The sequence below is a fragment of the Taudactylus pleione genome, unplaced genomic scaffold (assembly GCF_031769625.1).
Source record: "Taudactylus pleione unplaced genomic scaffold, aTauple2 ptg000333l, whole genome shotgun sequence".
In the NCBI taxonomy this organism is placed as follows: Eukaryota; Metazoa; Chordata; class Amphibia; order Anura; family Myobatrachidae; genus Taudactylus; species Taudactylus pleione.
The window spans coordinates 7938983-8392677 of record NW_028284734.1 but is presented as its reverse complement, the minus strand read 5'-3'; the positions used below and the strand labels follow the sequence as shown (position 1 = coordinate 8392677).

General features: G+C 44.9%; 4 protein-coding genes, 1 non-coding gene and 1 pseudogene across 6 annotated transcripts; 4 read left to right on the top strand and 2 right to left on the bottom strand.

The window, feature by feature from the left end:
* Window positions 1-38279: 38279 nt before the first annotated feature.
* LOC148509026 (uncharacterized) lies at window positions 38280-38892 on the bottom strand (annotated as a pseudogene).
* Window positions 38893-80931: 42039 nt separating this feature from the next.
* On the top strand, window positions 80932-122583 carry LOC148509025 (baculoviral IAP repeat-containing protein 1-like). Its single transcript, XM_088443699.1, has 10 exons — window positions 80932-81493; window positions 83476-83575; window positions 84847-84928; window positions 85908-85956; window positions 106700-108847; window positions 109551-109721; window positions 111271-111432; window positions 112974-113060; window positions 115181-115345; window positions 121842-122583. The coding sequence occupies exons 1-10, from the start codon at window positions 80932-80934 to the stop codon at window positions 122201-122203; spliced, it is 3888 nt and encodes a 1295-aa protein (XP_088299825.1). The 3' UTR covers window positions 122204-122583.
* Window positions 122584-136878: 14295 nt separating this feature from the next.
* On the bottom strand, window positions 136879-155889 carry SMN1 (survival of motor neuron 1, telomeric). The gene is made up of 9 exons (XM_088443769.1): window positions 155697-155889; window positions 151148-151219; window positions 148982-149107; window positions 148356-148556; window positions 145577-145732; window positions 143595-143666; window positions 141896-142006; window positions 140601-140681; window positions 136879-137687 (listed from the first exon to the last, which is right to left on the bottom strand). The coding sequence occupies exons 1-8, from the start codon at window positions 155760-155762 to the stop codon at window positions 140625-140627; spliced, it is 861 nt and encodes a 286-aa protein (XP_088299895.1). The 5' UTR covers window positions 155763-155889; the 3' UTR covers window positions 136879-137687; window positions 140601-140624.
* Window positions 155890-158330: 2441 nt separating this feature from the next.
* BDP1 (BDP1 general transcription factor IIIB subunit) lies at window positions 158331-343043 on the top strand. 2 transcript variants are annotated; one of them, XM_088443766.1, is made up of 46 exons: window positions 158331-158701; window positions 163114-163696; window positions 186214-186323; window positions 188358-188423; window positions 192703-192837; window positions 200714-200844; window positions 206101-206195; window positions 207316-207370; window positions 212033-212173; window positions 215963-216229; window positions 233143-233409; window positions 243627-243827; window positions 244963-245131; window positions 245628-245766; window positions 246030-246103; window positions 246204-246345; window positions 246510-246583; window positions 250229-250460; window positions 252689-252861; window positions 278736-278871; window positions 279625-279695; window positions 280783-281014; window positions 281195-281358; window positions 281528-282302; window positions 298684-298808; window positions 303834-304026; window positions 304439-304614; window positions 305358-305526; window positions 306748-306866; window positions 314382-314535; window positions 314664-314767; window positions 315240-315396; window positions 316910-317097; window positions 317484-317832; window positions 318106-318189; window positions 321470-321503; window positions 322418-322492; window positions 326041-326212; window positions 326380-326542; window positions 327713-327770; window positions 328195-328369; window positions 330497-330659; window positions 330766-330796; window positions 331171-331420; window positions 338447-338705; window positions 339102-343043. In XM_088443766.1, the coding sequence occupies exons 1-46, from the start codon at window positions 158490-158492 to the stop codon at window positions 339219-339221; spliced, it is 7962 nt and encodes a 2653-aa protein (XP_088299892.1). In that variant the 5' UTR covers window positions 158331-158489; the 3' UTR covers window positions 339222-343043. The 2 variants fall into 2 exon arrangements, with proteins under 2 accessions (XP_088299892.1, XP_088299893.1); XM_088443767.1 differs by lacking the exon at window positions 233143-233409.
* LOC148509023 (U6 spliceosomal RNA) lies at window positions 335605-335712 on the top strand. The gene has a single exon (XR_015869522.1). It is a non-coding gene; the product is annotated as a U6 spliceosomal RNA (small nuclear RNA).
* Window positions 343044-388020: 44977 nt separating the features above from the next.
* MCCC2 (methylcrotonyl-CoA carboxylase subunit 2) lies at window positions 388021-452593 on the top strand. Its single transcript, XM_088443765.1, has 17 exons — window positions 388021-388266; window positions 389954-390020; window positions 392542-392626; window positions 395528-395629; window positions 396344-396471; window positions 398495-398607; window positions 400477-400590; window positions 413242-413306; window positions 417701-417800; window positions 418723-418818; window positions 422981-423053; window positions 425855-425931; window positions 432486-432552; window positions 440982-441138; window positions 443512-443626; window positions 445605-445690; window positions 452370-452593. Exons 1-17 carry the CDS (start codon window positions 388135-388137, stop codon window positions 452485-452487), a joined length of 1695 nt encoding a protein of 564 aa, XP_088299891.1. The 5' UTR covers window positions 388021-388134; the 3' UTR covers window positions 452488-452593.
* Window positions 452594-453695: the final 1102 nt, after the last annotated feature.

Below are 453695 nucleotides of genomic sequence, written 5' to 3'. Positions count from 1 at the left end.
TCATGCCTGGGCAGAAGACCAAACATTCCACCTCTTTGGTCTGGCAATATTTCTATCCAAATCCAGACAACAACTGTCTTGCCATATGTACCATATGTAAAGGTGAAATAAGTAGGGGTAGGGACGTTAACCACCTAGGAACATCCTCCCTTATACGGCACGTGCAGCGCGTTCATAAAAGTTACTGTCAAGTTCAGAGACTTTGGCTAAGACCGTAAGCAGTCCAGGGACACCTAAATCCCGTTGTCCTGTTGTATCCAAGCGCCTGCAAACCACACCGTCAACTCCCTCCTCGTCAATTTCCTCCTTAGTCAGGATCGGAAGTTGTCCTGCAGGCCATGTCACTGGCATGACTGACTCTCCTATCCGGGATTCCTCCGGAGGATCCTGCATTGCTACGCCTCCTGCTGCCGCTGCTGCTGTTGCTGCTGCTGGGAGTCGTTCATCATCCCAGAGAGGAAGTAGGAACACCACTACTTTTACTAAACAATTGACCCTCCAACAGTCCTTAGCGAGGAGGATGAAGTACGACAGCAGTCATCCTGAAGCAAAACGTATAACTGAGGCCTTGACTGCTATGTTGGTGTTACACGTGCATCCGGTATCCACCATTAGTGCAGTGGGATTTAGACAATTGATGGAGGTAGTGTGTCCCCGGTTCCAAATCCCGTCTAGATTCCACTTCACTAGGCAGGCGATACCGAGACTGTACAGAAACGTCAGAAAAAGTGTCCTCAGTGTCCTGAAAAATGTCGTTGTACCCAATGTCCACTTAACCACGGACATGTGGACAAGTGGAACAGGGCAGACTAAGGACTATATGACTGTGACAGCCCACTGGGTAGATGTATCACCTTTACGCAGCAACAGCAGCAGCGTCACCAGTAGCAGCATCTCAGAAACGCCAGCTTGTTCCAAGGCAGGCTACGCTGTGTATCACCGGTTTCAGTAAGAGGCACAAAGCCGACAACTGAGGGAAATCATCGCCCAGTGGCTTACCCCACTTAGACTCTCCTGGGGATTTGTGATATCTGACAATGCCACCAATATTGTGCGGGCATTACATCTGGGCAAATTCCAGCATGTCCCATGTTTTGCTAACACGATAAACTTGGTGGTGCAGAATTTTCTGAAAAGCGACAGGGGCGTGCAGGAGACGCTTTGGGTGGCGCGAAAAATTTCTGGCCACTTTCGCCATTCAACAACTGCGTGCTGAAGACTGGAGCACCAGCAAACACTCTTGAACCTGCCCCGCCATCACCTGAAGCAAGAGGTTGTGACGCGGTGGAACTCAACCCTCTATATGCTTCAGAGGATGGAGGAGCAGCAAAAGGCCATACAAGCCTATACATCCACCTATGACATAGGTAAAGGAGGGGGTATGCACCTGACTCAAGCGCAGTGGAGAATGATTTCCGTGTTGTGCAAAGTTCTCCAGCCCTTCGAACTTGCCACACGTGAAGTCAGTTCAGACACTGCCAGCTTGAGTCAGGTCATTCCCCTCATCAGGCTTTTGCAGAAGCAGCTGGAGAAAGTGAAGGAGGAGCTAAGATGGAGCGATTCCGCTCGGCATGTGGGACTTGTGGATGAAGCCCTTCATTCGCTTTGCCAGGATTCCAAGGTGGTCAATCTGTTGAAATCAGACCACTACATTTTGGCCACCGTGCTCGATCCTAGGTTTAAAGCCTATGTGGTGTCTCTCTTTCCGGCCGACACAAGCCTGCAGAGGTGCAAAGACCTGCTGGTGAACACACTGTCAGCTGAAGCGGAACGTGACACGTCAACAGCTCCTTCTTCATTTTCTCCCGCAACTGGGGCTTGACCTGACTCAAGCTGGCAGTGTCTGAGCTGACTTCACGTGTGGCAAGTTCGAAGGGCTGGAGAACCTTGCACAACACAGAAATCATTCTCCACTGTACTTGAGTCAGGTGCATTCCCCCTCCTTTGCCTATGTCATGGGTGGATGTATAGGCTTGAATGGCCTTTTGCTACTCCTCCATCCTCTGAAGCATATAGAGGGTTGAGTTCCACCGTGTCACAACCTCTTGCTTCAGGTGATGGCGGGGCAGGTTCAAGAGTGTTTGCTGGTGCTCCAGTCTTCAGCACGCAGTCGCTGAATGGCAAAAGTGGCCAGAAATTTTTCAGGCCACCCAAAGCGTCTCCTGCACGCCCCTGTCGCTTTTCAGAAAATTCTGCACCTCCAAATTTATTGTGTGTGCAAAACATGGGACGTGCTGGAATTTGCCCAGATGTAATGCCCGCACAATATTGGTGGCATTGTCAGATATCACAAATCCCCAGGAGAGTCTAAGTGGGGTAAGCCACTGGGCAATGATTTCCCTCAGTTTCTCTAAGAGGTTGTCGGAGGTGTGCCTCTTACTGAAACCGGTGATACACAGCGTAGCCTGCCTTGGAACGAGCTGTCGTTTCTGAGATGCTGCTACTGGTGACGCTGCTGTTGTTGCTGCATAAGGTGATACAGCTACCCAGTGGGCTGTCACAGTCATATAGTCCTTAGTCTGCCCTGTTCCACTTGTCCACATGTCCTTGGTTAAGTGGACATTGGGTACAACGGCATTTTTCAGGACACTGAGGACACTTTTTCTGACGTTTCTGTACAGTCTCGGTATCGCCTGCCTAGTGAAGTGGAATCTAGACGGGATTTGGAACCGGGAACACACTACCTCCATCAATTGTCTAAATCCGACTGCACTAATGGCGGATACCGGGTGCACATCTAACACCAACATAGCAGTCAAGGCCTCAGTTATAGGTTTTGCTTCAGGATGACTGCTATCGTACTTCATCCTCCTCGCTAAGGACTGTTGGAGGGTCAATTGTTTAGTAAAAGTAGTGGTGTTCCTACTTCCTCTCTGGGAACGACTCCCAGCAGCGGCAGCAGTAGGTGTAGCAATGCAGGATCCTCCGGAGGAATCCCGGATAGGAGTCAGTCATGCCAGTGACATGGCCTGCAGGACTACTTCCGATCCTGACTAAGGAGGAAATTGACGAGGAGGGAGTTGACGGTGTGGTTTGCAGGCGCTTGGATACAACAGGACAAAGGAATTTAGGTGTCCCTGAACTGCTTACGGTCTTAGCCAAAGTTTGTGAACTTGACAGTAACGTTTTATGAATGTGCTGCAGGTGACGTATAAGGGAGGATGTTCCTAGGTGGTTAACGTCCCTACCCCTACTTATTTCACCTTTACATATGGTAAATATGGTAAGACAGTTGTTGTCCAGATTTGGATAGAAATATTGCCAGAATTAAATTAAACAAGTATGTGCAAAGTGTCAGATGTCCTCAAAACTATAGAATACAATAATAATGTACTCCACATAAATAATGTGGTACAATATAGTGAATCTGCTATAATAAGTCTATCCAAACAATCACTTATGAAATGTGCTCATAAAAAATAAAAGTGGATATAAATAAAAAATAATTCTAAATCAAACAGTGATATCTTGTGGTGGAAAAGTATATCTTCACATATGTGTATTGCTGAAGAAAAAATTTATAAACTATTAAACTTACTTGAAAATGTTTATACGTCCTATAAAATAGTATGGTAAATACAATACACAATCTGGTTTGGTTACAAAATTGGGTATTATTTAAATATTAATAATTATTGATCCTCAAAAGTGGAAAAAATTACCATTCTTAAAGTACTGTATGTCGCAAAATATCTACTCTATTTTTTATTAAAGAAAGCAATTAAGATTTAAAGCCAGATTTAAAACATGAAGGCTCACTGTTTTTAAGGTGAAGATCCAGAGACTCTCAATCTGGAGTAGTCTCTTAGATCTATCTCCTCCCCTGATGGACCAGGGGACACGATCTATCATACGATAGCGTAAAGTGGCCATGGTATGTTTGGCCTCCACAAAGTGGCAGGCCACTGCCTGTTCACTGTTTCCTTATAGAAGAGCTGCTCTAATGGCTGCCCTGTGTTGGGCCATCCTCTCCTTAAATTGTCTCTGTCTTGCCCATGTAACTCAAGCCACATGGGCAAGACAGGAGATGCACTAGAAATTTTGAAGTGCATGTTAGGGAATGCTTAATAGAGAAAGATTTCCCAGTATATGGGTGAGAAAATGTATCTCCAGGGATGAGGAAACTACAAGTGACGCAACCCAAGCATTTGTGACACCCAGATTTCCTGGAAAGAAAGTTGTGTTTGGAAGAACTCATGTCCGAGATGTCAGTAAAAGCTAACAAATCTTTTCAATTTGGGCCTCTTGTATAACTAGGTAACAGTTTGCTATTTTTTAACAACTTCAATTGTGGATCTTAAGACACCAAGGGCCACAGTTGCTTAGCTTGTTTTGTGATCTCTTGACTTTTGTGGTTGTAACGGTTTACCCACGGTAGACAATCATCCTTGGCCTTATTTTTATTCCTATCTAGTAGGAGGGCTGATCTATCCATCTGAGATACCCTTCTTTTATCAGTTTCAACTATCTTATTTGGGTATCATCTCTCTACAAATTTCTTAGCCATGTCGTTCAATTGTATCTCCTTTTCCTTTGATCATTATTAATCCGACAAACTTTAACAAACTGGGAAAAAGGTAAACTGGAAACAGTTGAGCTTGGATGGAAACTCTCACATTTTAATAGCGTGTTTCAGTCAGTTACTTTAGAGAACAATTTCGTTTTAATAGTATTAGCCAGAATACTCAAATTAACATCCAGAAAATTGATGTTATCCCGAGTGGATGTCAAAGTGAGTTTAGACTAGACTAGAAGAGTGACTAGAAGAGTGATTATGTTTCTCAATAATTTCCACAAGTGCATTACTCGGACCAGTCCAAAAAAGCAGAAGGTCATCTATGTATCGCCAATATTTAAAAATATATTGACTGACCTCAATGCAGCTAAAAAACAGCTCCTTCTCAACCTGGTACATGAATGCATTTGCATATACAGGGGCTGCACAAGAGCCCATAGCACAACCGGCTATTTGTATAAAAAACTGGCCATTATATACAAAATAGTTGTGAGTGAGCGTAAATTCTACTAGAGAAAAAAAAAATCTATCGCTTGGCCTTTATACAATATGTTATCCACAATTAAAGATTTAACCGCCCTTAGGCCGGCATGATGTGGGATACAGGTGTATAAGCTCACCACATCAATGCTGGCCAAGGTAAGATCATCTGGTACATTATTGAGTTCTGCCAAATCACGTAACAAAGATGAAGTATCTTTTAGATGGGTAAAGGTACCCATAATGCATGGTTGTAGATATTCATCTATGTAGATAGCCAATGGCTCACATAGAGAGCCCCTGGCAAAGATGATGGGTCTGCCAGGGGGTCTCTGTGTGTCCTTGTGAACCTTCGGAATGATATAGAACAACGGGGCCTTGGGATATTGGACCTGCAGAGCTTTTTGTGTCTCAACCGTGATTATACCCTGGGAGACTGCTGTTGAAAGTTTGACAATAACTTCATTTTGGAACTTTAGCGTTGGATTTTGTTCAAGCAATGCATACGTCTCTGCATCCGCCAAGAGCCTGGAACATTCATCCTTGTAGGTGTCAACATCCAATACCATAATGCCTCCACCCTTGTCCGCTCCTCTAATTACTATATCACGTCGTTCTCTAAGTGCAGATTGATCCTTGCGAGACATGTTTCTATATACGGGAGTCTGGGTATTTTGAGGAGCTTGTTCCAACATACGCAAAAAAAATTTGATTGAGGCATTGGATGACTGTGGATCAAAAGTAGAGCTTCCTTTGTAGCTTATAGCTGTCGATCTTCCAAAGAATAAGGTTGTGTTTATTAGTTGGCACAAAACTCAACCCTTTATTTAACACATGAGTTTCTTAGATAAATTCTGCGACCCCTCGGTGGTTTGCTTCCTCCTCTGCCTCTCTGATTGGCCACCACGTCTTGTGGGTTTATTCTTAACCCCGCCCGTGTGTTGCGGGCGTCTACCTCTAAAGGGACAGTTTGACTTGTAGAGACATTCATTTGTGGGCTTTCAGTATCACTGGCCGAAGTACTCGTATAGTCCAATTGCCTGGGACCAGTGTACTGTCCCTGTCCTCGTCTCTGTCTTGTCAGGCATCTTTTTTGCCACAAATGCGTCTAAGGGTCATATTCAATTTGATGGCGAAAATTCAGAGGTTGGACTTTTCGCCATCATCGCAGGTTTTTCAGGGATAAAGTATCGGGCGAGTGCTTGCTTTATCCCCGTATTCAATTAGGATCCGGCGGAAACGGGACCTGGCAGAAAGGTAGGTATCGAAAAATCCAGAGAATTTTCGGGAAATGTTCCCACCTAAAGATGTCCAGACATGGGGGATAACTATGGGTACCCCCGTCTTGCCTGCTGAAGGTAGTCGGGGTTTTTAAATAGTCGCGGCAGGTGCATAAATGTGCCTGTGAAGAATAGCACTTTTGTAAAAAAAAACTACTTCCATCAAATTTGGGGTACATAAAAACGGGTGCAAGCATATTTTTAAGTCCCTAAAGTGAATTTTGAAAATTCTTCAAAAATGCACCTGCCGCTACTACCTGCATTCTTGAAAACACCTGCCGCATACATGGGGGCCCCCCCTGAATTAATTTTGCTAGTTTAAAACTTTGTTCCCCTATTTTTTTTTCACCCCCAAAATTAAAATACATTTTTTTGGGTGTCCTGAGGATTTTACATTTCTTTTACACAGATTACATTTAGGGGACTTTAAAAACGCTGCAGGTTTTTTTTTTATTATTCTGCACGCCTAAACCCCAATTCTGCATGTTTTTTTGCCATGTATTACATGGCGAAAACTTATTCCCGTTTTTTAACAAAGACTTTTCGCACTGGCGAAAAGTCTTTGAATTGAATACGGGGATAATTTAAACAGGCAAAAATTACATCATCCCGTTTTCGCCTAAAAAGGCCCTAAGTCGCAATGTGATGCAGCTATGAAGCACCAGCAGACTGTGCTGATTAATTTGATATGTGACTCTTGTATATCTGTGTGCACTTGAGTCTGTATATGAAGCACAATGGAACATTGAATGAAAAAAGCTGCGACCGCTACATTATAGCACTTCGTTCGTATACAGATTTAGAGGTACAGATATACAGAAGTGTTGCATATCAAATAAATCAGCACAGTCTGTTGGTGCGCAAGCTCCTTTAAACAGCATTTTGTTGGACTGACACGCCTGCTTTCGCAACACCACTCCCCCCCTTTACAAACACCTTTCCCTGTTACCACCCACAAACCGCACTGAGCAACAATCGCCCGGCAGCGAGCGATCGCTCCTTAGCGACCGGGTCTGAATCAGGTCCTTAGTTTCACACAGATATACAAGTGTCACATATCAAATGAATCAGCATAGTCTGTTGGTGCGCACGCATTTTTGGCAAAAAGATGCCCGGTGGTAGCAGAGTCTCATAGGACCTGGTGCACCAAGAGGGGCTTTTTTAGCGCGACTGTAGCAAAGATGTGTAAAGACACATCTATAGTTTTATTAGTTTTAGTGTTTGTTGGGATAATATTTTCCCAGCAGGGAACCTTTACCTCATTGCTTAGAGGCAAACTGTAAAAAAAGGTTTTGGGGCCTTCCAAAAACAACATTTTCTTAATATGCCACTCAAAAAAAATGTTTAGATACCTCTGTTGTAAGTAGATAGATAGATAGATAGATAGATAGATAGATAGATAGATAGATAGATAGATAGATAGATAGATAATTAGATAGACAGACAGACAAATAGATGATGAACATATAAATAAAAACATTTCAATGGTAAAATGCGTGCAATTTGAATTATATCACTTCAGTAGGATGATCATGTGACAGGCTTAGATCCATAACTTATATTGTGATGTCAGCCTCCTTTGTTGAGTCACTGCTTGCTAGGCTGGTCATGTGACAGGGTTACATCATAAACAGCCAATGTGATGTCAGATTTGGTATAAATGTCACTGCTTTCGAAAAAGCAGTCAGTTGGGGGGGGGAGGAGGGAGGGAAGAGCGAGGATGGGTGGGAGGAGGGAGGGATGATGGGTGGGTGGAAGGGTGTGGGGGTGGGAGGGATTTAGGGAGGGAGGAGGGAGGTTGAGGGTTAGGGAGTGGGGATAGGAGAGGGATTTAAAGAGGGAGGGATGAGGGAGGGTGGGGGTTAGGGTGTGGGGATGTGAAGGATGAGGGAGGGAGGAAGGGGGTTAGGGTGTGGGGATGAGAGGGATTTAGGGAGGGTGGGGGTTTGGGAGTGGATGTGGGTGGGATTTTGGGAGGGAGGAGGGATTTAGGGAGGGTGGGAAAAAGGGAGAGGGAGTTGGAGGTTTGGGAGTGGGGATGGGAGGAATGGTGGGGGTTAGGGAGTGGGGGTGGGAAGGATGTGGGTTTGGGAGTGGATGTGTGTGGGAATTTGGGAGGAAGGAGGGAGAGGGATGGTGGGGGTTTGGGAGTGGGGGTGAGAGGGAGGAGTTAGGGTAGGGGTTAGGGAGTGAGACAGACAGACAAATAGATGATGAACATATAAATAAAAGCATTTCAATGGTAAAATGCATGCAATTTGATTTATATCATTTCAATAGAATGATCATGTGACAGGCTTAGATCCATAACTGCCATTGTGATGTCAGCCTCCTTTGTTGAGTCAATGCTTGCTAGGCTGGTCATGTGACAGGGTTACATCATAAACAGCCAATGTGATGTCAGATTTGGTATAAATGTCAATGCTTTGGAAAAAGCAGTCAGTTGGGGGGGGAGGATGGGAGGGAGGAAGGGAGAGGGAGGATGGGGGTTAGGGAGTGGGGGTGTGAGGGATTTAGGGAGGAGGGAGGGTGGGGGTTAGGGAGTGGGGGTGGGAGGGATAAAGGAGGGAAGGTGGGAGTGTGGGAGGAATTTAGAGAGGGTGGCAGTTTGGGAGTGGAGGTGGGTGGGAGTTTGGGAGGGAGGAGGGATTTAGGGAGGGAGGAAGGGAGAGGGTGGGTGGGGGTTTGGGAGTGGAGGGTGGGAGGGAGGAGGTAGGGTAGGGAATGGGGGTGGAAGGGAGGCAGGAGGGAGGGTGGGGGTTAGGGAGTGGGTGTGGGGAGGATTTTGGAAGGGAGGGTGTGGATTTGGGAGGTTGTGGATTTAGGAGTGGAGGTTGTTGGGATTGAGAGAGGGTCGGGTTAGGGAGTGGGGTGGTAGGGATTTAGGGTGGGAGGATGGGAGGAAGGAGGGTGGGGATTAGGGAGCTAAGGTGGGAGGGATTTAGGGAGGGAGTATTGGAGGGAGGGAGGGAATGTGGAAATAGAGTGGGGCAGATGGTGGAAGGGAAAGTGGGTGGGAGGTAGGGAATGTGGCAGGTAGGGTGAGAGTGAGGGAAGAGGGAGGATGGGTGGGAAGAGGGTGAGATGGAGGATGGGGATTAAGGGGTGGGATGACAGATGGTGGAAGGGAGTTAGGGATGTAGGGAGTGAATGTGAAAGGTAGGGAGTGTGGGATAGAGGGTGTGAGGGATTTAGGGAGGGGACGATGGGGGCGATACTGGGCAGATAGGAGTGTGGGTGGAAGGGATAGAGGGAGGGTGAGAGGTAGCATAGGAGCTTGGGTGGGTAGGATGGTGGGAGGGATTTAGGGAGTGTGGTAGCAGGGAGAAAGGGCAGGAAGGAAGGGTTTTTTTTGGGGGGGGTTTAGGGATGGAGGGAGGAAGTATAGAAAAGAGTGGGCAGGAGGGATTTAGGGATGGAGTGTGGGATGGAGAATGGATGGATGATCCCAGAAAGAAAACACTAATAATGAACTGGATGACAAAGTTAAAACACATTAACTGTGATAAAAATATCATAGTAACATTAGTTGCTAGAAAGCAGTCAGTGACCAGCTGCATCTTCTGCTTTGACATCTTACAGTGTAAGCTTAGGTTAACTTAAATGTTATATGAAAATAATATCGAATGGGTAGATATAGATACTGTAGAACATGGACCACACTACAGCCTCCTGCTAAAATCCGGCCTACTACCTGAATTCAGCAGCTTTATCTTGAGGCTGCTTGATCCTTGATGAGTGGTGTATGGGAACTGCAGTGGGTGAGGTTCCAGCGACATCACTTTGAGAGCGATGGCAGAGCGAATGCACGCCGGTCTAAAAACGCCCCCTTTTCCCTCGCAGCACACGTCATCTCCAGGATGTGTATGTAATATCAGTAACATCAAGAGCCATCGGAGCTGCTCTTAGCCCTTGAGGTAGACCCTCACCTGCCGCAAGCACTGCGTTCACTGCAGGCTGAAATACAACTAGGTGACATGTACAATGACGCCTCCATGCTAATTATGCATGCCCATGAAATGCCGCTAGAATACACAGGCACATCTGCTTTCACACATCCACACCCCCTTTTCATAGACCTTCCCGACACCACCACTCAAAGTAGAGCTCAGTCTGTGTACTTCGAGCGCCCGATTCCCGATCGCTAAGACTGGCTTGCACACGTGCACTGCGGCTTAAACGCATGCGCAGAAAGCAAAAATTGCCCAGCTACGAGCAAACGCAGCGTTGCGTCCGGGTCTGAATCGGGTGCTGTATTTTTTGTTTTTCAGTTAACTGTGATCTACAGTACTGTATGAACTAACTGCACATCACACACATCATGAATGAGGTCCAAGTTATAACTCCACTGTTCGCATTATTGATTCCTTTTAGTCGCTATTTAGCGCTGCAAGTCGCTTAAGAAAGAATTGCTTTCCAGTCCAATCGTGTGGTTCCAAAACACAAAAAGTTATTTATGTATAAAGGTGTAACACGATGTAGGATTTAACAATTAGAGTGAAAAGCAATAATAAAGTACAAGCCGATACATACGCATGCGCACTGGTCCCAGTTAGAGATGAGCGGTTTGGATTCTGTGGAATCCGAACTGCTCCGAACATAGGGGATCCGAGTCCACCCGAACCCTTTTCGGGTGTTCCCCGCCTGACCCGGATCCCCGCAGAACAGCGGCCTCCTGATGTCGGATTCTCGCGAGGGCTCCTCTAGTGTAGGGAAGACCGCTGTGATAGCAGTCTGCCCTACACAGAAACAAACACACAGCTGTCAGCGGCAGCTGTGTTTGTAATAGCAGCCAATGAGAGTCAGACAGACTCTCATTGGCTGCTGCACGGAGGGAGCCGGTTGGAGCTCACTCATGAGCTCCATCTTCCGGCTCCCTCCGCGCGTAATAGAGCAGAGCAGAGCAGACGGCGGCAGGAGTGGGGATTCCGGTAAGCTGGTTTTTTTTATTTGTGTTTGTAAGGGGGCGCTACTGTGGGCATACTAATGGGGGCACTGCTACTGGTGGGCATACTACTACTGGGGGCCTGCTAATGGGGGCACTACTACTGGTGGCCTGCTGATGGGGGCACTACTACTGGGGGCCAGCTACTGGGGACACTGCTAATGGGGGGCATACTACAACTGGGGGCCTGCTAATGGGGGCACTACTACTGGGGGGCATACTACTACTGGGGGCCTGCTACTTGGGGCATACTACTGGGGGCCTGCTAATGGGGGCACTACTACTGGGGGCCTGCTAATGGGGGCACTACTACTGGGAGACATACTAGTATTGGGGCACTGCTACTGGGGGCATGCTAATGGGGCCACTACTACTGGGGGCCTGCTAATGAGGGCACTGCTACTGGGTGGTATACTACTACTGGGGGCACTGCAAAGGGGGCCCTACTACTAAGGGGACTGCATAGGGGGCACCACTACTGGGGGCATTGTGTAAGAGACACCACTGCTGGGGGCATTGTATAAGTGGCACTACTACTGTGGGCATTGTATAAGGGGCATTACTACTGTGGGCTTTGTGTATAAGGGTCACTACTGTGGGCATTGTGTAAAAGGGTCACTACTGTGGGCATTGTGCAAAAGGGTCACTACTGTGGGCATTGTGTAAAAGGGGTACTACTGTGTGTCGTAACATAAATAAGAGACACTACTTTATGGCGTAATGTGAATCAGGGACACTATGGCCCTCATTCAGACCCACTCGCAAGCGGGCGCACGTACGTTAGGCGTACGTACAAAATTATTTAAATTCAATGGCTCGCTCGTATTTTCGTTCGCATCTAAAATTCCTCCCTAAACTCAGACGACCCCTCCTCTAACTAACGAGTGTGCGAAATAGCGAGCGTACATCCCCGAAATGGCTTGAAGGGAACGCACGCACAAGTATAAACCGGAAGTGGCCTTGTCAGATGTCGATTACCTGCTCCTTTATTCTGCCTACCTCCATCAATCGTATCATGCCAATCAATGTATCAATTAGCTTAATTGTTTGTTTTTTTTCAACACAATGCAAGAAACTTTACTCTTGTCCGTGTTTGTGTTTACCCGCAGAATACGTACGGATGGAACATTCGCTTTTATTGTTCCAAAAACATGTGAACCACAATTAAACAATTGTTCTATTGCTGTGGATCCCCGCATATTTCCCGGGGTTCATTTCTTTATTTAAATTTGCTTACGTATGTCACTGCATCAAGCCTATCATAACTCTCCAGAGATTTCTAGCCCTGTTGAACACATGACTCATACACTAACCAATAAAATTGCTCCTGTTAATTTCCAAAATACATTAGCCAATCAGAAATTTTTTGCACACTTTATCAAAAATGATTTGTATGAAAAACACCATTGCCATCATGAGAGCCTCCGCATTCACCAGGCGCGAGCTGCTGGTGCTTACGGAGGTGATGGATCGCCGTATCACCAGCCAGCCTCCACCCATCACCAACCGGCAGAAGCGCTCCGCGTATGCGGAGGCACGGTCCCGCCTGCGGTCCTTCGGTTCACGCCGCAACATCGGGCAGCTGGAGCGCAGGTGGTCAGCCCTGCAACGGCGAACGCCCCGCTTGCTGGCATGCTTTCGCATGCAGATACAGGAAAGTAAGTGTTATGTATTGTGGTTTTCATGTTTGTGTTTGTGGGGCAAACTGCGTGTGCATGTTTTCCTGTCTGTCCTATTTATTATTTGTCCTCATATCTGCGTGTGCATATTTTCCTGTCTGTCCTATTTATTATTTGTCCTCATATCTGCGTGTGCATGTTTTCCTGTCTGTCCAATTTATTATTTGTCCTCATATCTGCGCGTGCATGTTTTCCCTCTATTTCTGTTTTTTTCATTCTACTCCTATTTGCATGTTTTTTGTTGGTGGGTTTTTTTTTTTTTTTGGGCCCCGGATTTGGCCAGAAACTAACCTCAATTTGTTTGACATATTTTAGGTGGACAGCCAAGACTACGCCGTCACCGTCCGGCCAGACGGCGTTCCCGCCCACTATCCCCAACCCCCAGCCAACACTCCACCCCAAATATTTCCCCTATACCCCACTCCTCCCCAGCCTTCCAAGACCCTCTCCCGGAACAGTCGGGCCTCCTTCCCCTCCGTCCCACTTCCCCCTCTCCTCCACCCACCCCTCTTCCAATTACCCCCTCCCCGGAGTCCATCATTACCCCTCCCCGTTCTTTGGGGAATGAAGGCTCCTCCGAGGAAGAACATGGAGGGACTTCCGGAGCTCCCGTTTTGGCTCCCGGTATGTTTTTCTTTCTCATTTTTTTTTAACAAACTGTTTGTATGTAATCATGTGTCGTGCCTTTATTCGTGCTTTTTTGGTTTACTTTTGGTGATTTAGCAGTTTGCCTTTACCTCTTCCTGCTGATTTCAACATACACATATCACACCTGTGGGAATTTGTACATAGGCCTTGTATTTTTGGCAGCACCCCCTTTTTGTTTTGGTTTCTTTTTTTTAGGTTTAGGAGTGATTTCGTTGTGTTTTTGTTTTTTTAATGTGGATTCCCTATTGTTTTATTAATCCACACACTTTTCGCACCCACAGAGGAACAGAGGCGTCGGCAAGAGGTGGACGAATGTGTTGCCCAGATGCGCCAACATGTCATTGGCGTTCTTGTGGTCCTTGACCGGCTGTCTGGCATCCTTCGCCAGTAGTTTTTTTTGTTTATTTTCGTTTTCTAAATAAATTTTTTAGTTCTAATATACGTTCTGGCTCATTCTTTTTTTCCAAAACAAAAATAGTTTTCCCTTACATAAGTAGACTGTTCCTGCAAGGATTTCCCTTTTTTAAAAGTAAGATTGTGTTTTGTATTTGTATGTTAAACAGCCACAAGAAACACATAACAGTAACAATGTCATTTCCCTTTTTGGGTGTAGTGTCAATTAGATATTTCTACATTTTACAGGTTCCTAGTTGGTGTGCAAGCTGCTTAGGCCAATCTTCCAAATCCAAAGGTTTGGACAGGCTTCCTTTTGGTGTGGGTTGGGAACCTGAAAACATATTTCAGTTTACATCAACTGGTGTCAGTACTGGATTACCCCTTAGTCAAATGTAAGGTGTGTTAACCTGGTTACACTTGCTGTTAACGTCCAAAAAAAGGAAGACCATTTCACTCTCCAAACATTTATTCACAACATAAATCAAAGTGGTCACTCCCAAAAAAAAAAAAAGTGATAATCTCAAATACAACACATACAAATAAAATATTTAAATAAAAAAAACAATCAAGAACTGGTTGACGAAGGACCATGCCAACATGATTCCACAAACATGGCGTTGCGATATGGGTTCCAGAATATATGCCCAAAATCACCAGATCCAGGTTTGGTAAGGGTAGCAGGAAGTAGTGAGCGTTGGAGTGCCAAAGATTATGTGAACAAACAGAAGATGGTGAAAAAAAATAAAAAAATTAGATGTTCGCAAACAAACACAAACACATTAGGTATAAACACTGTTGTTTTGGTAAAACTTACCTAAAAAATCTGGCCACCACATCATCGCGTTTGGCCCCCCCACATACTGACCTCCGACCAACCTCGGGGGGGCCATCCTCAGGTAAGGCATCCTCTGGCTGCATTGGGACACCACTCCTTATGGCAATGTAGTGAAATATCCCACACAGGACCACAAGTTTCGACACCATATCCGGCAAATACATGAGCTCGCCACCAGAGCGGTGGAGGCATTTGAATCGGCCTTTTAAAAGGCCGATACAGCGCTCCACCACTTGCCTGGTGGCTGTAAGTGCGGAATTATACTCACTTTGTGGGCCTGGTGTGGGAGCCAAATAAGGAGTGAGCAGCCAGGACATGCAAGGGTATCCACTGTCTCCTGTGAAAAATAAGAGACAACATCAGGAACACTGTGTATCAAGCTTAACATTGTTATGTACTAAAGGTCTCCACTTACCCAGAAGCCACGCATCACCAGCTTGTAGGTTGGTTAATTTCTGCCATATCCCTGATTGCCGGATGACGAAGGAGTCATGTGCACTTCCTGGTAATTTAGCATTCAGGGACAGGATCTGGAGGGAGGCATCACATACCACCATTACATTCAGGGAGTGATAGTGTTTCCTGTTTCTAAATATTGCCTCCAGCCGTGCTGGAGGCTGAAGTGGTATGTGAGTACCATCCACAACCCCTATGATGTGTGGGAAGCCAGCTATTTGGTAAAAATTGGCCTTGGCCACACTAAGGGCACCCATATCCAAAGGCATTTTAATAAAATGATGGAGGTACTTGAAAAGTGCCTCCATCACTGCCCTCAGGATCCGGGAAAAGGAGGATTGGGAGATGCCCGCCACTATTCCCACCGTTGTTTGAAACGATCCTGAGGCACAGAAATGTAACACCGCCATAAATTGTGTCAGTGGTGGTATTGCTGTTGGACTGTCAATTTGCCGCTCAAGATCACTTTCTATTAATGAGAGAGTGTCTATGATGATTTTGGGAGGTAGACGGTAGCGTCTTAAAACCTCATCATTGGGCATTCCAAAAAGGGTGACACGTGTTCGAAATATCTGGGGCCTTGCATGCCTACGATGCCTATGCCTGGGACGAGATTGAGGTTGGTCGGCTTCCGGGAGCAGGGCCAGAACAATTCGACCCAGATCTACCTGAAATTCAAAGTTTACAATGTAAGGCTTTTGAGCCACCCCAAAAGTAACATAAAACAACTTAGCTTTATGATACCATCCATAGCTGCTTACATGCCGAGGTATTGTCATGATACGTCAAAACTGTAAACAAGCCAAAAATTATACATCAAAAATTTACAGGGTGAATTTATGTTTGTCAAATTGGTGCAAGCCAAAACATAAAATAGGCGAAACACACATTTGGGCATCGATCAAAACTACATTGCACACCGTACGTCAAATAGGGGTCAAATGTAAGGCAAAAATGGAAAAGGGAAAACAAAAACTGGTTTACATGATGAATAAGCATCCCAAAATGCGCAAATTAGTTCGCAAATGCAAGTCACTAGACCAACAGTGAAAAATGCGCTAATTAGTTCGCAAATGCAAGACACTAGACCAACAGTGAAAAATGCGCTAATTAGTTCGCAAATGCAAGTCACTAGACCAACAGTGAAAAATGTGCTAATTAGTTCGCAAATGCAAGAAAAATAATGGACTTACCAAGAGCTAATATAAAAGATTTCCCTCAAAAAGGTCTTTGGGTCCGCAAGCCAAAAAAATCTAAAAGAGATGAAATTAGTGTTAAGCTGAAAATATTAAATTAAAAACAAGAAGTAGACACCAATTGGCCACAAGTTAGACTTCACCAAACTTACCAAATCAGGAAACGAGGCCCAAAAAAAACAACAAAAATGCGAACGGATAAAAAAATAAACTGTAGCAAACCCAAAAAATGCCAAAATCCGCCAAATCCTCCAACCGTAAACCACAAACTCCAACCAACTTAACCGCCAATAATCCAACAACGCAACCTCGAATCCACACACACCAAGCCATAAATAGTGTTTATTTTCCCGCACAAATTAAGGATGAATCATAGGGACGCACAATCAATGATGCGGCCGCAAACTAAGGACGCATGTATAAATACGTCACGAAATCACATAGAATTTCTGGATGATTTCATGCTGGAAGCAGAGACATGGCTTCAAACCAGGGAAACAATGGGCAAAATTCCGGCGGTAAGGCCTTCATGCATTTTGTCTCAATGATTATTTTCAAACATAATATTGTGCAAGTTGTGAAGTGGCTAAATCAGCATATTTACCCAAATAGGTGAGGACGATGACATGGAAGAGACTGCTGGCCCCAGTCAACCCGCCAAAGCTGCCAAAAAAAAAAGGCAGCCACAATTCACAAGAAATGAGATGGAGGTTTTGATCCAGAAGTGTGTGGACATCCTGCCCCAGGCAGACAGGAATATGAGCCAAAGCCAGAAGTGGAGAATGTGGGAGGAGGTCGCCGTTGCTGTCAATAGGGTGGGTGATTATGTCCGTCTAGCCCGGGATGTAAACAGGCGGTAAGTAAACACTTTCCCACCCTATAAACAAGCCCCATTTTAAACAAAAGGATAATGGTTCCAATTTCATTCCACAGATGGGGCGACTTCAAATATCGTCTCAAGCAAAAACTTGCCGACAGGGCTAGGCATGCAAGGGGGACAGGTGGGGGTCCCACCCCTGTGTCATTGGAGTTGACAGACTTAGAAGAGCTGGCACAGGGGTGTGTGCAGCCTGTGGAGGTGTTTGGCGTGTCCAACATGGATACGGACATGCCAGACTTTGCGGCTCCTCATGTTGGCCCAGGTAAGTCTTGTGATGTCACCAACTCTGAAATGCTATTGTGCCAATATGTAGATTCTAATGTGACTCTTTTCTCATTTTTCCAACAGAGACACAGGCGGATGAGTCTGCTCCAGAGGGGAGCCTTGGCCGCAGAATTTCTGCTGGCTCTGCAGGGGAGGAACCAGTACATCCGGCTGAGGACCCTGCAGAAGCCAGTCCAGGGCGTGCCCCCTCGCAGGCAGTGGGCCTCCTCACAGAACTCAATTTAAAATCGGATTTCCATACAGAGATTCTGCAGAGGATGGACGCCAGTCTGATACGGGTGGCTGAGGCCCTGGAGCAAAATGCTGCGGCCAACGTGACCATTGGTCAGGCCCTGGCGGAAAATACCAGGGCCAACATCCGCATCGCCGATGCCCTGGAGCAGCTCGTTCGCCAGCACATGGTGGAGCCGACCTCCCTTCCTGCCGGAACATCAGGATCCTCCACCTCTGGCACAACATCAGCCAATCCTCCAAATGTGCCTAGCCCTGTGCCTAGTCCAGAGGCCACAACATCTGCCTCTGGACAGGCCAGCCCGATGGCATCCCGGACCCGGTCTGGCGCCCACCCTCCCCCATCCAAACGGCCGAAAAAACGGTGACAGCAATGGCGACTTTTCCCACACTCCTTCTGTGCTTGGCTCATATTCCTTTCTGGTCAAAACTTCCCTCTCCTTTCTTGTGAAATGTTTTTAATTTATTTTTGTACGTTTATGTTAGCAGTTATTGATTATTTATTTTTGTGAAAAAGTATCTTTGCCAGAAAAAAAGGCAACAAAATATTATGCCAATTGGTTTGTGTTTAAACAATAAATTTATGATAAAAATCTGACATTGTATTGTGACATTATTGTACAAATGGGTTACATTTAATCCTGGCCCTAAAGGCAAAAACTGACCAAAAAAACAATTTCATTTATTTTAAAAAAAGGCCTCTTGAAGGAACGTTTAAAAATTCACCTAACGATGCAAATTCCACAGTAAAAAAAAAAAGGGGAGCTAATTAAAACATGATGACATTATTGTCACAATAGGCCATAAACAACAAATTGAGGCCAAAATAAAACCCAAAAAATGTACGCAAATTGATTGTGTAATCCTGACATTAGCAGGTATGATTTCCACCTGCGTACGCTTTTGTGCTATCCCAATAAACTGCTTTCCAAACACATACCAAGCCGGTTTTCAATACAACACTAATTGCTTTTGTGACCACCCGCGATTAATCGCTGCAACATCGTGGAGTCCCGGGACGGAGGTGAAGGCCATCGCCAATGTGGTCGAGTAATCCAGACCCTAAGCTGTGCGAGCATTTTGAAGGGAAAGAGGATGTTCCAGTGACGTATGAGACGGTCCGAACACATTTGACGTTCGCATCTGCTAATGTATGTACGCCCCAAAAAACGCCTCGCCACGCCTGCGTTTTTCCATCTCCACCCCCGTGAACACCCAAAAATGCCCTGTTCTGTCAATCACATTTGACATGTCACTTCCTGTACGCTATTTTAGGAACAAGAGAAAAAAAGCTTGCAATCTGCCGTACGCACATGCGCAGTGTTACACCGACGCATGCGTGGTTAGTCAACATCGGAACGCAACGAGCGTACTGCTGTTAACGAGCGGCTCTGAATGAGGGCCTATGTGCGGTGTAATGTGAATAAGATTGTGCACTGTGACTCCTAGGGCTGTAGCCCACTTAGTAAACAAGTACTGTGATTCTGCTGGCCGTACCCCACTGGGTGGGTGCACTACTTTTTATTTCTGCCACTGCTGTGTGGCAATGTGTCATAGATGTGCTTTATACTGGGATGTCTGTGCCACTGCTTTGTCCCTTGGTAACCAGTCAGCTCACTGTAACCTTTGGCCAATAATGGTGAAAACTATCATTTAAACTGTGAGGTGGTCTAAATTGACTGTAAATGACTGGAAATTAAGGTTATTGAGGTTAATAATACACTAGGGAGAAAAAAAATCCCAATTTATGTGATTTTAGCTTTTTTTTGTCAATTTTTGTAAAACAATCCAAAGCCAAAGACAGTCACCGCAGTTTGGCAAATCCAAATCCAAAGCCGGACGACGAATTAGAACCAAATCCAAATCCGGCAAAAATGGTCCGGCGCACATCCCTAGTCCCAGTATACAGTCATCAATCCAGACGTCTGTGGTCGCAAGAAGATACGGGACACAGCTTATATATCTTACTGAGTTCAGAGTTAACAAAGGGACTAGTTGACAAGTTTCCATTGGTTCTTGCTTCTGGATAATCTGGTCATTGGTTAGTTCATACGGTGTTATCAGGGGCATGGCTCAGTCCTCCAACGGTCTCTTTGTGTAGTTTTCCGCTGAACAACTGGTTAATACTGGCTACACCACTACATGCATGTTATAACATTTCTATCCAATAACTCCCTATCATCCATAACTAGCGGACGCATGATGCGACTTCTTTGCCAACAGATACGGATGTCTGCAATTAAACAGGGATTTAGTATGAATCCAAACATGACATGTCCACTATATTCTAAACCTTAGATCTCGTTTAAGTACATACAGTATTACATCATAATTATTAGCTAAAAATACCTTTAATAACACTGGTTATTAACTATAATGTGTGGGAACCATCTTGCACATATGCGTCCGCACATGTGCGTCTGTGTGTTGAAATAGCAAATATGTGTCAGTATGTATGTGACTATATACAGATGAGCGTCCATGTGTAAGTATGTGCATACGCATATGAGCGTCCGTATATACATTTATATGTGTGTGCATTTTGTGCATCAGTGTATGTGTGTTGTGAATACGCAGTTAGCGCTTCGGGTTGCACCGACGCAAAGTAGCATCCTAGCAATACATCATCAGACCATAGATGACTATATCGTCAGATAATAATTGTACAACGATCATAACCAATTATTTGACTTTGACAGCATGAAGACAGCATCTCATCATAGTGTGTAAACTTAGTAAAAATGTTTATTTCAAGATACATATAAGTCCTCCTACATCTAGCCTCAGAACGCCACACAGTGCGACTTGCCTGGCGTTAGTAAGGCGCCAAGTCCTATGCTACTCTGATAGCGTCAGGTATCTTTTTTGCCACAAATGCATCTAAGTCGCAATGCGATGTGACTATGAAGCACCAGCAGACTGTGCTGATTAATTTGATATGCGACTCTTGTATATCTGTGTGCACCTGAGTCTGTATATGAAGCACAATGGAACATTGAATGAAAAAAGCTGCGACCGTCATTCGGTCTCTGCCGTTTGGTCTCTCAACAGCTCTTCGGTTGTTTACCAAAGTTATGGCTGTCATGGCATCCCATTTATGGCATCAGGGAGTTCGACTGTTGCCTTACCTGGATGACCTCTTATTGTTGGCAGGGTCTCCAGAAGTACTTCACCACCATCTACAGCCAGGGGCGGATCTAGACTTTTGTATTAGGGGGGGCGAGTTAATGATCAATTCCGCACGCCCCCGTGACCCCCCCGTGACCTCCCCTTCGCGGCAACCCCCCTCCCCCCTGCGACCTCCCCCTCGCGGCAACCCCCCTCACGGCAACCCCTCCCTCTATTCTCACTTACCTCCGCTGTTCTCCCTCCGTGCTTCGGACAGCTGCTCTCCCATCCTGCACGTGACCTGGTCAGCTGTTTAATGCAGCAGCTGACCAGGGTCACAGTGCAGGAGCCGGGAGACCAGCTGACTGGAGGGAGGACATCACCGGAGCACGATCTTCAGTCCCTGGACAGAGGTAAGTTGTTGTTTTGTTTTGTTTTTAGCAGTGATCAGCATGTGGTCTATTTAGACCACACAGCTGATCATTGGGTGTGAGGAGCCGGCTGTGATCGCTTCCTCCCCGGCTCCCGGGTCAGGTGACAGCCTGTCACTGACACATCCCCCTAACTAGGAGATGCCGGGAGCTCCGATCACAGCACAGACTTTATCATCTCTCTCCTCTGAATGATGCAGAGGAGAGAGATGATAAAGGTCGGACAAACTGTGCTAGGGGGGGGGGGATCGCTCCAATCCCCCCCCCTGGATCTGCCACTGTCTACAGCTAACAATTTCTGTGCTTCAGACTCACGGGTGGTTGATCAATTGGACAAAGTCCTCCTTGACTCCATCCCAGAAGATGCTCCATTTGGGAGATCTGTTGGATTCCCAACAGCAGAGAATCTTTCTGACCACAGGAAAGATCTCCACTTTGCAGGTGCGAGTACGCAGATGCCTCCACAGTCGCCGAGTGTCAATCTACTCCACAATGCAGGTACTGGGTTCCTTGGTATCGACGTTTGACATGGTGGAATATGCCCAGTTTCATTCCAGACCCTTGCAGAAATTTATCCTCTCCAAGTGGAATGGGTTACCCCATCGGATTAAAGCACAAACGATGGTGCTTTCTCCGGAGGTGTGTCTGTCTCTTGCCTGGTGGCTGCAGATGTGTCACCTCACCAAGGGGCACCCCTTTGGATTCCAGAATGGGTCCTCCTGATGACAGACGCCAGTCTCCGGTGTTGGGGCGCAGTGAAAGGTTTACACTCATTTCAGGGGCGGTGGACAGCAGAGGAGTCGGCTCTACCAGTCAACATATTGGAGCTTTGGCCGGTCTTCAGGGCCCTATAGCAAGCCAAACTCATACTTCACGGAAAGCCCATACAAGTTCAGTCAGACAACGCCACGACTGTGGCTTACATCAATCATCAAGGAGGAACTCGAAGTCAGTCGGCTACGATAGAGGTGTCACGCATTCTGACATGGGTGGAAGGTCATCTCCCAGCCATATTGGCAGTGTTCATTCCAGGAGTTCTCAATTGGGAAGCGGACTTCCTCAGCCATCACGATGTGCATCCAGGGGAATGGTCTCTTCACCAAGAGGTGTTTCAGCTCCTAGTGGGGCCTTCCAGATGTGGACCTCATGGCCTCCTGACACAATCACAAACTGCCAGTGTACAGGTCAAGAACAAGAGATACAGAGGCGATCCTAGTGGACACTCTGTCGGTACAGTGGACCTTCCAGTTTGCGTGCCTGTTCCCTCCAGTCTCCCTGCTTCCTCATGTAATTCGGAAGTTCAAACAAGAAGGAGGAACAGTTCTTCTGGTGGCTCCAGCATGGCCCAGATGTCACTGGTACTCAGATCTGCGTAGTCTCTCCATCGACACCATTGCCGTTGCCTCAACGTCTGGACTTTTTGTCTCAAGGTCCTTGCATTTACCTGGACCTGGGTTGTTTGGCTTTGACGGCGTGGCTCTTGAGACATCCCTCCTAAGGTCAAGGAGTTTTCCTAGATCTGTTGTAGAGACTATAACCAGAGCGTGGAAACCAGCCTCTGCCAGGGTTTACCACAGGGTGTGGCATACCTACCTCCAAGGGTGTCATCCCAGAGGTTATGATCCCCGGACAATTCGGATTTCTAGAGTGCTGTCCTTCCTTCAAGCGGGTTTGGATCTTGGTCTCCGTTTAGCCTCGCTGAAGGTGCATGTCTCGGCTCTGTCCATATGGTTCCAATGGAGGATTGCTCCTCTGCATGATATCCGCACCTTCCTCCAGGGTGTACTCCAGATTCAGCCTCCCTTTGTCCCTCCTGTGGCTCCTTGGGATTTGGCTGCTGTACTTGAACCCTTGGCTTCAGTGGATCTCAAATGGCTTATAGCAAAGACTGTTTTTCTTCTGGCCATAGCTTCCGCCAGAAGAGTGTCAGACTTGGGGACACTCTCCTGTCGCTCCCCATTTCTGATATTTCACCAGGACAGGGCGGTGCTTCGGATTCACCCTGGGTTCCTTCCTAAGGTGGTTTCCAGTTTCCACATTAATTGTTGTGCCAGCCTTTCAGTCTCCAGACCTCTAGGAGGGTGAGGCCTCTTTGGATGTGGTGTGTGCTCCTTGTTTGTCCTCAACGGATTTCACAACAAGGGATGGCCAGACAATAAGCAGACATTGCCTAGAAGGCTGCGTATGACAATCTCTGAGGCTTACACTCAGGAGGGCCGTCCTGTTCCACCCTCTGTTACCGCTCATTCTACTCGGTCTGTGGGTCTCTCGTGGCCAGCTTGCCATGGTGCCTCGGCTGTTCAGCTTTGTAAGGCTGCCATGTGGTCTTCTGTCCAGATCTTTTTAAGGTTCTTTGCATTTGATACCTTTGCCTCTCAGGATTCTTTCTTTGGGTGGCAGATTCTACTCTCAGCGCATTAGTGTCCCCACCCTTAAAAGGACTTCCCCAAGGTCTCCCTGTGGAGCCTATGGACCCTGAAGAAGAAAATGAGAGATATGGTAAGAACTTACCTTTGTCATCTCTCTTTCTTCGAAGTCCATAGGGTCCACAGGGAACCCACCCTGACGCACCTGACTTCAGATGGGCTTCGCTCTGGTCACCGATTTTTCTGTCTCCTTTTATGTGAGAATGTAATTCTTGAGTGTTCCAGACTTTCTTTTCTCTCTTTTATCCTCCTCCGGCCTTTGGCTTGTTATGAACTAAGGTGCCTCTGGCCCGGGGTGGGGTATAGGAAGAGGCCCTGGGAGTGAAAAATGAACTGTGTGGTGCCCGGATGTCCTTGCCATCACCTAAACCCCAAGGTCTCCCTGTGGAACCTATGGACTTCGAGTAAAGAGAGATAACAATGGTACTGTAAGTTCTTACCATATCTCTCATTTTATTATACCCACAGTACCAAGTCGAGGATGAAGGCCCACCGAGTGTCAAGCTGAGGATCAGGAAGTAGCATCGCTGACCCCTGTGGGGAAGGGTCAGCACTGAGTTCTCCTCTGTGCCAACTGAGGTCGGCCAGATAGGTAAGGAATTTATGTCTGATTTATTATAACCACAGGAGCCAGTCGAGGTCAGCCAGACTGATGGGAGAGACACCTGGATAAATGGCCCGCCGAGTGTCAAGCTGAGGATCATGAAGGAGCGCCGCTGACACCTATGGGTAAGGGTCAGCACAGAGTACCCCTCTGTGCCCACCAAAGTCGGCCAGACTGGTAAGGAATTTATGTATGATTTATTATACCCACAGGATAAATTCGAGGTCAGCCAGACTGGTGGGAGAGACACCTGTATGAAGGCCCACTGAGTGTCAAGCTGAGAGTCAGGAAGGAACATCGCTGACCCCTATGGGGAAGGGTCAGCACAGGGTACCCCTCTGTGCCCACCGAGGTCGGCCAGACAGGTAAGGCCTTTATGTCTGATTATTATACCCACAGTGCCCAATGAGATCGGCCAACCTGATGGGAGAGACACCTGGATGAAGTCCCACCGATTGTCAAGCTAAAGATCAGGCAAGAGCATCACTGAATCCTACCCACAGTACCCAGTCGAGGTCAGCCACAATGGTGGGATAGATACCTAGACGAAGGCCCACCAAGTGTCAAGCTGAGGATCAGGCAGGAGCATGGCAGACCTCTATGGATAAGGGTCAGCACAGGGTTCTCCTCTGTGCCCAACAAGGTCAGTCAAACAGGTAAGGCATTTATGCCTGATTTATTATACCCACAGTATCCAGTCGAGGTCAGCCAGACTGGTGGGAGAAACACCTGGATGAAGTCCCACCAATTGTCAAGCTGAGTATCAGGAAGGAGTGTTGCTGACCCCTACGTGGGAAGGGTCAGCACAGGGTTCTCCTCTGTGCCCACAAAGGTCGGCCAGACAGGTAAGGTATTTATGTCTGATTTATTATACCCACAGGATCCAGTCGAGGTCAGCCAAACTTATGGGAGAGACATCTGGATGAAGGCCCACCGAGTGTCAAGCTGAGGATCAGGAAGGAGCATCGCTGACCCCTATGGGGAAGGGTCGGTACAGGGTACTCCTCTGTTCCAATCCATATAGAGAGAAAGTAAAATTCAAAGGGTGCTGAAATAGCGAAGCACCCAAAAAATTGACTGTATTTGTACACGTCCCTTTAAGGCAAAGTTCTTTATATATGCTCCCTGTATTTCAGGTGGCCGCTGTATGTTTCTCCTCATTGTAATGTCCTTGAGGAATTTGAAGCTAAAAAGAGAATGAGGTTTCCCCCCTATTGCCACTTCATACATCTCCACACTTCCTGTATGCGTTCTACCGCAGGGCGCCATGCATTCCAGGCGCCATTAAATTTAAATAATAGGAGTATCAGAAGACACTTCTTGTATGGGTTCCACCGCGAAGCATTCTGCTTTCCAGGAGCCATTTAATTATAATTAACAGGAGTATCTAGAGGCACGACCTGTATGTGCTCCATTGAAATACAACATGTGTTCCAGGCACCATGTTTTTCTAATAAACAGGACTGTAATAGCCATACCTGCCGACTTCTGCGTTTCCCTTCCTGGGTAGAAGAAGCAGGTAGGCGGTGTTGGGGGCGGGTCCGGCACATTGTGTCATTAAGCCCCGTCCCTTGTGGGAATTCGCAACAAACGCCACTATTTAATTAGGGGCAGGGCTAAACTATGCAATTCTCATAGAATCGCATCATTAGTCCCTGCCCACGGACCCGCCGATCCCCTGGAATATTCTCCCCATTCTACCCACTTCACTAGGAAGTGCACAGAATGTAGGAGAAGTGCCTACACTTCCGGGGTGCGGGCGGTTACCCGAAAAAATTGTGAACCTCCCGCAGGTCCCGGGAGGGTAGTCAAATATGGTAATGGTTCTATTATAATGTTGAGATTATGTGGTACACTGTAAGGTGTCCTGCGCATTCACGAGGGGCGGAACCAAAAATGCCACTTGAGAATCACGTCATTACGCCGTGAGGGGGTGAGGCTCTGATTGTGTTCAGTCAGATGGATTTCTAGGTACTCAGACTCCCCCGCTGCGTGCGCCACTGGTAAACACACTAATGTCCAGACATGAATTGTCAAAATCTCTTACCTAAATTATCTGCTAAGCAGAAATTCCTACAAAATATGTTAACAAATATTATTACACACATGCAATCAGTAAAGTTTTCTACACTAGGAGGGGTATTCAATATAGGAGCGAAAAGTCCATGCTGGACTTTTCGCTCCACATCGGAGCTTTTCCTGGGATAAAGTATCTGGAGCGCGCTCGCTTTATCCCCTTATTCAATTAAAAAGCTACGAAAACAGGAGCCGGCGAAATAGGATCGGCGAAAAAAAACGGGATTTACCTGGAATAAATTGTAGGACCCCCCTAAAGCTGTCAAAACATGGGGGATCACTATGGGTACCCCCGTTTTAGCCTGCAAATGAAAGTCGGGGTTTTAAATAGCCACAGCAGGTGTTTTTTTCCCGACATTGAAGAAGTGATGCAGAAGAGCACTTAGGTTATTTTTTTCATTTTTTTAAGTGGTCCCATCAAATTTGGGGTACATGAAAATGGGTATTAGCATATTTTTAAGTCCCTAAAGTGGTTTTTTTTTTTTTTATTCTGCAAAAATGCACCTGTCGCTAATAATCTATTCTAGAAAACACCTGCCACATACTTGCAGAATAGCCCTGAACCTATTTCCCAATTTTTAAACACTTTTTTTCCTTTTTTTTTTTCACCCCAAATTTTTAAATTAATTTTTTGGGGTGTCCCTATTTTTTTTTTAAACTTTTTTTGACAGTTATTTTTTAAATGTCATTCCAAGGGGTGCAGGCAATTATTTAAAGCCTGCACCCCTAAACCCCAATTCTGCACTTTTTTTTGCCACCTATTCAGTGGTGAAAAGTTATCCCCGTTTTTTTTCAAAGACTTTTCGAACCTGCGAAAAGTCTTTGAAATTGAATATGGGGATAATTGAAATCAGTGAAAATGACATCATTGGCGATAATTTAAATTTCGCACCAAATTGAATACCCCTATAGGTAGATAACTAAAGTATGATGTGAAAATATGCTTGTCCAGGAAACACTATATACCAGTACCATAGACAAAACACACATTAAATTGCCTGCCAATTTCATCCATCAAAACAAATGAGGAAATTAATAAAACACAATTAATAATTTAAATATAAAACATTATATTGTCCCAGTATGACAATTAAGCTATTAGCCCCAGCTGTATCTTTATGAAGTGGTGCAAGGCTAACTTAATTTCCAAAGTTGAGGAGCTGACTGTTTATGGTGGAAAAGCTGCACCATGCACGGCAGATAACTGTTGTGGCAAAGCAAATCACTATGGGAGGAGATCGAGGAACGGGTCAACATGGCGGTGACCATATGCTACAGTGTCACTGAGATCAAGCAGTGGTATGTTCACACATATTATGTTGTACAGTACATGTCTCATACTAAAAAAAGTACACACACTAAATGATATATTTCCTTATTACACATTCACACAAACTCATACTCATACTAATTACTTACCTTCTCCCTGGAGGAGGTCGGTCCCCTTCTCCAGGTAGAATCCAAGGTCTCGCTATACTGTAATATAGGGATGGTGATGGTGTGGGGCAGCACGGATAGTGTAATGGTTACCTCACAACATTGAGGCTGTGGGTTCGTTCCCATCATTGCTCTAACTGTGTGGAGTTTGTATATTCTCCCTGTGCTTGCGTGAGTTTCCTCCAGGTACTCCGGTTTCTTCCCACACTCCAAAAAATATTGCTGAAAAAAAATATCCCTAGTGTGTATGCATGTGGTAGGGAATATAGGGCCTGATTCATATTTTGGAAAAGAGTAGCATAGAGCAAGTTAATGTTACAATGCAAGGGGTGTAAATACATAAATTTTTTGCATGTAGGATAAATACTGGCTGCTTTTGCATGTAGCCCACAAATGCTGGACTGCTTTATTTTTATACTGCAATGTAAATTTCAGTTTGGACACACGCCTCCAAAATCTAACTCTCTCTGCACATGTTACATCTGCCCCACCTGCAGTGCAGCATGGTTTTGAATGACCGAGATGCAGTTACTTGCTCTTTCTTACTCCCAACTCTGAATTAGGTCCATATTGTAAGCTCCACTGGGACAGAGACTTATGTGATGGCCAAATATTCTCTGTAAAGCGCTGCAGAATATGTGTGCACTGTATTAATAACTGGTAATCTTATATATAAAATTCATTGGTCTGTTTGTTTGACTGTCTGGTTATGCATCAGATACCCCTGCACCGGTTGGGATAAAACCAACACAAGGTGGTCCAGTTGGATCTGAGCCAGGTTTTAGGGGGTCAGGGTCCAGGTCAGACTTACCGTTGGTGTACGCTAGGCAGAATGACCCGGGGAACCTGTTCTAAGCCTTCCACTGAATGGACTTGGATGAAAACTTCAGAGTGGTAACATTGGATCCCAGAAGACATACTAGGGGATGAGGCCCAGAAGACATATTAGGGGCATGAGGTCCTGGTTGGACCTCCCGTTGGTGTATGCTGGGCAGAACTTTGACCCGGGGATGCTGGGCAGAACTTTTTCCCCGGGGAGCCTATTCTGGGCCTTCCACTTGATGGATTTGGATGAAAACTTCACAGAGGCAATTGGACTGGGATGCCTAATGGAGTGGTTGGGGTCCCGGTCAGACCTCACGGCAAAGTGCACCGGGAAGAACCTTGATGTAGGGAGCCTGTTCTAAGCTTTACACTGGATGGATTTGGATGAAAACTTCACAGAGTGGTAACATTAGTTCCCAGAAGACATACTAGGGGGATGAGGCCCAGGAGACATACTAGGGGGATGAGGTCCCGATCAGACCTCCTGTTGGTGTGCACTAGGCAGAACTTTGACCTGGGGATGCTGGACAGATTTTTGACCCAAGGAGCCTGTTCTGGGCCTTGCACTGGATGGATTTGGATGAAAACTTCACAGAGGCAATTTGTCTGGGATGCCTAATGGAGTGGTTGGGGTCCCGGTCAGAACTCATGGCGGAGTGTGGCGGGCAGAACTTTGACCCAGGGAGCCTGTTCAGACCCAAGGATCCTGTTCTGAGCTTTTCCAAGGATGGATTTAGATGAAAACTTCACAGAGTGGTAGCATTAGATCCCAGACAACATACTAGGGGGTTGGGGACCCGGTCTGACCTCCCATTGGTGTACGCTGGGCAAAACTTTGACCGGGGAGCCTGTTCTTTGCCTTCCACTAGATGCATTTGGATGAAAACTTCATAGAGGTGACATTTGGTCTGGGATGCCTAAAGGAGTGGTTGGGGTTCCAGTCGGACGTCACGGTGGAGTGCGTCGAGCAGAAGTTTGACCCAGGGAGCCTGCTCTGGGCCTTCCACTGGATGGATTTGGATGACATCACATGATAAAACTTAATAATTTGAAGATTGAAACTCAGGCAATACCGGGTACTTCAGCTAGCACTAAATAACAATGAATATAAGAGCTGGAAACAGTAATTGTGATTAAAAAATGGCAAAATGTATTTACCAAAATATTAAATGAAAAAAGGAGGAGGGAAGGGAAGTATGGTAGCAATGAAGGACTGCTAAAAACCCAGGCAATATATAAACAAACCAACATATTCGCTGGTGAAGCACCCTCCCTCAGTGCCACTTATGGTGGACCCACAAGGATGAGTGGTGCAGCCGAACCCAAGGGAGTCATCAGCAACCACCAAACTAAGGAAAGGTGCACCCACCTAAAACATAGTAAAACAACCACTTTACAATACAGCTGTTTGTACTGCCTCATCTATAACTCAGCAAGGAAAACGAATGAAGTAATAAAGTGATGGCAAGAGAGATGTATTCTTCAGAACAAAAGAGGCTTCCCAGGACGTTAGTGTTACAAACACACATATAACTGCCAAGAAAGCACACACACCCCTTCCAGCAACAACCAATCCCTAAAACTCTAACAAACACACCAAACAAAACTATCTATTCATCAATCGAAATGTAACCCCAAGTTAAACACCCCATCTGTAAAGTGAAAACATGCCCATGTCCCTCGATGAGCCAATTACCTCGGGGTTTAACAACCCTCAGGTTTATTTATAAAAAAAAATCAGTTGCCCTTTTTACTGCGTAGTAGGATCCAGTATAGAGGGTAACAGCCACGTTGAGTCTGACTCAGAATCAGCCCCAGAGATCGGATATTTTTAATCTCTTTAGTCTGCAATCCCAAAATTGTTTTTCAACAAGAGCAGAGATGGAGATTTCAATAACCAAACTAGAAACCTAAATGTGTATGTTTTCTAGTCATAATCCCAACCATCAGGCTTGTGATAGTGGTGTAATAAATAGACGTCTTCTAGTAGTATTGCATGAGATATGTTCAGATTATGATGAGTAATATACATCCAGATCATGCCCACCACACTTTTTTTTAAAAGATAGGCATCACTGAAATATACTTGAAAGTAACCTTCTACAACTTGTGCCTGGTAACAAGAGCTTGCAGGTGTGATACCCAGTACCAATATATTGGTTAGTGGTCCTACTATTTACTTACCATAATCTTCAGTGGTGTCATGTACAGATATTCACTATATGGCAGAGCAGCTCTGACTGCTGTAATAGTATGGGAGATCTCATTGCTGGGATATAGTAGTATTGGCTCTCAGAAAATGCTTTTGTTCAGAAATGAGGAGCTGAAGGTCATTCAGTGGCCACAAGATGGCGGAATGATATATGAGGGCCACATTCTAGTATGGGAATTTATTGGGGCTGGCTGGTGTCATCTGCTATAGAAGGGTCACAGGCTGGTATAATATTCTGTCTTTAAGCAGCATAATATCTTATGGGAGGTAGGTAATTCATAGACAGAATGTTAACAGTCAGAATATTGATAAAGAAAAGCAGACCAGAGAATTCCAACACAGTAGTAATGTTACTTAAAGCATTTAACTATGTTACCAACAACAGAATATATCTTGGATCATATGTGGAATTCCTCTTGGTGGTGATAGAGCTAATTTTAATGTTTAATTATTTCAAATTTGAGAATGCTTATTATATTCAACATTCAGGGACTGCAATGGGGTTGAATATAGTCATATCAATTGCAAATATGTAGATTCTGCTCTCATAATTCTATAGAAGGATATAGTGGGTCTGTCTGTGGCTTGCTATCATCATTCTACACACATATATTTGTTTTGGCCTTGGCTTGCACTAATTATTCTGCAGACAGATGCATTAGCTAGGACCTTGGGTTACTCTCAACAATCTACACATGGATATACTAACTGTGACCACAGCTTGCTCTCATCAATTTACAAATGGATATGCTGGTTATGACCCTGGCTTTCTCTCATCATGCTATGTACATATGTACTGGTTCTGACCCTGGCTTGCTCTCATCATTCTATGGATGGATATACTGGCTCTGACCACAGCTTGCTCTCATCAATTTACAAATGGATATACTGGTTCTAAATTTGGCTTGCTCTCATCATTCTATGGATGGATATACTGGCTCTGACACTGGCTTGCTCTCATCATTCTAATGAACGATATTCTGGCATTGACATTGGCTTGCTCTCATCATTCTATGAACAGATATGCTGGCTCTGACCCCAGGGCCTGACTCCTAGATTTACGCTAATGCAATCGCAACTGCAATCTCTCACAGATCGCAGTTGTTAAAATATGCTAATGCCTTCCAAAGCATAGCCGAGCACAGGGACGCCCACTGCTGCCTTCTCATATCTGTCCGATGACATACAACAGCATAAGCATCGGTAACATTGATGCACATCAGTCACACAGCATGTAAGTCAAGTCTGACCATCCACAAGCACTGCAGCTCTCCTGACATACAGAGAGCTCTCATGCTGTGAAGGAGATCACAATGGCTAATTTATGCATGCCCATGAAAAGTGTTTAAACGGTCAGACATGCCTACGTTTTTTTAACCACCCCACGTTACCTACACCAAACACTGACTACCTGTTACTCACTTTGTGAGTGGTTCCACTGTATGAGTGTAATTGCATGTGCAATGGTAAACAATCACTCTATCTGCATAAATATCAGCTTTGCAAAAATCTCTGAATCAGGCCCCCAGTCCACTATCCTCACTCTAAGGACTGATATTCTGATATGTTTGCAAACAAAAACTAATTTACAGCTTGTCATGCCAATAGAATGTTGAAGTATTGTAGAAATATAGACAACGTATTCCTCATTTGGAGAGGTGACATGGACTCAGTTGGGTAATTTAATAGATTCCTTAATAACCAGGACAACGCCATAAGCTAACTATGGCAGCCAGTAGAACCTCTATAAATGACCTGGATGTCACAGTCATCAGAGTTGGCAATGAACTATCTACAACTCAATACACAAAGCCAGAAATACACTCTTATACTTCTCTAGTTACCATCCCCCTGAATCTATAAGGGGATTACTTTTGTCCCAATTAATATAGGTTGTCAGTGATCCTAAGGAATAAACATGCAGATAGTGACAATGGGTCAACACTTTTACAATGTGGATATTCCCCCAAGGTAATTAAAAGATGCATTGATAAAGTCTGTACTATGGATAGGAAACAACTTTTATTGCCTAAGGAAAAAAGGTCCTGCAGAAAATAACAATTGTGGTAGCTGCATACAGGTGTGTCCTCATACACTGGTCATCTATATGCCATATGGCACGAGACACCCAAAGAGACTGAGACTATCTAAGACAAGTAATGTATCGCATTTTTATTTAAATCTTGTTGAAAAACCTTGGTTGCTCACATAGGAGCCCCTTTTATACAGATCTGGACTCACAAACAGATGTAGAAATGTTGTTGAAAAACTGTATGTGTGTACTATTGGTGACGGTAATGGCTGAGTAATAGTGTACACCAGCAGATCCCTCAAAGTCACCAAACATCCCAGTATTAACCAGTAGGGTGGTTTATTTAGTAGTAATATGGATGTACTCACATTTATGCACATAACAGACTCTCACCATGGAGTGGAGATTGAGGGGAGCATACAGACCACTAGGCAGTGACTGTATATAGGTAGCAGTGCTGGATGCAAGCTGTAATGATGCTGCAGAATATAGTATATTGCAGGGTGTCACTGAGCTAAGTGTTACACATACGTGTCCCACTGTGGTGCTCCTACACAGTGACAAGATGGCACCATGCATGTACAGAAGACCAAATGGCGGCCATCTTGGTAAGGTATTTGATGCTAAAGGAGCATCATGTAGACTGCGAAGTAGCGCTCTCCAACTTTCAACAAATGTCGCACACCCCAGTCATCTGTGTATACTAGCAATGCAGTTTTTTTGTTGCATCTAGTTGTATTTGTGCGAATAAGATGCACATTGAGCAAAAAAGATGCTCAACGCTGCTGAGTCATCTGAGACCTGGTGCACCAAAAGGGGCTATTTGACACGACTGAAGCCACAGTATAAAAGGACACTTCTGCATAATATAAATCACGATATATACAGAGAACAATTGGGGTTACTGTCTATTGATGCAGATTTGCACTTTATTTTACAAAAACCCATGTCTTTTTCAGAAAAGGGACGGAAACCAGAAGGATATCTTAAAGTGCGATGACCCATTTGATAAATACAGGACAGTTAGATCTTTCCCTCCACCTTTTAAACCGAGGGGGAGGGGTAATTAGAATCTGGACATGTTACGTGTAATGGACTGATGCTCTGCCTCCCCTGACCACATGTCCCTGGGGTATGCACCACTTACCTGCTGAGTAGTACAGTCCTGAGTGGAGTGATAGAGCACAGAAGAACCTGAAAGTTTGCCTGCTGTGGATGGAGAACCGGACTCCCTGCTCTCATTTGTTATTCTCTGTTAAATTACATAACAGCAAACAGCAGAAGCAGGGAAGTCCCTTAGCATTGGTTACTCATTTTCACTTCTCCTATTGCCTCCTTGCTTATTATAATAAATGCATTTATAGGATCCAGGGCCAGATTAACAATGGGGCGGGTGGAGCTGCAGATCCAGGCCCCCCATTAAAATAGGGCCACACAATCTGCAGGGCTGATGGAGACAGGAAAAATATATTTTCCTGTTACAGTCTGCCACTCAAGACCTGCCCACTGAAACTGCAACCCCCTGCCTGCCAGCCCACCTGCGGCTAACACCGTTATTACATATTACTGGTGACTCAGTGGGAGGCTTCGTAAGCCCTCCCTGTGATGAACGCAGTTGCCCGACGCCTCCTCCACGTCATGTGATTTCATGCAGTGCGACGTCAGACAAGTGCCTCCGGCTGCACCATTATGCCCAACAGATGCTGCTAAACTACTAAGTTCAGCTCCGTGAAGGTGGCCTAAGTGACTGAGCTGATCGGGGATGGGCTGCTGCTAATAACTGAGGAAGTGTCAGTGCAGTGCCAACTGAATAAAGAATGATATTTCTGTAAGTGCACTTCCACTGACAAAAGTGTTTTCTTTCTGGGATCATCCATACATTCTCCATCCCACACTCCATCCCTAAATCCCTCTTGCCCACTCTTTTCTATACTTCCTCCCTCCATCCCTAAATCCCCAAAACCACCCCCTTCCTTCCTGCCCTTTCCCCACCCTCCCACACCTCTTAAATCCCTCCCACCATCCTACCCACCCATGCTCCTATGCTATCTCTCAAACCCCTAGCCTCCCTCTCCCTTCCGCCCTCCCTCCATAAATCCCTCCCCAAATCCCACCCACATCCACTCCCAAACCCCCACCCCCCACCCTAACCCCCATCCTCCCTCTTCATCCCTCCCACCCCCACTCCCTAACCCCCACCCTCTCTCCTCCCTCCCTAAATCCCTCCCACCCCCACTCCTTAACCCCCACCCTCCCTCTCCCTTCCTCCCTCCCTTCTCCCTCCCATCCTCCCTCTTCCCTCCCTCCCCCCAACTGACTGCTTTTTTGAAAGCAGTGACATTTAAACCAAATATGACATCACATTGGCTGTTTATGATGTAACCCTGTCACATGACCAGCCTAGCAAGCAGTAACTCAACAAAGGAGGCTGACATCACAATGGCAATTATGGATCTAAGCCTGTCACATGATCATCCTACTGAAGTGATATAATTCAAATTGCATCCATTTTATCATTGAAATGCTTTTATTTATATGTTCATCATCTATTTGTCTATCTATCTATCTATCTATCTCATATCTATCTATCTATCTATATACGTATCTATATATATATATATATATCTATACGTATTACTAACCCCTGTGTGCACCTGCGACAATTGTAAACACAAATAGAACAGTAATCAACTGTGTGAGATTAGACTGCTGCATGTTATTTTTAAATGATGTAATAAAAACCATTGTTTCCTATAAACCCTTAGGTTCCATTTACATTTGTGCACTTTTCAACTGGATGTCATGCATTTCTAACTGTGTGAACAACACAAGAAAGCTCTTCCATCTGACGGTATATGTATATGTATATGTATATTGCAAATATACAATACTGTGTCTTTCTATTGCAGTATACTGGATTTTTGTTTGGTAAATGCATATTTTTAATTTAATGCAATCGAACGTAGCACTGATCAATGTGTAAGACCACATAAAGTTCTTGTGTCTTTTGTGTTTAATGGTTTTGTATAGTAACATACTGTAGATAAGGACTATCACATAAGGACCTATTCAGTTACATAGGCCCTGATTCAGTAAGGATCGCAAAAGTGATTACGCTCACAGTCTCACTGCAAAGTTTGATAATGATTGCAATCGCAATGCCGACGCAGCCTAACATAAGGACACCCCCTTTACTATACTCACATCGCAATACTTAGCAAGACTGTGAAACCATCAGTAACATCGAGTACATTTGGAGCCTCACACACACTTGCACAAGCTCTGACCATACTCAGGAATTGCTAATCTCATCGCACGCAGTGAAAGCCCAAGCTGCGTATGGCATCGCAGTGCCTAATTTATGCACACCCCTGTACTGGCGTTCCAACACACTGCCACGCCTGCGTTTCGCAGACTACCCCCCCTGTCATCACCCCCAAACAGTACTGTGGGTCTGTGTAGTCACTGCAATTGCTGTCCCGCAGTGGGGTGTTCACGCATACGCATGCACAGAATGCACCAATCAGCCAATTGTGTGCGTAATCGCAGTTGCGTTCCTTACTGAATCGGGCACATAGTCACTTGCAAGTGTGTACATGCGGAAACACAACCGTATGTTTGGTTTCATGTTATTCAGCTACTCAACTTTTCACAAGCAGAGCACTATTGGTGGACATGATTGGTTATTGCCCTTGTCTTTTATATTTTTCAGATTTTGTGTGATTTAGAGTGAATTCTGGTGACAAGTTTTGTTATCGTTTACAAGTGGATTGTCCTATGCACTTTAACGAGATTATTTTTTTAGATTTCCTGGATATTGGAATTATAGCACCTGTATTAATTATAGTTGTTGTCTGATATGTGTGAGTGTCAGTATGTGTGTGTGTGTCAGTATGTGTGTGTGTGTGTCAGTATGTGTGTGTGTGTTTATGTAAAAAAAAAAATACTTAGAACTCACCTAAAACTGTAATGAGATCAGCATTTTCCCATTTACATTCCCTTTAAAACATAACAGAAGAGGAAGTTGAATACAATACAAACTTACTGTTTAACAAACACTGGCAACAAACCGGAAGGTCGTGTAACCTAAAGAAGAGAAGTGAGAATTAGAAATGCACTTGGCCTTATCTTTCCTTTTTCCCTATGTCTGTATGCCGCTGGCTCTGTACAAATGTATATAATATAAAATTTAGCAGTCAGCATTTTGCGCTTGTAGATAGAAAGGCCCCACACAGAACATCTCAGGGACTAATTACTGTAAAGAATATGGGAGAACATATGATTCACTATAAATTTAAAGGAAGGAGGAACCTTGTTAAACAGTAAGAAGTTACCTCTATATGAAATTATGTAAATAATACTAGAACCAGCTACAAACAGGTCCAGGGGTAAAATGACATTAAATCAGTATATTAACTTAGTTTTAGTAATACTGTTAGTTTAACTTAAAATGGCAGATTAGTTCAACTGAAAACATGTTAGTAAAACTTTCCCAACTGTAAAACTTTCCAACTCCCAATTAACTGTTTACTCACATACAAGACCATTAATCAGAAAACACGTCGGCCTGCTTTTACTTCAGCAAAACGGTTCACAATCTCGTCAAGGTTTAGTTTTCTAGCTCTTTCATGTTCAGTGCTTAGTACCGCAAGACCAGAAAGTCTCTCTTCTGACATGGGACTCCGCAAATAATTCTTAATGAATTTTAGCTTTGAAAATGATCTTTCTGCACTTGCTACTGTCACAGGAAGGGTTAGGACACGCTACACACACTTCTGGCAGTGTCAAAGAAAAAGCACTGCTTTCAACGAGATGCAGTCAGGATACCGGTGAGCGCTATCACGCACGCCCGTCGATATCCCGACACTTACATCCCGACATGGGACTAAAAATAAGCGTCGAAATCTCGACACCTATCATTAGCCCCACTATGGAATCCTGACACCAGGCATACCAAACAAAGGAATGCCAGGTGTCTTACCATCTAGCCGCGCGGGGGGGGTTAGGTCTAGGGACCCCCGGGGGGGATTTAGGGTTAGGCCCCCCCCGGAAGGGTTATGGTAGGTGAAGGGGGGGTTAGGGTTAGGCACCACTAGGGGGGGTTAGGTTTAGGGTGCGGGGAGGGGGGGTTAGGTTTAGGCACTAACGGGGGAAGGTTACGGTTAGGCACTAGGGGGGAGGTTAGGGTTAGGCACCCCTAAGAGAGGGTTGGGGGGGAGAGGGGAGGGTTAGGGTACTTACCTACAGCTGTTGGGATTTCGACCGGCCGGGCTACCGCTGTCGGTATTTGATCTGCCGGTATTACATATCGATTCCGTTTTCAACCAACAGTAGATGTGCAAAGTCTTTCACAGAGGAACATATATAAATGTCCTCCTGAAGTGCAGATCTGAAACTTAGGAGCTGCCCAGGAAAGTCAAGAGACAGATCGCTGATAATTCTCCTGAAGAGCTGATGCAGCATTGAATAAGTCAGTAGCTGATGCCAATGCTAGCGTTGCAGGCTGGATTATTTCAAAATTTTGGAGAACCTGGTTTAGACCACTAAATCGGTTTGACAGCTGTTGTGTTATTATATCTAAACAACAATTAAAAACTGTGACTTTATAGTGTTGCTCGGGATCTGATAATCTCTCACCCCCACACAGCTCATCAAAATGACGCTTAACACTGTGAATTCTTTTGATTAGAAAGTGTGTTGGAATCCTCCACTTTTCGGCAAGAGAAGCTGAGGTTTGCTTGGCACTGTCAAAATTGTTTCGATAAGTGGAAAGTGTCTCAGCAGCGTTCTTTATTAGCTGTGCTGCTTTGGACAAATCCATGTCTTTTGCCTGAATCATTTTTGATACAGAGTTCACGTTGTTCAAAATTCTTATTTGCAGAACAATGACAAATACAAACTGGAATGACTTCAATATTTTGAATATTCATGGCCTCATCTCTTTCCTTTGTTTTTTTTGGATAATAGAATAATTTTGGACAATGCCTGCATAATGTCTACAAACCAGAAATGTAAAGCAAGCAGAGAGTTGTAACGTGATGACCAGCGTGTAGGACATATTTTTTTCAATGTGAGGGAGGATTCGCTAGTAAATGAGGACAGAATTTCCCATCCCTGTGTGCTGTCACCAAAAAAAGGTATATACATTCTGTACAACTTCAAAAATACTTAATACTTTTTTGATTACAGCAACAGAATGTTGCAATACCAAATTGAGGTTATGTGATGCACAATGAACATAGAGGGCATTTTGTTCTTTCTTTAAAATTCGTGCCTGAACTCCAGAATAGATGCCACTCATTGTAGCTGCCCATCATGCCCTTGTCCACGACATCTATCCAATGCTAGGATTTTGTTTTCTATACAAGCAATTATTTCCTTTTCTAGACCTGCAGCACTCAGCATGGAAACCTAGAAATACTTCATTGATGTTTACAGAGGTTGCTCTCAGGCTTACATCTCTGTCAATGGAAACATATTGGACTATCTGGCTCAACTGGTCAACTTTAGCTATGTCCTGAGTAGTATCCATGATTATCGTATAAAACTGGGCCTGTTTCTTTTCTGTTACAATTTCATTCTGCACTTGTTTTGACAGAATGTCTATAATTTAATTTTACATTTTTGGGCTCAGGTATATGACAGACCCTTGGGGTAACTGTATTTGTTCCTCTAGAATAGGATCATAATCCGCAAGTAATTCTATAATGTGTTGATTTTAAAATGAACCTCTATATACCCCTGCCTGTACCTTCTAAAATCCTTCCTATAAACCTCTAAGGATGACGCTAATTTGCGTAAGCAGTCATACAATAAATAGAGACTCCAGACTCAGAACATGTGGTTCCGAAGCACAAAGTATTATTCAAGTAAAAGTACAGTCAGTTACACGCTATGATCTGTGTACAATAAGCGCAAATAAATACAATGAGAGAGACATAGAGAGAGACAGAGAGACAGAGAGAGAGACAGAGAGACACACAGAGAGAGAGAGACAAAGAGAGAGACAGAGAGACAGAGAGAGAGACACACAGAGAGAGAGAGAGACAAAGAGAGAGAGAGACACACTTTAGGCGCAAAAGGAAATATTACAGACCCAAGTACAGTATACATACGCTGCGCCTCCGGACCCAGAGATAGACCTCAGACTAGAGACCCTCAGTACAGCATTCAGCATGGACTAAAAAACCAGTATCCGGGCACACATATTTATCCCCCTCAGACTAAAGCAGGACAATGGGGAAGTTTCTTGCTGATGTCATTGGTTTCCAGAGGAGCAGCATATGTTACAGCACATTTAACAGGCTGGTTCAAATAGACTCTCCCTGCCTCTAACAGCAGGGGAATCTTTCTAGTAATGCCTTCTGTACATTCCAACAGTTTAAACATTTTGGTGCTTGTAGGTTCTGTGATCCATAACTTGAGTTTGCATGATGCGATCTCTCCACCGATAATACCGGAATGCTGTAAAAAGCGTACGTATCAGAACAAGACCAAACACAACTTGCTTATCATGTATAATACCTTAGTTATCAAAAACCTTTATTTCTCAGCATTTAAACTACCTAAACCAACTTAAATCATACATTTTGATGCTTATTGAACCTTATGAGTGAATATGAAATGTGTGGGTATTCAGGGTTTGATATAAAGACATATTTAATGTGTGTTTGAAGATGAGTGCATTTGTCTCTAACATTTTAGCATGCTGGGCCAGATAGTTCTACATGTCCTGTCAACAGGCCCTTCCACCTTTCCTGTGTAGAAAGGAAAGATACCTCTGTCAGTCTCTTGTGTGAAAATGCAAAATATCCCAACTACAAGAGACAGACCCAAGGTGACACTCCAGCCCCCGAAATCATGTCATTGCAGGAAGCCTGCTTATTTATTCTAGCCAGACCACCCGTTGTGAGCAAACACTATGCAGGAAGCTTATCTACACAAGCCAGTTGTCACCTGGCCACTTGCTTACTGCAATACTGTAACGCCATTTCTGGAATATATCCCTTATAATACGTAAAGTAATGAAATAGGCTTTTAGTGAATCGCCGCAACCTATGATAATGGTCACAGATGCATTCGCATGATGCTAATGGTATTATCGCCACATGTACTAAAATGTGAGTTTATCTAAAATGGCGCTTAGGCGGCCATTTCGCAAAATGGCGTCTTGCGGCCAGTCACAAGATGGTATCGCTGCGATTCAATTTTAAACTGATCTTGTCTCAGCCAATAATTCAGCTTCGACAAATGGAAAGAAAATTCCCATTTTTAATAGAGCCTAATCTCTCTCTGTGACCTCTAAAAGCTAAATTAGCCATTGACATAATTAGTGTCACTTTAATAATTCTTTTAATAACCTTACGCCAAAAGTTCTGTTCTTGTCTAATTTGATTTTTAGTTTGTTCAGTAAGTGTTCCCTTCTTTCTCCATTGGTCGTAGAACACGCAGGCATCAATACGATGCCTCAAGTGCCTGTATTTTTGCTGTTAGGCTGCGCCATTCACGAATACCTCTGGCCCATGTAGGTTCAAAACCTTGCTTTTTACGGCCCCCAAACAACCAGCATGGTTCACAGTAAACAGCATTTAATTTCGGGGAGTAGCACAGCCAGGTAACTGGAAGCTTAAGTCCAGTTTTAGTTATTCTTTTATAAAAGTGTGCTGAAAAGAAATTTCTGTTTTTGCTACCTCTTGGAAATGGTCCAGAGGGTCTACAAGGACCATGAGCGATTATGAAACGTTTCACATTTGGGTCGGTGATTGGGTGATTAGCTCTATCAGTTATATAAGGCTCAACAACAGTCTCACAATCTATAATATCAGGGGTTGATTTGCTAGCTGGCTCCCCAGTGAACATTAATTCAGATAGTCCTGATGTAGTGGTTGTGGCTTCTCTTTCTGACAGATTTGCAACACTACTACATCCACTGACTCATTCGTCTGATATGTCCTGAATATGCAGAGGGGACTGGCTGGAGTGAGTGTACTCATGTTCTTTTCCACTGACACTGGGACTAACATTTTAAAAAAGGTGATGCACCATCTCTCAGGAATAGAGACTTTCCCTGCGAGTACTGTTCTAATAATCCTTAGAGTAAAACCCTGGGGGTTGCAATTTTATTCACTCACCATACTCCCATCACAAATGTCATCTGTTTACCATTGATTGCTGGGAGGGCCGGCGCTACCATTAGGCAAGTTTAGGCAGTTGCCTAGAGCGCCAGCCACCAGGGGGCGCTGTATAGTCCCCTCAGCAAAGAAATGTTGTTGTTTTTTTACATTACATTGACAGCGGCCGCGGGTCTTATCAGTTGCCCACAGCCGCCGCTACTATGCCGGACTCCACTGTGAGCCATACTGATCTGTACTCGCGCCTGGGCTGTCACAGTGCTGATTTCATCCACATCCACTATGAAATCAGCCTAGGAGCCCTTCCCCGGGTTTTCCCCAGCTGCCGCCATCCTCTCAGCTGCCGCTATAGCCCACAACCCCACTGTGAAACATCAGCCGGCCGACCCTGACTTTTCCAGGTTAGTCTTTGTCAGACGGGCAGTCACAGCACTGACGTCCGCTGTGATACATATCAGGACATGCGCCTGTATCCAGCCCCTCCCGTTCTCTGTCCTCCTCCCCTCTTCCTTTGGGGGAACATGACAGATGAAGAGCCAGCTGTCAGGCCTGGGGTTAGAGTTAAAAGTTTGCATTGTGCAACCGTGGTATGTACTTATGTATATGTGCATCTTGTGTTTGTATATGTGTATGTTATGTATGTACCTATGTATATTTGCATCTGGTATATGTATGTATGTATGTACAGTATGTATGTACAGTATGTATGTATGTGTGCATCTTTTATCTGTATATGTGTGTGTATGCATGTGTATACCTATGTATATGTGCATCTAGTATCTGTATATGAGTGTGTGTGTATGTATGTACTTTAGTATCTAGTATTTGTATGTGTGTATGTATCGTGTATGTACATATGTAAATGTGTATCTGGTATCTGTATATGGGTGCGTATATATGTACTTATCATACTTACCTACTTTTATTGTCTGCTCCCCAGGAGATGCCCAGAGAGCAGGCACAGTCTAAAAAGGACTCCCTTCTCCTCCTGCCGTGTTTCCGTCTCGGCCGCCCTTGCTCTTCATCTCCGCGGCTCGGTCGATCTCTCTCGCCCGAGCAGACACAGGTGGGCGCTTCAGGGGGCTGGGCCGGATTACTACATCATTAGGCCCTGTCCCCATCACGGCAAACTGCAAGAGCGTAAGCTGGGGACTGGGCTAAATGAATCGAAAACGCATCATTTAGCCCCGGCCCCTCCATACGGAGCCGTTATTCCCGGCATTTATCTCCCCATCCTGCCCATTACAAGTTACAAGTATCTGGTATGTGCATGTGCGCATGTATAAAAATAAAAAATGTGTATGTGTATTTGTGTATGTATGTAGTTATAAATATATGTGTATATTTGATAAATAAAAAAATTTTAAAAAAAGTTTTATATTTGGGGGGCGGGGTGCGCGAATACAACACATACACTGGGGAAAGCAGGGGCGGCTGAGTGAAGCTTTGCCAAGGGTGCCTAGAAACCTAGCACCGACCCTGATTGCAGGCCGGGTTTTATTGATAAAATGCAGAGTTGCATCAGGCCTTTACTTTTGTTAATGTGTATGCACCAAACAAGGCACAACCGGGCTTCTTTGAAAAGGCTTTGAATCTTGTCCAGGCACATGTTGAGGGTGTGTTGATTTTTTGGGTCGACTTAAATTGGTCTTTAGACCCCCATCTTGACTCTTCTAAGCAGTCACCCAGGTATTCTGAGCGCTACATCGTGGGTTAAAATAATTTTTCATTCACATCAGTTAGTAGATACAGTATGTGACGTGTTCAACACTCCAATACACAAGACTATTCTTTCTTCTCTCATCCCCATAAAGTATACACCAGACTAGGTTATCTCTTCATCTCACATAGATTTTTGCAATTGAAGACACAAATGTAGGTCATATTTCCTGGTCTGAACATGCTTCCAGACTTAAGTTACCGTCTTGTAACCAAACACTTTTTTCTTGGCATTTGAACGATATGCTGCACCAAGATTCCTAATGTAAACAACAATTTCGGTTGGCATTGGAGAAGCATATTGGCACTAATGACCTCCCTAACACATTCAAGGTTACAGTTTGCGAAGCAAACAAATGTGTTATACGGGGGAAGCTTATTCAGCTAGGGACATATTTAAAAAAACATTGTTTAGCGGTAAGAAATGCCCTGTTGCAGAAGACTCAGGCCCCAGAACTTTTGCACAAATCCTCCCTTTCCGCGGAGATTTTCCAATCCCTCTCGAATGCTCGCCATGAACATATGCTTATATCAGATAAAATTAAATCAGATGCCTGTAAAAGCCGTAGTCAATACTTTTTATTGGGGAATAAACCGGTTAGGCTGCTAGCTAAGGTGCTACACGCCCAATATGTGGCCACATTCATTGCCAGTATAAAGTCACCCTCCGGCGCTTTCTGCAACTACACAAAAAATATTGCTGCAGCATTTCAGTCTTACTATTCTCAACTGTACAATTTGAAAAATTCAAGGGTGGGGCAGATATGTTATCACGAAAGGCTTCCATTAAGGCCTGCCTGGAAGAGATTGGTTTTCCCACCCTTTCGGATATAGAGATAGGGGACCTTATTCAGAGGCGGCCGTACGGTCTACGACCGCACGGCCGCCTCGATGTTTTGCCAGTGCGCATGCGCACGAGGGAGCCGGCTCCCTCGTGCGCATGCGTGAGACCCGCTACGACTGACAGCGCTGGTCATAGCGGGTCTCTTTCCAAAGGGGGCGAGCTGTCGATGTTGATTTACAGCTCGCCCCATTTGGAAGGCGGGCCGGGGGGGTGGCAGCCCAAATGGAGGCGTTCCAATGGGAACGCCTACTGTTTGGGGGAGGCCCCACTGACATCACTAGTGATGTCAGTGGAGAGCTTCCGGCTCTGACAGAGCCAGAAGCTCTCCAGGGCTTACGACAAGTGAGACCCTACCCTAGGGTCTCATCGTAAGCCCCGATGGTCGCGACGGTCTCTGACCATCTCGACCATCACCCGAGCGGTCGTTAGAGCTGTGGGTGTTAACCCACAGCCTAATGACCGCAACAGAGGCGGGCGGTCAGGATGCAAGTGGTCGCCCAGTTTCTGAGCGACCGCTTGCATCCTCCGACCGCCTCTGAATGAGGGCCAGAGTCCTTTGAGGAACCATTTACTTTAGTGGTACTAGTAGGAGCCATTAAATCCACTCCAAATGGTAAAAACTCAGGCCCAGATTGCTTTTCCATTGCCTATTATCTTCACTTGTATTTGTCTTAAGCATGGAGGCCCTGGCAAGGGCCATTCAACAAACATTAATGTAACTGGGTTGATCGTTGGAGAATGGGAATACAAACTAGCTCTTTTTGCTGATGACCTTTTGCCTGTAATTACTAACCTGCTGACTTCAAACCCCAACCTCCTGATTGAGTTTAAGCATTTTAGAGCTCTTTCCAATTTTAAGCTGAATTTGTCCAAATCAGTGGCACTTAACCTTACAGTAGATCGGACACACCTAAGTGGCATACAATCTATCTCCCACTTCTCCTGGCACCCAACACAGATTAAATATCTAGGATTAGTGTTACACAAGGATCTCTCTCAAGTATTCTCTTCTAATTTCCTCCCTCTGCTTGCTAAGTTTCGAGCAGAACTCCTTATCTGGCCCTCTAAGAAGATCTCGTGGACAGGAAGGATAGGAGTTATTAAAGTGAATGTGCTGCCTTGCATCCTTTATCATCTGCAAAAACTCTCCCCATAGTGATACCTCATTCCTGGTTTACTGCGCATCATCGTATCGTCTAGTACTTTGTTTGGGCAGGCCATAAACCTCGTTTTAAGCATGAGGTACTTTATAGGAGAAAGCATTGAAGGGGCCTACAACTGCCGCATTTCCCCTCTTATTACCATGCGGTCTTACTTACAAGGGTCATGGAATGGAGTAGACTACCTGATAGGAAGCAATGGGTTGACATCGAAGCAGCGTCTCTCCCTTCAGTTAACCCAGGACTTCCCTGGCCTTCGGTTCTCCCCCACATATCATATAATTTATTAGGTTCTACTGTTTTCTGTTGGAAGCGTTTCCATAGCCAACCACTCCTTTCCCCCATCCCCTCTCCTTTAACCCCACTATTTGGTAATCCATAATTTCCTCCAGGGATCCCAAATAACTAATTTTGATTGTGGCGCTCACAAGGGATTCTTAGTGTTAGCCAATTGTTTGATAGGTCTGGAGTTATAAGTTTTCCCTCTATTCAAGCAAAGTGGGATTTGCCTAATTGTGAGATATGGAAACACTACCAAATAAAGCACTTCCTCTTGAGTTTTTATGTCCTACTAAAGCATATAGTTGTGTGACTACTCTATTTGAGAACATGTGTATATCTCGAGTTCCCATCGCACCCTCTGTCCTCTATTTATACAATGTTGATTGATCGCCTCTTTTCTGTTAGGCCCAAATTTACATGTGAATGAGAAGCAGCTTTACAGGGGCTAATAGGAGAAAATGACTGGCTAGAAATCTTCAAAAATACTTTCTCCACCTCATCGAACATGTAAGTAATGGAAACACACTATAAAGTACTTTCTCATTGGTATTGCTGTCCCAGTTTGCTACCTAAATGTATCCAGGAGCCCCTAACACTTGCTGGAGAAGTAGGGCTGTGGTGGGAACCCCACTGCATATTTGGTGGGAGTGCTCTCTCCTCTGACCATTTTGGGATAAGGTAATTGAGACGTCTAGTTGAGACTTCAGGAAGACTTGCCTTCATGCCCTAGTTTCTGGCTATTGAATCCACGTACGGAAACCTCAGGCGCATTTTAAAGAGACTTTTATATGACATATACTTAGTGCCTCCAAGGCAGTCATTCCTGTCCAATGGAGATCTACCTCTACCCCCTCCATGACTGAATGGTGTGCACGTCTTTATCATTATATGTCTATGGATGATCTAATATTACCTCATTCAGATGATGGCCAGAATTTTACAGTGGTCTGGTACCCATGGTTACTTTACAAAGATTCGGACCATTATAAGGCTCTCTATCGTGGTTAGGCATAGAAATAGCAGAACTTGGTGGATATCCCACTGATTTCACGAGATGATTGGTCTGATGCGTAGCTTTCGTCTCTGGTAGCGTGGCTCCTTTTTCCCTTTTCCTTATCTTCCTTTAATCCTTCTCCCTATTCTTCTCTTCTTCCCTCTACCTATTGTACTTCTTTTGCTACTTACACTACTTCCACTGTTATATTTTGACTTTTTATAAATTGTGACTGATTTTATATTACTGTTACATAATGTTATATTACATAATGTTATGTCAGCTGTCCCATATTTTATTGGACAGTATTCTATTTGTGACGAATTGGACATTTGTATTATGTACTGGTCATCAATAAACATATATTGCATAAAAAAAAGAATTTTCAAGAGCTCTGACAACTATCTTCTGTTTTTAGCTACACTGAACAGCCTGCAAACTGATATTAAGGAACATGTAGCCTCAAGAAGCCATGAAGTGTAATATGCCTGTCATGAATGAGCCGCCGGGTCCCTTGTATCTCTGCTAGCTTCTGCTTTGACTGATTCATTTGATATGTGACACTTATAGCTATGTGTGACTGAGACTGTAAACAGAAGTTGGCGTGGAAAAAAGCTGTGGTTGCTACATCGTAGCACTTTGCATGCTGATTGGGAGACACAGTTGCACAGAGATATACAAGTGTCACTTGTAAAATTAATCAGCGGTCGCCTGGCGCGTCCGAATCAGAGCACATTACGACTTACACATCTTTTCTGCAAAAGAAAATGCAAAAAGACGCCCAGCACTAACAGGGTCTAATGGGACCAGGCACCCATAGAGCAGCTGATTGGCATGACTGCAGCAAAGATGAGGACACATCTGTAAAACCAACACTGACTGTCTATCTATCTATCTATCTATCTATCTATCTATCTATCTATCTATCTATCTATCTATCTATCGGTCTGTCTGTCTGTCTGTCAATGTATGCTGCTGCATCATTCCCTATTACAGTTTCGGTTTTTATGGAGAATGAGGCAACCACATATACCGCAATCGTCCCTTCTGGGCGGAATGGTGAAACACACAGCCGCACACTGCAATCTTTACAAAGTAATTGGCTGACTACATTTGGTGCTGCTTATCCCAGAGGTAGAGAGTCAAATGGTGTGAAACAGGGTAAAGGTCAAGGCAGGCAGCTGACAAAGAAGGTAAAAAGTTCAGTACAAGTTTGAGGCAAGCAGCAAAATAAGGCTGCAGTTTGCTGTAGGTTCTGGACAGGCAGCAGGCAGAAGGAAAATCAGAGGACAACATAGGAGAAGTTAGAGAATCATTCACAAAAATCCTTGTCATAAATAGAGATCAGTCAAAACAACGCTGGTGCAGCTTCCAGTAGACAGAGGCTAAAAATAAAACTGGAAATTCAGATTTTTAACTAATCAGTCACTAATGGTTGAACAGAGATGATGACTAGCCCCCTTACCTACAGCTGAGAAGAATGGACACACAGAAGCTTTCCAGTTGCATGGAAATGGGTCTGGACTCTGGACACAGCCTTCATGTCGCAGACCAGGAAGATGGCATCCATTGCAAGTCATAACATAGGGAAGAGAAAGAACCTCACCCCACCTGTAAAGCATTGCATTTGTAGTATCATGGTTTGTTTCTGATTTGCATGTACAAGACACAGAGGCCCTGATTCAGAGCCGGTCGCTCTGACAGAGTGCTCGCTCTGAATCAGGGCCGGTCTTTTTTTTTTTTAAGAGCGGCCTCCTGGCCGCTCGCATAGCTGTGGGTGACCACCCACAGCTATAGCAAGCGGCCATGATGATGGTCGCTATGGTCAAGACCATCGTGACCATCGGGCTTGCGACGAGACCCTTGTGGTAGGGTCTCGTGGCCGCAAGCCCCAGAGAGCTTTCGGCTCTAACAGAGCCGAAAGCTTTCCCACTGACATCACTTGTGATGTCAGTGGGGCCGCCCCCAGATGGTAGGCGTTCTCATGGTAACACCTCCGTCTGGGCAGCCACCCCCCCTGCCCGCCCACCAAAGGGGGCGTGCTGTCACTCAACATCGACAGCACGCCCCCTTTGGTGAGAGACCCGGAGCGACGGATTGCCCGTCGCTATCCGGGTCTCGCTCTGGGCCACCATCGACCCAGTTGCGAGCGCTCAGCGCTCGCGACTGGGTCTGAATCAGGCCCAGAATACACTAAATCATTGTAGGAATAATTAATTCTAGCTTGCACTAGAAATTTTTACTGGAGTATCAGGGTTAATTACAAATCGGCGGCCCAGCACAAGAGGCCGTCAAGTCAAACATGTCTGGGCCAACTGATACAAAAATGGGGTCATTTATTGCTTAGAAAACAAAATGATGAGCTTTCTTTATCTAGCAAAGGCAGTGAAAAGCACAAAGTATACATGTTGAAAAATTACATTTACAATATGTCTGAAATATATTGACATTATTTAATACTAGGGTTATATAACTAAGAGTTAAGAACACGTCAGCTTTTAGCTACAATTACAAACAAAGCAGATAATTATAAATGGTTCACAAATGGTTTCTTATCTGTATGACGAAACAATACAGTATGTCTGGAAATGTATTACAGTATCTCAGGGCTCCAATTTGAACCCTCCCAAAATTCCCCAGCTCAAACAATAGAAGCAAATGAATAATGTATCTGATAATTGTAGGTTAGTGCGGCTGCACTACACATTTACACACACATCGCCGCCAGACAGCCTCTCATTGGCTGCTGCTGCGCCCACTGCAAGAGTCGGGCTGGAGCTCACTCATGAGCTCCACCTTCCGGCTCCTGCAGTGGGTGATGGGAGAGATGTCATGACATCTCTCCCATAATGCAGAGCACGCCAGCCTGGGAGGACTGAGGTGCGGATGGCAGTGGGAGCAGAAGCCAGAGCCGGATCGTGGATTCAGGTGTTTTGTTTTTTTTCTTCGTTTTTTTTTACTTGTGTGTCTTTGCCTGCACTACATTGGGGGGGCTCTACTGGGGACTACTACCAGGGGAAGGACTGCTACTGGGGGCACTGCATTGGGGGGGTGACCTCTACTGGGGGGGACTACTACTAGGAGCACTGCATCGGGGGAACCGCTACTGGGGGGGACCTCTACTGGGGGCACTACTTGGGGGACTACTACTGTAGCACTGCATCGGGGGACCACTACTGGGGGCACTGCATAGGGGAGGCTACTACTGGGGGCACTATATAAAGATATAAAGGGCACTTCATAGGGGGGACCACTACTGGGGCAGGAATGGGGGGGACTACTACTGGCAGCACTATATAAGGGGCACTGCATAGGGGGGGCCACTACTGGGGCACTGCATAGGGGGGACTACTACTGAGAGCACTATATAAGGGGCTTACTACTGGGGGCACAAGGACCACTACACGAGGCACTGTATAAGGGGCCTGCATAAGGCGGACCACTACTGGGGGCACTGTATAAGGGGCATTACTGGGGGCCTGCATAAGGGGGATTACTACTGGGGCACTGTATAAGGGGAACTAATGGGGCGCTGCATAAGGGGTACCACTACTGGGGGTACTGTATAAGTGGCGCTACTGGGGGACTGCATAAGGGGGACCACTACTGGGAGCAATGCATAGGGGGACTGTATAAGGTTCACCGCGTTAAGGTGCATATGGAATGGAAAGGAATGTTCAGAGTGACGAGAAAGGGGTGTGTGTCATGTAGACACGCCCCATTTTTAAGTGGCTATGCCCCTTTTGAACATGCCTATTTTTTGCCACACGTACACATAGGGGGAGAGGGCTCCATTTTTCAATTTGCCCTGGGCTCCACATACCCTAGTTACGTCACTGCATACAATTTATCCTGCACAGTATGGGGCTGATTCTGAGTATCAGCAAAGTAGGGAGATTTATAATGTGCAGAGAGATTTCAATCTGAGAGGGGCGTGTCCAAACTCAAATCTAAATTGCAATGTAAAAATAAAGCTGTCCGGAAATTTTAGGCTACAAGTAAAAACAGCCAGTATTTATCCTGCATGCAAAAACAATGTATTAATTTTGAACCCCTTGAATTGTTGCATGGTTTGTCCAGATTGTAATGTTACTTATTTTTGTGTTTTGTTCCCAATTCAGAAGCAGCCCCAATAACAACAGCAAACTTCAAACACTATCACCAATCTTCAAATGTAACTTCTGTAATGCATACTCTGTAATTGTAACAAACTCAACTCCATTCATAACCTCTTTCTCTCTAACAAACTCAACCTTCTGGCAGTAACAAAAACATGGCTCACAGAATCAGACTGCAGCCCTTTCTCACAGCCTTTCCTCACACTTCTCCATCTAAAATCAGAGAAAAAGAACCCTTCCTTCTTCCCTACAGTGGTGTAACTATGGTATTTGGAACCCAGGGCCAGATGAAAAATGGAGACCCCCCCTATGTGCGTGTGCTGAATACGTGGGCGTCTGTCTGTGTGTTCGGGCTAATATCGAGAATCAACCTAACTGATTTTGATGCAGTTTTCACTATTCTAATGTAAAGAGCATTTGTCAAGGAGGGATTAGGTGTATGAAACATTAATGTATGACAAAAGGGAGCCGAGCAGTGACGATTTTAGTGAAGCAAGTCAATGAAAAAACGGATGTCCGAGTACTTTTTTGGCTTACGCTGCCTAAACCATTAAAGATATATCAAAAAGATGGGCTTTATACCATACCATGTAGAGATTGATAGGTATTATCCGGTTTCTCCAGAAAAATTGATGTAAGCCCTGTTTACTGATACAAACTTTCAGCTTTTTTCCTTTATTACCGTTCCTATTTAATTTCTGTGAAAAATGATTCTTTAAATTGTAAAGAGTTCAATTCCCTGTAAGAGGCTGCTTTTGTACGACACTAAAATAAAAAGCACAGGGACAGACACTTAACGTGGTTGGAGTTGGCCTAAGAGGAGTTTTTCTCATGAACAACTGTAAGTGGCCCTTTTGCATGTCACATCAAAACAAATTTTTCATGTTGACGTCAGGAGGAAAAACGACTTATGTCATCAGCAAGGCAATCTTATAAGACCTTGGTTTAATAAGACTATCACCGTAAATTCAAAATTGCTCCCGTGTGAAGCTGGGACAGTAAAAAGAGAAAACAATGCAGGTGTGAAAAATTACAATTTCCATTAGTTGTTTGTTTAATCAGATGCTCTCTTTGAATATTATTTCTGAAATATATTGACATTATTTAATACTAGGAATTAGGAATATGTTAGTTTTTTAGATACAATTACTACAAACAAGTAATACAAGCAGAGCAGATAATTATAAAGGGTTCACAAATACTTTCATCTGAAACAATATCAATACAGTATATTAGGAAATCAATTACAGTTTCTCAGTGCTCCAATCTGAACCCTCCTAGAATTCCCCAGCTCAAACAATAGATGCAATGAATAACTTAGCAGGTAATTATAGGTTAGTGTTTTCATCTATAATGATATATTATTTAAACATATGAGATTATATAATTATCATTGTATTCAATATTGAGATCACACCCTGGAAAACTTAATATACAGTATAAGAATAACTTTTGATAGCCCCATACTGTGCACTGAGAGATTTCAATTTTAGAGGGGCGTGTCCAAAATCAGATCTATATTGCAATGTAAAAATAAAGCTATCCCAAAATTTTAGGCTACATGTGAAAACAGCCAGTAATTATCCTGCTTGCAAAAACAATGTATGAATTTGTTCCCCTTGAATTGTTGCATGGTTGGACCTCTCCAGATGCAATTTTCCTTGCTTATTTTGCTTGCTCCCAACTCAGAATCAGCCCCTATAATAACAACAAACTTCAAACATACCACCTATCCCTTTTATGATTCTTCAAATGTGCTCTCTGGATTGCCCGATCTGTCATTTAACAAACTAACCTCCATTCAAAACCTCTTTCTCTCTAACAACCTCAACCTTCTGGCAATAACAAAAACATGGCTCACAAAATCAGACTGCAGCCCTTTCTCACAGTGGTCTTCACTTCCCCATCTGCAGGTCTGAAAGCAGACAAGAAGAATTCCCCCATTTTCCCTACATTGCACATTGAAACTTCCTTCACATGCATTCCCATCTTTTAAAGTACATTCTTACTGTATTTTCAACTTCTCCCTGATTATAGCTGTGATTTATTCTCACATTCTGCCTCCTAGCAAAACAGCAATGCTAGAGCGAGTTTAATTGCATAAGGCGTGTTTGCTTTTAGACATTGTGTCAGGTTTCGGCATAAGATCGGCCGTTACTCGTCACAGCGCCGACTTAACCCTGACTTCTCGTGTGGTCAAACGTCAGGTGCGGCGGCGAGTGACGCGCTGAGGATTATGCCTTAGGTGCATTTGGACATCCATGTGCTGCTCCGTGACTTGGTTACCGAGGTTGCCGTCATGGGCACAGCCATGACAGTCTTCATCACCTGACTGACCCTTTGTCCATTGGTAGCATGGTTTTTGTCAGTTGACGTTGTCCTCTAATGGACTGCTACTTTGGGGTATATTACTGAGCTCTGGACAACAGGAAGTTGCCTGTACAACGTCATTTCTACTAGTGTTTGCTTGCCGTCACTTCATTCCAGGTTCCCTTGATATTCTGCTCTCCAGTCATTTCTAGTTACTCTCCTGTGCCAGCGGTGTGTCTCGATACCTTGCCCGCGTACTCTGTACATCCTCTGAGTACAACTACAGTGTCACTCTCCTGTGCTAGTGGTGCATCTGATACCTTTCCCGAGTACTCAGTACAACATCCGAGTACAACTACAGTGGAACTCTCCTGTGCCAGCGGTGTGTCTGATACCTTGCCCACACACTCAGTACAATATCCAAGTACAGAATCCTCGCTAGTGCTTCTTTCAGAAGTACACTCTCCTGGGCCTCATCGGTGTTATCTCCCTCCATTTCCAACCTGTATCGGATGCCTGACCAAAGGGCTGCCACCTGCTTGCTGGGTGCAGCTTATACCCATATCCCGCTTGGAGGGGTCACTGGTGAACAGCAATGCTGAATAGCCCCAGCAGGGAGCTCCCAGAGCTATTCAGTTCAGCGCGATGTTAGGTCCGACTAAAGGATTGAGGGTGCGATGAGAAATCCAACTAAAGTGTCGGCCACGTGACTGTTTGCCGGCTTAGCGCAGCGCTAACAGCCGGCACTTTATTCAGAGTATGACGATGACGGTTCTCATCACTTCCCTTCAGTTCCGGGTATCTCCCTCCTGGGACTATTCAGCATCGCTTTGAATTGAATCACGGTCATAGTTTTCTAGCGTGCGCCGGATATTGCAAGCCCTGAGACTCCCACTTTCAATGCTCAAGGAAGGTTTAACACCACTGATGGCTGTGAACTTTCCACCATCTGCGCACCATTGTGAGCACCATTGACACTTGCACCAGCAGTGTGCCCTACTGAAATTGGTCTACATGACTTCTGTGGCTCCGGTCCTGCATTTGGGAACACAGCCACATTCTTCGACACGCCAGTGACACTCCTATAAGTTATAGGAGTGTCACAGGCGTGTCGAAGCTATAACACACATGAGACAGTCTTTTTTTTGTTCTCTTCAGGCCACTTCTCAATCACCACCCAGTAACACCCATGGTCTTGTGCCAACAGATCTAATGCCAGACACTCAGTAGAACACATGCGCCCTTGGCGATTTAGGACATTTTGTGCACAGACAGTGACAAATATCTGCTCAACTCCGCAAACATGGGTGTAAGTGATGCGTGATAGCGTTGTTAGTTTGTTTGTTTGTTATGTTATTTATTTTATTTGCGGTTTGTTATTTGTGTGTTGGAAGATGGCATCTGCAAGGAGGAGTGAGGGACAGTTTAACAGTGACGAGGATGTAAGAGTACCCTCTGAGTTAGATGGGAGGCTGGAAGCAAAGGAAGATACAGGGAAGACCAAAACTGGACCTTGGCAAAAATAGGCATGTCCTCGTGGCAGTCCAATGAAGAGATGCCGTGCTCAGGGCTGCCATCAGAAATTGTGAAGCCCGGGACTGTCAAAAGGCCCCGTCCGCTCCCCCGCCACCACCATCCGGCTACCTTATTCCTACACAAAAAGATTTTAGTAATATATTTTGGCCAAATGCTTACCTTATTCTTTGGCAGGTCTTTCTGTACTCTCCTCTGTAATGTCATGTTTGCTCACTTGGAGCTCTAGGGTGCGGTATTCTGCCGCACAGTGGTGCTCATCCCCTGTGTGATGTCACACCTAGTGATATCACATGTAGGTGGAGCGCTGTGGACATACAGGAATGATTCACAGGGGACCGATGCACAGGGGAAGGCTTGTTTTTAAGAACTCCTCCTTGCTCATCGGCCTGTTGTTGTTGTGCAGCCTGGTGCAGTTCTCCAGGCAGGGGCGGATTGGGATGGACAACTAGCCTGGGAAATTTATGGAAATAACCCTAATGATGGTGGCGTCTGTTGAGGGGGTGGGTTCTGTTAAGGGGGACGGGATACAGTTGTGGCCCTCTTTGCATCTTTTGCTGCAGCTGCGTCTGCAACTCTATGCTAATGCCACTACAATGCCCTTCCCTTGTGTACATCCATGCATCTGAAAATGCAAGGACTGAGACACTCACTTTCAGCGTCTACAGAAGCCGTAATCATGCTCCCCCCCAGGAGTGCAATGTGTATTCGGCTGTTTAGCTCCTGCCACAAGAGCTATCGGGCATTGTCTTTTATTGTGATCACTGCGGTGCCCGGGCTGCCAACAGTACCCACACAGGTGCTGCATATTGAATCGAGCTGGACCAAATTGCTTTGCGGGCCGCATCTGGCTGCCAGCGGGCCACTGTCATAGATGTAACTGCAGGGCTCCGGGTTAGTCCATCTCCCAGCCTGAGGCATAGCAAGGAGCTGCAGTGCCCTGAGCAAACACATGCTATGACGCCCCATCCTTCAGTACAGAAACGTGTCTGGGCACTGGGCGTAGCCAGTATGTGGCACTGAAATGCCAGTACAGGAAGGGTAGCTACTATGTGTTTAGTGTATGTCCTGGAGGCCATGGAGGGGTACTGCAAGTCTCGGGGGCTGGGGGGCAGGGCAGGTGATTTATGTCCCTTGGGCTGGGGGTGCTGGTAGTGTTTGTCCCATGGGCTAGGATGGGGGTTGGGTAGTAGGGTGTGTAGAGTATGTGCAGAGGCAGGGGGTAGGGTGGTTAGTGTATATCCCCGGGCCAGGGGGGTGTACTGTATGTCTCGGGGGCCAAGGGGTAGGGTGTGGTCTTTGTCACTGGGGCTGAGGGGTAGTTTCGGTGTATGAGACAGCGATTAGGTGGGTAGTGTATGTCCCAGAGACAATGGGATGGGAGGGTAGGGCGGGTAGGATATGTCCCTGGGCTGGGGGGCTCTGTATGTCTTTGGGGCCAGGGGTAGGGTGGGATGCGTATGTCTCTGGGACCTGGGTGGCAGGTTAGGGATTGTACGTCGTTAGGGCTGGGGGTAGGGTGGGGAGTGTGAGCAGGAGACAGTGCTGAGATAGGGTGACAACTGGGGAGGGATCAATGCTAAGATAGGTTAACAGCTGGGGAGCGGACAGTGCTCATATGGGGTGACAGCTGGGGAGGGGACAGTGCTCATATGGGGTGACAGCTGGGGAGGGGACAGTGCTCATATGGGGTGACATCTGGGGAGGGGACAGTACTGTAAGGGGGTGAGAGCTGGAGCAGGTAGTGCTGAGACGGCGTATAAGCTGGGGAAGGGACAGTGCTGAGATGGGTTGAGAGTTGAGGAAGAGACATTACTGCGATAGGATGACAATAGTGCTGAGATGAGGTGAGAGCTGGGGAAGGGATATTGCTGACATGAGGTGAGAGCTGGTGAGTGGATAATGCTGACATGAGGTGAGAGCTGGGGAAGGGATATTGCTGACATGAGGTGAGAGCTGGTGAGTGGATAATGCTGACATGAGGTGAGAGCTGGGTAGGAGACAGTGCTGAGATGGGATGAAACAGTGCTGGCTATGCTGCTGCTCCGAACTATAGGCACCGGGAAGTGTGTAGTCTGGAAGGCGGAGCTTCCTGTATGATTGACCGTTTAGAAGGGAAGGTGGTGGGCACCTCACTGTCTGCTGCACCAGGCATAAATGAATGATGACAGTGGCGTGACAGCCAGTCAGACAGACCAGGTGAAAGGAAGGAATGCAGGAACAGCAGCCGCAGTTTATAAGATCCTCGGCCCCCACAAGCAGTAACTATGTAGAATCTCCGGACTTGGCTAATCTGCTGGCTAAAGGCACCCGGAAGTGCTCTCAAGCTGGAGCAGATGACAGCTTCCAGTTTGCATTCCACAGTGGAACGCAAAATATATGCCTTTTAATAAGGCTCTGTGATCTAAAAAAGTTTTAAATAACATTAAATATTTAAACAGGGGTATGACAGATGCAATGTTTCCCAACTTTTCCATTTGTCTTCATAAATATTTTATAATGTAACATTATTAAAAATTATACATACTCTCATTTCCTTCTATCATTTTTCAAACAGCCCAGAAGTCAATGTTCAGGGCCCAGGTTATTACATAATACATAGTGCATAGTTAATGATTATCTTCCGTTTCAGGAATAACAGCTTGCAACTGTATAATTATTAACAAGTGGTATTTTTAGCTCCCACAAACTGAACTGTGTCATCATTACACTAACCATCACCATAGCACGCAGATGAGTGTTTCCTCTTCACTCTAAACACATGACTAAAAGGAATAGCCTAGGTCCAAGACAGTTATATATGATCTCTGTTCGCATGTGGTGTGCTGATGGTAGCTGACTATTTGGTTATTTGGCCTTTTCACAAGGACATTATTAATTATCTTTTGGTAAGTACATATATGAATGTTCTCTTCCAAGATAACAGAGAGTATTTACTATTATAGCTTTGGAGACTGTGGGCCTGATTCAGCAAGGATTGCAATTGCAAAGATGCACGCAGGCTATAGATACAGTATATGATATATGCACGCAGGCAGCTTTGTAAGTGCGATCCTTGCAGTAATGCAAATGCAGCAGGAGATGTATGACACCCCCTGCTGCATTTGTGATCAAAGCACTGCGACGAAATCGCATGCTGGGATCACCATTGTTACTATCAGTGGTCGATGGTCGCGATGGTGGATCCCGCCGGGGGCTGGCCAACTTGCGAGCCTAGTAGACTGCGTACATCCACGCAGTCCCTAGGCTGGCCCCTCCCGGAAAACGGGGCACTGCTGAATCAGACCCTGTGACCTCTGGGCCTGATTCAGAGCCGCTCGTAAGCGGCTGCTCGTTCGCTCTGAGCGATGTTCGCACAGCTGCGCATGCGTATGGGTCGTAATGCGCATGCACAAACCAGTCATTGCGGTCGGAAATTGTGCGCTCGCAAAACAGCGAGGGCCTGCTAATTTGATTGACAGAATGTACCATTTGTGGGTGGTAACAGGGGAAGGTGCTTGAAAACGGGGGAGTGGAGATCCGAACGCAGACGTGCCCAACGGTCAAAAGGGCGTTTAATGGGAGTGCATACTTAGTAAAGGAGCGTCATCGACCACGTCACTTGGTTGTCTTTTAGCCTGAACTGCTCGCAGTGATAGCGGTAAGAAAAACATACCACAAGCACTGCGAGCAGTTCAGATGCCTTTCGATGTACCCGATTAATCTAATAAATACCGGAGATGACGTGTGAGCGAACAGCAAAGGGGCGTCTTTACAAAATAGCGAGCGCATTTTTCGTTCACTCTCTCAGACATAGAGGCGTCAACAAACCGCAAAGAGTGAGCGCTCAATTTAAATAGCCGGCCCCTTTTTTGGACCGACCGTCCGCAAATAGTGTCCGGCTCTGAATCAGGCCCTCTGTCTGTTCTTTCCAGCATAACACATTCTGATTCATGTGCAGATAAGTGACTATTGAATGATTATTAATTAGTGTTATAAAGTGAAAAAAATACACCTTTATCAAATGAATTCATTTAAAGCGCTGAGTACAGATGTGTCCACATACTTCTAGCCTCCTTGCATGTTAAACAGACTTGCTAGTTGCGCCATTCATTGGCGTGACTCGGTAGTGATGTGAGTATTTTCGTGTGACTTTTTCCCTTATGCAGATTAAAATGATATGCAGCATGCCTATATACTGTGTGCTGCTGCTTCTGTATCTGCATCCAAAACACTACCTTACAGTGCCACAGCAACTGACATTGTAATGTAGCATTTCGCAAGCAGATATAACCGCAGTCGCACACAGAATATACTGTAGGTATGCCGCATATCATTTTAATAACTATAAGGTGCTTGTGCATCCTATTCGCTTTGTGAATAAGACACACTGTAAGGGAAACAGTTGCACAAAAAGAAACTCATCGCTACTGAGACACACAGCACTCACACGTTATGTGTAACGCTACTTGTACCGCAAGGAGGATAGATGTATGTAGAGTGTAGACACATCTGTAGGTGGGGTGTCAGTAGAGGAAGTCAGGGCTTCTATAAATAATGTACAGTATCTGGCTACCGTATGTAGGAGACTTGTTTTATGTTAGTATAGCTTCTTAATACAAACTATACTCAGATATAACCCTTTTAAAAATCAAACCAAAGTATCCCTGTACTGTTTATGAACATACCTTTTGAATATGTTCATAAATATAAAATATGATCATTTATTTTTTGTGGTCTGCAGTAAAATAATCAAAGGGAACACTTCTGTCATTTCATGTATGATAAACGAAATGACTGTATAGGAGTGGAGAGGGTTAAACTTCCTAGGCTGGGGGCAGACCAGTGTGAGGAATCATGTGATAATTAGGGCCAATGGGTTTTTAGGGTTGTAGGTTATAGCAGGGATATTAGAGATTGTTGGAGGCGGAGTCAGCCTCTTTTGTTCCTGTCTTGGGAATGGGTAAGTGCTCTTACCTGAGCTCTGTTATATTTTCTTCATAGCCATCCTTCTGTTTTTCTTTCCTCTTCTTATCTTTGTTCTTCACCTTCTTCATCTATCCCTCTCTCTCTCTGCCCTCCCCCACCTTTACGCTCTGCATTTTCTAACAATCCTCCTAACCCTTATAAGGACTGTGACCCCCCCCAAATTGGTAGCATGCCCCGCCCGCACCGCTCATCGCGGATCCCCGCCCGTTGCCGGGCACAGGAAGAAGGCCCAGGGAGTTCTGGGGAGGCTCCTGCCTCTCAAGAGGGAGCTGAAGGGGCTAGCGTGAGTCGCGCGGCCCCGCGGCGTCATGGGCGGCCAGGCGCGGCCGCGCTTACCCGCGGCCGTCAAGCAGGTGCTGTCAGGGCGGCTGGACACAGCCGCCGGCGGGGGGAAGGCGCGGCTGCTCTGAGCAGCCGCGAGAGGCAGTTAGTGAGCCCGCGGGAGGGCAGAGCTGCCGCGATTAGGGCGGTGAGCGCTCGCCCCCCGCGGGTTCAAAGGTCACAGGCGCACACGCGCACCGCAAGGAGGGCTGCTAATAGCCCTGTTAGTGCCCGGAGGGGCAGGGGGGACTCCCCCACAGTTAATGAAGTGGGGAATGTCGAGGTGGGGGAGATGGACAGCCCTGGCAGCACATTAGGGGCTTTGTCAGTCAGGGAGGCAGGCAGCCATTTTAGGACAGGGAGAGCTGATGAAAGGGGGGCGGGGCTTGCACTTAATATGGAGCATGATTGGCAGGCTAGTCAGCAATCAGCAGACAGGGCAATGTCTGGGGCAGCAGCTTCTGGCTATGTGGATACTCAGGTCCCTAGTGGGGGTGCAAGTCAGTCCTTTGACCCTGCAGCTTTTGCGGCCATGATGTCATCAATGACATCTGCTTTTGCTCCCATGGTTGCGGCATTGGCTCCTAGCCAAGCAGATAGTGAAAGGGTGGATCAGAGGCAGCGTTCAATTTCTGCTACTCTAGGGCCAGCGGTAGATCAGTTCATGCAGGCTTGCAGGGCTATGGGCTCCGCTGCGGCTCAGTTGGCAAGACCAGAGGCGTCTGGGGCTGGTGCGGCTGTGTCTTCTCCTGCTGTGTCGACCGTGCCCAGGGTTTCGGCCCAGGGGGCGGCTTCATCGTCTGTTTCAGATACTGCTGAGGGCGAAGCTATGGAACAGGATTTCAGCGTCGAGGAGGCTTCATCATCGGTCGTGTCCGGGAGGGAGCAGTCCGGATCGTCAGGTGAGATCTCAGAAGATGATGATGTTGCTGACTCTGCCTCCTCTTCTTCCTCTGTCTCTGACTTGTCGTCGACCTCTTCTTCTCTGGCTTCTTCTGTCAGCAGCGCGAAAAAGGCGCGGAAGAGGGCTGCTAAATATGCGCGCAAGGAGGCGGATAGGCGGGATAAGCGGGCTAAGCGGCAGTGTCAGAGTAGTAGCGCGCGGAAGTCCAAGAAGCGTCAGCATCAACCAGGTGTGGTGCATTGCGACTATACAGCAGTATTGCGGGGTCTGCGCGATTGTTGCAAGAAAAAAATCAGGAAGGGCGATTATGTGGACATGTTCATTTTAACTGAGCAAGCCAAAAAAGATTTCAAGGCAGCTAAGCTTAAAGGCGGGGTGGGGTTGGAAGCTTTTCGTTCCTATGATAACTGGCTTGCTGGGTTTTGCGTATTCGCAGCATGCTACTTGAAAGATCGCCCAGGGGAGCACCTGAACGTAATAAGGTATATCCACCTGATTCATGGGATGCAGCGTAAATCCAGGGGCAGCGCCTGGAGAACATATGATGAGGAATTTAGGCGCAAGCAGGACGGATCCAAGCGCTTAGATTTTGGGTGCAAGGACGTGGAAGTGTGGCTTGACGTCACGCAACCACCAAAAGGTGGAGTGGAGGATTCTCGGGTAGGTGGGGATACTCATAAGGGGGGGTCTGGGGCGTGGCGCCCGAGTTCTGATCCCTCCCCGGGGCGTCGACAGACGGGCCCCGGTCGGCTTTCTGCGCAGACACCTTTTAAAGGTAAATGTTTTGCCTTTAATAATGCCTCCTGTTCCCAGGGCCAACGGTGTCGTTTTCGACACCTTTGCTTGCGTTGCAACGGATCGCACCCCGCCTCTAATTGTTTCAGGTTGTCAGCCCAACAGGGATCCAAGTCGGGAGGAGGAGCTATTCCCAAAGCGGGAGGTAGCGCAGGCGCTAAATAGGGCACCAACCCCTATCCGTTTGGATGCTATGTCCAGGTGGCTAGGGTGGTACCCTAATAGGCAGGACGCTAAGTTTTTGTTTTTCGGGTTCAAGTTGGGTTTTCGTTTACCAGTTATAGGGGAAGTTCGAGTCGGTTCCCCGAGAAATTTACAACCAGCTCGACTTTTTCCTGACGTTCTTCAGTTAAAAGTCGAGAAAGAGGTTCAGTTAGGACGTATGGTGGGTCCATTTGCGCATCCTCCAATGGGGAATCTGATTCTTTCCCCAGTGCCTAAGAAAACTCCAGGAAAATTTCGGCTGATCCAGCATCTGTCTTATCCATTGGGGTCCTCCGTTAATGACGCTATACCTCCTGAATTCTGTTCAGTGAGGTATCAGTCTTTTGATGATGCTCTCAGTATCGTTAGGGCATATGGACGCGGGGCCCTCATGGCTAAGATGGATGTGGAGTCAGCTTTTCGTTTGCTTCCTTTGCACCCCGAATCGTTTAGGTTCATGGGTTTTCGCATTGGGGGGGAATACTTCATAGACAAGTGCTTGCCTATGGGGTGTTCGATTTCCTGCGCATACTTTGAAAAATTTAGCACTTTCCTTCATTGGTGCGTAGAGTTTTCTTGTGGGGGTCATGGGATAGCGCACTATCTCGATGACTTCCTCTGCGTGGGGCCCGCTGGGTCAGAGCGTTGTAACGAGTTACTTGGTTCCATGAGAGCGCTGTTTTTTCATTTTGGAGTACCTGTGGCAGACGAAAAGACAGAGGGACCCCTCTCGTGTTTGTCATTTTTAGGTATCGAGATTGATACCTTGGCTGGATCCTGTCGGCTGCCGCGCGATAAAATTGACAAATTGCGAGATTCCATTTCAGAGTGTTTGGTTGCGCGCAAAATTTCGCTCAGGCAGGCCCAATCACTGTTGGGTTGTATGAACTTTGCCTGTAGAGTTATACCGATGGGGAGGGTATTTTGCAGAAAGCTAGAGAGGGCCACAGCGGGGGTTTCCAAACCTCACCATTTGATCCGTTTATCGTCAGAAATAAAGAGAGACCTGGAAGTTTGGGTTTCCTTTTTGGCAGATTTTAATGGGATCAGGATATGGTTATCCCCTCTGGTGGGCAATGTCGATTTGCAGCTTTTCACCGATGCAGCAGGATCTTCGGGGTTCGGTTGCTACCTGAGGGGATCCTGGTGCGTCGCAACTTGGCCGGAGGAGTGGATTCGTGCAGGTTTGACAAGAGATATGCTGCTCTTAGAACTGTTCCCAATAATGGTCGCCTTGGAGGTCTGGGGCGAGCGCATCTGCAATCGCAGCATTCTGTTCAGATGTGACAATCTGGGCATGGTGCATGCGATAAACGGGCAGCAAGCAAAGTCGTTGCTGGTTTTGCGTGTGCTAGCGCAGCTGGTGCTTGCCTGTTTGCGCCATAATGTGCTGTTTCGAGCTCAACACGTACCCGGAGTTGACAACGGGATTGCCGATGCGCTGTCCAGATGTCAATGGGGTCGGTTCCGTACATTGGCTCCTGATGCAGAGACTGATGGTGTGCTGTGCCCCTCTTATGTTTGGCAGGTTATCAAGCCGGACTGGAGGGGTTAGCGGAGCTGTCCATTGCACCAAGTACCCTCAAGGCTTACCGTCGATCTTGGGAAGAATGGGAAGTTTTTTCCCGTAGCCAAGGCCTTGGAGGTAAGGGTCAGCATCAATTGATGCTTGCTTTTATTTGGCAGCTGTATGTATCTGGCAAATCGAGAGCGGTAGTTTCACGGTACCTGGCAGGTATTTCGTTTTTCTCCAAATTGAAGGGAATCCCTGACCTTACAAGGAGTTTTGTCATCACAAAGGCCTTGAAAGGTTGGGCGCGCGCTGAGCCGGTTAACCCCGATAAAAGACGGCCTATAGACATTTATCTGTTACCGTCCATTCTAGGAGCGGTTGCGGACGTGGCGGCCTCCGGTTTCGAAACGCTTTTGTTTAAGTTAGCTTTTTCCATGGCTTTTCATGGTGCTTTCCGGGTGTCGGAATTGGTTGCTCCCTCCAAGTGGAGGGATTCAACTATGCTGCGTTCGGATGTGAAGGTGGGTGAGAGGTCCTTGCTGTGTAGATTGCGTCGTTCTAAGACCGATCAGTTAGGCAGGGGTCGCTGGATAACATTGGTCCCCTCGGCGGATTGTCGAATTTGTCCGGTCGGCTTGGCCACTCGTTATGCATCTGTCAGACCCTCAGCGGAGGGCTCATGGCTGATGCATGGCGATGAGCTTCCGCTGACAAAATTTCAGTTTAGTTGGATGCTGCGGCGATGTCTTTGCAGCGTGGGCCTCTCACCAGGGGAGTTCGGCACGCATTCGTTTCGAATTGGTGCTGCCACTTCCGCCGCTGCTGCGGGATTTCCAGAGTCACAGATTCAAGCTCTGGGCCGATGGAAATCAGCCAGTTATAAGCGTTACATTCGACCGAATCATTGAGGTTAATGTTGTGCATGCACGTTACATATGGTTTGTTATGTTTTACGAAATGTCATTGGTCCTGGTCTTGTTTGTTTTCCCCTGTCTTTCCTACTCGGGGACTAGCTACTCGCCATTGATTTCAGTGGGAGTCTGGAGAGTTTTGACGATTTTTTTTACCTGATCTGACGGATTTAATTCGGCTATTTGGTTTATAATTACAATTATATGTCCCTCAGCAGGTTTTACGTTTTCTCTCTGGTCGAGTTCACTTGTGTTATCCGATATCTCTCCCAAACCCCCCCCCCCTTCTTTTTTATTTTAACTTATCCTCTTGTGTCTTCATGTTGCTTCAAATTGGCACAGAAGCTTGTTGATCTTTAAAGATTCAAATCAAAATTTTTTCTTTTTGGCAGATCCTCAGTAATATGTTCCCCGTTAGATATACATGACTAAATATGCTAAAATTTTACAATAACTTTAATGTTTTCTTTGTTTTTCCCTCATTATAGGAATGGCTTTTGATGATTGTACTGTATGGATAATTGGCCATTCATTTGTTTTTTGGGCGGCTAGGTTCATGCAGGCGCAGGACGCGCCGTTGTTTCCGGGGGCTAGTGGAGTTAGATGGATAGGGGTCAGAGGTATGTTGTGGGAGAGCCTTAAGCCTAAACTCTTGCAGCAGGTTCAGCGGTATGGCTTACCGAGAGTCGTGGTTATTCATCTAGGCGGGAATGATTTGGGCAAGAGGACATCTCTGGATTTAAGGCATGCGGTGGTGGAGGATTTGGGTCAGATTATAATGGCATGGCCAGCTTGCACAATAGTTTGGTCTTTCATGGTCCCTAGATTGTGTTGGCGTGGTGTGGTTGACGGCAGAGCCATTGATGAAGCCCGGAAGAAAGTGAACTTTACGGTTTCAAAATTTGTGTTGGAAAATGGTGGGGCAGTGGTCAGACATCCTAGGATAAAATTTCGGTATACTTACCTTTTTCGGTCTGACGGGGTTCATTTAGCGGAGGAAGGTATGTTTATTTTTCTTGAGGATCTGTTTGAGGTTGTGGTTTCTGTGCGTTAGTTCTATGGTGGCGGTGCAAGGTTTCTTTTGGCAGAACCTTGCTTTTGGCGGGAAAGAACGGCAGGTTACCTATTAGCACTGTGAATATTTGTTTACTCATTGTTTTGCTCACCTTCGTTGACTCATAAAGTCTGCTGGACCACCCTGCCGGGGGCAGCATCATCACCTTACCGGGTGGGTAGTCAAGATAGAAGGCTTGAGCGTATTGTGTTGTGGTTGGAGTGTTTATAGTGTTAGGCTTGGGCTGTTGTTAGCCGTTCTTTCTTTGCCACCATATTTAAATTAATTTAATTAATATAGTAACTAATTCATTATATGTTTTTAAATAAATAGCTAACAAATTCTGCCAAATACAAGTCTCCGTGTCTTTATTTCAATTAAGTATGTTATTGTCACTGATTCACACGCAGGTCAATCCTCAGACGATGGGAAGTTTAGTATATTATGATGCAGTTACATCATTGAACCAAGAGAGCCAATCTACATGTTTCTATATTATGTATATACAGTATGTATGTATATTATGTATGTAAGTCAGTAGGAGTAACAGTAGAAGTTAGAGTTCAGTTGAAGTAGGTGCTGGAGAGAGAAGGACAAGCTAAGCCAGAGGAACATGCAGAAGAGGATCTCTGAACTCAAGGAAGGTTGATATGAATAATCCCTCATGTTACATGGGAACATAGCATTTGTCGGCAGATAAGAACCACTTGTCCCATCTAGTCTGTCCCTAACCAATAACTATTGTACATTTATTCTTGCAAGTTTATGTGTAGTCATTGTTTAAGTCTGTAGAATATCTGTTTGTGTTATGTAATTAGACGAGAAAGCATATATAGAAGTAGAATATTTATCATTACTGTGCATCAGTGTTGGACTGAGGCTTGAAGGGCCCACCAAGGAAATGCAATGGCAGGGGCTGACAGGGGCATGACCAGCCCTTAGGTAGATGTAATAATCAACTAGAGTGGCATGGCCAATAAGTGGGCATTCATGACATCACTAAGAGACCCACATGCTCTTTAGTAGGGAGGTTTCAAATGCATGTGATCTCTAAGTAGCATTTTTATTTTTTTGTCACGTCAACAAGGGGTATCTCCTTTTCAGTGGTGGAACTAACGGCGGTTCAACCGCTGCATTGCCCTGGGGCCCACTGTGGTGCAGGGGCATAGCCGCCTGCTCCAACAGCGCCGCTGCATTCGCCGCCAGTGTCCCTCGGGCCCCACAGTATTTAAGTGTAGTGCTGAAAGGAGTGAGAGCGGTACGCACTACACAGTAACAAACACACCGCTGCCAGCAGGGGTGATGTGTTTGTTATAGCAGCCAATGAGAGTCAGACAGACTCTCATTGGTTGCTGCGTTCACGGAGGGAGCCGGGCTGAAGCTCACTCATGAGCTCCGCCTTCTGGCTCCCAGCAGTAGGTGATGGGAGAGTTGGCATGACGTCTCTCCCATCGTGTAAAGCGGGAGGACAGAGGAGCTGACAGCGGCAGGTGCAGGAGCGGGGATTTAGGTAAGTGTGTTTTTTTTGTGTGTGTGTGTGTGTTTGTCTTATATATGTAGGGGGGGCACTACTGGGACCACTGCATATGGGGCACTGCTGGGGGCACTGTATAAGGGGCACTACTGGGAGCACTGCATAGGGGGACCACTACTGGGGGCACTGCATAGGGGGACTACTACTGGGGGCACTGCATAGGGAGACCACTTCTGGAGGCACTGTATATACTGGGAGCACTGCATAGGGGACCAATACTGAGGGCACTGTATATGAGGCACTGTATAAGGGGCACTACTGAGGGCACTGTATAAGGGGCACTACAGGAGTCACTGCATAGGGGGACCACTACTGGAGGCCCAAATGATATTGTTGCACCTGGTCCACCACTCTCTAGTTCCGCCACTGCTTTTTTTGTTTGTAGACTTTAACATTACACTTGATATAAGCGAAGAGGTGAGGCGCTAAGCACGGCCCATGATGCAGACAACACCCCCACAGCACTAGTCATGCCTCACCACATCACTAGTCACACCCCCATTCGGCAGCACACAATAGGCCCTTTGTAAATTTCAGCTCCAGGCCCATGTGGACCTTAATTTGGCACTAACTCTGAGAGATAAAGAACCCATTTTATCGTGTTGCCTCAGGGTGGCTGTGTATATAAATGTTTTTGGAGCATTAATGACCAACTGATTTCATGTTCCCTCATGCCCCAGGTTAGCTGTCCTTGTTGGAATATATAACACCTACATACAAAAGAATATCAAATATATGGTACGCAGGTATGCCAGAGATGTCATCAAGGTATAAAATGGGGTATTGTAGTCATTAGGTCATAAACTTCAGTGTGCAGGCTCCTGACTGTGATTCCTTCTCTCTCATACACGATGCTGCACAAGATGGCGGAGGGGCGTGTCCAGGCTCCTGTCAGTCAAATTCTGCGATGTGCGATGAATCGTACGATTCGTCGTTAGTAAAAAAAACCTCATGATCGGCTGCCATCGTGTTCCAGGTTGGCTAATCTGCCCTAAAGCATGGCAGATCAGGGGATGCGAGGTACGACGAGTGGGGACGCGCATCGTGATCGTGAGTATAAACTCACGATTTGGACTTATTTTAACTGATTCGTCATTGCGATTCGTTGAAATTGGCCTAATTGGATGAAAAATAGTATCAGGTTGCCTATATCTGTTCTAGAGCAAACATTTACAGACAATAAGAATATTTTATAACACATAGCAAAAATTTAGGGATTTAAAACATGTGATGAAAAACTGCAGCTCACATACTTCAAGATCTTATTGGGAGTTGTAGTTCATCAACCAGCTAAATAGTCACAGAAGCATATTTAGTCATTAATCTGCACATTTGTACACAACTATAGATATGTGCAAATGGAGATAACTGGTGAAAGTGGAGAGCCCTAATGCGCACACTCCGTTTTCTTTCTCCAAGGAGGTTTAATTCCCTGTTCCAAGACGACAGCCACACTTAGCTACTGTGCATGTGCTGCGCCATCTTGATACACCGGCTAGTGAGTTGCATATCACCCTGAAGCTCCATCAAACAAATGTACAGTATAACAGTGAGTACAGATGTATCTCTTATAACACTAAATAAAACCACTCCACTGGTTAAGCAACTGGGCTGTTTATTGTCTCAGAGTATCCGCTGGTGTGTACTGGAAGTCTGCTACACCTGCAAACCTGTACACACATATTTCCAACAATAAAATTATATACAGTAGTTATTGGAAGCTACTGCAAAAGATACAACATGTAACTAGTAACAACAGGGTCACATATCAAGTAACTTTTTGTTAATACTGTATGAAAAAAATTTGATCTGCTCTTCTTCAGTGTCAACCTGACCCATTTTATCAGGCAGTCGAACTGTGGTAGGAAAGCTACAGTGATAATGACGCTAGCTCTAGCATAAAATGTAATGAAACAAGAGATTATGAAGACTAATTACGAAAGTACAAAATGTACACATTCTGCAGTGCTCATAGCATATATTTGTTGAGTTTGCCTATTTTTGCAGAGAAACTCATACATTTGCAGGTCTCTATGGCTTAAAAATTTAGCATCACCTGACCATAAGAGCATAGTACCGAGCAGGAGGATGGAGGAGAGGACAGTGGTGGGCGCAGGAGCGGGGATTCAGGTAAGTATTGTGTTTTGTTATGTGTGTGTTTTTGTGTTTTATGTAAGGGGCACTGTATAAGGGGCACTGCATAGAGGGGACCACTACTGGGGGCACTGTGTAAGGAGCACTACTGGGGGCACTGCATAGGGTAGACCACTACTGGGGGCACTGTTTAAGGAGCACTATTGGGGGCACTGCATAGGAGGACCACTACCACTACTAGGGAGGGGGCACTGCGAAGGGGGGGACCACAACTGGGGGCACTGTATAAGGAACACTACTGGGAGCACTGTATAAGGGGCACTACATAGAGGAGACCACTACTGGGGGCACTGTATAAAGGGGGACCACTACTGGGGACACTGCATAAATGGCACTATTGGGGCACTGCATAGGGGAACCACTACTGGGGGCACTGCATAGGGGAGACCACTACTGGGGCACTGAATAAGGGGCACTACTGGGGGCACTGTATAAGGGGCACTACTGGGGGCACTGCATAGAGGAGACCACTACTGGGGGCACTGTATAGAGGGCACTGCATAGGGGGGACCACTGCTGGGTGCACTGCATAAAGGCACTACTGGGGGCACTGCATAGGGAGACCACTACTGGGGGCACTGCATAGGGGACACTGTATAAGGGGCAGTACTGGAGGCACTGTAGAAGGGAACAACCACTGGGGGCACTGCATAGGGGAGACCACTACTGGGGGCACTGTATAATGGGCACTACTGGGGGCACTGCATACGGGGGACCACTACAGGGGGAACTGTATATGGGGCACTGCATAAAGGGCCAGTGGCGTAACTATAGATTTTGCTCCCCCCCTGCCAAAAAGGTTTCAGGTGCCCCTTCCCCCCCTGCCCGAAAAACAAACACACCAAAAGATGATGCTTAAGGTGTGTGGTTTCATGATACAGTAATGTCCCTTACACATTATGTCACACCGTAATGCCCCTTACATCACATTATGCCAAACAGTAATGCCCCTTACACATTATGCCACACAATAATGCCACATATAACAAATAATGACACACAGTAATGCCCTTATAACAAATTATGCAATGCCATAATGCCCCTAACACATTATGCCACACAGTAATGCCTCTTACAATACATTGTACCATACAGTAATGCCTCTTACACATTATGCCCCTTATAACACATAATGCCACACAGTAATGCCCTTTATAGCACTTTGTACCACACTAAGTAATGCCCCTAATAGCACATTGTTCCACACAGTATTGCCCCTTACACATTATGCCACACAGTAATGCCCATTACTTCCCACCCTGAAAGTTCTACTTCACCAACCCTCCTCTCCTCTCCTGCCAGTCTGTCACCTAAGCTCAAGACAGGTTGCACAATTTCTATGTCCGTGTAGAACCAGATTAATGGGAACATAGCTTATAACCTGTATCAAGTTAGTAGCCCTTATACAGTGCCCTCTGTAGTAGTTCCCTTGTAGTTGTGCCGCCTATGCAGTGCCCCCTGTACTAGTGTCCATTATGCAATGCCCCCTCTAGTAGTGCCCCTTATGCATTGCCCCCTGTAGCAGTAGCCATTATGTTGGGCCCCCTGTAGCAGTGCCCCTTATGCAATACCCCCTGTAATATTGCTCATTATGCAGGGCCCCCTGTAGTAGTGCCCCCTATGCAATGCTCCCTGTAGCAGTGCCCCTTATGCAATGCCCCCTGTAGCAGTGCCCCTTATGCAATACCCCCTTGTAGTAGTGCCCCTTATACAAGGCCCCCTGTAGCAGTGGCCCTTATGCAAGGCCACTGTTGCAGTGCCCCTTATGCAATGCCCCCTGTAGTAGTGCCCCTTATGCAATGCTTCCTGTAGCAGTGCCCCTTATGCAATGCCCCCTGTAGCAGTGCCCCTTATGCAATACCCCCTTGTAGTAGTGCCCCTTATGCAAGGCCCCCTGTAGCAGTGGCCCTTATGCAAGACCACTGTTGTAGTGACCCTTATGCAATGCCCCCCGTTAGTAGTGCCCCTTATGCAATGTCCCCTGTAGTTGTACCCCTTATGCAGTGCCCCTGTCATTGTGCCCATATGCAGTGCCTCCTGTAGTTGAGCCCATATGCAGTGCCCCCTGTAGTTGAGGCCATACGCAGTGCCCCCTGTATTTGAGCCGATATGCAGTGCCCCCTGTAGTTGAGGTCATATGCAGTGCCCCCTGTAGTTGTGCCCATATGCAGTGCCCCATGTAGTTGCGGCCATATGCAGTGCCGCTTGTAGTTGAGGCCATATGCAGTGCTCCCTGTAGTTGTGCCCATGTGCAGTGCCCCCTGTAGTTGAGCTTCTATGCAGTGCCCCCTGTAGTTGTGCCCATTATGCAGTGCCCCCATAGTTGTGCCCATATGCTGTGCCCCCTGTAGTTGTGCCCCTTAAAGTAGTGCCCCTGTAGTTGTACTCCTTAAAGTAGTGCCACGCCCACTTTTTGGCACACTCGCCTTCACCACGTGAACATAGGGGAGAGAGGCTCTATTTTTCATTTTGTCCTGGGCTCTAAATACCTTAGTGACGCCACTGGCTATAATACATTTACCCTTAAATTCCACAAGCAATACAGAAAAACATTTGTGGAACAATATGAAAATAATTGACATTAGAAGCTGTTTTTATAAGCACATTTTAACGGATGTAATACAATATTTTAAACACACTAAAGAGATATATAATAATTTAATTAAGACTAAACCAATCAGAATTTAGGAGAAAAAATGTAAAAGTTTAAATGAAAGAAGAGGCTCATCCCAAAGTTGTAGTACTGTAGACAGGACTTTGATGAGACATTTAGGCAGTGTAAAGCTCAGCATGCCCATCTGCAGTAACTGTCCCTAATACTGAGTTTGGTTTATACAAGAAATTAAACATTACTCTGCATACAGCTATGTATAATAAATATACCTATGAATAATACAATTTTAATTATAGTATCCCCCATAACACCCCAACATTGGTACAGTGTAAAACAACTAAGTATGTGTGTTTTGCGGGGTCACACTGAAAAAGTGTTCATAACTACGGTACATGGTGCTTGGTGGTGTTACAGTTGATCCATCAAGCATAAAACCAGGAAGAACGCTTTCCGAAACTCCAACTTTGGGAACAAAAAAGATTGCAGAAAAATGGGGATCTGGCTAACCTGCTACAAAATAAGGTTTAAAAAATTGTACCAAATGCATCAATACCAAAGAACACTAAAAACTAAAACAAATACTTATATGATCTTGAAACATACATACATACATACATACATACATAGTTACATACATTCATACATAGACATACATACATACATACATTACATACAAGTATTCAAGCCTACAAATTTGTCAGTATTACAAATGACACTTACAGAACAGATTGTTCCGGACAGTATATTTATTACGAATCAGTAGGCTCATAAAGTACATTTTAAATTTTATAGGGCCTGTTTCACTATGGAATGGGGGGTCTGGCAAAAATGGCGAGCTACAGGCTGTTCGCTATTACCATTCAGTATAGCCACTCTTATAGCTGACCTATGGACTGCCATATGCTCTTTGAACATACGTTACGTTTTGCCAATGTATGACAGTCCACAAGGGCAGAGCAACTGATAGACCACAGACCTAGACTTTTCAACATCCCCAGACAGGACGTACCATGTACATACAACACATCTGCCCTTGTGGACTGTCATACATTGGCAAAACGGAACCCCCCATTCCATTGCCTCTTTAAAATATTGAATGATAGACCAAGTACCTGTACTGGTTAGAGGAGGCAATAGATCAGTGAAACTGCTACAACTGGAGACCCGCTGGATATTTCAGCTGGGAACCCTTGCTCCCAAGGGGCTCAATGAACACTTGGGTCTCAATAGTTACTTATAGATTTAGATCTATCCTCAATTAGCATTTGTTGTTAGTTTGCAATATTGCATTATTATGTGTATAGTTCCTATAGAAATTAGATGTATCTACCATATTATATGTCTTTTTGATATTATGCATATTCTATATTGGAGTTTGTCAGCTGTGTCTATTCTTGTAAATCAAAAAAATACTGTCTTTTGTCTATGTACTATTAGTAGTCTCATTTTTTGAGATTTATTTAATATTTGATATTTTGATATCTAGATATGTATAATCTATTTGGTATATTTATTGTTATTTCACTTTGGTATATTTTATCTGTGCCTGCATTAATCTGTATACACTATGCTGTTTTTTTTCCTTTTCTTTTCCGTATAGTTTATCTTGTTACTATGGTGATAGGGAGCACCGATTGATGATCATAACTCATCGATTGATGATCTCATCAATTATTGGCGGGCCGGACAGACACTCTGTTCTGTTTCCGGCTCCAGGTGTCACTCGTGGTGATTGATATGGTACTTGGTAAGATGATTTTCACTTTTTCTCCGAGCCTGACGAAAGTGCCGCAATAAAGGGCACTGAAACTTTGCCATACTACATGCCACCCTAAGTGTTTATTTCACAAAGCCGCAAGGAGTGCTGCACCACCGCTGTTTTTTATTGGAAATTTCCTTCTGTGCGGGCACCCGGTGCCGTTGATCTAAACATGGAGAGCTGGACACGCTGGTCTATATATATATATATATATTAGGGGTGAGCGGGTTCGGATTTCTGAAATCCGAACCCCCCCGAGCCCCCCCGATCCGAGTCCGATCCGAATCAGGCTCGACTTTTCCCGCCTGACTCGGATCTGAAATCGAGGCAAAACGTCATCATCCCGCCTTCCGAGTCTCGCGGGTTTTGGATCCTATATAAGGTACCCACGCCATTTTCTCACTCGGCTGTGGACAGTGAAGAGGGAGGGTGGGAGTTAGGGCTGTGTAGTGTAGTGTAGTGTAGTGCTGCTGTTGTCCACTACTTCAAAGTCCATAGGGGCTGGCTGTGTTGTGCTGTGCTGCTGTTGTTAATAGGGGCTGTGTCCACTACTTCAAAGTCCATAGGGGCTGGCTGGACTGTGTTGTGCAGTCAGTTCTCCATAGGGGCTGTGTCCACTCCAAAGTCCTGTGCAGTGTCCCAGTCCTAAAGAGGTGCTGTAGTGTTGTCCAGGGGGTGCTCTGTCCATCAGGGGTGCTCCCCCCAAGTGCTAAAAAAATAATATATTTTCTGTGTTTGTGAATTGTGTGCGCAGTAGCCGCACGTGCATCAACAAAGTAGTGCCAAGCGTGCGCCTGTGTCATAAGTAAAGGGCCGGCTGGCTTGACCGTTAAGGGTGCTGTAACCCCCGAAAGTACACTCCAGTCCAAACCAAAAAAAAAATTATTTTCTGTGTTTGTGAATTGTGTGCGCAGTAGCCGCACGTGCATCAACAAAGTAGTGCCAAGCGTGCGCCTGTGTCATAAGTAAAGGGCCGGCTGGCTTGACCGTTAAGGGTGCTGTAACCCCCGAAAGTACACTCCAGTCCAAACCAAAAAAAAAATTATTTTCTGTGTTTGTGAATTGTGTGCGCAGTAGCCGCACGTGCATCAACAAAGTAGTGCCAAGCGTGCGCCTGTGTCATAAGTAAAGGGCCGGCTGGCTTGACCGTTAAGGGTGCTGTAACCCCCCGAAAGTACACTCCAGTCCAAACCAAAAAAAAAATTATTTTCTGTGTTTGTGAATTGTGTGCGCAGTAGCCGCACGTGCATCAACAAAGTAGTGCCAAGCGTGCGCCTGTGTCATAAGTAAAGGGCCGGCTGGCTTGACCGTTAAGGGTGCTGCAACCCCCGAAAGTACACTCCAGTCCAAACCAAAAAAAAAATTATTTTCTGTGTTTGTGAATTGTGTGCACAGTAGCCGCACGTGCATCAACAAAGTAGTGCCAAGCGTGCGCCTGTGTCATAAGTAAAGGGCCGGCTGGCTTGACCGTTAAGGGTGCTGTAACCCCCGAAAGTACACTCCAGTCCAAACCAAAAAAAAAATTATTTTCTGTGTTTGTGAATTGTGTGCGCAGTAGCCGCACGTGCATCAACAAAGTAGTGCCAAGCGTGCGCCTGTGTCATAAGTAAAGGGCCAGCTGGCTTGACCGTTAAGGGTGCTGTAACCCCCGAAAGTACACTCCAGTCCAAACCCAAAAAAAAATTATTTTCTGTGTTTGTGAATTGTGTGCGCAGTAGCCGCACGTGCATCAACAAAGTAGTGCCAAGCGTGCGCCTGTGTCATAAGTAAAGGGCCGGCTGGCTTGACCGTTAAGGGTGCTGTAACCCCCGAAAGTACACTCCAGTCCAAACCAAAAAAAAAATTATTTTCTGTGTTTGTGAATTGTGTGCGCAGTAGCCGCACGTGCATCAACAAAGTAGTGCCAAGCGTGCGCCTGTGTCATAAGTAAAGGGCCGGCTGGCTTGACCGTTAAGGGTGCTGTAACCCCCGAAAGTACACTCCAGTCCAAACCAAAAAAAAAATTATTTTCTGTGTTTGTGAATTGTGTGCGCAGTAGCCGCACGTGCATCAACAAAGTAGTGCCAAGCGTGCGCCTGTGTCATAAGTAAAGGGCCAGCTGGCTTGACCGTTAAGGGTGCTGTAACCCCCGAAAGTACACTCCAGTCCAAACCAAAAAAAAAATTATTTTCTGTGTTTGTGAATTGTGTGCGCAGTAGCCGCACGTGCATCAACAAAGTAGTGCCAAGCGTGCGCCTGTGTCATAAGTAAAGGGCCGGCTGGCTTGACCGTTAAGGGTGCTGTAACCCCCGAAAGTACACTCCAGTCCAAACCAAAAAAAAAATTATTTTCTGTGTTTGTGAATTGTGTGCACTGTGGCTGCACGTGCATCAACAAAGGAGCAGCGCCAAGCGTGCGCCTGTGTCCCATAAGTAAAGAGCCGGCTGGCTCATTTCTTAAAGGGTGGTGTAACCCACAAAGTGCACTACTCTCCAGCAAAAATAAAATAATATTTTCTGTGTTTGTGTGCGCTTTAGCCGCACGTATATATATCAATATAACATAAATGGAGGACCAAACTTTCTCCGATAAAAATAAAATAGGGAAAGATCAAGAACCACTTCCTCCTAGTGCTGTTGCTGCTGCTGGGAGTTGTTCATCATCCCAGAGAGGAAGTAGGAACATCACTACTTTTACTAAACAATTGACCCTCCAACAGTCCCTAGCGATGAGGATGAAGTACGACAGCAGTCATCCTGAAGCAAAACGTATAACTGAGGCCTTGACTGCTATGTTGGTGTTAGACGTGCGTCCGGTATCCGACATTAGTGCAGTGGGATTTAGACAATTGATGGAGGTAGTGTGTCCTCGGTTCCAAATCCCGTCTAGATTCCACCTGCATCCTCAAAGCAGCAGCGACAAGCGTGCGTCTGTCTGTTAAAGGGTGGTGACACCCTCAAAGTGTGCTACACAAACAATTAAAATATTGTTCTTTTTTTTTCTGTCTTTGTGAATTGTGTGGGCTGTAGCCGCACCTGCATCCTTAAAGCAGCAGCGACAAGCGTGCGTCTGTCTGTTAAAGGGTGGTGACACCCTCAAAGTGTGCTACACAAACAATTAAAATATTGTTCTTTTTTTTTCTGTCTTTGTGAATTGTGTGGGCTGTAGCCGCACCTGCATCCTTAAAGCAGCAGCGACAAGCGTGCGTCTGTCTGTTAAAGGGTGGTGACACCCTCAAAGTGTGCTACACAAACAATTAAAATATTGTTCTTTTTTTTTTGGTCTTTGTGAAATGTGTGGGCTGTAGCCGCACCTGCATCCTTAAAGCAGCAGCGACAAGCGTGCGTCTGTCTGTTAAAGGGTGGTGACACCCTCAAAGTGTGCTACACAAACAATTAAAATATTGTTCTTTTTTTTTCTGTCTTTGTGAATTGTGTGGGCTGTAGCTGCACCTGCATCCTTAAAGCAGCAGCGACAAGCGTGCATCTGTCTGTTAAAGGGTGGTGACACCCTCAAAGTGTGCTACACAAACAATTAAAATATTGTTCTTTTTTTTTTGGTCTTTGTGAAATGTGTGGGCTGTAGCCGCACCTGCATCCTTAAAGCAGCAGCGACAAGCGTGCGTCTGTCTGTTAAAGGGTGGTGTAACTCTCAAAGTGCTCCAAAAAATAAAAAACTATTTTTTTAATGTGTTTGTGACTTGTGTGCGATGTAGCCGCACCTGCATCCTTAAAGCAGCAGCGACAAGCGTGCGTCTGTCTGTTAAAGGGTGGTGACACCCTCAAAGTGTGCTACACAAACAATAAAAATATTCTTCTTTTTTCTGTCTATGTGAATTGTGTGGGCTGTAGCCGCACCTGCATCCTTAAAGCAGCAGCGACAAGCGTGCGTCTGTCTGTTAAAGGGTGGTGACACCCTCAAAGTGTTCTACACAAACAATTAAAATATTGTTCTTTTTTTTTCGGTCTTTGTGAAATGTGTGGGCTGTAGCCGCACCTGCATCCTTAAAGCAGCAGCGACAAGCGTGCGTCTGTCTGTTAAAGGGTGGTGTAACTCTCAAAATGTTCCAAAAAATAAAAAACTATTTTTTAATGTGTTTGTGACTTGTGTGCGATGTAGCCACACTTGCATCCTCAAAGCAGCAGCGACAAGCGTGCGTCTGTCTGTTAAAGGGTGGTGACACCCTCAAAGTGTGCTACACAAACAATTAAAATATTGTTCTTTTTTTTTCTGTCTATGTGAATTGTGTGGGCTGTAGCCGCACCTGCATCCTTAAAGCAGCAGCGACAAGCGTGCATCTGTCTGTTAAAGGGTGGTGACACCTCAAAGTGTTCTACACAAACAATTAAAATATTGTTCTTTTTTTTTTGGTCTTTGTGAAATGTGTGGGCTGTAGCCGCACCTGCATCCTTAAAGCAGCAGCGACAAGCGTGCGTCTGTCTGTTAAAGGGTGGTGACACCTCAAAGTGTTCTACACAAACAATTAAAATATTCTTCTTCTTTTTTCTGTCTTTGTGAATTGTGTGGGCTGTAGCCGCACTTGCATCCTCAAAGCAGCAGCGACAAGCGTGCGTCTGTCTGTTAAAGGGTGGTGTAACCCTCAAAGTGTGCTCCACAAACAATAAAAATATTCTTTTTTTTTTCTGTCTTTGTGAATTGTGTGGGCTGTAGCCGCACTTGAATCCTCAAAGCAGCAGCGACAAGCGTGCATCTGTCTGTTAAAGGATTACATCGGTGACAGCATCCAAGTAGGCATGTCAGACAGTCCGTACCTGTACTGGCAGGAAAAAGAAGCAATTTGGAGGTCCCTGTACAAACTGGCTCTATTTTACCTGAGTTGCCCCCCCTCCAGTGTGTACTCCGAAAGAGTGTTTAGTGCAGCCGGGAACCTTGTCAGCGAAAGGCGTAGGAGGTTGCTTCCACAAAATGTGGAGAAGATGATGTTCATAAAATGAATTATCAACTCTTCCAGGGAGACCAGCCTCCAGAACGTACAGAGGGACCTGTGGTTCCAGCAGGGACGAATTAATACTCTGTGAGGATGAGGATGTACACACTGAAGAGGGTGAGGAATCGGTGGATGAGGAGGATGAGGATGACATCTTGCCTCCGTAGAGCCAGTTTGTGCAGGGACAGATAAATTGCCAGCTTGTTTTGTGGGGGCCCAAACGAACCAATCATTTCAGCCACAGTTGTGTGGCAGACCCTGGCGCTGAAATGATTGGTTTGTTAAAGTGTGCATGTCCTGTTTATACAACATAAGGGTGGGTGGGAGGGCCCAAGGACAATTCCATCTTCCTGGAAACAGGAAATCTATGAAATCATGCCAAACGTTAATAAAGTAAGGACCTGAGGACTTGTATAAACTTGAAATGTTAAGTGAGCACTGGCATCTTGTTTCATAGACCAAAACCCCACTGACGAATTGCGTTTTAATCTAAGGGTCTCATTCAGACCTGCTCGCGAGCGCAGGACGCTCGCAAGCGGGTCGATGGTACCCAATTGCGCATGCGCACGACGGAGGCTGCTCCGTCGTGCGCATGCGCGAGACCCGGCGAGCGACGGGGTAGCTGTCGCTCGGGGTCTCGCACCAAAGGGGGCGTGCTGTCGATGGTGAGTGACAGCACGCCCCCTTTGGTGGGCGTGCCGGGGGCGTGGCTGCCAGACGGAGGCGTTCCCATGGGAACGCCTACCGTCTGGGTCCGGCCCCACTGACATCACTAGTGATGTCAGTGGGAGTGATTTTGGCTCTGATAGAGCCAAAATCACTCCAGGGCTTGCGGCAGCGAGACCCTACCACAAGGGTCTCGTCGCAAGCCCGATGGTCGCGATGGTCAAGACCATCGCGACCATCATCATGGACGCTCGCATAAGCTGTGGGTGGAAACCCACAGCTATGCGAGCGTCCAAGAGGCCGCTCCAAGTTTAGGTAGGAGGGCCCTGATTCAGAGCGAGCGCTCTGGTCAGAGCGTCCGGCTCTGAATCAGGCCCTAAGATTACATAAGTTTTTATTTAAGTGTTTGTTTTGTATTTGAACCATTGTAGTCCAGTGTTTCTTTGTTTTTTTTTAGTTTATTGACAGTTAGGTATGCTCAGCTGTCTCGGCAACATTTTAATTATAAATAGTCATTGAAGATATTCTATTGCTGCAATATGCGGCGATGCAAAATGTCTTCTGTTGTTGTTTTTTCTTAAATAGAGCCCTAATACACCTAATATAGCAATAAATCATAGTCTAGAACGAATACACTTATTTAAGATAGAAATGAGGCACTAATGAGCAGTACTTTAGGAGAGAATTAAAGAGTTACAATTCATGAAGGCATACTTGGCTACTCTCCCACCATCTCCAGGAGACTTTTGAATTTCGGGGAGTTTTCCTGGACTCCCGAAAGAGCAGCGCTCTTCATACACTTCTGGATCCTACCCACTTCCCAAATGAAATGTTCAAGATAGGAGCTTTACCAACTTGTGGTATGGTACAGCGGAGGCAGGACCACCATGATGTCAGTCTCGTCACCACACCCCCTCAACTACAACTACCACTTGGATCTCCCCTCCAAGCAAATATGCATTATCGGTTGTTGTCCAAACCACAGTCTAATAAATTCTGACTCAAATCACCTGCAGGAATGCATTTATTTTCCTGGTTTGTATATAATTTGGACATGATATCGTTAAGAGGTCGCTTTAAAAATGACATTGTAAATGATGGCATGAAAAGGTAAGATGAGCATATCTATACAGATGACTAATGGTTAAAATGCTAAGTACATTAAAGGACAGCCTTTCTGTGAGTTGACCAAATGTTCATGAAAATGCAGGCTACCAATTCACTGTGGACCAGCACCCCACAAATATTTGCTATGAAATGCACCCAGTGATGTCCAGGGTTCCCAATGAATGTATAGGTTGAATGATCGTCCCCTAGAATTCTTACCACCACCATATGTAGAGGAAGGGTACGTTTTAATATTTGACTGTAAACCTACAAAAATTACTTTGAACATATCATTCTAGTAGAAAAAAAAGAATAGTAAAACTCAGCCCTTTGTTCTTTTAATTGTTACAGGTTCGTTTGGAAGTTCTGTTGACATTTGGAAGTGTTAGAATTCATACTTTTGTCCTCTTCATGCACTAAAAGGCCCAGCAATGTCGGAAACAATGGATCTAATAAATATATCGGAGTTTGATACATCTCGTAGCGTTTGTTTACCAACATATTTGATGCATTTTGATTTAGACAAAACTGTTCATAGACTTGAACAAGAACACATAAAAATACGCGAGCAGCTGCCTAGAGGACCGAACTACTCAATGAGAAGTGAGCTAAAGAGGTTAAAGAGTCACTGGTCTGGAGATCAATTTTCAGGATGGTCCCCTAAAGAGCTGGCGTCTGCTGGTTTCTTCCGTACTGGTGTGGAGAACAGCTGCCAGTGCTTCTGCTGTGGGCTGGTACTGTGCAAGCAATCTTTAAGCACTACCCCAATGGATAAGCATAGACAATTTAACCCTAACTGTGCCTTTATTCAGGGCAATGATGTTGGAAATATATCAAAGTATGATGTTCAGGTGAAGTCTGTGGAGGTTAGTCTGACAAAACTCAAGGAACCTGTGGAAAATGAAGAGATCAGACTACAATCTTTCACCCACTGGCCTGTGTATGCTTTAGTAAAGCCCAGCTCCCTTGCACAGGCTGGATTTTATTTCACAGGTAATATGACAATAGACCAAGTGGGCAATTCAGTTATCTGCAAGATTGCGTAGTAGCCTTGCGCATAATACTTATGCTCAAATTACAGTAATTAATAGTAATGGTAAAATTCCAAATGTTTGCTTGCTGTGCTAGGAAACATAACATACAAGCTGCTAGGAAACATAAACCTGGGGCTAATTTCAAGTGTTCACAAAATGTAAATTTAGTCCTAATCCAGTTTAGTGTTTGAAGCATTGGCAATAATTGACAATTAATAATAAATAAATAAGTTGTATATTTTAACCATAAGTCAATCAAATAATGGATTGGATTCATTAGGACCACATTTCCATTACATAAGCTGTTGATCAATTATTTTAGAATCAAACTACATCTCAAGATAAGTTTTTATCAGATTCTCTTGTAGCTATTATCGTCTAGAATGTGCTAGATAAATGATAAATCATTGGTTGCTACAGGCAGCATCTCCACATCTAAAATCCTGCACTTTAGTAAATAAACCCCTGAGTCTCTTAAAGCACTCTACTAAATCCTTTTTTCTTCAGAAATTAAACATTTTATCATATCCAAGGAAAGATGCCTGTCCTCATAGCCAGCTCTTATTCTGTCCTGCAGGATTTCTCTCATGTAGCACTCACTCAGGATCTCTTGTTTATGCTTTATCAGACTCTCCCAAGCTTCCTCAGTACTTGTCTACATATTACAGGCAGCACTACCACAGAGTTTCTGCCATCTAATGATGATATGTTCATGAGCTATAAACCCTAGTGGCACCTCAGAGAGCAGCTCTTCCATCCTTTTGTGCCATCAGCCTCTCTGGTGACCTGCCTCATCCAATGCTGCTCTTATTACCCTGGCAGTGAGGCTCTGGGCTGAGACACAATAGCTCATACCTCCAAATTGTCCACAGGACAGTGAAGATTTGAGGGGTTTGTTGGGAAGCTCTAGGACAGCTGGAAGGCATTCCCAACCAATGAGTGCACAATCAATGCCACACTTATTGGTGGCAGGTGCATGCAACATTGAAGGAGTTTTAAGGAAGGGGCTGAGGGTGTCCCAATGTATTAGAAGCACAGAACTTGCCCCCAGGGCACTCTAGCATTCCTTAATATGATAAGACACCCTGTACAAAAAGTGAATGTACCTCCTTTACACTCTACCAATTACAAGAATTAAAAGGTTGGTTAATATGTCATAAGTCATAGCCCAGTGCTATACTACCAGTATCAACATCATGTCTCTTATTCAGGGGCAGATGTACTAAGCCTTGGAGAGAGATAAAGTGGATGGAGATAAAGTACCAACCAATCAGCTCCTGTCACTTACAAGCTGTGGGGTCTATATACTTAGCCTTGGAGATAGATAAAGTGGATGGAGATAAATGTCATTTTTCAAACACAGCCTGTAAAGTGACAGTTAGGAGCTGATTGGTTGGTACTTTATCTCCATCCACTCTATCTCTCTCCAAGGCTTAGTACATAGACCTTATGTCTGAAAAATGACAGTTAGGAACTGATTTGTTGGTACTTTATCTCTCTCCAGGGCTTAGTACATCTACCCCTTAGTGTTTTAAAAGAGTGATATGCCCTTTTGCCAGTGAAAATGGGGATATAAGGCAAAGCCCTATATAATATAATTGTCTTTACCTCCAGCCAGGGCTGTTACCAGGAGTGTGCAACTGGTGCTGGGTGGCTAGAACGTAAGATTCGATCGGAGCTCTGCACCCTGGTCATGATGGCAGGCCCTCACATTACTCACTGCTGCAGCATTGCCACCAGCAATAACCCTGTGTATGCCAGTAACAACCCTGTGATCACTGGTTATCACTGTCCTGATAGAGCTCTGAATCACTGGGCAGTGATTTATAGCTAAGATTTAAAAAAATTTAAAAAATTATATATATATATATACAATAATGTGCATGTAATAACAAATATAATTAGATAATTTACCATACTCTTTTGCTATAATTAACCCAGGGACAACAGACACTGTCCAATGCTTCTCCTGTGCTGGGTGTTTAGGAAACTGGGAAGAAGATGACGACCCCTGGAAAGAACATGCAAAGTGGTTTCCTGAGTGAGTAAATCAATCACTCCTGTGTTATACACGTTCTGCCAGCATCAGGGCAATCGCTGACAGTTACACAATACATAGGGGTATATTTACTAAGGTACGGGTTTTTAGAAGTGGTTTTGTTGCCCATAGCAACCAATCAGATTCTAGCTATTACCTTCTAGAAGGTGCTAGATAAATGTTAAGTAGAACCTGATTGGTTACTATGGGCAACAAAACCACTTCTAAAAACCCACACCTTAGTAAATATACCCCATAGAGCCTGAGTCAGAGGTGGACACTGCTGCATCACCTCTTGCGTCTGTTGCCGGAGTCACAACTGCAGTAATATGCAAATGCTAGTCTCAGCCTTCCCCTTGTGTAGTAGCCTGCGTGTGAATGAGCAAGCACTGCGATGCCCCCTCTCAGCCTCTCTGCACACTGTAACGCTGCCGGTGATTCATCACATGCCACTATCACGCACACCACAAACACTTGCACCAGCCCTATGGCAGATGAAGTTTCTCCCTCTGAACATGGCCTCTGCCGCTGTGCGCCTGAGCACTCAGCCGCTGTCACTGACACGCCCGCGACACTACCATAACACGCCCATGAGACGCCCTTTTGTTGCGCTCACTTCAGGCCACCTCCCAGACATCACGCTGGAACGTCCATCACTTTCCCGCCCCATATCTGATACCGTCTGTTCTGATCGCAACATCACCTGTGTAATGCAGGCGGCGTAGGGGTTTTCAGGTATTTTTGCATATGTACAGTAGCAAATAATCACTAGGAGAGCATCAGCATTGCATTTAAATTACGTGCATCTCTGAATTAGGCCCATAGGCTTTACTGTTCTTCCTACAAAGAGCATAATATTAAATATCACGTTTATATACAGTATGTTGTAGCCTAATGAGATTTATTTTATGAAATGTCTAATTCTAGCATGAGGCAACGGCATTACTATGTCATTTTGTCTTTATTTTTTTAAGTTTCTAGGAATCACTATTTAGTTACATAGTTGCATATTAAGAGATTTGGTTGTCAGCCAAGTGCTTTCCATGGACAGCAATTTCAACAGTGACACCTAGAGATTAAAGAACGGTACTGCATTCTAGAAACATTCTTACAGAATGAAAAGAAAACAAATTAGATAATGACATATTTATATTTTACTATATATCATTTCACACAACATATTTAAAATCATTAGTAGGCTCCTTTATGTTACTAATAAGTTGCAAAAGTAATTTGATACATATTTGTTTTTTTGTTTTTTTTATTATTTGAAGGTGCAAATTTCTCCAAAGCAAAAAAACTAGAGATGAAATTGAGCAAAACATTTCAAGTTACTGTGGATTCGGGGGAATGTTGGTAAATATCAAATGGCTTTGGTAACCTGAGAATATGGGGTAAATTTACTTAGAATGATGTCTGATCGAGTTTTTTCTTTTAAATTCGATTTGCATCGCCGAAACTCGGGTGATTTGAGGCTTCTGAAACTCTCAAATTTACTAAGAAGTGTGTCTAGCTGAGATCGAGTTGGCCGATGGTGAAGCAGATCGTGATTTCTCACTCGAGTAGCAAGTTTATAATGAGATTTCTCACCCGAGTTGCAAGTGTCTTCTCTCTGCCTAACTCTCCCGAACAAGCAGCCTACACATATCAGTGAGATATGTGAGGCTGCTTGTGTGTTCTACCCGTTTAAAAAGGGTTAAAATTTTTAAAAAAGCATAACCAGCCCGGACTACTCAGCCAGTTCTGGTTCCTAGAAATACAGCGAAAAAAACGTGTAGGGTTCCCCCTATTTTAGGAACCAGCACCTGGCTGCTGACCAGTCCTGGTTTTTAAAAATAGGGGGGGGGGAATTGTGTAGGGGTCCCCCTATTTTTAAAACCAGCACCGTACTCAAATCCGGCAGGGTGTAATGCCACAGCCAGGGGACCATATCACCGGGTCTCCCCGGCCAAAGCATTATCACCCCAAGCCAGTCAGTCCAAGCCAGGGATCTCAGGGGAGGGTTTCTCACTCTCCCGAGCACCCCAGGCCTAGTCTGAAGTCCTAGTGTTGGGCATGAGGGTAATAGTGTTGAAAAAAGTGATAAACTATTGTTTTTTACAGTGGAACTACAGGTCCCAGCATGCCTATCCTTTGGCACAGCAGGCGGCAAAAACGGAAAAACAAAACAAAAAAACCCCAATAATAATACATCTGCAGATATATCTGTAAGCTGTGTACCCAGCTTTAGGCAGAGAGCATGTGGAAAAAAGTTTGTAATGAGTTAATAAAGCAGAATAATGTTTGTGTAATCAATTCTGGATGACATTTATAATGTAAATGCAATTTGTTTTAGGGTTCATCCTTCACAGTTATTTTGGACAAACAATCACCATCAAGAATAGGTAAGAATATAACGTTACATAATTAGGTACAAATGGACTAGAAAATTTGGAGAGGTAGGGTTGCAAAATCTGAATCTGAGATTATTTGGAAAAAAATAACTTTCTCACATTTATGGGGAGATATATCATGCCTTGGAGAGAGAGATAAAGTACCAACCACTAAGCTTCTAACTGTCATGTTACAGGCCGTTTTTAAAAAAATGACAATTAGGAGCTGATTGGTTGGTACTTTATCTCTGTCTACTTTGTCTCCATAGCTTAGTACATCTACCCCATAGTAACAAAAAAAAAAGACAATGGGCCATATTCAATTAGGTTGCGAAAAGTCGGAATCGGCGATAAGTTATTACGTCATTCGGCGATAAATTACGTCATTTTCGCATGTTTCAATTATCCCCGTATTCAATTTCAAAGACTTTTCGCCGGTGCGAAAAGTCTTTGAAAAAAAAATGGGGATAAGTTTTCAATATGTTTTACATGGCGAAAAAAAGTGCAGAATTGGGGTTTAGGGGTGCAGGCTTTAAAAAAAATAGCCTGCACCCCTGGGATTAGCTCCAAAAACAAACTGTGTCAAAAAAAGTTGAAAAAAAAATAGGGACACCCCAAAAAAATTAGTTCAATTTTGGGGTTAAAAAAAAAATTATGGGGAACACATTTTAAACTAATGAAATAAATTCAGGGGGGGCTCCCAAGTATGCGGCAGGTGTTTTAAAGAATGCAGGTGGTAGCGGCAGGTGCATTTTGAAGAATTTTCAAAATGCACCTTGGGGACTTAAAAATAGGCTTGCACCCATTTTCATGTACTCCACATAGTAAAAAAAAAAAAAAAAACCTAAGTGCTCTTCTTCACCCCTTCCTCCTTGTTGGAAAAAACACCTGCCGCGGCTATTTAAAAAAATACTTACCTTCTACAAGCCAAAATGGGGGTACCCATAATGATCCCCCATGTCAGGACATCATTAGGGGGGTCCCTCCAGAGCCGGATTCAGACCTCATGGGGCCCTAGTCAAGATACTGGTTTGGGGCTTCCTTGAAACAATCCTGTGCATATATTATAGTAGGTGTCGCTGGAGAAAGATACTCACATCATATTGTATACACGCATCATTCTACATATATGTATATGTGTGTATTTTGCTCTAGTGACACCTACTGTAATATATGCAGTTACTAGATGCACAGTGTTACTAGATCACTATATATAAATATATATATATATATATACTGTATATATGTATTTGTATATCATCCTGTACAAAAAAAAAATATATATATATATACTGTATATAGCTAGCCAACTGTGTATACACACATATATGTATGAAAGGAGTGTGTATTTGTATATATTTACATATACATACTAGGGGTGTGCACCGGCCACTTTTCGTGTTTTGTGTTTTGGTTTTGGATCTGGATCTTTCTTCGTGTTTTGGATCTGGATTGGTTTTGCCAAAACCACCCTTCGGTGTTTTGGGTTCTGGGTTTTGTGTTTTGGATCTGTATTTTTTTTTAAAAAAGCATAAAAACAGCTAAAATCACAGAATGTGTTGATTTTTCTGCTCCTATGCTATTATTAACCTCAAAAACCTTAATTTCCACTCATTTCCAGTCTATTCTGAACACCTCACACCTCATAATAGTGTTTTTATGTCCAAAAGGTTGCACCAAGGTAGATGGATGACTATGCTAAGAACACGAGTGGGCGGCACAAACACGTGGCCCATCTAGGAGTGACACTGCAGTGGCAGACAGGATGGCAGTTTGAAAAACTAGGCCCCAAACAGTACATAATTCAAAAAAAAAAGAGGTGCAAGATGGAATTGTCCTTGGGCTCTCCCACCCACCCTTATGTTGTATAAACAGGACATGCACACTTTAACAAACCAATCATTTCAGCGCCAGGGTCTGCCACACGACTGTGGCTGAAATGATTGGTTCGTTTGGGCCCCCACAAAACAAGCTGGCAATTAATCTGTCCCTGCACAAACTGGCTCTACGGAGGCAAGATGTCGTCCTCATCCACCGATTCCTCACCCTCTTCAGTGTTGTGTACATCCTCATCCTCACAGAGTATTAACTCGTCCCCGCTGGAATCCACCCCCACAGGTCCCTCTGTACTTTCTGGAGGCTGGTCTCCCTGGAAGAGTTGATAATTCAATTTTATGAACATCATCTTCTCCACATTTTGTGGAAGCAACCTCCTATGCCTTTCGCTGACAAGGTTCCCGGCTGCACTAAACACTCTTTCGGAGTACACACTGGAGGGGGGGCAAAATAGAGCCAGTTTGTACAGGGGCCTCCAAATTGCCTCTTTTTCCTGCCAGTACAGGTACAGACTGTCTGACATGCCTACTTGGATGCTGTCACCGATGTAATCCTCCACCATTCTGTCAATGGTGACAGTATCATATGCAGTGACAGTAGACATGTCAGAAATTGTTGCCAGGTCCTTCAGTCCGGACCAGATGTCCAAACTTGGTCCTGCCTGCCCTGCATCACCGCCAGCGGGTTGCTTAGGATACCTAAGTTTTTCCTGGCAGCCCCAGTTGCAGGAGAAAATGAAGAAGGAGCTGTTGACGTGTCACGTTCCGCTTCAGCTGACAGTGTTTTCACCAGCAGGTCTTTGCACCTCTGCAGGCTTGTGTCGGCCGGAAAGAGGGACACCACATAGGCTTTAAACCTAGGATCGAGCACGGTGGCCAAAATGTAGTGGTCTGATTTCAACAGATTGACCACCCTGGAATCCTGGCAAAGCGAAAGAAGGGCTTCATCCACAAGTCCCACATGCCGAGCGGAATCGCTCTGTCTTAGCTCCTCCTTCACTTTCTCCAGCTGCTTCTGCAAAAGCCTGATGAGGGGAATGACCTGACTCAAGCTGGCAGTGTCTGAACTGACTTCACGTGTGGCAAGTTCGAAGGGCTGGAGAACCTTGCACAATACGGAAATCATTCTCCACTGTGCTTGAGTCAGGTGCATACCCCCTCCTTTGCCTATGTCATAGGTGGATGTATAGGCTTGAATGGCCTTTTGCTGCTCCTCCATCCTCTGAAGCATATAGAGGGTTGAGTTCCACCGCGTCACAACCTCTTGCTTCAGATGATGGCAGGGCAGGTTCAAGAGTGTTTGCTGGCGCTCCAGTCTTCGGCACGCAGTCGCTGAATGGCGAAAGTGGCCAGAAATTTTTCGGGCCACCCAAAGCGTCTCCTGCACGTCCCTTTCACCACCAGGTTTATTGTGTGAGCAAAACATGGGACGTGCTGGAATTTGCCCAGATGTAATGCCCGCACAATATTGGGGGCGTTGTCAGATATCACAAATCCCCAGGAGAGTCTAAGTGGGGTAAGCCACTGGGCGATGATTTCCCTCAGTTTCTCTAAGAGGTTGTCGGCGGTGTGCCTCTTACTGAAACCAGTGATACACAGCGTAGCCTGCCTTGGAACGAGCTGGCGTTTCTGAGATGCTGCTACTGGTGACGCTGCTGCTGTTGCTGCGTAAGGTGATACATCTACCCAGTGGGCTGTCACAGTCATATAGTCCTTAGTCTGCCCTGTTCCACTTGTCCACATGTCCGTGGTTAAGTGGACATTGGGTACAATGGCATTTTTCAGGACACTGAGGACACTTTTCTTGACGTTTCTGTACAGTCTCGGTATCGCCTGCCTAGTGAAGTGGAATCTAGACAGGATTTGGAACCGGGGACACACTACCTCCATCAATTGTCTAAATCCCACTGCACTAATGGCGGATACCGGATGCACGTCTAACACCAACATAGCAGTCAAGGCCTCAGTTATACGTTTTGCTTCAGGATGACTGCTGTCGTACTTAAAGGACTGTTGGAGGGTCAATTGTTTAGTAAAAGTAGTGGTGTTCCTACTTCCTCTCTGGGATGATGAATGACTCCCAGCAGCAGCACCAGCAGCAGCGGCAGCAGGAGGCGTAGCAATGCAGGATCCTCCGGAGGAATCCCGGATAGGAGAGTCAGTCATGCCAGTGACATGGCCTGCAGGACTACTTCCGATCCTGACTAAGGAGGAAATTGACGAGGAGGGAGTTGACGGTGTGGTTTGCAGGCGCTTGGATACAACAGGACAACGGGATTTAGGTGTCCCTGGACTGCTTACGGTCTTAGCCAAAGTTTCTGAACTTGACAGTAACTTATTATGAACGCGCTGCAGGTGCCGTATAAGGGAGGATGTTCCTAGGTGGTTAACGTTCCTACCCCTACTTATTCCACGTTTACATATGGTACATATGGCAAGACAGTTGTTGTCCGGATTTGGATAGAAATATTGCAAGACCAAAGAGGTGGAATGTTTGGTCTTCTGCCCAGGCATGACCGTGATGGGCTTTTTCATCCCACGGACAACAACTGTCTCCCCCGGAGCCTGATTTAAACACACCACATCACCATCAGAATCCTCCTCGCCAACTTCCTCCTCAGCGCCAGCTACACCAGTATCCTCATCCTGTTGTACTTCAACAGTGACATCTTCAATTTGCATATCAGCAAGTGGACTGTGGGTGCTCCTTTCAGCACTTGCAGGGGGCGTGCAAATGGTGGAAAGAGCCACCTCTTCCCGTCCAGTGCTGGGAAGGTCAGGCATCGCAACCACCACCACACTTGGACTCTCCTTGGGGATTTGTGATATCTTCTTAGAAAGCACAGTTCTTCGCTGTGCTTTTGCCAGCTTAACTCTTTTGATTTTTTTAGTGGGAGGAGGGCTTCCATCGTCATGTGAAGCTGAACCACTAGTCATGAACATACTAGGGATCGAACTTAGCCGTTCCTTGCCACTCCGTGTCGTAAATGGCATATTGGCAAGTTTACGTTTCTCTTCAGATGATTTAAATGTTTTTTTCAAGGTAATTTTCCTGAACTTTGTCAGTTGGGATTGTATGTGCCCTCTACTATGACATTGGGCATCGGCCTTGGCAGACAACGTTGATGGCATGTTATCGTCTATGTCATGACTAGTGGCAGCAGCTTCAGCACTAGGAGGAAGTGGTTCTTGATCTTTCTCTATTTTATTTTTATCGGAGAAAGTTTGGTCCTCCATTTATGTTATATCGATTTGATATAAACGTGCGGCTAAACACAGAAAATATTTTTTTATTTTTGCTGGAGAGTAGTGCACTTTGTGGGTTACACCACCCTTTAAGAAATGAGTCAGCCGGCTCTTTACTTATGGGACACAGGCGCACGCTTGGCGCTGCTCCTTTGTTGATGCACGTGCGGCTACTGCGCACACAATTCACAAACACAGAAAAAATATTTTGTTATTTGGTTTGGAGTGTACTTTGGGGGTTACAGCACCCTTTAACGGTCAAGCCAGCCGGCCCTTTACTTATGACACAGGCGCACGCTTGGCACTACTTTGTTGATGCACGTGCGGCTACTGCGCACACAATTCACAAACACAGAAAAAATATTTTGTTATTTGGTTTGGAGTGTACTTTGGAGGTTACAGCACCCTTTAATGGTCAAGCCAGCCGGCCCTTTACTTATGACACAGGCGCACGCTTGGCACTACTTTGTTGATGCACGTGCGGCTACTGCGCACACAATTCACAAACACAGAAAAAATATTTTTTTATTTGGACTGGAGTGTACTTTGGGGGTTACAGCACCCTTTAACGGTCAAGCCAGCCGGCCCTTTACTTATGACACAGGCGCACGCTTGGCACTACTTTGTTGATGCACGTGCGGCTACTGCGCACACAATTCACAAACACAGAAAATATTTTTTTTTTGGTTTGGACTGGAGTGTACTTTGGGGGTTACAGCACCCTTTAACGGTCAAGCCAGCCGGCCCTTTACTTATGACACAGGGGCACGCTTGGCACTACTTTGTTGATGCACGTGCGGCTACTGCGCACACAATTCACAAACACAGAAAATATTTTTTTATTTGGTTTGGAGTGTACTTTGGGGGTTACAGCACCCTTTAACGGTCAAGCCAGCCGGCCCTTTACTTATGACACAGGCGCACGCTTGGCACTACTTTGTTGATGCACGTGCGGCTACTGCGCAAACAATTCACAAACACAGAAAATAATTTTTTTTTTGGTTTGAACTGGAGTGTACTTTGGGGGTTACAGCACCCTTTAACGGTCAAGCCAGCCGGCCCTTTAATTATGACACAGGCGCACGCTTGGCACTACTTTGTTGATGCACGTGCGGCTACTGCGCACACAATTCACAAACACAGAAAAAATATTTTGTTATTTGGTTTGGAGTGTACTTTGGGGGTTACAGCACCCTTTAACGGTCAAGCCAGCCAGCCCTTTACTTATGACACAGGCGCATGCTTGGCACTACTTTGTTGATGCACGTGCGGCTACTGCGCACACAATTCACAAACACAGAAAATAATTTTTTTTTTGGTTTGGACTGGAGTGTACTTTGGGGGTTACAACACCCTTTAACGGTCAAGCCAGCCGGCCCTTTACTTATGACACAGGCGCACGCTTGGCACTACTTTGTTGATGCACGTGCGGCTACTGCGCACACAATTCACAAACACAGAAAATATATATGTTTTTGGATTGGAGTGTACTTTGGGGGTTACAGCACCCTTTAATGGTCAAGCCAGCTGGCCCTTTACTTATGACACAGGCGCACGCTTGGCACTACTTTGTTGATGCACGTGCGGCTACTGCGCACACAATTCACAAACACAGAAAAAATATTTTGTTATTTGGTTTGGAGTGTACTTTGGGGGTTACAGCACCCTTTAACGGTCAAGCCAGCCGGCCCTTTACTTATGACACAGGCGCACGCTTGGCACTACTTTCTTGATGCACGTGCGGCTACTGCGCACACAATTCACAAACACAGAAAATATATATTTTTTTTTGGTTTGGAGTGTACTTTGGGGGTTACAGCACCCTTTAACGGTCAAGCCAGCCGGCCCTTTACTTATGACACAGGCGCACGCTTGGCACTACTTTGTTGATGCACGTGCGGCTACTTGGGGGGAGCACCCCTGATGGACAGAGCACCCCCTGGACAACACTACAGCACCCCTTTAGGACTGGGACACTGCACAGGACTTTGGAGTGGACACAGCCCCTATGGAGAACTGACTGCACAACACAGTCCAGCCAGCCCCTATGGACTTTGAAGTAGTGGACACAGCCCCTATTAACAACAGCAGCACAGCACAACACAACACAGCCAGCCCCTATGGACTTTGAAGTAGTGGACAACAGCAGCACAGCGCAGCACAGCACAGCACAACACTACTCTGCACTACACTACACTACACAGCCCAGCCAGCCCTAACTCCCACCCTCTCTCTTCACTGTCCACAGCCGAGTGAGAAAATGGCGCCGACGCGGGTACCTTAGATAGGATCCAAAACCCGCGAGACTCGGAAGGCGGGATGATGACGTTTTGCCTCGATTTCAGATCCGAGTCAGGCGGGAAAAGCCGAGCCTGACTCGGATCTGCCTCGGATCGGGGGGGCTCGGGGGGGTTCGGATTTCAGAAATCCGAACCCGCTCACCCCTAATACATACACACACACACGGTGATAGACGTTACGGAAGGAAAGGGGGACGAACAGGGCGAGATGGGAGGAAAAGGGGAAGAACATGGTGAGACAGAAGAAAAGGGGGAAGAACAGAGAGAGATGGGAGAAGGTGGGGGAACAGTGAATAAAAAAACACCTACACAATAGGTGGTGGCTCAGCAATTATATATATATATATATATATATATATATATATACTCACACACACAGGTAGGAGAGCAGTGTTATTTAAGAGTATATGAAACATTTTTAAGTTAAACTTACTCACTGGGGAGTGGAAGTCTCCTGTGGTTCCATCAGCACAGGGGAGGTAGCGTTGTCCCAGGGGTGCCACAGTGCCACACTGCAGAGGTGGAGGGGAGGCTGTCTACACTGAGGGGGGGGGGCCTGGCAGCACTCACACTGACTGCGGAGTGGGGGTTGGGTACAGCAGCGCAGTCTGCAGGGGTGGGGGGTTAGTTTGAGTAGGCTGCCGCTAACTAGTTAAGCACATGCTGCGGGGGGTGGGGCGAGGGGCGCTTGGGCTGACTACAATGGAGGAGGCCGGTAACTTGTACTATGACTGCAGGGGATGGCTAGCACAGCAGCGGAGGCTGCGGGGGAAAGGGGGTTTGACTGGGCTGACAGCAAGCTGTGGAAAGAAGCGCTTTATATGGGCGGAGGGGGGTCAGCAGAGGAGAATGGCTGAACTCACAGTATCCCCGGGCTGGCAGCTGTAGGACTGTAACTTCGACCTCCTCCCCCTGCATAGCAGAGGCAGAGACCTCAAGTGCTGCTGCTGCTGCTGACTGTGTAAGTTCTCTCCCCGGCCGGTGCCAGGCTTCAAACACAGAGCAGTAGGCTATTCCCCAGGGTTGGATTTCGGAGGGGGGCGGCCACGGGCCCCTTAGGACCCGACGGGCCATAGGCAGATGCCTAGGTTGCCCTATGGTATATCCAGCCCTTGGTCCCTCGATGCTTTCCCGAAAACTCCCAAATTTTTTCCTATACTCACCTTTCGGCCGGGTCCCGTTTTCGCAGCTTTCAAATTGAATACGAGAATAAAGTGGCCGCGCGCCAGATACTTTATCCCCATAAAATCTCCAGTGTGGAGCGAAAAGTCCAGCATGGACTTTTCGCTCCCTAATTGAATACGGGCCAATGTGTGAAATAATCTAGTTTGATTTAATGCACCTTTAATAAGAAAATAAATGCATTTATCATAGTTTGATCCCGATGAATTGGGAACCCTATTACTAATGCCACCAGCACTTACAAAAGATCACCCTATATTCACAGGAGGATGTAGTTATGTGACCGGCGGCCTCACAATACCGACTGCTGAATGCCGGCAAAGCATTCATAATAGGCGTCGAAATACCGACACCTATCATAATCCCGATGCCGGAATCCAGGAGGATGCGTGCCCGAACAAGGTAAGTACGGGCCCGCCCGTCCTCTTAGACACGGGGGGAAGTTTGGTTTAGGGCAGTTAGCGGGGTTAGTGTTAGGTTTTGGGGGGTGAGGTTAGTATTAGGTACCCCTAGGAGGAACGGTTAGGGTTAGGCACCCACAGGGTGAGATTAGGGTTAGGCACCCCCACCCGGGAGGGTTAGGTTTAGGGAGCAGTAAGAGGGGGTTAGGGTTAGGCACCCCCGGGGGGGGTTAGGATTAGGCACTAGGGGGGAGGTTAGGGTTAGGCACCACTAAGGGAGGGTTAGGGGGGGTGCATGGGAGGATGGGTACTCACCTGCCTTTGTCAGGATTTCCATCCTGTCGGGCAACCGCCGGCATTTCATTCACAGGTCCTCCTTACATCATTTTGTGACTAAAACAGCTCTTTTCTTTTTCTTTTTTTTGGTAATTAATTTAATAATTTTTGAAAGAACCAATTACAAGAAAAGGAAAGCCCATTGTACACTCCCTATAGTTGGGATGAATAAAATAAACGTAATGCTGCATAAGTAATAAAAAACTCAAAGTCTTGCCTATTATCACTTGATTTAAATGTTGAAATTCAATGTTGATATTAATTGCAACTTTTAAGCTGCATACACACACAACTATTTTGTTACCAACGATTTTATGAACGATTTTCTGTCAGATTATCTGTCAGATTATCTGTCAGATTTTTTAAAGTGTATTGAACGATTTTTTTGAACTACAAACGATTTTTGCATATTCCCTTACTGAAAATCGTTGAGTTGACAAGTCTGACTGAACTACAAACTACAAACGTGAACGCGCATGAACGATTATCGTTCATCATTTGACTCAGAAAGTGAACGATTTTTTCAAATGATTATCGTTAAACGATATCGTTTAACGATAATCGATCAAAAAATCGTTGTGTGTATGCATGCAGCTTTTTACTGTTTTTATCTCATGTGTCACAGTTCTACATGTAAATGTTTTTATTATACAGCTGTTTGCTTATAGTAATAGATATCAGATTAAAGCTTTTTGCTCCACATTAACTACCTCCATGTAGGCAGTGGTACTCAAGTTCCCCCAATGTGACCTGTTGTGGGAACTTGAGGGTTGAGGTTGAGAACCACTGATGTTAGGAACTTTTCTGCATCTAGTCTGCTTCAAGGAAGGAACGCCTCGATCTAACTAGTTTACTTTACCCATATAACTGAGAGCCTGATTCAGCAAGGAACGCACAGATGCAGATGCACGCAATCGGCCGCTGCGAGAATATACTAATGAATTCATATGCACGGCAATCGCAGTACAAAGATGCATACGCCCAGCACTACATAATGCCGCTCCCTTTACCCTCTGCTAACGTCCGTACTGATGCGCAAGGCTGAGAGAACATCGTGAACATCGAGCAACATCGGAGCCGCATGCAGACTAAAGGTAGACCTGACCCTGTCGCAGGAGTTGAGAGACTTCCTACACACAGAGGGACTCCAGACTGCATCTGGCATCTCAGTGGTTAATTTATGCACGCCTCTGTTACGGGGTGTGAACGCTCTGGCACGCATGCGTTCAGACGACCACTCCCTTTATCCACCCACAAATGGTACTTCCTGTCAATCACTTTTCCCTGGGTCTGCATATTCCGCTTTTGCGGACGCAGTGAGCGGTTCGCTCACGAGCACTGAGACCCAGACTCATGTGCAGACCGCGAACATCACCCGATTGCGTGCATCTGCATCCATGCGTTCCTTGCTGAATCAGCCCTGAGTCAATCGCATAAAAATCAGGGTTATGACAAAACAGCAATTGCAGTTTCAAAAACGATGGCAAGGGTCAACCTGCAGAACTCCTTCCACAATCACTAAACACCAGCATCACTCAAAAAGATGTCTTTGTTTTTGTGGCAAGTCATGACAACATACACATTATTAAATGACAATAACACACAGAGGGCCTAACTCAGACCCGCTCGCGAGCGCTGAGCGCTCGCAAGCGAGTCAATGTTAGCCCAGTGCGCATGCGCACGACGGAGTGGGCTTCGTCGTGCACATGCGCGAGACCCGAATAGCGACGGCCAAGCCGTCGCTATGGGTCTCGCACCAAAGGAGGCGTGCTGTCGATGGTGAGTGACAGCACGCCTCCTTTGGTGGGCGTGCCGGGGCATTGCTGCCCAGACGGAGGCGTTCCCATGGCAATGCCTACCGTCTAGGGCCGGCCCCACTGACATCACAAGTGATGTCAGTGGGAGTGCTTTTGGCTCTGATAGAGTCAAAAGCACTCCAGGGCTTGCGGCCACGAGACCCTACCGCAAGGGTCTCGTCGCAAGCCTGATGGTCGCGATGGTCTTGACCATCGCGACCATCTTTTTGGCCGCTCACATAAGCTGCGGGTGGTCACCCACAGCTATGCGAGCTGCCAGGAGGCCGCTCCAATATTAGGAAGGAAGGCCCTGATTCAGAGCCGGACACTCTTTCAGAGCACTCGCTCTGAATCAGGGTGGTTTTTTTTTTGTTTCGGTCTCCTGGCCGCTCGCATAGCTGTGGGTGACCACCCACAGCTTATGCGAGCGGCCAGGTGATGGTCGCGATGGTCGCGACCATCGCAACCATCGGGGCTTGCGTCGAGACCCTTGCGGTAGGGTCTCGTTCCCGCAAGCCCCAGTGAGCTTCCGGCTCTAAATAGAGCTGGAAGCTCACCACTGACATCACCGGAGGCGGCGCATGTGCAGGGGGAAAACATCGACCTGCTTGCAAGCGCATAGCGCTCGCGAGCGGGTCTGAATCAGCCCCAGAATCCATTGGCAATTGCATAATGGCATAATGCCAGTAAAAAAAAAAATAGGTCTTTTTAATCTTTTCCTTTTTTTTTTCTTTGGATGGTTAACACTAATGATGTCTACAAACTACAGTGTATGTGGACAGAAAAAATGGCACTGTCATAATGCTGACATGGGGCCTGATTCAGAGCCGTTCGCTATTTGTGGTCGTTCGTTCAAAAACAAGGGGTGGCTATTCAAATGATCCGTTCGCAAATTGCAGTCTGTTCCCACCTCTAAGTCTGAACGAGCGAGCAAAACATACGCTCGTTTATTTGATAAAAACGCCCCCTGGCCGCACGCACCATACGTCATGTCCGCTATTTATTAGATTAATCGAGTACATCGTACAGCGTATGAACTGCTCGCTATTCTTGTGGTTGGTGTTTTCAACCGCTATTTTGCGAGCAGTTCTGAGTTAAAAAAAACCAAGTGACGTGGTCAATGACGCTGCTGTATTAATTATGCACTCCCTTAAAACGCCTGTTTTGACCTTTAAGCACGCCTGCGTTCGGATCTCCACTCCCCGTTTTCAAGCACCTTCCCCTGTTACCACCCACATACGCCTCATTCTGTCACTCAAAATAGCAGGCCCTCGCTATATTGCGTACCAACGATTTTCGGCCGCACTGACTGGTTCGCGCATGCGTACTAAAAACCGTACGCATGCGCAGATGTGCGAACATCGCTCGGAACGAGCGTACTGCCGCTAGCGAGTGGCTCTGAATGAGGGCCATGGTTCTAAGGTTACTTAAAGCATGTTAACTGTGTCGACAGTATAACTTTAAACATAATGCTTTACGATCATGATAAAAGTTATACTGCTAACTCAGTTAGAATTAGGGATGTGCCCCGGACCATTTTTGCTGGATTTAGATTTGGATTTTAGTTCTGCTTCGTCGTCCGGCATTGGATTTGGATTTGCCAAACCTGCCGTGACTGTTTTTTTTCATTTGGATTTGGATTTTTTTACAAAAATTTACAAAAAAAAATAAAATCACATAATTTGGGCTTTTTTTTGTTCCTATAGTATTATTAACCCCAATAACATTAATTTCCAGTAATTTACAGTCAATTTAGGCCAGCTCAAAATATTGTTTTCACCATTATTGGCCAAAAGCTGCAGTGAGCTTGCTGGTTACTAAGCGACAGACACTGCAGTTTAAAGCACATCTATGAAACATTGCAACTCACTACTGAGCAGGGCTGGACTGGCCATCGGGCACTTCTGGCAAATGCCAGAAGGGCCGATGGCCAAAAGGGACGGTTTGGCTGAGCGCAGGCTTACCCAGCAGTACAACCTCCCAGGCGGCGCCATGCTCAGCCGTACTTCCGGGTTATAGTGCCGTTAACGAAATGGTAGAGCTTATTAAACCCGGGCATCAGCGACAGAAGTGCAGCAGGACGCAGCTTCACAGAGGAATGCATATGGGCACTGTTTAAAACCTTCTCTGCACACTCCAAAACTACATGAGGTATATCTCTCTGGTTCTGCCATCTCCCCCATTAGTTTCCTTCTGTCTCTCATCTTACCTTATTCCCCCTCCTCCTCTTACTCTTTCTTCCCTCTCCCCTGATTTCTTCTCTCTCTCTTTTGTTTCCCCTATTCTTCTCTCATATCCCCCTATACCTAAACTCTGCCATCTGCCCTTATTCATCCTGTATTCCCCTATTCCTACCCTTTATCTCCCATCTCCCCCAATTCCTCCTCTCTCTAGCAGGTCCCCCTCTTTCTCCTATTTCTCTCACGGCTTCCCCTATTCCTCCTCTCTGTCTCCCAGCTTCCTCTATTACTCCTCTTTCTCTCCCAGCTTCCCCTATTCCTTCTCTCTCAGCTTCCCCTCTTTCTCCTATGTCTCTACCGGCTTCCCCTATTCCTTCTCTCTCTCTCTCTCTCTCTCTCCCAGCTTCCCCTCTTTCTCCTATATCTCTCCCAGCTTCCCCTCTTTATCCTATATCTCTCCTGGCTTCCCCTATTCCTTCTCTCTCTCTCTCTCTCTCTCTCTCTCTCTCTCTCTCTCTCTCTCTCTCTCTCCAGCTTCCCCTCTTTCTACTATGTCTCTCCTGGCTTCTCCTATTTCTTCTTTCTCTCTCCCAGCTTCCCCTCTTTCTCCTATGTCTCTCCCAGCTACCCCTATTCATTCTCTCTCTCCCAGCTTGCCCTCTTTCTACTATGTCTCTCCCATCTCCCCCTATTCCTTCTCTCGCTCTGCCAGCTTGCCCTCTTTCTACTGTGTCGATCCCAACTTCACTTTTTTCTTCTCTCTCTCCCAGCTTCCCCTATTCCTCCTCTCTCTCTCCCAGCTTCCTCTATTCCTCCTCTCTCTCTCCCAGCTTCCCCTATTCCTTCTCTCAGCTTCCGCTCTTTCTCCTATGTCTCTACCGGCTTCCCCTATCCCTTCTCTCTCTCCCAGCTTCCCCTCTTTCTCCTATATCTCTCCCGGCTTCCCCTATTACTTATCTCTCTCCCAGCTTCACCTCTCTCCTATATCTCTCCTGGCTTCCCCTATTCCTTCTCTCTCTCTCCCAGCTTCCCCTCTTTCTCCTATATCTCTCCTGGCTTCCACTATTCCTTCTCTTTCTCTCACAGCTTCCCCTCTTTCTCCTATGTCTCTACCTTCTCCCCCTATTCCTTCTCTCTCTCTCCCAGCTTGCCCTCTTTCTACTATGTCTCTCCTGGCTTCTCCTATTTCTTCTCTCTCTCTCCCAGCTTCCCCTCTTTCTCCTATCTCTCCCAGCTTCCCCTATTCCTTCTCTCTCTCCCTCTCTCTCTCCCGGCTTCCCCTCTTTCTCCTATGTCTCTACTGTCTCCCCCTATTCTTCCTCTCTCTTCCAGCTATCCCTCTTTCTCCTATGTCTCTCCTGGCTTCTCCTATTTCTTCTCTCTCTCTCTCTCTCTCTCTCTCTCTCTCTCTCTCTCTCTCTCCCAGCTTCCCCTCTTTCTCCTATGTCTCTCCAAGTTTCCCCTATTCCTTCTCTCTCTCTCCCAGCTTGCCCTCTTTCTACTATGTCTCTCCCGTCTCCCCCTATTCCTCCTTTCTCCCAGCTTCCCCTCTTTGATAGCACCTGTGAGCTGCCTGCAGAACTGCCCGGCAGCACCGTGCTGAGGACAGGGTGGAGTCACTGGAGTGTCACATGCGGCTGGGGTGAAGTCATGATGCGGCCAGCCCAGGGATGAATAGCGCGGCAGGGGTGGGCGGGAAGCTGACTGGACTCCATTTTCAGACACCTCATGATCTGCTGACAGACACCATCTGCAGATGCCAAGGTATTACTGTGTGTGGCATAATGTGTTATAAGGGGCATTATTGTGTGTGTCTTAATGTATAAGGGGCATTACTGTGCAGCATAATGCATAAGGGACACTACTACTGAGTGGCATAACGTGAAAGGGCTCTGTGTGGTGTAATGTGAATAAAGGACACTACTGTGTGACGTATTGTGAAAAAGGGACACTGATGTAACGTGAAAAAAGGGCACTACTGTGCAGTGCAGTGTAGTGTGATGAAGGGACACTACCGTATGGTGTAATGTGACTATGGGGCACTACTGTGTGATGTAATTTGAAAAAGGGACACTACTGTGTGACGTAATGTGAAAAAGGGGCACTACTGTGTGATGTAATGTGAATAAGGGACACTACTGTGCAGTGTAATGTGATGAAGGGGCAATACTGTGAGGTGTAATTTCTTTAGATTGTAAGGTCTCACGAGCTGGGCCCTCTTTCCTCATGTGCTTCTCCTAATATTTTCTACCACTCCTTACTCCTCATAAGGGCATCTAACACTTGATTGCCGACTTCCTTCTGCTTATTTTGAGCGTTATAATTGCTAATGCAGCATATTCTTGTCCTGTATTGTATTGTACTGTACTGTAAGTAACTGGTTTCTTGTTCACTTATTTGTTTATGTACTTTGCAAGGTGCTGCGGAACACTAGTGGCGCCATATAAAGATAGGATAATAATGTCACTAAGAGGCACTAATGTGTGACAAAATTTGAATTGGGGGTACTATTATGTGGTTACGCCCCTTCCCAGCGAGACCACATTTGGAGTATTTTGTTCATGCCTGTGGCACGCGCTCTTCCTGCTTCACCTGTGGATGATGGCACAAACGCTCTTTTGTGAAAATGTGTAGTTACGGCTCTGCTTTGGTGTACACAAATCTGTCTTCTGCGTTCAGCACCCCTGCCCTAAAAAATTCCTACAGTGAAAACTATATAATCTTCTACAACTGCTAAATTAGGGCTTGGTCAATTGGGAAAATGCCTTCCCTTTTCTTTGGGTATGACCTACACCAGTGAAGTGCCAGCTTTACCTAAGGCTGTGTACACACCTATAGATATCTGTCTAATCTGTCTGGTGGGAAGGAAAATCTGGTCCATTTTCCAGCATCTGGGAGCAAATTTCTGTTATTTGCTCCCATACATTCCCAGATTTTCCTTCCCACCTCATGGATTGGACAGATATATCTATAGGTGTGAACACAGCTTAACAGAACCAACACAATACCAAATGTTTCACTATGGCACATGTTTGAATCCCCTGCATGATGTGCTCTGTTGTATGTGTACTTGTATGTTGTTCTAATACTAATTATATTTGTAGGAGCATAGACTAAGAAATGGGAGGGGTAAGGAATAGTAAGGGGAGGGGTCTATGCCAGGAGCATGATGTTGACGCGAGGGGGGCCTGCGTGCTCTTAAAATGCCAGGGCCTATTTTTAGTCCCAGTCCGGCCCTACTACTGAGTCACTTGTGTGTTATGGAAAAGGCCCAAGGAGTCACGGTGCTTGTATAGAGAGGGCTATAGCCCAAGGAGTCACGGTGCTTGTATACGCAGAGGGCTTACCGCCCAAGGAGTCACGGTGCTTATACACACAGATGGCTATTGTCCAAGGAGTCACTGTGCTTATACACACAGAGGGCTATTGCCCAAGGAGTCACGGTGCTTATACACACAGAGGACTATTGCCCAAGGAGTCACGGTGCTTATACACACAGATGGCTATTGTCCAAGGAGTCACTGTGCTTATACACACAGAGGGCTATTGCCCAAGGAGTCACGGTGCTTATACACACAGAGGGCTATTGCCCAAAGAGTCACTGTGCTTATACACACAGAGGGCTATTGCCCAAGGAGTCACGGTGCTTATACACACAGAGGGCTATTGCCCAAGGAGTCACGGTGCTTATACACACAGAGGGCTATTGCCCAAGGAGTCACGGTGCTTATACACACAGAGGGCTATTGCTCATTTGAGTCACGGTGCTTGTGTACACAGTGGGGTATAGCACCAAAAAAGTTTTTTTTTTCTTTCTTTTTAAACTTTTACCTTTCTTGAAAGTTTTTTTTACTTTTTTAAACTTTTTTTTGTACACACAGCCACTTGTGAGTCTCAACACTTTAATCAGCAGAGAATAGCGCAGCATACACCAGTGTGCAGTGTTCCCCCTATACACAGTCACTTTGCCAGCACAGCCACTTTTTGAAGGTGCCTACTCACTAGGCGATGTGCTCACGATGCGATATCGTTAGCAATTTCCCTTGAACTCTCCTCGGCAGCTCCCCGGAACTCCAGGACATGATGTGCAGCAAAGCTGCATGATATATCACAAGATCTATCGTGCACGATCTAAAGATTTGTCGATCTTTAGATCGTGCAGGATAGTAGACAAATGCTTGCACGGATCAGGGATATCCGTGATGCATGTATCTGTCTGTAAAAAAATAAACAGTTGCATGGATGGGATCAGTGAGACTTGTTTGTGCTGCTGTGTTTAAAAGATGAAAACCTGTGTAAAAAAACCCCAAAAAAATGCGTGACCCCTCCCCCAAAAAGAGCAACCAGCCCCAGGCCTTAGTGACCCAGTGCTGATTGTGCAAAATATGGGGGACAAACGACGTAGGGGTCCCCTGTATTCTGCGCAACCAGCACTGGGCTGGGAAAGCCCTTTCACCAGGACCCCCAGCCGAAGCATTAACCCTGACCACTAGTCAGCTCAGGCCGGGGATCCCTGGGATACTGGGGACCCCCCAATAAAGGGGTCCCCCTTTCCAGAGCATCCCTGGCCTAGGCTGATAGCCCGGGGCTATCACTGCCACCCCTGGGCGGTGGGTGGCGGGTTGATAGTGTAAGTGTAGTGTAAAAAAAGAAGAGTATAAACATTGTCTTTACAGTAGAACTGCAGAATCACAAGTACCAGCATGTGGGGCATTTCTTTACATTTCACCTGTAAATAAATGTTTAAATAAACACAATACACACACCTAGCGGTGTTTAGATTCCCCATTTCTTCGTCGCCGCCTGTGCTCTGGTGTGTAGCACCTCGGCGTCCTTATGCTGCACTCTCTGTGCCTGGTGTCTCCGCACTCTCCCGACTGCTTAGATGCCCGTGGAACAAATAGAGGCAGTGGCAAACGCGGGATTTCTAGAGGGGGGTTTCCAAATGTCTGATTTTAGAGTAAGTGTGGCCAGTCCATTAAGAGGGTAGAATTAGCACTTAACCAGCTTTTATATGCATCATACAAAGTGTATTGTGTCATAATTCCAGCATATAGAGGACCAGCAATCACTGTAACCTATTAAATGCGGCAGTAGGGCCATCCTGCCTGAGCTGAAAGGTTTTATTTTAGATGTGGGCACCATTCCAGAGTATTAGAGCAAGTCCAGGAGTCTGGGGGAGCAGCAGAGGAACCTAGCACTACCCTGGCCATATATGTACATATTGGGCTCTATAGCAGCATATCCTTAACAGTGAATATTTTCCAGATCTCCTAGTTGGTGCACAGGTTATTTATTACTGGCTGATACATGTTAAAAGATCCATAGGTGGAACTAATTATTTCATTTGTGATACTGAGAAGAACATACAGCACTAGTAAAATTCTATTATATTACTATTTCTATTGTGGTCATGGTGTGGGCTGGGGAGGGGGTTTCCAGGCAGATGGAAACCCCCCCTGCATTTGCCTATGAGAGGCAGCTTCCGGTCTGGCTTGTGCAGCCAATTTAAATGCAGGGGTTCTCTGCTATCGCCTTAATGAGCACACAGTATCACAGCTCCCAGTTTCAGCTTCACTCCTGCTTCAGCTAGACCCAAGGGTGCCGATATGACAGGTTGTGATTTGTTTTATGTATCTGAATGGAAATAATATTTAAGTGGGCTGGGAAATCCACAATAGTGTAAACGCCCTCTATCAACTTAAATGAATCCATTGTGGCTATGGATAGGTAGAGATCACTGTAATAGGATAGTTTTCTGGACTACTAATGAAGGCTGACCCACATAATTGTAAGAGATCTCAGTTGCAGATTTAGGGGACAGGCCACCCATAGACACAAAATTATTGCCTACGCAATGCTATTTTCACTATTAGATTAAAATCCTGTGAGTTCTGTATAAATAATTATTACACAATACTTACCTGTAAACTAGATCTCCGCCTGTGAAATATGTTCAGTTGAATAGTTTTGTGTGCATGTTTAGCAGCAGTAACAGGTAACAACAGCAGGCTGCCTGGCACATACACCTCACTGCCTGCTCTGCCCCCTTTATTTTGGGACAGGTTCTGATACCTCTGGCCAGCCAACGCAGCCCAACCTAACCCCACACCTCTCTCACAACAATTCTCCACCTGCAACCCCTCTTTTTTACTAGTTAAAATGTTGCTCACTGCTGACTGCAGAGATTTTGCCAAGCACATTGGGCTGGCGAGCCAATCACCTTGTACAAGTTAAACATGTTTCAAACAGGCTTTATTTGTAGCAGGGTGGACAACAATAATCAGTTTCTAAAGATTGTGTTGACTTTGGTAGTTTTTCTGTAGGCTGAATTAAATATTAATATTAACATATAACACTTTATTTCCTGAGATTAACATTCTAGGAAATCAGGCATCCCATAGAGGTTTCCAATGGGGACAAAGGAATTATCTTGCAAAAATTGTGTGACTTTGGCACCAACACTTACCTCTTGTCTAGAACATAAAAACGTGCCTATGCCCAAACAGTTTATTCACTCAGAATCATGTAATAGCTTTGGCAGGAAATCCTACAATAATTCCTTTTGATTAACATTGCCTTAGATCTGTTTAATCGGATATTTTAGTCTTTAAATCACTAGTAAATCACTAGTATGCATCAGCAAATTCTATAGTAGAACTATATATATATATATATATATATATATATATATATATATATATAAATAGTGTACTAGCTGAAGTTTAAATGTTCAAGTTTTTAAGAACAGGCTCCCCGGATCAAAGTTCTGCCCAGCATACATCGACAGGAGGTCTGACTCAATCCCCTTTGTTTATTTATTAATTTTTTACCAATTTTAACATCTTGCTATTTACCAATTTTAGTATAATCTTTACACAATTCCACACCAGCGCTCATATACCCGTATCAACCCCCTAGTATGTCTTCTGGCATCCAATGTTAGCACTCTGTTAAGTGTCCAAATCCATCCAGTGGAAGGCTCCAAACAGGCTCCCCAGCTCAAAATTCAGCCCAGCATACACCAATGGGACCCTAATTCCCCTAAAATCTGGCCTGGATCCAACTGGACCACCTCGCATTGGTTTCATCCCAATCGGTGCAGGGGTGTCCGAATGCATAACTGGACAGACAAACAATCAAAACTCAAACAGACCAATGAATTTTATATATAAGATTTGTCGCTATGTGATCTAATAGCTTACTTTTTTATACTAAATTCACCAACATACATATTCCTGACGACGGGACTTGTTAGCCCAGAAACATTGATTAAATCTACACTCTGATTGGAAGTCCTGCAGTGCCGTGTTGTGTTTTGCCTAAGCGGCATTTCAGTGACTTTGTATACAATTACTTGACAAGGGCACGCAGGCGGTTGCATTTGTTTAGTGGGAGTGCCAGACCTATTGCATTTATTTTATATATGTGTGTGTGTGTGTATAAAATTGCTTGTTTTATATTAACATGTTTTTACAGGAGCAACAAATGAACCAACTGAGTTTATTGAAATATTGGAGAAGTTGAACAAGCAGCTCATTGAAAGGTATCAGGACCCCACCTTTCATAATGTGACCCCTACTGGAGGTTTAGTTTCCATAGATCTCACCTTACTCTTTGCAGACATCTCTGTTGCATTGAAGGACACCAGAAATCATATAATGCGGCAGCTCACATTACCGGATATCCTGTCAGAGCTGAGGGACATCACTATGATAGAAGGAGAAGCCGGCAGTGGGAAAACAGCTCTGCTCAGGAAGATTGCCATTCTCTGGGCCTCCGGGAGGTGTCCTGTCCTCAGCAGGTTCAGCCTTGTGTTTTATATCTCTCTATCCTCCACTGATAGCCAACATTCTCTGAGTGACATCATCTGCCAACAACTGAGGGGAACCACAATATCTCTTACTGAAGAGACTCTGGGGGACATCATACAGAAATTGAAAGAGAGGGTCCTGTTTCTCCTGGATGACTATGGTGTGAGGGACTCAGTACCAGAAGCAATAGAAGACCTTTTAAAGAAAAACCCCTGGAACAGAGTGAGTATTGCAGTCACAGTGAGCACTGACAAAGGGTGGAAGCTGCGTCAAAGTGCGAGAACCATACTGAGCATCGAAAAATTTCCTTTATATAGTACAATTTACTTAGTCAAGAACTTGTGTTCACATGACAGTGAGCGGATTGATGCATTTATTTTGGAATTGCAAACATCCAAAAATTTGCCAGATATTTTGCAATCACCTCTGGCCGTTGTTGCTCACTGTTCTTACTGGATTCAATACCCCAGTGACAATACAGTTGGTGACATACAAGCTCTGAAAGCATACTTGAAATATAGCACAGTAAAATTCCCTGATGAGACTCAAACAGTGGATTCTCTGGTGTCATCATGTGGAGAACTTGCACTCAAGGGGCTTTTTCAGCACCAGTTTCGCTTCACAGAGCATGACCTAAGAGCAGCTGGTGTGGAATGTGATAAAGCCCTCAAATATGGACTTTTGAGCAAATTCACAGCCCAACGGCTCCAGCCGATGTACAGTTTTTTTAACACTTCATTCCAAGAGTTTCTTGCTGGAAGGAGGCTGAGCGAACTATTAGAGTCTGAAAAACAAGAGGACTTAGACAAAGGTTTTCACTACCTTCATCAGCTAAATACCTTCCTCAAAATCATCGGACCTTACAGATATTTCCTCATGTATGCCAGCAGGATTTCCACAAAGGCAACTACAAAGATCCTGACCTATTTATTCACGTTGTATGACAGGCCTGAGGCACTGGACTGTGATCTAGACAGTGGAGATCATGTACAGCAGCACCCAGAACTTCAACTGGATGAAGACCGTTTTATTTTGATATTACGTAAACACATCCCCATAGACATTGATTATATCCTTATGCACCTATTGCTGACATTTGCTGTTGAAGTAGCAACTGAGAGCCAATGTCTACCTGAGTGTGCACCTATAATCATGCAATTTCTTGCTGGGAAAACACTTGGGTTCTTTGCAAGTATGATCAACAATAATTCTGCTGAAGCTATCCTCAGTTTCATAGAAAAGTACCCAGAGAGTATAAGCTTATTGAGTAGGATGACATTTAACATTGATGCAACGAAACTGCTACCACCAGACTATTCAAATCTAGAAAGAGGTATTAAGTTCTATAGCACGCCTACAGTGGAAAATGAATACGCCTCTGGCTTTCTCTCTCTGAATAAAATTAAGCAAGACAACGAGAAGAGAAAAAATGATTGTGATCAATTCTATTCAAATTTCCCTGACAAAATTGTAATCAGGGACTCCATCATCCACCCATTTATGTCACTTGGAGGAAATAAAGTGCCAGTTTTCAAAATAGAATTGAATGGAATTGACAGTGACAACTTCTCTCAAGTTGACTGGGAAAAGTTCAAAATTCTATTTTCAATATCTGATCGAATTGAGCTCCTCATGACTGACTGCAGAGATTTCGTCAGGCATATCAGACCGGCAATTGAACAGTTCTCAAGTTCTTTCAAAACTATAAGTATTTGTGATTCATATCTGACAACGGAGGAACAAGATTTGATTCTTCAGATGTTTTCTTTGGAATGCCTGGGCATTGGATGCAATGAAGCGGCAAACTATCCAGGTACCTTTTAAAAGACTGCTTTGCTTATTTATACACATGTAGACTTTCTTTATACTAATTTCACTATCTATTGTGGCAAGTTTCACACTTGTTATGAGCTATCAGGATTAGATCGAGAAGGATGAAAAACCTGCGGCCAAAAATAACTCTTAAAAAAATATATACTGATAACAAAAAAAAACTAGGACACATGCGGCACTTGAAGATTCACTTGGCCTTAAAATCCACCCCATGTTAGGACCCAAATAAGATACAACAGTTTGGTGCATTTAGAAGAATTATGGAAAATAATTATTGTGAGTTAAACATTTTTAAATGACAAAAAAATAGATGAAAACTGGGACACATGACACTCCAATGCGATGCATGTATGCGGCTACCTTTCCCCTGAAATCTGGTTTACAGCGGTGGGATGCTCAACCAATCATATTTATGTAATTTGGATTTCCATGTGCACCTTTAAATTCCTGACTGAACTGAGCCTAATAATCAGTTTGTAACAAGTGATAAGTTTTTCAATTTATGTTCGAAATATACTTTAAATCATACTTTCCTACTTTCCTGAAGAGCCAGTCACACTTTCCTCTGCATGGTATTGGTACCCTGTATTCTGTCTGTAGGATACATAAATAGATATAACCCATTTTAAGATTACGCAATTTGTGATTTATATTCATTATAATGGATTTCTCTTCATTTTTAGAACATCTGATTCGTGGCATACACAAATTTCCTTGCTTAAGTGAAGTGACTATCTATTTACTACAAAATCCTGAGGTGGTAGACCATATGCCAGATGAATTTGGAGGACTTGGCAGAATTAAAAAAATTGCTTTTGGTTGCACGGGTTTTAACATTGGATCAATAAAATTTGGTAAGAGAGTCATAAGGAAAGCATCCATTATCACTTCCTTGCACAGAACAATCTTTTTTCAAAAAAATGTTTTGTGTTAAAAAACATGACATAAAAAAATGGTACATTTTCACAGTAGAGATTGACTATGGTCTGAAAAGATAAATTAAAACTAGTAATGGGTGTAAACTTATGTGAAATTGGTGTGGCATGGGCAGGCCTGTGCATGCTCAGGGGTGTTCCCTTAATTGACTCAATTTGTTTATCTGGGTGGCGGAAGGTATTATTATTATTATTATTATTATTATTATTATTATTATTATTATTATTTATGGGCACTAAAAGGGGTCAGCAGTGTCATACAAAGTGCATATTAAAATGTACAGTACAAACATAACAGGACAAAAATAATACAGTATATCCATGACAGTCAATAAGTTTGCAAATTTACAGGGACATGCATCAAATCTTCTGGACAAGTATAGACGTTGCCCATTGTAACCAATCAGCTTCTAGCTAGCAATTATCAAGTACATTCTATATAATGATATACAGACATAATGATAGGCAGAAGCTGATTGGTTGCTACGGGTAATGTCTCCACTTGTCCACTCTATAGAATGTTTGATACATCTCCCCCATAATCCCTATAACTATAAAACCAGTTATTCCATATTAGCAGTCATTTGGGCCTGATTTCCTGGGTTTTTCATATATTTTAATACTGTGTTTGGTTGCTAGAAAATTTATTAAAATGTTGGCAACTATGGCTAATAAACAATTGCGGGTCTTTCATTTTTTAGCTTGCACAGTTTTACTCATTATGATGAATGCAGGCAAGCAGCATAGACACGACTACTATTGTACCAGTATGAAAATTTACATTTCAACTATAGCATGGTATAAACCCCAGGGATTTGAGATTGAGCCTTTAGGGGACTTTCTGGTTTAGCAGATAATAAAACTGCCCCCGTACCCCCTTGCCACCACTTCCCAAGCATCTGCATTTATATTCTATAGTTACATAGGCATATGCCTTCTTAGTGTATTGTAGCCAAATATTTGAAAAATGTGATACAGATAATCAGCCTAAGCACTGAACAATCAGTCTTCCCCTTGATGCATATCTTTAGTGGACAGTTTCTATGTCAACAGTGAATATGCCAACGTAGTGACTGTCAAGAGTATGACTACTTCCCTTCACCCCAATGCAGCCAGTAGAAGATGATCTCTCCCTTGGGAAATGCTCCATTACCTGAAACGAGGAACTGCCAGGAACTAATCTCCCCATCGGTTCACAGCACAGGGAAGAAGATGGTTTTGATCCATACTAATATACCCAGCACATAGTTAATAACAAGCCACACTCTATAAGCAAAGGGAAATATGCATTGAGCTCAAAATGCTAAAAAGTTACAAGCACCAGATCTGGTCAAACACAGTTGAGATCTCAGAAAGCTGAATGGAAAAGATTTGGCCTTCGACAGTGAAAGGTTATTATAGTAGTGTATTGGGAGATAAAAAATAAATTAATATTAACTATCTTGTGTCTACAATTCTTGTTTTACAGTCCGATTCATCCAAAACTTTACAGATTTGGAATTTCTGCACTTATCTTTTAAATATTATCCAGATTTCAATGGTTTGATGGACTCACTTACAACTTGTAAGAAGCTGAAAGAATTGAGTTTCTTTGGATCAATTCTAATGGATAATGATATCGCTCTACTGGGTAATGTATACTGAATAAAACACAAATTACTTATGGTATAATTACTGTAACACATCAGATATCAGTGTGACCATATGTAAAGAAATACAATAAGCTTTTTATTCATCTACACAACATAGTGAAGACCAACAGTAAATGTTTTATTTGCTGAAGAACAAGTAATAGATGGTACTAATTCTAAATACATTAGAATCACTAAATCAGTGACAGCTGTAGGAACCGATTATGCTTTGTAAGCCTATGTTAAAGCTTCCTCACTCAGAACTGGAATAAGACTTTGGAGGACCAGGGAACTTAAGAAAGGGAACATTTTACTGCAGAGCTCTATGGGATGTGAGAGAAAATGTGCGCTATTAGTGGCTGTGATGTGCCAGCACTCCAACTGTTTCTGCGGCTGTTCATAAAAATCTCCTCTAATTGAATAACCCCCTTTTCAAAACAAGGGTGATTAAGAACATTTTTAATAACGTAAACTGGAACCATGAAAAACTGATCCTGCTGTATATAATCCATTTCCAATTCCGCCACAGTTCAAGACCTTTGTTGCTCAAGTCGATCAACTGGGTCACATAGGCCTTATTAGTGCTGGCAACAGATGAATGTACGTTTTGTAGGGAAAATCCAAGCAATGTCTAGTGGCTTCTTGGGCATCTTGTTTATTCAGGATCATATATGCGTCAATAATGGACCAGCAGTGCACATTTAAACTGTTCTGGGAGAAAAGCAGCTTGAATAATACAAGTAATAGCTGGAAATATGCAGTTTTACTCATTAGGCATACTGTAGGTCTTAAGATGTGTAAGATCAAAACTAGGGAGACCAATCCCGGGTCGTTTTTTTCAATCCCGCGATCCGAGACTGAAAAAAATTAAATCCCAGGATTCCTGGGATACCCGGGATTGGCCTGATTTAAAAAAAAATGTCCCCCGCCCAGCCCCCACAGTGACTTAACGGGTGGCGGGCAGGGAAACTACAGCATGGCCATGTAGAGGGGTGGGTGAGAGGGCTGCTCCAGCTGGCACAGGGCTGTGCAGCTTTATCTCTGTTCTCATGTCAAGCTGCGCAGTGCGCACAGCCGTGGGAAGGGGGAGCCGGGCAGCAACTGAGCATTCTGCTGGAGGTGCTCAGTGCTGCCCACCATTTTAAAAAAAACATTTATGGCCAATGCCAGGATCGGGATTGGTGGCTTCCAATCCCGGGATTCAATCCAGGCCATTTTTAGCCTAAACCCCCGGATCCTGATCCCGGGATTGGCCTCTCTAATTAAAACCAAACAGAAATAGAACTTGGAGACAGTTAGTAATAAACAAGTAAAATGAGCCACCTGTAGTTGAATTGCTGATCATTACATTTTTAGATTATGAGGCAATGACTTTCTATAGACACAGAACCATTATTTCAGTTCATAGTGGTGAACAGAGTATTCAAAATATACAGATATGTCTATAAACATATGACGCTAATAATAAAAAAATATTATATTGGAAACTATATTTTGTAAAAATGGAATAAACCAATTCATCTTCTCATTTCCTTGACAGCTACATCCATGAAAAATTTTACATCTTTGAAATTTCTCAACTTGGACAGACACAGTATATTTGGAACTGACATTTCAGAGTGTTTTGGTACAGTACACTTAGCCATCTTATAAGTTGTTCTATTGTATTTAATGAACCTGTGATATAGACTCACAATGGGCTCTATTTACTACAATCCGCATTTGTAATGCAGATTGTACTGTGATATTAATGACTGAATTCGCATTGCGAATTCAGGCAATATCACAGGGATTTACTACCAATGCGATAAAGCTCTGTCCCTACGAATCCCCTTCGGAGCCTTATCACGGTATTTTCGCAAAAAATACCGTGACAAGTGCCCCGCGCATGCGCCGACCGGTCGCCGCTGCTACCCCTCCTCCGGCGCTAAGCCCCACCCCCCAGCACTAAGCCCAGCCCCCCACGATTGTGGACCCCCCGCAACCCCCCCTCCCCTCCCCGCGACCCCCCTCTCCCTTACTTACACTTACCTGCATGCTCCAGGCATCCGGTGATGTTCTCCATTCCTCCGGTCAGGTGATCTCCCATACTGCACTGAGACCCGATCACCTGATGACCGGGCAGCAGTGCACTATGGTAGATCAGCTGACTGGAGGGGAGTCATCACCGGAGGCCCGATCACTGGTCCCTGGAGTCAGGTAATTTTTTTTTTACAATTTTTTTTTTCTTTTTTTTTACAGTAATCAGCTTGCAGTCTGTTTAGACCACACAGCTGATTACAGGGACCGACTCCCGGCTCTGCTCTCCCCGTTAGAGCAGGCCAGGAGTCCGGTAACCGGGGGAGACCCTGGATAACACCACCTCCAGGTGGCGTTATTATCACAGGGTTTTCCACGATATTTTTTTCACATTTATTTTTAGTAACTATGGTCGGATCACATTTCCCATTACAGTTATGGGAAATGCGATCTGCTTTACTAAAAATAAGTGATACTTAGGGGTTGGAGTAGAATTTTACTAATTCTACTCCAATTGCCCTGTAATAACTATAGATACTAAAATAATGTGAAAAGGGTGTGAAAACACCCTTTTTCACATTATTTTAGTCAAAATAATGTTAATAAATAGAGCCAAATAAGAGAGCCATGTCAATATTTTAATTTACTGAAATAGTAAATCTTCCCAATATAAATTAAGAAGCATGCATTGAAGAGGACGGATCATTAGGAAATGCAGTGTGCAAAAGTTTAATGTCACATCAAAGTTCCATCTCTTACCCCTTTATGTTTCAGTTTTTGCCCTAAAATAATGCATGGGCTTTCCTTAATTAAATAAGCATTGGGAAATTGAAGGGGTTATTGAAGCTGCCTTTATTACATGACTCACTGTAGTACATACTTGTCAACTCTCCCTGATTGTCAGAGAGACTACGGGAAATTGTAGCAACCTCCCTGACTCCATGAAGAGTCCAGAAATACCCCCATTATGTAGCTGTTATACACTTGGGGAAAAAAATGGGATCATCAGTGCCATTTCCCTGCATTGGTTATAAGGCACAATGATCCCTATGGCTACATGTATTTTCATATAAGGTTTCTTGTGGTCGCTTATATGGAACCACTTATAAAACACAATACATGAGGAAGCCCTTAAAAGTATCAGTGTGTTTTCAGCAACATGTAGATCTTACTAACTGCTTTGGGGCTCATTTACATTTGGATGTAAGTCAGTATTATGACACGCCACTCACATGTAGCAGTATAGTCCACTTTACCAACGCGCTCATAGGTGTTTCTTTCACAATCTTGCTGAAATGCTTTTTCAAAAGTAGGCAAGTATGGTTTAGTACAGTATATTAATTTTTTTCAATACATTTGCTTGGAGTGCACTTAGAATTGTACTTCTCCGCTGAAGTATTGTCCAATACCATAAATAAAAAACAACGAGAACAGCAAAAAGCACCATGTCCCCCTCTCAAAGCTAAAGCACTGCCAGTGCTTGAGAGCATGAACTAGGCTCCTCTATAACTGGGCGACCACATCCTATGTTAACACTGGCCCCTGGCTACTCCCCTAACTGGCCAATAACATACATCCAGCTTGTACTTTATTACTTATCTTGTTTTCCTTATTTCTTAAAAAAACAAATAATAATAATAATACATAAAAACTATGGTGCATCAATATTGCAATAAGACTGACAGACCTGAAAATTATATTTTGAATAAAAATATTTTTTCCCCACAGCTACTGCTTTGGGCTCTCTCATTCACTTGGAGAAGTTGTGGCTGCCCGTAGGAGAAGGAATGGCTGGTGCAGCTAAACTGATTATTGAACAGTTTCAGCATCTTCCTAATCTCCAGTTCCTCAAAATGACAACGATATTAGATGATGAGAGCATTGCATTATTAGGTGAGTCATGGGTTTCTCGGAATCGGTATGAAATACCGCCGGTTCGATTCCCGGAAGCGCCTGGCCGACAAAAGCAGAGTTCCCGGCAGTGAAAGCCCGACAGCACTGGAAATCCCGATCGTCGCTAAGGTAAGTATAAACTAACCTAACCTAACCCCCTAACCCTCCTTAGGGGTGCCTAACCCTAACCTCCCCCCCAAGTGCCTAACCCTAACCCCCCTTCCCCGCTGCCTAAACCTAAGTCCCCCGGGGGGTGCCTAACCCTAACCCTCCCTCCCCCTAGCCTAACCCTAACCCTCCCGGGGGGGTGGCTACCCCTAAGTCCCCCTCGGGTGCCCTAAACCTAACCCTCCCCCCCCTGCGGCTGTACGCTTGCGGCGCACGGCATCCCTTCGATCTGGATGCCGGGCGCCTGTCTCCCAGCGTCGGGAAAATGTCAGACGTTTACTTCTAGACGCCCGGCATTTCACCCTCGCCGGGATATGACAGTCGGGAAGCCGGCTGTCGGTATTAAGGCAGTCGGTTTCCCGATTGTATACCGGTTTCTCTTATTTAATCACGTACACAAACAGCATGCATGCTCAGCCTCTTTCTAAACTGTCTGGTCCAGGTGTTATATCATTGGCAAGAAACCTAAGCATACCCAGTACTGAAGTATGGAAAAACCACATAACGATTAGTGATTGTAGCTTTTTGGGTGACAAAACAGCAACAATATTATAATTTTACTTTTTTTTTTTTTTTACCTGTACTGCTTTCCATACCTACCGTGTTTCTCCGATAATAAGAACTACCCCAAAAATAAGCCCTACCCTTACTTTTGGAAAACGGTCCAAAATAAGCCCTACCCCGAAAATAAGCCCTAACTAATTCCCCATTTTGTCCGGTCCCTGCCTGCGCTACACTAAAATGCCGCAGCTCCACCCCCCGCATGAAATGGATGCCGCTTAACAGTGGTATCCAATCACAGCTGCAGCGTCTCACTCTCTCACAGTGAGCGCGCGGCAGCTGGCGTGCGTGGTAGCGTCATTTACAGCAGCGCTGTGGAGGAGAGAGAAAAAGAGGAAAAAAAATAAAGGTAAGTAAAGAATTGTATTGAATTATTGAAATTGCTGTCAATGTTATTTAAAATAAGCCCTATCCCGAAAATAAGCCCTATGGAGTTTATTGGATCAAAAAAAAAATTAAGACAGTGTCTTATCATCGGGGAAACACGATATGTCAGTCTGCAAAAGGATAAATCATTTCCTGAGCTACTTATTCTGTTCATTCACGATAACCAAAGAAAGTAACACAGGGCTGATTCAGTGGTGCATGCAGTACCGATGTTTGCACAGTTGAGTGATTATTTGCTACTGTGCATGCCCGAAAAGTCCTGAAAATCCTTATTTACAGTGCACATGTGAAACGATGTGTGCGATGGCGTGCGCATTTGCGTACGATATCGCTATGACTTCAGATGGCATCCGAGATCCATGGGCGTTTCAGTTTGGAAACTGGGAGGTAACCTTAATTGATCGCAAAAAGAGGAGGTGGCATGGGCATGTTATGGGAGTTTTATGGGCGTGTTTCAGCATACGGCTGAGTTCTCTTTTGCAGCACCGCAGGCACAGTGGTAATACGTTGAGAAAGTTGCAAGAGAAGGCTGTGCGCCAGGCAGGGGCTGCTGGGGGGGTTGATGTTGTGACCGATGGTGCGTCAGTGTTGGAGTCATTGGATGCACCAACACAGTTGAGCACTGTTCACATATGCAAAGTGGGTGTCGCAGGGTTAGCTCCGTCCATCGCATGAAACTACACAAGAGGAATGCCCAAGATGACATTTGTGTATCATGGCACTTGTGAATCTGTAAGAAATCGCAGCGCGTATGAACTGCGTGCACCTCTCAGGCTCACAGTGCAGTGCAGTATAGCGTCCTATACAACATGTGACAATATGCCTTAGGTTTAAAAGTTGACAGACTCCCAAAGCAGTGGCCACTAATAGGTAATCCTTCTTTCACAACCTTTTCCTGTCTTCACATGGAATAGGAATATTATTATTGTCTCTAAGCGGGATCAGCCATCCTCTCTCTTAGCAATGCCCAAGCAAGTGCTAATTGGAAGTGTGTACAAAGAAATAAAAATATGCGCTAGCAAAATAATGCCACTATGAGCAGAGTCTGCTGCTCACCAAAAATAGCATCTGCATCTGTTCAAAATAATACACAAGAGAAAGAGCTGTGAAGCAGCTCTATACTCACTAGATTAAGGGCTTCATTTACTAACGAGTTTTATCACCAAAACAAGTGATAAATATCGCTGTGTATGATAAATGGTGCTCCATCACATTAAATCTATCTATCCATCCATCCATCCATCCATCCATCCATCCATCCAGATGTACTGACTGACTGACTCATCAATACCCAGCCCAAACCCCTGGACCTAAGAACATGATATAAGGGCCAGTGTCGGACTGGAGCATGAAGGGCCCACCGGGGGAATGCAGTGATGGGAAGCCCATACTTGCTTAAATACTGCTACTGCATGATAACTTACCAGATTAATAACAGCAATGCATTGTGGAAAATACACCATAGTCTTGTGCAGTGTAATGTACTGTAACATATATCCAATGTATAATTCAAGCGAACAGTCTGAAACCTGATCTCTAGAGGAGGTGGTGGGCCCTCAGGCAGTGGGGCCCACCGGGGGTTTACCCTGTACCCCTGTGGGCCAGTCCAAGCCTGATAAAGGTGTATATTCCTTCCATGACATAGATGCGGGGCCCAGGACTGACAAAACAGGCAGGGCACCCCTCCCCTGGTGTTTCTGCAACTCCAGCCCCGAAGCGTCTCTCCAGTACCAGCCAGTTTCCCTTCTGTCTCTGTCAGCCTGCCCACCCCTTGTGTCTCTGCCAGCCAGCCCTCCCATTGTCTCTGCCAGGCAACCCCCTTCTGTCTCTGCCAGCCAGCCCTCTCTTATGTCTCTGCCAGCCAGCCCCCCCCTTATGTCTCTGCCAGCCAGCCCCCCTTTACGTCTCTGCCATCCAGCCCCCTTAATGTCTCTGCCAGCCAGCTCTCCCTTATGTCTCTGCCAGCCAGCCCTTCCTTATGTCTCTGCCAGCCAGCCCTTCCTTATGTCTCTGCCAGCCAGCCCTCTCATGTCTCTGCCAGCCAGCCCTTCCTTATGTCTCTGCCAGCCAGCCCTTCCTTATGTCTCTGCCAGCCAGCCCTCTCATGTCTCTGCCAGCCAGCCCTTCCTTATGTCTCTGCCAGCCAGCCCCCCCTTATGTCTCTGCCAACCAGCCCTTCCTTATGTCTCTGCCAGTCAACCCCCCTTATGTCTCTGCCAGCCAGTGTGCCAGCCAGCCCCCCCTAATGTCTCTGCCAGAAATTTATGAGAGTGTCGTCTTGCTTAAGATACGTCTGTCACCTGTGTGGGGTATATTTACTAAAGTGAGAGTTTTTAGAAGTGAAGATTTTGCCTATAGTAACCAATCAGATTCTATTTAACATTTAACTAGCACCTTCTAGAAGATAATAGCTAGAATCTGATTGGATCAAGGGTGAGAGGGAATCGCCACAAGTTCCATTTTTTCAGGTCACATGAGGATCTTTAAAATGTGATAGCTGTGAAGAGGTGAGAGAAGGAATCGCCACAAGCTCCATTTCCACATATATTATGGAAACTGCATATAAGATTTATTATTGGTGGTATTAGACACCGGACAGACTTTCCCAAATGTTCCCTACTTTTTTTCATAGTTGCTGGCAGAACTGTGGCCAAAGAGGCACTCATTTTATATCTGGTGGACTTGTCCTTATATTGCCCCATTCTGGACTAGGCTTCTTTCTATTCTTAACTCCCTATCTGATCACCAATTAACCTTGGAGCGTAGATTACCCTTGTATTTTAATTCTGCAGTTATCAGAGTGTTACCTAAGCCTAATCGTGACCCGGGAGACCCTGAGTCACATCGTCCAATATCACTGTTAGGAGTTTGATTACAAAATATTAAGCAAAATCTTATCTGACCATTTAAAGTATTTATTACCCACTATTATTTTCAATGACCGAACTGGGTTCATCATAGGTAGGCATTCGGTGGTTAACATCGCAAAGTGTTGGCTGCTGTGCAGGCTCTTGGTCTGCCGGGTGGTTCTCAGACTCTTGCTATAATTTTGATGGATGCCGAGAAGGCTTTTGACTTGGTCATTTGGGACCATTTATTTGAAACGTTAAAGAGATTTGGATTACCTGGGGATTTTGTGTCTGTACTTCAAGCTTTATATTGCAACCCACTCACTCAGGTTTCCACTAATGGTTATTTATCTACCCCTTTTGCAATTCAGAAAGGCACAAGACAGGGGTGACCTCTTTTGCCATTATTATTTGCTCTGGCCCTGGAGCCTCTTGCGATAGCTCTTCACCAACATGAGGGAAAAGGTATATCTATTGGTAGAGTTAGTGTTAAAATTGTGTTTATTCGCAGATGACATGCTTTTGTTTGTGTCGGACCTCCCAAACTACTGTTATTTTGGCACTGCAGGCACTGGAGGTGTTGCTATGGGCAACATCTCCACTTCTAAAAACTCTCACTTTAGTAAATATACCCCTAAGAGTCTCTGGGTAGAGGGATAGGTGAGAAATTGCTCTCCACAAACAGGATGTAGTTAAATGACCGGCGGCCGCGATGCTGCCGGTCAAAATCCCGATGGCTAATGCCCGACGGGGGATTTAAGATAGGTGTCGAAATACTGATGCCTATCTTAATCCCGACGCCGGAACACAGAAGGATGCCCGACCGAATGAGGTAAGTCCGGGGCGCCCTTAGTGTTAACCGCGGAGGGGGAGGGTTCGCTTTAGGCACCCCTGGGGGGACTTAGGGTTAGACACCCCCTGGGGAGGGTTAGGGTAGGGGAAGGAGGGGTTAGGGTTAGGCACCACTGGGGGGAGGTTAGGGTTAGGCACCCCCCCAGGAGGGTTAGGTTTAGGGTGCAGGAAGGGGGGTTAGGATTAGGCACCCTCGGGGGGATTTAGGGTTAGGCACCACCCTGGGAGTTTTAGGGTTAGGCACCACCAAGGGAGGGTTAGGGGGGAGAGGGGATGGTAATAGTACTTACAGTACTTGCACCAGTCGGGATCTTCATCCTGTCGGGCAACCGCAGTCGGTATTTCAATACCATTCCCCACAAACGTCCCCATACTGTGAGGACTACACATTCTTTCGTTATCTTGGGAGGGGAAAAGCCAGCCAGCTATCCCTTATCTTACAGTTCACATACAATTTCCTGGCTTGCTAATTGCAGTTTTTTTTTTTTTTTTTTTTTTTTATTCTTTATTTAAAGCACTCCTAAAAAATAAACAGACTGAGCATATAAACAGGTATGAGTGCAAATAGCCTCAACAATGAGGCACATTTTCAAATATATAAAGAAAATACAATATAGATCTATATGTGTAAACAAAATTAATAGAAAATAGGGTATGGGTGGGGGGAAGACAGGGGGGTGGAAATGTAAGGGAGGGAAACAGGACTATTATAGAAATTAAAACATCTGAAAGATATTTAAATAATATTGAAACAAAAACAAGGAGGAGTACCTATCCAAGGTGATAAGGCAAATAAACAAACATGAAAGGGTGGGGTGGAGAGTAAGGCCCTCCCACCGCACATGGGTTCAGTGGAGGAAATACAAGGATCAAGAGTGGTGGGTGCCCTCACAGGAGAGCCAAGGAGCCCACACTTGGGAAAATAGATGGCCCCTATCATGGAGATAGTAAGTAATATTCTCCATTGTCGCAATATGCCAAATTTGTGATTTCAAAGCAGAAAGGATTGCAGTTTTTTCTGACATGCACAGAATAGCAATTGACAAACAGTTTGAAAATACCATGTTTTCATACAGAATACAAATTGATAGAACATACAATTTGAAAGTACCATATTTGAGGAGGTCATAACGAGAGTAGTCCTGACAGTCATCCAACAAGAAAATAAATTGTGCTTAAAATAAGGAAAAATTGCTCTTAAATTTGGCAAACGCAGTAACCACACAAAGGAGGGCACATGGCACGCATCAGGACTATTGGGCTCACAAAAATCAAGTGGGTACAAGATTTAATATCAAAAGGCTACCACCTAGAAAGAATTGCTCACATTTTACAGACCACAGAGCAACATGCTAGAATCCCATGACAAGCGACAGATTAATCCATTAGTGCCTACTGCCGTGCTCCTGTCCAGCAAAAAGAAAAAAAAGAGTAAAGCTGAATGTCCTATTTTTAAATTTGAATGCTGCAGGCATCTAATACATAAAGACATAGTAAATCAGGTTTAAATTGGCTCATAAATGTTTTTTATTATCTTATGGTGAATGCTTGCAAACAACCTTTAAGATTATGTTGATAATTTACTAAATTAATTTACTTGTACAAATAAAAACTGATTATGCATGTCTGATTTTTTACAGCATTTTGTAAAAATATAATTAAATATTTAACCTTCATAGGAGAAGTGACAAGAGAAGGGTGCCTGAAAAGAATTCGCCATCTCGAACTGCACTCAAATGACAATGTCTCTGAATCTGGATGGACAACTTTTTTCCAAACAGCTGGAAACATGCCGGAGTTAAACCTGCTGAATGTAAACAGAATAGAAACTTATTTTATAAAATCTCATGCTACCACGGTCACTGCCTTTGTCCGGTTTGTGTCCAGACTGCCCAGTCTGAGGACCATATGGTTGCTGGGATGGCTGCTGGATAAAGATGACCTGAATGTCTTCAACTCTATGAAAGAAAATCATCCCCAGTCCAAGAGTTTAGAAATTATTTGGCAGGTGCCGCTGCCATTTGAAGTAAATATTGAATAATAAAAGTATATTTTGTTAACTCCAGCCCTATACTAAGTGCAAAAGATGCATCAGAAAACAGGCGTATTTACACATTCATGTCAATTTGCATAAGCCCGCAAAGCCACCAAAATACCAGAATCTTACCTACCTGCCCTATTATGATCCAGTTATGCCACTTCAGTCACAAATGGAGATGCGACTGGTTTATGTACAACTCTGCATTGCCCATATTTGCGTACTCTTGGTTTAGGCGCAGTGCAAAAAAATGCAAGAGGCTCCGCAAATAGACTTACAGAGCTCTACATTTTGTACAAATTCACATACAGTATCTATTCTCTTGGAACACACATCAATGCACATTTGCATTCCAATTTTGGGAGTTTCAGTCAAAAAATCAATCTGCACCTATTTTTGTAGGATTGAGGGAGGAGTGAAACATCACTTTACACTTCTAATGTACCTCCTATCACTTTAAGAACCGTCCCTTCGTTGTTGTCTTTCTAAGTCATGGTTGTGTCCTTCTAAAATAAAGTTTTAAAAAGAACCATCCCCTCATTAATGTCAACTTTCTGTTCTTCTAAAATACTTTATGGTTTACACTAATTTTTGCCTTTAATAAATCAATTTTTTGGGAAGTCCACCCTCCCGTATCCCCTCCACTACCCTAATGTATTATAATGCAATTCACAGTGGAACACATCATGATAGAACCCATCCCACTGTGCACTTCTGCAAATTGTGGTATTGTTCAGCGCTGGATGGGGCCATGATGCCATAAATTGTGTCACCCTCTCCTCCCATAAACTCGGATCTTCTCTCTGTGATCTCACATTATCCAATATGCATGTGTAAAATTCAAGTACATTTGCAGAAAGGAAAGTGAACCAGTGGTTCTCAAACTCAGTCCACAGGATCCAAAACAGTTCTTGCTTTTCAGGTCATCTGAGGATCATTAAAATGTGATAGCTGGGAAGAGGTGAGAGAAGGAATCGCCACAAGCTCCATTTCCACGCATATTAAGGAAACTGCATATAAGATTTATTATCGGTGGTATTATACACCAGACAGACTTTCTAAAATGTTCCCTATTTCTACTCATAGTTGCTGGCGGAACTGTGGCCAAAGAGGCACTCATTTTATATCTGGTGGACTTGTCCTTATATTGCCTCATTCTGGACTAGGCTTCTTTCTATTCTTAACTCCCTATCTGATCACCAATTAACCTTGGAGCATACTGTAGATTAACCTTGTATTTTAATTCTGCAGTTATTAGAGAGTTGGCACAAAAACAGAAAAATCTCAGGTGCACAACTCCAAATTTTTAATAATATTTAAATGCAATAAAATTTCGCAATCAATAGAGGTTTTTAGCATAATCTTGGCCAAGGTTATGGGCCTACTCACCATATCCAGGTAACCTCTGTAGGGTAGGTCTCTAACATACTACAATTCAAATCCAGAGCGCAGGACACCCCCAAACTAGTCCAGCTAAGCCGCCCCAGGGAACTGCCATAGTAAGAAAAGTGCAGTGTGAAAGAGATAGGAGCAGCTACTGCTGCATATAAAGAATGAAAATAAAAATTGAGGTACATATATAATAAACAAACAGTGAAGGGTTAAAATGTGTTAAAAAAGAAAAATGTGTTATAATGCGGTGCCCTGAAACAGATCAACAAAGGGAATCCAGGGGGACCCACGCCCCAAAAATGAACCAAAGTTGCACTACAGTATATAAAACTTGTAGGACTTACCTAGAATTGTGCCTAATACTAGTGTGCATATTCATTACAAGAATCCATGCTTTTAAACCAATAAGGTAGGGGTGCTAATCCAGACTGAGGGTGTCTCCTTTCCCTCAGGTGTGCAATAAAGCACATTAAATGGAGTATATGGGAAAGATTTCTGGACTGCACACCCTGAATATATATATATATAATGGGAGGTGCTACCTGATGAGACTAATTGCAGGCACAAAAACAGACAGATCTCAGATGCACAACTCCAAATTTTTAATAATATATAAATGCAATAACATTTTACAATCAATAGAGGTTTTTAGCATAATCTTGGCCAAGGTTATGGGCCTACCCACCATATCCAGGTAACCTCTGTAGGGTAGGTCCCTAACATACTACAATTCAAATCCAGAGCGCAGGACACCCCCAAACTAGCCCAGCTAAGCCGCCCCAGGGAACTGCCATAGTAATAAAAGTGCAGTGTGAAAGAGATAGTTAGGAGCAGCTACTGCTGCATATAAAGAATGAAAATAAAAAGTGAGGTACACATATAATAAACAAACAGTGAAGGGTTAAAATGTGTTAAAAAAGAAAAATGTGTTATAATGCGGTGCACTGAAACAGATCAACAAAGGGAATCCAGGGGGACCCACGCCCCAAAAATGAACCAAAGTTGCACTACAGTATATAAAACTTGTAGGACTTACCTAGAATTGTGCCTAATACTAGTGTGCATATTCATTACAAGACTCCATGCTTTTAAACCAATAAGGTAGGGGTGCTAATCCAGACTGAGGGTGTCTCCTTTCCCTCAGGTGTGCAATAAAGCACATTAAATGGAGTATATGGGAAAGATTTCTGGACTGCACACCCTGAATATATATATATAATGGGAGGTGCTACCTGATGAGACTAATTGCAGGCACAAAAAACAGACAAATCTCAGGTGCACAACTCCAAATTTTTAATAATATATAAATGCAATAAAATTTCGCAATCAATAGATGTTTTTAGCATAATCTTGGCCAAGGTTATGGGCCTACCCACCATATTTTAAATTTTATTGCATTTATATATTATTAAAAATTTGGAGTTGTGCACCTGAGATTTGTCTGTTTTTGTGCTTGCAATTAGTCTCATCAGGTAGCACCTCCCATTATATATATATATTCAGGGTGTGCAGTCCAGAAATCTTTCCCAGTTATTAGAGAGTTACCTAAGCCTAATTGTGACCCGGAAGACCCTGGGTCATATTATCCAATATCACTGTTGTACTTTGATTACAAAATATTGACCAAACTGTTATCTGACCATTTAAAGTATATATTTCTCACTATTATTTCCAATGATTGAACTGGGTTCATCATTGGTAGGCATTCGGTGGTTAACATTCGCAAAGCATTGGCTGCTGTGAAGGCTCTTGGTCTCCCGGGTGGTTCTCAGTCTCATGCTATAATTTTGATGGATGCCGAGAAGGCTTTGGACTTGGTCACTTGGGACCATTTATTTGAAACGTTAAAGAGATTTGGATTACCCAGGGATTTTGTGTCTGTACTTCAAGCTTTATATTGCAACCCACTCACTCAGGGGTCCACTAATGGTTACTTATCTACCCCTTTTGCAATTCAGAAAGGCACAAGACAGGGGTGTCCTCTTTCGCTATTATTATTTGCACTGACCCTAGAGCCTCTTGCGATAGCTCTTTACCAACATGAGGGATTTAGAGGTATATCTATTGGGAGAGTTAATGTTAAAACTGTGTTTATTCGCAGATGACATGCTTTTGTATAGGCACCGCTCACGGGGTACCTCTGTGCGCACAGGGTACCCCTGCACCTACAGACCGACACAACACTGGGAATAACTTCTGAACAGGTATCTTCAGAGCCGGCCCTAGCCAATTTGGTGCCCTAGGCAAAATTTTGACTGGTGCCCCCTAGCATATAATTCCACCACCAAACATATTATTTATACGTGGACGCCAAAAATAACATATTGGTTTATAACTTTTTATTTCTTTTAAGTCGTCGAGAGTGCCGCCTTCATCGATGTACATATGCCCTCACTTGCTTAGGAGAGGTAACACGGAGGGAACCGGACGCAAGTTAATATGGAGCAGGTTGGGAGTGCCGGCTATCTGCATATTATATATATATATATATACACTGTTATATATATATATATATACACTGTTATATATATATTTATATACACTGTTATATATATACACATACATGTGTACACGCATATATATGTCCATACACATATATACACACACACACACATATATATATATGAGTATATATATATATATATGAGTATATATATATGAGTATATATATATATACATATACTCATATATATATATTTATATATATACAAATACTCATATATATATGTATATATACTCATATATATACATATACTCATATATATATATATATATGAGTGACCATCATATATATATATAGCTGACAGCTGTGCTTCAAATTATTTGTCCCACCCTGAGTCAGACTCAGTCTTCTTACCTGCGCAGCGAGCGTTACAGTGGCTGGGCCAAGATGGAGGCGGAGCCGTGAGTTGTTGCTCAGGGCTCTGCTCCGCAAAGGCCCATGGGTGGTGTGGCTGCGGCTGGGTATGCGCAGCATGCCCTCCCGTGGCCATCTTAGCTCCTCCGACCTGTACTGTCAGAATGAGCTTCTATGCAGAAGCTCATTCTGACTAAGGGGCCAGGCGGATGCGGATGACGGTCACATGACCGGCCGCCGCCTGGCCATCCGCTGCGCTGCCCGATCGGAGAGCTCTGATTGCGGCAGCGCGCTGGAGGGTTAGATGTGCCGGCGGGGCGGGCTCTCCCAGCTCTAGGTAGGTGCCAGTGGAACTGGGAGGGAGCAGCGGCTAGTGGCAGTTGCCGGCGGCGGGGGGCAGAGCTCAGAATCATTTTGTCTGGCCCACAGAGCTTTTTTCTGCTAGCCTCATCTGGCTAGCAGGGTGCCTAGAACGGCACCCTGCAGCCAGAATCCATGCAGCAGTGCCGCCTGGAGCACCCTTAGGACCCTTGTGATGGTCACACCGCTGTCCTTACAGCTCCCCGGGGCTGTAATCACCAGCAATTGTGGCCTAGCCCCCGTGTGACTTTACACAGAGGGGGTGTGGCCTCCACCAGGCCCATGAATAATGTTATATGTATCAAAATGGCCCTCGGCAGAAAAAAGGTTTCCCACCCCTGCTGTAAAAGATAAACTAAAAATCCCATGCCTTTCCTCCTCCTCTGGCCGGCCGGGTGCCTAAGGCTGAGAGCTGACTGAGTTGAAACCTGCCTGTATGTGGCTGTGCGGCCAGGTCCCGTCTGGCGACCGCAGCTCATCCTGTGCCCAGCCTCTACTCTGCCCACCCTGCTACAGCTCCTTCCGACTCCCTGCAGGTTCAGTAGGTGGGCGGAGCTGGGGCTGTGTGTTACGGGGGGCGATCGCCCTGATCGCCCCCCCCGGATCCGCCACTGGGTATTACTGACTGGATATATTACACCATGTTATACCTGTAAGTTACTAATCCTGACTTGTGCTTGTTTATGCATGTTTTCATGCACAGTATGATGCCTTGTATATGTACTTTATTTTTTGTCTGAATAAAGATTGTTTTGGAACAAAAAAACCTTGGACCCCTGCTCTTTCCTTCTCTCTCGTCCCTTCCCAGATGTGAGCTCACAACAAATTGTTTTCCCATATTCTTGCAGCGGCAAAATTCCTGATAGTTTGAAATTGGAAACCCCTGCACCCCCTGCGATTTCGGCCCTCAAAAACTATGTCTGGTACATCACAAGCATGGAAAGTATTACCCACTCTTTACTTCACACATCTCACAAGTTTGATCTCATTTGGGCTCCCTGGTTTCACAGAGAGGGCAAACCTCATCCTCGCCCCTCTGGGTGAGTTCTCACCATTTTACTACAGTGACCTTGTTCTGGTCCTCTACTTACCCATCTCTGGGTCCTCCGCGATGGATTTAACTACGCCTGCTTTTGTAAGCATTGCCCAGCTTCCCTTGTTTCTTTAGCTTTTGGTTTCTTTCCTATTTTTGCCTTTTGCTCTCTCTTAAATACTACTCTAGGGGTTAAATTTAATAAGATTTGATTTGGTATTCGATTTTATGAATCTATAAAATCGAATTTAAATTGAACTGCAAAATCCCTTAACGAATCCCTAATTTACTAATATTCGATTTTGCATTCGATTTTCAAATCAAACCCGATTTGGTTAGATTTTGAACAGTGATTTGATGTGCGATTTTGCATGTGCAAATCGAAAACCAAATCCCACTCAAAATTGAACCTCAAATCCCCAAATGAATATACCTGCTTCATGCTTTCGTTTTCAGCATGAGCAGATCTAATTGACACAGATGCATGCACAGATCACTGAGATTTGTGCTTGTACAGTATCTATGTTTAACTAACCTGGAAAGAGGCGGAGACTCACCTCTCTTAGAAATGCCGGGGCTGAGCGTTCATTGGCTAAGGGACATGCCGCAGCTGCCCTGTCATTCGGGAAGTAGAGGACGGTACAGTTTGTGGTTCGTGCTCCTCATATTTTTGTTTTCAGAAGACCATGGATGCCTACTTGGAGAAGAGGACTGGTCCAGGTATTGTAGGTAAGTATGTGTGAGTTTGCAATAAACTTATACTGTCATGGTGTGTGTGGCTTGTGTTTATTTTAACATTTCTTTACAGGTGAACTAGAGGTACCAGTGGGCCCTTAATGCTCCGCATGCTGGTACTTGTGGTTCTCCAAATAACAGCATTCGGGGGAGGTTTGCTGAGACCTGTAGTTCTACTGTTAAAGATAATGTCTTTACATCTAATTTTACACACACACTTTACACTATCAACCCGGCACCCACCTCCAAGGGGTGCTGGGGATAGCCCCGGGCTATAAGCCCAGGCCTGGTGTGCCCTGGAGAGGGGGACCCCTTTATTGGGGGGTCCCCACCTGCCAAGGGATCCCCAGCCTGGGCTGACTAGCGGTCAGGGGTAATGCTTTGTCCGGAGGATGCGGTGACATTACCCCCCCCAAGAAAGAGTCCGGTGCTAGTTATGGCAAATACAGGGGACCCCCTAATCATTTTGTCCCCTGTATTTCCAAAACCAGGACCAGCTCGATTAGTCCAGTGCTGGTTGTGCTAAATACAGGGGACCCCTACGTCTTTTGTCCCTTGAATTTACACAACCAGGACTGGCTCTGAAAAGACCGGGGCTAGTTGTGCTTTTAGTGGAGGACCTCACAACAATTTTTTTTTTATTTTAACACTTTTAAAGCTTTTTACAAACAAATGCATGCACGAATCTCACTGATCTGTGCACGCATTTGTGTCAATCAGACCTGCTCATGAGCATCCAAAGCATGAGGCAGTTCTATTCATTTGGGGAATTCAAGTTCCATTTTGTTTGATTTCAAACCGAATATTAGTAAATAAGGGATTTGTGTGTTGGTCTATGAAAAAGTACTGATGTTTTTCTGATGTTTGATTTTGAGTGGAATATGGTTTTATGTTCAATTTGACATTTGATTTTGCCTTTAGTAATTCTCCAAATGCAAAATCGAATGTCAAATTACACTAAAATCAAAATCGAACATTAGTAAATATACCCCTTTCCCTTTGCCTACCCTATTGCCTTGAAATGTATAAAAATACAAAGAAAACGATTATTTGTTTATTGGATGCTGAAGTCAATTAACTGTAGTGCACCTGATTTCAGTTGAAGAATAAGTTAATTTCAAAACAAGAGTATTTGTGGTGCTTTCTGTTAAATCTGATTACATTCATTCATCTGGGTGTCACTGGTAGACAATGGGGGGAGGGTAGAGAAGGCACCATTCATTGAGCAGGAGTGTCTTCAAACTTAAACTTGTTTGAGAGCTGCATCCATGGTATGCAGTCGGGATGCCGACTGTCTAAATGCCGACCACCGGCATCCCGACTGTCTAATCCCGGGCAAGGGTCTAATGACAGGCGTTGATACCCCGACGCCTGTCATTTTACCTACGCCAAGAGCCCGACGCCCGGCATCCCGATCGAAGGTAAGCCGGGCACGGACAGCTGTGGGGGGGGGGAGGGTTAGGTTAAGGGCTCCAGGGGGAGGACTTAGGGTTAGGCAACCCCCCAGGAGGGTGTCTAGGGGAAGGGGGGGTTAGGCACCCCCCCGGGAGACTAAGGTTTAGGCTGCGGGGAAGGGGGGGGTTAGGCACACCTAAGGGAGGATTAGGGTTGGGGGGGGGTTAGGTTAGTGAATAGGAAAATACTTACCTGTCGGGATTAGAACCGCTGGTCTTCCAGCTTCGGGAGTAGAACCATGTCCGGCAGTATTTCATACCGATCCCGCATCCATTCCCCTTGACATCCTATAATGTTGTCTGCTTTGGGTTAAACACAAGGAGTGCTCATTGATCTGGTAGAAGGTGATCAGGAATCGGGGTCTCTTCCAAAGCATATGCTTGCCATATGATCACTTTAATCCATCTGGCCCAACTGTTTGCTTATTGGCCAATCTTGCTTGTGTGCATCAAAGTCAGTCTGATTGAAATTAGCAGATCTGTCCAAATAGATCCACAGAGCTTAAGAAAACTCATGGAGACCAAGAGAATCACCACTACCTGAGGCAATTTCACAGGCTTCAGAATATCTTGGTTGAGATGAAAGCTGGAAACATCATTTGGTTAGAATGAAGATCTGGTATGCAGGACCACTCTATACTGATGAAAAAACTGAAACAGGGACCTAGAAAATAGTGCCGCTAACTCAGAGAATAGCCGAACAGCCAAGATCTTTTCCAGCAGAAACACCTTGTGACATCTGGCGTCAGAGGAGACTAAGGTAAACCATGCACTGTGAAGAGACAAGGGCAGATTTTGGAAAGTTGATCATACAACCATGCTATTCCAAATTTTAACAGTTGCAGATGAATCTAGAGAAGTGTTCAACCTTGCTTTGATAAGTTATCGCTCGGTATGGAAGGCCCCTCCCTAATGGAACTCATTCTGCTCCATGGAATTGATGGCACTACGAAGTGAATTCATCTTGACCTTGGTTACCTGCAGGCAAAAATTTAGACTATTGAGGTGAAATGACAAGTCTCGTTTGGGGACCAAGAGCAGCTGAGAGTACAACCCCAAAACTTTCTGCTCTGAAGGTACCAGAATAATCACTCACGACTTCAGTAGGGAAAAGTCTGGTCTCATCCCTTGGAGGAGTTGTTGAGAAAAAAAAAAAAAGAGGTCTAGGATAAAACCTTTTTGTATGAGATCTACACAACCACAGGATCCATAGAAGTAGCCCACTAGTTAAGAAACCACAGTAGATAGGCTCCCATAACAGACCGGTCCAGGGGGAGAGGTGTCCCATTATGGTTTCTGTTTTCTGTGAAGAGTTGGGGGTTGGGATACCTTCGCAATCTAAGAGAACAGACCCGGCAAAGGGTAAAGCATCTAAAGCAGAGGTAGCCAACCCTGGTCCTCGAGAGCTACCAACAGTGCATGTTTTCCAGGTATGCTCACAGAATCACAAGTGAAATAATTAGCTCCACCTCTGGATCTTTTCGAATGTGTTAGTGAATAATGAATACACCTGTGCACCAGTTAGGTGGTCTGGAAAACGTGAACTGTTAGTAGCTCTTGAGGACAGAGGTTGGCTACCCCTGCTCTAAAGTCCATTTAGATTGTGTCCACCTCACATAATCTGTGCTAGTGTGTGCATCAGGCTGTGCCCATCAAGGCAGATGATTGCAGCTAGCCCAGTCTCAGCTGCAGTGAGAGGGACTGGTGGTAGTCACACTACCCAAAACCAGCACAAGGTGCCTTTATGTCCCCAATCATTAAACAGGTCAAGTGTCTGGATAACTTCTTTATGTGAGGTGAAGTGGATAGGGTGCAGATATGCTCTCCAAACCTGCCGACACCTCCCCCCCCTTTCCAGCATCCAATACAGTACGGTGGTGCTCACCCAATGTACACAAAAAAATAAAACTGCATAAAGTGCAGACTGCTTAATGGGTAAAAGTTTAAGTTTGAATATGTGCCTGCTCCAGGATCAACATCCTCTACATCTCCAAGGTTGCTGGAGAAAAATACATTTTCCAGTGAGAGTATATTTCCAAACAAGAGATTTTTCATGACAATCAAGACTCTTAATATTCCCTAAAGCAGACCTGGCCAACCTGTAGCCCTCCCAGCATATCCTCCCACCAATTAGCTGGGAAAGCATGCAGGGAGAGCCACAGGTTGCCAGGGCCTGACCTAAAGCATTGCCATGCATGCAATAAAGAGAGACAATCTGGCACAATTCCTAATACCTATAGATCAGGCTGTCCTCCACAGCAGAGTATCCAATTGAGAAGACCCCTAATGAACGAGAAGAGCAAGAGGAAAAATTACTGATTAAAGCCAAATGAAAAGTGTGTGTGTGTGTGTGTGTGTGGCGGGGGGGTGTAGAGCCCGTGCTATGGTTATCCCATATCTGTGTGGAAGACTACAACTCCAATGAATTTACTGAAGGCCTCTTGGGAAAAGAGGGGGGGAGGGGGGGCTGTAGATTTATTAAAACATCCAAAAAGGGGGGCGTGGCTTGGAGAGGCATGTAGTAGGGAGCAAACCTGCGTGCTCTCCCTGAAATATCCTGCCTACATCCTGCAGGAGCGGTGCCCCAGGCTTTATACTCACCTACATCGTGGGTGAGTGTGTGCTGCTGCCCCTGGGTTGGTGTTGGGCCGCCTATCCTCTCCCTCCGGCACCCACGAGTGGCTGGAAGCGGACGCTGTTATCCGGCTGTGGTCTCCTCTCCTATGCTGGTCAGGTGGACGGCTCCCGCTGACACTGCCCGGCGGATGCTGACTGCAGGTCTCCTCTCCCTCCTGGCTCTGGTGATCCTCTGGGGGCAAGATACTCTTCTCTGTTGGGTGGACTGCTGGCGGGATCAGATCTGCCTCAGGCTGTGGTGCTGGCTCCGGGTGTTGCACACTGACGGCGGCCATCTTGGATTTGGTCACACACAGTGATCCTGCTGCTGCAAGTTTAGAGTAAAGTTCAGTAATTCTCTAAAACGACTAAGTGGTGTAAAAATTTCTCACCCCTTCTGCCTGATCTCCCTGCAGTGGTGCCTGTTTTATATCCATATTATTGCTCACCTGCTGATTCCTGTGATTGCCCCACCGAGGACATTTATTGCCCGCATGCTTCATTACAAAGACCGTGACGCAGTCTTGCAGCTGGTCCGTCTCCATGGTCCTCTCAAGTTGGATAATCACTCTATTTCAGTGTTTCCTGATTTTGCTGTTAAGGTGCATAAAAGCAGTTTATGCCTGTTAAACGCAAGCTACGGGAGCACCAACTTCATTACTCCATGCTTTTTCCATCCCGTCTTCGTGTGGTGGCTGATGGCATCACTCATTTTTTCAAAAAACCTGCAGATGCTGAGGCCTGGCTGGCTGGACGTCCACGGCCTCCACGATGACTTTTTTTTTTGCCTTGGACTCCTTGCTGTTACCTGATGCTGATCTGGGGGTTTCGAGAGTCGATTACTGGTTTCCCCTGTTTTAAGTGCTCCCCCTATTTTGTTTGATCATTTAATGTATTTTATTGTATATTGTGCCCATCTGCTGTTTTGTCGTGATTTTTTTTCATTTATTCTCTGGTAATGGGGAGAGCTGGGACAGTTAAGTGGACTTGTTTGTTTTGAGGGGCTACCGCTCCTCTATAACTATTTGCAGGGCCTTGCTAGCAATAGCTTTGTCTACCAGCCCTAGATAAGTGGTATGGGGGGGGGGGGGGGGGAGGGTTGGTATTTAGATAGATTAATTAGTTAGTAGTGGGGTAGGGGATCCAGGTATGCCTAGATTGGGGTAAGGTTATACAGGGTGGGGTTATGAGGGTTGTTTTGGGATTTTCTGGGGGGATCCTATGTATTTTAATTTTGTTTCAATTTATATATTGGCAGATATGGAAGTGTTCTTTATTTTCATTTATTTTACTCTATCCTGCTATGTGCAATTTCTTAGGACTATATACTGCCTAGAAAAAAAAATAAAAAAAAAATTATATATATATATATATTAGTTCTAGTTTACGTGGGCCCAGATGGCACCTATGGGTCGACGTTGCATTATCCGCATGGTTTGTGATAGCGGTGGTCTATACATTTTTGTTATTTATATAACTTTTATACTCTATATATACACTATTTGAGGTGATTACTATTACCGTATGTGTTTTATTGTGAATTACGATATATTATATATCTGCTGTTATTATCATTATATTGTCATTTGTTTTTTTTCTTTTTGGAAAATAAAAAAAAAAACATCCAAAAAGGACAAGTCAAGGTGGTTAAACTATACGGCGGCAGAGTAGCAATTTTGCCAGGATGGGTGGGAATAGTACATATGTGTCCAGCTACAAAACGTGTGCCATGCGAATACCTGCAGCAGCATACACTACGGTACGCTATGGCGTGCACCATGCAATCCTACGGAGCAACGGTTGCGAACGCAGTGTGCGTATCCGCTCGTGGGCGCACGCCGTGATTTGCTGCGTAGGCAGCAACGATGTAGCTGGACATTTCTGTACATAGAAATGAAGGGGCTGATTCAGCATTGAATGCAGATTTCCGATTACCCAGAATCTGAACATACACAGGACCAGCTCTACAAATGTGCAGAATAGGTCCTGCGTGATCGCACGCAGCCCCTGCCTGATTGACACGCTATGCCCCGTGCCTTATTAAGGAATTTAAGGGGCGGTGCAGGGACGGCCGGCGTTCCTGGAAACGGAGCGCGTCAGCCCAGTTTTCCAGGAGTGGCAAGGCCAGGGGCTGCGTCCACGGACGCAGTTTCCTGGCCTCGCAAACCGGCCAGCCTGCCGGCAGCCTGGTACCATCCTCCATCGCGACTGACGAAGGACACGACTGATGGCCTGAGACCTCAGTCACAGTGCTCGGATCACAAATGCAACAAGGGGTGTTATACACCTCTTGCTGTATTTGCATATTAGCATATTAGCCATTCTGTCCTAAGCTGAATCACCCCCTAAGACAATAGAATGCCTTTATATGTGGCAAGAACCCTGCTTTCCATCTCCAATTGCTTTGCCCCAGTTGAAGCTAGTGCTGCCACAATTAAAAGGTGGGGTTGGTGTTAGCTAGATAGTGTGCAGTATTTGTGCCAAACAGACTTCTTCAAAATCAATCTAAAAAGTTGCAGACCAGACTTTTTTGCCACATTTTTGCAGTATTTCACAAACTATTTGCAGGCAAATATTCGGGTCGGAATTTTCCTTGCATCCCTCCATAAAAGGCCCGTATGTGGAATGACTTGGAGATTGCTAAACTCATATGCATTATACCTGCCATCACGGTCATCTGCAGCTTGGTCGTTATCACAATTAGTTTTGCAGTAATTTCACAGATAAGTGCTTTTATTGTCCAGCAACAAGGTTTAGGGATGGCAGACAGACCTTGGCAAGCACTCTGAGGGTGTGCAATGACTCTACAATAGTCTTAAAAACAACCATTCGTTGTGTGACTGACAGTGGAAAAGTATGTGACATTCACTGCTCTCAGAATTTGAAGTGGTAATAGGAATATTTAAAATGGTGTGAATTAAAAAAAACACAATTGCATTATGGAGTGCCTCCTTTATTTCTTCATTAATGAATAACTATCAGTTGCACAAAATAGACTGACAAGTTCACCAGCAACGTGACAGGAGTGGAGTCAACAGAAATGTGCATAATGTAGAATACTAAACCAAATTCTTCAGAGATGGTTTTGTAACCTTTTCCAGCCTGATGATCATCAACAACTCTTCTTCTGAGGTCCTCAGAAAACTCCTTTGTTCGTGGCATGATACACTTACACAAACATGTGTTGTGAACATCAGACTTTGATAGATCCCTGTCCTTTTTAAAAAAAAAAAAAAACCACAGGTCCACTCGCACCTGATTGTCATCCCATAGGTTGAAAATACCTCACTAATTTCACCTTCAAAATATCTGTCTAAAATGTTCACATACTTTTGCCACTCACAGATATGCGATATTGGAACATTTTCCTCCAAAAAAAAAATATATAGGAGTCCTACTTGTATGAATATATGAGGAAGTTTTAGGCCAAATTTCAACAGAAATATAAATTCTGAAGGGTTCACAAACTTTCAATCACCACTCTACATTTCAGTTCTAAAAGGTGCGTACACACTGGGCGATAAAGTGGACGACTGAACGATAACGATATCGTTCAGTCGTCCACTTTATCGTCCATTTTTAAGACCAAAAAGATGAACGATACCGACGACGCGTGTTCCCGTGGGTCGTTCGTCATCATCGTTCATCGGGCTGACATGCAGGCCAACCTGACGATGTCGTCAGGTTGCTGCATGTCAGGGAATGGGGGAGAGAGCCCGGCGCTAAACGATATCATTAATATCGTTCAGCGGCTGTGCTCAATGTCATGAACGACATTGAGCACACCCTGCCGGGGACACACTACACGATATCGCTCAGGGAGCATATCGTCTAGTGTGTATGCACCTTAAAGCTGCATACACACACAACGATTTTGTTACCTACGATTATCTGTCAGATTTTTTAAAGTGTAATGAACGATTTTTATGAACTACAAACGATTTTTGCATATTCCCTTAATGAAAATCGTTCAGTTGACAAGTCTGACTGAACTACAAACGTGAACGCGCATGAACGATAATCGTTCGTTTCACTCAGAAAGTGAACGTTTTTTTCAAACGATTATCGTGTGTATGCAGCTTAAGAGATAGGAAAGACTTTAGCAGAATACGGATCTCTCTCTCTCGACAACACAATAGACCTGCAAAGCGTTAATAAGAAAGATTACAGAAAACAAACTGAAAATGGATCAAAGTTGTAGTTTTATTTCTTACAAAATGATTCTTGGTAATCTAGAAATCACAAAAACACTTAAAAAAAACCAAACAAATTAGACCTTTATATGAAATTAACCAAAAATATGGTCACAAACAGATTATGAAACTAAAAAGTAAACATAATAAAGGCATTTTTATATATTCTGATTAACTCCTTAATAGGAGGGATTATCACATAAATATGACAAATTTAAAGAGGTTTCCCACTATTGGACACCACTCCCAGCTCGACTTCCTCATCATGTTCTGCCATCTTGAACAGTCAGGAACAGGTGGAGCTCTCTAGCTCGGTAAAGTTCAGAAGTTGGCTTAGTATAAACTGCAAGGTCCTGCTTCAGGCAATGGGGAGACCCCCACCTGAATGTTACACAAAGGGGGCTGGGTCAGGGCAGATCAAGAAACAATCCCTGTAAGAAATACATTTCTGTATAGGATGAACGCCTGGGCAAGCAATATTACTACAGTTTGATTAACCAGTATTGAACAGAGAGGGAGGGGAGACCAAATCTTCTGAGAACAGTGATCGATAAACTGTACTATAATTCAGCTGTGGAAACAGAAGATGCAACTATACCGCTAGTGGCCGTGCAGCATCGTAATTACTAACTGCACCAGAGTAAGTTTTATTTGCAGCATATCAAAATAAGTGTACAGAATTATTGTATAGTAAACTGTATTCTATTTCATTATACAGGCTGCCTAAATAATAAAACAAACACTGAGATACGGTAACAATTATATCAAATGGCCGCAATAATTCAAACGTATTCCTCATGTCCCCATTGCTCCGGAGCACATGTCCTCTCCCTAGGAGAGATGTCAGCTGTGATGACAAAAAGAAATGAAATTAAACACTCAATTGAATAAAAAATATCTGACCATGTACAATGCTGGTGTTACGTACTCAATTAACTGTTACCTATAATTAATATAATGAAAGAATGCAAGAAATGAAGCAAGCTTTATTAATAATCTAGGGCAGATACACAAGGGTGCATGTTTTTAGTGCATGTTAAACAGTAAACTTCCCAAATGCTTAATGAACAGTGAATGCAACAAGCTGCGATCATAGAGTTCAGGGATTTGTGAGTGTGTGGATGAATGAATGAATACATGTTCTGTAGAAGCCTAACAGTAAAGCAGGGTACACAATAGGACGACGGATAGGCCCCGCTGTCCTATCTAAGGATTGGTAAGTGCATACACACAATCGTCGGCCCAATGTCGTGACTGACGTCACAACTGAGCGGGCATTTACATTGGCGGCCTCTGAAGCAAGTGTACAAGCGGTCGGCTGACTGCCCGTACACACAGCACGTGCAGATCTATTGGCCATCGGCTGTGGGAATCGGTATGACATACCGCCGGACCTAAGCCCGGCGGATGAAATACCGACGTCAGAAGTCCGGCAGATGAAGATCCCGACTGTGCCTTGTAAGTATCCTAACCCCCAACCCTTACCAACATTCGGTAGGCTGGGCATCAGGGTTTCGGCGTGGGGCTGATTTTAGGCGTCGGTATTTAGATGCCTATCATTATTCCGGGATTTCACAGTCGGGAAGGCGGTGGTTGGCATTTCAACCGCCGGCTTCCTGATTTCACACCTTGGCTGTGCTGCACAGCAGACATGATATGTTTGTGAATGTCGTCGTTCACAGACATAATGTCTGTACAAACTGTCCAATGCACACACGATATATCGGATGTTCAATTGTACGACCAATATGTCGGCCAGTGTGTACCCAGCATAAGTTATCTGAAGGTGAACAACATATAGCCAACACATAATTCTCCACCAGGCTGGCAGTCTTCATATATAAATTATGTTAATTGTTAAATTGATACAATGATGTCAAGTGCATGACTTTAAAAACAAAGTGTATAATGTTGCCATATCATTACAGCATATTTAACAGGGGCCACTTAAAAGCAGCCCCTCACAAAACGGTGCCCACTCCTGCCGGCACCAAACTTAAACTGGCTAGCCGGTGGCTGGGTAAAGTGAAGAGGGAGTTTGGGGCCGCTGGGAAAAATAAGTAACTAAATGATGCCCAGACTCTCCTTTCCAGGCTATACCCAGAGTGATCCCTGTGCCCCTTAGTGGTGGAAGAAGAAATAAATTTTGAAACCTCTTACAACAGGTTACACTTATAAGGCACACTACACCAGACATTTCATTTTGACATTACATCACAAGGGGTCGTAGCGTTAAGTTAAACATCTCACAGTATGAGTGTAAGGTGGAGGGGGAAGGAGCTATTTCTCTATGATTTAGTTCCACAATCTCTTGAACTACAGGGAGGATGATGTGAAGTTGTTAGGCACCTCTAGGCGCTAAGAATAAACAATGATGGAATAATGAAGAGAATGATACTATACTTGTTAAGTAGATAAACCTTTTTTTGAAGTCCATGGTACATATGTAATAAAAGATAGAAAAGAAGGGGCACAATAGTGCAATAAAACTTAGGTAATTTATTCAATTAGCTTAGAAGCCATAAAAATATTTATAATAGGCTCTAATCATGAGCACAGCATCAAAAAAACAAACATAAAAACAAGAAAGAAATATATAGCAAGTCTTTATAAATAAGTCCTTAAGGATGGGCCCATACTAAATAGAAAATGTAAAACAGCGTTGTATTGCAAACATGAGATTTCCCCTGTGTGACTCACTGTTCAGATGTTTCCAGGTAGTGTCCTCCAACAGCATGCAGCAGTCTGAAGCGTTTTCAGCACTGGGGCTCTATCAACTTTGATAAAAGAGTCACAGTGCTCGAAACGTGTCAGCCGCTGGATGTTGATGGAGGACCCTACCTGGAAACATCTGAACAGTGAGTAACACAGGGGAAATCCCATGTTTGCACTAAAACGCTGCTTTACATTTTCTATTTAGTACGGGCCCATCCATAAGGACTTATTACTTATAAAGACTTGCTATATATTTCTTTATTGTTTTTAGGTTTGTTTTTTTGATGCTGTGCTCATGATTAGAGCCTATTATAAACATTTTTTATGGCTTCTAAGCTAATTGAATAAATTATCCAAGTTTTATTGCACTATTGTGCCCCTTTTTTTCTATCTTTTATTACATATGTACCATGGACCATGGCGCCCCTACGATCAGGATGCCGGGCGCCTGTAAAATGACAGGGGGTCTAGATTTAGATGCCTGTCATTTTACCATCGCCGGGATTAAGCAGTCGGGAAGCCGGCGGTCGGCATTGTGTCCGCTGGCTTCCCAAACGTATACACCCAGAACTAGGGAGCAGTGAAAAAAAATCGTACTGTAGGAGTTCCTTGCTGATGAATATATGATGGGGAAGTCAGTGCTAATTAAGGAAAAGTCTCTCTGTAAGATCAGTACAAGGAAAATTAGAATCAAAAATTAGTGCAGTACTTTTAAAAGATAAATTTTTTCATGAGTTCTGATTACATAAAATATTTCAGAATTTGTAGTAAATGTGTTTGATTACTTGCATCCAAAGAGTTTTTAAATAAATGTATATTAATACGCACAAAGATTACGTTTCTGGTAACATTTCATGACACTAATTTTACGCACTTTCCAGAAATGGGACAAGTGTATTATGTTGTCTCTTACCACTGAAAAACACACACCTGAATGTCACTTGTGCATTCTCAGTCTCCCAGGCCTTGGTCAGTAGAACAAAGTACAAAACAGTAAAATACAAAACAGTTCGGAAAATAGTATTTTAAATACCAGGATACTCACATGGGATATGGTTACAATAGCTAATTACTTGGGATGTGGATACTTTCCAAACGAAGCTTCAAGCCGACTCTGCTTCAAACCCTAAAAGAATAGGTGAGTTCATAAGGCAAGAGATTTGTATGTACAGTATACAGAGTATATGCATTTAGGATGAAAGAAATGTAAAATAACAAAGGTAACACATAAATACAGGTGATTCACATGGATTAATATGCTCACACAAGAAACCCATATATGTAGGCGCAGTGCTCGAAGTGTGCCGATATACAACGGTATGGTATACCAGCACTTCCAGGACTGAGCCACCCACCGCCGAGAGGCATATGGAGAAGGCAACGACGCCACTTTCTCCATATGCCAGGAACCCGCTGAGATTGTGTTCCCAGTGGGCGCGCGGCTCCATTCCCTGCAGCCGAAGCTCACTCCAGAGCTCAGCCGGCTCCCACAGATGTCATGATATCTCTCCCTCTCCCACAGTGCAGAGCGAGGAGCTGTCAGACGGTGGCAGGCACAGGGCTTCAGGTAAGTATTTTTGTGTGTGTTTGTCTTTATGTCTCTATCTGTATGTAAGGTGTACTACTACTACTGTGGGCACTACTACTACTGTGGGCACTACTACTGCTACTAGGGGCACTACTACTGTGTCCAATGTATTGGGGGCACAATTACTCTTGTGGGCAATTAATAGGGGACACTACTACAAGGGGCACTACTATTGTGGGCAATGTATGGGGGCACCACTACAAAGGGCACTACTACTATTGTAGGCAATGTATAGGGGGGGCACTACTACAGTGGGCAATGTATAGGGGGCACTACTACGGGCAATGTATAAAGGGCACTACTACTGTGGACAATGTATAGTGGGCACTACCATGGGCATTGCATAGGGGCACTACTACTGTGTACATTGTATAAGGGGCACTACTACTGTGTACATTGTATAAGGGGCACTACTACTGTGTACATTGCATAAGGAGCACTATTACTGTGGGCATTGCATAGGGGGCACTATTATTGTGAATCCAAGATTGCACAAAAGTGCAACCTTGGATTTTCCATACCCCCACATTGACCAATATGTAGGCATGCATGCAAACACAGATGTAAACTCCAAAATGCTCTAAACAAGTCTTTAAGAAAAGATATTAATATGTTCATGCATTAAGATCAATAGCAGTCAAGCCAATTTTAAAGAGACGGAAATCTGAAAAACATACAATGGAAAAAAACTGACCTAACTGCCAGGACCTGAGGAGCAGCTGTAGGTGATTTGGGAATACAATGCTACTTACCAGATAGTAGCCAGTGTGATAGCCGCTCATGTACCAAGCAATCAACATGCTTCCCAAAGCTTCATCATCTTCAATGGTATCAGGGCCCATGGGTGGAGGAGGGGGAATCAGCTAAACATACACACAAAACACAGATTAAATAATCAACAGATTACATTTCCAGATCCACTTGTCACCTTAACCTAGTGGTTCCCAAACTTTTTCTGAATCACAGCGCCCTAAAGCATCAACTTTTTTTTTTTTTTTCATGGCACCCCTTGGCCAAAAGTTTCTTAAGCATTTACTTAATTTAAGAAATTTAAGTTTTATCCATCACTCTTAGGTTCAGTCGCGTGGTAGTGGACAAAGTTGCACTTCTGTTTGCCTACATATTTTATGATTGGCAGCTGCCAGCACTGGTTTTGCCTATCACATTGACCATCCAATAGTTTGACTTGATTTGGTGCTGGACCTACAACCTGTGGCACCCTGCAAGCGCCCTGCGGCACCTAGTATGGGAACCACTGCCATAACCCATTACAAGAAGGATAACACACTTTATACCAAAAGGCATATATAATACAGTGGATGGTATCTAAATAGCAAGTAAGATTTTGTTTTTCACGATAAGTGTTCAGAGCAACCTTTTTAAGATTTGTATGACGTTCTTTAAAAGGAGAAGTCCATCAGAGATATATTGTCAAGGCACCTTTGCCTTATTAATAGAATTGCATCTAAAGCAGCGGTTCTCAGCTCCAGTCCTCAAGTAGCACCAACAGGTCATGTTTTGTGGATTATTTTGCACCGGTGAGCTGGGCTATTTTGCTGGGTCAGTAATTATCCCTCCTGCTTCCACAAACAGAAATTCTCAAAACATGACCTGCTGGGGAAACATGAGGATGCAAAGAGATTATATCTAATTTAAGTCACAAAACCACATTTATAAAAGACAATTGTGGCTTCTGTTATATTAGATAACCGTACTTTCTACATAAACAAGGCTAGAAAAGGGGACTTGATATTTACAAAATCTTTTTTTTACCTTTTAATTCCAAATTTAGGTACATGAATTCTACTTATAAAGAAAGAGCACAGCAAACAGTATGTATCATGTTTTTTTAATATGTAAAACAAACAAATCTGAATTCACTTTGTACTTTATTTACCTGGAACATACATTGCGGCTCTATTTCCGATGTTTTATTGAATCCATTTATGGGCAGGCAGGTTTTCTTCAGCTTGGCTAGTGAATGCTAGTAAATGACTCAGATTACAAGCCTCTGATTTAAGCACCTTTCCTATTTCACTACTTCAGCAGTTTGATGACAGTATGGTGTGGAAGGATCATTTGCTAAAGCTATGAAACACTTGCTCAGCCATAGCAATGAATGAGACCAAAATGCGGCTGGTACAGGAAATGGGAAGCCATCAGCCAACATAGAGGACACAATTGGCCAATCACCACGTTACATGAACTACAGGACTCTACAGCACAGCTATTTGTAGGAGATAACGTGAAAGGATGAGGAATGGCAGATGTCTAGTTTCTCCTAAGTGTAAATGTAAATGTACGAGAAATGGTTACATCTTCTGTAGGACAAGAGGGCAGGATGGAATACAAATAATAGAAGTCTGAAAGCTCCAGCACAAGATGTAAAATATATATGTATTTACACCACATTATACATGTACCCGATAATGTGACGAGAATATGACTTACAGGTGGACCTGGAGCAAATGATGGAGGCCAGCCAGGATGGAAGGGATGAGCTGGACTAGGTTTCTCCCCATGCTGTAAATACATAAATGGTCATTTCTACTGCAGGAGATTTGTCCCTACAAGTCAGGAACACAAATCCCACAACTGTTCACGGTTGTACATTATATCAAACATCTTGACACACACACACATACACACACTGTGGGATACAACTAATGGTTACTGAAAACATGGACATGGTAGAGGAAAAAAAAAAAGAATGAATTTATTTTTTTTGAATCCCAAGATACAGTCAGGTGCATAACTATTGGGACATTGACAGAATTTTTATATTTTGGCCTCTATTCACCACCACAATGGCTTTGAAATGAAACAAACAAGATGTGCTTTAACTGCAGACTTTCAGATTTAATTTGAGGGTAATTTCATCCAAATCAGGTTAACAGTGTAGGAATTACAACGGTTTCTATATGTGCCTCCCACTTTTTAAGAGGCCAAAAGTAATGGGACAAACTAAACAATCCTAAATCTAACTTTCACTTTTTAATACTTTGTTGCAAATCCTTTGCAGGCAATTACAGCCTGAAGTCTGGAACGCATAGACATCACCAGACGCTGGGTTTCATCCCTGGTGATGCTCTGCCAGGCCTCTACTGCAAATGTCTTCAGTTCCTGCTTGTTCTTGGGGCATTTTCCCTTCAGTTTTGTCTTCATCAAGTGAAATGCATGCTCAATCGGATTCAGGTCAGGGGATTGACTTGGCCATTGCATAACATTCCACTTTTTAGCCTTAAAAAACTCTTTGGTTGCTTTTGCAGTATGCTTCGGGTCATTGTCCATCTGCACTGTGAAGCGCCGTCCAATGAGTTCTGAAGCATTTGACTGAATATGAGCATATAATATTGCCCGAAACACTTCAGAATACATTCTGCTGCTTTTGTCAACAGTCACATCATCAATAAATACAAGGGAACCAGTTCCATTGGCAGCCATACATGCCCACGCCATGACACTACCACCACCACCATGCTTCACTGATGAGGTGGTATGTTTTGGATCATGAGCAGTTCCTTTCCTTCTCTTCCCATCACTCTGGTACAAGTTGATCTTTGTCTCATCTGTCCATAGGATGTTGTTCCAGAACTGTAATGGCTTTTTTTTAGATGTTTGGCAACTCTAATCTGGTCTTCCTGTTTTTGAGGCTCACCAATAGTTTACATCTTGTGGTGAACCCTCTATATTCACTCTTGTGAAGTCTTCTCTTGATTGTTGACTTTGACACATATACATCTACCTCCTGGAGAGTGTTCTTGATTTGGCCAACTGTTGTGAAGGGGTTTTTCTTCACCAGGGAAATAATTCTTCTGTCATCCACCACAGTTGTTTTCCGTGGTCTACCGGGTCTTTTGGTGTTGCTGAGCTCTCCGGTGCATTCTTTCTTTTTAAGAATGTTCCAAACAGTTGATTTGGCCACACCTAATGTTTTTGCTATCTCTCTGATGGGTTGGTTTTGATTTTTCAGCCTAATGATGGCTTGCTTCACTGATAGTGACAGCTCTTTGGATCTCATATTGAGAGTCGACAGCAACTGATTCCAAATGCAAATGTCACACCTAGAATCAACTCCAGACCTTTTACCTGCTTAATTGATAATGAAATAACGAGGGAATAGCCCACACCTGTCCATGAAATAGCTTTTGAGTTGATAGTCCCATTCCTTTTGGCCCCTTAAAAAGTGGGAGGCACATATAAAAACCGTTGTAATTCCTACACCGTTCACCTGATTTGGATGTAATTACCCTCAAATTAAATCTGAAAGTCTGCAGTTAAAGCACATCTTGTGGTGGGGAATAGAGGCCAAAATATGAAAATTCTGTCAATGTCCCAATATTGATGCACCTGACTGTATATTTGTGTAATCCAACTCTATAAATACTGCTATGGAATATCCCTTAGCAACCCACAGACATTTTATTTCTTACCTGTCCGAAGCCTGGCATAAATGGAGGTGGAGCTGGAGGGAAGGGAGTTTTCCAGTGAGAAGACTTTGGTGTGGCAGCACTATGCGGATCTCTATTTACCGAGGCACGTGATGATCTGTCACTTTCATCTGTTGAAGGCTCATTCCCATTCATATCCTGAAAAAAAAATATATTTTTTATGAAGTGTGAGATCAGCAGCTAATGTAAAGAAAAATAAACAAGTCATCAACAGTTATACGGAATACAATATTAAAAAGTATAGAACAGTGGTTCCCAAACTTGGCCCACAAGGCACCCTAACAGTCCAGGTTTCAGGATATCCATACTTAAGCACAGATTACTTCATAGTACCTTAGTCAGTTTGATTACCTGGGCTGTTAGGGTGTCTTGAGGACAGTGTTTGGGAACCCCTGGTACAGACTGATCTCCTGTTTCAAAGGCAGTTTGTCCTCAGAGAAATTGGCTTGGTCGGACAGCCAAGTAATTTTTCCATCCCTGTTGCACCCGTTTCCTATGGCCCCTCTCCTCTGCTAGACCTGGAATGCAGGTCCTTCCTGCAGATGTAATCGGCCTCCACATTGTAGACATCAGGAACGAATACTGCATGCGATGGGCAGAATGTTTCGCTCGTCTTACGAATTTAACACTCCTGATGTCCCCCTAGCGGCTCAGAAATGCCATGGCTGTGGCATTGTTGATCAGTTCTTTACAGGACGCACCTTGAGCTGGGACGGAGCCTCAGTTAGGGCATTGAAAACTACACTGAGATCGCAGATATTTAGTGGTAGCAAGAACTCCTCCATTGACCAAAGTCACTGAAACCCAGACTGGAGGGTAACCGCCCCTCAACCCCCTGATGACTGATGTTCATGATCATCACAGCCCAATCCCCAGTAGTGAATGGTCGACCTGTGTTCAGGTCGTTGCCACGCAACCATAAAGAGTGAATGGGAAGCCCCTGTGGAAAGTCTGATACACACGGTTGGTAACTGCTAATTAGATTTGTTTCACTTCCTGGGAGGGGCATTGGGATTTTGGCGTGGGGCTGATGATAGGCGTCGGTATTTAGACGCCTATCATCATTAGTCCCATGCCGGGATTTCACAATCGGGAAGCTGACCGCCGGCTTCCTGACTACATACCATTGTGGATACTACTGTGTGGCATAATATGAATTGGGGGCATTATTATTATTCACCACCACTGCGCTGTATAAATTCTGTGTTTTTTATACTGGGCTGGCTACCCATTTACAGCTGCTTCTAGTGGTGATCACAGAGATCCCTCCCTCCTAGCACCTAGTTATATCTTGTGTTATAGCATTATATATAATGTAACATTGATTATATTACTGTATTATGATATCATAGTAACATGTCCCTTCCAAACTTTTGCCCTTTAAAATTAAAATGTGCCCTCCTCATTGATCAACACTCTGCCTAAAGAGAAATCCTAGGGGTTTTAAATCGATTTTGATTCACGTTGTGTTTCTGGGGCTAAATCGCACATTTAATAATACTTAAAAAATCTAATCAAAAATGATTTGTTTATAAATGTGGGATTTAGCCCCAGAAACACAACGTATATGTTGATCGATTTTCTTACTTTTTTTTTCTCTTTATTTTAAATCGATTAAAATAGGCCTTTAGTAAATATGCCCCCTAAAGTGAACTCACTTAGCGATGTGTACTCAGTCAACGTCTCATGCGGTAAGTCCCGGCATCGGCAACCGCCAGCAGCGACAGCGGGAGCTAAGCAGCATTCAGCAGCATGGCCCCCGCTGACGATAATGCCTGTCAGACTTGCATGAGGGAGCACACTTAGTCAGCGACCATGCGGGTATGCACTGCCTAATGTGGAGGAAAATAGAGGGAAGAGAAGAAGGTAAGGAAAATGTCAAAACTTAAATGAAGAGAAGAACCGCTAACAGGCAAGACTAATGGTCAAGGAGTACTGCAGTGTTGATTCTAATTGCGGTCTAAAGTTGCCTATATGCGCCTGTTTGGAGAGAGTGGACTTATGGGTACTCAAACCCCGTTGCAAGTTCCGTGCCAAGGATGATGATGGCCGCACGCTGTGTCCGATAGGTGTGACTTAGACACATTTGATCAATTAACACAAATGAAGAAAAATAAAAATGTTTACTGCTCTGTTTGGGTAGATAAATACTTTATGTTTATTAGTATTCATATAGAAGAAAAAAAAATAAACAATTTATATTTCGTCTTGTTAGATTAGCAGCTTATATCCTCCAACCGAATTGAGTACTTATCAGTGCTCTCAAAATGTACTGTAACGTGTAAGTTATTGCGATTTTTGTACTCACAGTCAAGCCACCCCTCCGATCCTATTCCTGGCGCATCAGCTCCTGTTACCGACATTGGGCAGGAGGCACCTTTGCTACCTATGCAGTGCCTGAGCCAGATTCAGAATAGGGAACAAAATGCAGCTTTTTTTCAGTTGCGATTATGTTTCTGTAAAGTCCAATAAGACTGGCATGTAATTTGCATGTAAAGCTGTCCCATTAACAGGTTTGATGAGAACCTTCTGCCTGGGGATCACAGCTTTGAGCAATGATATTAAAGTCAGACTGGCCCTGAGAAAATAGGTCAAGCTGAAGAGGTTGGCATTAAGGCCAATCCAACAGTGCACCTGGACCTTATGGGTTTGCCTCCTGGAGGGAAAACCGGGTTACCTTACTGCAAATTGAAAAATGCAAGACTTACAGAACATTGAAACTGACGCCACAAAGAGAAACACACATTAGGGAGATTCTTACCTGTGCCTCATCCCTGGAGTCACTCTCAACTTCTGAAGTCTCTGGGAAACGCAAGTCAGACAAACTCTGTTCCTCACTGTTCCCATAGCTGGTATAAATAACTATGCAAGTCCCCCGTTTTGCATCAATTGAAGAGATGGTGGCTGGATAAAGGTTGCCATCCTCTGACCAAACTGCATTACACGATTCACCAACTCTCCACTAGAATGTAGATTATATAGAAATTGCAACCATAAAAATCATCTTGGTACAGAGGATCCCAAACTTGGTCACCTAAGTCTAGGTCTTAAGGATAACCATGCTTGGGTACAGGTGACTTAAATAGTGCCTCAGTCTTTTGATTTAACCATCTGTGCTCAACCATAAATATCCTTAAAACCTGGACTGTTAGGGTGCCTTGAGGACAAGGTTTGGGAACGTCTGTCTTAGTAACAAGTTAAAAAAAAAAAAAAAACACAACAAAAATATAAAAAGGGCAATATCTCTTACTGCACTTCTCAAGGTGAAATCTAAAATAATCATTTTTACTCCAGACCTGTGTCACTGCAGGAGGACACAATCTGAGAAGTTGTTTTACCTTTATGAATTCCGTTAAAAAAAATTAAACATAATACACATTACTGTACCTTTTTCAAGGGAGCGGCATTGCTTTTCTTTCGGCTTTTATTCTTCTTGTTGTTTTTCCTCTTTGCTTTGGTGTTCTTCTCCGGCGATGGAGGCTCCATAGTATAATCTCCATTCTTCAGAGCTTTCTGAAAGTATCATCGTTTTTTATTTGTAAGGTAACAAATTCCACCGTGCTGGTTAGAATGCAAAGTCATACAAAATACAAATCACGCATAAAAGAGAACAAGCGAACATGAAGTTGGCGAAGAAGGAGTTTTAGTTAAGGGCAAGCATTTAAATAAAATGTGACCTGTACTCACTTGTGTAGGTTCATGGCAGACCACTATTCAATATACAGGCATAGTGCACATTGAATGAACAAATGGAATTGGATTGCAGAACCTGGGGACAGGCAGCTTTAGTAGACATGGGGCAATGGTTACTTGTCAGCACAGAGGATTGGACAAGCCACAGCACATTTATAATGGAAGTTCTAATGCAGGTCTCTTCACACACTTGTTGTACCCAATTAATGTAATATATTGGGCGTTTTACGTGCTATCAGATTACTGTCCCACATACTGAAGAAAGAAGCACTGCATTGTATAGAATGTTGTCTTTTTTTAATTGTACATTTTAATAACATGAAAACTAAATAAAGTGAAAGATAGGTATAATATGCGAGTCAGCAACACATAACAAGTATCAAAATCTAAAAAGACAATGTTTATTTTTAAATGCTGAGTCACATAAATGTAACAAATAAGAATTTCATACAAAGAAACTAATCATAAGAAAATGTGAAACCTATTCCAAGACTAGTGAAGAAATCTCAAATCACGAGGTGGGGCCATACTATTATGGTGAATATTAATCTCTCGGTAATCTGCAAGTGAGCAATATTTGTTAAGTCTTGGTTTTATTTATAAACATTTAGCCCCATATTCATTTACACAGTAACGTGTGTTAATGCGGGTCAAAAGCCAGCGGCCACAAACTTTTTCCTAGTCAATTAGAAATCAATGTTAATATGGGTCTCAATGGGAGTTCACAGATATTTTAGTTTTCAGCCCATGAGCAGGTGAAAAGTTTGGAAAAAAATATTTATTTAAAGCTAAAGATGTCAGGACTCTGGGCGCAAACCCAATGGTCTGCATACATCTCAGATTGTTGGGGGTCTGGGCATGCACAGCACCCGTCCTGTGCATGTGTCCCCCTTTAGCCTCAGCACAAATGACATACTGCAGAGCAGGGGCGAACACAAGGCCGGTCTCCAGAACAGGGGAGTGTTGCCCGTTTTGGTGGTGTGCCGAGGCCAGCGCCTGGTCATCAGACACAGACTTCCTGGACCCAGACTTCCAGTTTTGACGACTAGGCTGAGTAAGTTTCAGCTTACACAGCCTGGCCAAAGCAGCAACCATCGCAACCGTTTTTCGCGATTGGTGACCTGAGGCAGTGTCTACGAACGCTGCACTCAGATCACAGATGCATGCAGGTGTCTATTTCCTACAGACACCTTCTGCAGCATTTGCATTTTAGTTCTACGGTGTTACACATACCGTCCATCTCTGAATCAGGGCCTCAGGGCAGAACCTCAAGTATACCCCACCCAATGAATTATTATGCACTTGGAGGAATTCAAAAAGCACACTTTTGTCAATAATAAAATGCTTAAAAACTATTTATAAAAAAAAAAAAAAAAAATTACAGACATTTTTCTGTACCCCAACATAATCTAGAGGCTTTAATTTGGTGAAAAACACTTGCTTACTATAATTTATCCACTATTAATAAAAAAAATTAAAAGGAGGTACAAATCTGCTTATTGACACCTTTTAAGAACATAAACTATCTTGCTTATGGCCACGAATAACCTTCTATACAGTCATCCATTTTTCAGGCACTTCCACCTGTAGAATTGGTGCAATAAGCATTTTGTAATTTAATAGTGAGTGTCAAGGAAGAGCGCATGCTGAAAATAGAACGTAAAGTGTGCGCTAAATTTATCCGTGGTCAAAGCCCCGCTTAATGCGCCAAACTGAATCAACACCTTAGGGGTTACTACAGAGATTTTATTGGTGATCAAGAAAGCTGTTGGCCATGGACATATACAACTAGCTAGGAACAGTTATATGCTTAACAAAGATACTTTAGAGAAGGTCTCAGTTTTAGAACACTAAACAAACCTTAAATGATGTCACTGCTTTATCATAGGCTTTGATCAATGCTGTATCATCCCAGATATCAGAATCGTCACTCTGAAGAGAAAAATACATTTAAATGTACACAGCTGAAAATGTGTATATGCAATTATTCAGGTAGTACGTTTAATCTATTTCCCATTTTAACGAGAAGAAGTATGAAAAAAATAAATACAATTAAAAAGTAAAATGTTTGACAGCTGATACTCCCAGAAATACGGTGTTATTAGGAAAAAGAAAGTCTATATGAATCAAAGTGGCTGTATACCAGCAGCATTGTATATATGATGGGCATAGCAAAGGGTAAAAGTTGCCATATTACTTGCTCTCAGAACTCAAAAGACCAAGAGACCCCTCCCAGCTTAAAGTTACTAAACCCATTTTGATGCTGCATCAATGGAGGATTTATTAAACAGGGCGACGTGTAGCAAAAGAGCCTCATTTGTGGCCTCATAACTCCCAGCAGCTGGGACTAAAGTAGTCACTACTGTATTAGGATGGCGGGACAGTCCCATAGTAGCTGCATTTTTAGCAGGATGTATTTAGATGCTAAAATGGAAAACACAAAAATTAGAGCGCTACAGCTTTATTTTGTACATCTCTCAAGTAAATAACACAAACAAAATCTATTTTCTGTCATAGAGATAGATGAAGGACTTAATTTTGACATAACATCAGGTCATCTTAAACACACATTCCGCAGCACATATCCTAACCCACTGCTCCATGCTCCTTCCTCATCACTATCTACCCCATCTGTGTCACCGCTGTCTGTCTGCCTGCCTCTCCCCTTTAGAATGTAAGCGCTCACAAGCAGGGCTCTCATTCTTCACGTGCTTCTCCTCCCCCTACTTATAGTATCTGTTACTCCTAACTCCCCAATTGGCACCTAACATTTGGTTGCTGAGGCCCTGCTGCTTGTTTTATGCAGCTATGTGTATAAACCATGTCCTTGTCCTGTATTGTATTATACTACTATTAACGGTTTCTCTTGTGTACTCATTTATGTACTGTGTAAGGCGCTGGGGAACCTTTGTGGCTATTCAAGGATAATAATAATAATTTGTGGAGTCTAAAGTACTTAGGCCCGTATTCAATTAGGGACCGAAAACTCCGTGCTGGACTTCTCGCTCCACATCGGAGCTTTTCTGGGGATAAAGTATCGGGCGCGCGCCCGCTTTATCCGCATATTCAATTTGGAGCCGGCGAAAACAGGAGCATGCGGAAAGGTAAGTATCGGGAAAAAGAGGGGAATTTATCCTGGGACTCCCCTAATGATGTCCAGACATGGGGGATCACTGCGGGCACTGCCATTTAGCCCTGCAGAATGTGTTCTGCATTTTAAAATAGCTGCGGCAGGTGTTTTTTTCCCGACATTAAAGAAGTGATGCAGAAGAGCACTTAGGGTTTTTTTCGTTTTAAAAAATGGTCCCATCAAATTTGGGGTACATGAAAATGGGTACTAGCATATTTTTAAGTCCCTAAACTTATTTTTAAAAAATTCTGCAAACATGCACCTGCCGCTAATATCTTATTCTAGAAAACACCTGCCGCATACTTACAGAATACCCCTGAACCTATTGCGCTATTTTTAAACACTGTTCCCCATTTATTTATTTTTTTGGGGGTGTCCCTATTTTTTTTAAAAACTTTTTTTGACAGCTCTTTTAGGGGCTATTCCCAGGGGTGCAGGCTATTTTTTTTTTTAAGCCTGCACCCCTAAACCCCAATTCTGCAATTTTTTTTGCCATGTAAAACATGGTGAAAACTTATCCCTGGTTTTTTAACAAAGACTTTTGGAACCTGCAAAGTCTTTGAAATGAACACGAGATAATTGAAATAGGCGAAAAGGACGTCATCGGCGATAAATTATCGCTGATTACGACTTTTTGCAGCTTAATTGAATACTCCCCTTAGTTGCAATGTCTGGAGTCTCAAACAAATTGTAATTTATACTAGGGGAGAAATTTACTAAGATGAGAGTTTATAGAAATGGAGATGTTGTCCATAGCAACCAATCAGATTCTACTTAACATTTAATTAGCACCTTCTAGAAGATAATAGCTAGAATCTGATTGGTAGCTATGGCAACATCTCCATTTCTAAAAACTCAACTTAGTAAATGTACCCCTTGGTATCACTCGGCACATTTCAGGTTAACCTTGGCTGAAATGTAAATACTAAAGGTGCATACACACGTAACTTATATTACTATATTACAACCTTCTGACCACATACTTATTCCATTATACACCTAGACACAACAGGAGCAAGGATATCACTAAAGGTGCGTACACACTGGGCGATTAAAGTGGACAACTGAACGATAATGTTATCGTTCAGTCATCCACTTCATCGTTTTGGTGTTAAAAATGGACGATAAACGATAACGACGGGCCGTTCGTCATTATCATTCATCGAGTAAACATGCAGGCCAACCTGACGATGTTGTCAAGTTGCTGCATGTTGTGGAATGGGGGAGAGAGCCCGGCGCTGAACGATATCGTTAATGATATCGTTCAGCGGGTGTGCTCAATGTCATGAACGACATTGAGCACACCCTGCCGGGGACACACTAAACGATATCGCTCAGGGAGCATATCGTCTAGTGTGTACGCTCCTTAAAGGTGTAAACACACACAACGACTTTGTTACCAACGATTTTCTGTCAGATATTTTAAAGTGTAATGCACGATTTTTTTGAACTGCAAACGATTTTTGCATATTCCCTTAATGAAAATCGTTCAGTTGGTCAGTCTGACTGAACTACGAACGTGAACGCACTTGAACGATAATCGTTCATTTTAACTCAGAAAGTGAACGATATCGTTATCGATAATCTTTAAAAAAATCGTTGTGTGTGTGCACCTTAAGAACTCATACAGGAGACTGTACATAAAAGAAGCTCCTGCTAATAAAATGCACAGAGCCAACAATGACCAATTTGGCGCCCTGTGAAATATTTTACCCATTAAATTACATAGGGGCTGGCCACTGTTCCCGAGACAAAAGTGCCCTAGACATTCGCCGATATGATCTATGCCCAGGGCTGACTCTGAAATGCATGCCAAATGTTGTAATCTAACTAATTCATATAGATTGCTAGTGGTCACCATATGCATCTGAACAGTGCCGTAACTTGGGTGGTGCGACCTGTGCCATAGCACAGGGCACCGCAGGGGGCGCTGTTCGGGCCTGTCAATTTTCCTGTTAATTATCATTCTCACTTGTAGCTTCTTCTTTTATCCCCAACATCTCCTGGCCTCCCCTATCTCTTCCCCTTGAGGTCATGGCACTTTTTCAGGTGCACTATCTTATGTCCCTATTTAAAATATGTGGGGGGGGGGGGGCGCCAATGTTCTCTCTGGCACAGGGCACCAAAAAATCTAGTTACGGCTCTGCATCTGAGTATCTGTTGCTGTTGTAGCAACTCTCGTTCGGAGCTCAATATAACTCAGAAAAGCAGATTGCGGCACTCTAAAGGAGCCTATCCACTAGGCGACCTGAAAGACTGAACGTCTAGCGTTCAGACTTTCAGGTCCCGAGGTGCAGTGCCCGCACTGAACGGCGTTCACTGAACGTCATTCAGTGCAGGAGCCTGACCTCCTATCTGAGAACATGCCGAACCTGACGAGAGTTGACGGGCATGTTCAGTAGATAGTCGGGGGTCGGCAAGGACCCAGTGTGCACGCGCATCGCTGGTCCTAGCCGGCTATCCATTACTCAACTTTGTGAACAATGCGACCAAAACCTCCTCGTTTTTTTTAGTATACTTACCTACTCCAGTCGGGATCTCCTTGTGTCGGGCATCCACTGCCGGGATTTGAACCGACGGCTAAACGGCATATCAATCCCATTCCGTCTGAAAGGTATGAATCAGTGATGGGTAACGGGTGGCCCTTTGAGCCCTCACTTGTATCCCACAGCACCTTCCTGCTTGTCGTACTTCATTGTTATAGCTTGTAATGCTTATTTAAAAGGCCTACTGATATATTATAGATAGGTGCATCTTTCATTTATCAAATGTATTAAATTACTATTGAAATTAAGAGTAATACATAGCCCTTTTGAAGGTTACTGGGCCATCCAAAAGGGCCCCAAAGTGAATCAGGTTGCCATTCACGTAAGGCAAACTCAGTCCTCAAGGCACCCTAACAGTCCAGGTTTTAAGGATATCCATGCTTGACCACAGTCAATATGATTTAACCCTGTGCTCAACCATGGATATCTCTAAGACCTGAAATGTTGGGGAGCTTTGAGAAGCGCGTTTGGGAACCTCCGACTTAATGAACAGCAGCTGCTGCTGCCGCCTGTATTTAGACCTATCATTGATGAACTGTCTAGAGCAGCCCAATGACTCGCCAGCTTGTGTGGAACTACAAAAACAAGCATGTCCTTACAACCTTTGCTTGGTCCAGTTGCATAAGGGGCCCATGTAGCCCCAGAACAGTCACATGCTGCCTACCATTACCTATTCCAGGCAACTCTATAATGACCCCGGCTACCGGACCAGCTAGGGGGGTTCTCAGTATACCTGGCCGGCTCCTCGTCTATACACCTCCCCGGCTTCCTCCAAGCCTGCCATGGGCGCCCTCCGCATGTAACCCTGCAGCCAGCAGCAGCCTGAGCCTGGATCCGTCCTACGTCATCACCGCACAGACAGCTCCGGATGTTAGCGCTGCTGGGGAGACTAATACACAGCGCCCTCTAGGGGACGTGTCCCGCGCGTCATGCAGTCAGTCAGCTGCTCCCAGTGCCCGATGCTATAAGCACTGTACCCACTTTATTCATTAACAAGTGTTTTTATTTCACTAGCAAAGGCCGAAACAGAATTATCTATGGTATACTGTATCTCTCTAACCATTTGTTTGACAGCTTTTTTCTTTATCTTCATGACTTCCTAACAGTTTTATTTTTCTATAGAAATTAAAAAACAAGTAATGTTTCATGCTTATAACTAAGTAGTGTGGCTTCAGCTGCGCAATTTACCTTCATGCTTGATATACTGTAGTATTAATATGATGTTATTAGGAACAAGCAGTGTTCTGTCACTTTGTGGGTGAATTCTCTTAAGCTGCGTACACGCTAGACGATATTTTGCACGATTCGTCCGATTTCAACACATCGTAACAAATCGTGTAATATATGTGCAAATCGTGATTGTCCACTCACGATAATGATGGCGATGCGCGTACCCATGGGGCGCCCGTCGTATCTTCAGATCTTGCCTACAGCAGGAAAGATTTGCCAATCTCGTACACGACACACTGGAAATTGTTAAGGACGCCGAATAGATCGTTGGTCAGATTGGACACTTTTAAGCACCATATTGTGTCCTGGAGTGCCAGGGAGAGTTCAAGGGAAATTGTTCACGATATCACATTGTGAGCAATGAGCACATTGTCTAGTGTGTACCCACCTTTAGTCCTCCAGTGCTCTCTACTTCATATATAGATACACTTCCCTGAATGCTGCTTTGGATTGTAATAGCATACTGGTGCTGGCATGAAACAGGGAAAACATTGTTTCTAGGTGTGATTTTCCCAGAACCATTTTCCCACAATGTGTATGTAATCACTAACCCGCACTTATTTATATACATATAATTATGCCATGATGGAATGCTGAACGGGCAATGAAAAAAATTGGAGTGTTTGAGCAGACATGAGTGTAATATAATATTCTAGAAGACTGGCAAGACCCTCTGGCTATAGGGATATTTGCCTTCTGTGGGGTCCAGCACTGTCCCATGTGTGTCAAGACTCCAACAAATTATTTTTAATAAACAAACATCTCACGGATGTGAACTTCAAATACAAGAATTCTGCACCCTACAGAATCCTGTTTATACGTTGTTCAATTACATACATATATGTTCCTTATTTTTGGCAAATGTTCTGTTCCTTCTGTTTTTTTATGTGTTTTAGGCTGATGAGCAACAAAACTTCAGAGAAGTATGCCATTTACAGAACAGTACTATTTTACAATGTTGTAAGACTATGGGGCCCATTTATCATTGATCGCTTTTGCAATGCGATCAGGGCATGCCAGTAACGCCCCTGATCGCATTGCAAAAAGCGATCTCTTTGGCCAGATGTGTCATCCGGGACATGCAGGGACACAAGCTCTGAAAGGAGCCCGTCTCTGCTATGTCTCCGGAGAGCGGCCGGCCACTGCAGGGGGTGGTGCGCATGCACAGGCCGTGGACTGCACATGCACATAGCCGGGGAAGGTTCCAGCGGATCCCTTTGCCGGCTAATAATGAGCAGTGTAGCCCATCAGATGGTGTTAGCTGCAGGGGCCAATATCTGGAATGCATCGTATTCCAGTATTGGTACATTTGGCAGCATCGCTTCCCCCATAGAAACCTATGGGGAGGCGGCTGCCAGCGGCAATGGAGGGATCATAGCAGATATCGGAGATACCTTCTGCGGTCCCTCCTTAGTATATCCAGGGGATACTTAGTATTTGAGGTAAGGATTTTACCTCATATACATTTTGATAAATGGCCCACTATTACTTTAAATGCCAAGTTAGAAATGTTTACATTTAGTGAGCAAGGTTTGGCTATAACTGCACTTACAATTGAAAAATGGCAGTGTTCCCCTATTCACGTTACAGTAGGGGTCCGAAACGTAACTCAACGTATGTGCAGGGCCCTCCTGTAAAATTACTTTAATGCACAGCATTAACATATGGAAGAGTGAAAAGAAAGTGTCTTCCCTTGGGGAATGAGACAAGCTACTCTACTGCTCTCCTGACTGGAATGAGTCAGGTTGATATCCATGAGATAGGTTAAAATAACTTAAATATATGTTTTCTTTTCCATTTAAAGGCCACATATTGATCATAACAATAATAATTGAATATTATTTTAAAATGTGAGTAATCAATGGCAACATTATATAAATCGTAAAAAAGATTTAGCTTTTCTTTGATCCGTGGTCCTAACTTTAATTTTTGGTTAAGAATAATAAATAAAAAAAATCACAAATATACAAAAAGCACACTAAGTGATAGTAACAAACATCTACTGAGACACTTGGAGGATCCCTCCTGGGACTGTGGCCATAGACAGTGAAGAATAAGATGAAAGCTGCTGCTGCTGCTGAGTAACTGACTGTCACTGTACTCCCTGAACCTTCACATGACGTCTCGTAAGGTCGCCTGCATATGATGTAATACTGAAACCCTTCTACTCCTCGGCCGGTACATCCCCCCTGGCCTCACGTGACAGGCAGCGGCGTGCTGTTCGCTGGGCCCGGGTGTGTTCTTCTGCCACTGCTGCCGGGATGAGGAAGGGGAGAGGCGGGGACCCGGTTGCATCATGTTCCGCAGAGCGAGACTCAGCTTCAAGCCGAATGTAAAGCCAGGAGGACGCGCCCCAGGGCTCGGTGCTACCGGCGGTGGAGATGGAGGGGGTGCCCCCCAGCCAGAGCCCGTACATGTTACAGGGGAGGATAACGTAAGAGGAGGCCTAGAGGAAAGCGCCACCCAGGGGAGCACAGAGGCACAGCCCCGGGAGAGTGGGGCAGAGCGGTGAGTGTCACACACAGTGTGGCTGGCATGGAGACCACAACACACTCTCTGATAGGGGGGACCTGTCACCTCCTGCACCTCCCCAGGTGATCTGGAGCTGCCAGTCCCAGGTTATGCTGGTACGTGTAGTTCATTTCCCTCTGGTATATACTGAAGTGATGAGCCTGAGTGCTTTTATTAAGGTTACATGATGAGACATCCTGTCCTAGCTGAGAATGAAATGGTTACTAGCAGCACTGGTGGTAATGGGATGTGTGTCACAGTGGTGAAGTCTGTGGGTGACCTGGGGGTTCAGTATATGTCTCCTGGCACCATAGTCTCCCCTTCATATGTGTCCTTGTTATTCACTGTTAAACTAGGTACACACCTGAAAGATAAAAGGAGCGATCCACAATTTTTTTCTGACAGCTGTAATGATACAGAGAATATCCGATTTCCAATATATACACTACACAATTATCGTTCCCACCTGAATCATAACTCTCCCTAAAGAGCGTTGAGGTGATGTTTTTACACGCAGCTTGTCACGCGATGTCTGTACACATTACCTTTGCTACATGACATCGGGTCGTTGGGACAGATGAATGTCATGAAGCACTTCTGATGTTGGGAGTTAGTATTTTGGGTTTTTGAATGACTGTCAGCTGCGGGTGCTGGGTACACTGTGCAATAATCGGACTAGTCAGCCGAGGATTGAGCAATCGGCCCAGTTATTGCTCATTGTGTATCTAGTATTTGTGTCCTCATACACTTATCTTTTTTATCCTTTTTTTGCGCTATATGGTGCGACTTAGAAACTCTGCCACGGTAGTGATTCCTGGACTTTCGTGCTGTCTTCCTGTATTTAGCATTGTAGCTGCATACAAAGTTTGCTTCCAGTGATTTAGGATTAGTATTTTTTTTTCGCAGATTAAGCACAATGATGCATGGCGTGGCTCACTCATGACAGATGTCTTTTGCCTTTTTACCGAGCTTAGTGTCTGCGTTGTACACAGCAGCTGCATGCAATGTGAGCACCAGTAACCTGTGTACCTCTGCATAATACATTTGTGGCTAAAGTGATGCGAATTAGATGCATATTTAGTGAAAATAGTGTGGTGAGGTGCATGGCATAGCCTAAGGAGCCTATCCATTAGGCGACCTGAAAAACTGAACGACTAGCGTTCAGTCCTTCAGGTCGCTAAGGTGCGGTGCCCGCACTAAATGGCGTTCACTGGATGTCATTCAGTGCAGGAGACCGACCTCCTATCTGCGAACATTTGGAACTTGACGATCGTCGTCAGGTTGATGAGCATGTTCTACAGATAGTCGGGGTCGGCAAGGACCCAGCGTGCACGCGCATCGCTGGTCCTTGCCAGCTATCCATTACACGGCTTTCTGAACGTCCCGACCAAATCCTCCTGGTTTTGGTCGGATCGTTCAAAAAGTCGTCTAATGGATAGGGCCCCTTTAGTCCCATATCTAGTGATTCTTTCTGATAAGGGACACAAACAGGCTGTTTGGACTCTCGTCACCTGCAGTACCAGCTTGGTAATATCTATTCTCTATTCAGGCCTCCAGTGTATGGATATAGGGCTGATTTGCTAGAGAGCGACTAGTTCCGGGCAGTGTGTGTGGTGTGGAAGCTGAGAACATGTGGCTCAAGAATTTTGAGGCAGTCTGGGCTCTGACTGCCTGTTGTGTTCCTGAGTGCTTGGGGTGGGATTCAGCAGGCCAGCTCTGATTGCCTGGCAGGCTGCATTTTGCTCACCCCTGTCCTAACTCCTCAACGACATGACTGCTGCTACTTGAAAGACACTTGAGTAACTGGGGGAGAAAAAAAACAAGGATAGCTGGAGCAAGTCGTAGAGGGGAGCTTAGTGATGGGTGCCAGGGAGCGATTGGTACAGAAACTAAGCAAACAGCAGGTTATGGTGCATTAGTGGTGGCAGTTCTTTGAGACAGGAGAAAAGGATGAAGTATGTGAGTTGAGCTTAACTAAATAGTACAGACGTTGCTAATAAGGAGAGAATGGTTATTTCTAAAGCTGCATACACACACACAACGATTTTTTGACCGATAATCGTTACACGATATCGTTTAACGTTAATCGTTTCAAAAAATTGTTCACTTTCTGAGTCAAATGATGAACGATTATCGTTCATGCGCGTTCACGTTTGTAGTTCAGTCAGACTTGTCAACTGAACGATTTTCATTAAGGGAATATGCAAAAAACGTTTGTAGTTCATAAAAATCGTTCATTACACTTTAAAAAATCTGAAAGATAATCATCTGACAGATAATCTGACATAAAATCGTTGGTAACAAAATCGTTGTGTGTGTGTATGCACCATAAGACTTAGGGGTATTTTTACTGAAGTGCAGGTTTTTAAAAGTGGAGTTGTTACCCATAGCAACCAATCAGATTCTAGCTATTATTTTCTAGAAGGTGCTAAATAAATGTTAAGTAGAATCTGATTGGTTGCTATGGGCAACATCTCCACTTCTAAAAACCTGCACTTTAGTAAATATACCCCCTACTGTAGAGCTGTAAAGTGCAATATAACATTATGACAGAATAAACTGCTTGATTACCCCCAAATATTAAGGTTATGAGCTACGTTACTGTTGGCAATGAAACTTTTCGTGAACAAGATAAGAGCTTTTCTTTCATGTGATTACATCACTCTGACATACTTGATGTAATCAAATGCTGAAGCTTATTACGTGTTTTATGTTCTTTTAACTTTGACAACGTTAATGAACAATGTGTCACTTTTGAATATACGTGAAAGCAGTAGATCTTTTACATAGTTGCCTCTTGGAGTGCTACTTCTAATTGGTCTCTGATGGGTACCAAATTACTGTACTGTTCATATTACTGGCATAACGGTATTCCTGTAGTCATTTCCGGACATTAAGGGTTCTAAACATATATCACTAATGTCCTTGCTGAATAAGAGCTAGGATCGGACCTGGACCTTCCTGCCCCCTGACAATGTGTATATAATTGTACACTTTTGGAGATCGTGTTTTCCATTGTCTATTTGTACACCATAATAAGTCATTACTTGTAAACTCATTGCATAATGCATTTGCTCCAAATGATGATGTCAGTCACCGACGAGTTTTAATAGGTGGTTCTTTCGTTTGAATACTTTGGTATCAAAGTTTTTACACCCAAACAAATTTTGTTTTGAATTCTTATATCCAATTTTCATCCTATCAATTCAAGTGCTGATGACCACTGAGACAAGAGATAGTGATGATACTAATTCCTAATGTATTAAAAAGCTGCATTATCATAAATAGCCCACAGAATAGCTCTATGTAGGTGTCAGGGACGCAGTCACTTTTTTTCTTTTTAAAGAAAATTTTTATTGAAACACCATGATAAGTCGTACAAGATGTCTTTGCACTTATAGTAACATATTGCAAAAATAAACCAAAAAACAGATCCATCCAGTTCCAGTAGTACAAACTCACAATGCAGCTGTAAATAATTATACACTCTCTATATGGCGTGTAGGTTAGTACTACAGTTTTGGTACCATTCATTGATTTTCCTAAAGAGACAGACACTTTTAAAAAAAAAATTATAATGCCCCAATTCATACTGCACCATGTATACATTCTATGGAAACAGGTACATTCTTGACGATGTGTTCCTTTCCAGAGAATTACGGTAAATAAACATTGGAGATTTTTCTGCACATGCCTCTATAGCAGGGATGGGGAACCTCAGGCCCGGGGGCCGTATAAGGCCCCCGGAATCATTTAGTCTGGCCCTCAGAGCTTGTTTTCTGCTAGCCTCGTTTGGCTAGCAGGGTGTCTAGAGTAGCACCCTGCAGCCAAAATCTATGCAGCAGTGCTGCCAGGAGCATCCTTAGGACGCTTCAGACGGTCACAAAGCTGCCCTTACAGCTCCTGGAGCATCCTCAGGATGCTCCAGGCATTGCTGTAATCACCGGCGATTGTGGCCCCGCCCCTGTAACATCACATGGAGGGGGCGTGGCCTGCACCAGGCCCACAAATAATGTTATATATATCAAAATGGCCCTTGGCAGAAAAAAAGATCCCCACCCCTGATCTATAGGCTGCAAAGGAAAACTTGTGATCTGTGATGCTTGTGGCCGTGAGCTGATGGGGAAACAGTCCAAGTGCTGGCAACTTATGGTCATCACAAATAAATTAATTGCCACCTAGGTGTGACAAAAAAGTAGCCTGGGTAGTCTTACTTGTTAGCCTGCACACATTGTATAGTGTGTGAGAGAGTTACATGGGAATGTATGAGAACCTTCATAAAACTGGTTCTTGTTTTAAACTCAGGTTAAATCGGAGAAAGAAGGTATAATTGCCAGGACGTCGTAGCCCTTGTATAAGTCAATAATGTCTTTAATGTACTTATTCTGCCTTTTTCTTATGATTGCCAGGCATGAGAAGACGACCACTGTCAGCAATGAAAGTCAGCCGATTCTGGTAACTTCTACACCTCTCCAGAGGAGGAAAAGGATTTCCACGTTACCTAACCTGGCCAAACCAAGGGTTTCTAATAGTAAGCCTGTTGTTGCTCCTTCACAAAAGCCTTCACAAGTGGAAATTTGTCCCACATTACCAGTCAGCAATGTTCCAGTTCAGACCGAAGTGTCTCCACCTGAGAAGGCCAAGTTACCGAGCCCTCCAAAGTCACAAGCTCCTCTTGCTGCAACTCAAGCACAGCATGTGGCCTTACCTGAAAAGAGAACGCCAGTGCCTCAGGTCCCACAATTTTCTCCCTATAAGAAATCTGTCCTTAAACATCCTGATGTCAGTCCTGTGAAACCTGTGGAGTGCACGCAAAGGGAAGAGCTGAGTCCACTTAAAGAGATACCATCCCAGAAATCTATCAATGAAGACATTGTGACAAATAAACTAATTACTTCTAAAAAGACGATTGTTGGTAACCTGGAAAAGGAGAGACTTAGAAGATCACAAAAGTTACGAGAATTGCTTAGGGATGAATTGCGGAAAGAACGGGTAGGAATTACGAAGTTTTAATTATATATGGAATTAAAGGCTGCACATTAATGGAAGCATTTGTTTAGGCTTTATGCTTTTGAAGTATAGTATGTCCTGTACATTGACTCAGGGGTTTATGTATCAAGCAGTAAAAAGAGTGGACCAGTGGAGAAGTTGCCCATAGCAACCAATCGGCTTTGAAGTAGCATTTATCAAGTACAGCCTATTAAACAATAGGTAGGAGCTAATTGGTTGCTATGGGCAACTTCTCTCTTCCTCTTCTCCACACTTTTCACTGCTGGAAACATAAACCCCTCAGAATTGCTTGAATATATCTCTTGTTCCATTCAGAGCCTGGCCAAAGGTGCATTGGCTGTGGGCAATGAGAGTACATACCAACATTTATATAGTGTTCATTCTAGCCCCCTGCACCTGTCACAACTTCTGCAGTTCCTATTTCCTGCCTGGGGTGTCACTCTCTAGCACACTCTGGTCTGTATCTCAGAAGTTTGTTGCATCAACTGAGTGTGCTAGAAGCACCAGAGCAGAGAGTGACACCCCAGGCAGGAAAGAGGAACTGCATGGGTTGTGACAGGTGCAGGGTGCTAGAATGAACATTATTTTTTATTTTTCCTCTTAAGCATGTCTGAAGCACTTTGACATTTCAGATCTGCTCCTGAAATGTATCTACATTTTAAATGGAATTCTAGTTAATTAACTTTTTTTTTATTACCTATAGCAGGGGTAGCCAACCAGTCAGAGGCAAAGAGCCAAAAAATATCTGTGGTCAAGTTGAAGAGCCGATCGCATGCGCGTGCTGAAGGCCACGCCCCATTTTTGTGCGCACGCCTTTGGCATGACATTCGCATACACCATTTACATAAACTTCCCAATATATTTTTTCACTCTTGAAGTGAAAAAAAAAAGCCAGAGCAATATAGAAAACATTGAAAAAGCCACGTTCACATAAAATACACAGAAACAAGCCAGATCCACATAAAATACATATTAAAATCCAGAACCACACAAAATACATTGAGAAAGCCAGTACCCATTGTGCTGTCCTGTAGTTGTGTCTATTATGCAATGCCCACAGTAGTTGTGGCCCTGATGCAATGCCCCCTATAGCTGTGCCCATTATGCAATGCCCTCAGTAGTTGTGCCCTTCTACAATTCCCCTGTAGTTGTGCCAATTATGCAATGCCCTCTGTATTTGTGCTCCTTATGCAGTGCCCCCTGTATTTGTGCCCCTTATGCAGTGCCACCTGTAGACGCCTTTATGCAGTGCCCCCTATATTTGTGCCGCCTAAAGTAGTGCCCCTTAAGCAGTGCCTCCTGCATTTGTGCCCCTTAACCAGTGCCCCCTGTATTTGTGCCCCTTAAGCAGTGACCCCTGTCTTTGTGTCCCCAAAAGTAGTGCCCCCTAAATTAGTGCCCCCAGCTCAGTACTTACCTGACAACCATGGCTCTGACTCCCACTGCATCTAATTAGTTACAGCAGGCGCGCAGGGCAGGCTGGGAACGCTGGCATCTGAAGCAATTGGAGGCTTCTTTAGTCTCTGATCGCTTCAGAGACCAGCGCTCCCAGTTCCAGTGGGGGGAACCGTATTTTAGAAACAAAGGAGCTGCATGCGGCTCGAGAGCCACGGGATGGCCACCCCTGACCTACAGTATAGACTAATAATAATACATTATTAATCCAAAAGAGAAGGGAATTGGGTGCACAACTTCTGCTTTAAAAGTTTCTACTCCTAAATAATCGTTTAGCAAACTCCAATATTTAACTTCTCCTTAGCGCTAAAGATGAATGGAAAAAAAAAAACAGTATCAGAATACTAAAAAAATCAACAGTTAACATGTAAAGTATTTAAAAAAAAAAAAATATATATATATACCCAGGGCCGCCATCAGGGGGGGACTGCCGGGCCTCCAGTCCCGGGCCCGGAGAGAGAGGGGGCCCGAGTGGCATCGGCGAGAAATGCACGGGCGGCAGGAAGAAAAAGGCTGAACATCAGCGCAGCACGGCAGAGACATTTCAAATATGGAGCCGACCGCAAGCTAAACACAGCTCGCGGAACGGCAGCCAATCAGGAGCGGCCGCTCCTGATTGGCTGCCGTTCCGCGAGCTGTGATTGGCTCACGGCCGGCTACATATTTCAAATGCCTCTGCCGTGCTGATGCGCTTTCTACCTGCCAGTGCCTGCAGCCCATGCTGCATTGGTGGTGGGCACCGGCCGCCCCAGAGACACCGCTGGGGTCAGTCTCCCTCAAAGAGAACTCGGGTGCTCCAAAGTCTCCGTTCACTGCTGGCAGACTGAGCTACGTAAAGGTGAGGTGGGACTCCCTGCTCCTGAATACAATATACTACTGACCTGACTGTATGATGGTCCTGGTGCTAAAGGACCCTCATATGAAGGCCCTAGCTTTCCCACTTTGATATTCAGGTTTCCACTTATTACCACCAGCTGGTTACTGGGAGCACACAGGAAAGTTCGTTTTTTCTTTCTCTCCTAAGCAGAATATGTTAATTAAAATGCAAATACAGTTACAATAGGTATATTAGAATAGGAATGTGTATTTCATACATTGTATTAGATTTTCTATGCACATTTATGTGGATATTGTTGCATTGCATAAGAATCACCTATGCAGCTGTGATGTCGAATCACATGTTATATGGGTCTAATTTATAAATAAAAATATGGCTTTTCTCCAGCATTTTAGCTGGAGAAAGCCATACTTTTTATTTCTCTGTATTTAGTTACATTAAAAGTGTGACAAAATCACTGATTTCTCCACCTTTTAAGTTCTCCTTACCCATCCTTGCAGCCCCCAAGGGCTTTGCTGGAATGATATTTATATAGAAGAGAGAAGCATTTTGTGTCCTACCTGCAGAAACTGATAAAAGCAGGAAAAAAGGCGTTACCTTCCTGCTTTTTGTCCGCAGCCCTAGCTGACTCTGCTTCCCTGCCCTTTGCTCCCCCTAGTCCAACCACCCTTCCCTAACAAGTGCCCCCACATGTCAAACTTTGATCATTTTTAAACTGGTTTGCACACCAATTGATGCCCCACCCCAAAGTAGCACCACCCACGTAATCCACGGCACATTATCTGCAGCATACCTCCGAGGGGGGGGCCCTACCTATTTTATCAGTACCGGGCCCCACAATTTCTGATGGCAGCCCTGTATATACCTATGTTTTAAAACAAAATACATAAAGGAAAAACAATGATTTATAACTTTCTAATTACTTGGGGGGGTAATTCAAAGCGCGATGTGAATAGCACCGCGAGGTGGTACCCGGAGCTATTCCATTGACTGCGTTATTAGCCCGACTAAAGGATTTCTGCTGGCACCCTACAGTGTTACCTTATTATAACCACAATCGTAAAATTTAATGGGAGGTAATTAATTATTCTGGAACTTAATTAGTCCCTTGTTCATACAGGTTTTATCTATATATGGGGTACTTAGTCACTCTTATGTAATTGGTGAACAGAGTTGTTTCTTCTTCTTTTGGCAGAGTACGTCCCCCAAATTGGTGATCCAAAGCCGAATTTATACAAGTTGGTTTATGTGTTGGGATTGTATCAAATAATTGTCCTAAATCTAAAAAAAACGGGGCGGAACTGCTTTCCATCAGTTCTATTAGGAGAAGAAATCAGTTCCGCCTCCTCAGGCCCACCTTACCTGGCCGGTTAGTCCGGCGCCGCAGGGAGATTCCCGGGCTCCCGCTGAGATTTTGTTACCAGCGGGCGCACAGCTCCTTCACCACAGCGGCAGCCGGAGGCTGGAGTTCACTCCTGAGCTCTGGCTTCCGGCTCCTCCCGTGGGCACTATGGGAGAGACGTCGTGACGTCTCTCCCATAGTTAAGAGGAGCTGCCAGTCAGACGGTAGTGGACACAGGAGCAAGGCTTAAGGTAAGTATTGTGGGAGTTTTTTTGTGTGTAAGGGGCACTACTATTGGAGGTACCACTCCTGGGGGCACTACTACTGGGGGCACTACTATTGGGGGCAATACCACTACAGTGGGCACTGCATAATGGGCACTACCACTACAGTGGGCACTGCATACTGGGCACTACCACTACAGTGGGCACTGCATACTGGGCACTACCACTACAGTGGGCACTGCATACTGGGCACTACCACTACAGTGGGCATTGCATACTGGGCACTACCACTACAGTGGGCATTGTGTAAAAGGTTCACTAATGTGGGCATTGTGTAAAAACATGAATAAGGGACACTACTATGTGATGTAATGTGAATCGGGGGGCACTGTGCGGTTAATGTGAATAATATTGTGCTACTGTGTGGTGTAATTTGAATTGGGGATACTATTGTGTAACCACTTCCCTTTTTGAGATCACGCACTCTTGTGACCACACCTCTTTTTTGCAGCACGTGTCTAAGGCGCGCACAGTCCCTTTATTAAGTAGGTGGGGGGATGGTGAGTTCCACCACTTCTCTAGGACCACTTTAAGCACTGGACCGAACAATATATCGTACACCGGATCGTGTAATGTGTACCCAGCATTAATCTTCAAAGCCCCTGTTATTCATTTGTTAGCAGGGACCCACTACTTAGAGACAATGTATAACAATCGCAAACTTTTCAGAAATCCTCCAAAGGTACCTGTTTCTTCAGTGGAAGTGAATGGGAGGAATCCTTGAATCCATTTAAATGTTATTCATCTACCAGTTAAATTTAATAAATTACATTTTAATTCTGTCTGTATAATTGAAAATCTATGATGAAGCATATTGTTTTCCATATAACTTGCATGGCATCTAATTATTAAAAATTCCAGTCATGTTTAAAATCTAAACAATATTAAACATAAAATCTGCAAAACAAGCAGTCATCCTTCTAGTAACAGAGCTCAAATTAACTTAATTTTGTTTAATAAAAATAAGACATAACTTAAGGTCAACCCATAAACCACTTGTCTTAAGCTTTGTACACACTGGAGCGACGGTCATTGGTTCCGACAACGGAGCGAATACCCGTCAACAGTGATTGTGCGTCCACACTGGAAGACTTTAATAAACGCCGTAACGATCACTGTTACGTCATTCATTAACGGTGCACTGGCCGTACGCAAATTCGCTAGGTTTGATGTGCAGCACATCAAACCTAGCGACAGTCTCAGCGACCGCAGGAGCGCACACTGAGCAGCGATGTAGGCGATATATCGTTGTCGTCCTGACATCGCTCCAGTGTGTATCTAGCTTTACTTTGGCTCAACAGATTAAGCATCCACTATCTCAACCTCAGCAAACACCACAGTCTTTTAGTTTGAGTACCTTAACCATCCTCAAACACATTACTGTCCTAGAATTAGCAACTAATAGAAACATTGTGAAGCTTTGGAGATGTTGGAGGAACGTTTAATAGGAAATGGAAATCCAGCTCACCGTCCCGTTGACAGTTTAACTGATGTCTTGCTGGTGATTGTAACCTGCTCCGGTTTCTGTTAGGGGGCGATTCAATAGTTTTTTTGGGCGTGATAATTAATGAGCGCCCAGATTGCTATTCAATAGTTCTGGGCGCTCATTAATTATTGCCCTCTTCGCCGCCTAAAAGACGAGGTTTAGCCGTCTAAAACGGCTAAACCCGTCTTAATTCCTGGTTAGGGCATGCTATCTGCGGTTAGCGCGCCCTAATCAGGGTGTTTTAGACACATTTCTGCTTGCACACTCCTGAGTGCGTGCAGAAATGCCGGCGGCTATCGCACCCCGACAGAGCAACAATTGAATTGCTCTGTTGGGTGTCTTTAAAAACAAGCCGCCGGCTAAACATTTGAATTCCCCCTTTAATGTGATGTCTCGCTGAGGATGCTATGTACCCCACATATACCTAAAGACTTGGTATAAAAAATGAACTAGTTTAAGTAATTTGATAAGTAAATCGGGAATTTATCGATTTGTATTTATAACAGTGTTCACTCTTGATGCAGGGTGCTGATAAGCTGCTGTAGGAATACATCGCATCTAAAGTTTTGTCCTTCAGAATTTAAATCTGCTCTCTTCACTGATCAGCGCCCTGCACCTAGAGTGAACACTATATAATATGGTAATACCATACTTGCCTACTTTTGAAGAAGCATTTCAGGGAGATTGTGAAAGCAGCACCTATGAGCGCGTGTTACAGTGGGCGTGTACTGATAGATCTGAGAGGCGTGTCCTAAACCTGACTTACATCCAAATGTAACCAGCCCAAAAGCAGTTAGTAAGATCTGTTTGTTGATGAAAACACACTAATACTTTGCAGAAATTCATAGGGATCATTGTGCCTTATAATAACCAATGCAAGGAAATGACACTAATGATCCCATTTGAATGTATTTATCTCTGTTTTTTAATATAACAGCTTCACAATGGGGGTAAGGATGAAATGAGGGAGATTGCTAGACTCTTCAGGGAGACAGGGAGATTGCTACTATTTCAGGGAGTCTCCCTGACAATGAGGGAGAGTTGGCAAGTATGGGTAATACACAGCAAGTTTACACGAAAGTGACTGATTTCACCACTTGGTTAGAAAGTGATAGCTAATGGTTCTTCATTTCTCTGTTTTTAACATGTCTGTTATCAAGAGCAAATGCTAAACTTTGTTAATTTTTTTTTATCTGTATTTTTTTTTACCTATTCTTAGCTCTTCTTACTGTACATTGCTTTATAACAGTAATAATGGTGTGTGTGTGTGTACGTTTTAAACGAATAAAGGCCCGTCTGTATATTTCTTTAAACATGTAAGTAGAAGTAGTGTAGCTCTCCGTAGAGCACTATAATGGCTTATATTTTGGTGCTGGGCCTGAAATGCACTTGGTTTATAAAAGGAAAGAGAGAGATCACTTAAAATCAGTACTTTCATTCCAGAATGATTAACATTAAATCCCATTTTATAGTTTAGCTTAACTACTGTGAATCTGTAAAATTATTTTATTAAGGTTTGAATAGTAGTTTAGGTCATGAGATAGTAGAAGAATTCATGTAAACTATGACAGCTGGGTGGGTTAATTATATCGCTCTTAAGGATCCATTTAGACCCACTTGCTAGATGCCTTCGCACGCACCCAGCGTATGCAAAGATAGGCGATCGCACGGCAAGGCATTAGTACACCCACTATGTCTTGGCGTGCGATCGCGGTGTGTATGCAGATGCCCACAAGCATGTCTTAAGACGCCCACTAATGCACTTCATCTCCAGGTAGTGTATGCAGCCTTCGGATGCGATTGCAGCGCTTGTGGTTGACCATACCCTTCCGCAAGCACTGCGAATGCTTCAGTGTGAAATACAACCAAGTGACGTGTACTATGACGCTCTGTGATAATTATGCAGACCTCTGAAACGGCGTTAAGACGATCAAACGCCTACGTTCGCATCACCACTTCCCCGTTTCCATCGACCAACCCCTGTTACCACCCACAAACTGCTTGTCCTGTCACTCAGTCTAGCGAGCCGTCTATGCGTAGCAAGTGTACGTTTCCCGATCGCCTGGACTAGTTCGCGCACGCGTACTACGATGCATGCACATTGCCAACCATCGGCAGCTACGAGCGAACGCAGTCTAGCGAGCGGGTCTGAATCAGGCAGATGACAGACACGGGGGGCAGCCACACTATCTAGCCACCTGGCAAATGATGGGCCATTTGCCAACTCCAGCTTTAAAATAAAAATGTAGAATATTAAATTATTTAATTTTAAGTATTTTGATGCTGGAGTCGGTACATCTCTGACTCCACAGTCCTGATAGCATCCATGGATGGAGGCTCTAATATTTTCTTCTGTGTAAGGAAATCGTGTAAGACCTGGTACATTTCGCCTTCAGCTGTATGTGGGACAAAGACTGGAGGTTGTTTGTATTTGTAGGAGACAGGCCACTAGAAACATTTCCTTCCTATGAATCTTTCAGTTCTCTCGCTCAAGTTTTGGTTCCCACAATACTTCCAAACAATCCCATTATTTGCCTACTTCAGGGAATGTCCTCTGGGCCAGGACTGATGGAAATAAGGATAGTCTGATTTCTCCCACAAAACAGTCATAGGAGCATGAGGCGCCAGAATATAACTCTTCGGGAGCAATACACCCTCGAGAAGCCATTCTAGACTTCGAAGGTTGGTGACAGAAGTAAGACTTACTAACTTCTAGATGGGCACAGCTGCATTTAAGTAGTTGGGGCTTGTCTTATGCAAGTTGTAATCTGTATCTGATCCCTGAGTGCTTACCATTATCAGTGTGGGATATCTGATATACTTTGCAGTAGTTTCCTCTAAACTTTTTTTTTTTATTCTAAAAAAAACTCCATAGTGTAGAACTGCCTTTCACTTGACAGCAGTGCTTAAATGGTTATATTCAAATCCCGCTTGATGATATGCGGCCAAGGTTTTTTCATTCCAATATTGTGTTTCTACCTGTTTTTTTGTAAATCCTTTTTGAATCAGAAGGAATTTAGTGGAGTTGCGTTGACTAGTCATTCAGAATATGAGGAAAGGGAAATTTGTGGCATTTCTGGATAATAAAGAGAAGATTACAGAAGGTTAGTAAATATTTGCAGGAGTTGTTCAGAGCCCTCAATTGGCCTATGCAGTCTTGGCACACAGATCTTGAGGATCGGTCAACTCAGGCACTTTTTTCTTTAGGCAAACTTAGGGCACCTTTTTTCATCAGCGCTTTACTGAGCTGGCTTTGGTGACATGGCTTCTAAACTAAGATTATTAAAAGTAAATGAATTGCGAGCCCTATACACGTGTCCTCATACATCTAGCCTCAATACACCACTCAGCATGACTGCTGAGAAGGGGGATGTTTAGACTGGGACTGGGTTGACAGGTCTTGTTAAGAGGAAAGCTCTCCAACAGTTTTGGGGTTAATGACTTGATTTTGGCCATCGGCCAGACTTTACAGATAGCAGAGGCTGAGGTCCCTGCATCTGTGGCTCCTTTAGCAGGTTTATTACTTTTTCTAGTGCAGAAACTGGATAGGTCTTTTCAACCCATTCTAAACCTAAAGTGGCTGAACCCTCACCTACAGTTGGAGAGGTTCAAGATGGAATCCCTGCGCTCCATCATTGCTTGCATAGAAGGTTGGGAAGTCCCGTTCACATATCTGAATGGGACCACAAGCTGCTTCGGTTTGCCATTGGGTCCCCCCACTTCCACTTTCAGGATTTCCACCACACCTAGGGTCTTCATCAAGATCATGGCCTCCATGATTGCCCTGTTGTGAACAAAGGGGATAATGGTCAACACTTACCTGGATAACTTGTGAAAGCGTCTGCCGGGGCCCTGCTCAGTTTTCTGCAGGTGATGGTGTTAATCTTGGCAGAACATGGTTGGATTCCCAACCTCCCCAAATCCGGCCTGGTTCCATATCAGACTATGGTTTTACTTGGGATATTTGACACCTTGTTGGCATGTCTTGCCATTTCTTGTGTGGTCCCTTTTTCAGATCCAGAGTTTCTGGTCCAAGAGGAGGCCGTCCTTTTCATCAACGTACTGGGACTGTAGGCACCCTGTGATGTCCTGACTCTTGGCTCAGCTAATTCTGTGGCGTAATCCTCTGCGCATTGTCTGACTATTCCACAACTGTGACACATATCAACTGATAGGGCGGGTCCAAGAATTACCAAGCCATGGCATAGACTTGGCTACCATGATGGTATTCGCTAACCAAGTTGGCACATGAAGCTGATTAAAGTTGTTGGATCACTTTTGGACAACCCCTTGCATAGTGTCCCCTTCCTTGCCCCCTATTTTCCTGCAATAGTGATTTGTTGGCAGAGCTTTCTCTTGAATACCTACCTTTACCTGGTGATATAGCTGCCTATACCTGTGATGCCCTGCTAGTAGTAGCCTCTGGGCCATAGGCAGTGGCGTAACTATAAATTTTGCTCCCCCTGCCAAAAAAGTTTCAGGCGCCCCCCCGCCCAAAAAACATACACACCCAAAGACGACTATTAAGGTGTGTGGTTTCATGACGCTAAGTAATGCCCCTGTAATACATTATGCCACACCGTAATGACCCTTACAACACATTATGCCATTTTGGGGGGATATGAGAGTGCATTGGTATCACTGTTTAATTATTTCAGTGGGAATTTATAATAGTCTCTACTGCAGTGGCTATGTGTCAATACAAATCTGTTACCAAAGATTTTCACCCCGGACCATTGAATTTATTATATGTTAATAAGTATCACATGACAAGTGAGACTTTTTATGTGTTTAGCACAATTATGTGATGGGAGGATTCCTAAAACTACACTGTATTTTAAGAGATTACTAATACAATGTATATTTTAATATTTACTAGGGGTGAGCGGGTTCGGATTTCTGAAATCCGAACCCCCCCGAGCCCCCCCGATCCGAGTCCGATCCGAGTCAGGCTCGACTTTTCCCGCCTGACTCGGATCTGAAATCGAGGCAAAACGTCATCTTCCCGCCTTCCGAGTCTCGCGGGTTTTGGATCCTATATAAGGTACACACGTCGGCGCCATTTTCTCACTCGGCTGTGGACAGTGAAGAGGGAGGGTGGGAGTTAGGGCTGTGTAGTGTAGTGTAGTGTAGTGCTGCTGTTGTCCACTACTTCAAAGTCCATAGGGGCTGGCTGTGTTGTGCTGTGCTGCTGTTGTTAATAGGGGCTGTGTCCACTACTTCAAAGTCCATAGGGGCTGGCTGGACTGTGTTGTGCAGTCAGTTCTCCATAGGGGCTGTGTCCACTCCAAAGTCCTGTGCAGTGTCCCAGTCCTAAAGGAGTGCTGTAGTGTTGTCCAGGGGGTGCTCTGTCCATCAGGGGTGCTCCCCCCAAGTGCTAAAAAAATAATATATTTTCTGTGTTTGTGAATTGTGTGCGCAGTAGCCGCACGTGCATCAACAAAGTAGTGCCAAGCGTGCGCCTGTGTCATAAGTAAAGGGCCGGCTGGCTTGACCGTTAAGGGTGCTGTAACCCCCGAAAGTACACTCCAGTCCAAACCAAAAAAAAAATTATTTTCTGTGTTTGTGAATTGTGTGCGCAGTAGCCGCACGTGCATCAACAAAGTAGTGCCAAGAGTGCGCCTGTGTCATAAGTAAAGGGCCGGCTGGCTTGACCGTTAAGGGTGCTGTAACCCCCGAAAGTACACTCCAGTCCAAACCAAAAAAAAAATTATTTTCTGTGTTTGTGAATTGTGTGCGCAGTAGCCGCACGTGCATCAACAAAGTAGTGCCAAGCGTGCGCCTGTGTCATAAGTAAAGGGCCGGCTGGCTTGACCGTTAAGGGTGCTGTAACCCCCGAAAGTACACTCCAGTCCAAACCAAAAAAAAATTATTTTCTGTGTTTGTGAATTGTGTGCGCAGTAGCCGCACGTGCATCAACAAAGTAGTGCCAAGCGTGCGCCTGTGTCATAAGTAAAGGGCCGGCTGGCTTGACCGTTAAGGGTGCTGTAACCCCCGAAAGTACACTCCAGTCCAAACCAAAAAAAAATTATTTTCTGTGTTTGTGAATTGTGTGCGCAGTAGCCGCACGTGCATCAACAAAGTAGTGCCAAGCGTGCGCCTGTGTCATAAGTAAAGGGCCGGCTGGCTTGACCGTTAAGGGTGCTGTAACCCCCGAAAGTACACTCCAGTCCAAACCAAAAAAAAAATTATTTTCTGTGTTTGTGAATTGTGTGCGCAGTAGCCACACGTGCATCAACAAAGTAGTGCCAAGCGTGCGCCTGTGTCATAAGTAAAGGGCCGGCTGGCTTGACCGTTAAGGGTGCTGTAACCCCCGAAAGTACACTCCAGTCCAAACCAAAAAAAAAATTATTTTCTGTGTTTGTGAATTGTGTGCGCAGTAGCCGCACGTGCATCAACAAAGTAGTGCCAAGCGTGCGCCTGTGTCATAAGTAAAGGGCCGGCTGGCTTGACCGTTAAGGGTGCTGTAACCCCCGAAAGTACACTCCAGTCCAAACCAAAAAAAAAATTATTTTCTGTGTTTGTGAATTGTGTGCGCAGTAGCCACACGTGCATCAACAAAGTAGTGCCAAGCGTGCGCCTGTGTCATAAGTAAAGGGCCGGCTGGCTTGACCGTTAAAGGGTGCTGTAACCCCCGAAAGTACACTCCAGTCCAAACCAAAAAAAAATTATTTTCTGTGTTTGTGAATTGTGTGCGCAGTAGCCGCACGTGCATCAACAAAGTAGTGCCAAGAGTGCGCCTGTGTCATAAGTAAAGGGCCGGCTGGCTTGACCGTTAAAGGGTGCTGTAACCCCCGAAAGTACACTCCAGGCCAAACCAAAAAAAAATTATTTTCTGTGTTTGTGAATTGTGTGCGCAGTAGCCGCACGTGCATCAACAAAGTAGTGCCAAGAGTGCGCCTGTGTCATAAGTAAAGGGCCGGCTGGCTTGACCGTTAAAGGGTGCTGTAACCCACAAAGTACACTCCAGTCCAAACCAAAAAAAAAATTATTTTCTGTGTTTAGCCGCACGTATATATCAAATCGATATAACATAAATGGAGGACCAAACTTTCTCCGATAAAAATAAAATAGAGAAAGATCAAGAACCACTTCCTCCTAGTGCTGAAGCTGCTGCCACTAGTCATGACATAGACGATAACATGCCATCAACGTCGTCTGCCAAGGCCGATGCCCAATGTCATAGTAGAGGGCACATACAATCCCAAATGGCAAAGTTCAGGAAAATGACCTTGAAAAAGACATTTAAATCAGCTGAAGAGAAACGTAAACTTGCCAATATGCCATTTACGACACGGAGTGGCAAGGAACGGCTAAGGTCGATCCCTAGTATGTTCATGACTAGTGGTTCAGCTTCACATGACGATGGAAGCACTCCTCCCACTAAAAAAATCAAAAGAGTTAAGCTGGCAAAAGCACAGCGAAGAACTGTGCTTTCTAAGAAGATATCACAAATCCCCAAAGAGAGTCCAAGTGTGGTGGTGGTTGCGATGCCTGACCTTCCCAGCACTGGACGGGAAGAGGTGGCTCTTTCCACCATTTGCACGCCCCCTGCAAGTGCTGAAAGGAGCACCCACAGTCCACTTGCTGATATGCAAATTGAAGATGTCACTGTTGAAGTACAACAGGATGAGGATACTGGTGTAGCTGGCGCTGAGGAGGAAGTTGGCGAGGAGGATTCTGATGGTGATGTGGTTTGTTTAAATCAGGCTCCGGGGGAGACAGTTGTTGTCCGTGGGATGAAAAAGCCCATCACGGTCATGCCTGGGCAGAAGACCAAACATTCCACCTCTTTGGTCTGGCAATATTTCTATCCAAATCCGGACAACAACTGTCTTGCCATATGTACCATATGTAAAGGTGAAATAAGTAGGGGTAGGGACGTCAACCACCTAGGAACATCCTCCCTTATACGGCACCTGCAGCGCGTTCATAAAAAGTTACTGTCAAGTTCAGAAACTTTGGCTCAGACCGTAAGCAGTCCAGGGACACCTAAATCCCGTTGTCCTGTTGTATCCAAGCGCCTGCAAACCACACCGTCAACTCCCTCCTCGTCAATTTCCTCCTTAGTCAGGATCGGAAGTAGTCCTGCAGGCCATATCACTGGCATGACTGACTCTCCTATCCGGGATTCCTCCGGAGGATCCTGCATTGCTACACCTACTGCTGCCGCTGCTGCTGTTGCTGCTGCTGCTGGGAGTCGTTCATCATCCCAGAGAGGAAGTAGGAACACCACTACTTTTACTAAACAATTGACCCTCCAACAGTCCTTAGCGAGGAGGATGAAGTACGACAGCAGTCATCCTGAAGCAAAACGTATAACTGAGGCCTTGACTGCTATGTTGGTGTTAGACGTGCGTCCGGTATCCGCCATTAGTGCAGTGGGATTTAGACAATTGATGGAGGTAGTGTGTCCCCGGTTCCAAATCCCGTCTAGATTCCACTTCACTAGGCAGGCGATACCGAGACTGTACAGAAACGTCAGAAAAAGTGTCCTCAGTGTCCTGAAAAATGCCGTTGTACACAATGTCCACTTAACCACGGACATGTGGACAAGTGGAACAGGGCAGACTAAGGACTATATGACTGTGACAGCCCACTGGGTAGATGTATCACCTTACGCAGCAACAGCAGCAGCGTCACCAGTAGCAGCATCTCAGAAACGCCAGCTCGTTACAAGGCAGGCTACGCTGTGTATCACCGGTTTCAGTAAGAGGCACACCGCCGACAACCTCTTAGAGAAACTGAGGGAAATCATCGCCCAGTGGCTTACCCCACTTAGACTCTCCTGGGGATTTGTGATATCTGACAACGCCACCAATATTGTGCGGGCATTACATCTGGGCAAATTCCAGCACGTCCCATGTTTTGCTCACACAATAAACTTGGTGGTGCAGAATTTTCTGAAAAGCGACAGGGGCGTGCAGGAGACGCTTTGGGTGGCCCGAAAAATTTCTGGCCACTTTCGCCATTCAGCGACTGCGTGCCGAAGACTGGAGCGCCAGCAAACACTCTTGAACCTGCCCCGCCATCACCTGAAGCAAGAGGTTGTGACGCGGTGGAACTCAACCCTCTATATGCTTCAGAGGATGGAGGAGCAGCAAAAGGCCATACAAGCCTATACATCCACCTATGACATAGGCAAAGGAGGGGGTATGCACCTGACTCAAGCGCAGTGGAGAATGATTTCCGTGTTGTGCAAGGTTCTTCAGCCCTTCGAACTTGCCACACGTGAAGTCAGTTCAGACACTGCCAGCTTGAGTCAGGTCATTCCCCTCATCAGGCTTTTGCAGAAGCAGCTGGAGAAAGTGAAGGAGGAGCTAAGACGGAGCGATTCCGCTCGGCATGTGGGACTTGTGGATGAAGCCCTTCATTCGCTTTGCCAGGATTCCAGGGTGGTCAATCTGTTGAAATCAGACCACTACATTTTGGCCACCGTGCTCGATCCTAGGTTTAAAGCCTATGTGGTGTCTCTCTTTCCGGCCGACACAAGCCTGCAGAGGTGCAAAGACCTGCTGGTGAACACACTGTCAGCTGAAGCGGAACGTGACACGTCAACGGCTCCTTCTTCATTTTCTCCCGCAACTGGGGCTGCCAGGAAAAAACTTAGGTATCCTAAGCAACCCGCTGGCGGTGATGCAGGGCAGGCAGGACCAAGTTTGGACATCTGGTCCGGACTGAAGGACCTGGCAACAATTTCTGACATGTCTACTGTCACTGCATATGATACTGTCACCATTGACAGAATGGTGGAGGATTACATCGGTGACAGCATCCAAGTAGGCATGTCAGACAGTCCATACCTGTACTGGCAGGAAAAAGAGGCAATTTGGAGGCCCCTGTACAAACTGGCTCTATTTTACCTGAGTTGCCCCCCCTCCAGTGTGTACTCCGAAAGAGTGTTTAGTGCAGCCGGGAACCTTGTCAGCGAAAGGCGTAGGAGGTTGCTTCCACAGAATGTGGAGAAGATGATGTTCATCAAAATGAATTATCAGCTCTTCCAGGGAGACCAGCCTCCAGAAGGTACAGAGGGACCTGTGGTGGTGGATTCAAGTGGGGACGAGTTAATACTTTGTGAGGATGAGGATGTACACACTGAAGAGGGTGAGGAATCGGTGGATGAGGAGGATGAGGATGACATCTTGCCTCCGTAGAGCCAGTTTGTGCAGGGACACATTAATTGCCAGCTTGTTTTGTGGGGGCCCAAACGAACCAATCATTTCAGCCACAGTTGTGTGGCAGACCCTGGCGCTGAAATGATTGATTTGTTAAAGTGTGCATGTCCTGTTTATACAACATAAGGGTGGGTGGGAGGGCCCAAGGACAATTCCATCTTGCACCTCTTTTTTTCTTTGCATTATGTACAGTTTGGGGCCTAGTTTTTCTAACTGCCATCCTGCCTGCCACTGCAGTGTCACTCCTAGATGGGTCACGTGTTTGTGCCGCCCACTCGTGTCGCTTAGCATAGTCATCCAGCTACCTCGGTGCAACCTTTTGGACATAAAAACACTATTGTGAGGTGTGAGGTGTTCAGAATAGACTGGAAATGAGTGGAAATTAAGGTTATTGAGGTTAATAATAGCATAGGAGCAGAAAAACCTACAAATTCTGTGATTTTAGCTGTTTTTATGCTTTTTTTCAAAAAAATACAGATCCAAAACACAAAACCCAGAACCCAAAACACGGAAGGGTGGTTTTGGCAAAACCAATCCAGATCCAAAACACGAAGAAAGATCCAGATCCAAAACCAAAACACAAAACACGAAAAGTGGCCGGTGCACACCCCTAATATTTACCATATATAATTTTTATTTCTGTTATTATTGGGAGCCTCACCAACCTTTTATACGAGATTGAGACCTCCATTTTCTGTACTGATTAGTTTGTATAAGACATACTGTATATATGATTTATAATATCCGGTGTGAAACCAATCTATATCTTTTTCAACACATTATGCCACACAGTAATGCCCCTTAACACATAATGACACAGTAACGCCCTTATAACAAATTGCCATGCCCGTAATTCCTCTATAACACATTATGCCACACCGTAATGCCCTTTATAACACATTATACCACACTAAGTAATACCCCTAATAGCATATTGTGCCACACAGTAATGCCCCTTACACATTATGCCATGCAGTAATGCCCATTACATCCCATCCTTACAGATCTACTTCACCAACCCTCCTCTCCGCTCCTGCCAGTCTTTCACTTCAGCTCAAGACAGGTTGCACAGTTTCTATGTTCGTGTAGAACCAAGTTATTGGGAACATAGCTTACAACCTGTAAACTGCTTGTATCAAGTTAATGCCCCCTGTCGCAATGCCCCAAATGCAGTGCCGCCTGTAGTTGTGCACCCATATGCAGTGCCCCTTAAAGTAGTGCCTCCCCAGTACTTACCTGACCCCAGTACTTATCTGAATCCACGCAGCCGTCATCCGGGCTGTTGCTCCCGCTGCCGTGCTGACTGGATCTAACTTGATCCAGCAGACGCGGGCGTGCAGGCTCCTCACGTCGCAGGTGATGTCATGACATCATCCGCGCACTGCATCACTGGGAACGCTGGGCTCTGAAGCAATCAGAGGCTTCCTTAGCCTCTGATCACTTCATAGGCCAGCGTTCACAGTTGCAGTGGCAAAGTACCGGACCCCGGATCCCCCATGCCACCGAGGGGGCCATAGTTACGCCACTGGCCATAGGGAGAGAATGGCTCCCTGCGGCTAGTGATGCTACTACTGTGCTGCTCGGAACGTCCTTTGGATGCTCCAGGCATGCACCCTGAAGTGTGTAGAGCCACCCGTGGTGTCCGGGCAACTCTACACACTCTCCTGCTAGCAGCCTTACCCCGTCTTGTGAATTCACGGGTTTGGGGACAAGCCCCGCTCCAGCTGAGTGTTCTTAAACCTCGAACTGACTGCCGGTAATGGGGTGTGGTGAAGGCAGCGAGAAGATGTTATCCATAATTGGAAATCTTTTTTTGGCCTTTTATACTCAGCAATACAGTGACCTTGAATGCATTTTGGTACACTGAAAAGGCAGTAATACTGTCTATTGATGGTTCTATATGTAACAATTATATATGAAAACCTGCAACTTCATTACTGTTTCCCTCATTATTTTAGAAGAGTACAGTCCAAGAACTATTGCTCCAAGGCAGTGTCTATCTGCAGCCAGTGGGACCGTGCTGTATACCTTTCTCCTCTGGGAGCATGAATATGGGTGGGCCCCAACGCAATTCTCCCACAGACTCCATGCTCCCTAGGTTATGCATTAGAGTGAAGGAGGAGGGAGTGAGCTAAAGATATTAAAAAAGAATTACTGTATCCCCCTTTCCGCCATAGAACTCCTTAATGTGGGAGAAAAGTACATTGGAGCATCGTCCTTTGTTTTTATGAGCTTATACATATCCTTACAGCCTACAGTGCAGGGCTATGGTGGCACAATCTGCATTCTGAGTGTAAATGTTTTAGTAAAAGGTATAGGATTGCTCTGGAAGTTTTGGGAGGGTTGGGGGGAAGGGGTTCTTGCTGTTCCTGCTATTTCACTCATTGTTTAGTGAAAATGTCAGTTCTTCAACCAGGTTCCTCAATGCTGCATGGTCTCAACATCATTTTTGGTATATTCAGTGTTTATTAACATTCACAAAAACAACCAAATAATTATATAGACAATAATAGAAAATCAATCACATTGTGAATACATTTTTTGAAAATAATAAAGAATAAAATAAAAAATAGAGAGGTGGAAAGGGAAATAGAGGATGTAGGAAAACACATCAAGGTAAAGAGGTCAGATTTTATAGTCTATTTATATAAAGTGTTAGCCACAAAATATAGTACCCAAATAGGAGAAAAAAGTAGTATACCCTTATCTGCCTGGTCTACCTGGACAAATGGTCCCAATATTCAGTAGATTCTTTATATTTCAGCCAGGCAAACCACGTGGTGGTAAACTCCTGATGTCTATCCAGGCTGGAAAGAGAGAGATCTTCCATATCCCTGTACATATCTATTCTATGAAACCGAGCAGATATCAGAGGGGGGGGCGAGGGGCCCTCCAATAAACCGGGGTGATCACTTTTGCTGCATTGACAAAATGTTTAAAACAGAGACTTCTTACAGTGCATCCGGAAAGTATTCACGCTGCTTCACTTCTTCCACATTTTGTTATGAAGCTCAAAATTGAGCTCAGATGCATCCTGTTTCCACTGATCATCCTTGAGATGTTCCTACAGCTTTATTGGAGTCCACCTGTGGTAAATTCAGTTGTTTGGACATGATTTTGAAAGGCATACACCTGTCTATATAAGGTCCCACACTTGACAGTGCATGTCAGAGCACAAACCAAGCATGAAGTCCAAGGAATTGTCTGTAGACCTCTGAGACGGGGTTGTCTCGAGGCACAAATCCGGAGAAGGGTACAGAAAAATATCTGCTGCTTTGAAGGTCCCAATGAGCACAGTGGCCTCCATCATCCGTAAATGGAAGAAGTTCGGAACGACCAGGACTCTTCCTAGAGTTGGTCGGCCATCTAAACTGAGCGTTCATGGGAGAAGGGCCCTAGTCAGGGAGGTGACCAAGAACCCGATGGTCACTCTGTTAGAGCAACAGCATTCCTCTGTGGAGAGAGGAGAACCTTCCAGATGGACAACCATCTCTGCTGCAATATACCGATCAGGCCACTCCTTAGTAAAAAGCACATGGCAGCCTGCCTGGAGTTTGCCAAAATGCACCTCAAGGACTCTCAGACCATGAGAGACAAAGATTGAGCTCTTTGGCGTGAATGCCAGGCATTATGTTTGGAGGAAACCAGGCACCACTCATCACCGGGCCAATACCATCCCTAAAATGAAGCATGGTGGTGGCAGTATCATGCTGTGGGGATGTTTTTCAGTGGCAGGAACTGAGAGACTAGTCAGGATATAGAGGGAAAGATGAATGCAGCAATTTACAGAGACATCCTGGATTAAAACTTGCTCCAGAGCACTCTTGACCTCAGACTGGGGCGACTGTTCATCTTTCAGTAGAACAGCGACCCTAAGCACACAGCCAAGATATCAAAGGAGTGGCTTCAGGACAACTCTGTGAATGTCCTTGACTTGCCCAGCCAAGAGCCCAGACTTGAATCCAATTGAACATCTCTGGAGAGATCTGAAAATGGCTGTGCACTGACGCTTCCCATCCAACCTGATGGAGCTTGAGAGGTGCTGCAAAGAGGAATGGACGAAACTGCCCAAAGATAGGTTTGCCAAGCTTGTTGCATCATATTCCAAAAGACTTGAGGCTGTAATTGCTGCCAAAGGAACATCAACAAAGTATTGAGCAAAGGTTATGAATACTTGTATACATGTGATTTGTTAGTATTTTTTTTTTTTTTAATCAAATAGCAAAGAAACTTTTTACACGTTGTCATTATGGGGTATTGTGTGTAGAATTTTGAGGTCAAAAATGTATTTATTCCATTTTGGAATAAGGTTGAAACATAACAAAATGTGGAAAAAGTGAGTGTTGTGAATACTTTCCGGATGCACAGTATATCTAGAGATAGGTAAGTCTATTAAGTTAAGCAACCAGGTACCAGGGTCAGCCAGTGCCCAGTCTCCCAACAACCACCTTAGTGATCTGACTAATCGTATTCCAGAACTTCCAGAGCTTAGGACAAGTCCACCAAATTTGAAAGGGGGACCCTGTTGTATCTCCACAGTGTAAATAGGAGTTAGGAAGACCAGGAAACATTTTACACAAAACTCTTGGACACCTATACTATTTGGTGAGAAATTTTAAAATGCATCTCAATTACTGATATACTTTGAGAAGATACTTGAGTATAAAGAAAAATTTTTCCCACTGCCTATCAGAAATAGTGAGACCTGTTTCCCTCTGCCTAACTGTGGTAAAATTGGGAAGAGAACTATAATGAATTTCAGCTAGCAATTTATATACGCCAGAAAGAATGTGACGAGGTGCTACAGAATGTCACAAGCGTGGAATTTAGGAGCTGTGTTCCCGGACTGGGCCTTGGATCTGTATTGCTTGGCGCAGACGCTCGCTGGAGGAGACTTGGCTTAATGAAGTTTCTCCGCATGAGAGGGTGCAGCGAACTGACAGGAGTTTGAGGAATGCGGCAGTAACGTGGTAGCTAGGAAGCTATGTGGAGCGGCTGGATAGCCGTGGGTAGACGTTGGTACCTGAGTGGCTACGTGGAGCAGCTGGATAGCCGTGGGTAGACGTTGGTAGCTGAGTTGCTACGTGGAGCGGCTGGATAGCCGAGGGTAGACGTTGGTAGCTGAGTGGCTACGTGGAGCGGCTGGATAGCCGTGGGTAGACGTTGGTAGCTGAGTGGCTACGTGGAGCGGCTGGAGCGCAGTGGGAAGGCTTGCTTAGTTAAACTAAGAAACTAGTTGCACTGGCAACTTGTGTGAGCATTGGGGATCCTTTTGTAGTGGACACTGGGAGCTGACAGGCTGAGAGAGAAGGAGAAGGCTCCTCATTGGTGGTAGTGGGGTCACATGGGCAATCCAAGATGGCCGCGCCCATGGACCGGAGGACAGCGCTTCCTGGAGGTAGTCAGCGGGGACCAGCGGTCAGCAGGAGCCGGCATGGGAGCAGCACAGCAGCGGGACCCTCCAGAGGAAAACAGCGGAGACTGCCTTGAGAGATGAGGAAGGAGCGTACAGCGCGGGAGCCGGAAGACAGCGCGGGTCAGCGCCCGCACAGGTAAGCGACGGGGACTGATTCTGGGGTCTCCAGGCCGGCGTGTGACACAGAAGAGGTGCATAAAGCCTCAAAGGGAGAGCCCTAGAGAGTGAGAACTTCCTCAGATATGTTTGTATAAAATGTTTCACTTGCAAGTATCGCCATTCACCAGAGTCCATCTTTCCTGAAGGGTGGGGAAAGGGACAACAGCGTCATTCTTCGCCAGTTGACCAAGGCGAAGCTGGTGAGATGAACGCCAATGTGGGAATGAGTGTGGATGGAGACCTGGTGTAAAGTCAGAATTGTAGAAGAGAGAAGCGAGAGGTGCAGGTGAAGAGGAAATGTGTAGGAGAAATCGTCAGATGTGTCAGGGATGGGGGGGGAGTTTGTATCCAAGGAGCTATATTAATAGGGGTAGATAAGAAACCATTTTCAATACAGATCCATTATTTAAAATCTGTACCTGTTGTCCATTCAAGTATACGACAGAGAAGAACAGCATGATAATAATGTTAAAAATTAGGGTGTTGCAAACCACATTGGTGTTTACGGCTGAAGAGGGCACTGTGTTTAATCTAGGGCACTGTGTTTAATCTTGTTACACCATATAAAATCATGAACTACTTTATGGAGATCTTTAAAAAAAGAAATGAGAATGTGTATGGGTAGGGTTTGTAAAAGATAGAGGATCCTGGGTAGGATATTAATCTTAATGATATTAATGCGCCCTAACCAGGAGACTCTGAGAGGAAGCCAACATTGATGGTCCTTCGAATCGGGGCAACATTTAATTTAATTAAGTCTGAATTATCTCATGTGAGAAGTACACCCAGATATTTAATATGGGAGGGGTGCCATACAAAAGGAAATGCTTGCTGTAGTTCTATGACTGTGGAGTGAGGGGTGTTTACATCTAATGCAATTGATTTGTCATAATTTATTTTAAAATTGGTTAACAAAGAAAATCTCTGAAATTCAGCATAAAGACTAGGGAGAGGCACAGAAGGGTTAGTAACAAAAGCCAGAAGGTCGTCTGCATAGAGTGCCAGTTTATGGACATGGGAACCTACCTGTACACCTCCAATGTCTGGGTTCAGCCGAATCACGATTGCTAAAGCCTCCATACATAAAACGAACACCAGAGGAGAGAACGGACAGCCTTGCTTGGTGCCATTTAGAAATATCAAAAGAGGATGAGAGTATCCCGTTCATCCTGACTCTGGCATTTGGATGATGGTACTGGGACAGAATTTTAGTGAGACAGTTAGGACCTAGAACCATTCGGATCATCATTTTGTTTTTTGAATGATTAAACAATGAACATTGCTAATATCTCACTACAGTCCTCCTACACCGTTTTGATTGTAACAGTGTTTTGTGCTGTGTAGAAAATCTGGAGGGAGAAGCATCCCATAACACCCATCACAATGGAGCCAGAAAGATCCAAGATGGTTATGAGAGATTTCATCCACTTCATTCCAGAAAATAACCCCATGACGTAAGTCTGTTACTGCCTGTTAATGGCTGCCGTTCTGTTTGGTGTTTAGATGTCTTTGCATAGATACACAATCGTTATAGAACCTGATGCTACAGGCATGGGGTTCGCTGCTGCTGTGTGATATTGTAATACACACATACAAGGGCAGATGTACTAAGATCTGGAAAGTGATAAACTACCAACCAATCTGCTCCTAACTCATTTTTCAAACACAGCCTGTAACATGGCAGTTAGGAGCTGAGTGGCTGGTAGTTTATCACTCTCCAATTTATCACTTTCCAGAGCTTAGTACATCTCCTCCACAGAGTGGTGCCCCACGTTACAGAAGAAACCATTATCTCGAAAGTCTCTGCCATTCTTGATAATGGATGTATTTCTATAAGTAGGAATGGAGTACTATTCGTGTCACTTCAACCTCACGCCAGTGTGTGTGTGTAATATTTCTGCTGCGTGCTTGCAGTGTTGCATACTTGTTCTCTGAAGTTTAATTCATGACTGCTGGTAACAAAGGGGTGTTAATTACCTGGCTTAGTTCTTCATGATGACCAAACCAGGATAAAGTTATTGCGGAAACCGATTTCTTTTAAATGTATGCAAGTATAGTAGTGTTCCCGCTAGGCTGGTTTAGCGGGGCTAAATCAGCCTACCCTGAACCTTCCCCAACCGTGGGTGGGAAAAGTTGCAGTTGACAATCACCGCTGGCTGAATAGACGCCGTGAGGGCAGAGCTCTGGGGAAGCCCAACACCTATATAAGTGCTGGACACGCCCCCAAGTGTGACAAATTTGAGGCGTCCTACAAGTACATGCCCTCCCTGGGCGACCATTCCTCCTTTTCTGGAACGCGCACGTAGAGGCTCCCTGCCGGAGTCCCCAGCACCCTAGGGATGGACATCGGAAGGCCAGCATCGAATGGTTGCTGGGCTTACAACATTAAATCATTCAATGCGATTGCAACTAGCCTTCACATGACAACAATTTGATAGTCTAACCATCGCAATGGCTATACATTTGTGCAAAAATCGGCACGGAGCCTGTGTAAAAGCTCATCGCTCTCCCATCCACATCAATCTGGGGGTCTGCCAGCACTCGCAGAGATGCTGGGCTACCCCCTGGCTCCCTCTACATTTTGACTAGATTTTATGCTCATGCGAATGGCATCTATTCTCCCTCTGCTCTGCAGTACAGAGCAGTGGTGTATGCTCCCCCTCCTACAACCAGCCATCAGATTGACATTGGCTGGCAACCATCAAATTCCCGGTATTCGATGTAAAAAGCATTTCTAGCAAATTTGAAGCATCCATGGTTGCTAACCATTGGCTTCCGATGTCCATTCCTATAGCGCCCTGCCCTGCCTGCAGTCTAGTGGGAACGCTATATAAGGCATATTAACATTTTGCAGGTAAACTCATAAGAAAACCATACTATACTGTCCCTGATTCAGAGCCGGACGCTCTGAAAGAGCGCTCGCTCTGAATCAGGGCGTCTTTTTTTTATGGAGCGGCCTCCACAGCCAAGATGATGGTCGTGATGGTGAAGACCATCGGGCTTGCGACGAGACCCTTGTGGTAGGGTCTCGTGGCCGCAAGCCCCAGAGAGCTTTCGGCTCAAACAGAGCCGAAAGCTCTCCCACTGACATCACTAGTGATGTCAGTGGGGCCGCTCCCCAAACGGTAGGCGTTCTCATGGGAACGCCTCCGTCTGGGCTGCCACCCCCCCCGGCCCGCCCACCAAAGGGGGCGTGCTGTCACTCAACATCGACAGCACGCCCCCTTTGGTGCGAGACCCGGATCGACGGATTGCCCGTCGCTATCCGGGTCTCGCCTATGCGCGCAACTGAGCCTGCTCCGTCGTGCGCATGCGCTCTGGGCCACCATCGACCTGGTTACGACCGCTCAGCGCTTGCGACCGGGTCTGAATCGGGCCCACTGTATGTATGTATGTATGTATATGTGTGATTGTATGAAATGTATAATGCCCTATATATCTCTTTTCTTACTTTAAGGGCCAACCTTTTTCCCTTTGTTTCCATACAGCTCTTCTCTTGAAGAAACAAAAACTAGTGAAAAGTCTCCTTCTGCAGAATCTCCAGTTACTCCCGGGTGAGTTCTCAGCCCTTCTGGTTTGTATATGTGACCACTGTTTTGTATCACAAGAGGGGTTGTCTTTTAACAAAACTAGTGTCTGTTACACACTGCGTCTGATTCTGAGTCAGACTCAGAGGCGTCTGCATCCAGCTCTATGCAAATACCGCTACAAGCACTTCCCTGGTGTACAAGTGTGCTTCGAAATTGTGAGTGAGCCCACTTCCCTTGGCTGAGAAGCAACTCCACACATGAATGGTCTCAGGATGCTTTACTGTTGGCATGACTCAGGACGAAGACTTTTGGAGGATGGCCTGGTGTCAAGAAGGGAAGCAAAGAAGCCACTTCTCTCCAGGAAAAACATCAGGGATAGACTGATATTCTGCAAAAAGGTACAGGGATTGGACTGCTGAGGACTGGTGTAAAGTTTATTTTCTCTGATAAATCCCCTTTCAGATTGTTTGGGGCATCTGGAAAAATGCTTGTCTGGAGAAGGAAAGGTGAGCGCTACCTTCAGTCCTGTGTCATGCCAACAGTAAAGCATCCTGAGACCATTCATGTGTGGGGTTGCTTCTCAGCCAAGGGAGTGGGCTCACTCACAATTTTGCCTAAGAACACAGCCATGAATATAGAATGGTACCAAACATCCTCCAAGAGCAACTTCTCCCAACTATCCGAGAACAGTTTGGTGACGAACAATGCCTTTTCCAGCATGATGGTTATCACTTTTTCCTTATGGCAAGGTGCGCCAAGTGGTTCAGGGAACAAAACATTGAAATTTTGAGTCCATGGCCAGGAAACTCCCCAGACCTTAATCCCACTGAGAACTTGTAGTCAATCCTCAAGGGGCGGGTGGACAAACATAAAAACCCACAAATTCTGACAAACTCCAAGCATTGATTGAATGGGCGGCCATCAGTCAGTATGTAGCCCAGAAGTTGATTGACTGCATGCCAGGGCGAATTGCAGAGGTCTTGAAAAAGAAGGGTCAACACTGCAAATATTGACTCTTTGCATAAACTTAATGTAATTGTCAATAAAATCCTTTGACACTTATGAAATGTTTGTAATTTTACTTCAGTATACAATAGTAATATCTGACAAAAAGGTCTAAAAACACAAAAGCAGCAAACTTTGTGAAAACCATTACTTGTGTCATTCTAAAAACTTTTGCCTCTGACTGTAGGTTACCTGATTATGGTTACTTTCTGTATTTCAAATAGGGGACAAAGAGGGTGGGTTACAGCCCACATCCTTACAAGCAAGGTAGTATTTATTTATTTATTAACAGTTTCTTATATAGCGCAGCATATTCCGTTGCGCTTTACAATTGGAGACATTTACAGAACAAAACAGGGTAATAACAGACAGACATAGAGGTCAGAGGGCCCTGCTTGCAAGCTTACAATCTATAGGGAAATAGGCATTGATACACAAAGGATAGGTGCTATATATTGCAATTTGGTCCAGCCAGATTGCAGAGTTAGTAGAATAAATACTGTCTCCTCTGCTACCATATAAACCTCCTGCTGTCATGCCCCCACTCAGATTTCCAATTGTCCAGGAGGGAGACCACAACAATAGGAAAAGATAAAATATTGCAAAGTAACACATAGCTCTGACAGAAAGACAAGTTCTTTTGCAGCTAAAGGAGAAGGGAGTTAAAACTCCTATTATCTTTGGCAACTCAAAAATGTGCAGGAGAAATATCCAAGAAGAAAGGAGATGCAGTATCTCAGAACTTGGGTTTATGTTTTTTAAGCATTATGATATTAAAGCTTGTTTCCTATCCTCTTGTACAGATGCAATACATCTATCCTCCCTGCACTACAAGTCACGCTACACATAACGCGGGAGCTCTGTGCGACTCAGTAGTGCTGACCGTCTTTTCATGCGACTTTTTACCTTCAAATGCACAGCGATGTGAATATTTAGCACAAGCCGCTTCTGCTGATGAAAATGATATGCAGCATGCCTGTGTTCTGTGTCTGACTGCGGGTGTATCTGCATGCAAAACGCTACGTTACAGTGTTACAGCCGCCGACACCCCTTTTAATCAGCAGAAGCTGCTTTTGCTAAATTTTCACATCGCTGTGCGAATAAGACACATTTGAAGGTAAAAAGTTGCACGAAAAGATGCTCTGCGACTAGAAGGGTTGTTTAGCACGCCAGGAGGCTAGATGTATGAGGACACATCTGTATCTGATGACAAAAAGCATTTATACAACTAACTGGATGGATAAATACTGGCTGCTTTTGCATGTAGCCAACAAATGCTAAACAGCTTTATTTTTACACTGCAATTTAGATTTCTGTTTGGACACACCCCTCCCAAATCTAACTCTCTCTGCACGTTTTATATCTGTCCCCCCTGCTGTGCAGCATGGTTTTACCAAGATACACAGTTACTGGCTCTTTCTTACTCTGTTCTGTGGTTACCAAACTAGGTGCCGTGGGGCACTTGCAGTGGTGCCATGGGTTGGTAGTCTAGGATCAAATCAAATTATTTATGGTCAATGTGATATGCAAAACCAGTGCTTGTGGCTGCCAATCATAAAATATGTGGGCAAACAAAAGTGCAACCTTATCTGCCACATAACTGGACCTTGGGATGAAAGATTAGCACAATTTAATTTAATAATTTTGATTGAATTTCTCAATAAGAAGCTTTTGTCCTAGGGGTGCCGTGAATAAAATGCTGATCCTCGGGGGCGCTGTGATTCATGAAACTTTGGGAACCACTGGTCTATTTCCAAATCTGAATCTGGCCCATAGTCTGAACACTTGTCAGTATAATGTTATTTTCTTTGCAAGTCTTTCCACAGCACACCGGTCCAGAATATTTCAAACATGCTGCATCTTTATTGGGCACTAAGGGTAGCTCTGTCAGTATTTTACTGGGTAACCTAAATGCTCCTACTACTTTTTTTTTCAATGCAATACTGATTTTTGAGACTAGGGGCTGTATTCAATTGCCGGCGAAAAGTTCTCGCCGGTGACGTAATTTCGCCAGGCGAGGACTTTTCCCCGTATTCAAATGCAAAGACTTTCTGCTGGTGCGAACAGCCTGCACCTTGTAACAAGTGGAAAAGATAGCCTATGAAAGTGCAGAATTGGGGGTTTGGGTGCAAAGTTGCGGCAACACCCCAGTCCCCCCAAAGGTGAACTACGTCAAAAAAAGTAAAAAAAATTACTTTAGATCACCCCAAAAAAGTACTTTTGTTTTGGGGGCGAAAAAAACAAAGTTGAGGGACAAACTTAAAAATTAGCGAAATAGACTGAAGGGGGTCCCCTAAGTATGCCCCAGGTGTTTTTTGGATTGCAGGTGCATGCAGAAGGTGCATTTTTTAAAGTTTTTTTAAAAACTCACTTTAGCGATTTTTAACCATGTTTGCACCCATTTTCATGTACCCCAAATTTGCTAGGACTAGTTATTTTTGCCCCCAAAGAACAGCTAAAAGCTATTCTTCACCACTTGTGCAAAGACGCTGAATAGCACCAACTGAGAGCATTTAACCACCCCAAATACCTCCAGCAGGGCTATTCGGGGGTATCCATAGTGATCCCCCATGTCAGTGCATCTTTTGGGAGGTGTCAGGCTGATTTCCCCATATCTGACAGGACTTTTCGCCTATTTGAGTTTTCCCGGGACGCGTTTTTGCGTCCTTTGCAATGGAATAGGGCGAAACGTGGTGACGAGCGCGACAGCGATGACTGCGAAAACTCCGGCATTAAAAAAGTCCGGGACTTTTCACCGGCAATTGAATACGGCCCTAGGAATGTATATTCCACATATTTGATTCTGACTGACTGATCTCTGTGCACTGACACAACTAGCGAGTTTATGTATGCGTAGATGCAAAATTACGCATTTTTGCATATGTCCGTCCTATTTGTAGTTGGACAGAACTTGGCTAGATCTGTCTTTCCATGTAATCGGGTGTTTTGAGGTAGGAGCTGTGCAGGAACAATGCGATCGCACAGCACCCCCCGTGACTTGTGGGAGTGTCGTCAGCGAGTAGTTAAACTCCATGTGATTCTGAGTGTGGTGTTCAGGGACGTGAAGGCTGTTTCTGATGGATATCTTGCATTTAGCATGGGGCTGGTGCAAGTAGTTTCCATTTGCAGACACACGGCCCCTTACATTTTACTCGTAGCTGAATGGAAATTCGCATCAGAATAAGGTAGTAAGTCTGGATTCCGTGGCCTCCTGCATTTACAGCCACTGTGCGTGTGAATCACCCCCATTGTCCAGCATTAGCTATCCTCTGATGTATCTCTCTTGCTACCATTTCAGGCCAGTGGGAAAAACAAATAATGTGGATGAAGATGATCCTGATGAAGAAGATGGCGGTGATGACGACGACAGCCAGCTACTGGCTCCTCGTGTGAAAGTGGCAGAGGATGGCTCCATTATTCTTGATGAGGAGAGGTCAGACTTTGTGAAATAAATAGGAAAGTGAGCTGTACATGCTGTAAATCTCATTAGACTGAGAAATGACTCTTTATATATAACCGTGAGCCAGTGATTGTTTTATTGCTTATCCACAATTCTTTACTAAATTGAGTTGCACATACACCTGTCCTCTAATCTCCTTTTGGAGCACCACAGATTTTTCTACTTAGCCGCCCCAAGCGTTCCGCCAGTGACTTTTTTTTTTTTCACAAAATATGTATCTTATGCGCATCACTAACTCAACAAAATCACAATGCACGGGTACTCCGTATACTGGCACTGGCATTTCATGTAGCTTCTTATATGCCACTCAATTGCTAATCTGGATAAAGAGGGAAAAGACAGAGGTCAATGCAAGTGTGCTGCGCCATTATTGTTATGCTGAATCTGTGACTTTATACCAGTTCATTTGCAGCAATGATACTAATCCTACATACATAAGCAAATGTGTATTCAGCTACAATGTGTATAAGACTCAATGTTTAGGAAAGTACAAAATTATGGGAATCTGTACCCGTGATGGTGCGCCTAAGTCGCACCAAGGGCCAAATGTAATAGGGTGAGAGTTTGGAAAATGTGAGTGTTTCTACTTCAGGGTCCATAGGGGGTCCACAGGGTTGACCTTGGGGTATAGCTGGATCTGGATCCACGGGCACCACGCAGTTAAAGCTTTGCTGCTCCCAGGATGCACTTGGGTCCATCCTCCTCTATACCCCGCCCCCAGGCACCTCAGTTTTAGTTGGTGCCCGGCCGGAGTCAGGTCACCCTGGGCAGTGGGGCTGCATAAGCTTTATTTTTATTTTTAAAGAAGATTTTATTCATTTATTTTTACTATCTTCAGAGCGGCAGCATCAGACTGACCATCTGGACGTCCACGCTGCCGCTCCAACAGCCCCGCTGGCGCTGCGACGCCAGTACTGATCTGGGGATCGCAACGGGACCCCGGAGTCAGTACTAGAGTGGCTCCGGGACCTCCCACTGACTGCTGCCGGACGCACGGGGCCAGGTAAGCCGCGTGCAGTGCTTTGCGCTGCGCGCGGGGAGATACAAATGCAGTCTTCAGCCGCCGGTCTCTGGGGACAGACAGGCGGCGCTAGTAGCGGCGGCGGGCTCCCCCTTCACAGGCATACCCCGCGTGACCGCTGGACCACCAGGGAGTAATCGCTGGAAGGGAACCAGCGTCCCTGGGGTTAATTGCTAGCCAGGGGAGTCAGCCTTCCCTGGTTTAGCGGCTCCTCCCCTCAGCCCAGCGCGCCTTCTCTCATACGTGCTGGCGTCGCTGGGCTGTTCCTCTTGCGGCCACTCCTCCTCAGAGCTCTCCGGCAGCCATCTTCTCAGTGGCAACGCAGATCTCCCAGGCGGTGCATGGACCGGTCCCCCCTGCGTACCTCTCCCTTGCAAAGGACAGTGTTCGCAGCGCTATAGCCCTCCCAGACACTGAATCTGGGAGGTTGATTGTAGTGAAAGGTGCAGTGAGCATAACTTCCTGCATGGTATGTGACTTTTGCTAGTGCTGCTGTCTGTGCTAATTTTCTGCTGACTGTCATCTTATTCCTATCCCTTTCTACGGTCCGCAGGTGCATGGGGGAGGGGTGTTTTTTTCTCTGTGTACCTCACTTATATAGATCTACGTATTTGTGAGGTCCGTCACATACAGTGGTGTGCTACACAGTACCATATTGTGGGCTGTTTGTGTTGCATACTTGGGAGTGCGCAAGTGTTATACGCCTCACCTCTTTTTTGATACACTTTTATTGCAAAGTTATTGTGTCATGTCTGATGAGGAGAATGAGTGCTCCGTGGCTCCTGTGTTGTTTTCCTGCCGGCGCTGTTCGGCAGGGGTTGATGGGGTGGATTTGTCTCAGGACGGTCTGTGCGGGCGGTGCCAGCTGGTACCTGGTCCCTCTAAACCCCCGGTGGCGCAGGATCCTCCTTGGGCGATGTTTACACAAGTGCTGGCATCGATCGCGGACCGGCTTGCTGTCCCGACTGCGGTCCCTTCTAGGGTGTTGCCCCAGCCTACCATCCCCCGTTCTCCGAGTGTTACGCATTTGGTGCAGTCTCCTCCCGGGTCTCAGACTGTGGGTCCTTATGCGGGATTGCCTGTGTATGTGCAGTCTCCCACGGTGATGCAGCAGTCAATGGTACCCTTTCAGGGGTATCCTCAGGCGGTACCCCCTCCCTGGGTGGATGTCCTCTCCAGCTCTGTTCAGAGCCTGGCGGCCTCGTCATCGGCTTTTCAGTCAATGTTACACAGTGATTTGCCCCCAAAGGCGTCCAAGCGACTCGTTCCGGCTTCACTGGCGGCGCAGTTCACGGACACGGACGTGTCTTCGGATGACGGAGAGGTCCATGAGGACTCTGACTCGGATGCCGGGGCCCAGGAGGTGTAGACTAAGTCCTCCATTAATGTGCCGGCATTGGTTAGGGCGGTGCGGGCCATCCTTCATATAGAGGAGGATGCGCCGGCTCCAGGTCGAAGTATCCTAATTTTAAAAAGGCCAAAGTAGCTTCGACTGTTTTCCGCTGTCCGACCAGTTGACGGATCATATGGCGGGGGCCTGGCAGTTGCCCAGCAAGAGATTCCAACCGCAGATACGGTTGGCATCTAACTATCCTTTTCCTGAGGCTCATTGTAGGAAATGGGAAACTCCGCCTGTGGTGGATTCCCATGTCACCCATCTACGTTGCCTTTATCGTCTATCTCCTCCCTGAAGGATCCCACGGACAGGAAAATAGAGACTTGTTTAAAGTCTATCTACTCTCTCTCTGGGGCAGTAGCCCGTCCGTCCATGGCCATCTCTTGGGTGGCTAAGGCCATCAAGAGCTGGGCCAACACTTTGGAGGATACCTTTCCGGATGATGCTCCGGATATCCAGAGAGCATTGATAGGACAAATGAGAGATGCGGCTTCCTACATTGAGGAAGCATCGTTGGATGCAAGCCTGCTGACCTCTAGGGTGTCGGCTGCAGCTGTGTCGGCGCGTCGGTCCTTGTGGCTGCGGTCCTGGAGAGCTGACGCAGACTCCAAAAAGGGCCTGGAGGCTTTACCTTTTAATGTAGAGTTGCTTTTTGGTCCAGACTTGGACAAAATAGTGGATACTCTGGCTAAGTCTAAATCAGCCTTCCTCCCTTCGGCTTCAGCACCTGCCAAGGTACGGAGCGCCGCCTTTCGGTCCTTTTGGGTTCAGGGCAAGGCCAAAGGTCAGTCCTTCCCGAGGCAGTCGGCGACCAAGACCGCCTCTAAGCCCAAGAAGCAGGCCTGGAGTGCCAGGCGCCCTTCTTCCAAGGAGGAGGATAAACCTTCTGCCTGATGGGACGGGCCTCCCTCTGGGGGACCCCAGAGTGGGAGGCCAACTTCTTCAATTTGCCCAGTGCTGGCACAATACCACCACAGATGCCTGGGTTCGAGAAGTGGTCTCCCAGGGGGTCCTGTCTTTTCGGCACAGACCGCCCCACCACTTTTTCTGCACGAGTCCTTCTCAAGACAAAGCCAAGGCTTTACAGATTCAGGAGGCTATAGAGTCCTTGCTGAATCACAACGTCCCGTTCCTCAATCACAACGAGGGACGGGGTACTACTCTACTTTGTTTCTGGTGCAGAAACCCAATGGTTCTCATCACCCTATCCTCAATTTGAAGTCTCTGAACAAATTCCTCAGAGTTCCCAAATTCAGGATGGAAACGTTACGTTCCATCATTCTGGCGATGGAACCTGGGGATTACATGGTGTCCCTGGATATCCAGGACGCCTACCTCCATGTTCCGGTAGCACCTTCGCACCAGCGGTATCTGAGGTTCGCAATCCTTCAGCATCATTATCAGTTCCGGGCGCTACCCTTTGGCCTCTCCACGGCTCCGAGGGTATTCACAAAAGTTATGGCAGTCATGGCCGCACATCTTCGGAACCAGAATGTTCGGCTGCTGCCGTATCTGGACGACCTCCTTTTGCTGGCGAGCTCCCCGGAGGTACTGCTTCAACATCTCCACCTGACGATCGCTTGCCTGCAAGCGCACGGGTGGTTCATAAATTGGAGAAAGTCCTCCCTGATTCCATCACAACGGATGGTTCATTTGGGAGCCCTACTGGATTCTCGTCAGCAAAGGATCTTCCTGACTCCGGAGAAGGTCTCCTCCCTACATCTGCGGATACACAGTTGCCTGAGCAGTTGCCGCCTGTCGGTCCATTCGGCTATGAGAGTTCTGGGGTCCATGGTGTCGACATTCGACATGGTGGAATTTGCCCAGTTCCATTCACGGCCCTTGCAGGGGCTGATTCTATCGGAATGGAACGGGTTACCTCACCGGATCCGCTCTCAGATGCTGGTGTTGTCCCCGGAGGTTCGGCAGTCTTTGGCTTGGTGGCTTCAGACAGCTCATCTGGTCGAGGGGCGCCCCTTTTGGATCCCGGAAAGGGTCCTGATCACGACGGATGCCAGTCTCCGGGGTTGGGGGGCAGTGACCAGCTCGTTGTCACTTCAGGGTCGTTGATCTGCGGAAGAAGCACTTCTCCCCATCAACATCCCGGAACTGCGGGCGGTATACAGGGCCCTGCAGTCGTCCGGCCCCGCTCTTCACGGAAGGGCGGTTCAGGTGCAGTCCAACAACGCCACCACGGTGGCGTATATCAACCACCAGGGAGGAACTCTCAGTCGGGCTGCGATGTCGGAGGTGTCTCACATCCTTGCTTGGGGAAAGTGCCACATTCCAGTGATCTCAGCGGTCTTCATCCCCGGTGTCCTCAATTGGGAGGCGGACTTCCTCAGCCGTCACGACGTGCATCCCGAGGAATGTTCGCTTCACCCAGAGGTGTTTCAGCTACTCGTGGACAGATGGGGGCTGCCGGAGCTGGACTTGATGGCCTCCCGTCACAATCACAAGTTGCCAGTTTACGGGTCAAGGACAAGAGACGTAGTCGCATGTCTTGTGGATGCGCTGTCTGTGAAATGGATGTTTCATCTGGCGTATCTGTTTCCGATATCCCTGCTACCTCGGGTCCTGCGGAAATTCAAGTAGGACGGCGGCACGCTCGTGCTGGTGGCTCCGGCGTGGCCCAGACGTTATTGGTACTCCGATCTGAGGAGCCTCTCCATCGATGCTCCGTACCTTCTTCCTCAGCGTCACAACCTATTGTCTCAAGGGCCCTGCCTTTACCCAGATCTGGGTCGGCTGTCTTTGACGGCGTGGCTCTTGAGACAGCCGTTTTACGGTCTCGGGGCTTCTCGGGTTCGGTTATCAGTACCATGCTTAGGGCACGCAAGCCTGCTTCCGCACGGATTTACCACAGGGTGTGGCGCGCTTACTTTCAGTGGTGTGAGTCCAGAAACTATGATCCTCAGGTGTTCCGAGTTTCTAGGATCTTGGAATTTCTTCAATCAGGTTTGGACCTCGGCTTATGCCTTGCCTCTCTGAAGGTTCATGTGTCCGCTTTGTCCGTGTGGTTCCAACGACGGATTGCTACACTGCCGGATGTTTACACCTTTTTCCAAGGTGTTCTCCGAATCCAGCCTCCTGTGGCTCTTTGGGACTTGGCGGTGGTTCTACGGGTCCTGCAGGGTCCGCCTTTTGAGCCTCTTGAGTCGGTGGAGCTCAAGTGGTTGACGTTTAAGACCGTTTTTCTCCTGGCAATTGCTTCTGCCAGGAGGGTGTCAGAGTTGGGGGCGCTTTCCTGTCGCCCCCCTTTTCTGATTTTTCACCAGGACAGAGCGGTGCTCCGCAGTCGTCCTGAGTTTTTACCTAAAGTGGTTTCGAAGTTCCACATTAATCAGGAACTTGTTGTGCCAGCTTTTCAGTCTCCTGATCTTTCCGCTGGTGAGGCTTCCTTATATGTAGTCTGTGCTCTCAGAATTTATGTGGACCGGACTGCTTCTGTTTGGAAGTCTGATTCATTGTTTGTCCTCTTTGGTATTCACAGGAGGGGTTGGCCTGCCAACAAACAAACGTTAGCCCGTTGGCTTTGTTCCATTATTTGTGAGGCTTATGCACAAGATGGTTTACCTGTGCCAACCTCGGTTAAGGCTCATTCCACTCGTTCTGTGGATCCCTCTTGGGCTGCTAGACGTGGTGCCTCTGCTGTTCAGCTGTGTAAGGCGGCCACCTGGTCTTCCATTCAAACGTTTTTGAGGTTCTAGGCCTTTGACACCTTCGCCTCTCAGGATGCATCCTTTGGGCGCTGGGTTCTACTTTCTGCACAGGAGCGTCCCCGCCCTTAGTTGAACTGCTTTGGGACATCCCCAAGGTCAACCCTGTGGACCCCCTATGGACCTTGAAGTAGAAAACAAGAGATATGGTAAGAACTTACCTTTGTTATCTCTGTTTCTACGAAGTCCATAGGGTCCACAGGGCGCCCGTCCTAACCCACCTGGCTTCAAATGGGCTGTGTGGCTGGTCACCGGTTTTTCCGTCTCCCATTTCTGTGAGTATGGTTTCTTGTGTGTTCCAGTCTTCCTTCTCTCTGTTTAGTCTCCTCCTCCGGCCTTGGCTGCTTACCAACTGAGTTGCCTGTAGCTCGGGGGCGGGGTATAGAGGAGGATGGACCCAAGTGCATCCTGGGAGCAGCAAAGCTTTAACTGCGTGGTGCCCGTGGATCCAGATCCAGCTGTACCCCATGGTCAACCCTATGGACTTCGTAGAAACCAAGATATCAAAGGTAAGTTCTTACCATATCTCTTGTTTTAGCAGTAAACTCTCACATTGGTCGGGTATTATCTTCAAAATGGGAAAATATCTGGATGAGAGTTTAATCTGCGAGAGTTTCTTGGAGTATAAAACCATGTGAGTTTGCATGTTTTCGGACTCTATTACATTGGCCGAGTTTAAAAAGTGTGAGAGTATACTGCTAAACTTACAAGTTTTCTAAACTCTCACCCTATTACATTTGGCCTCAAACGTCTATTGCCGTATGGCACAAACACTAGGTGAATGAGGGCACACCTGTATTTCATGATTCAGGGCTAGATATTTGTTTGTACATAGATGCTCAGGTTAAGTTTTTTTGCAATAAATAACAAAGGTACAAGCAGTATACAGACGTGTCCTCCTACACCTAGCCTCAATACGCCATGCAGAGCGAGGTGCCTGGCGCAAATGAGCCGGTGGGTCCCATGTGACTCTGCTTACTCCAATGTCTTTTTAGCCCAAAAATGTGTCTTGGTCACAAATGGATGCGACAAACCGCTCCCCGAGACTACACTGATTAATTTGATATGCGACACTTGTATATCTGTGTGCGACTGAATCTGTGTACATAGCACAACGGAACTTGACGTGAAAAAAAAAAGCCGTGGCCGCTGCATCGTAGCACTTTGTATGTTCAGACTCAGTCGCACACAGATATAGAAGTGTCGCATATCAAATGAATCCGTACAGTCTTGTGTAGAGATGAATGGGTTCAGATTTCCACGCCGAGTTCGGATTTTTCCCGGCAAAAATCGGGACTCAGAGGCAAAACGTAATTTTTAATGGACAAACATCATCATTCTTGGACTTTTGTGAATGATGATGTTTGTCCATGAAAGATGATATTTTGCCTCTTTCTGAGTCCCATTTTTTGCTGGGAAAAATCCGAACTCGGGGTGGAAATCCGAACTAATCCGAACCTGCTCATATCTAGTCTTGTGTAGTGTTTTGTCACATCCATCTGCGACAAAGTCTCGAAGAAGAAGCTCGGCACAAGCAGAGTTGCACAGACCTGGCACAAGAAGGGCTGTTTGGCGCAACTGCAGCAATAGTGTAAAAGGACACATCTGTATATATTTTGGATACATGTATTGTGTGATAATGAAAAGGGGGAAGTTCTTTTTTTTTTACTTCGTCAATGTTAATGGTCCTATGTTTTTTTTTTTTTTTTTCAGTTTAACAGTGGAAGTAATCCGAAATAAAGCTCCAATAGTTGAAGGGAATGATCCAATATTTGAGCGAGGCTCCACAACAACGTACTCTAGTTTTCGAAAGAGCAATTACTCAAAGCCTTGGTCTAATCAAGGTCAGTAGATTTCCATATATTGTACTGCAGAGTGTAATTGGGTTATATTAGATGGTAAGTATGATCCATCCCCTGGACAGATCGGCAGCAGGGTATTTCCGGTAACGGGAACCGAAAAGGGTTGGGACCAGTGCGGTGGTTCATATAGCTCCCTCGTTTCTCATTGGCTGCCTTAACTGACAATTCTTTGTCTGGCCCCCTGGAGGTGGAGTTATCCAGGTTTGCAATTCTTTCCCCTCCTCAACTTGCACACTGCTGCACGTGGACAGACTGCCAGAAGTTTGCGCCAGCGACAGCTTGCAGAGATGTAGAGGCAACGGACCAGGGGTGAAAGGACTGTAGCTAAGCTCTGCCTCAGCGGGATCCGGCAGCACACCGCACTGTCACTCAGCAGACCGCAGCTATAGCCAGAAAGCCAGCAGCGGAGCATTGGAACAGGCTTGTTATCCCACCCCTCTCCTACCGTTCTTATATCTTGTTGCAGAGGGTCTGCTTGTATTTTTTGTGTGCTCGGGTTTGTTACTTCTGCTGTGCAAATTTAGTCCAAATGCCAGTCCAAACACTATTGTAGATAGGCTCTTGACTTTTATTTAACACTCTGCTACTGCAATTGTTTGGAACCAGGCTGCTGTAGATAGTGGAACGAATTCAATTCAATGCGAAGATGAATTGCCGTGGGAGGCAGCTCCCGCAGCTATTCAATACAACACGCTGTGTGCCTTGTTGGGAATTGGTTAAGTGAGAGAATGCCGGTTCTCGTGACTTAACCTGGGCGTTTAGACACGAGAACCGGCATTCTCTGACTAAAGTGCCGGGCGCACGGCTGCTAGCTCCGCGCTAAGCCGGAAAACAGCTGCGCGCCGGGCACTTTTGTGGGATCTCTCCTCGCATCCCCAGGGGGGTGCGAGAAGAAATCCTTTAGCCTCCCAAGCAGCGCGGTGTATTCAATAGCTGCGGGAGCTCCCTCCCACGGCTATTCATCTTCGCATTGAATTTAATTTGGCCCAGTGTTAATTTTCCACCTATCTCCGATAGTATTGTAGGATCCATAATTCCTGCAGTTTAGTCAGACTCTTGGTTTGATTTTGTTTAACATTCTGCATTACTGTTCTTGGATTCTGGTCAGCAAACCTCATAGAATCCCCTCCCCCCAAAAAATTAAAGAAATAAAATTGTAGTAATTTGCTGCACTGTAAATCAACTAGTTGATTGGTTGGAATGAAAATCTGGTAAGGTATGAAAGCAAATGACAATCGGCAATTTGCTCCCAAATGCCAGAAAATTGACAAAAACTGTTTGTTAAATGTTTGATCTAAACAATTTGTTCAAACTTGTCTGACAACCATTTTCACCTGTTTTCTGGCATTTAGGAGCAAATTGCTGATCATCAGTTGTTCCCATACCTTGCCAGGTTTTCATTCCAACCAATCAACTAGTTGGATGGTTGGACAAAAAATGTTTACGTGTGTACGCAGCCTTAATCTCTGTGCTGATATCATTGAAAACTGTTTTTTATTTATTTTTTTACTTTGTTTGTGCTCCCTTACCGTTTCATCACTATCTGGGAAGGGCAGTGCTGCAGGATCATTCCCAGAGAAGAGGGGATTGGTTAAAAAATTGTTTTGCATGTGCCAAATGCAAATCCAAGCTCTCTCATGCACAGTCTGACAGGGGGGCAGTTTGCAAGGTAGAGGCCCAGGGCGCTGTGGCGATCCAGAGTACATCCTATCCAGTGGATACGCCGGCCTGGGTGGTGACACCGGCTGGTGCTATGGCTGAATTATAAATTGGCAGCCACATGGGCTGCACCCTCCTCGCTCCCTCGGTTTGGGTCCCCAGGAACCCCTTGTCATCAGGAGCCTTCTGAGGGACCTACTACTGTGGTTGCCCCTCTGGGTCAATCTGGTGTTCAGCTGTCTATGTCGATCGATCTAGCTTGGGCTCCAGGGTTGGCTTGTTCAGTACAAGGTTTGGTACAGGTCTCTTCTTCACTCGAAACTACTTGACTCTTCTTCCAGAGGATTGGGTGAACCGTCCAGATGCAGTGGTCCTCAAAAATGGAGACTTTCAACTGATGTCATCTTCTGAGGGTTCTTCTCAGGTTGAGGCGGACCATCTAGAAGTCTCTTTTGTCAGTACTAGAAGATAAAGCCCCAGATGTACAAGGGTGGATGATTTAATTAAATCTGTTTGCCAGGAGTTGAACATATCTGACGCGGACTCTCTAGTGTCTCAGGAAAGGTTCCCTTTTCAAGATAATGCGTAAGTAGCCGGTTACATTTTTTCATTTTTGGACATGTTATGGGTGCATCTGGAGTGCAAGTTCCAGATATCAAAATGCTTAATTTCTCTTTACGCACTGCCTTCTGCGATTAGATGCAAGTGGGAACCTCACCCGTGGCGGATCATTCGGGCTCATGGTTATCCATAAGCACTACCATACCCATATCCCCATATCAGGCTCTCCTTCTCTCAAAGAAAAACTTTTGATCGTAAACTGGAGTCTACTCTGAAATCAATCTGTGACTGCAAGGGTGGAACTTAGGGCTATTCTTGTATCGGCTTTGGTGAATAAATGGAATGACCTTCTTGCTGATGGCCTTCACTTGGTTACTTCTCAGGTTGATCTTATTCCTCTTGTCGTGCACATAAAGCAATCTGTGGATTACTTGGGAGTGGCACTATTGACGCAGGCCATGTCAGTTTCAGATTCGGCTATTGCAGTTTGTAGACCCCCCTGGTTAAGAGCATGGCGCGCTGACGCTGAATCCAAGTGGTCCTTAGAGGCTTTTCCCTTTTCTGAGAGGTGTTGTCTGGGCCCGAGCTAGATAAAATCATTGCTCTTACTACCGGGAAGAAAAGTTCCTCTTCTTCCTCGATACCCGTAAGCATTGAATCGGGTATGCTGAGGGACAAACATCCTCTGCCAGGGTTCAATAGGTGAAGGGATGACAGTACTGACCTTCCATCCTCTGAATGCAAAACCCTCAGGAAAACCCGTCGCATGACGGGTTACCCACCCACATAGGGGATACTATGTTGTGGAGGGGGGGGGGGCATCTGCTTCATTTTCAAACAAGGTGGTTTCGATGCCTGGATCAGGAATACCCTCTTGTTCGAAAACTAAATATAAATTTTGGACGGCCCCTTCGGGGTTCTTTTCCACGTGTCTCCCGGGCTCTCGCCAGATGTTTGGCCTTAAAAGAGGCAGTGAACATTCTCATATTATTGTGAGCCATTGTCCTAGTTCCAGTGAGACACAGATCCAAGCTGTTTTACCCCAACCTGTTTGTAGTACCAAAACCAGATGGCTTGGTGCAACCCATACTGAACCTCAAGTCCCTAAACGTCCACTTGTGTTTTTAAAGATTCAAAGTGGTCAGTAATCACCAGCATGGAGATAGGAGAATTTCTGGTATTTTCGGGATACCTACGTACACATTCCCATATGGGACCTGTATGAATCCTATCTTTGGTTTGTGATCCGGGATGCCCACTTCCAATTCAGGCCCCTTTCCTTCAGCCTCTCCTCCTCTGCACCATGCGTCTTTACCAAGGTAATGGCAGTCATGGTAGCCTAGCTTCAGTCTTTGGGAGTGACTAATAGTCCCTTACCTTGATGATCTCAAAGGTCTCCCTCCTCGCAGACTTATCTCTCATGTACAGCTAACCAATCAGGCGCTCATCTCCCACAGCTAGATTGTAAATTTCAAAAAGTCCAACCTGATTCTGTTACTGAGACTGCTGTTCCTCTGAATGTTTTTCGACATGGCCTTACAGAGGATCTTTCTTCTACAGAAAAAAATCTTGGTTCTCCAATCGTTGTTTCGACTTTTTCAAAACAGATGGGTGATCTCAATACACCTCTGCATGCATCTCCTGGGGAAACATGCCTCCTCCTTCTAGGCAGTTCCATTTGGCAAGTTTCACTCCCGGGTTCTACAACTGGACTTGCTCTCCAAATGGACGGATCCCATCTTCACCTGTCTTGAGTCTTGTACGCCTATATCTCATTTGGTGGTTGGATTCCAAACATCAAGGTGTTGGTCGCCCATTCACCATATGGAATTTGGATGTTAGTCACCAGAGACGCCCGAGGCTGGGGGGCAGGGGTTTTCTGGTATCAGTTCCAGGGTCTCTGGTCTTGACCGGAGGCGATGCTACCCATAGTTGTTCTGGAACTCAGAGCATTGCTCCAAGCATTATTAGCAGTTTCCAGTCATATCAGCAGTGTTCTTTCCCGAGGTTGAAAATTGGGAGGCTGACTACCTCAGCCGTCAGGATCTTTACCCTGATCAGTGGTCACTTCACCCGGAAGCTTTCTGGTCTCTGGTTGCGAGATGGGGACTTCTGGACTTCTTGTCTCAACCACATGGTCCCTCTATTGTTCCAGAGCAAGGGACTCAGTAGCTCTGTCTGTGCTCCAGATTGGCCTAGGTGTGGTACTCCTCCAATGTTTTCTCAAAGACACCCTATGGCTTTTCCCACCTTGTCCATGTTTGCTCCAACAACATGACAGCACTTAAACATATGTGGAGTCTACCCCACCAGAGTATGCAGCATATTTTTATTTGTGTAATACAAATGTTCAGTCTTTGTATTTTCATCAATTGGCGTGCTTGTGTTCTCATCAATTGGCGTTCTTGTATATTCATCAATTGGCGTGCTTGTATATTCATCAATTGGCGTGCTTGTATATTCATCAATTGGCGTGCTTGTATTTTCATCAATTGGCGTGCTTGTATTTTCATCAATTGGCGTGCTTGTATTTTCATCAGTTGGCGTGCTTGTATTTTCATCAGTTGGCGTGCTTGTATTTTCATCAGTTGGCGTGCTTGTATTTTCATAAATTGGCGTGCTTGAGAATCCAAGCACAGTCCAATCAGACGATGGCTGTGTCTGTTGTTCTAATTCGTTTTTATGTTATCACGGATTTAGCACGCACAAGTTGCCCCCCCCTCCCCAGACAATTACAGTAACTTCTGTCCAGCGTGCACACACCCTGCCTGCATCTCCATGCCCTGCTTGGCCCCCTAGTCGTACAGAGTTGCAAGCCAGGTTTGCGGCTGAAAAATTACAGGCCGTACTGAATAACTGGCAACTTGTGTTTATGTCCAACTATGAATAAGTCCTATAATAGTTAACAAGCTTGCATATCTTTTTATAATTTTTTATTTCCTGTATGTACTGTACATCTCGATAACTATTACGTTTCTGCTAACCTGTTTTATAAGGAGGTGTTTTCTTGTCTTTCAGAAACAGATATGTTCTTTTTGGCTATCAGCATGGTGGGAACAGACTTCTCAATGATCGGTCAGCTTTTCCCTCATAGGGAGAGGACCGAGATCAAGGTAAATTTTACATATTTTTAGTTTGTTAAAGTAACTCTGAGGGTAAATGCTGAATTGTTTTGTATTAATTGCTTTGCTGTAGGCTATGATGCTGACTAGTTCTACTTATTACTTTAAAGCTCTGGCCATCTTTTAGAAATGGAATCTTTCCTTTTCTATGTCCCCGTCCCCATGCTTAGGAGCACAGTCAGGATTACAAATGGAGGTTTTAAATTACTGTTAAGTACTAAAGTATCTCTACAGCATTTAGCTATAGATGGCTTAGCCACCTAATTTCTGATGGGCTTCAGTCCCTTCATGACCAGTAAAATTTATACATTTGTTACATTTCTGAGATTCTCTGAGGAAAATAATTTTTTTAAATTTTACTTTGAACAACTAAATTTGTTTGTTTGCAACTGAGGCTTTTTGCACCCCTGTGCTGAGCTTAACACCAATCTGAGGGCCTGATTCAGTAGCGATTTTTTGCCATCGTGTATGCGTATAAGCCGCCCTTCGCATGCGCAACGATTGCATTGCAATTATGGACGCACAGAGGAATTCATCATCTGTCAGGGTTTTGGGGGGGGGGGGGGGTTGTCTGGGGGTGGTCGGGAGAACACAGACGTGCCTATCCATTTGAACACCATTTCATGGGCGTGCATAAATTATCCACTGCAATTGCATACGCGGCATTAGAGCTACCTGCCTGCGAGGATACTTGCAGTGTTTGGAACTGGTCAGACTTGTAAATGCGAGAGGGGCCAATGTGCGTCGATGGTACCGATGTTTATGCAGAAGAGCAACATTGGATGGAAATGAGCCCGCAGCAATGGGCGTCTTTATGCCGGCTGAGCTTTGGCAGGCATTAGCATATATTTGCAGCTACGATTGTGTTAGCGTCTGCTGCTGAATGAGGCCCTTAGTTTGTATGCTATAATACCTGCGTTTTAACTTGGAAATGATCACAGTCACTATAGTTCAGATAACCATGTTTACTAGTTTAGTCATAGCTGTTTTCTTTTGGGGAAATTAAATATTCCTTACAGTGTGTTTTTATTATACTACACTGGCTATTTGTTTTATTTTGTGGCTTTACCATCTGGATCTCAGTGGCTTTACTGTTTTTTGTTTTGTTTAGAACAAGTTTAAGCGGGAAGAACGAGCAAATGGTTGGAGGATAGACAAGGCTTTTAGTAAGTGTTTTTATCATTTATTTACGTAACCTATTTTATTAGTGTTTTTTAAGTGGTTTATTTAGAAATGTAATAATGGGACAACTGTTTTTGACAAACCATTTTAGCTGAGGTTTAGCTCATTATACCGACCTCGGGGAATCCGAAGCTCAGAATGCCGGCCGCTGGAATCACGACACCTGCCAGAATCCCGGCGCCGGCATCCCGACAGCCGGCATCTCAAAGGTAGCTGGGATAAGGGGAAGGTTAGGCACTAGGGGGAGGGTTAGGGTTAGACACTTAGGGGGGGAGGGTTAGGTTTAGGGTGTGGGGAGGTTAGGTTTAGGCACTAGGGGGGAGGTTAAGGGTAGGGAGAAGGGGAGGGTTAGGAATACCGATAGGTGTCTGTATCCTTACCCTGTCTGGATGCTGCCATTAGGATTCTGATCTCTGGGATCCCAAGCGCCAGCATCCCATACCCAACCCCTTTATAAATGGTAGAATATTTCCATGGGTGCTACTGCTTTTCAGTAACTGGTCCATTAAATGTTCAGTTTTCCGATTAAAAAAAAACTCCATTCCTTTTTGGCTGGTCCCATCCTAAGCAAAAGAGACTTGTGTTGAATTAAATGTGTAAGAAATGTTATTTGCCTTGATTAATGCGACGGGTGCGTTCACTCTGTTCATAACATTGTAGTAAGGAAAGACCTAGGGCTCTATTTACTACAATCCGCATATTGAATGCGGATTGTAGTGTGATATTACCGAGTGAATTTGCATTGCGAATTCAGGCAATATCACAGGGATTTGCTATAAATCCCTTGCAGAGACAGAGCTTGCGATAAAGCTCTGTCCCTGCGGATCCCATCCGCACTGTAGTCGCGGTATTTTCGGACAAAATACCGCGACTAAGAGCCCGCGCATGCGCCGACCCACCGCCGCTACTACCCCCCCACTGACGCTAAGCCCCGCCCCCCGGTGCTAAGCCCCGCCCCCCGCGATCGCGGACCCCCGCGACCCCCCCTCCCTTCATTACACTTACCTGCATCCTCCTGGCCTCCGGTGGTCTTCTCCGGGCTTCCCGATCAGGTGATCTCCCATACTGCACTGGGGCCCAATCACCTGATGACTGGGCCCCAGTGCACTGTGGGAGACCAGCTGACCGGAGAGGAGCCATCACCGGAGGCCCGATCACCGGTCCCTGGATTCAGGTAAGTAAAAAAAAAAATATTAAATTTTTTTTTTCTTTTTATTACAGCAATCTGCTTGCGGTCTGATTAGACCACATAGCTGATTACTGGTACCGGCTCCCGCCTCTGCTCTCCCCGTTAGAGCAGAGTGGGAGCCCGGTAACCGGGGGAGACCCTGGATAACGCCACCTCCAGGTGGCGTTATTATCACAGGGCTTCCCCCGGTATTTTTTTACAATTTATTTTTAGTAACTTGCACACAGATCACATTTCCCATTACAATTATGGGAAATGCGATCTGCTTTACTAAATATAAGTGATACTGGGGGTTGGAGTAGAATTTTACTAATTCTACTCCAATTGCCCTGTAATAACTACAGGTGAAACTAAAATAATGTGAAAAGGGTGTGAAAACACCCTTTTTCACTTTATTTTAGTAAAAATAATGTTAATAAATAGAGCCCCTAATGAGTAAAGTGACCAAAGTGGTATTAAAACTCCTGCAACACTTTCAGAGCAACAGAAAGTAATAAACTAATTATTCTCATGTGCTACATTAGAGAATGCAAGATTTGTTGGTATGTATATCTCTCTTGCGGCCTCCAGCAGTTAAATAAGTTAGTAAGAAGATGATGATACAGTCTAAAGAATATGGGAGGCCGAGCTAGCAAGGGTGGAGTTAGGTGGGATACTGATAAACTGGTGCGATTTTAAGGCGCATTTGAAACTTTGCAGCCTGCTGGCGAGTCTGACTGGGGAACTATAGGTGAGGAGCGGCAAGGGAGATGTTTTTGAGATGAGATGCTATCATTGGAGAGTTGAATTGCTGATTTGTGGCATGGTGGATGGGAGAGAGATGATGAGGTCAGATATTGGGGGTGGGGTGTGAAGTAGCTGAGGGGTTTGTAACAGAGGGTAAGGCATTTTAAATTGGATTGGGCAGTAAATGGGCAGCTAGTGTAGAGGCCGGCAAAGTTGGGAGGCAGTAGCAGCCGTAGTGTTGAGAATTGATTCAAGTAGGTGAGAAGTACAACAGACATGATGAGGTTGCAATAGTCAAAATGGGAGTTAATGAGAGAATTTACAGTTTTCGCAACATCCCAGTTGATGAGGGGTCTAATCCCAGCAATATCTTCAAGGAGGTAGTAGCTGGCTTGGGATAAGGTTTGGTGTCCAGACAGTGGACATGAGGAACAGGGAAGGGTGTAGTGTTGTAAATGGAGAGATATGAGGAAGTTTGGAGCATTTAGGTGACAGAAAGGTGGTGAGGTCAGTTTTAGAAATGCTGAGTTTTTCATTAATGTTGGGACATCCTTAAGGACATAACTGAAAGGAGAGGGGTCAGAGATGGAGAGATTTGAGTGTCATCGGCTAACCATTTTAATCTGCTTGTCCTTAGATGTTACCATACACCTGCGCATAAGGTCACATCCTATGATCAATTTTATTTTTACTTAAGGTGCCCTTCTTTATTGTGCTCCTCTTTTGTACCCCACCTTGAACAGGAAGAGGCCAAGGGTAGTAGTATCTTTCCTCTCCATTTCCTGGTTCCTGTTGCAACACGTAGAACCACAAATTGGCACTTATAAATGTATTATTTCTCCCTCCTCACTCGCTCATCACGATGCTATCGCTGCAGAGTCTTAGCATCCTCTTCCCCGATCTTCCTGATTGGCAAAAATTCCAACTCTAAACCTCCTGTTAGCTTCTCTAGGGCTCTGGAATTAAACTGTGGTGGTCATGTGTTGCCCAGTGTTTTCACTTGCGGCTATCTTTAAATTGATTCCCGGAAGACAAACCTATTCTTCCTGGACTTCTGTGCCACATAACTAGTTCAGCTGATGCTATCCATGGAGCTGGGAGAAATACTTCCCTCAATATGAAGAATGTTTATTTTGTTAGTCTTACACGGCCCAGTTTGTCACTAGTTCCTTCAGTTTTTAAGTCCTGGATCCGAACATTTTTTGGCCCTTGATGGATGTGAAAATGCTGCCATGACTGTCTGATTACCAAGATCAGTAATTTCCTACACTGGGCTAATTGTTTATCAAGGCTCCAGTAAGGAAGAAGTAATGCTGACAGCTTACACCTAGCCTTAGCGTTTCAGCTGCTAGATGTCTTGTCTGATTCTTGAACAAAGCATGGGTCTGGTACAGCACAGGCCTGATGAGTCCTATTTTTTAAGGAAAGATCTGTTATGTAAAGGGTCAAGTGCCATCCTGCCGTGGTTAGTGCCTTGTGCTGTTACAGGAGTACATTCAGGGCCTGGGACTCAAGGTGATGATCATATATGCGATAGCACTGCCCATTTTATTACAAGGTAGAATACAGATTGGTGGGCACTTGCCTGGCATATAAACTGCTGCCACCACACACTTGATTAGCCTCCTGATGGATGTCAGGACAGAATATTTCACTGGGGGGCTCTGGTTCCCCTGTGGCATCTGCTGTCTACAGACACAAGTCTTGTCCAATGTTCTAAAGCCCATTCCTGTTTAAGGAATATATACGTTCTTGGACAATAGTCAGAACTGAGAGAGGGAATCAATTTTTCATCGGACTGCGAAGCTGGAGGGCCATTAGTACATTGCCATCACCATGATAGCTTACATCTATAGCCAGGGAGTTCGCGAAGAGAAGCAAATGAATGGGCAACGTTACATGTCTACTTGAACAGCCAGTCTCTTCAGGGGAAGTAGAGAATTGTCTGGCCAACTACTCAGCTGGGATCAGGCGTTTCCTTGCAATTGGGCAATTTATCTGGAAGTGTTTCACTAGCTCATGTACAGACAAAGAACATCTGAGCTAGGCTTCATTGTCTCTTGTTGCACCTTTTTGGATTTACATTGTAACTTTGTGGCTTGTTACAAAAGTCTTCCATCTATATAATGATATTGCCCTTTATTCCCTCTTCCTCACTCCATTGTACCCACAGGGTATGGCATGGATTTAAGACTGTAGCTTAGATACCCGTCTCTGCCAATTCTGTGAGCACATTCCTGGAATAGCTGAGCAAGATGACAATGCTGTCTTCTATAAACACTTCACCAAGTTGTACCCACAAAATGACTGCTTTCTATTCATTTAGGAGTAAGGCGTAAATCCAACTAGACAGTTTTTCCCATATGCAAAGTTTCACAAACATTTGCAGATTTAGATGTGGTGGGGGGTCCACATCATAGCCCCACTCTAATTCGCACTGTTATAATAAAGCTGCTCAGTATTTGTGTACCAATTGCAAAAGTAAGTCGTTATTTTTCCTGTATACAATATAAATAATGGTCCTTGTGAGTAAGCAATGTGGTCCAGGAGGAAATTTGCACCCTTTTCTCAGAATGTTTCAGAACGGTGTTTATGGGCAACCTCTCTGGTTGCTAGTGTGAAATAGTTCCTCAAATGTACAACTTTTTTAGACTTTGTATTATATTGTTTTATTGACTCCAATAGAGGCCTGAGCAGAAAGTAACAATTTGTACATTTTGCTGTTTAACAGGAGAGAAGCAATCCTTTGACTTTGAATTTTTTGCCCAGCTGCTTGAAAAAGCCCTTGAAGCAGGAAAGAAAAAGCCCAGGACCCCAAGACTTAAACAACCACGTGAGAAAAAGGCTAAGAAGTCACACAGGAAACAAAAAGGTAAGGGCTTTGTCATTTTTTTAAATAGAAATTTTTAGCCAATTATTTATCTGAGTTTTTATAGCATGACACTGTATAGTGACTTGTGGTCAGCCTGTTTCATCCATGTTAGGACTCCTTAGTGTTTCTGATTAACACTTCTGAATTCTTGGCTGTTCCCATCTGAACCCTTTGGTGCAGACACCCAAATTTTAAGGACTTTTGTACAGACAAGCCAGAACCTAATGGCCACACAGAAGAACTAATGTATTGGTTTGCAGTAAAACAAATGGCACTCATTTATTAGAATGCTTTCTGTAATGATCAATAATCGATTGACTGATGGACATCATCAGGGCTCAACAAATCTCGGGGGCTATTTCGTCATCATGGCTACCAGATTTTGCTACCTGGTGACGAGATAATCCAGGATGGGAAGAAGCAGATCCTCGTCAGCCCTAGCGGAGAATATATATTTCTTTACTATATATTGCCGCTGCCGGCTGTCAGTCTATGCGGCTATGATTGATTAGCCCAGCTCCGCCTACAGCAGGTGATCTTTGATTGGCTCTCTGCACGCACATGACATTGTGCAGTGTAGAGGAGCCCAGCAGCAGCAACTGGCTTGCAGCCACCGGGACAGAGAGGAGGGAGGCTGGTAGGTAGACGCGGTCACCATGAGGAGCATCGCGGTCCGGACGCCCAACCATGCAGCCCCCACGGGCAAAGACGCCCAGAAAGCCACATCACCAGGAGGACACCACGCCTGACAGGCCTGAGAGAAATAGGTGCCATCACCTGACCGGAGACCAGATTGAGGTGAGGAGCCAAGCAAGGAGTGTGGGGAGAGAAGCCAGCAGAGGGAGGAGAGGACTTGGAGACCGGAGTCTGGGAAGAGGAGCCTGGCTGCTGTGGGGAGTATGTAAGGTGGCAAAGGCTGCCATGACCCGGGGAGTGGGTGAGTAGGCTGACTGGCAGATTAGGGGAGAGCTGCTGGAACAGGGGAGTGAATGAGTATGCTGAGACTGGCATATGGGGAGGGTTAATGCGTGAGGAGGGTGACATGAGGGGTGTGGAGGATGCTGCAGGAATAAGGGAAGTGGTGAGGAGGCTGAGACTGGAATAGGGGAGTGGGTGTGGAGGCTGGCATAAGGGCAGAAGAGGCTGTAGGAATGAGGAGACTGAGGCATGCATAGGGGAGTGGGTGTGGAGGCTCGCACGAAGGGAGAGGAGGAGGCTGCATATTGCTGAAATAGGGAAGTGGGTGATGAGGCTGATGCTGGCATAAGGGGAGTGGATGTGGAGCCTGGTATCGGGAGAGGAGGAGGCTGCAGGAATGAGGACTGGGTGATGAGGCTGGTGTAGGGGAGAGGAGGCTGCATACTGCTGGAATATAGAAGTGGGTGAGGAGGCTGAGGCTGGCATAAGGGGAGAGGGTGAGGAGGTTGGCATTAGGGGAAAGGAGGAGGCTGCAGGAATGATCACTGGGTGATGAGGCTGAGGCTGGTATAGGGGAGAGGAGGCTGCATACTGCTGGAGTATAGAAGTGGGTGAGGAGGCTGAGGCTGGCATAAGGGGAGAGGGTGAGGAGGTTGGAATTAGGGGAAAGGAGGAGGCTGCTGGAATAGGAGAGGAGGCTGACATAAATAAGGGGAGTGGGTGAGGTGGCTGGCATGGGGGGAGAGGAGGAGACTGCATATTGCTGGAATAGGGCAGTGGGTGAGAAGGCTAACACTGGCATCCTTATATTTTAATAGATAAACGTGAATATTAATACATTCACATATACTAATACCAATCAGGGAAAATCCTTATTTTGAGTTAAAAATGTCAGGACTTGATTCAGAATCTTTTGGACACTCCCCTAATGAATAATTAGGCTAATTGGAAGTTTCAAATTAGCTTAATTAGTCCAATAATTTCATGTCTTTATTGGCTGGGGGAAAATATATTATAAAAATATATTTTTAATATTATATTGGGACGGTGGTCTGGCGCCTACACTTTCATTCTGGCTCCTAGATTTTAGAACAATTTGTCAAGCCCTGGACATTATATGAAAAGTACCAGCCATTGTAGGAAAAAAGCTACGACATGCTGGGGCACTCAGGTGGCACAAGCTTTATTCTTAAGATTAAGGCTACGTTCACATGATCGTTACATCTCTCCTCTATTATTTTGACTGCTAATTGGAGAGAGAGTTAAGCTGGGTACACACTAGGTCGACTGGGCAGCCGATTCAGGTAAGTATACACACTTACCGATCGGCTGCCTGTACACACAGCCAGACGCGCCGATATATCAGTCATCAGTTGGGCTGCGCAGAACGACATCTTTCACAGACATATTGGGGGTACACACACGACAACGCACTCTCTATATATCGCTCGTTTGATTGAACGGTTGATATATCGCCCAGGATGTACCAGTTTAAGGGCTAAGGCCCTCATTCAGAGCCGTACGCTCTGAGCAGAGCGCACGCTCTGAATGAGGGCCGCCCTCCATGAAAATGGAGCGTCCTCCTGGACGCTCGTATAGCTGTGGGTCACCACCCACAGCCTATACGAGCGTGCATTTTGATGGCCGCGATGGTCGTGACCATCGCGACCATCGAAACTGCGAGCCGGAGCCTGCGGTTGAGGTTTTCAACCGCAAGCTCCGGAGTGATTTTGGCTCTATCAGAGCCAAAATCACTCCCACTGACATCACTAGTGATGTCAGTGGGCCGGCTTCTGACGGGAGGCGTTACCGTGGGAACGCCCCCTTCAGGGAGGCACGCCCACCAAAGGGGGCGTGCTGTCAATCAACATCGACAGCACGCCCCCTTTGATCAGACACAACGAGCGAAGGACTTTCCTTCGCTCGTCGCGTCTGGCGCATGCGCACGACGGAGCTCCCTCCGTCGTGCGCATGCTCAGTGCATAACATCGATCCACTTGCGAGCGGACAGCCGCTCGCGAGTGGGTCTGAATCAGGCCCTAAGTTTTCTAAGTGGCGGGTTTGCCATTGTTTTAATACTGATGGGCATCACAAGCAGTTTGGGGAGTCAAATTACAGTAATTACTAAGGCATAGATGCCAGATTTTAAAACCAGATGCTATCTGTTTGTAAACTCCAATCCTGCTGGTAATCTGCCGTAAATCCATTGTGGCTTACTAGGTTCTGTACAGGTTTCTGTATTAAAGAATGCAAAAATAGGTAGACTTGGAAAAAAAATATAAACCTTGTGCCGTCCCCACCTAAAATTGATAACCAGTTCTAGGCAATGAAGCCCGGGCTGGTAGTGGGACAACCAGCTCTGTGCTTATACCACGTGTAATTCACTTCACCGGTGGGTGTGCGGTTAGTAATTGGTTGCTCGCATAATACAGAACCCTGCAAGGCCTATTGTGCCCAATTTTAATGGTGTCAGCATCTCCTGGTATGCAGGGTCTGCATTGCACCTGTAAAGGAAATCTTAAAATAAGGGCATGATACACATTGAATGACTTAATACTTCCCCACACCCCTCGTTCACCTATTTATTACTTACAAGGTTCTCTTCTGTCCATGTAGGTATTCCAGGGTGCCTGTGTACACCGTCCCTTATTCTTTGTATTTTACAAATATTTTTTTAAAGTTTTTTTTCAAAAATTGGCATAATGAGAAAATACTTCTTATACATGTCATGAATTATAGATTTTATATACTGTATGTATTCAATCTCCTATTTAAGGGAAACATTGCGTTGGGTAGTCATATTGTGTAAGCATCTATACAACATGAATGTGGATAAGGGGAAATTATTAATATAATTCTTGGTGTTCATAGATAAATCTGCAGCAGAACAAAATCTGAGTGATGGGGAATCTGGCAATCTGTCAGACAGGGAGAGAGCTGATGCCAGGTCAGCAGAGAAGGAGAACGAGGAGTCCTGCTGTGTTAAAGAGTGCTCGTCTGCATCTGGCCCTGTTCCTGGCAAAAAGAAGAGGGCTAGAAAGAAAAAAGATGACATTAATGAGCCAGCAGAAGAAAATCCAGCGTCCCAGGGTGGTGATTTGCCCCAAATGCCAAAGAAGAAGGAATCCAAAAAGAAATGTAAGATCTATTGTGTAATATGTACATACTGTGCAGCACACGTGGAGGCAAGTCTAAACTGTAGTATCCATAAACAGACAAATTCTCACTTGTTTATATGGAGAACACGACAATAAGCAGGCCTCTCATTTGTCACAGGCATAACCTTAGTATGACTCTAGCTAACACTGCTTTTTCAGAAGAGCCTATATTGTGGCCTAGGACTAATTCTGCCAGTAATTCCTTCCCACCTGTTTGACAGCCTTGGGTTTCAGAGGAGAGGTCAGGAATTGTTTGTTTCCTTGCCATCTGATCACTGTACACCTGACTTGGAAAATGTATCTCACTATGGATACCGGGGCTTCCGTTGGGTTCATCAATATCATATCAATGTAGGAAAGTCCAGGCTGCTGAAAGAAATGGTTATCCCGTGCCTCTCAGCCCTGATATATACAATGTAACCTGACAGTAACCGTAAGTGACACATCAGCTGCTGTTAGAGCCATGTTACACTGAATCTATCCATGCTAACAATAGTGAGACCTGTGGCCTGGTTTTAAAGTTTCAAAACAAATCAAATTAAATCTACCTTTATGGTTAGACCTTATAACTTTGTCATATCCTACATAACCTGTACATATATAGTATACAAGACTACTAATTTTTCGCCAATGTTTTAGGATCACACTAATTTGATAAGGTTGTTTTTGGTCAAAGTGCGCAACTTACGAATTTATTTGGGGGTCATTTATCATTAGGGAGGGTGTCCAAAGGGTTCTGAAAGAAATCCCCACATTTTTAGCCAAAAAAGGGATTTTGCATTTTTTTTTTTTTCATCTTGTCTGGAATGGAAAAAACTTTTCTCCAGTTGTTTTTCGCCAATTGCGTTTTCGCCTGTTTTTTGGCGAAAAACGTCCGTTTCCGCCCATGGCGAAAAAAAATGTCAGTTTTCATCGCTAATTGAATACGACCCTAAGTCTCTGTAGTTGACTTAAGGAAGTGCCATTAATTGCAGGTATTATTGTTTTCAGCATTTGTCTGCGACTGTATGCTAGCACTGTCTGTCAGTCAAGTGGAATTTCCAGTTTGTGTACCTGTTTTCTCCAATCTCCCTCCTTCCTCGAGTAATTCGGAAGTTCAAGAAAGAGGGAGTCATGGTCCTGCTGGTGGCTCCAGCGTGGCCCCGACGTCCATGGTACTCAGATCTTCGGAGTCTCTCCAGCGACACTCCGTGGCTGTTGCCTCAACGTCCGGACTTGTTGTCTCAGAGTCCTTGCCTCTACCCAGATCTGGGTCGTCTGTCTTTGACGGCTTGGCTCTTGAGACATCCCTCTTAAGGTCCACGGGTTTCTCCTTCATCCACTAGGGGACATTGGAGTTCAAAACAGTGGGGTATAGACGGTGGTAGAGCAGAGCCTGGCACTTTAAATAATTTAGAAGTGACTGGCTCCTCCCCCTCTATGCCCCATCAGCCCCAGTTTTTAGAATGTGCCCGAGAGAGCCGGTAGCACGTCAGGCTGTCTCCAGCCTTTTCAAATATTTTTAAATCATAATGAGGACAGGCAGACTGTTTTCTTTGACAGTCTGCCTTCTACTTGGGAGCCGCCACGGCTACTGCAGCCTGTGTCCGGCGTCCCTGAAGGAGGGCTATAAATCATTGAGTCATCGGACTCAATGGGGCCCGCCACAGGTGAAACTGGCTTGTGTTCGGGTCCCCAGCTCGGGGCGAGCGGGGGACCCGAACACAAGCCAGTTTCACCCTGCCCAGCTTCCCGGCCGCAGAAGTGGTGTATGAGCACCACCCCTGACTAGCAAGGGAGTGTGGTGGAAGAAACCGCTGGGTAGTGTGAGTTTTTCACATACAGGAAAGTGATAACAGTGCCATGCTCTCCCTCCTCCTTTGTCACAGGAGGAGACGCTGCACCCCGCTGATCACAAGGTCAGTGCAGTGCTGACAGGCCTGCTGCAGCTGCACTGAGGTGTAGCGCCGGGTTAGGCGCGCTAAACGTCCTCGATTAGCAGGAGCTGTAGGAGAGACCCACCACTGCTAACAGGGTCAGTGTCCGGGTCTCTGGTTAGGGGAGTGGCGCGATGGCAGCGGGAGAGTCTCCGTTGCACCGCACACCCTCCCGCCCTGTACTCCACCAGTACAGCCTATGTGGCTCAGGCAGCTAGTGCATCACTAGAATCCTCTTAGATGCACTCCCTGCGCGGACGCCCGCCATTCCTCCATGACAGGAGGTAAGCCGCTACAGAGCTGCACCTGCCTTTTCAGAAGGCGCGCTAGGTTATATGCAGCTGAGGCACAGTCAGAGCTACAGCAGACCGGCTGGACATAGAGCAGAGCGGTTCTGCTATCGTAGCGCTATCACACAGACGGTGTAATGGTTAGCATAACTGCCTTTCAGCACTGACGTCGTGGGCTCGGATCCCACCACGGCCCTTACTGTGTGGAGTTTGTATATTTTCCCTGTGCGTGCAGCACTGCCTTAGCTATTAGCAGCTCCCCTCATCTAAATCTCAGGAGGAGACGCCGCATCCCGCAGCTCCTGGCTGGGCTGAGCAGGCTTCCCTGTTAGCTAGTCTATAGCATAGGGCTAATAGCCTTAACGTCATACCAGCACAATGTGGCTCCACAAAGCAGCACTGTATGACTGTCACGCTCCTGTCACGCTTCTGTCACAGCAGCACAACATCAGTGCTCCCGTGAGTTAGCCCCTCTCCGGTCTAGCAGGAGAGATGTTCGGTTAATGCAGAGTTTTGTGTCAGGAGCCTTGAACGGTCCCCCGTGTTTCCGGACCTTCAACTACTCCGCTTTATGCGGTTCTATTAAGGGGACTAGCAGCACTGTGCTGACTGGAGTGTGACAGTTCGCATACACAGCGACTACAACAGCGCCCCCTGCTTCCCTTTTAAGGACAGCAGTTACTACCTGCACACAAGCTGTATAGCTCAGTGCACTACCTGCAGCAGGGAGTGCTTTAGCGTGGGTCTCCTACGTCCTCCTCCCACGCTGGGAGTGCTTCAGGGGATGTCTGTCACTGTATGATAGGAGTATAGTGCTAGCTACAGCGGATAGCTGGTTGCTAGCAGAATGGGAACTAGCCCAATCCCCTCTTTGCACTATAACACCGCATTATGCGGTTCTGAGAGGGGCCAGTTATTCAGCCGGTGCACATTCCCGGCTAGAAGCTCTGTGCTGACAGAGACAAAGTCCCGCCAATTGCAGCGCCGGGTATTACACCCTGTCAGGCTTCCCCTTGGTTCTATATCAAAGGGAGCCTAGCTTAATATAATGGCCTGATATCATAGCCTGTGAAGGCTACCTCATGGTGTACTAGATACCCTGCCTAAATGTATAGTATGTGGTGCTGCTGCCAGAACTTATGGTTATAGCATACCCTTTACCCAAGGTTTGCACATTTTTGCGAACCATCCCCAGGCTTATGCCTCACATTGGCTCGCCTTAAAGAGGGGCAGTACTCTTCCCATGCATATATGTGGCAGCACATATACTAAATTATAGGCTGGTCTTAAAACCTTTCTCACAAACTTTCTCTGCTTACCTTAGAAGGTATGTATATGTGCATCTATATAAAATTATATCTTAGGTGTTCCCTTCGGCAGCACATACAGGAAGAAGTCAGTGACGCACGGTCAGTGTAGTGGTTGGCATTACTGCCTCACAGCACTGAGGTCGCCTTTTTGATTCCCACTTCGAAAAATGGGTTCATCTGGAGCTCAAATGGCACACCTGATAATGCGAGTACACCAGCATCAGAAGGGTCCCAGGATTGAAACCAGTCTGGGACAGCACGCTGCTAAAATAAATATCCTGCCCCTACGCAGTAGCAGAATAACGGCAACACACGGCACATGAGCAGTCTCCCTGCGTGGAGGTGAGCTGTGTGTGTGTGTGTGTGTGTGTGTGTGTGTGTGTGTGTGTGTATATATATATTTCTACTTCAGGGTCCATAGGGTATCCACAGGATACCTTGGGGTATAGGTGATGATGTCAGGCATCGGGCACCATAGAGTTAAGTTTTCAGTCCTCCCAGGATGCACTAGGGTCCCCCTCCTATACCCCGCCCCCGAGCCAAGGCATCTCAGTTTAGTTTGGTGCCCGGCCGGAGTCGGATGCACCTGTCGGAGTGGGGGCTAAAGAAGAGCCCTTGAAGTTTTCTTCAAGCAGCTGTGGCTGCACATCTGGAAGTACAGCATGGACAGTCAGTATTGACGTCCATGCCGTCTTCCCTCCACCCCCGCCGTTACCAGAACGCCGGTACCGATCCGGGGATGCTGGTGAGCATCTGGGGTCACAGCTAGCGGTGACCCGAGATGTTCGGGACCATGGCCGGAATCAAGGGGGACAGCAAGGTAAGCAGCGGGGTCCCGCGGTGGGTCCCCGCTGTTACATGGTCCAGAGTCCCCAGGCAGGGGGCTCCCTGGGGACTGGCTGCAGCGTGGAGCCAGGTTCTAACCTGCGCTTCCACTACCCCCTTGGGACAGCAGGACCGCTGCAGCGCGGTAGCGCTGCGGCGTCCCAGGGGTTAAATGCAGGCCAGGGGAGCGCGCGCCTTCCCTGTCTCACAGCCGGCGCCTCCCCCCGCTGCACACAGCCCTCTCTGCACACGCTGACTGGTCCCCCAGGCCAGCCTCCTCTCTGCTCCTCGGTGGCCATCTTTGGAAAGCATGGTGAGCGCTGTTGGAAACTGAAGAGCTGTGGCATCGTGGTCTGGGTCCCCCTGCATACCTCTCCTCTGTTTGGATAAGGTCTGTGTATGCAGCGCTGTGTCCTACCAGGCTCTGAGTCTGTGTAGTTGAGGATCAGCGCGGATAGTGCAGGAATTGTTTTCTTTGCATCGTATGTGACCTATGCCAGCGTCTGCTGCCTGTACTTTCATTTTCTATCTGTCAGCATTTATCTGTCCCTGTTCTTTCTGCTAAAGCCCTTGCGGTGCGGTGCTTGCAGGGTGGTCTCACACTATACTAATGAGTATTAGTGAGAGGGGTCACATACCTACCATTATGTCTGAAAGTGATTTTCCTCTCCAGCTTTTATGTACTACATGCAAGGTACCTATAGCGGAGGGGGACGGCAGTGCGGAGGGACTATGTCGATGGTGTTATGCGTTGACACGGCCGATTACGGTCACGACTCCGGTACAGGAGCCGCCCTGGGCTTGTTTTGCCAAAGCGCTTACAACCCTCGTGGGCCAGTTAGCTCCGCAGCCTGCTCTCACTCAGATGGGTTTGTCCCAGCAATCAGTGGTGTCGTCACCCATGCAGGGTTTCCCAAGACAATTGATGGTACCCCACAGTCTCCCTATTTCCCCTCCTCAGGTCTCTCATGAGCCTGCGTGGGTTAATTAGTTAACTAGCTCTGTACAGCAGTTGTCAGAGGTGTTGCAATGGGAGTCTGTGATGCGGCCTCACAAGCGGCCGGTGGCGTCTCTTTCTGCTCCTTATGAGGATGACGACGGGACGTCCGATGATGGGGAGATTCTGGATCTTTCTGACCAGGAAACTCCCCGCCCTAAAGAGTCGGACGCTAAGTCTAAGATGTATATACCTGGCCTTATTCGTGCAGTCCGTACTGCTTTAGTTATTGAGGATGAGGAGCCTCCGGTATCAAAGTCCAAATACGCCTTTTTCAAAGATGTTAAAGGAGATACCACAGTGTTTTCTTTTTCGGGGCAATTAGTTGACCACCTAGAGGAAGCGTGGAAACAGCCAGGCAAACGATATCAGCCTCAAAGACGTTTAGCAGTGGCGTATCCGTTTGCGGACAATTATTTTGCAAAGTGAGAATCCCCTCCTCAGGTGGATTCTCATGTGACACGCCTTGTCCGTACTGCCACATTACCCATGCCATCCATGTCCTCCCTTAAGGATGCTACGGACCGCAAGGTGGAGATCTGCCTGAAGTCCGTCTATTCCCTTGCGGGGGGGGCTGCGCGGCCGGCTATGGCCATTTGCTGGGTTGCCCGAGCTATGGAGCGCTGGGCTGATACGTTGGAGGCGTCCTTCGATTCCGACTGTTCGGCTGAGCAGACGGAGTTGATCGGCAATCTCCGGGATTCGGCCACTTATATATGAAGTGGCCTTGGATGTTAGTACCCTGGCGTCTCGAATTTATTCGGCAGCTGTGGCTGCTCGTCGCACCTTGTGGTTGCGATCCTGGAAGGCGGACGCTGATTCCAAAAAGGGTTTGGAGGCGTTGCCTTTTAACGGAGAGGTTCTCTTCGGTCCGGACCTGGACAAAATTGTAGCCACGCTGGCGGCAGCTAAATCGGCATGTCTCCCGTCGGCTGCTGTTCCTTCTCGTTCAGGTACTCCGTCCTTTTGGTCTTATAGGGCCCAGGGTAGGCCTAAGACACAGTCCTTTCCCCGACAGCTGGCCCCAAGAAATCGGCCAAGCCCCGGAAGCAGGCCTGGAGTACCAGACGTCCGGTCCCTAAGCCAGATGACAAGCCTGCGGCCTGACGGTCCGGGCCTCCCTTTGGGGGATCCCAAAGTGGGAGGCCGCTGCTGCAGTTCGCCAGGTGTTGATCGGTCACCACGACAGACACTTGGGTTCTCGAGGTGGTCTCACACGGGTATGCCCTCTCCTTCCGGCACAGACCTCTGACTCGATTCTTCACCACGGGTCTACCATCAGACCGGAACAAAGCAGTGGAACTGCGGAAAGTCTTGCACACTATGCTCCAGGCTGGAGTTATAGTGCCTGTTCCATTCTCCCAGAAGGGCCAGGGTTTCTATTCCAATCTCTTTTTGGTGCAGAAACCCAATGGGTCGTTTCGTCCGATTCTCAACCTCAAAGCTCTCAACAAATCTTTGCGGGTGCCGAAGTTTCGGATGGTGACACTACGGTCCATCATTCTGGCGCTGGAACCTGGGGACTACATGGTGTCGTTGGACATACAGGACGCTTACCTGCATGTCCCTATTCTTTTGCGCCATCAGCGGTTCCTCAGGTTTGCAATCCGCAGCGAACACTTTCAGTTCCGGGCGTTACCTTTTGGCCTGGCGACAGCACCACGTGTTTTCACCAAGGTGATGGCGGTCATGGCGGCTTCCCTGCGGCTGCATGGGGTCTGCATGTTGCCGTACTTGGACGACCTTCTATTAGTGGCAGGATCTCCGGAGCTGCTCCTGCGCCACTTGGAACTGACCATTGCGCTACTGCAACGGCACGGCTGGTTAATAAACTGGCAGAAGTCCACCCTGGTCCCGTCTCAGCGGATTCTGCACCTCGGAGCCTTATTGGACTCGGGACAGCAAAGGATCTTTGTGACGGGGGAAAAGATCTCTGCCTTGCAGTCGAGGGTGCGCAGTTGTCTGCAGAGCCGCCGGGTGTCTCTACACTCGGTGATGAGGTTGCTGGGCTCCATGGTGTCTGTATTCGACATGGTGGAATATGCCCAGTTTCACTCCAGACCTCTGCAGCATCTGATCCTGTCCAAGTGGAACGGGCTGCCTCAGTCTCTAAAATCCCAGACGATAGTGCTCACTCCGGAGGTTCGCCTGTCCCTTGCCTGGTGGTTGCAGACGACCCATCTCAACAAGGGTCGTCCGTTCTGGGTGGCGAATTGGGTCCTGTTGACGACGGACGCCAGTCTTCGGGGCTGAGGAGCAGTTTCGGGTCCACACTTGTTCCAGGGCAGGTGGACTCCGGCAGAAGCAGAGCTTCCCATAAACATCTTGGAACTCCGAGCGGTGTTCAACGCTCTCCAGCAGGCACGTCGGGTTCTCCAGGGTCACCCAGTGCAGGTCCAGTCGAACAACGCTACCACCGTGGCCTACATAAACCGGCAAGGAGGAACCCGAAGTCGGGCGGCTCTCGTAGAGGTGTCTCGGATCCTGGTATGGGCGGAGCGCAATCTTCCGGCCATATCAGCTGTCTTCATCCCGGGAGTGCTAAACTGGGAGGCGGACTTTCTCAGTCGCCAGGAAGTACATCCGGGAGAATGGTCCCTGCACCCGGACGTTTTTCAACTGCTGGTGGACAGGTGGGGTCTTCCAGAGATCTACCTCATGGCGTCCCGGCACAACAACAAGTTGCCGGTGTACGGGTCTCGCACAAGAGACGAAGAGGCGTCTCTGGTGGATGCTCTGTCCGTCCGGTGGACGTTCCGGTTTGCTTATCTCTTTCCGCCGGTTTCCCTTCTTCCACGGGTAATCCGGAAATTCAAACAGGAAGGAGGGACGCTCCTGTTGATAGCTCCCGCATGGCCCAGACGGCACTGGTTCTCAGACCTTCAGGGTCTGTCCGTGGACAGTCCTCTGCGGTTGCCGCTATGTCCGGACCTTCTGTCACAGGGTCCTTGTCTTCACCCGGACCTGACTCGGCTGTCTTTGACGGCGTGGCTGTTGAGACGGCCATGTTAAGGTCCAGGGGGTTTTCCAGCTCTGTAGTGCGTACCATGCTCAGAGCTCGGAAACCGTCTTCCGCGAGAATATACCATCGCGTGTGGCATACGTTCTTCCAGTGGTGTCGGCCGAGAGGTTATGCACCGCGGGAGTTTCGTCTGTCTCGGGTTCTCGCCTTCCTGCAAGCGGGACTAGACCATGGGCTTCGCCTTGCTTCTTTGAAGGTGCAGGTTTCGGCCCTGTCTGTCTGGTTCCATCGTAGGATTGCTACAATCTCGGATGTGCGCACCTTTATGCAAGGTGTTCTACGCATTCAGCCACCCTTTGTTCCACCTGTGGCGCCTTGGGATTTGGCTGTGGTCCTGAGGGCTCTCCAGGGATCGCCGTTTGAACCACTGGGCTCAGTGGATCTTAAATGGCTAACAGCTAAGACTGTTTTCCGTCTGGCCATAGCTTCGGCCAGACGTGTTTCTGATTTAGGGTCTCTCTCTTGTAGACCCCCTTTCTTGATTTTTCATGGGAACAGGGCAGTGCTATGCACTCGTCTTGAGTTTATTCCCAAAGTTGTTTCCCAGTTTCATGTTAACGAGGAAATCGTTGTTCCGGCCTTTAACTCACCTGACCTTTCTGTGGGTGAGGCCTCTTTGGATGTTGTGCGGGCCTTAAGGACTTATGTTGACCGCACTTCTTCGTTTAGGAAGTCGGACGCCTTGTTTGTCCTCTATGGCTTCCGTAAAAAGGGTTGGCCTGCTTCAAAGCAAACTTTTTCAGCCTGGATCCGTACGGCAATTTCTGAAGCTTATCTTCATGAAGGCCTGCCGGTTCCTCCTTCTGTGAAGGCTCATTCCACTAGGTCTGTGGGGCCTTCGTGGGCAGCTCGACGTGGTGCCTCTGCAGTCCAGATCTGCAAGGCTGCTACGTGGTCCTCTGTCCATACCTTCGTGAGGTATTACAGGTTTGACACCTTTGCCTCTCAGGATGCTTCCTTCGGGCGGCGGATTCTCCTTTCAGCACAGGAGCGTCCCCGCCCTTAAAGGATACTGCTTTGGGACATCCCCAAGGTATCCTGTGGATACCCTATGGACCCTGAAGTAGAAAATATGATATGATAAGAACTTAGCTTTGTTATCTCTATTTCTACGAAGTCCATAGGGTTCCACAGGACTCCCGCCCTGTCGCACCTGTGCTGCAGATGGGCTTTGCTCTGGTCACCGGTTTTTCCGTCTCCCTTTGGTGAGAATGTGATTCTTGTGTGTGTCCAGATCTTTTTTCTCTCTCTTCCTTCTCCTCCTCCGGCCTATGGCTTGTAATTAACTGAGATGCCTTGGCTCGGGGGTGGGGTATAGGAGGGGGACCCTAGTGCATCCTGGGAGGACTGAAAACTTAACTCTATGGTGCCCGATGCCTGACGTCATCACCTATACCCCAAGGTATCCTGTGGAACCCCACGGACTTCGTAGAAATAGAGATAACAAAGGTAAGTTCTTACCATATCCCATATTTTATATATATATATATATATATATATATACATACATGTGCATACATATTGGGACATTGACATAATTTTCTTATTTTGGCCTCTATTCACCACCACAATGGCTTTGAAATGAAACAAACAAGATGTGCTTTAACTGCAGACTTTCAGATTTAATTTGAGGGTAATTACATCCAAATCAGGTGAACGGTGTAGGAATTACAACGGTTTCTATATGTTACCAAGCACACCTGTTGCAAAGCACCTAGGACACAGGTTCTCAAACTCAGTCCTCAGGACCCCAAACAGTGCATGTTTTGCAGGTCTCCTCACATAATTACTAGTGAAGTAGTTAGCTCCACCTGTAGATCTTTTAAAATGTGTCAGTGAGTAATGAATACACCTGTGCACCTGCTGGGTGACCTGTAAAATGTGAACTGTGTGTGGTCCTGAGGACCGAGTTTGAGAACCACTGACCTAGGAAAACAGCTGACACAAGCTAATTAAACTAGTTAAAAGGGGTGCATGAGAAAAATGTGATCACAAAAATGATTAATTATAAAAATTAATCAAAATAAACAAAAATATGCACCCCTTTAACTAGTTTAATTAGCTTGTGTCAGCTGTTTTCCTAGGTGCTTTGCAACAGGTGTGCTTGGTAACTGTCTCACGTTTAAAAGCAAAGTTGCTGTGAGCTTTAAACCTTGATAGCATACCCTGAGTTTAACACTAATGTGATGGCTATGTCCATTTTATAATTCTGAGCAATAGAGTAGGGACTTGCAGTAAAGTGGGGTCCCGTGACGATGGGCTGCAAGCTTAAATGCTTTGATCAATTCAGGAACTAAAACCCCACTGTTTATTATGAGTTATTATGGTGAGTGCAGAGCCCCTGTGATTGATTGATTTTTATATATATATATATATATATATATATATATATATATATATATATATATATAGCATGCTGATCTCCAGGAGTTTGTCAAGTAAAATCACCATGTTGGCACGGAACTAGTGGCGTAACTAGGGTATTTGGAGCCCAGGGCAAATTTGAAAAAGGCGCGCCCCCCCCCGATGTGCGCGCAGCCAAAAATGGGCGTGGTCACTTAAATATGGGGCATGTCAACATGGCACACCCCTTTATTTTCACACTGAACATTCCTATCCATATGCACCTTAACCCCAGTAGTACCCCTTATACAGTACCCCCAGTATGCAGTTGCGGTCCCTCTTATGCAGACCCATAGTAGTGCCCCTTGTACAGTATCCCCAGTTGCGGTCCCTCTTATACAGCCCCCAATTAGTTCCCCTTACTCAGTACCCCCAGTAGTGGCCCCCCAAATGCAGTGCCCCATGTAGTGTGTTCCCCCTTATGCAGTGCCCCCAGTAGCAGTCCCCACAATGCAGTGCGCCCAGTAGTGGTATCCCCTTATTCAGTGCCCTTTATATGGTGCCCCCAGTAGTAGTCCCCTCCCCCATGCAGTTTTCCCAGTAGTGGTCCCCTTATGCAGGCACCCAGTAGTGATCCCCCCCTATCCAGTGCCCCCTGTAGTGGCCCTTCCTATTATTGCCCCCAGTAGTGGTCCCCCGAGTGCAGTGTCTCTAGTAGTAGGCCCCTTTTATAATGCCCCCAGTGGTAGTTCCCCCCCAAGTAGTAGTCCCCAGTAGAGGTTCCTCCTCCCGATTAAGTGCCCCCAGTAGTAGCCCCCCCCCAGTAGAGGTCCTCCCAATAATGGTGCCCCCAGTAGTAGCCATCCATCCCCCGTTGTGCCCCCACCCCCAGTAGAGATCCCCCCAGTAGTAGCCACCCCCGTTGTGCAGATAGGTTAAAAAAAATATATATATATAAAAATATACTTACCTGAATCCACGCTGCTCCGGTCCGGTCCGCGACGCCGCTCCCGCCTGCCAGTCCTCCCGGGCTGGCGCGCTCAGCATTATGGGACAGACGTCATGACGTCTGTCCCATTACCCAGTGCAGGAGCCGGACGGAAGTCCCGCTCTTGCAGTGGGTGCTGCAGCAGTCAATGAGAGTCTATCTGACTCTCATTGGCTGCTGTTTAACACACGCATCGCTGCCAGCGCTGGCGGTGATGCGTGTGTTATGCACAGCGTGAGCCCGCCTCCTAGCGCTATTGGGCAAGCGCTCAGGGGGAGGGAACAGGCTCAGGTGTGCAGCAGCACAGGACCGGCGCTAGGCTTCCAGTGTAAATGTAAATGTCCTGTGTAAATGTGTAGCGCTGACCGCACTCACTGCGGTCGGCGCTACACCGGCTAACTAGGGCGGGCCGGTCCAACGGCGCCAAGGGCACGCACCCCGCTCTCCCTGCCCTAGTTACGCCACTGCACGGAACTCTTTATTTCAAAGAGATTGCCTTCTCATGTAATTATGTTTATGTCCGTGTGTACATGTACAGTGCCTTGCAAAAGTATTCACCCCCTGTTTGGCTTTTTACCTTTTTTTTGCTACATTACAACCTGTAATTTAGTTATGTTTTTAATCTGAATTTTATGTGATGGATCTGCACTAAATAGTCTAATTTGGTGAAGTGAAATGAGAAAAAAATATATAAAAAAGAATCTTTATTAATAAAATTCTGAAAATTGGCATGTGCAAACACACCTTTTCTGAAAGGCCCCAGAGGCTGCAACACCACTAAGCAAGAGGCATCACACCATGAAGACCAAGGAGCTCTCCAAACAAGTCAAGGACAAAGTTGTTGAGAAGTGCAATTCTGGGTTGGGTTATAAAAATATATCCAAATCTTTGATGATCCCCCGGAGCACCATCAAATCCATCATCATCAAATGGAAAGAACATGGTTCCACAACAAACCTGCCAAGAGAGGGCCGCCCACCAAAACTCACAGACCGGGCAAGGAGGGCATTAATCAGAGAGGCAGCACAGAGTTCAAAGGTAACCCTGAAGGAGCTGCAGAGTTCCACAGCAGAGACTGGTGTATCTGTGCATGTGACCACAATAAGCCGTACACTCCAGAGAGCTGGGCTTTATGGAAGAGTGGCCAGAAAAAAAAACATTACTTAGTGATAGAAATAAGACACGATTTGAGTTTGCCAAAAGGCATGTGGGCGACTCCCCAACTGTATGGAGGAAAGTGCTCTGGTCAGATTAGACTAAAATTAAACTTTTCGGCCACCAAGGAAAACGCTATGTCTGGCACAAACCCAACACATCCCATCACCCCAAGAACACCATCCCCACAGTGAAACATGGTGGTGGTAGCATCATGCTGTGGGGATATTTTTCAGCAGCAAGGACTGGGAAACTGATTCGAGTCGAGGGAAATATGGATAGTGCTAAATACAGGGATGTTCTTGAGCAAAACCTGTTTCAGTCTGCCTGTGATTTGCGACTGGGACGGAGGTTCATCTTCCAGCAGGACAATGACCCGAAGCATACTGCTAAAGCAACACTCGAGTGGTTTAAGGGGAAACATTTAAATGTGTTAGAATGGCCTAATCAAAGCCCAGATCTCAATCCAATTGAGAATCTGTGGTCAGACTTGAAGATTGCTGTTCACAAGCGGAAACCATCCAACATGAAGGGGCTGGAGCAGTTTTGCCTTGAGGAATGAGCAAAAATCCCAGGGGCAAGATTTTGCAAGATCATGGAGACTTATCCAAAGAGACTTGCAGCTGTAATTGTCGCAAAAGGTGGCTCGACAAATTACTGACTTTAGGGAGATGAATAGTTATGCATGCTGAAGTTTTCTGTTACGTTGTCCTAAATGTTTTTGATTCACAATATATAAAAAAACACAACTTCACAGTTGTAGGCATGTTCTGTGAATGAAATGATGCGCACCTTCAAACAATCCATTTTAATTCACTGTGTGTGTATATATGCATACATACATACATCTACACTTATATATCCCCACTCTTTTTATGAATATTTCCTAATAATTGGGAAAAAACTGTTTTTTGTTTAACCCTACCTTGGGTTATCACTACTGATATATCCCTTCTTTATTTGGGATGACCAACGCGTTCTATGTCTAAGTACAGGTACCCTTCTCAGTATCCATTGCGGTACTCCATATTATTGTCACATATCTCAATAAAATGAGTCTCTAAAGGGCCCTTAGGTACAATTCATATCATGAATTGTATTAGACTGGTGGGCATAATACGCACTTATAAATAAATATTTATGTAAGGATACTTACACTAGCAGACCGTTTTTGGGGTATATGTATAATCTAACATGGCTATACAGACACACATCCCTAATGGAACAGGCTCAAGTATAGAGTCCTGTTCTATGACCTTCTTGTCTCCACTAACATTTTGCTAGTTTCCATAGTATTTTCTACTGCACATCTCCAGACTGAAGTCCGTGCTGTAGAGCATTGGTCTTAGCCCACTGAAGCTACTCTCTATACCTAACGTGGCAGGTTGCTGTGTGATGGAAAAGGTCCGTGACATTCTACATAGCATCCAGAGGACTTCTGGTCGCTCACAGGTAAGCTGACTTACCCCAGTAATGCCTCAGAAGATGCTCCTATTTCATGCAACCTGACATACATAGCGTTATTCTCCCTTCCGCACCCTAGCTGCTGTCCTAGCAGCCATCCGCTCTTTTAATCAGTTGGCTCTACACTTTAGAGTTTTCCTGGTGTGTGGGTGCATAGTTACAACATTGGATTAGCGACACTATTCTACTAGAATCTGTTGGGATTATGGACTGAAGCGCATCTCTGGGCTAGTGCACAGTTTTACATAGAAGTGTGACAGTCACTATGTTCCACGCAGGGGGTCTGGTTGGGTTTCCTGTTCAGTATCTGTTGATATTTTTATCACACAGACAGGTACCTGACAGGTACCTTCATGGTTGTCCTGGTGCTCTGGCCTTGCTGTGTGGGATGTTTCCCTATATTGGTAGCTCTCCCTGGGTGGCTGTTGCATTCGTGCTCTTTTACTGCTAGGTTCCTGGTTGTTTTCATACTATGTACCGGCCAGCAGTTGGTGCTGACTACGCACTTCCATAATGTTGGAAGTTGTCTGTTTTCTTTTTAGCGGCAGCGTTTCAGTTGCTGTTTTATCCCTGTTTTCAGAATGGGTTGTACTGCTGTCTGACCTTCTCGAATCCTCTCGAATTCGCCTCTGCCTCATGCCCAGTGGGATCTCCACTCATTGGGAGACTTCTATGGTCTAACCCTTCCGCTGGTTAACTTTGTTGTAGTTGGACCTCAAGGATGTTTCAGGGCGACTGTTCGGTCTTGTCTTTTGCATCCCTGTATACTCTTTGTTAGGAGTCTGTGGACAGGATCAGCTCTGTATCTGTAGATTGGTATTGTTATACTTTTCTATATATATATGATTATGTCCAGCAGTGCTGGGATTCTGCTGTCTGCGGCTGTTGCAGCTTCCTGTTTAGACTCTAGTACAGTTTCTCGAGTTTGTTCTCGTGTTACTGCCCTTCTGTGGATTCTTGTCGGGGCGCTCTGCTACCAACTGTCCGGTTTGGTCTATTTTCTGCTGCGATTACAGTGTTCTGACATTTCTCAACTGTGGTTGTTCTCTCGCTAGCCGTTCTGTTCCTTTTTTTTTTTTACGCTGTACGTTGTGGAAGTTTCTGTGACTGTTTAGTGAGGAGAGTAGCGTTTGTCTCCTGTGCTCTGACTCTTGATCCTCAGCTTCCGCTGGGCCTACGGTTCTTGGTGGTCCCGGTTTTGGTTTGTCCGTTGAGTCAGCAAGTTCTCCGCGCTTCCCACCCAGGAGGTTGGCTTTGGGACGTCCCCACTGTCTTGAACTCCAGTGTCCCCTAGTGGATGAAGAAGAAAACAGGATTTTGGTACTTACCGATAAATCCCTTTCTCCGATTCCATAGGGAACACTGGACGCCCGCCCAGCGCTGCGTACCTGCCGTTTTGTTTGGTTTCTTCTCTGGCTGTGTGACTGCATGGTTCCCTGCAGTGGGTTCCTCTGTTCTCGTTCAGTCGGTCTTGTTCCGTTCTGTGGTCTTCTCCTTCTCCTTCTCCTCGTTTTTTCTGTTGTCCTCCGTCTCCTCTCTCTGATGGGGCATAGAGGGGGAGGAGCCAGTCACACTTCTAAATTATTTAAAGTGCCAGGCTCTGCTCTACCACCGTTTATACACCACTGTCTTGAACTCCAGTGTCCCCTGTGGAATCGGAGAAAGGGATTCATCGGTAAGTACCAAAATCCTGCCCAGGGTGTACCAGCTTAAGGGCTAAGTTTACTAAGTGGCAGGTTTGCCATTGTTTTAATACTGATGGGCATCACAAGCAGTTTGGGGAGTCAAATTACAGTATTTACTAAGCATCTGGTTTTAAAATCTGGCATATATTCCTATCTGTTTGTAAACTCCAATCCTGCTGGTAATCTGCCGTAACTCCATTGTGGCTTACTAGGTTCTGTGCAGGTTTCTGTATTAAAGAATGCGAAAATAGGTAGACTTGGGGGGAAAAAAAAAAATGTCTGCTGTCCCCACCTACAATTGATTACCAGTTCTAGGCCATGAAGCCTGGGCTGGTAGTGGGACAACCAGCTCTGTGCTTATATCACTTGTTTAATTCACTTCACCGGTGGGTGTGCGGTTATTAATTGGTTTCTTGCATAATACAGAACCCTGCAAGGCCTATTGTGCCCAATTGTAATGGCATTTGGAGTACCATAAGTGTCAGCATCTCTTGATATGCAGGGCCTGTATTGCACCTGTAAAGGAAATCTTAAAATAAGGGCATGATACACACTGAATGCCTTAATACTTTATCAAAAAAATACTCCCCACACCCCTCGTTCACCTATTTATTTCTTACAAGGTTCTCTTCTGTCCATGTAGGTATTCCAGGGTGCCTGTGTACACCGTCCCTTATTCTTTGTATTTTACAAATATTTTTTTAAAGTTTTTTTTCAAAAATTGGCATAATGAGAAAATACTTCTTATACATGTCATGAATTATAGATTTTATATACTGTATGTATTCAATCTCCTATTTAAGGGAAACATTGCGTTGGGCAGTCATATTGTGTAAGCATCTATACAACATGAATGTGGATAATGGGAAATTATTAATATAATTCTTGGTGTTCACAGATAAATCTGCAGCAGAACAAAATCTGAGTGATGGGGAATCTGGCAATCTGTCAGACAGGGAGAGAGCTGATGCCAGGTCAGCAGAGAAGGAGAACGAGGAGTCCTGCTGTGTTAAAGAGTGCTCGTCTGCATCTGGCCCTGTTCCTGGCAAAAAGAAGAGGGCTAGAAAGAAAAAAGATGACATTAATGAGCCAGCAGAAGAAAATCCAGCGTCCCAGGGTGGTGATTTGCCCCAAATGCCAAAGAAGAAGGAATCCAAAAAGAAATGTAAGACCTATTGTGTAATATGTACATACTGTGCAGCACACGTGGAGGCAAGTCTAAACTGTAGTATCCATAAACAGACAAATTCTCACTTGTTTATATGGAGAACATGACAATAAGCAGGCCTCTCATTTGTCACAGGCATAACCTTAGTATGACTCTAGCTAACACTGCTTTTTCAGAAGAGCCTATATTGTGGCCTAGGACTAATTCTGCCAGTAATTCCTTCCCACCTGTTTGACAGCCTTGGGTTTCAGAGGAGAGGTCAGGAATTGTTTGTTTCCTTGCCATCTGATCACTGTACACCTGACTTGGAAAATGTATCTCACTATGGATACCGGGGCTTCCGTTGGGTTCATCAATATCATATCAATGTAGGATAGTCCAGGCTGCTGAAAGAAATGGTTATCCCGTGCCTCTCAGCCCTGATATATAAAATGTAACCTTAGAGTAACCGTAAGTGACACATCAGCTGCTGTTAGAGCCATTTTACCCTGAATCTATCCATGCTAACAATATGGGAGACCTGTGGCCTGGTTTTAAAGTTTCAAAACAAATCAAATTAAATCTACCTTTATGGTTAGACCTTATAACTTTGTCATATCCTACATAACCTATACATATATAATATACAAGACTACTAATTTTTCGGCAATATTTCAGGATCACACTAATTTGATAAGGATAACTACTAGAGTAATGTTTTTATTTTATTTACTTAAAAAAAAAATTTTTTTTCATGTATGCTGTAGTCCTTTTCTACTTACTAACAGCCCTGAAAATTTGAAATTATTTCTAAGTGAGGTCAGCGCGAACAGTCCAGTGGAAGTTCGCACGGCCACATCATCACCCCGCTGGTGCTGAGACGCCGGTACTGATCCATGCCTCTCGGCGAGCCTCAGGGGTCTGGGCTTGCAGGGACCCCGGAGGATTCCTAGACTGCGGCTGGATGCTACGGGGTGCAGGTAAGCGACATGCACCGCGGTGGTGCGTGCCGAGATGCAGTCTTTACTCCAGGGTTGGGGGTTGACAGCAAATGTTACCAGGCACTGAGTCCTGCGTCCACACTAAGCCACCTGGGACTTGGGACTGGAGTTCTGCGGAACACTCCAGCGTCCCAGGGGTTAAACACTGGCAAGGGGAGGCAACCTCCCCTGTCTAACAGCCAGCTCTTCCCCGCTGCTGAACACGCCTTTCCACTGTGGTCTGGCTTGATCTGTGGCAGCTTCCTGTTTCTAGCCCTGCCTCCCCATGAGTTCTTCGACGGTCATTCTGCGGGCTGTGTGTCGCTGATCTCTTCAGGCAGTGCGGAGTACGGGTCCCTCTACATACCTCTCCTCTTGTTGGTGGTCAGTGTATGCAGCACTTTTGTCCTACTAGACGCTAAGTCTGTGTAGTTGACTTAAGGAAGTTCATTAAGTGCAGATATTATTGTTTTCTGCATTTGTTTGCGAGTGTATGCTAGCGCTGTCTGTCAGTCAAGTGGACTTTCCAGTTTTTGTACCTGTTTTCTCCAATCTCTCTCCTTCCTCGAGTAATTCGGAAGTTCAAACAAGAGGGAGGCATGGTTCTGCTTTTGGCTCCAGCGTGGCCCCGACGTCCATGGTACTCAGATCTTCGGAGTCTCTCCATCGACACTCCGTGGCTGTTGCCTCAACATCCGGACCTGTTGTCTCAGGGTCCTTGCCTCTACCCAGATCTGGGTCGTCTGTCTTTGAATGCTATGACCCCTAGGTGTTTAGGATACCCAGAGTGTTGGGTTTCTTGCAAGCGGGTTTAGACCTTGGTCTCCGCCTTGCTATACTGAAGGTCCATATCTCGGCCCTTTCAGTGTGGTTGCAGAGAAGGATTGCTCATCTTCCTGACATCCACACTTTTCTGCAGGGGGTCCTTCGTATCCAGCCTCCCTTGTCCCTCCTGTAGCGCCTTGGGATTTGGCTGTTGTCCTTAAGGCTCTCCAGAGTCCTCCATTTGAACCACTGGGCTCAGTGGATCTCAAATGGCTTACTGCCAAGACTGTTTGTTTTTCTTCTGGCCAATGCTTCTGCCAGAAGAGTTTCTTATTTAGGGTCTCTCGCTTGTCGTTCCCCATTTCTAGTTTTTCATAGGGACAGGGCAGTGCTTCGAACTCGCCCTGGGTTCCTTCCTAAGGTGGTCTCTAGTTTCCACATTAATGAAGAAATAATTGTGCCGGAATTTAATTCTTCACACCTTTCGGCAGGGGAGGCCTCATTGGATGTGATACGTTCCCTCAGGATTTATGCGTTCGTACCAGTTCTCTTCGGAAATCGGACTCCTTGTTTGTTCTTTATGGTTTTCACAAGAGAGGATGGCCAGCCAATAAACAAACTTTGGCTAAATGGCTTCGCATGACTATCTCTGAGGCTTACATTCATGAGGGCCTTCCAGTCCCGCCCTAGCAGCTAGCCGTGGTGCCTTGGCTGTACAGCTTTGTAAGGCGGCCACGTGGCTGTACAGCTTTGTAAGGCGGCCACGTGGTCTTCTATCCAGACCTTTTTGAGGTATTATGCCTTTGATACCTTTACCACTCAGGATGCTTCCTTCAGCGGCGGATTCTCCTTTCTGCACAGGAGCTTCCCCGCCCTTGAGGGTACTGCTTTGGGAATCCCCAAGGTTTCCTGTAGACCTTCTATGGACCGTGAAGTAGAAAAGTAGAGATATGGTAAGAACTTACCTTTTGTTATCTCTTTCTATGAGGTCCACAGGGCGCCCGCCCTGACACACCTGTGCCTCAGATGGGCTTCGCTCTGGTCATCAGTTTTCCGTCTCCTTCTGTGTGAGAATGTGATTCTAGTGTGTTCCAGACTTTCTTCTCTCTCTTTTATCCTCCACTGGCCTTTGGCTTGCTATGTAACTGAGGAGCCTCTGGCCCAGGACGGGGTATAGAGGGAGGCCCCGTTGCATCCTGGGAGAAAAATGTAACTGCAAGGTCCCCGGATGTCTTCGTCATCACCTATACCCCAAGGTTTCCTGTGGACCCTATCGACCTCATAGAAAAAGAAATAACAAAGGTACCAGATCTCTACTTTTCTTCCTCCACTCTGGGAAAACATTGATCACTCTGTATATACCCTGGACAGGAGAGTCTGGGCACCAAACACTTAGTCATTTTCTTCCCAGCAGCCCCCAGACACCCTCTCCACTATACCCAGCCACAGTCCAGCCAGTTTGAAGTATGGTGCCAGCGGAAGCGGGCACCGTTTCTATGGGGCTCCCGATTTACTTATTTTACTTTTTTTTTTTTCATTTTTTTTTTTACTACATCATTGAGCGGTCTCTGCAGGTGCCCTGCGAACAAACGCTCCAACACCAGCACAAGCGTGGCAGCACCAGTGAGTGGACTGGTGACACCACGGGCACCAAGCAGGGACAGCGCAAGTCTCTCTCCGCTCCTCAAGCCCACAGCCGCAACCAGTCACCTGGCAGGTAAGAGACCGGCTTTCTGCTTGCAGAGAGCCACATCATCGCGGCTATATCCTGCCGGTGGATGTAGTGTCTGTCCAGCATGCTGGTCCGTCCACTGGATTACCAGGGCAGCATATAACAGGGCACTGATGCTGCAGTGTACAGTCACAGTCCCTGGAGATTTTGTCACCTAAGTAGGAGGTAAGCACAGCCTGTTAGCCCCTCCCATACCCCTGGGCGTGTTGCAACATAGTTGACTTCCCCACTCTGGGTTGCTCCTCTCCAAGAACGCTGGGCAGCCATTTTAAAGCTCAGTGCTCCCTCAGCTCTTGACAAAGGTAGACGCTTGGGCTCCAGTCTCTTCCATCCCTTGCTCCTAGCTGCCTAGTAGTAATATTGTACTCCTGCATGCTCTCTCTGGCTGGATTGTTGCGCATTTATTCAGTGCATTGAGTGTCTTGATTTCCCTGCTGGTGGTGTGTTCTTCAGGTTCCAGTCAGTAGGGAACACCCCACAGGTCTATGTTGTATCCTCCTTTGGTATATTGCTAAAATAGTTTGTTTTAGGTGCATTGCCACTCTTGCATTTTAACTAAAGTACACACCATTGCTTCAGCCTTGTGTGTGGAATATACTTAGATTGTAGTTAACAGGAAGGTAAGCATTCCTGTGCCACGCACTTGCAGGGCCTGTGTTAACCTTCTGTTCCTCAGAAATCATAGAGAAATTACTTAACTTCAGTATGACATGAGTTTTCCTCTCTATGGCCCCACTTATTTATCTATTTGTAGGTGCTTTATCATTCCCTACACTACCCTGTAATTAACACACAACTTTTTTTTTTTAACTTTTGTGTGGGGGATACACTTGGACTGATTTTTAAATAGCTTCCAAGGTTGAAGCACCTAGGGAGGTGAGTGCTCCTGTGTTACATAGCTGTTGAACCTTTTTCTGGAGGTCTCTATGTACTAATGTACTTTCTCCACAGGCCTCTGTGTTTTGACGATCCGAACCACAATGGCAGAGGAATCCCCATCATGGCCTCCGTGCCCAGTGTTTCAAGGCTACGCTGTGTGGGGATTCCTTTGACCATGGCTACCAGTCAAGGAAGCCAGCAGAGGCTTCCAATTACAGGTAATGTGGATGTTAACTCACCAGCTTGCAGCACCCGGCCCAGATAGAACCTTCTATGGTCCGGTAGTCTAATGCATAGGTCTCCTTCCTACAGGAAGTTCATGCCTGCCGTAGAGCCAGGTAGATGCAGCGCTCCTTCACTTACATAATACAGGAGTGGCTGATGCTAGCCATCAAGGGCATGGCTCAGTATAGGCCTTTCGGGCCCGATAGAGCTCCTCCTCGGCACAGGAAGCTAGAGTCTCCATTCCTGATATGGATATTTCTGTACTTTTAAACAGATCGGCCCCCTGGTCTAGACCCTAGGTATTCTCTTACTTTAGGTAGCTTTAGTACCTCCTACTGGAGGCTTCTGGATATCTAAGCACATTGCTTTATTTTATCCGCTAACAGCATTGGGCCTGACAACATGGGAATCCCCGGTTGTTGCTCTTTGTTAGATCTGCTATGCTGGGCAGCTTGATAGTTTCCCCAAAATGATCAATTCTAGTGCATGTCCCTCATTTTTGCTTGGGCATCTAGGGCTGGGGGCTGCCGGGCAGATGCCCTACTGGACGGTTTCAGTTCAAGGACAAGGTTTTGCCTCTTGTGGGGCAGACGGGCTACTATCTAGTTTTGTTAAGAGATTAATACAAATATGTCAATGACATTCTAAGTGTGGATAACTACTGTGGTGGCCAAGACAGTCCTCTGGCATTCCTGGTCTGCTGTCACGGAATTAGAGACCCTTCTGTGTGTAGAGAAGGACCTCGTGGTCCGAGGTTGGACGAGATAGTCTCTAGGTAGCGCCCAAATATATTCTCTGCCTTTTGCACCAGACCGTCTACATTCTAGATTAAGGAAGTTCCTCCTCTATGGGCCTTGTTGGGTCCTGATGTAGGTGACTTTAGTCCGCCAGATAGCAGGCAGGACTGTTGCCAAAGGTTGAGGTGGAATTTCACCTGGGGAACCCCAGCTTGGGGTCAGGATGGTCGAGTGGTCTAGGGCGCTGTGTTCAGCCGCAGTCTCCTCTGGAGACGTGGGTTCAGATCCCACTTCTGACAAACAAACTAGCCGATTAACAACGCTCAGGGGTAGTGTTCCCGTCTTGGGACCAACAAAGCCCAGGTTCCAGTCCCTTTTGGGGACTTATTTATACTTTAGCAGGGTTTCCAAAGCACTCCCAAAAGCTGCCAGAACTCTGGGAGACTGTTTGCTCCCCTTTGACCTCCAGGGCCATTGTCCAGATCCCATCTCTGAAGGTGCAAGTTACTATATCAGCCTCTTGCTGGTCAGATGTCGGACAGTTTGTTCCAGCCCATCCTCATTCTCTGGGTACTAGCAGGGACTCGAGGATTCTCAGGTTTCGCAGGGGGTTTCTCAACTCTGTCATTTGCTCAGGCTAGGATTTAGAGAATCCTTTCACATCTAAAATGCCTATTTCCATATAGCCTCCGAGTCAGTCACCAAAACTTCCTTGGGTAGAGACTGTATGGGACAATCCCTTCCAGTTTCCGGTATCGCCAATAGGGAAGGTACACAGCCCCTCGTGTTTTTCATGAGGAACAGGACAGTCACGGCAGCTCCTCTCGACCTGCTCATCAGGGCTCAGTCTCTAGATATCCATCTGTCTCAGGGTAGGTCTTCTCTGGACCCACAGATGAATAATTACTTGGAAACTTTTCTCCTTGGAGGAGAGCTTTGCCGCATTGCAGGTTTCAGCGGGAATTCCTCCCTGCCATTAGACTTCCGCTTTCCGTTCCCTTTATTCTGGCATCTCAACTGACTGTTATTACACTCTTCCAGGCAGATATTGGGCTCTCTAGTCTACCCCTTCAATGGGGTGGAGTGGCTGCAATTTGCTCAGTTTCATTCCCTGCCTCTTCACAGGGAAATTTGGGCCCTATGACCTAGTTTCCGTCATAAAAAGCAGACTGGATCTATCGGCCCTATTTTGTGGTAGCTAAAGACGTACCATTTGGGATCCAGGACAGGGGTCCTTCTCTGCACCGATGCACATCTTCGCTGGTTGAGAACAGTAACCTGTCATTAGATCTTTAGGATCGGTGGATGGCTCTGGGGAGCCTGTTACCAATCTTCAGTCTGCTACTCTGAATAGTCTTCCGAGCCCTCTGTCTGGTTCTATTACTCCTCCAGCATTGTCCTGTGCTGGTCTGGTCCGTTAGCACGACACCGATTGCTCACATAAGCCATCAGGGTGGCGCTCTCAGTTGTGGTTCCATTAAGAGGGTCGACTGCTCCCCTAGTTGCTTCCCGCAGTTCTCTTGGAGCAGCAGACTCCTATGCTGCCAGGTCATTCACTCAGGTGAGTGGGCTCTACATTCTGACGCTTTTCAGCGCCTTGTGATCGCTGATGCCTGACGGACATCGAGATGATGAGGTCTCGCATATCCACACATTACCGAGATACTGTTCCGGCTCCAGAGTTTCTGGGGATCTCCTATTGGTTGTACAGTGGACGTTTCCGCTCTTATTTGTCATTCCTCCACTTTCCATGCTCCCGCGGGTCACAGTTTTAAGGGAGCACGGTGATCCTCGTGGCTTAGCTTGGCCATGACAGTAGTAGTACGCAGCTCTTTCTGCCTCTCAGTCGACACTCCAATTTGACCACCTTCTACGGTCTGTTCTTTGGTCTCCGGGCCTGTACTTCTGTCAGATTCTGGCCAGCCTTGTTTTGCCACAGTGGTTCTTGACACCTGTCCTAGAAGCTAGGAGGGTTCTTTCCAGGGGGGTCGGTTGTACTCTGCTTGCCTAGTAGCCCACTTCATTCAGAATTTCTTACCAAGTTAGAGGTTTTTTCCCCAGGTCATCTCTTTTCTCTCTTTTCTGCAAATTATTCAGGGTTTGGGCCTGCGGCCGTCTTACTGGAAATGCAGGTCTCAGACCTATTGGTTCTCGAACGATTGCTTCTGCTCCTACCAGAGGTTCGGGCGTTTATTTCAGGGCATCCTCTAGGTGCAGTCACCAGTTGTTCTTACCAGGTGGCTCCATCGAACCACTCCTTTATTCTTTGGTCTCTTCAGAAAGCTACCTTCATTTCTTGATTACAGTGCACATTGCTCATTCTTTGATTTTCCTGTATAGCTTTTTCCTACCATCGCTTGGTGTGGTGGCTGTCTGTTTGGAGCGCCTTGTCTTGTTGCTCCCCCTCTCTGATCTTATACTTGGATTGGAGCATTCTGCGATCTCACGTGGGTTCCTATCCAGGGTTGTGTTTGTGGCGTTCCGTGTTCCAGATTTTTTGCCGGAGGACGCCTCTAGGGATATGGGCTCTCTGGTATTTTTTACAGTGGACGGAGCTGGAGATCTGTCTCTCTATGGTCCGCTAGGATTTTCACAAACTGAGCTGGCCGGTTTCTGAACAGATTATCCTGGTGGCCCCGCTTGTCTTTCCGCCACACTTTGTGGTGAATCTCCTGCCTTTGTTGTGGTGACTGCTCTTTAAGCAAGGTCAGTGGCCCTTCTTGGGTGGCTCAACGTGGCGTTTCTGCGGTACAGCTGCCACATGGTTCTCTGCTCACACTTTGTTTCTATGCAGTTGACACCTTTGCGTCTTCGGACGTAGCATTCAAGCAAAGGGGTTCTCCATGCGGCCCGGGAGCGTCCCCTCCCATCGGGGGACAACTTTAGGACATTCCAGAGTAATCCCCGTGCCTCTTAGCGGAGGAAGGATAAAAGAGGGGTTATGGTCTTACCTTTTTAAATCCTTTTCTTCGACTCCATAGGGGGCACATGGCACCACCCTGACGCACCTGGCTTGCGGGGTTTATTTCCTCTGATGCCGGTTCTTGGCGCACCTTTCTGTGACTTTGTTCTGAGTGTGTTCTGGTCTTCAGTCTCCCTCTTCTTCTCCCCGCTCCTGCCATTGGCTTGCTAACTTAAACTGGCTGGCCTGTGGATAGGGGCAGGTTATAGTGCAGAGGGAGCCTGGTGGCTGCTGGGAAGAAAACTATTAACTGTTTGGTGCTCAGACACTCCTCTTCAGGCTATACCCAGAGTGATCCATGTGCCGCCTATGGAGTCAAAGAAAATTATTTAGCAAGGTAAGACCATAAAGCCTCCTTTTTTTTTTTTTTTTTTTTTTTTTTTTTTTACAATGCTACCAAAAAAAGGCTCCCATGTGCTGTGAAAAAAAACGATGTGAAATTTGCTTAGCAACGAAAGGTGCATTCCAGAGTCCACTTACTGCTTGTCGACTTTCTGATTGTCAACAAGACGAAATCAAAACCAATCTGACACTTGAAGTTAAAAAGTGTCAGAAACTAATAAAACCAGATAACCCCTGAAATTAAGTTTTGATGATACAAATTTGGTATTGGTTGTTCACAGGAGCTTCTGTTTCATTCTTATTGTTGTATGCAAATTTCTGGTGGAAAACAATTAGTGTGCTGCTTTGCGTGAACCCTCCCCTAGGGGCAGGTTTGGAATGTCCCCAAGGTATGGCCAAGTGCTCCATATAGGATGAATGAGAAAAGATAGTTGTTGGTACTCGCCGTCAAATCCCTTTCTCTGAATCCATCTGGGGAAGCTGAGCTCCCTCCTTTTCTTTCACTCTGTTCTGTTCACTCTCTGGACTTGATTCGAAGTCGGAACTTTCAACTTTTGCTGCAGTCGTGTCTGCATCTTTATGCTAATGCCTCTACAAAGCATTATCCTTGTCTACACTCATCCATAGACGCCCACTCACTGCATTTATAGATGCTGCATTACCGTATGTGCAGTGTCTCCATCTGAGTATGGCCGCCTACGTGAGTGGCTGTGTGTCTCTGTACAAATACGCCTTCAGCGACACACCTGCTACACTACCATATGTTGTAAACTCTCCAGGCGTCTCTACAAAAAAATCGAGAAGCATGTGTGGTGTGACTCCGACACATGCACAGACGAAAAACATCGCTCCTTTGTGTCCAACATCATTGCTGCTGTGTCTGACTCCAAATCAGACACTTTTTGTTGAGTGTGGTCCTGGTTCAGTCTTTACGCTCTCCGGAGCTTGATGCACGCAGACAACTCTCTGAAAAAAAAAAAATATTTCTCTGAAATTATCCGGGATACACTACCTTACCTTGGGGTGTAGAGGGCGCCACACCTGGGAGTTGGCACAAATTCTCCCCCTCTTAACAAGCCTATAGGAGAGGGAAAAGAAAAGCCTGAACCAGGACCACACTCAACAAAAAGTGTGCCAACTCCCAGGTGTGGCGCCCTCTACACCCCAAGGTCAGGTAGTGTATCCCCGATAATTTCAGAGAAATAATTTTTTTTCAGAGAGTTGGCTGCATGCATCAAGCCACAGAGAGCATAACTTTCCAGAGCTTGTGCCCGCTAATGAATGCCATCATTAGCTGCCTGATGGCCGTGCATGTGCATGACATCATCCGGATCTAAAACCCAGAAGTGATGACATCGTTGGGACAAGGTGGGTGTCACTGAGCTATGTCTGCAAGAAGATAATTATGCATTCCAGCAGATGTTCTCGCAGGTAAGTAGGCTATGATGTCTATTATTGAGTTATAAATGCTTTGACTGTTACGTCTCACCCTCCATCCATATGTTATGTTTACAAAGTTCTTGAGCATGTATATTACTGTATGATGTGCTACGTTTCTATCTGCCCAACTATGAATGTGCTGCTTTTCCTTGTCTAAATGTTTTTATGTACAGGTAAAACCCCTGTAGGAAACAAAGAACGCAGTCCTGAACCTGAGTCTACAGCGAATGACCAGAGTCTGGAAGATGTCCAGACTGAGAAGAAAAGACGGCATAAAAAAAAATCCACCACCAAAGAATCTGGAGTAGAAGATGGGGAAATTGATGGTACAGATAAGCTGCAGGGATCTAGAAGAAAGAAATACATTGCAAAAGGTGCGATCCCTATTAGAAGACATGATTCACCCCTAGATGTGCCCCACATTTTCTATATAAACTCTGTGATCTGGTATTGAAAGAGTTAAAGGCTTAGTCCAATGAGAAGTATTATGAAAGACTACACTGAAAATCAACTGTGCCCTGCAGTCTTGTACAATGAGCCACTAGAGTACACTACTAAGCTTAATTAGTGCCCCCAATTTACTAATTTGCCTGGCTAAATAACCCCATAACCTGCTATTAACCAGTTCTATGGTTATCACACCAGCCGCATGGTTATCACTTTTACAAATCCAAGTTGAAATAATCATTTACAGTATATTCTAAGGTGCTACAAACTGTGCATTGCCGGACAGTCAGCTTTACATATCATACAAAACACAAAAACCTAGAAACCAAACAAGTTCATATGAGGTTAATGAGGGAGGTGTAAACACGGGACAGCAGGTAGAGATGAGGCACCTCTTACAGTCTGGATGGAGGGAGCAAATCTGAGAAAGTAGTAAGCAATAGGACAGGAGTGTGTATGACAGGTAGCACATGCAGGGAGAATAGTATCCGGTTGTAGTGAAGAGTTGGGCTTTTAGTTAGAGTACTAGAAAGGATGGAGGAGAGACTGGTCAAGTGGGGTAAGGGATTCCATAAATTGGGAGTAGTGCAGGAGGCGGGTGTGATCAGCGGTGGTCAGAGGCAGAATAGATAGGTTTAGCAGAACTGTATCTCATGAGTGGGTCAGATGAATGAAGTATAGGCCCCGGTGAGAGCTTTGTAGGTGACGCTGTGCATCTTCAAATGAATTCTGGAGGTAATGGGGAGCCAGTGTAGGTATTTGCAGAGTGGTGCAGCCGACGAGGACTGACGGGAAAGGAAGATCTGCCTCTTAAACCCTTCTTTGGAAAATGTAATTTGCCAAGAATTATAGCTCGTAGTTCTCATAGCTGTAAATTATCTGAAAATTTAATAATGAAGTGTGTAATGTTTTACATTTGAATAATTTGATAAAAACATTTATTCAGATGATAATGCCTTCTTACTTTATACTAACTTATATTAATGTTACCTTATCGACACTTTTGAAAATGATTTAATGTGTATAGAATCATTTTGGGCTCTTGTTTCTATTTGCACACAGAGAGCTGTGATGTACCTGAAGCTACAGAGGAGGACACACATGCATTGAGCGAAACTGCAGAAGTTGATCTGTCAGTGGAGTCAGTAGCTCTTCCAGCTGGAGACGAATCATCATTAGTGCTCTTTACTGAGGAAAGCGAGTGCCACTCGGGGCTTTATGACTTATCCAGGTACATTGTAAAGTTTTAAAATACCTATATAAACATGTCATAAAAGCATTGTATAAGGTCCTCCATGTCAGTATTGATTAATATAAGTCTCAACTGAACTGAAGGAAATCTTTAATAGTTATATTCTTCAGTGTGATCACTGCTTTCTGCTGAATGTTATAGGCTGCATTCTTATTGGTTCAGCCCAGAAAGCTAGAACCCCTACTAAACTAAATCCAAAGCCACTAACACACATGACAAGTGAAGTTGGGTTCTAGTGTTCACTTGTTTATAGTTATGTTTTAGATTGATCAGATAATATTAATTGACTACTAAATGTCCTGTCAGGAATACACCTAGGTAAACTAAGGCTGCAATTAGGTCAACAATTGCCCTGTGCCAAGTCCAGTTTTGGCTTGAGAGCCAGGCTAATCCGAAGCACACCCCTTCTTCCTACTTTCTTTCAATCATTTGCTATTTTTAAGAGTATCTTATAATTATTTCTGTTATCTTTCAGCATGCAGGACAGTCTGAGTCAGGTTCAGGAGCCCGTAGCACAGACCGCAGATGCCTCTCTAGTAACTGCTGCATTTGGGGATTTTGGTTCTAAGGAGTCAAGACAAGAGGAAACTAGCCCTGCAACTACTGATCGCAAGGTATGTATTTATATGTTACATACTAGAAATTATTGTGTTCATTACAATTATTTAAGCCTAGTTTTCCAAAACCTATGGATCAAAATCTGCTATTGGTGTAATCTTTCAAAATCTATTTTAAGAATTTCTCCAAACCTTTTATATTTGACATGAAAAGAAGCGATTTATGCTTGTGGCTATCGTTCTGCTTTATTACTATAAACCGCCATGATATTGGTCATGACTGGTCATAGCTGCAGATGATACATGTTCTTACGTTACAGGACAACACTACTGCCAAAGAATCCACTGCAGGAGATGTGGAGCCAGTCGAGCAGGATTTGGATCCTAAAGATAAGTGAGTGATGATGATCAGCTATATAATAAAAGACTAAAACAAAAAAACAAATGGCAACAAATTCAGTGTTCATGAAATGGGTGCTATGTCTCTTCTTCAGACAGCAGATGTTGCGTGGGCGCTGCAAGCGACCCGTTCCAAACTTGTCCAAAGCTTCTGTGAAAAAGGAAGTATCTACCGGAAAGCGAGGCGATAAGGAACATCAGAACAGTCCTTGTGATCATACAGGAGAAGCTGGAGAAGTATTCTTTTAAGCAATTATTTAAACTTATTGGAGCACCCCTGGGATTATTTTAGTTTCCATTGTGATAATATTAGTTGGGTTTTCTTAATTTTGGAAATGTCATTCAGAGCTACTGTATGTGCGTATGTATATAGATAATATTTTCTTACATTGCTTTTTTAGATTGCTGTGGGTGATGAGAAAACGCCAGAGGAAGACGCCATGGCTGTGGACAAGCAAACAGAGCCGGGAGTTAAGTAAGGCTAGAACACTGTTAAAATGAATGCTAAAAGCCTAAATTGTGATTATTAGCAAACTATATATCTCCTTCATCCATGGGGGACACTAGAGACATTGGGGTATTATAGGTGCCAGACGAGTCTGGGCACTAAATAGTTAATTCTTCACAGCACAGGCTCTTCCTCCTCTATACCCCACCCCTGCCTCCACAAGTCGTTTTTTTAGGACCACTTTGTTTAAGCACATCTTTATGAGCTGTTTTAGCAGCTTAGATAAGTTTTTTCCATTTATTTTATACTTTAGAGCCGGGCTACACACTGTACTCGGTGTAATAGCCGACAGCCCGTGCTCCACCATGCCGGCCACTCTGGGGTCACAAGACTGTCACTGGAGACAGTTGCCTTCACTCAGCAGGCTCCAAGGGATCGCAGAGGAGCCCGGTTACCAGGGTCACCAAGGAGGATCCCTCCCAGTCGGAGCAGCAGTCTGCAAACCAGAGCGGCCTGGATGCAGGTAAGGGTGTTCCGCTAGTCAGCTAGACACCATTTTAGGAGCTTGGCTATAAACTTAACTGAGCTACTGAAGCAGCTCTTAAAACTGCCCAAATTCTGAGGCACTAAAAAAAACTTGTGGAGGCAGGGGGTGAGGTATATAGGGATAGGAGCCTGTGCTGTGAACCTCTTAACTATTTAGTGCCCAGACTCTTCCGGCCCCTACTATGCCCCAATGTCTCCAGTGTCCCCCATGGAATCCTTGAAAAGGATTTAAACAATAAGCACAAAAATCCTGTTTTGTATTCAAACTGCAACAAACAAAAACAAAACCAGCTAAAAGAGGATTTTTGGTCATTTACTGTTGAATCCTTTTCTCTGAAGCAGGCTGTGGGACACGGGACCATGAGATTGTAGGTTGGGGCTGGAGCTGGCACTTAATGTAAACTATAGTGTTAAATCCTAAGCTCATCCCCCCTGCAACCACATTATGCCAGTACTTTTTTAAAAGAGTCTGGAGAGGCGTAGCAGAAACCTAGTGAAACTGTTAGAATCATAAAACAAACCAGTAGAGAAAAGACGGTCAAGAATCAAAACCCCACACGACTAAACGTGAGGGAAGGAACGCAGTGTTCCACAGCCTGCTTCAGAGAAAAGTAAGTGCAAGGCTGGTGGGACACTGAACCATGGGACATTCAACAGTCACCCCAAAGGGAGGGACTGCCTAAACAGGTAACTGTATGCCCAAAATGGGCATCGCTGGAGGCAAAAACATTAAAAAAAAGGTTAACAAGAAGTTAACATGTGGACAGAGGACCAGATAGCTGCATGACAGACCTGTTCAGCCGAAGCCCCGTGTCACACTTCCCAGGAGGTCGCCATCACTCTTGTGTAACACGCAGACAACCTATCTGGTGCCGGTCTCCCCACACTCGAATAAGCTTGAGTGAGAGCCAAGCGGGTCCAGTGCACAATGGTCTGCTTCGTAGCCGCCCAACAACGTTTGTATGTCGTTGTAAAGAACAAACAGAAAGTCTGTAAGGCGGACAAAAGAAGTCTTGTCCAAGTAAATCCACAGAGCTCGGACTATATCGAGCATAGCTAGATCAATAGCCATAAGCAGTACAAGCTTCAAAGGAACGAACTGAAGATCCGCTGAATCCAAAGGCTCAAATGGAGCCTTCTTGAGAGAAGATAAGACAAGATTAAGATCCCACGGTGCTACTGGCGAACGAAACAGTGGTTGAATACCCACCACACCCTGTAAAAAGGTTTGAATTTCTGAAAGAAGAGCTAACCGCCCTGGAAAAAAATAGGGCTGAATTGAGAACTTTTAAAGAACAAAGCTTAAGCCTGGTCTCCAAACCCCTTTGAAGCAAGGCCATGAAATGAGAGAGGCGAAACTTTGAGGTATGGACCCCTCTCTATTCCTACCACAATATGTAGATCTTCCTTACCTTGTGGTAATTTGGAGACAAAACCTGTTTCCGAGCTTGCAGCATGGTACGGTCCACCGAAAGAGAAAAACCTTTAGCCCTTAAAAGCTCGGTCTCAAAAGCCAGGATGTTAAAGCCAACCGAGGAAGGTCCTCGTAAGGAACCTGACCTTGCAGCAGGTCTGGTCGAAGTAGAAGACTCCACCCGGGACCTATCGACCCTTTGAAAATGTCTGCATACCACAACCTGTGTGGCCAGTTTGGAGCCACGAGGCTCACCGACACCCACTTATTCTTAATGTGCTTGAGTACCCAAGGCAAAATTGGGGTTGGTGGAAAGAGATATGCTAGATGGAAAACCCACAGTAGCCTGTTTTGTGGATCTCGCACAAAAGGGGAGCTTTGAAGTTGTGTCGAGAGGCCATGAGGTCCACCTGTGGAAGGCCCCACTTCCGAACCAACTAATAGAAGACCTCCGGATGGAGAGACACCTCTTCTGGTAGAAACTAGGGGTGGGAGATGTGATAAACCTTGGGGAGAGATAAAGTGGAGAGTGTTAAAGTACAAGCCAATCACCTCCTAACTGTTATGTTACAGGCTGTATTTGAAAAATGACAGGAGCAAATTGCTTGGTACTTTATTTCTCTCCACTTTATCTTTCTCCAAGGCTTAGTACATCTGCCCCTATGTTCTGCTGAGGAAGTCCGCTTCCCGATTGTCCACTCCCGATATGAACACTGTTGAGAGTGCTGGAACAAATAAAAAGAAAATTTAAGCTATAGAAGGCCTGCCCACAGCCCCAAAAACAATAGGTGCGTAACTCCTCAGGCACTTAAAGAACACTGGCATGATGGGGTTGCAGGGGTGAGGACCTGAGGATTTAAAGCTATAGTTTACATTAAGTGCCAGCTCCAGCCCCAACCTACAATCCCATAGTCCGGTGTTCCACCAGCCTTGCTGATAGAGAAACATAAACTTGTGTTTACGTAATAATACAAATAAAACCCTTATACCATTTTCGTTACTATAGTAGCTTGGGTGGAACAGGTCACATACTGATGATATAGGGCAGTCAGCCCCAGATCAACTTCTCAAACTTGTGCATTGAAGATGTAAATTAAGGTCATATCACTTATGGTGTTGTTTGGTACTTTTAATCACAGCACATGGAGCCTTCTATTGCTGCGATTGTCAGAAAAAATTGATTAGAAAATTATTACAATAAAGCAAAATTGTAGGGTTTGGTATTATTCTGTAAAACTTTTGCGTGTCCATTATTGAACTGGTCATGGGGGTAGACTTAACCATTCAGCGGTTTGTCTAAGTTGCTGAGGATCAGCAGCTTTGGCCGATGGACTTGTAGCCACAACAGAAATAAATACTTGGGATATATTTACTAAAGTGCAGGTTTTTAGAAGTGGAGATGTTGCCCATAGAAACCAATCAGATTCTCCTTAACATTTATCTAGCACTTCTAGAAAATAGCTAGAATCTGGTTGGTATGGGTAAAATTTTCACTTCTAAAAGCCCGCACTTTAGTAAATATACCCCTAAAGCAGAGAGTGGTTTAGCATTTATTTCTGTTTCTGTTGCCGCTTTAAATCCATCAGTGAAAGCCGCCGATCATTGGTTGCTTTGACAAACCACTGAATGGTGAATTTACCCCATAGTGTACTTTTTATGTGTCTGTTTCTGTTAAGTAATTTGTTTTCCTACATACTCACACATTTTTTTAGGTCTGAGAAATCCATATCTCCAAATGTACATAAGGAGTCCCCCAAACAGACTGCACCACTTGTGAGAGGCAGATTCCAGAGGCCGAAGCCTGACGTACAAGTAAAGGCATTAGTTAATAGAGAAAAGCTGGAGATTAATGAGGACATCCCTACAGAAATTAATGAGCAGTCCCCTGATGTCTCCAGTGCAGTCTCACAGAGCCACAAGGAAGAGGTTGCTGACCCTGGAGAGGTTAGAAAACTTTTACAGCTTTTTCTGTAACACCAGGGCTGGCCCGACCTATATGCCGGGTACGTGGCCAATTAGAACGCCAGACTGAGGATGGCTTCGCAGCAGTCACAGACAGTGAGTTATTCACTAGTCCCGATGGCCGCCCTGAGGGCAAGCATGCGCCGCATCGGTCTGCACTGTCTAGCGAGTGAAAGTGCTAGGCGGCGTGCCGTGGCTGGGACTGAGCCCCTCCTACTCCAGGTCCTCCCACAGTGCACAGATATGCGCCCGTCGGACACTACCCAGGCAGCAGCACTAAGTCAAGTGCTGACATGAAGCTGCTGCGGCTCTGCAGTCTGTGCCAGTACCTTGAAGAGCGGCAGTTGAGACAGAGCAGCACGAGAGGGCTGGAGGCAGTGATAAATTGTCTGGAGTGATGGGAAGACATTAGGAGGGAAAGGGCATTACAGGTATGAAGAGGACAGAGGGCAATATGAGACATGGGGAAGAACAATATAAGACGGGGGGGCAAGAGCAATACATGGTACGGGGGGACACAATACAAGACATGGAGGTGGGGTAAATGACAATATAAAATGGGGGGAGAGAACAATAACAAATGCATGGGAGGTACAATACAAGGTTTGGTGGGGGAGAAGACAAATTGAGACATGGGGGAGACCAACATAAGACATAGAGGGGGGAGAACAATGCAATGCATGGAGGGCGAGAGAACAATAGCGGACAGAGGCCCTCATTCAGAGCCGTACGCTCTGAGCAGAGCGCACGCTCTGAATGAGGGCCGGGCTCCATTTTCATGGAGCGTCCTCCTGGACGCTCGTATAGCTGTGGGTCACCACCCACAGGCTATACGAGCGTGCTTTGTGATGGCCGCGACCATCGAAATTGCGAGCCGGAGCCTGCGGTTGAGGTTTTCAACCGCAAGCTCCGGAGTGATTTTGGCTCTATCAGAGCCAAAATCACTCCCACTGACATCACTAGTGATGTCAGTGGGCCGGCTTCTGACGGGAGGCGTTCCCGTGGGAACGCCCCCGTCAGGGAGGCACGCCCCCGGCACGCCCACCAAAGGGGGCGTGCTGTCAATCAACATTGACAGCACGCCCCCTTTGATCGGACACAACGAGCGAAGGACTTTCCTTCGCTCGTCGCGTCTGGCGCATGTGCACGACGGAGCTCCCTCCGTCGTGCACATGCTCAGTGCATAACATCGACCCACTTGCGAGCGGACAGCCGCTCGCGAGTGGGTCTGAATCAGGCCCAGAGTGGGGGAGAGACAATACAAGGCATTTGTGTAGCTATGAAGTTGCATATTTGAACATGCTTTAGGTATGTGTATGGCTTTTTCCACGATACCCTGCCCCCTTATCTATTTCGGTCGCGTGCTTTCGGCGTGCGCAACGTTGCCCCCTGGGGGCGCCAAAAAAATAAAAAATATCCACTTACCTAAAGAATTGGCCTCGGGCCGGCCCTGAGTAACACATTAATGTATAACAGTGCACTGTTCTCAAGGAACGATTTATTAGTCTTGTGATTAGACTTTTATTGGTGAATATATATTTCTGTCATCCAAGGGGGGCACTGGGACTGTGGGTACAGTGGAGCTGTAGGAGATCTGGGCACTTTTTTGGGAGGGCAGGCTCCTACTCGCCCTATAACCTGCCTGAATCCTGGGAAGCCAGTTCTTTTTGGTGCCTCAAGGAAGAGGGCACGTTATTTAGGGACTGCAGCCCCTGTTAACTTCTTTTTTTTTTTTTTTTTTTAACAAGACACTGGGCTATCAGCTATGAGCATTATACACGTTACCACTGACCGCTCCATCACTCTCCTTCGGTGGCCAACACGTTGACAACGTAGTCGGTGTCACCGGGTACCTTCTCACACAGGCGTAAGGGATCTGCTGACTTCATAGCAGCTAATGCCGCTGGTGGTGGGGTGGGGGTGGGGGGGTGAATAGGTGGCGCTTACTCCTGGTAGGGGCAAACAGTTGTTTCTGTGATACCACTAGACCACCAGGGACACTGCTGCAACTGGGGTGCCATTATTAGACGGCAGGTCCCTGGGGTTGGCCAGACGGGGTGGAGCCTTTCCCTGTTCACTCCACCCCCCACCCTTGGGCTGGTTCCTGTCCTGGGCTCTTCACCAAGGCCTCCTCTCTACTCCCATTCCCAAACACTGTTGACACCATGCTTGATAGATATATATATCTATCTCATTTTTATTGTTTTTAGTTTGACAGAGAAGAAATGGACGTGTCCTCAGAAGTTGAAAGCCACAGACATGACTCTTCTGTCCCTGTTCCAGTTCCTTGTCCCATTCAGAAAGATTTTGGCTCAGGGGCTCCCCTTGCACAGCCAGTGGGATCAGATGCTGCCTCTGTCAACTCTGGAATGTTAGATATCAAGTAAGATTTTTGGGAAATCTGTTTGCTCTGTTTAAAGTGCTTGCTTGAATACACAGATTGGCTGAACCAATAATAATAATAATAATAATAATAATTCAGGTCACAAAGGGATTTAATATTTGTTCACCTCCACTGATGGCAGCAGTAAGCATATTCACAATGTGATATATAATAACTTACTGGACTAAAACAGTTTATCATTGTATAGTACATATGATATCGTGCTTTGTACTGTAAGTCCTTTTATTGGAGTAAATCTGACCATACTCCAGACCAACTTTCCTACAACCATCATACCGGTTGGTTGGAATGAAAACCCGGTAAAGCATGGGAGCAAATGACAATCAGCAATTTGCTCCCAAACACCGGAAAACAAGCGAATGCTGTTGTTCAGACAAGTTGTTTAAATCAAACAGATTTAACCAACTTGCCTGAATGGCTTTTCTACATCAGGGTCCATAGGTTAGCCACAGGATACCTTGGGGTATAGGTAATAACGTCAGGCATTGGGCACCATAGAGTTAAGTTTTCAGCCTCCCAGGATGCATCAGGGTCCCCCTCCTACATCCCGCCCCCGAGCCAAGGCATCCCAGTTTCGTTGGTGCCCGGCTCGGAGTCGGAGCACCTGTTTAGAGGGGGGCTAAGAATAGCCCCTGAAGTTTCTTTGAAGGCAGCTGGGGCTGCACATCTGGGAGTACAGCATGGCCAGTCAATGCCGACGTCCATGCGGTCTCCCCTACACCCCGCCGGTACCAGAACGCCGGTACTGATCCGGGGATGCTGGTAAGTGTCTGGGGTCACGGCTAGTGGTGACCCCAGATGCTTCGGACCATGGCCGGATCTAAGGGGAGCAGGTAAGCAGTGGGGGTCCCGCGGTGGGTCCCTGCTGAGAACATGGTCTACAGTCCCCAGGCAGGGGGATCCCTGGGGACTGGCTGCAGCGTGGAGCCAGGTACTAACCTGCGCTTCCACTATCCCCCTGGGACAGCGGGCCGCAGCTGAGCGGCAAGCGCTGCGGCGTCCCAGGGGTTAATTGCATGCCAGGGCAGCGCGCCTTCCCTGTATACAACCGGTGCCTCCCCTGCTGCACACAGCCCTCTCTGCGCTGCCGTTTGGTCCTGTGGCAGCACTCCTCCCCCAGGCCGGCCTCCTCTCTGTTCCTCGGTGGCCATCTTTGCAAAGCATGGTGAACGCTGCTGAAAGCTGCTGATCGGTGGCATCGCGGTCTGGGTCTCCCGGCATACCTCTCCTCCGTTGGCTTAAGGTCAGTGTATGCAGCGCTGTGTCCTACCAGACTCTGTGTCTGTGTAGTTGAGAAACAGCGCTGATAGTGCAGGGATTAATTTCTTCTGCATCGTATGTGACTTCTGCTAGCGTCTGCTGCCTGTACTTTCACTTTCTACTGTCAGCCATTTTACTGTCCCTGCTCTTACTCTGCTAAAGCCCTTGCGGTGCTGTGATTGCAGGGTGGTTCTCCCACTATACTAACAGGTATCAGTGAGAGGGGCAATGTACCAATAGCGAAGGGGGGAGGGTAAAGCGGAGGAGCTATGTTGGCAGTGTTATTTATTGGCGCGGCCAATTACTGTCACGGCACTGGTACAGGAACCTCCCTGGGCTTGTATCGCTAAGGCGCTTACAACTCTAGTGGGCCAGTTAGCTTCGCCACCTGCGTTTTCCCAGATGGGATTATCCCAGCAGTCAGTGGTGTCGTCACCCATGCAGGGTTTCCCGAGACAACTGATGTTACCCCACAGTCTCCCTATTTCCCCTCCCCAGGTTTCACAGGAGCCTGCATGAGTTAATTCTCTGACAACTTCAGTACAGCATTTGTCGGATGTTTTACAAGGGGAGTCTGTGTTGCGGCCACATAAGCGGCCTGTGGCGTATCTGTCTGCTCCTTATGAGGATGATGACGTGACGTCCAATGATGGGGAGATTCTGGATCTATCTGACCAGGAACCTCTCCGTACTAAAGAGTCGGATGCTAAGTCAAAGGTATTTATTCCTGGCCTTATTCGGGCAGTCCGCACGGCTTTAGTTATTGAGGATGATGATCCTCCGGTGTCAAAATCCAAATATGCCTTTTTCAAGGATATTAAGGGTGACGCCACAGTGTTTCCTCTTTCTGGTCAGTTAGTAGACCATTTAGAGGAGGCGTGGAAACACCCCGGAAAACGGTATCAGCCTCAGAGGCGCTTAGCCGTGGCTTCTCCGTTTGCTGACAATTATTTTTCTAAGTGGGAATCCCCTCCGCAGATGGATTCTCATGTGACACGCCTAGTCAGAAGTGCCACTTTGCCCATGCCTTCCATGTCCTCCTTGAAGGATGCTACGGACCGCAAGCTGGAAATCTGCCTAAAGTCCATTTATTCCCTTGCAGGGGGGGGGGCGTCCAGACCGGCTATGGCCGTGTGTTGGGTAGTCAGAGCTATGGAGCGCTGGGCTGATAGTTTGGAGGCGTCTTTGGACTCTTCGGCTGAACAGGCCGAGTTGGTGGGCAATCTCCGGGATTCGGCCACTTACATCAATGAAGCGGCCTTGGATATCAGTATCCTCACCTCTAGGATTTCTTCTGCAGCTGTTGCTGCTCGTTGCACCTTATGGTTGCGATCTTGGAAAGCGGACGCTGATTCCAAAAAGGGCTTAGAAGGTTTGCTTTTTAATGGAGAAGTCCTATTTGGTCCGGATCTGGACAAAACTGTAGCTACGCTTGCAGCAGCCAAATCTGCTTGTCTCCCGTCTGCTACGGTCCCTTCAAGTTCTGGTACGTCGTCCTTTCGGCCTTACAGGGCCCAGGGTAGGCCTAAAGTACCGTCTTTTTCCCCGACAGGCTGGGCCCAAGAAAGTCTGCGGCCTGAAGGTCTGGGCCTCCCTTTGGGGGATCCCAAAGTGGGAGGCCGCCTGCTTCAGTTCGCCCAGTGTTGGTCGATAACTACGACGGACACCTGGGTTCACAAGGTGGTTTCTCATGGGTATGCCCTCTCCTTTCGGCACAGGCCTCCATCCCGGTTCTTCACCACAGGCCTTCCACTAGACCGAAACAAAGCCTTGGAACTGCGGAAGGTTTTCAACACTATGCTCCAGGCTGGAGTTATAGTACCTGTTCCATTCTCCCAGAGGGGCCAGGGTTTCTATTCCAATCTGTTTTTGGTGCAGAAACCCAATGGGTCTTACCATCCAAAACTCAACCTCAAGGCCCTCAACAAGTCCTTGAGGGTGCCTCGGTTTCGGATGGAGACCCTTCGGTCCATTATTCTGGCGCTGGAACCTGGGGATTACATGGTGTCATTGGACATTCAGGACGCTTACCTGCATGTCCCTATTCTTTTGCGCCATCAGCAATACCTCAGGTTTGCAATCCGCAACGAACATTTCCAGTTCCGGGCGCTGCCTTTTGGACTGGCGACAGCTCCACGAGTGTTCACCAAGGTCATGGCGGCTCACCTGCGGACGCAAGGAGTCCGAATGTTACCGTATCTGAACGACCTTCTGTTGTTGGCAGGGTCTCCAGAGCTCCTTCTACGCCATCTGGACCTGACGATTGCAGTGCTGCAGCGTCACGGCTGGTTGATAAACTGGCATCCTGCACCTCGGGGCCTTGTTGGACTCCAGGCAACAGCGGATCTTTGTGACAGAGGAAAAGATCTCTGCTTTGCAGTTGAGGGTGCGCAGTTGTCTGCAGTGTCGCCGAGTGTCTGTGCACTCGGCGATGAGGTTGCTGGGCTCCATGGTGTCAGTATTCGACATGATGGAATATGCCCAGTTTCACTCCAGACCTCTGCAGCGATTGATCCTGTCCAAATGGAATCGACTGCCTCAGAGTCTAAAGTCCCAGACGATGGTGCTCACTCCGGGGGTTCGCCTGTCTCTAGCCTGGTGGTTGCAGACGAGGGTCAACAAGGGTCGCCCATTTTGGGTGGCGTACTGGGTCCTGTTAACAACGGACGCCAATCTCCGGGGCTGGGAAGCGGTCACGGGTCCACACTTGTTCCAGGGCAGGTGGCTCAGGCAGAAAAGGAGCTTCCAATAAACATCTTGGAACTCGGTGTTCAATGCTCTCCAGCAGGCACATCGGGTTCTCCAAAGTCACCCCGTGCAGGTCCAGTCAGACAACGCCACCACCGTGGCCTACATAAATCGACAAGGGGGAACCCGAAGTCAGGTGGCACTCGCAGAAGTGTCCCGCATCCTGTTCTGGGCGGAGCGCAATCTCCCGGCTATATCAGCGGTGTTCATCCCGGGAGTCCTCAACTGGGAAGCAGATTTTCTCAGCCGGCAGGAAGTACATCCGGGAGAATGGTCTTTGCACCAGGACGTCTTTCAACTTCTGGTGGACAGGTGGGGTCTTCCAGAGATAGACCTCATGGCGTCCCGGCACAACAACAAGTTGCCGGTGTATGGGTCTCGAACAAGAGACGAAAAGGCGTCTCTGGTGGATGCTCTGTCCGTCCAGTGGACGTTCCAGTTTGCCTACCTCTTTCCTCCATTTTCCCTTCTTCCGTGGGTAATCCGGAAATTCAAACAGGAAGGAGGTACGCTCCTGTTGATAGCTCCCGAGTGGCCCAGGCGGCACTGGTTCTCGGACCTCCAGAGTCTGTCAGTGGACGTTCCTCTGCGTTACCACTGCGGCCGGACCTGCTGTCACAGGGTCCTTGTCTTCACCCGGACCTGACTCGGTTGTCTTTGACGGCGTGGCTGTTGAGACGGCCATGTTAAGGTCCAGAGGGTTTTCCGGCTCTGTGGTGCAAACCATGCTAAGAGCTCGGAAGCCATCCTCTGCAAGAATATACCATCGTGTGTGGCATACGTTCTTCCAGTGGTGTCGACCTAGAGGTTATGCCCCTCGGGAGTTCTGCCTGTCTAGAGTGTTGGCTTTCCTACAGGCTGGCCTAGAGACCATGGGCTTCGCCTTGCTTCCCTGAAGGTGCATGTGTCTGCCCTGTCAGTCTGATTCCATCGTAGGATTGCTGCACTCCCTGATGTGCGCACCTTTATGCAAGGTATTCTTCGCATTCAGCCACCTTTTGTTCCACCGGTGGCTCCTTGGGATTTGGCTGTGGTCCTGAGAGCTCTCCAGGGACCGCCGTTCGAACCACTGGGCTCAGTGAACCTTAAATGGCTTACAGCTAAAACAGTATTCCTTCTGGCCATTGCTTCGGCCAGACGTGTTTCTGACTTAGGGGCTCTCTCCTGTAGACCCCCTTTTCTGATTTTTCATAGGAACAGGGCGGTGCTGCGCACTCGTCCTGGATCCCTTCCTAAAGTGGTTTCAATTCACCTGATCTTTCAGTGGGTGAGGCCACTTTGGATGTTGTGCGTGCCTTAAGGATTTATGTTGACCGCACTTCTTCTTTTAGGAAGTCGGATGCCTTGTTTGTCTTCTATGGCTTCCGTAAAAAGGGTTGGCCTGCTTCAAAGCAAACTTTGGCAGGTTGGATTCGTATGGCAATTTCAGAAGCTTATCTTCATGAAGGCCTTCCGGTTCCATCCTCTGTGAGGGCTCGTTCCACTAGGTCTGTGGGTCCTTTGTGGGCAGCTCGACGTGGTGCCTCTGCAGTCCAGATCTGCAAGCCTGCCACGTTGTCCTCTGTCCATACCTTTGTGAGGTATTACGCTTTTGACACCTTTGCCTCTCAGGATGCTTCCTTCGGGCGGCGGATTCTCCTTTCAGTACAGGAGCGTCCCCACCCTTAAAGGATACTGCTTTGGGACATCCCCAAGGTATCCTGTGGATACCCTATGGACCCTGATGTAGAAAATATGAGATATGGTAAGAACTTACCTTTGTTATCTCTATTTCTATGAAGTCCATAGGGTTCCACAGGACTCCCGCCCTGTCACACCTGTGCTGCAGATGGGCTTTACTCTGGTCACCGGTTTTTCCGTCTCCCTCTGGTGAGAATGTGATTCTTGTGTGTGTCCAGATCTTTCTTCTCTCTCTTCCTGCTCCTCCTCCAGCCTATGGCTTGGTACGTAACTGAGATGCCTTGGCTCGGGGGCGGAGTGTAGGAGGGGGACCCTGATGCATCCTTGGAGGCTGAAAACTTAACTCTATGGTGCCTGATGCCTGATGTCATCACCTATACCCCAAGGTATCCTGTGGAACCCTATGGACTTCGTATAAATAGAGATAACAAAGGTAAGTTCTTTCCAGATCTCATATTTTTTCGTGTTTTCCGTTGTTTGGAAGCATATTACTGATTGTAATTTGCTCTCAAGATTACCGGATTTTCATTCCAACTAACCAACTACACAGTAGGAGTGCTGTGACACTACAAGAACCACAGTTGAATAATGAATGGTTTAATAATTCTCCCGACAGACTTGAGGTATATGAAATACAAATACTTCAATACATAGAAAATTTGAAAATAAAACGATACAAGGACAATATAAAACATTGACCGAGCTGTCTGAACACACTATTTAAGCTGCTGCTTTTGACACAAAATAGCAAGTTATTGCAACCAGAGTATCAATTCAGGTTTTCCTGTTGGGACAATGGAGCAATATTTTGTAATCCACACTGGTTTAGAATCACCTGTTGCTCAAAAGGTATTGGATGTATTTGACTGAGTTTGGCCAAACGCTAAAACTTGCTACTTTAAATAAGTCGAAGTCACTCCAAAAATGTAAGAAATCTCCAAACAAGGGTGGTGTATTCCCGGTTCTTTCTACTTCAGGGTCCATAGGGGGTCCACAGGGTTGACCTTGGGGTATAGGTTGGGAACCAAATCCGGGCACCACGCAGTTAAAGCTTTTAGCTCCCAGGATGCACTGGGTCCACTGTCCCTATAACCCCACCCCCAAGCCAGAGGCACCTCAGTTTAAGTTGGTGCCCGGCCGGAGTCGGGTCACCGTTAGCGCAGGGGGAGCTGATTAGCAGCCCCTAAGCTTATTTTTTTTTTTTTTTAGGGACAAAGTTTTTTTATGGACTTTGGACTCTTCAGAGCGGCAGCGTCGGACTGTCCATAGGACGTCTAAGCTGCCGCTCCGTCACCCCGCTGGCGCTGAGACGCCAGTACAGATCTGGGGATCTCAGCGGGACCCCAGAGTCTGTACTAGCCGGACTCTGCGGGCGCCCAGGACTGCTGCCGGATCCACGGGGAGCAGGTAAGGTCGCGGATCACCGCTTGCGGTGATCCGCGCATTTCAAATGCAGTCCTGTGCCTCCGGTCTCAGGGGACAGACCGGAGGCGCCGGCAGTGGCGGCGGGCCCCCCATACCCCGTGTGTCCACTAGACCACCAGGGACTTAACGATCGGTGCAGGGAGCCGGCGTCCCGGGGGTTAATAGCCGGCCAGGGGAGGCAGCCTTCCCTGTTACAGCGGCTCCTCCCCTCAGCTCAGCGCGCCTTTCAGTATCCATAGTCTGGCGTCGCTGAGCTGCTTCCTCCGCGGGCCACGCTTCCTCTGAGGTCTCCAGCGGCCATTTTATCTCTGTGGTGCAGCAGAAATCTCTCAGGATGGCAGTGAGTCCAGTCCCCCTGCGTACCTCACCATCAGGTCAGTGTACACAGCGCTGTAGCCTTCCCAGACACTGAATCTGGGCAGTTGAATGCAGTGTAATAGTGCAGTATATTATATGACATGTTTATGTATATATGTATATATCTGCATTGTATGTGACTTATGCTAGTGCTGACTGTACGTTATTCTCTCACCTGTCAGTGTATATCTATCCCTTTTCTTTATCTGCCCTAATACAGCTGTACTTAGGGTGGTTCTGAGACCTCACATTTATATACTTGTTAATATTTGTGTGGTTTGTCACATACTGTTGCGTGCTGCACGTTGCCATATTTTAGATGGAACTGTGTGTTGCATACGCTGAAAATGGGTCCCTGCAGCTATTTTTGGCATCAGTCAGGACCAGTATAGTGCTGCTTAATATTTCCGCCAAGATGGGTCAGATATGTCTGACCAGGAGATAGAGCGTTATACTGCACCCATTTTTACTATCCTGCAAGTCATGTGCTGCAGGTGTTAGTGCGGAGGATTTGACTCATAAAGGGTTCTGTATGTGGCGTCATCTGGTGCCGGCCTCTTTCACGACCCCCTTGGGCGGTTTGTTTTCTCGGGATCCTCTCAATTGCGGATCGCCGGGCGGGCCCCATTGTTGTACCTCACTTGGGGTTACTTCACCATACTGCCCTTTTCATCTCAGGGTATCTCGCAGCTTCTTGCACTCTTCCCCTGTGACACAGACTACCGCTCCCTGCAGGGGTTTTTTGCAGTATATGAATTCCCCCTGGTGCCACAATAGTCTGTCATTCCCCTTGCAGGGATTACCACAACAGCCACCCTGGGTGGATGTCGTTTTCTACGAAACGCTAATTGGCGTGGTTGACGCCCTGTGGTTACTTCCCAGTTGGCTCTGCCGTGAACTGGGTACTGTTCGGGGCTCTTTCCCTCTTACACGGGGGGAAGCCTATTTCAGGTATTATTATCCCTGCTTTAGGGCTGGTAGCAGGTCCATTCTGGTTAGAGTGAATGTTGACCTGCACCTGTATCATACACCCTCAGTATTGCGTGCCTTCGGGTTACCTGTTGCTGACTAGCGGGTGGATCGCATAGCGGGACTCTGGCTGTTGCCAGATAGGAGGTGTTACAACAGTGTTTGGCCTCCTGTCCCAAATTCCCTGAGGGTCATCACGAGCCCCTCCTGGGGGGGATGGGCGTGTTACTCGTCTGATTACAGACGTTACTACGCCTCCCATTCCTGCGTGGTCGGATTCTTCGGATCCGTAGGTGGTAACTCTGCCTGAAATCAGTATACTTGCTTTCGGGAGTTGTTACCCATCCTACCATGGCTATAGCATGGTTGGTTAATACTATTGCATATTGGGTTGATGCATTTGTAACGTTTTTTTCCCCTCCAACACGTCGGGGGTTCAAATGTATTTGGTCGCTCATGTAATATATGCAGTTGTCATAGGTGGACATGCCTATATTGGATACCAGTCTCCTAACTTTCAGAGTTCCGGCTGCGACTGTATCCTCCGTAATACCCTATGGCTGCGCTCTGAGAATGCAGAGGTGCAGATACCATCTTTAGGGTTGATATTGTTTGGTCCTGACCTTGACAAGATTGTAGTAACATTGGCAGTATTACTAACGACAAGTTTACCGCTTTCAGCTATGCACACTACAAGGCCTCAGACTAAGTCTGTTAAGTCTTTTTTGTCCTCTCGGTCAGCCTAAAGGTCTGTTTCTTCGTAGACTGTCGGCATCTACAAGGGCCGACATATCCAGTACCGAGCAGGCCTGGACTGCCAGCCGATCCTGCTTCTGAACCTACGGATATCTCTTCAGTCTGACGGGACAGGCCTACAACTGGGAGATACCGATTTTCTCAGTTCGCCCGGTATTAGTGTCAAGTTGCCGCGGCTACGTGGGTAGGAGGGTACGCCCTCTTTACAAGGGCCTTACAGATCCAGAAAGCTATGCAGTTGTTGCGGTAAGCGGAGCTAATTGGGCCATCCCCACTATCTCAGTGAGGGACTGGTTGTTCTGTTTTCTTTCTGGTGCGGTGGCTGAATGGTCCTCTTTGGCCTGTTCTCTGTCTCAATTCCCTGAACCAGTTCCTAAAGCTACCTGGGCTCAGGAGGAAATCCCTATGCTCCATCATACGATGTTTGGAACCTGGGGACTTTAGGGTATCACTGGATATACAGGACGCGTGCCTACGGGTACTTACAGAGACCTTTCCTCAGCATGGGCTGAGGTTTGCTGTATCACAGCAACACTTACAATTTTTCGGGCTCTGCCTGTTGGGACTGTCCTCAGCCCCACAGGGGTTTACCAGCGTTTTGGATTTTCTGACAGTTCTTCTGTTCAGTATATCCCAATGCTCCTGTACCTGGACGGCCTCCTGCTCTTAGCGGGATCACCGGGGTACTTTACGGCCAGGTCAGGATGACTCTGGCTTCTTCAGGGTGCAGACGTTTAATCAACGGGGAAAAAGTCCTCCCTGCATCCCTTTCTGGGTATTCATCATCTAGGATCCCTGCTGGATTCTCAGAATCTGAGAATTCTTCTGGCGTAAGACGGAATCTCCTCTCTTCCATTAGGAGTACATGGTTGTCTGCGCAGTCGACAGATGTCTTTACACTCTGGGATGCATGGTGGAATGGGCTCAGTTCCATTCCAGGCCTTTCCATAATTGGCTCATCTCCAGATGGAATGAGTTTTTTCTGTCGGATAACTGTTCAAACGATGATGCTCTCTCCGGAGGCAAGTCGGTCCCTGTCCGGGTGGCTATGGCCATCTCGTCCAGGGTTTTATTTGCTAGGGACAGTGTCTGGACCGAATCCTTTTCAGTGCAGTTGGACGTCTGTCGATTCCACCCTGTCAATTAACTTACTCTGGCATAACTCTTGTTTCCCGGTGAACCTGAAAAGGTTCAGTCCGACAGGGTCAGGACAGTGGCTTCCTTTTTAGCAACACTGTTCGTTGGGTGGCAATGACAGGTATGTCACATATTCGGACATAGTCCGAGGGTCTCCTCCCGACCATCTCTGCAGCGTTCATTTCAGGAGCTCTCCATTGGGAAGCGGGAGTCCTCAGCCGTCACGACGTGCATCCCGGGGACTAGTCTCTTCCCCAAGAGAGGTTTCATCTCCTGGTGAGCAGGGGGGGCCCCCCTGAGGTGACCCTCATGGCCTTCTGACTTTATCACACTAGGGTGTTACAGTTCAGCTCTGGGGATTCTGAAGCAAACTTCAGCGACTCTTTGTCGGTGAAGTGGTCCTTCCACTTTGTGTACCTGTGTTCTCCGGTCTCCCTTCTTCCTCGAGGTCTTTGGAAGTGTTTTCAATCGAGACGGAGATGCTTTCCTGCTGGTGGCTCCTGATTGCCCCAGATGTCAGGGGTACTTGGATCTTCGGAGTCTCTACATCGATACTCCATCCCTGATGCTTCACTGCCCGGACCTGTTGTCTCAGGGTCCTTGGTTTTGCCTTGGACCTGGGTCGTTTGTCTTTGACTGTGTCCTTACAGTGGTCTTACGGCTTCCCTGGCTTTGTCATCGTTGGAATGATTAGAGCACATGGATCAGCTTTTGCTGGGACCTACCACAAACTGTGGCAGCCATAAATCTTATGGTACTGTACCTGTCGATACAATCCTCCGGTGTCCAGGATTTCCAGATATTCTGGCATTCCTTCCGGCTGGCTTGGGTTTCACACTTGGCCTGGTCTTCCTGACAGTGCGGATCTCTACACTGTCAGTATGGTTAAGATATGGAATTGCTTCACTCTGGTATCCAGTTCATCCTTTGGAGTGTTTTCTTGATTATGCCTCCATTTGTCCTCCCCAGGGACTCCTTGGGAGTAAGTAGTGGTTCTTCTTTACCTCCGGGGACAGTCAATGGAACCGCTGGTTGTGATAGCCATTACATGGTCTATTGCTTAGGCTCTCTCTTTCTCTCAGGGTGTTTATATCAACCAGGAGAGTGTCTGAATTGGGAGCGTTCTCATGTGGCTCCCTCTTCTGGAGGGCATCATGTCAGGGTGGGAGTTGCTCTCGCCCTGTGTTTCTTCTTAGTGGTTTTCAGGTTCCATATTATTCTGGAACTTATGGTACGGCCATTCTGTCCCCAGTCCTCTCGGCTGGTGTGGCCTCATTGACGGTGGTCTGGCCTCTTTGGATTTATGTGATCCGTTCAGGTTCCTTACGGAAATCGGACTCCTTATTGGTGGTCTGAGATTTCTGGTTTTCACAGGAAAGGATGGCCGGCCTATAACCAAATGTTGACTTGGATGGCCTCGTAGGTCTTCCTCAGGGGCCTACCCATGGGTAGGCCTTCCTGTTGTTGATGCTTGTTTTTTCTCGGGCCATGTGACCCTCGTGTGCGGCTCGCTGTGGCGCCTCGGCTGTTTTGCCTTACTAGGTGGCCACGTGGTCTTCTGTCCACACCTTTTTAAGGTTCTAGGCATTGGTTTCCTTTGCCTCTCAGGATGCTTCCTTTTTGGCGACGGATTCTCCTCTCAGCACAGGAGCGTCCCCACCCTTGGTTGAACTGCTTTGGGACATCCCCAAGGTCAACCCTGTGGACCCCCTATGGACCCTGAAGTAGAAAACAAGAGATATGGTAAGAACTTACCTTTGTTATCTCTGTTTCTACGAAGTCCATAGGGTCCACAGGGCGCCCGCCCTGACGCACCTGGCTTCATATGGGCTGTGTGGCTGGTCACCGGTTTTCCGTCTCCCATTTCGGTGAGTATGGTTATTGAGTGTTCCAGTTTTCTCTCTCTTTTTCTCTCCTCCTCCGGCCTTTGGCTACTTACAAACTGAGGTGCCTCTGGCTTGGGGGTGGGGTTATAGGGAGAGTGGACCCAGTGCATCCTGGGAGCTAAAAGCTTTAACTGCGTGGTGCCCGGATTTGGTTCCCAACCTATACCCCAAGGTCAACCCTGTGGACCCTATGGACTTCGTAGAAACAGAGATAACAAAGGTAAGTTCTTACCATATCTCTTGTTTTTAACTGCAGTTGCACCGTGGTTTTTCCAATAACCTGTTAAACATTAGGCAATATCACAAGTTATAAAATGTATTTTTGTTAAAGTCGCAATCGCAGGCAGTGGACCTCAATCCTGCCTGGGATAAAAATGGTATTTACTGAACCTGCGAGTATCAGACCTCCGCCAGCAATCATAAAGTCAAATAAATAAGGCCAATATGTAAAGGAGCGGCCGTAGCCGTCTATTACTGCGGTACTCACTGAGCTTGCAGCTGCTCGACCTCTGTCATCAGTCGTGTGGTTCAGACCGGTGCGGGTGGGTTTAGAGTGGGCGGCTGTGGCAGTCTTCATGTGCAGCATAGTGCTGCCGAAGTATGGAATAACCCAGTAGACGATGTTCAGCATCGTGACTGTAGCAGGTGCAGCAGTGATTTAATGAATAGAGCTTGGGGTCTGATAATGCAGCAAGACTTGTGCGGATAGCTCTGGGAGCTTGATGGTGTGGCAATACTTCCTCTGACATCACTGGAGGTGTGTGGCTGACGCGTTTTTCGGCAGTAAGCCATTTCTTCAAGAGCCGTAGTCCCTGTGACCATCTCTCCCTTAGAAACCCTGAGTAGCCAATCAGGAGTAATTAGTAATTTCAATCTAAAGTTAGACTGGTCTCAATTATATAATTAACTAATTAGATCCCGGTCAGCAGGGAATTAAACACACACTAAAAGCACACTGAACAAATGTATATAACACCTATTCATTATTATATATAAAATATACATGTAGACTGACCTTTATAAAGTATTTAAATAAAAATAAATGTAGCAATCATAAACTTACCGGGCTTTAACAGTTTCAATTATCAGAAGTATAAACACAAGAAAGCAAAATACATATTGAAGAGAAAAACCTAGAAAAGAGATAGATGGATAGAGAGATAGATATAGATATATATATATATATATATGTATAGAGAGAGAGATTTAATATATATACACATGGTATTAATGAATCGAAATGAATAAAAATATATATAAATAAAAATATATTTCAAATGTATAAATAAAAACTAAGATTGTAAGGAGCACTTAACATAAAGAATGAATGAAAGAGGAGAGAAAGGATCCCTAGACTATGATAGATCCAATAATGGGAGACACTAGAGAATGGAAAGGGATGGAAAGGATGCCACAGTGCAATTGATCGAATATAGAAATGGAAGACCTTAAGGAGGGTAGTGCTGGAAATCTACTATAAGGGGCTACAGTTGAGGCTGTAAGTAAGTAATCACTTCAAATGTGCGTTAAATTAACCTGGGTCATACCACACTACCACCAGGGACCTGGAGTGTATAAGGCAGGTCCCACAATTCACCCACACATCCAAATGTGGGAGAATCAGGAGAGGAATCTAGGGGGGAACATACCAAGACAAGGTTGTAAATAGCTCCATCTGGACCCGATGGTGTCATTTAGGCCATTCGGGGCTAGAGTGTTTAATTTAAAGATCCAAAACGCCTCTTTTTTGCAGAGATGCCGGAATCTGTCCCCTTTTCTCTTGGTAGATTTAATCTGTTCAATGGCCATCACTTTTAAATGATCTATGCCGGCTCCAGGGCAAGAGGAGAAGTGTCGAGGTACACTACAATTCGTTAATTATATATTGACTCCCCGTCTGTGCTCTATGAAGCGAGTATTTAGAGTCCGAATTTGCTGCCTGGCTACCAGATTTTGCAGTGAGGGAGAAAGCAGATTTTCATCATCCGCCACAGAGATTCGTGCCTATCGTATTGCGGCGTTCATTTCATGCACAGGAGTGCATGTGCTGAGTGTCATCTGCGGTGACTGCTGTGCCTCTGTCCGTCCCATCCTGCACTGACGACTCCTCTCCACCCTGGCCTGCTATGACCCATGCTGTCTGTCTCAGTCTACGCTGATTCTCCTGTACGTCCCGACTGTCTGTCTCCTTTCTCTGGCTGCATAAAGCTCTCTGGTAATAGGGTCTATGAATGACCAGGGATTGCGGAGCAGCTTCAGAGGGATAGTGGTGTGACCATGAGGGGAGGGGGGTTCTGTTGTACTTTCTGGCACCATTGTTTTATATGAAATGTGGTCCATTATTACTGGAGGGTGGGGGGTGGAGTAAAGGAGCTGTGCAGAGCAGTGACTATTCATGTTAACCATGTTACTATATCCATTCAACTGCAACTATTTTGTGGACTAGTATAGTGTGTATAACAGTTGCATAACACAGAGCTGTGCTCCTCGCTCACTCCTGTAATTTTTTTGGGGGGGCCAGTGATCTGGCTCTTACACTTTCATCCTGGATCCTAGATTTTAGAAAAATTTGTCAAGCCCTGCTGTAACGCACATCCACATTGTAATACATAAATCACGTGTGTAGACTTGCAGATCAGAAAGTTCCTAATCCTAAACATGTCTCCACTAGAGAAGGACTTAACATCGGAATGCCTGTGTTGTGCATGCTGGCATGTTATACAACAATTGGTACCACAGTTATAGAAACCATCTGGTTTTGGTGGGAGCCAGGATAACTCAGGATTTTCAGTAGTGTCATTACCGGTTCCGTTCCTCAAGCTGCTCAGTGCCAATTTTTGTTTTAATATCTTTGACTGCCTGAAGAGTACCCTAGAGGCTTCAGAGATCGCAAGAGCCAAAAGTTTGTCCATCTTTAGCAGAGAGGAATTTTTTTATATAATCCTTCTAATTTAATGTGCCGAAGAATTATATTGAGTGATAAATGCAAGCAATCTATCGTTCTCATTAGATCCTAATGAAAAAAATGGACAGGTTGATGGTCTAGTTCTATTTGTCAGGATCAATATTCCACTTTGTCTTTTTTTTTTTTGCCTGCTCAAGTGCTTTGTCCAAAATTGAACATGGGTAGTCCTGTTCAAGAAATGTGAGGTACAACTTCTGTGATTGTTGTTCGAACATTTCTCTATTGGAACAGTTCCTCCTCAACAGAAGGAACTTTCAGCTCTGAAGGTGACAACTATCATAATTAAGGTATTTGTTACAGTCTACTTCCTTAGAATAAGTGGAAGTGCCCAGCAAATTATCTGAAACAGTAATGTCCAAGTAATTTATGCTCTATGCACTATACGAACTTGTGAATTTCAAACTAAAATCATTATTATTTAAGCGATCAACAAATGTAGTGACAGAGTGCATCCCCACCCCAAACAAAAACAAATCCTCTTTTCTACTTCAGGGTCCATAGAGGGTCCACAGGGTTGACCTTGGGTGTATAGCTGGATCTGGATCCACGGGCACCACACAGTTAAAGCTTTTGCTGCTCCCAGGATGCACTTGGGTCCATCCTCCTCTATACCCCGCCCCCGAGCCACAGGCACACCAGTTTTAGCTGGTGCCCGGCCAGAGTCGGGTCACCCTGGCGCGGTGGGGCTGCATATGCAGCCCCTAAGCTTATTTTTATTTTTTAAGAAGATATTTATTTATTTTTACTTCTTCAGAGCAGCAGCATCAGACTGTCTGTTTGGACGTTCACGCTGCCGCTCCAACAACCCCTCTGGTGCTGCAACGCCAGTACTGATCTGGGGATCGCAGCGGGACCCCGGAGTTAGTACTAGCAGGGCTTCGGGACCTACACAGACTGCTGCCGGAGTCACGGGGACAGGTAAGCCGCAGGCAGCGCATCGCGGCAGCGCTAGTAGTGGCGGCGGGCTCCCCCTTCATAGGAATACCCCGCGTGACCGCTGGACCACCAGGGAATAAGTGCTGGACGGGAACCAGCGTCCCTGGGGTTAATCACTAGCCAGGGGAGGCAGCCTTCCCTGGTTTAGCAGCTCCTCCCCTCAGCTCAGCGCGCCTTCTCTCATGCGTGCTGGCGTCGCTGAGCTGCTCCTCCTGCGGCCACTCCTCCTCAGAGCTCTCCAGCGGCCATCTTCTGGCAGCAACGCAGATCTCACAGGCAGTGCTTGGACCGGTCCCCCTGTGCAAAAGGACTGTGTTCGCAGCGCTATAGCCCTCCCAGACACTGAATCTGGGAGGTTGATTGTAGCTAAAGGTGCAGTGAGTATTATCTTCCTGCATGGTATGTGACTTTTGCTAGTATTGCCTGTCTGTGCTATTTTTCTGCTGACTGTCATCTTATACCTATCCCTTTCCTTCGCCTGCGGCCCGCAGGTGTGTGGGGGAAGGGCGGTTTCACTTATATAAATCAAAGTATTTGTGAGGTCGGTCACATACAGTGGTGTGCTACTCAGTACCATTATGTGGGCTGTTTGTGTTGCATACTTGGGAGTGCGCAGGTGTTACACGCCTCACCTCTTCTCGGTGATCTATATTTATTACAAATTTATTGTGTTATGTCTGATGAGGAGAATGAGCTCTCCGTGGCTCCTGTGTTGTTTTCCTGCCGACGCTGTTCGGCAGGGGTTGATAGGGAGGATTTATCACAGGATGGTCTGTGCTGGCGGTGCCAGCTAGTGCCTGGCCCCTCTATACCCCCTACGACGCAGGATCCTCCTTGGGCGATGTTTTCGCAGGTGCTGGCGTCAATCGCGGACCGTTTAGCGGTCCTGACTGCAGTCCCTATTAGGTCGTTGCCCCAGCCTACCATCCCCCATTCCCCGGGTGTTCCGCATTTGTTGCAGTCTCCCCCCGGGTCTCAGACTGTGGGTCCTTATTCGGGGTTGCCTGTGTACGTACAGTCTCCCTCAGTGACGCAGCAGTCCATGGTACCCTTTCAGTGGTATCCTCAGACAGTTCCTCCACCCTGGGTGGATGTACTCTCCAGCTTTTCAGTCGATGTTACAAAGTGACATGCCCCCAAAGGCGTCCAAGCGCCTCGTTACGGCTTCACTGGCTGCGCAGTTAACGGACACGGACGTGTCTTCAGATGACGGAGAAGTACATGAGGACACTGACTCGGATGCCATGGCCCAGGAGGTGGAGACTAAGTTCTCCATTAATGTGCCGGCATTGGTTAGGGCGGTGCGGGCCATCCTTCACATAGAGGAGGATGCACCGGCTCCTAGGTCGAAGTATCCTAATTTTAAAAAGGCTAAGGTAACTTCGAATGTTCTTTCCCCTGTCTGACCAATTGACGCATCATATGGCGGGGGCCTGGCAGTCGCCCAGTAAGAGATTCCAACCACAGAAATGGTTGGCGTCCAACTATCCTTTTCCTGAGGCTCATTGCAGGAAATGGGAAATCCCACCTGCGGTGGATTCCCATGTCACCCGCTTAATTAAAAGTGCTACATTGCCGTCTATCTCTTCTCTGAAGGATCCTACGGACAGGAAAGTGGAGACTTGTTTAAAGTCTATCTACTCTCTCTCTGGGGCAGTGGCCCGTCCATCCATGGCCATCTCTTGGGTGGCTAAGGCCGTTGAGAGCTGGGCCAACGCTTTAAAGGGTACTCTTCCAGACGATGTCCGGATATACAGAGAGCGTTAATAGGACAGATGACTGATGTGGCTTCCTATATTGGGGAAGCATCGTTAGATGCCAGCCTGCTGACCTCTAGGGTTTCGGCTGCAGCTGTGTCTGCTCGTCGTTCTTTGTTTCTGCGGTCCTGGAGAGCTGACACAGACTCTAAAAAGGGCCCGGAGGACTTACCTTTTAATGGGGAGTTGCTGTTTGGTCCAGACTTGGACAAAATTAGTGGATACTCTGGCTAAATCCGTTTTAACTGCGTGGTTCCCGTGGATCCAGTTCCAGCTATACCCCCAAGGTCAACCCTGTGGACCCTATGGACTTCGTAGAAACAGAGATAACAAAGGTAAGTTCTTACCATATCTCTTGTTATACTTACCATAGAAAACCATGTTTGCCCCGAACCCGCCATTCCAAATGTAGTGTTCCTCAAATGCCCCATGTAGAGGTTTGCAAAGCTCTTGGTGATCCTGGGTCCCATGGCAGTACCGTAAATTTGTAAAAAAAAATTTGAATCAGTAAGGGCAGCTGTGGCTGTTTGGCAGCTGTGGTTAAAGGCACCAAGTGTTAAATGCATAAACAAACCTTGACCAACATCTAAAGTAATTTCAAATTAAAAACTGATTTCTTTAAAATTTGTCTAAAAGTAACTAACCTAAAACTCACCATGTACTACACATTTCTTTTCATCAAAACACTCCTTTGTATTTTCTCTAATGCAGGGATGGGGAACCTCAGGTCCGGGGGCAGTGTAAGGCCCCCAGAATCATTTGGTACGGCCCTCGGAGCTTTATTCTGCTAGCTTCATCTGGCTAGCAGGGTGCCTAGAATGGCACCCTGCAGTCAGAATCTATGCAGCAATGCCGCCTGGAGCATCCTTAGGAAGCTTCAGATGCTCACACCACTGACCTTACAGCTCCCCGGAGCATCCTCAGGATGCTCCGGGCATTGCTGTAATCACTGGATATTGTGGCCCCGCCCCGGTGTGACATCACACGGAGAGGTCGTGGCCTGCACCGGCCCAGCGAATAATATTTTATAAATCAAAATGGCCCTCAGCAAAAAAAAGGTTCCCCACCCCTGCTCTAAGGATATAACATCCTTAACTCTCTCTGCATCTCACCTCTCTGTGCTCATTGCAGCCGTACTGCAAACCTCACGTGGCCCCCATCACCCTCCAAATCAATAAATGTGCTTTATGGAGTCCACACTCTATCACAGCTTATCATTATTTTACATCTGAACATCTCTTTACATCTGAACATCTCTTTACAACTACTACTTTCACCAATGTCTACATTTACGTGAGACTGCTGGTTCACACCTTAACCAAACTCTTTAAAAAGCCCTTGATGAAGTGGCTTCAGCTACCCATCAAACTTCACATAAACTGAAATAACAACCATGGCTTTAAACAGACACCTACAAAAACTGTCAAGTAAAATAGAATGTTATTGACTTAAATCTTAATCCAAATGACTTCCTCACATACTGTAAAATAGGAGTCCACCCATCTGTCATCTTAATCCTCTGTCCCATGCTCACTGTCTACCCCATCTGTGTCACCCCTGTCTGTCTGCCCCTCCCCTTTAGAATGAAAGTTCTCACGAGCAGGGCCCTCTTCCCTCATGTGCTTTTCCTTCCTTTACTCATATTGTTATCTACTCTATACCTCTTATAACAGCACCTAACCCTTGATTTATGCCACCTTGCTACTGTTGCAGCAATGTTTATATACCTTGTACTTGTCTTGTACTGTATGTCACTGTTTTCTTGTTCTGTTCAACTGTTTCTGTACCTTGTTTATGTACTATGTAAGACGCTGCAGAACCCTTGTTGCGCCATATAAAGGAGAATAATAATAATAAAATGTGAAATAATTGTGTTGTAAAATGAAGCTGATCAATGATGAGAGAAATCCATGTGACGTCTCAGACAAATTTCTACTTCAGGGTCCATAGGGTATCCACAGGATACCTTGGGGTATAGGTGTGACGTCAGTCGCAGGGCACCAAAGAGTTAAGCTTTCAGCCTCCCAGGATGCACTAGGTCCCCCTCCTATACCCCGCCCCCGGGCCAAGGCACCTCAGTTTAGTTTGGTGCCCGGCCGGAGTCGGGTGCACCTGTTGGAGTGGGGGCTAGAAGAGCCCCTGAAGCTTTTTCTTCATGCAGCTGTGGCTGCACATCTGGATGAACAGCATGGACAGTCAGTCCTGATGTCCATGCTGTCTTCCCTACACCCCGCCGGTACCAGAACGCCGGTACTGATCCGGGGATGCTGGTGGGCGTCTGGGGTCACAGCTAGCGGTGACCCCAGATGCTCCGGACCATGGCCGGATTCAAGGGGGACAGAGGTAAGCAGCGGGGTCCCGCGGTGGGTCCCCGCTGATCACATGGTCCTAAGTCCCCAGGCAGGGGGCTCCCTGGGGACTGGCTGCAGCGTGGAGCCAGGCGACCAACCTGCGCTTCCACTACCCCCTGGGACAGCGGACCGCAGCAGAGCGGTAGCGCTGCGGCGTCCCAGGGGTTAAATGCATGCCAGGGGAGCGCGCCTTCCCTGTCTCACAGCCAGCGCCTCCCCCGCTGCACACAGCCCTCTCTGCACTGTGCTGACTGGTCCTGTGTCAGCGCTCCTCCCCCAGGCCAGCTTCTCTCTGCTCCTCGGCGGCCATCTTCTCTGCAACGCATGGTGAACGCTGCTGGAAGTCTGGAAGGAAGCATCGTGGTCTGGGTCCCCCCGCATACCTCTCCTCCGCTGTGGCTCAGGTCTGTGTATGCAGCGCTGTGTCCTACCAGGCCCTGTGTCTGTGTAGTTGAGTGATCAGCGCTGTTAGTGCAGGAATTGTTATTTCTCTGCATTGTATGTGACTGTGCTAGCGCTGCCTGTAACTTTTCTTCTCTAAACTGTCAGCTTTATTACTGTCCCTGTTCTTCTGCTAAAGCCCTTGCGGTGCGGTGCTGCAGGGTGGTCTCTCGCCTATTTAATACTTAATTGGTGAGAGAGGTCACATACGTGGTGCCATCATGTCTGAAAGTGATTTTCCCCTCCGGCTACAGTGTACCACGTGCAAAGTACCATTAGCGGAGGGGGAGGGTAGCGCGGAGGGCCTTTGCCGGCAGTGTTTGTCCATGGCGCGGCCTATTACGGTTACAGCACCGGTACAGGAGCCGCCCTGGGCTTGTTTCGCTCAGGCGTTAACAGCTTTAGTGGGCCAGTTAGCTCCGCAGCCCGCGTTTACTCCGATGGGTTTGTCCCAGCAGTCTGTGGTGTCGTCACCCATGCAGGGGTTCCCACGACAATTGGTGGTACCCCACAGTCTCCCTATTTCCCCGCTCCTGGGTTCTCAGGAGCCAGCGTGGGTTAACTCCCTGACGAGTTCTGTACAGCACTTGTTGGATGTGTTGCAAGGGGAGTCTGTGATGCGGCCTCATAAAAGGCCGGTGGCGTCTCTGTCCGCTCCTTATGAGGATGACAAAGGGACGTCTGATGATGGGGAGATTCTGGATCCTTACGATCAGGAACCTCTCCATACTAAGGACGCTGATGCTAAGTCCAAAGTATATATTCCTGGACTTATTCGGGCGGTCCGCACAGCCTTGGTGATTGAGGACGAAGTTCCCCCAGCGGCTAAATATACCAGCCGCAGAGACGCCTGGCGGTGGCTTATCCGTTCGCGGATAATTATTTTGCTAAGTGGGAATCCCCTCCACAGGTGGATTCTCACGTGACCCGTCTTGTCCGTAGTGCCACATTGCCGATGCCATCCATGTCCTCCCTTAAGGATGCTACGGACCGCAAGGTAGAAATCTGCCTGAAGTCCGCTTATTCCCTTGCAGGGGGGGCAGCACGGCCGGCTATGGCCATTTGCTGGGTTGCCAGAGCGATGGAGCGCTGGGCGGATTCATTAGAGGCTTCTTTTGAATCCGACTGTCCGGCCGAACAGGCGGAGTTGATTGGCAATCTCCGTGATTCGGCCACCTACATCAACGAGGCGGCTCTAGACATTAGTACTCTGGTGTCTAGAATTTCTTCAGCAGCGGTAGCTGCTCGTCACACCTTGTGGCTGCGATCCTGGAAGGCGGACGCAGATTCCAAGAAAGGTCTGGAAGCGTTGCCGTTTACCGGAGAAGTTCTCTTCGGTCCGGATCTGGATAAGATTGTGGCCACGCTGGCGGCAGCCAAATCTGCTTGTCTCCCGTCGGCCGCTGCTCCTTCTGGTTCTGGACCATCGTCCTTTCGGTCATCTAGGGCCCAGGGCAGGCCCAAACCACAGTCGTTTCCTCGACAGGCTGGCCCTAAGAAATCGGTCAAGCCCCGGAAACAGGCATGGAGTACCAGACGTCCGGCCCCCAAGCCAGATGACAAGCCTGCGGCCTGACGGTCCGGGTCTCCCCTTGGGGGATCCCAGGGTGGGAGGCCGCCTGCTGCAGTTCTCCCGGTGTTGGTCGTTCACTACGACAGACACTTGGGTTCTGGAGGTGGTCTCCCACGGGTATGCCCTCTCCTTCCGGCACAGACCCCCGGCTCGATTCTTCACCACGGGTCTACCATCAGACCGGAACAAGGCTACGGAGCTGCGGAAGGTATTGCACACTATGCTCCAGGCTGGAGTTATAGTGCCTGTTCCATTCTCCCAGAGGGGCCAGGGTTTCTATTCAAATCTATTTTTGGTACAGAAACCCAATGGGTCATATCGTCCGATTCTCAACCTCAAAGCACTCAACAAGTCTTTGCGGGTCCCGAAGTTTCGGATGGAGACCCTACGGTCCATCATTCTGGCGCTGGAACCTGGGGACTACATGGTGTCATTGGACATACAGGACGCTTACCTGCATGTCCCTATTCTTTTGCGCCATCAAGAGTTCCTTCGGTTTGCAATCCGCAGCGACCACTTCCAGTTTCGGGCGTTACCTTTTGGCCTGGCGACAGCACCACGTGTTTTCACCAAGGTGATGGCGGTCATGGCGGCTTCTCTGCGGCTGCAAGGAGTCCGCATGTTGCCGTACTTGGACGACCTGTTATTGGTGGCAGGATCTCCAGAGCTCCTGTTACACCACTTGGACCTGACCATTGCACTGCTGCAACGGCACGGCTGGCTAATCAACTGGCAGAAGTCCTCTCTAATCCCGTCTCGGAGGATTCTGCATCTTGGAGCCTTATTGGACTCGGGACAGCAAAGGATCTTCGTGACGGAGGACAAGATCTCTGCTTTACAGTCAAGGGTGCGCAGTTGTCTCCACAGCCGCCGGGTGTCCTTACACTCGGCGATGAGGTTACTGGGCTCCATGGTGTCGGGGTTCGACATGGTGGAATACGCCCTGTTTCACTCCAGACCTCTGCAGCACCTGATCCTGTCCAAGTGGAACGGGCTGCCTCAGTCTCTGAAGTTCCAGACGATTGTGCTCACCCCGGAGGTTCACCTGTCCCTTGCGTGGTGGTTAAAGACGACCCACCTCAACAAGGGACGTCCGTTCTGGGTTCCAAATTGGGTCCTGTTGACAACGGACGCCAGTCTTCGGGGCTGGGGAGCAGTTTCGGGTCCACACTTGTTCCAGGGCAGGTGGACGCCGACAGAAGCGGAGCTTCCAATAAATATCTTGGAACTCTGTGCGGTCTTCAATGCTCTCCTGCAGGCACAGCGGTTTCTCCAGGGTCACCCGGTGCAGGTCCAGTCGGACAATGCTACCACCGTGGCCTACATAAACAGGCAAGGAGGAACTCGCAGTCGGGCGGCTCTCGTAGAGGTCTCTCGGATCCTGGTTTGGGCGGAGCGCAATCTTCCGGCCATATCAGCGGTCTTCATCCCGGGAGTGCTAAATTGGGAGGCAGACTTTCTAAGTCGCCAGGACGTTCATCCAGGGGAATGGTCCCTGCACCCGGACATTTTTCAACTACTGGTGGACAGGTGGGGTCTTCCAGAAATCGACCTCATGGCGTCCCGGCACAACAACAAGTTGCCGGTGTACGGGTCTCGCACAAGAGACGAAGGGGCGTCTCTGGTGGATGCTCTGTCCGTCCGGTGGACGTTCAGGTTCGCATACCTGTTCCCTCCGGTCTCCCTTCTTCCACGGGTAATCCGGAAATTCAAACAGGAAGGAGGGACGCTCCTGTTGATAGCTCCCGCGTGGCCCAGACGGCACTGGTTCTCAGACCTTCAGGGTCTGTCCGTGGACAGTCCTCTGCGGTTGCCGCTACGACCGGACCTTCTGTCTCAGGGTCCTTGTCTTCACCCGGACCTGACTCGGCTGTCTTTGGCGGCGTGGCTGTTGAGACGGCCATGCTGAGGTCCCGGGGGTGTTTTCCAGCTCTGTGGTGCGTACCATGTTACGAGCTCGGAAACCGTCTTCCGCGAGGATATACCATCGCGTGTGGCATACGTTCTTCCAGTGGTGTCGACCGAGAGGTTATGCACCGCGGGAGTTTCGTGTGTCTCGGATTCTCGCCTTCCTGCAAGCGGGACTAGATCATGGGCTTCGCCTTGCTTCTTTGAAGGTACAGGTTTCGGCCCTATCTGTCTCATTTCACCGTAGGATTGCTACAATCCCGGATGTGCGCACCTTTATGCAAGGTGTTCTCCGTATTCAGCCGCCCTTTGTTCCACCTGTGGCGCCTTGGGATTTGGCTGTGGTCCTGAGGGCTCTCCAAGGACCGCCGTTTGAACCACTGGGCTCAGTGGATATTAAATGGCTAACAGCTAAGACTGTTTTCCTTCTGGCCGTTGCTTCGGCCAGACGTGTTTCTGAGTTAGGGGCTCTTTCTTGTAGACCCCCTTTCTTGGTTTTTCATGGGAACAGGGCAGTGCTCCGCACTCGGCCCGAGTTTCTTCCCAAAGTTGTTTCCCAGTTTCATGTTAACGAGGAAATAGTTGTTCCGGCCTTTAACTCACCGGGTCTTTCCGTGGGTGAGGCCTCTTTGGATGTTGTGCGGGCTTTAAGGACTTATGTTGACCGCACTTCTTCGTTTAGGAAGTCGGACGCTTTGTTGTCCTCTATGGCTTCTGTAAAAAGGGTTGGCCTGCTTCAAAGCAAACTTTGGCAGCCTGGATCCGTATGGCTATTTCTGAAGCTTATCTTCATGAAGGCCTACCGGTCCCTCCTTCTCTGAAGGCTCATTCCACTAGGTCTGTGGGTCCTTCGTGGGCAGCTCGACGTGGTGCCTCGGCAGTTCAGATCTGCAAGGCTGCTACGTGGTCTTCTGTCCATACCTTCGTGAGGTATTACAGGTTTGACACCTTCGCCTCTCAGGATGCTTCCTTCGGGCGGCGGATTCTCCTTTCTGCACAGGAGCGTCCCCACCCTTAAAGGATACTGCTTTGGGACATCCCCAAGGTATCCTGTGGATACCCTATGGACCCTGAAGTAGAAAATATGAGATATGGTAAGAACTTACCCTTGTTATCTCTATTTCTACGAAGTCCATAGGGTTCCACAGGACTCCCGCCCTGTCGCACCTGTGCTGCAGATGGGCTTTGCTCTGGTCACCGGTTTTCCGTCTCCCTCTGGTGAGAATGTGATTCTTGTATGTGTCCAGATCTTTGTTCTCTCTCTTCCTTCTCCTCCTCCGGCCTATGGCTTGGTAACTAACTGAGGTGCCTTGGCCCGGGGGCGGGGTATAGGAGGGGGACCTAGTGCATCCTGGGAGGCTGAAAGCTTAACTCTTTGGTGCCCTGCGACTGACGTCACACCTATACCCCAAGGTATCCTGTGGAACCCTATGGACTTCGTAGAAATAGAGATAACAAGGGTAAGTTCTTACCATATCTCATATTTTTGATCATGTGAAAAATAGAAGTCTACTGCTGAGATTTAACCAACTTGCCTGAACAACCTTTTTCGTGTTTTCTGTTGTTTGGGAGCAAATTGCTGATGGTCATTTGCTCCCATGCATTACCGGGTTTTCATTCCAATCATCCAACTAGTTGGATGGTTGGAGGAAAGTTGGTTTGGTGTATGGCCAGCTTGATTCTCTCTTCATGGCTTTGTTGCAGTAAAGGGAAACCTCAGCCAGTGAGAGGACGTCTGTTGAAACCAAAACCAAACTTGACAAAGACCTCAGCAAAGAATAAGCCATGTGTAACAGAGCGGGATACTCGGCATGCGTCAAATGCAGAAGACTCTGGACAGGTTACTGTTTTGATTTTTATTCATTTCTGTAAAATTTTGTACTGTGAGAAGCAAAATAGAGATTAATAGAGCTGGGCGTTAGATTGCATTACATTGCAAAAGTACATTTCCTAATTTTAGTGTGATCGGCGACTTTACACATCTGTTGATTGGAGTCTTTGAGTGACCAGATTTCCTCTATGGCCAATCAAATAATTGAATATTCTATTTTGCATATTTGTGCTATTTTATGGATTATCACTATGTTTTATCATTAATATAAAAATTATGTTTTTATTTACATATCCTGAGTACTCCCTAATTGGTGTGTTTTTGTGTAATTACCTCTATCAGTCAGTCAATTATTGTGCTTGTTTACTAGTTTGATTATAAACTTGAGATTACTTTTTCTCCTATAAAATTGCTAATTAAATCTTTTCTTTGTGTATGATGACCACATTGAGTTTGATTGAAAGCAGGTGTAAAAGTCGTGAAAGGTTACAGTGGATACAGCCAAAGGAGCAGTAATGCAAAGACAATTAAAAAAAGATCATTAATATATCCTCCCTGCTGTGTGCTGCAGTATTCTTCTAACCACATACATATTCAACTTTTTATTGTTGTTGTTTTTTTTTATTGATCTATTGTAGTTATTTAAATATAAATATTACTTTTAGTACTGTAAGAACTGCATGCATTTTATTGTCTATTTAGAATATACTATTTTTTAATATATAGGGTTTGAAGACCTTTTTATTTTTGTTGCTCCCTCAGGCTTCCTGTGCTGACACCATGTCGCCTTCACATTCTGCTGACAGGGACCAAAAAACTAAAGTTGAGGAAAAGTAAGAATAAACCTTTTGCAATTATTAAGATGTTTTCTGTTACACACAAATATTGGTTTGACTCATGGCATGGCTATGAATACACATTGAAAGCAAAAATAAAGCACACATTCGCATTACAAGGAATATTGTCGTTATGTAGGGTTTTCCTTTTTTTCTTTTGTGTTGAAGGAAAGATTTTTTTATTTATTTATTATATATTCTAGAGGTACTGATTTGTGCATTCAGTATAATATCCAGACTACAGGTGTTTCCTTACTCGTCTTTGCTGCAGTCGCGCCGAACAGCTCCGCTTGGCACACCTGGTCCTGTTAGATTCTGCTAGCGCCAGATGTTTTCTTGCGTCTGTTTTTTGCCGAAAATGCATCTGGAGACTCTGCTGATTCATTTTCTATGTGACCCTTGTATATCTGTGTCTGTATATCTATATCTGTGTGCGACTGAGTCCCTCAATCATCAAAGTGCTACGATGCAGCGGCCACAGCTTTTTTCCATGCCAAGTTCTATGTCAGTTACACACAGATATACAAGTGTCACATATCAAACTAATCAGCGCAGTCTTCTGGTGTGTCCTAGTCGCATCACATTGCGAGTTACATGCATTTTCGTCAAAAAGACACCTGGCACTAGCAAAGTCTCGCGGAACCTGGCGGCTCACTCACGGTAGACCTATCGCGCTGCATGGTCTATTGAGACTAGATAAGAATGAACACTTCTGTATAGTTTTCAAACCTGCCTGTCTATAACCTCAATCCTGGATTATAATTGTGGCAGAGCGATAAGTGAGTGAAAGACCTATCCAGGTCGTAAATAATGCAGATAGTATACAATGAATGCAGTCCATACAATTCATAGTGATGCCTCCAGAATGGTCCGGCAAAGACGCCAGTATCTTCGCTCATTTTCCCTTGAAGCCCATAGAGGTGTGAGAAAAATGTTATGAGTATTTTTTACTGTAATAGATGGTAAAGTTTGCAGCATGAGATCATTATGATGCCTGCGGCACCTTGCTATGACTTCAGTCTCTCCCCCCCCCTTGTGCAATATGTGTTTTAGTTGTTGTTAAAGTATTATTTTTACTCTATAGATCTGAGCCACCCTCTAGTTCTCGTGAAGAACGTAGGGCATGCCCTATAAAACCTGCTATCCTTGCACGAGGCCGGTTCCAGAGACCAAACCCCAACGTAATAAAGTCATCTGCTGAGATAGAAAAGTCAGACGTGAATGAAGCCGCCACTGGGGAGTGTGCTGGGGTTCCTGCTGCAAACAACAGTGGTAACTTGCCCAGCTGCATACAGAATGACGTCCGTTCTGGAATAGTATGTTTTGGTTTTGCTGATGGGGTTTGATGTCCGTTAACTACATCCGAGGGGAACTGTATTTATTGGTTTTTAAATATACAGTATTTGAAGTTTTAAATGTGTGAATAAGAGATCTCACAGTAATGGGAGATGAGCAACTTATTGCTTCATAATCCATTTTTCATTCTTATTTTGCAGCAAGAAACCAGAATGTCCGTACATGAGGCTGGCGGAGTTTCCATCTCTGCCCAAGATTCTTGTCTCCCAGAAAAAGGCTTGTGCTCCGATCCTAAATCATCCCCAAAAATGATCACAGATGATGTTTCAGGTCAAGGAGTCAGCCCTGTGAATCAGGACCCACTGTGAGTTCCTGATATGTTGCCTCTGAATGGTGGTTGTTGTGTTTCTCACAGTATTTTTACATATGCTTTGATTTTAAATATTGTTTTTTCTTTCTTAACCATGCCATGTGTATCATATCCAGTTATCCGTCTGTATCTTACATTTGACACCTTTCCTTTTTATATTTAGTACGGATTCTGTGCCTCACGCTGAATGTAAGAAATCTCCCATTAAACCCATTCTATTGAAACGAGGACAGCTGGGACGACCAAAGCCCAATCTATTGAAGGCCTCTGGTCGGAAACGAGTAACTGAAGTGGGAGAAAAAGACAAAAGCTTGGAGGCTGCATCTGAATATGCTGTTGAGAAGATATCCCTTGATAACATTGAGAAGATATCCCTTGAAAAGAGTGAGAAGATATCCCTTGAAAAGAGTGAGAAGATATCCCTTGATAACAATGAGAAGCTATCCCTTGATAACAATGAGAAGCTATCCCTTGATAACAATGAGAAGCTATCCCTTGATAACAATGAGAAGCTATCCCTTGATAACAATGAGAAGATATCCCTTGAAAACAATGAGAAGCTATCCCTTGATAACAATGAGAAGCTATCCCTTGATAACAATGAGAAGCTATCCCTTGATAACAATGAGAAGCTATCCCTTGATAACAATGAGAAGCTGTCCCTTGATAACAATGAGAAGCTATCCCTTGAAAACAATGAGAAGATATCCCTGGAATACAGTGAGACGATATCCCTGGAATACAGTGAGAAGATATCCCTTGAAAACAGTGAGAAGATATCCCTTGAAAACAGTGAGAAGATATCCCTTGAAAACAATGAGAAGATATCCCTTGAAAACAGTGAGAAGATATCCCTTGAAAACAGTGAGAAGATATCCCTTGAAAACAGTGAGAAGATATGCCTTGACAGCAATGATGAGTTATCTGTTTTAGGATGTGTAAGTAGCAATATTGTTTAAAAGTACCAATACTCCATGACAGTCTGTGCTCCGTTTCTTAGGCCAGGACCAATACACTGTTGTATAAGGCTGTGCTATTAGGGCTGCTAAAGCCACACTTCCCGTTCTGAGAAAATGCTGGTGGTGTTATAATCGGGTTTCAGTGTAGGTTTGTAGCTCTTTCCTTTGTATTTTTGCACTGCCTGGCCGTTTATATTTTTTATTGTTGCACTGCCTGGCCTTTTATATTTTGTAGGGCACTGCCTGGCCTTTTATATTTTGTAGGGCACTGCCTGGCTTTTTATATTTTGTAGGGCACTGCCTGGCCTTTTATATTTTGTAGGGCACTGCCTGGCCTTTTATATTTTGTAGGGCACTGCCTGGCCTTTTATATTTTGTAGGGCACTGCCTGGCCTTTTATATTTTGTAGGGCACTGCCTGGCCTTTTATATTTTGTAGGGGACTGCCGGGCCTTTTATATTTTGTAGGGGACTGCCGGGCCTTTTATAAGGCACAGGGGACAGGTAAGGCGGGTTTCTGCTTGCGGTAACCCGCGCACGGGCAGTCTTTCCTCTGGTTTCAGGGGTCAGACCGGAGGACGCGGAGTGTGTACACCGGGGAAGTCCGCATGCTCCACTAAGACCACCAGGGTAAACATGGAGCGGGAAACCAGCGTCCCTGGGGTCAATAATCAGCCAGGGGAGGCCAGCCTTCCCTGTTTAAGCGGCCCCTCCCCCTGCTCAGGGCGCCATTCCGCAGAGGTCTACACTGCTCTGAGCTGCATTTCCTATCCGGCCACGCCCCCTCAGATCTTCGGCGGCCATCTTCTCAGCCCAGCCACAGCTCTCTCCGGGAACGCAGGGTCCCTCTACATACCTCTCCCTGGAGCCAGGTTACGTAGCGCTATAGCCTACCAGAGATTACAGTCTGAGTAGTTGTATTTAGTGCCAATTGTGCAGTTAATTTTCTGCATTGTATGCAATCTGCTAGTGCTGTGTGTCTGTTTCATATTTCCTATACTGTCAAACTTTGACTATCACTTTCTTTCTCTCTGGGTTGCTTGCAATACCGGTGTATTCTGGGACCATATATACTTCATTTCTCACTGCAGTTGTGAAGTTGTCGTATATACTGGGGCAGTTGCACTACACATAGTGCCATATATGCAGAGCCGGCCCTAGGCATAGGCATAATAAGCTTATGCCTAGGGGGGGCATTCAAGGCTCTGGCGCTGCTGCGATCGGAGCTTAGCTCCGACCTGGCAGCGCACCTGTCAGGTGACTTTGACCGGTCAGAATGAGCTTCTGAATAGAAGCTCATTCCGACCCGGTCCCCATTATTTAAATGGTTGGAGTCGGAGCGGACCCGCTTCGGCCGCTCCGGCTCCACCAACATAACAGCAACCCCCCGCCGCGGCCCGGCTCCTTGTTATGACATGGCGCGCGTGACGTCATGCGCGTCGTGTCATAACAAGAGGTAGGGCTGTTTGAAGGAGAGGATCGAGAGGAGCCGTGGAGAAGAAGCAGCCAAGGTAAGTGGCGGCTCTGGGGCAGGGAGGATGAGACACGCACTGGGGCTGGGGGGGGGGGGGGGGAAGGTTGAGACACTCACTGGGGCTGGGGGAGGTTGAGACACACACTGGGGCTGGGGGGGGGGAGGTTGAGACACGCACTGGGGCTGGGGGGGGAAGGTTGAGACACGCACTGGGGCTGGGGGGGGAAGGTTGAGACACGCGCTGGTGGCTGGGAAGGTTGAGACACGCGCTGGGGGCTGGGAAGGCTGAGACACGCACTGGGGTTGGGAAGGCTGAGACCCGCACTTGGGCTGGGGGGGGGCTGAGACACGCACTGGGGCTGGGGGGGGCTGAGACACACTGGGGCTGGGAAGGCTGAGACATGCACTGGAGCTGGGGGGGTGGCTGAGACACGCACTGGGGCTGGGGGGGGCTGAGACACACTGGGGCTGGAGGGGGAAGGCTGGGACGCACTGGGGCTAGGGGGGGAGGCTGAGACATGCACTGGGGCTGGGGGGGAGAAGGCTGAGACACACTGGGGCTGGGGGGGAAGGCAAGGCTGAGACACTCTGGGACTTGGGGGGAGAAAGAGGCTGATATGCTGGGGGTTGGGGGAAAGAGGCTGACATACTAGGGCTGGGAAACATGCTGGAGGGGAAAATGAAGCTGACACACCCTGGGGCTGGGGGGAGAATGAGGCTGACGCAGTGGGGGAATGGTGACGAGAGACACACTGGTTCTAAGGGAATGGGGCTGAGACACACACTAGGTCTGGGGGAATGGGGCTGAGACACTCACTAGGTCTGGGGGAATGGGACTGGTGGAACTGCAAGGTGGGGTGCCGCCCTTTTACTACGTGTATGTGTGTGTGTGTGTATATATATATATATATATATATATGTGTGTGTATACATGCATACATACATACATACACATATGCTAGGGGGCATCAGCCAAAATTTTGCCTAGGGTACCGAATTGGCTAGGGCCGGCTCTGCATATATGGGCTAAAGTTCTACAACTCCGACTTGAACTGTTTATTTCCCTTACTTACTCCCCCCCCCCCCCCCCCCCCTGTGTAATCAACATACTGTTGTGCTATTTTACTCTGCAATATGTCTAACACAGGTAAGGGTAACAGAGTAGCTGCTGCACTCATTACTCTCATGTGAGTCATGTGCAGCAGGAGTGATTGAAGAAGATTTAATCCAAGAGCGACTCTGTGCTGTCTGTTATGACACACCTGGCCCATCAGCTCCCCCAGCGCCTGTCCAGGAGCCCCCTTGGGCTTCCTTTACTCAGGTGCTAAATTCACTTGTGGACCGCCTAACTGTCCCGGCAGTAGTTCCTTTGATAGGGTTGCCACAGCATGTACAGGCTGTAATTCCCCCTATGGGGTTGCCACAACAGGTACAGACTATACTAGTACCTCCTCTGCCCGCTACCCTAGAAATGATAGTATCCATGGCTGTTAAAAATATTTTACAGGATGAGAATTACTATCAAGTAAATATAAACGTCCTGTAGGTTTCCTCTCAGTCCACGCTCGTTACAACGATTTTACCAACGATTTGAACGATATTAGACTGTATTAAAATGAATGGAATCGTCCAAATCTGACTGCAAACACATCACATGTCAGATATCGTTATCTGACAAACGGGAAACGCACATCGTTCATCGTTGCAGGCTCACATGTCAGATTTTCTTTCAGATATGAACAATTGAACGATTTTTAAAATCTTTATCGTTCAGATCTGACAGAAAATTTGACCGTGTGTATGTACCAATATACTTCACATAGAAGTTGATGAACCCGCTCCAAAGTCTAAACACCCTCTGTTTAAGAAACAAAAGATGAAAAGGTAGAAGCAGGTCTGAAATGTATATATATTCCCTTTCAGAAGCCTCTGCTCGCCCATCCATGGCTATTGCTTGGGTAGCCACGGCAATTGAAGGCTGGACAGATGCCCTCGAGGAGCTCTTCCCTGAGGACGCCTCTCAGGACATGATTTCCCTTGTGGCCACATTAGGGACGCAGCCTCCTACATAGGGGATGCTGCACTGGACGTAAGTCTTTTAACCTCCAGAATATCGTCCATGTCGTCGTCTGTCCGTCGCTCTCTGTGGCTACGGTCCTGGAAGGCAGATGCAGTCTCTAAAAAGGCCTTGAAATCACTCCCTTACAATGGGGACATTCTTTTTGGCCCTGACTTGGATAAGATTGTCACTTCTTTGGCGGCCTCTAAGACTGCTTTTCTGCCTTCTGCTCCAGCTGCTAAATGGACAATATCCTTTAGAGGGTTTCACCCCCAAGGTAAACCTAGGGACCAGTCCTTTCCTCGACAGCAGGCTTCCTCTAAGTCAGCCAAACCTAGGCCCAAGCAGGCCTGGGCCACCCTCCGTCCTGCTGCAAAATCAGAGGATAAACCATCTGCCTGACGGGGTGGGCCCTCTAGGGGCTCCCAGGGTAGGAGGCCGACGACTTTTCTTTGCCCAGCGCCGGACTCAGATCACCTCAAACGCTTGGGTACAGGAAGTGGTCTCTTACAGGTACACCCTCACTTTCCTAAGAAGACCACCCCACCAGTTTTTCCACATGGGCCCTCCCCCGGACCCAATCAAACCCTGCTTATACAACAGGCTATTCATTCATTACTGCAGGTGGGTGTGATAGTTCCGGTCCCTCTATCTCAGAGATGGACCGGTTGTTGTTCCACCTTGTTTCTAGTTCAGAAGCCGAATGGGGCTTACCATCCTATTCTCAATCTTGAATCCCTGAACAAGTTTCAGGGTGCCCAGGTTTCGGATGGGAACCTGCGTTCTATAGTGCTAGCTATGGAACCGAGAGACTTTATGGTGTGATTGGACATTCAGGACGCTTACCTTCATATACCTATAGCGCCTTCTCACCAGAAATTTCTCAGATTTGCTGTTCAATGACAACATTTTCAGTTCCAGGCTCTGCCTTTAGACTTTCTACTTTTCCACAGCTCTTTACCAAACTTAAGGCGGTCGTGGCAGCTTATCTCCGTTGTCAAGGAGTCGGACTGCTACCATACCTGGATGACCTCTTGCTATTAGCATGGTCCTGCTGGTGGCTCCAGCATGGCCCAGACAACATTCGTACTCAGACCTTCAGATCCTGTCCATCGATACTCCTCTTTTGCTGCCTCAACGGCCGGATCTCTTGTTTCAGGGTCCTTGCCTACACCTGGACTTGGGTCGTCTAGCTTTGACGGCGTGGCTCTTGAGACATCCCTCTTAGGATCTAAGGGATTCTCTCCTGCTGTAGTACAGACTATGCTCAGGGCGCATAAACCAGCTTCTGCCTGAATCTTATCACAGAGTGTGGCATGCTTACTTTCAGTTGTGTAGTCTCAGACGTTATGACCCGCAAATTTTTCGGGTCTCTAGAATCCTTGCCTTCCTTCAGGCTGGACTGGAACTTGGACTTCGCCTGGCCTCACTTAAAGTTCATTTCTACTTCAGGGTCCATAGGGGGTCCACAGGGTTGACCTTGGGGTATAGCTGGATCTGGATCCACGGGCACCACGCAGTTAAAGCTTTGCTGCTCCCAGGATGCACTTGGGTCCGTCCTCCTCTATACCCCGCCCCCGAGCCACAGGCACCTCAGTTTTAGTTGGTGCCCGGCCGGAGTCGGGTCACCCTGCGCAGTGGGGCTGCATAAGCAGCCCCTAAGGTTTATTATTATTTTTATCTTTTTTTAAAAAAAGATTTTATTTATTTATCTTCTGAGCGGCAGCATCAGACTGTCCTTCTGGACGTCCACACTGCCGCTCCAACAGCCCCGCTGGCGCTGCGACGCCGGTACTGATCCGGGGATCGCAGCGGGACCCCGGAGTCAGTGCTAGCGTGGCTCCGGGAGCTCCCACTGACTGCTGCCGGACTCAAGGGGCCAGGTAAGCCGTGTGCAGTCTTCATGTCGCCGGTCTCTGGGGACAGACCGGCGGCGCTAGTAGCGGCGGCGGGCTCCCCCCCTATGTGGCATACCCTGCGTGTCTGCTGACCTCCAGGGTGTAAGACCAGCGGGGAACCGGCTTCCCTGGGGGTTTAATACTAGCAGGGGAGGCAGCCTTCCCTGCTTTACCGCTCCTCCCCTCAGCCCAGCGCGCCTTCTCTCATGCGTGCTGGCGTCGCTGGGCTGTTATCTCCTGGCCACTCCTCCTCAGTGCTCTCCGGCGGCCATCTTCAGGCAGCATCGCAGAGCTCCCAGGCAGGCTTCCAGTGGACCAGTCCCCCTGCGTACCTCTCCCCTGATCAGGACAGTGTTCGCAGCGCTATAGCCCTCCCAGACACTGAATCTGGGAGGTTGATTGTAGCGGAAAGTGCAGTGAGTATTATCTTCTCTGCATGGTATGTGACTTTTGCTAGTGCTGCTGTCTGTGCTTATTTCTACTTACTGTCAGCTTTTTATCTATCCCTTTCCTTCTCCTACGGCCCGCAGGTGCGTGGGATAGGGGTGTTCTTTCTGTGTAACCTCACTTCTATAACTCTACGTATTTGTGAGGTCCGTCACATACTGCGGTGTGCTACTCAGTACCAGTTTGTGGGCTGTTTGTGTTGCATGCTTGGGAGTGCGTTGGTGTTATACGCCTTAGCTCGTTTCGGTGATACACTTTTTTTTTGCAAAAAGTTTGTGTCATGTCTGATGAGAATGAGCGCTCTGTGGCTCCTGTGTTGTTTCCTGCCGAGTTGATGGGGCGGATTTGTCTCAGGTTGGTCTGTACGGGCGGTGCCAGTTGGTACCTGGACCTTCTAAACCCCCGGTGGCGCAGGATCCTCCGTGGGCGATGTTTACGCAAGTGCTGGCTTCGATCGCGGACCGACTTGTGGTCCCGACTGCGGCCCCTTCTAGGGTGTTGCCCCAGCCTACCATCCCCCGTTCCCCGGGTGTGACGCGTCTGGTGCAGTCTCCTCTCTGGTCTCAGACTGTGGGTCCTTATGCAGGTTTGCCTGTATACGTGCAATCCCCCACGGTGCCGCAGCAGTCGATGGTACCTTTTCAGGGGTATCCTCGGGCGGTACCCCCTCCCTGAGTGGACGTCCTTTCCAGCTCTGTTCAGAGCCTGGTGGCTTCGTCATCGACCTTTCAATCTATGTTACACAGTGATTTGCCCCCACGGGCGTCCAAGCGACCCGTTCCGGCTTCACTGGCGGCTCAGTTCACGGACGTGTCTTCGGATGACGGGGAGATGCATGAGGACTCTGACTCGGATGCCGGGGCCCAGGAGGTGGAGGCTAAGTCTTCCATTAATGTGCCGGCATTGGTTAGGGCGGTGTGGGCCATCCTTCATATTGAGGAGGATGTGCCGGCCCCCAGGTCAAAGTACCCAAATTTTAAGAAGGCCAAAGTAGCTTCGACGGTTTTTCCCCTGTCCGACCAGTTAACGGATCATATGGCGGGGGCCTGGCAGTTGCCCAGCAAGAGGTTCCAACCGCAGAAGCGGTTGGCTTCGAACTATCCGTTTCCGGAGGCTCATTGCAGGAAGTGGGAAACTCCGCCTGCGGTGGATTCCCACGTTACCCGCTTAATTAAGAGCGCTACGCTGCCTTTGCCGTCGATCTCCTCCCTGAAGGATCCCACGGACAGGAAAGTGGAGACTTGTTTGAAGTCTATCTACTCTCTCTCTGGGGCGGTGGCCCATCCGTCCATGGCCATCTCTTGGGTGGCTAAGGCCATCGAGGGCTGGGCCAACGCTTTGGAGGATACCTTTCCGGAGGATGCTCCGGAGATCCAGAGAGCGTTGATAGGTCAAATGAGGGATGCGGCTTCCTACATTGGGGAAGCATCGTTAGATGCAAGCCTGCTGACCTCTCGGGTGTCGGCTGCAGCGGTGTCGGCACGTCGGTCCTTGTGGCTGAGGTCTTGGAGAGCTGACGCTGACTCCAAAAATTTTTAATGGGGAGTTGCTTTTTGGTCCAGACTTGGACAAAATTGTGGACACTCTGGCTAAATCTAAATCAGCCTTCCTGCCTTCGGCTTCTGCACCTACCAAGGTTCGGAGCTCTACCTTTCGGTCCTTTCGGGTTCAGCGCAAGGCCAAAGGTCAGTCCTTCCCGAGGCAGTCGACGACCAAGGCCGCTTCTAAGCCCAAGAAGCAGGCCTGGAGTGCCAGGCGCCCTTCTTCCAAGCAGGAAGATAAACCTTCTGCCTGATGGGACGGGCCTCCCTCTAGTGCTGGCACAATACCACCACGGATGCATGGGTTCGAGAAGTGGTCTCCCAGGGGTACGCCTGGTCTTTTCGGCACAGACCGCACCACCAGTTTTTCTGCACGAGTCCTTCTCAGGATACGACTAAGACTTTACAGATTCAGGAAGCTATAGAGTCCTTGCTGAAAGCAGGGGTCATTGTTCCCGTTCCTCAATTACAACGAGGGACGGGGTACTATTCTTCTCTGTTTCTGGTGCGGAAACCCAATGGTTCTCATCGCCCTATCCTCAACTTGAAGTCTCTGAACAAATTCCTCAGAGTTCCCAAGTTCAGGATGGAAACGTTACGTTCCATCATTCTGGCAATGGAACCGGGGGATTACATGGTGCCCCTGGATATCCAGAATGCCTACCTCCATGTTCCGATAGCACCTTCGCACCAGCGGTATCTGAGGTTCGCTATCCTTCAACACCACTATCAGTTCCGGGCGCTCCCCTTTGGTCTCTCCACGGCACCGAGGGTGTTCACGAAGATTATGGCGGTCATGGCCGCACATCTTCGGAACCAGAATGTCCGGCTGCTGCCGTACCTGGACGACCTCCTGTTGCTGGCGAGCTCCCTGGAGGTACTGCTTCAACATCTCCACCTGACGATCGCTTGCCTGCAAGCGCACGGGTGGCTAATAAATTGGAAAAAGTCCTCCCTGATTCCATCTCAGCGGATGGTTCATTTGGGAGCCCTGCTGGATTCTCATCAGCAAAGGATCTTCCTGACCCCGGAGAATGTCTCCTCCCTGCAGCTGCGGATACACAGTTGCCAGAGTAGTTGCCGCCTGTCGGTCCATTCAGCTATGAGAGTTCTGGGCTCCATGGTGTCAACATTCGACATGGTGGAATTTGCCCAGTTCCATTCCCGGCCCCTGCAGGGGCTGATTCTATCGGAATGGAACGGGTTACCTCACCGGATCCACTCTCAGTTGCTGGAGTTGTCCCCGGAGGTTCGGCAGGCTTTGGTTTGGTGGCTTCAGACAGCTCATCTGGTCGAGGGGCGCCCCTTTTGGATCCCGGACTGGGTCGTGCTCACGACGGATGCCAGTCTTCGGGGTTGGGGGGCAGTGATCGGCTCGTTGTCACTTCAGGGTCGTTGGTCTGCGGAAGAAGCTCTTCTTCCCATCAACATTCTGGAACTGCGGGCAGTATACAGGGCCCTGCAGCAGTCCGGTCCCGCTCTTCACGGAAGGGCGGTTCAGGTGCAGTCCGACAACGCCACCACGTTGGCATATATCAACCACCAAGGAGGAACTCACAGTCGGGCAGCGATGTCAGAGGTATCTCGCATCCTTGCTTGGGCGGAGTGTCACATTCCAGCGATCTCGGCAGTCTTCATTCCCGGAGTCCTCAATTGGGAGGCGGACTTCCTCAGCCGTCACGACGTGCATCCCGGGGAATGGTCGCTTCACCCAGAGGTGTTTCAGCTACTCGTGGACAGGTGGGGGCTGCCGGAGCTGGACTTGATGGCCTCCCGTCACAATCACAAGTTGTCCGTTTACGGGTCAAGGACAAGAGACGCAGGCGCCAGTCTGGTAGACGCACTGTCGGTGAAATGGACGTTTCACCTGGCGTATCTGTTTCCTCCGATATCCCTACTTCTCGGGTTCTGCGGAAATTCAAGCAGGACGGCGGTACGCTCGTGCTGGTGGCTCCGGCGTGGCACAGACGTCCTTGGTACTCCGATCTGAGGTGCCTCTCCATCGACGCTCCGTACCTTCTCCCTCAGCGTCGGGACCTGTTGTCTCAAGGGCCCTGCCTTTACCCGGATCTGGGTCGGCTGTCTTTGACGGCGTGGCTCTTGAAACAGCCGTTTTGAGGTCTAGGGATTTCTCCAGTTCGGTCATTGGTACCATGCTTAGGGCACGCAAGCCTGCTTCCGTACGGATTTACCACAGGGTGTGGCGCACTTATTTTCAGTGGTGTGAATCCAGAAACTATGATCCTCAGGTGTTCCGGGTTTCCAGAATCTTGGAGTTCCTTCAATCAGGTTTGGACCTCGGCTTACGCCTGGCCTCTCTGAAGGTTCATGTGTCTGCTTTGTCCGTGTGGTTTCAGCGACGGATTGCTACATTGCCGGATGTTCACACTTTTTTCCAGGGTGTTCTCAGGATCCAGCCTCCCTTTGTGCCTCCTGTGGCTCCTTGGGACTTGGCGGTGGTGCTACGGGTCTTGCAGGGTCCTCTTTTTGAGCCTCTTGAGTCAGTGGACCTCAAGTGGCTGACGTTCAAGACCGTTTTTCTCCTGGCAATTGCTTCTGCCAGGAGGGTGTCAGAGTTGGGGGCGCTTTCCTGTCGCCCCCCATTTCTGATTTTTCACCAGGACAGAGCGGTGCTCCGCACTCGTCCTGAATATTTGCCCAAAGTGGTCTCCAAGTTCCACATTAATCAGGAGCTTGTCGTGCCAGCTTTTCAGTCACCTGATCTTTCAGCTGGTGAGGCTTCCTTAGATGTAGTCCGGGCACTTAGAATCTATGTGGACCGGACTGTTTCGGTTAGGAAGTCGGATTCATTGTTTGTCCTCTTCGGTTTTCACAAGAGGGGTTGGCCTGCCAACAAGCAAACGTTAGCCCGTTGGCTTCGTTCAGTTATTTGTGAGGCTTATGCGCAGGAGGGTTTACCTGTGCCAGCCTCTGTTAAAGCTCATTCCACTCGTTCTGTGGGTCCCTCTTGGGCTGCTAGACGTGGCGCCTCTGCTGTTCAGCTGTGTAAGGCGGCCACTTGATCTACAATTCAAACGTTTTTGAGGTTCTATGCGTTTGACACCTTCGCCTCTCAGGATGCTTCCTTCGGGCGCCCGGTGCTCCTTTTAGCACAGGAGCGTCCCCGCCCTTAGTTGAACTGCTTTGGGACATCCCCAAGGTCAACCCTGTGGACCCCCTATGGACCCTGAAGTAGAAAACAAGAGATATGGTAAGAACTTACCTTTATCTCTGTTTCTACGAAGTCCATAGGGTCCACAGGGCGCCCGCCCTGACGCACCTGGCTTCAAATGGGCTGTGTGGCTGGTCACCGGTTTTCCGTCTCCCATTTCTGTGAGTATGGTTTCTTGTGTGTTCCAGTCTTCCTTCTCTCTGTTTAGTCTCCTCCTCCGGCCTTGGCTGCTTACCAACTGAGGTGCCTGTGGCTCGGGGGCGGGGTATAGAGGAGGACGGACCCAAGTGCATCCTGGGAGCAGCAAAGCTTTAACTGCATGGTGCCCGTGGATCCAGATCCAGCTATACCCCAAGGTCAACCCTGTGGACCTCGTAGAAACAGAGATAACAAAGGTAAGTTCTTACCATATTTCTTGTTGTCTTTGCTTTGTCTATTTGGTTCCAACGCAAGATTGTTACATTACCAGATGTTCACACCTTTATACAGGGTGGGTCTCCGCATTCAACCTCCCTTTGTCGCTTCGGTGGCCCCTTAGGTTTTGTCTGTGGCTCTGCAGGGCCCTCGGTTTGAACCCCTGGAATCGGTGGATCTCGAATGATTAACAGCTATCACGATCTTTCTTTTGGCTATTGCTTCTCCCCGAAGTTTGTCAGACTTGGGGGCACTGTCTCGTCGCCCCCCTTCCTTCTGATTTTTTATCCAGATAGGGCGGTTCTTCGTACTCGCCCTGGTTTTCTTCCCAAGGTGGTCTCTAAATTCCATATCAATGAGAAAATTGTAGTCCCGGCCTGTTTACCCAATGTTTTGGCTGGGGAGGCTTCCTTGTATGTCATCCGTGCCCTCAGAATCTATGTGGACCGTACTAATTCCTTTAGGAAATCAGATTCTCTATTTGTCCTCTATGGATTCCATAAGAAGGGCTGGCCTGCTAACAAACAGACCCTGGCCAGATGAATTCGTATGGCTATCTCTCAGGCTTACTTGCACTCTGTCTCCCTGTGCCAGCTACCATCACTGCTCATTCCACTCGCTCTGTGGGACCTTTGTGGGCAGCTCGCCGTGGTGCCTCAGCTGAACAGCTTTGTAAATCGGCCACGTGGTCCTCTGTCCACACCTTTCTGCGCTTCTATGTGTTTGACACATTTGCCTCTCAGGATGCTTCCTTTGTGCACCGGATTCTCCTGTCAGCTCAGAAGCGTCTGCGCCCTTGAATACTGCTTTGGGACATCCCCAAGGTATCCCTGTGGATCCCTATGGACCCTGAAGAAGAAAATTAGTTATGGCAAAACTTACCTTTGTTAACTCTTTCTTCAAAGTCCACAGGGCACCCGCCCTGACACCCCTGGCTTCTCTGGGTTGGTTTCCCTGGTCACTGGTCTCCGTCTCCCTTGTATGAGAGTGTTTAATCTGTGTACCAGTCTTCCTTCTCTCCTGTCCTCCTCCTGCCATTGACTTGCTAACTAACTGAAGAGCCTCTGGCTTAGAGGTGGGGTATAGGGAGAAGGACCAGTGCATTCCGGGCTGCAACAGCTTTAACTGCCTGGTCCTATCCTAATCTCCACCTAAACCCCAAGGTAGCCCTGTGGACCCTATGGACTTCGAAGAAAGAGAGTTAACATAGGTACATTTTACCATAACTCTCATTTTTATTTTGTGGTGGACACTTTGCTCGTCATTTTTTCATAGGCATAGCTGCTAATTTGTATAGATCTATCCCTTTTTTCATTTTTTTTCTATCTTTCTTCCACTCTAGGACAATGGAAAACGCTGGGGTATAGATGGTGGTGAGTGGAGCCAGGCACTTTAAATCTTGAATAATTTTAACATGGCTTCTCCCCCTTTATACCCCCACCTGACCTCAGTCTAGTTTAAGTGCCCAATGGAGCCGGGCGTATTTTACAGGACTGCAGCCCTAGTTAAAAAAAAATTTTTTAAGGCCTGAGTCAGAGATGTCATGATTAATATACATCACCGATGTTGAGGCGTCTGGTCCTGCAATCTCACTCGCAGACCCCCTAAACCACAGCGTGTTTGACGTTTTGGAGCTGGAACAGTGGCAGATAGTGGTAAGTGGGACCTGTCCTCTTGGTTTTAGGAGGATGGATCGACTTGGTCAAAGCTATGATTTGTCCCCATTCTGTTATTGCCGCAGGGACGCAGCCATTACATCCTGACAAGGAGCCGTGGTGTAGGGATGACCATCGATGGTTAATAACCGTTGACGGTAATCACTGATGAAATCATCGATGGACAGCACACTGGTGGCCATCCCTACCAGGGCAGGGGACATGAGGCGGGGCTTAGTGACCGCTACTCACTTGATAGCTCTCGCTGATGGGTTGCCCTTGGAGCCCCTTCTGGAACAAAAGTGCTCCTATTGTCAGGGCAGCCTGTCTGTTTGCTCGGAAGGGGAGGAGAGCTGTTCCTCCCTCTCCCCCTAAGGAATCTATATTTGAACCTCTATATACCCCTGCCTGTACCTTCTAAAATCCTATCTATAAACCTCTAAGGATGACGCTAATTTGCGTACGCAGTCATACAGTAAATAAAAGACTCCAGACTTGGTACGTGTGGTTCCAAAGCACAAAATATTATTCAAGTAAAAGTACAGTCAGTTACACGCTATTGATCCATACACAATTCGGCGCAAAGGAATTATACAGACCCAAGTACAGTATACATACGGAGCGCTTTCTGGTCCAGATGTTAGGCATCAGCAAGAAACCCCTTGTCCCTCAGCGTTCAACAAGAAGACTAAGGACCCAGTGTTGGAGCACACATATTTATACCCCCCCAGAATAGACAGGACAATAGAGAAGTTTGTTTGCTTATGCCATTGGTTCCCATGGGGGAAGCATCTGTTACAGAGCATTTAACAGGCTGGTTCAAATAGACTCAACCCAGCCTCCAACAACTGGGGGTCTCTGCCCTCCCGCCCCCTGCAACATCCTAACAGTTGTTCATATTATATACATTTTGTTGCTTGAAGTCTCTGCGGTCCATAAGTTTAGAATGCATGATGCGATCTCCACACCGATACCGGAATTCTGTTGAAAGAGTACGCATTAGTACAAAACCAAACACGGCTTACTTAGCATGTATAAAACCCTAGTTACCAAATATCTTTATTTCACAGCATTTATACTAACTGAACCAACTTAAATCTTATACCTTAAAGCTTATTAAACCTTTTAGGTGGATATGTAATGTGTGAGTATGCGGGGTTTGATATAAAGACGCTAGTTAACTTGGGGCAGATGCGTGCGCTTGAAGCTAATAAAACAGTGTTTTCATACAAGGTCTTATGCATTCGCTAATATGCGACTAGTTAACAGCGCAATTGTGCGTATTAATGTGTGTATGAGGAATGGTGCACTTAACTCTCACTTACGAAGTGAACACCTAGCAGTGTGGAATGCTGAGCCTTATAGTTCCACATGCCCCCTCAGCAGCCCCAACCTTTCCCAGGCTCTAAAGAAAAGCCTTTTATTCTCCCAGACTCTTGTGTGAATGCAAATTAGCCCAGCTACAAGACTCAAACCTGATAACACTCTTGGCTTTGAAGTTATTTCATTGCAGGAAGCTTGCTAATGTAAGGTGTGTATTCGAGCCGGGCCACCTGGAGTGAGAGCAGATGTTATCCAGGAACTTATCTACACAGGCTAGTTATCACGTGGCCATTTGCTCTGTTCTAGCTAATGCAATATATCCTTTAGGGAAATTATAATAATATGCACTTTATCCAGAACACCCAAACTACGTAAAGTCATGAAATGGGCTTTTGGTGAATCGCCGTAACTTATGGCGATGGTCACGGATGCAATCGCATGATGCTAATAGTATTATCGCCACATGTACTAAAGTGTGAGTTTATCTAAAATGGCGCTTAGGCGGCCATTCGCAAAATGGCGTCTTGCGGCCAGTCGCAAGATGGTGTCGCTGCGATTCAATTTTAAACTGATCTTGTCTCAGCCAATAATCCAGTTTCGACACCCCCTACAGCGCACACCTGAATGCAGACTGCCCGCCATACTCCCACCAGCAGCTGTCACTCAGTTGGAGGATCTTCTGTCCAAGGCATGAGTGCATCCAGATCGCAAGTTCCAGATTTCCAGATGCTTGGTATCCCTTTTTCCACTGCCAGCTGTGGACAAATCTAAGTGGGAATCCCCGTCCTTTGTGGATCCCTGTATTTCCAGGTTGTCAAAAAAATACTACTATCCTGGTGCCCTCTCTCCGGGACAGTTCTGATTGCACACTTGAATCTACTCTCAAATCGATTTACATGGCTGTGGGGGGGATCCCTACTGCCCATTTTGGCCTCTGGGTCAATAAGGCTGTTGAGAAATAGGCAGACCTACTAACAGAATGTCTACGCTCTGGTACACCTTGTACAGATCTGCTTCCACTGGTTGAGCACATAAGAGTCAGCTACTTACCTGGGTGAGGCAGTTATTGACGCAGGCCTTATTTGCGCCAAAGTTTCTGCTTAGTCTATAACTGCTCACCGGGCCCTCTGGTTGCGTGTCTGGCAGATGTACATGATCTATAGCGGATCTTCCTTCTTCAGGAAAGATTTTGTTTGGGCCTGAGCGAGAAAAGATCATAGCTCTGGCTACAGGGAAGTGGTAGTAAGAGACTGTGGACCTCATTCAGAGTCTGTCGTTGCGGCCGCACGGTCGTAGGGGAAAGGGGCCGGATATGCAAATTATGCGATCACAAGTTGCGGTCCTAAGATGAGATCGTTCGCTAAACGACCGAGGGTAAGAAGCGGCCGTAATACTAAATCACGCCCCTTCTCGTTCACCACACACGTCATCTCCTGGGATATCAGGTTTAATCGCGAGCATCGGGAACCATCGGAACTGGTCGTAGTGCTTAAGGTTGACCATACCCTCTCTTAAGCTCTACGATCAAGTCAGTGTACAAACCACCCATGTCACGTGTGCCATGACACTACTTTGTTAATTATGCACTCCCATAAAACGCCGTTCGCATAATTTGGCACGCCTGCGTTCGGATCTCCACTCCCCCGTTTTCAAGCACCTTCCCCTGTTACCACCCTCAAACGCCTCAATCTGTCACTCAAACTACCGACCTGGCTGTGTTCAAGGAGAGAGAGATTTCTGATCGTAGCAGCTAGTTTTCGCACGCGTATTGCGAACTTTACGCATGCGCAGTTTAGCGAACATCGGTGGCGTACGACTGTGCGGCCGCAACGACCGACTCTGAATGAGGTCCTGTGTCCCGTTGACATTGTGCAGTCATTCATCAAGCTTGCATTGCTCTGGCCAGCAGGTGCCTTCCAGGGTCACAGCTAATTCCATTTGGTAGGTTGGCGCCTCTTGGGCTGCACGTCATGAGGCCTCTGCTGCACAGCTCTGTAGGGCAGCACCTGGTCTTTCGTGCACAGTTTTGTTAAATTCTACCATTTTGATATCTTTGTGTCCAAGGAGGCCAGCTTTGGGCGCTTCGTGCATCTACAGCATTCTCCCTACCGTGATATTTGCTTTAGAGAGGTCCTCAGCGTTTTCCAGTGTCCTCCAGTGGGCGAAAGAGAAAATTGGACTTTTATTTTAAAATATGGCTTTCACATGATGTTGACCCCTAGCTTTTTGGCCCTGGTTTATAACCTTTTAAAAGCTTTATCCACTCCTTCAATTAGACTTTATTTGATTCAGGTTAATCATACAATGTGTATTTAGTGCAGATTTTGTGCTGTCTTGTTAATCTCACCATTGTGTATAATATATATTTATGATTTTAGTCTGCAGAGCTTGTGAAGGAAGTTCCCTTATTAGATAAAAGGGGAGGACAAGAAGAGTCCCGCTTAGGGTCATCAGACTCTGCACAGTCTTTAAAAGAAGAACTGGAGTCCAATTGCAGTGTAAAGTAAGTGTCTGTTTAGATTGTCATTCTATTTGACATGTAGTATAGGAATGATAAAGAAGAATAATAAAAACTCACAAATGATTATGCTGTAATACATTTGTACAGTGTCCACCTACATCCTACAGTCACCGCAAGATGGCTATACAGACAGGCAGGATTCCATGGTAAAGGGTGATAAAAGGGATTATTCTGCAAACGGTGGCTCTTTTCTTTCCCACTTTATACCTGTTGATCATACATAATATATAATAGTGTTTTTGTGTGATTTGCACTTCATCAATACAATTGTGTTACTGTGCTTATGGTTTTCTATATTTGAGTAACATTTGACACTCATTGGGGCATATTCAATTGGGCCCGAGGTTTAGCGAGGAAAAAACCTTGCGCCCAATTTTGGATTACCACGGGTATGCGTGCTCCCGATACCCACGGTATCCAATTTTTTTTTTTAGAAAGTGGTCACGGGGTTTTAATAGCTGAAAACCTTGCGCCGCATAAAAAAAGAAATTACAAAAAATTCCACTTACCTGCCCAGGGGTCTCCAGTGGTCTCTGTGGCTCCAGGTGGCCTATCCGCCATCTTCTTACTGGGTAGGGGGCTGCAGGGAGGCACAAGGGCTGCTGGGAGATGTAGCTCTCCCAGGGCCTATTGTGGGGGGGGGGCATACTTACACTGGGGGGGGGGATGCTTCGGGGGTGACACACACACTCACTCATAAACACTCACACACACTGACATACTCACCGCTGCTGCAGGAGACTGGGTCCCGACGCTGGATGCAGAAGACAGCACTTCGGAAAGTGAGTATTACTTCCAATTGCTTAATTAGTCATTAGGAGGGGTGCCGCCGGGGTCCCAGAGCATTTCCCGACCATTTTTCCTAAAATCGTGGATTTTAGGAAAAATTGGTCATGTTCAAGAGGTGCGCAAAAAAAAAAACCTCCCGGCGCACAAAAAATCAAAAACCCCATTCCTAATTGAATAGCAAAAATCCTGCACCAGGAAAATCCCGTGGGTGTGGGATTTTTGCTGTTCTCGCCCCCAATTGAAACTGCCACATTGTCTGTTGTGTGTGAAAACTGCTACAGTAGGTGCACCTCCCTAACAACGACTGTCTCATTTCTTATAAGTCATCACATAGACGTGAGCAGTGGCAGAACTCCATGTGTCAGTTAGTGCTATCCATCGTCAACACAGTAGCTAAACGGCTAAACCTTGTCTAAAAGACACTTTTGTGTATCTTACTAAAGCACAGGTTCTCAAACTCTGTCCTCGGGAACCCAAACAGTGCATGTTTTCCAGGGGTCCTCACAGAATCACAATTGAAATAATTAGCTCCACCTGTGAATATTTAAAAATGTGTCGGTGAGTAATGAATACACCCGTGCATCTGCTGGGTGACTTGGAAACGTGACCTGTGTGGGGTCCTGAGGACTGAGGGCCTGATTCCGACCCGCTTGCACGCGGGTCGATGGCCAGGCAGTGCGCAGGCGCGGCGTGCGCACTCACAGGCTCCCTCTCTACTGTACCCCGCCCACAGCCAGCGGCCTGCAAGCTTTAGTTTGGTGCCGATTAAGGAGCGGGCATCCTTTTGTGGGGTGACTTTTAAAGTGACCCCCTGTTACTTTTATTTATGTTAATTTAATTCTACAGAGCGGGTAGTGCAGGGCGTCCTATAGGATGCCATCACTGCCGCTCCAAGGACCCCAGCACTGGCGACAGGATCGGTAATTACCTCTGCCGGGCCCCGGGAGGGACAAGCATACCACCGTTCCCGGAGGCCGCAGCCGGACGCTGTCTGGGACAGGTAATAGCGGCCCCCTGCTTGCAGAGAGTTGCATGCTCGCGGCTTAACACCGCTAGTGTGAAGACCACCAGTGGTGTGGGTTCTGGGGGTCCCACACACTAGACCACCAGGGCACCGGCTAACACCGGTGTGTGTGTGTATGTGTATATATATATATATATATATGTAGGTATGTGTTTCTATCGGTAACAGTGATTGGGCCATTACTGTATCAGTCCTATAGAAATTACTTAGCATCCGTATGTCCTGAGTTTCTACTTCAGGGTCCTTAGGGTCCACAGGCCATTACCTTGGGGTATAGGTGGAAAGGGACCAATCCGGGCACCGCGCAGTTAAATTCTTAGAGCCTTCCAGGATGCACCAGGCTATTTTCCTATACCCTGCCCCCCCGGTCAAGGCACAGTCAGTTTTCATAGGTGCCCGAGCCAGAGTCGTGTACTCCACACAGGGGGGGCTGATTATAGCCCCCAAAGATCTTCAAGAGCGGTGATGTGGACAGTCCAGCGGACGTTCACATCACAGCTCCGCCACCCCGCTGGCACCCAGACCCCAGTACTGATCTGGGGATCTCGGCGGGCTTCCGGGGTTCTTACTAGCAGGGACCCCAGAGGATCCCTGACTGTGTGCCGGGCTTACGGGGGAACGCGGTAAGTAGCGGACGCCCGCGGTGGGCGTCCGCCATTACACAGTCTTTTCCCCTGGGGAAGTGGCCTGTAGTGGAGCCAGGCACGGAGTCCTGCGCTGCCACTAGACCACCAGGGACAGCGGACCAGAGCATAGCAGTGGTACCGCTCTGGCTTCCCTGGGGTTAATTGCAGGCCGGTGGAGGAGGCCTTCCCTGTTACAGCCAGCGTCTCCCCCACTGCTTAGTACGCTTACACAGCGCGCTCTGTGCAGCTCCTCCTCTCTTCTGTGCTCGGGCGGCCATGTTTGGAGTCTCAGCCAGCGGTGGAGCCAGGTCCCATCCTGCATACCTCTCCCTCACAGGCGGTAAAGGTGCAGGTAAAGCGCTTGTCCTACCGGGTACAGAGCCTGTGTAGTTTACAAGAAGCGCTATTAGAACAGGTTGTTCTCAGTTCTATGTGATTTATGCTAGTGCTGTCTGCCTGTGTTCTGTTTCACTGTTAGCCATTTTAACTGTCCCCGTTTTTTCACTGAAAAAAAGACCCTTACAGTACAGGTGCTGTTTGGGGGAGGGTTATATTGTGCACAGAGGCCCTGATTCAGAGACGGACGCTCTGAATCTGGGCGTTTGTTGTTTGTTTTTTTTGTGCGTCCTCCTGGCCGCTCACATAGCTGTGGGTGACCAGGATGATGGTTGCGATGGTCTTGACAATCGGGCTTGCGACAAGACCCTTGTGGTAGTGTCTCGTGGCCGCAAGCCCCAGGGAGCTTCTGATTCTAATAGAGCCGGAAGCTCTGTCACTGACATCACTGGTGATGTCTGTGGGGCCGCCCACAAACGGCAGGCGTTCGCTTGGGAACGCCTCAGTTTGTGAAGCCACCCTCTTGCTACGCCTACAAAACGGGGCGAGCTGTCGATCAACAGTGACAGCCGCCCCTTTTGTAGTGAGCCACGGAGCGAGAGATTTCCTCTCTCGCTCCGGGGCTTGCGCAGAGCACACCATCGACCCGCTCGCGAGCGGGTCTGAATCAGGCCCAGATTGTGGTCTGTGCCAAAGTGTCACATACACTGTATATGTCGAATCTGTGCAGCTTGCTACACCTGTCCTGATTTCCTGCATATGTTGTAAGGCGGAAATTGGGGAGGAAGAAGCTGATTAGGGAGGCTTTTATGTGCAACATGTACGCTCCCAGGTCCTTCTCAGGTTCCCTGTGCTCCTCAGGAGCCCCCTTGGGCGTGTTTGGCACAGTCTATTACAGTCCTGGCAGGACGTCTATCGGCCCCACATGTGTACCCTCCCGTAGGATTTGCACAGCAGCTGATGGTACCGGCCCCCTTACGGGGGGGACCGGGGCAGATGGTGGTGGCACAGGACCACCCTCAACCTGCGCCTCTAGCGTCCCCTGAGCTTGGCTAGGTGAACCCTTTTGCCTTATAGGGTTAATATCCTTGCAGAGGGTTCGCAGGAATCCCCGCTTAGGCCCGCAAAGCGGCCATTATTGTCGTCCCAGTCTACTCATTACGACGACGATGACATGACGTCAGATGATGGGGAAATTCAAGAGCTATCTGATACTGATCTTCCTACCAAGGAGACTGAGGCTAAGTCTTCTATATATATCCCGGGCGGTCCGTGAGATCATGATGATTGAAGACAAGGCTTCTGATTAAAATAAGCTCACATATGCTTATTTTTCAAAATGTTAAAAGCACTAATGCAGTGTTTCCTTTATCTGGTCAGCGTTTGGCTTATGCCTACTCTTTGCGGAGAATTAATTTTCTAAGTGGGAATCTCCTCCTTCTGTGGATTCTCATGTGACGCCTAGTGTAGAGGGCGACCCTACCTATGCTGTCCATGTCCTCACTGAAAGATCCTACGGACCGCAAGGTGGAGGTATGTCTGAAATCCATTTACTCTCCCACTGGAGGGGTCGCCAGACCTGTTATGGCTGTGTGCTGGGTGGCCAGATCCAGGGAAAAATGGGCCAATGCCTTGGAAGAATCACTGTCTTCCGGGACTACCAGTGAGCACGTTGTACTGATAGGCAATCTCCGAGTTTCGGCTGCTTAAGTCAATGAGGCAGCGTTGGATGTAAGCCTACTTCCAGGATTTCTAGGGCCGCGGTGTCCGCTCGCCGTTCCTTGTGGCTACGTTCTTGGAGAGCAGATGCGGATTCTAAGAAAGGCCTGGAATGTCTTCCGTGTAATGGTCAGGTCCTGTTTGGCCCAGCTTTGAATAAAATTGTGGATACGCTAGCGGCAGCAAGGTCTGCGTGCTTGCCTTTAGCTCCATCCGCCTCTGGGTCAGGAACGTCGTCCTTTCGATCCTATCGGCCTCAGGGTAAGTCAAAGGCTTAGTCCTCACCAGACAGGTACCGGCGACATATTTGTAAGTTTCACTGTAGCATATAGTAGATTTGATAAATGGAACACATGGTGTTCTAGAGCAGGTTTAGAAAGGACTGCATACACCATGCCCTATGGAGATTTGAATCCACTAAGTTATCATTTCTGAAAATTACTCTGCTATTAATATAGTCTGAACCACATACAATAAGTGTGTTATTAAATCCTCTTCTCTAACTGTTACCAGACTAACAGAAGAGCTCCAGAAGCCATTGAAACCTGCAGTTATAACAAGAGGCAGATTTCAGAGACCAAAGCCAAACCTAGGTCGGGCAGTGATTAAGAGAGACGCGCTGACTTCACCTAATCTACCAAAGAGTCCACCTAAAGGAGAGACCTGTGTGGAGGAAGTCCTGGAACCTGATGAGGCTACGCCACCCGTAAGAGGCCTTATACTCTGTCATCTCTATGAGTGGCTCTCCTCTTATAACAAGATTGGAAATGGTCCTCAAAAACACCTGTTATAGTAAACAAATACATAAATAGAAGTTAAACCAGTAAATACTAATATATACTCAATATAAAGTCTTTGTTTTTTTGCTTTAATATATGCTGAATCTTTTCACACTCACATGGAAATTGTTAAAATATTCACAAATGTCAGTGTAAATTTTTATGTGCTCTGTAGCTGTGAGGGCTTAGTCTTGTCCTCTTTTAGAAATAAACTGCACTTTAACGCTCCCTGCATTGTTTTTTTATAGGATAATCCCACAGGTAATCCAATATACATAGGAGAGAAACGTCCCCTACAATTAAATAATTGTCTTCTCCTTTTTTTTTTTTCTTTGTGAGGTTGGAAAGGTTCCCTTGCTCGAAAAGTCTAATAATGGTGAACCTGTGCCTCCAGTCACTCAGTCCTCCTCCCCTCCACGAGAGATCCACCATTCACAACATTCTATGCCTGCAGCAGAAAGGGCTGACGCCGAGGAGCCTGCTACAACATCCGAAGATTATACTGCACATGTCGTGTATGTATCAGTGTATACAGCTATTCAATTCAGTACACCTATTATGCACCACGGCTGCACAGATATTGGATTGCAGCTCTCTGCTACCCTGCCACTCTCTTGTTTGACCTTGTTTTGAGGTGATTGTATCTGAAACCTAGATCTCAACTGTATTCTTTATCACCTACATGGTCAGAATCAATAGAGCAAACTTTTATATATTCAATACTTTCAACATATTAATAATAAAAAATTTGACCCAGCAAAGCATTTTGCCTTTCCTAGTATGTCATCGTTCAAGAACTGAAATAAATAGTCCTTTGACTAACTGCACACAACACACAGAAATGATCTGCTGAAACACTAGGTTGCATCTGTTAATCAGGAGAATGATTAATACTATGCTGTCACATTATGATACGCAGTTTATTACATTGTACATTAAATTTTGCCAAAATATTGACGAGTGTGGGAGACTGAAAATACAGTTTGGTTTTAAATAGAAGTTGTGATTTTTCTATTTTGTGTTCAATCCTTTTTTTATTATTATTTATTTATTTTTTATTTTTTTCTGTTACAATTGCATTGTTAGAACAAACCTGTGTGGAGAAGACATACCGTACATACGATCCAATTACAAATAATTTGATCAAAATGAAAACAAAATATTAGTGTGCAGTATGTTGGTAGCACTGCACCAATGCTTGCTCAGTCCAATCAGACTATTATGATATTTATTAAATGATGTCTTTCACGGTTTTCAGAATGAACAATGAAAGAGCAGCTTCTGTAGGGGAGAGAGAGGCAGAATCGGTCCGACCAATTTTAAAAATTGGCAGATTCCAAAGACCAAAGCCAAATCTAAGCAGAGTAGCTACACGGCTACAGAAGGCTACTGTCCTGGAGGAAACCAAAACCGGAGAAAAGCTAAGAGTTAGTACATCAGCCATTCTGAGTTGACAATACCAAACGTATAGTTAATCCTGTTTGCGGTGGAATTATTTATTTTGACTAATGCCTATTTCATAACATCATCATTTGGCCAAGGATTGATAGAGCCTTGTTTGATCAACATGACGGCTGTTAGGATGAATGTGTTAAATGAGGATCAGTGATAGTACAGATGTAAATAGGACATGCAGCGTCAATTATTTTTAAGTCTGCTGTATATAGAGGGTTCAGCGTCAAAGTCAACCAAGTCCATGAGTCAGTTTTGAGAAAATGGATCTCAAAATTGAAGAACTGTAATTAATTAACCATTGACTTTTAATTGTTTTTACAACTCCAATAAAGTAGTACTATGCTTTATTTAATTTTACATATTTCACAGAAAAAATCTAGTTTTTTCCACTGTACCATGGCAGTACGAATAAGGCAATAAATGGACTTGGTTCTTTTCAACTCTGAACACTCCATATATAGACCAATTTATGAGGTTGGTTGGTTACAGTTTAATTAAAAAGATAGAGGGGCTTAGAAGGCAGATAATAATTGAATATCAATTAATTAAGTAAAATGTTCACCATTTGGTTCGAACATCTTGTAGCTTGTACGCTGTGGTTACAGCTATCGCTGCTGATCAGTACTGGGACCTTGGCCTCGGCTCTGGATATTGCTCTGCCTGACTTTTGTCTACTTTTCCTGTGTTCGTACGGTTTTCTCTGGTTGTATTTGTTTCTTCCCACAGCCCAGAAACATGTAATTTATTTTGTGCGTTTGTGTGCCTGTTCTAGGCAAATTTCAGTAGTTTATTAGCTCCAGTCAACATTCTGTTTGTACAGGTATAGCACTTTTATACTATAACATGTTGGCAACATATAAAGAAATAATAATTGTACTAGTGATTGGCAACGGTTGTGAAAATACATATTCCTGTACTATATTGTAGTAATTCATATACTAAGAATATATTTGACAAACTTTCTAAATTGATTTGATAAACAGATCAGATACAATCTTCTGGGAAATAAATGTGTGTTGTTGAATGTCTGCATTATAAAGGTAAATTAACCTTTAATAATTCATTACAATTTAGGATCAACTTTAATTTGCTAAAAATGTCATCTCATTATTTGAATAATATAATAAATGTAAGTACTGTTTTGTTACTGTTTTTTATTTTATTGTTAAAACAAGAGTCCCACTTGCTCACAGGAATCGGAATTGTCTGCGGGAGATGTAGAGATGAAATCGGGTGCAGTAGAATGCCAGGCTACCCAACCTCACAGAGAAAATACACTGGGAATCTTAAAAGAAAATAAACAGGCTGTACAGTAAGTCAATTCTAAACAAGAAATTGCCTAGAAGTGCTCGGTGTGCCTAGAGTTACTAAAAACCAATGCAGTTACCAGCAACTGGAATAAATAGGGCAATACTTAACACACATAATCCTGTGCTTGAGATGTCAAAGCAAAAAAGGACAAGCCACCAGTGTTGCTAAATAAACATCCAATACGTATTAATTTCATAACACTTTAAAATATTAAACATCTAACTGCTTCACATACACTGATATTAGTGCAACTAATCAATAAAAATAGATGATTGTAAATATGATTCATATTCAGGCTGATGACCGCATTAACGTGGACCAGTTGGTATCTTGGTATAGTGCAGTATATTACTGAGCAGGGAGAAAGTTCAACGTGAGGGAATGCAAAACGACAGCTATGGAAGAATATGTGCCTCCTGTATTGGTCACTGTGCGGTGTAGATTAAGTCCAGATTTAAATTGCAGTTAAAATGCATCCTTGCCCATGAATATGATAGATATAATCATTGTGAAGGTATTACTCCCAATACATACAGTTAAGGAGCCATGCTACTGTTTTCATAGCATAATGTCTCTGCAAACAATGTTGTAAGCAAAGCAGAAGTGTGCATAACAATCCTTGTTGCATTTCAGAAGCATAAGATGAAAGAGCACCTTATGCTTCTGAAACGCTGGGGAGTAGCCCCATGGTGCACTTTGTTGCGATTTGGGAGGCTGGTGTACTCTTCTGAGCCAACTTGCTGGAATTCGTGAGTCTCTCGGTTGCCCCTGGAGATTAGGGTTATGTGTGAATAAAATTTTACTTGTTTTACTGAAAATGCACAATTTCCATAATAGACTGTTAATTGAAATTTTGAGATATGTATTTTAGAAAACCGTTCTGTGGGATCCAAGCTAGGACCCTCAGTGGCCAGACACCGGGCCAGAGCGCTTATGGGTATCAGAACCCTTGAGCTGAGCGCTCAATTGCAGCTGGAGAGAATTACACACGAGACTACAACCAGTTCTGTGTTCTGTATTCTCTGAGCTATATTTGTGAGGCACACAGTCTTTATAGTATTTTGCAAGCATAGTGATTTCATAGTGTAACATATGTGATTCTTCAAAGTATAAACACATTAATTCTACTGAGAGCCCATCAATTATACAATCCTACCTCGTTATTTCTCCTTCATCCACTAGGGGACACTGGAGTTCAAGACAGTGGGGTATAGACGGTGGTAGAGCAGAGCCTGGCACTTTAAATAATTCTGAAGTGTGACTGGCTCCTCCCCCTCTATGCCCCATCAGCCCCAGTTTTTAGAATGTGCCCGAGAGAGCCGGTCACATAGGGCTGAGCTCCAGCCCACACTTAGTATTTTTTCTTTTATTTCAACTTTATTTTAATTTCTAGCTTTCACAAAGCATTGAGGACAGGCTGACAGAGTGCTGCGTCTGTCAGCCTGCTACATGGAGGCATCAGGAGACCCGCCACCACTAAATAAGAGTGTGTGTCGGAGTCCAAGGCACCCTGGCAGTAGCTCAGGGAGGACACGCCACAGCTTAATATAGAGGCTGTGTCCGTGCTTCCGAATGCCTAGCCGCAGCCCTGATGCCAGCAGCTGGTAAGTATAGCTCTGTTCCCCTTATGGGGAACGGAGTTTAATCTGCGGCCCCTCTGCCCCCTCCCAGGCTCAGGTGGTATACACTGTAGTATAACCCCTCCTGGAATCCTGTTAAAACGCCGCTAGCGTTATTACAAGGGGCAGAGCTACCGCGCATAGAGCGCGGATTCATGTACAGGGAGACTGTTCAGACAGTCTGTAATGTTGCTGCCTAGCAGCGAGCCCTGATATCCTGCTACTGAGCGCTGTCTGACTTAATAGAGCTGACAGCGCTCTGTTTGTCAGCTCTCACGAGAGCCGAATCCTCCCTCTTCTCTATCCCCACGGGGAGGGAGCCTGCGCGTCCCGCTACTCCCATAAGGGAGTCTACATTGCGCAGCAGCGCGGCTGTTCCCTGCCGCGCTGGTGCTTGAAGAAGCACTGGCGCTGGCTTCTGCAGGGGGAGGAGCACAGCCGCCGGAGAACGACTGTTATTCACAGCGCTCTCGGCTGCTGGTTGCGGCGCCGTGCTTGTATGAAGATTGCACCGGCGCTGCCTACAATTGGCCGCATGGCGGGGCTTAGGAAGCTGCTCAGAGCGGCTGTTCCCTGCCGCGCTGGTGCTTGTAGAAGCGCTGGCTTCTGCACACAGCCGGCGGAGAGCGAGGCTGTTATTCAGTTCTCTCGGCTGCTGGTTGCGGCGCCGGTGCTTGTATGAAGATGCACCGGCGCTGGCTATTACGTTCCCGCTCCCCCACTCGCGCTGCTATACCAGCCATTGTTTGCGCCCCGCCCGCTTATTGATAAGGGGCGGAGTCTAGTCCATGCTGGCGTGCACAGATGCCGCCATTACCTCCAGCGAGTATTTTAAAACAGCATATGCACCTGCCTTACAAGGAGCTGGGGCTTATTGCCAGCATCTCCTGCATCCTCACTCTGGAGTTCTGTGGGGGGTGCAACCCTTAAAAGGGTTGTGGGTTTTATTCCCAGAACGGCCCTAGCTGTTGGGAGTTTGTATGTTCTCCCTGTGCTTGCATATGGCCTCTCCCGTTTTTTTCTTTACTTAAACCTACAGCACTGGTCTTATTAGGTTTAACGACACAACTGTGGAGTTTGTAATTTAACCTGCAGTCTTTATATAGATCTGGCTCTGCCTCATCTCTGTTATATTGCACGTCGGTAGTTCCCCTACGGAACTGGGCAGTGTACTGGTTTAATACTATATTTAAAAAAAAAAAATGAAGCACAGGGAGGAACATGCCACAGCCTAATATAGAGGTTGTGTCCATGCCACTTTGCCCACCACATATCTATCAGCGCCTATGGCCACACGCCCGATCTCGTCTGATCTTGGACGCTAAGCAGCGCCAGGCCTGGGTAGTACTTGGATGGGAGACCGCCTGGGTATACCAGGTGCGACAGGCTTATTACATTGAACATCTGGGGCAAATATGCTTGATGTGTAACAGAATAATGCAGTGAGTTTCTTGCATCTATAGCTGCCAGAGATCACTCTGCCTAAATGTGTATAGTATGCATAGTCGGGGCCACTGTTCTGGCTGCTGCCAGAAATTACGGTTATTGAATATCTTTAACTTAAGGTTACAAAAAGGGTGCGTCCCATCCTCAGGCTTATGCCTCACATTGGCTCGCCTTAAGAATGAGCCGTACTCTTCTCATGCATATATGTGGCTGCACATATGTTAAATCTCAACAGCCTTCGGTGCTTACCTTAGAAGGTATGCATCTATATGGATTTATATCTTATTTATTCCCTTCGGCAGCACACACAACACGAAGTAGTAACATATGGCCGTTGTGGTGGTTGACATTGCTGTCTCGCATCACTGAGGTCATCTTTTGATTTCCATCATCTGGGGCACACCTGATAAGGCGACTACACCGGTAACGGAAGGGTCCCAGGATCGCAATCAGTCTGGGATAGTACGTTGCTAACATTTCCTGCCCCAACGCCGTAGCAGAATGACGGCCACACGCGGCACATGAGCAGTCTCCCTGCGTGGAGGTAAGCCACATGTATGTATATACTTGTATTTTATACTAAACCCGGCGTTAAGACCTGGGGCTCAGTTCCTTCCATGGCTCTAACTATTGCCCTTGTTATATTTTTCTAATTATATCGTCACCTACTAATCTTGTATGTAGGTACTTGTAGGCATGTGGGGTTTTGTGTGTGTATATGTGTATATATATGTATATATGTATATTATGTGTGTGTATATATATATATATATATATATATTATGTGCATGTAATATATATGTGTATATATTGCTTCTTATCCTTACCATTAAAGCAGGGGTAGGATATGTTCTTCTCAGTTTTATGTCTGATACCTAGCATATTTAAAGAGGATGCTGCGATGAGAGGCTGGACTCTCCTGATCCGGTAGTTTGTTCTATAACTCCGCTTACACCATCTCTCCCTAGGGATTGGGTGGTGTGTGTGTATATGTATATAATTATGGATATGTGTAGGTATGCCTATACTTCCACAATCATTAAGGTACATATTATTCCACGTCTGGAACGCTGCCAGGGTTTACCAGAAGCTGTCTGTTATATACATACATATTATATGGTGGCTCAATAGACTAGAGTCATGTTCTGCAGCTTACATAGGATAGTCAGAGGCTCATACGGCATTGCTTCTAGTATGGACTCTATACATGTCCTGGGGCCTTCCTGTATGTCCACACATGTATATAAGGATATGTACTTACACCCGCCTCGGGTTATAGTCCTGTTTCCATCAGTCTATATCTACGGCGTCCACTTCGGGGGACCTATTAATTACAACTACACTCTTAGGGCGCACTTAGTAACCAACTTGTAAGACACTAGGAATGCAGTGTGTGTATATATAGATATAGCATGCTGATCTCCTATTGTGGGATATATGTGTGTGTGTGTATATATGTATATGTATGTAGCGTGCTGATCTCCTGGTGCAGGAGTTTGACAAGTGACTTACTATGTCGGTACTAACTCTTCCTTTCAAAGAGTTTGTCTTTTCATGCAGCTATGTTTGTGTGTGTGTGTATGTGTATATATACTGATATATTCCCGTTCCTTGTATGAATTTTCCTAATAATTGGAGAAATCTGTTTTTGGCCCTGACTGGCGTTATCACTACATATATATATATCTCTTCTTACTTGGGATAATTAACGCATTCTATGTCTATGTACAGGTACCTTTCCCAGCATCGATTCTGGTACTTTATATTATTGTATTGTCGCATATCTCAATAAAATGGGTATCTGATGGTCCCTTGGGTACATTTCCTATCAGTACATAGAGAATCCTGGATCTATTCCATCCTCATGGCTTATTTAGTTAATTTACATGAGGCCTAGGGCCACCCGCCGATATAGGCAGGGTCTGGCCTGGGTTGTATCAGATTGTGGGCGTAATACACACTTCACCATTATAAGTGTTAATGTAAGGATACACTAGCAGACCGTTTTTGGGGTATGTGTAATCTCTATATGGATACATATCCCTAATGGAACAGGCTCAGGTATAGGGTCCTGTTGTACGGCCTTCTTGTCTCCACTAACAATTTGCTAGTTTCTACAGTATTTTCTTCTGCAGCATCTCCAGACTGAAGTCCGTGCTGTAGAGCATTGATCTTTGCCCACTGAGGCTACTCTCTGTACCTGTCGTGGTGGGTTGCTGTGAGATGAATAAGGTCAGTGACATTCTACATAGCGTCCAGAGGGCTTCTGGTCGCTCACAGGTAAGCGGGCTTACCCCACTAATGCCTCGGAAGATGCTTCCTTTTCATGCATCCTGACATAGCTGTTAGTTCTTTTAAATCAGTTGGCTGTACACTTTAGAGCTTTCCTGGTGTGTAGGTGCATAGTTGTAACATTGAGATTTGTGACCCTATTCTACTGGAATCTGTTGGGTTTATGGACTGAAGCGCATCTATGGGCTAATGCACATCTTTACTATAAAGTGTGACAGTCTCTATGTTCCATACAGAGGGCCTGGTTAGTTTCCTGTTCAGTATCTGTTGATAAATTCAGCACACTGACAGGTACCTGAATGGTACCTTCATAGTTGTCCTAGTGCTTTAGCCTTGCGGATGGGATACTTCCCTATATTGGTAACTCTCCCTGGGTGGAGGTGGCATCCGTGCTCTTTTTCTGCTAAGGGTATCCTGGGTGTTTTCATACTATGTTCAGGCCAGTAGTTGGTACTGATTACACTCTACCATCATGTAGGAAGTTGTCTGCTGTTTGACAGGAGGGGTGGTACTGCCGTCTGACCCACTGGAAGGAATTGTAGTCTCAATCCTCTCGTATCCGTCTCATGCCCAGTGGGATCGCCACTCGTTGACAACTTCTATGGTCTAAACCTTCCACTGGTTACCAACCCTTTAGTAGTTATAGTTGGACCTCGAGAATGGTTCAGGGCGACTGTTAGGTCGTGACTCTTGCCTCCTTGTTTGCTTGGTTAAGAGTCTGTGGACGGGTTCAGCTCTGTCTCTGTATATTGGTATCATTATACTTTTATCTATATAATTGATGTCCCGCAGTGCTGGGATTCTGCTGTCTGAGACTGTTGCAGCTTCCTGTAGTTGTCGCTGGTACGGTTTTCTCGAGTTTTGTTCTCATGTTACTGCCATTCTATGGATTCTAGTTGGGGTTTTCTGCTCCCAGCGGTCTTGCTTGGTCTGTTTTTGGCTGAGCTTACGGTGTTCTGATGCTTCTCATCTGCGGCTACTCTCTAGCCGTATTCCATTGAATTTACGCTGTAAGTTGTGGAATGTCTGTGACTGTTCAGCAAGGAGCTCTGATTGTCTCCTGGCTCTACGACATGCCTCCAGTCTTGGGCTGTCCCTGTTTCGGTTGGCCGAAAGGTCGGCAGGTTCTCCACGCTTCCCACCCTGGAGGTTGGCTTTGGGACGTCCCCACTGTCTTGAACTCCAGTGTCCCCTAGTGGATGAAGGAGAAAACAGGATTTTGGTACTTACCGATAAATCCCTTTCTCCGATTCCACAGGGGACACTGGACGCCCGCCCAGCGCTGCGTTCCTGCCGTTTTGTTGGGTCCTCATCTAGTTGTGTGACTGCATGTGTTCCCTGCAGTGGGTTCCTCTGTTCTCCTTCAGTCGGTATTGTTCCGTTCTGTGGTCTCCTCCTTCTCCTCATTTTCCTGTTGTCTACCGTCTCCTCTCGGGCTCAGTTCTTAAAACTGGAGCTGATGGGGCATAGAGGGGGAGGAGCCAGTCACACTTCAGAATTATTTAAAGTGCCAGGCTCTGCTCTACCACCGTCTATACCCCACTGTCTTGAACGCCAGTGTCCCCTGTGGAATCGGAGAAAGGGATTTATCGGTAAGTACCAAAATCCTGTTTTCTTATCTATCGTTTAAGGAGTAAGGCACATTCTAAGGAGTATACACACTCCTAACTAGCAAAACACAGTTATCTCTGGTACATTGCAATCTATTGAGCATATGAAAATTACTGTAGCTTGTCTCTAACTATTTCAAAGTATATAAGCTTATGAATAACTTTAAAGGCATACACCATCTTGTCACAAAATGGAGTCTCATGTGGGTATCCTAAGATCGACTTTCACAGTTCCATGCTGCTGCTTTTGCACCTGATCCATCTCTAAAGATGGCGCAGTATAGGGACACATTCAGTTAGCCGCAGGCTTTGGGCCCTAGGGTTGTTAGTACGTGCATTTTGTAGATCTTTTCATGAGGCACGCTCCTGATACCCACGAAATTCAATCAGAATAGGCAAGCCGCATTAAGCAATTTTAAGCCAACTCGCAGCTAATTAAATTTCCCCCATAGACCTCTTTGGTTTAACAGATCTAAATATAGCACATATTATGGTATCAGACAGGAAGTCCTCTGTTTGTCTACAACAAGAACTATGTGTGGTTTATAGGCATGAAGAATCTGCCCATTCTGGAGAGCAAGTGGAAGGGTCTTCTGTAAAACCTGTGCGAGCCAGATTCCAGAAAGCCAGGCCCAACATTGGGCGAGCAGTTGTGAGAAAGGAGACATCGGCTGTCGATAAGAGAACTTTGGCTTCAGAACAGGTCAGCAAGACTTCAGTTAAACCCTTAATGGATTTATATACTGTACCATGTTTTACTCCTTGCTTGTGTTTTACTTATGATCTAGGTCGTCCGTTTTATATGTAATAAGTGACATAATTTTTCTAAAGGATGAAGTAAAATTGGAGGTCAGCAGAGAGATGCCAGAACTGCAGCAAAGTGAGGAAGTCACTGATATATCTCTCACCAGTCATGGCTCCAAGGAAGCTGGACAGTAAGTATAGTGAAACACGTTTTTCATTTACTCATTGTTTCAAAAATGTATATAACTATAATTCATATATTTGCTTCGAGGACTTTTTATGATTTTCAAGCACAGTCGTGAAGCTTTAATACGTTAAGGGGGAGATTCAATCAGCCACAGGTTGCACAACGCGTCCTTTGCTCCCGGGTATAGTGTCCGGGTCTATTCAATTGGAGGCCCACAATTATCCTCGAGGCAGCACCTAACATGGATTTCTGCTCACACCCCAAACTTCTGCGGAAAGTACTGTCTCTGGCTAGTTGCGGGTTAATCGCAGGCCTATAATTGTATAGCCCCACCACTTCACCTGGGAACAGAGGACACGCAGTACTAGTACCCGGTGCTAACTGAATCTCCCCCTAAATGTATTAAAGCTTTAATTTTTATTCATTTCGTTTTTGCCCATTTACGAATTTGATATCCCCCTGTCGTGTCTGTGTAGGGCTAATAAAGACAAATCAACAGCTATCAAACCAGCACAGCTAAGACGCTTTAAGCATGTGAAGCCAGTGCCAAACCTTGTAAAGCTCCCTAGCAAGAGGCCAAGCCCGTTACAGAGCAAGGGAAGTGATGAAGGGGAGATGACCCCGGTGCTTACAGTAAGTGTGCAATAACCAGGTCCATTTCATTTGTAGTTTCTTATTGCTTGTTTTACACAGTATTCTCCTTTTCTACCAATCAAGCTATAGTACCAATTACTAACTATCTGGCCAGTACATGTTTTCTGAATTTCCAGCTTTTGTTCCATTTCTGAGTATTTTCATTGATGATCATGTTTTCACACCAAGAGATTTATGTATAAATAGGGAGTAATCAATGTATTTGTAACACACAGCAGTGAATGCGCTTTCTAGTTGTCCGGTGTATGCCGACTAATTAGCCACATCATCAGATTGGAGGTTGATAGATGTATAGAGCTTTTTATTTAACTATTTTATTAAATTAACCCTACAAACATATGTCTATGCTTTAACCAATATACAGATGGGTTCACATACATCTAGCCTCCTGGCGCGTTAAACAGCCCTTCTAGTCGCACCATGCCGTGGAGTGACTCGGTAGCGCAGAGGGTCTTTCGTGCAACTTTTTACCTTCAAATGTGTTTTATGCGCACAGCGATGCGAATAGATAGCACAAGCAGCATCTGCTGATTACAATGATATGCAGCATGTCTATATTCTATGCGTGACTGCGGGTGTATCTGCATGGGAAATGCTACATTACAGTATCAGCGGCTGTAACACTGTAACGTAGCGCTTTGCATGCAGATACACCCGCAGACGCACACAGAACATAGGCATGCTGCATATCATTTTAATCAGCAGAAGCTGCGTGTGCTATATATTCGCATCGCTGTGCGAATAAGACGCATTTGAAAGTAAAAAGTCGTATGACAGACGCTCAGTGCTATCAAGTTACACTGAGATCCGGCGTTATTTGTAGTGCACGGAGGATAGATGTATGTGGGCACATCTGTATATATGTAGCACACGTCAAAATGTCTTCTAACGCTGGGTGATTTAATTAATCATCAACATTGTACAACTTGTAAGGAAACACATTGCATCGCATCACATGTATTCCCCTAAGCACATAATGTTTGCTGTGCTCGTGTCACCGCTGTGTTGGCGTCATTGGTGGTCTGAGCGGTGGTGTTGGTCACATGACAAAAAAGAGACACCAAGTGTGGGCTTACCCAACCCCGGGGTTGGGGGGGAGTTACCAGTTTATAGCATTTTGATTATATTTCCATAAAAACATGTTTATTTAGAATTAATAGTGGGATCCATGGTCAGAAGATCTTGGAAGTCGCAGAATTCATCCCAAACAGAATACCGAATGATTCCTATTAAAATACTCAGAAATAATATATACACCAGCACAATCTTGCATGATTTCACTGTGCATTTTATTTTTTAATAATTTACACCCTTTGCCTTCATCTCTACATCACCCCATAATGGTGATGATCAGGGTTCAAGCTTTATTACTGTCAGTAACCCTCATGCCATACGTTTGTATTGAAACCCAGTCATTGCATGCCTACTGCTTACTATTCATTGGTTGCTGAATAAAGCACTATGGTTTTTTTTTCCTTCTTTTCTTTGCAAGACTAAAGATTCTGTCATAGAGATGCATTTATCCTCTCCAATCAATAAGAGAAAAGCTGCTGAGTGCAATGAGGACATGTCCAAGAGAATTCGGCTGGCAGAGGTGGATCAGGTTTCATTGCCTAGTAAACTTCAGAACAGTAGCCAGTCCGCCGATGCACAGGAGCAGAGTAATCCACAGCAGTCTAGGTAACGGCACACGCTACAGGTTTTCTATGCACCATATCAACCTTTTTTAGGTTTCTTTATCACAACATTTTAGTTTTAATCTGTAACACTGGAAATAGGTTTCTATCTTACATTCAATGCTTTAGTAGTTTATTTGACCTTTAATATATGTTTTAGGAATGCGCTAAGCAGAAATAGAAGCCACATCTGCAAAGCTCTGCTTTTACTGGAACATATTTTTCAGGTGTGCAACCCTGGAATTGAGTGATAAACATGACGACGACTGGCCACCTGCTTATTAGTATCAGTACTTTCAGACATATGAATATGGCTGTGTTATAGGAGATTTCAGCCTTTTTAATATGGATATCGTAGCATAACAAAGCCGTATATATTTTTCACATTAGATTTGGACGGCCGCTGAGAAAGACATTGCCTGCAACACCACCTGTGCTACCCAAACTATCTGAAAATTCATCTCAACGCCCAGAGAGCGGGAAGACAGTACAAAGGGTGAAACCCAGCAAAAGCAAAGTGTCAAAACCGTCATCCAACAGGAGCAAAGGGAAGACCACCCTGGTGAAGATCAGGGCTACGCAGCAAGAAGAGGAGGAGGAGGAAGATGTAGAGTTAGACTTTGAAGAAGAGGATTATAATCTTGCTCCTGATATGTTGAACCAGGCTCCAGTTTTTGTCCCCTTCAGCCTGAGGTCTCCAAAATATGTGCCAGCTGAGATTGAAGAGACTGTAGAAGAGGTATTGTTTCTTGTTTGGGGGATTGCTCTTTAGCTGTTGCTGTTGTGTTTCATCTTTTGATTCTATGTAACCTAATCCAAAATAAAACCCTAGTTTGGTAATGCTTAGTACAGTTCTCCAGCTTGACTGAGAAGTCTGATGAAATCAGGATGCCGTAAAATATATTGATGAGAGTAAAGCATGAACCTCAATAGAAGCAAGCTTTGTGTTACATTATATTCCCTGAAAGTGCCACTGAAATTGTTGTTAATCCTATGAATGTGTTCTATACAGTTTGAAATACCAGTGGAAGATGCAGATGTACTAAGTAATGCAAGCTTGGAATCCGGGAAATCTAATTCTCTAACTTTGGAGCATGTAAGTATTCGTACACTCATCTTAGATACATGGACAGGAGGTACCAGAGTTCTTTTTATAGTGTGATGGAAATTCAGTGACTTCTTATGCACAGGGTTTATTATTCAATGTAATATATAAATGTTCATTCTGTGCTGACTTTATGGTATTTATTGTATGTTTATTTTTATTTGCAGTTGTATTCAAAGCAGGTTTTCCAACAGTAACACACTAGTACATTTTATTATCATTAACACAGCGACATGTTTATGAAATTGTTATTAATTTTTTTCTTTCATCCAATGGGGAACACTGGGACTGTGGGTATAGGTAACCCACAGTCCCAGTGCCTGGGCACCAAATAGAGCCTGGGCACCAAATAGTTAAAGTTTGAAGCAGCTGCACAGGCTCCTCCTCCCCTATACCCCGCCCCCTGCAGGCAGTTTCTTTTTGGTGTACAAGGAGCTGGGCACGTCTCTGCAGCTGATTACGTTTATTATTTTTACTTGGCGCCCGGTCCATAACACTGCTCTGTTGAAGGGCACACTGGCTTCATCCCCGGAGCGCATAGCCGTGGTCGGAGCACAGGGCCAACCAGTAATATCATTTTAATCGGCAAAGTCTGCTTGTGCGTCTTATTCGCATCACATTGCAAATAAGACACATTTATGGCAAAAAATACACCTGGCGCCGGCCGAGTGGCAAGGGAGCCGACTGCTGCGCCCTGTGTAACATACTCATAACACATGGCGGATTAACGAGAGAGGACATATCTTGTATGTCCTCGACACTACCCACATGGATTGGGGTGCCATTGGCTCACATTGTGTTAAATGCTCAGGTGCAATTTGGCGCAGTCGTGGCCACTCAGTTAGACATCAAGTCAGCAGTGTTATACTACAGAAGTTTCTATTAATCAGTGGATGTGGCTGGAAGCGGAGGACTTGCTGTGTAGTGAGTAAATAGCACGGTTGGACTTATTTGTGTTATAAATTTCCTGAATACCACCAACATGATTAAAGGAGGAGGAGGTCCAATTATTGGGTTAACTGCATCAATACGTACAGTTTTTTTTTTTCCAATTTTCTCTCTATTGAAGTAATTGCTACATTGTATATATTTTTATTTACAAATATATCTCCTCTGTTAACTAATATCTGTATGGATACTATGTACAGGTACAGTGCCTTGCAAAAGTATTCACACCCCTTGGCTTTTTACCTTTTTTGTTAATTGCAACCTGTAATTAATTAATTTATTTATATTTTTATCTGAATTTTATATGATAGATCTGCACAAAATAGTCTAATTTGGTGAAGTGAAATGAGCAAAATATATATAAAAACGAATCTTTATAAATACAATTTTGAAAATTGGCATGTGCATATGTAATCACCCCCTTTGCTATGAAGCCCCTCAAACGTTCTTGTGCAACCAATTACCTTCAGAAGTCACATAATTAGTGAAATGAAGTACACCTGTGTGAAATCTAAGTGTCACATAATCTGTCAGTATAAACACACCTTTTCTGAAAGGCCGAAGAGGCTGCAACACCACTAAGCAAGAGGCATCACACCATGAAGACCAAGGAGCTCTCCAAACAAGTCAGGGACAAAGTTGTTGAGAAGTACAATTCTGGGTTGGGTTATAAAACAATATCCAAATATTTGATGATCCCCGGAGCATCATCAAATCCATCATCATCAATTGGAAAGAACATGGTACCACAACAAACCTGCCAAGGGAGGGCTGCCCACCAAAACTCACAGACCGGGCAAGGAGGGCATTAATCAGAGAGACAGCACAGAGACCAAAGGTAACCCTGAAGGAGCTGCAGAGTTCCACAGCAGAGACTGGTGTATCTGTACATGTGACCACAATAAGCCGTACACTCCATAGAGCTGGGCTTTATGGAAGAGTGGCCAGAAAAAAAACATTACTTAGTGATAAACATAAGAAGACACGATTTGAGTTTGCCAAAAGGCATGTGTGCGACTCCCCAAATGTATGGAGGAAGGTGCTCTGGTCAGATGAGACTAAAATTTTACTTTTTCGTCCACAAAGAAAAGCGCTATGTCTGGCGCAAACCCCAACACATCCCATCACCCCAAGAACACCATCCCCACAGTGAAACATGGTGGTGGCAGCATCAGGCTGTGCGGATGTTTTGGGAAACTGATTTGAGTCGAGGGAAAGATGGATGGTGCTAAATACTGGGATATTCTTGAGTAAAACCGGTTTGTCTGCCTGTGATTTGAGACTGGGACGGAGGTTCACTTTCCAGCAGGACAATGACCCGAAGCATACTGCTAAAGCAATACTCGAGTGGTTTAAGGGGAAACATATAAATGTGTTGGAATGGCCTAGTCAAAGCCCAGATCTCAATCCAATTTAGAATCTGTAGTCAGACTTGAAGATTGCTGTTCACAATCGGAAACCATCCAACATGAAGGAGCTGGAGCAGTTTTGCCTTGAGGAATGGGCAAAAATCCCAGGGGCAAGATGTGGCAAGCTCATAGAGACTTATTCAAAGTGACTTGCAGCTGTAATTGCCCAAAAGGTGACTCGACAAAGTACTGACTTTAGGGGGGTGAATAGTTATGCATGCTGAAGTTTTCTGTTATGTTGTCCTAAATGTTGTTTGATTCATAATATAAAAAAACCACACAACTTCACAGTTGTAGGCATGTTCTGTGAATGAAATGATGCACGCCTTCAAACAATCCATTTTAATTCCAGTTTGTGAGGCAACAAAGCATGAAAAATGCAAAAGGGGGTGAATACTTTTGCAAGGTACTGTATATTTATTACAGTGGTTGAGTACAGAATGAGTCAGCTGCTAAACAGTTTTAATGCCATTAAGCATTAGAATGATTATTTAATCTGATTATTATATACTCCCAGGAGCAATTCGTTTTGTGTTGTAAAATAAATATTTTTATTAATACATTGTTCCATGTGATGGTCTAAACGCCACAACACAATTTTTGTTCGATATCTTTTTATTGCGAGGACTGGCTTTACTCACTTGTTTTAGGCTGCTAGAACATCGTATAATAGTAAAAGGTATTCTGTTAGGCACCAGGGCTATTTAGCCTATAGGGGAGGAGGAGCCTGTGCTGCTGCTGCAAACTTTAACTATGTGGTGCACAGGCTCCACCAGCCCCACCTAAACCCACAGTCCCCCATGGACTTAGAAAACAAGGATTTTACAAGTAAGATAAAAATCCTCTTCTATCCTTCTTCAAAAAACACAACACCAACACCTAATTAACGTGCTGCCCTTTTTTTTTCTTTTTAGGTGGTGGTTTCTATGGAAAAAACAGATAATAAAGGTAACTATAAAACAACTGCTCACTCATACAGTGATATACAAATGGGTTTTGCACATGTATTTTATGCAATATAATGTGCAATTTTATACAGTCTGTATTGTACTATAATAACGGTAATGCAAAAAAAATAACACAAGACTGAAACTGTAGAATATAAATGAAAAATTTGAATTACTTTGCATTACTTTTGAACAATGAAGGCTAAATAGAGTAGCTGGCACAACTTTCAAAATAATTGTTGAATCTGTATTGCTTGGGCATATTTAAGGTTTTATAGCCTGAGGAACCAAATTGACGTTGTGATATGGATATACTTGTGTTGGGTGAACAGGTACTAAATGCTTTTACTACTATTATGAGAGATTTAATATTGGATCTAGCTGATTATGGATTGGAAAAAAATGTTAAGCATTCTATCTGCTCTTATGTACTATATGTACTATATCCCTCTTTCTTCATTCTGTACCCTTCTCCCTCTCCTTCTTGTTATTTGATAAACAGTTATTGAATGAAGAGAATGCAAGACAGAAATGACAGAAATAGACCGTGCCTATTCACATGAACTGTAGTCCCCATCTCCTACTCCTAGTATAACCTCCAGTATTTCATTTACACACAGTAATCTGTTTGTCTTTCATCCTTGGGGGACACTAAAACACCTGTGGGTATAGAGTAAGGTGCAGGAGCTTGGGTCTTTCAATTTTACTCCAAAAGCTGAATCTCCTTTTCTATACCCCATTGGCTAATATATATGTGCCTGCTAGATCTGGCATATGGAAATTTTAATGACAAATTTGTGTTTTGATCCTCCAGTTAGTGTAAGGATAGGAACTATGTTTACAGCCTTGTTTTTTTGTTTTTTTTTTCAAATATATATACTGCACATTTGATTCCGATATCCGTTCTATTTATAGAGCAGTGTGACGGAAGCACTGAAGCAGCAATGACGTTGATATCAATGGGCAATTCGTCTTCCCAATCCCATATAGGTCTGTATGTACAGCTGTCATTGTGGGCATGGAATCCAACTTTGAATTCTGGTTAGTTTGGATTTGATGCACTGTAGGCATACATGGTATCTTGTATGTGGTATGAGTAGACTATTTGAAGTGGTCATATTTACAACTACATCCAGAATTAAGTATTCTCTGACACCCGATCTGGGGGACACTGGATACCATGGGGTGTAGAGTGCGCTGTTCAGGAGCAGGCAAAAGTGCAAACTTTAAACTTGTTGGTGAGCTGCCTCCCCCTCTACATCCCATAGTGCAAAGCACCTTGGTTTTCTTTTTAGTGGAAAGGGGGAGGAGTCTTGGACTGCCCACCCTTTTTTTAAACCTAATAAGAGGTGCTTCCATGCTGAGACTTGTAGTACAATGCAAGGGACATAGAATACAGGCGCACACTACAGGTACTAAGAACAATGATATTCAAAATATTCTATGTCCCTTTACTTTTTAGTTCCCAAGAGGTGGGCACGTTTTATTCGAAGGGCTATGAGTTTTTTTTGTTTTTGTTTTATTTTTAATATTTTTCCAATGTAAGTTGCTGCAGGGCCCACTCTAGGGGTGTTCGACCAGTGCAGTCGAACAGGGGCGCCACCCATAGGGGGCGCACACCTCCCCAACATCCCGATTTCAGCGGAACAGGACAGTCAAATCGGGAGGTTGGGAGTCCCCACCACCGCTGCGGTGACGGATCCCGGAGTCTGAATGGATGCTGCGCGCATGTGCAGTTTGCACTTGTGCCTGCTCCTTGAACAGTACACTCTACACCCCATGGTATTGTCCTATCTGCACTACAAAAGCCACCTTTGATCCTCTAGAGATCGAGGATCTCAAATTTCTGACCTGGAAAGTCTTTTTTTTTTTTTGCTGGTTATTTCATCTGCCAGACGAGTCTCGGAGTTGGTGGCTTTCTTGCAGGTCACCGTTCCTCGTTTTTAAGCAAGAGAGGGCAGTTCTGCGCACCAGACCTTCTTTTCAGCCAAAGGTTGTCTCCCGGTTTCATCTAAACCAGGATATTATGATTCCGGCTCTGAGTGAGGACACATCCTCTGGCAGCAAGGATGCCCCGGGTCTCCATGATGTCAGAGCCTTGCGGAGATCTGCTGTATACCGTAAAACGGATAGCATCCTCTAGGATGCGCACAAGAGAGGTTGGCGTGCGACTGGTGGCCAGATGGATCACGGCGACGATCAGATAAGGAAATGTCATAGGGGGCCCAAATCCCAGATCGCCTGGTGGCCCATTCTACTAGATTGGTGAGCACCTCGTGGGTGGTGGGACATGGTGCCTCTGTGGAGTGATTATGCAAGATGGCCACCTGGTCCTCAATGTATACTTTTACGAAATTCTACAAATGTAATGTTGTTGTAGCTAAAGACGTCGGTTTTTGGAGTCAAGTTTTGCGTGCAGCCATAGCTGAGCGTTCCCTGCCTCATGGGGGTGCTCTTTGAAAGTTTCCATGGTATCCATTGTCCCCTAGATCGGATGTTGCCGAAATTATGATTTTTGCTACTCGCCTTTCTGTTTTACACTCTGTTTCCACTCTCTCTTGTTTTTTGTGTTGTTCTTGTTACGTGTGTTATCTTTGTCTCATATGGGCTTATTAAAGTTGACACTAAGGTGCTTTTGCCTTATGTAATGTAGAGGAGGAGGATGCAGCTCACGAACAAGTGTAAGTTTGCACTTGTGCCTGCTCCTTCAACAGTACACTCTACACCCCATGGTATCCAGTGTCCCCAGATATTAAGAGAAACTGATTTAACACTGGGTGCCAAAAATTTTTGATAGATTTTGGGGTCTGAATGGGGACACGGAGAGCTGCATAGATGTTCTCAGTTCATTATAAGATCTTTTTAGGAAGCATTTAATAGTTATATATAATTTATATGGGTCATTCCATGTGGCGTTACATTTCATGTTAATTTTTAGACGTTTAGATGCACCACACACAAAAATGAAGCTGAAATTCAAAATGTTAAAAATATGACAATAATATATGTGGTAGGTAGTCATAATTAATGCTTAGAAGCAGAAAAAATGTACTCTTTGTAGTGTGACTCATGTTACAACAGAATGGACATAGAGGACTTAAATAGTTCTCTCCTAATTATTTTTACAATGTTTGTTATACTATACACTAATAAGACCCTAAACTTATGATTGACACACAAACAAACTGAATGTTAACCAAACTATACTTAAAATCAATTTTGACATTTGATTCATGTTGCATACGAATGTGACTCATGTTACATTTCTGTCCCCAGTCAAAGGGCTCTGATACAAATTACTCAGACCTGTAGCATCTACGTGAATTAATCAATGTAGGCCTGTTTATCTTCCTGATTAACTGTGACGATGTATAAAATATTTAATCTGGTGGTGATTGCCATTTCCAGTTGCTGCCAGCTTGCTCCATTGTGCTCTCTAAGTATTCACCATCTCTGATGTCCTTGATCTCACCTGGGTAACTCTTTCCATCATATTCAACATAGAACCAGTCACCAACGTTAACTACATCTGAAGTCACTGTGACAGTTACATTAAGTTCATCAATAGAAAGAAATGAAGTTGAAAATGTCTTGACATATTCTGTGATGCAATTTAATTATCATGTATTGTGTCCTATATGTCATGGAATGACCTATATATATATGTAGATGGTGGTTTGGCACTCAGCATGAGATGTCCATGAGCGTTTTGGGTGCCCTCCTGTAGGTGGGGTGCAATTAAGGTATCTCCTGTGGAGCTATACAAGCCCCAACAGAAAAAGAATAGGCGGCACTCCAATTGTAGCAAAAATAAACTTGTATTCAGTATGAAACATATTACACAAACAGTGTCAACGTTTCAAGGTCACGGTGGACCTTTTCATCAGGACTTGTGCATAAAGTCCTGCAAGTCCTGATGAAAAGGTCCGCCGTGACTTTGAAACGTTGACACTGTTTGTGTAATATGTTTCATACTTAATAGAAGTTTATTTTTCCTACAATTGGAGTGACGCCTATCCTTTTTCTGTTGGGGCTTGTATTGCTCCTCAGGAGATACCTGCATATTATATATATTTACATAGTTTACAGGTTCGTAAAACGGGTTGGGTACGGGATGCCGGCGATCAAAATCCTGACGCCGGCATCTCAATAGGGTTAGGATACCGACACCTGTCGGTAGGTATCCCCCCCACTGCCTAAACCTAACCTCCTAAACCTAACCTAACCCTTTAGTGCCTGACACTAACCTTCCTCCTAGTACCTAACCCCGCTACTTTCTAAGTGCCGGGATACTGGCCGTATCACCGTAAAACCTGCATAGTGAATTGCCTATTCTAATTCAGCATTCGTTTTTTAGAGTTCTAATTTTATCCAAATGTCTTCTGAATTGTGGCCATATTGCCCTCGCCCCACCCCCTGCCACCAGTGGAATTGTAATGAAGAAATTGCGCAATAAGTGCATTTTGTTTTTTTCCTGTACGAAATGTAACCCCTTGTATGTGTCCTGGGACCAAAAAAAACTATCATCATTCCGTCAGGAGAATCTGTGAGTTCTGATCGCTGTGCAGAGAATGAACTGCCATCAAATCCCAGAAGCCAGAATGACTTGGAACAGTTCAGAAGATTCGAATCATTATCCTCTCCTACAACTGAACTTCTCTCTAACAACAAACACTCTGTTTGTGCAGCAAACACTACAGTAAATGCAAGGTTAGCATCTCTTCCCTTTATGAGACTTTCTGTTTGGCATGCAACAAGAGAAAACTGGATATGTATATAGTTTTTCTTGTAATCTAACCGAAAGCGGGTAACTAGATACACAGCAAAAGATTATCGTGGTGGGCTTCTAGTCTGACATTCATGTGATTTATTTGTAGGTCGGTGGAAGATTATCATGATTTCCCCAGTTCACCAGCAGAAAGTGGCTCATTCTTCAGGCCTGAGACATCACAGACAGATGTTATGATCAGTTCTGCTTTCGATTCCTCTGAGAATTCTTTGCATACATTAAATGAGAATTTATTGATGCCAGTAGATCAGGTAGGAGAATGACTGACAGGTATGCACTTCTATGTAAGAAAATGAAAAGGTTTTTTTTGCTTTCTTACATATGTAATATTAGAGAAAATTACATTTGATTTAAATTACTGTAGATCAATTACGTCTCAACCTCATTGCTTAAGTTTTCTTAACAGGTCATGTTTTGAGGATGTCTGTCTGTGGAAGCAGGTGGGATAATTACTGACCCAGCAACATAGATAACTCACCTGTGCATGATTAAAGTAATCTACGAACATGACGTGTTGAGGACTGGAGTTGAGCACCACTGACCTAGAGTATTCCTGTCAATGTACACTATTTAGACAAGTGATTGGACACCCCTGCGCAAGCATAATGGTGGTCTCCTGCAGTAGATGCAATGCATGGTCACATTAACTCTGAGAAGTACAGAGATGTTCTCGATAACTCTGTGCTCCCTACATTGTGGCAGTTCTATGGAAACAACAAATGTTTTTATCAGGACGACAATGCCTCCTGTCATGTTTCCAGGGCGATCCCGGACTGGTATACAGAAAATTCGATCAACTCAGAGTCCAGATCTTAAACCCACTGACTGTACTTAAGGCGGAATGGTAAAACATACCGCCTGCTGTTACCCAGGTACTTGTGGACAGTTTGCCAAGAAGGGAGTCTCCAGTACGTGGCGGACCTACAAAGTACTGACGTCAATAAATCTTGTTGATCTATTTGCTGTCAGTGTCCAATCACTTTTGTCTACATAGTGTAGTAGCAATTTAGGGCCTGATTTAGAGGTGGATGCGATGCCGATGTTTGCGGAGTCGAGCGAAACATTTTTTTACATATATTGTACTGCGCATAGGCCAGGATTGATTAATGTTGGCGGTCAAAGTTAAATTCTCATGTCGCATTAGCTTCTGTAGCATACATCTGAGACTTTCTGAGCAGCCATAGAGTAGCTCAGATGTTCGATGGTGCGGCTTTGTATGCAAATAGCTGATCAGAGACACCACCAGTAAAGTCCCGACAGCGTTGGAATCTGCATATTTTTGCAGCACCGCTGAGTACAGATACACAGTGGCGATGGGATTAGCGTCCACCTCTGAATAAGGCCCTTAGTGGGCAGTTCTAGAATAAAAAAATTTTCGCACACAATGTTTTTAAAACTGTTTTTCTGGTTGTATAATATAGAGTTTCTGCAGTATGCATGAGGAGACGCTGCAGCATGACTCGATGTCTCAAGTGTCAGGTATGTTGAACACTTCCACTAGCTGGGAACAGAATAAACATTACATGCTTTTTTTCTCCTACACTTTATCTTTTTTTGTTGGGTACTGTCATAAATTCTATGGATTAAACACTATCAGCTGTGACTTCCAGTATCTGACAGTGACTACATATGGCCACTAGGGGGTACCTCTTCTGTTGCTGACAACTGATGGCCATCCTGGCAGTAGACATGTAATGTTACTTTTTTTTTTTTTTTTTTTTTTAAATATTCAGTATGGCATCAGAATTTAGAGGTCATAAAATATTTCAAGGGTGCCCATTTAATTTATCTTCACATGTAATCATAAAAACCTCATACAAAACCCTACAACATATACCGTGTATTACATGCCTTGGTTTGTTTTTTTGTTACGTGTATCTTTTGTGTGTGTTCTTGATTACAGATAGCCTCCTTGATAACAGTTGCCCTGCAGAAGAAGCGACCTTTATTTTGACACTGGTAGAAATTCCAATTAATGAGGACTATGCTTATTCATGCGATTCAAATTCAGCAGACTCTCTTCCAGCTCCTGTGATGATCAGCTCAGGCTCCTCTCTAGCCCCAACTCCGAGTCAAAGGTGAGATGTTAATATGTAGCTTCATTTAGAGAGAGTGATTGATTTTCAAATCAAGGACACGAGTTTAGAAAGAATGATCTTTTTGATTTTCTATGCTGCCAATAATACAGATTGGGCTGGGCAGCATAGTGTCTCCACTGAGGTGTCAGGCAGCGCCCCTGGCTTCATGAGCTTTCACAAGTTTAATACTTATAATGATATAGAGCAGTGATTTTCAACCTTTTTTAACTCGCGGCACCCTGCACAAGATTTTAAAATTGCCGAGGCACACTATCCGGCGATGCGGTGTGCTCGGACTATGAAAAAACACACTACATTAGTTCCCACAGGAACAAAACACACTACATTGGCCCCCACAAGAATAAAAAGCACACTACATTGGCCCCCACAAGAATAAAACAATCCCATTGGCTGGCCTAACAGAAAAAAAAAACCACATTGCTCCCCACAAAAAAACAACCATACCACATTGCGCCCCACAGAATTGCTCCCCACAGAAAAAGAAACCTATGGCTGGCCCCACAGAAACAAAAAACAAAACACATTCTTCCCCACTAAATAGGCAAATATATGGCTGGATAACATATGGCTGGTTCTCACTAAAAAAAAATGACATGACTGGTTCCCACGAAAAAATAAACTGGCTGGTACCCATGAAGAAGAAAAAAATGTCTGGTCCCCACAAAACCCACATTTCTTCCCCCCTTGTCACTCACACTGCAGCAGGATCGCTTGCGGGCGGGCTTCCAGGCAGGCTGCAGAGCCTGCCTGGACAGAGCGCGGGCTGGCTGATTGGCGCAGGGCGTTGGCTGGCAGAGCGGGCTCGAAGGCAGTGGACAACGCGGCGTGCGTGACCTGTGATGTCACGCCGCCGCATCTTTGCAGGTCACTACCCGGTCGCGCCTGAGTCTCCCAGAGGAGCTCAGTGTGGCCCAGGATGCTGAAGTACAGTAAAATGTGCCCGGTGGCTCTGACAGCCCCGCGGCACACTTCACAACCGGCCACGGCACACTAGTGTGCCGCGGCACATCGGTTGAAAACCGCTGATATAGAGGAAGGAAATCATATTGTCTATTTTAAACAGCCAAGGACAAGAGTGGGACACTACCACTATGGGCCGTATTCAATTAGCGGTGAAAACAACCGGTTTTTTTTCGCCAAAAAACTGATATTTTCACCAAAAAACAGGCGAAAACGCAATTGGCGGAAAAAAACTGGAGATAAATCTTCTCCATCCCAGACCAGACAAAAGAAAAATGCAAAATCCCTATTTTTGGCTAAAAATGTAGGGATTTCTTTCAGAACCCTTTGGACACCCCCTAATGATAAATTACCCCCCAAAAAATATGTAAGTTGCGCACTTTGGCGAAAAACGACCAAAAACGTTGAAAATGATAGGAAGCTATTTTTTCCAGGAAATTACTGTTCCACGTAAATTGGGGGTACGTTAAAATGGGTGCAAGTTTATTTTTGTGTCGTACAAACTAAATTTTAAAGACTGTAAAAAAACTGCCTGCTGCGACCGCATGCGATGTTTAAAATAATTCACACATCCATACCATCCCCCGAAAAATCAGACCCAATACATTTTCAACTGGTTGTTTTTTTTTACCCAAAATTTGCGTGGTCGTTTTCGCCAAAGTGCGCAACTTATGATTTTTTGGGGGGGGTCATTTATCATTATCATGTGTCCAAATGGCTCTGAAAGAAATCCCCACATTTTTAGCCAAAAATAGGGATTTTGCTTTTTTTTTCCCCCCTGGTCTGGAATGGAGGAAACTTTTCTCCAGTTTTTTTTGACAATTGCGTTTTCGCCTGTTTTTTGGCGAAAATATCGCTGTTTTTTGGCGAAAAACTGCCGTTTTCGCCTATGCCGGAAAAATCTGTCGTTTTCGCCGCTAATTGAATATGGCCCAATGTATTGCAAAGGATTTAACTTGTGTATAAAAATACAGTTTTTTTAATCTTTGCTTTTAGATCATTGAGATACAAATATGTAATACCGAACAAATTAATTTGTTTTTAATTGCATGCCATGTAACGTCGGTAGAAATGCAGTGTTTTACTGGTACATGACTTTGTCAATCAAACAAAATGTTACCACGTTTTCTTTTCTCCATTGCATAGCTCTGGGTTCCCTGTGTGCTTGGAATCCATATCCTATGAGCCTCGTACGGCTGATCAGGAAGACACAGAATTAATGTGTAGTCAGTCTTCTAGGAAGAGAAATGCCAGCGGGTCAGACAGCAGCCCCCCTGAGAAGATAATTGTTCTTTATGAAAGTATTCAGGTAACAAAGTAACTCTCTGACCATTAAGTCGTGTTGTCCTTATGTATATATAGTCATAAGATTTTATTCATTTACTAATATGTTTCTTTCTTTTTTTTTTTTTTAGCAAGGAGAAGATTATAAGATTAACGCTACAGGTGAATATTTACAAGAAAAATATGAACTCCGCCATTTAGTATGATGAAGGCTCTTCTTAGACCTTTATCTTGTATTACAAAGTGCATTTTAAATCCTTTTTTACACAAGATTGGACAGAGCGGCTTCTGTAATTCATCTACAGAACTCCTTCCACCTGCATATAAATCTAAAAAAACCTCTTGACCTGTTAGTTGACAATCAGCCTGTTCTTGAAGTACTGTAATCAGATGCGTTTCTCCTCTCTGAGCTAAGTATGCCCAGTTCTGTTGTTTACATACTGTATCACTTGTGAGTAGGTAAAATCTAGAGTACCGACAATGTCCCTTTGTTTGCAGTTAGGCAATGCCTATTGTATATTGTTTTGTTTTGCCAGCTGCTGAAACAGATTATGACAATGGACGTACACACGAGGCATCACCCACTGAACCCAGACCTGAAAACACAACTGAATTTGCTCAGATTGAGGACTTTCCTGTGGGGGGAGAAAAGCTGCCCGAGTGTACAAAGCACAGTGACAGTGTGCACACAGACAAGCCGGCAGCTGGCAGCATAGAATTATTAAACACAAACTTGCCTTCAGCATGTACAAAACAAGCAGCAGCATCCAAAACACCATTAAAAAGGTGAGAATATTTGTTTAAAAGTAGGAAAGCTTTTCAAGATGTATAGTATAATTGTTTTACTTGCTGGAATGTAAAAGGATGCTGTAGTCACAAAGGTGTTCTGTGACCATGCAATGTCAAGCGCTTAGAAATCAAGTGCATGAATTTGTGATGGCACCAAACATGGCTTATAATGGTATACATATATTTTTGTATTGCAGTTTGTTTTTGTTTTTTTTCTCCTTCATCCACTAGGGGACACTGAAGTTCAAGACAGTGGGGTATAGACGGTGGTAGAGCAGAGCCTGGCACTTTAAATAATTCAGAAGTGTGACTGGCTCCTTACCCTCTATGCCCCATCAGCCCCAGTTTTTAGAATGTGCCCGAGAGAGCCGGTAGCACATCAGACTGTCTCCAGCCTTTTTCATAGTTTTTAATTTTAATGTTTATTTAACAAGCATTGAGGACAGGCAGGCTGCTTACTGTGGCAGTCTGCCTGCTACGTGGGAGCCGCCGGGAGGGCACCACACGGCTACTGCAGCCTGTGTCCGGTGACCCTGAGGAGGGGGCAATAACAAATTGAGTCATCGGACTCTGCGAGGCCCGCCACTGCTGACACCGGCATGTGTCCGGGTTCCTCGCCGCCCCCTCAGCCCAGCATCCCAGTCCTGACTAGCTGGAGTGGTGGGCCAAAAACGCTGGGCTCAGGAACAAGCGGCTATTACCGCCTCCTTCCCCCTGTCAGTAAACTGGCAGTGTCGGAGCTGCTTATGTGACCCGCCGCTGCACTCTGCAGTCAGCGGCCGGGTCTCTACTAGCCACTAATTCCCCCTCCTATTTAAGGAGGGGAGGACCGTCTGGCAGTGAGTCACTATAGGTGCCTCTGTGTGGAATAATTGTAGCCGCACCGGGGCTTGTACCGTAGAAGCTCCGGTGACGGCATTAACGGGGGCACTTAGACACCGCTTCAGCTCGGCTGTCTGTAATCTAGCAGCCGCTCAGCGGCTGTCAATTATCACAGCGCCGGTGTTTACAAAGAACACCGGCGCCAAGTTAATCTCCAAGTTAATCTGTTATAGGCGCGCTTAAACAGAGTCATGCTCTCCCTCCTCTTATAAAGAAGGAGACGCTGCACCGCTGATCATAAAGCGCTGACAGGACATGGGGCGCGCAGTAGTCCTCCCAAAATGAAGATGGGAGGTGTAGCGCCAAATGCCCGCCATTAGCGGGAACTGTAACGAAGCTAGTGCTATTCCTGGCGGTGCGGAGGCGTGGCTTAGGTCCGGCGGCCATTACTACTCCCGGGGAGCAGGTGCCCTATTGCTTCTAAGCCTCTCGCTTAGTTGGCGCGCAGTACAGCGCAGGTTTACGCTCTTGGCAGTGCAGAGAGAGGTCTGGGCCCCTGTAGAGGCTACACCCACTGTAACCTTAAATGCCAGTTCCGCTGCTGCAGCTAGTACAAGGCATGCCTAATGTAATATGACATGCCTACATGGGGAAGTGTGTGTTTATACATGTATGTATGTGCGGGGCCTTCCTGCAAGTGTGTGCATTTGTGTGTGTGTGTGTGTGTGTGCATGCGCACACGCATATATATATATATATGTCTGTTATTGCCAGTATTGTCTACTGAATTGATGGCGCAGTGGAATACGCTGTGCTGTGTAGAATCTGTTAAAAAAAAAAAAAAAAAAAATGTATATATGTATAACTCCCCTGTGCATAGCAGTAGCATATATGGGCAGCGGCAGAATCTAGATAGAACCTAGTTTGGTCTCTATAATAGTATACTGCTGGAATAGATTATGCTGATGCATACTGAGTGAATTACAAACCTACGCACGCAGTGTTGCGCAGCGGCAAGGTCCATATAGAACTTGAATGGTGGTCAGATTCCACAATGAATTGTTAGAAGAGAGAGCACTGCAAAACAGTCAGCCCCATAACTATCCTAACTGCTGCCCTACGTCATTGTGATGTTACTGTGTAGAGGATAGTTATAACCATTTTACGATTGTCTATCTCAAAATGGCTGCAGGAGTCTGTTTGATTAAGTTTTAATCAGTACTCATATTAAAGAGCAGCACCTCTACATATCATGGGACCCGCCGCCACTATTATAGAGTGAGTGTCTGGGCCCCTGACACTAGCTCAGGGAGGAACATGCCGCAGCCTAATACAGAGGCTGTGTCCGTGTCACTTGCCCTCCGCATGATCTGCCGATTGATCTATGTCTGTGTCAAATAGGCCTGTATACATCAGTATACTGCACTGAGGTCGTCTCTTTGATTCCCACTTTGAAAAAGCGGGTTCAACTGGAGCTCAACTGGCTCACCCAATAAGGCGAGTACACCAGTGACAGAAGTGTCCCAGGATCGAAACCAGTCTGAGACATCACGCTGTTAAAATATCCAGGCCCCTACGCCGTAGCAGAATGACGGCCACACGCGGCACATGAGCAGTCTCCCTGCGTGGAGGTAAGCCACATGTATGTATATATTTGTTTTTTTATACATAAGCCCTACTTTAGAACATATACATATGTCTGGAGTGAAGTTTGTCCTGGGCTCAACCAAGGTCTTGGCTCAGTTCATTCCATGGCTCTACCTGTTGCTCATGTTAAATATTATTGTCACCTATTGATCTTGATGTAGGTACGCGTATAGTATCGCTTCTTATCCTTACCGTAAAGGCAGTGGAGGATCTGTTATCAGTTTTGTCTGATACCTAGCATATTTTAAAAGAAGGATCCTGCGATTGGGGACTGGACTCTCCTGATGCGGTAGTTTGGTACAATAACTATATCCATATACCGTATATATAAAATGGTGGCTCTATAGACTAGAGTCATGTTCTGCAGCTTACATTGTGATAGTCACAATTCCCTCAGGCATTGCTTCTAGTATGGACCCTATGCATGTCCTGGGGCCTTCTTGTATGTCCACACATGTATATTGTGGAGCAAACTATAGGACTCTAAGAATGCAAGATATATATATATATATATATATATATATATATATATATATTATAGCATGATAATCTCCTAGTGCAGGAGTCTGACGAGTAAGTTTCCTATATTGGTGCTAACTCTTCCTTTCAAAAAGATTGCCTTCTCATGCAACTATGTTCTCTGGGTGTACGTGTGTATATATACTGATATATTCACATTCTTTGTATGAATATTTACTAATAATTGGGAAAACCTGTTTTTTTAACCCTAACTGGGGTTATCGCTACAGATATATCCTTCTTTACTTGGGATAATTAAGGCACTCTATGTCTATGTACAGGTGCCTTTCTCAGTATAGGTTCTAGTACTCAAGATTATTGTTTTGTCAATATCTCAATTAAATGAGGCTATAAAGTGGCCCCTAGATACACTTCCTATCAGTACATGGGGAATCCAGGTTCTACACCATCCTCAGGACCTAACTGTTTAAATGACAACAGACTGCAGTTACTGCTCCTGTGCCTGAAGGCCTAGGGCCACCCGCCGAATAGGCGGGGTCAGGCCTGGCTTGATTAGATGGGTGAGTATCAAGTAAATCCTTGGACCTGCGGTTCAATTTTGAATCCTTCACGTTGTGATCACTATAACTTTGAAGGGTCACTGGTGGGGATCCATCATCAAATATGTAATATTTCTGTGTGTATCTTTACCGGTACAAGGTCTTATTTAAATCCGCCTTTTAACTAATATGCACTTCACCATTATAAGTATGAATGTACTGATACACTAGCAGACCGTATTTGGGGTATATGTATAATCTCTATATGTATACACATCCCTAATGTAACAAGCTCAGGTTTAGAGTCCTGTTGTACAACCTTCTTGTCTCCACTAACAATTGGCTAGTTTTCTACAGTATTTCCTAAGACAACATCGCCAGACTGAAGTCCGTGCTGTAGAGCATTGCTTTTAGCCCACTGAACTACTCTCTATACCTGACGTGACGGGTTGCTGTGAGAGGGAAAAGGTCAGTGACATTCTACATAGCGTCTAGAGGGCTTCTGGTTACTCACAGGTAAGCGGTACCTCACTAATTCCTCGGAAGAGGCTACTATTTCATGCAACCTAGCATTACAAGTCTCCCGTCCGCACCCTAGCTGCAGTCCTAGCAGCCATCCGCTCTCATAATCAGTTGGCTCTACTACACTTTAGAGCTTTCCTGGCGTGTGGGTGCATAGTTCCAACATTGAGAGTGCTCGCTTCAGCAGCACATATTCTAAAAATTGGAACGATACAGAGAAGATTTGCATGGCCCCTGCGCAAGGATGACACGCATTTTCGTGAAGCATTCCATACTTAATTGTCACTTTATTCTACTAGAATTTGTTGGAGTTATAAAGGACTGTAGCACTTCTATGGGCTAAGGCACTTCTTTACATTAAAGTGTGCGGTCATTCTGTTCTGCATTGGGAGCCTGATTCCTGTTCAGTATCTTTGGATATTTTCATCACACTGACAGGTACCTGATGGGTACCTTTATGGTTGTCCTAGTTCTCTAGCCTTGCTGTATGGGATGCTTCCATATATTGGTAGCTCTCCCTGGGTGGCTGTTGCATCCATGTTTTTTAACTGCCTGGGTATCCGGGTTGTTTTTCATACTATGTTCGGGCCAGCAGTTTGTACTGACTACGCACTTCCATCATGAGGGACGTTGTCTGTTGTTTGGGGTCGTTGCTGTGGTTTTCTTTTCAGGCCGGCACAGGGCGTGTGCCGTATAGTCCACGGCTGAGGCGCCCCATACACGAGTTTGAGACCCACCCCAAGCGGTAGTGACGTCCCTATAGGCAGGCAACTGATGAGCTGCCAGACACTCTGCCAGTGGTCTGGTATGGGGATTTATTACTGCAGGGTTTCCGTTGCTGTTTGATCCCTCTGTTTCAGAGTGGTGGTACTGCTGTCTGACTCTCTGAAAGAATTGAGACCACAATTCCTTTCAAAACCGCCTCTGCCTCATACCCCATGGGATCTCTATTTGTTGGAGACTTCCTTCCACTGGTTGACAACCTTGTAGTAGTTGGGCCTCGAGAATGGTCCAGGGCGACTGTTCGGTCTTCACTTTTTCCTCCCTGTATACTCTTGTTAGGAGTCTGGACAGGATCAGCTCTGTATCTGTAAACTGGTATTCTTATACGTATATCTATATGTATTCTGTCCAGCACTGCTGGAGGTCTGCTGTCGGCGACTTATACAGCTTCCTATGTTCGACTATGGTTCGGACTTGGTCTGTTTTCAGCTGGGTTTATGCTGTTTTTGATGTTTTCATCTGCGGGTGTTCTTTCGCTAGCCGTTGTTCCATTCGAATTACGCTGTAAGTTGTGGAATTTCTGTGGCTGTTTAGCAGGGAGTTTTGATTGTCTCCTCTGCTCTGCGACACTTGATCCTCAGCTCTTGCCTTTCCATTGGGCCTACGGTTCTTGGCGATCCTGGTTTTCGGTTTTGCCAAAGGGTCTGCAAGTTCTCCGCGCTTCCCACCCGGAAGGTTGGCTTTGGGACGTCCCCACTGTCTTGAACTCCAGTGTCCCCTAGTGGATGAAGGAGAAAACAGGATTTTGGTACTTACCGATAAATCCCTTTCTCCGATTCCACAGGGGACACTGGAAGCCCGCCCAGTGCTGCGTACCTGCCGTGTTTTTTAGTTCCTTATATGGTTGTGTGACTGCATGTGTTCCCTGCAGTGGGTTCCTCGGTTCTCCTTCAGTCGGTATTGTTCCGTTCTGTGTTCATCTCCTTCTCCTCATTTTCCTATTGTCCTCCGTCTCCTCTCGGGCTCAGTTCTTAAACTGGGGCTGATGGGGCATAGAGGGGGAGGAGCCAGTCACACTTCTGAATTATTTAAAGTGCCAGGCTCTGCTCTACCACCGTCTATACCCCACTGTGTTGAACTCCAGTGTCCCCTGTGGAATCGGAGAAAGGGATTTATCGGTAAGTACCAAAATCCTGTTTTTTGCAGTGTTCAGTATTGTCCATGTTCTGCATATCCTGATATCTTATAAAAAAATATTTGGATAACATGCACTTTTTGTAGCAATAACAAAAGGTCAAATTTATATTCTTGATGATACTAGATGTATTACTACAGTACTTTACCAGTATGTAGTGTTATCAGAAGACCTTTTTATATAATCTAATTAACAGGATAAAAGTAGGGACAAGAGCACAGGACTGTAAATTTACAGGCAGTCAGTAATTTTTCATCTGTTGGCAAGTGTAAAAAGAAAAAAAAAAATAGTGGTCCATATAAATTTGTCCTGATCTTGACATTACAGTATTACTCAAAGTATCTTAAGCAAATGTTTTGTTGAAACCCACTATGTACAATTTGTTGTAGATGATTTCAATATAAAATACTTAAACTTACACATAAGGCTATCAACCAAACTACACCAACATACATTTGTTTGCTTATCTCAAAAGATCTCCCAGCTCAACAACCCCGTTCTGCACAAGATCTGCGTGTCTCATCCACATGCATCACCTGGTCTCATTCATGGCTACAAGACTCTTTTTTTTTTTTTTTTTTTCTGGCTGCATCCACTCTGTGGAATGCCCTCCCTCACAAGACTTTCATCTAGCTTCCAAACCTTCAAGCATTCCCTGAAAACTCCCCTCTTCAGGCAAGCATATCAAATACCAGAACCACCCACATAACCTCCATAAGCTATTCTACACAATTACCTCCCCCTTTATACAGTCCACACATAACCATATGTTTTTCTATACTCTCACATCTTGCTTAGCATTGCTGTGTGACTGAATCTTACAGCCCACCAAGAACCTCTGTAATCTGTCTGGCCCAACATGAAATATGTAGCACATATACTTGTGTATTAATGCCTATTTCCCTACAGATTGTAAGCTTGCGAGCAGGGCCCTCTTTACCTCTCTCTTTGTCTGTTATTATCAAATCCTGTTTTAGTACTGTTTTGTTCCCAATTATAAAGCACAACTGAATATGCTGGCGCTATATAAGTAAATCCTAATAATCGTTTTTCTATTTTGTGGGTCAACTTCTTTTTTTTTGTTTGTTTTCTCAGGCCTGGAAGTAAACCTTTGGGGTTTTTACCTCTGGTCTGCAAAGACAAGCAGTCTAAGAAAGCCAATGAAGAAACCACCAAGAAGAAAAGTTTGTCAAAGCATAAAAAGCACCCCATACTAGTTTGTCGACCCAAGAAAAACAGCCACGTTCTTAGCCAAGAAGATACCACAAGCAATACAGTGCCTTCTCAATGTACCATCACTTCTGCTGTCACACCTACTCCCAAGACTGAAGAGATCATCACCCTTGAATGTCACGTAAGTTGAAGTTGGTTTCCGGTCTACTGATCAGCTGTGTTGCTGAATGGACCATTTGGGAGTGTCTTGCACTAGAAGAGGCCATCAGTAGCTTCTTGGTATAGGTTAGAGATAGAGCCCAGAGAGTAGTTATTGTAGATGTTCGTTGTTAAATTAAGCAACCAGTGCAGTCCAGGAACAGCTTCAGGTCCATAATGCTATAGTGAAGATCAGTGAGGAGATGACATGATTTTCCTTCCAAAAGCAAAAATGTTGATTCGCAGGACAAGATCAACGATCATTTCCAAGTGTAAATGGTTGAAGATTTCAAGTCACAGCGCGTTTGCAATGTATTTTTTATTTTTTGCAAGTTAACAGCTCATGGATTGATCTAAGCTGACTCTTGTTTTTCTTCAGATTTCTGACAATCAAACCATGGAGCCCCACGAAGCGCCCAATGTCATTGCTACAGAAGAAGAGGTCGCTCCAGTGTCTGAATACTTTTTTAGCGATATTTTCATGGAGATTGATGATTGATGAAGTCAGACACCAAGTCAGCAGGATATATTTTAGAGACCATATCTTTTTGTAAATTAAACATTTTGCATTGGCACAGCTCTTATGTAGAGACCATAAGCACCACGTGCCTTCTACAACCATGTATATTTTACAAGGAACAAGCAAGCTCTGCGAGGGCCTTGGGAAAACCAAAGCCTCTTTTTATAACCGTTGTCTACAGTGACGGGATGTGAAATAGCTATATTTATTTATTTAACGTTAATTTATTGGCTCTTTCTGAGCTGTGGGGTGCTATACGTTGCTGTGCAATGCATTACAGGATGCTAGTACTATTTTTGGGAAGTCATATGCTTGTACAAGCATAAGCAGATGTTAGATTCCAATAAAATCGAATAGTGTTTTGGGTATTTTTTTTTTCATCCTGATTCTTAGACTAATACGAATACCGTTTCATTTGTTTAATCATCAAGTACAGCCTTTAGGACCTTCAAGGTTCCCTAATCTGCAGATGATCATTAAAGCATAACTTTTATTAGAGGTACATAAACTACTATTCTGTTTTGATGAGAACAATCTCCGACTATTTGTTTCAAATTATGATCGATCTGGATGTGAAAAATTATTTGTAGCAGCAAATTAATATCTATACACTGGTTTGTCCATCTGCAGCACTATCTCATCTGAATGTTGTCAATAAACAGGCTTTAATGTGAAAGTGTCATTTGAAAGCTATTATTAGGCTGCTTGAGTAGATTATAGAACCTTCAAACAGACTATAGATTGGAAATTGGTCCTTTTTTTTCCGTTAAATCTGCAGTCAACCATAACTGTAGTACACTGGTCAGGCTTACTTTGCAGGAACATGCTACAAGTTTCAAATCTCTAGTACAAATTGAATATAAAGCCTAAACTATCTTCCTTTGAAGTCGTGTTTTTCCTGCACCTTTTCTGTTTAGTCACTTTGTGCAGTGGCTGTTGGGAGTCTCTGTAATATTCCTGGAAGCAGAAGACATGATTTTGCATAATAAGTAAACACCTCAGGCAAGATAGTTGTACTAGTGTAATAGTTGTGTCATTATTCTGGGCATTGTATCATTAATCATTATATTTCTACAACATTTTACATGTAACACCATTTTGGCTTTGCTGAACTCCCTTTAATATTTAAAGATGCAGTTTGCTAATATTTCGGGGAAACAAACATTCCCACTGTTTAGTTTGCAGCTGTCCTTGATGGTGAACAATCCATCCCCTATGGGGATACTCTCCTAATACTTAAAATGTAAACTTGATTTCTCTTTTGAAGTATTTTTATATATGTTCTACAATACAAGGATGTTTTGGCAGATATTTCCATTCATACATCCTCTTTATCATAATGAAACTTGCTGACTGTAATGTTCTGTGAGAAACAAAATCATTTTCAGATTGTTAGTTATAGGAAACATTACAGAGTCACATTAATCTCTCAGTATTGTGCATTGGCATTTTGTGTGTCTTGTAGTCCTGTAAATATTGCTGGGCCAGTAAATCTATTTAATGCTCCATTTTAAAATGGTAGCTGGAGAGGAGGGGTAAGTAGGAAGACCATTCACAGGCCATAATATCTCCAACTCTGTACACAAACTTTCCAGAGTTGTCAGCTGGGGCTGTAAAGTATAATGGAGGAGCCCCTGGGGCATCCCAGCCAGCCCCTTGATCCTTGGCTGGGTGGTGGTACACACCCTAGTAACATCTCCTACTCTTGTTCATTTTTAAAGGCCCCCATGTGAAGCCACTGATCCACCCTGACATTTCATATCAGGAAGCCCCTCCTAAATAATTTCAGACTATCAGCTGTGGAAGCAATGACCTACCTAATCGTCAAGGGGAGTGCTCCAGATGCACTGCTTTGCCCTCCGTTCTCCCAACATGGGCCATAAAGAATCTGATCCATTCAATCTAATAGTGAGTGAATTTAAATGGGTAGTTACCAAAATATGATGATCTAATGATAACACAAGCAATGTGCATGGCAATAACTGGCCCCAGTGGGAAACTGCAGATGAACAACCTTGTCACAGATCACAATGTTCAGTTACTGTGCTGCATTTACCCACACAGACCATTTTAGAAAGTGAGTTGCACAGCTATCACAGTGCTGTGGTGTTACAAGGGGGAGACTTATCAAATCTTGGAGAGAGAAAGTAAAGAAGTTGCTCAGCAACCAATCAGCTTCTGCCATTTTTCTAGCACAGCCTGTAAAATGACAGAAGATGATTTGGTTTCTTTGGGCAACTTCTCTACTTCATCTCTCTTCAAGATTTGATAAATCTGCTGAAATCTCAGCCACTGCTTTAACAACCAGGATTGTCCAATTGCTATTCGCCTCTAATCTAGCTGAGGTCCCAATCCTTGTCTCCCTTCTGCAATTAACAGGTCCTATTATTTATTCTAAAATGTATATGCTTGAGCTAAGCAGTACAGATTCCAAACATTAGGTAAGTTATTGGGTTCATTCATCTAGGTACTATATAGTCGATGCCTTCTTAAAAGGTCCCTTATTTTAAAAGACCCTCACAAGCGATTTCTCATTCAGGAGACGTCCACACGTTTAAGTGTTACCATCGTTCATGGTCTAGCCATGGACATCTAGCAGCTTTACATATAATAAACCCATGTACATTGCAGGGATGGGCAATTCGCATATCAGACACCATAACCTGAACAAATTATTTCTGCATTGTTGGAGCTGCAGTTTATGGGGCAGATTCAATTTCCGCAGGGATCACCGGGTTTAATTGTCAGCCCTGAGCAATTCAATTAAGTGGCACATCCCTGTACATTAAGCCCCAGAGGATACACTTAACGTGGATTATCCTACATTAAATGCACCCCCTGGGGGTAGCTCACAGATTCCTGTACTTAATGCTGAATCTATATGTTAACACGTCTTACCTGCATATTTACTGCAGAATTATTGAGTAGCTCTGGGCATTAAACCTGGTGCTTTACCTGTGCGGCAAACACAGCAAGTAATTGAATCTGCCCATATATCATAAAATAAAGTCTTTATACAGATGAATCATCTAAGAGTTTCACTTTCTTTAACATTTATAATTAATCCTGTGGTCATTAGTAAAGTGTCTTCTCCTATGTGCGCCACACTTCCATTGTGTATAGGTTTTGAGGGGAAGTGCAGAGACTCTATAATGGGGTAGAAAAGACAGTGACTTTACTGTAAGCTACACATGCAATTCCAAATCACTTACAGAGCAACAAAACCTATAATACAAACCTATCTTTGATCAAACTCCGATATCTATTGAATATGGTTCTTGTACTTATTTCTGTTATTTGAGGCGTGTGACTGGGTATTTGCTGTGAACTATTATATCTTTAGCCGTTTCAGGTAACAAATGTTCCCTATAGTTTGCTTTATAGTGGGGGAAGTATGATGTACACAGGCATTGCCTTATGTGATCACATATTATTGTCATCCGGTAATAGTACTTCTATAAAGCATTTTACATTTAGGATATAGTGCTGTTTTTATTTGTTTTTACTTTCATACAATATATACAGTATTTGCTTTTTGAACATCATTTCATTAGAATAGAGAGACATATTTTCAGAAATGTCATGTTTCCGGCAGTGCATATACTATTTTTGGAATGTATTTACTAAGGAAAGAAAATATGGAGGAAATACATTTTCCGATTTTCTCCCATGTCGGGTTAAATGGTTTTAAGTTTGTCACTTTTATGACTTCTGCACCTGCAAGATTTTTTCTTTTGGGGTAACTGTAATATTATGTATAAAATGTATAGTGTTTAAAGAAATTAAAGTATTTTATATTAATTTTGTGATCCTAATTTTTGTTTTGCATCGCTGCCAAATGTAGCTCTAAGGCACATTATGGGGAAGATGTGTATATATAAGATGTATTATAGCCTGGCACATATCTATCCCTTCCCCATTCATACCCTCCATCAGGGGTTCCCAACCACGGTCCTCAAGGCACACTAACAGTCCAGGTTTTTAGGATAGCCATGCTTGAGTACAGGTGACTTAATTAGTATCTCAGTTATTTTGATTTATTCATCTGTGCTCAAGCATGGATATCACTAAAAGCAGGACTGTTAGTGTGCCTTGAGGACTGAGGTTGGGAATCACTGCCCTACATTATTATCTCACCCTGCCTGTCACACATCTATCCCTGCTCCATATTATCTCACCCTGCCTGGGCACACATCTATCCTTGCCCCATTCATACCCTATATTATTATCTCACCCTGCCTAGTACACATTTATCCCTGCCCCATTCATACACTACATTATCTCACCCTGCCTGGCACACATCTATCCCTGCCCCATTCATACCCTACAGTATCTCACCCTGCCTGGGCACACATCTATCCCCATGGAACTGGTTCTTTAACTTTAACCCACCTCCTCCGACCCACCTCAGCCTGGTGCCGCAGGGAGGCTCCATTTGCCTGGCACCCACTGAGATTTTGTTACGAGCGGGCGCCCGGTTCCTTCCCCGGAGCAGCAGCCGGAGGTTGGACCTCACTCCTGAGCTCCGGCTTCCTGCTCCCGCAGTGTGCAGTGCCTCCACCCACTGCGGGAGCCGGAAGGTGGAGCTCATGAGTCAGCTCCAGCCCGGCTCCGGCAGTGGGTGCAACAGCCAATGAGGTTCTGTCTGACTCATTGGCTGCCAAAACAAACACACCGCCGCCGCCGGTACATATAACACATGTCCCTCCTGTTCATATAACACTATACACATGTGCCCCCGTACATATAACACTACAACAATCTTCCATCGGGGACCTTGGTTTGTCAGATATCCAAGGACAGACAGGGTCGACACAAAGCTCCCCTGACTAGTGGCCGTTTGACTGTATGGTGAATGGGGTCTGTAGCAGCCAGCAGTCTTCCTTTCCATGGAGTGCTGGAGATCGGCACTGGGTGTTCCTCCTCCTTCCCCATTATAGTGGCTGGTGAGCATAGCAAGTTCCGACCCCAGGGCATCCAACTCTATGCCACGGCCTCAACCTTAGTTATGCCCTGGGTTTCCTATTACAAAGCATAAGACGGACCACAGCATTCGAGAAACCCATGGCCTTCAAGAGGGTGATATCAACAGCCACCTCATCAAAGCCAGTCAATGAAGATCCTGGTGTAGAAAAGTGCCTTGCGAGAGAAGATCCGACCTTAGGGGAAGCCACCAATATGAGTCTGAGAACGGCATACTATGTCCTCGATGGCCAATCTGAAACAACCAGGATGATCTTGTCCTCTAGTTTCAGCTTGCGGATGACCCAAGGCAGTAGGGACATTGGAGTAAAGAGATAAATTAATGGGAAGGTCCAGGGGACTGACGGTGCATCCAGTAGAAAAGCACTCTGGTCTCAAATCCTGGAACAGTAGCGGGGCAGTTTGGGATTCAGATGGGACACGTCTATGGAGAGGTGAACACAACAGTTCATGAGCTGCTGTACATCTTTATGGCTGAGATAGTCTGCCTCTCAATCTTTGACTGCCGGAATGTAGACAGAGTTGGGAGAACCGTTCTGCCCATCAAAGGATTCTACTTACTACTTGTATGACTAGAAGGCTCCTTGTGCCTCCTTGATGATTTATGTAGGATGGAGCATCCTTTGATTGCAGGAGGTTGTGGTCTCTTTGTATATTCCTGGGTTCTCCCCCTGGAGCAGCTGGCTGTGGTGGAATCAGCTAGTCACAGGAGCTGAACTGGATGGAGTCTCAGATTGAGGGGGCAGAGCCTTACGAGGGGAAGGAGAAGGGAGAAAACGACTGGTCCCAGAGACTGAGGGAAGAGGGAGGTGATGCGCACTGCTGCTGGCTGCGCTAGACATGTCAGTCTGACATGTCTGCAGTCTCTGCCAGACAACAGCTGTCAAGTGCGGGGGGTGGTGGCCATGGCTTTTGCTAATTGTGGTTGCCACACCAGTGTTTAGTGAAATAATGACATCAGAGACATCATTATTATTGTGCTAGCAGCCTCAGTGCCATCCCCTCAGGTGCTGGTGCGCTAGGCCTATACACAGTCCATATTAATGTTAATTTAGTCTGTCTAGTCACCAGGAAACTGCCTTATGTCTCTGTGATGTTACTTGTTACTGGTAAATTAGCAATTACCTTCTCATGAATATACAGTGGTTAGCACAACTGCCTCACAGCGCTGGGGTCATGGGTTATATTTTGACAAGGGCTCTATATGTGTATGGTTTATATGTTCTCCCCATGTGTGTGTGATTTCCACCAGGTGCCTCGTCTTCCTCCCACAGTCCAAAAACCTATTATGTATTAGTGTGTTTGTGGGATGGGAAATGTAGATGGTACGATCCCCAGGGCTTAAGCACGTCTTGCTATAATGGAAAGGCAGCTTCCTAAAGGTGAAGACCTAAAGTTCTAATGGTCTTATCTCTCTACTGGTACTGCCCTAATATAAACCTTATGAGATCTAAGAATAAAGTTATGTAACAAGAATACAATAAAATAAGGTTACAATAGAATTGAATTGTGAAATGAAATGCATTGAAACCACTAATATCACCAATGATGTTTATTTAATTGGTAAGATGTTATTTGATAAGTGGCCGTTGGTGTTATTGGACAATGCAGCAAGGTGACGGCCTCGGCCCAAGCAGATCTTTTCATCACCTTCTAAGGGCACATTCCAGATGGATGACGGAACGTGCGCTACAACGAGCTGTAGTCTTGATCTAAAGGGAAATCAATTAAAGTTTCAGATCATCAATTCAGAGGAATTAAATGTTTGTTTTAACAATAGTGAGAATACTCTAAAAATAACAAGAATGACAGGGAAATTGTACCCAGAATACAATGCCCCAAAGAATTCTAATAAAAAGTAATGACAAAGTGTAAGCAATCATAGTTTGTCAAGTAAAAAAGGTAATTTTTTTTATCCAAACTTTTAATTTGTAATCCAATGGGATTGTGTTATACAGTACATGGAATCCACAAGAAAATATTTTTAATTTGTCATTTAATGGGATCTTAATTTTTAAGGCAAATACATTTTAAATATATTTATCTAAAAGAAAATCTTTTTAATTGGTAGTCAAATGGATGTTTTCTTGTAATTTATTGTAACTCATCCTAATGTGTAATCCGCAAGAAATAAGCCGCAGCCATTTTTCCGGTGTTCTGCGCAGTAGACTATGCTTACACTCTAGTGTGGCCATTTTTCTGGTGTTCTGTACATGTGCAGTAGACTCCGGGCACACTCGTGCCGGGAGTATACTAATGCTCCGGTGGTTGGCCAGCCGATTCAGCTGGCCACCGGGGAGAGAGGAGGGGGCCCCGCACGGGGAGTGCACACGCGCCCCCTCCTCTCTTAAGATGCCCCTGGATGTAAATGTCAGTGTAATAAGAATTACATTGGTATGACAAAGAGATGTATAAATAAATGGGGCTCAGAATGCCAGCACTGGAATCCTGACACCAGTCACAATCCCGGCGCTGGTATCTCCACGGTAAGTAGTGGGGGAGGGGTAGGGTTGGGATACTTACCGGAAGGTGTCAGTATTCTAACCCTGTCCGAATGCCGGTGGCGGGACTCTGACTGTCGGAATCCCGATTGCCGGCATCCCGTACCAAACCCGTATAAATGCTAGCTCATAAGGAAAGTGAAAGTAGACACAATAACACTGAGAGCACTTACGGTATTGCCAGATGTTTCCTTGGCATAGAGATCACGGGGGGGCAATTTATGCCGCAAACCCCTAAAAAGAGAAAACAGACACCATAGTACCTAAGTTACTCCATGAGAGTATTATACAACTTAATGAGGCTGATTCACTTCATTGGGACATTGTCCTCCTCATTTTATACTCATCAGTTATTCTATATTATTATACAGAAAAATAAATATATTACAGTGACATTTTAAGTCAAATGTAATATGCTCTATGATAGTTACTGAGATACAAAGATTAGTATATGAATAGAATCCATAACTATATATTATGGCAGAGCCGTTACTAGACATTGTGGTGCCCTGTGTGAGAAGGAGCATTGGCGCACCACCCACCATGTCATATTTTGATATTAATGTTAGTTTGCAACACTGGAGGGGCCATGGCCCATGATAGTGTAGCAGTCTGGTCCTGGGGCTCTTGGCTGTTAATATTGTTTGTCCCCATTTTGTGTGTTTAAATGCTAGACTGTATGTACATAGATTGAAGAACACAATTGAATACAATATATTATTCTCTGTAGGACACCATTTCCCTATAGTAGAGGCTGGCAGCAGTGTCCTTAAATTAGATTACTGACATGAAATCTGCTCTGTAGATGAGAAATATCCCCATGGTGTAAAGTAATGTAGAAAAATATATGTGGTTCCAGTGAGTCCGTGAAACTGCTGCATACATTTTTTATATTAGCATTATTATAGTTAAAATGGTTTGACTGTCAGTATGAGGGTACTTTGATATTTGTAACCTATTAACCTGCTGTGACTGGAGTCCAGTGTGTCAAAGTGACACTCACACGGCCCTTCTACAGTATGTAGGATACTGTCGCCGGATCTGTCACGCTGCCGCTGTGTCCTGCACGCCCAAGTTCCAACTTCCAACAAACAGTTTCTCTTGGAATTGTGGGAGAGGAGAGACATCATGACCGCTCTCCCATCCCTGCAGATGGGTCAGGAGGCAGAGCAACTAGAGAGTGACAGGCAGGGCTGCCGCTGTAGTAAAGTAGCCGGGTTCACCGCTACTAATCCATAGCAGTGGGTGCCCATTGGCATATAAAGATTGCGTTGGGCAGCCGGTTCTGCCCTTAGGGCATGTTGACTCTGTGCAGAGGCAGCAGCAACACCACCCTAGTTACAGCCCTGTTATGGTATATGATTAACATTTAAATAGAACTCGTTAATTTATATCAATAATTAAAGGGGGCTGACAAGGGCGGTCGTCCCTGGGCCCCACGCGTAAAGGGCCCCCACTCCCATCGGGGTTAAAGTGGGCCAGAGGAGATGGAACCAATTTCACCTCCTGCGACCTAACCCCAGCGCCACAGGGAGGCTCCATTTACCAGACGCCCGCTGAGATTTTGTAACCAGCGGGCGCCTGGCTCTCTCCCCGCAGCGGCAGCCAGAGCTGGAGCACATTCGTGAGCTCTAGACTCTGGCTTACGCAGTGTGCACTATGGGAGAGACATCACGACATCTCTCCCATAGTGCAGAGGAGCAACCGTGCACTGGATGGCAGCGGATACAGGAGCGGGGCTTAAGGAGTATTAGTTTTTTGTTTTGTTTTTTGTGCAAACGGCTTTACTACTGGAGGCATTACTATTGGGAGCTCTACTACTTGGGGGCGGGGCATTACTACTGGGGCACTATTACAGGGGGAGCATTACTATTCGGGGCATTAATACAGGAGCATTACTACTGTGGGCATTTAAACAGAGGCTACTACCACCGGGGGCATTACTACTGGGGCACTACTACAGGGTGGGCATTACTCAGGGGGCATTACTATTGGGGGCTCTACTACTTGGGTCATTACTACAGGGAGCATTACTATTGGGGGCACTACTACAGGATAATTGCTACAGGGGGCATTACTATTGAGGCACTACCACAGGGGGCATGACTACAGGGGCTATGACTACTGGGTGTACTGCATAAAGGGCACCACTACTGTGGGCTCTTTATACGGGGTACTACCACCATGGGCACTGACACTACTGTGGGCTCTGCATAAGGTCCCCATTACGTATACCCCCAGTTCATTCACATTTAATAGGGGCCCCCACAGACCTTAATCCGGCCCTGTTCATGCGATATCAGAACAAAGTACGTACATGCATCTCATAAGAACAATGTCCCTGGAACTGAGCCTGTTGTCCTTCCAGTCCGGTCCTATGGAAAAGAATACAGAAATAATACAGTTACTATTGTGTTTGGTATATGATTTGCATCAGTTATTCAATTGTAAGTATAAACCACTATTTGTTCCTATTATTCCCAGGGCAGTTGCTTCCTTTACCTAATCTGCATTCCAGTCCTATGCGATATACACCACTCCATTACAGCATACCCAAAGCAGCTTTTTTTTCAAATATTGCACAACTGTAAAGACCAGCATATGTACACACGTCCCAACTGTCCCAGCATGGTAACTTGCGGGGTAACTACAATTTGTATTGCTGTGATAAGCTGTGATGCAGATTGTTAGTCCCCAACTATGATAAACAGATCCCTTAAATTTTTAATTACATGGTACAAGAATACCTGGAGGACGAGTCTCAGCTGAACATTGATTTTCCTGGCACCCTCAGGGATCTTGTGGGCCAGGCTCACATGATGCGCCTTCACCTGCAGGAGGAAGGGTGGACAGCAGAGAGTTAGTTACTGGGTACCGGCACACTCAGAGAAAACAGGGAGACAGTAGATTATGGATGGGTAACCTGGATAACCTACGTGTCCTCACGCAGATATGTAATACCACAGGTGTAGTTTTTATGACTGATTGAGCCTGAAGAATATATTTCTAACATATTTTAATTGGCATTAAATGGAATACATTTGATTTACTAGTTTTATCTGGAGGTTTTTCATGCCTTTGTCCACATTTCATATATTTAGCTTATCTTATTGTCCGCGATTCAATTTGGCGCGGTTTTCGTGACAACATGGGTGTTTAGTCGTGAGAACCGATTTTCTCCGACTAAAGTACCGGTCCTGAGGCTGTCGGAGCACTTTTGTCGGATTTCTCCTCGCACCCCAGGAGGGTGCGAGAAGAAATCCTTTAGTGGGGCCAAACAGGCTGAATTGAATAGCTCCGGGAGCTCCCGGAGAAGCCACAGACTTTTACAATTATAATGGACTATGTTTTTATAAAATCATTTGTATTACAAGAACCGTATTTTTCCTTTGTCATATTGTGTATAAATTGTGACACTTGTGAAGAAATATAAGATGTATATGTCAGTGTAATAAGCATTACATTGTATGATTAAAAATATAAAAATACTAGAACATAAGGAAAAGGTAAGTAACCATAATGACACTGAAAGCACTGACCTCAGGTATTGCCAGGTGTTTTCTTGGCATAGGGACCATGGGCTCAGGTACAGCTAGGTGTTTTCTTGGCATAGAGACCATGGCCTCAGGTACTGCCAGGTGTTTTCTTGGCATGGGGACCTCGGCCTCAAGTACTGCCAGATGTTTTCTTGGCATAGGGACCACAGGGGGCAGTTTATGCAGAGAAGCCCTAAAAAGAAAAAATAGCTGCATTTGCACATAAAGGACTCCAAGACAATGTAACTATAGCTAAGGTTAGTACAATATAATAAAGTACCCATAGCTAGATATTATGGTGTATTATGATTAACATTTATATAGTAATAGCTAAAAAAAAAAAAAAAAAAAATCATCACAATCTATTCTTATCTATAAATTACACAAATGTTAATAATTTTACATTTCTGTCCATAAATCACATTGTTACTTATTGTTCATGTGATATCTGCACAAAGTACTTACGCAGAGCGTCTCAAAGGACCAGTGTTACTGGAACTGGGTGCTTTGTCCTTATCGTCCTTATGGGCTGGCTCTATGAAAAAGAAAAGAATATAGAAATATTACAGTTACCACTATGTCTGGTATATGTTTTGCTTCAGTTAGGCAGTGAATTATAGATTAGAAGTGTAAACCCCTATTTGTTCCTTATAATGGATAAATCCCGCACCAGTGTCCAAAGGACCAGATATATATTTTGTTATAATACCATAGGTTCAAACCTCATAAATTCCATTCAATCATTACATGAATAGGTGTTTTGTTACTTCTAATATAATTTTTAAATTTTTAATGAGGGTGCTACCATGATGCTATAAGTCATGGACAATTATTTCAACAAGAAAAAGAAGAAAGAAAGCATCCTATATGGTGCACTCTGAACCAACTAATTCTAAAACATATACTTTTATTGGTATACCAATAAAAGTATATGTTTTAGAATTAGTTGGTTCAGAGTGCACCATATAGGATGCTTTCTTTCTTCTTTTTCTTGTTGAAATAATTGTACCTATTTGTTCCTGTTGTTCCTGGGTCAGTTGCTTTCTTTGCGTAATCTGCAACTGTAAAGACCAGCATATGTACATACCTCCCAACCACCGAGCATGGTAACTTGTGGTGTAACTACAATATGTATTGCTGTGATAAGTGGTGATGCAGATTGTTAGTGCACAACTATGATAAACAGACCCCTCAATCTTTTCATTATAATATACATGAATACCTGGAGGACGAGGGTCTTTCAGCTGCACTTTTCTTTCTCTTATAGCCTCAGGGACTTTGTGGGGGACACAAACATGGTTCCTCTCCATCTGCAGGAGGAAGGGTAAACAGCAGAGAGTTAGTTACTAGGCACCGGAACACTCAGAGAAATCAGGGAGACAGCAGATTATATATATAATTGGGAGTAGTACAAGTGAAAAGCTGAAGCTACATTGTTTGTGGAATTAAAAAAGATCCAAATTGACCTTTTATACTGGCAAAGTATTTAGAAGCATGTTGGGTACAGAGGGCCCTAGCCAGCATCTTGCTGAGTTTATTTCCCCAGAAAAAAATGACTACGACATTTCCGAGCATCTAGTTTAATTTTGTTAGACATAAGAATATTAAGAACCTGGCAGGTGTCTGTTAGGGACTGAAGAGTCTCCGCAGACAGGGAGGACTTATGTACAAGTTCTAGGGTCTGTATCTTCCGCAATAAAGCCTCTCTCTCTGCTAACTGCTTTCTTTTTAAGTGTGTCCCAAGCTGAATAAGTTTACCTCGTAAAACACATTTATGTGCTTCCCAGATTGTTACCTTGGACGTATCAGGTAGGTAATTTGTGGCAATATAATCTGCAATAGCTTCCTTAATTTGTTGCCTATAGAATGAATCCTGTATCATTTAAACGCCAAGAATAGGTCTTTTGGAAAGGTGAGGGCAATCAAATTGTCAATGAGATAGAGGCATGCAGGGCCGGATTAACAATGGGGTGGGTGGAGCTACAGCTCCAGGCCTCCCATTGAAAATAGGCCCACACCGACTGCAGTGCAGGCAGGAAAAAAAAGTTTTTTCTTTCCTGTCAACACTAAGGAACAGCTCAGCCAGCTCTCTCACCTAATGGCTGTCATAAATAGAGCTTAGCCCATTCTGACCTCCCCGGTCCCCACCCGTTCCCCTCCTCTTGGAGGATCGACAGGCCAGGACAAAGCCCCGCCCACCTCGGAAGCCCCGCCGAAGCTCCACCTCCATTATACCGAGGCTCCGCCTCCTGAACCATCCTACTCCAAAGCGGTGTCAAGCGCCTAGTTGAAGAGGGAAGGCAGCTCAGCCAAGCATGTCAGGATTAGCTTTACTCAGGTCAGTGTAATGTCTGGCCTCTGTCTACTCTATATATGTATTTAATTATCTATTATCTATCTATAATATTAGGTGGGTATAAGAGCTTGTGTATCTACACATATATATATATATATATATATATATATATACACCCACACGTATATGTGTGTGTGTGTATATATGTATGTATATATATATATATATATATATACACACATACACACACATGTACTGTATATATGTGTATATATATGCACATACTTGTTTGTGTGTGTATATATATGTATGTATGTGTGTAAATGTATGTTTGTGTATATGTATGTTTATATACACACACGTGTATATATGCACGTACTTGTGTCTGTGTGTACGTGTGTATATATATATGCGTGTGTATATATATATATATATATATATATATACATATATGTACGTACTTGAGTGTGTGTATATGTATGTGTGTAAATGTATGTTTGCGTATATGTATGTGTATACACAGACACACACGTGTATATATGCACGTACTTGTGTCTGTGTGTATATATATGCGTGTGTATGTATATATATATATATACATACATATATGTACGTACTTGTGTGTGTATATGTATGTGTGTAAATGTATGTTTGTGGATATGTATGTGTATATACACACACACACACGTGTATATATGCACGTACTTGTGTCTGTGTGTGTGTATATGTATGTGTGTGTATGTATATATATACATATATGTACGTACTTGTGTGAATATATGTATGTGTGTGTATATGTATATATATATATACACACACACGTGTATATATATATGCACGTACGTGTGTGCGTATATATACATACACACACATGGTGGTAAATAGGGATGGTACAGGAGCTTCAGACACATTTAAGGGGACTGAAGCGGATGTGGAATGATATGTAAACATTCATCATGTTAATAGGAGAATGTCAAGATGGTCATAATGTTGAAGTTGTCCGTGTCGAACATTCATGTAGATAGTGATGGAATGTCGACATATCATCCCTGTTGGCCCAGCGCTCACTGACCTGCTCCTAATGGCTGCAGTGACTCCAGCACGGCTTCTGGATTGGGTCATGACCTCACTAACCCTAATGCCTACCCCTTACCTTATAATGCCTTTCCCTAACCTCCTCCCCCCGCAGTCTAACTGTAACCTCCCCCTAGTGCCTAACCCTATCCTCCTCCCCCCGTAGCCTAACTCTAACCTTCCCCTAGTGCCTAACCCCCCCATGTAGCCTAACCCTAATGTCGACATTTTCATGACTGTCAACATACTACACCACACCTGCTTCAGTCCCCTTAAGTGTGCCTCAAGCCCCTGTACCTACACAATTTACGTGTATGTGGGTGTGTATGTGGGTGTGTATGTATGTACACACCCACATACACATATATATATAGCAGTCAAATGGGCGGCACTCTGGACGGCTTTTATAAAACACACTAAAACTCAGTTTAAGTTATCAACGCTTCAGAACTTGTATTTATTCTTTCGTCAGGATTACTGAAAGGATGAATACAAGTTCTGAAATGTTGTTAACTTAAATGGATTTTAATGTGTTTTATACAAGTCATCCAGAGTGCCGCCCATTCGACTGCTACATGGTTCCCGCCCTTCACAGCCAGAGGTAATTAGGAGGGCACCAGACGCTATAGCACTATACTTTGCACAGGAGTGCTGGCCTACACATGCACAGTCAGCGGCATAGCAGGGCTAACTCCGGAGCACCTTGTGCCAGCCCCGTGCCTCTTAAGTGCGTAACGTCATGCCGTTGCGTAGAGGTACTGAGGCCACCGGCACCTGAAAATGCAGCACTGCCTGGAGCGTCCTGGGAGAATGCTGCACTGGCCACACCCCTATGTAAACCACAACCACACCGCACTGGTCATGGCCCCACATTACCAGTCACACTGCTACGGCACTTGTCCCACCCCCTTCAGCGGCATACAATAGGCCCATCATAAATTTCAGCTCCAGGCCCATGTGGACATTAATCTGGCACTGGAGGCATGGTCTGACCAAGAAATAGTCCCTATTTTGGTAGCTATTGCTAAGTGTAGAAACCTGTGAGGTAGCAAGAGATAATCGAGTCTAGTTTTAACCTTGTCTGTACAGTGGGATGATGTACACGCCACATATCAACCAGTTGGTGTTCACGTAGAGAGCGTTTGACTCAACGGGAAGTTTGTCTGAGTATCTAGGGGATGAGTTAGTGGAGTCAAGAGTAGGGTCTAGGGACCAATTAAAATCACCCCCAGCGCCAACACCTTCGTGATCATGTGGATGAACAAGATAAAAACCTTGTCAAGAAGTGTTGGTTGAGCACTATTTGGGGCATATATGTTGAGGAAAGTAAATACCTGTGAATATATTGTACACTTCACTAGCAAAACATGACCTACAACTAACTAGAGGGAGGAGATATCAGCTTTGGGAAGATGGAGAGCAAATCTTTACTTTTAGGATTATTAGAAAAACACCCACATAGAAAATCTCTATTCCCTGAGAGGCTGAGCATCGGCACCTTTAAAGTGTGTTTCCTGTAAGAAGGCCTTCTGTAAATTGTAAAGACCAGCATATGTACACACGTCCCAACTGTCCCAGCATGTTAACTTGTGGGGTAACTACAATTTGTATGGCTGCGATAAGCTGTGATGCAGATTGTTAGTCCACAACTATGATAAACAGATCCCTTAAACTTTTAATTACCATATATACTCGAGTATAAGCCGAGTTTTTCAGCACAAAAAATGTGCTGAAAAAGTCCCCCTCGGCTTATACTCGAGTCAAGTGTAGCGCTGACCGGACGGAGTTCGGTCAGCGCTACACACTGCCAAACACATAGCCGCCGGAGCCGGCAGCTGCGTGTTTGGTGTAATCAGCAGCCGCTGAGAGTCTGTCAGACTCTCAGCGGCTGCTGCTGCTCCCACTGCGGGAGCCATCTTCCAGCTCCCGCAGTGGGTGATGGGAGACACGTCGTCATGACGACGTCTCTCCCATGCAAAGCGGCCGGAGGAGCGGACAGCGGCGGGACCATGAGCGGGAGTTTCAGGTAAGTGTTTATTTTTTTTTTTATTGTTATCACGTCTCTCTCTACTAGGGGGGGGGGACTACAGGGGGCGATGACTGCAGGTGGCACTACCAGGGGGCGATGACTACAGGGGGCACTACCAGGGGGCGATTACTACAGGGGGCACTACCAGGGGGCATTATCAGTGGGCGATTACTACAGGGGGCACTAAAAGGGGGGAATACCACTGGGGGAACTACCAGGGGGGGATTACTACAGGGGGCACTACCAGGGGGGGATTACTACAGGGGGCATTACCAGGGGGGATTACTACAGGGGGGGATTACTACAGGGGGCACTAAAAGGCGGGATTACTACTGGGGGTACTACCAGGGGGGGATTACTACTGGGGGCACAACCAGGGGGAATTACTACTGGGGGCACTACCAGCTGTTGCCATTTCCCACACTAGGCTTATACTCGAGTCAGTAAGTTTTCCCAGTTTTTTTCTGTAAAAGTAGGTACCTCGGCTTATATTCGGGTCGACTTATACTCGAGTATATACGGTACATGGTACAAGAATACCTGGCAGATGAGTCTCAGTTGAACAATGATTTTTCTGGCACCCTCAGGGATCTTGTGGGCCAGACTCAGATGGTGCGCCTTCACCTGCAGGAGGAAGGGTGGATAGAAGAGAGTTACTTACTGGGCACCGGCACCCTCAGAGAAAACAGGGAGACAGGAGATTATGGATGGGTAACCTACATGTCCTCACACAGACATGTAATACCACAGGTGTAGCTTTTATGACTGATTGAGCCTGTAGTAGATATTTTTAACACATGTTAATTGGCAGTTGAATTTCAAATAGTATTTCAGTATTTAATGGATGACCAGATCTATTATATATAATTGGAATAAATTTGTTGTACTAGTTTTATCTGAAGGTTTTTCATGCCTTTGTTCACATTTCTTAGTTTTAGCCTATCTTATAGGCCGCAATTCAACTCAGTGCACTGTCAAGTCGGAGAATAGTGGTTCTCGCAACTTAACATGAGTGTTTAGTCGCGAGAACCGGCATTCTCCGACTAAAGTACCGGCCGCGAGGCTGTTAGGGAGGGTGCGAGAAGAAATCCTTTAGTTGGGCCAAACATCAGGCTGAATTCAACAGCTCTGGGAGCACCCTCCCGGGGCTATTCATCAAGCTTTGAATTGAATTGCAGCCATGGACTTGTCCACTACCAATTATTTTTATTTAATTTACAATTAAATATGGACTATGTATTTGCAAGATCATTTGTACTACAAGTAACCTATTTTTCTTTTCTCATATTGTGTATAAATTGTGACACTTCAGGAGTAATATAAGAAGTAAATGTCAAAGAGGTGTATAAATGCTAGGACATAAGGAAAAGATAAGTAACCACAGTGACACTGAAAACACTTACCTTAGGTACTGCCAGGTGTTTTCTTGGGATGGGGTCCACGGGCTTAGGTACTGCCAGGTCCACGGCTTCAGGTATTGCCAGGAGTTTTCTTGGTATAGGGTCCACAACCTTAGGTACTGCCAGGTGTTTTCTTGCCATATGGACCTTGGCCTTAGGTACTGCCAGGTGTTTTCTTGGCATATGAACCTCAGGCTCAGGTACTGCCAGGTGTTTTCTTGGCATATGGACCTCGGCCTCAGGTACTGCCAGGTGTTTTCTTGGCATGGGTTCCACAGCCTCAGGTATTCCCAGGTGTTCACTTGGCATGGTCTCCACGGGCTCAGGTACTGCCAGGTGTTTTCTTGGCAGCAAAGCCCTAAAAAGAGAAAACAGGCACGTTTGCACCTAAAGGACTCCAAGAGACTGTAACAATAGCTTAGATTTGTACAATATAGTACCCATAGCTAGATATTATGGTGTATTATGATTAACATTTATATAGGAATAGCTAAAAAAAAAAATACTTAATCACAATCTATTCTTATCTATAAATTACAATTTTTATCATTTTACATTTCTATTCATAAATCACATTGTTACTTATTGTTTTTGTATTATCTGCACAAAGTACTTACTCAGAGCGTCTCATAGGACCAGTGTTACTGGAACTGGGCGCTTTGTCCTCATGGTCCTTATGGGCTGGCTCTGTGGAAATGAATACAGAAATAGTACAGTTACTATGTCTGGTATATGTTTTGCTTCAGTTAGGCAATGGATTATAGTTTGGAAGTGTAAACCCCTATTTGTTCCTATTGTTCCTGGATCAGTTGCTTCCTTTGTCTAATCAGTAACTGTAAAGACCAGCATATGTACACACCTCCCAATCACCCAGCATGGTAACTTGTGGTGCAACTACAATCTGTATTGCTGCGATAAGCGGTGATGCAGATTTTTAGTGCACAACTATGATAAACTGACTTCTTAATCTTTACATTACAAGAATACCTGGAGGATGAGGGTCTTTCAGCTGCACTTTGTCTTCTCCTGTAGCCTTAGAGATTTTGTGGGGGACACAAACACGGTTCCTCTCCACCTGCAGGAGAAGGGTACACAGCAGAGAGTTAGTTACTGGGCACTGGCACACTCAGAGACATCAGGGAGACAGGAGATTATGGATGGGTAACCTACATGTCCTCACACAGACATGTAATACCACAGGTGTAGCTTTTATGACTGACTGAGCCTGTAGTAGATATTTTTAACATATTTTAATTGGCAACTGAATTTCCAATAGAAAGTAAATGATCACATTCCAACCAATCTTCTAATAAAACTGATTTTGAATGTTCATAATGTTATTTTATTTAATAATAAATCCCTTGTTCCACCACAGTTATACCCAGTAACACAGATAAATATGCCGTTACCCCTTGAGGGCTGCTCACCAGTGTTTTGATGTGCTTGGCCTTGCTCCCATAGGTGAGTGTGCTGCGAGAGTCTTCATAGGCAGCATCCGCAGGGCTGATGTGTGTGATCATCACCATTCTGCTCCTGCCACTCAGTGCGCCCTGTGATAGATAAAGCTCTGGTTATAGGGGAGATCACTGAGGAATCCTTACACATTGTAATGAGCAGTTACAGATCTACTACTATTGTTTTATACTATGTTTGTGAGAAACAAATGATTGCACAAATTACTAATGAAATGGTTGATTGCAGCTATTGTCTGAGATAAAACAATAGAACAATGTGTTAGGAGCAACATTCCTGATGACTGGGGTTCCGGCGTGGATGCTGTGGCCACACCCCCTGTACACAGGACCTCAGCATTTACAATGAGCTGTGGCCACACTCCCATACACCCCTTTAGTACCAGGGCATTATAAAGTCTCTTAATGGCCCTGTTTGATAATTCACATTCATATTCCAAATGCATGTATCCCAAAAACATATCTAAGAAGTGACTAATGCTACTTATACATCAGCCATGGATGTATCCAGGGGTGTATTAAGAGAGGAGGGGGCCCGTGTTCACTCCCCGTCCGGGGCCCTCTCCTCTCTCCTCGGCTGCTGTCAGCGAACTGATGTCAGCAGTAGATAGAGTGAGCCTGGAGTCTACTGCTCATGAGCATGTCATCTGTAAAATGGAGTGGCAGCCATTTTCCCGGTGACTTCTTACAGCGCACGTGCAAAATGCTGGGAAAATGGCCACGGTGGCCATTTTCCAGGCGTTTTGTGTAGCGCTACTCCGTGGGACTTCGGAGAGTTAAATATAAATGAAAGGTATGAGTGCAGTGTGCAGTGCAGGCCCCCCCCTTGAACCACACACCCTGCACCCATTCTAAATATGCCCCTGGGAGCAGGGTATACGGTGCACATGTCCAGTGGTCTCATACCGCACACCCTGCACCCATAGCTTATACTTAACACTCTGCTAATGCTGCTGTAATCACCAATGTAGTCACCGGGAAAATGACATGGGTGCCATTCTTCCGAAGTCCTGCACATGCCCAGTAGAGAAAGCGCAGTGCCAGAGTATAACTAGTGCATGTGCCTGTAAGAGAAGGGGGAGACCTGCATGGAGACTGTACATGGGGCCCTTCTCTCTTATTACTGTCCCTGACATCATGTACAGTTGTATTGTCATATGTATGTGGGAAATCTCATAGTAATTACATACCTTTAGCAGCCAGGTCAATTTGCTGTCCCGATAATTGATATGGCTGCCTGGTCTCTTGCGTAGCGCCATAATGCAATTCCTCAGGGCCAGAAGGGAGCGGTTTATATAGCCACTTTCTGTCAGGGTTTGGCCAGTGTTCTTAGTCTGATATAGAAACAGAAAAGATAATGAAGACACATCTGACATCAGTCACAGTGTGGATGTGGTACAAACACATACACTATTGTATGATAAAAACTAATTACATAATTTACTTCAATTGTGTCCCAAGACAGTGATTTCCATTCCCCTTAGTTATTGATATTGGGGAAATGCTTTTCTTATTGCATGTAATTTAACCCAAGCTACTAAAAAAATTACTTTGATACTGGTTTATGTCATTAATTAAAATACTTTAATCAAAATGTTATATAATTTGTTATGAGTAAGGTCTCAGTGGGTGGGGGTCACAGAAATAAATGTACTGTATGTAACCAAGGGGATGGTAGCCTGTAACAGATTGTGAATCACCGCTGTGAAGGGAGAAAGGCCACGCTTAGTGAGTACTACAAACATAAGAAAAAAGAGCTATAAACATGAAAGGCTCTGTTATAACTCCTCCACTACAAAAAGATTAAAAAAACAAATTACAACGCTCATAAGAGCTTTAATAAAAAAAGAGCTTATTTTACATGTCACCTCAGAATACAGGACAGGACTACCCTAGGACTACTTCGCTCTCTGATAATAAATTATACACATAAAGGATTGTCATTTACGTTGCATAGTGGAAGAGCAGCTTTGGTCTCGTAATGTGCCTCAATTTGTGCGAGCAGGGTGATAACTAGCTATGGCCACCAGTGCCATCCCACAGTCCTTGCTCCTGGCTACCCTGCACAGTATATGCACCCCATCATGCGTCCTGAGGAAAACCAGCTAGCGCTGTGATTAATGGAGTTGCCAACCACTGCCCCCCCTGCAAGACATAATGATGTTATATAGTACATGCAACATCATGACATGGAGCGCTCAGGGGGCGGGGGTGGCCCAGGGTGCAATCATGCCCTGTTATGGCTCTCTGAGTGCACCTAGATTTCCATCAGGGTTTAACTTTACCAAGCAAGGTGACGGCATTTGCGGAGGAGCAGAAGAATATAGAGGTGAAGGGGAGGAGTTGGGAGGAGTGAAGGTGTTCCTAGCATAATATGTAAGGTGTTGGTGCACCACTGCTCCTCATTGTACAGAGCAGAACTGCAACAAAATCTTGCACAGTGCACATCTGGTGATTGTTCTATAGGTTGCAGAGGCCGTTCCCTTAGAGCAGATAGTAGGCACACACCCAGGCGTGCTCTGCATGGACTATCTGTGATCACTGGTGCAAAACCAAAGCTTTTAGCATAGTGCAGTTTTAGTAACCTTCTATATTCCTGAAAACACATTGTATGTTCCTCTTTGTGATTCCGTGGGTTCTTTCTAGGTGCTCTGGTTTCCTCCAAAATCACACTGGCAGATGACTTGGCTGCTGGCCAAACAATTGGATCTCTGTATATGTGAGTGTGTGTTAGAGAATTTAGGCCCTCATTCAGACCCACTCACGAGCGGCTGTCCGCTCGCAAGTGGGTCGATGGTCTGCACTGCGCATGCGCACGATGGAGGAAGCTCCGTCGTGCGCATGCGCGAGACGCGACGAGCGAAGGACTTTCCTTCGCTCGTAGTGTCTCATCAAAGGGGGCGTGCTGTCGATGTTGACTGACAGCACGCCCCCTTTGGTGGGCGTGCCGGGGGCATGCCTGCCAGGTGGAGGCGTTCCCAAGGGAACGCCTACCGTCTGAAGCCGGCCCCACTGACATCACTAGTGATGTCAGTGGGAGTGATTTTGGCTCTGACAGAGCCAAAATCACTCCTGGCCTTGCGGTTGAAAAACTGAACCGCAGGCTTCTGCTCGCAGTTTCGATGGTCGCGATGGTCAAGACCATCGCGACCATCATCCTGCACGCTCATATATGCTGTGGGTGGTGACCCACAGCTATACGAGTGTCCAGGAGGACGCTCCATATTTATGGAGGTGGGCCCTGATTCAGAGCGAGCGCTCTGGTCAGTGAGTCCGGCTCTGAATCAGAGCCTTAGAGTGTAAGCTGCAATGGGCCAGGGACTGAGGTGACTAACAAATATTCTCTCTGTAGAGTAGACAGTGATGACAAGTGGTGAAGCATGAGCACTGCAGAAGGATAGCAAACTCTTCCGATATTTACCTCTTGGCATTGCAGGGGGACATACAAAGAAATTATAATGTTATATAAAATACAAGTGATACCTGGCATGCTCGCTCTGATCCCGCCAGGTCTATCATGTACAGCCGGCCTGTGCACACTCCATAACTGCTCGTCTGCTTTACGGTGACTTGTAACACAGCATGGGAGCGGGATGAGTTCTTATTGGCAGCTGTGGCTGCCTTAGAGCGGCGCTTATTCCCTTTAGTCAGTAATGCGATGGCCTGAAAAAGAAAGTAATATAAATGCACCAACACTCTTGTGGTTACACAAAACAACATATAAAGTTACACCCATGTGTTATAGCTACAGCAGGGTCACTACACCAGCAACCACATACTCATGAGCTCTGCTTATTCATTCACTCATTATTAGGTTCTTTACAGACAGCAACCCTGTTTATATTAGTCTATTCTTATATAACATTGTCATTTGTATCCCCCTTGTTCAGTGCTGCAGAACCCTTGCGGTACCTTATAAATAAAATATAATAATAATAATAATAATAATAATATAGACAGGGATGACTAGTGGTGGAGCATGGATGCTGCATAAGGGTAGCACAGACTAATAATAGTCACCTCCTCAGGGCTGCTGGGGAAGAACTCTGCAATCCCTTCTATCCTGGTGTTGCCGTAGGGATCCTCTCTAAGGTTCAAACATCCAGAGGACGGTCTTAGCAGATCCCGAATGGTTTCATTGTAGACCTGAAAATGTAATGAAGGAATAATCACTCTCTGCAATACAAGGAATAGTCACTGTCTGCAGTATAAGCACGGCAAGTGTGTAATCCACATTTATTATCTGGAAAGGGCTTGGGTTACTTGTGGTTCTCCAGATGCTGTATATCATGAAGAAAATTTTTTGGGGGAATGTACATATAGGGCAGGGGCTCATCTTAGCTTTCAGTTCTGCACAAGTCCCCATGAATTTTCAAAAAAGCAGAGTAGGGGGTCTCAGTTGCCCCCTCAACTTTGTTACCGGCCTGGTAATTGCTAGTTATGCCCAATTACATGTTATTATATGTAGGGGGATCATTTATAGTTGGACGCATATGTACACAGAATGTACATAAAAAGCTTAGGGCCTGATTCAGACCCACTCGCGAGCGGCTGTCCGCTCGCAAGTGGGTCGATGTTCTGGACTGAGCATGCGCACGACGGAGGGAGCTCCGTCGTGCGCATGTGCCAGACGCGACGAGCGAAGGAAAGTCCTTCGCTCGTTATGTCCGATCAAAGGGGGCGTGCTGTCAATGTTGATTGACAGCACGCCCCCTTTGGTAGGCGTGCCGGGGGCGTGCCTCCCTGACGGGGGCGTTCCCACGGGAACGCCTCCCGTCAGAAGCCGGCCCACTGACATCACTAGTGATGTCAGTGGGAGTGATTTTGGCTCTGATAGAGCCAAAATCACTCCGGAGCTTGCGGTTGAAAACCTCAACCGCAGGCTCCGGCTCGCAGTTTCGATGGTCGCGATTGTCAAGACCATCGCGGCCATCAAACTGCACGCTCGTATAGCCTGTGGGTGGTGACCCACAGCTAAACGAGCGTCCAGGAGGACGCTCCATTTTCATGGAGGCCGGCCCTCATTCAGAGCGTGCGCTCTGCTCAGAGCGTACGGCTCTGAATGAGGGCCTTAGTTGTTGGGCCAGAATTATCTCAAGATGCATCCAGCTGAAATACAGCATTTGCTACAGGTATATATCAGGTGTAATAAGTGTGTATAGTGCACAATAACACAGAGGTGGTGTAGAGATGTGGCTTGATAGTGTTATTTTTATATTATTAAGTAGCATTACCCTATTTTTACACAACTAATAAATGCTTAAGTGGCATGTTCCATATGGTGTACACAGATACAGTGATTGCAGATAAAATGAAATTATTTTAAATACTCTCTCCTTCTACCTGTTCCCATCTTGCCCATTCCTCAATCTCTCCCTTTCATCTGGCACTGTCCCCTCTGCATTCAAGCATGCCCTTATCACCCCCATTCTTAAAAAAACCTACCCTTGATCCTAGCACTCTTTCCAACTATCGACTTATCTATCTCCTCCATTTTTCCCCAGACTCCTTGAGCATATTTCAACTACATTACCACCCCCCAAGGATCTGTTCTTGGACCTCTCCTACTCTCCCTCTATAGGTCCTCTTTAGGTGAACTCATCAGCTCTTTTGGCCTCCAATATAATTTATATGCTGATGATACTCAGATCTAAGGCCCTCATTCAGAGCCGTTCGCTATTTGCGGTCGTTCGTTTAAAAACAAGGGGTGGCTATTCAAATGATCCGTACGCACATTGTAGTCTGTTCACACCTCTAAGTCTGAACGAGCGAGCAAAACATACGCTCGTTTATTTGTTAAAAACGCCCCCTGGCCGCTCGCATCCTACGTCATGTCCGCTATTTATTAGATTAATCGAGTACATCGACCAGCGTATGAACTGCTCGCTATTCTTGTGGTTGGTGTTTGCTACCACAAATTTGCGAGCAGTTCTGGCTATAAAATAACCCAGTGACGTGAACAATGACGCTGCTGTTTTAAATATACACACCCATAAAACGCCCGTTTTGACCTTTAAGCACGCCTGCGTTCGGATCTCCACTCCCCATTTTCAAGCACCTTCCCCTGTTACCACCCACATACGCCTCATTCTGTCATTCAAAATAGCAGGCACTCGCTATATTGCGTACCAACGATTTTTGGCCGCACTGACTGGTTCGCGCATGCGTACTAAAAACCGTACGCATGCGCAGATGTGCAAACATCGCTCGGAACGAGCGTACTGCCGCTAACGAGCGGCTCTGAATGAGGGCCTAAGTCTCTTCCCCTGACCCCCCCCCCTCTCTCCTCACTCGTATCTCTAACTGTCTCTCTGCTATGTCTTCCTGGATGTCCCAGTGCTTATTTAAACTTAATATGACTAAACAGAACTGATCATCTTCCCACACTCCCACATAACCTCACTACCCATAATTTCATTATCTATTGATGGCACAACCATCTTTTCTAGCTCCCAAGTGCGCTGTCTTGAAGTTATCCTTGACTTTTCCCTCACATTCAAACCACACATCCAGTATGTTTTGCAGTCCTGCCATTTCCATCTCAAAAATATCCCTGGATAGACCCTCATCCACTCACTGGTCATTTCCAGATTGGACTACTGTAACCTCCTTCTATCTGTCCTCCCTGACTACTGTCTCTCTCCTCTCTAATCTGTCATTAATGCTGCTGCCCGGCTTATCTTCCTTTAGAAATATACTACATCTGCCTCCCCTCTCCTACAAGCCCTTCCCTTTCAGAACCCAATTTAAGCTCCTCACACTCACTTACAAAGTCATCACCCAATCCTCTCCCAGTTACATCTCTGACCTAATTTCCCTTCACACTCCAGTTTGTCCTCTTTGCTCCACTAATGAATGCTGCTTCTCCTGCCAACTGATTGCTTCTTCCCATGACTGCCTCCAAGATTTTGCACATATTGCTCTTTACCCTCTGGAATTCTCTACCTCTCCCTTTCAGACTCTCCACCTTTCTACAAAACTTCAAACTGGCTCTCAAGATGCACATCTTCATCAAAGCCTTCCATCTCTCATCCTAACACTCTGTCCCATGCTCACTGTCTATACCATCTGTGTGACCCCTGTCTGTCTGCCCCTACCATTTAGAATGTAAGCTTCCACGAGCAGAGCCCTCTTCCCCATGTGCTTTTCCTTCCCTTACTATTATTTACAGCACCTACCCCTCGACTTCTGCAACTGTGCTACTTATTTCAGTGTTATGACCACTGTTGCAGCAATATTTCTATACAATATTTTTGTCCAGCATTGTCTTGTACTGTAAGTCACTGTTTTCTTGTCTGCTCAATTGTTAACATACTTTGTTAGGCGCTGCGGAACCCTTGTGGCTCCATATAAATAAAGGATAATAATAATAATCTGTTGTTACCTCATTCAAAACTCAAATAAGATGATTTTGTCCTGCAGTAGTCCTAGTGGTATCAATTAAGTAATGTGAATAGATTGCCATGACTCCATATAACATAGCCGGGATTCTACTGAATCTTGTACTATCAGCTGATGGGGTAGATACATAATCAGCCAATCAGAAGATAGCGTTGCTAACAGTTATCATCACTCTGTGTAGTTGCATCCAGCCCTCCAGCACCGGCAATAGACACATAACCCAAAATCTGCCTTTACGTCATGTCTAATTGTGCTGCATTTTACTTGGCCTATGTAAGCTCGCCGCTGCCCGTACATGTGCAGTATGTAAATGTGTATCTTATGCAAACCCCCAGAGTTCCATCCACCTCTGAATAAGACACATAGAATATAAGCCAAGCACATATTCCTCATATTTACCTCAGCATAGGACACTGACACTGAGAATGTATTCTGCCCTCTCTGCACCTCGATGGTCTTATATAGATCTTTCAGAGTGCGAAATATCACTCCAGGCTCATGACCATTGCCCATCATAGTAAAGGTCTTCCCAGTGCCTGTGATAAATATAAAGGTTTTAAGCATACACTCACTGACGTTACAAGAAAGAATGGCAGATATGTAATTATAAAATGTGTCATGTCAGTAATGAACAGTGATAGATATTATGTGACTAAGCCAATATTCATCAGGATGCTGCTCATCAGGTCACTCTCTCAGGGATGTCACCGCTTGTTAGTGAATAAATAGACTGTGCACTATTGTATATTTGTTCTGCTCATAAAACGCTGCCTATCACGTTTGGTGATGGGTGCACCTATTCCCTGGTCAGTGAGAGTTAGAAGCAGTGGTAACCACAGCCTATCACAAGCTGACAATGTAACCATTACAATGTAAATATCATTTAAGATGCTATAGAAAAATCTAATATATGCACATTTGGGAGCTTTTTATTAAACACAAAATAACATTGTAACATAGTTATGTGATCCAATACAATTTTACCAGTACAGCTATAGTACAATATATTGTTAGACTACAGACCAAATCTATAACAATATTTTGGTTAATGAGATTTACCTTCTAACTACCACACTTGTCACCATTCTCATGCTATTACCATGCCCCAAATAGAAGAGTTATCCTTAAGAACTATGACTTGTGCCCTTATTGGATGTTTTCAATTTAAATGTTAATATATTATCCTGTATCTGTCATCATTAGACTGAGGATTCAGGGCCTGATTCAGAGACGGACACTCTGAAAGAGCGCTCGCTCTGAATCAGGGCGTTTTTTTTTTTTGTGCGGCCTCCTGGCCGCTTGGATAGTTTTGGGTGACCACCCACAGCTACTGTGAGCGGCCAGGATAATGGTCGCGACGGTCAAGACCATCTTGACCATCGGGGCTTGCGACGAGACCCTTGTGGTAGGGTCTCGTGGCCGCAAGCCCCAGAGAGCTTCTGGCTCTAAAAGAGCCGGAAGCTCTCCCACTGACATCACTGGTGATGTCAGTGGGGCCACCCACAAATGGCAGGCGTTTGCTTGGGAACGCCTCCGTTTGTGTAGCCACCCCCCACCATGCCTACAAAACGGGGTGAGCTGTCGATCAACATCGACAGCCGCCCCTTTTGTAGTGAGCTACGGAGCGAGTGAATTTCTCTCTCGCTCCGGGGCGCTGCTGCGCATGCGCACAGCCCACCATCGACCCGCTCGCGAGCGCTCAAGCGCTCACGAGCAGGACTGAATCAGGCCCTCTTTGCTTAGACCCAGATTGTGCCATGCACCTAATGCCTCAATTTCTGGAACCACCTGGGTAATTGCACAGCCCGTAAGGAATCTACTAGCTCACAATTACTAACAGTACAGATGGTCACATGTTTTACCACCACTCATTTCACCAGCTCCCTACTTTTACACATACAATATAAACAAATAATAACATTAATATTACCTGTTGGGCCATAGGCAAATATAGCAACATTGTACCCCGAAATGATATCATCCACTAGGTTCTTCATTGTGGACTGATAAACATGCTCCTGAAATGAGACAGATTTATTGACGCTATATAAGCAATCATGCAAAACAAATGTAAAATTATGCCCTATACTGAATAAGGAGAAATGACAGCTGTACAGGCATTAATGGCTGATGTTACAGTCACATATGATGATAAATTGTTCTCATAAACTATTTTACTCCCTTACAAGAAGCAGCATGAGCAGCGCTGCTATATGTATAATGGGTGTAGGGTGTATGTGCACATGGGCACCTAAATCCAGGGGGGCCCACACCACACTCCATACACCCATTGCATGTACTTACCATGCAGCTGCCTCAAAAGAAATCTATCTTGTGGTGCCATTTTCCCAGAGGTATACAGTATGTCTGCACAATAGGCTCTGGCACAGTACCAGAGACTACACCTCACGTACAATGGTTGGGTGGGGACCCATTCAGAGACAGCACACAGGAACCCTCCTCTCATAAGATGTCCCTGAGTACTGTGTAACTATACCAGTAACTGTTATTATTCATTGTAAATAATTTAGGATTACAATCACCTGGGTAGCTGCTTGATCAAATACTTCATTAAAGGTAAATGTCCTTTCCCTGGTCCTGCAGCAACGCAGGACATCATCAGGATCTTTGCCAGGGTCCTGCAGTAGTACTGTCTATAAGGAGAGAGAAGACACATGTTTAGTATATGTTACCAGGTTCTACAAGCACCTCTGTGGCTGGAGCAGAAGATCTTCAGTCCAGTTTATATTAACCACTTAACAGACTAATTATTTTTCCAAAAACCGAAATTGTTGTTTTTTTTTATGACTGAATTAGGTGAAGAACATCTTTTTAAAACGTATCCTACAAAATTTTCTTAATTTTTTAAAAGAAAAACCACTGTATACCATAAAAATTGCAATTTTGGCCTATGTGTTCAACTATCTATTGAAACCATTGATTGAGGCCACAGCCACCGATGTTTCCTTAACATCGGTTTGCAAACCATCGATGGACCCACACCCCTGCTGGACCGCTTCGCACCCCGTCATGGATGCCGCTGGACCCCCGCACCCTGCCATGGATGCCTCTGAACTCCCACAATGCTCCTGGTCCCTAGCATTTCAGATATGGAAAACTCAATATGTATATATGTATATATATATATATATATACCTATATATCTATATATACCTATCTTGATTACGTATATATATATATATATATACACAGGATGGATGGGCGGCACTCAGACCATCTTGAAATAAATACACATAGGATCTATCATAAATGTGTATATATATATATATATATATATATATATACATATACAGGGTGGTGGAGCTGAGGCCAGAAGGAGTGGGCGGGGGCACTGCTAGGGTGGCAGAGTACTTAGCAGCAGCCGCAGCTAACAGAGCCGCTGCTGCTTCTACTACACACTGATCACTGTTTTTCCGGAACCGCAGCGGTAGGGTGTCCCGTTGGTGGCCCGGATGCATAGCAGCGGTGGCGGCTACCAAAGCCGCCGCCGCTGCTTCTACACAGCACACAGCTCTGGAGCCGCAGCGGGAGGGTGTCCCGCTGGCGGCCCGGATGCATAGCAGTAGCTGCTTACTGAAGTGAGTGGGGCCGGCTGACCAATCACTGCGGGTCACAGCAGCAGCCGCAGCTACATGAGCAGTGGCTGCTGCTTCTATGGAAGTGCGCCAGGAGGGGGTGCCATCGGTGCCCGATCACTGTGGCCAGCAGTGGTCGGGACACAAAGGAGGGGGAGCCGCAGGTGTAGAGGGACCAGCAGGTCCCTCTGGGATGGGTGGCTGCTGGAAGTTAACTTCCAGCATGCCACTCACTGTGTGTTTCTGACTGGTCGTATCAGATACGACCATGTCAGGGAAAGCCCTGTCTGGTATGGTCGTATCTGATACGACCGTGCCAGGCAAGTGGTTAATGGAAGTCACACATGGGAACGTGATCTGGGAGTATAGAGTCATATTTTTCAGCATTTCCGCACAGTTTTCAGGAACATTCTGCTGATATCTATAAAAACTCTTCTGGTCACTGGTTCTTAGGCCCTTAAGACATAAAATAGTCTAACTCATAAGCTTGGCGGTCCTTCCAAATGTAAGTGAGACATATTATAATAATAACTTATTGGATCGTGTCTCAAGTGGTTTGCTACCTATTGTGGAACTACAATTCTCAGCATAACCTCCTTATTGGAGGGAATTGCCATATATTACTGTCCATAAAATATGTACATAACATCTTTTTTACCTACTAAACCGAGAGCCCAGGATTGGGCAGATAGGGTGAGATGGAAGATGTTGTCCGGCCTCTCTGCAGTATAAACATAGACACATCTTCTCCTCACACTATCTACAGAGGATACAGCAATAGCTGGCACAGCCTAGGAGGGTGTGACCATGCAGACTAATAGGAAGCCACAAGCAGAGAGCTCACCACTCCCTACTGGTCTGTGGGGTCACACCCCTGTATGACAAACATATTCAGCTGATTACTATGAGGGAGGAGCAGCTTAGGAATCCTGCAATGGTGGTTTGCAGCAGGCCCAGCATTTGCATAGTCCAGCAATGGTCCATGATTTCTCATTTCTTGTGCACAGAGAGGTAAAACCTGGCACTATCTGAATAGCAGGTCATTACTCTGATTGCTTATGGGTATATGGGGACTGTGGATAGTGTTCCACCACTGTGGACAGCATTCCACCTCTGATACTCAAAGCAAAACATTTTCTTTTTATCATATTTACAGTCAGGTGCATAAATATTGGGACATTGACAGGATTTTCATATTTTGGCCTCTATTCACCACCACAATGGCTTTGAAATGAAACAAACAAGATGTGCTTTATTTGCAGACTTTCAGATTTAATTTGAGGGTAATTACATACAAATCAGGTGGACGGTGTAGGAATTACAACGGTTTCTATATGTGTCTCCCACTTTTTAAGGGGCCAAAAGTAATGGGACTATCAACTCAAAAGCTATTTCATGGATAGGTGTGGGCTATTCCCTCGTTATTTCATTATCAATTAAGCAGGTAAAAGGTCTGAAGTTGATTCTAGGTGTGACATTTGCATTTGGAATCAGTTGCTGTTGACTCTCAATATGAGATCCAAAGAGCTGTCACTATCAGTGAAGCAAGCCATCATTAGGCTGAAAAATCAAAACAAACCCATCAGAGAGATAGCAAAAACATTAGGTGTGGCCAAATCAACTGTTTAGAACATTCTTAAAGAGAAAGAATGCACCGAAGAGCTCAGCAACACCAAAAGACCCGGAAGACCACGGAAAACAACTGTGGTGGATGACAGAAGAATTATTTCCCTGGTGAAGAAAAACCCCTTCACAACAGTTGGGCAAATCAAGAACACTCTCCAGGAGGTAGGTGTATATGTGTCAAAGTCAAGAATCAAGAGAAGACTTCACAAGAGTGAATATAGAGGGTTCACCACAATATGTAAACCATTGGTGAGCCACAAAAACAGGAAGACCAGATTAGAGTTTGCCAAACAACATCTAAAAAAGCCATTACAGTTCTGGAACAACATCCTATGGACAGATGAGCCAAAGATCAACTTGTACCAGAGTGATGGGAAGAGAAGAGTATGGAGAAGGAAAGGAACTGCTCATGATCCAAAACATACCACCTCATCAGTGAAGCATGACGTGGGCATGTATGGCTGCCAATGGAACTGGTTCCCTTGTATTATTGATGATGTGACTGCTGACAAAAGCAGCAGAATGACTTCTGAAGTGTTTCGGGCAATATTATATGCTCATATTCAGTTAAATGCTTCAGAACTCATTGGGTGGCGTTTCACAGTGCAGATGGACAATGACCCGAAGCATACTGCAAAAGCAACCAAAGAGTTTTTTAAGGCTAAAAAGTGGAATGTTATGCAATGGCCAAGTCAATCCCCTGACCTGAATCCGATTGCGCATGCATTTCACTTGATGAAGGCAAAACTGAAGGGAAAATGCCCCAAGAACAAGCAGGAACTGAAGACATTTGCAGTAGAGGCCTGGCAGAGCATCACCAGGGATGAAACCCAGCGTCTGGTGATGTCTATGCATTCCAGACTTCAGGCTGTAATTGCCTGCAAAGGATTTGCAACAAAGTATTAAAAAGTGAAAGTTAGATTTAGGATTGTTTCGTTTGTCCCATTACTTTTGGCCCCTTAAAAAGTGGGAGGCACATATAGAAACCGTTGTAATTCCTACGCCGTTCACCTGATTTGGATGTAATTACCCTCAAATTAAATCTGAAAGTCTGCAGTTAAAACACATCTTGTTTGTTACATTTCAAAGCCATTGTGGTGGTGAATAGAGGCCAAAATATGAAAATTCTGTCAATGTCCCAATATTTATGCACCTGACTGTATAAACACAGATATACATACATATATATAACTATATATATATATATATTTATATAATATGAAAAATCAAATAAATAAATGTGCTATATTAAATCTAAGAATAATGTATTGGTAAGAAAACAATTGTATAATTAAATGTGTTTGATGTTAAACTAATTCAGTTGTTAAAACAAAAATAATGTTATTAGCATTTTCTTACCTGCGGCCCGAGCTGGTGTATAATGCATCGGGCGCTGCTCTTAGCCTCTGTCCTATTAAATGGACGGATGCGAAGAGCGACCTGTGAAATAATGAAACAGACATAAGAACAATGCAGGATTTTTAATGCCACGGTAATTTCTCTACAGTGGCAAAAACCACTAATATAAAGCAAACCAAACAGTGATATAGATGCACTTCCCCTTGTATAACAGCATTTCACAGTATTTTTACTTTTATTTTAAATAATTTTAAATCAGAACCATAACATAAATATTAGAAAGCCTGGAAAGCTACTAAGCAAAACACAGATTAATAGTAAATAGTATAAATAGAAAGAAAAAGAGTTTTCAAAACTAAATCTAACTCTACCCTGAACTTATATGAAATCATATAGCAGTGACCTATTCATTACCCATCAGTAATACAGTGAGTCCATGGCGGCTCTATAAGAGTTACTTACAGTTATTTGATGGTCTTTAGGATGGTTATTTCCCGCCTTCTTCATCGTAATATCATTTTTATCAACTCAGAAATGAGAAGAGAAATATCTGTACTGTCACTAGTCCAGCAATATCAGATATAACACAGGAAGCATCCAGCTGCCCTATTATACCCATCACACCTCCAATAGTGACATCATCAGCTGCCTCTATGACATCACTAGGTGCCCTGGCAGGAAGACACTGCCATGTATCTCAGGCAGGGCATTGGGGGCTAATAGTAAATACAATGTGATAACTACTTGTCAGTAAATCATAACACATAATTAGGATGAGCATAAATGTAATCATTACACACAGCAGTGATGTGTATTATCTGTGCACTGTGTGTGTCTGTGATACATTCAGGCCCATACTATGCATCAGTGGAAACATATACAGAGGGAGGCTCATGTAGTGTTGTACGTACATCTATTGTTTTGAGTCAGATACACATTTTCATACTGCATCTACATACCATAAAAAATGCATATACGCCCGTATTCAAATTTTGGCACCTCTTGTACTTCTGATTTCTTAGGCCCTGGAGCAGTGCCATGAGGAAGGGAAGGAAAGGGGGCGTGTTCTCATAATTATGACCGATGCAGACCTGAAGTAAGATACACCTGCCTGGAGATGTATCTCTTGCTGTGGCTGGAGTGCTGGTGCAACCATACACAATGATGGTGACAACCAGCAGCACCAGCTGGTCACTTCTAATTGGCTGGTTGTGTACTGAGCTCTCCAGCTGATAGAACTTTAAACATTAGCATCTCAGCTATGTTATATCAGGTCATCAATTCACATTACTTATGCTGAGCATATACTATATATTACAGTGACATGCAGAGAGGTAAATGGCTGGGGATGCACTGGCCTGAGGGTTCATGTGGACATTGTACAAAGGTACAGCAGCAGTGGTGTAAGTTCATCCCAGATGCTCAGGGGCAAGCTATAATTTAGTGCCCCCCATATAAAAAAAGATAATAAATATGGTGCATATCTATCTATCTATCTATCTATCTATCTATCTATCTATCTATCTATCTATCTATCTACAGTGGCGTCCCTCCCCACGGTGACACCCGGTGCGGGGAGGGACGCCATGCGCTCGGCACCTGCCGAAATGGGGGCGTGGCCTTCGGGAGGGGGTGTGTTGGAGGCGTGGCGTCGCATGGCGGGCCTTCGGGAGGGGCGTGGCCTCGCGGCGCGAACCCGGCTCGTGGCCGTGGTTAACAAAACGATACATTAGGTATCAATGGGGTGATGCCCGGCGGGGGGTGCAGGAGGTGCGGGCATGGGCAGTGCGGGCTCCCTCACTGACAGGAGCCGAGTGCTGCACTTAATGCTATAGTGCAGCACCCGGCTCCTGTCACTGAGGGGGATCCTGCACCTTGGTGTCACCCCTCGGCGGGTGACACCCGGGTGCGGGCCGCACCCCCCGCACCCGCCTTGTGACGCCACTATCTATCTATCTATCTATCTATCTATCTATCTATCTGTCTATCCATACGCACAAAAACACTACTATAGAATAAGTGAATTTGTTTCTATTAGGCCTATTTACTAAAGTAAATTTGCAGGATATCCCCCATTTTTTCGGGTATATACAGCCATGTGTTAGTCACAGATAAGATAGTGACCTGTATAGTGCAATTAGCATGAGGCTCAGAGTCCTCCTGATGGAGGCGAAAGCCATCTGATGTGGGTTGGGAGCCTTCCTGATACCCCCAGATAGAGGGGGAAACCATCTGATGTGGGGGCTTTGTGGATTGTACTGTAAGTACAGTCCTTAGAAGATGTTGAAGATACTGTAATGCCGCATATCCACTACACGATTAAACAGAGTTATCGTTCAATCGCTAGTTAATCAGCCGCAAATCGGGCATTTTAATGTCAAAAACGACCAGCGGTCGTTTTTGACATCTATCATCGCCCGAACATGCTGGTCAACCTGACGACATCGTAAGGTTGCCCATGTTTGGGGATGATTGATGTGCCTACACTGAATGACTGAATGTTCAGTTTAGGCACATCACAGACTGTGAAACGACTGCACGATTACAATGTTGTTATCATGCTCTCATTTCACAGTCGCCTAGTGGAAGTGTGGCAAGACTGCTACTGTGGTGGAACTACAAATCACAAATGCCCAGTCTACTGCTGACTGCTTCACATGCCAGGAAGTTGCTCCACCAAAGATCTGCCCCCACACTCAGTCGCTGGTGCCTCCAATGCCCTCTTACCCCAGCTCTGTCTGGTACATCCTTGTTGACATCCAGCCCCTGGAAGATCTGCAGCTGCACTTATCCTTGGGTTGTGGGTGAGGGGGGTGCCAGAGTCACACTGGCATGAGAAGCTGCTGTGGAGCAGCGACATCAATGAGCGGGACAGGCTATAGATAGATGGAAGCAGCATCTGATGGTCTAATGGAGCTCTCCACTGGTATATGGTTATGGTAACTTCTCAGGTGCCGGGAAGAGGTGCCATGTATTGGGCGGCTGTGACGTTACACTCCGGGTACATATTTATAGCCCTAAGTGGAGTGAATTTATTGTGGGCACTGGAGGTGCCCCTTTAGTGCTGGTGCCTGGCAGCAGGCGCCTCCATTGTCTCCCATAGTTCTGCCCCTGTACAGCAGTATATAGTGCTGGAAGTTTTCATTAGGGATGTGCAGAAAAGTTAGACAGGAGAGGCAGTGCCTCACCTGCCATACACTGTTTACTCCAAAGTTTTGACTATAAAAATGATTAGAATAATACAAAGAATATATTTATAATATTTAATGTTTTTATTTTTCTTATAATATTTATAGTAAAAACTCTGAAGTATTCCTAAGTATGACAGGAAAGGCTCTGTCTCATCTGCCTCATCTCCCCGCAGTGCATTGACCATTTGCTCACAAACACTGGAAAACAGACAAAAATAGTTGTTCAGACATTATTTAAATGAAACTAATTTAACCAATTTGAACAATTATTTTTGTCCCTTTTCCAGTGTTTGAGACCATATGGTTCATTGTTATTTGATTCTCTGATAGATATCCGCATAGCAATACCACTGCTGGCTAAATTATTGGCTATGATACATTTATGCATTTCATATCTGGTATTATAATGCAGTTTGGCTGGTGCAGCATGTGGTATAGGGGATTGCAAACCTCAATACTTAGGATCCTGTTTTAGTTTTCAGCCTCCAAACTGCAGGATAGTAAATATTGTGGTTTAAATTTTAAACCACACAATAAACTACCACTTAGTAAATGAATCCCTTGGTCTACTAAAATACCTTAACTAGCATGGAGGAGCCCTCATGTACACTATGGGTCAAAAACAAAAGGTGCTGTATGAATGATATTGGTTAAAGATCTCCTTTGAACTTTCTGTAGTGCAGGACAAACAATATTGTGTGTACACACTGAGAGATATCTATGATAGATATCTTTCAGTGAAGTCATCCTGACACATCTCTGAACAGGAAAATCTTAACGATATCATCCAAATTGGCCTGCATGTACGGACAACCATAGATATCGTTATCGTCCAGCGGGAGCACAATTCGTTGGTCGTTCACTGCCTACACATGGAACAATATATCGTTGAACGATATAATTATCGTTCATATTGTACAAAGATATCGACTCATGTGTATGCACCTTTAGATGTGATTGTTCTGTGTACATCATGACATCGCCATGTGTTCAGGGGTGTAGCCAAAACTTTGAGGGTCCCATAGCAACATTTTTAAGGTGCTCCCACCCCAATGCTCCAAGAGATACAACTCATTCCATACCAGTTGTTCATTTTATCCCCCATTGTAATGCCCAAATTTATTTTATGTCCCATAGTAGTGCCTAGTTAATATTATGCCTCCTAGTGCCCTAGATAACTTATTATATATTATTAAATTGTATATCCCATCATAGGGCCATATTCAATTAGCTGCGAAAACTGACGTTTTTCGCCAAAAAAGGCTACATTTTCACCAAAAAAACCTGGCGAAAACGGCAAACAGGCGAAAATGGAGAAATGTTTTCTCCATCCCAGACCAAGAGAAAAAAAATGCAAAATCCCTATTTTTGGCTAAAAATTTGGGGATTTCTTTCAGAAACCTTTATACACCACCCTAATGATAAATTATTGGGAGAAAAAATTCGTAAGTTGTGTACTTTGGCTATAAATGACAGTGCAAATTTTGGGCAAAAAAAAAAAAAATTGAAAATGATAGAAAGCTATTGTTTTCCAGGAAGTTACTGTTCCACATAAATTGAGGGTACATTAAAAGGGGTGAAAGTATATTTTCGTGTCGTAAAAACGCAATTTTAAAAACCGCCTGATGCAACCACATGCAATGTTTGAAACACTTGACACATCCATACCGCCCCCCAAAAAATCACACCCAATAAGTTAAAACCATTTTCAATGTTTGTTTTTTTCACCCAAAATTTTTTGACGAAGTACGCAATTTACAATTTTTTTTTCAGTAATTTATCATTACGGGGCGGGAGGGGGGGGATCCAAAGGGTTGTGAAAGAAATTCCCACATTTTTAGCCAAAAAAAGGGATTTTGCATTTTTTTTCTCCTGGTCTGGGATGAAGAAAACTTTTCTCCAGTTTTTTTTCTCCATTTTCGCCTGTTTGATGTTTTCGCCTGTTTTTTGGCTAAATTTTTGCTGGCTTTTTTTTGGATAATTGAATACGGCCCATAGTGTCTAGTAATGTTATTACAAATAGTAGTGCCCTAGTTCACATTACACCTATAGTGCCAATTCATTTTATGCAACATTGTAGTGTAGTGCCACCATTTTACAATTGCCAAACAGTGCCCCCAGTGCATATTATGCCACACAGAGGACCTCATTCAGAGTCGGTCGTTGTGGCCGCATGGTCGTAAGGGAAAAGGGGCCGGATATGCAAATGAAGCACTCGCAAGCAGCGTCCTTAAGATCGGATCGGTAGCTGGACGACCAAGGGGAGGATGCGGCCGTAAGACAAAAAAATACGCCCCCTTCTCGTACGCATTACACGTCATCTCCGGGCATATAAGGATTAATCGAGACCATCGGAACTGGTCGTAGAGCTTAAGGTTGACCATACCCTCTCTTAAGCACTACGATCATGTCAGTGTAAAAACCTCCCATGTCACGTGTGCTATGACACTACTTTGTTAATTATGCACTCCCATAAAACGCCGTTCGCATAATTAGGCACGCCTGCGTTCGGATCTCCACTCCCCCGTTTTCAAGCACCTTCCCCTGGTACCACCCACAAACGCCTCATCCTGTCACTCAAACTACCGACCTGGCTGTGTGCAAGGAGAGAGAAATTTCTGATCGTAGCAGCTAATTTGCGCACGCGCATTGTGAACTTTACGCATGCGCAGTTTAGCGAACATCGGTGGCGTACGACCGTGTGGCCGCAACGACCGACTCTGAATGAGGTCCAGTGTCCCCAGTACATATTATGGCACAGTGAAGTGTCCCCAGTACATATAATGGCACATTGCTCACTGCAGCCCCATCTCACTCTATAAAGGCAGTAATCAAGGAGAAGCCTATTGTCTAAAGGTCCCCATACATCTGTGATGGAGCATCGCGATGTAGCAATGCGACTGGAAATGCCGATCCACCGGTCGGAAATTCCGACCGGCGGCCATCGATGTTCCGCGATCCGTCGCAAGATCGGTGAAATTCTACATGTTAAATTTCGCCAATCTGCAAAACACTATAATTTTTTGATCGCGATCAGTATATCTGTGAAATCAAACATGTTGGATTTCAGCGATACTGCGATGCCAGGTTGCAGGATCGCAGGAACACGGCAATCCGTCACAGATGTATCGGGCCCTTAACACTGTTCAACTCACTGACTAGCTCAGGTGTGCCTATAGATAAACAGTTAATAGGTCAACAGAGTCTAGATCAGGGGTAGCCAACCTCGGTCCTCGTGAGCTACCAACAGTTCACGTTTTCCAGACCACCCAGCAGGTGCACAGGTGTATTAATTACTAACTAACACATTTGAAAAAATCCACAGGTGGAGCTAATTATATCACTTGTGATTCTGTGAGGAGACCTGCAAAACATGCACCGTTGGTAACTCTTGAGGACCAGAGTTGGCTACCACTGATCTAAATAGACACCAGATGTTAGAAAAGCCAAAAGTCGACAGGGACAAAAGGTCGACAATGACAAAAGGTCAACACAAAAATGGTTGACACACATTTTTTTGGGTTAGGGTTAGGTATTTACTGGAGGGTTATGCAATTATCCCGATGGTTAGAGTTATGCACCAGGAGGGAGGGTTAGCCACTTACCAGAGGGTTAGAGTTAGGCACTAGAAGGTATGGCTATGGTCAGCTACCTCCCCCAATGGTTAGGGTTAGGCACCAGGAGGGAGGGTTAGGGTTAGACACCAAGGGTAGGGTTAGGGTGAAGATTAGGGTTAGGAAAAAAATGTGTTGACCATTTCTATGTTGATCATTTTTATGTCGACCTGTCGACCCCATCGACCATTTGCACCTGTCGACCTTCTTGCATGTCAACCTTAAGTGTGTCAACATTCTGTTCCTGTTGACCTTTTGTCCCTGTTGACCTATTGCATATCTAGACATTGTCGACCTTTTAACTGTCTATCTATTACACCACACCCTGAAAGTGTATGAGCACCTATGTAAAAGCAGTACAGTAAATAGGGGTGTGCAAGCAGTGCCACTGCCAGTGACATATCTATAATGGGTGCAGTGTGTGTGGGGCACACGGGCCCCCGGGTCCAGGGGTGCCCTGCACCGCACATACTGCACCCATATTATTTTAGACTTACCTGTCCGCAGCCATTTTCCGGCATTCTGCGCATGCGCAGTAGACTCTGGGCACACTCTAGTGCCCGGAGTCTACTAAGGCTGCAGTGGCTGGCTAGCCGCATCAGTCGGCTGCCGGCCACCGGAGAGAGAGGAGGGGGCCCCGCACGGGGAGTGCACACGGGCCCCCTCCTCTCTTAAAACGCCCCTGGCCGCTGTCCATGGCACAAGGCAGAGAATGTGGGACCAATGACAAATTACCCTGCCGAAACTTTATCATCCACATACAGTATAGAGATGATCCCAAAATTATGTAAATTACTTAGATCTGTACTTCCAAGACATGCTGGGTACATTATAACAACTTGTTACCAATTTTCTTACATATCAAAATTATATTTACAAATAGGATTTACAGTAAATATAGTATAAAAATTATTTTATAAACATTAATATTTTCCCTGTAATAAATGAGAATATCAGTCTTGATTTCTAATCTTTTGGGGGGAGATTTAATAAAGCTTGGAGAGATAAAATTGTGAGATTTAAAGCACCAACTGATCAGCTCCTGTCACTTTTTCAGGCTGTGTTTGAAAAATGACAGTTATACCCCTTTCACACTGCCAGCAATAACCTGGGACATTTCCTGTGAACGCGCAGCAACCCGGGTTATTGTGCAGTGTGAAAGGGCCCACTTGAAATAACCCGGCATTCCAACCCAGGTAACGAGCAAGGTTGAACATGGGTTCAACGCAGCTCGTGGTGCAGTGTGAACGGGTAACCCGGGTTGATGTGACCCTGGTCCCGCTCATAGCATAGGAAGAGCCAGCGTTTGGAGATATTCTCATCTCGCATGTGAGAACAGTTTGTAGAAAGTGATAACAAATATTTTCAATAATTTGCAGGTTAATTTACATTTTTTGAGTCGACCTTTAAATCAGTTTTCCTAACCGTAAAAAATAAGTTCTCAGACATCAAAAAAGCAGTGAAATCACTTATTTCTCCAGGGAATTTATGAAAGATCACTTTAGTAAATGCGTCTGAGAAATTAGCAATAATGTTTTACTCATTTTCAAACAGTGGAAATAATAAGCCCATACAATTCTATGTTGTTTCCACAGACGGTTTGGCTGCTGGAGAAGTGGCCGCTGAGCCACAACAAAGAATCACACAGAAAGGACAGCTCTCAAACCATCGTTATGCATTTCATCAATAAAACGTATCATACATGGAAAATACCAAATCGTTGATATACATCATAAAAAAAAAATAACATAAAATATACAATACATACATAATACTAAAATCGTAGCAATTGATTATGACAAGGAAGTGTTGGTGCCAGCACTACTATATATAAATCTAGATAGTAACTAAATAGATGTTGAATCATAACAATACTAAACAGTGCTGGAATGATGATATTTGGAGATCGGGGCTTATTTTTGAGTGGCATGGATCTCTCTTCATGGACGCAAATGTTTTTGCATACAGCACATGCACAGTAGCGACTACAAATCTTTGCTCATGTCTGTCCTATTCTGAGTTGCATGCAACTTGGCCGAGTCTGTATGTCCATGTAATAAGGTGTTCCAGAGCGTGCACTGGGGGGTGAGAAAGAGTTCCCGTTACCTCCCCCCCCCCGACTAGTAGAAGTGTTGTGGGCATGTATCAAACGCTCTATGTGATTGTGAGTAGTGCACATGTATAAGGGAGGCCTGTATCTGACGGACCTGTTGTACCTAGCATTGGGCTGGGGCAAGTGCAGATACTATGGATGATGTGTGGGGCGGCCGGCATAACACCAATGGGTGGCACTGAGTGTCACTTGCACACGCATGAACACCCATCACCCATATTGGCAGAATGGATATTTGTATTAGCATAAAGTAGTGAATCGGGCTTCCACAGCTGCCCGCAGCTATGCCCACTTCACCAGCAGCTCAGAATCAGGCCCAATATAGGGATTGTTAAATATTCTGGTCACCTGAACCAGACATATTAGCCAATTTATCACAGATTTAGATGGGGCGTCTGAATAGGAACATTCCCGAAATGATGTATATTCCAACTGGGAATAAGAAAAAGCCACTTGGAATGAATGAATGATTCAATTCAAATTGTTTAATGTCACTACAACATTAAAAAAACACATCAGTGAAATTACAATGCAATGCACTCACAACTCCAGTCAAAGTTTAAAATACACAGTATTAAAATTTAAATGTACCTGTGGGTACAGCATCCAAGACACCTGTAATGTTTCATGGAGGGCAACAAAGAGAAAAGCGAGTAACATGGATGACTAGGATCAGAGATGAGCTTATTGGCCTTAGTTATACTAATCCTAGAAAGATGTCATCCACAGGGCCGGCACTACCACTAGGCAAACTTAGGCATTTGCCTAAGAGCGCCGGCCACTGCAGGGCGGTAGTGTGGATGGCACATAAGTGCCGTCCGCACTACACTACTAGGAACAAACCAGGGCCGAAACTAGGATTTTTGTCACCAGGGGCAAGACAGTAATTTGGTGCCCCCCTGGTGATTCCCCCATAGTAATGCCCCCTGCAGCAGTGCCCCTATAGTAATGCCCCCTGAGGTAATGCCCATATAGCAATGCCCCATAGTAATGCCCCTGTAGTAGTGCCCCTATAGTAATGCCCCTGTAGTAGTGCCCCTAAAGTAATGACCCTATAGTAGTGCCTATATGGTAATGCCCTTATACCAATGTCCTTGTAGTAGTGCCCATATAGTAATGTCCACAATACAGAAGTCACATATAATAATACAGCATAGCAATTACTTATTTCTACAAAGAGGCCGCCAGCTCCGAGGGGAAGAGTTCCCGCAAGAATCCCTCCAGCAACGTCCGGCTCTCCACCCGATCCCACAGTTCCCCGACCAGCAGGACCCGCTGTGGCCCTCTGAACTGCTCCAGCACCTCCCGGAAGTGGCTCTTCGTGCAATCCCGAGCCATAGCACTCACCGCGGGAACATGCCAGCAGCAGCGCTCCTATATAGCTGTCCAGCACAGGCTCACGGAGTCGCACGCATACCCAGCGCCCATATATTGCGGCTGGGGGCAGCAATAAGCAGGAAGCGGCACCAACTACTGAGGCCGGTTCCTGTACTAATCACAGCCCCGGAGTGCTGGCCACCAAATCCCATAGGACATCCAAGAACACACCCACACCTCAGTCACCGTTACACCCCCGGCGTACACACACCCTTCTGTCACCTTCACCCAGGCAGCGCACACACCGCTCCCCGCATATATTGCTATAGCAGGAGCATGACCATATCCTGATCTCACAGGCAGCTGGAGGACACTGGCGGTGGGTGCAACTGTGCACCCGGTGCACATGCACCTCCAGCCCCCCCCCCTAGTTGCGGCCCTGAACAAACACACAGCCGCCAGCGCCGGCAGCTGTGTGTTTCTTTTAGCAGCCGTGAGAGTCAGACAGACTCTCATCGGCTTCTGCGCCCACTGCCAGAGCCGGGCTTTCCGGCTCCCGCAGTGGCTGGTGGGAGAAACGTCATGACGTCTCTCCCATCATGCAGAGCGGGCCAGCATGGGAGGACGCTGGACGAGGAGCATGCCAGAGCGGGGATTAAGGTAAGTGGAGGTTTTTTTTTTTTTTTTTTCATGTGTGTGTGTATGTGTCTGGCGGGGGGGGGTGCGGGGGGCAGGATTGGACTACTACTGGGGTACTACTATGGCCACTTATTGGGGCACTGTGGGGGTACTACTAGGGGCACTAATGGGGGTACTACTTGCGGCACTGATGGGGGTACTGCTAGGGGTACTACTAGGGGCACTGATGGGGGTACTACTAGGGGCACTGATGGGGGTACTACTAGGGGCACTGTATAAGGGGCACTATATTGGGGACACTGCATATGGGGGACCACTACTGGGAGCACTGCATAGGGGGGACTTCTACTGGGGGCACTGCATAGTTGGGCCACTACTGGGGGCACTGTATAAGGGCTTGTGTAGCTATCAAGGGTGGGGGCAGGAGGGGGGGACGTAAGGCTGAAGAAATGCATAGGGTGCCAAGAATCCTTGCACCGGCCCTGGTCATCCAGTTTAGGCATAGATTGGCTGATGATTCTCTCAGCTGCTTTAACCACTCTATCTAGACAGCCATGATCAGAACACTTGGAATTCCCATTCCGCACTGTAATAGCATAAGTCAAAAGACTCTCAATTACGCAGCAGTAGAAATTCACAAGCGTGGGCTTCCATAAACCCGCTACTCGAAGTCTTCGCAAGAAGAAATGGCATTGCTGGGCCTTCCCAACCACAGCTGAGATGTGAGAAGACCACGATAAATCCTCAGTAAAATTAATTCCTTAAAACTTAATACCACTAACAATCTCTACTTCCTCCAATCAAAAACAATGGCTGTGGGGTGGTTTTTCTAGATCTTCTAAAAACTATCACCACCTCCTTAGTTTTCTTACTATTGAACAACAAATTATTATTCTCCCCCCACTCAACAAGCTGGTTCACCTCCTCCCTATAACTGTCCTCCTCTCCCCTATGCTATATAATTATCGGGGTGATCCGCATTATATTCGCAGATCACCCTGATAATTGTAGTGTGTGTGCGGGCGACCAAGGGTTAAGTCCAGCATGCCCTTCCGATATTTTGTAAATTAAATGTCGGCGCATCGGGCAGTGTATGCCCAGTCTCTGCCGACCACCAGGGGCAGAGCACAGATATCGGGACAAATACACTGTGAGACATCTCACAGTGTATGCCCGCGATACCTGCAGGGGGTCAGGCTGCCAGATAAAATGTCTGTGGGCCTGACAGGCATTTTATCTGGCAGTGTATGCCCAGCATAACTAATCAAACCCACAAGCGTAGTGTCATCACAGCACTAGCATTGTCAGTGTGCTCCAGGATTGTGGAGGGGCACAGTTACATGCCCTGCCAATGGAGAGGAAGCCAGTCCCAGCAGGGGAGAAGGAGAACTGGGGGCGGGACACACAAGCTGCATGCTGCCTTCTCTAAGGCAAATTCACAGCAACGCAAAATAGTCACTGCTGGCAGAGAACTACTCCCGCCCATTCCAGACTGACAGTACTCTCTGATTGGCCAATGCAGTACAGTGAAGTTTGGCTCTGATTGGCCAGGACTCCAAGCAGGCAGCTGAAGTAAAAGAGCAGGGCTTGGGGGCCGGCAAGATTACTGAGCCTGCTTTTCCCTACAGGGACCACTCCGCTCAGCAAGTGTCCTGTCATAAAGCAGACAGGCGGCCCACAGATGCACAAATCTTTAACAGGCCAGCCAAATGCAGGCCCCCAACCATTCAATAGAGGTCTGTCCCAGTTGTGGTTTTGTTTACCATTTTGTGAGTTGCACCTATAGGTCTCAGCATTCATGGACGTGAGTACGTGGTGGCAAGTGGCAAGTGGCAGACCCTCCAACATGACCCGTTCCATTAGGTACAAAATGCTCTGCTCCTGGACTTCCCTCTTAATTGATGATTGCAGACACCTGTGCTGAAACACCTGTCTCATCAATTACCTAGTTCAAGTAGTATTTTGTGCCTAATGGAACGGGTCAGGTTGGAGGGTAGGCAAGTAGTAGCATGCCCTGGCAGCAATGGGTATGCTAGTATGCTGGTGATGATGTGCCAGCATATCCATACACTGTAAGGTGGCCATATTAGAATCAGTAGTGCATCATGGAAAAACATCACAATCACTACAAGTTGTACAAATTAACCCACACCCACTGCACCAATGATGTGGGAATATCCTAGTGCCGGGGTGCTCAACCTTAAGCTGGCCACACACTAGACCAACTTTCATCTAACCATCCAACTAGTTGGCTGGTTGGAATGAAAATCTGGTAAGGTATGAAAGCAAATGACAATCAGGAATTTGCTCCTAAATGCCAGAAAACAGATGAAAATTGTCGTTCAGACAAGTTTGTTAAATGTTTGATCTAAACAATTTGTTCCAACAACAGTTTTTGTCCATTTTCCGGCGTTTGGGAGCAAATTGATGATTGTCATTTGCTGTCATACCTTACCAGATTTTCATTCCAATCAATCAACTAGTTGGATGGTTGGATGTAAGTTGGTCTAGTGTGTGGCCAGCTTTAGTTCTCAAGTATTCCGAAAAGGACATGTACTGCAGATTTCTGTCTTTGGAACCAGGTGGGATAATTATTGACCCTGCAAAACTATGCACCTGTGCATGATTAAAAAAAAAATCCACAAAACATGGCCTGCTGGAGAAATTTGGGGCAGCTCATAATGTTTTTGCTGTCCTATTCCACCCCAAAATAAAGCCCACATTGCAGGTTTCCCAAATGTATTAGTAACAGACCAGGCAGCCTAATGATGGCACTGAGATTTTCAGGGGGAGAATGATCACCTTGCTATGAGAGACACAATGGAAAAAGACACAGAAGTTTAAGGTGCCCATCCACTAGACGATTCAGTTGAGCGATTGAACGATATTGTTATCGTTCACAAACCGTCTGCAAATCGTTTCAAAAATATCTAAAACGACCAGCGATGCCCAATCCCGCTGGTCGTTTAGACCTCTATCATCGGGCAAACATGCTGGACAACCTGACGATAACGTCAGGTTCAGCATGTTTGCAGATGATTGATGAGCCTGCACTGAACGACTGCTTGTTCAGTGCAGGCTCATCACAGACTGACAAACGACTGCACGATTACAATGTTGTAATCGTGCAGTCATTTTCATGTCTGCTAGTGGATGGGCACCTTTAGACCTACACACTTTTGCTGTGTACAGTACATGCATGCACAATGCCAAGTGTCAAATTTGTTGCCCAATGCTATTTAACCCTTGCACAACTACACTACTTATTCAAATGTAGAAACTCTGGGTCCAATTCCCAATTTACCACCCTATTTCATGCCCAAAACCTGTTTGGCAAGGCCAATTGCAAGTGGGTCATATGTAAGTGATCCCCCTCTGTGGATTCCAAGTGTCAAATTTGTTGCCCAAGGCTATTTAACCTTAGCACAACTACAGCTACTTATTCATATGGTATGTAGTCAGGAAGCTCGTGGTCGAAGTTCCCGACAGTGAAATCCCGGCATGGGACTAATGATAGACGTCTAAATACCGACGCCTATCAATAGCCCCACGCCGATATTCCCGATGCCCAGCAGACCGATCGTAGGTAAGCCGGGCATCGGGAGTGGATAGCCGCATGGGGGGGGAGAGTTAGGTTTAAGGTCTCCCAGGGGGACTTAGGGTTAGACATCCCCCTAGGAGGGTCAGGCTAAGGGAAGGGGGGGTTAGGTTTAGGCACCCTCCCGGGAGGGTTAGGATGCGGGGAGGGGGGGGGGGTTAGGTTTAGGCACCCCTAAGGGAGGGTTAGGGTCAGGGGGGGAGAGGGTTAGGGATAGGTTTTATACTTACCGTCGGGATCTCCATATGTTGGCCTTCTGGCATCGGTAATTCATCCGACGGGCTGACGTCCGGCAGTATAACACAGAGCCGTAGCTAGCGCTCTGAGCGCCCTGTGCCAGCCCCACCCCTTTTTGTGTGTGACGTCATGATGTTGCGCACAATGGGACGGGGCCCCCGGTAATTGAAGCTCAAGCAGTGCCCGGAGCGTATTCAAGACACGCCGGGCAGCTGTAATTATGGCAGGGTGCTTGCCTGTAGCGTCCGCGGGACGCTACAGGCAGCACTGCTGCTGGCTGCAGGGCGCCGTTACAGGCACCCTGCAGTCAGAAGCAGGGGCCGTGGAATGTCAACGGTGCCGCCCACAGAGGTCTGCGCTCTGTGTGGCCGCACGCCCCTAGCTACGGCCCTGGCATAACATACCGATTCCATTCATATGTATAAAATCTGGTGGCTGTGCTCACTTTACCACCCTATTTCATGCCCAAAACCTCTGTGTGCCAAGCAAAATACAATTGAATTTTGTGTAATAGACATTCTATAAACAATATATTTTGTTTATACATTGTAAACCTAGTGATTCAATTTGATTTAATTGTTTTAATATAACAAATTCTGAATAAGAAGCTGGAAAATGAATAAGAAGTGACTAAGCAGCTGGCCGAATAATAAGCTAACTTCAGCCTTGTGTAAGCAGGGTGAATACTGGGATGAGGAGGAGGAAGCAGTGACCTGGGACGCAGTGACAGCGGCAGTGTGTGGTTGGTGCTGGCGGTGGGTGTGTGCGTAGTCGCAGTGACAGTGTGTACATGTCAGGCGGGAGGTGTGTCCTGACTCCTCCCCCCCAGTACTGAGCGTCCGTCCTATCCTGCTCCCTCTCTCATACCCGGGTACAGAGCGCCGGGCCGGGCTGTGTGTCTCTCCTGCCCATGCTGCACACAATGTGGCCCCGATGGACTCTCCTGAGAGGCTTCTCCAGGGGGTCTCTCCGGCGACTCTATCACGGAGACAAAGTGGCCACAATCGGATCCAGCCCCGACACTGGCTCCCCGGCTTACCAGGTACATTAGGCCTGACAGTCAGCGCCTCAGGGTCAGACAGACCGGGTGTACAATGCCGGGGAGACCCCAGAGTAGCGCTGCTTCTGCCCCCCCCATCCCAGGCACCTGTAGTGGTAAATGATCTGCTGTACACAATGCAAAGCTTGTCATTTATTTCTCTTCTGTTCAAATATTCAGTTATTGTGTATCTGAGTCTGTGAATTACAATGTAATAGAAGTTGCTCGGCCCCAGCTCCCTGTTTCCTAGCGATATTCCCAGGATTACAGCTTTGTCCTTGGTAATGCTCCTATTTTCCTGTTTTATCACATGCACAGTACAAGCTGCATTGTGTATAGAAGACACAATGCTCCCTACCCTTATTCTGCAGGCTGTACTCTGGCTACTGCTCACTGAAGGTCAGGCTACATGTTGGTGGTTAAGTGCATTTGTAGAAATCAATAAACATAAATCTAATAATAAAATAAATGTAATGCTTCACTCTGGTTTTCTCAATGACCATTTTTCTCTACTTTGACCTCTCCATATACACAGGGTAGTCTCTAATATAGCCAGTTGCAGGCACAGGTGGAATCCCAGCAAGTTTGCCTGTAGATTTAAAGCAGTAATAATTTAAAAGGCAAAACCAGGTTGCCTTGTAAATTGTTGCACCTTTAAATCTAAGGATGAAAGGGACAATACATCTGAATTCCCTGATCCATAGACGATGGGGTCGGGTCATCAGTGAAATCCAACATGTTGGATTTTCCTGATTTGCCGATCTGACAAAAATATGATCGGGAATTAGCAAAGCGGGATTCCTAACATGAAGAAGTACACTGACTCCACGATGGGTAGGTGAACATCGATGCTCATTTTCTATCAGTGGTTCCAGTCTGTTCTGGCAAATGGCGGGCAGATGTATGGGGCTCTTTACTCACTGTTCAGTGCCTAGAACATGCAGGCTAATAAATAAGGGCCCTTGCATCAGTGGCCCCAGCTCTGGGCTCTCCTCCCAGTTATTTACCCTCTTTTCTATACTACAGTCTATTATTTTGTTCCCAAGTTTGCCCTTATAGTTGTTCAACAATTGCATACAGTCTGTTCTCTTGCAGTATTGCTGCAACTTATATTATTGACCTATTTCCTGTACTACTGTAGTCTGTTTGCTACTAAGTTATTTCCAATATTTCATATTGTGTATGATAAAATGTATAAATAAACAGATTATTATTATTTAATAATAATAAATAATTGTGATTATAACTATTGTTGTTCATAGTGCTATCTGCACAGACCTGACCAACAGCAAAGTGTCTCCGGAAATTACTTTATAATCAGGCTTAAATCATTGATTAAATATGTATTGCAAAAGACATTTACTGCCAAAGAAGTGGTGTTGCCAACGGCAACCAATCAAATGTTTTATATTTCAAAAAGAAACCAGCAGTAGAAAAATGACAATCTGTTAACAACACCATCATTTTCCTTAGCATTAGCTTCACAAATACTTTTTAATGTGCTTATACATGTAGTGCCACCAGCGTAAGTAGGTAATTGTGCTGAATATAGTATTCTAATAACATTGTTATATGGTTTCAAACAGTGATTCATTTATTGTATAAGATCTCTCCTCATAAACAAATATGCATTAGACTTACAAACAATATTAATGAAATAGCTGAAATTATTTTTTTTTAATTTTATTAGGAAAGCTATGAGCGGATGAAAGCACTAGTCACAGAACTAAAGGAAAAAGCAGAAAATATCCGTCTTGGTAAGTAACCCCATAGTGAGCCAATGTGTGACTGGGGTTTGTGCCGTTTACGTGACTGGCATTATAGAACACTAGACTATCATAGCTAAAGCACAATTTTTTACAATATCCGTCCTGTGCCATTGCTACCCCATGTTGGCACTGACTAGGTAACTGCATCGCAACTGTACCTTTTAGCTGGGCTGTCCCTCGGACCGTGCCCAGATTTTACCTTGTCTTGATGTCATACGCAACCCATCGTGTCTCCAGCATGTCTGTGCAGACCAAATGCCACCCAGTGGGACACCCGATGGATGCAGAAAGACACACAATTACAGTGTGGGTAACCCCCATCTGGGGACATTATATAGCAAAGACTGTTTGTTAGATTGTAGATTGTAATGAAAGTCACTAGATATTGCAGCGTCTTGGTTCTCCAGCTCTCACTACCTCCGGCTCTGCCGTCATTTAAAGTTGGTAAATAAAACTGATATTGGTTTTTGTGTTATAGAACCTGCAGTGTCCCAGGAAATCCGCTCCATGTGCTAATCCCCAAGGCCCCGGATAGGGGGGAGAGGCACTTTAGTAAAATCTTTTATCTAGGTGTTAGTACAGATTCAACAGACCTGCAGTGAAATATTTACAATGTATTTTGCATCCATGCTTTACATATTCAAATGGTAAGTTTTAATGTACCTGCTATGCACTTTACATAACTTAACAGTAATAGTACAGAGCGACTAAAAGCCTAATTGCACTGTACAGTTATTAACTCAGATGCCATTGTTGGTTTAAAGCAGTTATAAAAAAAAGCTGGGGTGCTTCTCAGGGGTGCACGGAGCATGCTCCTGTCAGTACATTGGCTGTTCTCACTCTCCTGTAAATGAGTATATATATAAATAGTCATAACTTCCCTTAGGATAAATAGCTTTTTTTCCAAAGAGGTAAATAGGAGCAACTATAGAGCGGTAACACAGTAAATGTGTACTTCTTTCAGTAGTTATGTGCTCACTGCTCAGATATCTGTTTATGTACAGATGTGTAGGGGGTGTATATACTTTAATTCATTAGTTTGTAAATATAGCTTTTTAAAATAATTGCTTTACCTTTCTGGTCGCCTCCTGTGCTTTTCAGCCATGTTTTTATATTATTCGTAAAGTATATTTATTGTATTGCCATTGGATAAGACAGTGTTTCCCAACTCCAGTCATCAGGGACCACTAGTACTGCTTGCTTTACAGATCTTCTAGTTGTATTCATTACTGGCTGACACATTTTAAAAGATCCACACGTGTAGCTAATTATTAAACTGTTGATACTGAGGAGATCTGTAGAACATGCAGGCCACACATATAGCGATATTTTACCTGATCTGGCCAACTCCGACACATTGGAACGACATATCGTGTAAAATATGGCCAAATCCTGAGTAAATCATGAGTCCCCACTCACGATGCAATGCGCGTCCCCGCTGGTCGCACATCGCATCTTCAGATCTGCCGTGCAGTAGGACAGATCTGACAATCTAGGACACAATGCACTGTGAAAGTCTGGATGCAGGAGAGATTGTATGAAGATTGCACACCAAATTGTGTGCAGATCGTGTGCAGAGCTGCCGGGGAGAGTTTCAAGGAAAATTGTACACAAATCATACACATCGACTGATCGTGTGCAGATCGCCATGTGTGTGGCCAGCTTTAGGATTCCCTGAGGACTGAAGTTATGTAACACTGGGATTAGATACCACTCTACTGAGCTCACTGCATTGGATACAATTAAATCCCAAGAACTGCTGACAGGGTAGTAGCAGGGCGATCTTCCACCATGTGCCGGCCTCACCACCCGAGCATGTGACGTCATGATTAGGAGCGTGGTCACGTGGACAGGAAGGGGTTGAGGGCTCAGAGCATCATTAGGATGCTCAAGGTAGCTTTGTCTGACATTCCAAGTACCCTGCAAGTCAAAAGATGATGCCATGGGAGATTGATGTGCCGCCCATAGTACCTGCGCTGGGCCTTGGCCCTGACTGTGGTGTATGAGGTTGTGTGTTCAAGTCCCCTACATGGTATGCTGAGCAATGTGTTTTAAATACAGTTGGACATGTAAGTTATTATTGACAAGGTGCATACAAAATCGCATTATTACTGATTTGTCACAAATGAAGTGTATGAATATGGTATAAGAGGCTTGGTGCTCACATCCCTTGCTTGGAGTGTTGTTAAGTAGCTAGTTTATCGCCAAACAGCTAGGAAAATTGGTTAACACTTGAAACCATTGATATTCCCGAATCAATGTTTAGGACTGCGTTTGCCCCTGAAGACCCTAGCCAGAAAACTGTGGTATTGGAAATAGCTTGTATGACTAGTTATGACTTGCAAATTAAGCACTTTAGTGGTTTGCTTACAGCACAATGTTCTGCGACAAGTGTAGTTACTCCATACGTCACAAATCAGACTCCACACATCAAACTTTAACATTATTTTAACTAGTTTTGCTTTCAGCTGGGAACAATAATATAAATTAACATGTGTTGCTATTGTAGGAGGAGGAGATAAAGCCCGGACACTGCACACCTCAAGAGGAAAACTGTTACCGAGAGAGCGAATTGACAAACTCATAGATCCTGGGTATGAAACTTCATTTTATTTCCTTATAAGTTCTGGTTATTAGATCTAGTTATTTGTCCCTGTGGCATCTTACTGTAAGCCACAACGGAATTATTTTGCCGTACAAATGGTATTGTGGAATTCAGAGCTGTAAAAATGAGGAAACTTAAATTTACTATTATACTGTATGTTTAATTTGCCTAGTTCAGTATCTGTATTCCTAATGGTTCACAGAAAACATCTAATCCTGTCACAGTCATTGTACATCAATATTGCTTGTTGGATAACACAGTAATATTATTATTATTATTATACAGATCTAGAAAATATCCAATTGTCATTTTATGCTGAGTGATTTAGTAAATCTTCTGCATGTTAGTCCTTTAAGGAAACACATCTCATCTCTTTCCCAAAACATTTTCCATTTGCCTGCAGAAGCCTTTTCTATCAGCACATGGTACCTTAAGAGAATCTTACAAACAAGTCAGATAATGATAAGACAGCTTATGCCCCAGCTAAAAATGAATGAAACCGCAGAATCCATGGACTGAGTGATTGTACACTCAGTCAACCGCAGAAAATAAAAAGTGATTATAAGTTACTTCTTCTCAAACCAAACATGCTGCACTGTGTAATAAAAATCAACTTCTAATAAGAAAGCAGCATGCCCCAATCCAGCCCTAGACACCCTGAGCTAGTTTCCACAAAAACCGAGAGACCACAAGCTTTGCATTGCACCTCAGAGCTGGTGCGTCTGTGAGGCAGGCACAGAACCAACATTTCCCTTTTCCTTACTGTCACAGGCAACTATGTATTATTCCGCTCTTTCACAACTTGGAAAGACTTGGTTGGACCCCAATACCAAGGATGCTCACTTAGGTATGGTAATGTATCGTGAGTATCCACACTAATACAGATATCTTAAAGTCAAGACAGGGATGAATCCTGCACCAGTATCTTTGTCATAACTAATATCTTCAATGGTCCATATCTCAAAATAGCTCAGATCTGTGGTAAATGTCCCTACCATATAGTTAAATGGCTACTATGAGGTGGTACCCACTACTTGATTATTACATATATCACAAAAACATGAAGAGAAAGGTAAGTAGTTTCAAGGGAGCACTGGCAACCACAATAATACAATTTAAAAGTTATAAACTTTATTGGTATGTATTAAATGTATTAATCTTCTTAATTGAAAAAGGTGAAATATAAAACAAAAGAACGTGAAGAAAGGAATGAAAAATAGCAAAGAGTATTAAAATATATGTTCAACAAAACAACCGTTGTCTGTGTCTTTCCATATATCACTTATCACAGCTATTTGCTGACAGAATGCCTTGACAAAGCCTGAATGGTAAAATGTCCGTAGGCTCTCTGCAGCCATTGTCTATGTTCTGAATATATTGAAACACACTGTTATTGTTAACGCTGTTAAAGTGAGATAGAAAGATGTGTCACACTGTATTTCTGGTGACTTTTTAACCACCGCCTAACAGAGCAGTGAGGAGGCACTGACAGCCTAGGCAGAGAACAGGGTAATGGTGCATACACACAGTCAGATTTTTCCTTCAGATCTGAACGATAACGATTTAAAAATCATTCAGTCATTCATATCTGAAGGAAAATCTGACATGCCTGAACGATGGACGATGAACGATGCGCGTTCCCGTTTGTCAGATAACGATATCTGACATCTGATGTGTTTTCAGTCAGAATTGGACGATTCCATTCATTTTAATGCAGTCAAAAATCGTTCAAATCGTTCAAAACTTTGGTAAAATCGTTCAAATCGTTCATCTGACAAATCTGACCGTGTGTATGCTCCATAATTTAGGCCCAGTGACAGGCTGAGTAGTCTGGTACATAAATAGACAATAGTAGCAGGCAGTAATGAGGTAAAAACATAATCCAGAAACAAGTCCAATGTTCTGTACACATCAGTGGTAATAGCAGACAAGGTTATAAGCAAAGTGAAGTCAGGTAACAAGTCAGGTCCATTGCACAGTAATCCAGTAACGGAGCAGACAGGTGAGTAGTCAAGAAGCAACCGGGAATGTCATAAGCCGATGTCTCTTTTAAAGTTTGTAGGGTGTGCCTGAGGTCAGGTTCACAGACCAATCACCTAGCATTGACTGCTAGATGAAGTCTGTGATCCCAGACAGGTTTGTTGGTTGCTTATGTGCAGTCACTTTCGAATAACACTGGGGGCTGGAAACCCGTCGCAGCCTACGTGCAATGTTTACAAACACCTGAGAGCCATATTGATTGGCTAATTTATCTAACGGAAGCACAAACTTAAAATGAATGCAGGGATTGGGAAACCTATATTACTGGCAGTGACTCAGAGGCTATCGGCCCACTTGCTAATCCTGTGGTGGCTGGGGTAATTAACAAGATTAGGACGACTGTAGCGGCCTGGCCATTATTACTAAATAATAATAATAATAATAATAAATAGCTAACCCACACACAATTTAAAAAAAAAAAAAAAATCTTTCATTAAATGAATAACTGCCCCAAGACCTTTGGGAATCAGTTTATTAAATTTAAAGAAAAATCCTTGCTTCTTGATTTGTCATAGTCTAAATCTGGAGAATGATGGAAAAATACCCTTCCAATCTCAAGCTGTTTCTCATGATGGCCGATTGAGAAGGAGATTTTTGTGTGTATTTTTTTATTTAACCAATTTAAGTTACTTCAGTTCAAAACAGATTAGGCGATTTTATATTACATTTAATAAAGTGGTAAACAAGGGTTTTTCAAAAGGACTTTTTTTTAAAATGATAGTTTATAGGTTTCCTTTAGAAGCAATGTATAATGTGTACTGTAAACATAAAAACGAAGGGCTTGCACTTATGTGACATTGGCAGTATTTACTCTCAAATGTAAAGACTTAAATAAAATATTATTTTTCAGGTCCCCTTTCCTAGAATTCTCTCAGTTCGCCGGTTACCAGTTGTATGGTAATGAAGACGTTCCTGCTGGAGGTGTTATTACAGGCATTGGTCGGATATCTGGGTAAGAGGATCCTACGGAGTGTTGATTTAAGCAAACTAATGTTATTTTTAAGATTTGTAGTTAATGACCAACAATGCATTCATAAGAGCAAATAATATAATGTCATTTTTACAGTATTTGTGTGACCCTGTGCAGAACATTCCTGTGTAATATTAAGCACTCCTATAGCCCTTGGTGGATGATCGGTAATGTGAACAACGATGCCCAGTATTGTGCTGGTGGCCCTACAAGTCCCCTGAAGCCCGGTGGTTGGGAAGGGTGTTCTAATTATGCTTTCCAGACTAATGCTGGGGTCCCCTCTATCCACCGTTTGTGACATTCAGGACACAATTAATGACCTGATCAGTGGCATGGATTGCATTATCTAGGGATCTGCACATGACATTGGAAGATGGGTGTCCTGTATGACTTCAGCATATCCAGCAGAGATCCTGGCCGTGGCCCATTATTGAAGTTACTGCAGAGCGGCAGCACTTAATACATATCAGATCTAAGATATCAGATTTTAGAAAACGGTATAATTGGGTTCTTGCAACCAAACAGCGGTAATTTATTGTATCGCAGCTTAGTGAGAGAACACTTTTATGTAACAAAGTTGTTGTTAGTACCATCCTGGACCTTTAATTGTCAGTGATTATTTTGTTTTTCATGTCTCATCTTACTCCTGCTTATTCTGAGGTAGACTTCTGATAGTGTGGCTTCCCTTTCTTACAGGATAGAATGCCTGATCGTGGCCAACGATGCAACCGTGAAAGGAGGCACCTACTATCCTATCACCGTAAAGAAGCACCTCCGAGCGCAGGAGATTGCAATGCAGAACCACCTGCCCTGTGTATACCTGGGTAAGGAGTGGCACAAACACTGGTCATTATTTAAGTCTGATTCATATATTTAAAATATTTTGACTCAAATCTAAGCAGAGTTTTTAGATTTTTTTTTCCCTATTAAATAGTAAATTCCACATTACAAAGATTCTACTTAGTGTCATCACCATGATGTAATAAAAATATTGCTGATAGTTATTCAATGAGAGCAGCTGAGCATTGCAAGAGAGAATAGCCAAGCTAATGTGATAATAATTACACCTCAATGTGGCTGATAGATGACTCCATTCGTGCAGTCTCCAGTAGAATCAGTAAGCAAGTCCTGCACTCCACTTCATACGTGATAATACATACCAACCGTACGCACTGTATTGTAAAGAAATAGTTCTGTCTTTGTGCAGAAAAGACTGCAGTGTAATCACTGTTGCAGAAGGTGCCCAGTTAGCCCAGTCCTGAACCATTTCTCTTGCATCACAAGCCAGTTTCAGAGGGTCACTACAAGTAATGTTCCTTACAATTTAACTAATTAATAGCCAATCAGTAGATAGATAAAAACGTGCAATTAAATAGATTGCAATTACTACAAGGGAAAGTGTAAATACTGTACTTAGGGGATGATTCAATTAGCGCCACGTTCTATCCATGGAAACCAAGGGTTACGTTACCGCACACTTTGCGTGTTATTCTCATCAAGTGAGCTCCTGAGTGTCGCACAGCAATTCAATTGTAAAAGCCTGTTTGAGGCAATGTCGCGCAGTAATTCAAGAGTGTGTGATCTGGGAGAAAAAGTGGGGAATGACCCTGAACCCCAAAAGGTGGCAAATATGATTGGATATTAGTATAGAAGGTTATTAGTGGTCATAAGCAAAATACTATATAGATTCTGAAAAGGTGTCCAATAGTTCATTTTTAATTTTATAACAGTGAAAAAATGATAGTAAGTTTTTTTTTTTTTTTTTTTTTTTTACAAAATTAAAGCCTCTAGATTATTGTGGAGTAGAGAAAAAAAATTCTGTAATGTTTAGTGTTTTTAAACAAGTTCCAAAAATAATGAAAAAAACACTTTAACTCCCATCTGCAAGTCAAAATTTTTTTTTCCCATCTATAGAACAGCCCAAAATACATGCCCCACTTAGTTCAAACCTTTTTTGAGCTATTTACAAGAAAAATCTGAAATAAATGTAATTATTTGACAAATTATGCTATTTAATTCCTCCAAGGACATGAGCATTTAGTAATAGGGGTGTACCCAGGAGTTCTGCACTGAGCCCCGAACTTCTTACCATAAAATAATGATTGTTCTCTACGTTTCACCTTCACAGAGGGGCTGCAAACTAAAAGCCTTGTTAACGCCTAATTTAATAACCTTAATTCCCAGCATTTTGCTGCCTTCTCTCCTCCCCTCCCAAAAAAGTACAGAAAACATGCTGCCCATGTTTCCTTCATTATAGACTACAAAGTAGGCTCCATAGAAAACAGCTATATAAGACCTAGAAATAAGCTTTTAAAAGAAGGCGTTCCTCTTTTAGTTCCAACCAAGGCCCGGTCTGTGTGAAGTTTATGGGCTAAATGTTATAAGCTGCGAGCCTTTGTCGCTGCTGGGATTTATGCGAGTCTCCCCGTTTTTAAAGTGACAATCATTTTAAAGGTTAAACCAAGCTGGGAGACTCGACTTGAAAAAATGACACATTGAGGGATTAATCTCTGCACCTGGGTACACATCAGATATATCGTTCCGATGCGGTTTGGGACGATATATAGTCCGTATCTCTCAATGTGTACCCTCAATTGCGCGTTCTCCCGCATGCCATCGTCAGCAGGGTCATCCCATCTGATGTGCTGCACATTAGATGGGCCATCCATGCTGAGATGGCATATAGGTGAATGCGGATTGGGAGGTTTTATTGCGCATGTCGTACACCAGATCGTGCAGTATGTGTACAGCTGGGCATCAGGTCGGGTGGGACACGTCGTTCTCGTGGACCTGGCCTTAACTAGCATGTCAGTAGAATAACAGTGACGTGTGATATTGCATTTACAGTGGATTCAGGTGGAGCAAACCTTCCTCGCCAGGCGGAAGTATTTCCAGACCGGGATCATTTTGGTCGAATATTTTACAACCAGGCAAAGATGTCATCACAAGGTATCTCTCAGGTAATTTGCCTTCTTTATATTCTGGCTCTTAGTAACAGTGAAACGAGAAGACAGCCCAGTGTGCTGATTGTTGCTGTACTTTTTATATCAAATAATAAATAAAACAAGTTCCCAAATTTTGCTAATCCCATGTCACCAACCCCTTTATGTGTGTGCACCGTAAAGTGGATCGTGTCACCATTTAACAGTGTTCTCTACATTGTGAACATACTGTAGCATGAACAGGGGTGTAGATATTTTGTTGACATTCATCATGTAATGGTGAAATGCGTCACATCAACAATCATGAAATGTCAGCATGATTAAAATGTTGACAAAATGTGTCTAGTGGTGACTTACATGGTCCGTCAGCTGTTTTCTGCATCCAGTGGTGATGTCCTGTTGACTTCCGGCAGATCCTGCTGCGCTTCATGCACTAAGTATGACTAACCTTAATTCTACTCCTAGTGTCTAACTCTAACACTACCCTCCCGTAGACTAACTCTAACCCTCTGCATGCTAGTCCCTGCAGAATGTCAGCGTTTTACTTGTGGACATTGTGAACGTGCTGACATTCTCTAGAAGCCGACATGTTCAATGTCAACATTTCAACAGTGTCGACAACATAACTGTCGACATTATGACTACATCCCCCTTGAACTGATCTAGTTACAAAGATCATTGTTCTATATGGTAAACACACTGTCAGTACTCAATAAAGGGAACTTGCAATATATGCTGGTGGGCAGAGTTTTACTATTTTGCTGCAGATATCTCCATATCCCGGGTTGAGAGCTGCTCAATAAAAAGCAAATTTTACTAATTAAAACTTTTGTATTTTATCCAAAAAATACAGTGAAAAAAAAACCCCATTTAGGGCCGTATTCAATTAGTTTCGCACCCTTTTTCACATGCCGGACTTTTCGCCTACTTCGCGTGTTTTTGGACACAAAAACTTTTCGTTCGCGTCCCGCTATTCGCCGTATTCAATTCCAAAGGATGCGAAAACGCATCCCGGCGAAACTCAAACAGGCGAAAAGTACTGTCAAAGAAGGGGAAATCAGCCTAACACCCCCCAAAAGATGCACTAACAGTGGGGATCAGTATAGATGTCCCCGAATAGCCCTCCTGAAGCTATTTGGGGTACTTAAGTGCTTTCAATTGCCTCTATATAGCGTCTTTGAACAAGTGGTGAAGAATAGCATTAAGCAGTATTTTTAGGAGAAAATAAATAATCCTGGCAAATTTGGGGTACTTGAAAATGGCTGCAAGCATGGTTTAAATTTGCTAAAGTGAAGTTTTAAGTAACGTTAAAAACGCACCTTCAGCAAGTACCTGCAATCAAAAAAACACCTACCCCATACTTGCAGACCCTCCAAAAGTCTTTATTGCTACTTTTTATGTGTGTACCCCTACTTTGTACTTTTTTTTACCCCCATTCTCAGTCATTTTTTGGGGTGTTCCTCTTTTTTTTTTTAAAGTTTTTTTTTTTTGACGCAGTTACCCTTTGCAGAGTGGATTCCGCACCTTTGCACCCCAAAACCACAATTCTGCACGTTTTTCCGCCCGCTTTTCATAGACAAAACTTTTTCGTCTATTACATTGCATTGAGTTTCCGCGTACGCGAAAAGTCTTTGCAATTGAATATGGCAAAAAGTTTCCGACTGGCGAAATGACGTCATCCGCTATACTTTTTCGCAGGCCCTTAGTATCAAGTATAGGGCGAGTGAACATTCCCTTCGTATTCCCTTGTAACAATAAGTCTTATGCAGCAGCAAAAGGCCCCTGAAACGGGACAGCTTGTCTAAATTTGTGGTTTATTATTCTGCATTGTGTATAATTCAACCTAATAGTTTGTTAATGACAGGTTTCATATATAATTGTTTGTAGATTGCTGTGGTGATGGGATCGTGTACAGCCGGAGGAGCATATGTACCAGCCATGGCTGATGAAAGTATTATTGTTCAAAAACAGGGAACCATTTTCTTAGGAGGACCTCCATTAGTAAGTACATTATTATTTTTTTTAATTTAAAAAAAAAAAGAAAACCAAACTGAGGGTGCTTCTATGGGGGTGATTTAATTAGCACCTTGGCCACAATGTGCCATTCTGGAATGATGGCACATTGCAAACAGCAACACTGCCATTTTGTTGCTCAAACCCCACAGAGGGCCTCGGGAAAATTAGCTGCGTTGAACCCACCGTAATAGCGTGGTATATGTGGGTATGAATATAACATTTAAATCTCCTAAAGTTTTTGTTTTCAGTAGCACTTATATTACTTTAACTGTAAGTGAGATGAACCTTTAGGTGCTGTTGCTTGTAAAATCATTATGATAATTAAAAGATACAGTATTCCCTATTCAAATGGATGGAACCTTGGAGTATATTATGGGTTATGGCACAACCAGAAGAAAAGACTGCTAATGACCCTTTATGTGATAAATGTATTTCTTCTTCATGGTGCATAGGGCTACACAGGGAGATAATGGGGTGTAGGTGGGACCTGGAGGACCAGAAACCAACAGCAAAGCTTTTCAAACCCAGGATGCTCCAGCCCTTCCCCCTATATCCCACCCACAGCCTGAGGGCACTTTAGTTTTGTTGGTGTCCAGCAGGAGCTGGAAAACCAGTATAACAGCGGGCTGCATTAAGCAGGCCAAGCTTTAATTTTATGATTTTATTTTTTACCAAACGGGTGAGCAGCACCAGACTGTTCTCCGGATGTCTCTGCTGCCGCCCCATCACCCCTCCGCGGCGCCGTGACACCAAGCCTCTGCTAGGTACTCCCGGCGGGGCTCCGAGGGGGACTAGCTAGCAGGCTTCCCAGACTGCAGCCCGGAATCCAGGTGTCAGGTAAGACGGAACACCGTTTGCGAGAACCCGCGTCTTAGTGCAGTTTTGCCTCCGGTCTCAGGAGACAGACCGGAGGCACTGATGTGGACACTGGCTCGTCCACTACTCCACTAGACCATCGGGTCATAACGATACTGGTGCAGAGGCATATTATAAAGGACAGGGGACCTGGTGGTTAACGTCACCCAGAGGATAAGGCGCTCTCCCTGCAGCCCCTCCCCTAACTCAGGGTGCCTTTCCACTGCAGTCCTGATGTTCCCTCAGCTGCTCCTCCCTCACCCTCTGCCCCCACAGAGAAGCGCGGCAGCCATTTTAGACAAGCAGGTCTCCAGGAAATGCTGGGTCGTATCTCCCTGTATACCTCTCCCATGGGACAGGTTATACAGCGCTATATCCTACCAGCCACTGTGGTCTGTATAGTTGATTTTAGTGCCCATTGCAGACATGTAATGTTTTTTTCTGTGTTTGTATGTGACTTGTGCTAGCGCTAATCTCTGCTTTCTATACTGTCAGTTTATACCTTTCACTTTATTCTACTATACCTTGACATACTCGTACAGGGGGTTCATTGTACCTCACATCTCCTATATAATTGTGAGGGCTATCGCATTCTATATAGCACGGTTGCACACTACACTGTGCCATATTATACATAGTGCAGGGTGTTCACTGCACTGTATCATACTGTGTATTTTTCTATTCTTGTGGCTATGTTTGGCAGAGGAAAGAATAACAAGTAGCCTGATGCTGCTGCTCCTACTCTGGTGTCTTGTAAGTCCTCCTCTGCGGGCTTAGCCACAGACGACCTAATTCAGGATGGGCTCTGTATTACTTGTTACACAGCCCCAGGTCCATCAGCCCCGGTGCCTCTCCCTTAGGACCCATCCTGGGCTGCCTTTTCACAAATGCTGGCACAACTTGTGGACCAAGTAGCAGTGCCCGTGGTAGCTCTCTCTATGGGATGGCCACAGCAGGTACCCCCTGTAAATCCTTTGCATCCCCAATGGATAGATGTACCCACTATCTCAGTACAGCGTTTGGCTAATGCCTCTCTGGTTTTTCAGCAAATGATGCAAAAAGATAAACCTTTACCTACTATACGTACTATGATATCTTCCCAATCCACACAGTTATCTGGTTCTGAGATATCATCTGGGGAGGCAGAAGATGCAGATCTCTCTCACTCTGACTCCGTCTCAGGAAAAGAGGTGCCACCCTCTAAACTAAATATACCTATTCTACAAATAGAAGAAGATGAAGCCGCTCCTAAGAAAAAACATGCACTTTTTGACAAAAGGTTGTTTTAACAGACCTTCCTCACTCTGACCAGCTATCTGATTACATGAGTGAAGCTTGGAATATGCCCGGCAAAAGGTTTCAAATTCTAAAACGATTCAGTTCCTTTTACCCTTTTTCAGCTACTGATTGTACTAAATGGGAAGTTCCCCCAACGGAGGATTCTCATGTACCGCGTCCGGTTAAAAATCCACCTTGCCCATTCGTACTGCAACCTCCTTGAAGGAGACCACAGATAGACTTATAGAAGCTTGTCATAATTCTACATACTCTTTTTTTACAGGAGCTATTACTCGTCCTGCTAGGCTACGGCCTGGGTGGCAAAAGCCATTGAGAGTTGGGCAAAGGCCCTAGAAGAGACTTTTCCCTCTGATGCTTCAAGGGAACAGCTGTCCTACATATATCACATTAGAGATGCAGCTATGGATACATCTCTCCTGACCTCCAGGATATCTGCCACTTCGGTAGTGGTCTGCGGTATTCTTTGGCTGCGTTCCTGGAAAGCAGATTCAGAATCAAAAAGGGTTCATGCATGAGACATCCTATTTGGTCCAGAATTAGATAAAATTGTGACTACTTTGGTGACTAACAAGACGGTGGCATCCTGCCCTCTGCATATAATACAAAGCCGCGGACGTCATCCTTTCCGTCCTTTCGCCCTCAAGGCAAAGCCAAGGTTCAGTCGGCGGACAAGATTTCAGCACTACAGCACAGACTACTCAGACTGCTTCACAATCGCAGAGTGTCGATTCACTCTGCAATGCAGGCCTTGGGATCAATGGTGTCCACCTTCGACATGGTGGAGTTCGCCCAGTTTCACTCCAGGCCCCTCCAACACCTGATTCTCTCCAGGTGGAACGGGCTACCCCATCTACTTAAATCCCAGACGATGAGCCTCCCCCCAGAGGTTCGCCTGTCCCAAGCCTGGTGGCTACAGACTTCCCATTTGAACCAGGGTCGTCCCTTTTGGATCCCGGACTGGGCTCTCCTCACCACGGATGCAAGCCTCTGAGTGTGGGGCGCAGTAACCAGCGAACACTCCTTCCAGGGCCGATGGTCCCCAGTCGAGGCAGTGTTGCCAATCAACATCCTGGAACTTCGAGCCATCTACAGATCTCTCACTCTGGCTCAGAATGTTCTGGAAAACAGGCCAGTACAAGTACAGTCCGACAACGCCACGGCTGTGGCCTACCTCAATCACCAAGGGGGTACTCAAAGTCAGTCAGCAATGACAGAAGTGTCCCGCATTCTCACCTTGGCCGAACGCTATCTCCCAGCCATCTCCACAGTGTTCATCCTGGGGATTCTCAATTGGGAGGTGGATTTCCTCAGCTGTCACGACGTGCATGCAGGAGAATGGTCTCTACATCCAGAAATCTTTTAGCTTCTAGTGGACAAATGGAGTCTTCCAGAGGTGGATCTCATGGCCTGCAGACACAACAACAAACTTCCAATTTATGGAGCCAGAACAAAGGACCCCGACACAGTCTTCATTGATGCATTGTCGGTGAAATGTTACTTCCATTTAGCATATCTCTTCCCTCCAATATCCTTGCTTCCTCAAGTACAGTACTTTGAAAGTTCAGACAGGAGGGAGGTACAGTCATGTTAATAACTCTGGCCTGGTCCAGACGTCACTGGTACTACGATCTTCGAAGGCTCTCCATAGACGTTCCTCTTCAGATTCCTCTACAAGTAGACCTGTTGTCTCAGGGTCCACGTCTCCATCCGGACCTAGCCCATCTGTCTTTAATGGCTTGGCTCTTGAGACATCCCTCCTAACAGCTAAGGGTTTTTCCAGCTCTGTGGTCCAGACCATGCTAAAAGCACGTAAACCAGCCTCAGCCAGGATTTACCACAGAATATGGCATACATATTTCCAATGGTGTGCTCCAAGAAACTATGACCCTCAGGTCTTTAAGGTTTCTAGAATTCTTGCCTTGCTTCAAGCTGGATTGGATCTAGGCCTCCTGCACTTTCAGAGATGCTAGGCGGTCTCTGCTTTGTCTATCTGGTTTCAGTGCATAATTGCTCCTATACCGGATGTTGACACCTTCATGCAGGGTGTTCTACAAATACGACCTCCCTTTGTCCCTCCTGTGGCTCCATGGGATTTGTCACTGTAGCTCCAAACACTTCAGGAACCTCCATTCGAAACCATGGAATCAGTGGATGTCAAATGGCTCTCTGCGAAGACTGTTTCTTCTGGCTATAGCATCTGCCCGTAGGGTATCAGATTTAGGGGCGCTTTCATGTCGCTTCCTTCCCAAGGTGGTTTCTCGCTTCCACCTGAATGAGGAAATTGTGGGTCCCTCATTTTCAACCCGGCGTGGCGCCTCAGCTGAACAGCTATGCAAGGCGGCCACCTGGACATCTGTCCACACATTTCTTAGGTACTATACCTTTGATACATTTGCCTCTCAGGATGCTTCCTTCAGGTGTAGGGTTCTCCTATAAGCTGCGGAGCGTACCCGCCCTTGAACAACTGCTTTGGGACATCCCCAATGTCTCCCTGTGGAGCCCTATGGACCCTGAAGAAGTAAAAGGAGAGTTATGGTAAAACTTGCCTTTTAACTCTCTTTCTTCGAAATCCATAGGGTCCACAAGGAGACATTGGGGTGTAGGTGAGACCTGGAGAACCGGACACCACAGCCTGAGGGCACTTGAGTTTTGTCAACAAGCCCAAGGCAGGAGCAGGATAGGAGAGAAGGAAGACTGGTACATTGAGGAATCACACTCTCGCACAGAGAAGGAGACAAGTGATCAGGAGAAGAAAACCCATAGAAGCTAAGAGCGTCAGGGCTGGTGCCCTGTATAAAAATGTATAACATTATTGTAATGTATCTTGTGTTTTAATATAACAAGTCAATTTAGTGCTATTGCTGTATAATGTACATATGTGAACTTGTGATTTATTTGATTGGTCTAATTAAATAGAGATTGTTTGTACAATTGTTTTTTATGCTCTAATGTGGGGTTTGCATTTTACCCTTGTTTAAAACTGCTGCAGGTGTTTTTGTATCTACAGATATAATATAGGCCAGTGGTTCCCAAACTTTAGTGAACCACGGCGCCCTAGGGTATCATCATTGTTTTTATGGCACCCCTAAGTCAAATAATTATTATTGAGAAATTCATAAATGTAGTAAAGTGAAGTAAATTGTGCTTACCAGTCATCCTTAGGGTCAGTTATGTGGTGCTGGACAGGTTTGCGCTCCTGTTTGTCTACATATTTACATTACATTGACCATAAATAATTTGATTTGGTGCTGGACCACCAACCTGAGGCACCCCTGCAAGTGTCCCAAGGCACCCCAGGGTGCCACGGCACACAGTTTGGGAACCACTGATATAGGCTCTAAGGTTTTGTGTTGAAATTACTTGATGTAAAATAGAGGTCAAGGTGGATGAGTTCTGTTTTAAATAAGATTCCCAGGGCAAGAAGATCTGTTCTTGCATTTGGTAGCAGAAGCCTGAAAGGTAATTGTGACAGGACGGACTCTCTCTGCCAACCTGTTGTACTACAAGTAGTTATATCTGTTACAGTTAGAGCTTATCTGCCACTAATGTACTACCAATAGTTATCTCTATTACAGGAAACACTGTTGGTATTATTCGGTCAGTAGACACCCTCTAAAAACTGCACCCCAGTTGTAGGAGAGTAGTCGCTGCCAGGGCCAGCCTCAGGTCTCCTAACACCCAGTGCGAGAAATTTTGGAGCCCCCTCCTCCCCTCAAATCTAGCTATATCCATAATTAATACTTTTATTATTTTATTTAATTCTATTATTTAAAAAACACCCGCTTTGCCCCCCATGGGAAAAAAAACACACACATTTTCCCCCACTGGAAAAAAATCACACACATTGTTCCCTATGGGGAAAAAAAACATGCACATTGACCTCACCAGGGTAAAAGACACCCACACATAGAACTATGATGTCATGCCACAGCGTCGTCACTCCCCAGGCCAAGTCTGACCCGCCCAATCAAGCATAGTGCTGCCCGGGTCCAAAGTTAGTACTGATATTGTGGCTGGAGATGTGATTACAGCCAGGCATGCCAAACTTGATGGGTCCAGGGTCCCGGCAGGGACCGCACTGTACCCCCTATAGAGTGGCACCCTGATGTTGGCACTCTACTGGAACAGCCCCCGAGCCGGCCTGGTCACTGCCATCACCAGGTCTATCACCAGCACCTGGAACAACTTCTGAAGGTGATTATAGTAGGTTCTTCTGAGGGCCGTAACTAGGGTAGTGAGACCTGTGCCATGGCACAGGGCACCGCAGGGCAGAGGGCACTGTTTCGGCCGGTCAATTTTCTGTTTATTATTATTCGCTCTTGTAGCTTCCTCTTATTTTATCCCCTGCATCTCCTGGCCTCGCCTATCTCTTCCCTGGCCTTTCCCCAGGAGGTCATGCCCCTTGTTCGGGAGCGTTATGTCCCTATTTGAAAAACCAAAAAGTCTAGTTTCGGCTCTGGTTCCTCTTGACTGCTTATTCTGGATCAGGCCTGCAGAGTAGCAGTTAGAGCGTTAACATAGGACCCCCCAGGGGACAGATTACAAGGTTAACTCCTACATATAGAGGCGGGATTAGTGTTTATTGCTACATAGTAGTCCTTTAAAAAAAGCTATTCTACATCACTGACATAGATTAATGATACACATATGTTACACACAGAAAAATCTCAGATGAAAATAAGGAATGTATATATTTCACATAGGGCTCTGCTGCCCTTTTAATCTAGTTTTGTACACACACAGCTGGTAGGGGTAATCCAGCCCCAGTCCCTTTTGGCCAGTCTAGGTTGGCACACAATTGTTTCATCTAGATCAGCCTGGATCTTTTCACACTGTTTAAAATTGCACTCAATGGCAGGGTTCCTCCCCCATCAATGCACTGTGATGTCTGCCTGCTGCCGCTGCTCCAGTGTGGAACTTCATCTCCTGTCAGCACTCTGTGCTTGAGCTTTCTTTATCCAAGCATTGTTTTGTGCAGGAAATACCAAACAGATCTATAACTGTCTTTGCAATGATAAATATGCATGGAGCACATTGATTAATTTCTCTTTCTTCTTCAATTGGTTTTCAAGTGTTAATTAAGCCTCATCCGTTGGTGCGCTCTGTCTTGTGTATTTTGCATAGGCCTGTGCTCTAGGGAAATGGCTGGGTCAGTAACAGCCACCTGTACATTGATTTCTACATTGAGTTCAATTAAATGTGTGGAAAGAGGATTATCGATATGGAGCATTAATGGCACCTCAAGGAATGGCTGTTTTCCTGCTATCACTTGCCACCTCAAAAGAGTACAGATGGGACCTGTAGATTGGTAGTCTGCCCACTCATTGACGTTGGTGATAAATATTTCTGCGTTTGTACATTTTTATATCCATTTAAAAATCATACATAAACCAATTAGGAAACATTGAAGTTAAAAAAGTGGAAAGGTACAGCAGGCTCTTCATTGGTATAGGGGTATTTACTACATAAGAGGTATTTTCTTCTTCGGGGGCCATAGGGATCCACAGGAATACCATGGGGAATATTATGGTTGGAAGACCAGGCACCAAATAGTTAAAGCTTTGGCTCCCAGAATGCCCCGGGTCCTCCTCCATATATACCTCGCCCCTAACCATAGGACTTCAGTTTGTTGTTTGGTGCGGCAGAATCCAGATGCACCTTTGTAACAGGAGGACTGCTTAGAGCAGTCCTAAGCTTTTATTTTATTTAAAAAAATGTTTGAGTTGGCAGTACCAAGCGTCTGTATTAAGATGCATGTACTGCAGCTCCATCTACCTCCGCCGGGCCGCAACATTGGTAATAGTGCTGGTGATTTTGGCGGGTCGTGGTTGAGCTTAGCTAGCAGCAAGGCTACGACCTGAACTGCACCGAATGCTCGGAGATGTCCAGTAAGGCGATTCCTCTCTTACGGGGAATCACGCGCGTCAGTCCTTGCTACTGGTGTCAGAGATGTACCAGAAGCCCCTGCTGTAAGTACCAGGGATTGTCCGCATCCTTACTATACCAGCCGGGGGTCTATCGTCTGACGCCGGGGATCGTCAGAATACGCAATCTGCTGCCACAAGGCCAGCGTACCCAGCTATTTAATGCAGCTTAGGGAAGGTAAGTCCTCCCTCGACAGCTTCTCCCCCGACCCATACGCAGTCCCTACAAGGGTTTCGAGCGTCTGGGTTGCTTCGCCTACCCTCCACGTGTATGAGACGCCCACGGTCCACACAGTGCACCAGGTAGCTGTGGTCTCACGAGGGTCTAGGTCAGTCTCCCTGTATACCTCTCCCTTGGTTAAGGTATACAGTGCTCTATGTCCTACCATTCCTTTTGCGTTGCTGTAGTGGATTTATAGCCAATTGTAGTTATATTACATGTGCATTGTATGTGACTGTTTTCTAGCTCTGCTGGGAAAAAGAAAAAAAAAAAAGTTTTTTGTTTTTCCTAACCCCCAACTACCTGGTATATAGGGGTTAGAGAGTACTTCACATTTATTTTTATCTGTGAAAAAGGTAAAGCTGGGCATCCATTATACAATTTCCTGTCAGATATCTGTCCAAACTGGCTGGTTGGAATAAAAACCTGGTATGGGAGCAAATGACAGTCGATCATATGGTTTTAAACACTGCAAACAGGGCAAATAAAATTGTTCAAATTGGTTAAATTTGTGTGTTTTAACCAATTTGTCTGAACAAACATTTTTGGCTATTTTCCAGTGTTTGTGAGCAAATGGACGATTGTCATTTGCTCCCATATATTACGAGGTTTTCATTTCAACCAGCCAGGTTGGACAGATATCTGACAGAAAATTGTATAGTGGATGGCCAACTTTACAGTGCAGTTTTAACCTTACACTGGTTGTAGGTTACTTGCAAGTATTACCCATGTCTCAGGACAAGGGTAAACATGAGACTGTTGTACCTGTGCTTGTTTCATGTAATCCTGTGCAGTTGGCCTCTCAGGATTTCATACAGGTTGGACTGTGGTTTGATTGATCTACACAACAGTCCACCTCGCCAGCACCTGTTCAGGGGTCAACTTTAATGGTCTCTGGGTCTCAGGTTATGACGCAGTTAGTGGACTGCGTATCAGCTCCCACACTGCCTACTATGTTTCCTCTTCCCATACATCCTTTCTGGGTGGAGGGCTATGTCCACTCAGTTCAGAATCTGCTTTACCTATCTGCAGATGTTACAAGCAAATAAGGCATCAGCCGTCTAAGCATATAGATGGACTGCAACATTCTTTCAGCCCACCCTGTTTTCAGATTTGGATATATCATTTGAGGAAGCAGAGGATACACATTTTCTTCCTCTGGGCCTATCGCGGAGAGGAGGAGCACATTCATCAGTAGATGTTCTTCTCTAGCAGGGACAGTTATTCAATTTTCATTATAGAAGATGAAGTACCGGCTCCTAAACCCTAAACCTGGTGTTCATCACCAGTGGGTGATTTAGGCTGGATACCCTCAATCTGAACAGCTCATTGAGTTTATGGGGGAAGCAAGGAACACTCCAGGTAGACTGTTCCAGATTCCAAAAAGACTAGTGTCTTTTTCCACTTTTCCACAGGGAGAGTGTAAAAAAGGAGGGAAAATCCCTCTCCCTACTGGGGATTCATTACGTGACACCTTCCTAAGGGGTGACTCCCCAGAAGGTTGTTTGCACAACTCTCGGTTCCTTTAGCTAATGAGGAAGGAGTTACTACTCAGATTTGTTCTTGATTCAGAAGCTATATGGGTATCGCTCACATGGGTATTCAAGGCACACTTAACCAGCATGGCTACCACAGCATTCTGCAGCGCCATGCCATCCGATCTGGTTTGCGCTTACTGGGACCATCATTTGTTTTTCAACAAGACAATGACCCCAAACACACCTCCAGGCTATGTAACAGCTACTTGACCAGGAAGGAAAGTGATGGAGTGCTGCGTCAGATGACCTGGCCTCCACAATCACCCGACCTAAACCCAATTGAGCTGGTTTGGGATGAGTTGGACCGCAGAGTGAAGGAAAAGCAGCCAACAAGTGCTCAGCACCTCAGGGAACTCCTTCAAGACTGTTGGAAAACCATTCCAGGAGACTACCTCATGAAGCTGGTTGAAAGAATGCCAAGAGTGTGCAAAGCTGTCATCAAAGCAAAAGGGGGCTACTTTGAGGAATGTAAAATATAAAACATATTTTGATTTGTTTAACACTTTTTTGTTTACAACATAATTCCATATGTGTTCTTTCATAGTTTTGATGTCTTCAGTATTAATCTACTATGTTGAAAATAATTTAAATAAACAAAATCCATTGAATGAGAAGGCGTGTCCAAACTTTTGACTGGTACTGTATATGGAGGAGGACCCGGGGCATTCTGGGAGCCAAAGCTTTAACTGTTTGGTGCCTGGTCTTCCAACCATAATATTCCCCATGCTATCCGTGTGGACCCTATGGACCTCGAAGAAAAGGAGTTATCTAGGTAAGTTTACCATAACTCTAGATTTCACACGTCTGAACCCTCTCATTTTAAGGAGTTGCCCTATACAAAATATAAGAAGCCACTATTTATACCCCCAGGAAGAGATGTTGCCATCAGTCAAATGTCATCTGTAGGCTAACATACTTCATAATTTTGCTGAGGCACAAAGGAATACATTTAATTAAATGTATTCTTTAATTTCCAATAAAAATGTAATGCAAGCTTCAAATCTATATTATTTTACACAACCTATTTAAAAATGATATTTCCTGCATTCCTATGTTTGTTGTTTTGTCTTTTTGCATTCTTTATGAAATAGCTAGTTGGGTGGAATTTGCTGGCAGATGGTGAAGTGTAGAAAGAAATTAAGGCACCAATCACTTTGAGGAAGTTTTCAATCATTTTCTGAGTCAGTACAGGGAGAGTGGGTTCGTGCTGGGGGCTAGGTGACCGTGACTGTAACAAACGTCTGTCTTCCTCTGTGATGTTAGTGCGTGGGAGCTGTGGCTTGAGGACTACAATAGGTAATCTGTCACCGTGGATCCCCCATTCTAGCATCTCTGTCACCAGATGGTCTCTTTGGGAGATGCTGTACAGTCTAAATAACCTCTGGTGGAAAGTCAGCTCCTGTCTTAAGTTACACACACATTTGCAGCTGGTCACTTAAAAAAAAAAAAACACAAAAAAATAAACACAGTGACCTCTTTTAAAAAAAATAATAGTTGCATCAAGACTTCTGGCATCCCCTTTCCCTTTTAATCTGTCTTTAGAAATACCGTATGTCATTTCAGCCTGTCGTTTTGCAGATGTACTCCTCACCCTATATGCTGTTGTTGGACTTATTTACCCTCATTTGTCTGTGACTGTATTTGGATGTGGGCCTCCAAAATTTAGCGGAGATTCAATTTCACTGCATTGAAATTTGCAATCGCTGATGCCATTTGCTGAGCCCCACACATTTGAGGTTCAAATAGTTTTTTTTTTAATTTCCAGAACCCTCATTTAAATATTGAATTAATTTAATACAAAGGTATTTTAAATATTTTTTTCAGATTGCGCCCAATCCAGGAGTTTTCCGCTTGCAATTAAAAATCACAGCGAAATTGAACAAAATTAGCTATATGGTTCAAAATGTGAGAAAATCTATTTTATCTATCTGCAAAGTTTTTGTTTTTTACATTTTGTTAAATTCGATCTTTTACATTTTAGGAGCAATTTTGTGGAACTGATCCAAAAATAGATATGTGGCCAGTTCAATCGTCTCGAGTGTTGACTGACTTTGCGCTCATCCAGCTTTTCAACCTGTGTGAAGCTAAAGGGTTCCGATGTCTTAAAGCTCATATGGTTATTATGGCCCAAGAATACTTGTATGAGCATCACTAAGGCATAGTGTGCATGATATTTCTAAGCTAGAAATGTGCTTTTTTGTGCAAATTCACTAAAAGAATGTCTTGGAATTGGAGAAGGCTGTGGAGGAGGGCAACTAAATTAATAGGGATTATGGAAGATTTTTATTGCGAAAAAAAGGCTGTTGGATCCTTGATAGTTTACATTACGGAAGAGAATATAAAGAGGGGCATATACTGTATATCAGGGATGGGGAACCTTTTTTCTGCCAAGGGCCATTTTGATATATACAATATTATTTGTGGGCCCGGTGCAGGCCACGCCCCCTCCGTGTGACATCACACGGGGCGGGGCCACAATCGCTGGTGATTACAGCAATGCCGGAGCATCCTGATGATGCTCCGGGAGCTGTTCTAGGCACCCTAGCCAGATGAGGCTAGCCAAAAAAGCTCAGAGGGCCAGACCAAATGATTCCCCATCCTATATATAATCACTGTATAGAAATTAATTTATGGTCCATATAGAAAATTCACTAAACTACTGGAATTACTGTGCAGTTCCTCGGAAGCAGTGATGATTTGTTAATCTTCCCATTGTACCTGTACCCAGCTTGCATTATATGTGGTGACCAAAATATACTTATTTTATCTTAAGATCATTTTAGAATTTTGTGTTTATCAGGTGAAAGCAGCTACAGGGGAACAAGTATCAGCAGAAGATTTAGGAGGAGCTGATCTGCACTGCAGGTAACATTTTGCACTGAATTATTCCTCCTTCGGAAAAGCTCTGCCGTTTTAATGACACACGTAAAGAGATGAGGAATTGTGGACATACTGCGAGCCAGGGAGACAGGACAGACCTGGAAGAGAAGGATTGGCCACCAGGATAAATATGAGGGGGAAAGGACAAAGGAACAGTGAGTCTGGAGCTGAGACCGGAGGGGGGTTAGCACAGGGGGATTGAGGTTATACTAGTCTTTATAATAATGTAGGATGGCTGTCATGTCTCTGACATGTGCAGTGGGAGTTGTTGCATTCTCGCAGCTCTGGAACAGCCATCATGCAGTAGAGAAGAGGGGGCCCGGTAAATATAGTGGGGAAGGGGCCGAGTTTGCCCGCGCTGTAGTGATCCATTTTACTAGTTTTATAACTGCTATTTTAGCCACACTGAATTAAAATCTACCAAATAACATTTTCTGGCATAGCCAACATCGTTTTATGAGAGATCAATTGTGTCAAGGAAATCTATATGTATCTTATTAGGAAGTGAGCTTCCAGAACTTTACAGTGGATTGTCAGGGGACAAGGCATTTTTAGATTTTGTAAAAGTCTTTCACATTATGCTTCACAAACGCTTAGTGTATAAGTCAGATACTATTGATCTAGAAAATACTACATGTACTTGGTAGAACACAGAATTGTAATTAATGATTCATACTGTAATTGGACTACATATATTAGTGATGCACCTCAGGCCCAGTCATGGGACAAATGCAGTCAGATCTCTTATAAATGATACAGAAGTTGGTGTTAAAAAGTACTGGCTCAGCCCTTGCACTTGAAAGAACAGTGATTTACTTAACAGCAGACAAAAGGGTTCATTACAGTAAGAACAGTGAAACTATTGGATGCTAACCCATGAGAGAGTTATTGCTACTGGTAGACACTGAAGCTGAGTAGAAATAACCATACTAGACTTAAAGCCATTAACCATACTAGACTTAAAGCCATTAATAGGGACATGAGTATAAATAACAAAACTGCATCAGTAGCCATGGATGTGCATTTCTGTGTTTGGCGACAAACATCTATGTGTTAATCATAAAGGCAGATGATGTAAGTATGTGCAGTGTGAATTACCATAAGAACAGTGTTATCCTCCCAAACTCAACTCCTGTCACTCATTGTGCCTATGAGAAGGAAGTCCTGAAGCATATAGTGGTGGGGTACAAAGAAGTAGTCCAGACAAATATAGTGGTGGGTACAAAGAAGTAGCCCTGACACACACAGGGGTGGGGTACAAAGAAGTAGTCCTGACAGATATAGTGGTGAGATACACAGAAGTAGTCCTGACAAATATAGTAGTGGGGTACAAAGAAGTAGTCCTTACAAATATAGTAGTGTGGTGGAAAGAAGTAGTCCTGACAAATATAGTGGTGGGGTACAAAGAAGTAGCCCTGACAAATATAGTGGTGAGATACACAGAAGTAGTCCTGACAAATATAGTAGTGGGGTACAAAGAAGTAGTCCTGACAAATACAGTGGTGGGGTACAAAGAAGTAGTCCTGACAAATATAGTGGTGGGTACAAAGAAGTAGCCCTGACACACACAGGGGTGGGGTACAAAGAAGTAGTCCTGACAGATATAGTGGTGAGATACACAGAAGTAGTCCTGACAAATATAGTAGTGGGGTACAAAGAAGTAGTCCTTACAAATATAGTAGTGTGGTGGAAAGAAGTAGTCCTGACAAATATAGTGGTGGGGTACAAAGAAGTAGTCCTGACAAATATAGTGGTGAGATACACAGAAGTAGTCCTGACAAATATAGTAGTGGGGTACAAAGAAGTAGTCCTGACAAATACAGTGGTGGGGTACAAAGAAGTAGTCCTGACAAATATAGTGGTGGGTACAAAGAAGTAGCCCTGACACACACAGGGGTGGGGTACAAAGAAGTAGTCCTGACAAATATAGTGGTGAGATACACAGAAGTAGTCCTGACAAATATAGTAGTGGGGTGCAAAGAAGTATTCCTTACAAATATAGTAGTGTGGTAGAAAGAAGTAGTCCTGACAAATACAGTGGTGGGGTACAAAGAAGTAGTCCTGACAAATATAGTGGTGGGTACAAAGAAGTAGCCCTGACACACACAGGGGTGGGGTACAAAGAAGTAGTCCTGACAAATATAGTGGTGAGATACACAGAAGTAGTCCTGACAAATATAGTAGTGGGTGCAAAGAAGTATTCCTTACAAATATAGTAGTGTGGTAGAAAGAAGTAGTCCTGACACACACAGGGGTGGGGTACAAAGAAGTAGTCCTGACAAATATAGTGGTGAGATACACAGAAGTAGCCCTGACACACATAGGGGTGGGGTACAAAGAAGTAGTCCTGACAAATATAGTGGTGAGATACACAGTAGTCCTTACAAATATAGTGGTGAGATACACAGAAGTAGTCTGGACAAATATAGTAGTGGGGGTACAAAGAAGTAGTCCTGACAAATATAGTGATGGGGTACAAAGAAGTAGTCCTGCCAAATATAGTGGTGGGGTAGAAATAAGTAGTCCTGACAAATATAGTGGTAGGGTACAAAGAAGTAGTAATTATAACTTTTGTGGTGTGTTACAAAGAAGTAGTCCTTACAAATATAGTGATGGGGTACAAAGAAGTAGTCCTTATAAATATAGTGGTGGGGTACAAAGAAGTAGTCCTGACAAATATAGTGGTGGGGTACAAAGAAGTAGTCCTTACAAATATAGTGGTGAGATACACAGAAGTAGTCCTTACAAATATAGTGGTGAGATACACAGAAGTAGTCTGGATAAATATAGTAGTGGGGGTACAAAGAAGTAGTCCTGACAAATATAGTGGTGGGGTACAAAGAAGTAGTCCTGCCAAATATAGTGGTGGGGTAGAAAGGAGGAGTCCTGACAAATATAGTGGTGGGGTACAAAGAAGTAGTCCTTATAAATATAGTGGTGTGGTACAAAGAAGTAGTCCTTACAAATATAGTGGTGGGGTACAAAGAAGTAGTCCTTATAAATATAGTGGTGGGGTACAAAGAAGTAGTCCTTACAAATATAGTGGTGAGATACACAGAAGTAGTCCTTACAAATATAGTAGTGGGAAACAAAGAAGTAGTCCAGACAAATATAGTTGTGGGGTACAAAGAAGTGGTCCTGGCAAATATAGTTGTGGGGTACAAAGAAGTGGTCCTGACAAATATAGTGGTGGGGTAGAAAGAAGTAGTCCTGACAAATATAGTTGTGGGGTACAAAGAAGTGGTCCTGACAAATATAGTGGTGGGGTACAAAGAAGTGGTCCTGACAAATATAGTGGTGGGGTAGAAAGAGAAAAAATAGAAGAATGTTGGCAACACAATATCACAAGATAAGTGACACCATCAGTATTTATTAGTTAAGTGCATTTTGCTTTGGGTTATATAGTAATTCCATTTTAACCACTTACGGGTCTCAACTCCGAGTGTTTTCATTAAACACCGCTTTGGCTGTCGAAGTCTAAAACATAATGTAATTCGAGCTCCAGAGACAATACAGAGTTATTTGTTCAAATAATACAATTATTCCTAAGGGATCATATCCTAGTGTGAATTGTTTTATGAAGTCTGTTCTCAGTATACAGTATAATTTGGGGAGTTCAATGTGGTAAAATAATGCAATTAGTAATTATTTTATAGAACCACAATCACATTATACTGGGGCTGCTTGCTCAGTGTTTCTATACTTAAATTCGTAGCTCAGCTGTTGTCACCAGTACATTCAATTATTAATTTCCCCTGAGCAATCTGCTCGGTGTGTATACGTCTCTGAAGCACACATTCTGCGGAGAGATTTGCTGTATTAAAGTTGATGTCTGGCGTGGCCAAATATTATGAATTCACGTATAAAGCAAAGACATTAAAAACAAACTGAAGTTCCTGGTTTTCCTCTATAGCTTTGGCCAACATTCTGTCAGTCAGTTGATCTGTATGAATATAATGTGAGGGCTGCACATAATGTTAAACAATACATACGTATACAGATTAACACTCACAAATAGATCCTCTATTAGAAACCTGCACACAGTGAGTAGAGGATTCCCTTCAAGTAGCAAACAAACGTATTTGTTGAGATTATACAATTTTAAATGTGGGACATACAGTATGAATAATTTACAATTCTATGATTTAAGAATTCGTTCAGTATCAAAGCTCATCTTGATAATTTTTATCCCCCAATTTATGAAAACAACACTATCACTGTGTATATATATTTTTATTAAATATGACACAATGAGTTTTTTTTTGACAAAGTATTCAAAATGCTCTTTAAAACATCTGCTGTAGCTACAACAAAATGTTTACATTTAGGAGTGATCAGAAATGAAAGTGTTTTCATGTAACCTTTTTTGTTTAAACCAGAAAGTCTGGTGTCACCGATCACTTTGCGTTGGATGACAGCCATGCCCTTCACCTGGCTCGGAAATCCGTGAGAAGCTTGAACTATAAAAAGAAGCTAAATGTAAGATGCAGAAGTCCTATAAATTCTTTTTTTGTTGTTACCTTTATAAAGTCTTGTTCTGTCAGGGGCTTTTTAACATAAGAAATGTATGATCGTTTTATGGTATCCAGTGATTTCTATTTCACAAATATTCTGTATTATTGGAGCAACTAACCTGACTTTTGTACAAAGGGCCTGATTCACTACGGAACACAACTGCGTATGCAATAGCGATTGCGCACGCAGTTCAGCTGCGATAGTATGCTAATCCATTGCGATCACTATTCCCTCACAGCACTACACAAGGACGCCCACCTTTTTTAGCATACATCCATAATGTTTAGCAAGACTGCGAAATCATCGGTGCAATCGAGTACAATCTCAGCCTCACGCACAATTGCACAAGCTCTGACCTTACTCAGAAATTGCTAACTTCCACGCACGCTATGAGACCTCAGGTTGCGTATGCCATCACTGTGGATAATTTATACACGCACTGGCACGCCTACATTTTGCCGCTACCCCCCCCCCCCCCTGTCACCACCTACAAATGGCACTACCTGTCAATCACTGTGCGATGGGTCTGTGTAGCCTCTGTGATCCCAGTCCTGATTGCAGTGACCGGTTTGCGCACGTTCACTGCGATGCATGCACAGAACACAACAATTGGTCAATTGCGTGCATATTAGTAACTACGTTCCTTGCTGAATCACGCCAAGTTACAAACAGAACTCGACATGTTGATACATATGGGCTTTCGAGACATGCCAATGTGTAATCTCTTTTTTTGGAACAAAAAAGTAGATTTATTCTGGTATATGTTTCTTAAAAAATACATGATGTGCCCTTTATGATGATATTTTAACTTTAATTCAGAAACTAGTGAATTTTGCTTGATCATTATAATGCTGATATTTTTATTTTGTTAATTGAAAACATGTAGGTAACTATAGAAACTCCCGAAGATCCACTGTTTCCAGCAGATGAACTTTATGGAGTTGTTGGTGACAATTTAAAAAAGAATTTTGATGTCCGAGAGGTAGGAACATTTATAACAACTGAACAAGTAATTTGATATAACTGGTTCCATTTAATACATTACAGGACAATGTAGTTGTTTGCATAAAATGTAATCTGTATAATGCACCTAGCTAAAATATTTGGTTATACTGGAGAGTATAATTGGAGATAAAGTTGTACACGCTGCTTACAGGTGTGTCCCTTCTGCGCCAGATGGCGCGATTCCTGTGCTGCATACTTCTTTCTCAACCTTATCAATTTTTCCTGCTACGGTTTCCTTCATTGTGCTCTTTTTTCCTCATTTTCGCCTCTTAGTTCGCAAATAGTGTACTAGGTACTAAGGATTAGTTATTTTGTTGCAAAGGAGTTTTTTTATAAGTCGCAGACTAAGCATAATGATCATGGCGAGGGTCACTTGTACCGGACCTGTCTTTTGCCTGTTTAACCTGGATTGTGTACTTTTTTCTCAACTTTGCTACTATTTCCTTCATTATGCTACTTTTCCTACATTGTGCTACTTTTTTCTCAGTTATACATCTTGCTTTGCTTACTGTGTACTAGGTATTTAGCATTAGTGTTCTAGTGCAGCTAAGTAGCAAAGTCTGTGGCGTGATATAAGGGACTTTTTGGCATGATGTGTGTGGGATGTAGTCAGCATCTTGGTGTGCGGGATGTCGACGGTCTAAATACTCCAGTATCCTGACCGCCGGCATCCCGAAGTTAAGTATCAGGGGTTAAGTTTAGGGTTAGGGGTTAGTGTTAGGCTCTAAGGGGAGTGTTAGGTTTAGGATGCAGGGAGTTGGAGCTTCGGTTTAGGCACTAGCGGGGGAGGTTAGGTTTAGGCACTAGGGGGATGTTAGGTTTAGGCACTAGTTGGGGAGGTTAGGTTTAGGCACTAGTTGGGGAGGTTAGGTTTAGGCACTAGGGGGGATGTTAGGTTTAGGCACTAGGGGGATGTTAGGTTTAGGCACTAGGGGGGATGTTAGGTTAGGCACTAGTTGGGGAGGTTAGGTTTAGGCACTAGCGGGGGAGGTTAGGTTTAGGCACTAGTTGGGGAGGTTAGGTTTAGGCACCGGGGAGGGAGCGTTTGGGTAGGGGTTAGTGGTAGTATACTTACCTATGGGTGTCTGGATTCTGACTGTCAGAATGCCGCTGTCTGTATTCTGTCCGGCAGCATCCCGACTGCCGGGAACCCATACCCAACCTGATTTGAGGATAGGTATGTGGATACATTTCAATTTATCATCTTCTGTACATGACTGGCTGACCGTGAGTAGGAAGGGGGATATCAGGGAGCTTCATGGATAGACTTTAGAAATGGATCACATGCCTTTCTTACAAGAATCGGCATCTATTGTAGTTATAATTTGAAGCTGAGATTATGCAGGTGATTGACCCAGGGAATTTTTGTTTTCTCCTGGGGAGGTTAGATATGCTACTGTCACACTTGTTCAACAACATTGTAATTTATAAGTGTTGATGAACCTGTGTCTTTCTACAACTTTATAAACTGTCTCAGATGCAGAGGGCACTGTCTAATCCTTTTCCATAGGGCTATTGCTTGCTTCCATTGAGCTCTGTGGGAGAGGCCTGGATGGACGTTTTCCTCCGGCTCTCCAAGGTCACAGTGCAATGTTGCTCTCTGCTTCTGGTTACAGGTGCTCCCAGAAAACACACGAGAACAGGGATCTTAACAACTGTACTTCACCTTAAAGTCATGCATAAGACGTACACAATATTAATATAAGGTGTCTCTCCTACATGTAATATCTAGCTGTTGATTTTCTTTGTACCTTCATCTGGGAGACTCTGAATTTTGCACATCTATCTAGTTATCACTGTTATTTATGTGAGGTTATTACTGTACTGTGTTTACTGATTATTGCATTATAAATAATGCCATTCACTAGTATTTTAGTCCGTGATAAGCCATGCAGGTAAATATTTACTGTACAAGACCCAAGTCAGTATGTTTTATACATTATGTATTGCAAACTGTGTAAACTATATAAACTCTTAACTAGGCGTAAAAATATGTCACTGCTTAATGCAAGTCCTACAGGGCAAGACTTATACGAAAAGGATGAAATAAACCCTGCCGTCCCTTTGTGTCATTTAGGATTAATCTGCAGCACTGCTTGAAAACTCTGCATACACAAGTGGTACAGCTCATACCAGGTTCTCCTCCCATGTCCCTGCTGCTGTCTACACAAACTCATTATCTTATCGCCACTGTCTGCCCCCTGCTGGATCACTTATGAACAGAGGAAACTGTGTTTCAAAGCTTTTGTAGATTTATAGCCCTCAATTTTCTATTAGGTTATTGTATGTATAGCCTGCGGGTGAATATTTCTATTAATGTCACTGAGCTGTTAATTTTATTTCGCAACACTTGCTGACGCTGGTAATTACAATCTTTCAGACGAGGGAGGGAGCAGTCGCTGTGTATTTAAGTTAAGATGACTTCAAAAGCATCCCTGGTTAAAGTATATAAGAACATTGAAGAAATCAATGTAAATGTGTAGCGTCTATTATCTGGGATGTTTTAGACCATGTTTACACAATTTGGAATACACAAAGATATAATCCACTTCATTAAAAAAATGGTCCCTTTCTCGTTTACCTTGCTTCCTTTACATTTACCTCCATGTTCAGTTTATCAGGGCTCCTTGCAGTGACTGAGGGAAGAGATGGTTGGTGGATATGTATTTGCGTATGATCCCGTTATTTGGTAAAAGGAATAAATAATATCCATAATGAAATAGTGGTCATTTGATGTTCTGAAGTGTGTAATTTACTAACTAATCAATTGGTCACTCTGCCACATCCTGTAAATTGCTCATTACTTCATACAGTAATGGCAAAACAAAATAAAAAGCCTCCATAAACATTCAAATATTATATTTTCCTATGCGGTGCTGTTAAAAATCATAAATCTGTCTTTATAGAAAACATAATTTCTTTTATCATCATGGTTGTGAAATAGTATATAATTTAACAATGAAGCCTGGAACCCAGCTCAGATTATTCTTTATGCATTGGATTTTCTGAAACCATTGTCATAGCAGTGTAGTCTAATAGTTCATATTTAAATTTGTTTGTTGTTTTTTTACATTGCAATAAAGGATATAAAACTTCAGTTGCTGCCACCATTATTTGCATTTTCCTTGCAGATTCATATTAAGACCCCACGGTGCCCTAGGCAAGATAACTCTCCCCTATTTTGTCTGTTTGGATCGTCCTTGCCAAAATACATTGCCCTGCATCTTACCACCATGCTGCACTATTTAATGTATTGCAGGGGTGGCCAAACTTTTGGACTCTGTGATTTAGTTTTAAAACTTTAAACTTTTCGTGATCTACCGAGCCAAAAACGGGGGCGTGGTATGCAAAAAAAGGGGCGTGACCTCACAGCAAGGGACGTGGGGGTCTGTCCTGCAAAATCACACATAGTATCCCCAATTCAAATTACTTCACACAACAGCACAAACTTATTTACATTACACCACATAGTAGTGTCCCTTATTTAGTTACGACACACAATAGTGCCCCTTATACACAATGCTCACAGTAGTACCCCTTATGCAGTGCCCACTGTTCTAGTGCCCCTTATGCAATGCCCACTGTAGTAGTGCCCCTTATGCAATGTCCACTGTAGTAGTGCCCCTTATTCAATGCCCCCAGTAGTAGTGCCCCTTATGCAATGCCCTCAGTAGTAGTGCCCTTTATGCAATGCCCCCTGTGGCTGTGCCCATTATGCAATGCCCTCAGTAGTTGTGCACCATAATGGGGGTAAAGTGCAATCAGGGAGATTACTAGACTCTTCAGGGAGACAGAGAGATTTCTACTATTCCAGGGAGTCTCCCTCACAAGCAGGGAGAGTTGGCAAGTATGTAAAAGATGTTTTTGACCTCATTCTATAATATAAAAAAAAAACAATTCTGAGAGTTTTGGGAAAAAATATTAGCCAGTTAAGTGGTTAAAAGTACTGGTAAGCAGGGGCTTGTAAAGGTGCTTTCATATTCACAGCTGTGAACTATGCTCATTCCTATAATGTGTAATGTACTTCTAATTGTCACCCAAAGGGTCTGCACAGAATTTTCTGGTTAGTAAATTGTCTCCAGTGTGCGTGTATACAGTCACTATAGTTCCACTTTTCATGTACATTGTTTCTTTTATAGGTGATTGCCAGGGTTGTGGATGGAAGCAAATTTGATGAGTTCAAGGCACTTTATGGAGATACGTTAGTAACAGGTATACAGTATGCACTAGTGAGGACTAGCCTGTTATCTGAAACTAAATCCAACTTCTATATTTATTAATTGTTTATAGAATAGTTCTGTCTTTGAGCAAATTAGATGGAAAGGATCACATACTAAAATCTGTATACATGACAGGTAAACTGGCTAAATGTAATAAAACCTGTGGGATATTTGAAAGATGTTCAAAGCTTAAGAGACTATTCTTCCACTGCTAGGTCACCAAGGGCTCTATTCATCATATAAAAATTGTAAAATGAGAACATTTTAATTCTACATTTTACAATTACAAAACAATAGTTTAATTCGTCTTTTTGTCTATAATAAAATAATCACTTCTGAAAAGTGCCTACTTTTGCGGAGACATCTTTTCAGACTAGTGATAATTTACACCTCCTGTTTATAGAAATCCAGCCCTCTGCTCGATGATTGTCACCAGAGTGGAGCAGGAGCCGCACCTTCAAGACATAGAATGGAGAGTCTTCTTAGCTAAGTAAAGGACTGAGGCAGCGACCAGTGGACTGAGGCAGGGGACAGAGGATACCGGGACAGACTGCAGCAGCGTTCAGGTGGACAGGCTGTGGAGGGGCGAGCAGCACAGTGTGAGTGATCTGAACAGATCACTCCGCTGCACACGCTGCTACACAAGCTGCCGGAAACACTATCTGAAGATGGCAGTTTCACTTTCAAACTCTGAACATAATGTATTTTCGGTGTTTGATGGATCACACAATTTTAACATCCCCATACTTCAGTATGGGGAGTGTGAACATATTTGGGATAGTTTTCTAAACAAGGAGATATTCGAGAGATCTTCTTTATTACAGGTTTGATGATGATGAATATGGCTTTCAGTCTCTGAGTAGTTATTTATTTCATTGCTCAAGAATGATATAATTGTCTGTGGAGTCTTGGGGTACTAACATATTAGATGCCCAGAGTGGTAAGGGTAGAGGTTTCATGGGGACAATGGCAGTGTTTTGGTGCAGGGGGGGTGAAGATGGCTGATGATCTGATGGATTGAATACCAATATAAATAACCAAAAAAGTATCGATAATCTCAATTTTTTTTACTGTCCTTACTCTACTTAATCACTTGTCATTAATATTGCGAACTACCACATTTCTCATACCTACATTATCCATTTTTCCTATTCACACAATCCCTATCTTCTAGTTATCACCCATCACAAATGAACCAATTCAGATTAGAAAATGACACAGACATTTCACCCCCACCACGTACTTTACCCACATTTTCTCTATTCTAAGTTTTTTTCACCATATGACTATACAACTGCCTTACCAATACCTCCCAAACATCCCGCTTCTGGCAGAACAGTCCCGATTTTGAAGGACTGTCCCATTATCACATACCTTTAGATGGGTTGGGCGGTATTGCACTGCCAGACGCTGTGGAGGCATGTGTCTCCATGACGTGCAGCATGAAAAATAGTATTTTGTTGAAAAACAAACACCCACCAAGCTTATGGCCACAACTGTCTGGGGGACATAGCCACAGCCCCAGTGTGTCACTTCCACATCCCTGTCCCACTCTGTGATCTCCAATGTTTGAACTTATGCTTTATCCTCTCCTATCCAACTTACTATTATATTTCCACTCTCATCTTCTCCTATTTTTTATTATAACTTTCAGTCCTATAACCTCACATGACCACCTTAACTTTATTATTATTGATCTTTGTGATCTATTTATTGGTATTCCATCATATCATCAACCACCTTCACTCTCCTTTATCTGCAACCATCCACCCCCATCAGCCACTAGCCACACCATTCTGACTTTGAGTTCACCAAGAGCTCTATGGCAAGAACCTGATAAATTCTGTTTGAATCCACGTCTTTTAAAATTGTTACACAGACTGAAACTATATTATTTTTAAAGTATCTGTATCTTAATTAGAAATTCAATCTGCTCTATGATGAAGCTCTCCCAGACACTGCTGTAAAATATAATAGACTCATGGTGGCCCTCCTCTAGTTGGTTATATATATTCTTTGACTTTGACATCACCTGAGTCACTCTCACTTGTTCAGTGTGTTGAGCAGCCCTCATCGCTTTAGGTCTGGTCAATCTTGCCCCAACAATTTTTTATATTTCAAAGTCACTGAGGGCTCATCCTCTAGCTATGCCAAACAACATTTTGGACAACTGGCTACCCAAATTTTATATGTAATCCTGAGCCTATGACTTGCTTAATTAATTTGGGAATCACACCTGCGTGCATGCGCCTACTTTGAATTTACTTTGTATTACTCAAGTCTTTCCTCAATTATGGTATTATTGTGTCAGTTTAGCTGGCCATGCACTCTAAGATTTTCCAACCATCTTAATTAGTGACGAAAATCTGGCAATGTATGGGAACAAATGACAATTGACCATTTGGTCCCAAACGCCGGAAAACGGTCCATTTTTGGTTAAATCTGTTTGATTTAACCAGTTTGTCTGAGCGACTGTTTTTGTCCATTTTTCAGCATTTGGGATCAAATGGTTGATTGTCATTTGCTCCCATACATTACCAGGTTTTAGTTTCAACCATCCAACTAGTTGGATGGTTGGACAGATGATCATAAGGTGTATGGCCAGCTTAAGTAAGAGTACAGTAGCAAAGAAGAAAACTAAATTGTGCACTTTTATCAATAAAGAAGTATTTTCTATGTGACCAGCAAACAAAACCTATCAAACCTAATTTCTCTAATTAAATAATTTTCCTCTTTTTTAATGGTATTGTGGTTGACTTTTATTAAAATGATGCTTTTACTTTCATGTTCAAGGTTTTGCCAGAATATTTGGCTATCCAGTTGGTATTATTGGAAACAATGGTGTTCTTTTCTCAGAGTCCGCAAAAAAGGCAAGTACCAAGCAGAGTGTAAGCTCTGTGTGTAAACCTGGCCAGGATCCAACTGGACCACCTTGCGTCGAATGCATAACCGGACAGACAGACAAATAAACAAACAAACAGACCAATTAATTTTATATATATGATTATATTATATATAATACAGAGCAGTGAACCCGTCATAGGATGGGTCAATATTTTTTCATCTTGAGGATTTCTTTGTGCATGATCTCTCTTATATAGTGAAGCCACCTGAAGAAGACAATTTGTGTAGGAGACAGAAGTGTAAGTAAGCTTTCATAGCCACTGAGGGGTTGATTCTGAGGTGGACGCAGTTGCTGTAGCAGTTCCGCCTTTCTGTGTCCTCCATCGGCAACCATCAGGATACATGCGTGGTGCCTCACAGACATCAGGTGCCCTGCATCCAACTCAGAATCACCCCCTGCGTGCTTTGTAGCATCAGGCAAACATGCTTGAAAATTAGGAGTAAAACAAGCAGAACTCGTGTGCATTCATAGTGCAGTTGGATATCCATTAGCTCTGGGTTTGATAGCAAATATATGACTACGTGACTGATTGGCCAGTAAGGTGCTCACCAGACCCTTTGCTGTAACCATTTGAAGGGGATTTCTGCTTTAGTTGAGAGAAGGGCAGTAAGGTGGCTCCTAAATGCTTAACAGGATCTCACCAGCGCCTGATTCTCACCTGTGATACAAAATATCCTGCTGCCGTTGAAAAAAAGGAAGTCATTGCTAACTCCACAAGCTAATATCAGGATTTATAAAAAAAACTGCGCTGGATAAACGTCAACCACCGATTATGACAATCTGTATGTTATTTATTTTTTAAAACATCAACAGCATGTACTAAAAATGATACAATGACTAATGCTCAGTAATCAAGTATCTACACCATCACTAAAACGATACATAATATGAATACAAAACTAATGCCCATTTCCTTGAGCTAATGCTGAACCACGTGCAAATAGATAAATTGTGTCTTTATATATATATATATATATATATATATATATATATATACACTGTAATTAATCAGTGTGTCCAACTTGGAAGCATAACAGAGGAGTAGAATAAAGCTGGCCATACACGGTGCGATATGCACCATGTGATGCGACGGGGGATCCGACGACCGACATATCGGGCGGTGCCCACACATGATGCAATCGGGTGGCCGACCGCCCAATACGGTGGCTCCCCCTTCACCCACCCGCATAGCGCTGCATGGGACCGCACATCGCGTCCCCAGATCGACTGAACCTGCAGTAAGATCTGGGTGTGCGATGTACGACCCCATGGATGCGCACACTATCAGATATCATGCCCATACACGGTACAATAAAGCAGCCAAATTGTACCAACCGTCGGATCGGCTGATTATTCGCACCATGTATGGGCATCTTACGACTGAAAACATGTCTTGTGAAAGAAATTAATATTACATTATGTCAATTCTAAAAGGTTAGAACTTATCCATGTACAATGTTCTGATTTTACCTGACTTTCATGTGTCCTATAGGTTATCATAAGCGACTTTTGTAGGGTCCCGTCAGCGCTATAGAACAGAGCGGTATTCCAGTACAGCTGTCAGTTTTCTGTCCGCTCTGGAGTTCGGTCTCCTTGCAGCTAACTCCCGGTGCTGTGAGCCAGCGTGGTAGTTCAGTGTGCTCGGAGCTTTGGGTGGCTGTCAGTTATTTATCCGCTCTGATGCTCGGTCCCCTTGCAGCTAACTACCGCTACTGGGTCCCGCCGGCTTTATTGATGGAGTGGCAGAGATAGGTAGTTTGTAGGTTCCCACTGTGAATTTAGTTGACAACAATAGGATAGGCGCCGACAATTAGTTGAGCGAGGCAATGTATGCCTCTCAGTTGGACAAACTGATTAATTACAGTGTCTATATATGAAGACACAATTTATCTATTTTTACATGTTTCAACATTATCTATTTTTACATGTTTCAGCATTAGCTTAAGGAAATGGGCATTAGTTTTGTATTTATATTATGTATTTTTAGTGATGTTGTAGATACTTGATTACTGATCTTTAGTCAATGTATCATTTTTAGTACATGCTGTTGATGTTTTAAAAAATAAATAACATACACATTGTCATAATTGGTGGTTGACGTTTATCCAGTGCAGTTTTTTTTTTAATAATTCCTGGCTCCTGAATGCTGTCAGGCCTATGTATTTGCAGGGTGCGTGCTGGGGTTACACTGTAAGATCAGTGTCCTGGGATTTCAGTGCCCTAATCTTGTCTCTAGAGTCTTGCAGGCTGCTACTATACTATCTAGCTGCAAATGCGGCTTTGTGGGCTTCCTAAACAATAGGAAAAGGAACCTTTTCTGCAAGTTCAAAGGATAAATATACTTGTTTAGCTGCACCCATCTCTGTCATGTAGTTCTGATTTAACAGCCAGGCATCCTCTAGCCAGCTGCCATTGTGAATGATTGCTTAGAGTACGAGAGCATCTAGAAGTACAGTTGAGGCAGAACAGATAACTATCTCTTCATTTTGTATTTTCTGCTTTTTGCTCACGAAAAAACTGTTCATTCTATTCTGGAGTACCCATTATATGGGACGGAGAAGTGTGTGTAGTGCCGCGCTGGTTTTCATGTGCCATGTATAATAAAACTCATATGAGACGAGTGAGTGCTCTTCTTCTCTCTTCCTGAGGGTTTTGTGCTTAATGTGGACCTATCTTCTGCAACAGTGAGGTCCCCTCACAGGATGACTTGCCTCTCTGCCACCCTTTTTATCACCATTAATAAAGATAGCAAAAAATTTATGTTGGCCAACCCTGTGGGCATATGCTGACGCTAGTGTGAGCTTTATTTGGTTGATGGGACTTTAGATGGTGGTAGTTTCAGTTGATACTTTGGAGCTAGAGGTCACCATGATAACTGAGCAACTTGTACACTAAAGCTGGCCACACACTAGACCAACTTACATCCAAGCAGCCAACTTGTTGTTTGGTTGGAATGAAAATCTGGTAAGGAATGGGAGCAACTGATGATCAGCAATTTTCTCCCAAATGCGAGAAAACAGATGAAAATGGTCGGTCAGACAAGTTTGTTAAATGTTTGATCTAAACAATTTGTTCAAGCAACAGTTTTTGCCCATTTTCCGGCGTTTGGGAGCAAATTGCTGATTGTCATTTGCTTTCATACCTTACCAGGTTTTCATTCCAACCAATCAACTAGTTGGCTGGTTGGATGAAAGTTGGTCTAGTGTGTGGCCAGCTTAAGGGTCTGAGCTGTTTGGCTAAACAAAACCTACAAAAAATGGTTCATTTGCATCCTATCTTATATAAACTTGTAAAATTTTTATAGTTTAATTTAAATGATTGATCTGTTTAGGTATTTCCATTGTATTAGTTGCCATGGTACGATTCTCAAGGATTCTGGGGAACTCTAGAAGCCATTTAGCAAGACAAGCCCTTAGATGAGAAATAGTGTGTGACAAAGCAGTGTGCTATTGACTGGAGCACAATGTCACCCTACTCATTGTGCTCCTTAGATGAATGAACAGCTGTGCCATACACCCACTGAAACCTATATAACATATACTGTATGTATATGGCCTTTTACTGAGAATCCAATTCGCTACTAGCACATTATATCTGTCCGGTCTGTCAATCATAGTACACCTATTGTCTAATAAAATGAAGTATTGTCTCGCCAGGTTCTTACAGCTGAGATTAGCAGCTGACTTGACTTTAACCATTGTACAACTTTCCAACATTTTGAATGCTATAAATGACACTATACTTGTTTCAATAAGAGATAGGGAGTGATTCTGAGTCAGACGCAGGTATAACATCGGACACAAGTGCCGATGTTTTACCTCTGCACATGCGTCCCGATGTTTCCCACAAGGGGACGCAGACTAAAATTTAATTGAGATCCATACAATTTTGTTAGCTGTTTCTGGGTGGTAACAGGGGGGCATTGGCGACAACAGGCGTTTTGGTGACACCAGCAGCCATAGTAAGTTGGATATTCTGCGCATGTCCGATGGTCCACCAATAGTGAGTCTTTGTACGCACCTTGGCGGAATCGTGCCTCAGCCATTGTGTGTCTCAATAGGATGCCCCTCATCACCCCCATACTCTTTACACATTTTTAGATCCACACACAGACATTGTAAGGCTTTCACATATAAAGTCACATAAAGCATCACTCTTACTATCTACGTTAAATGAGTATAAACAGCAGTATATTAAGCAAATCTACAGATTGAATGCAATATGTTTTAACAAACACTTGGATGAAGCAATATTTATAGTTATCAGTCATCACAGAGGGAAACAGATTAACAGAGATAATTAGGGTGATTGTTCAATGGTATAAATCTATTTATTCTTAGTTGATAGAAATATAAATCTGAAATATAAGTTGCTATTTATCAAATAACTTCTAACAACTTTAACAAATATGCACATACATTTCCAGGAACTTACCAGGACATAAGATATTTATGGTCAAGTTGTGATCAAAAAGTGGTTCACCGTATTTCAAAACACAGACATTGGGCCTCTCTGTCCCAAATGTTCTATAACAAAGAATAATACTCGCATCAGGCTGTATGTACATTACTTGTAGAGCTGTATCTTTATACATCTTTGCTGCAGTCACGCCAAAAAGCCCCTCTCGGCGCACCAGTTCCCATTAGACTCTGCTAGCATCGGGAGTCTCTTTTTTTGCTAGAAATGCTTCAAAATCACTACACAATGTGACTAGGACGCACCAGCAAACTGTGCTGATTAATTTGATAGGTCGCACTTGTAAATCTGTGTGCAACTGAGTCCCTCAGTCTGTATACAAAGTGCTACAGTGTAGCATCCACAGCGCTTTTCTTTCACAGTTCCGTTGTGCTTCAAAGTCAGACTCAGGGGCTCACAGATGTACTGTACAAGTGTCGCATATCAAATTAATCCACACAGTCTGCTGGTGTGTCCGAGTCACATCGCATTTGCAGAGTAGCACCAGGACCTGGCAGCTGTGTGGCATATTGAGGCTAGATTTATTATCTGTAGTAAATAGTGTCCTCAACAGTTCAGGTCCAATTTTTCTGCATGATTGCCTAATGGCTGGATCTGTGTCCAATGCAGCCACACACTTGGTAACTTTGGAACTAGTAGTCCTGTGACAGCTAGACAGCTGTAGGATGCCAAAGCCTCATCTTGATTTCCTGTTATCAGTCTTGAGTTACAAATAATTTATGTGGGATAATTACTAAATTATATGACTATTAGAAGCCACCAAGCTGTTCTGTGACTGTACAAAAGCACATGTCAGATCACAGAAATGACTTGATATGCATAATAATTTGCTATAGCTAGGGCACAAAATAATTTGCTGCCACCGTTATGCAATCTGCACTGCTAACTGGTTTGTGCTTCAGTGGATGTGTGCTGCTTCTTCATCCCCTTGTAACCCCCCCTCCACTGTGATTCATTCTTCCCTCCTCCTCTTCCATTTCTTGCCTCCTATACAAGTGTCTGGCAGAGGTCATCACTGGTATGGCACACTATGCTTTGCAGGTGAAGACTGAACTACAGGGTAGAGGGAATTACTGGTGGAGTAGACATGAAAACAGATTGAGGGTACTTACTGTATGCTGTTGGGGCGATAATTAGAGGGGAGGTTGGTGGGAGAATATCAGTTATGTGTTACCACTTATAGTTATTATTATCAGACTTTTGTCCATTTATAATTTCACCATCATAAAATATTTCATGCTCTGGTAGTGGGGGGCATTATTTTTGATATTAGACCAGTTTCCTAATGAGCGCTGCTGTGAGGACATTTGTGTCCAATGATTATGAGGAATAACTTTAGAACTCACCATTTATATAGATATCATTTATACAAGATTATTGTTACATGTATGTATTTACAACATGGGCATTATAATCATTTTCTGTCCATTGGGTATGATCTACAGGGAACTTCCACCGTATGTTACTGTACTGTGTTTGTACATTCTATAGGGGAGATTTACCAAGGCTTGGAGAGAGAGCAAGTACCAACCAATCAGCTTCTATCTATCACTTTACAGGCTATCATTCTCCAAACTTTGATAAATATCACCCTGTCAGATCAGCAAATCACATGAGCATTCATTTATACTACTCTGCACAGAGAATCCCTTCTTTCTATCTGTGTATACATTAATTACCATTAGTGTTGTATGCTATATGAGGCAAATATGATGCCTTCGGCCATTCTTGTTTGGCATTGACAAGCAGTGACTTTTACGCCAAAAATAAAATACACATTTAAAATATGCCTTGTTTTAGATAACTAAGCAGAGCTGCTTTATCTGTATTAAGTTGTGGGAAAGTTAGCTAGTGAACAAAATGTGTTCTGTAGGCAAAGTCGTTATCTAAACTCAATCACGGTAATTAAAGGGTTGGCATTGGCTGTGCGGATGGCAAGCATTTACCTGTAAGAATAAGCACTATATAAAACAACTTCAATGGTGGGATTGGAGAAATGCACATTGAAACCGGGCAGCCATTTTGTCTGTCTTTTATTTACAGGCTACGCACTTCATTCAGTTGTGCTGTCAAAGAAACATTCCCCTCCTCTTCTTGCAAAACATTACAGGTGAGTGTTGTGCATCTTCCTGCATTTATTTTGTTATATAATAAAAGCTGCATGTTTACTCATTGCTACTCAGGTTATGAACTATTTACAATAACATGTTATTGCTTATGCTGGTCATACACTCTGCAATTATCGGGACGATCCGCCCGATATCGGCGGATCGCCGCTATAATTGCAGCGTGTATGCGGGCGACCGAGGGTTAAATATTGCTCGGTCGGGCATGCTGGAATGTCCAGCATGCCCGTCCGATGCGATATTTACCCGGGAAACTGTCGGCCGCATCGGGCAGTGTATGCCCAGCGCAGCCGACAGACGGACATTTCCTGTGTTCCTTCCTACGGAAGGAACAGGGAAATGTCTCCTCCCCCGGGGGCGGAGCGCGGATGTCGGGCTATACACTGTGAGATTTCTCTCACAGTGTATGCCGGCGACCTCTGCGGCTGGCAGGCAGCCAGATAAAATGTCTGTCGGTCTGACAGACATTTTATCTGGCAGTGTATGCCCAGCATTAGGCTTTCTCACAGCATTGAACACTAAAGTCACGTAAAGAAAACATAAACTTAGGTCTTTGAATATGCTGAGAAATTTGTGACTCGCCCTTTGACTTCTGTGATTCTCATTGTTGCCTTTGCCTTCTATTTCTTTAATTTCTTAGTGAAATATTTCCCCAGTATACCAGGACTTGACCACTGTAATTCTTTAGCATATATATTACTTGCAATGTAGTTAGCAACCTTTTTAGTTATTATTATTGTTGTTATTATTATTGTGACTTACTGCATAGCCCCTTCTATTGATTATTCTTAAGTCTCTACTTTAAAAAATGCTCCCTCGTGTAACACAGCTGTAATTACATAATCCACTGCATCATCTAATTGTGGAATGACCATGGCAATATTAAGTGAGATTAGCCAGTCATTGTTCTCCATCTTCTGGAAAGCCAATTTGTCCTAGACTAGTGGAAAAACAATAATAACCAACTAATTTAGAGATCATGAAATTCTGTATTGGAAGTTGACCCAAAAAGTAAGACAACAAAAAATGACTGTAAATACCGTATAGAGTTTGTACAAACTTTTATTACAATTGTAATGAAAACAGTAACTCCCTGTGTGCCTGTCCTTTATGTATCCAAATAAATAGAGAAGCAGACTTGAGTCATCTCTGACTAAAACAAATTAGTTGGAGAGCTTCAAGTAATAGTTTTGGACAAGTGGCTTCAAGAGGCCATCTCTAAATGAGTTCTATTTCCTTCAAATTGAAACTGCTCATTGATGATACTTTCAAAAAGCTGAGACCTACAGTATTTTGTAAAACTCTACAGATGTATGAATAGGACATTGTGGTTGTTGTTTGGGTACGGTAAATTTGTCAGTATTTAAAAAAAAAGAAATCATATTAAGATAATTTGTTTAGTAATTGTATTAAGTGAATCCAATGTTAAGGACAGTGTAAAGTTTACCATTAGTAGTATCTGGGACTTAAACCTGTATTACATGTTGAGTCTCCCATATCCAAAATGCTTGGGACCAGGGGTATTTTGGATAACGGAATATTCCGTATTTTGGAATAATTGCATATCATAATGAAATATCTTGGGAATGGGACCCCAATATACACACAGAATGCATTTATGTGTTATATACACCTTATACATATAGCTTGCAGCTCATTTTATACAATATTTTCAATAATTTTGTGGCTCAAGCAAAGTTTGTGTACATACTTGAAATAAATTTGTTTCATTTACACCCTATTCACACAGCCTGAAGGAAATTTTATACCATATTTTTAATAATTTGTGCCTTAGACAAAGTTTGTGTACATTGAACCATCAAAAATCAAAGGTTTCATTATCTCAGTCATGCCAAAATTATTCCGTATTTGGATATGGGAGACTCAGCCTGTACCACGTAAAATATTTGTGAAGGTAGCAGGAACCAGAGCCCCCATGCAAATGATTACCACCGGAATTCCGAGTTTCTCTGGTAAAAAAACAAGGAAGGTGTTAGAAGGAGGAACAGTCAGTCAAGGGTTCACATCTTGTAATTGATCCTCCAGCTCACACGTCCCTTACACTCTCATTTAAAGATTGTGATTTTTGTATATTTGCATGTAGGGGCTCCTGTCTGCATTAGGAGCCACTGTAGGAAAGATGTTTCCCAGGTGGTAGTGACATTTTTAGAGAAGTACTAAGGGCCTGATTCAGAGACGGACGCTCTGAAAGAGCGCTCGCTCTGAATCGGGGAGTTTTTTTCTTTCTTTTTTGGAGCGGCCTCATGGCCGCTCGCATAGCTGTGGGCCAGTATGGTGGTCGCGATGGCAAGACCATCGGGCTTGCGATGAGACCCTTGTGGTAGGGTCTCGTGGCCGCAAGCCCCAGAGAGCTTCTGGCTCTAATAGAGCCGGAAGCTCTACCACTGACATCACTGGTGATGTCAGTGGGGTCGCCCACAAACAGCAGGCGTTCGCATGGGAACGCCTCCATTTGTGAAGCCACCCCCCGCCACGCCTACAAAATGGGGCGAGCTGTCGATCAACATCGACAGCCACCCCTTTTGTAGTGAGCCAAGGAGCAAGTGCTTTTTGCGCTCACTCCGGGGCTCGCGCACGCGCAGTGCGCACTGGACCACCATCGACCCGCTTGAGAGCGGGTCAGAATCAGGCCCTAAGTGCGGAGCTCTTTAGTGTGAGTTCAGAGCTGTTCCCATGGCAACAGAATGCTTGGTCTTTGTAGATAATACAACATTGGGCAAATCATGTGACTATCAAAGGGGATTGGAATATTCCTGTTATGTATGATTTAATTAAAGTTTATTTTTATATTTTACAAAATGTGTAAGTAATTTATATTTCTCTGCATATTTGTTTTGTGGGAGGGAATGATTGAGCTGCTGAGGTATAGAATATCATAAATACATCTAGATGGAATAGCATCCCATAGAGGCTACAGATACGGAATTGTTGGCTTTTATCTCTTTGATATTGGACTATCCTGGTTATTTACATCGACATTTCTACAACAATCTGTTGTTTCCATTATATTAATATACTTTGCGGATCTTTACTTGAAAGTCTCAGTCCACTACAGAGGATTATAGTGTGTGCTTCCCTTTGCCTTTAGTTCTCTTTATATTTCCTTCTTACACATTTTATCACTAGTACATTCATTGTCGGGCTGGGGCATGAAGGGCACACCAGGGAATTGCAAAAGTAGGGGCCTGCTGAAGGGGCGTAACCATCTGCCAAAGTTGGTGTGCCCAGTGAACAGAGAGGAGTGGTAATAATATGTGCAAATAGATGAAGGAGTTAACTAGCGATAGATCTCCAAAACGCCAGAGTAAGTGTTTGTGTCCTATTTAATAAATAGACTGTGTTATGACGGTGACCCAGAACATGCATGGAAACGCAGGTTTGGATTGGGATGTAAAACCAGCCCGCGTAATTTCTGGAAACAGCCCTTAAATAGGGGTGGGGTCTGTCTGGGTCTGTGGAGGAAGAGGACGGTGAAGAATCACTCCAGTGTGTACCCAGCTTAAGAACATGCCTGAAATACTAAATGATGATATGATGTGACATAATGGGGCCTTTTGACTAGAGGCCAGTGGGTTATGTTCTGTGTGTGTGGTCTGGTCAGTATGTGATGTCCTGTGTGTGGTCTGGTCAGCATGTGATGTCATGGGTGTGTGTAGTCTGGTCAGTATGTGATGCCTGAGTGTTTAGCCTGGTCAGCGTGTGATGTCCTGCTTATGTAGTCTGGTCAGTATGTGATGCCTGAGTGTTTAGCCTGATCAGCGTGTGATATCCTGCGTCTGTGGTCTGGTCAGCGTGTGATGTCCTGCATCTGTGATCTGGTCAGCGTGTGATGTCCTGCATCTGTGGTCTGGTCAGCGTGTGATGTCCTGCTTGTGTAGTCTGGTCAGTATGTGATGTCCTGAGTGTTTAGCCTGGTCAGCGTGTGATGTCCTGCTTATGTAGTCTGGTCAGTATATGATGTCCTGAGTGTGTGATCTGGTCAGTGTGTGATGTCCTGCCTGGTCTGGTCAGCGTGTGATATCCTGCGTCTGTGGTCTGGTCAGCGTGTGATGTCCTGCGTCTGTGGTCTGGTCAGCGTGTGATGTCCTGCGTCTGTGGTCTGGTCAGCGTGTGATGTCCTGCTTGTGTAGTCTGGTCAGTATGTGATGTCCTGAATGTGTGATCTGGTCAGTGTGTGATGTCCTGACTGTGTGGTCTGGTCAGCGTGTGATGTCCCGAGTGTATGGTCAGTATGTGATGTCCTGACACAAACACACTACCCCAGCACTCTATAGGAGCTTATACACATACACAATATAAGATGCAGTAGAAACATACACACTAATGCACCACTATGAGAAAGCTAATGCTGTATATATACAAGTGAAATAGCGATATCTAACAATCCAGGACTCAGGACACAGCAGATACTGTAGTTTCAGCACAGCAACATAACAACATATTGGGACCTATAGGAGAAAGCACAGACCTACAGCATGGTACACCTTAGATATATAGACTTACTACAGCCTGTATACACCAACGGACAGCTCTATATAATACTGCAGCTCCCTATATACCGAGACACAGCTGTATATAACATCGCAGCCCCTATATACCGAAACACAGCACTATATAACACCGCAGCACCCTAGATACGACACACAGCTATATATAACACCACAGCCCCACTAGGGTACCATAGCCCCTATTTACAGATACAGTCCCCTATAAGGTAACACGGCACCTATATACAGGCACACAGCCTACTATAGGTTAAAACAGCCCCTATATACACACAGCCCCCTATAGGATAAAAATACAGCACCTATATAGATACTCAGCCCCCTATAGGGTAACACAGCTCCTATATACAGACACACAGCCCCCTATAAGGCAACGCAGCCCTTATATACAAACAACCCCCTATAGGGTAACACAGCCATTACATACAAACTGACCCCTACATGGCAACACAGCCCCTATATACAGAGCACAGCCCTTATAAAGACTAGAGATGTGCGCCGACCCCCGGGTTTTGGATCTGGATCTACCCTGGTTTTGGATCTGGATTGGTTTTGCCAAAACCTCCGTGTTTTGTTTTCGTGTTTTGGATCTGGATTTTTTCTTAAAAAAATCATAAAAACAGCTAAAATCACATAAAATGGGCCTGTTTTTGTTCCTACAGTATAATTAACCTCAATAACATTTATTTCCAGTCATTTCCAATCAATTTTGACCACCTCAAAATATTATTTGCTTCATCTAGTTAAGGCCAAAAGGTTGCATCCAGCTAGCTGGCTGACTAAGCTAAGTGACACAGTGGGCGGCACTAACATGTGGCAGTTCAGTTTCTAATTTCCAACATGGATACAGTGTGTTATACAGTGTGTGTGTTGGATACACCAATAGTGCACTTACTGTGACAACAGTGTCAGCAGAGCGGGATTGCTGACGGTGTCCTCAGTACATGGAATGGCAGTGCTGTGGTGCTAACAGTGTCCTCAGTGAAGGGTACCGGTGATGTCGGCAGTGTGGAGGTGCCAGCGGTGTCTTTAGTGCAGGTTTGCTGGCTGTGTCGGCAGTGCGGGGGTGCCAGTGGTGTCTTAGTGCAGGTTTGCTGGCTGTGTCGGCTGTGTGAGAGTGCCAGCGGTGTCTTAGTGCAGGTTTGCTGGCTGTGTCGGCAGTGCGGGGGTGCCAGCGGTGTCTTTAGTGCAGATTTGCTGGCTGTGTCGGCAGTGCAGGGGTGTTCTCAATGCAGGGTGTCGGCAGAGTGGGGGGGGGCAGCGTTGCAGGTTTGCTGACTGTGTCGTCAGTGCAGGGGTGCTGGTGGTGTCCTCAGTGTGGGAGTGTCGGCAGTGTGGGGGTTGCTGACTGTGTCCCCAGTACGTTGGGCAGTAGTGCAGGAGTGTCGGCAGTGGTGGTGTCGGCAGCGGGGGATGCTGCCAGTGGGGGTGTTCGCAGCAGGGGGTGCTGGTGGTGTCAGGCGGCGGGGAATGATGGCGCCATCTTCTTTTCTTCTTTTGTGCTGCTTTCAATGGGCTTAACGCTGATTGGCTGAGAGCCGTAACAAACTGCTCTCTCAGCTAATCAGCGTTAAGCCCGCTGAAAACAAAACCTCGCGACTCGGCAGAGGTGTCGCAAGGTTTTTCCTCGGGTCAGGGATCTGGGGCAGGCAGGGAGATCCGAGCTGAGCTCGGATAGCCCCGGATCCCCGAAATTCGGGTGGGTTCGGATCTCTTAGATCCGGATCTGCTCATCTCTAATATAGACACACAGCCCCCACATACAAACAACCCGGGTAACAGCCCCTATATACAGAACATAGCCCTTATATAGAGACACACAGCCCCCTATAAGGTAACAGCCTCTATACACAGACACACAACCCCCTATAGGGTAACGCAGCCCCTACATACAAACAACCCCCTATAGGGTAACTCAGCCCTTATAAGGTAACACAGCCCTTACAAACAGACACACAGTCCCCCCATATATATAGTGACAGTCACCTGCTGTACCAGCTCCTCAGCGTCACCCTCCAGCAGCTGACATGATGCTCCGGGGCTGCGCTGCCAGCATTGGAGTACCCGCTCTGCGTTGGAGACTCCATTCTCTCCCTGGTCACAGTAAACTGCCAGGTCCCACCCCTTCCTCTCACAAAGGCCCTGCAGTGATGCTGCCAGCATGACCACTGTTAGACACTGAGCCTGCGCTGGCTTTCATGCAGCCCGGCACTGGGGGCCTGAGAGAGGGGGAGAAGTGGGGGAGGCAGAGCAAAGTTCCGGTGGTCCAATCTGCTCATGCAGTGTACCCCCTCCCCCCACTGTTCGTGGCCCGCTAAGCTCTCTCAGAAAGGGGCGTGGCCACAATAAAGTGGGTCCCACCGCGGAATTAGCCGAGTACATTTTCTAATAAATATTCAGTTTACTACTTCATACATTTACTTCAGATGACTGGGAAAGCATAAGTGTAGTTATCAATGTTCTGGAATGGTGTTAAAGAAATATTATATTATTGTATTTTAACCCCTTCGCTGTAGAGGCTTTTCTCCCTTTGTGCTGAGACCATTTTCTGACGTTAACGCTCGTCACATTCCATCATGAATATCGGAGATTTTTTTATGCGGTACCCACACAAATTATACCTTGTTTCTTCAGGAAATACCATAAGTCTTTTTACTTATTCTAGCTCGTGAATTGTTTTTAACCCTAATGGCCAAAAAAAGGTTTGGGGTTTTTTTACTTGAATTTTAAGCTGCAACCCGGATACTAGGCCATATTTACTAAGCAGTGGATTTTCAAAACACTAAATTTTGACAGATTTTACCTGCCATATTTAAAAGGGCAATAAGAGTTTTGCTTTAAGTATTATTGAAAATCTACTGCGAAGTAAATATGTCCCTTAGTGCTGTTAAATGGAGCCGCAAATTCCTCCGTTAAATTAGTGCTGCAAGCAGAAAAACAGTCTTCGCAGTGTAAAGTCTTCAGAGTAGAAATCCCAGGGGGATGAGGGCACTTTGCTAACGCGTTTCACCTTCAAATTCAAATGGTGGTTTCATAAGAGGATGAAAGAACCTCAAGGTAGACTATTTAAACCATACCCAGCCAATCACAGTCTTCATTAATTAATTAGCTAACTTGCAACATCAGTGTGAGTATTTGACTGTCTCTGCTTAAAACAATCACATAAATATAGAGATTTCTATCTTTTCTTTAAATAAATAAAACACAATATTACAAACCTATACATAAAAATAGCATTTAATTAAATTTAAAACAAATGTTTCTTCATTTTTACTAATATGGCACCATTCAGAAGTTACTATAAATATTTCTATTAAACCACTGAAATAAAACATCCGGGCTCCCTATAATAAAGACAAGACTAATAGCTTAGGTAGTTAGAGCAATGTGATGGTAAAGAAAAGGACCTGAAAAATGTTTTGTGATTTTCAATCAGACATAATTTGATAATTATACTCTTAAAAATGTTGTTTATAATTAATTTGTACAGCGATAAAAATATTATCCCAGATTCTGGGCCCGACACACAAGCTCCGCACCTCTGCTCTATAAAATCCTGCATTGGGCATTCCTCCACAGTAAATTTATTTTTACAGTCCACAGTTGGAATGTGGTGGTGATGGGATTTGCTCAGGGTTGCAGTGAGCCACCATTCAATTCAAACCGCAGTGTCCAGTTGCTATTTTGCCTTAGTCAGTGCATTTAACCATTATACTACTCCTCTTATATTTTATTTGCATGTGTCTTAAAGTTCAGGTATCATATGCACATATGAAATAGACAGATTTAAATGTGAATAAAGCTGAAGTAGATATGATGAAGACAGATGGTTCCTATAAATGATAGTTGTACCATTATTTAATATCTGGTAAACCTATCTGTTCCAGGTTTTATGGTTGGCCGTGATTATGAAGCAGGAGGAATAGCAAAGGATGGCGCCAAAATGGTGACTGCTGTTGCATGCGCCAGTGTTCCAAAAATTACCGTAATTATTGGAGGTTCTTATGGGGCCGGGAATTATGGAATGTGTGGCAGAGCTTACAGGTTAGTATAGTTTTCAGAAACATCAGAGATAGCTGGGATCAGACATCGTACAGCATATCAGCTCCATCTCTTTACAGTCTGCAGTCCTCCTTTTCTACCATAATATTTTCTCCTTTCCTTCCTAACCATATCGTACTAGTCCACTGCAACCTTTTGATTTGCTTAAACCATCAATCCCTTGTTTTATGCCCACGCAGGGCCTGCTGAGATGGTAAACCACTTCAATATGAGGACATTTATTGGTGTTTAGAAGTCAAATACCCCAGAGAAAAGAAAAGATTGTTGTTATTAGATTGAATGATTGCATTTGTTCAAGAGAACAGTTGCCTAATCTTTTATCACAGCTAAACTCACCAACAATAGATCTACAACAATATCCTGAGCGATACTCAAATTTCCAATTTTTATGATTGCATCAGCTAAACTTCCCCAAGCAAAGCCTCACAATTATGTCAGGCAACATTGGATTCAATGTGAAACAGCAAGTCACTGCTGGTCAGTCATTTCCAAGCTCATTCCAATCAACTGGAAATCTAAATTAAAGGTAAGATGTTATTAAAACCACCTGAATGAAGGTCCTACAAGTGGATTTTGTCATGATCTCAATCACCTGGTATAACCATTGTGTTTGCCTGAGTAGATTTCCAGTGGACCAGATCTATAGCTTCGGCTTCATTGAGTGGCTACATTGCAAAATAACTTGGACAGCTGAAATGGGAAAGAGTTTTCGGTGGGAGAGGGAAAAGGCAGCTCTGTGAGAATCTACATCCTTCATTTATTTATTACCAGTTTTCTATATAGCGCATACATATTCTGCATTGCTTTTACAGAGACTATTTGACCATTCACAACAGTCCATGCCCCCAGGAGCTTACAATCCATAGTCCCTATCCCATGTACACACACTAGGGTTATTTTTTGTCAGAAACTGATTAGCCTACCAATGTTTTTGGATTGTGGGAGGAAACTGGAACATCTGGAGGAAACCCACTCAAACACGGAGAGGACATACAAACTCCACACAGTGGGAATCGGACCCAAGACGGATCCGTGATGCCTATATTTATAAATGTCTGTCCAGTAAGGATACATGACAGAGCACTTTTATGCCAAATGAAGGCCACTTGAAGAAGGGAATTATTTCAGCCCTGAAACGTCTGCTTCTTTTAAGCTTTCAAGGTGTATGTCTGTTTTGTTTCAGTAAAATAGTTCTAGTAAGCATGTTTTGATTCAAGAATCTAGAGGCGTGTAGCCTTGCTCTATTCTGAATTTACACGTTGGGGTAATATTTACTGTGAAGTGCACCTCAGGCTCACAACCGACTGATAGCTTGGCTTTGGTCATGCTCCAAGGGAGTCATCTGTGCCCCTAATGATCATTAATTATGCTTTAAAAACTGGCATGAAGCGATCACACAATTAACATACCTGGCAGATGCGTAACTAGGTATTTAAAGGCCCCATAGCAAAAGTTTGTAAGGACCCATATGTACCACCCAATGGTGAAAAATGTATATAGCGCATGTAACTTTGACAAGGAAGATGGGCCTCCATCAGCTCTGGGCCTCATAGCAGCCTCACCCCTTGTACCTATGGTTGTTATGCCCATGATACATGGTATTTGCTGCTTCTGTGTGTTTAAAGTCTCAAAACGTCTGATAGAGATTACATCATAGGGTGCATTACTACTATCTTTAACCAAGATGATTCTTTTTTTTGTTACAAAACCCCCTTGGCCCATAATCTTTTCTCTACTAATCTGTCTTCTCCATTATTTTTACCTCTTTCATTGTAGAATTATTAATTCAGAGCCTACATTGCGTATGATCATTAGTTTTACCTTATTTTTTGTATGAAAAATGTAAAACTGCTGAAAACTGACAAATAATGTGAGTGTAAAACTATCCCCCAGCTGTTTAGCATTTGCTGTTCTGTCTTGTGCTGTTTGGGGAAGAGCTGCCCTTGTGCGCTTTACTTCTACCAAAGCAACACTGGTACAAATCCGTTATGTAAAAATGTCACATTCTGGGCTTTTTACTGTCCCTTAAAATTGACGACACCTTGGTTTTTTTTATGTGATACATTTTATTATACACTAATGTCTTTTGTGCTTTTTGACACTTACTCTGACACATCTTGAAAGAATTCCTGCTGCAATTCATTTGATTTGCTTTTTGAACGCCATTTTGTATTTCTTGATTTAATGACTTTTTTGAGTTTCACGTGACCATATTGTGCTATAACACATGAGCCCATTGGTTCTGTGTTATAATAATATTTCTTTAAAGATCTATTTACATTTTATAACAATTTCTTTTAATGTTTTTTTTTTATTTATGGTTAAGTGTTTTTCATTTTGTCGCTTGTATTTCAGCCCAAGGTTTCTTTATATGTGGCCAAATGCTCGTATATCAGTCATGGGAGGGGAACAAGCTGCTACAGTATTAGCCACAATTGCTAAAGATCAGAAAGCAAGAGAAGGAAAGTCAGTAAGTACATATCTAATAACAAGCCATGTTACTAGTAGCTGCTGATTATTCCTATTGCTGTGTTTCTGTTATTTCCTACTTGATGTGTTTTGTTTCATGTTTTATAGAGCAGTGTGGCTTATAGAGATCATATTTTCTAGCAAAAAAGGAGTGATTCCAAAAATGTGTCCTAGGGGCCCATTATCATTTAATATTTGTGATGTATTCCCCCAAAACACCTGAAGTATCCCCCGGATTTATTATGGAGGGATTGCAGCGGATATTTCTGACCTCTGCTGCTGTCCCTCCATTTCTGCCAGCACCGCAACTCCCATAGGTTTCTATGGGGGTTGCAGTGTTGTCAGATTCCGGAACTTGGTGCCCGCAGCTTACGCCATCTGAATATGGCGTAATCCGCTGTAGCCTATGGGCTACTTATCATCGCAATACTAGCTGGAAGAGAGTTCCGGTGGGACCCTTCCCAGCAATGGCCGTTGCGCATGTGTGGTCTGTAGACAACGCATGCGCAGGATCCTCGGCACAGGAGAGAAGAGACCGTTGATGCGGTCACTTCTCTCCCAGCACATCGCAGGGATGAGCTCTTTTCGAAGCCACTGTCCCTGCAGGTGCTTTTTCAAACATTTAGCCGGTATGATCGCATACGGCAATGTGATCATGGGCGCCATTATTGCTCCCAGATCGCATTGCAAATGCGATCATTAATAAATCGGGCTCCTGCTGTCTCAGCTATTTTTTTCACCGCACCCCCAAGCTAAAAAGTTTCCTTTTCAGAAAAATTAAATTTGAAAAATTGTCCTTGGTTTCGGGAATTATTGTTAGATAATAAATTCGCTCTGGTTTGTAAGGCTTTGGAGGTAATGTGATTTTTTTTTATTTCCTCTTTTTGAGCTGGCCAGATTAGCTTTCATGCCAATTCATTACTTTACATTTTAAATAATGTCAGACTGTGTCTACGTGTTTGTCTTCATGTTGCTGATGTAATTGTTTGCCCTGTGGTCATGTATTATAATAAGATACTGAATATGTATTTCTTATACTTGCTATTCATGGAGCTATCTAGTTTACCTATGCGTTTATATTATACATAAAGATGTACCATTGTTTTACTTTAATTTTTATTGCTCACTTTATTATCTGTAACTTAGTTTAGATTTCTAATGGGTGCTCTTACTAAGCTGCGATACAAGGGATTGTCACAGTGCTGCAATAAAACCTTTTTTTGTTTCTCTTGCAAAAGCAATGCTGTCACAGTATTGTAATGCATAGTGACTTTAGCACTCTGTATATGGCTTTACTACTCCGCAGATTACTAAACTGTATTGCGCAGCAATGAATGAAACTCCCCACCTGGCATGGTTTTGGACCACAGTAAATTCAATACCCCCTATGCCTTTATGGAAAGATGTTTCTCTGCGCAGGTGGGCGTCTCCATACATCTCCCCGCCACTGTGACATTTGCATATTTTCATATCGCAGCTGCTTACAAAGACACAGCAGCGGTGGCATTCGCATACAGCTCTGTATCAGGCCCATAGTATACTCTTAATACTATTGTTCCTTTGTATTATTGTACTGGTAAAGAAAAGGAAAAAATGTGTAATTGATAAAAATGTAAATTATCTGTAGCAGTCCTCTGTGATTATATCAAATTATATAATCACAAGCAGATGCAGGTCATTGAAGTGTACACATACAGACAGAGGGCCTAATGTTAAAGCCTGCGAATTGCGTGAATCGGGACGATAGTCTCTAGATTTAAATTGGCAACTATTTGAAAGGTAAAACCAACTTTGTTTTGCCTTTTAACAAGTTGTTGCTTTAAATCTGGTGACAGTTGCATCGGTCCCTGCAAATCAAGGGCTGTTATGTTTGGCCCAGCATTGGATCAGTGCAGTAGGGGATCGTTGCCATTGTAACAAAAAACATAATTAAAGAGCAACAGAATTATTTATTTTAATGGGTTATTTTTTATCATCAGTTTTCAGAAAAAGAAGAAGCTGCTCTGAAGGAGCCAATAATTAAACGATTTGAGGAGGAAGGCAATCCGTACTACTCCAGTGCAAGGTGAGATACTTTATACGCCCACCATAATGCAGGAGTTCCCTCACTTGGGGTACCTTTAATACACTGTCCAGGGCTTCTGTGAATAGACAACAACAAACAGAAAAGGAAAAACTCTGTGTCGTGAGCACTCTTGGGTATTATACAAAAATTAATACTTAACTTTTAATAAATAACAACAAAAGTAAAATAAATGCCCTACATAAACTACTTTAGAAAGTAGTAAGGATAAGTGTAATATAGAGGAAAATGTAGCTTATACCATTCAAATAGGTATAAATAGACATAGACATATAACTGGTACATACGTTAAGTTAAAAAAGAAGAACAACTCCTTGCAGATACACAAACAGCCAACAGTTGAGAACATGTAACTGTGTAGGCAGAGCAGTAAGCTCTGATTTCTAACAGTTCAACATTGATATAGGATATAGATTTATTAAATAAACACCTGTTGAAATATTGAATAGAATAATATTCATACCATATACAAACCAATCATAGTATTATAATGGTATTTACAGTCAGTATTTAACAGATGAAAACATCACACCGTATTCCTTAATAACCTCAAAGGGAAATAACAGAATAGTCAGAAGACAACAAAATTGCTGTTGGTAACTCAAATAGCTCCCACTTGGCCCAAGGTCATCTGTAAGAACGTTAAAGAGCTAGTAACAAGCACTGTCCCTTAGAATATAAAGAGTGAATGATACATTTCTCAGAGTAAGTCTCAAATTCCTGGACGTCTTACTTAGGCATAGAACGTGCAGTGAAAGGACCAGTTATCTGAGCTAGTAACCATTCAATCAGAAAGATACAATAGTATTAGGCTATTACTGAACACCTATAGATGGCAGTATATTACATTGCATACGAGACCGCAGTGACAGAATTGTGTCAACTAAAAAAGAGAAGAAATATCAGAATAGTGAGGGAACAGAACCGATACTCCCAGTTCTACCACAACTCATTTAGTCCAAAGGCCATTGATGAGAGGTGTGACATGGGAGGACAGTTATACCCTCTGAAAATCAAGAGTGAGTGATACGTTACTCAGATGTTCCTTTCTGCTTTCTGATGTCATACTCTAGGCATAGAACAACTGATGAGAGAAGTACTGGTCTGAGATTGTACCTAATCAGTCAGAGTAATACAAAGTATTAGACTAAGCAATTATAGCTGTTTTGAAATTGAATAAAGATTTTGATAGGATATATACTAACAGGATAAAGAAAATATTATAACAATCAATGAATCAACATATACCCATGTAAAATAAGCAACACATCCAAAATTTGTACAGTACATGTGCTAATAGTATAGGTATAATCCTGATATCTCTAAGACACCCTTGTGTTGTCTGTTAACATATAATGTTTCCACAGGATCTTAATACTGATAAATCTCGTATTTATAAAGGAACACTGTAGCAGACAAACCTTAAGTGTCTGCTGAATAGTGTAACAATTATAATGAAACAAAATCACAATCCTCAGTATGAGTCATATCACGGGTTCTCAAAGAGAAAAATGTCCTAATATCAATTCCTTGATGTTGTCTCCTAAGGTCTCATATATGTGAAGAAATACTAAGACATGCAAATATTAGTGCAAACTTAGAGAAAAAGTTGTAAGTTGCAAACATAAGCAAAATCACGATCCTCTTTGAGAATCATGTGTAAAAGTGTATCCAAATGTCAAATCACTGATATAGTTTCCTAAGAGAACCCGGAATTAAGGATTTTTAAAGGTATGCACTAAGAGCAAAAATAAATTCAATATAGAGTGCCAACAGCAACATTAAAATGCATACCCCGATGTGTGTTTTAAATGTTGAAATATCAAAAGAGATCCATACAAGTTTATAAAGCAATAAACATAGTAGCTTACCGGATATAGGTCACACAATTAAACATGAAAAAAACAGAAAAACACATAACTAAATACTGACTGATTGATAAAGTGTCCCGTGCTGCGCAGCCACGGGCACCCTTCCTGTCTGCCGACGCGCGTTTCGCCAAAGGCTTGTTCACGGAACGAACAGCTGTGCGGGCGGATCATAATTGCCCTAGTTCATATACGGACGCTGGCCTATCAAATGCTGTGTCAAAATAGTCAAGGCAGCCGGCCAAACAATGTCCGGTTTTGATTGTAGTCATTCAGGGACAGAATGAGCAGCGATTGGCCTATCGATGGCTGCTATGTCAGAATAGACAGGGCAGACGGCCAATCATTATCCTACCAATATTATACCTAGTCAGGGACGGAGAAAACAAAAGGAGAACACCTCTCGTTTCTTAAAATGGTAGGGAAATTGAAACTGTTACAAATATATTTGTGAGTGTGTTATAAACATTACCATATTACCAGTTGAACTCAGCAAAAACCACCTGACATAAAATAGTCAAAAATGAATTGCAAATATATATAGTGTGAAATCAATAATAATCAAATGGTGGTTTCATAAGCGGATAAAAGGACCTCAAGGTAGACTATTTAAACCATACCCAGCCAATCACAGTCTTGATTAATTAAATAGCTAACTTGCAACATCAGTGTGAGTATTTGACTGTCTCTGCTTAAAACAATCACATAAATATAGAGATTACTATCTATTCTTTAAATAAAACAATATTACAAACATAAACATAAAAATAGCATTTAATTAAATTTAAAACAAATGTTTCTTAATTTTTACTAATATGGCACCATTCAGAAGTTACTATAAATATCTCTATTAAACCACTGAAATAAAACATCCGGGCTCCCTATAACAACAAGACTAATAGCTTAGTGAGTTAGAACAATGTGATGGTAAAGAAAAGGACCTGATAAAATGTTTTGTGATTTTCAATCAGACATAATTTGATAATCATACTCTTAAAAATGTTGTTTATAATTAATTTGTACAGCGTTAAAAACATTATCCCAGATTCTGGGCCCGACACACAAGCTCTGCACCTCTGCTCTATAAAATCCTACATTGGGCATTCCTGCAGAGTAAATTATTTTTACAGTGCATGTTTGGAATGTGGTGGTGATGGGATTTGCTCAAGGTTGCAGTGAGCCACCATTCAATTCAAACCGCAGTGTCCAGTTGCTATTTTTCCTTAAGGCCCCCATACTTCAGCAATCTGAAAACCACAATTGAACAATTTGAAGATTTATTGCCCGATCTTAGGATTTCCCAATCGAGCAATCTCCGCCCATACACTACAGATCGTTTTCAGTGATTTGCAGATCGATTGCAGCAAACACAGATCTGGCAATCTTGAAAGGCCCATCATTTTGCTAGAAATAGTCTGCAAATCTGCTGATCATGTCTGTGAAATCCAACATGTTGGACAATCTGATTAAACAATTCCAATTACTTTTTGGTTGCAATCTGCGATCTGTGAAGCCCATATATTGCAGATTTTTATACACAATCGATTGCAAATTGCACGATTGCTGCAATCCATCCAAGGTTATCTTCAATATGGGCTCTGCCATTACAACTGGGGTTAGGAAGCAGAGCAATGTTTGCTTCACTTCTAAATGATTAGTCTTGCTCTTACTAAATGAGATTAATGAGTTTTTCCCCTAATGTTCAGTTTTAATATTGCAGCTTCTATGGTTTATATGCACAAGTACACTTGATGGCTGCCTAAAGGTTGAGTGTTTTCACCCAGGGGAAGAGAATTAATATAAATAGCATACTATAAGAGAGATTTATTTCCCTTCCCCTGTGTATGTTCTATCGCAATGGTTACAGCATCAATAGACAGTGTTAGGCTATTGCTTGTGGCTGTTTCCTTTGTACTGTTTATTACTATAGAGAAAGCAATAGGAACATAATGGTACATGCTGCCAGTGGTATCCATGTTCTGCTCTGTCAATATCTGTCCGCCCCGTGTTTTGTCTTTTAATTATAAATCAAATTAGAATGTGTCATTCATTGAACAGCTTGTATTTATGAGAGTCATTAAGAAAACTCTTTTCCTAATAGTATTTATCAGTCTGCTACATTTCTTCACATCAGCTTATCAATGCAGCTAAATCACAGAGAGCGTTTTTAGCTTCTTCCTGGGAAGATCCATGTAATAAATATCTTATAGTGGATGTGGCGCATGATCTATAGGTTTGATGGTCATTAAATATTTAAAGGGTTTTCCCAAAAGACAGGAGCTTCTTAAAATAAAGACAGTGATTGATATTCCAGAAATTCTTCAAGTAATAGTGTTTTTTAGATATATGGCGATTGTGATCAGCGCTCAACAAAGGGGTATCTCAAGTGCGGGAGCAGCTTGGTACTGGAGATGTCCTATCTCCAAAAATACACGTTTATGTAGACAATATGTACTAAGCGCTCACCTGGAGTTTGTGACCTGATAGATGCTATGTACAGTGATAACTCGTTATGACCAATAATAAAGACAAATGAGTAATAGGTATGAGGAATAGTGTTTATTTCTCTGGCAGACACAACGCGGCTGCACACTGTTATCAGACTTCATTTATTTACAACTGTGGGGGATACGTATAACATCTTACACATTCGGAAAGGGACCCTGTCATCACAAGGTTTCCTTACATCCAATCTTATACAGCAGCAAGGTGTGATAACACACCAGCCCTTATTTCACACAGGGTGACGTAATTATCTGCTTGCAGAGCTGGGGGTGTGGCCACGCCACGGACAGTAAGCTGCACAGAAAGAGAGCTAATAGAGGTATGCCTTTGAGAATGGGGGGGCGTGCCTTGAGCACTGATGGACACCTTGTATGTTCATGTGACCAGGAAGTGCACTGCAGTGTTTAGAGATCGGAGCTCAGTCAGCAAAAGCAAAAGAAGACACAGCGATACAGGTAGGAGACTCGATGGATGCTGAAGTTTAGTGTGAGGGGAGAGTTACAGTGAGTAGGGGTGAGACAGGCTCCCAGCACTCAGACCCATCTCCATGTCTGCCTCCCAAGCCATTGACCTCATCACACGTCACTGGTCTTATGTACATTTTTCACCATTGGGTGATACATAAGGACCCTCACAAACTTTTGCTATGGGGCCTTCAAATACCTAGTGCAGTGTATTTGTTCCAGTTAATTTTACATGTTGGGGGGGTGTTTAACATCGTATTTTATTAGTATATTAATACAGAATAAAAATATATATATGTGTGCACATTTACAGATGAGATCACATAAGTGTGGCCATGCAGTATTAACTTGCGTGTATAATATTTTAGCTTTTTATGAAATTTCATTTTTTTTAAATATGATACCCATTATACCAGAATATATACAATACCCTTTATACCAGAATATATACAATACCCTTTATACCAGAATATATACAATACCCATTATACCAGAATATATACAATACCCATTATACCAGAATATATTTAACCCTTTGGATTCTGCTGATCCCTTTTATAGCTGTCTTCCCCAAGCAGCAGCAAAACCATCCTGCTTTGGAGATAACCAAACAATGCCAAAGTGGAACCTGCAAAATATAGTAATTATGGTTATCAAGAACGGAGCTTAATTAGCAGAAATTATAAGTGTAAAAAAAACCTTTATGTGCACATAGAGATTGTGACCATACTGTAGGTGTTATCCTTCACAGGTTTGCAACAAGTAATGCGTTACATTGCATAGTGCCTTGCTGTCTGAGAATTATTTGGGGCTGTAATTGATGTGTCCAGTAGCGGATTTTAGCTAGGTGGTACTTCCTAGAAAAATCTGCTGCTTCCTAACGCCCCCAGCCCTTCGCTCTCCCCCATAGTGAGTACTATCGCTAATTAGTATTATTACATTCGCTAATTACACACATAGACTGACCCTAAATGTGGAGGAGTGAACTGGAAGCAGCTTCACATTGGAAGCTCTTAGTGCTACTCAAACACTGGACTGGCAGTCAGAAACTCCTCCCCCTGGTGCTCCCAGTCTGACGTGCAATAAGAGATTCCAGCGGGAAGCCTACACTGCTAATTTGCCAGGTTCACATTGCTTCTAGGGGCTACTTACTATGCAATCACTAGAAGTTTTTTTAGAGCACATTAGACAGGAGCATGCACAGTGAATAGGGATTCAAGTGGTGCAGATTGCCAATTGCAGTGCAGCCTGGGAAGCCCTTCCCATAGGAAAAAGGTAGAAGCCGCCCTGTATGTAACTATTTAAATGTACTACAGGGTTTTCTTCATCAAATATATCCTTTTTCTGAGTTCCTTTAAGAGAATTCCACCGAAGAGCCACATTCCATTGATCATTCTTACTGATGTATTATCTGTGATTAGCAGTCTGTTTGTGGCCATTACAATATGACAGCTGTATTAAACCTCTATTAGCTTACTCCATGTATTTCCTGTACACCGCAACTGAATTTTGCATATGTTGATCTCTATAACCCAGAATTAATAGACAGAAAGAATCATAGCAAAAAAGAATCAAGTTGTCTGTCTCCTCTGCCCATAGTCCATGATACAGAACAGAGTCCCCTACTGCGGAGTCATCTGCCCATCATACAGAGTGGACATCATACTATACACAAAACTAGAACTAAAGCTGCCACTGTTTTCTTCTAGAATTTATGTTCCATTACTGTATATCTGCGCAGCACCCTGAATCTTGTGTCAGCAATCTACTTCCTATGTACCATAACAATTATATAACGTGCCTATTCTTTGTATGTTTCTGCAGGTTGTGGGATGACGGGATTATTGATCCAGCCGACACTAGACTGGTTCTAGGACTGAGTCTCAGTGCCACTCTGAATGCCCCAACACAGAAAACTCAGTTTGGAGTTTTTAGAATGTAATTAACTCCGGAATCATTGCTCACTACAAGCTATCGAGAACTTGACGTTTCTAATATCTTGTCATCATGTAAAATAAAACGTTTTCTTTTTTTTTTTTTTAACAATTTATCCATTGTGGTGTTTGTTTTGTGTCAAACACTGACTATTCTAGTGTTGCTATTATTATGGGTTTTTTTTTGTTATTTTGGTGTTTTTTTTGTTTAAGAGAAATATGATTGTTTTGTACATTTGCTGGGACAAGCTAGTGCACATAGGCCTGAAGATTCCGGAGTCAATCCATTTAGCCGCGAAGGGTGTGAGTTGCCATTGACACGGCATGAAAACTCCGGCAACGGCACCGCATCTTCGCGCCCCTCACGGCCGACTCCAAGCCCGAATTTGCACAACTTTGCTCAGGGCCCTATAGGACTGCGGAACACTTTTATGCAAGAAATTGTGCAATTTCGGGCTCAGAGCTGGATACGAGGGGTGGGCAACAGCAACACGCACCCTTTGTCTTATCGGTAAATAAAAACACAAGAGTGTGGTAAGTGATGTAAAACTTAAAGTTGATGGGGAATAACAAACTTGCTAACCTTTACTTTTTTTTTTTTTTTCTTTGACAAATTCCAGATTGCATTTAGTCTTTGCCTTGCCATACAGGCAACAAGATTCAGAACTGTTACGGGGTTATAATAATTTATTTGTAAGGCGCCACAAAACTGCAGCACCAGACAGTGCAACAAATACTACATAACAACATAACAAGTACATACAATTCTGGCAAAGAAAATGAGGCAGACGGTATTGAGGGTTATTTTTGTGAGATCATAAGGGAGTCGATACTATTGAGACTATCGAAATAGAAAGACTTAAGCAATATTGTAGGAGATGAAGCAGGTGTGCAGGAGATGTGGGGGAAAACTATAGAAAACAGCAGGGAGAGGAGTATAGAGGAGTGACTCTTCGAATTAGCTGTGATAAGATCATTGGCCACTTTAGTGACTGCCGTCTCCATTCAATGTGGAGGGGCAAAAGCTCTATTTCTAGATTGAGAGAGAATAAAGTGGGTTAAGTGGTTGTATCCAAGCCCCGTATTGTATAGAAGAGAAATATGATTATGCTTCTACCTAGTATAAATATAGCTCTGTGTGTATGTGTGTGTGAAGGGGGGGTTCAGGGCTGTAGAAGATGACATCTCGTATCCAGATATCAACCCCATCTGTAAC

Bases quoted from the DNA above. Each gene is read 5' to 3' on its own strand.
- LOC148509025 (XM_088443699.1), top strand. From the start codon at position 80,932: ATGTCGGAAACAATGGATCTAATAAATATATCGGAGTTTGATACATCT. The intron at 108,848-109,550 runs GTACCTTTTAAA...CTTCATTTTTAG, and splicing joins TGAAGCGGCAAACTATCCAG to AACATCTGATTCGTGGCATA. The intron at 115,346-121,841 runs GTGAGTCATGGG...TAACCTTCATAG, and splicing joins TGAGAGCATTGCATTATTAG to GAGAAGTGACAAGAGAAGGG.
- BDP1 (XM_088443766.1), top strand. From the start codon at position 158,490: ATGTTCCGCAGAGCGAGACTCAGCTTCAAGCCGAATGTAAAGCCAGGA. The intron at 245,767-246,029 runs GTATGTATTTAT...CTTACGTTACAG, and splicing joins CTGCAACTACTGATCGCAAG to GACAACACTACTGCCAAAGA. The intron at 250,461-252,688 runs GTTAGAAAACTT...TATTGTTTTTAG, and splicing joins AGGTTGCTGACCCTGGAGAG to TTTGACAGAGAAGAAATGGA.
- MCCC2 (XM_088443765.1), top strand. From the start codon at position 388,135: ATGCTGCACACAATGTGGCCCCGATGGACTCTCCTGAGAGGCTTCTCC. The intron at 390,021-392,541 runs GTAAGTAACCCC...TTGCTATTGTAG, and splicing joins AGCAGAAAATATCCGTCTTG to GAGGAGGAGATAAAGCCCGG. The intron at 432,553-440,981 runs GTGAGTGTTGTG...TATCTGTTCCAG, and splicing joins CTTCTTGCAAAACATTACAG to GTTTTATGGTTGGCCGTGAT.
- SMN1 (XM_088443769.1), bottom strand. From the start codon at position 155,762: ATGCGGAGGGCGCCCATGGCAGGCTTGGAGGAAGCCGGGGAGGTGTAT. The intron at 151,220-155,696 runs GTATACTGAGAA...TTTTCTCTTCAG, and splicing joins ATAGACGAGGAGCCGGCCAG to AGTGACGATTCTGATATCTG. The intron at 148,557-148,981 runs GTACAGTAATGT...TCTACATTCTAG, and splicing joins ATGCCGCTCCCTTGAAAAAG to TGGAGAGTTGGTGAATCGTG.